Source organism: Lynx rufus, unplaced genomic scaffold, assembly GCF_022079265.1.
Source record: "Lynx rufus isolate CCGP_SWC_20201006 ecotype Redwood Valley unplaced genomic scaffold, mLynRuf1.p SCAF_1, whole genome shotgun sequence".
Classification (NCBI taxonomy): Eukaryota; Metazoa; Chordata; class Mammalia; order Carnivora; family Felidae; genus Lynx; species Lynx rufus.
In genome coordinates this window covers 145,548,008-146,124,723 of record NW_025814823.1, presented here as the reverse complement: position 1 = coordinate 146,124,723, position 576,716 = coordinate 145,548,008, and the positions used below count along the sequence as shown (strand labels likewise).

General features: G+C 38.1%; 3 protein-coding genes and 1 pseudogene across 3 annotated transcripts; 1 reads left to right on the top strand and 3 right to left on the bottom strand.

The window, feature by feature from the left end:
• Positions 1-265,736: 265,736 nt before the first annotated feature.
• Positions 265,737-288,725, bottom strand: LOC124505154 (V-type proton ATPase subunit S1-like protein). Its single transcript, XM_047071012.1, has 9 exons — positions 288,631-288,725; positions 287,187-287,219; positions 283,745-283,757; positions 281,535-281,607; positions 281,217-281,278; positions 279,444-279,679; positions 273,602-273,652; positions 271,014-271,254; positions 265,737-266,408 (listed from the first exon to the last, which is right to left on the bottom strand). The coding sequence occupies exons 1-9, from the start codon at positions 288,723-288,725 to the stop codon at positions 266,106-266,108; spliced, it is 1,107 nt and encodes a 368-aa protein (XP_046926968.1). The 3' UTR covers positions 265,737-266,105.
• Positions 288,726-305,573: 16,848 nt separating this feature from the next.
• Positions 305,574-307,295, top strand: RPS23 (ribosomal protein S23). The gene is made up of 4 exons (XM_047070889.1): positions 305,574-305,641; positions 306,093-306,252; positions 306,861-306,981; positions 307,104-307,295. The coding sequence occupies exons 1-4, from the start codon at positions 305,638-305,640 to the stop codon at positions 307,248-307,250; spliced, it is 432 nt and encodes a 143-aa protein (XP_046926845.1). The 5' UTR covers positions 305,574-305,637; the 3' UTR covers positions 307,251-307,295.
• Positions 307,296-309,794: 2,499 nt separating this feature from the next.
• Positions 309,795-570,910, bottom strand: ATG10 (autophagy related 10). Its single transcript, XM_047088644.1, has 9 exons — positions 570,809-570,910; positions 564,507-564,624; positions 556,424-556,543; positions 509,541-509,648; positions 411,883-412,021; positions 396,972-397,069; positions 322,250-322,347; positions 321,478-321,593; positions 309,795-312,796 (listed from the first exon to the last, which is right to left on the bottom strand). Exons 3-8 carry the CDS (start codon positions 556,529-556,531, stop codon positions 321,494-321,496), a joined length of 651 nt encoding a protein of 216 aa, XP_046944600.1. The 5' UTR covers positions 556,532-556,543; positions 564,507-564,624; positions 570,809-570,910; the 3' UTR covers positions 309,795-312,796; positions 321,478-321,493.
• On the bottom strand, positions 468,305-470,532 carry LOC124518641 (transcription factor BTF3-like; annotated as a pseudogene).
• Positions 570,911-576,716: the final 5,806 nt, after the last annotated feature.

The following is a 576,716-nucleotide window of genomic DNA, read 5'->3' as shown; positions in this document are numbered from 1 at the left end:
CTCTGAAAGATACTAGGAGCTTAATCACTGTCATAAAAAGAAGATGAAGGATTGAAGGCTTTCTGATTAGCATTTTGCATATTTTTTTCTGACAATTTTAAGGGCACATAAAACTCACTTGTTCCCTATCAGCATTTCCCTTTACCCCCTTAGTTTGCTGACATGTGATTTTCAAGTCATTTTCTGAAATCTGAAACCTGTTAGAGATCGCAGATGCCAAGATCTGCATGACTGCTGTAGTTTTGGCAGAATCTGCTTTTTTAAGACAACAAAGGCAATAAATAGAAATCTGCTTTCCTCTGACTCTATTCTTTTCCAAAAGAAAAAAATGTCTTTGTAGATGCATGTCATTTAATAAGATTTCTAGACTGTCTTGGTTTAGACTGTTTTTGTTCTTAGCTTTGATTCACAATAACATTTGGGCTTTTCATCTTGAGAATTGCAAGCTTATTCCTGTTATCAGCTTTTACTAAGAGCATAGCTTCATATTCTTCTTAATGTCTATGATTATCTTTAATAAAAGTAATCATCTAAGTGCCAATGGTTGGCAGCAGTAAAAATATGTTTTTGCCAATACAATCAAGTATTTGACTAATATGAACCCTAACCCTGGCCAAGTCTCTCAGTCTCCACGCCATTTAAGTCAGCTTCTAAGGGACGGAGCTGGGGGTTGCTGACAAAAGAGGTACAGCCTTATAAATAAGGATAGGAAATGAAAAGGAGATATGACATCTGACTTAAGGCTTGGGGAAATGGAGACATGTGAAACCGTCGAGATTGGGTATAACTCTGGTGGAGAGAAATGGGTGAGACAGAAGTGGGGCAGGAATATTAAAAGCAAATGTGAGATGAGAAACGGACAGCCATGTTGAAGAACAGCCCAAAGTTCAGTTTTGTTATAGATGTAATTTGTGGTAACACGACAAGCTGCGAGACACAGTTGGAAAGGTGATCTGTAATTAGACTGGAGAAAGCGCAAGAGTGGCCTGGTCTGTCCTTCATCAGTGAACAATGGAGAGTGCCCTGGAGGGGGAAACGGGCCACACCATACCTATCCTGGGTATGAGACACCTTCCAAAATGATACTAATAGACCCAGCCAACTCCAGGAACCAGAGATGGACTTAGACATGCTTAGAGGAAGTCAGTCCAAAGCATAAAGTCCCTGAGATGTGCGTCCCAGAGCCCTGCTCTAAGAGCAGTAACTATGAGGGATGTTCTAAGGAATAAGCAATGGGTTCTAAAGAGTACACAGAAAGTTGAGAGAGAAGCATGGATGATGGCATCAACGTTCTGAGCCTGGAGACTGAACTTATCTATAATGTCCTTTGTCAGGAGCTGCACTTTCCTTTATAACAGTATTTTAGGCCATTTTTACCTCTGAGAACTTTCAACAAAATAAAATAACATAAATGCAACTGCAGCAAAATTACTTAACCTTTCTGTGCCTCAAATTTGTATCTGCAAAATGGGAATAATAAGGCTTTACATGTTTACTAGAAGCATTGAGGGGTGCCTGGGTGGCTCAGTCGGTTAAGCATCTCTTTATTGACTTACAGTTCATGAGTTCAAGCCCCACATAGGACTCCACACTGGTGGTGTGGAGCCTGCTTGAGATTCTCTCCCTCCCTGTCTCTCTGCCCTTCTCTCTCTCTCAAAATAAATAAATAAACTTAAAAATGTTTAAAAAGCATTGAGTTAGTATTTGTAAATAACTTAGAACAGTGCCTGTCACAAAGTAAGTGCTATTTAAGTAGTTGTTAAATACACGTCTTGCTTTTACAGAGCCCTCCTTTACATATAAACAACATAAACAGCAGTTTATAAAGAAGGTTCCAAACAATGTTTATCAAAATATTAGAGTCACAATGTACAACGCAATTACCTTATTCTTCTGGAAGCTTCTTCTTCCTTCCCTTGGGAAGGAGGGCACAGGGAGATGAAATATTATTCTGCCTTAAGTCTCAGACTTCATGTAAATTTGTATCACATCTAATTAATATTTTACTGGATATCCAGGCTCAAATGCATACTATCTCGTACTTTCAAAGGGCCACTGCTGTTACAACTCAAGTCTAGAGATCTGGTGTGTCGTTTGTGTCTGTAATGGGACAGACCATAGCATCGATTCCACTTTTCTATAAAGAGCACACCCACAGACATGTCTGTCCACCCTTGTTAGATGGTAAGCTCCTTGCAGCCTGGGGCTGTGTCATTTCCATCGTTCTATTCCTCAGCAGTGTTCAGCATTGTGTTTACACAAAGTACATGTTCTCTAGTTCTTCTCTGAACAAAACTGATTCAGGAAAAACACACAAATGACATGTGTGTACAAACATTTTCAAGTCGATGAACAACCAGTTTTCTTGTAAAAACCAGAAATGGTCCATGTGCAAGTATCTGGCCAAGACCTCCACTATGACGACATTTGAATCACCTGTTTTGTCTGAAGACTAAACTTTTAACCTCAGTCCCACATCACAGCCCAATGTAACGATGTAAATGAAGCCATGTGGTTGAGCAGGCCTAACAAATAGCAGTCCTATTTCTTCTGTTGCTTTAAACTCTTAAAAGTTTCACATGACTGCAGACTGTTAGAATTATTTGAAATATGTTTCCAAAGTCTTGCCTCTGCTCTCTTTGGAAATAAGTCACAACCAGCTGCAGTTCCTGCCACGTCGTAGTATAGATGAAACACATTTAACTTTGTTGTCTATAAACACAGACAAATCTGAGCTCTGAATCCTGAGCAAGCATCTATAATATCAGAGGGAGTCAAAGCAGAAAAGTCTTCAGAAATCAGCTAGTACAGTTCCTTATTTTTCCTGATGAAGATCTATAAACAGAGGAGTATGGTAGCTAAGCTGTTTATCTGATAGTTCAGCAAATGCCAGTGCAAGGAATATGCAGATGCCTGAGAAACTGAATTTTCAATTTAGATATTATATATGAGATTTTTCATCTCAGGATGAAAGTGTTAATATTAAACTTTGTAGGATTTTGTTTTTCAAAGCCCCTTTTTATTGGTGTCTGCCACCTCATTTTCTCCTGGTTTTCCTCCAACTTTTGGCCCCCTTTTCTAAGTTTGTATCCTTTCCTTCTTGGTGTCTTATAAAGATAGATGATCCTAGGGATGTGTCTCTATCCTATCCTCCTTGTGTCCCACCTTCCCCTCTCTTGGTGAGCCTCCCACATCCATGGCTTCAACAACCACTGCACTTTGACATCTTTCAAATGCCTGTTTCCAACCCAAACATTGCCCTCCTGAGACACAGACTCTTTTGTGTTAAAGAACATCTCCACTTGAATACTTTTCCAAAATGCCACATTCAGGATACAGAGAAAAGATCTTTAACTTGGCAGTGAAAATTCTCATAAATTGACCCTGGCCACTCTCTAGGCTCCTAGCTCACCTCCCTTTTGTTGACCTCTACCTGACCATTCTTAACAAACCAACCTGCATTTCCTGAAAGTGAGGTGTCCTTATATGCCCTCATTCCTTTTATCTGGTACATCTTCTGCCTGGAAGCCTCTGTATCTGGTTAACTCCCACTCCACCTTCCAATCACAGCTCAAAGGTCATCCCCTTGGAGCATCCAAAATCTGTATATGCAGGGCCTCTCCGGTCTTACATGGTATCCTGAACCAACTCTGCTACATCATTTATCCCAGATCCATATTTATTAGGTAGTGAATTTCCTGATATCAGAAACCATATATTAAGCTCTATTTCTACAGAGCTGACTGAGCTTAGAACCATTCCTGACACATGGCAAATTTTCAATGAATGGCTGTCAAATTACTAAGAGAATGAAAGATGAAACTAAGAAGAAACCCAGACCTTTTCAAACCAGGTTATTATTATTATTATTATTATTATTATTATTATTTACAGTTTATGTTGATATAATTTAAAGCATACAGTAGTTATATGACTATTACAAAGAATTCAATGTATCCCTTATCCAGACACACTAAAGCTGTGTATTTATACAGCTTTATGATTCTGTGTATGTTTATGCTGTTTCTAAATCATTTGGTAGTAAGTTGAAAACATCATGCTCCTTTTTCTTGATACTTCAGTGTGTATTTTCTAAGAGCAAGGCTATTCTCTTAATTAACCACAATGAAGTTATCAAAATCAGTAAATTTAACATTGATATAATTCTATTATGTAAGTCATAGTCTATTTACAAATTGTGCCTATAATGCCATTTGTTTATAGGTATGTAATAGCTACTATTTTGCCAATAATGTCTTTTATAGCTATTTTTTTCTGACCCAAAGTCCAATCCAAGATCAAAACTTGTATTTTACTATCATTTCTTCTTTGTCTTCTTTAACCCAGACTTCCATTTCCTCGGCCTATCTTGGTTTTGACCTTGATATTTTTTTTGAGACAGAGAAGGTGGGTGGGGAGAGAGAGAGAGAGAGACAAAACATGAGTGGGGGGGGGCAGAGAGAGAGGGAGACACAGAATCCAAAGCAGGCTCCAGGCTCTGAGCTATCAGTACAGAGCCCGACGTGGGGCTTGAACACACGAACCTCAAGATCATGACCTCAGCTGAAGTCGGATGCTCAACTGACTGAGCCACCCAGGAGCCCCTCCAACTCCATTTTAGAAACAGCTTGTCAACTTCACATGCAAAGAAAGGTGCTGAATTTTTTATTGGAATACCTTGAGTTTATATATCAATTTGAGGAGAACTGATAACTGAAATTTATTTTCTTCTGATTCATGAATATGGCATGCCTCTTCATTTATTTATGCATTTTGAAAATATTTCTTCCTTGGGGTACCTGGGTGAATCAGCTGGTTAAGCATCCCAGTCTTGATTTTGGTTCAGGTCATGATCTCAGGGACATGAGATCGAGCCCTGCCTTGGCCTCTGCACTGATGGTGGAGCCTGCTGGGGATTCTCTCTCTCCCTCTCTTTGCACCTCCCTTGCTCACGCATGCTCTCCCTCTATCAATATAAAATATTTAAGTTTTATTTTTAAATATTAAAAAAAATTTTTTTTAACATTTATTCATTTTTGAGAGTGAGAGAGACAGAGCATGAGCAAGGGAGGGGCAGAGAGAGAGGGAGACACAGAATTGGAAACAGGCTCCAGGCTCCGAGCTGTCTGCACAGAGCCGGACGCAGGGCTTGAACTCCCGGAATGCAAGATCATGACCTGAGCCGAAGTCAGACGCTCAACCAACTGAGCCACCCAGGAGCCCCTATTTTTAAGTATTTTTAAAAAATATTTCTTCCTCATTGAGTTTTACTTTTCAGTGTTACAGGTTTCTACATAACTTTTTAATTTTTTTTAATGTTTATTTATTTTTGAGAGAGACAGAGACAGAGTGTGACCAGGGGAGGGGCAGAAAGAGAGGGAGACACAGAATGGGAAGCAGGCTCCAGGCTTTGAGCTGTCAGCACACAGACTGATATGGGGCTCCAACTCACAAACCACAAGATCATGACCTGAGCCAAAGTTGGAAAATTAACCGACTGAGCCACCCAGGTGCCCCCAAATTTATCACTAAGTATTCTAAAGTTTGATGACATTTACATGGTATTTAAAATTTTCATTTTCCTGTTGTTTCTGACTTATATATAAAAATTAAATTGAATTTTTAAAAACTAATTAATTAAGTAGGCTCCATGCCCAAGAAGTCACACGCTCTACCAACTGAGCCAGTCACCCCAAACTAAACTGAATTTTATATATTGACTTAGTGCCCTTTGATTTTGCTAAACTCAAGGATTATTATTTCAAGTAACTTCAAATAATAGATTATTTACTTACTGTTTGTGAATAAAAACTTTTATTTCTTTTTCAACTGTTCATACATAAAGATTATGTTTTTCAAGTAATTTCACAAGAACCTGATATAAAGTGGTGACAGTAAATATTCCAGCTTTGGTTCTGATCTTAGTGGAAAAGTGTTTAGTCATTCACAACTGAATATTAAGTAGCTAAAGTTTTTTTGTAGATGCTTTTTGTTAGGTTAAGTAAATTTCAATCTAATCCTAATTTGCTAAGAGTATTTTTATCATGAATAAATGTTGAAATTTGTCAAATCCTCATTCTGCATCTCTTGAGATTACACACACACATTTATATATAATAAATTAAATTGATTAATTTATTAATGTAAATACCCACCTTACATTCCTGGTTTAAAAATCTCTTAATCATGATCTATTATCCATTTTATATATTTCAAGATTTCATTTGCTAAAATCCTGGTGAGGATTTGTTGTTGTTTCTGTTGCTTTTTTTTTTTAACATCAAATCAATATTGGTTTATAGTTTTCTTTGCTTGTATTGCTTTTGTCTGGTTTTAGTATTAGAGTAATTTGAACCTCATAAAATGAGTTAGAAAACACTCTTCGTATTTTCTGGAAAATTTTGTGTAAAAACAATAAAAATTGTACCATTTCTTCATTAACTCTTTAGTAAAATTTAACAGTAAAAGTCATTTGAGAATTGGGATTCTTTTCATGGGAAGTTTTTAACTATGAAACCATTTTTTAAAAAATTATATGACTATAGAACTATTTAGGTTATCATTTTTTTTTTAACGTTTTATTTCTTTTTGTGACAGAGAGAGAGCATGAATGGGGGAGGGGCAGAGAGAGAGGGAGACACAGAATCGGAAGCAGGCCCCAGGCTCTGAGCCATCAGCCCAGAACCCGACGCGGGGCTCAAACACACGGGCTGCGAGATTGTGACCTGAGCTGAAGTCGACGCTTAACCGACTGAGCCACCCAGGCGCCCCTAGGTTATCATTTTTAAGTAAGCTCTGGTAGCTAGTATATTTCAAGAAATTGTTCATTTCCTTTAAGCTGTCACATTTATTGACGTGTTTTTTTCAAATATTCCTTTTAATTAAATTCACCAGGATCTGTGGTGAGGTCCTATCTTTCATTCCTGATATTGGTAAACTGTGTCTTCTGCTTTTCTTCATCAATCTGGATGTAAGTTTATCAGCTTTATTGATTTTATTGACTTTTCAAAGAATCAGCTTTTTATTGTTTCTATTTATTCCATTCTTTATTTTTTTATATTCTCCTGCTTACTTTACATTTAATTTGTTCTTTTATTCATAGTTTCTGGAAGTGAAATCTTGAGTCATTGATTTAAATTTTTTTTCTTTTCAATTTTATGTAATCCCACAGAGTTCTTTCTAAGTGCACAAATTTGGTATGTTGGATTTTTATTATTGTTCTGTTTTAAGGTCTCTCTGATTTTTGGCCCATCAGTTATTTAGAAATGTGTCATTTAATTTCCAAATATTTGGGGATTTTTTTTCATACATCTTTCTGCTAGCAATTTTATTTAATTCCACTGTACTCAGACAACATACTCTGTACAATTTAATACTCTTAAATTTGTTGATTCGGTTTATAAATCAGCATATAGTCTACTTTGATGAATGTTCCATGTGTTTTGGAAAATAATGTGTATTTTTCTTTTGTTGAGTAGAATACTTCGTAAATGTCAGTTATCACTGGATCTTGCTTTTTATAATCCAAAATGACAGTCTCTGCCATCTACTAGGGGTATATGGACCAACTTCATTTAATACAACTATCAATATAGTTAAGTTTTAATCTACCATCTTTGTTTTTGATATTTATCCCATAAGCTCTTTCTTTTTTTCTGTCTTCCTTTGTGGTGAGCATTTTATATTATTTCATTTCTTTTGTTGACTGTCTTAGCTATAACTTTCATTGTGTTATTTTAGTAGTTTCTTCAAGCTTCTTAGTATACATCTTTAACATATCACAGCCTACCTTCCATTAATATTATGTCCCTCTTTCTCTTTTATGCTATTGTTGGTACATATTTCAGTTCTACATGTTAATGAAACTTACAACACACTGTTTATTATTTTTGCTTTATATAGCCAATTACCTTTTAACAAGATTAAAAATGAGAAGTAAAATATCTTAAAACATACATAATCACTATTTTTCTGTTCTTTACTTTTTTGTGAAGACCCGAGTTTCCACCTGACATCATTTCCTTCTCACCTGAAAAAATTTCCTTTAACAGATTTTATTAGAGTAAATCTGCTTGCTATGATTTTTTTCAGATTTGGTTGGATGGAAAAGTCTTTATTTTGCCTTCATTTTTGAAGGATACTTTTAGTAGGTATAGAATTCTAGGTTGTTGGGGAACCTGGGCGGCTCACTTAAATGGCCGACTTCAACTCAGGTAATGATCTCACGGTTCGTGAGCTCCAGCCACGCGTTGGGCGCTGTGCTGACAGCTCGGAGCCTGGAGCCTGCTTCAGATTCTGTGCCTCCCTGTCTGTTCTGTGCTCTCTGTCTCTGTCTCTCAAAATAAATAAACATTAAAAATAGGAATTCTAGGTTGAAATATTTTATCTTAGCACTTTACAAATGCTCTCTCACTGTTTTCCTGTTTGTATGTTTTTTTTTTTTTTTTTTTTTTTTTTTTATTTAAAAATTTTTTTTTTTTCAACGTTTTTTTTTTATTTATTTTTGGGACAGAGAGAGACAGAGCATGAACGGGGGAGGGGCAGAGAGAGAGGGAGACACAGAATCGGAAACAGGCTCCAGGCTCCGAGCCATCAGCCCAGAGCCTGACGCGGGGCTCGAACTCACGGACCGCGAGATCGTGACCTGGCTGAAGTCGGACGCTTAACCGACTGCGCCACCCAGGCGCCCCCCTGTTTGTATGTTTTGTGACAAGAAGTTCTGTAATTCAATACAACTCAGCACTAGGTTTATCAGAGTTGGTCTCCATGTAGTAGAATCATGGTGAAGAAGAGTTCAGAAGTAACTCTGTTAGGAAATAAAGGAGTGATCAGAATTGGTTTATGAAGCCAAGGGCAGTAGAGTTGTTGAGACATACAATGATTTCTTTCGTCTGCAGCTTCAAGTCTTAAAAATTCTCCTCCTAAAGACAGGTCCTTTCATCTAGTAACTGAATATAATCACCAGTGTATATGATAAGAATTAATTATACATGGTATCAAGTAACAGAGCCCATGTTGATGCTTCTAGTAGGCACTAGGGACTTATCGAAGAAAGAAGAAAGGCTAAAAATGTAGCTATAAAAAATTAATAACATCATGTTATAAAGATTATTTATGTAATCTCCATGCTTCCTATGTGTCAGGTTAATATTTTTGAAAATTCAGTTGTTTGCAATCATCAACTCCTTTCATGACTGCTTATCATATCATTGTTCATATTCTAGTATCTCATATTTAATACCAATATTAAAATAATATGGGAAGAGAACTTTACTGCTTTAAAACAAAACTATGGTGAATATCTGCTGGGAATTTTCCCAAAGAAAATGAAAACATTAATTCGAAAAGATATATGTACCCCTTTGTTTACTGCAGCATTATTCACAACAGTCAAGATATGGAAGCAACATACTCAATAGATGAATAGGTATAAAGAAAATGTGGTATATATAATGGATTATTACTCAGCTTTAAGAAATAATGAGATCTCACCATTTGCAATAACATGGATGGACCTAGAGTGTATTATGCTAAATGAAATGAGTCAGTCAGAGAAAGACAAATACCACATGATTTCACTTATATGTGGAACTTGAAAAACAAAACAAATGAATAAACAAATGAAAACAGAAACAGATTTATAAGTAAAATATAAAAATAGAGAACAAACTGGTAGTTGCCAGGGGTGTGGGGAATGGGCAAAATAGGTGAAGAGAATTAAGAAGTACAACATTCCGAACATCAAATAAATAAGTCACAGAGATGAGAAGTAAAGCATAGGGAATATAGTCAATAATATTGTAATACCATTGTAGGGTGATAGATTTTAACTATACTTATCCAGGTGAGCTCTGGGTAACGTACAGAATTGTTGAATCACTATGTTGTGCACCTGAAACTAACAGAACATTTATATCTACTAAATTTAAAGAATAAAAATTAAAAAAAATAGGTAAGTCAGGAATTTAAAATAAAGTTCTGCCTAAAATGCCCTAAAACACATGCAAAAAAAAAAAAAGAAAAGAAAATATAGTGAATATATAAAGATCCTTCTTTTGTGGCTTCAGATACTATGATTTCTCAATGTTCATAATGCCAGTAGCCATTCTCACTGAAGTATTTCAAGTCTAGATGGTTAAGGCAATGGTTCTTAAACTTCAGTGTTCATAAAATTACCCGGAGAATTTGTTTAAGATACAGGTTCCCTGCCCTTCCCCAGTCATTCTGATTCAGTATGATAGAGTGAAGCCCAAGAGCAAGTGCCAACAGGAAAATTTCTAGAACTTTTTATGCAGGTGATCGTAACAGCATGGTTGGAGAAACACTGTTGGCTTTGAACTGACCAAAGGATACATGCAGAGATTCAAGGAATGCAAGGGTTTTTTGTCATTCACTTCTTTCCTCTAAAAAGAAGTCAAAATCAGGATTTGGGAAAACATGGAAGAAAAGCTGTTTATCGTCTTTTATCCAGAGATAAGTGACTGGAGATATGTATGATTAGATGAACTATCAAACTCTCCACATACATTATCTTCGAGTTAGAAATCATTATGTCATTTTGTGGCAAAATATGGCTAGGGATTGAAGGAACTTGTACAAGGTTATGCAACTAATAAATGTGAGGGCTGGAATTCAGCCCCGAAACGTGATCTAAAGCCCATACCTTTCTGCAGCATCTGCTTACCCCTCCTCATGTTACCTCAGGGCTGTTTGCAGAGACAACAATCAGAAACTTTTGAGTTGCCACCTTAGAAGTAACTCTGTATCTAGAAAGTCCCATATTCTTATCTTGGAAAACGAAATAAATAAAACCAACAAAAATGTGGCTGTTAGTCTTTGCAGCTTTTTGGAAAGAAAGAAAGCTTTATAGAGCTGTCTAAGAATATGCTGATTAATACTTCTCTTTCAGTAGTTATCACTTTGTATTTAATTTACTATGTAACATATCTATCTTTCCCACTAGAAAATAAATTTCTCCAGTTCAAGATATACGTCTTATTTATCTCTGTACCTGTCTACCACTACCAGAATCACATTGGCAAGCTGCCCTGTGATGGATACCAATAACCTACAAGAAATTTCTCTACAGGGGCGCCTGGGTGGCGCAGTCGGTTAAGCGTCCGACTTCAGCCAGGTCACGATCTCGCGGTCCGTGAGTTCGAGCCCCGCGTCGGGCTCTGGGCTGATGGCTCGGAGCCTGGAGCCTGTTTCCGATTCTGTGTCTCCCTCTCTCTCTGCCCCTCCCCCGTTCATGCTCTGTCTCTCTCTGTCCCAAAAATAAATAAACGTTGAAAAAAAAAAAATTTAAAAAAAAAAAAAAGAAATTTCTCTACAAATGTCACTATTTATGTTTAGTAAAACATGTGGTTGAGGACGCTATTCACTATTAACTCAGTATTCTGAGTATATGACACTCATCAAATAATTTTTTTTTTCAAATTGAACTGTCAGGACATTTTTTCCTTTGCCTTAAAAATTAGTATGTTTTCACCTTATAGACAATATGAGTCATACACCTTTAAAATTTATTTTTAGGGGCATCTGAATGGCTCAGTCAGTGAAGTGTCCAACTTCAACTCAGGTTATGATCTCACGGTTCATGGATTTGAGGCCCATGTTGGGCTCTGTGCTGACAGCTCAGAGTCTGGAGCTGCTTTGGATTCTGTGTCTCCCCTGCTCTCTGCCCCTCCCCCCGCTCACACTCTGTCTCTGTCTCTCTCTGAAAAATAAACATTAAATTTTTTTTTAATTTATTTTTAGAATTGCTTTGGTTTCCAGGAGTCAAGAGCCAAATTTGTGGCTCAATTTAATGTTCACATATAGCCTGAATATTTCTGCTCTAAATTGCCACTGATCTTGGCTTATATTCTAATTTATGTTTTCCTATTTCTATTTCCTTGTTATTTAAATGTGTGTATTCTTAGTAGGTTATATCAAGTATTTTGTGAAACACATAGATTACAAATAAAATCCCAGTGCCTAGTTGTATTACTTAACATCACATCAGTTTCTCTAATAGATAACCCCTCATATCTTAACACAACAGAGCTATATTTCTCAATCCCATTAATTTCCTTGGCTAGTAGCCATCCATATGGTTATTCAGGCTTGGCTCTTTTTACCTTATGGACTCTCCCTCTTCCAGGATCTTACAGAAATTCTGATTCAACCAGTATATGGGGATGAGACTGGAGGAGAATACTTCATATCCACTCATGTTTCATGGTCAAGAACTAGAAACTAGTCTCTCCCTATGCCAGGTGTGGCAGAAAATCAAGATCCTAGGTGGGCAGCAGCTTCTTAGGACTCAGTTCTTTCTATGGAGAAGACACTCACATTTTTGTTGATCACTTAACTAGCCCCATTTCCTACTTAACAGATGTTACAAGGTATCTGTTGGATGATTTAAAGGGATGCTTACAGAGCTAGAACCTTATTGGGCAAAAAATAAAATAACCTCCTTATTTGTGTATAGCTGTCCATGACCTTGCATTAGCATGATTTAATCAACCCATATATAGTGCTTATATGATAGTGTCTATGAGTTGAATTTTTTACAACATAAAAAAATCAAATGTCTTGTATGACCTCACACTGCCAGTTGAAGTTTCTTGGTCATGGTCATGTAAGCCAACAGAAGGTATTTGTTAATGACCGACTTCCAGTTGCTTAATAGAGAACTATGGCCAGTAGGCTGAGCAGATGGTTGAGAGGGTTTGGGCTACATGGACCATGAACACAGTTGTAGGCTTGGGGGTAGGAGCTCTATAGAAGTCATCCTGATTCCTTCTCATCCTGCAAAAAACCCACAATGAGGTAGAGGGCCTGAGGCTGATCAGCAAAATTAGGCCAAAAAACCATCAAATTACAACATGAGAAGGACGAAGAGTCCTTGAGTTTTAATATACACCAAAGTTAATTCTTTAAAATGTCAGACTTTTATATTTCAGGTCAGATTCTAAATATACAAAGATACAGCTTGTCTAACTGTGTCATCAGGATCCTCAACATTTCCTATTAATACTTTCCCAAACACAATCTTCTTCTCACATTATGGCCTACTTCTTACTAAAAATTATATTGGTTTAACAGAAAAGACTATAAAAAACAGTCCACTTAATTTAGTTCCTTCAATATTTCCTCAGAGGGGCACCTCAGTCGCTCAGTCAGTTGAGCATCCAACTTTGGTTCGGGTTATGATCTCATGGTTTGTGGGTTTGAGCCTAGCGTTGGGTTCTGTGCTGACAGCTCAGAGCTTGGAACCTGCTTCAGATTCTGGGTCTCCCTCTCTCTCTGCCCCTCCCCTGGTCTCTCTCTCTCTCTCTCTCTCTCTCTTTCTCTCTCAAAGATAAATAAGCATTAAAAAAAATTCCCTTAGAAACCCTAATCTTATCTGGGTTTATATCCACAATTGTTGCTTTCAAATCTCTGCTCTAGTCCCAGAAGACATACAGAGATGTTTCTCTGAGAGATTTCTCCAGCTACAGCTGATAGGATTTATTATCATGACTTCACTTGCATTGTGTATGGTTTCATAGCTCACAGCTCACAAAGTTCTTGTACATATATTATTTCATTATATTTTTACAATAATCCTATAATATAGAGAACTTATTGTTATTTACCTCTTATAAAAGAGGAACTAGAACCTTTAGGAGGTGGATTCGTTTGTCCAAACACACAGTAAGTGGTAGAATGACCATGTGTCCCAGTTTTCCAAAGACAGTCTTGGTTTATGCCTATTGTCCTGGTGTAAGTATTACATACCTTTCACCCTCAAGGTGTCATAACTTGAACAATAAATTATTGCCAGTAGTGAATCCAGGACTAGAACACAGTTTCTCACTTATGAATATGAATATCAAGAGGGTGGGGGGAACAACCCCTCCTCCGTCCTTCTGGGTTACTAGAAAATTATGGAGCAAAATGTTTACTCACATCAGAATGGAGCCATGAGTCTCCCTTTCTAAGAACTGGGATAAAGTAATTAAATTAGGGTAAAGAAAAAGGCTGTCCTTTCTTTAACCTCAAGGTAAGCTACAACATTTATCCTCAGTTTGGAAATCATGTCAATTCAATTTACAACTAAATTGAAAGAAAGTCCAGAGATTTCCCCCAGGCTCACGAATACATTGCTATTATTCAACCCAGGCTTTTTTTCCTTCAGAAATATGCAAGTAGTAGTCTCACACCACTTCTATCATCTATTGAGAAGATCCATTAGTGACACAATTTCCTTACTGTTCTCTGTAACACTGTATAAGGCCAGAGCATGGCATATTTTTCTTTCCCCAAAAAGTTAGTCAGAATAGGCAGTTTAATGTCAATTAATAACCCAGTTATTTGCTGCCATATGTGAAAAAGAATGAAGCTAACAATTTGAGAGTAAATATTAGAACCAGACTATAATGATCTGGAAGTTGAACCCATGCAGGAAGAGGTAAACAGAAGGAATATTCTTTACCTTACCACACATTTTCCTTTCATTTCTTTATGCTTGTCACTGGTTAAATGTCCTAGAGTTCAATTCCTCTCTCCATCTGTGTACCTTAGGGAGGAAGAGGCTCCTCATGAAGTGGGGGATGGTGAGGCAGGCGGGGTGGGGGTGGTGAGGGGAGACCATCTTGAACAAGTGGCAATAAAAAGCCACTTCACAAAGCCAGAATAGATTTCAGTCTGAAGAAAATGGCAGTGCTTGGGCTTTTTTTCTTTTTTTTTTTTAATGAAAAGTAACTTTGTTCCAATAGTTTTTCAAGAACAAAAATGTATCTTCACACTTTTGTCATTATATTTATGAACTGTAAATCCTCATTTTATGGAAACAAGGCAGGATTTCAAACTCCTAAATCAACCCGGTAAATCTCCAACCTCAGGAGTTCAATTCAAGGAGAACCCCTTCAAAGATACTGACATTTTATAGGGAACTTCAGGAAAAACAAACAATGAGAGTTTTCAGTGTACATTTTTTTGTAACCCTGAAGGCTTGTCATGGGAGACAGCGAACATGTAAAGAGAATAAAGCCTGCTGCTGAGATTGCATTTTCTGAACCCCAGGTCAGTATGACTTAAACAATAACAGTAAGATGGTCTCTTGGGAAATTTGGTCTGGGGCTCCTAACAAACCACCATTGTTTCCTTAAAGGAACATTTTCCTTTTTTATCAGGGTATCATGATGTTTGATATACAAGTAAACTTTTCAAAAGGAAGAAAAGTGGCTCTTTAGAAAGTCCACTTGCAACTGCAAAGCACTTTATGAATATTGTAGGCTTGAGGCTTTACCTTCCCTCTTACACTATTTCCCATTATTTGCTAGACACAGTCCTGTTATAGTGCTGTATCTTGGTGAACTGTATGCCAACTTCTACTAATGACGCCATTTCAATACGCCCAGCTTTACCAATGTTTAGCCAGCTGGTAGTGCACGGCAGCCAATCCAAATATTTCATTGTTGGATGAAATCGTTTCACAGGCAACCACAGTTCTTAGGCATGTGAATTTTATTAAGGCTTATTCCATACACTAGGACAAAACAGAACACAGAGCAGTTCACTCTGAGTTGCTGAGTGAGACTCATTGCAAACAATTTCCACCCATTCACTGAACAATGTCCAAAAAATTATGGTCTTCATGGAACTGGGAGTTGTGGAAGTATGTGAAAGTGCTTAGGTTCCTGAGAGCCAATAGCAACCATGTCTTTTTCTGCTAATGACAAAGTCTTAGTTCACGCGGTGCTTAACAGACATGGAGGCAAATGTCTCTTAATCCTTTAAATAGAAAGCATACATAGAAACTACATAATGAACTATGTCATCTTTTTCTCTCCAATGTATAGTGATAGCTGTGCCAAGCAGTAATGCTCTATTTCTGAAAGTATATACCAAGAGTTTTTAATGGCATTGTCAGCTGAGTGTCCTACAGTCTCGCCTACATGTGCCATTTTCCACACCCTTAAATGAAAGACTTCCCTTTCATATGCCACTGTGGAAACACATCATTCGCTGCAGCTTGTGCCTCTCCAGGCTGTCATAACTGCTTCAGGGAATATCTTTATCAGCCACTAGAGAATCGGTGCTGGAAAAAGAATTCCAAGGCTGTCCTTGGGTTTACTTACAGAGAGGGTTTTAATGTGCTCAGTGGTGTCACCAACATATAAAAGGGGTCAATCGCTTTTACCAATTCTTTTGGAAAGGGAGTAAAGAATGTTGCAGGGAAGTTGGGCTCAGGCTCAGCCAATTCAAATTCAGAAAGTGCACAGACCACATTGAAATGAAATACTAGTGTCAGCGAGGAGGGGCACAGTCACGGCAAAGATGGCTCAAACAAAACTGACTTTGAACAATCAGTGAGGCATTGGCCACAGAGAGAGACTCAGGCCAAGAGTCAACCGTGGGAGATTCTGTTTCCCTCTGCCACTACTGACCCGTGAGGTGTCTGGGCACACTCAGCAGGGTTAACCATTCCCCACGCCCATCCAGAATGAGGTCTCAGATGTGAAAACTTATAACAAGGCAGACATATACTCTACCCTGTACTGTTCTCTGATTTTTATTATGTGTTCATGAATCTTGTCCCTCCACCCAAATTATAATCACTTTAAGGTCACAAACTACATAAAATATACCCTTTGGATCCTACAGGAAACTTTTCAGAGTACTGAGCACAGAATCAGTACTCAATAAATACTTACTGAAAAATTGAATATAATGATGTTAAAGGAAAGAAATCCATGTATCAATATACTGTGAGCTCCATTAGGAAAATTCTCTGCTCATGGTTTTATCCCCAGTGCATGGCACAAGTACCTTAGTACATTTTTTTTTATTGAATATGCAGGATTTGTTGAATGAACTCAGGGATGTTAATATATATCTTATAATACTGTGTATTTTTAGTTCTGTTTTAATGTACTAATACATATGACACATTTTTCCAATTAGGAAGTATTCTTTTATAAAAAGCTGACTTTTTAACAGTTGCATTTACTTCATGAATGGATAGTGATCTATTTAATCAACATGCTAGACATGTAAATGCTTTCCTTTTTATTTATTTATTTTTTCATCTCCCTCATCTTGCTTTCTCTTTCCTTTCTTATGATAACCGGACTCTAAAAATTCACCAAGGAAAGCCTGTAGCCTTTTGACTAGAAAAAAAAAGCCAAATAGCTTCTGAGGACAAGGGTGGGTTTTCTGTTGTTATTCTTTTTAAATGTTTACTCATTTTTGAGAGAGAGAACTGAACAAGGAGTAGGGGAGGGGCAGAGAGAGAGGGAGACAGAGGATCAGAAGCAGGCTCCCATGCTGACAGCAGTGAGTCTGATGTGGGGCTCGAACTCATGAACCATGAGATCATGACCTGAAGTCAGATGTTCAACCAACTGAGCCACCCAGGTGCCCCTTGCTGTTTTTTAAGAGACAAACTGTATTCTAATCAACCTTTTTGTTTTATGTTATTTATTTGTTTAAGCCTTTTATTTTATTTTATTTATTTTTTTATAAATGTTTATTCATTTTTGAGAGAGAAAGCATGAGTGGGAAAGGGGCAGAGGATGGGGGCGAGGGGGGCGTGGACAGAGGATCCAAAGCAAGCTCTGAGCTGACAGCAGCAAGCCTGATGCAGGGCTTGAACTCACAAACCATGAGATCATGACCTGAGGTCAGACACTCAACCAACTGAGCCCCTAAGCCTTTTTATTTTAACATAACTATAGATTCACCTGCACAGAGACAGCCTGTGTACCATTTCTCTAGCACTCTCTCCAATAACAACATCTTACAGAACTATAGTACAATATCATGACTAGGATCTTGACATTGATACAGTCAGATACAGGACATTTCCATCAGTCTTTCCGGTTGCGCTTTTATAGCTGCATCCTTCCCTCACACCTTACTCTCACCTTAAATCCTGACAGCCACTAATTTGTTCTCCAATTCTAGCTTTTGTCCTTTCGTGAATGTTCTGTAAATGGAATTATACAATATGTAACCTTTTGGGATAGGCTTTTCCATTTGGCATAATTCTCTGGATATTCACCCAGATTACTTCTTGTATTAGCATCTTGTTCTCAGTACTCTCACTGAGTAATATTCCATGGTATGGATCTACTAGAGTACATTTAACCATTCACCTATTATAAAACATCTGAGTTGTTTCCAATTTGGGGCTGTTATGAATAAAGCTGCTGCAAGCATTGTATACAGGTTCTTGTGCAAATTTAAGTCTCACTTCTTTGGGATACACAGATAAGAGAGCAAAGTGCAACTATTGGATTATATGGTAATTGCATATTTAGTTTAATGAGAAACTGCCAAATTGTTTTCCAGAATAGCTATGTCATTTTACATTACCATCAGCAATGGATAAGTGATCCAATTTTTTCACATTCTTGACAGCATGTAGTGCTGTCATTTTTTATTTTAGCCATTCTGATAGGCATGTAGTGATATTTCACTGTGGGGTTGTCTTAATTAGTAAACTTTACTTTTTAGAGCAGTTTTAGGCTCACAGAAAAATTGAATGGAGAGTACAGTTTCCACATACCCTTTGTCCCTACATGTACACAATGTCCCCCACTGTACACACTGTACCATAGTGGTACATTTGTTACAAATGATGAACCTATATTGGCATGTTGTTATCACCTAAAGTCCATACATTACATTACAGCTCACTCTTGGTGGTGCACACTCAATGGTTCTGGCATATGTACAATGACATGTAACCACCACTGTAGTATCGTGCAGAATAGTTGCAGTGCCCTAATGTTCATCTGTGTTTTGTCTATTCATCCCCTCCTCTCCCTAACCCCCCTGGCAACCACTAAACTTTTTACTGCCTCTATAGTTTTACCTTTTCCACAATGTCATATAGTTGGAATCACATAGTATGTACGCTTTTCAGTTTGGCTTCTTTTACTCAAGAAATATGCATTTTAATTTACCTTCATGTCCTTTCATGGCCTGCCTTCCTTCCTTCCTTCCTTCCTTCCTTCCTTCCTTCCTTCCTATCTCTTTTTGCAATGAATAATATTTCATTTTTCTGGATGTACCACAGTTTATTTATCCATTCACCTATAGAAGGACAGTTTGATTGCTTCCAAATTTTGGCAATTTTGGATACATTTTCTATAAATATCCATGTGCAGGTTTTTGTGTAGACATAACTGTTTGATTCACTTTGGTAAATACCACTGAGTAAGATTGCCAGATCGTAAGGCAAGAAACTGGCAAACTTGGGGCACCTCAGTCTGTTGGGCATCTGACTTCAGCTCAGGTCATGATCTCACAGCTCATGGGTTTGAGCCCCACGTCGGGCTCTGTGCTGACAGCTCAGAGCCTGGAGCCTGTTTCAGATTCTGTGTCTTCCTCCCTATCTGCCCCTCCTCTGCTTGCACTCTGTCTCTCTCTCTCTCTCTCAAAAATAAATAAACGTAAAAAAAAAATCTAAAAAAAAAACTGGCAAACTTTCTTCCAAACTGGCTGTACCATTTGGTATTCCATTCAAAACAAATTAGTTCCTGTTGCTCCATATCCTCACTAGCATTCATTTGGCAGTGCTTTGGATTGGGGCCATTCTAATAGGTATGTGGTGGTATCTCACTGTTGTTTTAATTTGCATATTTCCCTGATGACCTGTGATGCAGACCATCTTTTCATATGTTTATTTATCATCTACATATCTTTGGTGAGGTTTCTGTTAGGATTTTTTGACCCCCCTTTCTTAAATGTTTATGTATTTATTTATTTATTTTTTGGAAAGGGGGAGAAAGGGACAGAGACACAGAAAGAGACCAAGAATTCCAAGCAGCCTCCATGCTATCAACACAGAGCCAAACACGGAGTTCCAACTCATGACCCTTGAGATCATGACCTCATGACCTCATGGATGCTTCACCAACTGAGCCACCCAAGCACCCCTGCCCTCTTTTTGAGTTTTTTGTTATCTCATTGAGTTTTAAGAGTTCTTTGTATATTTTGGATAAAAATTCTTTATCAGATGTGTCTGTTGCAAATAATTTTCTCCTAGTCTGTGGCTTATTTGAATATTTCCTTGACATTGTCTTTCACAGAGCAAAGTTTTTAACTGATTGAAGTCTAGTTCATCAATTATTTCTTTCATGGATCATGTTTTTGGTACTGTGTTTCAAGAGTCATTGCATACCCAAAGTCATCTAGGTTTTCTACTATATTATCCTGTACACATTTTATAGCCTCTGATAAAATCCCAGCAGGTTAGGCATTGAAAATATAGTTTCTCCTGTGGACAAGCCTTGCTAAGAACAGAATTTTATGCATATTTCAAAATGGTTATTTTTTACCTTCTCCTGTCAGAAGTGCAGGAGATAGGCACTATGAGAAACTGGAAGTAAAACTCACAAAAGTGTTGGGGCATCCTTCCAATGAGTTGCGTAAGACTTTTTAACTCTCAGACTTTCTCACACTGAACCTCCAGCAATTAGTCAATTAGTTCAGGTATTTTTACCCAGGCATCCAGTCCCTGGGAGGTTTCTGATTGTGGGTATCTGCTCCAGTAAGTTGTAATTATCTGTATCTGTCTGTCTGTTTCTCCAATACTGGAAGGCAGCAGTTTTTCCTACTATCTTACTTCTTTGATGGATCTAAAAGAAGCTCTTGGGGTGCCTGGGTGGCTCATTCGGTTAAGCATCCGACTTCAGCCCTGGTCATGATCTCGCAGTTCGTGAGTTTGAGCCCCACGTCGGGCTCTGTGCTGACAGCTGGAAGCCTGGAGCCTGCTTTGGATTCTGTGTCTCACTCTCTTTCTGCCCCTCCCCCATATTCTCTCTCTCTCTCTCTCTCTCAAAAATAAACATTAAAAAATCTTTTTCACAGAAGAGAAGCTGTTGATTTTTTAGTGTCTTCAGGTTTTAATTTGCTTTTCCCTAATAGCTAATAATGTTGAACACGTTTTCATGTGCTAAAACCAGTTTAAATCATGTTAACTTTTAGTAAACTCAAAATTCTTGGGAAAAAATTTTTATCCAAAATATACAAGGAACTTAATTCCTAACTCAAAAGAATAACTGAATTCTCAAAAAGTTTTACCTAAAGAAACTAGGCAACTGGTATCTTTTCCAGTGAGCACAATGATGTTCACTGAACTTCATTGATCTGTGGAATAGATGACTCAGGGATTGGCAACAGAACTCTAGATAGGAAAGTTTATCACTCTCTTATTTCATGGAAGTAATAGACAGACATTGAAAGGCAAGCCAATGAAAGGTCCCTAAAATCCCCAATAAATTATAGAACTGTATACAGCATTGTGATACAGTTTACTGTTACATGTATCAGGATATTGCCAGTGAAACAGGGGCTTCAACTGCTACAGTTTTTAAAAGCTAAAAATGATTGTATAAGGAGAATGTTTGTCCTACCACAGCCTCGGTCAGCATTGCACATAGCTCTCTGTGCATATAAAGCCAGTACGGCAAATGCTGCATCTAATTGCACCAGGCAGTTCAGTTTTCCTGATGTTAATGACCTAGTTCTCATTTTACCTGGAGTTTCCCAAATAGCATCTTAATAGTGAATTTTTAAGTATGTGATGTTGTTTTCTGACACTTGGAAATTATTTAAATATTTTTCTTGTTATTTTAGAATTAGTTTTGGCTTTTTCGTGGATATATACTCATTGGCCTGAATTTAACAACTTGAGAGAGATCAAATCCCTTCATAGAGCTCAGGAATTGCAGTCTGCTTTACCAGACACGCAAAAGCCAGGCTAACCCAAAACACATGCAGTGTCAAATCAGAAGAGGCAGAAGCAACAAGAGATGCAAGCAGTTGTGACTGTCCCCTCCAACCGTAAGGAGATTTTTAAGGGCTCTGGTAGAGCAATCTGTTGTGTAACCATATTAATCACCCATTTCCCACTGCACACATAGTATCTAATACAGTGGATGCACTTGGCTCTCAAAGTTCTAATTTTGTTTTGTTTTTGAAGGTTTTGAGGATTACATAAGCTTATAAACATGGGTGATAGACTTCAGTAAGAAAACAAACACGTAAGAATAATATAAAATATGGAGACTACTTTGAGTAAGAGCTCTTGTAGAATTCTAATACCCACGGAGGGTATAAATAGAACAATTAACATCATCTAAGACTGAATGAGATGGAAGAAATACTAGTTTCCAAACTAATACCTATTTATTCTTTTCTTCTTTTTTTCTTTCAAATAGTTTATTTTTCCGACTCCCTTATAGATAAGATGACAAATGAGATATAAGCAGAAAGTATTGCATGGCATTTCAGATAAAACATTTTTGCCAGGAAATGAAAATTGTAACAGGATCTCCAGCATTCATCTTGGGCTCATGAGGAGAAATGAAAGAGATATTAGAAATCTTGGCCAGAACATCCAAGAGGTACTGAACTAAGCCAGCAAATGCCTTCCTGGACATCTTATTACTTGTGTGTGATGAGTTGCTTTTGTTTGAATATTTTGTTATTCGTAATGGAACCTAATCCTTGCTGAAACTATTGATGTTTCAAAGGAATCAAACCCCGTTGGCTGAATCTGAGGACAAAGTTTAGCTCTTTCTTATATAAAAGCAATCAATAATAATTCCATACTTACCTTCAGTGGAGAAGAGTATTTCTCACTAATATGTAAAGATATAATAGAGATGCTACATGCTGACACATACACATTTAGAAATAAGAATAAGGGTGAAGTTAGAACTGAAAAAAACATGGTGGGAGACTCATGAGAGGTCTTGGGAATGATGGACTCACTTGGTGATAGAGATTACACATGGAACTTCTGTTCCAGGAGCCCAAACTAAAATTGTTCATGATTAAATCAACATGACCAAAGTGAAATGAGTATGTTATGTTACTGATAGCGTTTATGAAATAGTCTTATTGATTATTATGATTAACAACTGAGGATATTATCAACGATTTTAAAAAGGGGAGCTCAAAGGTGATTTTTTTAAACTTCCTTGATAACTGGTAACAACTGGAAATTATCTCTGAAATGGCTTTAGTTATGTTAGTTAGGTCTTGTTTTGGTTTTATCTAGTCTGTTGGAAGTGAAAAAAAATGAATTAATTATGTTGAACATTTACCGAAAGAAAAAAGGTAAAACTTTTATTCAATTAGCAGATATAGTGGGAAGAGAGAAAGAATATAGTTTGAATTACACAAATATGCACTTCAATCTTCTGGGCCAATATTTTCATTTTTAGACAGTTTTCTTATTAGCCTTTAAAACTCTCAATGCAAGATGAAAATAAATTAAACCACAGAATTAATTTCAGAAACAAACAAACAAACAAACAAAAACTGCCACAAAGGGCTCCATAGCCACAGGTATGTTATCCTCTGGATAACATTTTCAATGGACTCTTTGTTTTTTGATATAATAAAAAAATGTTAATCTAAACAGGCAACTTTGTCCTTTAACTACTATTATTACTTGTGTAGATGTATGAAGTTCAGGTTAAATTATCAGCAATTAATTCTCTGAGCTAGATACCACATCTATAATGAAATATTTTCTACAACAAGGATTTCACATTTTTTTCCTATTAATTGGGAAATTAAGAAGTAGAGGGAGATGGGGCACCTGGGTGGCTCAGTCAGTTAAGCATCCAACTTTGGCTCAGGTCATCATCTCATGGTTCATGAGTTCAAGCCCCACATCAGGCTCTTTGCTGTCAGCATGGGAGCCTATTTCAGATCCTCTGTCCCCCCATCTCTCTCTGCCCCTCCAGCACATTCTCTCTCCTTCATTTTCTCTCTCTCTCTCTCTTTCTCTCTCTCTCTCTCTAAAATAAACATTAGAAAAAAAAGTGAGATGAGGGAAGATTATAGTTATAAGTCATTGTTCTCGCTAACAATATTTATCCTATATTGCACATGCAATGTCCCAGGCATTGTATTAAGACCTATACTTTTAAAAAAATCTAGTATCAACATCCTTAAAAAGGAGTTACTATTATGATCATCCCCAGATGACTAACGAGGCAGGCACCTGAGGCTCAGACAAGCTTGGTATTTTCCCAAAGTCACATGATTAGAAGTGCCAGAGGGGCACTAAGTGCCTAAATCCCAGCTGTCTGACACCAAACCATGAAATAATCACCACATGATACAGCTTACACTTTAAGGGAATGTGTGTTATAAAGGAAAGAAGGTTTAATACTTCCACAAATGGACAGGAAACCTTAAATAAATGAAAAGGAAAACTTATGGCTGGGTGTACACACTTCCAACGAAAGGATGACTAAACAATTAGTCTGTATTCTGAAGCCATATTGAATGAGGCAGGGCTTTCTGGTTTCATGAAGAAACTCAGTACGTTTCATCATGGATGAAAGATAATGTCTACTTGGCAGAGGAAATAATTTAATATGTAAGATGTAGGCATTTTTTTATTTCTTAGGAAGTTTTCTCTTAAATAAACTAGTACCTTCCCTCCCTCCCCATCATCTTCATTCCTATCTTCTGTCCCTCTCTTCCTCAACAGAAGCCATCTTAAAATACAGTGAGACTATAAAACTGAGGTTGTATCTCCTATCCCCCAATAATTCTGGCATCCAAGGATTGATTTAAACGAAAACCAATTCCTAATCATTTTTCTCTTGATCAATATAAATTATTTTTTTTTTAATTTTTTTTTTCAACGTTTATTTATTTTTGGGACAGCGAGAGACAGAGCATGAACGGGGGAGGGGCAGAGAGAGAGGGAGACACAGAATCGGAAGCAGGCTCCAGGCTCCGAGCCATCAGCCCAGAGCCTGACGCGGGGCTCGAACTCACGGACCGCGAGATCGTGACCTGGCTGAAGTCGGACGCTTAACCGACTGCGCCACCCAGGCGCCCCTATAAATTATTTTTTTACTAACTTTGGCACATTATTTTGTCTGCTCCATAGCCCATAAGTGTATAAGATCACAGTAAGGTCTAACTGAACAGTATAGTGAGCACAAGGAGATCTGTCCAGACTTGGAGTTGAAGTTCTAGCTCTGCTTCTGTACTCAGCAGTTATTTAGCCTTAGGAAAGTAACTTAATTTCTCTGACTTTCAGTTTTCTTATCTATAAAGTGAAATCCCTGAATTCTACTCCCTCCAGCAGGAAGATTGTGTACTCTCTCTGAGGTGTCACTTAAATTTTCAAGTATCAGTGTGAGTTAGAGAAAAATTTCATCACACACTTTTCTCACCTTGGACAGTGTGTCACCATCCCTCCTAATACTACCTATCCTGACACAAGCTCTATCTACATATCCAACAGTGCCCTTTCCAAGCCCCTGAGATGACCATTGCCCAACTACCCGGTGTATAAGATCAGCCCTGAGCAAAACCGGCATGTGGTTTGCTGATCAAAGCGGCACTACAACTAGAACTTGTCAGAACTTCAATGGAGTATTTCCACAGCACATTTTCTTCCACAATTGATGCCAATTTGCAGGAGCATGAGAAAGGGGGGCTAAGGATATAAAATCAGGTGTCTTCATGATTCAGTAGTAAGTTTAACTACTTCTCAGGGCTCAGAAAGGAGTTATATCACTGAATTCCTATGGGGAAATAAAATCCAACTCACATGATAGAATAGACTTTAATAAAAAAACATTCACAGGGGCACCTGGGTGGCTCAGTCAGTTGAGCGTCCAACTTCGGCTCAGGTCATTATCTCACTGCTTGTGGGTTTGAGCCCCACATTGGGTTCTGTGCTGACAGCTCAGAGCTTGGAGTCTGCTTCGGATTCTGTGTCTCCCTCTCTCTCTCTGGCCTTCCCCCACTCACACTCTGTCTCTGTCTCTCAAAAAAATGAATAATGTTATATACATATAAAATCCACTCACAGAGATGCAGGCAGGACTAAGAAGCCCCAAATGATGTTGGAATCCCCCAGGAACTAGCAACACAGGAAGCCACTATCATGCATAGACCTGAAGGGTCAGGAGAGACATTAGCATTAAGAAGTCCAGTGAGAGAAAGAGCCAGAGAGGGAGGGCCATCTAGTAGGACCTCTAGTGGTAGAGAAGTGCTCCCAATACCAGGAGGAAAAAAAAAAAGCCCAAAGTAGGCAGAATCCAGGAAAAAATGCCCTACCCTTTCTCTTGCTGCCTTATCTTTTGTGCCTGTCATTGGTCAAGGCCATTTATCAAGGAAACAAGAGTGCTTAGGGGTTATTGTTTTGTAGCCCAAAGTAGAGTAGAGAACAGCAGAAAATGAATCTAACTTAGGCAGGGGGCTGGTATCCAAAAAATAACCAACATAGGTACTTAGATTTTCCAAGCCAACTTTTAGTATAATTGGACTATTTTTCATTCCTAATGGAGAGCTGAGTATAAAGAAATGACACTATGATTTAGCAGATAGTCTGTATTTCCCTAGTAATTTTTATAGGCAGATAATTTCCTTTTGATTCATTTTCATTTTGATTTTTCATTTTTATTGGCACTTAGCTGCTAATGAGGAATTGCTCCATTTCCCTCTAATTCTTGCTTTGTCTTGATTGATACATCTCCACATTAGGATCCTGTTAACCATGGTGTAGCTATGGCAGCCACTGGCCAAATTAGACACTTCTCTTCACTCTGTTAAAGCTTAGCACATGAAACTGCAGACTGCTCCCTATCCTCACATTTTGCAAAGTTCTACAAGTTAGCAATTCTGATTTTTAGGTTGTTGAAGCAACAGTGAATTTAGGCTAAGAGAACAACTACTTAATATTTAGGGTGGATACTAGTTCTGAATTTCTGTTTGCAGTCTCTGGAGCATTTATAATGCCATGGGGAGAATGATAATTAAAACATGGACATACCCATGTCATTTGTGAGATGCTCGTACCCAGTGAACCACTATATAGACTGTATAGCTCTTATTAAGCATGATATTTTGGATTATTCTAAAACATGACATTGAAGTGTTAACAGACTGAGAATAAAACTGAGCCCAGTGTGTGCCAAGTCTGGGCAGTTTATAAACCCAATGGAGCATGCTGTTAACATGCAGCTTGGCAAAGTCACTCATGGTCTGAGCTGCAAGTTGGGCTGTTTTCTATCTCATTGCAGCCCTTAAGATTCTGGGATCAGACCAAACCTGTCAGCTTGATTTAGTGAAACAGAATCCAGCTCTCTCTTCCATGCCTTCAGTTTCTTATGAGAAAATTAACTAAAATTTAAGCTATATACATTTACATATATGTATCAGAATTGTTAAATGAAAAGAATTTTCAGAGCACAGTAAGACTTTAACATCGCCTTTGGATCATACACTAGACCTGTTTTACCATCTTTCCCTTCCTTTACTCTCTTCTCATGTAAACTTACTTCTAGAAATGTATTCCAATTCCAGATAACAAATTGAACAACAAAGACAATTGAGAAGTGTAGAAAAATATTTACTTTTTAATTTATAGTTTTTTCCCTTAGTCTTATTTGTATCACTACAGCTAACTGGCTTTTAATATAGTACCACAGAAACACATACAAACATATAAACAAACATACAAGCATATGAAACTTTGTGTTCTCCAATTGTAGAGAGGACAGTCAGGATAAATAAGAATTTCTATATTTACAAGCCAGAAGAAGAGAAATTGAAGAGTTAAAATACCAGGGGGTAAGGGCTATAAAAAACCCCCACATTTCCAAGGAGTTTTGAGGATTAAGTCTGGGGAATCAGAAGTGGCTTCAGAGAGGTAATGCCCTTTGGGATGGGCTTTAAAGGATAAATAGGAGTTCATTTAGTAAACAGGAGAGAAAAGGGATTCCAGACACAGGGAATGTAATCTTCAAGAAATAGTTCTGCTACCTAGAATGTGGCCTTTGCAGAGAGGTTATTATGAGAGATAAGATCAGGGTTCAGTGGAAATCAGATCAACAAGTGTGTTTTGTGCCTGACCGAAGAAGTTGAGACTTATCTGTTAAACAATGTTTAGGTAACTGTGATGTTTTTCAATTATATCTTCATTCAGATTATATAAGCAATTAAGAACCTGCAAAAATTTCAAGTTTCAGAATAGTTGAGGGAAAAGGTGAAAATTCACTTACTACAACCTCCACTGCTTACATCCAGAAAATTTTCCAATGCTTATTTTAATATGAATAAGATCACCTTTTGTACTCCCTCTAACATTGTATCTTGAAGATATTTCCATGTGAGCACATAAAGATCAAACATATTCAATTTAATGCCCATATAATTCCATTCAAAATAATTGCTTAGAAAGGAGGTGGCATACTCACATATGCTTTGGAAAGGTAAAAGTATGGATGGTGTAGGAGGCAAGGATTCAAGCAAATGCATATTGTTCAGATATCTGGCCTTATCAGTGGTTTTTAAGCTCTCTATATTCTATACCCCTAATGACTGATATTCTTTTTGTAGAACCAAATGCCAGCATAGGGTTCCTGTTACTAGAAACATACCTGGAGACAATCTGGATTAGCGTCTTTGTTTACCCATGGGCATTGTCTCAAGAACCGAAGAGAAGCTGGGTATATCACAAACAATCTCTGGCTAAGAACAGATCATATATTAGGCCATAACACAAGCCTCAAAAAAATTAAGAAGACAGAAATCATACCATACATCTTTTCTGGTCACAGTGATATGAAACCAGCAATAAATCACAAGAATAAAAAACTGGAAAAAGCACAAACACATGGAGATTGAACATGACACTAAATAACCAATGGTTCAATGAAGCAATCAAAAAAAGAAATAAAAAAAATACATGGAGACAAATGAAAATGAAAACACAATGATCTAAAGTCTTTGGGACATAGTGAAAGCAGTTCTAAGAGGGAAGGAGACAGTAATACAGGCCTACCTCAAAATACAAGAAAATGATCAAATAAACAATATAAACTTTACACCTAAAGGAACTAGAAAATGAAAACAAAAAAACCCCAAAAAACAAAGCCCAAGGTTACTAGAAGAAAGGAGGTAATAAATATCAGAGAAGAAATAAATGACAGAGAGATTTATGAAACCAAAAGCTGGTTCTTTAAAATGATAGGCAAAATTGGCAAACTTTTAGCTAGGTTCATCAAGAAAAAGAGGATCCAAATAAATAAAATCAGAAATGAGAGAGAAGAAGGAAAAACTGACAATATAGAAATACAAATGATTACAAGAGAATACTACAGAAAATTATATGCCAACAAACTGGAAAACTTAGAAGAAATGGATAAATTCCTAGAAACATATAATCTTCCAAAACTGAACTGGAAAAAACAGAAAATCTGAACAGCCTAAATATAAGTAACGAATTTGAATTGGCAATCAAAAAAACTACCAAAAAATAAAAGTCCAAGACCAGATGGAGTCACAGGCAAATTTCACCAAACATTTAAACAAGGGTTAATATGTATCCTCAGCAAACTACTCCAAAAATAGAAGTCGAAGGCAAACTTCCAAATGCATTTATGAGATCAGCATTATCCTGATACCCAAACTAGACAGACACCGCAAAAAAACAAACAAAAAAACAAAAAACAAAAAACAAAAAACAAAAAAAACCCTACAGGCCAACATCTCTGATGAACACAGATGCAAAAATTCTCAACAATATAGTAGCAATCTGCTTGCACCAATACATCCACCATGATCAGACAGGATTTATTCCAGGGATACAGAATAGTTCAAAATTCACAAACCAATCAATGTAATATACCATATCAACAAACAAAGGATAAAAATCTTATGATCATCTCAATAAATGTAGTAAAAGCATTTGACAAGATTCATGATAAACATCCATTCATGATAAAAAAAAAAAAAACCTCTCAACAAAGTAGAGTTAGAGGGAATATATCTCAATATAATAAAGGCCATATATAAAAAACCCATAGTTAACACCACACTCAATCATGAAAACTGACAGCTTTCCCTCTAAGGTCAGGAACAAGACAAGGATGTCTACTCTTGCCACTTTTATTCAATGTAGTACAGGAAGTCCTAGCCACAACAGTCAGACAAGAAAAAGAAAGGGGACATTCATATTGGTAAAGAAGTAAACAGTCACTATTTGCAGATGCCATAATACTATACATAGACAATCCTAAAGACCCCACCACAAAACTACTTTAAGTAATAAACAAATCCAGTAAAGTGGCAGGATACAAAATTAATATTCAGAAATTGTTAGTGTTCTGTACACTAATAACAAAGCAGCAGAAAGTGAAATTTAAAAACAACACCATTTACTATTGCACCAAAACCAAAACAAAACAAAACAAAAAACATAGAAATAAACTTAACCCAAGAATGAAAGACCTGTACTCCGAAAACTACAAAACACTGATGAGAGAAATTAAAGAGGACACAAATAAGTGGAAAAATATTTCACGCTCCTAGACTGGAAGAATTAATATTGTTAAAATGTCCAAAACAACCTACAGAATCAATGCAATTCTTATCAAAATATCAACAGCATTTTCCACAAAACTAGAACCAGTAATACTAAAATTTGTATGGAATCACAAAAAACCCTGAAGAGCCAAACAAATCCTGAACAAGAAAGAAGGGCAAAGCTGGAAGTATCACAGTCCCAGATTTCAAGATACCTTACAAAGTTGTAGTAATCAAAACAGTATGGGACTGGCTGGCACAAAAAGAAACACATTGATCAATGAAACAAAAGAGAGACCCCAAATAAACCCATAATTATCTGGTCAATTAATCTATGACAAAGGAGGCAAGACTATACAATGTGGAAAAGACAGTCTTTTTAAAAAATGGTACTGGGACAACTGTGCACCTACACATAAAAGAATAAAACTGGACCACTATCTTATACCACACACAAAAATAAAGTCAAAATGGATTAAAGACCTAAATATGAGAACTGAAATCATAAAAATTCTAGAAGAGAACATAGGCAGTAATTTTTCTTTCTTTTTTTTTTTTTTTAAATTTTTTTTTTTTTAACGTTTATTTATTTTTGAGACAGAGAGAGACAGAGCATGAACGGGGGGAGGGGCAGAGAGAGAGGGAGACACAGAATCGGAAACAGGCTCCAGGCTCCGAGCCATCAGCCCAGAGCCCGACGCGGGGCTCGAACTCCCGGACCGTGAGATCGTGACCTGGCTGAAGTCGGACGCTTAACCAACTGCGCCACCCAGGCGCCCCGGCAGTAATTTTTCTGATACCAGTCATAGCATCATTTTTCTAGATATGTCTCCTAAGGCAAGGGAAAGAAGCAAAAGTAAACTATTGGAACTACATCAAAATAAAAACTTTTGTACAGCACAGGAAATAATCACAAAACACAAAGACAACCTACTGAATATGAGAAGATATTTGCAAACAATATAGCCAATAAAGAGGTTAACAATCCAAAATATTTAAAGGACTTAGATAACTCAACACCAAGAAAATAAACAATCCAGTTAAAAAAATGGGTTAAGGACCTGAATAGACATATTTTCAAAGAAGACATACAGATGGCCAACGGACACATGTAAAGACGCTCAACAACTCTAATCATCAGGGAAATGCAAATCAAAACCACAAATGGACATCTTACACCAGTAAGAATGACTAAAATCCAAATGACAAGAAATAACCAGTGTCAGCAAGGATGTGAGAAAAAGAAACCCTCATTCGCTGTTGGTGGAACATAAACTGGTACAGCCACTGTGGAAAAGAGTGTGGAGGCTTCTCAAAAAATTAAAAATAAAAATGTGATATGATCCAATAATTCCACTATTAGATATTTACCCAAAGAAAATGAAAATACTAATTCAAAAAGATACATGTACTTCTATTGCATTATAATAGCCAAGATATGGAAGCAACCTAAGTGTCTATCAATAAATGAATGGATAAAGAACATGTGATACATATACATAATGGGATATCATACGGCCATAAAGAGGATGACAGAGTGCCATTTGGGAGACGGATGAACCCAAAGGTTATTATGCTAAGTGAAATCAATCAGAAAGAAAGACAAATGCCATATGATTTCATTCATAAGTGGAATCTAAAAAAGAAAAAAGAATACACAAACAAAAAGCAGAATCAGACCTATAAAAACAGAGAACAAACTGATGGTTTGCCAGAGGGGAGTGGGATGGAGGGTTGAGCAAAATGGCTGACGGAGAAAGGAAGTTATCAGCTTCCAGTTATGATGGAATGAATAAGTCATGGGAATAAAAGGCACAGAGTAAGGAATACAGTCAGTGATATTGTAATAGCAATGTAATGGGACAGATGGTAGTTACACTTGTGGTGAGCATAGCATAATGCACAAACTTGTCAAATCGCTAAGTTGTAAACCTGAAACTAATGTAATATTGTGTTTCAACTCTACTTAATAAAATAAAAATAAAAAGAATATTCTCTGGCTGGACTTATTGTAAATAATGAAGTATAAATAAGCATTAGAAGTAAGTATGGAGAAAAGAAATCCATTATAGTTCCAATATAAGAGACAATATTTAGATTAATGGTATAATATTATTTTTAGAGAGTGAGATTAGATCTCATTTTTCCTCATCATGACTTATTATAGAAATGTCTTTGAGACTATTTTTTAGCAACAGCTGAACTGAAAAATTAAGAGATTAAGAAAGTGGACATGAAATGAGAGACTCTGTTCTTATAAGGATGTGCCTTCCAATGCTCCACCATACCATATCACATACCATAGACTAGCAGCAGCCTGGGAGGAACTGAATTCTACCAAGTGAATGAGCTTGGAAGCAGATCTTTCATAGTTGAATCTTTCTTTCTTCTTTCTCTTTCTCTCTCTCTCTCTCTCTCTCTCTCTTTCTTTCTTTCTTTCTAGGTAGGCTTCATGCCTAGCACTGAGTCCAATGTGGGGCTTGAACTGACAACCCTGAGATCAAGATCTGAGCTCAGATCAAGAGTCAGATGCCTAACCAAATGACGCACCTGGGTACCTCCCAAGTTGAGCCTTTAGATGACCATATCTTAGACCTTGACTGCAGCCTGTGAGAGAAGAAGAGTGAGCTAAACCCTACCTGTTTCCTGATCTACACACATGGCAATAATAAATACTGTTGTTTCAAGTCATTAAGTTTTGGAGTAACTTGTAACCAACAATATATAACTCTAGTACATCCTTCTGTTTCCTGCACAATATTCTCATAGTACATTGTCATTCCAGCTATTGCTATGGCAACCAGCTTTTCACAGGTGTGAACTGATAGCAGCTTACCTTAGCTGCACTGTTTGTTTCTTACTTTGTGCCTTGAATCTTCTGACACTACTGTGTAAGGTGTAAGACTCCTGTTGAGAAGTTACTCAGAATTTCACATAAGCAAATCTGTATAGGGAAGGAAAAATAATTTTTCCTCTACCTTTCCAGGTTCTGTGGCTGAGACTCCCTTGTAGTAAAAGACAGATTAACAGGAGAAAAAGATAATTGTAATTATGTACACCCCACAAAGATATGAGATTCTAAAAGTGGCCAGATGATTGAGGCTTATATACCATCTTAAGCTACGGAAAGGGATAACTCTGGTGCTTCAGGTGGGGGAAGCGAAAAGAGGAAATATTTGGTAAACAAAGGTTGCCCAGCCATGCAGATAAGTCTCTCAGGTAAAAAAGTTATCTCTGGTAATAGCTCTTTTCCAGGGATATGCCCCCCTTTCTCATGTAAATTTCTCTTACAAAATGGTAATTACTACTCCTATTTTCAGAGTTTCTCTTCTGTGTGCAGTTTCTCAAAGTAATCACTTCATATTCCTTATGCCAAAGAGGCATACTTTGGGTGGTAAATTCTGCTACCCTTCTCTTGGAAGTGCAAGGAAGTTACTCCTTGTGGGGTACTTGTTGATCAGTGAAGGACAGACAAGAGCCAGTAGAAATATCTTTCCTCTATGGACACTGCTAATAGTCTACACAGATCCTCAGAAGGCCCTGATATGATCAAGCACCAGTTGCTTGCAATAACGACCAACTCCAGTTATGCATCCTTCTTTGCTTGCCCTCCAACCTGTTAATGTCTCTCCAGAGAAAATTTATTTTGCACAATAAACTCGCTGCACTCAAGCCCTTATCCCGGGCTCTGCTTTTGGTTGGGGACTTGGAACCCAAGCTAAGGTACTTTGTCTCCTTTTATCATGGTGTAACCAGGTCAAGGAATTACTAAGATATTTATGTTCTATGTTTCTTATATATTGAAGCAAATTTCTAGCATATTCCAGTAAATACGTACTCTTTCTTTGGGCTACTATTACACATTGTCTCTTACCTCTTATTCATACCATTTCTCACATCACAGACACAAAACCTGTTTAGCCAAATATTCTCTCTGACAGACATGGCCATAACAGCATGTATACTCAGTCCCAGTTCAAATACACTGTACACTTGGATCAAGATATATTCGTCTGACTTGAAATGTTTGCAGTGCATCAGCCTATCATATACACTGAAACCCCCAGGAACTACTTTTTTAAAGCTAATTTCACAGTATGGATTTGGATCCCAGTTAATTCTTCTGTCATTTTTACAGAAATGTGAGTAAAAGAACCCCTCTGATTACTGCTAGAATCAGATACCAGCACACACTGCAACTAAACTCCAAGATCTCCAGCCCATTTCAGATAACATCCCAAACAACACTGGTTTCTACAGAGCTTGTATAATGTCTGACAGCTTTCTGCAGAAAGAAGGTCAAATCCTAGATCCTAACCCCATGGTCTTTGCCCCAGAATCCAGATAATATTTTTTTGCAAAAGCTGTCTGTGTCTGTGTGTGTGAGAGAGAGCATTTTACAAATGCCCTTTCAAGAAATTCCACAGATCTATTTTTTAAGAGGAAAAACGTAGTGTCTCCTTCATCATTTCCTAATTTAGAAAGAAAATTAGTTTTCATTTAACATCATTGGCAAAATTTCTAAGAATGATAAAAGAGATTCCTAAATAAAATGCATTTATTTTTGGATTACATAGCACTCTCTTTCCCTTCCTGATCTCATGCTGAGATAAAACTTCTAATTCTCTCTCTCAACTCTGGAAGATAACTCTTTTGGGATAACTCTTTTATCCCCAAAACCCAATTGATTGGCTCTCAACTCTACTTGGTTTTTATCCCAAGACTAATGAGGGATGAAAGCAAAAGGGAGAACTGGGGAGATTTTCCAAAGTAGCCTAAAGAGGCTATTGAAATTACCTCTGAGCCTTTCAGGGCAACTTGGGGCCTTCTAAAGAATCTAAGTATAAATAAGCAATTTTCACATAGCAACAACCTTGCTGTGGAAACTAAATGAGTTACACAACAGCTTGTGGTCATGTATAAATTTGTTCTTCTCTTATCTTTGTCCTTTGTCTAAAACAGCCAACTCTTTCTTAAAGGGCCAGACACTAAATATGGCTTAGAGGCCACAAAGTCTCAGTCACAACTGCTCAACTCTCCCCTTGTAGAGTGAAAATAGCCAAAGACAATACATAAATAAATGAGCATGGCTGTGTTCTAATAAAACTTTATTATAAAAACATGGCCAGCTTGCCAGCTATATTTTTTCCAACCCCTAGTCTAGGAAAGGAAATTTAAAGAACTATGGAGTGAGGTTATATCTTTCTGTTTCTATGACATCTTCTTGTCCCATTTCACCACTATATTTTAGCTTATTAAAATATATGGAAAGAGGAGAGATATCTTTTGGTACATATGGAAATTGGAACATAATTTTGAAAAACTTCCAGAACAGGAAATACAACTGAAAATAATAAAGGGCTGTCTACACTGATGGATGATCCAAGTTCAGCTTCACAGTATGTCTGCTGTACTTTGAAAGTGCAAGAAAAATGCTATTCTGTGTAATGGATAGTTGTGTCAAATGCAGAAATAAATAAAAATGCAAATAGGTCATTGACTCATGCAGATAATGGCTAAATAAGGCTATTTCTAAAATAAGTCTCTCCTTGACCAAAATGTCCCCATCTCACAGTAATCAGTGTGCTATCATACATTCCATAATACAGAGCACAATTCAGTATGTCTGACATGACATTAATAAGCTGAGGTAACATTCAAAAATTCCTCCCTCTCTGCCTTATCCAAAATTTTGTGTAAGATCTTTACAATGTACGAGAACCTCAAAAATCATAAGTGAACAGTGTATACAAAGTTTCTCAGGAATGTTATACAAATTTTTCTCAGGAGGGTATCCATAACTATCAACAACTTCTCACAGAACTCCGTGATCCCCAAGTAAGAAAAATCACATTTTTTATGAATAAATGAAAAAAAAAAAAGAAACTGTTCACTAAACCTAAATTTTATCCCAGTTTATAGGGTATGACTGGAAGGACAGCAAGGAGGTAAAAAAATAAAATAAAATCCAAGTAAATAATGTCCTCTCCAATGAAACTCAAATGTCACCATTACTTGATTCCTTTGTGTTCAGGATTACATTTTGCTTCAGCTCCATTTTTAAAACATCTTTTGTTTTAAAATGTTTTTTATATTTGGAACTCGCTTGTGATAGATCATACACACACACACACACTCACACACACACACACGATGGAATTTCTACTTCTGCACCATGAATCAGGGAGGCCAAAGTAGGGTTGCTACCTTTAGCAAACAAAAGTATCAAACACCCATTAAAATTTAAATTTTATATGAGATATACTAAAAAATTACTGTTTATCTGAAATTCCATTTTCACAAGATGTCTTGTATTTTATCTGGCAAAGCTGGAGGGAATGTCACTCCCAACTTTCCAATGAAAAAAAGCTGAAGTAGCTTCAGATACATGACGGTTGAACCGAAGTTGTGGAACAAATAACTGGCTCAGAATTTGAGGGGAAACAGGCACCTACTGGGAGAGAGGAGATGGAAGCATTCACTTACCTGGGTTAAAAGCAACAAAAGTGAGATTCAGCCAGAATAAGTGGTGAATTGGTGAAGGCCAAAGCAGGGCAGGGAAGACAGAATGAAGTCCTCTTTCTCTGCCTTATCCAAAATTTTGTGTAAGATCTTTCCAAGGTAAGAGAACCTTAGAGACACAGAAATTGGGAACCTGCACACCTTCAGCTCCCTTTTCTCTACAAAAACCACCAGATGCTCTCACCCACACAAAAGACAAGGTCTTAAGAACTATCAGTGTTGATGCAAACCTGGTGAGGGGATAGCAGTCATGTGGGGGAAGCACCACACCTCATCTGTTTCCCTCATCTCCCCTACTGAACAAAAGCCTTAATCTTTGGGGAAAGTGGCAGGAGTGACAATGACACCATCCTTAGGGCACAAGTGAAAACTCTGTGAAGCTGGAGGAGGAAAATAGAAAAATAAGAAAGCTTCATCCTGTGTTAGGGGCATGAATACACACTGGGCCCAAAATCACAGCCAGGGAAACAAGTGGAGAGTTCAGAAAGCCATACTCCCAAGATCCTACATAAGACTGAGATTTAATCATAACAGTAGAGACTATTCCATTCCACTGTCCTCTATAACTAAGAAAAATGTTCCAACAAGTAACAAGAATACTGTGGAGAAAGGGACAACAGAGGAGCAAGAATGGACAAAAAAGAAACTCTTTGAAGCAAAGTAGAAAGAGAGGACCAAATAGACATTGTTCTCCAAACAAACTCCCATCTTAAACACCAGGCTCCCCTAAGAAATATGAAGCCCTTGGAACATTGAGGGTAACCATAGCAACAAAAAACCTGAAACCCAGCCCAACTGCTCACAGCATTACCTCCAATCCCCATACTAAAGACCTAATAGAAGGAAAGGTGTGTCCACTTCCAGGCATTAAAAACTATTTACTGCAGTCTCTTCTATCATACATAAGGCATCCAGCTTTCACAAAATATTATGAGGTACGTGAAAATGAAAGAAAGACAGACAAAGAAGAGCAATCATTAGAACCAGACTTAGTTATGACACAGATATGGAACTATCTGACAGGAGATTGTAAAATAACAGTGAAAGGCTACAAACGAAAAAGTAGGCAACATGCAAGATCAGATGAAGAGTCTGATCAGGGAAATATCAATCGAATGCAAATTCTGAAAGTGAAAAAGCACAGTAACAAAGCCAGGAGATGGCACTGCCAAGCTCAAGGAACTCTACCACTGAAATTATCAGTGAACCTGGAGATAAGGCAATAGAAATTACCCAAACTGAAACATAGAGGGGGGGAAAAGGGTGGGCGTGGCGAAAACTAAACAAATACCGTGGGACAATGTCAAACATTTATAACTTACACATCATAGGAATCCCAACAAGAGAACAGAGAGAGAGAATAATGTAGAAGAAATACTGGAAGAAAAAATGGCCAAGAAGTCCCCCAAATTAATACCAGATGCCAGAATGTTCAGAGGAAAGTAAGCAGGATAAATACTAACACACACACACACACACACACACACACACACACACACACAAACTGAGACAGACACATACATCTTCAAATGCTGTATTCAAACTACTGAAAACAAAAAAACACAATTTTGAAACAACCAGCAGAAAAACAAATATTACATACAGCAGAAGAAAGTTTAAGTATTACAACAGATTTCTTATCAGAAGCCATATAAACCAGAAGATGATGAGAGAGATCTTCAATGGGCTTGTGTGGAGGTTGTGGGGAAGCCATCAACCCAGAATTCTACAGTCTATGAAAATAACTTTCAAAACTGAAAATGAAAAAAGGAAGTTTTTCTCGAATAAATAAAAATGAACAGAATTCACTGCCCACAAATCTCTTCGACAAGAAATCTTAAAAGAATTTCATCAGGCAGAAGGATATCAGACTGAAACTTGGATATGAAAAAGCAAATAAAGAGCACTAAAGACTGGGAGAAAATATCTGCAGGCCATCCAACTGATAATTAACTTCTATAAAGAATTCTCAAAACCCAACAATAAGAAAACACACAACCCAATTTTTAAAATGAGACACATTTCTCAACAGATTTCTCACCAAAGCAGACATAAGGATGGTAAATAAGCAGATGAGAGGATGCACAACATCAGGAGTCATTACGGAAACACATAAATTCAAACCACAATAAGATACCAATACAGACACTGGTTAACATGAGGGGAAGTGGGGTTAAGGGCAAACCGACTCAATGGCTATCTTTGCAAATCTTCTGTAAGTATTACATGATTTCAAAATAAAAAGTGACCCAAAAAAGGCATGGGATGATTTTCCATTCTTGACACTCCAGTAGCAAAGGATAGTGGTTACTAGTAGGGAGGGCATCAGAAGAAAGAGGACATTTTTAGGAGTGCTAAAGACAAACTTTGGCCAGGGAAGACCCTGGTCACAGGACCACCAGTCAGCTCTTCTTATGTGGCCCTTGAAGGAAATCTGAATATGTCACCCTAAAATATCCCTCTTTGACATAAAAATTATTTCAAATGATAAGCAAGTAAGAGGCAACAAATGCAGAAAAAAGCTACCTCACTTCTGCTTAAAGGCAGGATATAAATTCTTTGAATATCAGCCCAGAGATGCCTCCAGATGAATCTGCAAACACACTTTACTTCATTAGTTTCCTCCCATATATTTACCTTCCCACAGTTTGATGCCCTTGGAAAAGCCAAAAACTGTTTCTTTTGATCTGTCATTTCTCTACTAACATTGTTCTTTATTGAAAATGCTATATAAATATAAGCCAGAATTCAAAGTTGTTAGTTTTAGTTACTTTTGGTTTAGGTTTCTCCCACGTGATGTGCACTTCATGCATTAATAAACTGTTTTTTCTCCTATTAATCTTTTTGTTAAATACTCTCAGCTGAAAAGCAAAAGCCTCTCCTCTCCTACACCCTCATAGATTCAAAGATATTCTGGTGGCTCTAGCTGACAGCACAAGTATATTGATGGTAATCACAAACCTGCAAGCTTTGGCAACCACATATGGTCAAATCTGAAGTGATGAGTTTTCCTTCTTTGTTTTCTGCAATGTCCCCCACATTAGGAAGGAAGTATGATAGAATGGAGAAGAAGACAAGGAGTTTCTCAAGGAGAGAACTATCTGGTAAATTTAAGTGACCTCATTGTTGAGTTTGGGTTTATTATAGTGCCCAATGATGAAACAAATTTAAATTAAAAAGTGGTCTATTTTGGTGATGATTGTGCCTGTCTTAATGACTACTTACACTTGCAGTTATGAGCAATTTTCCCTTTCATTTAAGACAATTCTAAGACCCCATGAGGCAGAAGTTGATTTGGGGGCTTCATGTAGATCTGGCATCACTGATTGGGCCTTGGTAAACTCACCTCCTAGACACTTTTATTCATCAGTGATAAGAGTTTTAAAAAAATTTTTTTTTAATGTTTATTTTTGAGAGAGAGAGAGATGCAGAGCATGAGTTGGGGAGGGGCAGAAAGAGAGGGAGACACAATATCTGACAGAGGCTCCAGGCTCTGAGCTGTCAGCACAGAAGCCGACATAGGGCTCGAACTCACGAGCTGTGAGATCATGACCCAAGCCCAAGTCGAATGCTCAACCGACTGAGCCATCCAGGTGCCCCAGTCTTAAGAGTTTTTTTTTTTTTAACAAAAATTAAAAATGTTGAAGAATAGCTCTGGATTCAGACTTTAATGTTCAAAATCCTTTTCAGGTGTGCTCACATATAACCACATAACATCTGGTGGATTTCTCAGAAAACGTTGGCCTACACAGTCTTTGAATTCAGCTCATGATTCTATCAATTAAACTTAAAATAACCAAAAATATGACTTATAATTTCCTCCACTCAGCTCCACACATGACCACCTTTTAGGAAAGCCAAATACAACCTTATTTTTGGCTTATGAACCATACATCGAAAACCACATTTCTGCATATGTATAAAATAGAGACCTATGTAAAGAACTTCTAGCAAGTGCTCCAAATAATACTTCCCCACATGGACTAAACATGTAGAAAATCATTCTTTCCTTGGTTGAATTAGTTAGGCATTTTTTTTGAGACACAATTGGCTATATTTCACTCCTCTCTGTATTAGTTACTTTTGCTCCGAAAATGAAAATTATGCCCTGAGAACGATTTCTCCTTTCATCACTCATTTTCTTCTGCAGTTAAGAAACACAGGAACAATCTCAATCACAAAGCTCCCAGAGGTGTCCCTTATCCTTCTCATCCTACTTAATTGGCTTAAAATGGATGTTACAGTACTCCACCTGCATGCCACTTTTCACTGCAACCACTCCAGCGACTTTCCCACTCCAGACAGAAAGACTGTCCTGGGGAAGACATCCTCTAACCACAGGCTCCTGTGCCCATGCCTTACTGGGAGCATGAAGAACATCTTGCACATCAGGTCAGTTTCCTCTTCTTAACCCCAAACCCCCTCTCAATCGCCTTTCCCATGAGAAGCATGCTTTCACAGGGAGATGCTGCCTTTGGGTATGTCATTTTGTGTGAAGTAGACAGTTTCACTGAAATGAAAAAGAAAGAGTAGCCAACATCAAGGGCAGGGACCATAACTACTTATTTTACTGTGTGGTGTTTGTCTGTTTATGTCCCTGTTTCTCCCTTTGCATTATGAGGATCTTGAGGGCAGGAACAATGTCTTGGTGTCACTATATTTGACCCAGAATAAATACCCAATACATTACTTACTTAATTAATCATAGTACTGTTTAATCTTGCCACTAACAGCAATAAACATACATGTATATATACAGAAAGAAAGAGGAAGGAAGGAAGGAAGGAAGGAAGGAAGGAAGGAAGGAAGGAAGGAAGGAAGGAAGGAAAGAAACCCAACAGGCAAAAAGCCCAAAGACAAACTAATTGCAGTTTATCTATCTATACTGGGGATTAAGAATAATGAACATTTTGGTCCTCTGGGAAATTTTTCATTTAGGTACATGAGATATATTATGTACACACAAGCTTCTAAAATCCAGCAATGGAAAAGAAGCACGAAAAACCAAAGACTGAGGAAGTTCTAACTGCTTCTTGTAAGCAAGACAATGTTTTAATCGTTATGTACCCTATAATAGCTGGTTTGGCCAATTCTCTTTTTCAGCCTGCACTTTGGGCATGATGAGCTTTGCTTTAAACTTGAAATAAGACAGACTCATCAGTTTTTAAAAAGTAATTATGCACATAAACTTGAGCATCCCTGGTCTTTGAAAAAGAGAAATGAACTCTCAAGCAGAGTTGAACCATAATTTGGTTTTGTGATGAGGAGTAAGAAAAACAACCTGAATGCTGAAGATCCCCACCCATAAATGAAAGTCATTAGCTGTATCTGGAAACCTACTATCCACCTACCAAAAACCTAGTGAACAACTCAATACCTCCGTGATGTGTGCAGTTCTTTAAACAAACAGCCTATCATCCTGGAGAGTACATTTTCACTTGGCTTCTTTAACAGACAGTCAGAGAAGAAAAAATAATATGAAGAACTCCACAGCTCTTCTACATGAGGCAAGGGTTTTCCATCTATACTGTAGTGTTTGGCCCCCAAATCACTTTTTACACTCCACAGTGCGTGTCTGCATAGCAAGGAAGGAAAGGGAGTTGGAACCACATGAGGCCACATGAGAAATGGAATTGCTTCTCTTGGCATCAGGTGCTAGTCAATCTAAGAAACTACTCCCTGGGACACACCAACAGTTCTTTATTGACTTCAAGCGATCTTACTGCTGGAACAGCCAAAGGTGCAATGGATGTTCTTAACATCTTGACACCAAGGGCCCAGCCCTGGAGCTGCCAACAGGAGCTGCCTATTGAACTGTTGGGGCACCCTGATTCTCCTTCCCCACAAGAGCCACTGGGGGGACCCTATAATATAGTCGTTAATAACTTTGAGGTCATAGAGACTTCAGTTTAAATATCAGCTCTACCACTGTCTAATTTATACAGAAGCTTCTCTAAGTCCCAGATTTTTTACCTATAAAAGAGAAATAATAATATTAACTTTGTAGGCTTACTCAGAGGAGGAAGGGATAAAATGAGGTAAAAGAACCGAAGCACAAAGCCAGGATATAGTAAGTGCTCAGTGATACTAGCTAATGTTACAATTCCCTCCTCTTTTCCAAGTGTTCTCCAGATTTCTTTCCCTTCTCCTTTCTGTCCCTTTACATGTCTCCCTGGCCATTGCCTCAGGCTTGCCAGACACATCTAAGAAGAACCACTGTCACTGCACAGGCAGCCTTGCTGCCTGGAGATGCCAGTTCTCATTCAAGACTATCAGCTTCTCCACCACAGGATGCTTTTGCCAACTTGTAAACACCCCCCCCCCCCAAGCGCATTTGCTTGTTTAAAGGGCCCTCTTTTACACTCTTAACTGAAGTTTGCTTTCTACCTGTAGCATTTTCTTAAACAATTCGCTTACAGTGAAGTGCACTGTGCTACCCCCACGGTCATCCAAGTAATAGGATACTGAATAACAGAAAGCCTTAATTTTTTTTTTTTTGGTTTATGCTGAATTTTTAATTATTTCTTTTTACTTTTTGTTTGGAAATACTTTAATACTTACATAAAAGATCTAAGAATAAAAAGAGTACATAGAACCCTTGCATACCCTTTAGCCAAATTCACTTATTGGTAAAATTTTGTACCATTTGCTTTATCATTTATTCTTTTCAGATATAGATATAGATATAGATAGAGATAGAGATAGAGATAGAGATATAGAGATATAGAGATATAGAGATAGATATGAACATATGATGTGTATATATACATCCTATACTCTGAATATTTGTGTTTACATAAAATTCATATGTTGAAACCCAAATCCCAAAAGTAAAGGTATTAGGAAGTGGGCCTTTGGGAGGTGATTAGGATTAGTGCACTGAAAAAACGGGCCCAAGAAAACTCCCTGCTATCAGCACAGAGTTCACTTCGGATGCTCTTCCCCCCCCCCACAACTGCCCTTTCTCGGCTTATGCTCTCTCAAAAATAAACATTAAGGGGCACCTGGGTGGCTCAGAAGGTTGAGCCTCTGACTTCGGCTCAGGTCATGATCTCGCGGTCTGTGAGTTCGAGCCCCGCATCAGGCTCTGTGCTGATAGCTCAGAGCCTGAAACCTGCCACAGATTCTGTGTCTCCCTCTCTCTGCTTCTCCCCTGCTCATGCTCTGTCTCTCTCTCAAAATAATAAATAAACATTTAAAATAATAATAATATTAAATAAACATTAAAAAAATAGGTCTGAGAGAGTTCTCCTGCCCTTTCCACCATGTGAAGTTAGAGTGAGAAGACAGCTCTCCTTGGACACCAAATCTGCTGGTGTCATGACCTTGGACTTCTCAGCCTTCAGAGCTGTGAAAAATACATTTCTATTGTTTATAAGTCACCCAGCTTATAGTATTTTTGTTATAGTAACCTGAATGAACTAAGACTATATGTGTGTATGTTTGTATTTATATGTGTGTATGTGTATTTATTTATGATGTGTATATATACATTTATGTATAAAAACAGTACAATATTTTTATAATAGCATTTGAATGTAAATTGCATACACCATGAATCTTACCTCTAAACACTTTGGTGTATATTTCCTAAGAACAAGGGTATGTTCTTATATAATCATAGTACACTTTAAACTGAACTATAAATATATATTATTGATACAACTTTTATCTAATCTACTATCCTTTTTCCATGTTTCAAAATTGACCCGATCATGTCCTTTATAGCATTATTTTCCTTCCACTACAGGATCTAGTCTAGCATTGCCTTAGCTGCTCTATCTCTCTAGACTTCTTTAATCTGGAACATTTCCACAGCCCCTAAGCCTTCATTTTGATAGCAGTGCATTCTTATTCCATTACAGGCCTCATAAACTCAGACTATGTATTGGAGAACAAAGTCTCCCCTCCTCAACCTTTCTCCAAACCTAAGACAATTTAATCAGTCATTTCAAACTGTGTCAGACATGTGATTTCAATTATAGATTATACTTTCCTCAATGTCATCTATTTGAAAGTGAGAGAAATAAAACAAAAAACTCCTCAATCCTATTCTTTAGTATCCCAGAGATAAAAAATAATGAGCATATTGCATGGAATCTATGAACTTACTGGACCTCATTAGGAATGGCATCATTTAGCATAGTCCTTGAAAAGTTTAAGGCTTTAGGGAACACTTTTTCTGAAAGTCATTATTTTTCAGAGTCTCTTCAGGAAATTTTTAGAAGAGTGATATCCATGTTCCTTTAAATATACTTCATTTGTGTTATAGCTTTAAAGAGAAATCTTTACTTATTAAAGAACTGTTATAATAAGTGGCAAAAATCAATTGCCAAAGAAATCAAAGATATTGAAGATCAGTAGTACCATTTTTTTTCTAGGTACTAATGAGACAGTCTAAATAACTTATGAATAGCTGCCTTGTTGGTTCTTTCACTGGGGAAAAATCTTCTGGTGACAAATACTAAGCATGTGTTCTCCAACATCCAGCTCTTTCTCTCATTCCCTCTTCCTCCCTCTCCTTAGGTATGCAAAGAAGGTCTGTTTGCACTGAGGCCTTGAAGTTGCAGCCTGGATACCCATCCACCTTGCAACCCAGAGAGTTATGCCACCCTCCTCTCATGATTGCCCTGGAATGCATGCTCTCTGAGTGAGCCACTCTTAATGAAGACCTGCCTAATTATTCTGCATAGAGACTTGGACAAGAGCCTGTGAGAAAGAGCTAATGGCTTATAAATGTGAATATAAACTTAAATGGGCCAGTGAAACACACAACACTTTCTCAGTCCCACCCAGATTGCAAACAGTGATTTAGAGGTTTCTACCAAAAGAAATATTTTGCCATGACCTAAATTATTTGGCTGTCGTGGCTACACACAAAAGATGAAGAGAGATGTCATCTCTGATATGTGATACCTGGTTGCATGAATGTATTCTCTCCCTATGGTTTGTGGGTAATAGCCAACACTTATTAAATACTAACCTGTGTCACCTATTATTCTAAGGGCATTTTAAATGGACTAAGTTCTTCAGTGCTCAAGACAACCCTACAAAGGTAGATAATATCATTACCCCCATTCTAAAGATGAGAAAACAGATACAGAGAAGTTGAAAAACTTCCCCAAATTCACAACACAATTAAAGTCTCTAATATTTTATTTTTTTGAGAGCGAGGGAGAGAGATTATGGGAGGGGCCGAGGGAGAGAGAGAATCTTTAGCAGGCTCCACATCCAGCGTGTAGAGCCTGAATGAGGCCTTATCCCACAACAGTAAGCTCATGACCTGAGCCAACATGAAGAGTCGGATTCTCAACTGACTGAGCCACCCTGGCATCCCTCTAATCCTTTCCAATGGAAGGTGCTATGGATGGAGTCCTTGTGTCTTCCACCATAATCCATACACTGAAGCCCCAACCAGTAATGTGATGGTATTCGGAGGTGGGGTCTTTGGGAGGTAATTAGGTTCGGATAAGGTCATGAGAGTAGAGCCCACATGATGGAACTGGTGCCCTTATAAGGGGATGAGGGGACCATAGCTCTCTCTGACATGTACATGTATAGCAAGAAGGCAGCAGTCTATAAACCTGGAAGAGGACTCTCGCCAAGAACCCAGCCATGCTGGCATCCTGATCTCAGACTTCAAGCTTACAGAACTGTGAGAAATAAATGTTTACTGTTCAAGCCACCCAGTGTATGATATTCTGGTATAGCAGCCCAAACTGACTAAGACAGAAGGTAAACTTCAACACTCATTAGTCTTTCCAGTCAGAGATGGGCACTGAAAGAATGACAGGCTCCAAGAGAACAGGCTCTTAGTAAGAGTCTTGACAAAGATCAATAATGCCTCCTTCTACATATACTTCATCCTGTTATTTTGAGGCCTTCTGACCAAAAGAAAGATTAGAGGACACTAAGAGTGGGGGAGAGCTTCATTTGAGAGAAGGGGCACTGAATGCCACAGGGGCAAACTGTCATGCCTATGAGCATTGCTAAGTTTTATTTCTAATCTTTTCTCTGAGTGGACCAGATAGCAAATGGAATCAAAATTACTGAACCTGCAATTCTTTTTGCGTTTTCCTTTAAAATTAGTGCTCTTGCATTCTTAACTAACCCTTTGCTGTTCCCAAAGAATCTCCATTCCTAAATGAACTAAAAGAATAAGAAATATGGCTAAGGAAGCAGAGTAAGAAAACAAAAAATCTTATAATAGAGACCTATATTGTTCTTAAATTAATTTTTTAATTATTGGAATAAGTGGCTTTTGTAATCCCTTGTGGCTTTTCTTTAAATTTTTGAGGTTTGTAATTTATGGGATTGAAGGTTTTTCTAATTATAAATGTAGCCGTTACGTTTTAACACCTACAAGCATAAGCAATGAACTAAGCTCTGATTGGATTTGAAATGGAGACTTTATACTTATAGCCCAGATATGCTCAAGGGCATTTTTTTTTTTTTTTTGGTTTTCACAACTTTTTTTCTCAATTCTTGAATGATTCTTTCAATGTCAGATTTTGCATAAAAAACTGAGATTTCTAGTCTCTTATTTAAAAACCCAAACTGTGACAATACTAGAAAAACATTATCCTAGGACAACAATCAAGTTAAGCTGACTAATGGCTGAGTCTATCAAAAAACTGTTTTGTTCAGTTAAAAGGGCCAGCACTGCTGTGGAGCTGGGTGTGGGAGGTGGGAGAGAAGGGAAAGGAGCAGAACAGCAATCAGGCCTGTGTGATCCAATTTACTTGGTCAGTAGACTTTGGGAGGGAATAAAAATAGCAAACCAGGGAATATTTCAAACAAAACTCTAGGACATGCTCTATGTATGGGCAGAGAAAATAAAAGGTAAGGGACACAGATACTAGACATTCAGGGAGAATGTGAAGATTTTTTTCTTTTCCATGCAGATTGCAACCAAGTCAGAACTCCTGTCTATTGGACTAAAAATAGGTTGGAGAGGAATAAATAAATTGATAATTCAACTAGAGCCCTTGACAAGTACCTGACATAGAGTAAGCGTTTAATAAATGTAGACAGTCATCATCATCATCCTCATCTAATAGGAAGAGAAGGAAAAATGAGCAAATTGAACATTCTACCATGTAGCTTTACATCAGTAAGTTTAAATATGACCTATGTATTTGGAAATGTTGTCACTTTACATTTAGAAAGCTGACAAATTTTTACTTTAATTAATACAATCTCCCATGGGTGTTTGGCAACTCAAACAGTATGTTTTGGCTATTTACACACAATTTAAGCTATTGAACTTACAATCTTTCTCCAGCCCACTAATTCTCCCCATCCACTATCCAGAAAAAAAAAAAAAAATCACAAAAACCTAATAATCTAGTGAGAAACTTTTCTTCATTTGATGTAAAGTATCCCTTGTAACTCTGCTGTACTGTATAAATGGTGGTTCCCTTCAGTAAATAGTACTTATTAACTGTGGAAACCATATTTACATGCCTTGGTAAACAATGAATTATTCTGAGAACGTGATTTAGTAAATACTGTGGTTTGTGGGATTTCAGTACAAAATTACAACAGCAAATGTAGAAGGAAATCTCTAGAGCTTTTATCTAACTTTCAAGGAAGAGAGAGATTTAAAAGTCCTTTACTGTATACTTGATCAAGTTTCAAAAAATGGAAAAACATTTTTAAATGATATTTAAAGAAAGTAAAACTACTTGGCATGACTTAAGGTTTTAAAAACAGATTTAAACAAAGTAAGAGGAAAACTGAATTAGAGATTCCAGACAGGCAACTGACCACACATTTAATTTCATATTGGTGATTAAAAATAAGAAAATTATTTGTCCAATAGTAATAACACTTATTTTTTAGGCAAAACTTAATTCACAAACATCATTAATTTATATATAACAAAATGGAGCTGTACAGCAATTTAAATGTAACATTTAAAAAGTTTTCTGACATTAACCTCTTTTTTTAAAAAAGCTGAGAAAAAATTTGGAAGACGTTCACTTTCAAACAAGTGAAGATTTCAGCTTGGCCTCCTTAAGCATTATAGATTTTCAGATATGGAGATAGTCTTTAACAGATAAGTAAGTTCTCATCTAAATGCACCGCCTTGAAAGTAAATTAAGTGTATTAAATTCACATGTTTATATCCTTTTTCTCTTCTCCAAAGTAATTATGAAATAATGGAAGCAAGTATGGGTTCAGGCATATATGCCTGTGTGAATTTACAAGATCAAAAACTGTATGTGAGAAGAAGGAAGTTTATCCATAAAAACATCCAAGACACTTCAAAGAGGTCTCTTCTCAGATAATTTCCCTAGCTGTTTAAAAGTTGATAAAGGCCTGTTTTCATCTGAATATGAATTTGTTGCTGTGAAAAGTTGTTATATTTACTTCTATATATTACTATAAGGGCGGGGTGGGGGGAGAAACCTATAATCTGCTGAAAGAACACTATCAGGATATGATTGCTAAATCACCCCCCTCAGCATTTTCCATTTCCCAACACATCATTACATTGAGCAGCATTTTAGGGTAATTGTGAGATACATGTAAAGCCTCTCAGAGTCTCCTTGCTGAATTAACACAAAACACTACCTGTGGTCAATCCACTCCACCCATCATCTTCCAACATAATCATGGGTAACTTGCCCCCAGAGCCACAAGGGCAGCTCCTAGACCACAGGCTCCTGGGGATGCATATTCATTGATGACCCTGGAATGACAATGACTTAGGGAGAGGATTTCATCCTGGTTCCTGTTGGAAAGTGCTAGATTTTATGGGGGCAAGGAGGTGAGAGAGGAAGCATAGCATCCCCCAGATGTGAAGGAAAAATAAACTCCTCAATACTCTGGCCAATTTGTGGACAGAAAAGTCAGGCTTTATTCAAGTTGAATGGCTACCAGAAAAGGGGGCTACCTTCTTCCACAGATGGCACACAGGGCTTTCTTTCCTCTGCTGCACTCACTGAGGGCATCAGATGGGAACAAAACCGGCTCCCCCAGGCCAAATGTTTTCACCCAAGTCCCACATTGCCAGGAGGTGTGTAAAGCTACACACCTAAACGAGGGTTAGAAAAGAGGAAGGAACTTCCCTAAGTAAGCATGCAAGAGAGGTCTTTTTTGCATGTTTGTGACAGGTAACTCTACCTACGGGAGAGTGGCAAGCGTGGTGAAGTTTCCACCAATCCTTCAAAGACATATTAGTCCGTGTCCACAACACTTCTGGCATTTCCAGGACACCTCTTGCACATACCTCATCAGACTGATCACTTCCGTGAGACTAATATTCTGTTCACATATGAGCATACAAAAACACATTGCTCTATTTTAACCTAATGGCCACTGCTAAACAATTAGTGATTACCTGACAGCATGATTTCTTGACTTAATGAGTTTAACTGAATTGGAACTCAGCCTCCCTTTTATTCACTGACCATTCATGGTAACCTAAATAAATTCATTGGCAATTTACAGCAGGGTCCTTTCGAATGTTCAGAACACTTATGCAAATCTTTTCTAAAGTCTGAGAACATTCTACAATGCAGACCAAATCTCTTCAGACTGAGAACCTCAAAATCGTTTCACAATAATACAAACACTAAGCAGAGGCATATGACCTTCAAATAAGCTACCTGTGCACAGTCTTCAATTAAAATATTATGTGACCTTATTGAAGGAATGTAGAATTCCTGTTGTTAGTAAGATATAATTTCCCACAGCCACAAAAGCCCTTAAATTGTGGTGATAGTACTTCGGCTTCCCATGGCAAATTAGGAAAAATGAGTTTCCATACGATTTAGAGCCTTCAGTATGTATGTTTGCCTCTGGCTATTTTCAAGAAGTAGAAAAAAAATCTATCCTATTCTGACATAATTAAGATACTCTTGTGTGTGAAGATTTTAAACTTTAGACCATCAGAAGTGTCATTATCATACAGTTAAAGGAACAGAAGTGTCCAAGCGGCCACAATATTTATCTTCTCACATTTGACTGGGTAAGAAAGATCAGATTTTCTATTTCTGATCCCAGAGGCTTCAAACAAAGGTCAAATGGCAAATGTGATAAGGAGACAGATCTGATCAAAAGGAGAGTGAGTTGTACACACAAAGTATCTCTGAGAGTGTGTGTGTGTGTTCCGGTATACCTGAAAATAACACTTGGGGTCAACACAGAACAGATACAGTATTTATCCATTCATTGAGCTTTATTGGAGAACTTGCTATGAGCCACTTGTTGCCTGGAGGAATTGCCAGTGAGCTCCTTTGAGCTGAAGGAGTCCCTCAGAAAATATACATGAAGAGGGGAGTCTGGGTGGCTCAGTCAGTTGAGTGTCTGACTCTTGGTTTCGGCTCAGGACATGATCTCACAGCTTCTTCATGAATTCAAGCCCTGCAAGGAGCTCTGCGCTGGCAGTGTGAAGCTGCTTGAGATTCTCTCTCTCTGCCCCTCCCTCACTTGCACTCTCTGTCTCTCTCAAAATAAACAAACTTAAAAAAAAGAAAAGAAAAAGAAAAGAAAATACACACTAAGGATTTCAATGATGCTTTCTCTTTCTACACTTTCTATGGAAATCTATTCCAAATACCAGTAGACAATTTAATAATTGAAAGTATTTATTTTAAACCCATAAGGATCCATCAAGGATCAATAGTATCAGTCTGAGTAGAAACATATGTATGTTGAATAAAGGTATTTCCTCTCTCTCTCTCTCTCTCTGTCTCTCTCTCTCTCCTCCTTTGCTGTTTCATTCCATTTTTACATTGATCAACCAACCACATTATAACAAATGTATAATATTTAATAAAAATTCACATGTAATATTTACTTTCACTATTCTTTAGTTTTTATTCAATAAGATTTTCTCTTCTAAAATTTATTATTCTTTTAACTGAGAAAAATCAAAGAACTCAAATTTTCATTTAGGCCTAAAGATATTTTTTGAATGCAGATTAAAAACCAAAATCATGAAAAAAAATCCAGATTCCCACTTCAAAATTTTTTTTTACTTAAAACATATTCTTTAATTTTTTTTAATGTTTCTTTATTTTTGAAAGAGAGAGACAGACAGAGAGACAGGGTGCAAGGGCGGGGGGGGGAGAGGCAGAGAGAGAGTGAGACACAGAATCTGAAGCAGGCTCCTGGCTCCAAGTTGTCAGCACAGAGCCCGACTTGGGGCTCAAACCCACAAACCATGAGATCATGGCCTGAGCTGAAGTCGGAAGCTAAATTCACTGAGCCACCCAAGTGCCCCTAGTTAATACATATTCAAAAGTCTCTTTCCATCTCGAAGGGTTCTCCCTAGTCCTGGGTAATATATTGGGGCTTTTTTCAGGCAGTATCTTCATGTTGTACATTTCTATGAAACAAGAAGACTATAAAACTAGACCTTGTTCTAGACCCATTTACCAACTTGTGTCATGACCTGTGAGAGTTTACACTTTTTGATTAACATCTCAGATCTTAGATCAGCCTCATAGGACATAAGATAGGCGCTATAATTTTAAAATTTCTAGACAGTGACAGTGGTTAACACGCTGACAGTCTGTCCTTGGAAGGATGAAAATAGAGAATAGCTTGAGTATACAACCTCTTTTCTCAGTTACACTGACAAAACATATGATCTGAAATGTTTCTTAAACTCAGTTTCCTCACTTGTGAACTCGTCCCTTAAGTTCCACATCAGAGTGCTATAAGATAGTGGTTAAAAAAAATGCCTTGGAAAGAAATCAATGTATCCCAGACTCCTGATTTAGATATTTGTGAAGGGAACTATATTTTTTCATCTTTAATTTCATTTATTAAAGAGTTAATGGGGCGCCTGGGTGGCTCAGTCGGTTGCGTGCCCAACTTCGGCTCAGGTCATGATCTCGCAGTTTGTGAGTTCGAGCCCTGCATCGGGCTCTGTGCTGCCAGGTCTGAACATGGAGCCTGCTTCAGATTCTGTGTCTCTCCATCTCTCGGCCCCTCCCCTGCTCATGCTCTGTGTCTCTCTGTCTCTCAATAACAAATAAACGTTAACAATTTTTTTTTTAAAGAGTTAAAAGAGGGGAACCTGGGTGGCTCAGTCAGTTACGCATCTGACTTCAGCTGAGGTCATGATCTCCCAGTTCATGGGTTCTGCCCCACATCAGGCTCGAGACCACTTAGGATCCTCTGTCTCCCTCTCTCTCTTCTCCTCCCCCTAATAGTGCATCCATGCAAATGCTCTCTCTTTCCTCTCAAAAATAAACATTAAAAAAAATAATTGAAAGAATATTGAAACAAATAATGGAATATGAAACTAAAATGATAGAGATGAGCAAAAAAATCAATATAAATTATCAAGAAGCAAATACTAATTAAAAAATTCAAATCATACTAAAAGCAATTCATTAAGAGGGAGATAAAAATTTCAAATAAAGTAACGAGTAGGTTTTTAGATTGATAATACAGAGAAGGGTATCATATGAACACATTGGAAAAAAATATTTATTTATTTACTTTTAAATATTTATTTATTTATTTTGAGAGAGACAGAGACAGCATGAGCAGGGGAGGGGCAGAGAGAGAAGAGAAAGAATCCCAGACAAGCTCTGCACTGTCAGCACAGAGCTCGATGTGGGACTCGAACCCACAAAACTGTGAGGCCATGACCTGAGCCGAAACCAAAAGTTGGACACTTAACCAACTGAGCCACCCAGGCACCCATGGAAAAGTATTTAAATTTGGTGCTGATTTGACTCAAAATTTGATGCCAATATATTTAATATAAAACTCCTAACATGCTACTACAGTAAGGACATTTAAAAAAAATAGGTTAATGTATACACTGCCAATTTAAAGAGTGTCTAAGATTAGCCACTGCACAAGAAATCTTATAGTATATGAAAGAAATTGGATACAGATTTTCCCAAATTGGATGAGAATTCTAAAATTAATATCTTATGACATTAAGAGTAAATTATAAAGCAAACTTTTTGAATCAAATACACTAGAGGAAAGGTTGAATTTTATTTTTATTCTCCTTATAGTCAGTGATACTACAAATTTCATCATGATCAAAGAGTGATTAAAAGCTATTAAGCCAAGGGACATCTGAGTGGCTCAGTGGATTAAGTCCGACTCTTGATTTTGGCTCAGGTCATGATCCCATGGTTCATGGGTTCCAGCCCCACGACGGGCTCTACACTAGCAGTGTGGAGCCTGCCTAGGATTCTCTCTCTCTCTCTCTCTCTCTGCCTCTCCCCAGCCCCCCCCCAACAAAACAAAACAAAAAAACAAAAAACTATTAAGCCAAAAAATGTTTGAGAAAATTAAGTAAATGTGTCAGGCAGTACACTAATGAAAATATATTATTTTTCCAGATTATGTAATGTTTGTTAAACATCAGCTTTTTATAGAAGTTATGCGTTTCAATTTCTGTTCTTACTTTAACTGGGTGAAGGAGAAGAGGTATGGAAGAGTGCCTCAGGCAAGAGGAACAGCAACAGGGGATTTTGGAGGAGAGAGTGCCCATAGCATGTTGGACAAACTGAATGCAATCCATTATGATAGGGACACGGAGAACATGGAAAACAAGAACATTAAATGTCGTTGTAACAAATGTGAACATACTACAACATGGATGAATCGCAAAAATCTATGCTAAGTGAAAGAAGCCAAACATAAAAGCCATATATTACATGATTCTATTTACATGAAATACCCGGAACAGGCAGATGTATACAGTCAGAGAGCAGATTAATGGCTGCCACAGACTAGGGGATGGGAGAATGCAGAGTGACTGTTTAGTAAATATGGGGTTTCCTTTTGCGGTGATGAAATGTTCTAGAACCAGATAGTAGTAATGGTTGCACAATATATATTTTTAAATGGTTAAAATGAGGATCCCTGAGGAACTCAAATATCTAAAGTCCAAATAGAGAAGGTAATGCTGAGAAGGAGAACAGTAGCCTGATGGGAGAGGAAACCTAAGGAACTGAACACCGTTCCTCAGAAATGACCACTGAGGTTTGGAGTCCTGGGCAGGAGTGGTTGTGATAAAGTGGTGGAAATGACAAGTCTACTGGAGCTGACTGAGGAATGAATGGGAGGAGAATAAATGATGAAGTGAAGACAAGTGTTCCAAAAAGACCAAAGAGAAATGGGGAGAAGGACTGGTGTTCTCCAGGTTGCAGGAACACTAGCTGTGTTTTGGAAGAAATAAGAATAGTGTGATTGGGGCCATAAAAAATGGCCAACAGAGAACACTGACTACTTAGGAGATGGTTTCAAAGAATGGAATGTGAAGTAGGTCTCTGGGTCCATACCGCCCAACATAAGTTAAGTCTGGGCTGTGTCATTATGTCTCAGACATCTCTGAAGAAGTGGTGATAACCTCCTGATTTATTTGAAGGTAACATTATTGTTAATAATCTGTCTGCCAGCTCACTGATTCATTAACTAGGATTCTGGGCTTTGCTTTATGCCCCTATTTGCTTTCTACACATAGGGAGTGGAGAAAGCACAACTTCTAGGGCTGTCTCCTGCCAGAGAGGAAACGGCCTCAGAGCTAACACAGAAACTCACATTAACATGTGAAAAATTCTGTTGGTTTCTATCCAAATAAATAGGAGTATCATAAAACCCCCAAAACTGTTTGTCACTTATTAAAAAAGCCTTCTATTGGCAGAAAAACTTCTGGACCTCATTTTTTTCTACACAATAGCATGATGTTTCTGCTTTCTTTCCCCATCAATATGTGATTTAATGTAACAGGTACCACTGAAAACTCCAACGTTCATTTGACTGTAACAGCCAAGATTTGCTGATTTGAGCTGCTGAGAAAGGCATTCAGGGGGCCGGCATTCTGCCAACAGTTCTATGGTTTGGAAACACCCCCAAAATTAATCCTTACTCTATTTTCATTCAATAAGCAGCACTGCCAAAATACTGTTCATCTGCTAAAGCTAAGTACTCGTTGAAAGTCAGGGGTAAAATGGCAACCTGGAGAAATAAGAAAAGAATTGAAGTGAGATACACATCTGCCTGGATTGCATTTTTCACTTTTCTCAGCTAGCCTGCCCAATTCATAATAGGTTCATCGTTCACAACTGCTGAGCAGTGGGGATTCGATGACATGGCAGTGGCTATGAAATTGAGGGAGCAAGGATGACACTGCCTGCTTTGCTACCCCTGAAATGAATTATATCTGGGGAAAAAAGTGGGGGGAGGGTTTCTGCAAGATTTTAGCCCCCATCCTGTGCAGGATTACTTTCTGGTGTGAGGGAACAGAGCTATTCCCAAATCATAGGCTCTAAAGACCAACAATTCACTGTAAAAGTTAAATCTTGACCTAAAGCTCTTGACTTTTTAAATTCAATTAACAAAGGTTTCCCAGTGACATTACACTGAATTCTAGCACTACCACTTAATGCATTAATAGGACATATTGAGAGCCCAGGAGGGTAAAAAAATAGAGATATTTTTTACCTAAAATAAGAGAAATATTAGAATTGAAAGGGGAGGATAAAGAAGAGTTACTGTATATATTAATCTCACTCTGGATGGACTCAAAGAGATGAATTTTCCCAAAAGTTATAAAGTCTATAGGAGGCTTAGTTTGGGACTGTTATAAAAAAATGACTTCTTAAATGTCAAAATTCTGTAAAAATGATATACCTTAATAATTAGTAAGTTACCTATCTGAGAAAAGTTTCTAAATATTATTAGATTGTTGATTACTTTGAATAGGATACAAACACAGTAATTTTATTCTTTCTCATAAATCTCCTCCTTTGACCTGCTTTCTCAACTGTTTTATTCCCACTCCTGGATAAAGCCTCATGAAAATACCTTTGCATTGCTGGGGCACCTGGGTGGCTCAGGTGGTTGAGCGTCCAACTCTTGGTTTCAGCTCAGGTCTTGATCTCACAGTTTGTGGGTTCGAGCCCAGCATCGGGCTCTGCGCTGTCAGTACAGTACCTACTTGGGATTCTCTCTCTCCCTCTCTCTCTCTGCCCCTCCCCCACATGCTGTACTTGCACTCTCTCTCTCTCAAAATAAATAAACTTAAAAAAAAAAAAAGGAAATACCATTGCATTGTTAAGAAGACCCCACCCAGTTGATTTCAAAGCTTTAATCTCTTATCTAATTTAAAACTTTTCCCCCTCCACAGCTCAGAAGCTTGCAGTGGGGGGAAGAGAGTGAGACTGGCTGGCTTCTTCACTGCCCTACAGTTCCTCTTGTGCTCAGTAGACTTCTTTGGCCCCTCTAGGGTTATTACTAAGGGAGAAAGTGTAAGTGAAATGCAGACATCATACTTGATTAGGACATTCGTCACCTGGTTTCAGGTGGCTATTTGTGTGTACCAAACAGCAAAACATTGTTTGAGCTAGAGTGACATTCCATGTGAATGGCTATCACGTTTTTAAGATTGTTAAAAAATAAAATGTGGAATTTCTCTGTAGAAGAGTTGTTAGAAGAGTGAGAACAATGTAGTTTTGATGATTAAACTCCTTCAGCATTTGTTGATCAAGAGGCTTAGATGAGAACAGAAATGTGTGGGGAAGAAATTTAGTCCATTAGGAATATACTAAAAATAACATTTACTGATATTATATTCACTTCGTCTAACTAATTGTCATTACCTAAATTGGGTTGTGATTTGCTAACATAATATTCAGGAAGTATTTGTCATGAGTACCTGCAACATGCAAACATAATTTTTAGAGAATTGTAGTACATTATTAAACTTGAATAACCTTTTATAAAAATTCACAGCATGCTGTACATACAAGTATAGTCTACATTTTGCTCATTATAAGATTCCCTTTCTACGTATTTCAAGAGAATCTTGCTCCCTTTCCTATGAGAAGCAATTTCAAACCATGGAAAATCAATCCTTCAACCCACCCTACACTCCTGACACTAACACACAGAAAGGATAATTACTGAGAATTCCTTCTATCATGGTTCATATGGTTCTAGCTTCCATTTTAAGTATTGGTCTAGAAAAGTCAACACACTGATAGACACGTATGAAACATGACATGTATGATAGACTAAATGAAACACTTTGACCAAGAACTTTGCTGGTGAAAACATTTGATTCATCTGTTAACAAAGTAAAAAGGTCGTTGATTCAAGCCTTTATATAGAAAAAGAGATACATTGTGTAGAAATTCTTATTTCCTACATTCCAAATGAAATAACTGAATTTGTCCAACTGGAATCATTTCCATGAAGTTGTAGTAATTAACAAACAGTAACACTCAGTTACTAAAGACTGGTCACATTTAAGTACTGTGTCTCCTAGCTCAGAATCAGCTGTGTCCTTCATGCTACCAGCACATAGAGGATTCAGTTCCTATATTTCAAATGTCCCAAGTCTTACACAGATACATAATGGTCCATATGTGGAAAGGAAACCCACCAATCTGTAGAATGATGATTCCAGGGACTGAATATAGAATCTCATGGGCAGTGAGTCTTAGGTCCAGTTCTGACAAAGATTCATGCATGGTATGGCATAGGGAAAGTTGCTTCACCTCTTTGGAGCTCAGAATCTTTATCTAAAAAGGAAGTTGGCCAATCATTCCTAAGGATCCTTGCGACTCTAACATTGAACAACTCCAGGAATAAGAGTAAATTTTTTGTACTGTTACCAATCAGGAAAATTCCCTGGAGGGATATAAACTAGAGAAAAAAGACAGAAAAAAAGCTGACCAAAATTGTACAGGTTGGCCTTAGAGTTGAAGGAAAAAGCACGCTTCTTTGTGATTTCTAGACAAATGGGCCAAAGTCCTGACATTTATTTGAAAACACCTAAGCCCCTCCAATACTATGGTCAGTCTCAGGCTGGAGTTTTTCTTACAAGTATAATTGAAATTATTAAGTTTTATATTCTTTGACTAAGACTCAGATATCTTTTTTACCAAACATTTTTAATGATATAGACAAAATGTGACTTCAAAACCCTTTCGCTCCAGAAGAATGTATCCAAACCAAAAAAAAAAAAAAAATCTTGATTTTAAAGACAAAAATGTATGCAGAATGGTTTATTCTGCTTAAAATAATGTCTTTCTACCATAAATGAATATATTACACTGAGCTAAGCTATATAAAATATGAACAGAAGATTTTCTTTTGAAAAAATTATGTACTTAAACTTTGGTGATCTAGTCATAGTTAATAGAAATCTGTAAATATATACCATGTTCTTAATTAACTGAGCACATTATATCCATCTCTTGTTATAACTCTTGTCACCATAGGAATAAATATTGTTTTGAAATAGAAAAAAGAATTTAATCTAGAAAGATAGCAATGATTATTTTCCACAGTTGCCGATGTGATACTAAGAGTAAATAGTAAGTAAGAATCTGGTCAAGAAAGAGAGTGAGTTATTGTGGAGATGACGCTTTAGTAATTATCATGCAAAAGGGTATGATCTGTTGCTCTGAATATCTTTAAGAATTAGAAAACTATGTTATTTGCAGTGATGTGGATGGAGCTTAGAGTATAATGCTAAGTGAAATAAGTCAGTCAGAGAAAGACAAATACCCTATGATTTCATTCATATGTGGATTTTAAGAAACAAAACAAATGAACAAAGGAAAGAGAGAGAGAGAGAGAGAGAGAGACTGAGAAACAGACTCCTAACTACAGAGAACAACCTGATGGCTACCAGAGAGGAGGTGGGTGGGGGGATGGGTAAAATAGGTGAAGGGGATTAAGAGTACATTTATCATGATGAGCACCGAGTAATGTATAAAATCGTTGAATCACTATATCGTACACCTGAAACTAATGTAACACTATGCTAACTATACTGGAATTAAAATTTAAAAACTTAATAAAATTTTAAAAATTTCTTTATCAATAAAAAAACAATTAGAAAACTATGTACTGGGTCAGGTGCAATGCCATCTGGAGATGGAAGTATTTAAGCACGACTATATCTTTAAGGCTTAAAGATTCTATGTTAGATGGAATTGAAATATAAAATAATTTGGATTTGCTCTGAAAGCAGATTCTAGGGCTCCTTCCTGCAAGGGGGTGAATAAATGGTACATTCTCCAGTTCACCGATTGCCCAAAAGATTCATCTCCCTCCAGCTCTACACTGCTTGTCAGATGCTCAAAGGGAAGTAAAGAATAACTGAGCTAACAAAACAAGAGATGTTTTATTTTAATATATGTGACCACTAACAGATTCCAAACTGATATTTCTTTTTCAAAGAATTATTTAAAAGGAAATCAGATAGCATCAAACAACATTTTTAGCAAATGATTCTCCTCTATATTACCTTTCACCAGCTCATTCTCTTGCCCCCATTCCCTCAACCCCCTCAAAACACACCCCAAATCGAAACCACTGGTGCCTTCGCACAGAGGAGAAATGTGTATGCTGCACAGGTGTACTGCTGTCTTTGGGATTTGAATCACCCGAACTATCTGAGTTCATTACATCAACTAATGTAACCCAATTCCTTTAAAAGAGATGTCTGGCTGTGAAGAATTTTGAATGGATATTTAAAGCTTTCCTTAGCCCCTGGAGAGGATTTGAAATTAGGCAGATATTTTTTGCCTAAGAAAAGCAGTGTATCTTTGGAAATTCAACATTTCCATGCTCTTTACTCATCTTTTTTCTGTATTCTTTTAACATGTTGGACCTTTTATAGAATCCCTTAATAGTGTAGATATGAAACTTTCATTAAAAACAGAAGGGAAGATAGTACTTTGCCAGTAAATCACGTTATAACTTCTATCCCCAGAAACTTAAGATATCCTCCACCAGGCAAAGTCAGTTCTATAAAGCGATTTTTCCCAATTATTTTCTCACAAAGAGTAGGTGATCTCAGTGGTTTCCTGAGCTCTTTTCTGCTGGCTATCTCCAAGAGTTGCTATCAGCTCTATGAATCTGTTTTCTGGTGCACAGATGGTAGGAGTGATTGTTTTGAAAACAATTTCTTGCATGGCCACCCCTCCAAAATCACCCAAAGCAAAATTTATCCCATACTTCTGTATTTACACATTGAGAAAAATCTCCAGAGTTACAAGGATTTATGATATTACCAGCATGTTTTTTGCATAGTGGAGTCAAGCCATCCTAAATATTGCTTAAAACATTTTAATTTGTCTAGCCATGACTGGACTGGAAAATTAGAGCAATGGCCTGGACACTGAACAAAGGAAACAGTATCATTAACATACAATAATTCTATAATTCTGTCCACTAAAACAAATGCATTTTTATGGTACTCAAAATGAAAACCTGCCATGTTGGCAGAGAAGTTGGTGAGAATGAACATGAGCATAAACACGTATCTAGTAAAGATAACTATGGGACTCATCTTGTGAAAATTCCAAACATGGAATAGGGTTAAATCATAAACACAACTCAGGAGATTCAATTAAAGATAACAGGACATACTTATGTACCCGTAATAAAAAGGGCACAGCTCAGTGAGCTAAGGGGAAGAATATCAAGTTTAACTTAGCATTCCATGTTTATAATATTCTAAGAATATAGAAAATTTAAAGGGCATCTTTCCTTAAGAAATCCTAACTAATGGGTGGGAGAAGTAGACTGGTGGAAAGTTTTACAGAAAAAGCATTAATGCATTCAGGAAAAACTCACCAATACATAAAGTATAATATCTGATCATACATAGGAGCCATGAAATAATAGGTCAAGAAAAAGTAAATAAATGTCCCATTCAAGCAAAATGACTGGAAAACAGCCAAAGGCAAACAATAACCCTCATTAATATATGATGTTCATGTGTTCGTTTTGAGGGGCTATCAAGGACAGCACCTTTGAGGATATCTGGGCATCTGCTGTTTCGCAAAGCTTCAGGTCAGTTGCCATCTGCTGTGAAGAATGCAAAGATGAGGTTTCTTGAAAATGCTAAGTGACAGTTTGGTGGGGCCGATTTTAGAGCTCTGGATGAATATAATTTCCGGCCATCACAAGCATTCAAATGAAATAATTACCTCAGTTTCTGTCTTACTCTAAATCTTGGAGGTTGTGGGCAGTTAGCACATTTTTTGTTGCAAGCGACAAAATGCAAGTAAAACCAAGCTTAGGCAAAAATATTTATCAGCTCATATAACTGGGATCTCAAGGGGTAGAACTGGATTTAGGCAAAACTGTACACAGAGATTTCTTGGTATCTCAAATCCAGTTCTTTTTGCTTAATTTTGTTCTGCATGTGGGTTCTCTCCTCTGGGAAGGCAAGGTGATTGCTGATAGATGTAGTCCCCAAATTTTCTAACTTAGCATCAGCTTCCCCTGCCCACCCGAATATAATGAGAGAGGTATAATTCAGTTTTAACTTCCTTTAATTTAGCCTAGCTTCACCTCCACAACTGCACAAAGCAAGAAAAATATACCTCTTCCAAGAAAGGAGTGCTGCCAGTTGAAAACAATAGGTCCACTAGAGTAAGTCTAATGGACCTAAGCCACTTTCAGGACACCTCTTCAGGGAACTAATATCAAGCACAGGCTCAGCATGATTACGTCAATATCTCTTCAGAAGAGAGTGGCAAATCAATGCCCCTAACACATGCACCTACACACACACACACACACACACACACACACACACACACACACGGACACACATGTGCACATGCACATGAGTAGGAAATCCCTTGTATAACTGGGCAGGCCACAGTGAACTGTGATTCTCAACAAGATTACCCTTCCCTCCTACTCCACCTTCCTACTTCAACAAGTGAGAAGAGGTGACAAGCAGCCCTGCAACCATACCTATTTTCCTCACAATAATATCTGTACTTACAGGGAAATGTAGAATTCTAAAATTCAACAGTAAGAGTAATTTTGGTCTATTGGTGATTAAAGAGAAAAGTGAAAATGTTATACCTAGCGGTCAATTGGGGAATTTGAAATTCAACCTCTATGAAACTGAAGGGCAGAGTGGACCCACATTCCACATGAAGAACTTTAGATGGCAAGGTCCCAACACTGCTACTCCACATTTTCAGTTTCCTTTGGGGCCAGATTCTTCCATGCCTTTTCCTAGCCCACAGACAGCTAGTAGAAGCTTTAGTAAACCTATGCATTCAAACAAAGACATTTTTTACCAATGACCTATGATCCCAACAGGTTTACCAGCTAGTTCAGAGAAGGATTTAGATTTGGAATATTTACTTTGAGTCCATCTAATCCAACCAAATGCCATCGAATCTGGCTAGCTAGAAAATCTGCTTCCAGGAAAGATTTATCTAGCTCAACTATCTGTGGAAAATACCCTGGAAATAGTGCATCTCTAATCAGGATAACAGAACATATCCTTCTGTGTATCCTAGTTCAGGACCATAATGGATATTTTCAATACTCAGCAGTTAGTAGAGTTTTAGGTTAGTGCGAATTCAGTTTTGAGATATGCTCAATTTTTATTCTATTTTGTCTAAAATAATTTCTATCCATTTATGTTCTACCTAATTTCCCTCTTAAATGTCACTACACGCCAGCTTATTTTTTGAGAGGAATTTTTCAAATTAAACTTCTCATTCAGTACTAGTGTAGCTATTCTGTAGCTATGCCTCTACTATTAGTACACAATTCAAAATTAAAATTTACTATCAGAATCGGTACAAGAATACCCAACACCACCAAACCTCATTAAAAATCCCTGAATGGATCAAAAACAAAAAAGAATACAAAAAGCAACTGTCTATAGATAAAGTGCAAAAGGAAAACAATTATATAAAAACTAACAAAGGTTTATTTCATGTACTGGGGAAAATTAATTCTACAACAAAAGTACCCTCAAAATTCACCTTGATAAATGTTTTATTGCGTGGATGAAGAAGGCTTTCTTTGTTACTTATAATACATTAGATTTCAGAAAGGAAGAAGACATTAATGCCTATATGAGGAATTTAACCTGTGTGTGTGTGTATGTGTGTTCATGTATGCCCACATGTGTATATCTGTCTGCTTTTGCCAATTTTGGCTTATGATAGCCTACAAAAATACTATGAGGCAGAGAAGGCTTTTTCTGTGAGAATTTGGCAAAATCAGAGCTAAGTTGATGGTCCTATTCTTGGGATTCAGTGAGGCATAATCTAAAGTTTTACACTTTCTAATAAGGCAGTTTTGGAGTGAAATCTGTTATACTTCATACAAACTACACATTCTCATCAAGTTACTTAAGCTCTCTGAACTTTAGTACCTTCAACTGCAAAACAGAGATAAAACTTAACTGATGGTGGTGTTGCAAAAATGGAATACATTAATGCCTTTATGGTGGTTAGCTCATTTTAAATAAATTACTACTATTACTCTTAGAGTTGGCAGAGAGCTCATTTAGTTCTTTTAGTCCAACTTTTGACCCAAGGCAGGAATTACCCACATAAAAATTTCCTGACAGATGATCTTATAACCTCCAGTGAAGGAGAACTCAGTGTCTCAAATGTAGCCATTCCATTTATAGAAGTATTTCCCTTATAATAACCCTCCAAACTACCTCCCTGTAACTCATATCCATAACCCTAATTCAGTCCTGTAACATTAAATAAATAATATACTTAATCCCTTCCCTTTATAATAATTCTTAAAATATTTGAAGACTATCAAATTGGAGAAATTATTAGAGCATTAACTGCCCTAATGAGAAAGTCTTTTCTTAGTAAAACTAAATATTTTTATGCCACTGTTTCAAGACCTTTGGACATCCTGGTTGTTCTTCTTTGGATGTATTCTAGTTGACAAAGTATTTTATTTTTGTAATTACAGTATCTTCTCTGTAATACAGTGACTGATTAAACATTTTCTTCTTTCTTTTAGTGACTGCACTTAAAAATTTTTGATTTTCATAATTAATGAAGTCTGTGTTATCCACCTTGAAAAACCCACACAAGTTGGAATGTTTTAACTCTATCTCCCTTCAAAGCATCATGCTTTTATCTGTATTTCAGTTCTATATTTTCTTAAGCCCACATATTAGGCATTATTATTTTAAAAAACATTTTGCTTTAACCTTTATTTATTTTTGACAGAGAGAGAGACAGAGTGCAAGCAAGGGAAGAACAGAGAGAGAGGGAGACACAGAATCTGAAGCAGGCTCCAGGCTCTGAGCTGTCAGCACAGAGCCCGACGCAGGGCTCGAACTCATGAACTGTGAGATCATGACCTGAGCCAAAGTCAGACACCCAACGGACTGAGCCACCCAGGCGCCCCATTAGGCATTATTATTGTTGTTGATTTAAACAGTCAGTGTTTCATGGAGTTTTCTGTTCTCCCCATTCATTTTGCATGTCAGACACCCTTTCCATGACATTTCCTTTCTGGAAATACAACCTTTAGAGATGCCTTTAGTGGTGTTCCATCGATAGTGTAATCTCTCTGTTTCTGTTTTTCTGAATATGTTCTTAAAAGATAACTTTAACAAACAATGAGCATTTGCTGTCAGTATTTTGAAGACAGTATTCCACCATCTTCTGTCTTCTACTGTTGCACTTAAAATGACTGCTGTCAGCCCACTTAGAATCTTTTTTAAAAACTTCTCTTGTCTCTGATATTCTGTAGTTTGACTGTGATGTGTATGGGTATAAATTTCCCTTTATTTATCTTGCTTGGCCTTTTTTGGGGATTCCTAAAGCTACTGACTGATGCCTTTTTCAATTCTGGAAAATCCTCAGCCATTGTATCTTCACATATTTAATCTCCCTCACCTTATTTAATAGGTCTTTCTGATATTCCAAATTAGATATATATTAAACATTTTGGTTTTCCCCTTTTGTTTTAACCCTTTTTTCATGTCTTCTCTCACTTTGCTTTTCTGTTACATTCTGAGAAATTTTTTCATCTCTGTTTTGCAATTTACTAATCTCCCTATACCTAATCTGCCATTTACACTTTCAATGAGTATTTTATTCACTTATTTTTTTTAATTTAGTTAGCTTCTAGAGGTTCCACTTCCTTCCTTTTTTATTCTTTTCATATTAAATTCTACCTTTCATTTCTTTAAACATACCAAATATGTATCTAGAATACCAAAAAGTATAACATAATGGTTGGAAGCAGGGCTCTGCTGTTAGACTGTTCAGGTTCAAATACCAACTTTACTACCAAAGCTTTATGGGTCTGGTTCTGCTGTTTGTTATTTCTGCTGATTCTCCCTCATAGTAATTACATTGCTTGTTATTTCTGATTGTGATTACTCATGCAATGAGAATTTACCTATGGAAGTTCTATGAGAGTTGAGTAAAGAGCAGATTCCTCCAGAGAAAATGTTCATTTCCTCCTGACTGGTGCCTGGAGGTTCTACTAATTTGTGGTTATGTTAAAATAGTTCCTCAGAATGGAGTTTTTTTTCTGATAGCACGTATTATCTGGCTTTAAACTTTAAACTCAGGTGAGGTAAGCCATTAGATATGAATCATCAGAGGTAACACTTTCCCTACTGCCCTGGTTGTCTTGACATCTCCCTCCATAAAGTAAAATTTTAAGTTTATTGTTTCACTGAAGGTACAGTCTATTACATTTTTGTCATGTGAAAGACACTTTAAATTATAATTTTATTACTTAGCATATCAATCATCTGTATCAAATTTGTAATATTTATTAATGTCGTCCTCCAAAGCATGGACAAAAACATTGACACTTCTGTTTCGGTCATGGCTAATTATCACTAGATGCCCATTAGACACCCAAATTAGCCTTTATATAAATCACATCAGTAATTACTTTCTTTTCTACTGAATAATTCCCACAATAGATCAAGAGGCTATTATTCTGGGCATCATTAAACACACACACACACACACACACACACACACACACACGCAAACAAAAAACCTCTTGGGACCTCATACCCCATTTCTCTCCTTTCCTTTATAGCAAAAGTCTGTGAAAGCATTATTTATACCTGTTGTTCTCAACTTATTTGTTCACATTACATCTTAAATCTATTATAATATAATGAACTTTTCCCCTCACTCTTCCACGGAAGTTGCTTTTATGAAAATCATGCATAATCTCCACCTTGTTAATGCACTGTTTTCATTGACCTATCAACTGACTAACAGAGTTTATCCCTTAGTCTTGGATACTACTGTGACCTGGTTTTTTCTAGCTCTCTGCTGAGAGAGAGTCTCCTTTGATGATTCTTCTGCATCTCCCTGACCTCTGGTGGTAGGCACTGTAAAACAGAGATTTGGGTGTTGATCCTTAATCAAATTATAAAACATTAATTTCATTACTTCTACCATAAGCCAAAGACAATATATAGATTCCGAGGTTTTTCACTATTTTATCTCATGTACTTTTAATGATAACCCAACAAACTAAGTTTTATCAACCCAGTTAATGAATGTTAGCAGATAATTTTGAGCCCTTTTGCAAGCATATGGTTATCAATTTACCAAGAACAAGTCTTTTTTCCAGGCAAATCTGATCTCCTTTATTGCTAGGTATTTTTGATGTAGAGATCAGAGGAATATTACAGATATAATTAACTGTGTTTTCATCAAGTTTTCACACACTCACTCCTGACATTTTTAGAGAACAAACACTTAAATGGCTAAGAAGTTGAAAAACCAAATGCAATAAGTGCTGATGAATGGATATAAATGAAAAACAGAAGGGGGTCTCTAGTGCCATTCTGTGGGTATGTCCTCGCTTTGTTCATTAATTGGTTGATTACTTAAACAAATATTTATTGAGTGCCTATTTCTAGGCACTGTGGTTTTTTAAATAATTTTTTAAGTTTATTTATTCATTTTGAGAGAGAGAGAGAGAGAGAGAGCACACGCAGATGAGCAGGGTAGGGCAGAGAGAGCGGGGGAAGAGAGAATCCCAAGCAGGCTCCATATTGTCAGCACAAATCTAGGCACTATGTTAAGTGCTAGGTATATATAGCTATGAACACATAAAAAAGAAATTTCTGGCTTTAAACTTCCCCACATTATAGTGGGAGAGATAGGCAATAAATAAAATATATCATACATTAGACAGTAATAAGTATCAAGGATAATAAAAGCAGAAAAGGGTTGTAAGAAGCATGTGTGTGAGGGAGTAATTACAGATAGAGTGGCTTGCATAGGACTTAGTATTATAATACATGTAGGTAAAGAATTGAAGGGAGGGAGGGTGAGACGGAGCTTACTATTGCTTTGCTCACCATTGTACCGCTTACCATAATGGCTAGCACAAACTGGTGCTTAGTAATATTTTTGAATAAATGAACAAATAAGTAACGTTTGTCTACAAAAGCCTTCATCCTATTAACCATATTAGAAACTTATGAGTCATTTCCTATAGAACAAAGTCATCTGGCTTTTATTGTTCACTTGTACTTTCGAATGACTCAACAGAGCCACAAAGTGAAGGAAGTAGTAATTCTTTGGCAACCACACCTGCTCTTGGAGTATCACCTGTTATGTTGTTATTTCCCTTTGTCCTAAAGATGGTTTGAGAAAGGACCCTGAATGCTTTGTTAAGAGCATGTGTTAGCTGGGGGGGGGGGGGGGGGGGAGGGTGTGATATACCTTACAGCATGATTCAATAGTAGTGCTTTTATTCTTTTTGAGATTCTGTAGCTATGTCCTGTAGTGATTTGATGTGTAGGCAGTCCTGAGGGTTTTTTGGAGGAGGCAGGGGAGGGGAGGATGAAAGAGGTCTTACTGACTCTACACGTAAAATACAACCAAACCAATAACGTCTTTTGAAACAGGGTAAAACAAATATCTCCAATGAATTTCAAAATGTCCTTTAATATTGATAAGATTTTGTCTCAAGTGTTTCACCAAGGTTTCTCAAGTTCACATTTTTTTTTTTTAAAAAACAGCCTGGATTTCCCCAGGAGAGCTGACATGTCCCTGACACTCTTTGTCTCCGTGTCTAGCTCACTGGCAGTACACTCAGCAGGCCCTCTCATTCTTTCTTCTTTGGACTGCTTGAAACAGTAAAAAATTGAAAATGTGAAAAAAAGCTGTTATGACTACCTCTATAACAGCAGCAGCCTTTAGGGAATTATCTTCCATTTCTTGTAATTAAATGGCTTGTGATTTTTTTTTAAATACACTTACATCATGCTAACCTGCCAAAACAAATCCAACCAAGTTAAATTTTCCTAGAAGACTGACTAAAGATGAAAATTCAGCAATCCCCAAGCAGGACAAAAGTGACTGAGTTGGCCATGTTGTCTTCCAGAGCTTTACCCAAACCAGCAGAGACTAAGTTGATCCTAAACTGGAGAGAAACAAATCATACAGGTCCTAACACCAATCTATAAGGGCACCGTTCTTCCTGCTTTTTAACATGTCATATGGTCAAAGAACATAAAGGGCTCTTTTCCCTTTAACATATTTATATCCAAGTGATAAATGGCCATTACCCTATTTTATTTCTCACTTTTCTATATCAAACTCCTAAAGAATTAAACAAAAAATAAATGGAAACAATAGAGTGTGGTCTCTTGCCTAAGGCAGACATTATTAGTCTAAGAATTAGTTTTTAGTGAAACCACCCTATCCATTCCCTATTAGTCCTGACATTCCAATGCCCATCAGCAAAATATAGTCCATAGATAATATTTGTGCTCACCTATTTGTGGCAAAGCATGTTGAGACCTCTGACAGAAATAAATGTTTTTAAAGCCAAAATATTCAAAACTATGTAAACCTTTAAGTTCAGCTCTTCTAAATAAGAATTAGTATTCATTAGAAGGTCTGGAATGAAGTTTAGTTTTGTAATATCCCTTTCTGGACAATTTATGCATTCAAAAAGCACAATTTATGAACACAAAAGTTAATATACTAAGTAATCATCATAGTACATCTCCTTAGGAACACTATTAGATAAATATATTGTTGGCCCAGCATTTTTGTTTTATGTACTTGAAGTCCATAAATGTTCTTCCTTGTTCTATAAATTGTTTCTTTTTACCAATTTGGGTTTCTTTCTCAATAAATGAGAGTTTTAGGTGCAATACTAACATTAATATTTTCTACACACTTATGCACTTTTTTTCCATTGATGTAGTCAGAAGTATATTATCAATTTCCATAAAGAAAAGTCAAACAGCCTAAACAATGTCAACAATTTCATAAAAATTTGGGTAAAGTTATTTCTATTTCACAAGCTAGATGAGGTAAACACTTTAAAACCTACCAGAACATTGAATCATTTATTGCCCTCAGACTTGATTTTTTAATTTTGATTTTAATATATTTGTTTGGAAATTAAACTCTGTTCTTTACCAAGGAACATAGAAGGAAGGGAGGATGTGGGGGAGTAAAGCTTTTAGAGATAATCTGCCAGAATCACTTCATCACTCCTTGAGTGAATTTCTCTAAATTCTCTGTTCTGCCTTTAACTACCTCTGTGATTTTGGCCAGGTTATTTGTTCATGAAATTCTGATCTGTATGATGATGGGATTCATCAATGTACTATCCATGGCTGCTTTCAGCTTCAATGGAAGCTAAATTTGTCTATGTTGTTCTTTAATGAGTTGACATTCAAAGAACTGACAGACCTAAGCAAGCCAGGTTTCTGATCCTACTCTATCCCAAACATGCCAAAGTTTTTAATCACTGCCAGATACATGGCTCCTTCTGAGGGAAAATTCTCTGTTTAGAGCTTTCCAGGCACAGCCTCATGGAACCCAACGTGGACAGTAACTGAATGGTTACTTGGTCCACAGGTAGGAATCCAGACACTGGTTATGACCTGTTGCAGCTAAAAGAGCATGACCGGTAAGAATGTCTGAATACTTGGAAAATTTGAAGCATATGGAGAAAATATTTCAAGTATTCATTTAATTTAGAGATGTATACTCATTACAAGAAGCTCAAGAAATTTAAAACAATTTTATCCAAAGATTAGGGAAGTCTTTCTTCCTTACTTGTACTACCTTAGACTTCTTGGAATTAGCTATCAAATAAAAGGTTTGGAATTCTGAGACAGACATTTTTAGAAGATTAATTCAAAAGCCCCCCACCACGTTTTTTTACTCAAGATAATATTGAAAAATAATGAGTTATTCATCACAAGGCTTGTGATTAGTCACAGTCCTTTGTGGTGAGAGTTCCCTCAATGGCTATTTCAGAAGTGTAAGTACAGACTGAACACATCCCTACCTTAGGAGAGTCAAGCTTAGACATGGTCTAAAATGGGTTCTCTTATTTGGAATGACCTGCCTTCCTCTTTCAGACCCAAGATGACCAACAGAAATTATTTCAATCATATCTTCTCCTCTCCCATTTGAAGCATGAAGAGGTGACCTTCCAAGGAGAAATTATAAAGTAACAATATAAAAATTTTCATGACAAGATGTAAAAACTGTCTTTACTATAAACTCCCATTTTCTGAGGCAATCAGTGATTTTCTGATCAGAGGCAATCAGTGATTTTCTGATCAGACACTCCCATTTTCTGAGGTAATCAGTGATTTTCTGATCACTTAAAACCAAAAGAGACAAGTTAAAGTAACTCTAAAATCAATAATCTAGGGGTACTTTAATGAGGGAAAATTGAAAAATCATGGACTTAGATGGTCATTAAAGAACTAATTGTTTCCTTTGCCTGCAAACTTACACCATATAAAATGGACGACTGTTGTTCCTATTCTGAGAACACTCTGGTGAGAGTATTCCCAGTGAGTGTAAAAGCTTCCCAAATCATGGTAATTGAAGTGGTCTGGGAAGTGGTCCGGAAGGTCATCTGCCTTCTCATTTCCATAGCTCAGGCTTCCTCCTGCCTAATCCCAAAATGTAGGTCAAGTTGACCTCAGAGGGGTGAGACTCATCTATGACAACTCTGGGGCTTTGGTCCCAATGCAGAGTTCATCAGTTAAGAACTCAAGGGTTCAAGGCAGAATCCAGAATTACCCTTTATGGGCAGAGAATTTCCTCCATTGCTTCCTTGATTCACTCAGTCAACAGTTGATTGTGAAGTTCTTACAATTTTCTAAACATTGCTCGGAGCACAGCAGGTATAAGACAGTAAGATCTCTGCTATTACAGCTCTTACATTCAACATGTGGATGAAAAAAGAAAAAACAAACAAATGAATACATGAAAATATGTAGAGAATAACACTTATGAGGGCTGGATGTCTTCTTCAGATTATGATGTTGACCTTTTAAGAGGTCAGGGGCTGAAATAAGAGAAAGGCAGACAAGAAAGTTTTAAAATATGCCGTTTGTGTGTGTGTGTGTGTGTGTGTGTGTGTGTGTTTGTGTGTGTGATGTGGTGTTGTGTTTGAGGACCTGTGCCCCAGTGCCTATTTCTAGAGCATCACCTGAGAGCTCCAGGGCAGGTAAGACCAGCAGGCCAGCCTCTTCCCCACAGACACAAATCTGTATATGTCACTAAGATGCCCCTGGCTGCTGTAGATCCCAGAGGAGTAGGGACATGTGAACAAATGGCTCTTGGCTGGCTGCACACTTTGTGCTCTAAAAGCCTGAATCTAGACTCTCAGGAAGAGGGAGTAAAACAGCACCATTGTCCACTGAAGATAGAGAGGGTACAAAATACCTCTCTAGTTTCTATTTGGTGCCAAACCACCTCGGAAAAAGTAAACGACCTAGGGAATGAAAAGTTGTCCCTTCATTTTCTAGGGTAATCATTTATAATCCCCCATATTAAGGGGCCTACTTTATTATTCCACAACTAAGTTAATTTCAAAATCTTTTCTCCACAGTGTTCCTAATTAGAAGCAGATGTGGGAACCACCTCAGTACCAGGAGAACCCCTCTCTCCTATCTCTCGCAACCTCTGTCTGTTGCAAATAAGCCAAATTTAAACCAGCAATCATGCATGTTTCCAATCAGTCCTCCAACTTTCTCCCCATGGAAGTAACTCCTTGGCTTTGCACAAGGAAAGGAAATGTTTCCTTCAAAAAGCAATGCCAGGACAGGGAGCAGCTTATTCTCACGATATTTAACAGGCTAACCATCCAGTGCAGTGAGAAAAAAAAAAAAAACAACTGCAGGAGCAGCCAGAAAAAGACAGCAGAGGCCCCATGCCAGCAGAAACAATGAGAAAGACAGAATAGGACTGGGGAAAACATTTATAAAGTTTGAGAACATAAAGCTTATCTTCCTAGAAGCCCACCCTTTCGTGGATCCATAAGGAAGTATGTTCATGGTGAGAGGTGCTAGCTCTCTTTCATCTGATACAGAAGTAGTATTCTGAAATCCACGGAGGTAAGGTTTAGCTTTTGTGATATGTGGAAGAGAGAGCATCACACTAGTGCAGCCAAAAGACAAAAATGTCCTTCATGTGTTTTATGCCAACTCTCCCTCCTCTGTAGTAAGAAAAGGTAAGTATCTTGCCATACCATGAAAATTAAGAAAATTCCATGATTGCCCAAAGAAGAGGTCCCCATAAACGAAATCTGTTTGGGAGGGAAAGAAAAGAAAAATGTAGGATATTGCCATTCTCCCTCACAGCCTCACTTATACTTTTTCTTGATCTGTCCCCTTAAATGCTTCTCAGCATTCTTAGGAAATGGATGCACTCATTTGTGAAAAACGTTGAGCTATTAGAGGCATCTGGACAGTCCGTAGAAGAAATAGCCTACATGAAAATACTGTTGTTGACATTGGCTTTTCTTTGGCGTTTTTAAATACACATGCAAGAAAGGGTGACTTGTGAAACTGTTAGAGGCAGTTTCACTGTGGGCAGAGTCTTCATCAACAGTAATTAACACTAAGCTGACCTTCCATTTAACAGCATTTCATTGGAAAAACCATCGGTTCAGCTGTGTGTGCTTGTCTCTTTCTGACAGCATTTCTCAAAGCAGAGCAAAGTAGCAGCATCCATAGTAACATTCAAAACACGAAGGGGCTGGTAGTTAACTTAATAAAACTCCTGAACACACAAATAGCTAATAGTGTCTAACTGACAGAACAGTGAGTAGCTGACAGTTCTGGGAATTAAACTGAATGTTTATTTTAATCTGTTTAATTTAAAATTGGTACAACATTTTATTGTACGGTAAGTTTATATAAATTTTTTAGAGGTTGGTTAAGTTACATGCTTGTTTTTAGATGGGAATTTTAAAACATTTATCACACGTAGCTTCTTAAGATATTTTCAATTTTCCTAAAGCACTGCAGAAAACAGTTTAATGCAATAAACATAAGAAGTCAACAGACCATCACACTATGTTTAAAAGTCTTCCCGGCAACAAGCAACCTGCATTCAAATCCTGCCTCGGCCACCTACTTGCTCTGCGAGCTTGGGCAAGTTACTCTCTAAGCCTCATTACAACCATCTATGAAATGAGATCAAAATAATTCTGAACTCATAACATTATTGTGAACATTAACAAAACAAGGCAGGTAGAGCAGGAAGTAGAATGCCTGGCACATAGTCAGTACTCAGTTATTATTACTCACCTTCTTTTACAACTTGGCATCAGCCAACTAACAGACCTATTTGCCCTGAGTTGTTCACAAACTCTGGCTCTGGAGCCACACTGCTCATCAGAAACCTATTAGCATAGGAATTATTAAGGAGTACATGGATCTTTTCATTTACTAAAGTCTAAAATATAGAACCATAGCTATCGACAGAGAAATCTTCCAGCAAGAGCCATTTGGTAAAAAACATGCTTCAGAACACATTTCGTCTGTATTCTATGCAAGGAGAGCTGCTCATCAAAGACCCGCAGAATGCTAGCCCAGGAAGAGAACTTAGGCAAGCCAAACCCCACCACCTATCACCTCACCCTCTACTACCTTATTTTATAAAGGAAAAACAAAAACAAAAACAAAAACAAAAAACCTCTGAATTGTTATGATTCTCCCTCCTTCATTCACCTAAGTTTAGAAGCAATTCAGAACCAAATCTGGGGTCTCTCAACACATGAGTAAAATTTTTTTGTTTCTCATTTAAATTGATGATGTTTGATTTAATACAAATGAAAATATGGGATTATTACATACAAACTTGCTCGTTGGCATTACTAGTTAAGTGTGAGCCAGAGGCCACATAGCAGCCATGCCACTGATATGTCAAAGAATCAAAACTATCAGGCTGTCTCAAATTTTCCTTCTCACAAAAAAATAGCATCACCAATGTGGCTGGTGAGGCAGCTTCACAGGTATACCTTCTAGGGGATGAAGTCTGGAGGACACGATTCACTAGACATCCTGTCCCCCCGGCCCTGATTATAGCATGATGTCCCTGGACAAGAGAACCAGACTTCTTTCATTCAAATTCTACCCAGAAACCTGTAGAAATGTCTCTTCTTAGCAGCTCAATGATGCCACCTGCAACTACTCTGGCACAGGAAAAGTATTAGAAAGAGATTCTACTGGTTGCATTGGAAATCATCAAAGTTACTTACAGTAACAAAATAATGGGCCCTTTCAGTGTAGCTTTCCCAAACAACTTTTAAAATTCCAAGAAAGAGAGTATTCCTCGCCAAGGACCGTAATGCAGATACGGTCTTTTTGCTTTTCTACATAATATGCTCAGAACTCTGATACTGAAGGATCAAGAGTCTTAGTGTTTCAGGGCACCCATAGCCCTACCTAACCTCTCTACATTTTAGGAGAATGTTCCCTTGAGTGTGTCTCCTGAACTGGCAATTATTAACAGCGCATCCACTTAGACCTTCAGCTCCAATATAGTTAACTAGAGATTTTCTCCACAGAAACCTCATTGCCCCTGCACATCTCAGTAGCCTCTGTACAAAGGCTCATTCAGAAGATGGGGATTTTGATTCCTCAGTGAAGATATACTTCCTAATCCCTTGTTTACAACACTTGTGCTGTCCTCAATACTGACATCCAGCAGGGCAGACTCCAGACGTCTTCCTATCTCTCAAAACTGGGGAATGGCCACCTTTCTTCTAGGAACTGTCTTGAAGCCACACCACATGTCCATGTAATTACACAAATCTAGGCATACGAATGTGGGAATTGAGTTTGCAATGGAGACTGCAATTGAGGGCAATCTGCTTGCCTTTCCTTCAATAAGAAAATGCCCCAGAGATGTTTGAGGCAAATCTGCTTTCCCCTAAGTATGATTGGAGTATTTAAAAATACATATTTTTGGAAGAGCATGCCCCCACCCCCAAATAAGCCAACCACTTCATCTGGTGCTCATCTGCTTGAAAACCAGAAGGAAAACTGGCTCTATCTTAGTTTCCAATGGAGCATCTTCCTTAAAGCTTTCCAAGAATTACTCTGCCTCTCTGTGATTCTCACTGACTCACCACCTTTGGAATGTAATCCTCCCTCTAATGTGTGACTCCACTGCAGTCCATTCTTGACCAGGCTTTGATAAATCATTATAGTTCATGACCTGTCATGACATCCATGACAGTCTGTTGTCATGAAGCAATACATAAAAACAATCACAACAGACAAGCTACCACTTCTCCCTTCTCAGAATCACCCTGTAAAATCCTAGTGAGTCTGGGGTCTAAGCACCGCCCCCACAGAAGTCCAGAAGTGTGGGTAAAGGACAACGAGTAAACATTTAGAGGTGACATAATTTCTCCTCATTGAAAGAAATGTATCAAGTCCACTCAGCCCTCTGAGTAGCTTTATAACATTTCATAGGTATTGTGAATTCCCTGCTTTCAAAACATATCAGTGCCATTTCTAAATAGCCTTCAAAAGAGGCAGGATTTAGGTGGTTCCAAAAGGCAGTAAAACCATTTTCTGGCTCTTCTCCTGAACTTGGATCCTGAAGTGACCCTACCATGTCTGCTTAGGATTTGCTTTTGTTGTCTCCCTCCAAAAACACAACAGATGGAACCTGAGAATTCACTTGGTTCAGGAGAACGTGAGCAGGATGGATTCTACAATTCAGCCAGGACAGTCATGTGTGAGGAGCTTTATCTGGATCCTTGTGGACATAACCGAAACGTCAAGAAATTTAAAAAGAGAAGGAGAGACAGTAAATCTTGTTGGTACAATAAGTTTCAACACAAACAAGGCAGTGAATTCAAAAGCTTAGCCTGATCAGACTGCACAGACCTTTACCATGGCAGAAAAGAAATCTCTTGGGAGATGAGGCTAAAAACTCTTATAGACAAAGCCCAAAATGCCTAACGAAAAAATTCTAGGGGTAAAAAGTTTCAATTTGAAAGGAGGAGAAAGCCTCAGCTAATAGAAAGTATTAAGGAAGAACTTCAGTGAGAGAAAGAAAAAAAAACACATGATATGTCGTTTGCATTTTACCCCAAATCTTCAGCCCAGAAAAACTGTGGTTACTGCATCTGGCATCCTTGCCATTTGCATATTCCTTGGAGCATGACATGAAGTTTGGAGGCTGCAAGGCAGACCGCCTTCTGTCAAACACATAGGAATTTCATGGCCAAGTAGCCCAGGGAGAGTTGGGATCAAAGGTGTAACCTTCCTTTATTGTGATCTAATTTTTTATTCTTCCTTTTGTAAGAATAATACTGAAAATAGCATTTACTTTAACCCTGAAAATTACTGAGAAAGAAGAGAAGCCAGTGCCAAAGCCAGAACTACCCAATATAGACCATCGTAGCATCTCTTGTTAAATAGCAGCTCTGTCATCCAAGCCATTCCAATGTGGGGAAGCGGTGTTTGCAAAGTTGGCTTCTATGTAAAACATCAGCCTTTACTGGTTGATTTGGAGGGATGGGGAAAATCACAGCATTTATAACACAGTCACAGTTATTACCTATAAGCTACAACTACAACTGACTTTGTTCTTCATTACTCAATATCCTCAATACTCAACCATCTAAGTATTCATATAAACTTGACCTCTGTTTGAAGGTTCTCAAAGACTGTCATTATAAAGCTGAAATAAATTCCAGAGGCTTGGGCAGGAGTTTACTCCAAATAACAAGTCTGTTTCTAAAAGGTAAGTCCAAAGAGCATGTATCCTGAGAATGAGGAGGGCATTTTGCACAAAATCTCCATGTTCTTCAGAATATAATAGACTATGCTATATAATGAATAAACACTAAAATTTCAGTGGCTTAACAAAACTACAATTCTTTTATCTCTCAGGTAAAGTCTGATGTGAATGGGACAAGTTTTCCAGGACAGCATTCCTTCATTCAGTAACTCAGGGATCCAGGTCTCCTCTCCCTTTCCTTAAGCAGAGAACAAGAGACAGAGGAAGAACACTGACTTTTAACTCCTACTCACAGTTCATTGGCCTAAATTTTCACATAGCCCTAAATCCAGGGAAGAGAAGAGATTTAGAAAAGCACAGAAAATATTTAGTTTGTACTAATTGTCTTTGCCACATTCACATTCCTACAGTTATTCACTGATGCTGAGTGAAATTAGGCTTGATGGAACTTCAAGGATAATGCAAGGGCCCTCTGTATGGTGTAGGTGGCATAGGAGGTCACCTCTATGAGATGGAGATGGTCACCTCCATACTTTGGGTTGCATTTATTACATTATGGTTGCATTTATGTCTTAAAACCACTTTATCAAGGTATGACTGACACGGAAAAAGTTGTACATGCTTAATGTATACAATTTTTGTAATGTACCTTTCCTCATTTCTGTGTTCCACTAGTGTTGCAACCTCTCATCCGGATTCTAGAGCTCTCATAAATGTATTTTTGTACAAGAATGATTGTGAAATAAGTGTTTCTGTGAAGGGATGAGGGCTGGAAACTCCTGTCACCTCACTGACATCACTTGAGACTGCTTTTAAACACAAATATCATCAAAGAGGAAAATACTTTCAGGTAGGATGCTTACCAAATAAGAACTTTTAGAGTTAAAAATGAAATTTCTCCCTGGATGAGGGGTCACAGGCTCACCTTCTGAGATCAAGGCTTATGCTCTGGACACTGGCCTTAATCACACAAGAGCCAAGACAGCAGATCTCAGAAAGAAGAAACACTGGCAGACAAATGGTGGCCCTTCTCCATGCTCTCACTGACTTGACATCAGCCATTAACACCTTGTTTGGAGCTGGTTCATTTGTTGATCTTACCAGACACTCTGCTGGCCTCTGAAGAAGTAAAAAAATGAAATAGTTAAGTTAGATTGGGAAGCAGCATGTCATGGTAGTAAGCACATGACTGTCAATTAAATAGACCTGGGTTCATATCGCTAGTTCCCACTAATTACTAGTGCTGTGAGTTGGGTGTTTTGCCTGATATATGTGAGCCTCGTGTGTAACCTGGAAACAATATCCTCTAATATTGCTTGCAGTTTGTTTAAAGAATCAAATCGTGTCAAGTTTCTGGCTCAGAGAAGGATGTAAGATCCTTTCCATCTTGGATAGAAGGAGACAAGCAAGAGTTGAGCTTTAACTAGTTTACCGGGGCAAGACATGACGTGGAGGAATACCGGGTCAACACTGAGTAAGTGAGAGACTAGTCACAGTGAGCAGGGAATGCAGAAACGAGGAGAGGAATTCAGGACAAACTTGGCCAAATTCACGATTTGGGGCAGACCACTCCAACACTTCAGTCTGATTCTCATCCCCATTCATCATGTTCTCACATTTGGTAACAACTGCTAGACATGATGATAAATTAGCCCATAGGAAGGCTCTGAAGTTTGCTAAAACATTGACAGAGGCTTTTGACTCTATATCCACGTACATTTGACCCTTACTACCTGACACAGAGTGGCGACACTGGGGCATACCTCTTACTATCCATCACTAGGAAAATAAGGACGGCACTTTGACCAATATAAGACCTGGCTCAAGAGAAAATAATTTACTTCCCAGACTTAAAGATTCTATTTTTCTTGCAGTGTCTCAAATTATGAAAACATAGGGAAACACCCTTAACTAAACAGTGTACTGGCTTAGTTTTCAAATCAAAATTTTATTAAGTATTCCAGGAAATACCTCAAGAACCTTTTAATTTTTTTAAATATCCCATTCTATGATGCTACTTTTGCTAAACACTGTATAAGTTAAAGAATTGTTAAAGAAAATAATCTCCTTTTTGAAGTAAATCCTTCATTATACAATGATAAGTTTGATCCAGAAAAATCAGTTAGCCAAAAACAGGTGCTCAAATATATATATGTATTTTTTTATTACAGTTTCAAATCACCTATATGTAGGAATACTGGATTATACCTAAAATTAAATTATGATAGCCTTTTCTGGAGATACATTTTTTTAGTTTATTAGTTAAAAAACTAATCTATGATTGCCTTTCTGACAGAAATATGCTCTGTTGCAGAATTATACAGAGATCTAGGGAAGGCAAATAAATAGAAAAAAATGGTTCCCTAAAATACAGATTAAAAGTAGCCACAAAGTTTATGTTCCATTGAAAAAAATACACTGTAGTATAAAGAGTTCTGTGTATGCCTTTCACTGGTTACAGTGTCCTGGAACAATGCAAGTCCCTCAAACATTGCTTAAAGGCCAGCGCAGAATTTTTTAGTTTCCTGAAAACAGATATAAAGGCCAAAACAAAAACAAAGAACAAAAAAAAACTGTTCTCTCTAGAAAAAGTAGATTCATGATTAGATTTAATAATTTGGCTGCTTTATTGAGCAGCTATGTGACACTGGAAAAATTAATTGACTTCTTTGATCCTCATATTTCTTATTAATAAAGCAAAAATAATAATAGGTCCCTTACAGGATTATTATAGATGAAGTATAAATGTGAAATTCTCGGGGCGCCTGGGTGGCTCAGTCGGCTAAGCGTCCGACTTCAGCTCAGGTCACGATCTCGCAGTTCGTGGGTTTGAGCCCCGCGTCGGGCTCTGTGCTGACAGCTCAGAGCCTGGAGCCTGTTTCAGATTCTGTGTCTCCCTCTCTCTCTGACCCACCCCGTTCATGCTCTATCTCTCTCTGTCTCAAAAATAAATAAACGTTAAAAAAAATTAAAAATAATGTGAAATTCTCCACCACTGCTTTGGGGCACATAGTAAACATTCAGTTACCCATTATTGCATATTAATCAATCATGTCATTTATATTGCAACTGAACTTTCAGATATTCTCTTTCACCACTGTTATGTTTCATATTGCTCATGAAAGCTACATAAATAAATATGGAGTCATTACATCATGTGAAAACTACTAGGTGAATAGTATGTCTGATGTTCTGACTTATACGCTACGTAATATTTAAGAAATCCACTTTGGAGGGCCTGAGGATGGGAGCTTAGAAGAGTGACTCCGTGTTTTCCAGAACAGCTGAAACTGGGCCACCAGAGTCCAGCAGGTCTATTAACTGGAAGACATCTTAAGACTGTGGTTTCAAATATAAGCCACAATTAAAAGTCAAAAGCAGCAGTCTCTCAGAATTGGTAATCAAGAGCCTTCTCACATGGGCAAACTGTATGTTTAACAATGGTTAACAATAACTTCCCTTAGTGATGTGGCTAGAGGCAAACATATTCTATTCTATCAAAACATCACTTTAAAGAACCAGTCAACTTTGGGATTGAGGTTACCCCAAATCAAGACCCTGTTAGAGTCATAAGAGGTAATAATAAGAAAGAATGACCCATTACTCCCTAGCCTTTGAAGGAATATACAGTAGTTCCTCATCAAGCACTGCTGGTTCCTTTCAGGTGCCCAGTATGAGAGCACTGGACACACATGCAGTCAGAGTCGCAGACTGTGTCTGTCCATAATTGAAGGCTTTTGACCTAGGCATCACAGAGATCTTTTTAATTCTGTGCCATCTAGAGAGCCACAACTTAAACCTACTTGTGATTTGTTTTGGCTCTTACAATGATGAGCCTTGATTCTTGGTGGGCTGATTCTTGGTGATTGGTTGTTTTTTTCCCACCATTTATTTAGTTAGGTTTGAGTGTGTGTGTGTGTGTGTGTGTGTGTGTGTGTGTGTGTGTGTTAGGGGCAGGGTGGGGGGCTGTCCTGGAAATGGATGATAAATACACCACATATACCATAATAGCACAAACTCACCACAACAAAAGGTATCTTATTATTGTTATTATTATTAATCATTATTAGTAATCATTATTATTGATTGCCTATCATTATCTCCCTTTCCTGATCTTGGATCTTGAAAATCTTCCCTGATAATACCAACTGTTCATTTTACCCTTCATTGGTTATTCCTTGGGAAAAAAATTAAAATAATTCATATAGAAAAAGGCAATAAGTCTCAATAGAAGAAGTGATGTATTAGAAATTCTTATCTAATCGCTACTTTACCATATTTCTCACATTAAGTTTTCCTCCCTAGATCATAGCTTTTGAAAGCTGGTTGTTCAAATCACTGTGCTATGAATCTACCTAGTCTGAGGCATAAGGAATATTCATGAATAACCACAATAGAATATTAATAATGCTTTGTGTTTTATAAGACATTTCAGGACTCTGGTTTTCATGACCTCCTTGATCCTCACAAAAGTCCGGGGAGAGGATTATGGTACTATTCCCATTTTATAAATGAGGAAATGGAGACTCCCAAGAGTTAAGGAACTTGATCAAAGGTAGCCAACAGAGAAGTGGGAAGGTCTGGAATAGAACCCAATCTCCCACTCCTAGTCCTATGCCTACAAGAGCCCTGTGTGGGCTCCCCAGCGATCCATTTCGATGACAAAAAACTGGCACAGGGATATGGAGAAGAGAAAAATGACTTCCACCTTGAAAAAGTGGAAAGGAAGGCCTGCTTAAGCACTATTTCATGAATAAATATCCTATTTCCTTACCCAGACTTTAAGTCTGTGGGGCAACAGACTTTAGTAAGGGGGTCTTTAGTAAGAATAGTGGGGTAATTATTTGTTGAGAGACAATTAATAGCAGAGCCATTTTAGGGTAAAATACATAAACACACACACAATCTTATTTCTCATAATAATTCTACAAGGTAAGGATCACCACACCCATCTTACAAATGATGAAACTGAGTTGCAATGAAATGATTCGCATGGGGATATACAACCTACAAGGGACTGGCCCAAATGTCATCACCACGGCTCTTACAAGCTACACTTACCCCACCGCACGACACACCAGTGCTAAGGGCTGAGCACATGGTGTGCTGCACAAACACATGACCGAGGCAAAAATGATAGTGCCTGCTCACTATAAGATGAGTGAAGCTTAATGAGAATGCTGTGTTTTACTCGCACAGAGTTCATTTATTTCCAAAGAGATGCTCTAGAAACCATTGTCCATTTCTACCTTATAGGATTAAGAGGAGTAGTGTATAATTCAGGGTTAACAAAATGTGTAGAAACCACACAAGCCAGAAGAATGGCCCCATTGTTCCTCAGCAGTAGCACGGGACAGCCAAAGGGCTCCTCACCATTTCCTCTCCCACTCTTCCCCACTGGGCAGTTCATGTTCACCCTGGGGGTTTCCTCAACCAATCAGTACTCCAAGGACTGACAGCATGTGGGGAACAAGGAAGGAGATTTAGGCTATAAGAGTTTTAAGAACTCAGACAGTTTCTAAGAAATGTTATGGAATTACATTCCCTCATTTCAAATAGGACATATTCCTATCTCTAGGGTCACATTGGTTCAATTTGATAAATTGCTCTGTTGGCCCCATACCATACTGTGGTTCATTTTACATATAAGCATTAATTGCTGTTATTTCAATACTGCTGACTGTTAAGTTTTGCCAAGTGGCACAGGTCTGTACATTTAAGGTTAAATTCAGTTTTCTGCTTATTTCCACTGTTTGGCACTATTTAAATGGTTACTTTAGCATTCAGATTTAGAGTGAAAGCAAATTAACCTCATCTTTATTGTTAATGACTACCACTGTGTCTTGTTTCAGATATATCTGGGAATAAGGGAAGTGTGATTCTTTCCTAGCCTTCCTCCAAAAAGTTGATACTGTAATTGAGAGCCTGGCTAATAGTCACTGTTAGTGTGGAAAGCAGGGCTTTGTGCTGGGTCAGCTTATACTCAACCTACTGTTCAGCAGAGACCCAGTTTGAGGGCTACAAGATTTTGCTAGCCATGGATAGGGTGTTAAGTTTTCAAGGAATAGCTTCCTGAAATATATGAAAAGAGACTAAATTTGAGTAGGTTTCTAAGATATAGAGCTGAAAATTCATATCCATTTATTGTCAGATGTAGTACTCAAGACACTTCCATACAGATAAATCCACGAGTATTTTCATTACCTCTCTTGACACCAAGTCTCTTAAAAATAATGTTTGAGGGCTTTCTGCCAGTATGTGGAGGTTCTTCTCAAGCTTAGTGGCAAGGTTCAGAAAATTACATGCATTCGAGAAGCCACTGCCCACAATAAAAAATGGTTCCACAAGAACCAAGAGAACATGGAGTTACTTTGCAGAGAGGTAGTAAGCACTCAAGCAATTTGGGAGGGTGGGAAGACCAAAGGATCTGTGTCATAGGATTATTTGGATTATTTAATATATTAACACATGATATGTGCTTAAAACGCTGTACAGAAGAACACACAATATTAGCTATTAATACTATTGTGTTCTCACAAGGATCCACTTGACCAATGAGGAAACTCAGACATTAAGAAGAGAAACAAATGAAATTTTATCTCTTAGATTTTGTCTCCTTTATGAACTTCTTGAGAACTCAGACCTTCAGCTCTGAATCCCAATGTCTAGCACAATCCCTCTGTCTTCGAGTAGCTACTAAGAGAATAAAGAATACAACCACAACTGTTCTCAGCACTTCCACTTATATTGACTAATATGTAGCTGTAGGTTCTCTGGTCTTTTAGGATTTATAAAATTGTTTTCCTGAAATCTATCTCAGAGGTTATAAAGAAAAATCTAACCAGTAAATTCGAGATCTGGTGCTCTACTCAAGTCTTGAGCCTTGTTTTGATATTTGAAATCATATTGTAGGTTGAAAATTAACTAGAAAAAGGAATTTATGGCATATATAGAAAAATTCTATAGCTATATATTTTTTTTCATATAAAAGTTAAGTAAAAACGGTTCATAGGTAAGGTTTGTAAAGTACTTGAATGGTGCTTTTCTTTTCCTTTTTAAAAATAAAAGACAGGAGTAGAATAACCAAAATAAGATTTGATCTCTGAGAAATTCCTAACTAATCAGTATCCACAAAACCGGAACAACCCTGGCTTAACAGGCAATGACTGTGATTTTTCCAAAATTTGAAAAAACAGTCCAACTCTGACACAATGTAGAAGCCTGCAGGTCCCAGGCTTCTTTGAGGAATCCTGTGGAAATGTCACCAAATAATGCAAAGGCTGCCCTTGGCAGAATATTAACATTCCATTTATATCACAAAAAGCCACAACATAATCCCAATCCTACAAGCAAACTACTTTCAACCCCAGGAAAGCCAGAAAACAAAAGCATTTGAAAAAGCCAATGAATGTCTAGGCATCATTTCCTAGGAAAACTGCAAAGATTAAAAGCTTTCAATACTTTGAAAGCTAGCCTGTTCCCAGATTTCATCTCTTTGGCTACATTTTTTTTTATTGTCAGCCTTTTAAAGCAATACATGAAACCCAAAATATGCAAAAGAAAATATTAAATAATCCAACTCTATGAAAATTTAAATTTATTGGAAGTTAAAGAGCAAAAGTCAAAAGCAAAAGTCAAACTGTACAGAAATATTCGCAGTGCAAATTACAAGCAAAAGCCCTCTTAGCAAAAAAAGATAACCTGTTATAAAAATGGACAAAGAACACAATTGGAAGTTCATCAAGGAAAAATTTAGATGATTAATAAGCATATGAAAATATTTATAACCTGAACCACAACTAAATATCTACAGATTAAATAGTAAATTTATTTTTCATATTCTAAAATTGGCAAGTATAAAAAAGGATAATATCCAGTATGCTCAATATTGTAAAAAAAATAACAATAGAAACACATACACTGCTAATGTGACAAAACTGGCATAAATTTTTCACAGATCAACTTGGAATTATTTCTCAAACTTCAAATTAGAATATTATTTGGCCATCTAAAAATGTCTTACTAAAATGGAGTGTGCACAAAATTTGTCCGTATGAAGACATTTATTGCAATACTGTTTACAAAGCAAAATCTGGAAAAGATGAAATGTTCATCACCAGGGGAACGGTTGAACAAAATTTAATCAATTTAAGACACAGATTAGTACATCATTACTAAAAAGAATGAAGCACACAAATATGTTTCTTCAAAGAAATATTTTTAAATTAAAAGGCATGATGCAGAAGAATAAATGTAGCATGGTTCCATTTATATTAAAATACATGTATGGGTATGTGCTATGGATTGAACTGTATCTCCCCAGAAGTCCTATGTGGAAGTCCCTAACCCCAGTGTGTCGTATTTAGAGCTGGAGCCTTGGGGAGGTAATTAGGGTTAGATGAGTTTATAAGGGTCAAGCTCTCATGATGGGATTAGTGCCTCATGAGAAGAGACACCAGAGAGCTTGCTCAAAATAGAAAAATCTAGAATATTTCTTCTTTGTTTAGAGTTGAATAACATAATAAACCTCAACAGGTTTCTGAAGACATTACTACATTACAGCAAAACATAATCTATGTTGCTTATATAATAATGATCCAGAGTCATAAAGGAAAGGTGAAATGACGATCAGTATTTTTATTTAAGGGTATACAGACATTTATAAGAAATGTACATCAAATTTAGTAAAATTATATTTTTTCATTTGATGGTGATATAAGCTTTGGTTATCTGGAAAATTCATTTTTGTAGAATAGTACATATCCTGACTACCAGATTAAAAAAGCATTACTAAGGGATCCTGGGTAGCTCAGTTTGTTAAGCAACCAACTCTTGATTTCAGCTCTATCATGATCTTACTGTTCATGAGTTCCAGTCCTGCGTGGGGTTCTGTGCTATGAGTGAAGAGCCTGGTTGGGATTCTCTCCTTCCCTCTCTCTCTGCCCCTCCCCCATGTGCATTCTCTCTCTCTCTCCCTCTCTCTCTCTCTCTCTCTCTCACACACACACACACACACACATAAAATAAACTTTCAAATTTTTTTAAAAAATTTAAAAGTATTACTGTATTAAAATTAGAACATTTTCAAGAAAGCTACATTTCAACTTCTGGTTTTAAGCTACTTTTTATTATTTTTTTTTTATTTTTTATTTTTTTATTTTTTATTTTTGGGACAGAGAGAGACAGAGCATGAACGGGGGAGGGGCAGAGAGAGAGGGAGACACAGAATCGGAAACAGGCTCCAGGCTCCGAGCCATCAGCCCAGAGCCCGACGCGGGGCTCGAACTCACGGACCGTGAGATCGTGACCTGGCTGAAGTCGGACACTTAACCGACTGCGCCACCCAGGCGCCCCTACTTTTTAAATAATTATAAATAAATAAGTAAATAGCACTCACACATAATTGCTGTTATATGATCTCATCAATCCTCATAAAAATCCAGATCACAGGACACTACCTCAGAACCTGTCCCAACCACCTTCGATCACTCCAGTCTGAAGGTAACAGAGTAAAAACCCGTTTCTCCATATTGCCTTGGCCATGTTACATAAAAGCTGAATTTGATAGAAAGTTCTTTCCTCTATTACTTTTCACTCCTCTGATCTACCTTTTACTTCTCTCTCTATACCTTTCTGTGATTCTTTTCTCTCCCTGCTTAACTTTCCATTCATCTCTTATTTATTTATTTATTTTTTATTTATTTATTTATTTATTTATTTATTTATTTATAGTTTGAGATCTTTGGCTACATTTTTTAAATTACCATGTATGTATCCTTCTTCAGGTCAGGAGTTTGCTTTAATTTTCTGCAGTCTTGAACTTGATTTGGTGAGAAAAAGCGATTAATTAGGATTTTTTAAATAAGAATATTTTTATCTTTCCTCTAGGAATATGGTCCTTAGGGCCCTTGGGACAGTCTCATCTTTCTAGTTCAAGGAACATGAACCCCTACTACCATTAAAAATAAATAAATACCGGCACTCAGATTGGCCACAGCAGGAAAATTACAGAGTTTGAAGACCATTTTTGGATGAAAGAGGTTTTCTAGGTGGGAAATGAATCCACTGGTGATTTATACCCAAATAAGGCAAAGAGGTGCTAATCTAGAAATTCTGTTCTGTCATTAGTAACTGTCCACAGTTATCTGCTCTGCTGCTTGCCAATGTGGTGTAGGTAGAAACTGTGCCATGATGTTAAAGACCCTTCAGTGACACCAGGTTAAAAACGAGGCTCATCCAAGTGGCAGCTTATTCCTCTTTTTACTACTCCTGTACTTAGGTACAGTTCATTTCCTTCCATGGGCCAGAGTGCCAAAGTCAATTTTCCCAGCTCATCTCCACCAGACCACAAGCTGTCCTTTGTCTCTTTTCTGGCTCCACTGAGTTCAGTCAGAGAAATCGATTCTCAAATTACTCCAATGATAAAATCTTTTTGCTGCTAGTAATTCTGGTGAGGTCTCACATTTATTTTCAGTGTTTTTGCACGTGTTGTTTTTAGTAACCCGTTCCTGTATTTCTTTCTTAGAATATTAATTTTTCTCTGTTTTTCATTTCTTCTTCAAACAGCAACCCCCCTTCTTTATATCTTTATTTCTGTGGTTGTCCTTATGTCACATATTTCAAACAAGGGGAATGTAACAAAAGAAACTAGTTTATTCAGTGATGGAATAGTTTAAAAGCCAACTAGTGATGGGTGAGGCAACCCAGAGATTAGTAACACAGAAAACCACTACCACCACAAGTAGATACAGAAAAGCTTAGAAATCAGTAAAGCTGGAACCACAGCGGGCTTTCCAGTAGGATAGGGGGGCATGGAAGAGATAGAGGCACAGCTAAGAACATTAGCCAAAGCAGAGCCAGGGCAAAATATTGTGGTTCTTTTCTCCCATTCTCCAATCCCTCATTGACCTCTCCTTGGCTGAACTTAGCTGGAAGCCTGGGAAACACAATCTACTGGGTCAGCCTCCTGATCATTCACAGACGACAAGGAATGAATGTGAGGGCAGAAGCCAATGACTGACTGTCACCATTCCTAAGCTACCACCTACTTACTCCACATAACATACAATGCTGCAAATCCCTGCTCACATGTTCACTCTGAACATTTAACTCAAGTCATAAATGGGCCCTGGAGTTTGACTAGGCTCCTCCCAGCTCTAAAATTCTATGGTTGTTTGTTTCTAAGACAAAGAAGTAGCCCCTTTTGGCATGTTTACTGCCCTGTGCTAATAAAATATCTTTCCAAAATATATTTTATATTTTATATATTTTATATATATCCTTCGAAAATATAAATATATTTTATATTACTAACCACAATACTAGGTACTGTGGGAAATAGATAAGATGACAAGGCCCTTGAAATGTTACTGGTGAAATTAGATAATGCAACTATATTACTACTGTGGGATAATGGTTCACAAGGTATCAAAAGTAGTAGATGAAAAAAAGCCAAATGAGCAGTGGGCAAACCTGAAGGAGAAATTCTGGAGAAGTAGGGTTTATACTGCTTGTGAAGGAAGGGTAGGATCTCCTGGAGAACGGAAGCTCGGGAAAAAAATGTGGGGGCAGATGACACTGACTGACATTTCAGAAAATTCTGCCTGAAATTTTGAAAGAAATTTATTTTGTCCGTTTTGATTTTATGTTCTCCTTTCTTTAGAAATCAGTAAGCTACCATATATTAACATCTCTACCATACCTAGAGTTGTGCTAGGCTGTTGGCTGGTGACAAATACCTGACAATATAACCACAATTTAAGTTCAAATTTTAGAAAAGCATGGCTGGAGTAACATCCTATGAATTTTGTGTCACTTCTTTCCTTACACATTTTCTTTATCCCTGCTGTTCAACACATAGTCACTCAAGGATATTTACTGACCAGCTTAAACCAATGTGGAATACTGCCAAACCCAATGGACACTATCCCATAAGTATGTTATTTGATAATTCTGCAACATTTGACACTGTTGACCTTTCTTCCCTAAAGATACCTTCCTTTTTGGTTTCCTTGACACCATATTCTCAGGATTTCTCCCCCACTCTCTAGCATTCATTCTCAGGCTCCTTCAAGATCTCCTTTCTCTACCTGTATTTAAAAATAATAACAATGTTTATTTAATTTTGAGAAAGAGAAAGAGAGAGAGAGAGTGCAAGTGTGAGCGGGGGAAGGGAAGGGAAGAGAGAGAGAGAGGAAGACACAAAAACCAAAGCAGCTTCAGACTCTGAGTTGTCAGCACAGAGCCCAACACAGGGCTCGGACTCACAAACCATGAGATCATGACCTAAGCTGAAGTGGGTCACTTAACTAATTGAGCCATCCAAGTGCCCCTCTCTACCTGTATTTTAAATGCTGCTCCCTGGGCATTTAGTGTCAGGACTCTTTTCACATTATGCTACTTACCTCTCAAATGACCTCATCCCCCACCATGACTTCAGCTACCCCTATACACAACTACAACCTCCAAATTCATAGACAGCCCCAACTTCTTTCTTGAGATCCTGGCCCAAATATGAAACTGGTTAATTGCATGTCTTCCTTAATGTATCTGAATGTCACAAATAAGCCCTGTGGATTGTACATTTTAAATATTTCTCTAACCCACCCTTCCTTTTATTCCCACTGATAATCAATTATCATTGAATTATCAATGACTTTGCATTTCTTATCTGGATTCCCTGTTGTTGCTTTCCTTCCTACAACCTTACCCTTTGATAATCTCACTGCTATCTGATCTTCAAGCCCTTAACCTTTCCATCCAAACATTTTCAGGACCTGTAGGAGTAGAAAACTACATACTGGGGGGCCTGGTTGACTCAGTAGGTTAAGCATCCAATTTCAGCTCAGGTCATAATCTCGTGGTCCATGAGTTCAAGCCCTCCATCAGGCTCTGTGCTGAGAACTCAGAGCCTGAAGTTACTTCAGATTCTGTGTCTCTCTCTTTGCCCTTCCCCTGTTTGCGCTCTCTCTCTCTTTCTCAAAAATAAACATTAAAAATTTTTAAACAAAGAAAACTGTATACTTAACTATGTGAAATCTATAAATCAAGCTAACAAATTATTAAATATATTCTATTTTATTCTTGACAAACATACTTTCATAATTTGGAATGCCTGGTTCAGATTTGTACTTCTCTGCCAGCACTTAACCTGCACAGGAAGATCCTTCCCCCTACCCAGTTTCCTCCTCCCTTCTTGTCTCATCCCTAGCTCCTGCTAGCATAGCAGGTGTCTCATAGACACTCCACCCCACAATCTCAACTTCTGCCCACATTTCTCTTACATAGCTACCCCTTACCAACCCCTCAGGCCTAGCAGATGCACACAAGTGTCCTCAGGGTATCAAACCCAGGGAAGAGGACGTGCAGCCCTGGATTTCTAAATCCCAGTGATCCTGAAAGGTCATGTGGTCTACTGGGAGAGGGCCATACGCTTTGGATGAATATACCCCCTTGGCCTTGCAAACTTCTCACCCCACATCAAAGGAAACTGACTGGGCTCTACACCATGATTTACACCATATTCTAGTTTTTCTACTTTCTTATCTATCTTCTCTCATTACACTGTGGGTCACTTAAAGGGACTAGTGTTATTATTCTGTTTAATACTGTATCTTTCCATTCGTGCTCTTCAAATTAGATTATACATACCACTGAGAGTACACAAAGATTGTCCAAGAAAAATATAGGCATCTGGACCATAATTTCATGGGAATCAATTTCCAGGTCTTCAGCTTCCATTTATGTTTTCTCTAAAATTGATTTGCCTGAGGGCTCACCTGTGTTTTTCTTTTCCATTTTGCCTTTCACAGATGCCTTTTTCTCTCTTTACCACATAACGGTAAACCTCTCTCTCCATCCCAAGCTTTACTATTATGCATCACCTCCAAGGAAAGGTGGTAAATTACTCCAGAAAACCAAACAATGTTTGGTAATTTCTGAAATATAAATACTCTCACAATTTCAAGCCATCAACATGGTGGCTTGACTCAGAGTTGGGAATATGATCATAATTAACCCTGCAACTTAGCACACTATAGTGCTATGAATATGAACAATTTTAATAGTCCTCTCAAGTATCCCGTAATACATGAGGAGGCAGATTCTGTGCAATCCCAGATTCAGTACTTGAGTGCCCTTAGCAACCTACTTAATCTTTCAAGATTTCCACAACAGTATTTTCTGTTTAATAGTATTTACACTGCAGTATTATTTTGTAGAATAAAAAAAAGGTTAAGTATATGAAAATATGTATCACAATATCTGACACAGGAAATTAGTAAATATAGGTGACCTTTTCCTTCTGTTTTTTCCCCTTCAAATGACTGTCATCAATGCCAGACCAAGCTAATCATGAAAGAAAATGTAAATGTTCCCTTTTCTCCTGTCCTTCCTCCTTCACTCCCTACTGTCCCACCTTTCAGCAGGGCATCCTTTCCATGACATTCCCCAAAAGGCCCAGGCTTTGCATATTCCTATCTCCCTTCTCTCATTCAAAAGTCTGAAATTTTGTTACCATTTCTTCACTAAGCTCTGTGCTTAAAAGATATTGTGAAAGATGAAACCATTCCTTGATATTCGCCAATGCATGAAGGCATGGGTTCATGCAAGAGAATTTGGACACCCATACACCACAATTTCCTTTCTGGCCTTGGTAGTCTCGCTGCATGAGAGGAAAGTACAAGAAAGAGTAGACATTGGACTTCCCTTAAATAATGAACAAACTGATCATGGCAAAATGTTACAATATAATCTGTCCTACTGATTTACTATTGAGCCACAGATTGGCAAAATTAGAGAGCTATGTGTAAAAAGAGCTGATAACAAAGTTGGAAATGGGTCATACATTTCATAAATCATAAGAGTTTAAATTATAAGGGTATATCAGTGTCCAGAGATTTTTAACTTTTCTTCCAGATTAGGTAACAGTTGGCCCTCTCAAATTGGAGATAAAATTTTTCCCCAGAGTACTGTAACTGGAGAAAGACAACTCCTTTCATCACTGCTTACTAGGCTTATAAACTTATGCAAACTTTTTAATATCTCTAAAGCCTCAATTCTATTTCAAGTAGTAGCATTTATATAAAATAAAGATAATAATGGCAGTTACAATAAAAGTTAATATTTATGAGGTATCAGGCATGGTTCAAAGGAATTTATATGAATTGAGTAATTTATCCTCATAATAATTCAGTGAGGTAGATGACTATTATTAGCCCAATTATTTTTATTTTTTTATCTTATTTTTATTTTAATTTTTTTCAATGTTTATTTATTTTTGAGAGACAGATGAGTATGGAAGGGGCAGAGAGGGAGGGAAACACAAAATCCAAAGCAGTCTTTAGGCTTTAAGCTGGTCAGCACAGAGCCCAATGCGGGGCTCAAACCCATGAACCATGAGATCATGACCCAAGCCAAAGTCGTACACTTAACCTACTGAGCCAACCAGGCACCCCGAGCCCAATTTTTTTTTAGATGAAGAAACTGAGGCACTTAGAGTTTAAGCAACTTTATAAAGATTACACTATTGGTTAAGTAACAGAGCCAAGATTTTGACACAAACTTTACACCTCCAAAAATAACTTTATTATTGAGCCCTACTACATCTCCTAAACCTACTGCAGGTTTACTAAAGGATTTAATGAGACAATCCACATGAAGTATTTAGCAGTGTCTGTAACCTTATTACCCAGGGTCTCTACTTTGAAAACTCAAAGGGACATCATTCACATTGTGTTCTCAGGAGTGCCATACATATAAAACAGGAATTCAGAATGGTGTTGTGTAAAGCAGCCACCAGCTGTTCTCCCAGAGATAATACTAAGTGATGATAATTTAACAGATAACATACTCCTGTTATTGTGTTTACTCAAGTGTCATCCTCCCCAGCAAGGCCTGTTATATGTGTAAACCAACCAGAAGAGCTTTTTAGGACACATGCAACCAAGGTAGGAAAGCTGTCAAATGGTGTCCTGCTTCAGGGCACCACAGCAAACTCAGAGGAGCTGGGGGGTAGGGGAGGACGTATTTTGCAGTATGAGGGAAACCATGATACTCTCCATGTATAGAATACCACAAGACCTACTAACTCAAAGTGGTTCATACTCTCAACAAGAAATCACAATATATTCCTTTCAGTGGCATTAAATCTTTGTGAAGCTGGGTTTTCTGTAAGCACTGTGATAAAAAGCAAGTACCACAGGAAAAACAAAGTAGAACAGGAAATGAAAGTGCAGTGTCTAATCTGATTTCAAAGTGTGTGAAGTTGAGCAGTTCCCAACAGGAACATACATCACATTGGTAGGAAACTCTGGTTAAGAATGAAAACACTTTTTATTTCAATGTATGTGTATTACCTTTTCAAGCAGCCACAAAGTTGTTGGGACAGAAACATGTATTAAGGTATTTGGACCTAACTACTTAATAAATGGAAGGTTCTCCTCATGTACTTCCATAATAAGACATACCTGAGATACCCTATGTATCCTTACTGTGCCACTGGGTATTTCTTTTGGCTGTGGATAGCATGAAAAATTACTGAGACTCTGAGGACCCTATAAACTGAGAAAGTTTGGGAACATCTAGTATTATCCCTTTACATATTTTATCTTTTATAATCTTTACAGTAACCTAAGGAGTCAAACACTATTAATGTTCCCAATTTACAAATATGGAACTGAGGACTTGAGCAATAACAGGACTACACTGAGATTATAAAATGTCTAAATGCTAGATCCAGGGTTTAAACCCAGTCTTGTGCTCTGAAGCTACCACACTTAATCACTATATCAAACCTAAGGCCAAATACACAGATAATTTTGTCCAGACAGACCTTTGGGCAAAGATGGCTACTTCCTAAGAGAGCTGAATCCCAACAAAGAACAACCAGCATTTTTTCCTCAGATCTTGTCATAGGACATTAGCTCAGGTTCTCAAAGTTATTTGCTGAAATACCATTTTGCTAAAATTGGAGTCTCTTAAGCTCCTGAAAACTGTGTGTGTGCTCTAGATGAAAGTGACCGTGTATCCAAACAAAGAAAATCAAAGACTGTCTGAAGTGGCAGCTTGAGTTCATCAGCTCTATCAACTTGCTCAACAGACATTACCAAGTACACAGGCCCCTCTCTGAAGGAGTTTCTATGGAAATCCCAGATAAAATAGCAGAACTTGGTAAACTGTTCCAAAAGAAACATGACCCATACTTTTTTGACAAGCTTTTAAAATCTGAAATATAGTCAACTCATTGCAAGCTAATGCAGAATAGGAGCTACAGCCATAAAAAGTCTCTAGGAAGCTAACAAATGAAGCAGGGGTCAGCAACCTGCAGAGCATATGATTTAGAATTAGACCTCTGCCAGTCTTGGAGAGCTCTAGAGGGACAGACCCGGATTTGAGGTCCTCTAGTGGTCTTGGGTTGGAAGGGGTCCTTGTTAATCTTTCTGAGTCACTACAGTCACTATCTGAGTCACTACAGTTATAACTCATTCTAGAGGGGAGCAAAAGTAGTCAAAGCACTAAGGAACTGACCAATGATGAACCAGTGCCATCCATATCTTTCTGCCTTCATCACCCCTGTCTGACATCAGTTCTGATCTCAGCCCATCATGCCAAAGTCCTTCTTGGACAGCCTTTAATTGCGGATATGTGCAAAAGCCAAGTGCACAATGCAAGTATGGCAAATTATTCTCCAAGTAAAACTGCAAAGCTTTTATTTTTTTTTCAATATATGAAATTTATTGGCAAATTGGTTTCCATACAACACCCAGTGCTCATCCCAAAAGGTGCCCTCCTCAATACCCATCACCCACCCTCTCCTCCCTCCCACCCCCCATCAACCCTCAGTTCTCAGTTTTTAAGAGAAAACTGCAAAGCTTTTAAAAGACAAGTTGGATGAAGCCATTGAACATGATCTTGGGGAAACATTCAAATATTACACAAGACCTTGACAAATGAGGATCTGGCAATTAAACTGGTTAGCAATTGAAGCACAGGAAATCAGTAAGGGTTAAAACAATGTAAGTTTTCAAAAGAAAATGGTTTGAATATCAAAAGACTGAAAAGCTCTTTGAGAAAATTGATGACAGTGTCAAAGTTTTTTTGTTGATTGTGTTGTTGTTGTTTTTGCCAAAATGTCTATACTAATCTTTATGCTGCCAAAATCAACATAAAGTCTGTCATATTTCTGTTACAAGTTTAGTCAGATGTATTATGCAAAAAATTCAACACAATATGTCCTTTGTCCTAATAGTGCACAGTTGCAATTATATTTCATTTTTATTTCATATAATTAAAATTGATTTTTCATAATTTTAGATGAGTTCTCTTTAGGGTAAATGTCAATCAAACTTTTTTTTTAACCTCTTCCATGAAGCTCCGGTTCTGTATGAAATAGATCAGTTTAAGTGGCATTTTACCACCAATAATTATGAGGTACTAACAAAGACCTCTAGGCAACAGCCTATCCAGTCACTCTGAGATCCCTACCCACCAGGTTCTCCAGAGATACAGAACCAATAGGATGTGTATCTATAGAGGAAGAAATGTATTTTAAGAAATTGGCTCATTGCAACTGTGGAGGCTTGGCAACTCCAATATCTGACGCGGGAGGCTGGAGGGCTGAGTCCAAAAGCAGTCTGCTATAGAACCAGGAAGAGCAGATGTCACAGATGAAGTCTGTAAACAATCTGCTGGAAAGTTGCCTCTTGCTCATTAAAGAGGTTAGCCTTTTGTTCTACTCAGATGTTCAGATGATTAGATGAGGCACACCCACATTATGGGGGGCAATCTGATTTACTCAAAGTTCACTGATTTAAATGTAAATCTCTTCCAAAACACCCTCATAGACACATCCAAAATAATATTTGACTAAATATCTGGGTACCATGGCCCACACAAGTTGACACATAAAGTTAATCATCACAGCTATTATAGACTGGAAGAGACAAGACCAAATTAATAACCTTAAGTAGATTCTGGGAATCCCAGGGAAGGGCCTGCAAAGAAGTTCTGAGAACCTGATCCAGGCATAACCCCTCCTTCAGACTATGCTTCCTGGCAAATACACCAACTGTAGGTGAAAGAGTGAGGGAGATTGCTAACGATGTCAGGAGGCAGGTTGTTGGCTTTACGTTAATTCATTAGAAAAATGTACAGTAGTAGACAGCCGGTATGTCTCACACTCTTGAGCACCACTTCAAAGTCTTCCTGATCCACCTTACTTCCTACTCCAGCTGCTGCTATAAAGAACAAGGCAGCACAGCCTTTGGACACCTTCAACAAGGACAACTGCACAGAGACTCTTCCTGTGCCCATAGAGTACACCTCTCCTTCTTGCCTGCAGTTTCTAAAAGTGGACATCTAAGATTGGGCTTAGATCGAAAACCAACTGAGAACTCATGCATGTCCACGTCAAAAGTGAGAGAAAATTATGGGGTGCCTGGGTGGTTCAGTGGGTTAAGTGTCCAACTTCAGTCAGGTTATATTCGAGCCCTGTGTCGGGCTCTATGCTGTGCTCAGTGTCTGCGGCCTACTTTGAATTGTGTCTCCTTCTCTCTGCCCCTCCCCCACACTTACTTTCTCTCTCTCTCTCTCTCTCTCTCTCTCTCTCTCAAAAATAAACAAACATTAAAATTCTTTTTTTTTTTTAAGTGACAGAAAATTAATGTCCCTGGGGCCAGCCTTGGTCAGTGGGAAATAGGCTTCCAGACATATTTCATGAGGGTCCCTAGAAGGGAGAGCCACTCGTAGCAGTGGCCAACTTCATAAAAAAATTGCCTCATTTGCTATTTCACTTCCCCTTCCCCACACTCCTGTTCCCCAGGATTGCATTCCCAAATGAACCACCTGCTCTGCAATTCTTAATCTCAGGCTCTATTCTTGTATTTAAATCAGGGTGAACATCTTTCCTCTGTATTTGTAAGGGAGGAATTCAGTAAAATATTATAGTCTATTGATTACTAAATAATAGTTTGAACACTACTTTATCCCATGCCACAAAAAATATAATTGAACAAGAAGTACATAGAGAAGCTGGCAGAACTGAAACATGAACAATTTCAAAAGTCCATGAAAAACAATAAACACATTCCATTTTATAAGTCTCTTAGTCCTCCTAGTCTGAGTAACTGTTTTAATAGTCTCCACTTAATTACTAATGCTTATACTGCTACACTCTTTCCATTATTCCTAAATTACATTGGCTTCTGGCTTTTTATCTGGCCAAATTGCTCCCTGATTTAGGAGATTTCCAGGAACCCAATGATGCTCCTAATTATTAATCATTTACTACAAGCCATATCAGAAACAGCTTGTTGTGTTTTTTTCTACTAATGCCCCCAAAGATATAATTATGATCATTTATTAAGGACCCAGAAAAATAGAATTTAAAACACATTTAAAAATTTTTTAATGTTTATTTATTTTTGAGAGAGAGAAACAGTGCAAGTGGGAGAGGGGCAGAGAGAGGGAAACACAATCCAAAGCAGGTTTCAGGCTGTCAGCACAGAGCCTGACGCAGGGCTTGAACCCACAAACCTTAAGATCATGACCTGGAATTTCTGAGGAGGAGCCAAGATGGCGGAACAGCATGGAAGCTTTTTGTGGGGCTCGCGTCCATGAAATACAGCCAGACCAACACTAAACCATCCTACACACCTAGAAAACCGATTGGAAGATTAACACAACAATCTGCACAACCTGAACCACAGAAGATCATGACCTGAGCCAAAGTCATATGCTTAACCTACTGAGCCACCCAGGTGCCCCTTAAAACACATTTTAAAGGCTAGCCTAAAATATCAAAACTACTGGGAAAGTCACAGATGGCCCAATTCAATCATTCATTCATTCATCATTCATTCAACATTGTGCCAGCCGCCAGGCAAGCAAATGAGAGAGAACCTAGGATCCTCCTAGGAACTCAGGAAAAAGATAAGGGACCTCCATGACATGGAGCTGCCTATTATAAAGCCCTATATCTAACCGCAGGGGACAGTAGGTGACACAGCCTGACCATTCCTCCGGCCAAAGAACTGGTTGGGAGGTAGGCATGTGACAAGATGACCAATCAGAGCATCTCCTCATGGTTTTTAGTTGAAAGGTAAAAGAGAGGGGATTGGGACATCACAGTATGAAGCAAGGCCTGCTTGTGGCTTTTTTTGCCACATGAAGAGAATTTGTGGGCAGTAGAAGAATCTGAATCAGAACAGAATCAATCAGGGATGAGAAATAGAGGCAGATAATTGTTGTTTTAAAAATATCTACACCTTTCACACCTGAGGACTGCTCCATTCAATTCACTTCAGTTATAGGAGTTTGAGATTCTGTTTTATATTTATGCTAACATTGGATGTCACTGTCAATTGGAGAACCGTCACAGTGACCTATGAGAAAGTCAATTGTGAAGAACACCTCTATACTCCTTGTTTTCTAAGAGGGAGGGTTTTCCCTAAATACTCCTGGCTCCTCGCTCTGCCTTTTATTCACTTCATCTCAGAGGATGTAAATCAACTCATTGCATTTGTAAATCTGATACGAGTGAATGGGGCAAGCTGAGCTTAGCTACCTTTTTTTGTCTTCTTTGAGGCAAGCTACCTGCAGTGAGGAAATTCTCCTCCAAGCCTCTCTACTGCCTGTGTTACTTGAATAGGCCTCTACTGGTGAGACCTACCTGATCCAGACCTACCATGACTCATGGGGGAAAGTATAAAATATCCTTAATTCTAGAGTTCAGTAACAGTAGGCCCACTCCTCTACCAAGGTAACCACGTCCTCCAATCGGCACTTTGAAATAATAAGAATAACAATGATAATAGCTAATACTTAGACAATGATTACTATGTCTCAGGTACTTTTTTTTTTTTTTTTACCTCAGTACTTTCTTAAATCATATACATTTAAGAATAAGAAACAGAGATAGTATAAACAACTTTCCCTAGGTTATACCACCAGGAAGTGGCAGACCTGGAACTCAAATGCAGTCCATGTGTCTGGAGTCCTTGATATAAACACTATGCCATATATCATATGTACTAAAGGAGGTACATTTGTCACACTCTTTTGTCTTCTATTTGCCTTCCTTTTTTGTCTTAACTCTCAATTTGTTCAAAGTATACTCTTTACAGGGTCTCTTAAAATTTCCAACACTGGGGTGCCTAGGTGGCTCAGTTGGTTAAGCTTTTGACTCTTGATTTGGGTTCAGGTCATGATCTCATAATTTGTGGGTTTGAGTCCTGCATCAGGCTCTGCACTGACAGCACAGAGCTTGCTTGAGATTTTTCCTCTCCCTCTCCCTCAAAAATAAATAAACAAACTTTAAATAAACAAACTTTAAAAATTCTCAACACTGATTTGGATGGTCCCTACAATGAAGCCATACATAAAAAAGAACTATGCCTCAAATTAAAATTCAGCAAATACTGGTCAGCTTCCATTTAATGTATGCCATAATTATAGTATAGTATACCTACACTAGCTAGAAAAATTAAACTTCACAGGCCACAAATTCTTTTCTCTTGATCAACAAAAAAGCAAACTCTGCAATTTTCTTTAGTGGGCTTTAAAATTTTCACTACTGGGCGCCTGGTGGCTCAGTCGGTTAAGCATCCAGCTCTTGGTTTTGGCTCAGGTCATTATCTCACATTTTGTGAGTTCAAACCCCACATCAGGCTCCATGCTGACAGTGGGGAGCCTGCTTGAGATTCTCTCTTTCCCTCGCTCTCTGCCCCTCCCCCACTCATTCTCTCTTCTTCTCTCTCCCTCTCTCTTCCTCTCTCTCTCTCCCTCTCTCAAAAATAAATAAATAAACTTAAAAAAATTAAAAAAAAATTTTTTTCACTGCTGGCTTTTATGATGCCTGCCATGAAGTGTCAAAAACTTCAACATATACAATATGATACTATTCATGTACCAGTTAGTTGAGCTTCATTCTGAAGCAGTCAGCTGCCCTGAAGGAGAACAAACAGTCTAGAAATGGTGAGCTAGGAAGATGTGGAAAGGCTAGACTTCAGAGGTAGCTACTACAAGGGCTTCAGCCAATCCAACCTTCAGCAATACCTCTGTCATTGATAATTAACATAGTGAATATAAGAAACAAATTTCTCCTGATGGAAAAGGGCCTTTTTTGGGGGGGGCGGGTAGCATAATAAATGTTGGAAATAGTTTTTCCTTGATGAAATTAAAGTTATTCAAGATATGTCAATTGACTAAAACAATTTAAAGCAAGATATAAGAACCTAGCACCAGTTTATGGTCTCCACCCTTCAGAATGAACCCTGGGGCTTGATATTTTTTTTTTTTTCAACGTTTATTTATTTTTGGGACAGAGAGAGACAGAGCATGAACGAGGGAGGGGCAGAGAGAGAGGGAGACACAGAATCGGAAACAGGCTCCAGGCTCCGAGCCATCAGCCCAGAGCCTGACGCGGGGCTCGAACTCACGGACCGCGAGATCGTGACCTGGCTGAAGTCGGACGCTTAACCGACTGCGCCACCCAGGCGCCCCTGGGGCTTGATATTTTAACAGGCTCGCTGACTGATAAGAATTTTGCCTCTAGAATGCTGTTGTAGCCACCTTAAGTGAACAGTCCTTACACTGTGTTTCACTTAGAAGAACACAGGCCTACCATTTTATCATGCTAGCTTATTAATGAATGTTGACATAATAAATATCCATTATACAAAATATAATTTATACATGGATATTTATAATTGATATTTATACATAATAAATATCCATTATAACAAAACTTAGAGTCTTGTTTTGATTATAACCTGGTAGCAAGGTTTTAGAGAAACCTGTCACTGGCTACCATAACCTATCCAAAAAAGGTTAAGAACTGAACATAACCAAATCAGTTTAGGTCAGCTGTAATACAGATAATGGGAGAAAATGGACATTTTCTTTGGTCCTCAAATGAACAAAACACTAATATGATTTCCCTCCCTCACTGAGAAAGAGATACATGACCCACTACATAGGTTGGTCTTCTTTTTACTGAAACACCTATTGAAAAGAATTGTCTTACATGATTTTTTTCTCAAGGCCAGAACCTGAGACATCCTGAAACATCACAAGGAGTTCCAATGAGGGAACAGTTGATAAATTTGAATTCAAAACTGTGTTCAAATGGAATCCTTGTATATCTGTGACAATCTATACCCTACTAGTGACATCTTCATGATTTATTCAGTAACAAACACCAAGAGAGGGAATGCACGAGAATCCTATAAGTATAGTTAGTTGGACTTTTGGTCATTATTTCATCCCCTATACTCTGAGGCAAAACAAGAGTCATAATATTCCTAAGAAATTTCTTTGAACTAACTAATATGTGATAGATAGAATAATGGTTCCCCGAAGATGTCCACAACTTAACCCCAGGAATCCGTGACTGTGTTAGGCTACATGGCAAATGGGAATTAAAGCTGTTAATCCAATGACATTCCAATGGGCAAATTATCCTGGACTATCTGGGTGGATCCCATGTAATCTCAAGAGTCCTTATAAGTAGAAGAGGGAGACAAAAGAGTGAGAACCAGGGATATGGCATGTAAGAAGGACTTAGTCTGATACTGCTGGCTTTGAAGATGGGGGGAAGAGGTCATGAGTCAGGGAATGCAGACAGCCTCCAGAAGTTGGAAAAGACATGGAAATGGCTTCTCCCCTTGAGCCTGCAGAAGGAAAGCAGACTCATCATGAATTTAGTCCTGTGAAACTCATTTCAGATTTTTGAACTCAAGAACTGTAATAAAGTTATGTTGCTCTAAGCCACCAAGTTTATAGTAATTTGCTACAGCACCTGTGTTTTAGTTTACCGAAACTAAATAAGAAAAGAAATAAGGTGAAAAGAAATAAGGAAATATGCCCACCTACCCCCAAGAGCCATATACCACATTCTCTACACTGTTATGTACTATGAGGAGCTGACCACCATGACTAAATCACGCAGGTTCCCATGTCTTCTGGCTTCTGGGATATCAGACAGTGAGTGAAAAAAGATGTCAGGATATTTCTTCCCCTACTTTCTTTCTACTTCAGTACCATGATCTTTGCAGTGGCTGTACCCCATGAAGACAATAGTTCCTAAGAGCAGTGCTCATCCACAGTGAAATGTGAATTAATTAATAATAGGATTAAAAGTCAAATAAAACATTCGAATGATAAACTGGAAAACACCTTAGACACAGGGCTATTTGTTTTCTATCTATGATAGAAGAACATTTGGAAGCAGTAGCCATGTATATAAATGGCCTAACTATATGCAGAATCAAGTACCACAAATGAATGAATAATGGAAGTAGCAGAAGGCATGGGTCACAGCCACTTCTGCTCTACTGGTGTTCGCACTGAGCAGTAATATGAATAATACTAAAGACAATTCTACGATGAAAGGACCTTTTATTTGTACAACTTCTTGCTGGGTTCTGGAAGGAACCTATAAATTTATTCATATGGTTATATGTGTCCTGTAATTCACAAAAGTAAGATATCTTACCTGCAGCCAGTTAAGACCATTGTCTTATTTTAACTGTAGCCCAGTGTGGAGTGCCAAAACCCAAGCAAGGGCTCCCCAGAGCAGGAACAGCCTGGTAAGGGTGTCAGAGCACAAGCAGGGTAGAAGGGCATCTATGCACATGGGGTGCCTGAGTGGCTCAGTCGGTGGAGTGTCCAACTCTTGATTTCAGCTCAGATCATGATCTCACAGTTTTGAGAGAGTAAGTCCCATGTTAGCACAAAGTCTGCTTGGGATCCCCCCCTTGCCCCTCTCCCATTCACTCACTGTCTCTGAAAAATAAACATTTAAAAAATATTTTAAAAAAGAAGAGCATCTATGTAAGAGGTGTCTAGGCAGAAAATCAGAGCCTGAGCAAGGTGAAGGGGATCTATACAGGAGGACTGCCAATTATGAGGTGTTAGAGCGCCAGCAGGGAGAGGAGGGTGACACAGAGGGCAGGAGGCAGCAATAACAATGGGAGATAGGTTACATACAAAGAAATGAATTACTTACCAAATAATTCATTGTTTTAAGGATAATGGGAGCCAGTTTCCTATTGTCAGTGACTCATGAAGAATGCCAGAGCATCTTCACTCATCACAGATGCAATAGATTATCTATTCCATAAATGGCTACGACAGGATTTCTGGACTCACATGCTTACCAGAACCTCGCCACTCCCACCAAAAAATAAAGTATTTCCCCTTTCATGACCCTAGGCAGCACTTTGTGACTGAAATATTCTAGGAAGTGCTGCTATTTGATTTTCAAGGATAGATCACAAAAGGCAAAGTGATTTGTCCCTGGCTTTATTTCTTGGGCCACCAGCACTTGAAATCCAGTCACCAGGTTGAAAAGATCCCAAGCTACATGAGGCTCTATAGGTTGCCTGGTTGACAACGATAGCTAAGGATTCAACCGACAGACAGTGTCAGGGCCCAGGCACATGAGTGCGTAAGCATACAGATGACTTCAGGTGCCAGGGTGAGCCATTCCAGCCGATGCTGAGTAGAGCCAGATGGGCCATCCCCACTGAGTTCTGCCCAAATTGCAGATTTACGAGCAAAACAAATGCTGTTATTTCAAACCATTAAGTTGTGTGTCCAGCCACACATAGTACCTATAACAACACTCCAAACTAGAAACAACCCAAATCTCCGTCAGCAGGAAAACAAATAAACAAATGGTGCTATATTGATGCAATGGAATAATACATGACAATAAAAGGAAATGAATTACTGCTGCTCACAGTAATATGGACAATATCTCTACATATTCTGCTGAGTAAAAGAATTCAGACACATCAGAATATATATCCTAACATTCCACTTACAGGAATTTCTAGAACAGGTAAAAATAGTCTGTGGTGAAAGACATCAAATAATGGTGACTTTTACTTTTGTGGGAGGAGTAAGGAGGGTCTTAATGATTGACTGAGAAAGAGCACAAGGAACTTTCTGGAATGTTGGAAATGTTCTATATCTTGATGATATATTGATTTGATTAGTTTACACATTTCTCAACATTAATATAAATATATATATAATATGCATGTTTCACTGTACATAAACTACTTAATTTAAAAATATTTACATAACATTACCAGTGACAATTTGTAAGGCAGAACAAAATTTCCTAAACTATAAATAGTAAAAACAAATTTCACCTAACCATGTTAGAACCTGAGATAGCTTTCTCTTCTCTATATACAAAATTTTGTCATATGAACATGTGATCAAAGTGTATACAGTTAAAAAAATGTAGATTAAAAAATTCTTATGCAAGTATAATAGCAATTAACTATGTTTTTTCTTTTTTAATTTTTTTAACATCTATTTATTATTGAGAGACAGAGAGAGACAGAGCATGAGCATGGGGGGTGGGGGCGGGGGCAGAGAGAAGGGGAGACACAGAATCCGAAGCAAGCTCCAGCACAGAACCCGATGCGAGGCTCTAACTCACAGACGGTGAGATCATGACCTGGGCCGAAGTCAGACGCCCAACCCACTGAGCCACCCAGGTGCCCCAAATGTTATTTTTCTAGATTGGATCTGATGTTTGGTTTCTTCTCAGCTTTTTAAAATCTGCCTTTTATTATTTTTCATTGTAAATGAATATTAATTTTCTTATCTAATTTTGAATTTATAATTTTGAATTGTTTTTTCTTAAAGATGTGTTCCACATTATAAAAGCTTTAGATTCCAAAAATCAGAATCTACTTCTGCTTCTGTTAAATATGTCTCTTGTCAACAGTGTCCTAGATTTGACTATTTAATTGCTTGTGGGAACAATTTTCCATCTCAAAGAAGGCTGCTGTTCTAGGAATCTCAGATTCAGGTCATGAAGAAGCAGGCAATTGCAGATCAAACTTTAAATAAAGACAAGGTTTACTTTCTGACTTCACTGTCGTTCTCCAAGCAGAATACTTATATTCCATTCCTTTTTCTTTTCTACAGTTAGAGACCAAGAGACTTAGCTCAGGAAATGGTTTTGAGAGATAGAAATGTCTTAAAGTTTGCATCAAATACAAAAAATCACACTTTGAAAAAGTGAAAAGGTGCAGATGGAGGTGAAAGGAGGGAGGGAGGAATGGAAGGGGAGAGATAGATTGAGAGAGAGGAGGAATGGGGAGGAAAGGAGAGAGAAAGAAGGGAAGGATGGAAGAGAGGGAGGGAAAGAGGAAAGGGATAAATTTTACCTAGGAACAACAATTGAAACTTATTTCAGTGACAAATCTGACCATGCAGGCGATCTGAAATTCTAAACTCGTGACTTACTTCTATCATCACATGAAATCCTCTCTCAAACAAAAAAAAAAAAAAAAAAAAAAAATTAAGCCTTTCCTGGAAAATGCTACAACTTTATATAAATTTGAGACAATTCCCATCTGTCTGATTAGCCTTAAGGCAGAGTGATTAGTTAATACTACATCTTTTCTCCTGTTTCTCTTTTAAAAAATTAGCTTAACACCCCCACTAGTAAAACTCCACATGCTGCAGAAATAAAAACAGCGAGGGATTATGCCTTCTTTATTGCCAACACAATGCCAGGGCAGATTCTATTTAAGAGCAACTAATGTGATTGTGAGAGTTATTATCAAAGAAAGCCCTACTGCTTTAAAATTTTTCTCTTCTTTTAATTATTTTCTAGCTGTTCTGCTTTGGTTAAACTTCACCACATAAGTGTTCACAATGTAACTAATAGAAAAGGGCACCCAGATTGTTGTGTATTTTAGTAAACCAATTAGAGAATTTATGGAGAGAAGAAATCAAGTTAACTACCATAGGAAAGAAGAAAGAAAACAAAGTCTTTTGTACTTGAGCCAACTTCTGCATAGTTTTACAGGTGCCCCACAAATGTGATGTCATTTTGATTGGGGCAACCTCTCTCCCACAAAGACAAATGAAAGAGCTCCTTTTAAAATAACCCTCACACCTCACACAGGTGGTCACATCTAAAATAAACCTACAGACTGTGCCTCAGAAACAGTTTTCTAAAGAAACATTCTTTTAGGGCTGCCCAAAGGGCAAAAAAATGATGCCGAATGTGCTGACTGCTCTATTGAAGAAAAATGAAGAACACGGTTTTTCTGCTCTGATCAGAGTGAAAGGCATGTTCCTCAACTAGTAGTTTTATAGTCTACTGAACATGGAGAAACCTTTTCTTGCCTTTTTCAAAATTAATTTCCAATGGGTTTTTAGTGCAAAAATTGGCTCATGTCCAGAAGCTGGGCAACGGATCATGATTTTTTTTTGGGGTGACTGACATCAGACTCCTGATTGTCCATCCTTAGTTTCCTTTGATGGTACAGATTCAGTAATGTCCTTTTGGTTGCCCTTTGATTTAGCCTTTAGGGACACCATGTTCTATTAACCATGAGAGTCTAAAGGACTCTCTGTAGGTCTTTTATGGGTCTCCTGTAGCTGCCTCTCTAACTGTGCCACTCATTACAATATGAGCCCACAAAAATATATACTATCACCCTGCCTCTGTTGTTTTGAGGTGTTGTCAAAGGCAATCAGCTTCAGCAGTGCACTTAACCCACTTTGGCGTGCTACCACTTTTGTGGCTGTGTTGTGCTTTCCCTGCTCCTCCATTATAAGAGGTGAGCTTTGTTTCATAGGCTATCAAGGACATCCTCTGGCTTTCACATTTAGCTTTTAATTGTCAGTTAAATGTTTATAGCTTCTCATGTTTTTCCAGAGCATCACTTGAGGTTAACAATGGCCATCCAATTCCATTGTTCTTACACTTACTATTTTTTCCATAGTTTTCAAATGCTGGAAATAGCACACAGACTAATACATTTCCTTCCAGTGGTATGCCATTCCAATTCACCTCCAGGGAAAGTTCTAGCAATTGCACTGCTTGCTATCGTATGCCAAGGACTATCTTTGTTTCACCTACCATCAGGTTTGGAATCTCCAGGACAAACTGAGGGTGGGTGAGACTGCTCCCAAATCTCATCCCCGAACTTGCTTTTCTTGGGTCTTTCTGGTACCATTTGTTGCAGTCTGGGTTTTCCAGGAACCAATGCTGAGACAGAAATGAGTATGTAGGATATTTATTAGGAAGTGCTTTTGCATTCAACACCTGTGGAAGGGAAGGAAACAGGACTGGCCAGAGAGAGGAGTCAAAATGTGATGTGGTCTCAATGGAATGTCTAAACTGACCATGTGAGGAGTTCCAAAGATAGACTGACCCTTCAGGGTGTCCCCTGTTGGTCTATCATTTGTTGGTCATTTGTTTTGAGGTGCTGGGGGAAGAAAGTGTGAACTTGGTTAAGGAGGTTCCAATCTCCCTTGTGGACTGATGGCTGAGAGTTACATGCAGATGACATTCTCAGCAGATGAAGTGATAAATCCTTAAATCCTGAAAAGGACTCTATGTAGCACATCACAATCTTCCTCCCAGTGATTTAAAACTTCCATCATTATGTAATGACCCTATAACTCTAGTAATGTTTTTCCCTTAAATTTAAGTCTATTTTATCTACTATAAAAATACCAACTTTCTTTTGGTTTATATTTGCTTGGTATATCATCTCTATTGTTTTACTTAAAACATTTCTGGTCCTTATATTTTAGATGTGATCTTGTAAACAGCACATGGTTGGATTTTTTTAATCCTGTCTTAATGACATATACTTTTTACTGGAGAGATCAGTAATTCACTATTATTGTTGTTGTTGTTGTTGATATATTCAGAGTTATTTCTACCAATTTAGTTGTTTTTTGTTCCATTGTCGTGATGTTTCTACATTCATTTTTCTCTTCTCTCTTGGCTTTCTGTCTTGGTTTCTTGCCTTTTTTAAAAAAAATATTTTCTTCCTGTTGTTTAGAAAATATATATCATTTATATTCATTTAGTTGACATTCATGCAAATTTTAATATACATACTTAATATAATCTAAATGCAGTAAGTTACTTTTCCTTTCTCCCAAATAATACAAGAAATTTAGTATGTTTTAAACCTACTCCCTCCTCCTAGTTTACATGACTTATTTTCTTTACTATTTTATCTCTCATTTGCTGTAGGGGTGCTGACAATACTGACTGTATCTCTGGCACTCCACTTTATTCATTTTATTTATATGACGTCTCTTGGATCTATGTCTTCTGGGCCCCTTGGAGATTAATATACTTACCTTAGAAATGCCTACCAAGGCTGGGATGCAGGAGACTTGTTTTGGCCTCCCATGTATCTGTTAAAGATAACCTAGCCTTACCCCTTCCTGATGTACAGGTCGTACCACAAGACCTAATTAAAGGTTAGCTGCCAATTAGCTGCATGGAATCCTTCGACCTTACTACAGGGCCCTCCTACACATCCCCTCACTCAGTAAAATCTGGAACAAGGTCCAGACTTTAAAGAGAATAATTGTGCAGCTGTATCATTATTGCCTGATTCCTCTATCAGTAAGTTACCCCGAATAAACCTTCATGGAAACTTTATGGAGTGGTCTGCTTCATTCTCTGGTCTCAAATTACCTTCTCATTTTGAGGGACATTTGCCCATCCCTCCCTCCAGCTTCTAGTATTTTTTAATTACACAAATTAAATCTTAAAATTACTGTTTTATATACTCAATGTAGGTCATTCGTCTTTCATATTTTTTGAGATCTTTGTCTATTATTCAGCTTTACTAAATAATGTCTAGATGAATATGACATTTTACATTTCTTGAATTAGTAGGCTCACATCTTTCATCAATTTTAAAAAGATTACCAGGTGCATCTCTGCATATTTTCTCTTAGTAGTTTTCTCTGTTTTCCTTTTGAAGTGCCACTTAGGTATATGGCAGCCATCTCTTTTTTTTTTTAACATTTATTCATTTTTTTGAGAGACAGAGAGAGAGCACAAGCAGAGGAGGCGCAGAGAGAAGGGGAGACACAAAATCCCAAGCAGGCCCCAGGCTCTGAGCTGTCAGCACAGAGCCCAGTGCGGACATATCCATGGGGCTTCTGAGTGGCTCAGTCAGTTCAGCATCCAAGTCTCGGTTTTGGCTCAGGTCATGATCTCATGGTTTATGTGTTCGCCCCCCATGTCAGGCTCTGCACTGAAAGCACAGAGCCTGCTTGGGATTTTCTCCCTCTCTCTCTCTCTCAAAATTAATAAATAATATATATATGTATACACACACACACACACACACATACACACACACACATATACATATATACATACACACATATCTCCAGGCTTCATCATCTGACCTGCAAGGCCTTGAGTGATCAACCTCTAGCCCTGCCTTATAGCACTTTGTGTCTCAGGTACTTGCTTCAAACTCTCTTTCAGTTCCTCAAGGACACAAAATTTTCCTGCATCAGATTCTCTGTTCAGACTGTCCTTCTTTAGGATCCATGCCCCCAGTTCTTTCCCTTTGTAATAGTTACCACAACTTATAATTATGAATTTGTCTGTTTACCTGTTTGTTGTGTGTTAGCCCAGAATCTCAGTGAAAGTGGAAAAAAGTTTGCTCCCCATTATATATATCTAGTCCTTAGATTTTGATCCTCAGAGGAAATATTTTTGGTTGAATGAACAAGGCAGAGAAAAGATTTTAAGAGGTGTTGAGTTTGGTAAAACAAAAGAAGAAGGTACAGGAAATGGTGACATAGAAAGGTAGAGTGTTAACCAGCACAGCTTCAATAAAATACCCTGAGAAGGGATTGGGGGGGCAGAGAAGGGAAGGGCAGGGGAAAGAATCTGGGTTGAAATGATCTGAGGAAACTGAAATTGTTTTGGGAATTCCACAGATAGTAGAAGCAATAGATTTTTACATTGCTAATGAAGATATCATTTACCTGACTTAAAAAGAAAATGAAGGCAGAGAGAATATGTAGTACTCAGATACAAACTGAAATTTGAAAACTTTGCAGGGGCGCATGGTGGCTCAGTCGGTTGAGCGTCAGACTTCGGCTCAGGTCATGATCTCGCAGTTTGTGAGTTCAAGCCCCACATCCAGCTCTGTGGAGCCTGGAGCCTACTTCAGATTCTGTGTCTCCCCCTTCCTGTCCCTCCCCCAGCTTGCACTCTGTCTTTATCTCTCTCAGATATAAATAAACTTAAAAAAAATTAGAAAAAATGAAAACTATCCAAAGTTCACTATTCCTCCACAAAGAAGTCTAGAATGAGACATCAAGATAATGACAAATTTCCACCAGCCTAGCCTGCTGACAACCTAGCAGACCAGACTGGGTGCCATTATCCTAACTTGAGCACCTAACATACTTGGCAGAGGCAGCTGGAATCCTTAATGCTGATGTATTCCTCACTTCCACAGCAGACCACCTCCAGCTGACTCAAGCTGGCCAGGCTCTAAGCCCAGGTAGCTCCAACCAGTCACCAAAACTCTCAGGCCTTGCTGTCCCACTGTGGGAGAGAAAGGGTGGTCTTTTGGCTTTGAAGGGCCTGTTGCCATTTCCCTACGTCAGCCTTATCCCAGGGGTCAGCCTGTACTTGGGCTGCATTAGGCTCCCCAGTCTCCTCCCAGGGGCCAGCCTCTAACTGGGCTGCATCAGGCTCCCCATTTGGCAGAAGAATATCCTATTTAGAGCTTCAACTCTGGTCTCTACTCTTCATTTTTTTCTTTGACAATAATATTCTTTAAAAGGAAGTGAAATGCAGTTCTTATTCTTACTTTGCCTTCTCGTTCCTATAACCTTTTCCGGTCTCCTTTGAAGCTGAGGGTTTCTTTTAGCCTCTATGAAAATCATTAAGAAGTTTGAACATTATAAATACTTCAGAAAGTGATTCAACTCATTGGCTAATAATAAAAGTGGTGTAAAATCTACTAAACTAGTGTTTGAGAGTTTAAATGCTTTTATTAGCATCTTTGTTTAAATTTAATGTAGTTTAGGTGTTGGGTTTTGATTTTGATTTAGTTTTGATTATCTGCAATTAGCCATGAGGTTTATTATTTAAAACCAAAATTAGTTTGGTAAGATTTGCCTTGCTTTAGTCTATGTCAATAAGGAATGTAGTCACAACAACTTATGTTTTCTTTTCTTTTTTCATGTGCAAAGTTTCTCCAAATCCATACGCAGCAAAATGAGGTACAAACCACAGAAGTACTCATTTCTCCATTAAAATGTATTTTTATTTTGGAGTGCCAGGGTGGCTCAGTCGGTTAAGTGCCTGACTTCAGCTCGGTCACGATCTCGCAGTTTGTGAGTTCGAGCCCTGCATTGGGCTCTGCGCTGACAGCTCGGAGCCTGGAGCCTGCTTCGGATTCTAGGTCGCCCTCTCTCTCTCTGTCCCTCCCATACTCATGCTCTGTCTCTGTCTCTCAATAATAAGTAAACGCTAAAAAATTTTTTAATGTATTTTTCTTTCATTCAAATAGTAAATATTAGAATATCTGAACCAACAAAAGGCCCTAAATACTCTAAGGATCTAAAAATACTTTAAAGATATTTCAGAAAAAAAAAGATATTTCAGTAATCAAATTTTCATTTTTTAATGACTCATACTCCATGAAATAAATTTTTTTTTAAATTTAGTACTGTCAATTTTTAGTAATATTTTAATATTCAGTACCGTTTCGTTAATTAGTTTTCCTTTTTGTAGTATCAACTAGATTCTAGTATGTTAAAAGAAGATTTTTTAAAGACACTTTAAATAAAGTCCAGTTTGAAAGAAATCTTGTTTGAAACAAAATGCTTCATCAATGAAGAGGCATTTGCTAAGTAGACAACATGACATTAGTCCAGTGTTAAGTAATATCAGGCACAAAAGGACAGGTGTCTGACAGGCCATCCCCACTGGCCATCCCCACTGCCACTGCCTGTCTAACCCTTTACCCCTTTACCTCTGCAGGACTGACATAGTCTGATCCTTCTTCCTCCCAGCTCCCGCTGTCACCTTCCAGCTACACCGCATGTGGCAATCTGCATATACTGCCAAACCAATCTTCCTGAAATATTTTTTTTCATTACCTTTTCTTCTCCCTAAAAATGTTTAAGCTAAACTCCCAACTCCTCAGCCTTACATAGAAGGGGAAAGCATTGGTTTCAGAATCAGACCCAGGTTCATACATCTGTTTGGATACGTATGTGAATGACTTGAGTAAGTTGCTTGATGTCATGTGTAAAATGGGTATGATCATGATTACCTCACCAGGGTGGGAAAAGGAATCAGTAAATACAGGATGCAAAGCCCTGAGCAAATACCAAACGCTTCTCTAAATTGACTGGCTTCAGACTGGCTTTGCTATGTGACCCTATCTTCTTAATTTATCTCTTTCCATTTATCTGCACCAACACTCTTTGCCATATTATGTCACCGACACACAGTCTCTACAAGTGCTTTTTGTATTCCAATTTTCATGCTTTGGTTCATGACTTGAAAAAAAAAACTAACATTTATTTATGTGCTAGTACTGTATTAAGCGGATATATTAGCTCCTTTAATCTTGATAAATAATGTATCATTATAGATGAGGAAAAAGTTTCAAAAGGTTGAGAAACTTAAACTTATTTTTAAATTCAGCCCTTTATTTATTTTTATTTGAGAGAGTGAGAGAGGGTGCATGCACGCAGGTGAGAGGCAGAGAGAGAGAGGGAGAAAGAGAATCTCAAACAAGATCCATGCTTAGTGCAGAGCCCTACATGGGGCTTGATCCCATGACTCTGGGATGGGTCATGGGATCACAACCCAAGCAGAAATCAAAGAGTCAGAGGCTCAACAGAGTGAGCCACCCAGGGGCTCCAAGAAACTTTAACTGCATTGGTATCCATCATATGGGATGGTACTTTTACTTTTCCCATTTACAGATAAGAAATTTTAAAGAGGTCAGTAAAAAGAGAGAGAGAGAGAGAGAGAGAGAGAGAAAGAATGAATAAAGAGGTTAAAAAAAGTGATGAGTAGTAGTTTCAAACAATTTTAGTCAGCTTGCTTCAATAACGACAGGATGATTAACCTTTAATTTACATGAAAAAACTAGAAGATATAATTTAAAAATGAAACAGACAACACAATTTTGAAGACAAAGAACAAAATGAGGGTCTTATCCTGCCAAATAACAAGATAGTATAAAACTATAATAATTTGGAAGAAGTAGAATTGACAGAGTGATGGGAAATGAGTCAGTGGAACAGAATCCAGAGCTCAGAAAATGGGTCCATGCATTCAGAAGAATGTAGTATATGGTTGACATATCTGAATCACTGGGGAAAATGATGGACCCTATAATAAATGGTGTCAGGAGAAAAGTGAAATTAAACTTCTACATGATACTACATGTAAAATAAAAAAAATTCAAGTGTTTTGAAAATCTAAATGTGAAAAACAATACTGTAAAAATGTGTGTAAGAATATCTTTTTGATTTTCGAGTAGAAAATGATTTCTGAACACCAAAAAGCACAAATGATTTAGGAAAAAAATGTGTTATAAATTTGTCTGAATCAGTATCCAAGTCTGCAAAATTACCCACTTAAAATAAAATATCAACCCAGTTTTTTACCTATCTTAAAATCTTTCAAGCAAATAATTCATCATGTTTTTTGATAGGTATATTAGGAGACTATCATTGTTTCCTCTCAAATGAAGGAATATATAGAGCAAGAAAAATAGTAAGATGATTCTTGGATGTCTTACGACTTGGAAACTTTACTCTTCTTTCTGTGAAGTGAACATGTGAAAGGGCATTTCTTTCCAAAAGAGAGCATCTTCTTTCACAAAAATCTTCTGAACTCAGAAAGCAGTTTGCAGCCAAGGAATCAACTCAACACCAGGCCTAAGGCTGGGAAAATAATAATTCAAATCTCTAGAATTTGTAATGGCTGCTCTTGAATTCCCTCCCTTTGGCTCCTTTTAATCCCTCTTCAGAAACACCTGTTTTCTTACCCATACGAAGTAAGATCCAGGCCCATTCACTGGCTCCCAGTTCTGGCCACCACTGTTAACAGTTAGCAGCGGCTTGCTATGGGTCCTCCTCTGTGCCATCTTGGGTTCTAAAACTATTTTTAATAATATAAAATATTTAATTAGATTAAATGTGATATTTATCAATAGAAAAAAAGATATAAATAGCATGATCCATGAAATATCAGGCTTTCAATCCTCAGAGTCAGCTTGGAGTTAGTTCTCCACATCTCCAAAGAAGGGCTGATCTTAGTCTCACTTCACTCCAGTCCATAGTACCAATACTGTTAATTATCAATTTCACGTCTAACCAAATGAGTAATCAAAACTTTAAAAAAATTTTTTTCTGGCATTCAGGATCAAGAAAAGGATCAAGAAAACATCTTCATCCTAGAACTAAAGACTGTGCATAATACTATTTGTCTCTATCAATTTTATTCCTTTCCTTATTCATAACCTGCCCTCTTGAGTTCCATATTTTCCCTGATGCTTCACCTCCTATCCAACACGCACTAGTCTTCCAACTTTTCCAAATGCTTTTTGTGTATACCACAATCTTCATTCTTCACCATTCGTAATTATTTTCTAATACGTCCTTAACATTGTGGCCTCCACCACAGGTAAAAATTAGCTGGTAACTATTACCATAGTTATCACAGGCTGGAATGCTTAACGTGATATGAATTTAAGTGAAATCAGATCAGAGGATTCTCAAAAAATGGCATCCTAAACACAACTCATTTATTCCCACTACCCAGTGTGATCTGTCTATTTCTTCTGAGTCAGAGGATTGTTTGGTGGCTCCACAAGCAATAAGAGCCAGTCAGAATGGATGGAACTCCCATTCATGGAAGTGGCTGAAGTACAGCAAAGGAAAACAGCATTTGAGAGAGCTCCTTATGGGGACTTAAACAAGCTTAAATACAGCACAAACATTTTCTGGAAATAAAGAAAATTATCATGAAAATTACTCAGTGGATGAATTGAAAGAGAAGTTAGTCACTTTTGAGACCCGTATTAGCGATCTGGAAGAGCATATGGAAGACAGATTTTAAAGCATGGCACAAAAATACAAAAAGATGAAACTGGAAAGAATAAGAGGAAACAAAGCATAACTCCTGGAAATCTGTACTCTTTTTCTAATTTCTTATGGTGTACATTATGGGTTTTTTAAATTTTTTATCTCTTTAAAAATGAAAGCATATAAAAACTTAAAATGTTTCTCAAGTCCATTTATCACTGTGTCCCACAGATTTTTTTGTGTAAAGTGTTTTCCTTTTCTTTCCTTTTTTTTTTATAGAGAAAGAGAGAACGTGTGAGCTGGGGAGAGGGGCAGCTTGAGAATGAGAGAGAGAATGAATCTTAAGCAGGCTCTACGTTCAGCACAGAGCCTGGCATGGATCACCACCTAAGGATCATGACCTGAGCTGAAATCAAGGGTCGGGCACTCAACCCAGGCACCGCTCCTTTTCTTTGCTTCACAGAAAGTTTTGATTTGACAATTCAATCAAGGGTTGTCTGGGAGTGTGACTCTTATCTTCCAAATAGATAACTTTTTATCATGCTTAATTATTTATTTTAATTTCATTATCTAATGAAGTAAAACAGTTGCCTATAAAGTGTAGACTTTTGGAATTTGTAGCCAGATTTTCAATCAGTTTTTATAAATGTTCACGTTGTATTTATGAAAATTTGTATTATGTTTGAGGGTTGTAAGTTTCTTTCTACATACAGCTTATAGGATATATTCAAAATTTTTAAATATAAAAGTTCTTTATGTACTTATTAATTTTTAATTTCCATATATGCCTTTATGTATATTTGTCCCATTTGCCTTGTCCTACTACATATAAATGCTTAACACAGTATTAGCAAGTAGCATTCAGCAATATATTGAAAGATTAATAAACTGCAACTAAGAAATTCTGATTTTAGGAAAGCAAGATGTTTTATCAACATAATTTATATTATCAACATAATCAGAAATGTTATCAACATAATCTATTATACCAACAAAACAAAAAATGTCATATCAATAAATGTTGAAACTATATTTGATAAAATTCAACAACCATTCTTGATAAAAAATACTCAGTAAAATAAAATTTATGAGAATCAAGATATTTATTGAAAATCAAGAATATTATCCATAATGGTAAGCCACTAAAATAACCTTCATTAAAATAACCAAATTATTATTTAAAATTATTTCATAACCTCTATTAATATAAGAAAATTAAATAAATATATAAGCATTAGAACAGAAGAAATAAAAATGTCTCTTGTTGAAATAATTGAATGACTAGAAAACCTAAGATGCTCTTGGAAAAATATAATAGCATTAATAAGAGAATTTGGTAGGGTGTAGAATACAATATAAATACAAATAAAGCACTAATTTTTCTCTACTTTAGCTATAAGTCACCTAAAGAAAGGAAATGGTATTCAGAAAGACACTTAGAATAGCATCAAATAATAAAAGTACTTAACAATAAATTTAACAAGAAAAGCTCAAGACCTATATGAAGTAAATTATAAAATTTTATGAACATATGGAAAGTTACACCATATTCATGAATTAGAAGACAACATATTAAAAAGATTAAACTTTCCACAATTAATAAAATAACTTCACTGTCACTCTAATTGGATTTTCTTTTTTTTTTTTTTTTTCAACGTTTATTTATTTTTGGGACAGAGAGAGACAGAGCATGAACGGGCGAGGGGCAGAGAGAGAGGGAGACACAGAATCGGAAACAGGCTCCAGGCTCTGAGCCATCAGCCCAGAGCCCGACGCGGGGCTCGAACTCACGGAACGCAAGATCGTGACCTGGCTGAAGTCGGACGCTTAACCGACTGCGCCACCCAGGCGCCCCTCTAATTGGATTTTCAATGGAGGTTGCCATTTCATGTTGTTGGGCAGGGAGCAAGAGGTAGTTGGATAAAATGATCTTAAAGTTTATAGGAAGAATAAAACATCTGACAATAGTCAATAAATTTAAAATATTTTTTAAGTTTATTTACTTATTTTTGAGAGAGACAGAGACAGCATGACTGGGGAGGGACAGAGAGAGGGAGAAAGAGAGAATCCCAAGCAGGCTCTGCACTGACAGTGCAGGGCTAGGTGCAGGACTTCAACTCATGAACCACGAGATCATGACCTAAGCCAAACCCAAAAGAGTCAGATGCTTAACCGAGTGAGCTACCCAGGTGTCCCTTAAATTATTTTTAAAATAATTGATAAGGAACAATTCTAAAAATGAAAGTTCACGATGTTTAAAAATGTTCAACTTTAAGGCAGGATATGGAGAATATCTTCTGTAAAAACAAACAAAAAACATAAACCCATATTTCCACTTCCTTCCTCCTCTTTCCCTCAACCTACCCACTTTGACATCTGCAGCTTAAAGATACTACTGGCCACCCAAACATAATCCAGTGTAACCCAAATCCATGACCTTTCAGACTTCAGGGGCACTACCCTAGTCTAATTCATTCTCATCTCCCCACTAGACTATTACAATAACCTTCTACATGTCCTCTAGCTTCTGCTTTTGCTCCCTGCAAACCATTCTCCATAGAGCAACCAAAATGGTATTTCAAAATCTTCGAGAAGATTTCCCACAGCACTTAACATCAGAGCTGAACTCTTCACTTCTCCAAAGTCCTAAAAAATCTTATTCCAGCTATACCGCTTAACCTCTCATTTTAGACCACTCTCTCTTCCACCCTCTGTGCTCCAGCAATAAAGGCCTTCTTTCAGTTCTTACAGCACACTAAGCTTGTTGTTCAGCTGTGGAAACTTTTGACCTGCTGGCCTCTTTGTTTGCCATGCCTTTGCTCTGGTGGGTGCACCTTAAGCTGGCACCTTGCTCTGGTGGGTGCACCTTGCTCTGCTGGCACCTTAAGCATTTCCTCATTGAATAGACATCCCTTTGCCACCTTTCACATTACCCTATTTTGATTATCTGCATAGCACTGTTATTGGACCTTTCTTTTGTCTATTTGTTTGTTCAATGTTTATTCCTACATGAGAATGTAAGCTCCAAGTGTAAGCAATTTATCTAATTCTCAAAAGCACAGTGCCTGACAAAGAGCAAGCACTCAATAAATATTTGTTAAATCAAAGAATGAATTCTTAACCAAAATTTTATTTCAAATAGTGTTTTTCCTTAAAAAAAAAAAAAAGTTGAACCTCCAGAATTAGGTTTGCTTCAAAAGGCCATTGAAGGAATATGCTGTATATATCATATACACAGGGCTTTATTATTTCAAAAGGAGGCAATTTTACAGCCTAATTTCAGGAATATTTTAAAAATCTAAATGAAAACACAAAAGCCCTGCCTTAAACCTGAAGTAATCATCATCAAATATAAATTGACTGCCTTCATCTCTCAAATGTCAAAAGACTGATTAGCAGCATCTAACATCTTGACTGTAGGAGACCTTGACGTATATGCTCAGTGGGCTATAATGATTCAAATAAATTAGCTGCCACAAATTGTAAAGACGACATTAATTTCCCACCACCTATTTTAAAATGAACTACTGAATCCTAAATTCATCCTCAATGAGGTGATCAGTCACCCACAAAACTTGATGTCAATGAAAGACTTCATTTGATATTAACATATGTCCTGGCTGAGGACAAATAGGAGAGAAGCCATGATGAACTGGAGGAATGGTTTATCACACTGTGGAATGTTCACCTCCACCAAGATGGCTACTTGGTAAGATTCCCTGTCTTCCTTCTGACTTATAGGTATCAGGAAATGAGTAAGGATTTCTAATTCAAACAGGATTTCTTCAGCCCTGTAGATTTCCCTGAACCTTCCAGGGGCTGACTGACCTCAGTCCCCCAGATAAGTAAGATTATACTCCAAGGCTTGGTTTTTCAACACAATAAGAAAGTCTAGTTGTTACAACTGAATCAGGTTACAATTGATTGACAAAGCCATGACAACTGTGAAGAAATGTTGCCTGTGTAGATCTCCATTAGGGACTGAACTATGCCCCACCCCCAAATCCATATGATGGAAACCCTAATCCACAGAATGACTCTATTTGGAGACAGACCATATAAGGAGGTAATTAAAGTTAAATGAGGTCATAAAGGTGGGGCTCCAATCCGATATGATTAATGTCCATATATGAAGAGAGAGACATACCAGGAATGTGTATATACAGAGAAAAGGCCACCTGAGGGCACAGCAAGTAGGGATCTGTCTGCAAGCCAGGAATAAAGGCCTCACCAGAAACCACTATGCCAGGACCATGATCTTGGACTTCCAGTCTGCAGAACTTCAAGAAAATCAATGTCTCTTGTTTAAGCCATACCCATCCATTCTGGGCCTGGGACTCTAACATTTACCCCATCACCTCACCATATCTCTCTTGCCCAAGGCATATCTGACTTTATTTGGACTGCTACTGTTAGGAAATAGATGCCAGCTTCGGAAAGGGAGGCACAAATAGCTTAAATGGAATTCTTTTTAATGCCATCCTAGAAGTGAAACTGAAATGACAGAATGTACTCAAAAGCTGTGCAAAGCTGTTTTCTTCCAATAACATCTGCTTTAGAGCAATGTTGCAGTTTCTACATACATAACTTCAAATCAAAATTATAGAATACCTTTCCAGTGCCTTTCTTAGACTAAAAACAAAACCTGTTCTAATTAAGTGCTAACAATATGCCTGAAAACACTCTTCTTTCTCCAACTATCAGTGATAGTTATTTAAGTTCTAACAATACGAAATGTATAAACCAGGGGGCTATGACACCAAGTTTGTCTGTCTGCTAAACTACACCTGGAGAAAGGAAGAAGCCAAAACAACAAGGGACATTAGCTATGGGAAAAACAATGAGAGAAAAATACAAATGCACAGTTAAAAAATAACTTGTTCTTCCCTTAAATTTAGCTTTAAAATTTACTTTTGAGGATAATGTAAAATCCTAATCATAACCCTGGGGAATAGGAAAACATGTTCAACTTATATTTCTACCTCTATCATGTAACTCAACGATTAAACTAAAAAAGAAAATGTATTTACTTTTTTGGGATATAAGGGTAAAAAGACAACGACAACTTCTACTATTTGGCATCTTAAGGACTAAGAAATTGAGATATCAGAGAAAGCCATTCTCCAAAGAACCAATGGAATCAGAATATCCTCCTTCCCAGGAAGGCCCAGGAAATGTGGATGCCAGCTATTCACAGGTTACTATACTCCAGGACTCAGAATCACAGCATCCAGATGTTTGGGGTCTAGACCCTGCCTACATGCCTTCCTAGAATGAGCTGGGTCTTTCAATGAGTCAGAGAACCCTGGAATGTCAGTATTTTTGCCCTATTTAATTGATTAGAAACTAGTACAAGGTTAGGCAGTAAGCAGAATGAGAAACTGTGCCCAGTCTACTACTCCCTTCCTAGTAATGTCAGACCACCTCAATCACTAACTGATATACCCAGAAAGAGAGGCTGAAAGCCATTAATAAATCTATTAAAAAGAAGTTCTTTTGTTCTTCATGAATTTAATTTTAATTGAAAAAAATGAAAATCCCCAGCATTGGCACTGGAAACTAAATACAGAAAATAATATATATACAGCGACTACATCTGACTGAAAAGTCTCTCAAAGAGCCAAACACTGTCATATTTTTTTGGTTTCTTCTACTGGATTCATCCAGAATTTACCTGATTAATCTATATTCTGAAATGTATTTTGAAAGCTAAGAGGAAGCCAATTCCATAGAAAGATGAAAAGGCCTGTCATCAAGTTCTGAAAAAGAAAACCCAGTAACTCAGGCTAAATGACAATCATTCGCTTCAACTTCTACACCCCTATGGAATAAAATGACTATTCTCTAAAGGTTCACCCAGTTGTATCTGAGTGCTCTCCAGCTTGTAAAAAGCCAGCAATTCACTATTTACAATTAAAGTTTATTGAAGATTCACTTTATAATTAAGGTAATAAATTATTAAGCAATCGTGCATGGCCGCTGTATTTACAAACCATTAGTATCAGCTTTATCTACCCCATGAGGTACAATGATGAAGGTCAAGTGACCCTAGGGACCCTCAACACACAGGAATAATTTGGTCTGATAAATGGCCTTGAGGTCTTCCTGGGACTCATAGCTGGAACATTATTAACAAAGAGATATTAATGAATTTCAAATTGTTTTCCATTAACTATACATTCCTTCTTGTAAAATAAGAATTTGTTTAAAAAATTAAAAACAGTAAAATGTAGTGTTAAAAATAAAAACACTTACATGGAAATCAGTACCCTTTTATTCCATGTTATTTCTGCTCTTCTCACTAATTCTATGATCTATGTCAAGGCACTTCTCTGGGTGTCATACTCCTCAACTGTTAAATGACAGGGCTAGACCAGAGGACCTCAGGTTTTACTAACCTAAAAATCTTCCACTTGCGTCTTATAATTTGACTTTTTCCCTTTGCTAAAATGCTCCAGGAAAGATCTTTGTATGTTTTCTCCTCTGTGCTCTTTGTAAGAGAACTATAAATGGCATGCTATGCTATAAATGATAGGATGCACTGGGAGAAAGGAGGTTTTTACATAAGTAAAGTTGATGTCAGTCACTTTCAGGCAATTTTTATTTTTTAAGATGCACCTAGTCATTTTTTATAGATTGGTTTTTGAAATTCAAAAGTCAGGGGCACCTGGGTGGCTCAGTCGGTTGAGTGTCCGACTTCGGCTCAGGTCATGATCTCACAGCTCATGAGTTCGAGGCCCATGTCGGGCTCTGTGCTGACAGCTTTGGGCCTGGAGCCTGGTTCGGATCCTGTGTCTCCCTCCCTCTCTCTCTGCCCCTAGCCCACTTGCATTCTGTCTCTGTCTCTCTCAAAAATAAACATTAAAAAAAAATTGAAATTCAAAAGTCAAAGGCTATGTTTAAAATGTTTCATTTTCATTCACTTAGTTTCTCCTCAATTCCATTCTAACTCTCCTTCCTTTCTTGTTCTACTCTTGGGAAAACAAGGATCATGCTTTTTCAGGTTACCACATACATCGGGGGAGCAACATTCCATCTTAGGTCACTCCTTTCAGAACAGTTTCTTAAAGATCTCCCACCAGCTTCAAAGGAATTAGCAAGTGATCAGGATGTATTTACCAAGCACCTTATATGTGCTCAACCCTGTGGACAATAGGAAGGAGGATGTGAGAAACATCATCACTGTTTTAATATCATCAAAGTGCCTGTAATCCAGTGTGTGAGATACAAGTAACACATGAGACCAACATGTCAACATTGGCTCCCATAAGATTCTAGTTAAATATATTCATTTTCCAGAGAAGAAAATTTTCTTTTATCTATTAGAAATATAGTTACTACATTAAATGTGCTATATAAATTATGAAACACAGATGACAAACCTATTTGTTCTCTCATAGTGGGTGTATAACACTTGCCATAAAGATAACAATTTAAAACAACAAAACCTAAACACACTACTGCATAGATCACATATGACCTGTCACCCCCTCCACACACTCTTACCCATTTTAGTTAACCCAAGACTCTGGGAGAGAAGTTATGAGTGAGCCAACATTAGAGTGTTAAAGTGGAAAGTGGGAATGTTATCAATTAAGAATATTCATCTCTTTTTTAGAGATCCTCTCTAAGTCCCAAATCTAACATTTTATCACTGGAAGTGCTATCTTGCTCCAGGTGATTGCAAGAGAAGAGAGAAGTCAGGAAAGTGAAGTCAGGGTAAGTCATCATTATCTAGGACTTTATGGATATAAAAGGACTTGGAAAAGAAAGGAAGGAATTTACTTCATTTAAATCAAGTGAAACAAGGAGTGCCTGGATGGCTTAGTCAGTTAAGTGTCTGACTCTTGATTTGGGCTCAGGTCATGATCTCACAGTTGATGGCACTGAGCCCCTCTTTGGACTCTGTGATGACAGTGTGGAACCTGCTTGGGCTTGTCTCTCTCCCTCTTTCTCTGTCTGCTCCTACCCCCCATTCGTGCTCTCTTTTTCTCTCTCTTTGTCAAAAATAAATAAACTTTAAAAAAATTAACTGAAATAAGACTGCAGGGGTGCCTGGGTGGCTTAGTCAGTTAAGCATTCGACTTTGGCACAGGTCATGATCTCACGTCTTGTGAGTTCCATCCCTTTGTCAGGCTCTGTGCTGACAGCTCAGAGCCTGGAGCCTGCGTTAGATTCTGTGTCTCCATCTCTCTCTTCCCTTCTTCCATTCATGCTCTGTTTCGCTCTCTCTCTCACTCTCGCTCTCTCTAACAAACATTAAACAAACATTAAAAATTTTTAAAAAAAGAAACAAGATTGCAAAAGTCACAGCAGTATGAATAAACGTCAACCTGTCCATCACATCACCTGATAAAAGTGAGTCAACAAAGCTGAGCTGATGAGTGGTTGTAAGGGGTCTTTGTCAATGGGGCTGAGAGGTGAGGTGGGGGCACAATGGGGGAAAGACATTGGGGGAAAGTAAAGGGATGGGGGGCACAATGGGGGAAAGTAAAGGGATATTCCTTGGCACAGAGAAAGCCGAGTACACAGGTCTAGACTTTAGTGCTTTTGAGGAGTCAAAAACAAAAACAAAAACAAAAAACCAGAGTGCCTACAGCACAGTGGTCTAGGAGGAAAGGGGCACAGGTTGATATAAGATGTAAATCATGCAGGATTAAGAAATTTGAATTTTAACCTTAGTGGGATGGGGAAAAAAAAGAGAGCCATAATCTGATGTACACTCTTTAAAAAGTTGACTACCGCCAAATGAAGAAAAGATTGCAAAGGATAAGAATGGAAGCAGAAATTCCAGTGAGGAAGCTTAGCAATGATTCAGGGGAGGGAAAATCGTGGCCTGAACAAGGCTGATGATAATGGAAACAGAGATAATTAACCAGTCAGGATCCATACTGGAGATAGAGTCTATAGAACTTCAGATGGATCGGATAGCAGGGCCACTGGAGGGAGATGAGTCCTTGAGAGTGGAAGAAGTAGAGAAAATAGACTCAAGGATGAATCTAATTGGATGGAACGCTGCCATAAAGGAAACCTGCCACAATTGAAGCTGTGAGCAAGCACTGGTAGCAGCACATGAAGGACAGACCAGATTGGGGAGAGTTATTGTTCAGTGTATCTACCCAAGTTAATAATTCCTGAATGCTTTCTCACTAAAAAAAGGAAGAGCTCAATTTTCCACCAGAAAGACTGTTGGGTCATGAATTAATTACAGAGACCTTGAATTGTAACCAGACTACAGCTCCTGGGGAAGAATATGGTCTAGTTTACATAATGCTTAAAGCAACAAGGTCTAGGAATCCATCAGCTTTTTACGCATGACCTCATTGATCCCCACAAAAATCAATCAAGCTTCAGATATCCATATTGACAAGCCATAGAAAATAAGTCTTCCTGTGTTTGTTTTTTCTTTATTCCTATGGGAAATGCTCAGACCAAAGGGTAAATGCTTAAAGACCACCATCATACTATTTTTCCCTTATTTCAATTTTTAAACGACATTGAGATTTCACAGTGGCCTGAAATTCTCAGTAAATTTTATTGTTTAGAGCTACTCCATGCTGCATTTGGGAAACTTAGTTCCCTGCAAAATAAACTTGTGATTGTTTATGGAGAACAGCACTTGGATAAAATATCTAGACCAAAAGAATCTATCCCTCCTACCAAATAAAAGGCACTTTACATAACATTTGGAAAGTTATACTTGCCAATTTCTTGACTCCTACCCTAAAACTTGCTTTTAAAAAATGTTCTAAAACATGAAGGGTAAAAAGACACTTTCAAGCAGAATTGTTTTAGAAATTAATTTTGTATTTGGACATACCAATGTGATGATCAAGACAACCCACAGAATTATTTTTTAGACATTTTTTCAACTTTGAGATTGTAACCAGGCAAATGAATAGATCAAGAGACTGAAAAAAGAGCTTTTTACCACATAAGTCATTGGTTCAAACCCAACCCAACTCACCCAGAAAGCAATTACAATCTGCAGATCTTTATGAAATATACTGGTGGGCTAAATTCAATTTCTAACAGGAAAAATAAACAACTACAATTGTTGGGAGCCTTAGACAGGGGCCAGGGATTAATTTAGTTGTTTCATGTCAGGATTGGTACATAACAGAAATTGCAGGACTGAGATTTTTCATCAACAATACACAAGAGTACAAAAAAAAAATCAAGGAAATTCACATGCATTTATTTATGTGTATATATGTATATCCATGTGTGTTTGTATATATACATATATACGTTAAGTATATACATATATAATGTATGCATGGATATATACATGCATATTTTGAAATATCAAAGATCTTAATATTTGTAAGCAACCTTAAAAATTCATGACAGGGTTCTATAGACCCTTACCATTCACAAGGAATATATCCCTGGACATTCAAGAATCCCATATTTACCAATGCACCTCTTGCATAGAATTTCTCCCCTGAAAGCACTATGATACAAATGAAAAAACTGGAGTGACTCCATTAGCCCTTCAAAGAAATATCTGTATGCACTCCTGGATTTTTCCACATCCCATTTCCATTTATGTCTCCTATGCATATCCTTGCACCACAAGTTAACTGTCTTTTCCACTTTCACTTAAGTTTAATCCTTCCCTTGTTGACCAGTTTGTATGCTGGCTGGAGTACTGGCTGGAGTCATTTCATGAAATGTTTTTGTCTTGCTGGCCTAGCAAAATTAATAAATTTCATGGACCTTCAGGGCCATAGTACTTAGCCAAGCCCAGAAAGTTAAATCTGTAAGGGTTCCCTGTAATGTACCATCTTGCTAAGTTGGTAACTTAACACATGCACATTTTGTTGGAAGGAGTAGTTTAGCCAGTGAGTGAGACCAGCTGACTGCCCATGTTTTCCCCTCTGATGCAGCTTTTTATTTTCTCATCTTTAGTAGCATAAAGTTAAATTTGTCTATATTTTATGGGACAATAATATTTGTAGTTGAAGAATATTTGAAAACTTACAGGTTATGGAAGTCTAAGGAATCTATCCCAAACAGGTCAATTATCTGCAGATGCAGTACATCATACTCTCCTAACAACTGGCTGGAACTTGGATAAAAAGGAGATGGCTGGGCGAATGCCTAGATTTCCAAACTGAGCTATTGGAATAATTAAGATGCAATTACCAATAAGACGTAAACTTGTAGGTGGAAATTGAAATTTCAGTTTTAGACATCTTGACTTTTTTTTAACGATATGAAGTTTCAAAACTTTCTTTTTTTATTCTTTATATTAAATAGAATTTATTGTCAAGTTGGTTTCCATACGATACCCAGTGCTCATCCCAACAGGTGCCCTCCTCAATGCCCATCACCCACTTTCCCCTCTCCCCCACCCCCCCCATCAACCCTCAGTTTGTTCTCAGTATTTAAGAGTCTCTTATGGTTTGCCTCCTTCCCTCTCTGTAACTCCCCCCACTTCCCCTCCCCCATGGTCTTCTGTTAAGTTTCTCAGCATCCACATTAGAGTGAAAACATCTGTCTTTCTCTGCCTGACTTATTTCACTTAGCATAGTACCCTCTAGTTCCATCCACATTGCTACAAATGGCCAGATTTCATTCTTTCTCATTGCCAAGTACTATTCCGTTATATATATAAACCACATCTTCTTTATCCATTCGTCAGTTGATGGACATTTAGGCTCTTTCCATAATTTGGCTATTGTTGAAAGTGCTGCTATAAACACCGGGGTATAAGTGCCCCTATGCATCAGCACTCTTGTATCCCTTGGGTAAATTCCTAGCAGTGCTATTGCTGGGTCATAGGATAGATCTATTTTTAATTTTTTGAGGAACCTCCACACTGTTTTCCAGAGCAGCTGCCCCAGTTTGCATTCCCACCAACAGTGCATTTCTCCACATCCTCTCCAGCATCTATAGTCTCCTGATTTGTTCATTTTAGCCACTCTGACCGCTGTGAGATCATATCTCAGTGTGGTTTTGATTTGTATTTCCCTGATGAGGAGCGACGTTGAGCATCTTTTCATGTGCCTGCTGGCCATCTGGATGTCTTCTTTAGAGAAGTGTCTATTCATGTTTTCTGCCCATTTCTTCACTGGATTATTTGTTTTTTGGGTGTGGAGTTTGGTGATTACTTTATAGATTTTGTGTACTAGCCCTTTATCTGATACAGACATCTTGATTTTAAAGTCTGTTGTGACACCTAGATAAAAGACATGCACTAGGAAGATGAATCTTGAGAAAAAGACTAAAAGATGACTATAACTATAAAAAAGACCAAAAAATGACTGTAAGTATAAATCTGGACATCTTCAGGACAGTGACAAAGGTTGAAATTGGGGTGAAGAGTGTTGAAAATGGCTTTCCCTAAGACAGTGCATGCGAACTCAGCTCTTCATGAATGTCATGTGCATTGACGGTCAGAATTCACAGGCTTAGTCACACACAGTTCAAGATGTCAATTTTGTATTCACTGTTCGTCTTTGTGTTACGCATTTTTTTTTGAGGATATGTGAACTGCATTTTCACACACTAAAGTGACCATTCAATTCAGTAATTTTTTTTAAAAGGCAAAAAAGAGGAAAACACCTTTAGGTGACCATCTAGCCATCTGAAAGCTAAGGCTGAAAGAGAACCCTCTACGAAGGTGCCACAGTCAGCATCTCTCATCAGTTATGTGTCCACACCTCCATTTAGCTGCCATAGCTGCCATTAAATGGATGTTCATTTTGTTCCAGAGTTGAGGAGAATTTGATTTAACTGCCAAAATACACAAACCAGTTTCTGAAAGCAAAATGTTAATTCATCAAGTCGCGTCCTGTTTCCTTTTCTTTACGGGAAGGTTTTTCATTACAAATTCAATTTCTTTAATAGACATAGGGCTATTTAGATTTTCTATTCTGTTTTCTTTTTATTAAGGGTGGTAGTACAATGATACCAACTTGAGGAAAAGCTTATATTTTTACAATATTTAACAATAAAGGAGAAAAAGGCTCTCCTTACAAGAAATCTTTTGTTTAAATCTTCCCTTTCTGTTGAAAATTAAGCCACCATGAATGTGAAGCCAAAAAATGTTGGTCTTTCCTTCTAATACAACACAGATGGACAATGTGCCACTCTGAGGCCATGCAGGGGAGCAGCATTTCAGCACTGGAAAGGTCACATTAGAATTACGTTGGTTTCAGTAAAATGAAACCAAATGAAAACTTTGTGTCCACCTCCAAAACTCAGTTTTTTAAGTTCTTCCATAAAGGCACAGGGAAGTATAGAGTTGCTATAGTGTTACTTACCACAGGCTCCTCATTCATAATCTGGAAGGATGCAACTGGTTAACTGCCCAGAAAATTTCATCACTAAGCACCTTTAGTTCTTTCATTAGACACTCTGTGTCTCACCCTCAAGAAAGTGCTGAGTGTTGATGAAGCAAACTAATGAATTAAACTACTATTATGCTTTTCCTTCTTGCTGAACCTCCCAAAAAGATGTAAAGAAGCTTAGTTTCAAAGTTTTAGTAATTAATATGAGCTCTTTGGTCTGTATCTAATTTAACAAAAGGCACCTCAGGTGTGAATGATCCTTCACACTTGTGTAAGGGTTAGGAGAAACAACTTTTGCAGTAAGAAATTATTATGGATCTAATCTCATGATATGGCTGTCAAACAAAAGATTTTAAGAGAATTAATTTTGCTCTCAAAGTTTTTGATGTCATTTGTGGTATTTACTCCAGAATTTATCCTTTGAGGAAATTATTTATAAATTCAGCACCTTCCACTTTTATAGGTAAGCAAATAGTAAAACTCCCTATTATTTATCCTAAAATTACCTCTCCCTTTTATTCAATTATTCCAGAATTTGTATAAATCCACTCATATTCAGCTTACCTAGACTCTGATTTTGTATTGTAATCAACTGTTATAAATTTTTTTAATGTTTATTTATTTTTGAGAGAGAGAGAGCGACTGAGCGTGAGCAGGGAAGGGGCAGAGAGAGGGGGAGACACAGAATCTGACGCAGGCTCCAGGCTCTGAGCTGTCAGCACAGAGCCTGATTCGGGGCTCAAACTCATGAACTGTGAGATCGTGACCTGAGCCGAAGTCGGATACTTAATCGACTGAGCCACCCAGGCACCCTTGTAATCAACTGTTATAATAAAAAAAGAAGACTTAAGTCAAGACCTAGCTCTTCCACTTAGTGACTATGGATTCTTGTTCAGCCACTTCCTAACTCTAAGCCTCAGTCTTTCTTATCTGTCAGATAGAACTAACATGACCTATGCCTCACAGACATAATGTGTGGCGGTGGGAAGGGGTTGAGTACCAATATCAAAGGACTTTGTAAACTGTGAAGCCCTTCACAAATACAAAATATTATGATTCTGTCTCCATCAGTCTATCCCCATATCTTGTTATTTGAGAGGTTTCCCTCTGCACTTCCCATGGCTCTAGTAGTCCTTTCCTGGATTTATCTATCAGAACCAGGCACTCTGAGAAATTCACAACTTGTTTACGGTTCCCATTTGATGTTATTAATAACAGTAATGGCTAATATTTATATAGTGTTTACTATGTGTCAGACGATATTCTAAGCACATTACAGAAATTAGCTCATTTAAACGTCATAATAATTTTACAAGCGTTTCACAGATAAGGAAACGGAGGGACATGGAGGTTAGTAACTTACTCAAAGTTACACAGAGAGGGATGGAGCCAGGATGAGGACACAGGCAGCCTGGCTTCAGCACTATTCAACATGTTTTAACATAGGCTCATGTTGGGCAAATGTAAAGGAATGAATCACATTCTGTTTTCCAAGTTTCATTTCTTGGATCATAATGTTCTATGCTTTAAGCCAGTAATTCACATCTCGGAAGCCACACTAAAGACATAATCCAAAACATAAAAACTTCTTTATAGCCTAAGATGTTCATTATAATATTAATAATAATGGTGGATACTTTATAAAAACTAAATGTTTAATAAAAAGGGGTAATTAGGGGCGCCTGGATGGCGCAGTCGGTTAAGCGTCCGACTTCAGCCAGGTCACGATCTCGCGGTCCGTGAGTTCGAGCCCCGCGTCGGGCTCTGGGCTGATGGCTCAGAGCCTGGAGCCTGTTTCCGATTCTGTGTCTCCCTCTCTCTCTGCCCCTCCCCCGTTCATGCTCTGTCTCTCTCTGTCCCAAAAATAAATAAACGTTGGAAAAAAAAAAATTTTTAAAAAGGGGTAATTAAAAAAAAAGTGCCACTCACAAAATCTCAATAGCCAGTTATATATTCATTTAAAATTATGTTTAGGGACGCCTGGGTGGCTCAGTCAGTTAAGTGTCTGACTCTCGGTTTCAGCTTGGATCAAGATCTTGGGGTTTCATGGATTTGAGCCCCACATCAGGCTGTGCACTGCCAGCATGGAGCCTGCTTGGGATTCTCTCTCTCCTTCTCTCTCTGCCTCTGCCCCACTTGTACTGTCTCTCTCTCTCTCAAAATAAACTTTAAAAAAAATTTAATAACAATAAAAAAATAAAATTATGCTTAATACATAAAAACATAAACAATTCTGTTGTCATGTTAAGTGAAAACAGCAATATACAAAGTTTATTATCATAATTATATAAAATACACATGTATACAAAACCATAAAAAAGAATGAGAAATGTGAAATAGTTGCTGTCTCTAAGTGATTTTTAAAAATTTCTCTACATTTCCTGTCTCCTATTAATATATATATATATATATATATATATATATATATATATATATACTTTCATAATGGAAATGTGATAAACTTTATTTTTTAATTTTCTGGTGATTTTTTTCCCTAAAATTATTTGTGTTTTCTGTCCCACTTGGGAACTTAATCTGCTATTCTCTACCTACCCTATCAGTGATTAGGAAGGGCAGACTAAGGTATACTTAGTCCTCTAGTCCAAGCTGACACATGGAATCAGGTAAAATGCCTGAAAATTCTTTATTCTAAGTAAAGCATGCAAGCATATGAGACAGAACAATGACACAAGTATTAGGAATCTATGAAGAAGAGGAAGGAAGGAAGCAAGGAAAGGAGGGAGGAAAAAAGAGAGAAAAATAAAAGAGAAAAGAGGGGCACTTGGGTGGCTCAGTCAGTTGAGCATCTGACTCTATTTCTGCTCAGGTCAGGATCCCAGGGTCATGGGATCAAGTCCCATGTCAGGCTCCATGCTAAGTGTGGAGGCTGCTTGGAATTCTCTCTCTCTGCCCCCACCCGACTCTCTCTCTCTCTCTCTGTCTCTCTCTAAAATAAAATTTAAAAAAAAGAAAAGAAAAAACAACATAGGAGAATTCTTAGCTGAACTATGTAACAAACGTCTCTCCAAGCTAGGGTCCCATAAGCAGCAAAATGTTACCACTAACAGCAAGGTGTAGAGGACAGGGTCCAAGGATAGACAAGCAAATGACTTGAAAAGACTTGGGTGGGAAATTCCAAGAAGTGAAAGCAAAAGGTGCGGGGGGGGGGTGGGGGGGGGGTTGGCAGGGGTAGAGAGGAGTATAAACTTCATTATTGTGGGTCTGAAGATCTGTTTTAGTTCAAAGTACAGTCAGAAAAAATGGAAGCCACTATGGATGTCAAGCCAAAGAAATTTACTGCAGGAATTAAACTGTGAGTTTATTACATGCTTTGTTTTGTTTATTAAACAATAAATGGAAGGGAGTAGTTTAGATTGGCCTCAATATTTCTAATGTCTACTATGGTGACAAATGTTTTAAGAATGCTATCATGATGCAATTATAGATATATAAATAAATGGCTTAGTTTTAAAATCAGTTTTTGGGATGAGATAATGAGAATTTGAGGCAAATAATTACTGAGCCAATTTTACAGGTGAAAAAAGCTGTAACACACACACACACACACACACACACACACATACCACACACACAATTATAACAAAAATAGCTTAAAGTCCAACTCTGCATCCCCAGAGGATCTGCTTCAAGACACTTGGAGAGGCATTTCCCCTAGGCCCTTCAGAACAACCTTAGTAGAGAGTCACTATACCTGGAGACAAGGAGAGATTTTACGATGTTTTCATATACTGGTCAGGCTGGAAGTGCCCTCTGGAGATCAAGTTGCTCAGTACTTCCCAGCTGTTTTCTTTGTGGGACTCACTGGAGAACTCTCCTGAATATATTTACGGAAGAAACACTCCATCCCCCAACCCTCACCCAATACAGACCTATAGCAGCCAGCCATTGTCCTTCTGAGTCTTCAGCAGGTCTCAAACTCATGAGGAAACACGAGCTAATATAATAAAACATACTAATAGCCATGGAATCTGCTCAAATTTAACTCCAGTGCCTCAAGTTTTCTCAACCTATAGATTGGGATAATTGAGAAAAACCCAATACTCTGTATTTTCCTAGTATTTCAGTGTTCTTTTACACATCTGTATCCCTCCCCTCACACATGCACACCTAAAAACTCCAAGCCATGAGCTCTTAGAGGGTCATGTCAGTGTCCCAAATACCATGCACAGTCCCTGGTACATGACCATCTCCCAGTAGATATTTGTTGAATAAATAAATGAGAGAAAATAAAACACGTCAGGTATGGGAGAACACTTTGAGAAATGTAATTCCTTAAATGGGACTTTACAGTATCTAAAGTAGATGGAGAGATAGATAAATAGATATGTAATGTCTATATATCTATAAAGTAATATGTATATATTGATTCTCAAAATATAAGCTGGGTAGATATTATTATTCTCATTTTATCAAATGGAAAATAAAGTTCAAAGGAATTGAGTAATTTGTCTAAGCCCCCACTGAGTAACCTATACTTCACAAACGTAAGGTGTTTTCATTTTTCACATGTGAACATTTTCCTTTCTGGACATTCTCATTGTTTTCCAAAGCAAAGTGAGGAAATGGAAAGATCCCCTACCTCACATTTTCAAAAATGCACTTTACCCAGTGTTATCTACTACATTAACTCCTTTGCAGCCCAGGTTTTCCTTCTGAAGAACTAGAATTTCTAGAATCTGTCTGGAAGAGAGGGAGGCACAGACTATCACCCTTCCTTGGTAAAATGGTCCATTATACTTCTGGGTGGTTTTGACTCCAGGAAGAAAAGCTCCGTTGCCTCTCACTAACTGCCTAAGTAATTCTTAATACACTAAAGTCAATACACCCAAAGGAAAAGAGTGTTTTAAGAAGTAACAGTTAAAAGTGCCAAAATACATGGTTGGCACTTAAGGACCACTAATCAGTCACAATCAGTGAGTGGAGGATTTTATCTGCCAGCCTAACTCTAATTGTGCTATAGGAAATAATCTTTGTCTTTTACCTCCAAATAGAGCTCTGGAAATACTGGCAGCGCTGCCTTCTGAACTCATTTATTAGGCTGGGGCATTGTAAAAATGGTAAGAGGACAAAAAGGGAGAGTAGGGGGAAGGACAGGATGGGGAGGAATACAAGTCAACAATGTGTGGCTTCATAGGTGAATGGAGTTTATTGCCTATAAGCTTAGAGGTGGGACACTGAAAGGACAATTGCTCTATGATCCTGGAAAGGAAGGCAGAGACCACTGCCAATCATCTGCAGGAGGGAATGAGGTCATTCAAACACAAGATGCAGTGATCTGGAGCAAAGAACGGGGAAAATCCATGACTGAACTGGTGGAAATTCTGAGCAAAAGGAAGCCTTTGTGAAATGTCCATTGTGACCCGACTGAGAAAAAAGAGTTACCCAACATATCTGCCTACAAATAATTCTAGTAGCTATCCTGTATTGAACACTCCTATGTGAAAATCATTTTAATAACAATCCCATCTTACGATGAGTCAGTTTTCTAAGTACTCTGCTTCTATTATCTCATTTATTCCTAAAAAGTCTGTGCAGTAGGAACTATTGTCAGCACTTTACAGATGCAAAGGGGAGGCAGGAAAGGAATAGGTGATTTGGCCGAGGTTCCCCAGCTGGCAGGTAATAGGGTCAGGACAGAGTCCCTGTCCCCAACCCTTTACTATCCAGTCTCTCTCTTGCTCTCATTATCTTATTTAATCCTCACAATGACATGGCTAAGAGGGTATAATAACCTTTATTTTACAGATGAGCAAGCTGAGGCTGAGAGGCACTCAAGTGGGCTCCTCAGACCACGATTCAGATGAGGCCTATGGTAATCCACAGCCCACAAACTTGCTTTCCTCCACATCACCTGCCGGGGAAAAAGTGTCCTTTCCAGAACTAGCGATCTCATAAAGGAAATGGGATCATTCTTAGGTTTTTATGTCTAGGGCTTTTCAGAGCCAGGTTTGATGTGATCCTTTGGCTGAAAAAAGGTGTCTACGTTCCCAAATCCCTGCTCAAAAATTACACTTTTTCCATGTGGAATGTCTATCAGGATTCCCAGGACTAATCAGGAATCAAATTGACAAACTCCCCCCTCTTAAAAGGGCTAAGAAAGGGAAGTTAAGGGCTTCTAAGCAGCTGGGGAGAAAAATCTATTGAAGAAAAGATTCTGTTTTCCATAAAGGCAAACATGGTTGGATTTATTTCAACAGAACAACATTCCCAGAAGTCCCCTTTTTAATATGTTGCAAAACTACTGTTCCCCAAGCTCACTCTTGGATATTTCCTACCTCATCTTTCCTTATATCTCAACTCAGAAGAATTTAGTTGGAGAATGACAAGAGTAAAATCCAGAAATGAATAAAGGCCCACTTGGGAAAAAATGTCTTTAACAATACAGGCTTATTTGCCTTGGGACTTTACTTTCTCATTCAGGAAGCTCTGACCCCCAATGGTCAGAGCTAGCCCAGACAAAACTATAAATTAGAAAAACTCTTTCTGCCCTTATATTGTACCCTTCCCTTCCCTACCTCCCATTTCCAATATCCACAGCCTCCTTCTATTATCCTCAGATACTGGGTATCTTCATACTGCTTGCAACTCCTACAGGCTCTTCACAGACTGGTAACCCAGATACCCCTATAAGCGTGCGCATGTGCACACACACACATCAACAAAGCAGCACCAGACAGATGAGTGGGGAATGTACTTTTAATTATATGAGATCATATTATATACACTGCCTAGCTGATGGACTCCTGATCACTGAGTTACCCATTTACACCCTGCCAAGATCAGCCCTGCAAAGACCACATCTCACAGGAAGCCAATAACTATCTCAGCCTCTAGCCATCTACAGTGGTGAGTTCAGCTTACCTATCAATGAAGCTGCAAATCTATAGCCAAAATATATCAGGAATCTGACAGTGACTGTGACCCAGTCCCCCATCATCCCATCCTCCCAGCGACCTTTCTTCCTCCAAGTTTACTCCCTCCTGTACCCTCCTATCTTCAAGCATGTTCCTTTTGTCCAGGAACATGATCCTCTGGACTTTGGAGATAAATGAGCAGCAAACTCTCCCCGTGGCCTGTGATCATGCCCCAAATACTATCAATAGTGGCCGTTGCTCTCCTGTCTCAGAAGAGGGCCCTGCGTTATGCTCCTCTTCTACTGCCTATCTTTCTTCTCAGAGTGGCCCATGAGATCCTTTGTGTGTGTGAGAGCCAGCCAATGGACAGTGAGGGAACTCCTGGAGTGATTAATGTTTCCCGACACTCTGCATGGACTCATTCACAGTAAATCTCCCTGACCGAAGTGCTAAGTTGTCATCTTGGAAAGCTTAGAATATAGCAGACACAGAAAGCCAAGGGTAAGTTCATGAGAAGCCAATGCTTATTTGACATGGAAACTCCTCAAGCATTGTTCCAGAGCACCAAATTCACTGGGTTTAAAGCCAAAACTGTTCCAATTAACTGTGTCTTGTACAAAACTACTGACTACAAGGAAGATATTTTTTACCTATTTAATTCAAGGGGCTCTGCCTTCATGGAAGGGGGTGTGTGTGATTATTTTAATGATTTTGGCATATATATATATATATATATATATATATATATATACGAGAAAATTGCCATTCTTCAATTCCTAATATGTGTTTAATCTATACCAAACCATGGTCTCAAGGAACATCAGTAAATCCTGAGGACTCCCTTGGTGCAAGTCTCTAGACTTGCAGGAAGATGGGAAGGTGTTTATTTAATGTAAATAGTCAAGGAAAGAATTCAGACAAGTGTTGATAATTCTGATCCAAAACTAAAACTTCCAGACAATTGGAGGAAGAGTGAGGAACTGCTTAATGTTAAAAAAAATATTCAGATAAAAACGCCAGTTCTATATCTACAAAGCCAAAACTAAAGTGTTAGTTATTCAATTGTTTTGGCTCATGCAGATAATAAATCCAGGCTCCAGGAAACCATACAAGTAGAATGGACCAAAATAAGTAGAAGTGAATGGAAAAGCTGAAAAAATCAGCCTCACCCTACCCACACCCTACCTCCCAAGTACATGCAGTCATCAGTCTATTCTTTCCCCTAGAAAACCTCTCTCCTTTACCCCAACAGTAATATCTTAGTGCAATTACCTAAATAATTATTTCTATAAGTCATTTTTACATTGGTTTTATCTACCCACACTAAATGAAGAGGAAAAATAATTAAACTTCAAAGCCATCTGGCTAGGGAACTACATGAAGGTGACATTCTGTGCCTGCCTGTATTTGCTATGAAGACCTTGTTTTTGTACTGCAGACCATCTGGGTAAGGAAACCCCTATCAGACAGGGGGGGGGGGGGTCTGCCATCATGGCTGGAGAAAATCTCTATTGGAAAGCATGCAACACAGAGAATCAAGAATGTCAACATGCCAACTCTACAACCCCCAAGGACTTTTGGTGTGAGCTCCTTTTCTATCTACACTCACTCCTAGATGACCTCATCTAGTTTCATGACTTTTAATAACAAACTATTTCCAAATTTGTGTCTCTAGCAAGGGCCACCCCTAGGGCATTTGGGACCTGGGCAAATGTTTTTTGCCAATCTCTGTCTCTATAAACAATTTGAGTCACCCAAAGTCATGCTGTCAGCACCACTCTGGTGGCCCAGTTACACACAATCTGGAAAAGGAAAGAGGCAATAGAGTGATCCTCTTGGGATGATCCCATCCTTGGTGCACTGACATTTCTAGCTGTCCCAAGCACCAGAGAGGCGCTCAGAAAAGCTGGAGAAAGTCCATGCAAAGTCTAGGGCCACTGAGGCAAAGGGCTTGACTAGCCCCAACCTTGTTCCAAATTTCCAACTTGTCATAAGTCACTCACTTTCCAGTGTACATCCATCCACCAGTTCAACCACTGGCACATTCATATGTTTTCATTATTCAATGATATATATTCATACATATTTGCATATTGTATGTCTGTCTATCTCTATCCTCTCTCCAATCAGTTACCACTACAAAACTCTACGACAAAGCCCTCATGATGGCAAGACCATCATTATCATGATGGGGACAAGGAGAGTGGTGGTGATGGGGTGGCCACCAAGTACCATTTGATCAATAATCCCTTCCAAAAATAAAAATTTCACAAATCTAGTTTTACCCAAAATCATTGCTTGGAGGAGGGACATTAGCCATGAGCTCTAGGTGGTAGGAAGAAAATTTCCTTTCCTCTGTGCCCTGAATGAGGACACAGCTAATGTTCTCCTGAAACAAATGAGCAAATCAACCTTCTCTTTCAAGATGGTCATACAGAAGTATTAAAAAGAACATAAACCTGAAGAAAAGCTGTTTTCTTTCTCTACCCCCTCCTGCTCTCCCAACTCTACACCATTTACCAGGAAAATTACTGATAGGAAGGACTCACAGCTAAAAGTTATACCTAAGACATCTGGGGGCCACATCTATTGGAACCCAGCAGGTTAAAGAGGGTTGCCACAGTGCTAAATGAAGCATCTGGGGTTACACTTCCCCAGAAATTAGCATGGAGCTCTTCCAGGAATATTTGATGACTTGGAAGCCCCCCAAAAGAGAAAAACAGTTGTCACAAGTTATAATCAATGGAACTACATAGCATGTATTCAGTTAAAACCTCAACTAAAAAAAAAAAGGACCCCTAATATTTTACTCTCTTGAACAAATATTGTGACCCTTCTGCAGTCTTCAATTCTGCATTCACCTCTTCTGTTTGATGGAGAACAAATAGGCTCCTTTTATTTTACTCAATAAATACTATGATATTTTGCAAATATATGTTATCACTTTCCCCCTTCTTTTTTTTTATTTGAGATGGGGGACACTAGAAGGGGAGAGGAGCAGAGGGAGAGAGAGAGGGAGAAGGAGGGAGGGAGGCAGAGGGAGACAGAATCTTAAGCAGGCTCCATGTTCAGTGCAGAGCCTAATGCAGGGCTCAATCCCATGACTCTGAAATAATGACCTGAGCCAAAATCAAGAGTGAGATGCTTAACTGACTGAGCCACCCAGGTACCCTCACTTTTCCCTTTTTTTTTTAATTTTTTTAATGTTTATTTATTTTTGAGAGAGTGAGAGACAGAGTGCAAGTGGGGGAGGGGAAGAGAGAGAGGGAGACACAGAATCTGCAGCAGGTTCCAGGCTCCAAGCTGCCAGCACAGAGCCCGACATGGGGCTTCAACTCACAAACTGTGAGATCATGAAGCCAGGCGCTTAACTGACTGAGCCACCCAGATGCCCCCACTTTCTCCTTTCTAATGGCCTTTAAAATTGCCAATTTGTGACTCCAGGCCTAGCTTACACACCCCTGTTGAATGCCCTAAGTTTGCCATACCTAAATCCCTAAGTTATAAGGTCCCTTCTCATCTGCTGACTACAGAATAATACTGGGGTGGGAGTAAGCATTCTTAGGTTGTCCATGTGTATAAAAACAGTCTGTGACTTGCTATGTGAAAAAGAGGGTTGATCATTCAACTCAACTTTCTCCTGAGTGCAGATGTTCAGAAAACAACCAAAGCCATGCTAAAAACTGAGTCTAGGGACTTCCTTTTCTGAAAAAAAAAAAAAAAATCCAATTGTGTTCCCTTACTAATGACAGCTAATATGCACCAAAAACGTTGTTGACTCACCTTGTACTCCTACCACAGACATATCACAAAAAGAGTTTTCCCTGAATATACTCTCAACAGACTTGCATGACCAGTGACCAGACTTGCAGACTTGCATGACCACTGGACACATTTCTGTTGCTTAATGCTGCACATCCTACATTCCTGTTCATTGATTTTCATATTAACTGTAGAGAGCAATTTGGCAACAGGCCCAGGTAATATCTGTCTAACAGAGTTCTCGGCTCCCTTATAAAATTCTGACATTCAATAAATAAGAGTAATATCACTGCTCATGAAACACCAACTAATATTCTAAAAAGTGTCCACCTTTCACACCCTCAAAGTCTTTCTTGTTTAAAGAAAACATATTCAGCAAATTATCACACTATGTGCAGACCATGACTTCATTTATTTTCAAACCAAAGTAAGATAATTGACCTATCCTTGGAGGAATAGGGGACAATCTTGTTCATACTTGTATTATAGACCTTATCATACTATAATCATCTACTTATGGAAAATGGAAATTATACAGAACTTCTTTCACATAGAATTATATAAAAGAAAATCCGATCTAAAGCATATAAAAATATTTAAAAGTATAAAACATAAAACAAAAGACTGTAAAGCCCTTTTCTTTCTCCAATAGCCCATGAGTCTTTCTTCTTTTTCCCTGTGGTTTCTTGCAAGACCTTTGGGGTAACCTTCGGCTGATCAGATTTATGAAAGAGAGACCAAGGTGGCTGTCTAGCCCCTATTCCTACCCCAAGATCCTGAACCAGAAGGTACCTGCGTCACCGTTGCTCACATCCCATTAGCCACACCTAGCTGCAGAGGGGAGAAATGGAGTCTCCAGTTCTATGGCCACAGGCCAAGGTAAACTCAGGGGTTCTCATTCCAAAAGAAGAAGATGAAGATTAAAAAAGATGAATATAAAGAAGAACAAGAAGAGCAAGAATAAGGGGAGAAAGAGTAGGGAGGAGGGGAGGAAGAAAAAATATATGCTGGAGGATATCTAGTGAGTAACTTAAATAGTGAGAAAAACTAAGGGAGCAAATACAGAAGTTTACAAACACTTAATTCCAGAAATATTTTGAACAAAGTTTCCCATCACCTATTACAGGAAGAAGTGACTGTAGAATTCATGGAGAAATGGAGGAAGAAAATAGAATCAGAACTTGACTATGTTGAATATACTCCTATTTTATAGGAACTGATAACTTATCTCTCAAATGTAAAACATGAGCTTTAGACATAACAGTCTCTGAACTTTTTAACCTCTGGGCTATAATTTAGTAGATATGCATCTACCCTGCTTGTGAAACTTTTCTGTTGGCAGACAGAAGAAGAGCTCAGCATATACAAAGTAGTTTCCTGAGGTTTAACTTAGTAAAAGTAAAGATCGTAACAAGACTGCCAAAACTTAGGGAATTCACTAATTTCCCCAATGGCTTCTGTACTTGCTCAGTTTCTGACCAGCATGATCCTAAAAGAAACAACTTACTACCTAAAAATAAACCTTGAGTTTCACAGAAAAATACATTTTGCAATAACTACCCTAAACTTTGATTTCTAAAGTACATACGCATTTTTTTTCTCTTACTGTTGAATATCACAACCATGTCAGAAAGCATTTCCTTTGTACCCTATGTGCTGTTTACTGACCTGGCTCCAAATTGGGCGCGGTCACTATCCTCTAGGAATTAGAGGCAGATCATTACTAGGGACTATACTTGACTTACCTTTAGGAATCACAGAAAAGACTAAGAACAGGAGAAAGGCTGCTATGGCAGAAATCAACTTTAAGATCTACTAGGAGACTCTGATCTCCTAGTTGAAATCCCTGTATTAACTTTTTGAGGTGGAAAAAATACATAAATAATAAGTTAAAAAAAAATGGCCTGGACAAGATGAGAAAGAAAGTCAGCCACTTACTGGAGAATACAATGACTTATTGAAAACAACAAGAAAGAGAGAGAAAAGCAGAAAGAAAAAGACACGCAGATAGGCATCTTTGTGGGAAGCTTAGATACAAGAAAAGATAGGTAAACCTCCAGAGCATGGGCATAATCTTGCTCTGTTGGCCAATAAAAAGTCTTTTTTTAGAAAAAAAAATTTTTAATGTTTATTTATTTTTAAGAGAGAGAGAGGGAGAGAGAGAAAGAGAGAGACAGGGCTGACACAGTTTTAAGAGACAGAGAGGGAGACACAGAATCCAAAGCAGGCTCCAGGCTCTGAGCTGTCAGCACTGAGCCAGGCACGGGGCTCGAACCCACGGACTGTGAGATCATGACCTGAGCCGAAGTTGGATGCTTAAACGGCTGACCCACCCAGGCGCCCCCCAAAAAAAAGTCTTGGTAGTAGCTTTACAAAATAATTTATAATTTTGTTTCTAGCAATATCATGAACTAAATATCCACAGAAACTTCCTGCTTTAGAACACACACACACACACACACACACACACACATTCCCCTTTTAAATGTGTATCTGATTTCACAGACATGTAACAGAAATCTCTAGGGGCCAAAAGTGAAGGAGAAAGTAAAAAATCAGAGTGGTAATCCTTGGAATGATTTGCTGGCCTCAGGAACCCAAAGGGCTTATGTTCTGACAGCTATGCAGGAACAGGAGGGAGACAGAATTAAGACCTTCACATAAAGTTAGAATCTTTAAAGATCTACACCTGCATTGCAAGAGAAAAAAAACCCTTCTACTAGCTAGGGAAATGACAAGCAAGCTTGTCTATTTGGGCCTAGGATCTGGGTGGTTGAAACAGTCTTCCCTGAAATGCATAACCATAGGCATGCCACACATGGATTTGGGGTTCAAATTTATACTTTCTGTTGGGTTCAGAATCCCCTAAGTCAGAAACAACCTAGACCCAAGGTTAATGATACCCCTGAGGTAACTGGCTAGAAACAGACACAGAACCATTCCTGAGGGACATACTTCCAACACAGAGAAGACAAAAGTCTTTAAGTGAAGCCCCGCTTAAGATTTACTACAATCCAAAATTACGACACACTCAAGAAACTATTCAGAATGAACTAGAGAAGCAGATACAAGAAATATCACTACTAAACATGAAAAACTCCAGATCACAGAACTATTAGAAAGAAACTAGCGAATCAGTATGTTTTTAAATATTTTTTAATGTTTTTTATTTTTTTTTGAGAGAGAGAGAGAGCACATCAGCACGCACAAGCAGGGAATGGTCAGAGAGAGAGAAGGGGACAAAGGATCCAAAGAGGGCTCTGTGCTAACCGCAGAGAGCCCAATGTGGGGTTGAACTCACAAACTGTGAGATCGTGACCTGAGCTGAAATCAGACAATCAACCAACTGAGCCACCCAGGTGACCCCAGAATCAGTATGCCTTTGAAAGGATATATAAAAATAGAGATATAAAAGAAAAATTAAAATCAAGAAAAACATATAAAACAATATCTAAAAGGAATGGGTAGGTTTGAAAAAAAAATTAAAATGTACAGAATTTAAAAGTAAACGCATTGAAATTAAAAGCCCAATTGTTGGTTCAAACTATATCCAGAAAAAGAATTTGTGAACTAAAATAAGATGTGAGGACTTAATCCCAATTGCAGCACAGAAGGAAAGAGAGATAAAAAAACATGAAAGCGAGGCTAAGAATCATGAAGGGAAGAGAGAGAAGTTTCAACATAACCAATAATCACATCAGAAGAGAATCAGAGGAAAGACAGCAATTGAAATAACATCTGAAAGTTTTCGGAATTTTTGAGAATTGATAAAAAAAATATAATCTTTGGATATAGCAAGTATAATGAGTTTAAAACACTGATAAACGAAATGTCCCTATGTAGATTTATTATAATGAAACTGTAGAACACCAAAACACATATTTTTTTTTAATTTTTTTTAAGTTTATTTATTTTGAGAGAGAGAGCAAGAGGGAGAGGGGCAGAGACAGAGGGAGAGAAAGAATCCCAAGCAGGCTCCAAACTGTCAGCACAGAGCCCTACATGGGGCCTGAACTCATGAACCATGAGATCACGACATGAGCCGAAACCAAGAGTCAGACGCTTAACTGGCGCCCCACAAATGTAGTGATTTTAAGTAACAATCTGAGACTAGAATCACCTGAAGTCTCAACTGGACTACACATCCAAGATGATGTTTTTAATCACATGTATGACAACTTAATTCAAATGGCTGGAACAGGTGAGACTGGGAGAACATCTCTTTCTCTCTACATGGCTAGCTTGAGCTTCCTGTAGCATGGATGTTTTAGTACAGTTAGACTTTTTCACTGGTGGCCTTCTTTCCCAGAACACATAGTCCAAGAAACTGAAATGGCACGTGAGGGGCTTCTTATAACCTTAACCTTGGAAATCATACAGTATCACTTTTTCCACATTGTCTTAGTCAGAAATGAGTCTCAGGCCACCTAGCTTCAAAGGCAGGAAACCACACAGAAGCCTGTGAACACTCAGAAGACATGGTATTTTTTGGGTGAGATTAAGGTATTTTTTGGATGTGATTAATATTTAAATCAGTACACTGTGAGTAAAGCAAACTACCCTCCATAATGTGAATGGGACTTATCCAATCAGTTAAAGGCCTTACAGGAAGAAAGTGACCCCCCCTCTACAGAAGAGGGAATTCTGCCAATAGTCCACCTGCAGATTCCATATGTATATGCATGTATATATTCATTTATATACGTATGTACGTACACACACACACACACACACACACACACACACACACACAGTCGGCTCTATATCTCTGGAGAACCCTAACTAATACTATAGCAACTAATATGAAAACTATAGTACACTACTAAAAAATAATAACTTACAATAAGGAAGGGCCAGACTGGGGGTAAATTGTTATACAGTGGCGTAATATTCATCAGAAATGTAGATACACTGAACAACTTTTGATTTTATTGCATGAATGCAGGTTAGATTTTTTTTCAACCATTAAAAAGAATAGGACTATAATGTGTAACATCTAAGCTAAGAGAAATAATAAATTGATCAGTATAAAGGATGACAGGAAGAAAAAACACAGAAAATACAGGAAAAAGCAAAAACAAAAATGACAAAAATAAATACATAAATGTATCTGTAATAAGTGGACTAAACTTGCCAATTAAAAAGGATTTCTAGGCTAGATTTAAAAATGAAAAAGAGTGAAATTGTTCCTTATACTCTTTAGAATAGACACATGTAAAACATTAGAAGAAAGAAATGTTGAAATTAAAGGCTAAAGAAAAATGTACTGGGCAAATACAAATCAAAAGAAAACTGATATAGGTATAGTAATATTGAACTAATCGGAGTTTGAGTTAAAAAGAAAATTACTGTTCACGGTAAAGATGGTTCTTACATTATGACAAAAGAAACATACACCAAACAGATATAACAATTCTAAGCATACATGCACAGTGACATAGTCTCAGACTATAGAAAGCAGTGAGACTCATACAGATGTCATAGCCACATAGCTAATAATAGAGTTTGAAACATTCTAACATTGAGATTCTTGAGGGAAAGTGGTTAGTCTAACCACAAGAAGACTGAATACAAATGTGTAGAACCAAACAGTTTAACATGGGAATCATGTAGATCCATCTGTATCGACCCAAGAACCACACGAAGACAAGCTTCCACTGGCTCTGTGAAAAAGCAAACCTTCCTTTTTATTAGCGTTCTGAGGCAGGAGTAAGAAACTTGGAACACAAAGGTCTCCCATCTCCCCAGTCTCACACTTCCTCCCTGGCAATAAATCAGACACAAATGTAGGTATTACATTCCTTCAGCAGCTCAAGATAGTCCCATGAGGCACCTGATTCATTTATGGGATGTAGTGTCCACTCAGGGGGACTCTGCTTCAGTACTTCTTTCTTTTTTTTTTTTTTTAGTTTTAACTTTTATCTATCTATCTATCTATCTATTCACTTTAGAAAGAGAGAGAGTGTGCATGATGGGGGAGGGGCGCAGAGAGAGAGAGACAGAGACAAAGAGACAGAGAATCTTTTTTTTTTCAATATATGAAATTTATTGTCAAATTGGTTTCCATACAACACCCAGTGCTCATCCCAAAAGGTGCCCTCTTCAATGCCCATCACCTACCCTCACCTCCCTCCCACCCCCCATCGACCCTCAGTTTGTTCTAAGTTTTTAAGAGTCTCTTATGCCTTGGCTCTCTCTCACTCTAACCTCTGAGACAGAGAGAGAATCTTAAGTAGGCTCCACGCTCAGTGCAGAGTTTGACATGGGACTCAATCTCATGACCCTGGGATCATGACCTGAGCCAAAATCAAGAGTCAGATGCTTAACCAACTGAGCCACTCAGGTATCCCTTAAGTTTTTGTTTTAATTCCAGTTAGTTAATATATAGAATGCAATATATGTGGTATGAATTTTGTGGATTCCACAATTCCATACATTACCTGATGCTCATCACGAAAAGTGCCCTCCTTAATCCCCATCACCTATTTTACCCATCAGCCCACCCACCTCCCCTCTGGTAACCACAAATTTGTTCTCTATAGTTAAGAGTCTGTTTCTTAGTTTGTCTCTCTCTCTTTTTTCCCCTCTGTGATGAAAGAAAATCATCGCAGAAACTGAAAGACATTCCATGCTCATGGATTGGAAGAACAATTATTGTTAAAATGTCTATACTACCCAATGTACTACTACACATTCAGTGCAATCCCTATCAAAATTTCAACATCATTTTCCAAAGAACCAGAATAAACAATCCTAAACTTTGTATGGAACCACAAAGACCTCACATAGCCAAAGCAATTTTGAAAATGAAAAGCAAAGTTGGAGGCATCACAATTCCAAACTTCAAGTTATGTTACAAAGCTGTAGTGATCAAAACAGTATGGTATAGGCCCAAAAGTAGACACATAGATCAATGGAACAGAATAGAAAATCCAGAAATAAACCCACAATTACATGGTCAATTACTCTTCGACAAAGTAGGCAAGAATATCCAATGGGCAAAAGACAGTCTCTTCAACAAATGATGTTGGGAAAAACTGGAAAGCTACATGCAAAAGAATGAAACTGTACCACTTCCTTACACCATACACAAAAATAAATTCAAAATGGATTAAAAACCTAAATGTGAAAAACAGACACACAGACCAATGGAATAGAATAGAAACCCCAGAACTAGACCCACAAACATATGGCCAACTCATCTTTGACAAAGCAGGAAAGAACATCCAATGGAAAAAAGACAGCCTCTTTAACAAATGGTGCTGGGAGAACTGGACAGCAACATGCAGAAGGTTGAAACTAGACCACTTTCTCACACCATTTACAAAAATAAACTCAAAATGGATAAAGGACCTAAATGTGAGACAGGAAACCATCAGAACCTTAGAGGAGAAAGCAGGAAAAGACCTCTCTGACCTCAGCCGTAGCAATCTCTTACTCGACACATCCCCAAAGGCAAGGGAATTAAAAGCAAAAGTGAATTACTGGGACCTTATGAAGATAAAAAGCTTCTGCACAGCCAAGGAAACAACCAACAAAACTAAAAGGCAACCAACGGAATGGGAAAAGATATTTGCAAATGACATATCGGACAAAGGTCTAGTATCTAAAATCTATAAAGAGCTCACCAAACTCCACACCCGAAAAACAAATAACCCAGTGAAGAAATGGGCAGAAAACATGAATAGACACTTCTCTAAAGAAGACATCCAGATGGCCAACAGGCACATGAAAAGATGTTCAGCGTCGCTCCTTATCAGGGAAATACAAATCAAAACCACACTCAGGTATCACCTCACGCCAGTCAGAGTGGCCAAAATGAACAAATCAGGAGACTATAGATGCTGGAGAGGATGTGGAGAAACGGGAACCCTCTTGCACTGTTGGTGGGAATGCAAATTGGTGCAGCCGCTCTGGAAAGCAGTGTGGAGGTTCCTCAGAAAATTAAAAATAGACCTACCCTATGACCCAGCAATAGCACTGCTAGGAATCTACCCAAGGGATACAGGAGTACTGATGCATAGGGGCACTTGTACCCCAATGTTCATAGCAGCACTCTCAACAATAGCCAAATTATGGAAAGAGCCTAAATGTCCATCAACTGATGAATGGATAAAGAAATTGTGGTTTATATACACAATGGAATACTACGTGGCAATGAGAAAAAATGAAATATGGCCTTTTGTAGCAACGTGGATGGAACTGGAGAGTGTGATGCTAAGTGAAATAAGCCATACAGAGAAAGACAGATACCATATGGTTTCACTCTTATGTGGATCCTGAGAAACTTAACAGGAACCCATGGGGGAGGGGAAGGTAAAAAAAAAAAAAAAGGACGTTAGAGTGGGAGAGAGCCAAAGCATAAGAGACTGTTAAAAACTGAGAACAAACTGAGGGTTGATGGGGGGTGGGAGGGAGGGGCGGGTGGGTGATGGGTATTGAGGAGGGCACCTTTTGGGATGAGCACTGGGTGTTGTATGGAAACCAATTTGTCAATAAACTTCATATAAAAAAAAAAAAAAAAAACCTAAATGTGAGACTTGAAACCATAAAAATCCTAGGAGAGAACAGAGTCAGTAACTTCTCTAACATCGGCCATAGCAAATTTTTTCTAGATAGGGCCCCCCGAGGCAAGGAAAACAAAAGCAAGAATAAACAATTAGGACTACATCAAAAGGAAAAGCTTCTGCACAGTGAAGGAAACAACCAACAAAACTAAAAACCAACCTACAGAATGGGAAAAGATATTTGCAAATGACATATCCAATAAAGGGTTAGTATCCAAAAGATAGAACTAAAAAACGCTTCAGTACTTCTTAAGATAAAATATAATCAAATGATTTGAAAAAGGCCAAGATCCATTCCAAAGGAAGCTTCTTGGTTCCTTCCTTCAGTTAAGATTATACAATCTGGCTTTTGAGGTAGAATATCATGGTGGCTAAAAGCCGAGGCCTGGCCATCGAGTGGTCATGGGTTCAAATTCTAAATGCAACAAATGAGCTATATAACTATAACTTTGTACTGAAATTTTCCATGCCTCAGTTTCTACATTTTTCAAAAGTGAAGTAATACTTACAAAATACTTAGGACAGTATTTGTCACAGAACAATCATAGAGAGCTATTTTTGCAAAGATTGATTGTAATGATGATGACAGTGCTAATGATGATAATTTGACAAGTAGTCTCAGTCTCACTAACATACTCCTTTCCAATTATTCAGATCCAGATGGAATTCTGTAGTCCTACACAAGCTGGGAATATACTTTCTAACAACACCATCCTCCTTTACATACAACTAGTGTGAGTGTTTTATACCAAATCCACTCGTTCTCCCGTTCTCATGCTTTCTCCGTTCAGCACTTGGCACTGCCTTCTGCCACTGACTGAAGAGAAGGAAGGTCATATTATGATAGCAGAAGTTGCCACTGTGCCCCATTGCCAGCTAACAGCTTCTGCCCCACAGAAACCAAGCAGTCCTGAGTACTATGCTGTCCCTTTGCCAATAGCAGTGCCTGAAACTTCTCTGCTTTTATCCCTATATTTAGGTCATTCTATAAGAAGAAAAAAATGATCTTCCATTTATCTCTCTTTTGCAGGAAGATCTAGGAAGAACAAGCTGTCCTTGGGAAATGCTCCTGGTTCTGGTCAGCTTTTCCTGCGTCTATCTCTTGTCAGCAGAGAAAAGTTGGCTCTTTGAGTCACAACTGCATGGACACCAACTCTTATTCTGATTCACAGCCTTCTGTGAAGGAAACACAGTCAATACAAGAAGATAGGGACATGCCATAAAGTCTGCAGATACTTCTCAGTATCTAAATCCCTTGTCACTCCCTTTCTGTGCTCCAAGAATAGCCCTCTAGTAGGGATGGAGGAAATCAGTTTTCCTCTACAGTACCCCAGGGCCTGTGATTACAGCTCCCTGTGACATATGCAGTCTGTTGACAGAGGCAATAAGTCAAGCTTCCCCATGCCTTGAGTACCCTCAAACTTAAATTCCCTCTGAAGAGTCTCTAGTGCAGGGAGGCCAAGGGGAAGAACAAAGACCAAGTCTCCTGCTAAAAGAGAAGATCAAATAAATTTCTTCAACAGAATCATTTCTAAAAGTATCAAGAAAGAACATTCATTCCGTAGGAGGAAGAAGAATCTATCTTGGTGTGACTACCTCAAGTTCCTTTGTGGATTTGCAATAAGCCTAAATTTTTTTAGCTCCTGCTTCCTGCCTTTCTTCCCATTACTTTTTGCTGTTTGTTTGTGTTCTTCATTTATTATTCAAGGTATTTACTTAGTTGACTAGAAAGCAAATCATACCAGAGACATAACCAACTACAGGCAATTGATTGGCTTCCTGTAAACACTATTCATTCTGGCTGCACAATTCATAGCACAGTCTGTAAGCACAAAAGCCAATTCAGTCTCAATCATTCTGATATTTTTTATCCCAGCCTTCACTATGATATGAGAACAAGAGAACCTACTTTCATTTTTCTCCTATTTGAAATCATATAAATATATTCTATTCCCATCTATCTTTGGGAAATGTCCATTTCTGCTTCTGCATTTCTGACTTTCTTTTACTTGGGCATGGCCCATGAATCAATTAATATGATGACTGGCTTATGAACAGTTGTCTTGAGGCCCTGCAATGGGAATATCTCCCCTGAAACTGCTGCAGCTTCTCAGATTTTAACATGTAGACAAATAATGGTTTGGTTTTTTAACTGGCTGGAGCTGCGCCCTCTGGGAATTCTATGGGGCTAAACAGATGGAAAGATGGAACAGGCAGTTTTCTTGCAGCACTTTGCCTCTCATATCTGAAAGCAAGGTTATCCATTTGCAGCCCTAACAAGCTAGAACTGCTATTCGGCATACTTCAAATCCCAAAACAGCCAAGACAGGTGAAAGGGAAAATCAGCAAGAGCAGCAATCTTGAGCTTTCTGCCCAGCTCACTGACGATGTCAATAGTGAAGCCTCGGGTGATTCTGGGAAGAAGAGGCATGGAACAGAGGAACAAGAAGATCCTGCTCAGTGCTTCACTCGTGCAGGCCTCAGTGTCTTCTCAGGGCACACACAGAACTCCCAAGTTAAGTGTTCCACAGGGGTGATGGAAAAACATGGAAGCCCACACGTATGCAACTTTCTGAGGTGTCTCCAGACATTTTGAATCTGATTCTCTATTTTGCGTCCATCCAGATATCAGGCAAGGTCCAAGGGGCTTTGGCCAATTACTCTGGCAGAAGAGCTTCAACTCAAGCAGTTGATGCCAAATATCACATCGTTTCTAACTGTCAGCTGGGAAACCCTCTCATAACCCAACTCCAAACCTCTGGTTGTACAAGTTGCTGAAATGGGGCAGTTTTGGAATGTGCTGGCCTACCCAGCTCTGATACAGAGAGCTGAAGAGCAGACGGGACTTGTAGGGGTGTCCCACCTGCTTTCTCCTCTGCCCAATGTGGATGAAAAATGCTAGAGGTGAGTCTTGAGAGTCTAATGTCCAATAAATATGAGATTTATCAGGACGATAATAACCACACTTTTTAATTAACAAAAACTAAGCCCGTTAATCAGCTTGAGAATAGCAAGGCACCAGATGAATCACTATTTTAATTAACATTTGTATAGCACCATATAGTGGATAACCTCATACAGTATCTCACCTAAACTGTTCAACACTTCTGAGGCTTTAACGATCATTATGCACTCCTGAGGCATCAGATCCCCAGCTAGACTAAAGGCCCAAGATCGAACAGTTAGTAAGTGGCAAAGCATAGACTACAACCCCAGTTTTTGAGCTCGTCAGTCATTATTTCTCTACTTGATCTCAGCTCCCTCACCCAGGAAGTTGCTAAATTTACTTCCAATGCTCCTCACACATTTTACCCCCTTCCATTCTCACACAACTCTGTAAGACATGCACTATTATTATGCTTACTTTTTATAGATGGGAAATTTATGCACAGAAGGATTAAGGGATTTTCCTGAAATCCTCCAACTAATTAATGGCCATGATCCAAGTCTCCTGAGGTGCCAATCCAATGTTCTTTGGGCATTCTGACAACAGCCATCAAATTATTACCCCTCCCCCCTGATAGAATGGGCAATAAAATCAAGCCCTGGCTGGAGCCAGTTAATCCAGAGAGACCACGATACCATCTTTGGCATCAACACATTTGACTTGGAGCAATGGTATTAATACAGTGCTGGATGCATTTTTCAATTCCCAATGGTTCTTGTGCTTCAGATTAAGCTTATTGGCCTTCAAGCTCCACTGCTGGAAACTGCCACCCTGCCAGGCCTGGCCCATGGTTCATATTTCACACCACCTTGTCTCCTCTTCTGTAGATTCAAGAGCTCATAGTATTTCAAAGCTACGGTGATCGGAAGAAGGGGCTTTGAGATTCAACTTCTTGAACCTGGGAGCTGGGCAGAGTGACACATTAATTAGGAAGTACAGATTTCCAGGATCTGTTTCATGTATCATACACATCTAAAATAGTGACCATAACTTTAAAGAATGATAAAGGTTCATTATTTCTAACTAGAAAACTCCTTCTCCAGTGACATATTTAGCATTAGCCCCTCCATGATCAGGAAAAGGAAAATCTTCTTGGCATCAGGCAAGATCCAACCCCTAAGGTCCAAACAAAATGGCAACCAGTTGCTCCAAATCCCAGACAACCCCAGCTCTGGGTGGATGGAAGGTGCATATGCAGGCTGAAAAAGGAGCCTGTTCACTGGGGACTGGCTGAGAAGAAATCAGCCATGTAGCATCTCACTTCTTTCTCTAGCCTGAGTTATTTCCTTTTCAACAGAACACCTGTGTCACTTCAAGCCAGATGGCAAGTTCTCCAAGTCAGCATCCTGTAGTAGAGTGGTCTAAACACCAGGGACCTTGGCTTTGGGAAGGAAATGCATTTCTTTCTTCACTGGGCTTTTATTATATATTTTTTTCCTGCTGGATGATATCCCAGGTATTAACTATAACTAAAGAAATCTGGGTAGGTGACAGGATAATATGAGAAAGATTTGAGGCAGGGGATAGTTGAGAGTAGACAGTGAAAGCTAGCTTCTACTTTATGACCCTCATGGGCCCCAGGAACTTTCAACTTTGGAAACCACACCCAACCTACATAACAACAAATGTTTTAGAATTCAGCCATGTTTCACATTAATGTTTCACATTGCATATAACTATGAAAGAGGTCTTATTCAAGATTTATTCAAGAATGTATTATTCAATTCAAGATTTATTAATTTTAATTTTGAAGGTATTTATTTATATGTTATATTTTATAAACAATAAAATTTTTTCAGGACTTAATTTCCTTGTAAGCCTGTGAAAATCTCCAGGTCCTTGATACTGTGCCCAAGGTGCCCAATGGGTTCACAGCCCTGGCTGGAAGAAGGTGGCATGAGATAGGCCATGAGGCAGAAGTGGGTGATGGGCTGGAGGGGCAGGGAGCAGCTGCAGTGGAGACGTGGCTGGTGGCAGCCATGAAGTCTTACAGTAGCCAAATTATGACACCCATGGAGAAAGAGTTCTGGAGTGGGTCTAAGAATCAGTAGAATCCGCAGTGATCATAGCTCCACAGAGCTAGAAGACAGAGACTTCAGTGGAAGGCAAATAAGATATTAACGTGCTTTCTCCTCTGCGCATTCTCTCCCTTTTGAAATCTGTTATTTTTCCTCCTGTCTATGCAGGTAGAGCCAAAAGAAGGGTTAGGCCAGGCCTCCTTCCACAAAAGAGAGCCCCTCATCCCTTGGAAGACCTAAGAAATCCAGGAGGAAACTCCAAATCGAGAAATAGATGCAACCTAATAATTGGTTACCAGCCCATGACTAGGAAATGAGATTGCACTGCTTTTTTATTCCCAAATCACTATGATATAAGTTCCCATGATTCCAGTTCCTGGAACCTAGGCCTAGATCTACTTAACAGTGTCCAAGAATGCTCACTAGTTTCTGACCTAGCAAAAGTCCTCAGCTTCCTGCACTGGAGACTCCTTGTCAGCTTGCAAAGTTGCTGCCTTTCCTAATCACCCTCAGAGGCTCCTCTACTGGATTCAGCTGTTCTTTGCCGGTGTCCTTAGCCAGAAGTCCCATTCTGGCCTTGTGGAGGAAACAGTGCTCTCCCTTTTGTTAGTCCTTTTGAAAAATGGATCAGGAATCCTCAGTCCCAGAAATTAGCTTGTAACTTTTAATAATACTCTTCTGAAGGTTAGGAGATAACAGAAGAATAACAGAGGATGATTCACAATTCTTGCTCAAACTAGCTTCTCCAGGAGTATGGACCTCAGACGCTCTTACTAAGCCAGTTCCCTATCTGGCTCCTGCCCTGTCTCCACACACATTAGTCTCCATGCCTCAGAGTTAGGGCCCAACCTGTCACTGGCCTTACAAAGAAAACAGCATCCTTTCCCACTCAATCTAAGGCTGTCTCATTTTTATTCCAGAAGTAACGTTTTCCTAGAGCGTTTGGCTTTGGGAGTAGACATTCCCTTGGGGTTGTATATCAATCCAAGTGTTTGGTCTGACACCAAAAACTAGGCCAGAAACTCAACAAGAATCTTTAAGTTGGAGAACATATTTTTTAAAGTGTGGCTTAATCAAACTAAGATAAGACCATGTGGGACAATCTAGTGCAGTACATCTCATACCACTTAGTGAATCTCTTGATCTTACCTTTAATAGGAAGAAAATCAAGTTTCTATGTAACCTTTGTAATAATCAGTTTCCTACTTCCAATTTCTTTTAAGCAAGTGGCTGAATAATGTATATATACAATGTAATACAAACTCACACACACACACACACAATACAAATTATAATTTCAAATATAGGGTAGTCTTAATCCAAATATAGGAGGAAAAATATCTAATTTTGCAGAAGTGAAATTCTTCCAAATGATAAACATAGCATATAAGGGCTGAAGTATCTGTTTTCGGTTATATGAAGGCATTTGGGTTTTGCACCAAAAATTAGGAAAAAAGGTATTTGCCTGAATAAAAGGGCTAACTCAAGTTGCTTTGCCCAAACCAAAAGGTCAGGCTGCTTTGAAAATAAGTTATAGTCTGTACTTGAAGAGACATACATGTTCATAAATTTTTAGATGATATTTTTCTATCTTGAGAAGGTAAAAATTTTGACGTCAATTTTTCATTAAAATTTTTATTATAAAAAGAGAAAGACAAATCAAGAAACAGACTCTTACCTATCGAGAACAAACTGATGGTTATCAGAGGGGAGGTGGGTGGGCCAATGGGTAAAATAGGTGATGGAGATTAAGGAGGGCACTTACCTCATGATGAGCACCAGGTAATGTATGGAATTGCTGAATCACTGTACTGTACTCCTGAAACTATATAACATTGTATGCTAACAATACTGGAATTAAAGTTAAAAACTTAAAAAAAAACCCTTCATTATCATATAGTAGAGCACTTAATCCACCTCTATTTTAGGCCTTATGGGGAAATTTTCTATGTGAACTCACTTTTCTACACTTCCTCTTCCTGAAAAAGGTAAGGTCCACAGGGCTAAGATAAGTAGTGAACCTAGATGAGATGGGCCAAGGAGAGACCTTAGTCAAGAGAGGCAAAAAGAGGGACACCTGGGTGGCTCAGTAGGTTGAGTGTCTGACTTCAGCTCAGGTCATGATCTCCCTGTTCCTGAGTTCCTGAGTTCAGGCCCCACATCGGGCTCTGTGCTGACAGCTCAGAGCCTGGAGCCTGCTTCGGAATCTGTGTCTCCCGCTCTCTCTGCCCCTCCCCCACTCATGCTCTGTCTCTCTCTGCCTCTCAAAAATAAAAGAAAACTAATAAAAAAATTTTTTTTTAAACAGAGGCAAAAAGAATCCTCTCAACCCACATGTGGTCCTGCCTAGAACCCCAGCGTAACAGGTCCTAGAATTTTCTGGGAACAAAGCTCTCTTGGAACAAAACTCACTGTATAGAAATTGCACCTGGAAAGCATTTTGTGTACATGCCTCCTAGGAAAAAGAAACAACGACTGGTGATGGAATGGTGATTTAGAATCTTGGTCAAATATCTTCCTTCAGAGACTCATTTAACAGGTGGGTAGCATTAAAGCAGGCAATGGTGGTAAGCACACATTCAACAACCAGCTCTTTATTGAGGTGGTCAGGACTGCTTCCCACTTTAAGTCAGTCTTGTGGCCAATCACAACAACTGAGAAGTCACATCATTCCTTTCAATCCAATAGCATGGATAACACTCCTACCACTGCCACCTTAGTTAAGCTACGCCGTAGTTGGTCAGCTATAGGAAGTTGTTTCCCTATATCAGTTGGCCCAGACAAAGCTGTTAACACCAGTATAGCACTTCTACTAATTAGTGCAGTCTATTTCTGTTATCTTATACATCTGATTAATGTTCAGGCAGTAAAACCACAGAATCAGAGTCAGAAGATCTCTCTCATCAAATGTACCTTCAAGGAAATGATTCTTTGTGTATCTACAGTAACATCCTGAAAGGCATGCTACAGATAAGTTGTAAATAAGGTCTTATAAGATGCTTTTCCCTGCAAGAACAGTAAGTAGCTGATGGCTAATGGGAGACACTCTTTAAGCAGTCCCCTTCAGGTCTCACCTTACTATCAGAATACAAGGTTGATATTGTGAGTGGTAGACTAGCATGCAAAAAAACCCACTGTGAGGCAGCAAAGGACCTAAGTGAATCTTTCTTTCAGTTCTTGAATGTGGAGGCTGTTAGCTTAGGATTAGCTTTCTTTATATGCTTTGGAATTTTGGTTTGTAGACTCACCTTCAGTGAAAGGTAAAAACTCTCTCTTGGAGCTCCTGGGTGGCTTCGGTTAAGCCAAAGTCTAACTTGGGCTCAGGTCATGATCTCGCGGTTCATGGGTTCGACTCCTGCATTGGGCTCCACGCTGACAGCTCAGAGCCTGGAGCCTGCTTCAGACTCTGTGTGTGTCTCTCTCTACTCCTTCCCCACTCACGCTGTCTCTGTCTCTCAAAAATAAATAAAATGTTTTAAAAAATAAAAACTCTCTCTCTCTCTCTCTCTCTCTCTCTCTCTCTCTCTCTCTCCCCCCTCTCTTCCTCCTCTAGAGCAGTTTTGCATTGGCCTCCACCCAGCTCCTCAGACCTCCTAGTCTACAACTAGGAAACTTGAGGACTTAAGGCTTTGAATGAAGTTCTTGTCCCTCAAAGACATTAGAGATCTCATAGATTTAATCAGAACATTTTGGCTTAATTGCTAATCACAAGATGGTGTCCACATCCTTACATCGCCCACTCATTGCACATGCAGTAATTAGCACAAATCAATACCTGGGAACAGCTTCCATTAGCAGTCTCCATTCACGAGTGGGTGAATGACTTTCACCCTGGTTTCAAGCACTGAGGTGGCTCTGGTCCTGCCTGGGCAAGTTGTAAGAGGCACTTTTATTCTGTTACCACTTTAAATATATTCATGGCTTCCCTGCTACCCAACTTGACATTCAGCAGACACATGGCTTTAGTCCCTCAGACTATTTTGCAAATCTCATCCACTGGGATGTTAAAGAGATGGCTAATTTTAAGACATGGCTAAATATTTTCAGTTTATCCCCGTTCTTTTTTTATCATTTTATGTGTTTGGATATATATATGTGAATGGGGGATGTATTAGTCAGCTAATGCTGCTATAACAAAGTACCACAGAATGAATGGCTTCAACAACAAAAATTTATTTTCTCACAATATTAGGGGCTAGAAATTCAAGATCAAGGTGTTAGCAGGACACTCTTTCTCTTTTTTAAAAATTTATTTATTTATTTATTTATTAAAAGGTAGAAATGAAAGGCTGAGAAGATGTTGAGAAGGGTATGTGGGGGTTACAGTTTTATTTTTTTTTTATTTTTTTGTAATGTTTGTTTATTGTTGAGAGAGAAAGAGTGTGACTGGGGAAGGGCACAGAGTGAGGGAAACACAGAATCTGAAGCAGGCTCCAGGCTCCAAGCTGTCAGCAGAGCCCAATACGGGGCTCATACCCACAAACCGTGAGATTCTGACCTGAAACAAAGTCGGATGTTTAACCGACTCAGCCACTCAAGCACCCCTAACAGAGTGTTCTTCTGAGGCCTCTCTCTTTGGCTTGTACATGCTATCTTTTCCCTGTGTCTTCGTGTGGTCTTCCCTCTGTACCTGTCTGTGTTCATATTTCTTCTTCTTAAAAGAACACAAATCATATGGAATTAGAGCTTACCCCAGTGACTTTATTTTAACATAATGACCTCTTTGAAGACCCTGTCTCTAAATTCAGTTACATTCTGAGGTACTGGGAGTTAGGAATTCAACACACAACACTAAGTGGGGATGCAATTCAGCCCTTAAGAGGGGGTGAGGGACAGGATTAAATTGTGAGCTCAGAATGCCTTCTCTACAAGCCTTCCTGGCAAAAGGTTTTACACCACCCCCTAACTATGAAGGGCAGAGGCCTCTCAGCAAAGTAGTTCCATCTAGCTCACAACCCAGATGTCCTCCAGGAGTAGCCATGCATGCCCTTGGAGATACATAGTCACCTTAGTGATGTTGACATAGGACCTTGTAAGAAAATGTTGCCAACAGTCTGCTTAGGCAGCCTGTGTCACAGCAAGAGCCAACCTTCCTTTGACATGAAGGGCCCACAGAGGACTGACTGATGACAAATACTGCATTCATCTAATACTCAGAACAGGGCACCTGGACTAGGTTATGAATTCTAAGTTCGCTTGTCATTTCAGATTGTTACTGTGACTGTATTTGAAGATAAGATCTTTAAAGAGATAAGTAAATTAAACTGAGGCCCATGGGTTGTTGGTGAGCTAATCTGACTAGAGCCTTTAGAGAAGAAAAGGAGATTAGGACACAGATATGCATGCTTTTGGACACAGGGAACACGATGTGAAGATACCAGGAAAAGATGGCCATCTACAAGCCAAAAAGAGAGGCTTCTAAGGAGAACAACCCTTCTGAAAGCTGGATCTTGAACTTCTAGCTTCCAGGACTGTGATAAAATAAATTTCTGTTTAACCCATCCAGGCTGTGGTACCTTGTTGTGGCAGCCCTAGAAAATGAAGACAAACACTAAGGAGGAATCCACTACTTATAGCATGCCTACTATTCGCCCCAGAGGGAGACATTGCCTCTTCTCTTCAAGTTGCTCTCTGCAAATATAACCTTGAGAAATAGCCCAGGTAGAAAGCACTCAGGGGCTTGAAGTAGGTTCAGAATGGAGGGGCTCATACAGGACTCCCAACAAGGTGGTGAGCATGCACCTTCCAACATCTCATCTGAAAAATCTCAAAGACTACATTGTTGAGCTAGAAAACTGAATTATATAAATATCCTCATTGGCCTATGGAACCCAACTATAAAATTTAGATCTCTCAATCATAAAAGACTGCCATAGGTGAGCAGTCGTATGTCTTCAAAAATGTTACATCAAAACTTGTGGTCCTTGGGGAAATAGGAGTTGAGAAATACTGGTGGCAGTGCCATAGTGAGGTATGTGCATGTGTCTGGCAGACTGTCAGAAAAATAACAAGGCTAGGTTTATAGCCTTCTATCTCATTTCAATACATAATGATAGCTCTTTGGGAAAAAAGTACTGGAAGTAGATAGAGTAAATGGTGCAGTGGACTTGTAATATATCTCCTTGGCTAGGCTAAACTACACTCCCCAGAACTGCCTTTCCTGTAAGCAGGACAAGCTTGATGAACATGCAAACAGTGCAAATACACAGAGACATGTGTTCAGAAGGAGAACTGATGCCGGGGTTTAAGGCTTCATGTTGAAATTCTTACTAGTTTTATCTTTGAATTTGTGTTTTATAAGTGAAGTCCACTGGGATAGTGAAACATGTTCTAGAGCCTTGGAGCCTTGGTTCACACGTGTTATCACCTCTTACTGCCTCCCTGCCTCCCTGGGAATACCTTCCCATATAGACTACTGCTACCCCTGGTGGGGTCCAGGGCATGGGACAAGGAGGCTTGGAAGCAGGCATACACTCTCTGAATGCCAAGTCATGGGACAGGGCCCAGGGTGCCTGTGAAGTCTGTATACACCCAGTGAGCATCCCATAAGTTAGGGAATGCAGCATTAAATTGCAAATAATGAACACCATGACATAACCAAAAAAAGACTTTGAAAGAAAGGAAAAATCAGTTTTCTTGCTCTTTTGAACAGGGGGCTGCACATTTTCAGTTTGTACTGCCCCACAAATGTTATAGCTGACCCTGCCTGTATATTTCATGTACATGATAAAAAGGATGTACCATGAGAGACATATCGTCCCCCACCCCCATGAGAGACATAGCGGCACAAGATTCAGAGCATGGAACAGAAACAGCAGCCACAATGATTTTCACTTTTGAAAGATAGAAGCAGATGCTTTTGTAGCTCTTGTACATTATCTTCGACCAGCTGGCATCAACGCATTAGCATGTGGCAGCAGGTGGGCTTCCAACTGCTCCACCTCCCCCTAAATTATCGTTCATTGTATCCACTTTCTGGACTCCATGATGAGAGACACCACTTTTCCTACATGACATACACATCATAGCTGGAGACATGAAGAACTGACATGAGTCCCAGTATACACTTAAAGCTTCCTGTTTGTCCTTGCTTTTCTCCACTCTATATCCATCTTCCCTCCTAGACTGCCCACCTTGGAGACTTTGGGCTCCAGCATCCAACACAAAGACTACTGCTTAACCAGCTACTATAACCATGAAAAGTTAAATGCCTGTAATGACAAGTCTCACATATTATATCTCCTAGTGGTCCTGCTTGTCTAATTGTGACTAGTAAGTACAGCAAATTAAAAAAAAAATTCATGTTTATTTATTTTTGACAGAGAGAGGGGGAGAGAGACAGAGTGCTAGTGGGAGAGGGGCAGAGAGTGAGGGAGACATAGAATCTGAGGCAGGCTCCAGGCTCTGAGCTGTCAGCACAGAGCCCAACATGTGGCTCAAACCCACGAACTGTGAGATCATGCCTGAGCTGAAGTCGGTCACTTAACCAACTGAGCCACCCAGATGCCCCTAGTATGGCAAATTTTTTAAACCTTAGAATAGGTTGGGGAAATAGGACTACATATGTAAAAATGAAAACAGAAAATAACATGATGTCATGAAATTATATCTTACATTTGCACAATCCTTTGCAATTGACCTACATTGTCTTATTTGGTCATAACCATAAGCCCTATGAGGTAGGTTAGGACAGCTATTACAATTTCCATCTTACAGATGGAAGTGAGACATCAGGGATTAAATGTCTTGGCCAGTGTCACATAATTAGGAAGTGGCAGAGTAGCAAATGGTCCTTTTTTTTTAATATTTATTTATTTTGGAGAGAGTGCAAGTGGGGGAGGGGATAGTGAGAGCAGGGCAGAGGATCTGAAGCAGGCTCTGTGCTGACAGGCTGACAACAGCAAGCCTGATGCGGGGTCCGAACTCAGGAACCATAAGATTATGAACTGAGCCGAAGTCAGATACTCAAGTGACTGAGCCACCCAGGTGCCCCTGGAACTGGTCTTCTAATGCCTTTCCCAGGGCATTTCCACTGACCTAGAGGGCCTCTTTTAAATATGAAGTAGTAAGATTGACTATGAAGCTCACATCTTTGGTGGAATAAGATCCAATTCAAACAGGAGATAAGGTCTCTAGTTCTCAGTTATGTAATTATATTTTTGCTCCCTGCACATTAGATAAGCAGACTGTGCACCATTCAGTTCACATCTTTACAAACTGTCACTCAACACTCAACAGTCTAGCTTCCAATCTCAGAAAATGGAAAGGACATTCCAAATAACTGCAAGTGTTTCTAAAACTCACTGGTACCTTTTAATGCTCACAGACAGAAGTTTTGTAGATAACAGAGATGTAAGCAGTTCTCATCATTGTAATTCATGTATCTGATACATCATAGTGAGGTTTGGCAATTGTTTTATGGTTGTGAAAAAAAATGAGCTTTATTTCAAAAAAATCATCAAAATTCCACAATAGACTACAAAACTAAGTGAGACTTTGTTTTTCTATTTTTACTAACCACCAAAATGAGAACTAAGTCATTCTATTAAAGGCTTTGAGCTACATCCATACAATGAATACACCAGCACTGTGCAAAATCCAGAGAAAATGCAAATTCGTACTATTTGTCAACAACTGCAAAACCCAGCCCTAATAAGGCTTTTGTTATTATAGTCTTCCCCTGTGAGAGAAAGCAACAGTTGAAATTATAAGGGAAAGAACCAAATTGCCTCTAATGAATTCTGTTCCCCTAGAAGGATCTTATAAACCCATAGATTATGACTCTGTTCTCCATAACCACCAGCAAGCACCTCCTATAGAGAACCAGCCCCAGTGCACCCCACCACCCATGCTACACCTGTCCATATCAAATGTTCCCAAGATGCACGGGCATAGGAGCCACCCGGGCCAGAGCTCTGACACTGCCTAGACTCATCCTCTGAATTACTCCAGTTCATGTTCACCTCCTGGTCTCATGAGAAGGTGAAAAGATGGCTTTATTCTTTGGATATCAAGCAGAGGAAGCACAGGTAGGCTTCAAGTGGCCCTCATTTACTCATTAGTTAACTCTTCATATTTATCAAGAGTTTACTTCATGCTAGACATCATACTTGGCCTGAGGACACAGTGGCGAAAAAGACAGATGCAAACCCCCTCGAGCAGTTTGCAGTGCAGCATAGGATGCAGACGTTAGTCAACATTTGTTCAAATAAATGAACCACTGCCAACTGAGGTAAGCACTGGGAAGTATAGGTTTATACTGCCAGGAGATATGTTAATACATAAGCCTAACCACATTCAAGGGCTGAGACAGGCCTCCCTTGTGAGAGACATTTGTGTTGATGCTGAAGGAGAAATAGATGAAGGGGTGAAGAAGATGTGCTAAGCATTTCTAGAAGAGGGAACACATGCCTGATGTGGGGTATCAGTGGAAGCCCTGACCTTGGCCAGTTAAAGAATAAGCAATAGATTCTGGACTGATGAGATTATAGGCCTGGGCAAGAAATAGGAGTGAAGGATAAAATATGAGGCTTGAGGAGGGCAACGTTCATCTATCTTAGTGCTGTAACTCAGGCTAGCCCTGCACGCATAACTAAGTAATGTGTGTGTTGAAAGGAGGGCTGAGGCAGGGAATGGAGAAACTCTGTCCCCATTTCGGCAACAACAAGAGCCCAGAATGATACTTGATGCAGCATAAGTCTAGCCTGCTGTTCCTTTTTTAATACTCCCTTCCAGTTCTCAGGGCTCCTTCTCTTTCCCCACAGCCTTCTGTAGTCTCTAGCATCTTCCTGCTGCTCAGGCCTGCCCTTCCTACCTCAAGTACCTGAGTTCACACACCACATACCTCCTGCTTAGTATCAGGAGGAGAAATGTGATTACCAATAAGCTTAGAGGTGTCAGTGGGTAAGAGGTACTTTTCCCTTACAGCTTACTAACTCTAATGGATTTCCTGAAGGAGGACTAATTTTCTGAGTAGAGGAAGCTTCCATGTATGTTTGAAGAACCGGGACCAGCAAGCTTTTATTGCCCTTTGGAAAATGACCTCCTTCAATTTCACATTAATAAACTGGAGACTTCAGGAAACAAGGGGCAAGAAAGAAAAAAAAAGGGACCAAGTGTCAGTCCCCAGGAGTGGTCCCTGCCTCTCCCTGCAGTGATGGAGTCCAGATGGAGAGCAGTGGAAAGGCCTGTATCTTTTTGAAGGATCAGAAGCTCTCTCTTGAAAGCAAGCCATTCAGAATGCTAACAAGGAATGAAAAATATACCACCACTTCTGAGAGCAGGTACTCATATCTTGAAAGATTTCCTTTTGCCCTGGTATTGACACTAATATATAAGAAAAAAGTATGCATGTGTGAGTGTGTGTGTGGGGGGGGGGGTGTACATTTTTTGTGAGTTGCTAAATGTTTAGAAAATCAATAATTTTCTCAAAAAATTTTATCAAATAAAACTCATGTGTAAAGATTATTGTAAGTAATGGGGCACCTGGGTGGCTCAGTCGGTTGAACGTCCGACTTCGGCTCAGGTCATGATCTCACAGTCCGTGAGTTTGAGCCCCATGTCAGGTTCTGTGCTGACAGCTCAGAGCCTGGAGCCTGCTTCAGATTCTGTGTCTCCCTCTCTCTGCTAAATATCTAAAGGAAGACATTTTTCCTTTCATTCTAAAAGTTCAACAATATATATATTTGATACATTTTATATGACGGCCTATTTTGGAGAAAATCAGGTAGGAGCACCTGGGTGGCTCACTTGGTTAAGCATCTGACCTCAGCTTAGTCCTAATCTCACAGTTCATGGGTTTGAGCCCCATAGTGAGCCGTCTGCTGTCAGCACAGAGCCTCCCTTGGATCCTCTGTCACCCTCTCTTTCTGCCCCTCCCTCCCTCACTCACTCTCAAAAATAAATAAACATTAAAAATCAAAAAATCAGGTAGAATTCAGGAGATATATATTAGTTCAAATTTATGTCATATTTTAAAGCTATCAAATAAACTACAATTATTTTATTCAAAAAATACTAAAATAAGATAAAAAAGAAAAGTGACTGTTATAACTGTTCTGAGCCTTTGAGTAATATATGGGCTACCATTTAGCCCAGTCTCTGCCACAACCTAATAAACTTAATATTTACAGTGCTGGAGTGATGATCCATTAAAGGCTTGATTTTGTTGGTTAGGGCTGCCATAACAAAGAACCACAGATGGAATGATTTAAACAACATTGGCTTATATGTGACATCTTCTCCTTGTGTCTTCACATAGTTCTCTCTTTCTCTCTCTGCACCTATCTGTGTTCAAAACTCCTCTTCTAGTAAGAACTCCAGTTATGAGGGCCCACCTTAATGATCTCATTTTAACTTAATTACTTCTTGAAAAACCCTATTTCCAGGGACAGTCACATTCTGAGGTGCAAGTGGTTAGGGTTCAACAAATGAATTCTGAGGTGATATAGCTCAGTCCAGACAAGAAGTAATGATGCATGAATTAAGAAGAAGCCACTCAAATACATACAGGAATAGGGCTAAGAAGCTGTGAGACCAACCTGGGCAGAAACCCACCATTATGTGCCCTGTCCCTGAAGAGACTAAACCCAAAGGATGGAAGAGAAAGCTCAGAATAGCTGTCCAACTTTACTACCTTCTGAATGGGAAAAAAAATACTTGATGGTTACAGGTAGTTTATACTTGAGAGGATAAAACTGGCTGAAACTCCTGTTTCCCTCCCCTAATTGTGGCCTTAAGTTATTTGATCCTCTTGAATTAGCTGAGAATTCAGACAGGAAGGTCCATCCAGCCGTGCTGATGGTGGATATTAACAAGCCCAGTTCTACTTCTCAGGCTTTCAAAGGATATTGTTTGGCTATATAGGTAGGAGCCAATTCTAGTGATATCTCTGGCATTGTTAACACATTTCTCTTCAGAAACAAATACAGCATGGCTTGTCTAACTAAAGTAAAATAGGCATTAATCCTAAAAGTCAGAAATCTGTGGGTTTTTTTATTTGCTTTTTAAATTAACTATCCATTTTAACTTTCAGTGCTCTTTAAAATATTTGCCAACTTACTTTGCATGAAATGTGTTTTACTTTTAAAATTAAAAAGAAAACTTTTAAACAATTACATCATTCTAAAAGTTCCTTTCTGGGGAAAAAAATAGTCTTCAGTTTTTGTTGTTTTAATTTGCTCAGTAATTTTTACTTCCCCTAATTAAATAAGTATGATCCTAAACTGGGTAAAATAAATTTTTGGTGAGTGAATCACATGTTCCAATTATAACTTCAGAGGAGTGTCTATAAGGGGAATAATTTGGGGGCCACAAGCAATGTAAACTTCATTCTGTAAATGTCCCTCCTCTTGTCAATTGCAAACATAGCCATTTTTGAAAGAGGAAGACATTATAACAAATACTATAATTAGCACGAGGCAGATACCAGAACTCCTCTCCTGAAGAAATTTTACTTTTAATGAACTGACTTTGTAGTTTTCAACACAGTGGGGAAAAAAATATTTGCTATACATGCTATACATCTGAGAAAGAAGATCCTTGTGTCTCAACACAGATAGTTCCCAATTTATGATGGTTTGACGTAAAGATTTTTCTGACCTTACCATGGTGCAAAAGCAATATCCATTCAGTAGAAACCATACTCCTAATTTTGAATTTTGATATTTTCCCAGGCTAGCAATATGTGATACGATACTCTTTCATGATGCTGGACAACAGCAACAAGCCACAACTCTGGTCAGCCATTCCATCACGAGGGTAAACAACTCATCTGCTTACAACCATTCTGTACCCACACAACCATTCTGTTTTTTACTTTCAGTACAATATTCAATAAATTACATAAGATAGCCAATACTCTATTATAAAATAGGCTTGTGTTAGATGATTTTGCCCAACTGTAGGCTAAGTAAGTGTTCTGAGCACATTTAAAGCAGGCTGGGCTAAACTATGATGTTCAGTAGGTCAGGTGTATTAAATGCATTTTCAATGGTTTATTGGTATGTAACCTCCTTGTAAGTTGAGCAAGATTCACATATGAAGAACTTCTACAATCAATAATAGACAACCCAATTTAAAAAAATTAACAAAGCTTTCAACGGTCAGTTTACAAAAGAAAATATACTAAGGCCAATAAGCCCATACTAATATACCTAACACCAGTAATTATCAAATAAGTACAAATTAAAACCACAGCGATCTACCAATTCACACCCACTGCAATAGCTAAAACCAACAGCTGATGGCAAGGATGCGGAACAACTAGAACTCTCAGATGTTCACGATGTGAAATATATACAACAATTTTAAAAAACTATTTGGCAGTTTCTTTTTAAACTAAACATAGCTCATGACTTAGCAATTCCAATCCTAGGTATTTACTTGAGAGACATGAAAAATTTTGTCCACAAAAGACTTGTGCAATAATGTTTAGAGCAGCTCTATTCAATAACTCCAAACTGGAAGCATCCCCAAAGTCCAACAATAAAGGAATGGAATAATAAATTGTGGTGCATTCTGATAATATAATACTACACAGAATAATAAAGAATGAATTACTGATAAACATAACAGTGAGGATACATCTCAAAAACAGTGCACTGTACAAAAAAAGCCAGACAAAGAACAGTGCATCCTGTTTGATTCCATTTTTATGACACTCAAGAACCAGCAAAACTAAATAAACTATGGAGAGAGAACTGAGAAAAATGGTGCCTATGGGATGAGGTTTGACAGGAGGGTGGTAAGGGTGGTAAGTATGTAGTGCATAATTCTTGTCAAAATTCATCGAATCAGGCATTTAAGATCTTTGATTTTTATTGTATACAAATTTATTTCTATTTAAATGTTACAAAGAGCTTTTAGGGGCCCCTGGGTTGCTCAGTAGGTTAGGCATCTGACTGTCCATTTCGGCTCAGGTCATGATCTCAAGGTTCTTGGATTCAAGCCCAACATCAGGCTCTATGCTGACAGCACAAAGCCTGCTTGGGATTGATTCTACCTCTCCCTCTCTCTCTGCCCCTTCCCAGGTCATGCTCCCCTGCTCTCTCAAAAATAAATAAGCATTAAAAAAATGTTAAAAAAGATTTTTTAAACAAAAGTCACTTTGCACTTTCCAACATTTCATGTACACCCCACTGAACTAATTTCATTTGCAACTTATAGGACTTGCCCAATGGCTGCTCATATGTCTCCTGCACACAGTGATACAACCCTTCTAGGGAGGTAAAAGGGAACGGCACCAGTGAGCCCACTCCAGGGCAGGGCCTTTCCTGTTTGCAAGGCCAATACAACACAGGGCCTGTGACAAACAGATTAAAATCTAAAGACCCTCTTTAAGAGCCATTAGGCCCCACAATGAGAACAGAGGCCCTGGAGCCATTCAGACCAGGGTTTAAGTCCCAGCTTAAGCATTCTGCAGATTTGAGCAGGTTAGTTAGCATCTCTGAATCTCCATTCCTTCATTTATAAGAACTGACTATTCTGCAAAATCAAACACCATGCTAGGAACATGCCTAGATTGGGACTTTGCACATAGTAGGCCATTGATAAGGTACAACTGCCACTGGCCAATCAGCTTCCTGAAAGGAAGGAACCATGACTGTGTGACACATAGTAGGTATTCAATAAATATTTAATAAATGAGTGAGTAGCCTGAGAAATTTCTATTTTAATTCCTGTAAGAAAATGCCAAGAGATAAAACCAAGAAGCAGCAGGACAGATCAAACAGCAGTATTTTTGCCAATATACTGTCTTATCTCAGCATACATCCCAGTACTTTATCTGAAATCCTTGGGATGAGATGTGTTTCAGAATTCAGAAATTTTCTGATTTTGTAAATGTAATGGTGTCTACACCATATGTATGTAACCTATCCTATAGACTGGGCAGCACTCCACAAACATATTAATACTTCCACAGCAAAACTTACAAATATTCACATTAAATGGCATAAATGAAGATAAAACTAGTCTCATATCAGTTTAGGTTCAGTGTTTGTTTTTTTTTTTTTTAATGTTTATTTTCAAGAGAGAGAGAGACAGAGAGAATCAGAGTATGAGTAGGGGAAGGACAGAGAAAGAGACGCAGAATCCAAAGCAGGCTCTAGGCTCTGAGCTGTCAGCTCAGAGCCCATCGTGAGGCTAGAACTCACGAATCATGAGATCATGACCTGAGTCAAAGTCAGATGCTTAACTGACTGAACCACCCAGGCACCCCAGCTTAGGTTCAGTTCTGACATCAAATAAATTTGTTTAAAAATAAAAAATTTTTAAAAAAATTTTTTTTCAACGGTTTTTATTTATTTTTTTGGGACAGAGAGAGACAGAGCATGAACGGGGGAGGGGCAGAGAGAGAGGGAGACACAGAATCGGAAACAGGCTCCAGGCTCCGAGCCATCAGCCCAGAGCCCGACGCGGGGCTCGAACTCACGGACCGCGAGATCGTGACCTGGCTGAAGTCGGACGCTTAACCGACTGCGCCACCCAGGCGCCCCTAAAAATAAAAAATTTTAAAAAGCTGTTACGATTGTATAATTGTTGGGAACCCTCTAACAGCTAACATTCAGGTAGCACCAACAAAGTACCATGCACTCTAGCCTAAGCACTTTGTGTGTATCAACCCATTTACTCTTCACAACAGCGTTACAAAGTAAGTGTTAGTATTATTTCCATTTTAGTGGCAAGGAAACTGAGGCACAGATGGGGTAGGTAATTTGCCCAAGGTCATATACTTCATCCTGGAATCTTTACTCTTCATCACTCTCCTAGAATACCCTCAACCTCTCCCTTTGTCAGTGTGTACAATATGGGCTTTGAGGAAGTATCCATCCTCACTCCACCGTCATGCCCCCAAATCAAAAAATACTAAAGAAAATCGGTACTCAGCTTTCCATCTTTTCCATCTTTTCCATCCTCCACTTGGAAAACTGAAGGTTATTGAAAGTAGTGACTTTAAAAGATCTGTTCTCCTTAAAAGACTCAAAAAAGATATTCTCATTTGCCTGAGATAATCAAACTAAAGCAGAAGCAAGAAATCCAGCTTTAAAAAAAAAATTATTTCAAGCAGATGACAAATAAAAGGACACATTCACAAAAGGTGAACTTTTTCAGCAATGTAAGCTGTAGAAGAAAAGCCAAAAAGCCTACAAAGCAGAATAACACTCTTTTCAGCAGCCACCAGGTCATTAAAAAATACAAATTTATGGGTAGCCCAGCCACCTTATCAAGGGAAAACAATATAAAAACCTCACAGCTCTGAGGGGTAAAAAGTAGAGCCTACTTGCAGAAGAGAGGAAAGTTCCTGCATCAATCATGCAGCCCGCCCAGTGTTAACAACTTCTAAACAGTGAAGGTGAAAGAACATTTGTTTGCCAAAAGGTCACTTTCCCAATTCAAGGGGGGAAGGTTTAGGAGCACATGTTGGAAACTTTGCCTCAGCATGCCTGTTATTTTACCCTGGGGCACAGTTTGCCTATGAAACAAGGTTGGTGGTAGAGAGCAATTAGTCTGGCGGCTAATCAGTGTCATTTGGCTGTAACTTTTCAGTAAACCATCCCAACCTAAAGGAACTATGCTTCAACACTGGTTTTGTTTCTATGGAAAATCTCAACCACTGAGGATGCAGCCCCCGGAGTATACACATCCCCTCAGTCAATATTTACTGAGTCTTTAAGGTACTTAGACTATAATATGTGCTTGGGAACACTTGTTAAACCCAGTCTCCTCCCTACAAATGGTTTAAAATCTTATTTAGGGGAAATTAAAAAGGTACAGAAAATATACATGGATGCAAGAGTTGGCAAAATATTTTGAGTTATATTTGTTTCATATTCCAACCTCACTGAACTCTCAGAAAATAGCCAAACATACTTAGGTCAAGTAGGTTCAATTTCCAAACAGTGATGTTTGTCAAAAACAATTTCTTTACTCCTCACACTACCTCAACACATAATAAAGAGCAATTCCTACATACAGGGCAGGGCAAAAAGAAATGCAGGTCTTACTCAACAAGTGGTTGTTGAATTAAATTGAAATCCTGCTACACTCAACGTAGAGGGTTTTGTTCATGCGTCTTAACTGGGAATGATTCACTAACCACCAGTGGCATGTGCTTTTATGATTTAGAAAAACATTCTCCTCAATACAACCTACATTCATTCCAGTGGGAAAGCTTCTGAGTTCACAGCCATGACTTCTAAGTTAACCTTTCACGTCCACAAAATGCGAAATTGCTACTGCTAAAGGTAACTTGTTTTTCAGTATTGGCCTGGCCTGATTTTTTAGTATTGTTTTCAGAATGCCACCCCAAGATTTTCTGTTGACTCGGGCATGTTTTGAAGTGGAGAGTGGGAAGACAGTGAGAGATGATGAGAAGAAAACCAGTTAAGGGATTAAGGTGACTTGGGCAGAGCAGAAAGAACCCGCCAGTCCCCTATCCCCAGTCCCACCTCATGCAGGGTGGGGGCAACTTTCACCCTAAGAAGTTCAGCTCCTTAACAGCTCAGGCTGACTGAAGCAAAGAAAGTTCCTTACCTTTTCTGAGGTGACCCAGCCTTTCTTAAAGCGAGCCAGGTATGAATATATTGATGTGAGATATCAGGCCATGAATTTCACGTTCTCACAATGTGGTAGAGTACTTCTTCAGTAATTAACGAATTAATTAAGAAGAAAATTTTAAGCCAGATATGAGCTGAAGTCAGCCAAACTTTTAAGGGGTAAGTAAAAAGGACCCCAAATCTATCCTATGACCAGCAAAAATAAACAAATAAACAAACAAACAAACAAATTCCTCTCATCCCCCTGCTTACCCTTTATGGAGTCTTTTCCCCTTAGGTTCCTCCTCTTTCCCAAATCAATTACTATCATAACAAATACTTACAAAGAGCCTAGTAGATGCCTCTTGGGCAGTGGGGGATGTTATGTGAACAAAACAGGTGCAGCGTTCCCACTTTACAGTCTGGTGAGGACAACAGGCTTCAAACAGGGACATTCACAGCCTGTGGGGCTCACAGAACAAAAATGAAGTGACAGAGGCTTATATTCAGCCCCTGTAGGAAGAAAGAAAGCTACAGTAGATGATTTTTCCATGGAAAGGAATGATGCCATGCAGCTGAGAGTGCTAAAGTGGTTTCCAACAACGAAGACCAATGGACCACATCAAAGGCAGTTTGCCAAAAGCACTGCTATGGCCATGACAGCAACCAACGAAATTGTCACCAATATGGACAGTACTTCAAATATAAATAACTGTATTTGAGAATACAGTTGCTAAATTATGGCCCTGTATTGCAAACCTTTTACAAACAGACCACTTACTCATGATAGATTGATACTGCTTTATACAGTATTCTAGCAAGTATGGTTATCTAGCACTGTTTTCTAACTTTTTTCACCACATGGACATAGTGATAATGACCATATTTATATACTGCTCACTTAGGTCAGCTGACAAAACTGCCAATAAAAGCAATGCCTGAAGGCTCTGACTACCCAGCCCCTCCTATGTGCCCTGAGGAGCAGCTCCAACCTATAATTTACATGCTTCCCACCACACCCTGGTTGCCTGCTTCCTTCTGTTTCCCTCACTGTAACCAGAAAGTCTTGCAAAGGTGGCCATTTTCCCCACTCAACAACAACAACAAGTTGTTTCGTTTGTGTTAAATTTGCATATACCCTAGTCCCATTGGCATCTAGATGGTAGAGACCAAGGATGCTGCTAAAATAAACATCTTGCAAGGCATAGGACAGTCCTTGCTTCTTGTTATGACCTCTGGTTTATATCCCTTCCCCTCACTAAAGGAATTTTTGGCAGGTTATTACTATGCTCTTGTTTTAATTGTAATTAATCCAAATCATGCTCAGTTTAATATGAGAAGATCACCAACCAGTTGAGGAGGAGGCTACTAAGAGAAATTTACCTGGATATTCAGTGTATGAGTTCAGAATGACCAAGCATTAGGTGACTGACCTGGCTTAGGTGACAAAAAGCCTAGTAGCTTCTACAAAACCTGGTGGGGGGGGGGGGGGGGGAGGGCAGTGCGCAGAAGGAATATGGGAGTAGGAAAGAAAGAAGAGAAGGAAGATGAGGGCAGAGACTAAGTATAGATACAACTAGTAGGAAACAAAACTATTTTTAAACTAGGCCAGGGATGACTGACTTCGTTATGGGAGACTATTCTAACTATTCTAACATTATGCCTGTCTCCCCAGTAATTCACTAGCATTCTATCAATGCTTTCAGAATGCTTCCCTCCCTCCTTCCCATCTTGAGGCCTTGCACATACCATTCCTTTTTCACCTTCACCAGTGGCTCTAACTCAGGTGATTTTGCCCCCCAGGGAACATTTAGCAATGTCTGAAGACAATGATGGTTGTCACAGCTAGAGAAGGTACCATTGGCACTTAGCTGGTAGAAATCTCAGATGGTACTAAATATCCTCTAATGCACAGGACAGCTCCAAACCAAAGAATTACCTGGTTCAAATGTCAGTAGTGCAGAGGCTGAGAAATCCTGGTCTACCTTCATGCTCTCTTCACCTACCACTTGGCAATTTACTCAGGAAAGACTTCTGATTCCTCTAAGACACAGCACTTATCCCAGCCTGGATGCCTTCTACACACTACTGCATGTCTCACAAATGTAATAAAAACCCAGTTTGTTCTATCTGTGTTCACTGCAAGGTTGAGAGTTCCATAAGAACCACGTTCATGCCTGTTTTTCTGGTCACCATACATTCAGTGATTGACACGTCCTAACATTTGTTGGATGAAACAAAAGTGTCTAGGGATGCCACCTGGAGAGCAGTCTTCAGAACAGTTAAAAAGCCACAATGTACCAGTCTCAACACTTATACTCATATCTCATTTTTCATTGACAATGGCCCTTCGTAACATGATTATGCATCTTCTTAACTGAATTGGCCTACAAATGCCTTTGGCTGCTTTAAAGTCAAATACTTTCTCAAAAAACAAAAAAGTTTCTGCATTACAGGCATTCAAGAGAATGGGACTCAGCCCTGTAGACAATATGCTGAGTAATAGAAAGCACATCTTTACAAGATCAACACTTTGAAAGGGACAACACTAGTGTAGACGTGCAAGCTTGAACACGCTTGTTTAGATGTCAGTTTCATTACTTAATAACCATAACATCATTCTTTGTATCACTCTAGGGGAAATGCACAAAAATAGGATGCCTGACTATTTTGTGAATGAAAAGAACAAGAAACAAAAGTGTTGCAGGATTTTTTACCACAATACCCAAGATTCGTTGTCTCACCACTTCAAAGAATGAAGAGGTGGACACTAAATAAGCAGCAGGCAAAAGTTTGGTAAGAGTATAAGATTAGAAAGAATAGTAGGAAATCTCTCTTTACAGAGGGGGGACACTTGAAAGTAAATGCCAGAGGACTACAGACAAGGGGTCCTTGTTTTATAAGGTTCTGATCATCCCCCCTCTTCCCTTCCTCCTTGTTCCTTCTCAGGTTCTACCCTTAATGGCTGGACAACTTTAGGTGCTGGACTGTCCATTCCTGATTGGCTCATTTCCATTGTATGAGGGGTGGCCTATGGCCAAACTGTTCCTGTGGGTCATAGGTTTTATGGTCTACTACTTACTTTTAGTTAGGCCTTTTGTTCAATTCCTCGGGGATACCTGAGGGGGAGTAGGTGGTTTCTGTTACATTTTTACGAGGAACTTTACACCTGGGGGTGGGGTGGTGTGGTCAGACACTCCCAGCATCGTTCCAAAATATGTCTTCTCTATCTTATTCTATCCTTTCCTATCAAAAAGGGTATGAAATACAGGCGATATTTTAGAGGTTTCCAAAGTCTACTGAAAAATACATCCTTTGGAAATCAGGTAGAGCTGGGTTCAAATACTGGCTCTGTCTCTTACTAAGTGTGTGACCTTAGGCAGTTTTCCTAAATTCTCTGACAGTTTACTAATCTAAAATGCAAATGAAAATCACTGTAAGGATTAGTTGAACAATACTCTTAAAGTACTAGCATAACACTTAACTCTATACTCTGAAGAAGCTGTATGTGATAAAGGTCTACTTCCCATAAAAGAATTAAAACACCATTGTAACTCCAAAATGATGTAAACAGAGAAGGCAGGCTGAGAATACTCTGCCATTAATTTGGCAAATGTTTATAGAGCCTGGGGTCTTCTACTACGTTACAGTAGTGAAGAAGAGTGAGGATCTTACCACAATGGAAGTTCTCTAAATAGTTGCTGCTCACTGATCCTGATAGTAGGCAGGATAGCACGTCCAAAAAATAATGCATACCACACCCCACCACAGTTTTCTAGCCTTGAAAAATTGGTCCTAATCATATTTATATTATTCATATATATTCATATATATATTCATATTATTTTGCATTATTTGATTGTAAAAAAAAAAACCCTACTCTGAGTAATTTTAACAAATGATAATTCAATGCAAAAATGTGGTGTGCCTCAGAGAACCAAAGGCCTAAAGAACCAGGCTCAAGACTGGTAGAGAACAGAGCCTGAGTTTTCCCACCTCATCAAAGCTGCCACAGAATGAATCTGTTACAGGCATTGGTTAGTTTAATCTCTGTTCCTGAATCTTCAGGCATCAAGGTTTCAGAAGAGAGAGAGTAAACTATTTTAGGACACACACTAACCTCTTAGCTAGGGAAGGTTAAATTACCTTAAATTGCAATCCCAGCAAGACTGCCCACAATAGCAGACAGGTCTTTCATAAAATGGAAATTGGGGTAGTGCTACCAAAAGAGAAAGAATGGATGCTGATGGCTACAATGCAACAAATATCACCATCAATGACAAAAACAGGAGCTAGCTTTTTGAGTGCTTACCACGTACTAGATGCTCTATTAAACACCTTTATCTCCTATCTTATTGAATTATTACCACAATTCTATGAGATAGAAAGTATTATTACCACCACTTTAAAGATTAACAAATTGAGCTCATATATGTTAAATAATGTGGCCTGGGTTACACAGCCAGAAACTGAAATATGATCTGATACCAAAAATGCACTTGACCACTATGGTTTCTACTTTTCCTTATCTCTGGGCAGTAAATGAATGCTCAACACTCCAAATTTCAGTATTAAAAAGAAAACCCTAAAAACTTCTGTGCTATGCTATGGTAAGTATATTTGGTGTTGGCCACAGTGAACAGTAATCTAGTTATAGGATAGCAGGCAACAGCACCCACAGAGCTAATAAATGAAATGTAGAAAGCCAGAATTATGGTATTCAAAATGGGGAGAATAGTAATTTATTGACTACAAATTCTTTCCTTATCTCTCAGTAGTTTAGAAACTGTTAACCTTGGCAATAAACAACTTACTGCAAATTGGATTCCAACCACCAGCATGAGCAGGTTTTCAATGAAATGTCTATGGATTAGTCAAACTCAATAAAGAACTAAGAATACACAAATATCATCTATCATGATGTTAGTTTTACCTTTAAATTGAATTCTCTGATGCTGAATTGATGCAGAGAAGTTGAGGTTTCCTGCAAAATGTGGAATAAAATAATAAGTATTTCTAATTATGTTATACTTTTCAAAATTTTAAATAATCTTATACAACTTCAACAATACTAATAAATAACAGTCAGTGTGCAGAATTGGACACCAGCCACCCCTCCCTAAGTGTCCATTCATGAAAGTCATGCTCCCTGTCCTGTCAGCCAGATGCAGACCTGACCCTGGATGCAGTATGTGTGGTGGGGCAGAGCCTTGGCACAGATCAGACTGCCTCCATGTAAATCTCAGCACACAATGAATTCTTGCATGTGCCAGGGGCCCCTCCTTTAAAATTATGCTGCCCAGCCCTGCTCCCCTCCCCAGCCCCAATCCCTTGTCTTTGCACTCTGGGCCTGTGATGGGAGTGGCAGTCCTGATTATCTCCCAATGACTTCAGGGTCATTTTTCCACTGACTTGGAGAACAGCTCCTGGCTTCTGCTGAGATGGCTGATCCATACTAACTTCCTTATCAGGGGCACCTGGGTGGCTCAGTCAGTTAAGTGTCCGACTTCACCTCAGGTCGTGATCTCGCAGTCCGTGAGTTCGAGCCCCATATCGGGCTCTGTGCTGACAGCTCAGAGCCTGGAGCCTGTTTCAGATTCTGTGTCTCCCTCTCTCTCTGACCCTCCCCCCGTTCATGCTCTGTCTCTCTCTGTCTCAAAAATAAATAAACATTAAAAAAAAAAAAAACTTCCTTATCAAATGGTCACTTGGTCACACCCTTAGTGTTCTCATTTTTTGCAATATGGATAAGCTGATAATTTTCAAATCTTTTAAGTTCTGTTTTCTTCTTGCTTAATTTTTTCATCTTTAAGTCATTTCTCTCTTCTAGAATTTTACTAGAAGAAGTCAGGAGTCAAGCCATCCCTTCAACACTTTGCTCAGAAATTATCCACTTTCACCACTTGCAAATTCTACCTTACACAAAACACCAGAAGATTAACACAATTCAGCCAAATTCTTTGCCACGCAATAATAAGGATGGCCTTTCCTCGACTGTCTAATACCCTGTTCCTCACTTCCATCTAACACCTCAGCAGATCTTTACTGTCCACATTCCTGCCACCATGCCAGTCAGGATTACTTAGGGATTGTCTAAGAAGACTGAGGCCTTTCTCTACAGCTCTCCCCTTTCTTTTTGAACCCTCAGCAGAATCATTTTTAAAGGTCATCTGTGTCCATGTTAGCCCTTTTCAGCATGTGCCTCAAACTCCACCCAGCATCCAGCTCCAAAGCTGCTTCCACATCTTCAGATATTTGTTACAGCAGTGCCCCAACTTCTTGGCACCAATTTTTGTCTTTTTTATAAGCCTCTTAGTCTGTGATACTCTGTTTTGGCAGCCTAAACTAAGACAATATCTAAGGAACAAAAGAAAGAAGACAATTTGGGGTGACCTAAAGGAAAACAATGTTAATATGCTATAGGAAAATCTCAGATTTGAATAATGTTTACTTACACTGCACTTCTCTTTAATAACTTTTATTGAGGTATTTATATACAACAAGTTTCACCAGTTTTTAGGTGTACAATGTGATGAGTTTTGATGAATGCATATAGTAGAGTAACCAACAACACAATCAATATAAAGTACACATTCCCCCTATAAACCAACAATGAAGCAACAGAAACAGAAATCAAGGAATCAATCCCATTTATAGTTGCACAAAAAAACATAAAATGCCTAGAATAAATCTAACCAAAGAGGTAAAAAATCTATACGCTGAAAACTATAGAAAGCTTATGAAAGAAATTGAAGAAGACACAAAAAAATGGAAAAAGATTCCATGCTCCTAGATAGGAAGAACAATTATTGTTAAAATGTCAATACTACCCAAAGCAATATACATATTCAATGCAATCCCTATCAAAATAGCACCAGCATTCTTCACAGAGCTAGAACAAATAATCCTAAAATTTGTATGGAACCAGAAAAGACACCGAATAGCCAAAGCAATCCTGAAAAAGAAAAGCAGGAGGCATCACAATCCCAGACTTCAAGATATACTACAAAGTTGTAACCATCAAGACAGTATGGTACTGGCACAAGAACAGACACTCAGATCCATGGAACAGAATAGAGAACCCATAAATGGACCCACAAACGTATGGCCAATTAATCTTTGACAAAGCAGGAAAGAATATCCAATGGAATAAAGACAGTCTCTTCAGCAAGTGGTGCTGGGAAAACTGGACAGCGACATGCAGAAGAATGAACCTGGACCACTTTCTTACACCATTCACAGTAAGAAACTCAAAATGGATGAAAGACCTCAACGTAACATAGAAAACCATCAAAATCCTCGAGGAGAAAGCAGGCAAAACCCTCTTTGATCTTGGTCACAGATACTTCTTATTCAACATGTCTCCAGAGGCAAGGGAAACAAAAGCAAAAATGAACTACTGGGACCTCATCAAAATAAAAAGCCTCTGCACAACAAAGGAAACAATCAGCAAAACTAAAAGGCAACCGACAGAATGGGAGAAGATATTTGCAAATGACATATCAGATAAAGGGTTAGTATCCAAAATCTATAAAGAACTTATCAAACTCCACACCCAAAAAACAAATAATCCAGTGAAGAAATGGGCAAAAGATATGAATAGACACTTCTCCAAAGAAGACATCCAGATGGCCAACCAACACATGAAAAAAGCCTCAACATCACTCATCATCAGGGAAATACAAATCAAAACTACCATGAGATACCACCTTACACCTCTCAGAATGACTAACATTAACAACTCGGGCAACAACAGATGTTGGCGAGGATGCGGAGAAAGAGGATCTCTTTTGCATTGTTGGTGGCAATGAAAGCTGGTGCAGCCACTCTGGAAAACAGTATGGAGGTTCCTCAAAAAACTAAAAAGAGAACTACCCTACGACCCAGCAATTGCACTACTAGTCATTTATCCACGGGATACAGGTGTGCTGTTTCGAAGGGACGCATGCACATCCATGTTTATAGCAGCACTATCAACTATAGCCAAAGTATGGAAAGAGCCCAAATGTCCATCGACTGATGAATGGATAAAGGAGATGTGGTATAGATATATACAATGGAGTATTACTTGACAATCAAAAAGAATGAAATCTTGCCATTTGCAACTACGTAGATGGAACTGGAGGGTATTAGGCTAAGTGAAATTAGTCAGTCAGAGAAAGACAAAAAACATATGACTTCACTCATAGGAGGACTTTAAGAGACAAAACAGATGAACAGAAGGGAAATAAAAATAATATAAAAACAGGGAGAGAGACAAAAGAGAAGAGACTCATAAATATGGAGAACAAACTGAGGGTTACAGGAGGGGTTGTGGAAGGGGGGATGGGCTAAATGGGTAAGGGGCACTAAGGAATCTACTCCTGAAATCATTGTTGCACTATATGCTAACTAATTTGGATGTAAATTTTAAAAAATTAAAAATAAAATTTAAAAAAAAACCAGAAAATCAAAAAAATAAAGAACACATTCCCCACATCACAAAGTTCCACAAGTCCCTTTTATTTACCATTATGTTTTAAAGCAAGTATTGAGGTTGATAGCATTAAGACTGATCAATTTAGCCACTGGTATTAAAACCAAGTAAGCTAAAGGCAAATGCTGTTACCTGGAATTGTGATCTCTTAAATTAATCTTTCAATAAATGTACCCAAGATGAATGATAAAAAAATCAAGAGGTGATGCTTAACAACAAAATCACAGATTCAAAAAGATAAACTTTCTCCAGAAAAGTAAAAGAACAGTTCACTTATATAATACATCTTAATTTTATCCATATCAGTTTGATCAGTGCCTACACAGTGATATTCTCTTTGGAGACAGAGATTTTTTTGAGGTGGGGGAGTGGTCTAATGACAAACTCTGTTCCCTGAGTAACTTCTTTGAACCGGTACCAACCAGAGAGACCAAAGAAGAAAATGACCTGAACATTCTCGCAGCATCTACAAGTCACAGAAACTTGTATATAAGTTTCTATATAAGTAGTTATCACAGACTCCAGTTCCACACAAGAAGAGAAACCTTACTCTAAAAAACCAACTCGTCATGAGGATGAGTATATAAGTTTCAGACAGATGTTTTAAAAAGACAGAGAGAAAGAAAGAAGCCAGATGGGAGTATTAAAGGCAGGAACCAAATTAAGCCCAAGATTACCCAGGAAGATAAAAAGATGACTAGGAGAATAACAGCTAGTGCTGACCAGAGTCGGAGCACAGCTGGCCAGCCCATGCAGACAGACGTGGCTCAGACTTGGCTGGGACCCAAAGCAAGCACAATGCACCCATATCGAGAGCAGTCAGGGAATGAACTGTGTCCTAAGCAACTGAATCATCGCATGTTACAATAACGTCTACATTCTGAGGAAGAATCCTTCAAGAATAAGAAGAAATCTCATACTGTTGGGTAGATGAACCCCATATACGCTTGCCCAGAGGCAAGAGACAAGACAACAATGAATACAGCTTTGACACACACACCCCAGACTGTTTTCAATAAAATTTCAAAGGAAGTAAAATATGTAAAGAAAACACAATTTTAAATTTTCACACACCCCCCCAAAATAACTAGATCAAAGGGTTTCTATTGTATAGTTTTAAAAATGTTAGTCCCACTTAAACATTTTCTGGCCTGAATGAACCTATTCCATAATAATCAATGTCCTAGAGGTCAAGCCTCTGATGTCTCAGGGTATATCAGCTACCAAAAATCCCTCAGCTGTGAATTTGAATGGTGTTTGTTTCCAGGTTGTTTTCTCATGGGACTGAGACTTAAAAATAAGTGCTAATTTACCTAATTGGTTTGCTTGCTGTATGCATTGCATAGAAACACCACAAAATGCCACAGATCTTGCTAAACACTCACAAATCTGACTATGACCAGTATCTAATGTATTCCTCAGCAATGAACTAGGGAGGACCCAGCTAGAAAGGATCCCTCAGGTCCCTGCCAGCTGCTCTCACCATGAATATCCATCTTCACTCCTCCCAGCTTACCCATCATCCTGCAAGATGTCCTTCCTTTGATTCTATTTTTTTTTAATTTTTTAACATTTATTTTTGAGAGATGGAGGGATACAGAGCACGAGTGAGGGAGGAGCAGAGAGAGACAGACAGACAGACAGACAGAATCCAAAGTAGGCTCCAGACTCAGCTGTCAGCACAGAGCCTGATGCTGGACTCAAACTCACAGACTGTGAGATCATGACCTGAGCCAAAGTCAGAAGTTTAACCAACTGAGCCACCCAGGCACCCCTCTCCTTCCTTTGATTCTAACTCAAGTTAAACTTGAAAAAGTGGTGAACACCCTCCTGAATGTCAGTGAAAATATTAAAGCCCCAAGGAGGAAGAGAAGAAAGGACAAGAGATGGTAGTGGGAAGCTACCGCCACTGGCTCTGAGTGGATTGCTGTAATTAAGAGCAGCTAGATGGTGTGTTACCAAAAAAAATGGTCCCAGAAACAATTATAAGATCACCTAACCCAGTGATTCTTGAATCACCTGGAGATCTCATCTCTATGTGTATTGAGACTCAGGAGGTCTAAGGTGGGCCCGAAAGTCTTCATTTCTAGTAAGCTCTCAGGTGGTGTCTATGTTGCTGGTCCATGGGCTACACTGGAGTAGCAAGTTCTTAGAGTCCTTGTTTAAAAATTCAGATCTCTAGACTCCACTCTGAACAATGGAGGCTATGGAAATCAGTACTTTTTGAACACCTCTGATGATACTTGTACTCTAAATTTTGAGAAGTGGTTCACTCTCACCCCCTGCCTGCTCTCTGCCACCGCTGGGAAAATAACACCTGAGTCTACACCAGTTAACTCTGGTGACAGCCGCCTGCCAAAGCCAGAGTAGCAACGGTGGGATGGAGGAGGTATATTCCACATCCAGGAAGTTTGGATGGCGGCTCAGGAATACCATCAGCAAGCTAAGTTAATCTGCTTTACCCCTCTTGACTACCAATCTTTATCCAGCTGCTAGTAAGTGACATTTACCTGGTGGTGGTAGTGAAGACGGGAGTTTATTTTATTTGGTACCTTAAGGAAGGAAGTAAATTTAGTGGGGGTTGGTAAAGTGCCACATACTAATTAGGTTGGAGTTTCTTTATACTTTTCTATAATTTTCTAATTTTCTACGAGAACATCTATTACTTTTATAATCAGAAAAAGAAAAGAGAATTAAAGTCTTTAAACGGGGACCTACAACATTCTTAAGAAACTACCACAGAATTTAATACTTCCCAAATCAGGAAACTACCTGAAAATGTCCTTCCCTTGAAGTTTAGTTTTTATATACATTCTAACTCGATTTTCTGATTCTTGAAATTTACCTCTGGATTTTATTTACTAGAAATTTTTGTGCACTATTTTTTTCTTCACTCCTTGCCTACTAACCAGGCAGATTTCAGTCTTATAAATAAATGTACCAATTTTTTTTTCATAAGAAAATTTTCAGACTTAGCTACCAGGGGATATTCCTGGTATTTTCTCTCTTTTGATTTTTAGGTGTTTAGTTTTACTAAACTATACTTATTTTAACTAAACTGTCCCACATCGTCTCTTCCCCAGAGGTAAGCACTTCTGACCAGTCTGATTCCCTCTGTTGTTTACCTCATTTTTTAACTCATCAAACATAAGCTTATGAAAAATGAGCATTGAGCTCACTTCTTTCATCTGTTCCCTCATCCTCCCTACATGTTGTTGCTGTTGTTATTACCATTTATTAATTACTCTATTGGTCACATTTGAAATGTTAAAGAGTTTTAAATCTGTTTCTTATTCTGCCAACTTCTGACATGGTCTAGTAACTTCTCACTGTAGCAAGTGGTGAAGATATTAGCCCCCTACTATTTACTTCACTTTTCCCTCCTCCTGCTCTCTTCTAAATCCTGTTATCTAAACCTTTAATTTTGTCATTTATATTCCATATGACCATCCTTGTCTTTAATGTTTTGGGTACAGATGCTAAAAATTAAAATCCGTATTTATTTCATTGTAACTATCTAAATATTATTTACTGCAAAGCCAAGAAACATGCTAGCTTGTCTTTAGTTCTCAACAAGCCCTCTGTCACTTATGTTGGGTGACTCCAAAGACAGCATCACTGTCAAATGGACTCCTTTATCATGTGGCCTTGACTGCCCTAAATCCTGTTACATTTCTGTTTGCTTCATATTTGGAACATGACTCTCTTGTACTTTTTTTGCATTTGATTTGGTTTGGAGGACAGAGAGGAGGAGATTTTTAATTGTCTTATTTTCACCTTGTAAATAGAAGATGTATATGTCTCTACCATATCCTGAAATTTACTCTCAACCGTATAACAAAATCTGCTTTTCCCAAGAGACACTTCTCCTATAAACCTGATGACTTGGAGGCTTCTCACCCTTCACTCTCCTTTACTAAATGTGTGGCTGAGAACATCTCCTCTTTCTTGGTTCTCTCCCTAATTTTGCTTTCACTGAGAAAAATGCCTTCAAAAAGGATATACCTGGTAGCCAAATTTTCGGAATCCTTACATGTCTGAAATTGTCTTTATTCTACCTTAATACTTGATTCATAGATTGGCTATGAAACTTTGGTGTCATAGCCAATAACTTTTCCTCAGAATTTTGAAAGCATAACTCTATTATATTCAAACACCCCGTGTGACTGAGCAGATGTCTGATACCAGTGTGATTTGCCATTCTTTTTAGGGGAGCTTTTTTTTCTTTTTTAAAACTTCTTAGGATCTTGTCTGAATCCCAAATGTTCTGAAATTTCGTAAGAATGTACCTATGTGGATATTTTTAGTCATCTTTTGAAGCACTTGATGAATTCTCTTAATCTGATATTCAGCTCTGGGAATTTTTCTTTGACTCCTCTTAATTTCTTCCTCTGTCTTTCCTCTGCCTTCCATTTCTGATATTCCTACTAACCTGATTTTGGATCTTTCAGATTCATCATATCTTTTCTTTCATATTTTGGTGGCTCTGTCTGATTTTGTCTGATGTTCTTGGAGTTTTACTTTTCATCAATCATTTGTAATTTGTAAGACTCATTTCTCATTTTGCTTATTCTTTTTTTCATGGAATCCTGCTTGTTTTATGGATGTAATATCTATATTACATCCATAATATAAAATATAACATAATATAATATAATATTATATAATACAATATAATATAATGTAATACCTAATTAGATACATGTAATATACATACATAATATGTAATATCTAATATTAAAGTTTTTAAGTTCTAATTTTTAAGTTTTAATTTTTAAGTTGTTTTCTATTGTCATAAGATCAAGGCCAGCATTGGGCTCTGCGCTGAGCAGGGAGCCTGCGTAGGATTTTCTTTCTCCCTCTCTCTTTGCCCCTCCCTCAAAATAAATAAATAAACATTAAAAAAAAAAGGTGTACACTTCCATTTATAAAATAAATAAGACACAGGAATGCAAAGTACAGCATAGGGAATGTAGTTAATATTGTAACAATCATGTATGGTGACAGATACTAACTAGATTATGATGATCACTTTGTAATTTACATAAATGTCGAATCACTATGTTGCACACCTGAAACTCATATAATATTGTATGTAAATAGACTTCAATTTTTTTAAAAAAAGCTTTCTTCTGTTCCCTAAATGACCTTTATTTCCTCCAGGGCCAATATATATTGTTATACATTTTATACATATTTAACATGTATTTTTATAAATATTTGCTATCTTGATTTTTTTTTTCAAAACCACTCCTTTTCCTCTACTGCCTGGTATCTTGGATGTCCATTCATATTTAAGAATGAAGACCTGGGTATATTATTCTAGATAAGTGACTGAGGTTGCCTCTGCACCATTTCCACATATGGGTCTTCCCCTGAGTGGGAAGAATGATCACAAACTGTGTGTTCAGGGGCTGTGAGGTTTTTGAATGTTAAGTAGACAGGAAGGGAACCAGAGTGAGGACAGTGGTAGAAGCCTTAGTTATCTCCAGACAGTTTCAGTTCTGCAGAGCACTACTTGCTAAACTCTCACATCATCAAATATATGAGGAAAAAATTTTATTGGGGTATTTGGACTGCTCTCAGCTGGAGAGCACCAGCCTGTCTAGCTGCTCTGTACCCCTTAGGCCTCCTAGCTGCTTTACATGTGGAGGTAGGGGAGTTTGGACCTTTGGCATTGCATTGACCAACGTTCGAACCATCACTTCAGTTTTCTGCAGTCCATTAAGGCCAGCCTGAGCCCAGACTTCTTCCTTTTCATGTCCCACATGGCTACCAGTCAGCTATTTCCTCCATTCCATCTCCTTCTTCCCACTTCTCTGTGTTCTATCTTCCAGAAATTTGTTAAACTCTTATCTTTTTATGACCTCTGCATCCCTTTCTCCTGGTTGTTATAAATTTCTAGCCCAAATGCTTTGCTGTGATCTCAGAGGAATTAGAGATAGGGGGCAGGTAAGTAAACATGTGTGGTTTGCTCTCTTGAAATCTCAGACCCAAATATACTAGACTTCAAGCAACCAGAATAACTCTTCCTATTTTGCTTTCTCCATGTTTTGCTTTGTTTTAAGAAAGATCTTATCCTTTAGTTAACAAAGACTTATATCATGAAATTATCCTTACTTCCTCCTGAACTTTGATCCCCATATCTGGTCAGTTCTTGAACTGACTATCCTTACACTTGGTGAGAAGTCTAAAACCTATCTCCTATTAAACATTCCCATTGCCCATGCAAGAACTGTAGACTGATAAGAGGCTAATTAAGAACTTAGTAGGAACTATGCAAGGTAAGGATGTGGTAACTAATCTTATTGTTACAATCATTTTGCAATATGTACATATATCAAATCATCTTAAACTTACACAATGCTATCTTCAATTATATCTCAATAAAGCTGAGGGGAGAAAAGAACTTACTAGTTCTGACCCTCATAGACTGCCCCCTTACACTACCATGACAGCTCCTAAGTGTTCTTCTCTTCTGTAACTTCCTCTTTCTAATTCACCCACCCAATCTTCTCCTGCCCTAGTAATTCCCCAGGGTACAGTTCTTTTTTTCTCTCCCTCATTTAAAAGTTTATTCATTTATTTTTGAAAGAGATAGATAGAGAGAGACAGAGACAGAGAGAGAGAATCCCAAGCAGGCTCTGCACAGTCAGCACAGAGCCCAAGACGGGGCTCGATCCCAGGAACCGTGAGATCATGACCTGAGCAGAAATCAAGAGTCAGATGCTTAAGTAACTGAGCCACCCAGGCATGCCCCCCCTACCCCCAAGGTTCAGTTCTTATCATTCACCATATGTATCAACTACCAGGACATGAACCCCTGGAGGTGCTTCTGAAAACTTAACTGGGGGGTGAGGTCTTTTTTAAGCTCCCCCCTCTCCCCAACCATTCCTGGTGGAGAAATAAGAGGCTATCAATGAAGTTGCTGCATATGTAAATGGTATGGAAGCATGAAAAAAAAAAAACACAACAAACCAAGCAACATAGGGAATCCCTGGAAAGAATAAAGAGCAAGCTTCTTAACTTTGCATTAAAGCCCTTCCGTGTCCAGGCCTCATTCCACATTTCTGCCCTTACCTCTCACTCCTCCTCCTTATGCTCTTTGGATTCTAGCCAAGTTAAACTACTTTTTAGGCTTTAATTTGTTCTGCAATTTCCTACTCCTATGTCCTTGGTTTTCCTATTTAAAAAGCATTTTCCCCTCATGGAGGGAAGGTGTTGTCAAAATTTCCTCCATCTTTCAAGGACCAATTGAAATATTGGTCTCTCTCCTGAAATATTCCTTAATCCTCCCAGCTGGAAATAATTTCTCTTCCCCTGTTTTATCTTTATACTCAGTATACACTTCTCTTACTTGTAACTTGTCATATTCTGACTTAGTCAATAGCCATTTGTGTACATGTATTTTCTCCTCTATAATAGACTATAAACTGCTTGAGGGCAGAATTCATAATTGTTCATTTCTTACTTTCTTAAAAACACTTAGCACAGCACCTCTTACAAATAGCTGATGCTCAATAAATGTACTTTGTAATAAACCTTCTGATGAGAAATGGCCATTGTTACCCTTGATAAATTTTCACTGCTCAAGTTCATTACTCTAATATTCAAAGTTCTCCACAGTGTATCTCCATCTTAGCTTCCTGCTCTCCTCCTACAGGAATCTTGATTCAAGCCAAAAGATTCTTTTATTTCATTTTGTTTTTTAATGTTTATTTATTTTTGAGAGAGAGACAGAGTGTGAGTGGGGGAGGAGCATAAAGAGAGGGAGACACAGAATCCGAAGCAGGCTCCAGGCTCCAAGCTGTCAGCACAGCGCCCACCGCAGGGCTCGAACTCACGAACTGCAAGATCCTGACCTGAGTCAAAGTCAGATGCTTACCGACTGAGCCTCCCAGGCACCCCTCAAGCCAAAAGATTCTATTCACAGACTGCCAAGCTGGTAAGCATGCTGTGACCCTCCCCTCTACCACACTGATCTTTATGAATCAGTTCAAGTGTTTCCCTATAAACCCAATTGACACCATTCAACCTACAATGCTCTTTCCATCTATTGATTTTGGCAATGTTCCCATCAACTGTAATTTTTTTCTTGTTACTTAAATTTAATAATTATTAAATACCTCCCCTTTTTATTTGCACATGACAAAGCTTAAGAAACATTTGATTTATTGAAAATTTATCATTCATTCAAAATAATCAGTAATACTAGCATTCTAATATATCCAACAATGTTAATTACATAATTTTAAAGTATGATTTAGTATTTTCAGCTATATTAGCATAAGCTATATTAATGAAGAACAATATACTAGTATATATGCTGATTATTTTAATGTATTTAAATAAGTCTTTTAAATAGGTTAAATTATATGTCATCATTTTGATACTATGTATGTGTTTTGCATACATGCCATAATTAATTCTAGATCCATGTAAGTTATTATCAGCCTCCAATCACTAGTCTATCATATAATTAAAGCTTGTTTGTAAAATAAATCATAGAGAAATCTCTTCTCAATATATTTCTATAATTTTTTCTGGAAATAATTTTATAGCTGATTTGAATTCACTCTAACAGAAAGATTTCATACATAGGAACAAAACTCACAACAAAATCAAAATATGTTGCTATATACTTTTCAGTATACTCAAGATTCTTGTCACCTCATCAAAAACAAGCTACTTATTCTTGCTTATTTATTTTCCAGAATTTTACTTCTATTTTACAAATGTATTTCTACCCTATCTTAATTATCTTTCTTTTATATCATCCTATCATATTGTGTAAGTCAGAAATCCTCTTTAAAATTACTTGAACTATCTTATAATAAAATATAAATATACAAATGGATGATTAATACAAAGACAAAAAAAAAAGTCACACAGTAGGGAGACAGCTTTGTAGAAAATAAATGTACTAGAGAACCTACAGTAAGGATGTTACTATTAGACCCCAGAGGAAGCTCTCAATGGCCAGAAAGGAAAATTGTGGGTCATGTAGTTTTCATCACATGATACAAGTTTTTCACAGAAGTATTAGTTTTTCACAGAGTGAGTCCTAAGAGAAAGATGGCATCATGTAAGAAAAAAAGTCCCAAAAAGAATTTGGTTTTGAAGGTTAACAACAAGGTCATTTCAAACAAGTCAAGTGTAAATGAATGGCGGGCAGAAGTGCACAGTATGGGAAATCTCTGGACTTTATGCGATTTACGATATCTTACTTTCACTTCTTTTTTACTCTGGAGTGTATATAACTCTTTGACTTATCTCCACAGGGAGAATGTGAGAGACCATTCCCTGAAGACAAGATGCTTGATGTCTCTGAATTTGGGATTCCTATTAGAAAAAACTAAGAGCTAGGGATGTGTGGATGGCTCAGTCGGTTGAGCGTGGGACTCCTGATTTCCACCCAGGCCATGCATGATCTCATGGTCATGAGCTTGAGATGAGCCCCACATCACTCCATGCTCAGCTTGGAGCCTGCTTAGGACTCACTCACTCTCGCTTTCTCTCTCTCTCTCTCTCTCTCTCTCTCTCTCTCTCTCCTCCCTCTGTCCCCTCTCCCCAACTTGCATGCTCTCTCTAAAATAAAAAAAAAAAAATTATGAGCTAAAATTAAAATGCACTATTTTTTTTTACAAACACATGTTGTCTAATTATGCTACAGAAATAGAGGTTTTCTTAACAGGTAACAGCCCCTTCACAGTCTATATTCACTATTACATCAAGCACCAAGAAACAAGACAGAGAATGCTCAGAGCCCATGTATATGAAGCTGATCACCAACCCAGCAACACTGAGAGGTGAAAAGCTACCCATAGCCCCTCTGGTCAGTAGGGGGGCTCTGCTCCCCAACCACAATCCACCCCCTCTCCTTTCCCCCTATGCTTTCCACACCCAGGCAGGAGAGCTTCAGCCAACTATAAACCCAAAATCTAATCCATAGGTCAGATAGTTTGGCCACATTTTTCCTTTGGGAATAAAAAAATAAATAAAGGAGGCAAAAGAAAAAATGATAGCTGTGTTACTGTCCCAGACAATGTTCTCAGGCAAAGAAACTGACTCACAGCTGAACAACTTCCTGAAAGAAATGTTTCCATAAGATAGCAGTGATGCCACAGAATCAAAAAATGAACAAGCAAAAAGTAATAAGAAAAAGTTGTGCCTTGGGGTTCCATAACTCCATCTTTTCTGCCTACCATCTCTATGAACCTGATGACTCATCATTTTACTGTCAGATCTAGTGTTTTAAGCACTTTGTTGAAGGAGCACATGAAGGGCAGAGCCTTGCCTGAAATGATGATTTCCCAAATAGCTTCACCAGAACATAACCAATATTTTCAATGCAAACAGATGAGCTTGTCCACACTGCCCTGGGATGAGAAGGATGATCTACAGAAGGCTACTACGTTGGGTCCTCAGACCTGGTGCAGGCAGCATCTCGTAAATATGTTAATGCTGAAGTCATAATGCAGGCTGAGAAAAAGCAAGAAAAACAGCCAAAATGATCCCAAAACATGACTGATAAAAGGAGGAGATAATAAGAAAACACCCAATAGGCATGCAAGTACATTAGATGGCATCAGTTAGGTTGAAAGGCTCCAGCTGGAAAATGTCAGAGGTTAAGAGCTCTCGATTTGGTAACACGGGGTGTGTGGGAGCAAAGTGATCTTCTAAGAGAAGGGGGTCGGTACTCAGCTTGGTAGACCACAGGAGCTTTGAAGAAACTCTCAGGGAGACGGAGAAGGAGTTCAGGGAAGGAGGCTGGCTTGGGGGTGACCACACACTCAGAGCCAGGAGGAGGTAATAAGACCTGGCACAGAAGTCTTGTATGAAGCCAAAGTGAGTCAAAGTCTGGAATATCACGTGGATGAGGTAAAGAGAGAGATACCATTGAATGAGAAAAGAATTTGAAAGATAAATGTGGTCAGAGAGGCAGATAACTTTTATAAGAGCATTCCAGAATGAGCAGATGAGAAAAGCAGTTTGAATAAGTAGGGAAATAATCTATTTATTTTCATGGGCAATTGTAGGCTTAAAAGGAAATGTTGGAGATTTTTAGCCTTAAATAGACAAACAGTATACTAGTTTCTAGTCAACCACCAAATATAACCTGGTATCTGGAATACAATTCGGCATGCAATTCCCAGAATAAATTATGTTGACCTAGCTATATTTTTGCAGCCTTAGGAAAGGCTATATGTATTTGTCCCTCCAGAAGTACACCAAATTTTTTACTAACTTTCAGCCTCCTGCTTCTCCCTTGCTGTCCGGTGTTAGATGGGCAGTCCCCAAAATGAATCCCAAAGCTCCAGCATAGGGGCTCATCACTCTGCTCCCCACTGCAAGTGTGCCTTCCCACAGATAGGATTCTTTCCAGTCTTACACTCTTCCTGGGAAGCCAAAGTTGCATGACCAGTTTTCTTGGCACCTAATGGCAACTAAACCATCCCAAAAGACAAATACAAATGGGTAGGACTCACATGTGCAGGATTTACACACTTGATACCATATCAAACATAGAAAATATCTCCCAGTTTCATAATTTTTGTTGAGTTTCATGCTATCACATACCTCAATTCTATTTGCAGGAAACATATTAATAAAAAATGTCCTACTTCAAAAACCAACAAATTACTTTGATGCTATTTCAAATTTTATTTTTTCAGTTTTCCCACATTTTTGCCTTGATCCTCGGATAAGAAACCAATATATCAGGGTGAATACCTTGTTGTGTTTATCATTGTATCATTGTTATCTTTATGAGAAGACATTAACCTTTGCCCTTTGAGATAGCAGAATCAGTCATCCTCAGATCAAACAAACTGAACTAAGAAACATCTGAGACACTGAAGATTCATCTCTCTGATGTTGGTTTTCGGTGGCCCTATCCAGCTTTGCAAAACTAACCCCCCCCATCCCCCAAGGCATTCCGAAATTATTTTATTTGCTCTCATTCACCAGCAAAGGAAAAGTAGCAAACTCCAGAGCCAATGACTGTTCATCCCAGCCTGTGATAACCCTGACCCTAGTAAAGCCAACATCTGTCTTGTGTTTGGGGTGGATGACGGCCAACTGGGGATCAGAAAACAACAATTTCCCTGGTCAGATGTAAACCTTGCCCAGCATGTTGACTTTATAAACCACCCTGTAAGCTCAGTAAATTTAATTGGTAGATAGGGTTGTCTTTCCTTGGCTCACTTCCCACTGATTAATATTACTGCTATGAGTACACGTATGATCAGACATACACTAACAAGACTCTGTCTAGACAGGCAGAGAAGGTTTTTCCTCTTCCCCACCTCCTAGAATTAGGCATTAAAATATGCTACTTGTGAATGGGACAAATGTTTACATAAATCATACTGGCAAAATAAATACTGTTCTCAATTACTTCTAGTGGAGATACTATAGACAGAATCAGTTAGGTATAGGAACTACCACGTCAGAGTGTTCCCTGTGTACCTCAAAGTTGTATGAGCCAACAAGAGGGAAAGCAGCAGTGTGTTAAGAAATCTGAGTATCAAGACTATAAATCAGTGCTTGTGACAGGTTGATTCCGTCTAGCTTTGCTTCAACCAACATTCAACCTCAATTTATGGTTGTGAGGAGGTCTCAAGCATGGCTAATCGTGTTGAAAATGACACTGGCCATTCTTACAATGTGATATGAAAAATTATAAAGAATTACTTTGAAAATTACTTGGAAAATCTCAAGTGAGGTATATCATGCAGGAAAATATGTTATTCCAAATCTAAGATTCTTGTTTCCTTAAGAGAATTTTTTCAAAGCACCACCTCAAACAAACAAAAAACAGACAAACCGTTAAATAACTCCTAACATATAAATAAAACTGCAAACTAACTTTCCCCTAACCACAAAGCCCACTCACAACCTTACCCCATGCTTGTTTAATATTTTCTTATACAGAGCACATTATGAAACTAAATCTGCTAGAGAAGACCAAACCCATAAGGTTTCCTGTAAGTAACCCCAACATTATCCTTGATTATATTATGAATCTATCATCACAACTTATCAAACCAAGTCAATAGCACATTTTTAAAACTCTCCTTGCAAGAACAGAGGATACAGAAGTCTTATAAAATGTAATCCCTACCTTCAAGGAGTTTCTAATCAAATTATCTATTCCAATTTAATTCTTAAAATTACTATTCTAGAAAACTGAAGTGTAACAGATCACTTTGCATTGAAAACGAAGATTTTCATTAGTTGGATGGACAGTAACAAAATACATTCTTATTTTGAAGGGAGGAACTTCTGCCTGGCTCTAACATAAGGTTCTACTGGAGCTGCCAATCATAATATCCATTCCTTCCAGACCCAAACTGGGCCAATGGTAGTCCTGTCCTTGGATGTTGTTTACATGAAACTAAAGGATCAGCCATACTCCTGCCCTTCCCATACTTGGATTATATTTGCCAGTAAATTCTCTTCTTGGTAAGCTAGTTGGAGTTGGCCTTCTGTCATTTGGAACAAAAACAAATCTTAGTTATGTTATCAATTGTTCTCTATCTCCATAGCACCTAACAACAGAAGTGGTTTTGGACTTCAGCAAGAGTTACACTGATGAATATGACTACTATTTTAGGTATAAATTTTGACTCTAAAGAAGCTCAAACACTAAACTTGCTATAAAGCATGAATGTGAAACCCATCCTGATCTTAAATTATCTGGAACAACTGTCTTATATAACCTAACACCCAGACACAGAATGTTACCTGTGTCACCTACAGGAGATGAGTGATTTTCAACCCACTTGTTCTACAAATTTTGGAACTGCTGTAATGATACAAGGGCCACCTATCCCCTTCAGCAATGAAAATTCCTCTTCCTACTTTCTCATCCCAAATGCCTTTCACTTATTGTCATCCTGCTACTTCTACACCTTCACACATAAAACACATTCTAGTGTCAACCACAAATATACATGATAATCATACCATGTTTAGCTTTTTCTTTTTTTTTTAAATTTTTTTTTACATGTTTGTATTTATTTTTGAGAGACAGAGAGAGACAGCATGAGCAGGGGAGGGGCAGAGAGAGAGGGAGACACAGAATCCGAAGCAGGCTCCAGGCTCTGAGCTGTCAGCACAGAGCCCGACACGGGGCTTGAACCCATGAACCGTGAGATCATGACCTGAGCCGAAGTCGGACGCTTAACCGACTGAGCCACCCAGGCGCCCCCACGTTTAACTTTTTCAAAGCAACCTAGTCAAACCCCTCTTCCCTCCTGGCTCAGCTGGGCATCCACATAGCTGGACCTCCATCCATTCCTTCATAGGTTCCTCCCAACTCAGAATACCTGGTGTCACAATAAGGACCACATTTTGAGAACCATTAGACACTAAAACTTCTAATATTCCTAGAAACAGTATCATCTCTACAAAATAGGACAGGTTTTTGTGTGTGTGTGTTTTTTTCCGTGACGTTTTGGGCATTTATAGGGTCAGATTTTGGAAGTTCTCTCCCTTTCCTATCTTAAAGTTACAGAAAACAAAAAATGGGCATTACATGAACATCAACCAAGAATACTGTTTTTTCAGCTGCTTTTCCTTAACCTTGAGATTCCTGGATTGAAATGGGGAGAGGGAGAATAATTAGATATGATGCTGAGAAATTGATTCCTAATAGTTTGTGAGGTCGAGGGTATTCGTCACTTCACCCACTAGTCAAGTATTTCTTCATGGTTTGCTCCACAAAGAAAAGGGTTCTTGGGAGGGAAATCTGTTTGAAATTATTCAGTTCAAGACTGACACGTGAAATTAGAAAGAAAGAGGTCAAATAACCTTATGGCAAAAGTATCAGTGGATTTCCAGAATAAAGTGTGCTCTAGGATCATGTAGAGGTTTTAAGATGGCCACAGATGCTAAAGAGACAAAAAGAATTTAAAAAAATAGAGGGATATTCCTTACAGTAGAAGATATCCAAGTCCCACCCGCACCATTTTCTCTCTCTCTCTTTTTTTTTTTTTTTTTTTGCCTTGACCTTCAGCTGCTAACACGGCATCAAAATTAGTGCACACACAGAAGAGTTTGGAATCTCCCTTAGTATTTACATAATTTGCCACCCAGGCTATGACCCACCCTCCTGCTACGGAATGATAAATTCATCTGTCTCCACTGAGGACTGAGAAGTCTTATTTCACTGGGGAATAAGCATAATTTCTGCTCAACACGTGATATGATTACCGTGTCTAGTTTATTAGTCTGCCTATCTCTTGAGGCTACTTCATGGTAAAAATGTATTTAATAAAACTTTGGAATGACCAAGATTATGTAGCTTTCTCCAAAAGTCTTATTTCCTTAGTAACTGTTAATATCACTAAAATTCAAGTAGGCACAAGGCCAATAGGAAACAAGAAGTAACCATTCTACAACACAGGGCCCCCTCTAAATGAGGAATGCACTCAACAGCAGATAGATCCAGAAATGCATTTCCTCCTAGTAGCTCTCCATTCCAACAATAGGTTATTTTGTCCTTCATTGAAAAGAAAAATTGAAAACATTTGCTGTTTTGATCATTTTGTTTAAAAATAAACAAATTAGAATCCCTTAGTTTTAAGAACCAAAATCTGTAAGGAAGCTAAACCACATTATTTCTAAGGTCTCTTCCAGATATCAAATTCAAAATAACATGCAGTCAAATGATAAATCTCTATTCGGTATTGATGGGTGCAATGGGAATTCAGGAAAGGGAAGAAAAGTATGGCAAAGTGTTGCCAAATGTAGTAGATGTTGGGGCTGCCCGCATATATTTTGTTTTTCCTTCTGGCAGAAGAGAGGCTTGCATATTCCCTCTTCCTGAAGTTAGGTGTAGCCAGGTGGCCAGTTTTAAGCAAAATGTCTTAAGCAAATGTGACTTATGTTACTTCTGGGCTACAGCACGTCATTGCCAGTGTTTGCTGTCCTTGTGCCCTCTTCCTCCGACACCATGACCAGCCATATTCCAGAGAGATGAACAGCTGCCAACCTAGATCCTGGAGTGAAGAAGCCAGAGAGCGGGTCCCCTGCATACTGTGGGATGACACACAGTGCCAAAAGAAATAAACCTTTGTTCTTTTCAGCCACTGAAACTTGGGAGCTGTAGAACTCCAGCTCTCCTAACTGAGAAATCAGGGATAGTTTGGTAGGAGAGGTAACAATTGATTAATTGGTTATGGAGTAGAAACAAGAGAGAACAAAGGGGTTGAGGTTTCTAGAAATGAGATTTAGTCCAGAGATTCTCAACAAATCAAATAAATATGAATATCCAGGGGGTAGGGCTCAGGTATCACAGATTTTATTATTTTAGAATGTTTATTATTTTACTTCTATTTTTTTAATGTTTATTTTTTGAGAGAGAGAGAGAGAGAGACAGTGTGAGTGGGGGAGGGGCGGAGAGGGGAGACACAGAATCTGAAGCAGGTTCCAGGCTCTGACCTGTCAGCACAGAGTCCAACACGGGGCTCAAACTCATGAAGGGTGAGATCATGATCTGAGCCGAAGTCGGACGCACAACCAACTGAGCCACCCAGGCACCCCTTTATTATTTTATGTTTAAATTGAAGTACAGTTGATGTATAACATTACATTAGTTTCAGGTGTACACCTTAATGATTCAATATCTATATATATTGGGAAATGATTGCTGCAAGTCTGGTTAACATCTGTCACCATACAAAGTTATAGAGTTTTTTTCTTGTAATAAGAACTTTTAAGATTTACTCTCTTAGCAATATTCAAATATGCAATACTATAATATTAACTTTAGTCACCATGCTGTACATGATATCCCCATGACTTATTTATTTTATAAGTGGAAGTTTGTATCTTTTGACTCCCTTTACCCATTTCACCCCACTCCCCCTCACTTCTGGCAACCACAAATCTGTTCTCTGTTATCTATAAGCATGTTTTGTTATGGTTGTGGGAGTTGTGTCCTGTTTTTCGTATTCCACATATAAGTATGATCATATATTTGTCTTTCTCTGACTTATTTCACTTAGCATAATGCCTTCAAGGTCCATCTGTGCTGTCACAAATGATAAATTTTATCCTTTTTATGGATGAATAATATTCCACTATATATATATATATATATATATATATATATATATATATATATATCACATCTTCTTTATTCATGCATCCATTGATGGACATTTAGGCTTTTTCCATATCTTGGCTGTTGTACATAATGTTGCTATGAACATGTGGGTGCATATATCTTTTCAAGTTAGTGCTTTTGTTTTCTTCACATATATACCCAAAACTGAAATTGCTGGATTATATCATAGTTCTATTTTTAATTTTTTGAGGATCCTCCATACTGTTTTCTATAGTGGCTGCACCAATTTACATTCTCACCAATAGTGCACAAGGGTTCCCTTTTCTCTACATCTTCACCAATACTTGTTATTTATTGTCTTTTTGATAACAACCATTCTAAAAGGTGTGAAATGATAGCTCATTGTGGTTTTGAGTTGCATTTCCCCAATGATTAGTAATGATGAGAATGTTTTCAGGTACCTATTGGCCATCTGTATGTCTTTTTTGGAAAAATGTCTACTCAGCTCTTCCATTTTTAATCAGATTTCTTTTGCTACTGAGTTGTATGAATTCCTCATATAGTTTGGATATTAACCCCTTATCATACATATGATTTGCAAATATTTTCTCCCAGGTGATACTAAAGTGCATCCAGAGTTGAAAACTGCTGGTCTAAATGGTAGGGATAAGAATACAAGAAGAAGGAAAGGACATAAATTTGCAATTTCTATATGCTTAATAAGTCCCAGATTGGGTTTCCCAATAACTTCAACAAAGAAAGAAAATGTACTTGTTAAAATTTTGTACAACCAAAAGAAAAAAAAATATTGCATGATGTTCAATAGGTTATAACTGTCACTTCTCTTTTATCACTTATATTATACGTTATATAAATCAAGTGTAAGCTTTTCAAAAACAATCTTTTTTTATTCAAAGAAAAAGGAAGATTTAAAACCCCACCAAAAGCTCCCCTCTAAGTGATTCAAATGTCAGTCTATCAGGTTCACATATCCATGGCACCAATAACACTATTACTAATAACATTAGCAGCTAACATTTATTGAGCATGTACTATGAGCAAGGCATTGTACTAATTTGTGATTATAACCTCACTTAATACAAACAATAACCTTGTCAGAGAGTTACTACTATTACCAACATTTTGCAGAAGGGGAAACTGACAAGATGAAGTAATTTACCAAGAATATACAATATCAGAAGAGTAGACTGTAACAGACAGACAAGATCACAAGACTGACAAACAGGTTAATGACACTACTACTAATTCACTTCAAACCCTTCACACCAAATCTGCCACCAAATTTTAATGAATATATATGTAATCCATAAAAATCCAGAAATCCTATGTGGTCCAAGCTTAGAGTAACATTATATTCAAGGAAATAAAACCCAAATACCAAAAGTAATTTTAAAAGTAACTCAAATAATTTATTTGCATTTCCATTCATAATATGCAATGATACATTTTATTTGATTTTATTTTAAAGGTTATTTATTTATTTTTGAGAGAAATAGAGAGCATGAGCAGGGCAGGGGTAGAGAGAAAGAGGAAGAGAGAGAATCCCAAGCAGGCTCCGCACTGCGAGTGTACAGCCATAGGCGGGCTCAATCCCCCAAACCGTGAGATCGTGACCTGAGCCAAAATCAAGAGTTGGACTCTCAACTGACTGAACCATCCAGGCACACGGCACCAACAAATTTTACATTTTATTTCTCCTCTTTTCCAATTCTCTAGGGCCCAGGACTACTCCCAGAGTAGGCATCAGTAAATTTTTGAAAACTCCCTACTGAAACACAGCCATGAATGCTAGGTTGCATTCTTCATCCACTTTCTCTTTTCTGACTCTACTTCTCCACCCCACTCACGTTGGGCCTTGGCCCTATGATTTGCTTTGACTAATGGAATGAGAGCAGATACAATGTATCCTACATGCCACAACCAAGCAGCAGCTTTGAATGTACTTGTAAGGGGGGATGACTGTGCAGCTCAGTCCTTTAGGCTTCTCCCTTCAGCTCAGGTCATGCTCTCGGGTTCGTGAGTTTGAGCCCCATGTCAGGCTCTGTGCTGACAGCTGAGAGCCTGGAGCCTGTTTCGGATTCTGTGTCTCCTCTCTCTGTCCCTCCCCTGCTGGCGTTCTGTCTCTCTCTCAAAAATAAACATTAAAAAAAAAAAATTTAATGTACTTGTATGGTTTGACTTGGTCTCTTGTGCTTACTTCTGTTTTCCTTCTGCCATGAGAAGAGAAAGCCCCAAGTAGCCTCAAAATGAGAGACACATGGAACAGACAGGAATTTGAGCCGAAAGCTAGAACACAGCCATCAGAGCTGACCACAAACCTGTGTGTGAGAAATTAATGTTTGATTTTGTAGAACCCTGAGGTTTGGCATTGTTTGTTATACAACATATTACAGCAAAAGCTAATACATAATGTGGCTTTTCTACTTTCCTTGCTTCTTCTCCATGCCCAGTAAGCAAGCACCCTGTGTTTTGTTTTTTGTTTTGTTTTGTTTTGTTTTGTTTTGTTTTGTTTTGTTTTTTCAGGAGGAAATAGGAGAGAGAAATTGGAATGGGCAATACAAGGTTAGTTTGGGATAAGGAAAAAGTTATTACCTAGGAAAAGGCTGGAAAATGGCATCACACAACAGCTAAAAGGGCACTCTCTAAGACAGAGATACAACAAACATGGTCATCAGTGAGACCTGCAGTCAACAAAAACTTGGCACAGCCAATATCATCTAATGTCTAGATGGAGTACTATAATCATCTCAAGTAAAAATATAAGCCACCTTAGCTTACTTTCTTTTCAGGAAGAAGGGGCATTTAGGGCCTGGTATGAGGAATTACATGGCAGGAACATAAACAAGAGGTGTCTCTGACTACTGTCCATACCTACCTGATTGTAGTCTGTGTTAGCCTGAGAACCCTGTGTGGCCCATGGTCATGGCCTTAAAATGAAACGTTGATATTATCTCTCATACGAAACTCATATGCAACTAAATACATAATTAAGAAATTGTTGTCTATTAACTAGGCCAATGCATTTGTCACATCAATTGCCTTTGTGCTTCCATTCTGCTGTGTGGCCAAGGACTAGTATAGTCTAGTTCTCAACACGTGAGATCCTTTCGTAACTAGTATGGGATGTTGGTGATTATTATTTAACTGAATTACCAATTAGAATGTTCTTAGAAATGACTGGAAGCTGGGAGCGTCTCTGCCTCCACACAGACGGAGGATCATAAACCTTGACGAGCAAAGTAGCCACCTAAAGGTCCACAGCATCCTCACTGATCAGGAGTCACGGTGAGTTCTGAGAACAGACTGTCCCTTTGATCAGATCCAATGTTGATAAGCAGGAATTTCTTCCGAAAGGTCAGAATCAATATGGGCCCGGGGTAAAGAACTTTCACTGTTGTTGCTTACACTGACCTGTCTTAGGAAAGTATAAAATCCTTTTGAGGCTTTTCTTTGCTAGTGTTCACCATGTTAATGCCACCACAGAATTCAAAGCAATAAAAAATTAAACCATGTGCCATTGTTCAAGCACCATGTCCCCCTGCTGCTGTCTCAAGGAGGCCTGTGTAAATGCTTTTGCTTTGTTTTTTCTTAGTCCTTTCCTATTCAAAATACCATGCCTTTCTAACAAATTAATATAGCAAGTCATTTTCACCAATTGAAAATTACCAATATAGGACAACTCTTTGCAAGCAGCTGATGAGGCAATTGTAAGGAATGAGGGATGAATTCTAACATTTATACCCTGTCTGATTGATTAAGATTTATAACTGTAAACCTGCAAGTCTGTGGCTTATGTATGCAAATGTGGGGCCAATTAGTGATTCACCTGCAAGAGCTAATTAAAGGGCCTGGGGTGATGGATTGCCACAAAGCCTGCAGACTGGGCCTGGCTGTCCAGCAACATCTATTCCCACACAAAGGACAGCCCAAGGAGAGAATATCTGAAGATTAGCTCCCTAAAGAGCCATCAGAATTTTATATCTACTAATTTGGAAGGAAAAAAAAATAAGTTGTGTGGGAAAATGTAATTATAATGCAGCTAGAAAATAAAAACAGGCAAAGCAAACCAAGCATTGTTGCATCATTAAAGGAGAAAATAACCCTTCTGGGTAATTTTCCCATGGAATTCAGAACAGAAAAAAAAAATTGGAAAAAGGTTTGGAAGAAACCACATGTGATTCTTTCCCCTCCAATTACAACAAATTTCCACAGTTTTCAACTCAGCAAAATGCCTGAACCAAAGCTTGGCAAATAGCAGAGAATAAAGTTGTTAATAAAATAAAAAATTTGAGACCAAGTCTTCTAGACAGCTCTGTTGAATAGGTTCTCATATTACTTAAAATAAGTTAGGAGATATTTATTCAATTTCTGACTTCCAGTTTCAGCTGAAATGATCTAATTAAAATTCAGATTCAAATAAACCAACAAATAAAAATGCCCTGCTTCTCAGAGTCCACAGGGTGCATGGACCTCCAGTTCCCTCTGATATCAAGTGCTAGGCTATCCCTTCCTTTTGTCACCCCTTTGGCTCCATCACAGACACACATTACCAAATCACTGCTGTGGCCACAGTGCTTTATGATCTACTGTCCCTCAAACCCACATCTCTTCATGATTCTCATGCCTCAGCCCAAAGCACAACCACAGGATCAGCTACTTGGACCAAGGACCAGGCCTGTGGCCACACAGACCTCACCTTCAAAGGGGTGCTAAATGCAGGGTCTTATTTGGTCAGAAGCATTTATTCCAGGCAGCCCTAGAGGGTTTGGGATGTACCAGGGTTCCTGCTGAATGGCTTTCTGCATATGGCATCCCAGAGGTATCAAGAGCCTAATGAGGTGTCATATAAAAAATACTCCTTAATGAGGTGACCTCAGAGGAGAAACAGCAGGTGGGCAATGTCAGTGCGCTCCTGGCAGAGAAATCTAGTAGATGCTCATTAGGTTTACCTCATCAGTAAATATCACTACCTTGGAGAAAGAAGAATAACACTTAGCCAAGGTATGTTGAAATTCCCGACTGTTAGCCTCACAGCTACATCACCCGGTCTCCTATTTGCTCAGCCTTATTTACAGTCCCTTATGTCCAACTTGTATACTATCGAGTCTTATTCTCATTAAGTACTTTTTATAGTAAAAGCATATCTTTACAGCAAAAATATATCTTCCCAGATTAAATGTATTTAAATATTTGCTGAGTGCCTACTCTGTGTCAGGTGTTTCTTGCTGCATTATCTCCATGAATCTTTCCAACAACAAGACAGGATTGTGCCTTGCTTTAAGTCATTAAATTTTCAAGTAGGAGAGCAGGCATTCAAGCTCCAAATCCAGTTCTTTCCATTCCACTGCAGTTGCCACCCACTATTTGGAGACCCATTTTCTCCCCTTGCTTTGTCTTCTATTACTTTTCATTTGAATGTGCTTCCGATGCGTTTTGAGATCATCATTTTGTGGCTTGCTTCATGCCTCTGTTTTTGCTCTTTTTCTCAGTTTTCTACACTTCTTTCTTTATACTCTTGATTCTTTACCCACCCCCTTCCAATCACTTTCCCTTTGACACTAGGAACCCCAAATCCTCACATCAAGTGAAGATACACAGACTTCCCATACTGTCTATCATCCTCACCTATATTTAAAGAAACTGAGCAGCGGGAAAGTTACGCAACAAATCCAAAGACCTGCTAATAGTCGAAAGTTGGACTCAGTCAAGAAACTAATGTGAATTCTTACCTTGATATTATTTCTATCTCCGAATTTTTCTCACATGCTCCTTAATCATAATCACTCAGCTCAAGTCCACTGTCCATCACTGAAGTTTTCCTGCATATCTCTAACCCCACCTGTGCTGTATTGTCCAACACTTTTCAACACAGACGCTCCAGACTTGAATCCTTGAGGCCAGAACCCTCAGTTTATTGTCTTAGTTATCTCCAGTACTTGGCACTGAGCTGGAGTTCCATATGTGATAATTAAACAAATGAATGGATACTGTTTGTTCTAGATGTCTTCACAGGTCCCAGCATATGCTTCCCTATTCCTACCTATTTTATCTTAAAGTCCTCCCTTACTGGAATACTTGCCCCCAAACCCACCATTCTCATGGTTTATTTTACCTGACTTTAAATAACAAGCTCAAAACTGTTCTCTTTCACAGAGCATTCAGTTAACACTTCATTTTACCTGGATTTTTCTCATCCCTGGGCCCCTACATGAATGACATCTACATAACCCAATTTAGAATTCAATTACATGCTATTTTGCTTCATTCATGTTAGTTTTGTCATTAGATCTTTTGGAACAAGTGCCAATCGTTATGTTACGCTAACTAGAGTTCTGTAGCTTTCAAAGTACTTTTCTCACCTGATAATATCCCTTTAATCCTCTCAGCAACCCCAGGACATGGGTGAGTCTGCACCTACCTAGTTTTGTGTACCTGAGAACCAGTGCTCTTCCTTCATCTGCCCTTTGGTGGTCAGTACTAATACTCATGTCAAGGATGAAGAACTGACATATACATTCAGTAGCAGTTTACACTTTCTCTTTAAGCATATGTTTTTGAAGGGTAGCAGAATATGCCACCCCAAAATATGCGTCTTTGGCATAAGGATTATTGTGAGTTACAGACAGAAGCTCTAAAACAGAATAAAATTTACCACTTTATAAGGGAAGTTTACCTTAGAAAGAGGACATGTACCAGAAAGAGAGCTATTACCAGAAATCACTTTTTCACCTGAGAGATTTATCTGCATGGCAAGGCAACATTTGTTTTTGTTTTTTGTTTATTTATACTGAGATATAATTGATTTATAATATGACACTAGTTGCACATGTACCACATAATGATTCAATATTTGTCTATATTGTGAAATGGTCACAGCGATTTATGTAGTTAACACCCATCACCTTACATAGTTACAATTTTTTTTTCTTCTGATAAGAACTTTTAAAATCTATTCAGGGAAACCTTTGTTTACCAAACATTTCTTCTTCTCACCACGATTTTCCTTGCCTTGCCAGGAATTGCCTTCCCCACTCTGAAGCTCAGACTCCTATCCCTTTCCTTGGCTCAAGATGGTATATGAGCCTCAATCTTCTGGCCATCTTTCAAATATTATATCTTTCGGGGTTCCTTTATGTATGTAATTAACTTTTTTTCCTCCTGCTAATCTATTTTTACAAGGGGCAGAGTAGTCTCAAGCAAGAACAATGAAGAGTAGAGATAAAATTATTTTTCCTCCCCTTCACTTGTGGCATTTATTGTCCTACCACTTTCCTAATCATTATTTTTCTATCCTTCATTTAATCTGAATCCTCTATTTCCCCTTTATCTCTGTCACAACAAATTAAATACATAAGGGGTCTAGATTTCCCAAATTTGGCCTTTAGGTCATCAATTCATTACACAGCTGGAATCTTAGGGTAACTAAGATGACTAACATGTATCCACTGTCAAGTAGACTTTTAGCATTTGGTCAATTAGGCTGCCTAAGATTATCCTAGCACCACTTGGAGAAATTAAAGGTACTGGTGCTTGTTCCACCATAAACTAATATGAATCAGATTGACTGGAACTCATTCCAACGTGAGTATGTTTTGAAAGAGCCTGGGCGACAAAAGTTCAAAAGGAGCTCTTAAGAAATTCTTGTAAAAGCATTTCTGAAGCTGTTGCCTGGTGGCCTCTATTCAGATCAATAACCCTCTACTTTGACTGAACCACACACCAATATCCTCATTCTGTCAGTGGATTTTATTGTTTGGGAAAACAGCTTTACATTTCAAACTTCTTTTCCTCCTTATTCATTAAGCATATGCTCTAACAAAAATTTTTAGTCTAACTGCACTTTTTATAAAATGCACTTCTGTACATATTGTAACATGCAATCACCACGAACACTGCTTGGTTTGAAGACAAATCGGGGTAGCCTAAGAGAATAAAACTGATGCAAGAATTTAGGTTTTTAAAAATGAAATCCTGCAACTATCCTGTATGATACCATAATTGTAAATACATGTCATTACACATTTGTCAAAACCCACGGAATATACAATGCCAAAAATGAACCCTAATGTAAATTATAGACCGGGTGATAATGATGTATCAGTGTAGGTTCACTGATTGTAACAAATGTACCACTCTGATGCAGGATGTTGACAGTTGGGGAGTCTGTTCATATAGGGGGGTATGGGCTATATGAGAAATTTTTGTACCTTCCAATCAATATTTCTGTGCATCTAAAACTGCTCTAAAAAGTAAACTCCATTTATTTTTTTTTTTAATTTTTTTTTTCAATGTTTATTTATTTTTGACAGAGAGAGACAGAGCATGAACGGGGGAGGGGCAGAGAGAGAGGGAGACACAGAATCAGAAACAGGCTCCAGGCTCTGAGCCATCAGCCCAGAGCCCGACGCGGGGCTCGAACTCCCGGACCGCGAGATCGTGACCTGGCTGAAGTCGGACGCTTAACCGACTGCGCCACCCAGGCGCCCCAAAAGTAAACTCCATTTAAAAATTAAATCAAACTTCTCTTAATATATATACACATAGGAACATGTTCTAGAAAACTTGCGTTTTTTAATAACATGTCAGAAATACTCACGCACATTGATTGCAGATTGTTTTTACATTGACATCATAACATTTCAATGAAAAGAAAACAATGAAAATTCTGCTCCAATACAAAAAAAAAAAAAAGCCAAGAAATCCACTGAAAGAATTAAGTCTGATTCCCAATAACAGTGGGGAAACCTAAACAAATTCAGCCAGCATATGGTCAATTTTAAATTTAACAAATACATCTTCAAGATTTACTGGCTTGAAGAGATGAGTTGTAGGAATTGATACTTGCACAGCCTTTTTCAATCTTCGGCTATAACCATCCTTTAGCAAAGAACACTTTCTTTTATTTTCTGCCTTTGATCCACATGGACCCAGGCTTACTACCTGTCAACAACCTCTTCCATGCAACCAGCAAGTGAAAACCCTCTGTTGATAAACAGCTCACAACCCTTGTCTACAGCCTCAGAGCAGCTCCTTTCTCAGGCTCTCGACAGGCATAAAGGACCAGGCTTTATCATGGGCAGTTCCAATAAAGTAGCTGCAACCAATTTATTATAAAATAGCTAGACAATAACCCAGACAGAGTTGTTTCTCTTCTGTTATTATATCTACTCCTCCCTCAGCACTGACTTTCTGAAGCTCCCAATGGTCTAATTTTTCAAGTTATTTGTCTACTTCCAACTAACCCTGGGAGAAGTTTCTAGTGATAAATATATAATGACTGAACTGAGTCTTTCCTGGCTTATTCATTCATCCTGAATTATTAATTTTCCAAACATGGTCTTCCTGGGGCTGCATTACTTATTCTTTCAGCTCCAGGTGGTCAAGACCTCACATCTGTATTATCTTTGGAATTACAATAGTAAGAAGGAGCACACAATGGCTAGAAAGTAGAGAGAAGGAAACCTGCCATTCTCAGAAAAAGGTCAGAGGCCATCACTTATCCCAAATACCTAAAGACAGTAAAAGGGGAAAAAAAAGGAGAAAGAAAAAAAGTACATAGGCCGTTAATCCATCACTGTAAACACAGTAAAACTATCATAAGAAGGCCTAAGCTTATTTAAGGAAGTTTCTTTGCCCATCAAATAAGAGTCAAGACTGATTTTATTGGAGTAGTGACAAGCCTTTCTCTTAGTCTGGAAGATAATTTAGAATCTGTACCCACAATTATCCTGATTTTTTGTTCCTGTACCTCTGAACAGAAAGAAAAAGCCCAGGGGATAAGAAGTATTTAGGCAGCAAAGAATATTAAGCTCCTTTGATAGGAAACCTGTAACACTTCTCATCTTCTTGTTCCATCACCAGCTCTTCATTTTAGGAGTTGGAGATAAAAAGATCTTGGGATTAATCAGAATACAGATCCCATGTAATGCATTTCATGTGTCTTCAAATGACTCCTACTATTTCCTAACATGTTAGGGAAAGTGGTCACAGCTGCTGTGCCTTTCGTATGTCAGAAACCTTTTCCCCAGTCCCTGGTGAATTTGTTTGTTTGTTTGTTTCCTAGGCCACATTCAACATTTACCCAATTAACTAAGTCTTTAAAACTTCCCCTACCTCTAGGGGGAAGGGAATGGGGGTGCAAATGAAACAAGGTTGGCCATAATTTAATAATTGTTGACTCTGAGTGATGAGTACAAGAGTTTATTATACTATTCTCTCAACTTATATATATGTATATATACATATACATATACATATATATTTGAAATTTTACCTAATAAGTTTTCCATAATAAAAGTTTAACCCTCCATCATCTTAGTGAAGTGCTATATTTTATTTTTTTTTTTTTTTTTTTTTGAAGTTTATTGACAAATTAGTTTCCATACAACACCCAGTGCTCATCCCAAAAGGTGCCCTCCTCAATACCCATCACCCACCCGCCCCTCCCTCCCACCCCCCATCAACCCTCAGTTTGTTCTCAGTTTTTAACAGTCTCTTATGCTTTGGCTCTCTCCCACTCTAACGTCTTTTTTTTTTTCTCCCTTCCCCTCCCCCATGGGTTCCTGTTGAGTTTCTCAGGATCCACATAAGAGTGAAACCATATGGTATCTGTCTTTCTCTGTATGGCTTATTTCACTTAGCATCACACTCTCCAGTTCCATCCACGTTGCTACAAAAGGCCATATTTCATTTTTTCTCATTGCCACGTAGTATTCCATTGTGTATATAAACCACAATTTCTTTATCCATTCATCAGTTGATGGACATTTAGGCTCTTTCCATAATTTGGCTATTGTTGAGAGTGCTGCTATGAACATTGGGGTACAAGTGCCCCTATGCATCAGTACTCCTGTATCCCTTGGGTAGATTCCTAGCAGTGCTATTGCTGGGTCATAGGGTAGGTCTATTTTTAATTTTCTGAGGAACCTCCACACTGTTTTCCAGAGCGGCTGCACCAATTTGCATTCCCACCAACAGTGCAAGAGGGTTCCCGTTTCTCCACATCCTCTCCAGCATCTATAGTCTCCTGATTTGTTCATTTTGGCCACTCTGACTGGCGTGAGGTGATACCTGAGTGTGGTTTTGATTTGTATTTCCCTGATAAGGAGCGACGCTGAACATCTTTTCATGTGCCTGTTGGCCATCTGGATGTCTTCTTTAGAGAAGTGTCTATTCATGTTTTCTGCCCATTTCTTCACTGGGTTATTTGTTTTTCGGGTGTGGAGTTTGGTGAGCTCTTTATAGATTTTAGATACTAGCCCTTTGTCCGATATGTCATTTGCAAATATCTTTTCCCATTCCGTTGGTTGTCTTTTAGTTTTGTTGGTTGTTTCCTTTGCTGTGCAGAAGCTTTTTATCTTCATAAGGTCCCAGTAATTCACTTTTGCTTTTAATTCCCTTGCCTTTGGGGATGTGTCGAGTAAGAGATTGCTACGGCTGAGGTCAGAGAGGTCTTTTCCTGCTTTCTCCTCTAAGGTTCTGATGGTTTCCTGTCTCACATTTAGGTCCTTTATCCATTTTGAGTTTATTTTAGTAAATGGTGTGAGAAAGTGGTCTAGTTTCAACCTTCTGCATGTTGCTGTCCAGTTCTCCCAGCACCATTTGTTAAAGAGGCTGTCTTTTTTCCATTGGATGTTCTTTCCTGCTTTGTCAAAGATGAGTTGGCCATATGTTTGTGGGTCTAGTTCTGGGGTTTCTATTCTATTCCATTGGTCTGTGTGTCTGTTTTTGTGCCAATACCATGCTGTCTTGATGATGACAGCTTTGTAGTAGAGGCTGAAGTCTGGGATTGTGATGCCTCCTGCTTTGGTCTGCTTCTTCAAAATTCCTTTGGCTATTCGGGGCCTTTTGTGGTTCCATATGAATTTTAGGATTGCTTGTTCTAGTTTCGAGAAGAATGCTGGTGCAATTTTGATTGGGATTGCATTGAATGTGTAGATAGCTTTGGGTAGTATTGACATTTTGACAATATTTATTTTTCCAATCCATGAGCAGGGAATGTCTTTCCATTTCTTTAAATCTTCTTCAATTACCTTCATAAGCTTTCTATAGTTTTCAGCATACAGATCCTTTACATCTTTGGTTAGATTTGTTCCTAGGTATTTTATGCTTTTTGGTGCAATTGTGAATGGGATCAGTTTCTTTATTTGTCTTTCTGTTGCTTCATTGTTAGTGTATAAGAATGCAACTGATTTCTGTACATTGATTTTGTATCCTGCAACTTTGCTGAATTCATGTATCAGTTCTAGCAGACTTTTGGTGGAGTCTATCGGATTTTCCATGTATAATATCATGTCATCTGCAAAAAGCGAAAGCTTGACTTCATCTTTGCCAATTTTGATGCCTTTGATTTCCTTTTGTTGTCTGATTGCTGATGCTAGAACTTCCAGCACTATGTTAAATAACAACGGTGAGAGTGGGCATCCCTGTCGTGTTCCTGATCTCAGGGAAAAAGCTCTCAGTTTTTCCCCGTTGAGGATGATGTTAGCTGTGGGCTTTTCATAAATGGCTTTTATGATCTTTAAGTATGTTCCTTCTATCCCGACTTTCTCAAGGGTTTTTATTAAGAAAGGGTGCTGGATTTTATCAAAGGCCTTTTCTGCATCGATTGACAGGATCATATGGTTCTTCTCTTTTTTTTTGTTAATGTGATGTATCACGTTGATTGATTTGCGAATGTTGAACCAGCCCTGCATCCCAGGAATGAATCCCACTTGATCATGGTGAATAATTCTTTTTATATGCTGTTGAATTCGATTTGCTAGTATCTTATTGAGAATTTTGGCATCCATATTCATCAGGGATATTGGCCTGTAGTTCTCTTTTTTTACTGGGTCTCTGTCTGGTTTAGGAATCAAAGTAATACTGGCTTCATAGAATGAGTCTGGAAGTTTTCCTTCCCTTTCTATTTCTTGGAATAGCTTGAGAAGGATAGGTATTATCTCTGCTTTAAACGTCTGGTAGAACTCCCCTGGGAAGCCATCTGGTCCTGGACTCTTATTTGTTGGGAGATTTTTGATAACCGATTCAATTTCTTCGCTGGTTATGGGTCTGTTCAAGCTTTCTATTTCCTCCTGATTGAGTTTTGGAAGAGTGTGGGTGTTCAGGAATTTGTCCATTTCTTCCAGGTTGTCCAATTTGTTGGCATATAATTTTTCATAGTATTCCCTGATAATTGTTTGTATCTCTGAGGGATTGGTTGTAATAATTCCATTTTCATTCATGATTTTATCTATTTGGGTCATCTCCCTTTTCTTTTTGAGAAGCCTGGCTAGAGGTTTGTCAATTTTGTTTATTTTTTCAAAAAACCAACTCTTGGTTTCGTTGATCTGCTCTACAGTTTTTTTAGATTCTATATTGTTTATTTCTGCTCTGATCTTTATTATTTCTCTTCTTCTGCTGGGTTTAGGCTGCCTTTGCTGTTCTGCTTCTATTTCCTTTAGGTGTGCTGTTAGATTTTGTATTTGGGATTTTTCTTGTTTCTTGAGATAGGCCTGGATTGCGATGTATTTTCCTCTCAGGACTGCCTTCGCTGCGTCCCAAAGCGTTTGGATTGTTGTATTTTCATTTTCGTTTGTTTCCATATATTTTTTGATTTCTTCTCTAATTGCCTGGTTGACCCACTCATTCGTGAGTAGGGTGTTCTTTAACCTCCATGCTTTTGGAGGTTTTCCAGACTTTTTCCTGTGGTTGACTTCAAGCTTCATAGCATTGTGGTCTGAAAGTATGCATGGTATAATTTCAATTCTTGTAAACTTATGAAGGGCTGATTTGTGACCCAGTATATGATCTATCTTGGAGAATGTTCCATGTGCACTCGAGAAGAAAGTATATTCTGTTGCTTTGGGATGCAGAGTTCTAAATAGATCTGTCAAGTCCATCTGATCCAGTGTCTCATTCAGGGCCCTTGTTTCTTTATTGACCGTGTGTCTAGATGATCTATCCATTTCTGTAAGTGGGGTGTTAAAGTCCCCAGCAATTACCACATTCTTATCAATAAGGTTGCTTCTGTTTATGAGTAATTGTTTTATATATTTGGGGGCTCCAGTATTCGGCGCATAGACATTTATAATTGTTAGCTCTTCCTGATGGATAGACCCTGTAACTATTATATAATGTCCTTCTTCATCTCTTGTTACAGCCTTTAATTTAAAGTCTAGTTTGTCTGATATAAGTATGGCTACTCCAGCTTTCTTCTGGCTTCCAGTAGCATGATAAATAGTTCTCCATCCCCTCACTCTCAATCTAAAGGTGTCCTCAGGTCTAAAATGAGTCTCTTGTAGACAGCAAATAGATGGGTCTTGTTTTTTTATCCATTCTGATACCCTATGTCTTTTGGTTGGCGCATTTAATCCATTTACATTCAGTGTTATTATAGAAAGATACGGGTTTAGAGTCATTGTGATGTCTGTATGTTTTATGCTTGTAGTGATGTCTCTGGTACTTTGTCTCACAGGGTCCCCCTTAGGATCTCTTGTAGGGCTGGTTTAGTGGTGACAAATTCCTTCAGTTTTTGTTTGTTTGGGAAGACCTTTATCTCTCCTTCTATTCTAAATGACAGACTTGCTGGATAAAGGATTCTCGGCTGCATATTTTTGCTGTCTAGCACCCTGAAAATCTCGTGCCAATTCTTTCTGGCCTGCCAAGTTTCAAAAGAGAGATCAGTCACGAGTCTTATAGGTCTCCCTTTATATGTGAGGGCACGTTTACCCCTTGCTGCTTTCAGAATTTTCTCTTTATCCTTGTATTTTGCCAGTTTCACTATGATATGTCGTGCAGAAGATCGATTCAAGTTACGTCTGAAGGGAGTTCTCTGTGCCTCTTGGATTTCAATGCCTTTTTCCTTCCCCAGTTCAGGGAAGTTCTCAGCTATGATTTCTTCAAGTACCCCTTCAGCACCTTTCCCTCTCTCTTCCTCCTCTGGGATACCAATTATGCGTAAATTATTTCTTTTTAGTGTATCACTTAGTTCTCTAATTTTCCCCTCATACTCCTGGATTTTTTTATCTCTCTTTTTCTCAGCTTCCTCTTTTTCCATAACTTTATCTTCTAGTTCACCTATTCTCTCCTCTGCCTCTTCCATCCGAGCTGTGGCGGTTTGCATTTTGTTTTCCATTTCCTTTAAAGCGTTTTTCAGCTCCTCGTGCCTGTTCATTAGTCCCCTGATGTCTGTAGCAAGAGATTCTCTGCTGTCCTGTATGCTGTTTTCCAGCCCAGCGATTAATTTTATGACTATTATTCTAAATTCACTTTCTGTTATATTATTTAAATCCTTTTTGATCAGCTCATTAGCTGTTGTTATTTCCTGGAGATTCTTCTGGGGGGAATTCTTCCGCTTGGTCATTTTGGATAGTCCCTGGTGTGGTGAGGGCCTGCAGGGCACTTCCCCTGTGCTGTGGTGTATGACTGGAGTTGGTGGGCGGGGCCGCAGTCCGACCTGATGTCTGCCCCCAGCCCACCGCTGGGGCCACAGTCAGACTGGTGTGTGCCTTCTCTTCCCCTCTCCTAGGGGCGGGATTCACTGTGGGGTGGCGTGGCCCGTCTGGGCTACTTGCACACTGCCAGGCTTGTGATGCTGGGAATCTGGCGTATTAGCTGGGGTGGGAAGGCAAGGTGCACGGCGGCAGGGGGGGCAGGCTTAGCTCGCTTCTCCTTAGGTGATCCACTTCAGGAGGGGCCCTGTGGCAGCCGGAGGGAGTCAGATCGCTGCCGGAGGTTTGGCTCCGCAGAAGCACAGAGTTGGGTGTTCGCGCGGAACGAGCAATTTCCCTGGCCGGAGCCGGTTCCCTTTGGGATTTTGGCTGGGGGATGGGCGGGGGAGATGGCGCTGGCGAGCGCCTTTGTTCCCCGCCAAACTGAGCTCTGTCGTCCGGGGGCTCCGCAGCTCACCCTCCCTTTGTCCTCCAGCCTTCCCGCTTTCCGAGTAGAGCTGTTAACTTATGACCTCCCGGACGCTAAGTCGCGCTTGCTGTCGGAACACAGTCCGTCAGGCCCCTCCGCTTTTGCAGGCCGGACTCGGGGGCTCTGCTTGGCTGGCAAGCCGCCCCTCCGCCCCGGCTCCCTCCCGCCAGTCCGTGGAGCGCGCACCGCCTCGCCGCCCTTCCTACCCTCTTCCGTGGGCCGCTCGTCTGTACTTGGGTCCAGTGACTCCGTTCTGCTAATCCTCTGGCGGTTTTCTGGGTTATTTAGGCAGGTGTAGGTGGAATCTAAGTGATCAGCAGGACGCGTGGTGAGCCCAGCGTCCTCCTACGCCGCCATCTTCCTAGTAGTCTCCTTGTGAAAAGCCGTCTCCACGGCTGCCCCCGCCTCCTTCGCAGGATGTGAAATGGCGGTCGGCGAGGCGACCGCGAGCACCGCAGCTCCGGCCAATCCCGCCTAGCCACCCAAACGGCCCCGAACACTGGCGGCCCCCTCCCGCAAGCCCCTACGAGCCCATCCATCTGAAGTGCTATATTTTAAATAAGTTCTAAAAAGTATCTCCCAGAAAACATTATAGAATCATAGTTTTTCTAAGCAATACAGCAGAGTCCTTCCTTGTCCCTTACTGCAGGTAGTTCCATTTACATGCTCTTTCCTCACCTCTGCTCTGACCTTCTTTTGCACTTAAAAAACATAACCAGCTGTTTTGACTGTTGGGTTGTGAATTATTAGTTCTCTGCCTCCCAATATTATGCATTTTAAAAGAGGCTAGGAAAAGCAAACCCTACTTGCCAAGTGACAAGTTAGTTTGGGAGATCATCTGTGGGTAGGTCTTCTATAGCCCCAAAGTAGTAGATGCCACTACTACTAGTAGTGGTGCCCTGCCCAGATCTCCTTCACCAGCCAGGGCATCACCTCTTAGCTGCCACGAGTGTTACCCCAGAGGGATGCTGGTCAGTGTTTAACAACTGGCTCTTGGTGGGGGCATAAGAGCCCCCAATTTGTGGCTTTTGTTGATTTTCCAGGTGCAAATGCTCTCATCAAAGCTATCAGGGTGAAGTCACTTAGTGGGGAGTTGGGACACAATACACACAGTCAGCTCTTGTGAACTATAGGAGCTGTGACTCCAGCACATCACTTGATGCACACAATTCACAACTGTTTTTTCTCTGGAGAACTGCCCCCCTCTTTCCTTCCCACTCCCACTAAAGAGAGTCACCTCCCAGACTTTGTGCAGGAAGAGCCTACAGACGATGACTAACTGATATAGAGGTACAAACTCCCAGCCACCTTACCCCAAGGAGGAGGGTCAACTATATAATGTAATTTATTCATCTTATTTCTTGAGACCACATCATTGCCTTTCCTACCCAGTTCCCCTCACTTATTAGCAACATTTTTGTTTTCCTTAAAGAGCATGCCCTCAGTAAATTGCATGCAGCTGAATGCTTGTCTCCAATTCTGCTTCTAGGGAATTTAACCTAAGACACATTCAAAACATACCTCAAGGGTTAAATTTCCCCAAACTTTCCTTCCAAAGGAGTCTTCCATTAGGGGTCTAGTGCAATGAAGAAATACTGTGAATCCCAGAAAATCTACAAGTATAACTTAGAGCATCCAACTATAAACCCCACATTTTTGAAATATTATTTCACAATAAAAAAATGCATGCAAAAATTTAAATTATGTACCATAATACCTGTGTTTAACATAAAAAATGTCTTTGTCTCCCCCTAAATTCTTAAGTAGAATCAATGCTCCAAAACAGTGGGCTATACTGGTCCCATGGCTGTTCCATCTCTGGGAGTAGGCATGCCCCAGTCTGGAAATCCTATACAAAGAAGTAGGGGAGGTCTACGCTCAAACCACAGGCGCTCAGCTTCCCACTCTACAATGTGTAGTGTGCTTTGCACACTGTCTCTTCAGCACTACAAGCTCTTAACAGACCTACCCCAAACACAGTATTGGTAAAAATCCCCATTTCTCCTTTAGTTTAATCAAAAAAGGAAAGGAGAGATGGAGATAGGTCAAAGGAAGGAATTCAATCACTTACTGGTAAAACTTAATCTGTCTAGTCTTCTGTTTTACAGATGACAAAAACTAAGATTGAGGACATGAAGTTTAGTTTGCTGAAACTCCAGAAATCAGTTAAAGCTGGAGCCAAATTCCACATGTCTCTGGGTTTCCAGGCCAGGGGTCTTTCTGCCTGCCCAGCTTTTGAGAACAACATTGGTATCAGTACAGGAACAGAAAGATCTGAAGACATGGCCACTCAGTAAAATGTCTCTGCTGATTCCCCAAGGTTGGGTAGTGGTTTATTTAGCAAGGCAGTCTTCAGACTCTGAGTGTTTCCAAGTGAGTTAGAAACTGCCTCTTCATCCAGAAGGAGACCTAAATGAGAAGTGTCTGGTTCTTCCCAGCTGTAGTCCCTTGATAATAAATGGTCAGAGTATGCCCTCTAGTGACTTTCTGCTGCCTGTTCAGGCAATTTAGAGACAGGAGGTGGTTGTGGGAGAGTAGGAAGAGAAGCTGGACTCCTGGAAACGGTTTTCTCTCGCAACAAATGTGGTGTGGGTGTTCTGTCAGCAAACTGTGGCGGAAGTCGGGTGAAAACGAAATACAGGGCTACGCCTCTGTTGCATTTGTCTTTTGTTCTGTAACAGTGACTATAATTCTCTTTAATTGCACAATCATTTCAATACTTACTCAACTCCTATTATATTAATACAAGGCATAGAAACAAACTGGTAGGCATAAAAATCTCTAACACAATTTTAATTTAGGCATATCCTTTCCTGGTTTACTGTATAATATGATCGCCATTTCCCAAGCAAATGGGCAAAAGCCCACCCATAGGTCCTCAGAAAGGAAGCCCATCTTCTCAAGGCCACTGCCATTTTTTGGTGATACATATTTGAGAAAAAGAAAACCAACACTTGGGCTCCAGGATATACCCCTTAAAGAAACTGAAAGGAGCACTGAGTAGGAGAAATGGGAAGAAGAGAGACTCAAATGCAATTAAAGGTTTTCTAGGACTAGGGTCCAGATACGTTTGTCCCTTTTAAGCCGCATACAGATCAGAACTATAAAATTCTGGGTTTGGAAAGCAGAGCATCTCTTTCAACAGTCCCTCACACCAGGACTAGTAAGAGCAGTAACTGTCACTTGTTGCGTATTTGCTAGGTACTCAGTAACCTAGAGTGTACAGAACTTTACATGGATTATTTAACAAGTAAACATAGGAGAAAGGAACTACTATTATACAGATGAGAAATCTGAGACATGGAGATATTAAAGAAATTGCCCAAGTTTCACACAGCCACTAGCAAAACCAGAACCACATATCAACCAGTTTGTCAACCCCCAAGCCCATATTTTTAGCCATCCTGACATACGGCCTGTACAACCTTCCTAGGCAGCCATCCTGTCCCTTCTTCTTGAATTTCTCCAATAATGAGCAAATCATTCTATTCTCTAACAGCTCTCATTGCTTAAAGAAGTCCTGTTGTCCCATGTCTTGCACCGTTTGGTCCTATTCCACTTTTCTACTGGAACTATGCAGAAGACCAATTCCTGTTCTGCTTGATATTCCTTTAAATACTTGAAACCAGGTGTCAGGTCACTAGCCCCATCTCCCAGCCCTCTTTTCTCCAAACAGCCCCAGATCCTCCAACTCTTTCTAGTTTCCCAGACTTTTCACTATCGGGGTTTGCTCTAGCTTGTCATCATCTCTCCCGACAAAATGAAAACACACTGTCTAGTGCTGAACCACACTCTCAGTGGTCTTACTATAGCAGAGCAGAGTGAGACTATTATTTACTTGCTTTCAAACCACATTTCTAATTAAAGGCGGCCGAAGATCACTTTAATTCACACAGCAGCTATGTCACATTGACAATCAGACAGAGCTCAGAGTCAACAAGAATCTTCACACAAAGTGAGATCTCCCCCAGACTATAAATGCATGCCGCATGTTTCACTGAAATGAGGACTTTAAACTTCATATTCTTATTTGTTCTCATTTCCAAATTTTCCTCTCTATTGAGATCATCCAAACCTCACATCAAGATGTGGAAAAGGCAGGGTAAAAAAATGGAGCCTGAAGACTCCTTCCTGAGTGCCCTTTCCATATCACCATCAACTAGCCATGAATCCTACCAGCTTAACTATCACTCAGCTCACATATCTTCATCTTTCCCACAAGGACGTCACAGAGACTCTGTCAAATGTCTTCCTGAAATCCAGACACATTTTGTCTGTGGCATTTCCCCTCCCCACCAGTCTCTCCTCTCTATCAAAAAAGGAAATGAGGTTAGTTGGGCATATCTTGTTTTTAAGCAAATCCACATTTAGTGAATCCATATTTATATGTACCAATAGGCTCAAGTGGGATATTTATTTCAGAAAATACGAAGTTCCTCCAAGAAACTGAATTTTAAACAGATTATAAAGAATCAGTATTTTAACTACATTTTTCGTTTCATTTTTAAAAAAGCACTTGATAAAAATGTATTTTCAGGACCACCAATATCATCATGGAACTTGGCACTGGTGAGAGTGAAAACACCACTTAAATACTACATTTCCAAACCACACTCACACTTTGACTACAACTGCCTTAACAGGGTTAGAGCATTTTCTGCATCATACCTCCACCAGAGAGAGAAATCTCACCAAAGCAATTAGCTACTTGGGTTGAAATCTGCATTTAGCACACTTAGTACTAAAAGCACATTTAGTACTTTTAGAACTGTCATTCTGGACACAGTGAAAGTTGACCTGGCACTGAAAAATTTCTGTATCATAGACAAAGATTCCATTGTGTAAGCATGCCATACATACCTTAAACCAAAAAACTGGATGAAGACGGTTTAAAAAGTGTATTACTTATTAAAATAATATAGCACTTGGAATATATTAGGCATGTTCTGAGAGCTTGACAAATGTTAACTCATTTAATCCCCATAACACCAACAACCCTTTATGATGGTTACTTTTATTTTCTTCAACAGAAGGGAAAACAAAGGCACAGAGAGGTTAAGTGACTTGACCAATGACACACAGCTAGAAGTGGCCAGGAGCACCCACAGGCTGCCAAACTCAAACAAACAAAAAATCACAGACATTTCATTGCCTCTCTGAGCATTGCCAAAAATGTCCTAATCACTTTTATATTTCTCTTTACATCAAGTGGCAAGGTTATACTCATCTTCATAAAATAATAGAATTAAAAGGTAGAGAATAAAAAAATTAAGCAACTCATGGCTAGTTTTAGTTTTAAATTCTTGTATCATTTAGTTCCAATTCATTGACTTTATTTCAACTCGTGATCCCAATGTCTGCTACACTGCCTGGTCCTTGGTAGGTACTAAATAAACCTTTACTGAATTCAATTGATTTCTTTTTGAGACATTTTCAAGCTGCCATACGTAAAGGTAGTAATAACAGCCCAACATCAATCTCAAAATAGTTCCCAAGTCCTATTAGCTTGCCCTCTTGCTTACAAAATATTTAGACTTGTATTTCTGTAAGCAGGAGTTAGGATATTTGGCCTCACAAATTAGATTACACATTAAAAAATTAAAAGGGGTGCCAGACATAAACCCCAATAGAATACCTCAGTGTGGTTACATTTTACACAAATTTGAAATGGTGTAATACTAAAAAAATTAATAAAATCTCTTCATGGTCAAAATCTGAAGTAAGGTAAATCCCCCAAATTTAAGTTCTTTTCACGATAACATCATTTCAAAGCCAGCAGGCCAAATGAATTGTAAAACTGAATTGAGGCTATTGCCTAAATATTGCAGGTTTTGAATTAGGTGAAGTTTTCAGGGCCATATCCTTTTCATTAAAGGCCACAGGCCTCTACCCATTACCAAGGGGCAACACAAATGAGGCACTACTTTACAGCTTGATGGTTGCAGTCTTGGAGGCGAAACAGACTCAGAAGCCTCATCCACAAAGCTGCCCTCCACTTCTCAAAAATCTATGGGGCTACAGAGAAGAATGCTGGAACCCATAATGTACAAGGAAAATTAAGCTGAAGAGCCTCATTACTGATTTGCACCTACGTGTCCAAATGTCAGTGGTGACGGCCCTGAGATGACAGGTCTCCGGGAACTCAGAGGACCAGTTATCCACCAAAATATCCAACGTCCATAAAATCATAAGCTCTCATACTTCACATGGATGAGAAACCATGGCTCTTCAGAAGACACACTGTCTGAGGGCAAGAACTGCCAACAGATAAACCAAGTACTAAATGACCAAGTGCACCAAGCCTGTTGCGCTCCACAGCAACGTCTGGAGATGCCCCCGACCAGCCCCACACCGCCAGGCAAACACACTCAGAGCCAGCTAGGGAATGGGGAGAACAACAGTCTATCATGTCCCCTCCTTCATCATATGCTCACTGGAATTGTTCCTGGTCCCTATTTCATGGAGTCATGAGAAAGCAAGAGCAGGAAAAGAAGCCTAAGAAAGGAACTGGGGTAAAGATTAGGGGTGGCAATGAAACTAATAGGGCTGGAAGTCTTTTACATGTATGTACAAATCTGAAATAACACATTGCTCCTTTTCTTTGGTTTTATCCTTCCAGTAGCCTTCCTAATTAGGAAAAAACTAAATCCAGTCACTTTTGGTGCCTGTATCAACCTTGTAAGACACACTAAATTTTCCCTGTAATGCATAACTGTCAGCCTTCCTCACTCATCTGAAGTGATTTTTCCAATTAACCATGACAGGCATTTCACTCAAGCCCCCTATTCTAACTCAGAGGCCTGGTCCTGAAGAATGAGACTTCAGGCGGCTGCTGACACTTCTTTTGTCATACAAGCTGCTCTAGACAAACAATATTGACTACAAATTTGTCAGGACTTTCTATGACCATCAATCATTCCTGCCCTTTTGCCTTCTTGTGCGCCCCTGAATTTCCTCTCACTCCTACCCTTAAAACAAAACAAAATAAAGCAAAAAAACACTAAAATCCCTCAAAGTTTGAGTCAGTACACAACCCGGAATATCTGGAATTTGAAGATTCATTTCCTACAAGTATATGTACCCCTTACTAGGAAAATCCAAAGTTTAAAATGTTATACTGACTCAGAGATGAACACTCTAAGGTCCACATCAGAATGCTTGGGGTGTTTTTCATTCTCATACAAGATCTCAGAAAGTACAAGAGAAGCAAAGGTTTAATTCACAGATCCCCAAACTGAACATCTTCAATGATCAGAATTATAGATTATAGGAAAATAAGGATCTATGGGAAACCAGAGTGTTTGTCCCCACTCAGTTTTTCTCCAAAAAATTCTGAAACACTGTACTGACCAAAGTTACAATGCATTAACCAAACAAAGTGCCCCTGAGGGACCAAATCACGGCTGTGACCGTCAGTTTGCAACCCCTGGCTTGGTGCACACACACACACACATACACACACACATCACACACATCTATTACTAAAACTCGTCTTTTCTCCCCTATGGACACGTGTAGATATTTTTTTCAGACAAAGTTAGATTAAAGGAGAAAGAACAGAAAAAATAATAGACTCTCAGTTTATATTTTGCTCATGCAGGCACGATTCAGAAACCTCAGTTTCTGCTAAAAACAAAAACAAAACAAAAAACAACAACAAAAAAACCCCCAAGCTCCTACACCTATATTCCTTAATATTAATCAGGATTCCCACAGCAGCAAAAACTTTAAACTCTGCCCCCATCTCTACTCTATGAGCACTGAAGCAATGCCAGTGGCCAGAACCACAGCCTCCCTACTTAATCCTTAAGCAGCCAGGGGTATAGTTACTCCTTCTTAGCAAAGGCAATGACCATTTCCCAGAGCTCCTCTGCAGGGCTCAGATTAGGACAAGGGCCTCCCCACGGCGGGCTCTTCGGAGGTCTGATTTGTGTCTACTGACAAAATGGCTAATACTAGCACTAGAACTTCCAAAGTTACAACTTCCCTCTTTTGATTCTTGAATGAGAAGGAATTTGGTTGTTTGTTTGTTTGTTTGTTTGTAATTAATGTTTAACACTTTCTTCTTTCTCCAAGGTTTTCTCAGTTCACATGCTGGTTGTCTAGTGGCTCAGTTGACAGGTTAACAGGGATGGAACACGGATACCCTTTTACTTACTGCCCCCCTCCTGCACCTCTGCCACTTGTAGACACAAACCACCTTTTTTAAAAAATTTTTAACGTTTATTTATTTTTGAGAGAGAGAGAAAGAGACAGAGAGTACAAGTGGGGAGGGGCAGAGAGAGAGGGAGACACAGATCCGAAGCAGGCTCCAGGCTCTGAGCTGTCAGCACAGAGCCCGACATGGGGCTTGAACACATGAACCAGGAGATCATGACCCGAGCCAAGGTCAGACACTCAACCAACTGAGCCATCCAGGCACCCCACAAACTGCTTTGATATGGTGAAATATCAGCTGCTTCCTCAGCATGTTTGGGGGTATAAACGCAATGTCTGTTTCACAATAAAAGTTAAAATCAAAATATTTAAAGATAAAGCAGAAATTTCAAAGCACATCTAGTTAACATAGAAGCTAATTTCATCTTTTTCCCCCCTCATTTATGAAAACAACTTGTCTCAAACTGATGTAGATTCAAAGCAGGGGGTAGGTGTGGGGGTAATGGGTCTCAGGATTTGGCCCTTTGGGAGCTGGTGCCTGAACCACAAAGAAAAAGGATCTGGCCTGAAGCCAGTGGTAGAATTGTCATAAAACACAATACAACCAATTTGTATAATGGGGGAGAAGTTAGGCAACCTACTAAAAACCACAGACTAATTTACATTTTTAAAACTTATGACCATGCCTAGAAAAGGCATGCTGTGCTGTGTTCTTTTAAGTCTCAGAGGTCAATCTCTGCCCCTTGTCTACTTGAGACATAAGTGATGGTGCCCAAACTGACGCAACTATCAGAATAACACAGAAAGAAAAACTTTTTTAAAAAATGAAGATTCCCAGGTCTCACCCTTGGCCTACTAAGTCAGAAATCTGTAGCATGAGAAAATTTTACCAAGTTATCCCTATGAATCTAAAGAACAACCAGACTTACGAATCACTAGGCAAACATATGGCACAGAAGTCAATTCTCTTACTCCTCTATCCAAGGCAGACATTAATAATCAATACCAGTGCTCCTTCCCACTGAGCCTAGCCAAAGACACAGAATGGTTCTCCGTGTGGAGCTCCAGGTAGCCACCACCAGTCAGTGACAGTTGGCTCACAAACTGAAATCTGTCTGCCATCCCCCAGTGAGAGTCAAGCAGCCCACCCACATTTTGTGCTCAGTTGTACCTTTTAGCCCAGCATCTAGAAAATCTCATCGGAAAATTCTTTTAGGTTTACAAAATCTTTTGCAAATACCTGATTTCCTTTGAACCTCCCAAAAACCATATGAGGTGAGATGGGCATGTACTATTACAGATTTGAGAGGTGAGGAAACTGGATGTCACAAAGCTTTCTCTTACCCAGGATCAGAGCTGATGAAGAATAAAGACAAAAAAAAAAAAAAAAATCAATCCTGATCTCTTGCCTCCCAAGCCAGCATTCTTCCTTCTAGATCAAGCTGGGCATGGGGTGTTAAGGGCAATATTACTACCTGAGCCTAGCAAGAAAGAGACAATAGGGTGAATGGTGAAGAAAAGGATACATAAGGCCCAAGAGATTTAATCAATTGGCCAAGGTCACAAAGCTAGAGAGGCAGAACTCTAACCAGGTCTTAACTCTAAATTCTGTGCTTTTTCTGCTTACAGTGTAGGGATCTCACACCAGCACATACTAGAGAAGGCCTCTCCTCTTCTCTCCCCTCCCCTCCCCCAAACTCCCTCATTCCTGTTCCTCCTGCCATCCTCTCAGTCTATTTCCCTCTCTTCCACTCTGACATGCTCTCAGCCACAAATACCTCTCCACAGCCTGCCCCTCCTGCCCCCGAAACTCCCTTCCAAATGCAGAAAGGAAACCGCCCAGCTTACTCAGAGCAGCCTCAGCCAACTGACTTAAGATAAGACAAGCACCTTGGCAGTGAGATGCAAATATAAAATTGCAAACAGCTTTTGAAGTTGCAGCTCCATAATCTTCTAAGCCAAAGAAGAGGGCTTTGTGTCCTCTCCCTCTCATCTAAATCAACACACCAAAGGACTGAAAGGAGTCCAGTCAGCCTTCGGATGTGATCTCACAAGCCTGCCTGCCACACACATGCATTTCCAGCCTGTCGCCTGAGCAAAGCTCACATGTGGCTTGTCACCACTTGATACAGGGGACATGTTTCTGTGGAAATCAAAGGGAAGGGACGTGATTTGCTGCTCTTTCATGTGTTCAAAATGCCCTACTGATATGGCTAGGACCTTATCTCTTTAAGAAACTAAGCACTGTCAAGTTTAGGAGAAGGTTGCTGAGGGTTTCAGAACACAGGTGCTGCTCAGAATCCCACCTACCACTTACTAGTGTGTAACCTTGGTCAAATTACTTAACACAATAGCGACCGCCCCCCTTTACCTGAAGGGGATGGTCCGAGACCTCCGGGGGATGCCTGAAACGGCAGATAGTACTGAACCCTGTATATACTGTGTTTTTTTTTTCCTATACATATCTATGACAAAGTTTATTTTATAAACTAGGCACAGTAAGAGATTAACAAAAATAAATAATAAAATAGAAAAATTGGGCACCTGGGTGGCAGTCGGTTAAGCATCCAGTTCTTCATTTCGGCTCAGGTCATGATCTCAGGGTTCCTCAGTTCGAGCCCTGTGTCGGGCTTCACTGACAGCACGCAGCCTGCTTGAGATTCTCTCTCCCGGTCTCTCTGCCCCTCCCCCACGTGTGCTCGCTCGTTCTCTCTCAAATAAACTTAAAACAAAATAAAATAGAACAATTGTAACAATTCATGTAACAGGAGTGACGTGAACGAGGTATCTCTCTTTCTCAAAGTATCTTATACTGTCTTTCTCCTTGTGAGGATGTGAGATGATAAAAAGCCTACGCGGTGAGACGAGGCGGGGTAAATGACTTAGGCAACATAAGGTAGAGTTAGGATACTATTGACCTTCCAAAGATTCGTCACGAGAATCACCCGCTTCCAGACTACGGTTGACGCAAGGCCGGCACCGAAACTACGGAAAGCGAAACTGCCGAAGAGGGGACTGCTGTATCTCTCAACTCTACTTTTCCACCTGTAAAATAGAAATCTACCAATAGTACTTTCATTATAAGGTTGTCGTAAGTATTAAAGTACTTAATCCACGTAAAGAATTTAGTACAGTGGCTGGTACAGAGTAAGGAATAAGTATTAACTATCACTTTTCAATTTTAAAGAAAAGGGGAAGATTCAGGACATATCACATAACCTTGGGACTTTATTTTTTCAAGTTTGTTTCTTTACTTATTTTGAGAGAGAGAGGAGAGAGGAAATGAGAGAGTGCAAGCAGGGGGAGGGGCAGAGAGAGACGGAGAAAGAGAATTCAATTCTTAGCAGGCTGCGTACTGTCACGGCAGAGCCCATGGTGCAGCTCGGTCATGACCTGAGCCGAATTCAAGAGTCTGACGCTTAATCAACTGAGCCATCCAGGTGCCCCATGGACTTTAGATGGTATCTCAACAGGTCCCTTTAGTATTTTAGGGTCACAAAAAATAGGTTTAGATGGTCAACCATAAAACTCATAAAAATGTGTGTGTTAGCATTTTCACTGAAATGATTGCGCTGTGAAAATTAATAAAACTTATTTCAGAATTAAGTCCGCTTAAAATAACAGTGCTGAGATTGTGCACGATTTTTTAGCTTCTTTATACATTTCTATACTTTCCAAGTTTTCTACAAAAAGCATGTATTATTATTTTATAACCAGAAAAATTAAAACATAAATGCATATATAGTGAAATGAAGCAAAATATGTCTTACAGTATATAAACACAGGTATGTACAGGAAACAGCAATTAAAGAATAAATAAGAATAGGACGTGGCACAAAAACAGACACACAGACCAATGGAATAGAATAGAAACCCCAGAACTAGACCCACAAACGTATGGCCAACTCATCTTTGACAAAGCAGGAAAGAACATCCAATGGAAAAAAGACAGCCTCTTTAACAAATGGTGCTGGGAGAACTGGACAGCAACATGCAGAAGGTTGAAACTAGACCACTTTCTCACACCATTTACAAAAATAAACTCAAAATGGATAAAGGACCTAAATGTGAGACAGGAAACCATCAGAACCTTAGAGGAGAAAGCAGGAAAAGACCTCTCTGACCTCAGCCGTAGCAATCTCTTACTTGACACATCCCCAAAGGCAAGGGAATTAAAAGCAAAAGTGAATTACTGGGACCTTATAAAGATAAAAAGCTTCTGCACAGCAAAGGAAACAACCAACAAAACTAAAAGGCAACCAACGGAATGGGAAAAGATATTTGCAAATGACATATCGGACAAAGGGCTAGTATCTAAAATCTATAAAGAGCTCACCAAACTCCACACCCGAAAAACAAATAACCCAGTGAAGAAATGGGCAGAAAACATGAATAGACACTTCTCTAAAGAAGACATCCAGATGGCCAACAGGCACATGAAAAGATGTTCAGCGTCGCTCCTTATCAGGGAAATACAAATCAAAACCACACTCAGGTATCACCTCACGCCAGTCAGAGTGGCCAAAATGAACAAATCAGGAGACTATAGATGCTGGAGAGGATGTGGAGAAACAGGAACCCTCCTGCACTGTTGGTGGGAATGCAAATTGGTGCAGCCGCTCTGGAAAGCAGTGTGGAGGTTCCTCAGAAAATTAAAAATAGACCTACCCTATGACCCAGCAATAGCACTGCTAGGAATCTACCCAAGGGATACAGGAGTACTGATGCATAGGGGCACTTGTACCCCAATGTTCATAGCAGCACTCTCAACAATAGCCAAATTATGGAAAGAGCCTAAATGTCCATCAACTGATGAATGGATAAAGAAATTGTGGTTTATATACACAATGGAATACTACGTGGCAATGAGAAAAAATGAAATATGGCCTTTTGTAGCAACGTGGATGGAACTGGAGAGTGTGATGCTAAGTGAAATAAGCCATACAGAGAAAGACAGATACCATATGGTTTCACTCTTATGTGGATCCTGAGAAACTTAACAGGAACCCATGGGGGAGGGGAAGGAAAAAAAAAAAAAAAAAAAAAGGACGTTAGAGTGGGAGAGAGCCAAAGCATAAGAGACTGTTAAAAACTGAGAACAAACTGAGGGTTGATGGGGGGGTGGGAGGGAGGGGAGGGTGGGTGATGGGTATTGAGGAGGGCACCTTTTGGGATGAGCACTGGGTGTTGTATGGAAACCAATTTGTCAATAAATTTCATATATAAAAAAAAAAAATAAGAATAGGACGATTGCATCAGACTTCCCCTACTGGCCCAATTTCTTTTGGAAATTTTTAGAAACCTCAATCTCCAAATCCAAATGGAAATGGGCCTCAGACATTGCTCAGATAATATCGGCAGTACTTTCAGCCCAGAGAAAGGCAAAACAAAAAATTTGTTGTAATTGGAGGCTACCACTTGAGCTAGTTCCATTTGAGGATCAATAAAGCCTCAGCCACACAACTGTTGCACAAAGATACACAGACCAGCACACAGACAGATGCACATACACACACATACTCCTTCTCACACACAGACCAAACACTGTTTCATTTTCATTGCTTTGTTCATATGGAGTACTAGATGGATATTGGCAGACCCTATTTCACTTTTGTGCACTCTGGGAATTTCATCGCCCCCTTCTTCCTGCCACTTTCAATAGTTAGAAATGTCCCCAACTGAGGCACTGTTTCACTGGGTAAAATATTAATTCTCATAAGTGAAAAAGGTGCTAGTGTCCTATAAGCATGCAGAGCAAAGTTTAAAAGCTGATGTAAAATAAAACATTTTGAAATACTCATATAAGAAAGATCAAGGGGAGCCTGGATGGCTCTGTGGATTAAGCATCCAGCTCTTGATTTTGGCTCAGGTCATGATCTCACGGTTGGTTCGTGAGTTCAAGCCCCACATTAGGTTCTGCACTGTCAGTCCTTAGGATTCTCTGTCCCCCTCTATCTCTGCCCTTCCCCTACTTGGGTTCTCTTTCTCTCAAAAATAAATAAATAAACATTTTTTTAAAAAAGAAAGAGGGGGCGCCTGGGTGGCGCAGTCGGTTAAGCGTCCGACTTCAGCCAGGTCACGATCTCGCGGTCCGTGAGTTCGAGCCCCGCGTCAGGCTCTGGGCTGATGGCTCAGAGCCTGGAGCCTGTTTCCGATTCTGTGTCTCCCTCTCTCTCTGCCCCTCCCCTGTTCATGCTCTGTCTCTCTCTGTCCCAAAAAAAACAAATAAACATTGAAAAAAATTTTTTTCAAAAAAGAAAGAAAGATCAAGATGTGTAGTGAATTTAATCTGCTCTTTGGATCTATTAACAGAGGGACAAGCTAGGTCATTTGGCCCAGAACAAAAGTCCAGGGAACCTCAAATGTTGGTTGCTGTTTGGTGGTAAACTCAGAACCTCTGGTAAATTCAGAATCTCAGCCAATTCCAAAATTGGAAACTTAACATATTTTTAAAAATGAATAAATGCCAAAACACTGTTAACAAAAATTAGGATATGTTTCATATACTTACATTTAGCAAGTAAATGTTTTTGACCCAAGATTAATTTTAATAACCATATATACACCTTCTTTTAGAGCTTCAGAAGTCAAATTTTGAGGCCCATCATTAATGTGAGGCTAAAGCCCAATGATCCCCTCTTCCCAACCCTGTGACAAAGCTGAGCAAATCTGAGCAAAGAATAGGGTGAGGGCTGTCCTTTAAACGTTGATCTGCACTCAACTCCATTACTCTGGGTCCTGGATACATCAGAGGTATGGGAAACTGACAGGTAGGATAAGAGACCTTGAATCAAGGGCTGTGCAGACCTTATTTGGCCCCTGAGCCCGTCTTTCTAAAACTTGGACTGACGTGACATTCAATATAAGAAAAACCTACCCTGAAAGAACTTTCTCTGCTCTTTAGTTACCAAGCTCCCAGTGGCCTCATTCTCTTCTCCCACCTCCCTCTAGATTTTCTAATTTCCATACACAACAGATTTGTTCTAAGGCCCCAGCATCTAAAGACATCAAAGAGGGGAATTAGTTCCTCCAAGATGATGATGAGTGGTCTTAGAACCAATGTCTCTCAAGTTGCACTGGGGTAGGAAAAACTAAAATGATCACAGCAGCTTATGTAAATGTATGTCCACAGGATGCAGATATAATTACATACTCAGAGCTTTATTGGACATCAATGTGATGATTACCTGACACAAGGTACCCTGAAGCACAGAAGCAGAAAGACAAAGAAAAGGCCTCTGGAATTTCTAACTTATGCTAATAATGAAAGCGAGATAGGGAAGATGATGCACGGGCCTTCTGTGAATGGTCTCATGACAAACTCATCCCTTCCTCTGTTCAGCACATAAAAACAATAACTCGGCAACTATTAATCTCAGATTCCCACATTCTCCATAATATGGTCTCAAAATGCCTAGTGCGTAGTACATGTGGTAAATGTTAGCTGACCTACAGTTGAAAATGAGTTCAAGCTTAGATTCAGAAATCCTTTTTAATTCTTGGTTGGCGAGTTACCCACTCAGGTCTCCATATGCATTCAGTTCTTTAATAGGCTGGTCTACATGTCAAGAGAACATGAGGGTTATATTTATCCACTGCTCACCTCTCCCCTCACCCATGGCGCACGCTCGCACTCGCATGCACACACACACACACACACACACACACACGCACACACACACAATCTTCCCAGTTGTAAGAACGCTGTTTCCTGTTGTTTCACTTTGTGGTTTGGAGGTTTGGAAATATATTTTTTCCAGGAAAAGAATCGCAGGAAAGAAAATAGAGAATGATGGATCTATTTAATTTTAAAAGGAACAAAAGTGATTCTCCAAGGAAAAAGGGCGGTCTGGGATTAATAAAAGTCCATGCCCACCGAAAAGTAAAAAATCAAAAGGACTACTTCATTGTAATCTACCTGTTTTTACAAAAATCAAAAAGAAGACATGAAATTTGCTCTCACATGAAGAGAGCTGAACACAATGCTATTTAGTTCAGAAATAAAACAAGTCCACACCACATCTCAGTAAACGATTTTAGCAGCAGAGACGGCCTACTGAGAAGACTGGTCCCAGAGTGGTGATAAGCATCCACCCCATCTCTCTGCTCAAAGGACAGGGTTTATTCTCTCCCCTTCTGTAGATTCACACTTCCAAATCTCAGACACTCACCTAATTGTCTGTTTTGTAAGCAAGTCTCCAAAAGGATAGGTTACTGAGAGATGGCCACATTCCTTGAAAAACTGCAGAACATAGGCACTTTATAACATTCCCTTCAGTAAGGAATTGTCTGTGTTCCAGCAATACTGACCCAGGATTTGCAGGATATCTATTGTGAAAGCCTGGGCAGCCCCACTGGTCACTGGTCCCCCTCAAAATAGATGAGAGGTCACTGATGCTCAATGAGTTACACCAGCAGGACTTGGCTAGATTGCTTCTCATACGCTCTCCCCTATCATGCTGTGATCACTGCCTTTTAAAGCAGCTTGGAGCAATTTAAAAATGTATCAAAGAAATCAAGTTTATCATTAGACTAGTGTTCTCTGATAAAAAAAATAATAGTAACAACAACAATAACAGATGGTTGCTTTCAAACAAGCTGAGAAAAAGAACTTTACTTTTTTAAAAGTTCTTTTTTCTTGGTCCCAAAGCACTTTGTACTTCTCTATTCATCATGCATTTTCTAACTGCCTTTCCGCATCTGTCTCTCCTACTGGTTGATAGACTTCATAAGAGCCCTGTCCCATGCTTATTCATCTTTATATCCATAGAGCTTTCAGGGTAGGTAGAAAGTAAAAGACTCTCAATAAATGTTTAATAGTTGGAAAAATGTATGAGAAATTAGTGTGCACCAGAGGACATACATCAGGAAACATCCAAAATTTTGAGATAAAAATGAGACAGCATCAAAATAAAATTTCCCACAGCATATAATCCAAAGATGATGACAAAGGACTCCATTATTCCCTAGATTTTGGCACTGATTCATTCCAAATAATTACAGGAGTATTTAAAAGAATGTTAAAATGCATACCTGTCATCACCAACACTATCAAAAATGCTGGTCATGTCCAAAATAGCTACAGTCTGTGTGACCAGGAAGAGTCATACTAAGGACTCTGGAGGTGATATTGTCAATGTCCCTGGAAAGTCTGGAAATCATCCCCTCAAACAGGAGGGCTTAAGGAAACTGAGGGCAATTTGCTCTCTTGACCCCAGGGTTAGCATTTTCCTATGGGCAGGAAGTTGGAAGAGGACCCTGAGTGGGCCAGGCTTCTGCAATGGTGTGAAGTGAATGAAATTTGTCTTCACCTCTTAACTGTCCCCAGCTGACTCTGATCTGTCCTTAATAAGCACCCTGGGAAATTCCAATGAAAGAATAAGTCGTACTAAGTTATAAATAACTTATAATGATTGTATAAATTAGTGCCCCATGGTATTTGCCTTTGTGATAGGAAGCAGTATTGTTACTCCAAGAAATAATAGTGAAATCGTACAATTTCTACCATCAATACAGCAAATATACTTGATCATCAATATATTTGAGGGATGACAGTGCCAGCTTGGAATTCAGTAAGTAGCTACCCACTGAAATAGCTACATACAGTTTTTTAACTTCAGGAATATACAATTCAGGCATTGGATCTCCTGTGGCTAATCCTGTTGGAAAAACTAAACACCTCTACCTCTTCCAGGAACTGATAACCAAAAGGTTATCAGGCTTCAGACACTGATCAGTGATTCTCTAGAGACCCCAAGTGGTCAGAACAGGTACTCATCTTTGTAATGAACAGAAAGATGGCAGGACAAAATTAAGACCTATAACTTGGTTATCTTTATTAGAGAAACATTTGAAACTTTCAATATTGGTAAATTTGAGTCATTTACTTTCATGCTTTTGTTTCTTTCTCCTTTTTCTTCTTTTTCTATGCTATAATCCCATTTGGCCTAAATGCTTTAGAGGGCACTAGTCCTTGTTGGGCCCTCGTGCATTTTCCTCACTTTACCTGGGTTGTCCACACAACAAAAATCACCTTGCCCTTCAAGGGATCCAATCAAGCCTGAATTTCTGCCATGCATTACAAGGTCTCCTACATCTTGTTTCATTCTGATAGTCACCTGGTTTTTTGTTAGCTGATTCTCATACCAGCATACACTTTCAGGTAAGTACAAGAATATGCTACTGCTGCTTGAGATTTCCACCCTTATTCTGAAATGGACTATCCCAGGAGATAAAATTTTAAGGGCTGGATTCAAATTACTCTAGTTTGTTTGTTCATTGTGGAGCTCAGGAAATACAGTCATATATATATGGAAGATTCTAAAAGAGTAGAATAAACAATGCCAAAATTCACAGGAAATTTAGAGATGACCCTTCCCAACAAATAAAAAATCATTTCCACAGGGGTGCCTGGGTGGCTGAGTTGGTTAAGCATCTGACTTCAGCTCGGGTCATGATCTCACAGTTCGTGAGTTTGAGCCCCACATCGGGTTCTGTGCTGACAGCTTGGAGCCTGGGGCCTGCTTCAGATTCTGTGTCTCCCTCTCTCTCTCTCTGCCCATCCCCTGCTCATACTCTGTCTCTCAATGTCCCAAAAATAATAATAAAAAAATCATTTCCACATATTTATAGTAAAAGCAATATAAGTACAGTACCTGTTTTAACATGTACGTTTATTATTTATACATTTTAGTTGGCAATTGTTTTCCTCTTGAAAATTTTCTTATGCAACTACTAAAATTACTTAGATATATATCACATATTAAGTATATATGCTCACCAAACTGTACTAGGACATTTCTTTGGCATTATATTATGATTCCTCCCGGCTTTGAACTAATCACACCTCAGTCATAGAAAGAGGTGAATCACATCAATAGGAATAGGTGAGGGCTGCAAGCACATCATGTATAAATCTTATCTAAGCTCCCACTTCACCTTGAAGTTCTAGTCCAGGATCACAAACAGGTTTCTTTAATTCATCTTTAAAAATCCCCACTTCAGATGAAGCCCTTTCCATTTAATTCTGAGTGACCTAGATGTGAAACTGAGAGTCAGGCCAGTGATAGAAGCAGCAGGTCCAGAAGGAACTATTTAATTTGGACCCCCATTTGGGCAATCTGCTCTTAATCATAGAAGTATATGACGTCTCAGAAGACCTATCAAATTAATGGCTGGTCCATAAAATAAATACATACATAGTTACAAATGGCTAGTTAGTGGATAGTTGTGTCCTAGATATGTATGGTATCAGAGAGCTTTTTAATCAAAGGCTCAAGGAGAGGGGGTAAAAAAGCATATTGCCTTTTGCTTTGGTTTGCTTCCTCAGATCAGTCCAACTTGGAAATAGCAGAGAGAACTGAATAATACTTAGTAATATCTTTATTGTGTAGTTCAAATCCAAGACGATAATCTTAGTGTAAAAGCAAGCTAGTTTTTCAGCCATTGTTATGGACTGTGTTTTATTCCTCCCCTTCATGCATTGAAGTCCTGCCCTCCAAGATGATGGTATTTAAAGATGGAGCCCTTAGGAGATAACGAAGCTTGGATGAGGTCATGAGCATGGAATCCTCATAAAGGGATTAGTGCCCATATAAGAAAAGACACCAGACAGTTTGCACTCTCTCCCCTCCATGTAAGGGCACAGCAAGGAGGTGATCATCAGAAAGATGGTTTTCACCAAAAACTGGCCGTATTGGTACCCTATCTCAGACTTCCAGAACTGTGATAAAGTTAATTTCTGTTTTTTAAGACAGCCATTCTATGGCATTTTGTCATGGTCCAAGCAGACTAGATAGCCAATTGCATACACGATGCACATACCACCAGTCTAGAAGTTAATCCCACCAAGACCTGATTGACACTGACCAGAGACACTGATCTAGATCCCTCTCCATGTAGGCACTTTCTCACTATTAGGTATTTTGTCTTTGCTCTCAAAACCTAAGTAAATCCTTCAAATCCTATTATTTATATTTATATATAAATAATATATATAAATTATACATATCACAAGATAATTTTAAATTTGCAAGATAAGCCCTGATATCTAATATTCTCATCTTCTGTCCAAAGAACTTATAGCCTGGTGCCCCCCCAGTCCCAACTGCCACACTTGAGGATTTTGAGAAGTCAGGGAAGGCCAGACAAAAATCCTTATTTACTAACAAGAGCTTCTGTGTCAGTCCCCTAATCTTATCTCCCAATCTGCTGAGCTCAGTTTTCTCTTCCTCACCTAAGAGCTAGGGTAAAGCCAAGGTTAAGCAGTCTGCTATGACTTTAGAAGGAAGAGGGTAGAGAACTATCACATTATTTCATTACAAAACACAACCCCTTGTTAATTACTAACATATTTGAGTGCTTAATATATGAAGGCTATCACATTGGATTTGCAAAAATTTGAAAAAAAAAAATTTCCCCAAATTGTAAGAGTGTGCTTATGTGTAGAAAATTTACAATTATTATTACCTGAAGAACTGGTACCATAATTGCTGTTAGGGAAGAAACAATTTTTCCTTTGGATAGTCTTTTGTGGTAGAAGGTAGACTGAAAGTACAAGGATCATCAGAAACAAAAGCAATAAAAGAGACAGCTAAAGAGACTATTCTGCTAGTGTTCTGCAGGAGAAAATGAGAGAGATCTGGTGTTTCTCCAAAATGAGAGGGAAAAGAGATGAAGAACCAAACAAATGACATGGTAGGAAGACAGGAACTGTGTTAAGTCAAGGTAGCCAGTGTAGAATACACCTTGGTGAGCCTTTAAACACAAGAATGGGAAAATGTAAGAAGTGGCTTAAAAACAAGAGTTGAATAGTCAGAACTGCTCTGTATTTCAGCAGTGAATGCTTGAATAATTCCCCACCCATTTATCTAATGCACATCACAGTCTCGCCAGGGGCGCTCCCTAGAGGCTCCTGTGTGCTACCTGCAGGCCTGTTTCCAGGGACCATTGCCCTGGACTCCCCAGAGCTTTTTCAGGCCCAACAGACCCAGCCTGTGCCAATTGTTCAAGTCTTTAGAATACATAAACACAATTTGATAAATTAGTAAATTTGGTAAACTGAGCAAATTGGGTGTTCAACAATTGGCAAATTGGTTTTTGGCAAGTTGGACCAATCGTCCTAGTACTAGGAGAAGGAAATCATCTTAGGCTTCAGCAAGTCAGACCACCAACGCATTCAGTACAGCACTTTGATGTTCACTCCTTCCATTCTCCTACTGTCCTCCAAAGTGTCTGAAACTGAAGAACCAGTCCTCATTCTCTGAGAGATGGTCAATGGTTTAGACTTAGGCCTGGAGAGATCAGCTCTGACAAAAGATCATACCTACAGGTCTCCTTTAAGCAAAAAGTTAAGAGGAAATGATTAGCTAGGATTTACCTGTAAGAAGAAATATCCATACAAGAGAGTGGCTACTATCAACCTCGGTAAGAAGATCACATTCAGAAGTAGGGCACAGATCAGTGGTTAGAATTCACAAAACTTTGAGATTACAAGTGTGGCCCAGGGCATGATTGCAAAGTGGATATGTATACATGCCAAAGGAGGATAAAAATGGTGTGGTGTGCAGTGAGGGCTAGATGCTCAGCTCCACCTCTCATCTCAAGCGCATCATCTGGGGAATGAAGAAGACATACTACAGAAGAATCAAGCTCATATATGTCTCCTTTTTCCCTCATCATTCTCCCATTGCATCATTTAGGAATTCAGCTGCAGATGCCCTGAAGGAGGCAGGGTTCAAAATCATTTTTGGTGAAGGCATTCTCTGCCCTTCAGAGAGACTATCCCCTACTCTGTTCTCAATGGGAGACCACAATGCTCCTATGGGGGATTCTCTGCCCATGTATCCAGAGCTGAGCTCCAAAACAGAGCCCGGATGTGGCCAGCCATTTCCCAGGCTTGGACTGCTCAGAACAGAGCTGGTTCCTGCCAGGAAAAACACGGCAGAAGGCATGTTGGTTGGTGGGGGAAGGAGGTGAGAGAGCATCTGCTCTTCTTTCTTTCCTTATTCAGTTCTCTTATAACCAATTATGTCCTTCATCAAGACAGAAAAAAGCTAAACATATACTGAAGAGAGTCTTTATTGCAATCAGCATGAAAACTCCAGCTGGGAACATTAAAATCACACACACACACACACACACACACACACACACACACACACACAATACACAGAACACATGACACCCCTGTTGGCAGCCCCCAGCACTGGACCAGCCAACACTCCGCATCTTGAGAGCCAAAGACACATCTGCAGAAATGCATGCTGTACAGCAGCCACAGTCGAGTCTGATGCTGGAGAAGAGGGCAGAGGTAAGTGTGTGTCTCCTCCAGCACTCCATCCACAGGTCCCAAAGGCTTTCCCAGCACCAAGCCAAGGAGGGGGCTGTCAGCCTGTATCCATCTAGGTAGGGGGCAGTGGAATGACCAATGGACACAACATCAAACCTGGGATCCTCCTGCTACAGGCCACCTGAGAGGTAGGAATTTATCTTTAGGCTGGCTTCCAAATACAGAGTGGGGCTACATGAATGAGGGCTTGCAACTCTATTCTCAAGTTTAAAAAAAAAAAGCTGTGCTATCATAAAGAAACAAAGACTCTCTTGGGCCCTCTTACCAGATTTAGGTAGGGGGTAGATTTCCACAACTAAACAAATATGAAATTTAAAACAAAGGCCAAAAGACTGGCTCATGACTAGCTCTCTCCAGCAACCCTTGGAGAGAAACAACCTCATATTAATAATACTCCTTAACCTGCTTGAGGGTATGGCCAGCACACCGGCTGTAGAATCGAGTGCTCAGCACATAGCTATGATAGATACCCCTGGCATCATCTGCAGCTGTATGAGCACTTTTCAGAAACCACCCAATTCAATATCCCAAACAACTAAGGTTGAATCCTCAGGAAGAGGCTGATTCGGCCTGTGGTCATGTTTGATGAGTTGCTCTAATTTGGAAAAGAGGTTGACATTTCTCACACTGAACAGGTTGGAGTGAGCCTGACAGTGGTCAGCAGAAAAAGTCCCATGGCCCTGTGGGGACCTTCCAGAAACAGCTTGCTCTACTATCTCCCAGACTTAAACTCAATCCACTTCTTGGCTTTGGCAAGAACAAGGCAAGAAAACAGAAGTGGTTCGTATTTCATCTTCTGGCCCTGGAGCTACAAATGCCCTCAGTCACACATCTTCCTCCTGGATTGGCGAAGAGTAGTGGCCCTGGATGGGCCTGAATCACCCCTCTGTCACCCCTGGCTAGGCCCTGGTATGGTGTGCAGTAAGGCCCTTCCTATGCAGACAGCTCCTGCCTAGAGTGCTCCCACCCTGATGGCACGCTCAGTTTCAATGGTTTCAAATCAAGTCATAAAAGCTGAATGCATCCTCTTCCCCAGGAAACAAGAGTGTGAGTTTGAGAGGGAATCTGGCTTTCTAGGGGGGCCTTATCTCTCTGTACTGGGAGAGACTTCTAAGTATGAGAGATCATAAGCAAAACCTTTCTCAGGGATTCCTTCTTTGACCATCATACCCCCAAACCTCCTTGCTCTTCATCTGGGGATCTGCTGAGTTCCTGTCCCCAAGCACTAAGGACACTCCTGGGAGTAATGCTAGAGTGTGTCAGGGAAAGGAGAGTAAGAGCAGGATTCAGTTTTGGAATGCCCTTGGCTCTTCATGAGGCACCCTCTCACAGAACCTCAAAGACCAAAACCATAACAAGGACACAGAGCAAGCTTGCAGATAACCTGGCTATCGTTCTCCCCATGGCTGTGCAGGCAGCAGAAAGGGCAGGAGAGTGGGAGGCTTGAGATAGAAAAGAGTTCATCTTGAACCACCTTTTTCCTCTGGCCAAACAATGTCAGGTGGAGGCTAAGACTGAATAGCTGGTCTCCTTCCACGGGAAGATAAGTGCCATCCATTAGTGCCAAATCATATTTGTTGATCACCTCTGATGGCCCTCACTGAGGTCAGCCCTGGAAAGAAGACAGGACCACAAGGCATGGTCCTCAAAGGGATGGCATCCACAAGCGACCCAGCACAGGTAAGGCAAGATGGTGTAGGGGTGAGTGCATGGGCTCCAAATCTAGTTGGCTTGGGTTTAAATCCAGATTCCAGCACTTCAGCCAGAATTTAGGGCAGGTTTTTTAGGTTGCCATTTTCTCATTTGTAAAATAAAAATGGCATTGGGGGTTCAACCTTATGTACACAAGGGCACTAACTTATATAAATGTCAGCTATTCATGAGATAAGAAAAAATATCAAATATAAAACAACAACAAAAAGATAATATGACAGCCATGGAACAGTCTACAAACCTAGGTGGGTAAGAGGGGACACTTCTCCCATTTTCTTTTTTTCTATTATTTTTTAAAATTTTTTAAATGTTTTTATTTATTTTTGAGACAGAGAGAGACAGAGCATGAGCAGGGGAGGGGCAGAGAGAGAGGAAGACACAGAATCCAAAGCAGGGTCCAGGCTCTGAGCTGTCAGCACAGAGCCTGACGCGGGGCTTGAACTCATGGACTGTGAGATCATGACCTGAGCTGAAGTTGGATGCTTAACCGACTGAGCCACCCAGGCACCCCTCTCCCATTTTCTATCAATCAATTTAAGTACAGCTCAAGCTCCCAGTAAATGTAACACAGTTGCTTTTGGACTCCCTACCACTCAGGGCTGAGCCTTACATAGCTTCAGGACACTGGGAGACCTTCTTCATCCACACTTGCCCTGCTCTGGCACTCTGGATTCTGCTCAGATGTTTCATTTCTCAGCCCAAATGATTCCATCAGGCCAGAAGCTCTGCCACCTCCTGGCCTCTCTTGGGGATCAGCAGACTTTGCCATGGTTGGAGACCTTGTGATAAACAACACACCATGCAGCCTCCTCTGAGGTTTTTCTGCTGGTCCAGGGCCTGCCCATATTTACCAGCCCCCTCCCCATATCCCCTTGTGAGAGTCTCTCTTTTCCCTTTCTGCTTGTCCACAAAGGAGCCTCCACAACTTTCATTTTTGTTACATCAGGATTTCCAGTTAAAAAGAAAAAATGAAGTGCATTTTTCAAAGTCATCCAGTAATACACACACACATTTCCAACAAAAGATTTGCAAGCATCACTTACCCTCTCTATGGGAGAATCATTGTTTTCTAGTCTATTCTATCCTAATGTATCCTATTTAACTTTCTTTAAAGCTCTGATCACAAATGACTAAATAGATTTCATAACCCACTGATGGGTTCCCACCCATGGTATGAACATTGCTGCCATAGTTGGGGTAGAGCCAATGAAGAGACATCACAAAAAATTAGCCTGGTTGTATTTGTGTTTGTAATAAATCTCCTCTGGGCTATGTGGAGTTTGACTTTGAGAATGATAAATGGAAGGATGCAGATCAGACAGGTGGTTCTTTTATTTCTCAAGGTGGTCTACAATAAAGGCATGGCACTAAAACAGAAATAATAGGGATAAAGAAGAGGTAATGATCACAAGTTAGGAACCAGAATCAGTAGAATTTAATACTGGATTGGACATAGACCTGAAAAGACTGGAAAAAGACTGGAATGGCTCCCAAGTTTCTGCCTCAAGACTGGGTCTACCATTAACTGAGGCACACACATCTAGATGGGCAACACCTTGGTTCACCTTAAATTTGAGGTTCTTGAGCCATACCTACACAGAGGGCCCAGAAGGCATTTTCACGCACAAGTCTGGAAAAAGAGAACTATAGACTAATATTTTGGAACCATCAGCATAAAGGTAGCATTTAAAGCTTTAAAAGTGTGTGTGCAATCCCCCAGGGAGACTTCTACGTGTGCCTGGCACATAGAAGATTGTTTCATTCTGTCTTTGTATATGTGATTATATGTACACAGTATTTTACACACAGAATTAATTGCTGTCATATTTCCCCCCGCTCCCACACATAACACTTGTTGACAACAAAATTAGCAAGATAACCTCTGACCTCACAATGGAACTCAGAGTGGGCCAGTGTCATCTGGCCCATTAAACCAATGCACATCTCTCCTTTGGTACTTGGTTGTAGCCCCAGGAGACTAAGGGCACATCTGTTGGCTTATTGCTACATTCACACATCCAATCCTGTGCTCGGCATAGAAAACGGGTACATAGTAGGCACTCGGGGAATTACAGAGGAATGAGGCAGGTCATCCTGCCTCCACATTTAACCATCACATTATACATCTATCTAATCTGAAGTCAGGATTTGTGCATGGCTGACAAAGGGGAGACCTTTTTATAATAGAAAAAAATGCTCAGAGTATGAATAATAGTGCGATTGCTTAGAAATGTGGCCAATTTTTTTTGGCAAGATATGACAAAAATTAGTTTTGTATCTAAAAATCACATAATGACAGAATAAAAGAATCTTCTACTATGAAAATAGAATTACCATACTCTTAACAAATGTAACAGTCATGCTTGAATGAGTTAGATGAAATTTCCCTGCTGTGACTAAAACACATTGCCTTATACAAATACATGGTTTCACAAAGATGGCATTTTATATCATTTTAAAAACCATCAAAATAACTTTTCAAAAATATTTCATTTTAAGACTTTGAAAATATCTAGGGTGCCTATGTGGTTCGGTTGGTTATGCATCCAACTGTTGATTTCTGCTCAGGTCATGATTTCATGGTTTGTGAGATCAAACCCTGCATGTGGAATGTGGAGCCTGCTTGGGATTCTCTCTCTCCCTCTCTCTCTGCCCCTCTCCTGCTTGTGCGTGCTTTCCCTCTCTTACAAAATAAATGAATAAACTTCAAAAATTAAATCAAAATAAAATAAACACATAACAAACAGCACATGCCTGAGATCAGTGTGATATTGTTGGATTTTTTTTAATGTTTATTTTATTTTTGAGAGAGAGAGAGACAGAGTGTGAGCAGGAGAGGAGCAGAGAGAGAGGGAAATATGGAATCCAAAGCAGGTTCCAGGCTCTGAGCTGTCAGCACAGAGCCTGATGTGGGGCTCGAACCCACCAACTGTGAGATCATGATCTGAGCCAAAGTTGGACACTTAACCGACTGAGCCTCCAAGGTGCCCCAGATATTATTGGATGTTAAGTTAAGGAACTATGAAAAATCTTCCAGCCAGGGTCCAAAACTGTTTTAATTTATCATTTTAGTCTTTTACATATGTATGGAAGGAGCCTAATCCCATCTTTATTGATAGGATCTTAAAAATTATCAGTTTGCAATGCTATGTTATAATGTCTAATTTATTCTAAACCCCTTGCACAAAAACAGGGCAATAGATTTGTATGAGAACTTTAACGTGAACTCCTCAAAGGGTATTCATTTAATCAGGCATTCTCTGAGAAGCCTACTGTAAGCAGCTTTCAATGTGGCTTTCCAAATCTGCACTAGAAGATATAACCCATGTAAACATGTTAAATAATATTTTCATTGGTGAAATAACAGGTGTTCTAGATAATGGTCAGATGGAAATTGTATGCAGGCACCCTAAACTTTGCATGAACAAAGTATGAAAATTTGTCACATTCCCCCTCAGTGTGAGACCCTAGATCTGGTCCAGTGTTTCACCACTTGAGGAAGGACATTCTTGTCTGTTCAAACTAGGCAGCTTTTTTTTCCCTTTCAAGAATACTGTTTCATCTGCCTTGAAATGAATATTTATCCAAAGTGTTTGGCATGAGTGCCTATAAAGACAAAGACTTCCTCAGGCCAATTACATAACTGCTTGCTAATAAATGTTAAATTATGGTAGAATTCTGCCTGAGACTTGCTTTCACTATTCCTAACACCTGGTAACTAGGGTGAGGGAAAGAGCTATCCAGTTCCCAATTACCTATAACTGTTGGAAGCGACCAGTAATCACCAAAAAAGTCTGACATTGTCATTGGCTAACCTGACTTACATGAATTCCCAAAAATGTAGTAGACACACAAGTAGGGATAGCCAGAAAAAGACTGTATCCCTCTCCCAAATAACCTGAAGCTGAATAATTTCTGAGGCCTGACTATCCTCAGAAAAAGTGACATAAAATGAAAGGTGAAGATATAATGACTGAACTAGTCTAAATATCCCATTACAGAGGTGAGAACTTCAACCCACGGATAAAAGACCAGAATCACACAGGAAACAAGTGGGGCCATACACACTGCTTCAGCACAAAGGCAAGCCAATCAGCAAAGAAAGGTCAGCCTCATTCTGTCCCAAGTGTAGGACATTTCGTACATTTCCCATACTCCCTGGGTGACTGGAGGGTAGTTGAAAGACTTCCTCTCAAAAACAATAAAAGAGACATTTGTCATCTGTCACCTCATGTTGTTACCTGGCCTAGGGAAGTGGCATGTTCTCAGTAGGAATTTCATAGGATTTAATTTATCTCAAGTTTTCCTAGACCTGGCCTAGACCTGGGCCAGTTTCTGAGCAGAGGGAAAGAGTTAAAGGTAAATGCCAAAGGGCAACAAGAAGGAGAAAGATACTAAAAGATGTTCCTTTTGGTGGCAGCCTTCCCTGCATCACTACATTACCCTAGGGTCAGCACTAACCCCCAATGAGGAAACCCCCAGTGAGTGGCGGGTTAGCTCTTGTCTTGGAAACAACAGAAGCATAATACTTCTCTGAACATTCATGCTCTTTAATATGTTTATCCCAAATCCTTACAATGAAGAGAGGCTTCTTCCTTTCCATTTCCTTGACCAGATGAACTCACAGTCGTCCAGAGTTTGCATCACACAATGTCTCCAATGAAGCAGAGGTAGATGAAAGTAAAACACATCCTGTATCTCCTGCCAACTTAGAAAACAGGCCCAGATTGGGGCCAGATGTATAAATCATGCCAAATCATATTTTACCCTTCCAGAGCTCCACTCCCCTGAGACACTTAGAAACAGGAGCAGGTAGATGCTGACTGCTAAAAAATAAAAATAAAAATAAATTCCCTGAGATGTAAGCAAGTGTTTTAGACTCAAGAAAAAAACCTGAATTTTCTGGTGCTGGGCATTAGATTTGCCCTTGGCAAAGCATCTAGGATGATTTGGAAAAAGTCAAAAGACTTGTGAGACATCAAAAACTGTGAACAATGTTTTAATGATTTAAGTGTAAATGAATCTTCGACACATCTGGATTAAATTTCCCATACAAGGCACATGCTAAAACACTGAAGAAAAATGTTTCTGACAAGCCAAATGTTCCAAATGAGTCCAAACTATGTGATAGATCATCTGTGAAGACCAATGGTGTACCATCCTACAGGATATGAGCTGCCTACAGGTGGATGCATCTCAGGCCCTTACCCAATAAATGGTGGTGGGAAAAATGGATATCTATATGGAAAAGAATGAAACCTGGACCTTTACCTCACACCATACACAAATACACAAAAATCGAGTCAAATGGATTAGAAATTCAAACATAAGACCTAAAACTAAATACTAAATGCTATATAGAGAAAGCCCTAAAGACTCCACCAAAAAACTACTAGGATTGATAAATGAATTCAGTAAGGCAGCAGGATACAAAATCAATATTCAGAAATCTGTTGTAATTCTATATACTACTAATGAAGCAATGGAAAGAGAAATTAAGAAAACAATCCCATTTACAACTGTACCAAAAATAATAAAATACCTACTAATAAACTTAACCAGAGGTGAAAGACTTTGTACTCTAAACACTATAAAACATTGATGAAAGAAATTAAGGATGTCACAAAGAAATGGAAAGATATTCCATGCTCATGGATTGGAAGAACAAATATTATTAAAATGTCTACACTATCCAAAGCAATCTACATATTCAATGCAACAAAATACCAACAGCATTTTTCACAAAACTAGAATAAAAATTCTAAAATTTGTATGGAACCACAAAAGACTCTGAATAGCCAAAGTAATCTTGAAAAAGAAAAAAACAAAACTGGAGGCATCACAATTCCAGATTAATTCAAGTTATATTACAAGGCTATAGTAATCAAAACAGCATGGAAACTTGCACAAAAATAGCCATATAGATCAATGGAACAGAATAGAAGGCCCAGAAATAAACCCACAATTATATGGTCAATTAATCTTCAACAAAGGAGACAAGAATATGCAATGGGAAAGAGGCAGGTGTCTTCAATAAACGGTGCTGAGAAAATTGGACAGCTACATGCAAAAAATGAAACTGGATCACTATCTTACACCAAACACAAAAACAAACTCAAAATGAATTAAGGACCTAAATATGAGACCAGAAACCATAAAAGTTTTGTAAGAGAGCACAGGCAGTAATTTCTCTGACATCGGCCATAACATCTTTCTAGATATGTCTCCTGAGGAAAGGGAACCAAAAGCAAAAATAAACTACTGGGACTGCATCAAAATAAAAAGCTCTGCACAGCAAAGGAAACAAGCAACAAAACCAAAAGACAACCTACTGAATGGGAGAATAGATTTGCAAATGATATATCCAATAAAGGTTTAGAATCCAAAATATATTAAAAAAAGTGATATGACTCAAGACCAAAAAGCAAATAACCCAATTTAAAAAATGAGCAAAATACATGAACTGACATTTCTCCAAAAAAGACATACACATGGCCAACAGACACACAAAAAGATGCTCAACATCACTCATCATCGGGGAAATGCAAACCAAAACCACAATGAGATACCGTCTCATACCTATCAGGATGACTGAAATAAAAAAAACACAAGAAACAACAAGTGTTGGTGGGGATATGGAGAAATAGGAATTCTTGTGCACTGCTGGTGGGAATGCAAACTGGTACAGCCACTGTGGAAGACAGTATGGAGGTTCCTCAAAAAATTAAAAATAGAACTACCCTATGAACCAGTAATCACACTACTTGGTATTTAACCAAAGAATACAAAAACACTACTTCAAAAGGATATATGCACCCTTATGCTTATCACAACATTGTTTACAATAGCTAAATTATGGAAGCAACCAAGTGTCCATTGATAGATAAATAGATAAAGAAGATGTGATACACACACACACGCACACACACACACACACACACACACACACACATTCACGCACACTGGGATATTATTGAGCCATAAAAAAGAATGGAATCTTGACATTTGCAACAACATGTATGGATCCAAGAGTATAATGCTGAAAGAAATAAGCCAGTCAGAGAAAAACAAATATCATATGATTTCACTCATATGTGGAATTTAAGAAACAAATGAACAAAGGAAAAAAGAGATAAACCAAATAAATAGATTCTTAACTATAGAGAACAGACTGATGGTTGCCAAAGGGGAGGTGGGAGTAGTGGATAGGGGAAACAGGTGGAGGGGATTACAAATACACTTATCTTGAAGAAAACTGAGCAATATAAGGAACTTTTGAATGACTATATAGTACACCCGAAACAAATATAATGCTGTATGTTAATGACAATGGAATTAAAATTTTAAAAATGGGTTAAAAATTTAAGCATAAGACATAAAACCATAAAACTCTTAGAAAAAAGCATAGGGAAAAAGCTGATCAACATCAGTTTTGGTGATGATTTTCTGGATTTCAGATGAAAAGCACAAGCAACAAAAGCAAAAATAAACAAGTGGAATTACATCAAACTAAAAAGCTTCTGCATAGCAAAAGAAACAATAAAATGAAAAGGCAACCTATGGAATGGAAGAAAGTATTTACAAACCATATACCCATCAAGAGATTAGTATACAAAATATATAAAGAACTCATATAACTCAACAGCAAACATAAACAAAAAACAACAATAGCAACAACAAATAGCCAGAGTAAAAAGTGGGCAAAAAACCTAAATAGATATTTTTCCAAATAAGATATACAAATGGCCAAGAGGTATATGATAAAGTGCTCAACATCACTAATCATCAGGTAAATGCAAATCAAAACCATAATGAAATATCTCTTCACACTTAGTAGGATGATTATTATCAAAAAGTCAAAATATAACAAGTTTTGGCAAAGATGTGGTGGTGAAAAGGGAACACTTTTACACTTTAGTAGGAATGTATTTTGGCATAGCCTTCATGGAAAGCAGTAAGGAGGTTCCTCAAAAAATTAAAAATAGAACTACCATATAATCTAGCAATTCCATTTCTGGGTATAAATTCAAAGGAAATAATATCACTACTTCAAAGAGCTATCTGCACTCCCAGGACACAGGAATTGTTTACAATAGATAAGATATGAAAACAACCTAAGTGTCTGTCAACAGATGAATGAATAAATAAAATGTAACACACACACACACACACACACACACACACACACACACATACACACACACAGAGTGGAATATTATTAAACCTTAAAAAAAGAAAGAAATGGTGTCATTTGCAACAACATGGTTGAACTGAGGACATTATGCTAAGTGAAATAAACCAGAGAGAGAAAGACAAATACTGCCTAGTACCACTTATAAGTTGAACAGAACTTTTTACAGAAGCAGAGAGAATGGTAATTATTCTAGGCTGGGGGGTGGAGAAAAGGGGAAATGTTGGTTAAAGGGTACAAAGGCTCAGGAATGAGTACATGTGGAGACCTACTGTACAGCATGATGACTGTAGTTAATGGTAATGTAATGTATACTTGAAATTTTCTAAAAGAATAAATCTTAAGTATCTTGCCACACACACTTTGTGGTAATCATTTCACAATATATAAAATTAACACATTCTACTTTAAATATATACTTTTTATTTGTCAATGATACCTGAATAAAGTTGAAAAAAACAGGGGTCCAATAGGGCAAAACATGAAATAAAAAGTAAGGAAAGGAAAGAAAAGGAAATAGACCAAAAACCCCACCAAAAAAACTCCCCAAAAATATGAGCTATGAACCACAAACTTGTGAATCTTCCCTTTGGTTCAGTGGGTCCTACCATGGTCTCCTTGGCAAGGGAACACTCAACATTTTGAAAACTGATCAGTCTAGGTTCAGCCTGGAACGGAAGCTAAGACTGCCTTATTGAAAAAAATACAGAAACAGCCCAAGGGCTGCCATATAAGCTTAAAATCCATAATTTTGTGACATAATTTGTGCACATAAGAGAAAGTATGCCAGAAATATGAGTCTCAAAGACCAAGAGAGAACAAAATTATTCTGGGTAAAAAATAATTAAATTTGGGGGCTTTTTAAAAATGTTTCATTTATTTTTGAGAAAGAGAGAGAGAGAGAGAGAGCAAGCAATGGAGGGGCAGAGACAGATAGAGACACAGAATCCAAAGCAGCTCCAGGCTCTGAGCTGTCAGCACAGAGTCCAACATGGGGCTGGAACTCATAGGCCATGGGATCATGACCTCAGCCGAAGTGGGACACTTAACCAAGTGAGCCACCCAGGTGCCCCATTAAATTTTAAGTTTGTAAAAATCCACAATAATTCACAGTAGACTAAGATAGTCAACTTTAAAATAAAGAAACCAAGATCTCTTTTAAAGTAGCAATAAGGCTGACACATTCCGAACCTGGCTGAGTGACTAAATCCATTAATCTAAATCTAAATCTGAGTCAGGGCAGGAAATGTGGTATCATGAGGTCCACAGACTATTGAAGAGCGAGAACAGCTGCAGAACTGCCCGCCTGTTCTCCAGATTGAGGTCCATAACACTCTTCAAACCACATATAAAAGCTGTGAAAACAAGAAAATGCATTAAGAAAAAAAGTCAGCAATCATTATATATTAAATGGGTTTAGTGTATCATCTTTGGATTCAGCCTGACTTCTATTTCTACATCTTCTAGAAAAGGTAACAGTAACTATCACTAATCCCAAACAGCCTGCCCTAAGAATTTCTATGTTAGTTTGTGCACAAAAAGGAAGGAAGAAAGACAGGGAAGGAGGGAGGGAGGGAAGATAGGAGGGAGGGAGGGAGGGCGAGTATCACACCAGATTTGGAGCATTTGAAGAATTACAAATGATTGGACTGGCTATACAGGGCTTTATCATTAGACTGTGTACTTGAAAATTAGAAGATGAAAAACGTAGAGGAAAGCTGAGTAAAGACATAAAAGGCAACTAAGAATGGTTTATTTTAGGATATAATCATTCTTATGGAATGAACTGGAAGGCAGGGGGGGTTAGATGGAAGAAAGGGTGAAGAAATCCCAGCTAATTGATTTTGATATTTTAAAAAAATTTTTACAGTTTCACCACTAAATGTCAAAGAAATTTTAAACTGCCCACACTATTCCCAAACTATTTTATTCATGTTTCATCATTTGGTGAATTTAATCAGTTCCATAAAGGAAGCAGAAATGATGGTGAAATGAAAATATAAACTTCAAGAGCTTGGGAATCATCATTGAGGAGCCCTGCTTCTTCCCAGTAAGCCTGATCAGCTGTGGGCTTGGATAGAACGAGAATCTCTTCTGAACTTACATAACCTTAAGTCAGAAGATGAGAAGTGTCTAATAGGAGACAGATCGAAAAGGATGAGCTCTCAGTAATTACTCAGCCAAAGTTTTTATAAAAAGTAGCAAGAAAGGTTTCATGTATTTCACACTTTTCCCTAGAATAGGTTTTACCAAATTTTAGTAAAGACACATGGAAAGATTTCTTTCTGGGCATTAACTTAAATCTCATTTTCAATTCTTATTTTTAGACGTCAAGTCCTGCGGTTGGCATTACAGAAGTGTTTCTGGAGGGTGGCCATGTTGCTGATGATTTTTAATGGATGCCAAAGAAGAAAAAACATTCCAACTTGGAAGGAATAATTTAGGCCAGAGAAGAAAGCACAGGCAGTCTAAACACAAACCATCTATGTTAAACAAATGCAGCCATCCTGAAACAATAGTTTGTACTTCAGACAAAAGAAAAAAAATATATATATATATAGTGATACTCTCATGGGTTACAGAGAATCATACAAGAAATATTATAGAAATGATCCTTTTTGGTACTAGGAAAAATTAGAACATTTGCCTCAAATATTGTGCTGTGGTTAGAGACCCATTCCTAGCCCCAAGGCCCTTTTCTCTTGCCAAACTAAAGTGGATAGACACATGAGCAGGAGGAGGAGGGGGACCAGCCCTTGGACACTTAGGTATGTGGGAAAAAATTGGATTAAATAATGGGAATATCACACAAGGAATTCCAAAGACCTGGGGTCTAGTTCAAAATCTGCTATTTACTAAATACGAAGAATGAATAGGTATCTTATCTGAGCCTCCATTTCTCATTAATAGAAATGGGATGATAATTCTTTATCTTTCAAAGTCCTTGGGAAGATCAAATGCTATATCAGGTGCAAGGTTAAAATAAATTTGGGGACTAATCATAAGTCCTTGTAAACTGAAATTCCTAAGAAGAAAACATGTTTTTCTGGCTTAAAGAAGCAAGATGGAGCTTTAACTTTTCAACAAACTGTAGCAGAACAAGTAGGAGAGGTATCATAGAGTACCAACTAATGTTTAAGAAATGCAAGATAGGGGCATGTGATGGCTCCATCAGTTGAGTGTCTAACTCTTGATTTTGGCTCAGGTCATGATTCCAGGGTTGTGGGATCAAGTCCCTCCACACTAAGCATGGAGCCTGCTTAAGATTCATTCCCTCTCTCTCTCTCTCTCTCTCTCTCTCTCCCCCCCTTCCTCTGCCCCTCTCCCCCACTCATGTGCGCTCTCTTTCTCTCCCTTTCTCTCTCTCAAATAAAAAAAAATAAGTAAAAAAAAAAAAAGAAAAAGACAAAAAAGAAATGCAAGATAGTAAAAATGAAACTTTAATTTGATTTTTGGACAGTTCATTAAAGTTGCTTTCATGCCCAAGGCAGTGACAGGTAGTCAATTCAGCATTTAGGCATGCCCACAGTCACTTCTGGTCTCATATAGCATCACTCAATGCCATGTCACAGACTCCCAGTCAACCTGAGTCTTTCTCAGACTCCAACCTTCTCAGTGTCACTTGGACAAAGCTCTCAAAAAAAAATGTCAGCTTATCTGACTCCAATAGGGTGTTAAGTTCCTCATGTCAGAGCTCTACAAGTAAGACACTATTCTTAGCAGGGCTTACTTGAGAAATATTTAGCAGTGGTTGTTAGCTATTCTAGGAATGACACTGAATTTGGATGGGATCAGGTTGGCATCTCCACTAGAAGAATGTCTATTCTGGTAAGGAATGGAGCATAGGGATTGTAATTTCAATTAGAATATTTTAAACCATCTTGTGGGTAAACAGAAGTTCTTGCAGCCCAATTCCTCAACATAATTCACCCATGGCTCTGAATTTTCTCATGAAAGGTGAGGGGTACTTCTAGTCAGTATTATCACCTTAACCATCATGGTAATTGGTTACATTCATATCTTCCATTGATAAAGACAGAAACTAGATGCAAGGAGAGTCAGTAGACCCCTTCTCAAAACACATCCAAGGTATCTCCCTGAATAGTTCACCATAATTTTTGGCACCCAATACTGGCATCATTGCATGGTCTAAGCTGGTGTTTCAGGTAGAAAAACTCAATCAGGAAACCAGAATGAGGCACTTGAGGCAAAAAAACAAACTTAGGCTAGTTGATATCTGAGGGCTGAATAACATGTGAACAAATGTTGCTTACCTGACAAATTTTCATAGAGTGAGCTCTGGACATGAAAAACAGTGTATCACAGTCCATTTCTAGGCTTTTGTGTGTTCACAGTATATATCCAACCTTTTGTATTCCCTCTGTTCAAGAAGGCTTATCTACAAAAGTTCTTCCTAAATGCACTTCCAGGGGCGCCTGGTGGCTCAGTTGGTAGAGCATCTGACTTCAGCTAAGGTTATGATCTTGCCTTTTGGGTTCAAGCCCTGCATCAGGCTCTGTGCTGACAGCTCAGAGCCTGGAGGCTGCTTTAGATTCTGTGTTTCTCTCTCTCTCTGCCCCTCTCCTACTCGTACTTTGTCTCTGTCTCTCAAAAAATAAAACGTTTAAAAAAATTAAACAAATAAGTAAATAAATGTACTTCCAATCACTGGGTCATTTAATCTAGATGAATATAGGAGCTAGTATCTATAAAGCACTTAGAAAAATCCCTGGCACATAGTATTATCTATATAAATGTTTGTTAAATAAAAAATTTAAGCGTTTAGTACATCCATTTTTAAACAAGTCAACAAAATTATAAACTCCTTGGAAATTAAAAAAAAATTCCTTACAGTTCTATCAGAATTTTGGGAACATACCAGACATGTAATAAACTGTCTCCTTTCTAATATTTATCATCTGTCAGGTTATCCAATAGGAATTGAACACTTTTAGAGACCTATTGTTCAGTATCTTGTATGTGAACATGCAGAGAAACCAATTTGTAAAGAAACCACTGCAGTTTCCTTACTCTTGCAGATGCTCATTATGCATCCTGCATGTCACTTGGCAGGCCTCAAACCTGCATCTAATTCATTTCAGAAGCTGTGTAGCAGCACACCGCCATTGGCAGCCTTGATGCAGTCCTTCATGCCATCAGATTTGAGAGGATGAAGGGGTCAGAAGACAAGGTTCTTGACTTACCCCCAAAAGAAGTCACATGGTGTGTGATCTAGGAGGTCAGGAGGCCACTGTTCCTGAGATGTGTACGGGGAAAGCTCTATATGTGGGACCACATGGTGGATTCCTTGATCCCTGATAGTGTTACCTATCATATGAACTACAATAGCCCTCCTCTTGAAGGAACTTTACTCTGAGTCTTAAATGCTATTACTCTTCCTCCTTCTTCACATACTTACCCTATTCAAGGTACCCTATTCCTCCTGGGTGGTGGTGGGGAAATATATATATATATACTAGATTGAGGCAGATAATGAGTTCTTTATGCCCCTATTTTCACCTTTAATTCTTCCATTTACTTGTTTCTTTGAAACACTTCTCACTTTCCCCATTTGAATTGCTTCCTTCTGAAACTTCTCTCTGTCCATTTGCTCTTCTTGGGAACCAAGGTTCAGGTTAAAAGAGTCATTTTCCCAGTACATATAGTTTGCAATTCATCAGTGTCCACATAAGGAACAGCTTTGTTGTCCAATTAATTCATCAAATCTTATCCTGCCTTCCCTCTTCTTCAGATGAACTACATTTTCCAAAAATTATTTCCCAAGCTTCAGACTTTGTTGTCTCCCTGTGCTCACTGACACTAAAAGGCTTTCCTAATGTGACTCTTTACCCAGTATCAGTTATGTGCTATTGACTTCTTTCACCAAATATTTCCAAAGATGTTCAATAAGCCTGCACCTCAGAACCTCTTTAATGACTGAGACATCTCTCTACAATGGAGTGGACATCTATGTAGTCTCAGACCTCAATTCTCATGGTCTGTTTCCACCCATGGATCAGAAAGTCCATACAACTTAACATATCTGTAACTCACTTAGTAGGTGATAGTTCATCAAATCCCAAAAAGAATGCTGCACTAAAATCTAATCAAATAATCTATCATTACTCTCTTTAGTCCTGTAACATATCTTCTGTACCAAGGACGGTTCTCAGCATGTCCAAATAAGTTGCTCACTTAGAAACACAACTATGTGCACGACTGTTACTCATTCCTTTAGTGGCAAGCCCAAGGAATTCCAGAGATGAGAGAGGGGTTACCACATGAATTCCCTTCAGAAAACTGACTTCCTTTATTTCATTGCCCTCAAGGAATCTCCTTTACTCCTCATTCCATGCAATAAAGAGATCTCAGAGGAAACACATTTTTTAGGCAAGGAAAGAAATGCAAAGACCTCAAAACAAAAAGACCTCAGAAGTGTTTTTCTGGAGTTGATATTTTCCAAGCTGGTGCTGACTTTCCTTCAGTCACTGAAAGACAAGGATATTTGAGCTTTGCTTTTCATTAATCTAAATATGACTAGCACCTTCATAGTACCGCTCACATATATATAGCTACCTTCACCCTTCAACAAAAATAAACCCATTCCTACCACCAGCAGCTACCTACTCTTCCACTAACATTGTCATCATGTTCCCTTTCACAGCCCTCTGCTCTCCGGGTGAAAGGGTGTGGGCAAGAAATAGGAAGACTTTCATCACTCTAACACCAGTATTACGGATTCCACATTATAACTGAATAGCTGTTAGATTCATGGATTAGCAAAATTCTCAAGGTAACTGGAGATTAGATGCTTAATAAATGTTACTTACTATTCCACCAGACTCTAGGCAAGGCCTGTATCTATATTTTCTCATTAATGTGTCTCAGCATCTACCAGAGTATTTGATGTATAATAAGTGCTTAATATCTATTTGTTGAATAAATGAACAAATAAATGAGTAAATGAATGAATGAGTAAATGAGAGATCACTTATTACAAATAAGTATTTTAAGGATGACAAATGCTATGTCGCATTAATAAGAGACATTTCATATTTACTTTGTCTTATAGCATTTGCAGTCTTAAATAATATAAAACTAATTTAAATGACTTGCTCAGTTTCTCATACTTCTAACACCAACTTTTTAGTGCTCTTAAGCTCAAAAAAATGTTGTATCTGGGAAATCAGCTCCAGCAACAAATTATTAAATATAATAATAGGGCCATGTGAATCTATATGAGTTTATAAGCACAGATACTGAAATCAAAAATGTGTGTGATGTTAATAAAATATATGAATATTAATATGAGTATAATTTATGATATAAACTATAATTTAGATGCTATTTTCCTACTCAGGCATTTGATAATCCCTGACTGCATAATCAATATCACCTTGACATTAATAAGAGAATGCCAAGCTGATGATAATTTTGATGGTTGATCAATGTTTGCTGATGAAAATTTTGCTAGTTGTTCAATATTGATAATTTCTTTCAAATTAGCTATAAAAGCAAGATGTCCTATGGGAAAAATACAAATTATGGGGAGACTAAAAAAACAGAAATAAGATGTTTTTATATCAGCAAGTGAAACAGTTATATCTATTTCAAAATTGCAGGGTTAGGTTCTATATCCACTAAAGAAAAAAGTAGAGAATTTCACCAGTTATCCAGGTATTTCAAAGGAGGAACTGTGTTTTGCTTAGTCTACTAAATGTCTCATTTTAACTGAGGGCCGGTTTTGTTTCACATGATCTCAGAAATAGCCCCAGTTTTCTCCCAAAAAGCTGGTAGTTAGGTGTCATGGGCAATCTTTATGCCACGGGAAAACTTAGTTTTAGCGTGATTCACTGGTCTCCTATGCGTTGCATTTATTACAAATGGGTTGTATTTTATTATATTACTAATTAGAAATTAAAAAGCACATATAATGAATATGTTGATCTAGAGACAGGAAGGAAATAGCACTGTTTATTTACCCAAATATTACATAAGTATCATTTCCTTGACTCTAAATACAAATGAGTCTGCCTTATTCTAGTCTTTGTTAATTGTCATGTGGACTTTAAGAAATCCACCATCCACACGATGGAGATAAGGTCTGCTTCATCCTGCTCTGAATCAAGTACTAGCTGATGGAAAAGCAATGCATCATTAACCTAGTTTTCTCTGAGTAAGGAAGAAACAGATTGTGTGTGTTAATCCATCTATTTAAAAGGGAAATATTCTGAAATTTTTTAAAACTAGGCTTGGATCCCAAAAACAAATAAATGCAAATTGGGGGGAATCATTTATAGGAAAAGACTGGGTGTGTCTACATTTTCTGTACTGATGACAACCACTTAAATGATTTAATTGGCAAAACTTGTTAGTAGGACAAAACTGGAAACAAATTTACTTATTCTGACAAGTTTTCTATTAGAAATATCAGGAAATAACTGATGTCTCTTGGAAAGGACTAAAGACACACGCCCTCTTTGGCAATCAATTGTGTCGCCTTTTGTTTGATTTTCCCTGGTCTTCCCATGGCAAACAAAATTTGCTTAAAGACACTTCTCCCTAATCTGTCCCGTAATCTCCATGGGAATCAGAGCTCCTTATTTGGTGATGGGTCTGGTTTCCCACAGCAAATGCGAATGACATCCTGAGACCTATTAGGCCTGTTCCTCCAGGGCAATGGGCACTTGAGTATAGGAACCATAGAAACAAAAAAGGTCTTCTATTCCCGAAAGCAAATACAGAAAACCAGAAGAAAGGAGAAACCCTTAGTTCTGTGGTTGTAGAGGTTTGTTGCAATAATATCTGCCTTGTAAAGAGCATATAATGGAGGACACAATCTTTTTGTCTCAATGACCATCTCACAAGGCCTACACTGTAAGGTCCCAAAGAAACTGTGAGTATGAGAACACAGGGCAGAAGCCTAATTCAGTTTCAGTTTTGACATTCAAACAAAGAAATGGGGCTGTCTGGGAGAACTTTCCTGACTACAAAGGAATCATCTGGGACTAATTATGACATCCAACCTTATTTAAAACCATCATTTCATTTTGATTTTGAATTCCTCTAATGTAGTTAGTTAAGGTTTCCCCTATCCCAACCATAATCATATACATATATTTCATAATCATATATATTTCATAATCACATATATATTATCTCTATCTATCTATATCTCCAAAGTATTTGTAGACCTGTGTCAAGATTCCTGCTATGAGTGGCAGAGAGTTGCAAAATTCTCCGTGATTTTTTAAAACTGTAAGTCATTTTCTAAGTTTTGTTCAACAGATAACAATAATAGTTCCAGAACAAATGAGTGGGTTACATCACTGGAGCATCACATCTGGACACCACGAGTGAGATGCACTCTTATCCTGGCAAGCATGTGAGTTCTTTGCATTCAGGAAATACTGCAGATCCAGATTAAGTGAGGCCCTGCCCCCCTGCCTCCCCGCCCCCCCCCCCCCCCCCCCCCCCCCCCCCCGTCTACTGAAAACCTGTACGGAAGCCAAGAGTCACTCCATAAAGAGCATGTTTATCATCTCCTCTCCCAAAGGGTCAGGGACTGAACCAGGTAAAATAAAAATCTTCTTCTTGCAGGCTACTAGCTAGAAGTAGATGGTTCTGTGGTGGCATTCTTCCCATTCAGCTATATTTCAAATCTTCCATTCTTTAGAGAATAGCTTTAAAAGGCTTCAGAATTATCTGAAAACTGTCTACTTCTTTTTTCAGTTATTAACTGAAAACTGAATTTGGAAAGGAGTTAACATGAATTTCGGTGGATGTTCATCTATTAAATCATAAGGTAGGACAAGACGCCTTACCAAAGGAGTAGAAAGCTCCCACATATGAGCTGTAGTCAACATGTTGAGAAAATCGAATGACCTTTAGATTTGTGAATAAGTCTTTTGATTCTACCCTTCTTTTCTGCTGGCTGTTTCTCCACCCCAGACTCTGGCTGAGCAAGCAGGGGAGAGAAGAACAACTGGACTACTTGTGGATCTCTGGCAGGTTTAGTGAAGAACAAGGTTCAACTTAACTTCTAAAATAACTTTTTCAAATATTATTTGGTACAAACTCAGTCTGTTCCCCATTACCACAGATACCAGGAATTAACTGTAATTTTGCTTCTATGTGATTCCCCGTAGGGACAAAACCACACTTTTAATGCCAACACATGCACATTCTAACATTACAGTAAACGTTTTTCTGACGCATTTGCAGATTCACAAAAAAAGAAAGATAAACTGAAACATTTGGCTGAGGCTTAGTTACTTCAGAGAGAATCACTAATATTTCAGAAAATGGTGCAATGTAGAAATTACTAAATCTATTCTTTAAAAACCCTCAGGTTAGAGTTTGAATTACTAGAAAAAGAAAGAAATGCAAATTGTTTATTGTTTTCACATGTACAGTAAATTCAGAAACTCATACTTCTTTACAGAACCATATGGGAGAGAGACTTTCTTTTCATCAGGAGTGGTTTTGCTTGTTGTGCCAAGAGCTAAAAAGATGTTTTTAATAGCCAAAGCTAGTTTGTTATACAATCTGTCTGGACCTTGCTTATAAGAGACATGAAGATCCCTTGGGTAGGAAATAGAGGGTGATGAGGGAGTTGTCAGAGATGACAGAAAAGTTGTGCAAAAAAAAAAATAATAATAATCCAAAGGGAAGAATCTTTACCACAGAGTTGATAGAAAAATTGGTTTGCATATTTCATTGAGGAGCCATGGGAGGTTACGGAAACTCCTTTTGTAAATGTGACCATTTACTCTAAGAGGGGGAATGTGGCAATGAGCTCAGTGTTGCAAACATGTCTCCCAAATTCCCAAGGTTGGGATCCCAAGTGAAGGATTCACCCAACAGCTTGAGAATATCTCAGAGAACATGACTGTTTCTTTGAGCATGACTTTGAAGCACGGGTAGGTCAGAACCCTACCTCAGAGTCTAGGAAAAAAAGCACTCTGAGGAATGAAAGTGATGCTAGGGGATCACACAGACATATTTGACTAGACCAGGGTTTTAAAAACAGACATGCTGTTAACTAACTGGACTTTAAATAAAAACTTATAACAAATGAAATGAAATGAAATGAAATGAAATGAAATGAAATGAAAATTGTTTAAAGACACATCAAAAACTAGCACCATATATGAAGAAGTTTTCATGGTCCATCATGAAACAAGAAAATTAAGGAAAGTATAGTACATTCTTCATAAAGCTAAATAAATTCATTATAAAGGCTCATCCTTTTTTCTAAGATTATATCCTTTGAATAGTTTTCAAGTTAAAATATGATTTCCTATATCACACTGAACCACAGGAAACTGCCAATATTCAACCATTTTTGACCTATAAAAATAGCAATTTCCTATGTTTCAATCCAACATTAAATGATGATGAGTGAATATGGGAGCTTGTAATGACCTTATGTGGCAAAATATAGACCTGGTAACCATATGTCAACACCCAGATTTATTTTTGAAAAATTTCTAGTCCATAAAATCTACGTAACCATAAACTGCCACTAGAGAGTGTGTCAATCAGCAGCCTTTTAGATTTTGACTGTTATAAAACAAAACAAAACAAAAATAGAATTAAAAAAAAGACAGACGCAGGTGCTGAATAGAACATTATAGGCACTAGAAGCTAGTTTTATACGAAGGAGAGGCTATAACTGCTGAATCTTGGGAGCACCAATAAATGCATATGAGGCAGGGTGCTGGGCTAAGAAAAGTGTTCTAATCCCTGCCCCAGCCTGATTAAGAAAGGAAATTGCGGATCATTAGCATTCATATTCCACAAAGGAAGGATACAGAAGTTGATCTTCTACTCAAAGACAAAGGTAAAAATCTATTGGTGGCTTGCAGAAAAGGAGTTCCAGAAACTCAGGGTGGTGACTCCTGCCAGCTGTAGACATTAAGTAAAGAAATCCAATCCTCTGGTTCTAACAAAAGATGCTTGCCTGCCCAGTGTCCACAGAAGGGTATTTTTATTGGCCCTGCCAATTACTGTTTAAGCATATGTAACTGGACCACAGAGAACCAACTGGATTCTCTCTGATTGGGAATTTGAATTTATGGAAAGTGAGCTAAAAGGTCATGAAGACTTGAGGCTGAGGCTGCTATTTCAGAATAGGCATGTCAAAGCTATGTGCAAGCAGAGAACTGAAAAGAGAAAAAGTGAAACAAATGGGCAGAAGTGATGCAATATCTTCTACCAAAGAGAAAGAGATGGAAACACCGCAAAGCAGAGGAAGCAGCTTCCTTGATTCCAGACCATATGCCAGTCCCAGGTTTAGTCATTCAAGACAGCCTGGCTAGGTCTTGGGATCCAGACCCTTGAGATCCATGAGATACCCCTGAAACTAAGGTACTTAAGGCAGGGTGGGAGTTTCTGAGTCTTATAAACAAAAGATTTCTCCTGCATTGTAAGGATTTAGTGGAAGAAGAAACTGAATTATAACCAGAACGGGCTGAGAGTAATAGCAGCCTGACTATATGTTCCTTCTTTTATCTCTCTTCTCCTCCATATATGCTTCATCCTCTGTTCTTTCTTTCCTTTTATGTGGTAGGTATGATCATTCAGACATGGATTTAACTCCTAATTTGAGAGCACTTCTAGTCTTGATGACAAATTAGGAAGTTTTGGCTGCATAACAAACCACTCCAAGACATAGTGACTAAAACAACCATTTTCCAGCTCACAATTCCCCAGGTGGGCAATTAGGTAGACTTCATTCAGCTTGGCACTTCTTCAAGTTTCAGTTAGTCTCACTTAGACATCTATGGTCAGCTGCTGGGTCAGCTGGAGGCTGGTTAGTCTAGCATGGCCTCAGCTCAGATGGCTCACCTCTCTTCCAGGTGGCCTCTCATTCTCTAGCAGGCTCTGCCCCATAATTGTTTACATGGACACTGAACAGGATTCCAGCAGAACAAGTGGGTGCTTAGGCTCAGAATCAGCCCTGCAACACTTCTGCTGCTTTCTATTGGCCTAGGTAAATCATCAGGCCAGGCCAGATTCAAATGATGGGGAAATAAATATATTCCACTTTTTAAGGGAAGAGATATCACAAGGGATAGAGATGAAAACAGGGGAATAATAGTGGCAATTTGCAAACAATCTACTACAGATAGCCTTCCTGGCCCAGGGTAGGGTCTATTAACAAAAGAGATGGGGAACAGCAGCTTAGTACATCTCTGCTCTAAGACCTAAGGAGAAGATCTATTTTCCATTTCCCTACTGGCTTCCTGCTGTCACATACAGAGTCACAGGACACAGAGGACCAAAATCAGGGCATAGACTCACAAGGCTGACCTGTGTACTGGGAGGTTGTGAGACTGGAGGCTAAAAGCTGGAAAAATAGGCACAGCTGGTTTTAATAGTCTAAGAGAAGACTTCACTCAAAGAGCGTGGGGACCTAATGTACATATTTATTATAGCTAATAATACTATATTATATACTTGAAAGTTGCTAAGTGTTTTTATTCTATTTGTTCTCACCACAAAAAACAAATGGTAATTATGTGACGTGATGGAGGTGTTAGCTAACACTATGGTGATAATCATTCCATAGTATGAAAGAGTACCAAATCAACACACTGTATACTTTAAACTCACAAAATGCTATATGTCAATTATATTTCAATAAAACTGAAATAAAAAAAGAGAGTAAGTACAAAAAAAAGTATCTCTTTTGTGTACTATTTCTCTTAAAATCCCTTGGCTATAAAGATGGAAGTTCATCTTCTTTAAGTACCTCTCCCATTACTGCATAAACTCACAGTCCTTCTAGAGACATGATCACAAACTCTACTTATTCAGGATATCCAGTCTTGAGAACAGCAACACTGCTTTGAGAGATATAGAGCATGGAGCAGCTGAAAATGTCTCACTGTCATGTCTCCATATCTTCAGAGTCAAACAAATTACACAAGAAAACTTAGTCATTTCAATGGGTGGTGGATCCTAAATCATATCCCTAACACAAGTTTGTACTTGAATGACACAAACCTTTGAAGATTTTGTAATCTGCCAGACCCAACAACAGGAAACATTGGTGGGCATCAGGGATAAGCAATAAAGGTCAGATAATGTCCTGCACATAGATTAGCATCTACCTGATGTAATTTGATAGCTTCAAAATTCCTAAGATTGGCCTGCCACAACACTGACATTTCTCCCATTAGAGTAATTCTTTATAAGGCTAAGACAATATGCAAAAGACAAACACTACAAAAACATAAATATGTTCTAAATATATTTTAAAATGTAAGTCACTGCTTCATTAATTAACAATCATTTTTCCATCAGAGTTCAAATCCTAAGCAATAAAAAAAAATTAAAAAGGAAGCTTGATGAAAGAAGTTGATGGGACAAAGGGACCACTTAGTAGGGACCTCAAGTAGCCAGGGGTTTACATAAGGACACAGGGCACAGAAGAAGGGGTAGAAGGAAAAGACTTGCAATGAGGACGCACTTGCCATCCTTCATTAGTTTTCCTAGAGCCAATCTTACAGAGAATGATGGAGACTGGGGAGGGAAGGAAGCATTCACGGTGAGAGATTGAGAGAGAGAGAGAGAGAGAGAGAGAGGACTCTGCTTAGGCACTTCATTTTCTTTTGGGTCCAGTTTCACATCAGAGTTTCCTACTGACACTGTGACATAGTGCCACAAACTCAGTGGCTATAAGCAATACAAAGTTATTATCTGATGGTTCTGGAGGTCAGAAGTGCTAGAATCAAATGCATTTCTTCTGGAGGCTCTAGGGGAGAATTTGTTCCTTTGCATTTTCCTACTTCTAGAGTCCATCTACATTCTTGGTTTATAGTGCCTTTCTTGTATCACTCTAACTTCTACTTCTGTTGTCACATCCATCTCTTCCCCTCTCTTTCCTGTCTCCCTTTTCCTCTTAAAAGAACTTTTATGGTTACATTGGGTCCACCTGGGATAATCCCTCATCTTAAATCCCTTAATTACATCTGCAAAGCCCCTTTTGCCATGAAAGCTAACATACTCACAGGTTCTAGGAGTTAGAATTTGGACAGCCATGAGGGAGAGGCATTATTCTTCTTACCACAGGGTCTACATCAAACATACACACACCGAGTGTTTAGGGATTATGTACTCTTCCCCTAGAACTAAATATAATTAACAGTAACAAGGAGCAAAAGCGTCAGTTTTGTGATGTTGTGCATAAAGAATCTGCTCAAAGTGTCAGTGGTGGAGAGGCATGTTGTATGGAGCCTGTGACAGGCCCCTATTAGTGAATCACAAAGAGGACCCTTAGAATTTTGCAGCAGAGCCATGCCATCCTATGAAGATAACTACTCTCCTTTTCAGAAACAGCTTTTGGCTTTTTTACTTTCTACTTGACCTTAGTACAGATTGAACATCTGACCATGGGCCACCAAGTTACTAAGTGGCCTGAGGTGCCTATCATGAAATAAATATCATCTGACTCACCAAGCCCACAAAGCTAGACATTCACAACAGCAGCAATCCATCATCAAATGAAAGTTGTATATGGAAGGCAGACTCAACCAGGCCTTTGAGGCACAAGTCAGCTGCATGAGGAAGTAGCCTGGATGCCCATGCCCCCACTCTTACTAACTGTTGTCTCTCTCTGTCAACTCATACCTATGGTCTAATGGGCATTCTTCTCTGAGAAGCTGCTAAGGAAGAAAAAAACTCAAGCTTGGGTTACAGATGGTTATACTTAATATATGCAGGCAAAACCTGAAAGTGGGAGGCTATAACACTAACAACCCATGCCAAGTTAGCCTTGATGGACAGGGTAAAAGGAAATGCTCCCTCTGGACAAGACTTTTAGCAAGGTACCTGGCTGCTCATTTTGCCTGGCAGGAAAATATAGCTAAGCTAAACTATGTTTCCCAGAATTAATTTCCCTGTATGTTTCTGGTTAAGGTGGGCCACATTAGGAAGACCTATTTGCATGATTTAGAAGGTTGAAGTGAAGCAGCAGCAGCAGCCATATTGTTTTTAACCTTCAAACGGTGGAGTCAAGGTACGTTTGTAGCTCAAGCAAATTATCATTTACCTGCTGGCCCACCGTGGTGGCACACGGCAACACCCAGGCTGGCAGGTCCTCCAGCTTCTCGTGGATCTTTCTTCAACATCTTCAATCCCTGGGCCATTCATTCAGCTCTGGGCCATTTGTTTTGACAAAGGACACTATTTTATCAATGTTGGAGGCAGTGAAAACGGACACAGGTTCCAGTTCATTCCTACAGTTCTAGCTCCTCTTCATGGATTCTAGCTTGTCCCTGCTCTCCACCACTTTATATCTATTTTCCCTTTCCAAGTGTCTGCTATGCAAGTTTTAGCATGCAAGTTGGTGACAACAAGCTCACACAGACTGGTTAGCCAGGGTCCACCATTGTGTATGAGGTCAAATCTCTGTAAAAATACACACACACACACACACACACACACACACACACACACACTCATTTATATAGGTCTCTTCCATGGCCCTGGAAGGGTTCTTGGCATTACATTCTAATAACTATGCTTTTTTTTTTAAAGCTGTAAAAATAAGCTATTTTTCAAATGCAGTCAACTTTCCCTGTTTGCCTGTTACTGCTTGTCTTAGTTTGGATTTTCTGAGAAGCGGATCCTGAGACAAGGATTTAAACACAAGTAGCTTATTCTGGAGGTAATGCCAACATCATTAGGAAATATCACTATGGGAGCAAGGAAGTAAGGCAAGGAAGAGAAGGGAGTTAATCAAATGAACATTATCAAGCACGATATCACAACGGGCAAAAGAGCTAAGTCCTGCTGTGGCGCTCTAGGAAATGGTGTAAAACACACCCTAGAATTATTCTAGTCAAGGGACAAATGAGCTGGGGTGTTTATTCACAATTCCTGAGAGTCAGTCCATAAGGGCTGCCCCTGGGAGAAATTAATTCTTCAGCACTTCCAGCCTGCCATGAACACAGGGAGAGTAGCCTCAGAGGGCAGTAACTAACAATGGAGAGATTGGTCAGGATGCAATACAGGAATATGGGTAGGACACTGAAAGCCAACTGCTACATTTCCAAATTTCTAGTCCAGACCTCTTTATTTTGCCCCAGATTCATATACCAAACTGCCTGCTTGGACCTCTATTGTAGGACCTTGCCTACAAGCATCTCCCATCTCAAACTCCTACCCTCTGCTCTTTCTCCCTGATTGCAGAAATTGGTATTACCATCCACTCAGCACCCCAAATAAGATACCTAACGTCATTTGTGACTTTCCAATTGGTTCCCAAGATTTATTGAACCAACTTCCTAAATACCTCTTCTTGTTCTTTCCTCTCACCCCATTGTCTTAGTTTAGGTTCTATTATTTTTCATCTGAATGATTCCAATTATCTCCTAAATGGTGTATGTGTCTCTATTCTACCCACACTTATATGCCACACAACCCTCTTGCTTCATATCTTCCGAAATCCCCTCAAGGGCCTCTCCATCGCCTCAAGATTGTAAGGCTTTAGTTGAGCACAATGACCTGTTCCCCCTCTTCATTTCCAGCTCCATCTCTCTTTCACTCCTTTAAATACATTCTATGTGCCTGCCCACAGAAATTTAGTCATAGTTCTCCACACGTGATAAAGTCCAGTCTTTGCATATATGTTTCCTTCTGCCACATCTGTCATTCCCACATTACCTTCCCAGTCAACTCCTTCTCAGGTCAAACATTGCCATATTGTTCCAGACTTCCCAGAAAAACCAACATCTCTTAGGCTTACTCCTGCAGCACTAACAATTACATGGCAATAATCACATACCTGATTGGTTAATAATAAAGATATCTATGCAAATAGCATAAGTTCTTTACCTGAAGTGATACCAAAAAAAAAAAGGCACCTAATGGACAAGCATAAAATTATTCATGATAATGCTCAACATTAGATATGAAACCAAAAACCCTTTTTAAGGAGGTCTCTTCAGTTAAGAGCTGTCTAATTGAGTCATTACCAGACTCAACTTTGGGAATCCACCATGATGGGTCAAATAAGGCATTTTTATATGAGGATCGATTTTATTATGATTATACAGATGAATGAGTACTGTATGGGCTGCCCTGCTACAGGTGTCATAGATCACTTTACTATTAACAAACATGATCTAACCTGAGTAACATTCCTGCCCTACAGTCCCTTAAGGTTGCTATGTTGCTATCTGACCTCTGCCACTCCAGGATCCTAGCATCCCCACTGAGACTAAGGAATCACGAAGAGTAAGTATCTCTTACCTTCATCCACAGCCTGCAGAGGACAGCCACTAGAGCACTTTTCAAAAATGCTAGTGCTATGTTCCCAATGTATTTTTCAGTTCACTGCTATGACAACAGAAGTGTCCTCTGGGCCTTCACAGAAAATAGTTGTGGGGATGGAGAGAAGGACATGCATGATAAATCCATTCCCACATCCCAATTCTCTAAATTGCTAAATTTATTTTCTTCCTCTATATTATACTGATGAATTTCTGGTCTATTTCACGTAGTGAATGTCACTGTTGAGTCCAGATTTTAATCAACCAGATGAGTAGAATGTTAGAAATACTCCCAGCTGCTCAAACCAGAATATTTAACCCAAAATTCGGTAAGAGAACCTATTTAAAAAGTTCAGCCCAAACTAAAATTATACACTTCCCTCTCTGAGCTAGCACCTGCAGAATCCATTCCCCTCATGTATTCCTCCAACTCTTTCGTTGAATAAATTAGAAAAACCTTGCAATTTTTATTCTCCCATATTTGACTTTGCGATTGGTTCCCTGGGATATGCTAGAGTGTGACTCCTATTACCTACAGACACTGAGGAAAACTGACATCCCCTGGCAAGGTAACTATCTTTGGTGAGGTCAGAATAGCTTCATTTCACATGATTGTTTCTGCTAGCAAGAAAAACTTAGTGGAATTTGGAATTCAATATCCTTAAAGATGTTTAAGTTCTCCCAAAGTTAGCATTCTTATTTCAATTTTCTTCTATTTTGTAATCGATGTGCTCATATTCATTAAGAGACCCAGCAAGGTGGCTGTGAATTCCACCCACAAGGCAGTTTACCAATGTGCAGAATCAGACCTGTGTGTCTGATCTGCAATACGTCAGTTCTTTGGTAAGAGGTAAGAGATCCTTGTAGATCAGTCACAGAAACTCTCTGGCTTTTTTTCTTTTTTAACTATGCCTTGAGCTGTGAATGTTTTGTTTGTTTATTAGTAGGCTCCACACACAGCATGGAGCCCAACACAGGGCTTGCACTCACAACCCTATGATCAAGACCTGAGGAGAGATCAAAAGACAGACACTGAATCAACTGAGCCACCCAAGTGCCCTGAGCCGTGAATTTTAAATCTTAAGCTATTATTTTCTTTCTGTAAGCCCTCCAGTACAGTTAGAAGGAGACAGCTTGGGTGCCTGGGTGACTCAGTAGGTTAAGCATCTGACTTCAGCTCAGGTCATGATCTTGCAGTTTGTGAGTTCAAGCCCCGCATGGGACTCTGTGCTGACGGTTCAGAGCCTGGAGCCTGCTTCCGATTCTGTGTCTCCTTTCTCTGCCCTTCATTGCTCATGTGCTCTCTCTCTCTCTCTCTCTAAAAATTAAATAAACATTAAAAAAATTTAAAAAGAAAAAAAAATAAAAGAAAGAGCCACCTTACCTTACAGGGTATCGCCCTGTATGGTATTATTATATCTAGGGTGACTATTTATCCCAGTTTGTCTAGCACCATCCTGCTTATATCTGTTACACTGGAATTGCTAATGACATTTTCACTTTTAAAAGCGTCTCAGGGGGCGCCTGGGTGGCGCAGTCGGTTAAGCGTCCGACTTCAGCCAGGTCATGATCTCGCGGTCCGTAAGTTCGAGCCCCGCGTCAGGCTCTGGGCTGATGGCTCAGAGCCTGGAGCCTGTTTCCGATTCTGTGTCTCCCTCTCTCTCTGCCCCTCCCCCGTTCATGCTCTGTCTCTCTCTCTGTCCCAAAAATAAATAAACGTTGAAAAAAAAAATTAAAAGTGTCTCAGTTGAACCATAAGTTATGTTTACCCTTCAAGTACCTTTGGCCTACCACAGCAATCATTTCTACTACCAATGGACACTCAAAGCGACCACAATGAAAATTTCATTACAGAATGACATGATCTTTCCTTTTCCCACTCTCTAATGCTAACAGAGTCCCCAATGGTTTTAGACTAAACAGATAAAATAATCAATCCTAGATTCCTATGTTCTTGAGGGTGTGTTCCTTATGATCAACTTTGGTATAAATAAGTACATGAATCAAGATTCTTAGTTATAGACCACAGAATTGACTGTAAACTCATTACCACAGCTGCCCAAAAGATTCAATTTCTCTGTGCATGACCTCTATCCCACATAGTTCCCATCAGCTTTCTAAGTTCTGCGTAGATCACATATGGAACCCTCTTTAGGGAAATGCAATTTACTCTCTACACATGATATCTCTTTAATATACAAGGCATGTTAGAGAAGCTTTGGTGAAAATCCAGAGCAAGTCAATCTTTAGTATCTGTCAAGAACTGGAAAAGACTATAGAGAAATCCATACGGAAAAAGGTGGTTGTAAGAAGAGTAGTGGTAACTGCAGAATTTCTATTAAAGAAGAGTTGGAGGAACACTATTTCATTGGAAGGGAGTTTACGGGATTTGCCTTGAAGCTGTTTGCATAGCAAGCACCCTGTTCTTAGCTCAGTTGTTTATTTCAGGTGGTACCTAGGAGGGTTAATGCAGGTCTGCACCAGACAAACGAGACAAGCCTGGCCACCACAGCCAGAAGGAAAACGTAAGAAACTCCAAGACTATTACCCCTCCTTCACAAATTGAACTGGACTGCCTCTGAACAGCAAAGTAAAATGACAAGACAGCCTTTGAATAAAGTGTTCTACCATATTGACAATACTCTTCCCTAAAAATCTCTGTAAAAGAGACTAATTTTTAAAACAAAATTGGGATATAATTTCTAAAAATACAAACTGTGACGGGGCGCCTGGGTGACTCCGTCGGTTGAACATCCGACTTCGGCTCAGGTCATGATCTCACAGCTCGTGGGTTTGAGCCCTGGTGGAACTCTGTGCTGACAGCTGGGAGCCTGGCGCCTGCTTCGGATTCTGTGACTCCCCCTCTCTCTGTCCCTAACCCACTCGCATTCTGTCTCAAAAATAAATAAACAGTAAAAAAATTAAAAATACAAACTATTACAAAATACTTAAAATTCAGAACTTCCAGATAACCTTTGTTTTTATTATTTCTGTACTTCGCACATCCAAACTGGCACAGACAAGGAGGACCAAATTTGTTTTCCCTGCTCTAAATGACATCATTGGTTTTGGGTTTTGTTACTGTTGCTGTTGTTGTTGTTGTTGTTGTTGTTGTTTGGGTTTTGTCGTGGTTTTTTTTTTTTTTTGTCTTAATTTGAAATACCCCTTTGCTTTCAAAGTACATTTGGGGCAACAATCATATTTATTTCTGTGGGGTTCCTGGGATAACTTTTTCATTGCCTCAAGTAGGCCAGCGGATGCTCCAAAATGTATTTTTTGCGTGTATTTCCTTTTTTTTTAAATCAAGCCATAAGGTAAAAATTTTATATCATAAGTCAAAGAGGACACAACAGAAATCACTCCTTTCATTGGCCATTGTGGACTTCGTGAGGAAGAGGGGTCTGTGCTGTTACACATAAATTTTGCAGATCTGCTGGCTTCTCAGTTCATAGCACTCGACCCCGTGGCTCCTTAGCAGCTCCTTCTCTTCTGCGGCATCTCGAGGTTTGAAGTGGGGGAAGTGGGCCGGAGAGGTGATGAAATCATAGTGCCGCTCCAGATATCGCAGGTAGATGAGCATGTGTAGAGCGTAGGCTAGCACCAGCAGCAGGATCAGGGACATGGCCAGGCCAATCAGAATTGCTGGTGAGAAGGAAGAGGCACAATCTCGGGCCTTGGCAAACTGCTTCCCCTTGATGGTAAAGCCTTGGATCTGTCAAGGAGAAAAAGCTGAAGTGACATACTCTTTCTCTCCTAAGATCTACTTGTCAGTTGGGCTGAGGCTTCTGGGCTCCTAATCAATCAAATTTTAGGCACTGGAGCCATACTTCACTGAATGCTTTGAGCACATGATCCAACAAATGTGAGTGTGCTTATGGGCACAGTGAAACAATTTTTAATCAAAACTGACCCAGATACTCTGCGATGTATGTTTACCATAATTAAGAGGCTCAAGAAGTTCAAGGCTCTGAAATAAAACCTCTTGTCATCTGATCCTCATAAATACTCTAGTTCATCTAAAAACATAACTTAGTGGTGTCACTAAAATTTAAAGTACACTCAAAATTTTATAAACATTAGTTATAATTTCACAAAGAATAATACGTCTCAGTTCCTCTGCCTTTGATTCTGTTGACAGGATGTGGACAGGAAGAATCTCTTAAGAGTAGATATTATGATTCCCAATGAGGCAAAATATAGCTAATAGTAAAGGCTAACAGTTACTGAAGATTTTTTATGTATTAGATATTGCCCTAACTCATTTAAAAACAACAAAAGCCTATGAATAAGTTACTGTTTCATGGATGAAGAAACTAAGGCACAGAAAAGTTAAGTAACTTGCCCAGAGTCACTCGGCATTAAGTGGAGTGAAGTTATTTTTTATTCATTTTATTTATGTATTGATTCTTTTAAGTGCAATGAAGTTATAATTCGAACCCAGGAAGTTTGACTTCAGAGTCACTTCTCAGTTTACAATTCCACAGCTCCTGGTATGTTCTGTCTCTTCTTCCTCCAGACGCTACCTCCCCCTCTTTATCAGTTGTACCATACAGACTTGGTATTGTTTTTGGAAGCGCTGTATACCAGCCCTTGTTTTACATCCTGCCCAGAGCATGGAAAGAAGAGCTTTCTCACATGTGCAGATGAAGTGGCTCAAATAGTTGGAACTACAAGAGGTTCAAATCGACAACTGGCTCAGTATCTAAATACTGTCGCAATGAAAGAAACTGGGCTACAGACTACTCTAAATAAGACCAATCTTTCATGGAAGGCAGCTCCCACACTTAGCTGGCTTTTGAAAAAGAATCCTACATAGCATCACCTCGGTCACCTAGTTGGTTTTAAAGGGATACATCAAAAAACTGAATTATCCATGAAGGCTTTAAGTGACAACTCATTTTTATGACTTAAGTAGGTGCTCTTGCATATTTTCATGCTGAAATGACTGTAGCCGTAGACTTTAGAGGCCTTGCTTGCCCAGTTATCTGTGCACTAGACTGAATCTAAAACAGCTCCTGAAGGAGACTTTTGGCCTGGTTTCTGGGATCCCTGGCCCGCCTTTCTATGACGAGGCAAAGTGAGGGGCACCTGGGTGGCTCAGTAGGTTTAGGGTCTGACTTTGGCTCAGGTCATGGTCTCACAGTTTATGGGTTTAAGCCCCACATCAGGCTGTCTGCTGTCAGCATGGAGCCCACTCTGGATCCTCTGTCTCTCTCTCGCCCCAGGTGCGTGTTCCCTCTCTCTTCTCTCTCTCTCTCAAAAATAAATTAATTAATTAATTAAAAAAAATTTTTTTTCAACGTTTATTTATTTTTGGGACAGAGAGAGACAGAGCATGAACGGGGGAGGGGCAGAGAGAGAGGGAGACACAGAATCGGAAACAGGCTCCAGGCTCTGAGCCATCAGCCCAGAGCCTGACGCGGGGCTCGAACTCACGGACCGCGAGATCGTGACCTGGCTGAAGTCTGACGCTTAACCGACTGCGCCACCCAGGCGCCCCAAATTAATTTTAAAAAAAAGGAAAGAAAAGAAAGAGGCAAAGAGTCCTCAAAGGGCTAGTGCCTGAAGAGTCAAGCTCTTGACAAAATGACAAAAGATGGCAACACTGAGCCTGCATTCCAAAGAAGCAAAAATTAGCCCGTGTTGAATAAATACACGCTTTGTGATGCCGGCTACACTTTAGCAGTCCTTCAGTTTGCCATGCACGTGACATCACTCTGTACTTCTTAGAATAAGTCAGATGGGCAAAGCCACGTCTGTGGAATGCAGCCTTTTGTGTACGTACTTTGACCACTATGGACACCGCCACCTCTCGCCTACACTGAGCTCGCATTCCGCCATCTGTTTACATTCAGGATGGCCTAGAAAGGCCCACCTCTGACATCCACTGCTGTGTTCACCAGACTGCTGAAGACACTGGCACATGCAGCCCCAGACCAGGGATGAAAGTGCTCCTTGCAAGCACATTTTCAGTAGTCTTACGGACCTCAAGAACATGTAACTGAGCGATTCTTTCATATACTAGACGCTCCAAAGCTTTAGAGCCAAGTCACTGTGCTGCTTCTAGCCAGGTCAGACAGACGGCCTCGCGGATTTGCGTAATGGCCTCACTGGTGGCTGTAACTAATCTTTTCTTCCTTTTTCTTAAGCCCCATGTCTTTAACCCCTTTTTTGTTTGTAAAATATAAATAACATAAAATCTACCATCTTAACCATTTTTAGGTGTACAGTTCACTGGTATTAAGTCCATTCAGATTATTGTGCAACTATCACCACCACCCATCTCCAGGACACTTTTTCATCTTGCAAAACTCAGCCATTAAACACTAATTCCCCATTCCCCTCTTCCCTCAGGCCCCTGCAAACACCATTTTATTTTTTTGTTTCCAAATAGGACTACTATAGATACTTCACTTAAGTGAAATCATACAAATATTTGTCCTTTTGTGTCTGCTTTATTTCACATAGCGTAATGTCAAGGTTCATTCATGCTGTTGCCCGTATCTGAATTTCCTCCCTTTGTAAGGCTAATATTCCATCGCACATATACACTAGGCTTTGTTTTTCATTCATCCATTGATGGACATTTGGGTTGTTTCCACCCATCTTTTGGCTTTTGTCAATGATGCTACTGTGAATACACAAATATCTGTTCAAGCTCCTGCTTCCAATTCTTTTAGTAAATACCCAGAAGTAGAATTGCTGAGTTACACGGTAATTCTGTTTATTTTCTGAGGGAATACCATACCATTTTCCAGAGAGGCCACACCATTTTCAATTCTTACTAGCAATGTACAAGTTTCTAATTTCTCCACATCCTTGCCAACATGTGTTATTTTCTGTTTGGGGTTTGCTTGTTTTTGTTTGTTTGTTTGTTTGTTTTTAAATAATAACCATCCTAATAGGTATGAAGTGGTTTGTACATTTTTCAAAGTTAATTTCCGTACAGTGTTTCTGTAAGTCACCTTAAAAGTCACTTCTGAAACAAGGTAGAGGTATAAATCAGGCAATTCCTCTGTTCCAATCAGGCAGGATAATGTGTGAATTATTCCATGTGTTCATTATTACTTCCTGTCCTTTGTGCCTGCTTCTCTTTCTAAAGGGCAAGTGAGAGAAATCTATATAATATATACTTTATAAACGTTGATAAATACATCTGCATTATGTATGCTATAATGTGCCCTTGAAGTCAAATAGTCCAGAATTCAAACTCTGCCTCTAACGTTTACCAGTTATATCACTTTGAGAAATTATGCAACCATCAGAGCTTCAGGCAACTCGTTTGTAAAACAGGGATAATGAAACAATCTTGTGACATTATGATGAGGTTTGAAAACAAAGTATGTAAAATAACCACAACAGTGCTGGCAGACACAGAGGACTCAAAAGTAGTAGTTACTGTTAATCCAGGGCTGACACAGTCCTGGGTGTTGTCACATATCTTAGGCCATGATTTCTTTACATCCGTAAAAGAAAGGTCAGAAATTAAGAGGGTGAAGTAGCTGACCCAGGTAGGTGACAAGCAATTTGAAACCAAGACTTTCTTTCAAACGTTAAAATGCAAGCTCCTTCCCTATCCCAAACTGCCTCTCAACACCACCCGTCTCCAAGCTGGGAGGAGAGGAAGTAAATCTATTTACTTTTGGAAAAGATTGGAAAGTGTCCACAAAAGGGCAAGCAAAACCCTTCCTATTTCAGTGAGTTGGAAGAACAAGGGAAGTTTTTTTAAACAGGTAAACAGGACAGAGGAAGTTGACAGATGTCTCTAAGCCTTTCCCCATGCCTTTCCCCAAGTACTTTCAAGAGGATCTTCTGGGATAGTTGTGACTCCCTGGCTGACAGTTCCATTCCTATGCTAACTGCCAAAGCTGTCACTCAGGCTACAAATGTACTTCTTATCTGTCCGGATAGGATCACTGTTCCACCGCCAGAAGGAAATAAAATCATTGCCCAGCAGCTCCTCTCCCCAGAAGGGCCTCTCCCTCCAGGAAGTGTCAGTCATGGGACTTCACACCACAGCTTCACTCCACTTCCAACTGCTGGCGTTCCTCATTGGTAGTTATTAGTGACTGCATAAATGTGAATGTAAAGGCAAGTGGGGAGGAGGCATAGGCGGTGGGTAGTGCACAGGGAGAGGAAACATTCTATCCGATTCCATTTCAAAACTTAGAAGATAAAGAAAAAAATACCAACATTATTTTAAAGGTATCCATTCCTCTCTTTTCCCTAAACATGTATATTACAGGTGTTTTCAAACACTGAGGTTTTTTTGGCACCAAATATACAGGTGCACTGAGCACCTGTTTTAGTTTATTACCTGGAAATCAACAAAAGTGACCTCCCACAGGCTTGAAGTATCATCCACGTAGCTGGGCAACAAGAGGGCATCATAACGCTGCAGGCTGCTGACATGCTGGCAGCGGTAGGAATAACTCGATGGAGCATATATGCCAGTGGCATTAAAAATTGCTTGGATCGAATTATTGAAAATAATCTCAACTCTGTGCAAACTAAACCAGCTCTGGATGTACGACTTTTTGTAATTGGTAAGGGTGAATCTGAAAAAGATTACAACAGTATCACTCCTAAAGCACTTGATTTTTGCTACACAGGAAATCATCTATTAACAGAGCAATTGCACCCTCTTTTGTCAGGTAGTAGAACTGGCTCAGTGAGAGTTTACTTCTAGTTCTGGAGAAGAGTTTCCTGATGGGTAGGAATAAAAGTGAATGGTACAAACTCCTTCAAAAAGAAAAACACAAAGAAACCTGTTTTATTTTCTTTTGTAATCAAAACTTGATTTTACTTTGCAAAAGGTTGAGGAAAACTAAATGGACAATAACACAGAATTAAATAAATAAGGGTCAAAACTAATAATAAAAGCTTTTACTGTGTCAAGCACCCTTCTATTATTTAACATGAGATACACAATATTATTACCCTCATGTCATAGGTGATGAATCAAAACACAGTGGAGTTAAGGAAAGAACCTGTGAAAATTTACTCAGAGATTAAGTATAGGAGCAGAGCTTTGAATCCAATTTGAGACCAGAGCCCTTACTCTTAGCCATTTTGGAATGGAATACTCTCTAGCAATAAAAAAGTTATTAATATGTCATGATCATTTCTTCATTAAAAAAATGTATGACTACATAGAAAAAATTCTGGAAGGACAGAGATCAAAATATTAATGATTACAAATGGAGGTTAAATTATGAATAATTTTCACGTTCTTTTCATAGATTAACATTTTCTGATTTTTCTGTTTTCTGGACATGTATTGGGCCCCTACAGAAGCAGACCCTGAGACAATGATGTGAATAGAAGTATTTGGGGAGGTGGTCCCAAACTTATTTGGCAATTTAGTCACTCAAAATATGTCAAACAGGAAAAAGAGAAATGACAGAGTAGAAGGCACCGCAAAAGGACACATTGTTAAGCAAGTTTCCACTATGGGCAAGTGGGGTTTGATGCCCATGGGGTACCCTGGGAGACAGGGTAGTTCACATGCCTGTTATCTGATCTGAGGGTGAGGGAGCTGGGGTGTTTATACACTTCTTTCAGTCACTGACTGAGAGCTGCTGAGGTAGGGATAAGAGGCAGTGGACCTCTCTGACTAAAGAAAACTTTTAGGTAAGGAAGGGCTGACAATTCAAAGTTGAGCTGGTGGACTACAGTACTCTCAAATGGAAATGCCCAAAGCGACACAGCTAGGGTACTGACAGTGTCTGCCACATACCCTTATCATCAGAAAAAATAAGAATCATAAAGCTAATTTCCTTTTGGGGAAAAAAGGTGCTATTTGAATAAAAACTATTCCTCATTCCTATATGAAACAGATATGTGTATTTGGGTTTGTATATATGTTTACTCACCTTGTGGGATTCTATTTTCCTCATAAAGTTTCTCTGAAATATGATGATATGTATTTTTTAAATTATGATCAGTGAAACACTAGTGTTCCATGACATGTAGACAAATATTCTGAGGAAAGAGCTTTCCGAGATAAACACAGGAAACATGAGGTTAATCAAAGTTACCAAGTGCAGGAATCTTCCTTAAGAGCATGTCTTCATAGTAACTTTAATTTTATACATTAAATTTAATAAATTTAAGTTTAATACAAATTTATAGTGTCAATCTCCAAGAGGAGGACATGGAATACAGTCTTTCTCAAACACATCTGACCACAGAACCCCTTTCCTAGGAATCTTGTAAATATTTTTACAGAGCAGAAGTGTTCCATGGAACACAGCTTAGGAAAGACTACCCTACCACACCCTGCTGGTGTTTCAAGTAATGTTAAACACACGGCTGTTTGTCTCCATGAAAAGGTTGGTCCTATAGAAATGGAAACATTTCATTATTATAAGAAAAAGTATATAATGCCTTCAAATTGTGCCCCACTCCTGGAGCAGTTCCTAACTGCTTGGCAGATATATTCTTCCATACATAAGCAGAGCAAGATGTAAGCCTGTGTTGTCTGCGGGGAAATTCAGCTAACAGAGACTTTTTTGCTATTATTAAATGACGTGTGATTCACTGTAAGGTATTATATAGAAAATAACTTCAAACCAGAGTCACAGCTTCGGAGATTTACACATATTTTAGTCTCTGCTCAGAAGAAAAAGTCTATTACATTCTCAGGTTCATGTGATTTCTAGGTCTTAACTGAGGAAGGAAAAACTACACAGATCCTTTGGTAGAAACTGAAGAAAGCATTATGATAGGATCCCACCATAAAATCACTGATTTTGTACAGTTAGTTAAATGTGGCATTTCACGTGTCACAGTGCTTGGCACATGGGAGGTCCTTGATACTTACTACATGTTGAATGAGTAAATTATATGGAACTAAACTGGAGTGCTAAATTTATGACCTTTTAAAGTAGTATCCATACTTACCTTATATCAAGACCTTTGGGACTTTCAGCATCACCAAACTTCATAGATAAACTAAGAAAACAGAAAGAACATAATCCATCAAAATACAAATAACCTTTACATAACACTCTACTACAAAATTACCTCAGAATGGAACAACTAAAGCTATAAAACTTACAGAATAAACATATAGCAGTTTTGGAATCTTGGGGTAGCCAATGGTTTCTTGAAAAAAAAATAGAAGTATGAAATATAAAGAAAAATTGATAAACTGTACTTTATTAAATTCAAAATTTTACTCTTCAGAAACACTCTTAACAGTGTTAAGAAACAAAAAAAGGCAAGCCACAGAACAAGAGAAAATATTCACAATACATATACACAAAGAACTAGTATCCAGAATATAATAAATAACACTAACAATTCAATAATAAGAAGGCAACCAACCTAACTTAAAAATGGTGAAAAGACAGGCACTTCACAAAGGAAAATACACAAATAGCTAATAAGTACATGAAAAGATACTCAGCACATCATTAGCTATCAGCAAAATATAAAATAAGACCACAATAAGATAAAAGCACCATGATACAGTAATTGAAATGGCTAATTTTTTTTAAGAACCGACTCTTAAGCTTTTAAAATCCATATTTATTCACACTTTTGTAAAAGTTAACAGGAGATTTCTGGGAGCAGAGACAGATTATTACTAACTCATAGCAATAACCATATTGGTTCCCCTTTTTTCTTAAAGAGTTTTTAAAAAATATTTACTTATTTTTGAGAGGGGAGGAGCAGAGAGAGGGAGACACAGAATCAGAAACAGTCTCCAGGCTCTGAGCTATCAGCACAGAGCCTGATGCGGGGCTTGAACTCTAGAGCTGTGAGATCATGACCTGAGCCAAAGTCGGACACTGAGCCACCCAGGTGCCCTGATTCCCCTTTTAACGGAATTCTTCTGCCTTAGAAACATGATGAGAGCCAGATATCATCCTGTACATACTGAGATTTGTAATACAGATGAGGAACACCAAAATTATGAATCTGGGAGTTTATATAAGAGGGAGACTGTGGTACCCCTTCACCTCCTGAGAGAGGAAGAAAACATTTGCTTCCATAGTGTCAAAAACTGTCCTGGAAACATGAAAAGAGAAGGGTACTAGTTACCTACCTCACAATGTAAGCAGATGAGTTTTATTAGCCTTTGAATGGGAGCAAATAGCTCATCTTAAAGGAGACAAACGGCTGCATGTCTAATACCATGAATGTAAATAATTATTTCTAAGAGGAAGACAAGAAGTCTCTCTGGGTTTCCAAACCCTGCAATGTGTCCATGGTCCTGAGGTTCAGTACTCCTGACAGGTAAACACTTTCTTCTAAGGAGATGAATCTAACTAAATTACTAACTAACTCCAAGGCTTATTTTTTAACCCAAGTCCCAGTAAAATTTGTCCAGAAATTGCTAACCATGCAGAAACAATAAAAATATTTTCTTTACAGTCTTATATTGACCATTCCAAGTGTTGGTGAGGATGTAAAGCAACCAGAACCTCCTCACACAAAGCTGGTGGGAAGGTAAATGGTACAAAAAAACAATTTGGTGGTTTCTTAAAAAGCCAAACATACATATACCATATGATCTGACCATTCCCCTCCTAGGTATTTATCTAAGAGAAATGAAAATATATGTTCGTATACAGACTTACACATGAACGTTTAACACGACTTTATTTGGAAAGCTATCTAAAAACTGGGGCAAAAACCAAATTTCCATCAAGAGGTGGATGGATAAATAAGTAGTGGTACTTATTTATGGAGTACTATGGAGTACTTACTACTCAGCGGTAAAAAGGAACGTAACTTTGACACATGCAACAAAGCAGAAGAATATCAAAATAATTACGCTAAGTGAAAGAAGCCAGACTAAAAAAGAATATACACTATATAAGTATGTTTATATAAAATTCTAGAAAATTCAAACTCATCTATAATGATAGAGAGCAGATCAGTGGTTACCTGGAGGGGTGGGAGTGGCAGGAGAGAAAGATCACTAAAGGGCACAAAGAAACTTTTCAGGGTGATGAAAATGTTTGCTGTTTTGATTATAGTAATGGTTTCATGGGTGTACAAACACATCAAAATTGATCAAAGTGTGTACTTTAAACATGTGCAGTTTAGTGTATTTTATTATATTTCAATAAGGTTGAAAAATAAAAATGAGAAAAAGCTAAATAACTGAAATGAGAAAATGTGAAAAATGTAAATACAGAAAGGATGGTGCTGCATCCTTTTATATATTATATATTATAAATATATATTATATAAATATATACAAATTTATAATATATTATGTATTATATATTATCTATATAATAGACATTATAATGTCTAGAAGTTATAACACCTCAACATATGCCATAAAACCAAAAAAGCAAAAGTGGGTAGCCATAAAATGTAAAATTACAAACTTGAAAAAAAACCCCACAAATATAATCTCATTAATTTGGTCCTACTTATCAAGAAATAGAAATGTCAGTGATTGAGCTAAAGTTTATCTTCATACTATCTATGGGGTAAGGGATATTTATAAAATAAACCTGGTAAATAAAGTCACTAAGAGAATTATCTTTATTTCCTAACATTATAGGCTCAGGCACCTTAAAAGCACTCATTTATAAATACTTTATGAGGTCATTTACTCAGTTAAGCAAGTCTCCAAAAGGCCTTTCTCTAATAATATTCTAATAGTTAACAAATTACTTAAAACTTCTAAGAAATAAATTGTACTCCTTGAATAGTATTTTATGAATTTGATTGGTCACTTACTCTAACAGACATTTCTCTACTTCTTCCAAGGAATCGGAATAGCTTAGTTATCTATAAACTGGCTCTGTAGCTGATGAACTAAAATTCAAAGCAAGGCCACACTGAGCCCACCCTAACGGCTCCCCCCTTCTGATGGAGCAGCTCAATGGCCTCTATGCTTCTGACCCTGCAAGAGTTCTCTCCAGCAGTCCTGGTTTTGGTGAAAGCTGTTAACATGCTCTGCTGCAGAGTAAAGAACATGCTTGATTTCAACAAAGCAAATTCGACAATCATTCAGTGAGGCTCTTAACTGCCAGCCACGGCACCATTACCTGAGAACACGAAGGAGAAATACAATCTAGTAAGTCACTCAAAAAAGAGCTGCTTTTACTCTTCCAAGCGCCCTAACCTCCCACGTTTCAAACGGACTCGGAATTCTTCAGACTATTAATTGCCTAAACTCAAAATACACACAGATGCTCAGATTATGCTCTATTTGTAGGGCTTTCACTATTTAAAAAGACTTCCGTAGCAAATCTGTCTGCCAACAATTCGCCTTTCCCTGAACATTTTGTTTCCAGGCACTAAAACAAGGTCATATTTTTTTAATCTGTGCTTTTGACCCTACATGGTTATGTCTTTACTTGGGTTTGTTCTTTCAGTCACTCCCTTTCTGGTTCTTGAGAATAGAAGATTTCCTTGCCAGCACAGCAAATGTCCACTAATGTCCACAATTCACAGGAATGAGGGACGGACTCAATATCTGGTCCCTGCATGCTTCGTGTACTGGGAAGCCTCCCACTCATGCCCTTGGGTGGGCTGTCCTGGATGTGGGCACACTTGCCTGAGCAGTACTCCAGGAGGTGGGGGCTATTCACTCAGAACTTGTCCCAGTAGAATTATTACATTGGTGGCCAAGAAGAAAAGTCAGGTTCCACCCAATTATTCCTTTGTGCATTATGAAAACCAAAGCTTCCCTAGGTCCTTCCACCAGCAAACTAGGCACTATTTTACTCTAGTTTATCATTAGCATGTTAGGAAGATAATACTACCACTTTGAGTAGCCCCTGACAAGTTCTCATGCATACAATTCCCCATTTGATTTTAATGTTTTTTTTTTTTTGAGAGAGAGAGAGAGAAAGAAAGAGCACTCACATGCAATCAGGGTAGGAGGAGGAGGAGAGGGAGAGGGACAGAGAGAGAGAGAGAGAGAGAGAGAGAGAGAGAGAGAGAGAGGATCTGAAGCAGGCTCTGCACGGACAGCTCAGAGCTAAAAGCGGGGCTCGAACTCACAAACTGTGAGATCGTGACCTGAGTCAAAGCTGGACATTTAGCTGAATGAGTCGGTAACTGAGTCACCCAGGTGCCCCTCCCCATTTGATTTTCATGATGCTATGAGATAGCGCCAAGAGAGAGGAGGTAAAATGCCACTATTAAAAACATTGTAGACCTCAGCTCTACTAGCAAACAAGCTGTATGATCTTATCAAATTTCCTAACCTCTACGAAGTTTGATTTCAGATGGTAATGGTCTGTGACTCAGGGACTTTTTCACAAAAGTATTGTAAGGAATAACAAATATTGTGCCCGTGAAGTCCTTGCTCTGTGCCTGATCCATGGCAAATGCTCCAGGCCTGTTACAATTAATAGATGCCATCCCCTCCATTCACAGATATGATCCTATGGCAGCTCCTATTTGTAAAGTCACAAAGCTCACTGGCAGAACTGGGCCTAGAAGCCAAGTTTTCATTTTTTCTGTTTCTGGGTTCCCAGTGATCATTAAGATTTCTAAAGCCCAGCAAAAAAACTGTGGTGCTCTGATCTCCCCCACAAATATCCTGTGGTCAGAATAAATGGAATCAAGAAGGGCCAGTCAGCCACAGACAGGCAAGATGATCCCTAGGCAATCAGCCTCTCTCCAGGCAGCTGACCACAAATAAAGAGCCCTGTAGGGAATTAATTAGAGCCCAAGGAACAAGTCCTGAGCTCTCAGCAGTGCTGGAGTCTCTTTGGTAGTCTGTGCTGTAACAGAATAAACAAATCTGGGAGGACTCTGGATGCTTATACTTAGAATCCTCTAATTCTCTAATAAGAGACAATCATTCTGAATGGCAAGATGCTTACTAAAACTTGTAATATAACTTGTAATACTAATACAATCCATTTTCACCCATCATCAATAATTTTTAAATGAAATGTCAAGTTCTGGAGTAAAAATGCCACACACACACACACACACACACACACACACACACACACACGCACACACACACAAATACACAGTATACATTAGCATTCTGCCCATCTCAACCAGACCAGAACAAATGCAGACAATCTTCCAAAAGCCTTCATTATACCAGCAAATGTTGAAAGCAAGGAGATTTACAGAAAGCAAGTGGGACATGCCAGACTTACTCCTTCTTGACCAAAACAAATACAAGCAAAAAATTTTTGTTCAGATGACTAAAAGCAGAGAAAGGTACTGGACATTGATTTCCTCCTTAAAAGGGATATTTGTTTAATCTGCTTATCTCAAATCAAAAGCAATTATTATAATCATTTTGAAGAACTGTTCTAAAGAATTCTCTGAAATTTGGCCATTCAAAGATACCCCTGCAAACTGGCAACGTTCCACAACTTCAGAACACTCTCTAGAATTGGGACTCTTCCTTGGCTAGAGTCAGCCTTCATGGTTTCCCCCAGTAGAAGACGTAGGACTCGGCTTGCTGATACACGATTTCCTCCCTGCTGGGACAAAAGTAGTTGGACACCTCACATCTGGAGTTGATACCAAGCCTGGGGTCCTCTTCAGTTTTCAGAATGAGTTTGGAAAACCTCCTCTTTCACAACTCTGATTTTCCTTGAGGTATTATAACAAGAAAATAGCTAGGAAAAGTAGTTTTTAAATTAATTTCTGATTTTTCTTTCATTGTAGATGTTAAACATTTCCTCAGAGATGTGTTTCAAGTTAACTACAAACGAACCTACTTCCATCTTCTGAAATGTCAGAAAACTCGAACGCCCAGTTAACAGACTACAATACCCTAATGGCAACTTACGTGGCACTTTCTTCACTGCAATTTGAGTTGCTAGTGTCCACTGCTGCCTTCTGGCCAAAAGCTTCATCTGTAAAATCCAGCCAGGTCTGATTCTTAAATTTTATTGTTATTCTTTTGGCCCAGAAAAGAATGCAAGGAATTCCATCCATAGAGACATTAACTGGGCTATGATGGCTGAATGCATTCCAAGCTTCTTTTTCCAAATGTCCTTGTCTGCTCAGAGTGTAGTTGATAGTCTAGTTAACCAAATAAACAAAATTTAAGAGATGGATTTGTTTCCATGGTACAAAAGGCTTCTCAGAAGTAAAAGGATTAATTCACAACCTATTGAAGCTCTGATCTCTCCAGCTCCAGAGTCCATACTACTGTGGGACAAAGGAGACAAGTAGACCCATCTTAATCATAACAAGCTAAAATGACAGGTATGTCTGAAAAGTATATGAAACTAGTTCCACAAAGCACCCAAATTGGAAAGGACCAAATTGTTAAAAAAAAAAAAAAGATCCAATTTTGCAAACGATAATATTAGCAATATAGACTTTAAAAAGTCACCAGGCTGGGAGAGAAAGTGGGGATGAATAGGTAGAGCATAGATTTTTAGGGCCATGAAACAATTATTCTGTAAAACACTATTAACAGTAATAGATAACATTATACATTTGTCAAAACTCATAAAATGTACAACACAAAGAGTGAATCCTAGTGTAAACTATGGACTTTAGTTAATAATAATCTATCAATATTGGTTCATCAACTTTAACAAACATACCAAACTAACACAAAATGTTAAATAAAGGGGAAACTGGAGTGGGGAGTGATTGAGAAAGCATATAGGAAACTTATATTTTGTTCAGTTTTTTTCTGTAAACCTAAAGCTGCTCAAAAAAAAAAGTCTAGTAATTAAAAACAAAAATTCAACATGCCATGAAAATAAGAACCTAAATAACACAGGACTTTAAAATAAAGAAATTAACATGTGAAACAAAAAAACAAACCAACAAACAAGAGGCTTCTAGATACCAAGCATAATTCTCCAGACCATTAGTGCCCAATAGAACATTCTGCAATACTGGATATGTTTAATATCTGCAGTGTCCAGCGCAGCAGGCCCTAGCTATATGTAGCTCTTATGGCACCAAATGTGGCCAGTGCAACTGAGGACATTAATTTTTAATTTTACTTAACATTATTTCATTTGAGTTTAAATTTAAATAGCCACACGTGGCTACTGGCTACTGCTTAGGACAGTGCAGCTCCAGATCATTTAATTTACATAAACTAACAGGGTATTCTAATATCAGTCTTCATTTTATGAAACCCTTGCTGATTTCTAGGAAGCTCAAGACAATGTACTTTGGTACTTGACCCTGGAAGTCACAAAGGCAGGTCTATATCTGAAAGAAGATCTACTTATCTACATCAACTATTTCATACCAATTACTCCAGGATAAGTACAGATAAAACAGAAATTAAAGAAGCAGCAGCAATCCAAGCTTACTAGTAACCAAAGATAAACCGTTACTATAGTGATCCTGCCTAGAAAGTAACAAAAGTAAAGCTGAATATTGTAATGAAAATATACAAGAGCAAGTAAAACTTTAGTTTTTTTTCTTTACCATAAGACTATTGTAATGCATTCCCCCACCCAAAGCTTAAGCAAGAATGTTAGTTATTAACAGAATTATTACTTATATTTTCACAGTGGCTCCGACCTGATTGAAACGTGTTTAATTTTTTTTTAAGATACAATCTAGTTTCCTAACATATCCATACCTGTGTGATTGGTACTGTTGTACAATTCTGGGTTTGTTTCATATCTCCATTACTCTGCTGATCTGTCAAATAAATGATACGAATACAAAGGCTAAATGTAACTTATTTATTAATATAACCGAATGACAATAAAATGCTAAGCCATGTGAAATATACCAGGCTTGAGCCTCTTCTGACTGATAATTTAGAATATACTAGTTTAAGAGATTTTACATAAGAGACTGCTGTTCCAATCACCAGTGTTCAGGGAAGCCCATGACAGACAATAACCTTCTCCTCAACCCTTCAAGGAATCATAAGGACAAATACAGATCTTACCGTTTACAACCACTTCTTTATTTGAAGATGTCTGAGAGATGAAACTAGAAAAAAACAAAAAGATGCTGAATAGCTAAATTTTGGATTTTATAAGAAGTTTTAAGGAGGATATCTCAGTTTATGATACATCAAAGTAGAAGGTAAAGTACCTGTCCAAACTGTTTACTTTTCCATAGCAAATTTCTGATTTTAAAAAGTAATACATGTTCTTCAAAGAAAACATGAAAAATTCAGATTTTTTTAAATTTGTAAATATCAACCCTAATTCTTATCCAGTGAATATTATTGAAGGCCTACTATGCGCCAAGCAGTGTGCTAAACACTGAGGTTTAACCAAAAATAACCAAATAATAAACCAAATAGTCAAACAATAAAACATAATAAAATATTTTACCATGAAATTTTATACTCACTGTACTCTTAGTATATGAAAGCAAAAATATTCAATCATTTTTGTTAAAAAAAAAAAAAAAAAAGATGGACTTGGAATGCCTGAGTGGGGTTTGGGGGTCAGACTCCTGATTTTGGCTCACATTATGATGTCACCATTCGTGAAATTGACCTCCATGTCAGGATCCACGCTGAGTGTGGAGCCCATCTGAGGTTCTCTCTCCCTCTCCCTCTCTCCCTCTTCCCCACTTGCGCACTCACTAGCTCTCTCAAATGAAATAAGCACTTTAAATAAATAAAAATTTTAAAAAGACCCAATTGCCAAAAAGCTATTTCTGAAAATTATGAGGATGTAAATTTTTTTAAGTTTATTTTATTTATTTTGAGAGACAGAGAGAGAGCGTGCGCATGCAAGAGAGGGGCAGAGAGAGAGGGAGAGAAGGATTCCCAAGCAGGCTCCGCGCTATCAGCACAGAAGATCCAGATGTGGGCTGGATCCCACCAACCATGAGATCATGATTTGAGTCGAAATCAAGAGTAGAATGCTTAACTGACCGAGCCACCCAGGCACCCCTAGGATATAAATTATAATATATATCCTTCTGTTGTTCGACTGTACACACACACACAAACACAGAGATGCACACACACAACACATATAAGTTACTTTTTATAATACTTAAAAACAGTGCAAATTTTTTCCACTTAAACGTATATCACAAATATTTTCTCATGTAATTATATATTTTTCTTATGTAATTTTTAAGTTTTTATTTTACTTCCCATTAGCTAACATATAGGGTCATATTAGTTTCAGATGTACAATATAGTGATTGAATAATTCTATATCACCCAGTGCTCATCATGATTTTCTGATATAATTTTGAATTCCATGTTAGTATTTATATCATACAAATGTATCAATTTATTTGACCAAATTCCTTTAAGTATTTAGATTGTTTCCAATTAATAAACAGTACTACACTGAACATTATTGTAGATTGTTTGTTCATATCCCCAAGAAGTTCCTTAAGATAAATTCCTAGAAGTGAAATTGCTAACTTAGAAAATCTACACATCTTCCTAACACGGAATATTATAAACACACATAAATATAATCATGGAATATTGAGAGCACACACATACAAACAGAAAAACAGAAGTCCTCTTCCCACCCGCATGTACTTGTACCCAACATCCAGCTTTAATAATTATCAAGTCATAAGCAATCTTTTTTCACTTATGAGTTCACCTACTTCTCTGTGGTATTATTTTGAAGAAAATACCAAAAATTATTTGACTTAAGTATGGATGTCTAAAAGATAAGGACTTTTAAAAATAATAGGCCAGTTATATCTAGAAAATATCAATAATTCTTTAACATTAAATATGTCAATTGCTTAAATCTCTAATTGTGTCATAAATGTTATAAAAAATTTTAGTTTATTGCATATTTAAAATTTTTCATAACTTGAACCTATAGTATAGGAGAGTGCAGATTAAACTCTATACTTAAGAGACTGCTAAGACCTATATGTATATATGATATTACATAAACTTAATATATTTACAATTAGGGATATATTACATATCATTATCCATATGTAAAACATAATTTTAGCTAAAGAGTTACTAAATCTGTATCACAGTAAAGTGCTTTAAAATGAATTACATGGAACCAATTACAAACTGAAAGTACCATTCTCTTGGTAATACAGTCTCTATTAACTAATGAGAATTTCTAAAGAGGACAAATAACTGACCATGATATGTACTCATTGCTATTAATAAATTCATGCATATATACAACTTTTTCTCACTTTATCAAGTTTACTGAGGTATAATTTAAGTACAATAAACTACAGTCACTCAGTGTGTACAATCCGGTAAGTTTGAGCATATGCATACCACCATAATAAAGGTACAGAATATTTACATCACACAAAAGTTTCCCTATGCACTTTTGCAGGAAAGAGATGTTCCCTCCATTCTCAGCCACAGGAAAACTAAAGACTTGGTGTCACTTTAGATTAGTTTGCATTTTCTAGAATTATAAATAGAATAATACATATTCTTTAGTGTTTGGCTTTTTTCAATCTTAACACAATGATAGGGATTCATTGATGTTACATATGTCAATATTTCATTCCCTTTTATTACTGAGAAATATTTCATTGTATGGATATACCACATTTTGTTTGTCTGAGCATCCACCAATGGACAGATTTAAATGAAAGTAATAATGTAAATAATAATATATTGGAGGGCTGGAGGGGATAAAGAAAGAAAGATGAGGGAAGTGTTGGAGACTAAAACTTTGTCAATAGTAATTGGAAGTTGTTAGATAATGTCTAAAATGTATTATTTGAGAAATCCGCTATGCATATTTTAATACTGTGGTAGTATGGTGGAGTGTATGATTGTTCCCAACTCCCTGGAAACAATCCCAGAGATGTATATATCCCTGCCCTTGGCCATATACCTTGCAGCACCTCCCTGTAGGTGGAGAAGATTCCCTGCCCCAGAGTTAAGTCTTGGCTATGCATCTTGGTTGAGACAGTGGCATATGAATGGAAGCAATAGTGTGCCAGTTCTCTAGAAATTTTCAGAGGTATTGCATGTGTCTGCCACCTCTTGCCCTTTTCCCTCTGCCATGACAATGGCATGCCCAAATAGGGGTGCTCTTTCAATCTAGGTCTTGGAATGACAAGACATGGGAAACAGCTAGAGCAGGGCTATGACAGCCCACCTGTAGCTATCAACATGTAATATGAGTGAGAAATAAATGTTTGAGATCATGAGATTCTGGAAAGCTGGAGTTGTTTGTTACTAAAGATAAACTGACTAAATTTGTCTAATTTAGTCTTTTTAAAAAGATGCCTTCCTTTAAAAATTTATAAACTTGTATTCTGATTTATAGTAACTCTCATTTGAGTAGGGTTAGCATGAATCAGTCCTCTGAGCCCAATTACACCTAGGACCATTAAGAAATTTAATTTCCTGTAAATTTACTTTAATTTTCCAATCAGTAATCATGTAACCACAATAGAGATGTGCTTTAGCTAAAAAATCTCTATCTTACCTAAACTCCAAACTCTGTAGTGAAAGTTACAAAGTAACTGAATATGTGAAAGAAACACTAATACCCAGGCAATACTGCTTAAAGAGCTTCAAGCTTTCCAATAACATTATCATACACAAACAGACTTTAAAATTTAACTTGAATCTCATTGATCAAAAAATCATATATCATGATACAGGGTTAAGTACTCAATCTTAAAATGTCTTAACGAACAAAAACTGAAAATTCTGAGATATAGTTTACCTAAATGAGATAAAAATGTATTAAGTCATTGTTACCAAGTCACTCGGTTCTCGTCCCAGATGCATCAAAGAACTGGAGACCCAAGACCAGACTGGGGAGATAGAGTTTACTGAGTAGATCCGTATAGTACACTTTCAAGAGTGAAAGCGGACCAGAGCCGGAGCAAGACTGGCAATGGCACCAAGAAGCCCTAGCTGCATCCTTTTAAGCCTGCTTTCTGCACATGTAAGTTTGGCTTTGATTGACACTTTAAAAAAATGTTTATTTTTGAGATAGAGAATGGGAGAGAGCAGGGGATGGGCAGAAAGTAGGGGGACAGAAGATCCCAAGCAGACCCCAGGCTGACAGCAGTGAGCTGACATGGGCTTCGAACTCACAAACCATGAGATCAGGACCTGAGCTGAAGTCCAAGGCTCAACAAACTGAGCCACTCAGGTACCCCTGATTGACATTTTTGATTGACAGCTGGTGGTTATATCGTATTTTGGCTTCTGCACATGCACCTACCCATGATACATGCTGTGATAATTGTACTTATTTATGTATTGTATATTTACGAGTGTGTAACGAGTTTTTGTTCTGACCTTAAAGTTCTAAGGGGCAAGTTACACCTTTTGTGCTCATGCTCAGCGCTTCAAAGTCCCCTTATGGCTTTTGAGCCAGCACTGTGGCTAGGCCTTTGCTGTTGTGTTTAGCCCTTAGACTTGGCTCTGAATTTGGTGTTAACCCTCAGGGGTGGCTCAGAAGGTGTGGCCAGCATCTGCTTTACCTCTCCTAGCTCATGCCTAACTAACTGCCTAACAATTTGTAAATACAGTGTCTGGTTTGCAAAACAGTTTAATATTCCTGAATAAAAGTATATGAATGAAGGAAGGAAGGAATGCATGGATGGATGGATAGATGAATGGATAAGCTACCATACTGATAATATGCTTGGCTTGACACTTTGCTCTACTCATTAAGAATTTCCAGGTGTTCGCAAATGAAAAACTTTTAGAAGACAACACAGGCTTATTTTCATTTCAATGAATCTATGGTCGTGAATATACAATAACACTGCTATACTTCTTTTTTAAAATGACTGTAATTTAGATATGCCTTTCCCATACCCATAAGACTAAATTAATCAGGATTTATGGGATACCATAATCTCAACTAAAGATAAAATCTATATGCATTTTCACATCACTACATAATCTCTTAACTAAAATAAGATCTAAAGAACTACTGGTTAAAGTTACCTATGTGAATAAATTGAGAAATGCTGGTTAAAAAGAAATTTAAAAAATAAAAAAAATAAAAAACCTACACTGTCTCTAAAATATTCAGATCCTTGTCCAGTAAAAGAGATCTCTGCAATACCTTTGAAAAGTAATCAAGAGCCCTAAGTTTGTGGTGAGTGGCTGGTGCCATATTTTTGATACAGCAGGTAGTCCATCATGAGGCTGCCAAGAATGCCTTCATGAAAGTGAAGGTGAAGCAGCCCCATCATGGTTCTATTCAGGATGAAGACCACATTCCCACCATGACCTCTAAGGCCCTGAAAGACCTGCTAACTGTGCTCCCCTCATTTGACCTATTCCCCTGACTGTTCTAGCCAGACTAGCTTTCTTTTGTTGAGTTCCTTAAATGCTTCATCTTCCTTTCTTCTCTCATAAAAGTTTTAGCCTTGTTATTCCCTCTACCTGAAATGTTCTCTATCCTCCCCTTCCCCTTACCTCCTGGTAGTATCCTCCACATACTGCAGATCACAGCTTAAATGTCACTTCCTTAAGAACACTATTCTTACCATCTCAGAGCAGTTCAGATCCCCCTATTTATATGTGCTCATAGCCTCCCATACTTTTCTTTCACAACATGACTCACATTTGATTAGTGAGAGAACCTCCCCCACTAGACTTAAAGCTCCATGAAGGCAGGGGCTTTATCTGTTTTACCCACCACTGTAGACCCAGAACCTGGCACAGTGCCTAGCTATTTAAAAGCACCAAGTGTTAAAAATATATGTGTTACATATATCAATAAACTAACAGATTGATGAATGAACAAAGTCTGACAGGGAAGGGGAAAATAGGAGATCACACAGGAAGCTATGTGAAAAGAAAAATATTTCCTTTTTGTTCAAGGAATTGCTTAAACCCAATTTGAGGAAGCGATATGTAAGGGAAGAGTGGTGGCTCCTAGTCTCTCTTAAGCTCAGGAAACAAGTACTAAGCTTAAAATACAATCAACCTTCCTAGAGATGTAAGAACCTTGAATTGACCAATAGGACTGAAAGGTACTTTAAATTTCAGATCCATGATTTGAAAGACATTCATAAAACAACAAGTGTTGTTTCTTTCATAATGAATTAATATGCTGTATTTTTAGATTCAAATGATCATTGATTAATGTGATTTCTAGGATCCTTTCTGAAGCTAAGATTATTTAAACCTAATAAATTTGCTTCAGAAACAGAATTGGGACTTCATAGTACTTGCTGTACATATTACCAGTGTAATATAGAAATCAGTCATAAACAAGGTAAGGAAACATTACTAAGCTTTAACAATCTAAGGAGTACAGGTCACCTATTATTTGAAAATGAAATTAAAGCACTGATTTACAAACAATGGGGAAAACAAACAGAAAATGCCTGTACTTCTAGTTTTTATTAGCTGGTGACAAAGATTCTTTAACACAAGTTCTGGCAGACCACCCTGCGTGGCAGTTCACACTAAATTCCCTGATGTATTTGTTGGGATGGCACATAATAAGCAATTAGGAGATATGACATAAGTTAACTGCTATTCAGATTCTGAATATTCTCCCTTATATATAAATCTCTATAGTTTCCCTTATATGGTATGGAAAGAGCCAAAGGGACAAAGGAAACAGAAATAGAAATTTTGCTTGTTAATTTTAAACGGTATGTAATCTAAACAATTACCATCTCCTACCAGCTAAAATGATTCAACACCTTTTCTTTGAAGGACAGGTTATATATTTCTGAGGTTTTTAAATTCTTCCCTGTTCTATTCTCTCATAATAATGGCAGGAGAAAACCACGAAATCAACATTTACTTGTAAGTGTAAAAGAAACCTGAACACTGATTTGAGTCATTTTCTCATAGATACATACTTTGATACACAATACAAATATTTCTTGTGCATTTTGAATAACTCTTGCCTCTTATAATAAAGATTATATTTTCATCTCTTATTTATAAACTCTGGTTCAATGATTTTATTAGCTACTGAATGATCTAATCTAATATATCCAATTTGAATTATAAACAAATATAGCTATGCAACAATAAAAAGAAATTACAGAACCATCTAGTTCCACACTTGCATCGAAGTTAACAGATGCACTGAATTTAAAAATGTGCAATTACTCACCTTACATTCTTCCTGGCAAGTATCTGGTCAAAAGTTACAGAAAATCCCATACATAAAAAAATGAGTGAAAAACTAAACAAGATTTTTCTTCCCATCAAGAAATTAATCAGTTTCTTCTAACCAAGCACATCTCCTAATTCATAAATGCAAACAGGGCAGAGGCAGTACTTTCCATGCCTTGTGACTGACAACATATTCAACCAATAAAAAAACCACATTCCCAGGATGTATTATGTGGGAGAGAGGGTGGAGGGAGGGTCCTGATACTGCTTAATTTAGAGTATAGAGTGAAATCAGTGGGTCTATTTAAGATGTTTGCTTTTTCATGAAAAATTATTGGGGAGCAGATTTTCAATTAACCTCTTTTCAGAAACTGGCATTGCTGTGATACTCTAACTCTTAATAAGAATCTCATACTGCTTTTCAGGTAGCTATTAAATTGCCCTCAAAAATCTATACGATATACATCATTACATGTATTTTTCAGGTGTATAAGTGAGTAAAAATCTCTGAAACTTATCTAATTTTACACGTGACCTAGTTCACAGTGTACTGTTAAATTCATGATTCTCCATGTGCTGATAGATATGGAAGGTAATGGTAAAGAGCACTGACTGTGGAGTCAGACAGCCCTCAAGTGCATTCCCAGCTCCAGTTTCCTCATCTGCTGAGTGGGGACAAAAGTACTTAACTCAAAGAATTGTTGTGAAGATATATTGAGGTCCTAAATAGACAAATCTATCTTGGGAAAGAACAAAGCTGGATGTATCACACATCCTATTTAAAAATACATTGCAAAGCTACAGTAATTAAAATGGTACAGTACTGCCATTAGAAACTGACATAAAGACCAACAGAACAGAATACAGCACCTAGAAACAGATTCACACATACAGTTAACTGCTCTTCAGCAAAGGTGCCAAGAACACACAATGGGAAAAGGACAAATGGTGCTGGGAAAACTGGATAGCCACATGCAAAAAATGAAATCAGAGCCTGATTTCACACCAGACAGAAAAATCAACTCAAAACAGATTAAAGACTTAAAACCTAGATGAAACCACAGGGCAAATCTTCATGACACTGGTCTTGACAATGATTTCATGGATATGATACCAAAGCACAGACAATAAAAGCAAAAATAGACAAGCAGAACTACATCAGAATAAAAATCTTCTGCACAGCAAAGGAAACCATCAACAGAGTGAAAGGCAACCCACAGAATGGGAGAAGATATTTGCAAAACATATATCTGATAAATCATTACTTTTCAAAATATTTGAGGTACTCTTACAACTCAATAGCGGAAACAACACAAATAACCCAACCTAAAAATGGGCTTGAATAGACAGTTCTCCAAAGATGACATACAGATGGCCAACATCATATAAAAAGGTGCTCAATGTCACTAATCATCAGGGAAATGCAAATCAAAACCACAAAGAGATATGACTTAATGCCTGTCAGGATGTGGAAACAACCAAAGTATCTGCTGATGGCTGAATGGATAAAGAATATGGAGTATATACAAACAACAGAATATTATGCAGCCTTTAAAAAAAGGAAATTCTGTAATATGTGACAACATGGATGAACTTTGAGGACATTATTATAAGTGAAAGAAGCCAGTCACAAATACTACATGATTCCATTTTCATGAGGGTTCTAGAACAGGCAAATTCATAGAAAGCAAAGACTGAATGGTGGTTACCAGGGGTTGGAGGTTGAGGAGGAGGAAATAGGTAGTTGCTAATCAACAGGCATAAAGTTTCAGTTAAGCAAGATTAATAAATTCTAGATATCTGTATAAGATTATACCTATAGTTAACAATACTGTATTATACACTTTAAAAATTTGTTAAGAGGGTGGATCTCACGTTAAATGTTCTTACTACAATAAAATAAAATTTTAAATAAATAATACAATAGATGAAAGCCTTTCCTTACTTCAATGCCTGGCTAAATAGAGAATATCTAGAGGTGCCTGGATGCCTCAGTCAGTTGAGCATCTAACTCTTGATTTCAGCTCAGGTCATGATCCCAGAGTCATGGGATTGAGCCCCACCTAGGAGCTTGAGATTCTCTCTCTCTCTCTCTCTCTCTCTCTCTGTCCCTCTTCCCAACTTGCCCGCTCCCTCCCTCTCTCTCTCTTTCTCTAAAATTAAAAAAAAAAAAGAATATCTATGGTTATTCTTTCCTTGCCAGCCTCCACTTCCACTCCCTTGCCACCTAAAAAACATGCAAAAACACAAACCAAAGAACAAAATCCCTAAGAGTCGTTTTACATTTTAAAAAATACAATTAAAATGCCACAATAAAGAAAATCTTCCAAAATGAACATGTCAGCATTTTCGGCACTTAAGAACCGTGATCACTTTAATGGCAAAGTACTGGTAGCTGAAAGGCATCATATTTTAAGTGACACTTCAGGGATGATGGATTATAGGAAAGCTGGGGACTTGACCCTGAGGACATGTACTTTGTACACACACCATCCTCTAACATGGCTCTAGGAAGCCCTATAGAGAAGTGAAGAGGAGATGAACACACAACTAGGGATGGGGGAGGGGGATGGAGAAATAAGGAAGATGCTAAGAAATATTATAAAACACAAGAGGTCATCACCATCAATGTGTCCTTTCCATGCTCATCTTATTTCTACTTCCCATATTTCCTTTTCTTCTCTGTTCTTTCACTCTGCCCAACTTCCACTCCCTACCTCTCCTTTCACCTTCCTGTCTTTTTCCTGATTTTGTGGAATTTCTGGTAGTAAGATGGGCCTGGACAGGAGGAGTTTAGTCGTAGGCAGGCTGGCCAAATAATACATAGGACACCCGGTAACAGGTGAATTTCAAATAAACAATAAATAATTTTAATAAGTATGTTCCATGCAATATTTGGATATGCTGTATTAAAAAATCATTTGTTGTTTATCTGAAATTAAATTTAACTGGACATCTTGTATTTTTATTTGCTAAATCAGGCAATCCTAGTCTTAGGGCTCTGCTACTCAACTCTGAACATGCATACAAATCACATGAGATTTTGTTAAAATGCAAATTCTGATCCAGTCTGGGGTGGGGCATGAGCTTCTTTGTTTCTAACAAGTTTCCACATGATGCTGATGCTGCTTGTCTGTGAGGAGCAAGGACCTAGAATAGCACTGTTCAACAGAAATATAATGAGAGCTATGTATATAATTTAAAATTTTCTAGTAGCCACACTGAAAGAAGCACAAACAGGTGAGGTTCATTTTAATAATATATTTTCTTTAGCCTAATATATCTATAATACTATTTCAAACATAAAAATTAATAAGATATTTTACCTTCCTTTTCTGCTCTAAGTCTGAAACCTGGTATACAATTTACATTTATACACATCTCAATTCGAACTAACCAAAATTTCCAGTGGTTAGTAACCACATGTGGCTAACGGTGATCGTCCTGGCCAGGGCAAATGTAGTACATCGCCTCCAGCTGCCAGAGCAATAGCTCATAGTCTCCCATGGCAGCAGCAGTAGGGTCTGATCCCAGTGCTCCTCAGATCCCTGGTCAGGGGGAGGTAAGAGGCCAAGCCCATGAAGACCCCTGTACTGTGATAATAATGGTTCAGTTAACACTCAGAGACCATAGTGTTACCTCCTTGGTGCTTACCATGTAAGTTATATTTCCAGTTATATTTTCAGGTGCACAAATGTATACACAATTTTTATTTTTAAATCAAGTTTCCTTTCAATATATTTTATGTCTTGATTCCTAAATTTTTAACACAGCATTCCTTCTGTTGTTGAAATTTTCCTCCACTTAGTGAAGACTATTTAAGGTAGAATAATTAGTAGCTAGTAGGTTTCACACATGTATTTTAAAATAGAAGTCACACTTAAGATGTGATTGTCAGAGAATAGCTCATCTGTAACTTTAGAAAAGCAATGATAAAAATGTTAATGTGATAATTTGCAGGCTGCAAGGCACTAAGATATCACCTGCTTGGCATTGTACCTTCCCGCTGATATGGCTGGAGGGTCCTTGTCCAGAACTGTGAAGGGTCTGACATTTTACCCAACTGATAAGCTAACAGGTCAGCTTGTTAGTTTCACGGATTGTGGCAGAAGACACAAGACTCCAGGGCCAGAGACAAAGAAGTTTATTACTCACCACATAGCAAGGAGCATAAGCATCAGTATATTGTGACAATACTCCTTGCCCATAGAGCAATACATCTAGGCCCACATGGACGTTTGTACACACAATGGGTTTCATTTCATGAGACAAATCCTGAGTTTCCAAGGCTGTAAGTAAACCTGCCCTTTGTAAGAGGAAGGCACTATTTCTACCTATCAAGGCTGTTCACTATACATACATCCTAAAGATAATCCAAAACAAAACGCAGTTTTGGATCCTAAAGATAATCCAAAACAAAATGCATTCTAATATTTGCCTGAAGGAACATCGAGCATTTGCCAGACCACAGTTTCTATTCATCCAAATGCTCTTAAACCAAAAATCACTTTAGTCAAATGTTCAAATCAATTATAGTAGTCTTTGCTAAGTTTGCAAACTGATACAAAATCTAAATCCATCCACCTCCTAAAGTCTTGAATGGCCTGGCCCTTGCTGGTCTCTCTTGCTTCATTTTATGCTAACCTTTCTCCCGACCATGCTCCAGGACACTGGCTTAGATTCAGCTTTTTTCAACACCCTCCACATGCCAACATTTTTACACCTCAGTGACTGTACATATTGTTCCTTCTGTGGAGATTACCTCATCCCCTCCTAACCCTCCCTGCATTCTGTTCACCCTCATCATAACATATATCACATTTGTACTGAGATATTTACTTTCTTGTTACCTCTCTATGGTGTGTTTCTTCACCAGAAGGCCTGCTCCATGGCAGCAGGGACTGCATCTAATTAACTGACACACCTAGAGTCTAAGGTGCTGCTGGTCCAAGATGATGCTCAATAAGATGTGTAGAGTAATGAATAAGCCCAGCAAAAATGTCACATAATTAATTCTCACTTTGTGCACATGGTTGTGACTCCCAGAGCCTGACTATCTAGGCAACCATAACTAGAAAATCAACTAATTCAAGTATTTAATCAAATTCAGTAGCTTGAAATGCAAATATACAAAACCCAAGTTACATCAGTTCATTAGCAAAATACCAGAGTAGTACTTCTTGCTCTGTATAGGGGAGTGTGACTCTCTAATCGTTAATACATGTCAACTTGAGTGGGATACAATGTGCCCAAATATTTTGCTAAACATTATCTGGCCTTGTCTCTGACAGTGTTTCTAAATGAGATTAATATTTGTATCAGTAGACTGAGTGAACTGCCTTCCCTAATGTGAGTGGGCCTCATCCAATCCACTGAAGGTCTGAGTAAAATAAAAACGTGGAGTAAGGGAGTTTTTACTGTCTCTACTTGTCTTGGAGCAGAGAATTCAGTGTTCTCCTGCCTTCACATTTCCTAGGAATGGAGCTATACCATTGGCTCTCCTGGGTGTCCAGCTTGCTGACAACAGATATTGGGATATCTCAGCCTCCATAATTGCACGAACCAATTCCTATAACAAATCACGTATAGGATTACTTTTATATATATATACATATATACACACACATATATATACACAAACATACACATATATATGAATTTCATATATATACATACACATATATACATTCTATTCATATACATATATATGTATATATATATGAAATTCATATATGTATGTGTGTGTTTGTTTGTGTGTGTGTGTGTGTGTGTGTGTGTATATATATATATAATTTTTCTGGAAAATCCAGACTAATGCAGACTCTTCATTAAATTCAGAGTCCAACTGTTGCCATGATTTCTACTAATTTTCATCAAATCAACTTCTGAGTTGATTAGAATCAGATTAGTAAATGAAATACTTATAAGTGCTTTTGATTTAAAATGTTAATTTGTTTTACTTTTGATTCCCCATTGACTTCTTGGAACATAAGTGATATACCAAATTAGTGGCATATATTTCTGTTCTTGGATCTCAAGCTTCACTGAAACAATAGTCCTGCTCTTTCATAAACTTGTCCATTAGACAAATATTGATTGCCATATGCTACCTGCCAGGAATACAAGATGAACAGGACACTGTCCTGATCCCCATGAGACTAGTAGCTCAGTGATGTGCAGAAATGTAAACAAATAATTGCTGGAGTAAACACCTAGGGATGCTTCACATAGCAAACCAATGACGTCCACTGATATTGGCCACAACTCCACTCCAGGCAATGGCCGATAAGGACTGGAGGAAGGCAGTTATTTAATAGACTAGAGACAAGAGATGAGACATAACTCTTTTGAAAAGCTGAAGCAGCTTTCCAGTTCTTGACTCTACTTTCTTATGAGGTCAGTGTGTATCTCTTGGTGCTGAAGTGTGTGAGTTATCCCAGTGTCCTCCCAATAACTTGGCTTTTGGTCTTAACACAGCTTGAAATGGGTTTCCGTTACTTATAGCGCAAAGGAAACTTTATTGGAAGGGTTTGCTAAGTACCAAATTTACTGTGATAATTAGAGGCATGGACTAGGAAGGGAGGTCTGTTAAGAAGGACCTAACAGACCTGGGTTCTAAGGAGGAGAAGGCCTCCACCACTTGAAAAATGCTCTCACCAGGAAGATGCAGGACCCACCTTGACAGAGATAGGGTTTTAATTCACTAAGTAAAACTCATATTGAAAATATGTGCCATTTTGATGTTGCCATATACTTCAGGCCATCATTTATAATAGGCACAAAATAGATTCTTTGGACAAAAATTAACCATCACAGTTAGTTTCTAAGAGAGTATAGTATACAACCACCTGGTACAAATCCAAAATGTTTTCTGCTAAATTAGTTAATATAAATTTATAAATTTTAACTGAAAACCTATCTGAGTAAATTTTAGATATTCACTGGCACATAAGCGCATTATTCCATACTATGAAAAATGATACCCATGGTGGGGTTCTCGTTTAAGATGGTGATATTCTAAGATCTTGAACTTCTTTCCTCCCACAGACATGCTGAGTGTACCACTACATATGAAACAATTTCCTATTAAAAAACCTAAAGCCTGGCTGAGTCATGGTTACACGTCAGGCAAATGAAAAGAAAACCAAATCAAAGTGGGTAGGAAAATCTGGGACACAATTTCACCATAAACCCTACCACAGGTGTGGCAACCCACAATCAGGAGGGAACTCAAACCCAGAGCTTCCTCCTGAGTGGTAAAGAGTTCAAAGTCCACATCAGACACCTCAACTTTTAAGATATGTACCTGAGAGATGAGCCCCCAAAACATCTAATTTTGAAAACCAACAGGGTTCCTATTTGAGACCCACAAGACAGCAGCGATCTAAGAAATGTCTCTTAAACGGCCCTCTCACTTGGACTGACTCACTTCAGGCCCCCAACTCAGAGGCAGCTGATCACCTCTGAACTTAAAATGAAGGAGGCTCACCTGCTTATATTAAAACCTTGACGTGAGGGGCAGGCATCTGCTTTAATACACACATCTCTCTATGTTTATATATATTTGTTGATGGAAGGTTTTTAACTATGATGGATAAATGGATAAAGAAAATATGGCATATTTATATGGAATATTATATAGCCATAAAAAATAGTGAAATCTTTACATTTGCAGAAACAGGGATAGACCTCAAGGGCATTAAGCTAAGTGAAATAAGTCATAGAAAGACAAATGTATATGGAATCTAAAACACAAAACAACCAAGTTCATAGATACAGAGAACAGATTAGTGATTGCAAGGGGCAATGGGTAGTGGAGGATGGGGAAAATGGGTAAACTGTGTTGTTTGGGTTTTTTAGTTTCAATAAATTTAATAAAAAATCCTTTAAAAATGAAAAAGACCATATCTATGAACTGGTTTCAGATTCATTCATTTGGGTTATCTTAATAATCAGTAATGGCTGTGGCACCCGGGTGGCTCAGTCAGTTAAGCATCTGACTCTTGATATCAGCTCAGGTCATGATCTCATGGTTTGTGAGATGGAGCTTCGAGGTGGGCTCCTTACTGTCAGCTTGAGATTCTCTCTCCCTATCTCTCTGCCTCTCCCCTGCTTGTGTGCTCTCTCTCTCTCTCTCTCTCTCTAAAATAAATAAATAAATAATTGTCGTAGACTCTAAGTCTAAAGTTCTTTTTTGTCTAGCAAAAGAGTGGGACGCAGGATTGAAAGCGAGAGATGGCTAATGTCCGGGAAAAGACAAGAGCACCGAATAAGGGTCCTTTGCCCGTTTTTATTAGGATCAGAAGGCTTACAAACATGGCGATGGACGTGCACAAAGGGATAATGAATCTGTGAGCATTAATTTGTGGACATGAGGGAAAGGGAGTCTTGAGGATATTTGTGGTTAGGGGTTTAGGTTAATACCAAACAAACTCCGGGAGCTGGGCAGTCAGGAGGAAGGTTGTTTACAGTGGACATGAGGCAGCAGCTCTGTTTATCTTAGCTAGCCTAGAGGATGAGACAGATAGGGGAGTAACCTCAGGGTTGACAAGGCACCTTTTCTTTCGTTAACCATCTCCACTCTGGGCTGCTTTGCCTGCAGCATAGTGGTCCATAGTCTAATTCACCAATTTACCTAACCTGGCCCTACTGTCCTGTGAAAGCAGCTTTTCTGCTATAGTACTAAACTGGGAGTGCTTCCACCCTGAATATCTAATCTTGTTTATTTCATATACCTATGTATTGGGCACCTTTGCATGGTTTCTATTTCAGGCCTTTGCCTCTCCCTCCTTATTTTGGGGGCTCTGCACCCCCTCTCTATTTTGGGGTGCCTTTGCACCTCCCTATTCCTAGAAACTTTATGCCTCCCTATTCTCGGGGTGTCTTTACATCCCCCTATTCTTGGGGTGCCAACCTGATTTTCCCAAACTCGGGTGTGAGCATTTTATGGCTTTGTATTTCTTTATGCCTTGTTAACCCATTGGTGTAAGCCCTGGGGATTCCTAAGCTTATCCCCCACAAATAATACATACATACATACATACAAATGAACAAAGAAGCTCTTAACAATCAGTACGGACTTCTAGAACCAACAAAAAGTAGTATCAGTGGAAAAATTACTCTTGTCCTTTTCTTCCTTCATTTCTTTTCTTCCTCCCTTCCTCTAGCTCCTCACTCCTTTTTCTCTCTTGTTATTTGTTCTTTCAGTTTAAGGGGTGGTGGTAGGGAATCCCGTTTTATCTTATTTAAAGTCCTTTAAGCAATAAAGTCTTAGTGATATAAAATGCACATTTACTTTTATAGGAGTTTTTATATTTATATTATAATAACTTATATATTACACTTAAGTAATCTAGAAATAGTCCTAATGAAATTTCATTTTACTGGGGAATGCGAAGCTGAAGAGTAATCTCTGATGACTCCCCATCACCAAAGATCAATTGGTCTTCACTGAACTCACAGAGAACACAGTTCTGGCCCACCTGCCAGACTCTTTAAACCTCTCCAGGGAATGAGATTCTAAAACTTAATATTCTAATGAGTGAAAGAAATTATCTTTCTTTTCCTAGTGAGAGAAATGATCCTTTAACGTTTCTTACAACTCAAAGGTCTCTGCTGAAATAAAAGTCTATTTTCTTTTGTTTTGTTCTCAGCCAAGTTAGAGAATACCTGGGGAATAACTTCCAATATGCATAGTAAAATAACTCCCTTCCAGGAACTTCACAAAGGACATCAAAGAGCAGTGTTGTCAATTCCCCCTAGATCTTACTCAGAGGTTTAATTATAGTAACAAGATTTTAAAGACCAGGCCTGATTACTGTTAAGATTATACGATAACACACACATCTTTCTTTAGTTCCACCTTGAAATAGATAGGAGAAGAAATATTCACTGTACCAAAAGTAGTTAGAATGAGAGGATAAGAAATCTCATTCATTTTGGATAAGAGAAAAATTGCATTTAATAATTTAATCAGGAAAAATGAAGCACTCAACATTCATCACTAGTAGTTACACAGAGCAAGTAATCATTGGTCTTATTCTTACTGCTTCTTCTTTCTCACTTAAAGCTGTTATTTCAACTTGTCACATTTCCATAGCAACTAATACCTCAATTTTTATAGTTAAAACACTTGGAATCATTTCTAACTATTCTAAATGCTCCAATATATTGTTAAAACCCTTGGCTGCTCTTCCTAAAAAGCCAACTTCTCTCTCATATGGTACAAAGAATCAGCATCACCCTTGACCTAAATAAACCTCATCAACTGATGTAATTTTTGAAGACCAATCTTTTTTCTTAGTTGGGAGGGTGGAGGGACTCTGAGATAAGTCAAATAATGATATCTTTCTGCCCCACCTGACTGCTACACCAACTGAGAAATAAAACAAGGGGTAAGACAAATGAAGACCAAAATGCCACCTTCATTACTGTGAAAGGCCAAGATGCCAAAATTTAGTGCAGGAGCAAAATTAACTGAAACTGAACCCCTCCCCACAGAAGCCAGATATGACTGCCTGTCATGTCAGCAGTGGGTTCTCAACAGGGAAGAGAGGGCTGGTGCAGAAGAAATGGGAAAGGTCTATTCCAAGGGGAGGCTGGGTCTCAAAAAGGAAAGAAGGGCTGAACATACCCAGACTATTTTTCCTAATTAACCACAGATGTCATCCTTAGCTGGCATGGAATGAGTAAACTGGCAGAGAAATAAGGAGTTATATTAACTTAACTCCTTCTACTTGGAAGGGAATACTAGAAAAGGGAAATACTTACTCTTTTTCTTACCCTACTCCCCCAACATTTCAAGAACTACTAAACACCATTCTTTCACAACAAAGTGCCTATCAGTTTGCACATACCTCTGGTAACCTACAGATAGCAGGTTGCAATTTATAAGAATACTGTAATCTTAAGAATTGCACCTCTTATTTTTCCTGATATTTTGCTGGCTAGAAAATTGTTTTTCACCATTGTGTGCCTTATTTACTTAACATGCATTAAAATTTTTTCCGAACTACTTAAAAGTCAAAATTTTACTTTATAACTAATCTGAAAACCAACAAACATGCTATAGTTAACTTAAGTCTTAATTTCCTCTTTGTAAAATGGTGTTAATAATAACACTTACCACACAGGTGTTGTTTTGAAGATTAAAACAAATTAGGCATGTGAAGTCCTATGCCTGGCACCTAAATAGTGCTCAATACCTATTAGAGATGGTGGTGGTGGTGATGTCATGATTTCACTCAATTCAAATTCACTCAATTTGTTTAAGTCCAAATTATATTCAGAATTTTATGAAATCTTCTCATCTCCAATGCTATTTCCTACAATCTCTTATCTGTGCTATTTCATCAGCCCCTTCCTTGGATAAACCGACTCCTCTCTTGCCCCTTCATAGTGCCCTTCCATAGCAAGCACAGTGATTTTTTTTAAAAAGTAGATCAGATCTTGTAACTCTCTTACTTGAAGCCCTCCAATGGCTTCTCATTGTACCCAGAATAAAGTCCAAACTCCTTATCAGGGCCTACAAGTTGGACTTGAGCTGGCCCTGTCCAACTCTCTAACCTCATCTTCCTCTATTATCCTGCTGACTGTCTATGCTTCAGCCATGGTAGCCTTCTTTCTTTCCCTCTAATTCCTCAAGCTGATTCTTTTTCAGGGGGCCTTTTTAAGAAATTTAGGCCCAAGGTTGAGGAAAATTCTTTCCATTTCCAGGCTTCAAATTAAGTAATAAGCTCTTTCTTTATCAGAAAATGAAAAACTCAAAGCTCCAAAACCAAAAATTAAATCATTTTTTTTCTTCTCTTAGCTATAGTAATCAAAAGCTTTCATTCATAACACACTCTGACCATTGGTTCATGCCTTGTTATTTGCTTTTCATAATAATATAATAATTAAACACAATACCAAAAATAAACCATAACCCAACATCCAACTATGACCTTCCCACATCTGCCCTCACCTCTCATCACTATTATCACCCTGAATACAGAACACAGAAGACCTGAACAGCACTATCAACCACTTTGGGCCAATGAACATTTATAAAACATTTTTCCCAACATCAGCAGAAAATGCTTTTTTTTCAAGGGTATATGAAAAATTCACCAAGAGTGATTATATTCTGGGCTATAAAGCAAACTACAACAAAAATTTTGTTAAAGTTCTTAGACCATAATGGAATTAAACTAGAAATGAGCAACACAGATATTTGGAAAATCTCCACATATCTGGAAATTAAGAAACATAATTCTAAATAATCCATTGTTCAAAATTAGTAAATGTTTTGAATTGAATTAAAACTAGAATGTAACCTATCAAAACTCAAGGCATGCATCAAGCAGTGCTTAGATATTTATACCATTAAATATATAGAAAAGAACAAGTCTCAAATCAATGACCTAAGCTTTCACTTTGAAAAAACTGGAAAAAGAAGAGCAAATTTAAATCCAAAGCAAGCAGAAGAAAGTAAACAATACAGACAAGACCAGAAACCAATGAAATTAAAAACAGAGAAACAGAAAATCAGTTAAAGCAAAAGCTGGTTCTTTGAACAGATTAACAAGATTAAAAAACTTTTATCTGACCAAAAATGGAGCGGGAAGACACAGCTACCAGTGTCAGGAATGGAAAATGAGACATCACTACGCATCTACAGATATTAAAAGAATTATAAAGGAATATTACTAACAACTTTATGGCCATACATTAGACAACTAAGACAAAATGGACACTTTCCTTGAAAGGTACACAACCAAAACTCACTCAAAAAGAAATAAATAACCCATATAGTATTATATTTCCTAATGAAAACCTCCCAACAACATATATTTTTATAACATTCTTATGTTAATGCGTAATAGAAAGTCTGAACAGCTTTACGTAGTAATTATTAAAACTGAGATGAAATAGACAAACTCTTAGAAAACTGACTTACCAGATATGAATCAAGAAGAAATTGCAGTTCTATGAATGGTTCATTAATTATTAAACCAATTTAGTCTGTATTTAATATCTTCCCACAAAGGAAACACCACATCCAGATGGCTTTGCAGCATGTTTTACTAAACCTTCAGGTACAGAGCATCCCAACTTTAGATGAGCACTTTCTGTAAATATCAATTCAATTTGTAACTTTTTTTTGCTTTCTTTCAGGTGTTTTTGTGGAGCACAGTTTCTTAATATGGTCAAATTAGCCATTCATTTCTTCTTATCCTGTGTAGTTCATGAAGATATTCACCTTTGTTACCTATTAAGAAATTAAAAAATTTGTTGTTGACATGTAGGCCCTCAATCTGTCTGGGGGTGATTTTTGTTTTTAGCCTGACATGGTGATCTAATTTAATGTAAGTAACCAGTTTTTGTGCAACTCCACCAGTCCTTCCTTTATACATTGATCTGACATCTAGTTCTGTTATTTAATAATGTTCTATATATAGGAGTCTCTTGCTGGCCTCTCTATTCTGTTCATTGGTCAATTTATCTACTTCTGTACTAAAACTGCACTATCTTATGTAACTTCATAGAAAATTCTCATATCTGGGAGGGCCAGGTCTTCAGAAGTGTTCTGACTATTCCTAGCTCTTAACTCTTCCAGCTTCAATCTCATGGTTCACTATGATCTTTGCCTTGCAACCACTCTGAACTCCTTTGCCATTCCTCTGTCACATTCCCCTGACTAGACCACACTCCCAGTCCTATTACCCAGCTCTCAACCTACTAAGTCACCATATTGAGTGTGAAGAAAACACAAAACCTAATCCCCAGTGTGATGTTATTAGTAGATGGGTTGTTTGGGAGCTGATTAGGTCATAAGGGTGGAGTCTTCATGAATGAGATTAAGGCCCTTATAAAAGGACCCCAATATGTCAATTATATCTCAATAAAACTGGAAAAAAATATGCAAATAAATAAAACAGACCTCCCCGCCCCGAGAGCTACATTCGCCCTTCTGCTATCTGAGGTTATATTAAAAAGGGATGGATCAAGAAATGAGCTCTCACTAGATATCAAATCTGCCAGCATCTTGATCTTGGATTTCCCAATATCCAAAACTGTAAGAAATAATTTTCTGTCATTTATAAGCCACCCAGTCTATAGTATTTCTTTAGATACCAAATCTGCCAGCACCTTTATCTTGGACTTCCCAATCTCCAGAACTGTAAGAAATAAATTTCTGTTATTTTATAAGTCACTCAGCCTATAGTATTTCATTATAGTAGCCTGAAACGACTAAGGCACTATCCCTCAGTATAACAGGTATAATAAAAGTGTTTACATTTTAGTGTTATTAGAATTAAGTAAGTTAATAAATATAAGTCACCTAAAACAGTATGTGGCACATAGTATTATTTAATACTAGTAGTGTTATTCTAGATGATGATTTCATACTCTATCCTCTCTCCTCTAATGTCTTTTCCCTACTCTTTCTCTGTACTGATGACCTTACTGGTTTCATTAAGGAAACAGCAATCAAAAGCGAAGTTCCACATTTTCCCACCAACAAATCTTCCAATTTACTTGTAGTGGTACCCCTATAGTCTGCCTTCTCTATTACTATAGATAAATTGTTATTATTCCTAAGGTCAATTCCTCCACTTCGGGACCCTTCTAGTTTCCCCAAGCACTTGTTCACGCAATTATCCCCTTTCTCTAATGAACTATCCATTTTTCTTCTCTATTGGAACAATCCCCTACAAAAAGGTCATACAGTCTGCCATCTTAAACAAACTCATCCTCACTCCACATCCTCCTCCAGACAGAACCCCTTTTCTCTGCACATCATAGAAATATGCTCTCCAAAAATATGTCAATAACTTCTGTCTACACTATTTTATTTCCCGTATTGTCTTGGCTCCAATCCAGATCAGGCTTACATCTTTGCAACTCCATGGGAACCCCACTTAACAAAATCACTAAAATCCTCCACATTGCCAAATGCATGACAATTCTCAGTCCTCATCTTACTTTCCTTTCACACTTGCTCACTTCTACTTAACTTGGCTTTGATGAGAGTACAGAATCGGCCACTCTTCAGGCTATTTTGCTTCACCTCCCTTTTGCATCCTAAGTTTTAGTGTGCCCAAGGCTCAGGTCTCCAACCTTTCTCTGTTCTAACTACAGTCATTCCCTAAGTGATATTACTTAGGGCTATGGCTTTCAATACTGTCTATTCAGTCACTGATAATTCCCTTGAACTCCCCCACATATATCCAACTGCCTACCTCCCATACCTACCTAGAGGTCCAAAAGGCATCTCAAACTGACACATCGATAACTGAACTCTTAATTTCCCCTTCTAAATCTGTTCCTCTCCCAAAATATCCCACTTAATAAAGAACACCACAAATCACCCAGTTGCTCAGGTTGAAAATCATAATTCCTCTCTGACATCCTACAGTCTTCAGCAAATCTCGCTGGCTCAACCATCAGTGTATCTAATCCAACACTTTTTACCACCTTCACTGACAGTCCAAGCTATCATTACATGTCTCAACTGGACTATTATAACACCCTCCCAAATGGTCTCACAGATTCATCTCTTAACAGTTTTTTTTATCAGTGACCCTATATTTTTATAGGATCAAACCTGTAATATCCTATCATTACTCCCCTGCTCAAAACTTTTCAATGGCATTCAGTCACACAAAGAGTAAACAAAGCCTTTACCAGGATCTACAGGCTTCACAATTTCCTGTGCACCTTAGACCTCATCCAGTGCCACACTAGTCCTCACTCACTGAGTTCCCCCTCCTTGATTCTTCAGTTCTGAAAAAGTGCCCCCTCTCATTCTCCTCATTGAGAGCCCCTTTTCCTGAATGCTCCACACCATATACTTTGTCTAACTGGTTTCTTTTCTTTAGGATCTCAGTTCACATGTAATATCCACAGAGATGGCTTCTTAAACCCATTCCAGAGTAGCCACCCCCATCCCCAAGTCACCACCACCTGACGAACTTTATATCCTCTACAACACTTATCAGTATTTAAAACTTTCCCACTTAGGAGTGCCTGGGTGGCTCAGTCGTTTAAGCACCTATTTGGGCTCAAGCAATGATCTAAGGATTCCTAATATCACGATGGTGGTGGGGGCTTCCGGCTCACAGCACGGAGCCTGGTTGGGATTCACTCTCTCTCCCTCTGCTCCTCTCCCGCATCTCTCCCTCTCTCTCTCTCAAAAACTCTCTCAAAAAAATAATAAACTGCAAAAAAAAACTTTCCCATTTATCTTTAAATACACTTATATATTATTTCTGCCTTCTTGTACCTAGAAAATAATTTTAAGAACAGATAACTCTCCTGTACTAATGCCTGGCACGAAGAAAACAACTTTAAGAATAGTTGTCTAATGAACCAACATCCCAGAGATCTCTCAAATCTATTTCATTCTACAGGAGAACCTTAAGTTTAAAAAGTTAAATGAATCACCTAAAATGGCATCAGTTAAGTGACAGGTTTTGTTTTAAGGCTTGATCTACTTCCAAATGTCGGTTTTACAATACATGGCTTCACTGATTTTTTTTTTTTTTTTCAATTTACGATGCTGCTTGAGTAGGGTTTAAAGCTCAGAGATCTAACTTTCCAAACTACAAGCGTTAAGGCCTCCACTCTACCACAAACAGCCACAAACCAGGTACCTCCCTTTAGTCCGACTCAACTCAAATCCCGCCCCTTCCTGGGTTTGCCGAGAGCGCCGGCGCCTCCAGGGAGTCTCAATGCAAAGAGTTCTGGGATTGGTAGTCCACTTTCCTTCTGTCTCCAGCCTTGACATAAAACGAAATAAACAGCAATGCAAGTTAGGTGGTTCAGAATTTCACACAAACTGAATAAAACTCAGATTCTGGAAAGTGGTGCAAACTTGTCATTTTCAAAGGGTGCCAGCTTCGGATCAGGCACTGCGCAGACAGTTGCTTGGGTCCTTGGCTGGGCGGAGCTTGTTCGCAGTGGCTTGTGGCTCCTTCCTGTGCGCCTTCCCTCTTTTGCTCGGGCCCGTGGTGCTGGCAGGATGGGTGAGCTGTCCGGGTTTGGGCTGAGGGGCCTGCAAGCTGAACTCGGGGGCTCGGGGACGGGCGGGAGAATAGAGACAGAACGGTGAGGACGCTACCGGAAGGCCCGCTGGGGAAGGCCGGGGAAGCGCTGCTGTGGCAGGCACATGGCCGGGTGCGGAAGGAGCCCATGCGGCGCGGAGGCCGCGGAGCTCGCCTTACCGACCGGCGTTGGGTAGCCGGTGCCGCTCTGGAACTTGACAAGGGGCTCATTCCTTTGGGAAAACGCACCAATCGGAGTACTTGTGTTCACCCCTTCGTTGGTCCGAGGGATCCTTTGAGGTTGAGGTTTAGACCATGTGCTACATTGTAATGAAAGAGCCTATTGGCTTGTAGTCCAGGTGAGGCTAGGGTTTTAGAAGATGTAAAATGACAGAAGTGCTTGCGGAAGAACTCATAGGATTTTGAATTTTAGGCAAGTGTCGTGGTCTTCGTACTGCCAGGAAGCTCCGTAGCCACCGACGAGATCAGAAGTGGCACGATAAACAGTACAAGAAAGCCCATTTGGGCACAGCCCTGAAGGCCAACCCTTTTGGAGGCGCTTCCCATGCGAAAGGAATTGTGCTGGAAAAAGTGTAAGTGAAAGTCCACACTTTTTCTTCAAGGTTTCTTTTACTATGGTAACGCGAACCAAGTACATCTGAAGTTGTTAATTTTAGATACATTCTAAAGTGTTTGGGTAGAATATTTGTCTGGAAGTTGGTAACGTGAGGGCTTAGGGGTTAGGTAACTAACGGTTTTGAATCTCTTAGGGATGGCATTGGAGGGGGGTGGGTAGTAACAATGAAGGGACCAGCTGTCTTAAGTAATTGCCACTCAACCATTTTATTCTTAGCAATCACATCTTTCTAGTTGGGACAATTAAGGTAAAGAGAAGTTTCTTGCCTGCGGTTGAGCTGCATGAAGGTTGACTTTACAAAATGATAATTTTTAAGGCACTAATCAATGCACTGCCAGTCAGTAGTCTTTGTATCTCTTATTTTTGATTCATATTTTTTACAACTGGTAAGGGCGCAGAGATTTTCCCTGAGGGAAAGCTTGGTTGAAATCACAGGAGTTAACCAATTTAGGATTAGACCGACTAGGTGGAAAGAGCATAATGTCTAATGAATTCTCTGCCTAACAAACTAAAATGTATGCCTTTTCAGAAAGGCACCTCACTGTTGTGCTCTTTATGTTTTAGAGGGGTTGAAGCCAAACAGCCAAATTCTGCCATCAGGAAGTGTGTCAGGGTCCAGCTGATCAAGAATGGCAAGAAAATCACCGCCTTTGTACCCAATGATGGTTGTTTGAATTTTATTGAGGTAAGTTTTAGTCTGCTGTTGCTTCTGTTTCTGAGATGGTTTTGCCCGTTTTTTTATATGAAGAACGGGTATTTTTAGTGATTGCCACTCACACCAGAAGTAAACTGTTGATTTTATTCCAGGAAAACGATGAGGTTCTGGTTGCTGGATTTGGTCGCAAAGGTCATGCTGTTGGTGACATTCCTGGAGTTCGCTTTAAGGTCGTCAAAGTAGCCAATGTCTCTCTTTTGGCCTTATACAAAGGCAAGAAGGAAAGACCAAGATCTTAAGTTTTGATGATGAAAACGTGACAATAAATTTTCATATACCAAAAATACGTTTTGTGTCTTATTTTCTTTAGTACAGAGATGCAGTGTATACCTTTCCGTTTAAGGAGAATGGGAATACCATTAATTCAGGATTCTCTACAGTAAATGGGATTCATAGTTTTTTTTTCTACTCTCTATGGAATAAATGTACAGTATTCCTGTATAGAGAGAGGGCTTCAAAAACTAACTGCACTTAAAGCAAGAATCATGTCAGGAAACCCTAGCAGTGTACTTTCTGAGATCCATCTCCCTGGGGACCCAGTATGATAAACGCCCTCAAGTTGCTCCCTGCTCTGGTGTTTGAGTATCTAAACGTTCGTGATCCGTGTTGTAATTCTGTTTATGACAGCAAGAAAGGCACTAGATGATTGAGTGGAAGTGTATGCCTGGCTAATTGAGACATAGAAGAAAAACTTGTTTGGGGCTCCTGGGTGGCTCAGTTGAGCATCTGACTCTTGATTTCAGCTCAGGTCATGGGATCGAGCCCCACATTGCATCAACCTCCACACTGAGCATGGAGCCTGCTTAAGATTTTCTCTAAAAATAATTGTAAAAATCAAAAAAAAGCAAGAATGTTGAACTATAGAATGATTAACCTCAGTGTTCTTTGTAGTGACTGTCAGTAACTGATAGTTTGACCTTGAGGTTTATTTCATGGCACAAAGTAGAAGTGATCAGTTAGAAATGATCTAGAAGGATTGTAGCTTGATAATTGAAGCTGGGTATTGGGTACGCAGGATTTTTTTGTCCATTCTTCTGGATTTTTATTCTGGTATAGTTAACATACAGTGTTCTCTTAATTTCAGGTGTACAGTCTAATGATTCAACACTTCCATACATTACCTGGTGCTCCTCACAAATGGACTCCTTAATCCCTATCACTTCACCTATTCCAGCCCCTACTTCCTGTGGTAACCATTAGTTTGTTTTCAGTAGTTTTTTGAGTTTTTTTCTTGCAGCATGGCGCAGTCTGTTAAGCAGCCAACTTCAGCTCAGGTCATGGATCTCACAGTTGATGGTTTGAGCCCCAGGTCAGACTCTGCTGACAGCTCAGCCTGGAGCCTGATTCGGATTCTGTATCTCCCTCTCTGTCCCTTCCTTGTGCGCTCGCTCTTTCTCTCAAAAGTTTGTTTCTTGGTAGTGTCCTTAACTCTTGTTTCAAAATTTCCATAGGAGAAAAATAATAAAATCTCCTGTCTAAAATGAAGCTTATTAGCTTTCTCAAATTTTATCGGAGGAACTGCTGTTGGCAGCATTAGTAAATGTGAAGTAATTTGCTCTTTGAATATAGCCTAGTGTTAGGTTATGTTTAGGATCTTGGAAAATGAAAATTCTTTGGCTTTCAATTTCCCGTAAGACCAAAACCATGGTCCTTTCCACAGTACAGCAGATGGGTGTTTTGTCTGGTCCTTTCCTCCTCCAGCAGCAATGAACTCTGCCTTGCTCAAACTTGAATTTCCCAAGCAGTTTCAGGAGACCCCTCACATTCCACCTGCTGCTTCTCCTATCTCAGACCTGATTGATTCCCAAATACATCACACATCACACTTGTGTTTATGCTTGTCACAAATGATTGTGTGATTTGTCTTTCCACAAGAATGGGGAGTGGCTTTTTTGTTTTTACTGAAACACAAAGTCTGACATTTAAATTGTGTAAATTTAATAAGTACACATTAATTTGATACATTTATATGTGGTAATAAGACAAGATGGGCTATCCTTGATTTCTATTTCAGGGTTTACTAATGTGTGTAGTTGCATAGGTATCCACTAAGTCATTCTCAAAGGCTGACCAGATGCTTTCCAGTTGACATACTGACCCAAGCAGGGAGATCTCTGGGTCTTGTCTACCCGGCCTGAACCACAAGAAGCCACCAAGGGCCACAAGATCTCATCCCTGTGGTCAGGTGCAGTGTAGGGAGCTGGGAGGTGTTGCCTGGCAGTGCGGGAGAGAGGAGGCTTGGGGAAGGTGAGAAGGCGGGTGGCACTGACACCTACCCACCCCTCTGCAGTGTGTCCTTTTTTCTGCCATGTTGAGACCTCGGCCAAGTCTATAGAGAACACACCTGGGAGTTAAGACATTCTGTGACAGTGGCTCACTCTTGTCTGCTGGGTGCACCAGGGATGCCTGTTCTATAGCTAAATGACTGACAGACACAAATCCACCTCATGTACCTCAAACCCCAAGTGTTTGATCTGCTTCCTTCTTAACAGCTCCTTCTGCCTCCTGTGTATTTCTTCACCCATCCCTCACCACCTTGTGACCCATACTGCCCCTTCTTCGATCCAGCATGAAGTGTGTGCCTGGTCTGTGCCGCATGTGTAAGCTGTAGGGTGAGAGAAACGAAGCACTCACCTTGGGTGCAAAACTTAAGCAAAATCCCAGCAGATTTTTTTCCTGTAGAAATAGAAAAGCTAATTCTAAAATTTATATGAAAAGGTAAAGGAACTAGAATAGCTAAAACAATACTGAAAATAAAGAATAAAGGGTGGAGGAATCACAAAACTTAGTTTTAAGATTTAATTTATAGCTGCAGTAATCAAGAGGGTGTGGTATTACAGAAGAGGTAGACACAGATCACTAAAATAGAATCTATTAAAAGACACAGGTAAGACAAACTTGATTTTTGACACAGATACAAAAGCAATTCAATGGAGGAAGGATAGTTTTTACAGTATACAGTATAGACTTTAATTTGCAAAAAAGAACAGACCTCAAATTGCACACCTTATACAGAAATTAATTCAAAATGGGTCATAATATATGAGTGTAAAATATAAAACTAAAACTTGTAGAAGAAAAGCCTTAATGATTTACAGTTAGGTGAAGAGCTCTTAGACAATGCATCAAAATTACATTCCACCAAAAAAAGTAAAGAATACACTGGCCTTTTTCAAAATTAAAAATTTTATTCTGTGAAAGATCTTGTTAAAAGGGTGGAAATATGGAAACACAGGGGCGCCTTGGTGGCTTAGTTAAATGTCCAACTCTTGATTTTGGCTTAGGTCATGATCTTGGGGTCATGAGTTCGAGCCCTGTGTTGGACTCTTCATTGGGCATGGATCCTACCTTAGATTCTCTCTCCTCCATTGTCTGTCGCTCCCCCACTCCCCCACTCCCTCCCTCTCCAAAAAAAGAGAAGAAAAAAAGGGATGAAAATACATATCAGAGACAAGCCAAAAATATTTGCAAATCATATACCCAACAAAAGACTTGTATCTAAAGTATATAAAGAACTTTCTAATCTCAAAAGTGATGAAACAAGCAGTCCTATTACAAAATGTATGAATTCCCTTTGTTTCATTCTAGGAACATGTCTGGTGGCAGGATTTGGTCATAACAGTCATGCTGTAGATAACACTCCTGCAGTCTGTTTCAAGGTTGTCCCAGTAGCTAACGTTTCTTTATTAGCTTTGCACAGTCAAGAAAAGAGACTGACATCATAAATTACATATTATGATAAAATTTTCACTAACGGCAGCTTGTATAATCTTTATTTTAACTGATAAAATCTGTTTCAATGGATCATTCAAGTTTCAACTCACATTTCTTATGACACTACAGTTGAGGGATTGTCTTAGCAGGTTGTACTAAGCATTCTTACTTTCTAGCACTGTCCATATTATTTGGTTAAGTGATGTTATGTTTGTTAGTATGTAAGAAAGATGAGTGGATTTCTAAAGCTTATTGTCATGATAATATGACCACAGGAGTTCTAGACCAAAGCATTAAAACATTAAAACCGCATGATTTTATGTCTCATTAGGAGAAAGTCATTTTTAGAGTGACACATTTGAAGGGACTCATGACCACAGATAACCAACATTTCCAAATATGCACACACCCAGTGGCCACCTCATTCAGGTTGTCATTCAAGCCTTTAATGTGTGGTGTGTAACTTCAAAAATGAGGGGACCCCTCGCACACAGAACCTTGGAACTTTAGCCATACATGATGATCACCATCAGAATCCCTTCCTTTTAACACATTTGGCTTCCCAGACAACCTGAAGCTTTGAACAGTAATTCTAGTGCTAAGGAGTGCTGCTCCCTCAGAAGGGAGGAGGAAATGATGGCCCCATATCACTCTTTCAGATCTTCCAGTCAGAAAAGTACTTTCCACATGTCTACCAAGGATCTGCTTGGTTCTTTGTGATAATATTGACATGAATTCTGTTCTCTACTGATGGCGACGAGGTTTTTTTTGTTGTTGTTTTTTGTTTTTTAGAGTCTAGTTTTCTAAAATCTCTTTTGCTGTGGTTAATTAGAAACAAAACAAGGGGTCAAGTTACATGTCTGGATTAAAAGTGTAGGACATATTGAGCATACCCAAATTTTCAAGTAAGTTTAGATGCTATGAATATATTATGCTTCCTTACCACTTTTAATCAGTCAGCTAATGTTTAAATCTGTGCAATAGTGGGCAAAGTAAGCCACGTTTTAAGTAATAATTGCATTTTAATCACAGCTGAGAACAGTTGAGAGAAACACTACTTGCTGAAACATGTTTTGTCTATTAACACTTGCTTTGGAAACAGCAATAGGAAATAGGTTGTTTTGTCATATCACTTTTTTCCCCATCAGTTTTGTGAATTTATCCAATCTTAATTATGTCTTTACATTTTTTCTATATAGTTTGATGCTCTGTTTTGTGTGTATTTGTAGGTAGTAAGACCCTTTCCCCTTCTTTAGGTTCTCCGTAAGTTCCATTTTTTTACCCAAAACTCTTAATTCCATATACAATAGTTGATCTTGTTCCTTCTGTATTTTATACATTTTCTTATTTATAATTAAGTAGGTTTTTTTTTTTTTTTTTCTGTCACTATACTCCTCTTTTTCTTGATCAGGACATAATATGGAAGCCACTGTGAATGCAATTTATTGACCAAGTTTCTTGATCTAGGATTTGTCTCATAGATTTTAGAGAGTCTAGGAATCTCCTGCAAGTGTGTGCAGAATTTTCTGATATATATTAGGGGTGGGTGTGATTTATGTGGGTGTGTATATGCAAACACACACACACACACACACACACACACACATTTTTCTGAAAATGGGTTCTGCACATTCTTCAGACTTTTAAAGGGGTTCCTTCACAAGAAACCAGCTATTAAATCTGTATAATAATGAATAGATTTTGTCACATATTACAAAATTGTCCATTTTAATCACAGTTGAGAACAGTCACAAGAAGTTGTCTATGGTTTGATATCATTGATGAAATGTCTCCAATGTGGTGAGGATCTGTGGATGGATTGTCCAGTCTGCAGAAATTACAAAATGTACATTTCACCTTCTGCCTTGATGGTACCAGCTGACCTCATGGAACAATGGGCCATTTTAGAGAAAAGTTCTCCAACATTACTGGCAAAGGCATAATCAGAAAAAGGGTGCAAAGCCTCACCTCGGGAGTAAAAGCAGAGGATAAGAACCCAAAGGTGTTATAACATGTAAGACTGCAGTAAAACTTGATAGAATAGATCAAATAAAAAATGTTCAGTATGCACCTGTAAAAACAAATGACATAATATCTGTAATTTTCTTTAAACTATTTGAGCAAATATAAAGTTTAAAAAAGGTTAAATGAAGCAAATATGGCAAAAATCTTGGTAATTACTGATTCTGCTCTATAAGTATGTGAGGGTTTATTACGTATATATTTTTTGCAGCTTCTGCACAGCAAAGGAAACAATCAACAAAACTAAAAGGGAACCAACGGAATGGGAAAAGATATTTGCAAATGACATATCGGACAAAGGGCTAGTATCCAAAATCTATAAAGAGCTCACCAAACTCCACACCTGAAAAACAAATAATCCAATGAAGAAATGGGCAGAAAACATGAATAGACACTTCTTCTAAAGAAGACATCCGGATGGCCAACAGGCACATGAAAAGATGCTCAACGTCGCTCCTCATCAGGGAAATACAAATCAAAAACATACTCAAATATCACCTCACGCCAGTCAGAGTGGCTAAAATGAACAAATCGGGAGACTATAGATGCTGGAGAGGATGTGGAGAAATGGGAACCCTCTTGCACTGTTGGTGGGAATGCAAACTGGTGCAGCCACTATGGAAAACAGTGTGGAGGTTCCTCAAAAAATTAAAAATAGACCTACCCTGTGACCCAGCAGTAGCACTGCTAGGAATTTACCCAAGGGATACAGGAGTACTGATGCATAGGGGCACTTGTACCCCAATGTTCATAGCAGCACTCTCAACAATAGCCAAATTATGGAAAGAGCCTAAATGTCCATCAACTGATGAATGGATAAAGAAATTGTGGTTTATATACACAATGGAGTACTACGTGGCAATGAGAAAGAATGAAATATGGCCCTTTGTAGCAACGTGGATGGAACTGGAGAGTGTGATGCTAAGTGATATAAGCCATACAGAGAAAGACAGATACCATATGTTTTCACTCTTATATGGATCCTGGGAAACTTAACAGGAACCCATGGAGGAGGGGAAGGAAAAAAAAAAAAAAGAGGTTAGAGTGGGAGAGAGCCAAAGCATAAGAGACTCTTAAAAACTGAGAACAAACTGAGGGTTGATGGGGGGTGGGAGGGAGGGGAGGGTAGGTGATGGGTATTGAGGAGGGCATCTTCTGGGATGAGCACTGGGTGTTGTATGGAAACCAATTTGACAATAAATTTCATATATTAAAAAAAATATATATATATATAATATACATATCCTAATTGTTTAACTCTAGCTTTCTGGTTTTATTAGAACCAGTATATGGACAGTCAGCTCTGATGGAAGCAAAACAGAGATTTGGGGCAATTAAATGGACAATAAAAAAGCTGGAAAACTAACTCTAGCAACACTGAGAAATGCATAGCCTACTAGGAAGAAGTAAGCTGAGAATCTATGCAAAATTTAGCAAGACATAAAGAAAAAAAGGGTCAGCTCAGTAATAAAAGCAAAGTAAAATAAAATTATTTTCAAAGATTTTAGGGAAAGTAAAGCACAGACTACTGCTGGGGATGTAAATCATATAGCCTTAGTAGTGAAAAATTTAGGGACATGAATCAAAAGTCTTAAGACATTTTATATCCTTTGATCTGTTCATTCCCTTAGTAACAGTATAACCTAAAGCAACTGCTTCTGCACACATTTCTTACTGCATTAGATCTCTGAGGGAGGGGCTTTGTCTACCTTACTGACCACTATATCCCTAGCACAGGTCCTGACCACGCAGGAAGTATGTGCTTAATGAATGTATGTTAAATAAACAGAGAAGAATTAGAAACAACCTAAACATCCGATAGAATTATTTGGTACATTTTGATACAGAAGATATACTAGTCATTGTAAGTTGGTTTTTCAAAGGATATCAAATGACATGGGATAATGCTGTCAATATAATGTTATATGGGAAAAATAAGAATGTAAAATTATATATGGAATGATCCTAATTAAATATGTCCAAACTAGTATGAGGAAATACAGCAAAATTTTAATTGCAGTTATCCATGGGTGATTTCCACTTAAGCACATTTGAAATGTTCACCTTCAAATGTCTCTGTGGCTTCCAAGTTATTCATTAGGACAAAAATCTTTTCTAAAAATGAATTTTAGGGGTGCCTGGGTGGTTCAGTCGGGTAAGTGCCCAACTTTGGCTCAGGTCATGATCCTGTGGTCTGTGAGTTCAAGCCCCATGTTGGGCTCTGTGCTGACAGCTCAGAGCCTGCAGCCTGCTTCAGATTCTGTGTCTCCCTTTCTTTCTGCCCCTCCCCCACTTGCATTCTGTCTCTGTCTCTCTCTCTCAAAAATAAATAAACATTAAAAAAATTAAAAATAAATAAAAATGGATTTTAGTTTTATAGGCTAAGGCTAGATAAGTATAGCATTACAAAAAGAGCCAGTCTTTGATTTCTTCCAATCCAAGTTCCCACTCTCCAGTTTGAGGTAACCATTCTTACAAGTTTGGTGTGTGTCCTTCTAGATCATTTTTAATGGTTTTACATACATATACTGTATATGTACTATAAAGAATATGTGGAATTGGTATATATTTTTTATAAGTTGTGTTAAGTTGCTTGCATATTTATCATCTAGTTTTTGCTTTCTGTTTTAACTCAACAATCTATTTATGAGAATTGCCTATTTTGAGATTGGATGATTCAATTCATTCCCCTTAACTGCTATCCAGCATCACATTCGATTTAGCCATTTCCCTATTAGTAAGTAGGTAAGGGCCTGGGTATTCTCTCTCTTTGAATCTACTGAAGAAAGGGATGGAGGAGACCACGTCCTACTCTGCTGCTGGTGTCAGGGAAAGAAGTCTTCTCAAGGCAAAGAGTGGGATGCAGTTCCCAAAAGAGGAAAGCAGGTCCAGGTCCTCGTGCCTGCAGAAAGACCATGGGAGCCTTCCCCCCTCAGTATTCGGTCACATATACAAATATTCCACAAAGATTTATTGAGTAATTACCATGTGTCAGGCACCATGCTAAACCCCAATCTGGCATGCATGTGTAAATAATAATGCACCAAAGGCTGTAGATACACTGAACTATGAATTCCCATTAACCTATCAGAGTATGCTTAGATTTCTGCCTCAGTTGTAACTGACTTCTGGGTACTGAAAAGCTTCAGGGGCACCTGGGTGGCTCAGTTGGTTAACCGTATGACTCTTGGTTTCAGCTGAGGTCACGATCTTGTGGTTTCCTGAGTCTGAGCCCTGCATCAGGGTCTGTACTGGCAGTGTAGAGCCTGCTTAGGAGTCTCTCTCTTTGCCCCTCCCCGACTTGTGCTGTCTCTGACTCTCTCAAAATAAATAAATAAACAAACAAAAAAAAAAAGCATTGGGGCGCCTGGTGGCTCAGTCGGTTGAGCATCCAACTTTGGCTCAGGTCATGATCTCACAGTTCATCAGTTCCAGCCCCGAGTCAGGCTCTGTGCTGACAGCTCAGAGCCTGGAGCCTGCTTCAGATTCTGTGTCTCCCTCTCTCTCTGCCCCTAACCCACTTGCATTCTGTCTCTATCTCTCTCAAAAATAAATAAACATAAAAAAATTTTTTTTTAAAAAGCATCAAAGTAATGCAAGAAATCATAAGTCAGCCATAGGATTTATTTATTCTCATGTAAAGTATATTTCAGGGTAGGAAAAAAGTGTGAGTTTCCAGTTTGTTTTTTATAATTTATAAAATGGGACTTGGTGATCTGTAAAATCACTTTCAGTTTTAACAGCTTAGAATACAGGATACTTGCAATAGGGCTCTTTTACCACTAGGTGCCGCTATTGACAACACAAAAGTTAAAAGCAAGGGCTTTATACACTGCAGTACTGCTTGAAAGAACACTACAACATTTAAGAATAAAAATGTGAAAGCACTTTTACAGACAAGCCCTATAAAAGGACCTATGTGCATATTTAAATAGCTCAGTTCCATGGGCACAATAGTAGTTAAGTACTGCCTATATCCTTCTGGAACAACCTTCAGCAACTTACTGGTCAGCAGTATAAGGGGGGAATCAGAGGGTCTTAGAATTGGAAGGGAGCTTATTTGTCCATTAGTTTTCAAATCTCTGCTTCCTGGAGTTAGAAATATATTTCCTTGCACGCGCAGAAATACACACCCATATAAACAGATTATATGTATATATAGCTGAAGCCAAAGTTTCACCAAACAGTAATATCCTTACCATGTGCAACCTATTTTTTCCATATATTTGTAAAATAATAGAATATATAAATATTTAAATATATATATATTTATTTATATATCTGCCCCCAGTTCTGGCACAGAGCTCCTAAACCCTTGTGATTTCTCAAGCCATGAGAACATGAGGAGCATTTCTTCTAATACTTGGTCTTTGATTCTGGCTCCCGACACTGACTTCCTAAGTCCTTTGGAATTTCCTGGGTGATAGGAGTGTCTTTTGATATAAGGAGCTGACTCTTGGTGGGCTCTTGAACAGCTTCAGGATGGGGGCTGGTCACCAGAAAGACCAAGGTCTGATTCGAAGCTTGGGGCTTTCAGACCTGTTCTCCATCCTCTGGGAAGAGGGGAAGGGCTAGAAGTAGAGTTTGTGATCATTCATGCCTTCATGATGACATTTCCATCAAATCCCAAAAGTACGAGTTTGAGAGAGCTTCCATGTGGACAGAAGCTCCTGCACCTGGGACTCTCCAGGCCTTGCCCTATGTAGCTCTTCATCTGTATTCTGTATCATATCCTTTGTTACATAATCAACCGGTACACGTAAGTGTTTCCCTAAATGTTATGAGCCATTCTAGCAAATTGTTGAACCCAAGGAGGAGGTCATGGCAACCTTGGTTTATAGTCGGTCAGTCAGAAATACAGGTGACAACCTGGGGCTTGTGACAACCTGGGGTCTTACATGGGGAGGTCTTGTGGTGCTAATTCCAGGCAGATGGTATCAGAACTGAACTGAATTGCAGGACACCAGTTGCTACTGCAGGATCATTTGATGTGTGAAAAACTTACACATCTAGAGTCAGAAGTGTGGTGAGTGTAGTAGTATGAGAGTAAAGAAAACACAGGGAATGTTTCCCAGACATATTCTATTTCATAAAAAATATACATATATACTAGTCATAAACTAATAACTAATTAGTGATCTAATACACTTCCTTCCATTTAATACATTAGGAAAGAGAGGCTCAGAGAGGTGCAGTGACTTGCCCCAGGTAACACAGCCAGGAAACAGGCATTCCAGGCACTGGCAGGTTTGGTTTTGGAAGGTCCTGGGTAAAAACTGAAAAATATCCTTGGCATACCCCCAGCCCTTTATGCACTCCTACCTTCTAGAGCCTGTGGGCCAGTACCTGCTTGTGATAAAAACTGACAAAGTAGTTGTGTGACTAGTTATATACAATCATCATTTAAAAAATACAGGATCTTTCCAAAATGCAAGAGTGATCATTTCAACTCTTCTACTTGCATTCCCTCAGTGGTTCTTTCTGTTTTTTAGGCCAGATACAAATTCTCAGTGTGGCAATAAATCTCCTCCAGACCTGGCCCCAGTCCTTTGAGCCAGCCTCACTCTTTGCCAGTTCCCCATGCATTTTCAAGGTCTTTCCTCCATTCTTGACCTGGCTAAATCTTAGATTTTTCACAGCTCCAGTCACATTCCTCTTCTGCAAACCTTCCCGGGCGCTGGCTTTCCACACCTTTGCCACAGCACACATCCTACTGTCCCTGAGTCTTCTTCTTGTCTGTGTTTTTCACTGGACTGTGGCATTCTTATGAGCCAGGGTCATGTCTTTCTGTTTGTCATCCCTGGCCACTAACACCGGGCTAGGTACACAAGAGAAACTCAGTTGGTATCTGCTGGACTGATTATTTGCATATTCTTATTCTCACATTTTAATCCTTAAAAAACCCAACTCACTGGAATATCAGCTGTTTGAATTATGTAAGAGCTGGTTCTGACAATGCAGATCTCCATTTTCTAATATCTTGAGAGTATGAATAAAAACTATACGTATCTCAGGAAAAATGGATGCAAAAACCCAGTTTTAACTTCCTTTACTTTAATACATCTTTATTTTAATACATCTGTGTTAGGAAGATGGTTAGTTTGGGTTTTTTATCCCCCAGTCTGTAGGCTATAGTATCAAATGATCAACACAGCTGCTGGCCCAATCCCCAGACTGAGAGCCTTCCCTGGATCACTTACAAAGGGCAGACAACAACTCTCATGTGCATGCTACCTTATAACATACCAAAGAAAGTGGGTAAGTTATTTTATTATCCATCATTAAGGAGGCGATCAGAGTGAAAGGGAGAAAATTAAATGCTACTATGACTAAGTGCAGTGAGTAATGAAGGGAGAGGTTGACCAGTGGGAGCTATGGTGGTCAGAGATGGCTTTGTAAGAGTGAATTATATAGACTAGGTTGAGAATTGAGTAGAGAGATGGAGAAGGAAGCATTTCCAGGTGGGAGCCAGCAAGAACAACACTCAGATAAGGATGTGGGTGGAGACAACTTGCCTGATGGGGGGGGGTGGGGCCCATTTGTGTTGGGAAACAAGGTGGGAGGGAGGGAGGGAGAATGTATGCTGACACTGGATAGGAGCTGGGGCTAATTATCCCAGATCACCCTTACTCTTGTGGCATTATGTTGGTTATGAAGCACATTCAGGTTGACTTAGCATTTTGATCTCCTTCCTGCTCTTGGTAGGTGAGTAGGATGGATGTTAATGGGCTTTTTAAAAATAGAAATGGCAAAAGCCTAAAGGAGATTAGGAAATTTAGCCCAAGTTACACAGCTGGCAGCTCACCAACCTCACAGTCTAGAATTCAACACTTCTATTTCACAGACCAAGAATTACAGTCGGTCTCACAAATCACATAGCTGAGGACCAAGGAGGTGAAGTAAGTGTTCCAAGGCTACACAAAAGCAGTTTAGGATACTGTTTGGTAGCTTTAACCAGCACTATTTCTGATTGAAGGGGTTTTGCATTATATTAACTGGAGAAGAAACCCGGAGGAAAAATTCTCATATTGCAGAGAAAGAGCTGTTACTTTGACAAAACAAAATATTTTCTAATGTTTTATAACTGTTGGGATAACAGTCTGTTATGTAGCTGCATTCTTAAAAATGGAAATTTTTATCAATCAAAAATTAAGTTTTTTTAAAGCAAAAACTATTCTGAAAAGAAATAGAGCTGCCTGAGCAGAGATATCTATCTGGGGGGAGTGGTCTCTACAACCTACAAGAGCTTTTCAGAATTATTTTCTGCCACTGATGAATTTTAAGGTCTTCATCAAGCAGACCAAAAAAAAATTAACTTGAAAACAACTCTCACACCAACAAAAACATTGTCCCTATGTGATTGATACTATCCCTCAGAATCTGGTAGCAAAGGATAACTGATATTTCCAAACGAGTACATCATCCAGATGACACATTATTATAATTTATTTAGTTTTTTTACCCCAGAAATGACATGGTCTGAGAAATGACTTGCTGAGAAATCTGTGTTTACATTAGGGAGAGTGGATGGGGGGTGGGGGGAGCGGTGGGTGATGAAAATCCCTGCAGAAGTTGAAAAGATGTTAAGTGGTAAATACCAAAATGCCCAGCAAGCATGTAAGCAGGCTCTCATCCCAGCATGAATATGTGCAGCTCAGCATTTTAAAATTTACTTTTAGCTTTTCTAGCAGTTTGAATTAACCCATTCTCTACTTCCACTCCCGGTGTGAGAGCCCAGCCTCGAACCTACAGACTATGAGTGCAGGCACAGTCTACTGTGATCGGCCAGTAGATAACCCCCTCACCCCATGGCTTCCTCCAAGTGGGCTGTCTCGTGAACAAATGTCTCCTAGATGTTCTTAACAACCAGGAGGCCTGGAGCAAAGTCCAGACAAATGGTAGGAAGTAAGTCAGGCTTGCTGGAGCTCATACAGAACTGGAAAAGGCCTATTGGGAGACCAAAACAATACAAATAAATGCCACACTAAAGGTACGTTCAGATCAGAGGTTCTCCAGAAGCAGGTGGGTCAGAACCACCCCAGTGAGGCTGTTTCAGAAGATAGCCCCAAGCATTCATAGTCATAAAAGATCCACAGGTGATTCTAAAGTACATTCCTCATTGATAGACACCGATCTAGATTGTCTAAAGAGACAATTACATTTTGTCTTAGTTTCAACCCCTGGGCAAGTTAAAATGAAAAACAAAACAAGCAAATCCAAACCAAAAATTCTTCCAGATTAGGTATACAGTATATCAGTTACTACAGACATTTGCTTCCAATAGAAAAAATAATCCACGTCAAAGTCTTGGTGAGTCGAAATATTGCACGGTATTTGTCCTATTAAAACCGGGGCTGGCCAAGTATACTTTTGGTGTCCTTCATGCCACAATTTTCTAAGTTCTTTGGCTCAACAGAAGAAAGTTAAGAACAAAAACAAAACAAAAGCCAAGAGAATAAAAGAAAGTTAACTGAGCAATAAAGAATTATTACAATTCTGAAATAAAGCCATCCACTCCTGTGTTTGGGTGAGTGTTATTGTAGCCAAGTCCAATGCTTCCTAAACGATGGGGCCCTGCCTAGCTGAAAACCTAAACAAACAGTCCATGTTCAGCCTATTAAAGATGAAAGAAGACTTAACATTCGATGGGGCCAGTGAAGACCCTAAGTGTAACAGAGATAACAGGGTCTTTGTCTTGGCAAACCATTCAATGCGGGCTTTCCTTTTTACCTTGTTGATGGACATTTCATTCATCCTCAGAAGCTGCTCTGGCATAACTCAGAGGTAGATTTAGCCCAACAACTGGCCCTACAACGCTCAGCCAAGATGTGATGTAGTTGACACTCCTAGGAAACAAGTGAAAAAACAGGAAACTCTCATGTTTCCATTGTAGTTGGGTGAGTGGTAGAAAATCAGTTACCAACAGAAGAGACGAGCTGTCTTCAAAGATATGTGCCCACCATGTGGAATTCTAGCATTTCCAAATATCAGCTCCATTACTTGACAGGAACTTGAGGCCCAAAGGGACTGAGGATCCCCAGTAAGGTAGTTAAAAGGGGAGTCAAGGCACTGGGACTCCTGACTCCCCTTGATGATTCCAATTTTACACTTAAAATTTACAGCATTTGCTAAGGTAGCATAGTGCAGTGGTTAAGAGCATGGCTCTGAGGCACAAATACCTGGGTTCAAATCCCAGTTCTACCATCTAACTAGCAGTGTGAACTTGGCCAAGTCATTTAATTCCTCTGTGCCTTAGCTTCCTCTTCTGTAAACTGGGTAAAATAATGGAAATTAGCTCATGGGGTGTTATAAAAATCCAATGTCTTAATATATCTAAAATACTTAGAACAGTGCCTAGCACACAGTAAAAATCAATAAACATTAGCCATTATTATTATTACAAAAAATATTTCTTTTTTAGCTTGGCTTTTAGAGTCACATAAAAAGATTTACACTTTTAAAATAAGAGTAAAAGCCAATGTATCTTGATGGTGTTTCTTACCTATTGATTTTTTGAGAATTCTTTAACACAGGAGTCATGAATTCATCCGTCTTGCAGGGATGAAGTACAAAAAAAGGCTGCCCAAGTATTGGATGCTCCTGTAGGAATCAGAGTTGGTCCAGGATGCCAGTGTGAGTTACTTTGAAAAAGTTAAAACGCACAATCTGGTTTGTTAAAATAAAAGTTTGCTTTAAATTCCAAGTTACTAAATTAAGATACAGATCAATTTCAGTTTTTGAAATATAATTCATAATCCGCACATGATAAGAAGTTATGAATTGATAAAGTATAGAAGGGTACACAGTTTTGTTTACACAATACCAACTGTAGACAATTTTTATCAGTTTCCTCTCTTTGTCAACTAATGCTACTCTATGGCCTGTAATTATTCTCCGGTTTTTCCTCAAGGCTGTCTGTGAAGCCCAGTAGCCTGACCACGTGAACAACGTATTTCATTCGCCTCATTGTAAGGGAACCAAAATCTTTCACACTTTTTTTTTTTTTTTACATAAACTTTGCCAATGTGTTGATTGTTTCAAGCATCACTGCGGTGCCAACAGGCACATGTTCAGTGGGTAGAATAGTAGGGGAGGGGAGAGGAAGCAGGAGAATGGCTTGCATTATTTAAATTGTTGTACTTCTGTCTGTCTCTTTCTGAGTTTCCTCTGTTTATCTGTTTCTATCCTTCTGTCTCTCCCAAGCTTATTGGGCCGTTTCTATAAATCAAAACTCACTTGATGCAACGCCACTGCCTTCATAGGAGAATGACTGGATCCAAGATACAGGTCAGACCGCTGCCAGTGTAGCGATGTGGACATAATTTGGCCAACAATGGGGAGCCCTAGGAGATTTCTATGTAGTGAGTGATCCACGCACAAATTGTACCAATGCAAAAACAATTATAACAATAAATTTATTGATCATTTACATTGTAGATTCACAACTACGCCAAAGACTGCAAACTCAAATACTGCTATGGTCTGAATGTTTGCATCTCCCCATATTCATATGTTGAAATCCTAAAGCCCGGTGTGAAGGTATTACAGGAGGTTGGGCCTTTAGGAAGTGATTAGGTCATGAGGGTAGAGCCCTCAGGAATGAGAATTTGGACCTTATAAAAGAGATCCCGCCCCCTGATTGCTAGTTCACCCCCTTCTGCCATGTGAGGACACAAGAAGTGTGTGACCCGAAAGAGCGTCCTTATGAGAACAGGCTGGTATACTGATCTCAGACTTCAGAATTGTAAAAAATAAATTTCCGTTGTGTGTAAACTACCCAATCTGTGGTATTTTGTTATAGCTGGCCAAGCAACCTGGGACAGATACCTACAAAGATCACACAGGTAGCGTGAAGGAGCGAGGTCAGTTAAATACACAAGCAGGTGACAGGGACTGTGGGGAAATGGAGAGTGTGCCCAGCCAAGGCTAGGCTTGCTACTCTGCTCCAGCCAATTGTGCCATGTGGGAATGTAGGTTCAGTGTGCCAGGTCTTCCCATTTGTCAAAATAACCTAGCAATCCAGATTTTTATGTAAAATCTCCTAAATTTAAATTTTGGCACTTTTTTTTTTTTTTTTTTAAACATAGAGTGGGCCAAATAAAACAAGCCTGTTGGCTAGATTTGGACTAGGGGCCTAGCTTCTTCTGGCTTCTTCTCCTCTTGTCAGCCAGTCCAAGGAGAAGCTGAACTCAGAGCATCCATGGAAAGAACTACGTGTGGTTGTTGCTGCTAACTCTACCCTCCAACCCCAAAACACTCATGTTGGTGTGCATGTGCACACACCTGCTCACAGGAAACAGAGGCACCATTCCACCGTGTATTGGAGACGCTGGGTATGGATATTTGGGGATGTATGTGTGTGCTGAGGGCCGGGGTATCCACTGGGTATGGGGCAGTGTATGTCTCCTGAGCGCCACCTCCAGAGTCTGCCTAGTGGCCTGACTCTTACAGCAGAGCCTGGGCTCCCTCTTTCCTGCTCTCTTCCCACCCCTCCTTCCCATTCGAATCTAAGCAGAGCCTAGGGTCAGAGCCCAAATGTGTTATGCCTATAGCAAGTCTTCCCGTCCAGCTTGATTCTGGCTCTCCTTATATGCCTTAAACTAGTATTTATTAATTCAACACATATCTACTGATCATGTCTTATGTGTCTGCCAGGAACAGTTCTGGATATAGTAATAGAGATCACTGTATTGCAAAGATAAACAAAGTCCCTGATCCCAGGGAACTTTCATGCCAGTGCAGGAGACAGCCAATAAATTTATAGAACAAATAAATAGACAAAATAATCCAGAAAATAATAAGCGTTATGAATAAAATAAAACAGGGTCCCTTGATTTTGAGAGCATTTAGAACCGAAAAGCTCCTTTTTGTTGTTAAATAAATCCCTTAAATATGTTGCTAATCATGGCCACTCTTCTAGCAGTGTGTCAAAAGCATCCATAATCACTTCCATGGTTAAACTGTATATGGCCAACACCCAATGCTTTCTCAAGTGTGTCAGCTTCTCTTAGTTGTGGCAAACTAACCAAACCATTAATTACTTCTCAGATACGGATGGAAAATTAATTTTTAAAATACTCAAAAATCCTGGCTTCTAAATATATAAGACTACTGAATACAGGCCTTAAGTCATTATGAATATAATAATGATTATACAATATAGAAAAATAAAAAGTTTCCCCGATGTGATTAGAATTCATATCTTCCCTCATCGTTCACTTAGCAAATATTAAGTCTTCTTGTCTGACAATTTTATAATGATTTAACCCTAACTAACGGCAAATCTATAGTTTTAAAATGTGGCTAATCTTAGCGATATGTTAATGCTGCAGAAGTGACAGAATTCAAAGTGAGCCTTATGACCTGAGCTGATACTATTTTTTCAGTAACATTCAATCAGCTAATCTTGCAAGCCAAACAATTTATATTCAAAGTTACGGTAGAGAATTTACAAATAATTTGAGGTGTCTTATCAGTGTAGACAATCAATCTGGATAATATTCTCCAAAAGCCATTTTTCTGCACTGGAGATTTTTTAAGGTTCATGCCATCAGGAAACATTATCTGCATTTTCTACTTTCTCCTTCAGACAGCCAGAATCAGAGATGAAAGCCGTCTTTCATTTTTAGTTTAGGAATTATGAGCTAGAGTTCAAAAAAATCTAAAACCCTACACCTTATTTGTTTAACATACCATTTTCAGAAATGGAAGAACATCAAAACTGTCAGGATCTTTTTAGTGACATTTCTTAGATCAATTCAGAAGGTAAATTTGTGTGAAAGTACTACCATCTGCTGTCAGTACTAATGAACTGATGCAAATCTGCACTGAGAAAAATGTCAGTGTGGAAATACATGCAGCCAGTGAACTGTGTTAGGCTTACAACTCAATAAACACTTCTACTGGAACAAAGTTCTGCTAAATGGTTTTCCGTGAAAATAGAAATGATGGGTCAGATTTCTATCTCTGTAACTCCAGAGGAGTTATATAGGCACATTCTCCTATGAAATTTAATTTAGCAATGGTTAAATGTCTCATAAAATAAGTCTGACATGAATACTGTGAATTGGTTTCAGAACTATTAGATATGACTATCACAAGGAAATGATAATACTGCACCTTCATTCTTACATCTAATAAAGGAGATGAATTTCTTGGTTCATTTCTTAATTTTCTTGGCTCTCCAGGAGGGCACAAATATAATTTCACATATGAAGCTTTCATCCAGTTGCATATTCCAGACTGATCGAATTTGCCTTCCACTCAGGGTATATTCCTTAGAAATGGAGAGGGATATTTCCCTAAGCCTGCTTCCTCAAGCAGGGAAAGGAAAACGGCTATTGAACGTCTGCGGTATGAGACACTGTACTAAGTGCTTTGCACGGGGTCACCTATCTGAGTAATTCTTTGAGGAAGGCTTTATTGTTGCCACTTGGAGAAGGGGTTCAAAGGGATTACACTTAAAGTCATCCATGTAGTAGGGAGCGAAGGACCTCTGAAGTGTGGTCTTACATTGCACCTTCCCACCCCACTGACCAGAGGTGTTGTCAGGGACATTTAGTCCTCTCTCTAGTCCATCTCTGCAAAAATCTACTTACTTTTATTTCAAAATAATGTGTTTTCATAAAATTGTAAGGGAAATACATACAGAGAGCTCAGAAAATACAGAAAAGAACAAAGAAAAAAAGCAGGATAACCTAAGACTGACCAACTCAGATTTAATCACTATTTGGTGAATTTCAAACCTTTTCATGTACACACGTTTATAGTCTTCTATTGCTTTTTATTCAATGAACAGAAAGATATGTACCAAGTACCCACTATATGCCAGTCCTGCCATATGTGTTTTTTGTTGGTGTTCTTGAAGTTTCTTTGTCTTTTGTTTTGCAGATTTCTATACTTATTTTTATTTTTTCCCTGTATATATTTTGTTCGGATTTATTTTGTTGTTCTTAATTTTTTAATGTTGCATGGGTACTTAAAAATATACATAAAGAATATGTAATCTTGAGTTGTTGGCTAGAGTGCTCCCCATGTGCCACTAGATCTAGCCAGGTAATTGTGCTGTCCATGTTTTCTAGATTCTTATCTGTTTGATCTACAAATTTCTAAAAGAAGTTTAAATCTCTCATTAAAATAGTTGATTTGTCCATTTCTGCTTGAAGTCTGTCAATTTTCATTTTCTATGTCCTGAAGCTATGTTATTTGAAGGCATATATCCAGAGAATGAGGCTTTAATACAGTGATCATACTTATCTCTGATTATGCTTTCTTCCCCCAAAAGAACTTTTATCTGCTATAAATATAGCCACACCAACTTTCTACTTACCTAATGCATTTTAAAAATTATTTGCTTTTCAATCTGTGTCCTTATGTTGCATGTATTTCCTATAAAAATAACATAGATTCTTTAAGAAATCCACCTTAATAATCTATCTCTTAAATGGAGTGTTTAGTTCACTTGCAGGCTTTGTGATTACTGATATAATTTAATTCAATTTTTTCTATTTTAGACTTTACTTATTCTATTTTTAATGTTTCTTTTCCTTTTCATTTTTATTCCTCTGTTGCTTTCCTTTAGATTCAGTATAGGTTCAAATTTTTTTCTCATTGTTTTTTTTTTTCTCTTTTTATTAATTTGAAAGTACAGGCTGTATTTCTAAACTTCTAATAGTTATCCCACAATCTTTAAGTAAATGTTTTACTTAATAAAATACAATTACTCAATCTATTTGCCTTTTCCCCAAATAATTCAAGTAACTTGGAATGTTTAACTCTGATCACTCCTTTCTGATTCCTGTACTACTGTTGTATTTCAGTTGTATCTTTGGCTTTTTTAATCCCATAAATTTTATATTATTAATTTTTGAACTCAGTGTTTGTTGAAATTTACTCACATTTGACTATTCTTTTTGCTTCCTATTTTTTTCCTAGATCTTCAGATATTCATTCTGGGATCATTTTCACTATCATTGAACTACATCCTTCAGAGCACCTCTTAGTGAAGATCTGTAGGTAGTAAATGCGCCACATTGTGAATGCTTTATCTTGTCTCCATTTTTGAAAAAATGAGTGTTTGTGGGTATAAAATTTTAGGTTACAATTATATTCTCTCAACACTTTGAATATATAATCCCATTTCCTTGTGGCTTCCATTTTCTTTTTTCTTTTCTGTTTTGAAGTGAACTATCAATTCTAATTGTCACTTCTTTTAAGATATTCTCTTTCCCTTTAGTGTTTTACCATAATGTGTCTATGTGTCGATTCCTTTTCATTTATCCTGCTCAGATTCACTGAATCTTCTGAATCTGAATATCAGAGTCCTTGCAACAGTCCTGGAAAATTCTCACCAACAGCTTTGTGAATATTCACTCTTCATTCTCTCTAGGCCCTCTTTCTGGAACTACTATCAGACATGTGTTTCTCCTCCTCTCTCCCTACTATCTCTTAACCTGTTATATTTACCATCTTCCTTTTAGTTTTTGCAACAATGTGTATAATTTCTTCAGAGTCTTCTAACACATTAATGCTTTCTTTAACTATATTTATCAGCTTTCTAGTTAGGCCTTCTAATTAGATGCTTTCCTTTCTGAAGTTTCTATTTGATTGTTTATTACATTTACCTGATTATTTTTGATAGTCTCTTCTTCCTACATTATACTGTCAGTATTTCCTTCCTTTTAAAGAATCATATTCAACATATTTATTTTATATTTTGCACCAAAATTTTTTAACATATGAATTTGAGCATCTGATACTACAGTTTGTGGTTTTTGCTACCTCTCACTTTTAATGGCTTCTTATGAATTCTGTACTTTTTAAACTGTGACTGGGGTGCCTGGGTGGCTCAGTTGGTTAAGCATCTGACTCTTGATATCGGCTTAAGTCATGATCCCAGGGTCATGGGATCGAGCCCCACATTGGGCTCCATGCTGAGCATACAGCCTGCTTGAGAGTCTCTCTCTCTCTCTCTCTCTCTCTCTCTCTCTCTCTCTTTCTCCCTCTCCATCTGCCCCCTCTCCCCTGCTCAGGCATGTACACTCCCTCTCTCTCTCCAATAAAACATTTTTTTAAATAAAAAAAATAAATTGTGACCTGGTAGTAGAACTATAAATCTAGTATTTCTTTGATGCCTAGGAGTAAAAATGCATCCTTCCAGAGAAGTTTACATATGCTTCTCTCTGGTGCCTAGGGATGGAAAGGGAATAAAAGGGATCCTAATTCCACACTCACATGTTTAGGAATTTTCTGGGTCTACATCTTTCACTCTTTTTATATGTTCTATACAGAGTAAAGCAGAAAGGGTCAAATGGTTAAGAGAAAAAAAAAACTAATATATAGAGAATAATGGGGAGACATGCTATTTTAGGTAAGTTGGTGAGGGAAGGCTTCTTTGCAAAGGTAATGTTTCAGCAGAGAGCTGACCAAGTAAAGAGCAAGCCATGTAATTCTTTGGGAAATGAGTATTTTTGGCTTGGGAAGAACAAATGCAAAGACACTAAGATTCTAGTGAGGGAGAGTGCTCGGAGTGTTCCAGAAACAGCATGAAGACCAATGTGGCCAGATGAAATGTAGGGTAATATTGGCAGAAGTAAGACTGGAAAGGTAACCAAAAGGTAAGATCATGTAGGCCCTTGCAAAGCATATAAAAGATTTGGACTTTTATTCTGAGTGTGATGGGGAGACATTGGGGGATTTTGGAAAAAGAAGCGACATATTCTGATTTACAGTTTAAAATATCAGTCTGGATATTGTAGAAGGAGAAGGAGAAGCAGAAGACCAGCTAGGAGGTGTTGTAGTAACTCAGATATGGTGGTGGCCTATACTAGGTGATGGTAGTGTGGATGGGGGAGAATGGTCAGGTTTGGGATTTACTTTGAATAGAGAGCCAACAAGATTTGCTAAAGGATTCAATACGCTGTGTAAGAAATAGGAAAGAACAAGGATGACTCCCAACTTGAAGTGTCTATCCATATTTTCTTGACTATTTGTCTAGTGAGGTTTTGCAGGGGTTTATTATTAATATGTTTTAGCTCTTTTGTACCTTTTGAGGACACTGATCCTTTTCATTCACTCAACCATCACTGTGAGTCATGTAATGGTTCAAATGTTAGAAATATAGTGGTCCATAAACAGGTAATACCTGATCCCATAAAAGATGCTGAATTACTAAAAATAATTTAAATTTCCAGATTTCTCATTATCTTTAAATTTTATTCATGATGATTTATATGGGGAATATAACATTAGATAATTTAACATATAATTTTTCTTTCATTTCTTTTATCATTTTTGTGTTTAAAAATCCTATTCAGAATTAGAAAACTAGATATTTACTTATATTTATGTACAGTTTACCATTAAATTACTTGCTGTTCCCCAAACACTATTTTTCTTACCTCCAAACCTTTGTACATGAAGTTCTCTCTGTTAGGAATACCCTCCCACCCTTTCCTACCTACTAATGTCCATTTTTCTCCTACAGATCTCAGCTTTCTTTAAAAAAATTTTTTTTTTATTTCTTTATTTTGAGAGAGAGAGAGAGCATGAGCAAGGGAGTGGCAGAGACAGAAGTGAGAGAGAATCCCAAGTAGACTCCATGCTATCAGTGCAGAGCCTGATTGGGGGCTCAAACTGATGAACTGCAGATCTTAGCTTTCTTTTACCCCAATCGTGCATCAGTTGCCCTCCCTCGGTGTCCCCACTGCACCCCATGCTTAAGCCTACTGCTCAATTCCACACCATTCTGCACAGGTAATCGACCATTTACAGGAGCCTTCTGTTACTATACTGTAATTTCTTGAGGACAGAGAAAGTATTCTCATTACTATTTCAATCTCAGCATCCATAGCAGTGCCTTTCACCTAGTAGACACTCAATAAATATTAATGGAATGACTGCATAGACAAATACATGCTACTGTACCAAGATAAATTATTGGCATATGCAACCTATTTTGTAAAGGGGAATGTTTGTGTGGAATGCACCAGTGGCCTCCAATGCCACTGTAGGGATGTTAAAGGAAAAGAAACATTCTTTCTCTTTGTCACAAAACCAGGGGCAGAATCTTCTGTGCATTTATAGGAGTCTCCAGATAAGATAAAATCTTCACTATCTGTGTTCCCAAATATTTCTTCCAAAGTACATCTAAGAACAAAGGAGAGGGTCTGAAGGCATAGTCAGGAATAACTCTCCATAGAAACTTATGTAAACTATGCACTATATTCTAAAATCTATCTATTGGCTTCCACACAAAAGATAATATCCTATAATACTACTGAAAAGAACTGATGCACCAAGATGCATATTTTAATTCTCTGAGTTAGCCTATGCCCTGCCACACCACAGTATCCCCCTAAGGTGTGTTATCCAGACACCTTAAGAAACTAAGAAACATTACTAAAATGTATAATAAACTCATCACTTTCTACTTAACTCAATCCCATATTAGTTCATGTGTTTTTCTTTTCTTTTCTTTTTTGCTTTACTAATGCATTCAATAAACATCACTGAATACCTCCTGTGGGTAAAACTTTTGCTAAGTATTCATCCATCTATCCATCTATTCACCATTCATTTATTCAACCAATATTTGAGGAGCATCATTCCATACGCCAAGCACTGTTCTAGGCACTAGAGATATCAGCAGACTCAAGACAGAAGCAAAATCTACTCTCATGGGGTTAATAGTCTAGCTTTAGGTACTACAAAGATATCAAACAGCATCCCATTATCTCAACTCCTGGGGTTTACAGTCTAGCTGCACCCCTAGCACTAAAGTCCTGAGTTGTATCTCTAGGGGAGAGAATTCCAAAGGTCAGTAAGTTTTTCACCACTCACTCCCCTCTACTTAGGATTTCTAAAGAGAATGGAAAAGCAGATCCCTAGGGAGAACAGAAATGTCATTTGGCCTGATGGTGGGGGGTGAATCGTAGGACTTGTGAGCAGAAACTGGAAAAGCTGGCAGAGAGAGATGCGCTCTGTGGGATGGGTTTTGTTTCATTTCATTTTATTTTATTTATTTTCATCATTTGGAGAAGAGGCATCAGGAGGCTTCCCACCCCAGAGAAGATTGTGTGGGGTTCTCAATGACACTAGCAGAAAATGAGATGTTCCCCACTGTGAGACTGAGGGTATCCTGAGGAAGGCCTGCAAGTGCTGGAGGCCAGAGAGGAGGTCGCCAATAAATGAGAATGAAACCACGCTGCAGAGGCGGCCCAGGTGCGAGAACCCATGGATGGAAAGACTGTTTGTTCCCTGGAGTGATACTCATGGTGAGATCCCGATGCCTCCTCAACTCCTCTTGTCATTCTGCAGATCTAATGCTTGCTGTATTGTGAGGGGTTTCCATGACACTGTGTTGGGTGCCATGCAGTTGGAAACACCAGACTGTGCATGGGGTATGTACTTTCATGAGCTAAGAGGGACCTTGAGTCAAATTGAATAGGACATCTTCTCTTCACTCCTCATCTCTCCCCATGCTCATTAGGGTATCCGCAATTCAAGGGTTACAGAAATCACTCTCATACACAACAGATTATGTACCACTCAAAAGGTACAAATCCAGGAATATGGGAACTCAGACAAAGGAGAGTTCAGTTCTGACTGGTGGAGGAGGGGCAGCGAAGATTTCCTGGAGATATGGCACTTCATCTGTTCCAGGCCTTAACAGTGAGCAGGACTTGGAGAAGCCTGTGGTGGTAGGCTCTAAGACAGAAAGAGATCACCCCAGGTTTAGTGGGAAGGAAGTTAAGTAAGGGACACACAGACTTCCATCTTTTAAGAAAGACTGAGAAGTGTGGTTAGAGAAGAAAAAAATATTTATTTTTGTTTGTTGTGTTGGTGACATTGTTAAATAATTGAAGCGATCCCTATAAGATCCAAAGAATGCTCTGGAAGTAATCAACACCTAGACAAGGCAAAGAAGCACGGTTTGAAGTACAAACAATCCCCTCTTATAGTTTTGAAAAGAGATAAAAAAAAAAAAAAAAGGTGGTGGGGCAGGGGGGAAGAGGTGGGAAATATCCCAGGACAGACCTCTCCCCGCTGAGTGTGTGAGGATAAAGATACAAAGACAGTGAGAGAATGTTTAAAAATAGATATATGTGGGAAAGAAATGAAAGTCTTGCCCAAGTACCCTGAAAGTCTCCTCAGTTCTTGGAGAGGCAGAGGGAGCCCAGAGAATCTATGCTTTGTTCAAGTTGCACCTGTTGATATTTGTTGGCCAGTTAATTAGGAATAAAATTCTAATGATGTTTGGAAGGTCAGATTTAAAAAAAAATAGGAGGGTTCTTCAAATTCATATGCTGCACAGAAGCCACCAGGCTTCCCAGAATTTTTATTAAAAATTACAAACATCACAGCAATAGTTCTTAGACACCACCTCCTCCGCTAACAAAAAACTTTCCTTTCATGGCTCCAGAGGGAGTCCAGAAACTAATTCTCCCACTCCTGCCTACATCTACAAAGGGCTCCCTCCCTAAGCTGCTGACAGTCCCAACTCCAACTCCTGGATTAGAAAGCAGAGTTTGAATATATTTATAGACTCTATACGGGTTGTTGCTTTAAGCAACACCGTTAATATGCCAGAATTCTGAGCTCCCAAACTTATTCAGTTATCAATTTGTTGTACATTATTTAATCTCTCAGTATTTTGATATGCAAAATAGAAATAGCACTGCTGGTACTTCACAGGGTGAAAGGAGATAACCAACAAGACCATTATGAAGCTTGCTGGGGGAAAAAGAGCTTATGTAAATGTCTATTAATTAAATAGGAACGGCTGCACAACTAGGTCAGGCATGATGATAAGACTGAACAACCCATCCCAGCCACCAGCATCAAAAAGAAGAAATGAACATTTAATCTGGAAAGCACTTGTTGGTTGCATTTTATAAAGAATATTAAATTGTAATATTCTGTATCATAACACAGAGTAGAGTATTTCAGACCATCCTCAAAGAATTCTTTGATAGAACAGAAACTTATTAGAGACAACAGCCAAAAACAAAAACAAAAAAGCAAGCCAATTACTAATGAAGAACTTGTAAAAAGCTAATCAAAGCTCTCATCCAGAGAAAATGAGAAAATCTGAGGCTCAGAATGATTTTGTATATTGATGAGATTTTTATATAGCGTCACAGAAAGAAAAATAAAGCAGATTTGAATGAAGACAAAAAGGACTCTAAGTCTCTGTTTAAAAGCCTTGTTGTGTTCCCTATCAACGTTTTTATTAAAATGTCCTGTTCCGGTAGAAACATCCATTTTTAAAAAATACCTGATCGGTGATGGTGTCAGTAGAGGACACTGTCAGTGTGTCTCTCTCTAGTCAAACCCCTAAGTGTTGGAAGAATGTTTATTTGGCCTCCACCCATTTTTGTAGAAAATTACTCAGAGGGGTGGCTTATCCAAGGTCATGACACTCAGAAATGATAGAGCTGAGACTCATGTCCAGATTCCAGAATAGAACGTAGTCTCTCCCTGCCATTGCCAAGCCTGCTAAGGACTAAATGTAGCACTTCAGCATGAAACAACTTGCAGGCATTACATTTATTCTATTTTTGTCTTAAAGGAAAACAATTGGGAGCTTGTTCTTTCCAAGCATTAATTCTTTTTTTCCCACTTCCACTACATTACATAATGGTGACCATTTTTGGCTTACCGAGTCTATTTCTGAGATACTCACTAAAACAGTGACCATATTTTAGAGCTAGGTATGTTGGGGCATAATAGAGAGGTGAATCAGCAATCACAAAATTCAAGGATTTTCAAGAACAAACTTAAAAACAACCTAATTCATTGATAATCAGATATTAATGTATGGCAACTACCATCCAGGAAGATGTTTTATGAGCAATACAAAAGAAACTAGCAGTCTGTTAGTACAATCACTTTTTAGAATGGTGCCAAATAGAATTTTAAAGCAATGAAAAGGCATACAGATGAATCTTTAAGATGATTTCTTAATATCACAATGCTCTCTTCAGATAAATATAATCAATATAAATTCCTAATGAAAGCACCCTAGTTTACAGCTAACATTTATGTATTTCCTTCCTGCTTCTTATACAACTTTGGTAATAAAAAGATTCCCTTTACTCCCAGAAGCAGATTTCCCAGTGATTTGAGTTAAAATTAGTTTTTCTTTTTAGAAGATCTCTCAAAAGAGACTACCTGAAGAAAATTCCTAAGGAGGTGATAAACCCATTATAAATCTGTTATTACTTATCTAATAATGAAACATGTTAGGGGAAGATATGACCTACAAAAATTTAGCTACTACTGGGGCACCTGAATGGCTCAGTCAGTTGAGTGTCTGACTTCAGCTTAGGTCATGATCTTGCAGTCTGTGAGTTGGAGACCCATGTGGGGCTTGCTGCCCTCAGCACAAAGCCTGATCCAGATCTTCCATCCCTCCCTCTCTCCACCCCTTCCCTGCTTGCATGCACATTCTCAAAAATAATAAATAAATCTTTTAAAAAATTATTTAAAAAATTTAGCTACTATGAGATATTTTCCCCACTTTTTAGACTACTAATAATTTGAAACTAGGTAACAAAAACAATGCTACTAACAGGCTATAGTATTAAGAAATTATACTCCTCTATATAAAACTGTAATCACAGATTTTCTTCAGACAATAATTGCATCCTGGTATTTGCAAACATATATTAGAGAGAGAAATAAACTGGTACATATGGGCAAGAATGGCAGTTTCTTATTTTTAAAGATATTTTATTAAAAATGTAAGCAATGTCAGGATAAAAAAAATGTATATTTTAATCCAATTTCCCAACCAAATCCATTTTTTTACATTTCTCCATAGTAACTTCTGTTGGAATTTTAAGAACTGATTTTTATAGCTTGGATATAGTTCAGTATTTTCTAGACAAGAAAGTACAGGACACAAAAAAGAGAGTCTAAAACTGAAAAAGAAAACTGGTACTGGGAAATTCACAGGCTTTCCACATGGACTTAAGGCAGAGCTCAGAAGTCACTGTTATTTTCCCACATGTCCTCTCACACCAGCAGTCAATGAATCTCATGATTGCTTCAGACTCAGTCATCCTTAAGTTTTTGTTCTTCCTTTTTCTTAAAGGCTGATTGCTTCCCAAATTTATTGATATCTATCCTTCTACCTATCTTTCATAGTTATGTACACCGTGTATATATAATTTTGTGATTCATTTTTTCTTCTTACCTTGTAACATTATTTCATATATACTTTCCTATATTTTGCATACTCCTTTTAACTTTCTTTTTAGGTATATAATATTCCATCTGGTTGATATAATAGACTTTACAATTATTCCACTGTTAAATATTTAGACCGTTTTCCAGTTTTATACTATTATACATTGTGCATGCATGCATGAGTATTATGGACTACAGATTATTTCCTTATAATCAAATTTTAGGAATGAGTAAAAACAGTGGGGATATCAATATAGCTGTTGATCTATATTATCACATTTCCCTCCAAAATTATAAAACTAATATAATTGCCACCAATACAAACTACTTGACTAATCCCTCAATGTTTTAAATAGCAATGTCTTAATGTTAGAATTAAATCCTCCTTGGGAATATTTCACAAAAACATCGCACAGACTTTACAAAAACTCTAGGCAACTAGCTTAGGATTTATGCCATTTTGGACTTGGCCATAGGATGCAGCCCTCGGGAATTAGTGACTTGGTGAAGGACAGTAAATATATGGAGAAGGGTTAGGGCTCAGGGTGGGGTTTGGTGACTCTCTCAAATGCTTGTAAACACATTATGTTCCTGGATGCTGCTTTTCCAGATTGGCTGGGGCAGGGTCCGCAACTTTTCACAAGCGGCATGCCAAAGCTTCCATGTCTCAGAGGAGGCCTGCATTATCTGACCTGAGTCTCCAACAATTGATACCTGGGTCTCAAATGGCCATTAAAATAGGCCATAACAAATTACATGAAGTAAAGTTCGTGCTCTCCTCGGATTTGGTGGCAGTTGGTATAAATATGACGACAGTATTATCAGATCACTCCTCTAAAAGCTCTGGGCTTTCCTTGGCAAGGGTCTGGAAAATAATGTTAAGTGTAAAAACCCAGCACACAGCCTTGTATATTCATTATGATTACAACCATGGATATGCAGACACAAAACTTGCACACTAAGAAATTGGCATCCAATGCCCACTCTCACCGTTGTTATTTAACATAGTGCTGGAAGTTCTAGCATCAGCAATCAGACAACAAAAGGAAATCAAAGGCATCAAAATTGGCAAAGATGAAGTCAAGCTTTCGCTTTTTGCAGATGACATGATATTATACATGGAAAATCCGATAGACTCCACCAAAAGTCTGCTAGAACTGATACATGAATTCAGCAAAGTTGCAGGATACAAAATCAATGTACAGAAATCAGTTGCATTCTTATACACTAACAATGAAGCAACAGAAAGACAAATAAAGAAACTGATCCCATTCACAATTGCACCAAAAAGCATAAAATACCTAGGAATAAATCTAACCAAAGATGTAAAGGATCTGTATGCTGAAAATTATAGAAAGCTTATGAAGGTAATTGAAGAAGATTTAAAGAAATGGAAAGACATTCCCTGCTCATGGATTGGAAAAATAAATATTGTCAAAATGTCAATACTACCCAAAGCTATCTACACATTCAATGCAATCCCAATCAAAATTGCACCAGCATTCTTCTCGAAACTAGAACAAGCAATCCTAAAATTCATATGGAACCACAAAAGGCCCCGAATAGCCAAAGGAATTTTGAAGAAGAAGACCAAAGCAGGAGGCATCACAATCCCAGACTTCAGCCTCTACTACAAAGCTGTCATCATCAAGACAGCATGGTATTGGCACAAAAACAGACACACAGACCAATGGAATAGAATAGAAACCCCAGAACTAGACCCACAAACATATGGCCAACTCATCTTTGACAAAGCAGGAAAGAACATCCAATGGAAAAAAGACAGCCTCTTTAACAAATGGTGCTGGGAGAACTGGACAGCAACATGCAGAAGGTTGAAACTAGACCACTTTCTCACACCATTTACAAAAATAAACTCAAAATGGATAAAGGACCTAAATGTGAGACAGGAAACCATCAGAACCTTAGAGGAGAAAGCAGGAAAAGACCTCTCTGACCTCAGCCGTAGCAATCTCTTACTCGACACATCCCCAAAGGCAAGGGAATTAAAAGCAAAAGTGAATTACTGGGACCTTATGAAGATAAAAAGCTTCTGCACAGCAAAGGAAACAACCAACAAAACTAAAAGACAACCAACGGAATGGGAAAAGATATTTGCAAATGACATATCGGACAAAGGGCTAGTATCTAAAATCTATAAAGAGCTCACCAAACTCCACACCCGAAAAACAAATAACCCAGTGAAGAAATGGGCAGAAAACATGAATAGACACTTCTCTAAAGAAGACATCCAGATGGCCAACAGGCACATGAAAAGATGTTCAGCGTCGCTCCTTATCAGGGAAATACAAATCAAAACCACACTCAGGTATCACCTCACGCCAGTCAGAGTGGCCAAAATGAACAAATCAGGAGACTATAGATGCTGGAGAGGATGTGGAGAAACGGGAACCCTCTTGCACTGTTGGTGGGAATGCAAATTGGTGCAGCCGCTCTGGAAAACAGTGTGGAGGTTCCTCAGAAAATTAAAAATAGACCTACCCTATGACCCAGCAATAGCACTGCTAGGAATCTACCCAAGGGATACAGGAGTACTGATGCATAGGGGCACTTGTACCCCAATGTTCATAGCAGCACTCTCAACAATAGCCAAATTATGGAAAGAGCCTAAATGTCCATCAACTGATGAATGGATAAAGAAATTGTGGTTTATATACACAATGGAATACTACGTGGCAATGAGAAAAAATGAAATATGGCCTTTTGTAGCAACGTGGATGGAACTGGAGAGTGTGATACTAAGTGAAATAAGCCATACAGAGAAAGACAGATACCATATGGTTTCACTCTTATGTGGATCCTGAGAAACTCAACAGGAACCCATGGGGGAGGGGAAGGGAGAAAAAAAAAAAGACGTTAGAGTGGGAGAGAGCCAAAGCATAAGAGACTGTTAAAAACTGAGAACAAACTGAGGGTTGATGGGGGGTGGGAGGGAGGGGCGGGTGGGTGATGGGTATTGAGGAGGGCACCTTTTGGGATGAGCACTGGGTGTTGTATGGAAACCAATTTGTCAATAAACTTCATAAAAAAAAAAAAAAAAGGTGAAAAAAAAAAAAAAAAAAAGAAATTGGCATCCAAACTTCCATCTTGAGGCATGGCACGAAATAAGAATGTCAAACTGATGTAAATATAATCGTCAATAAACACACCTGAGGGAATGTGAATTTTCTTCAACACCTTTTTTTTTTTTTTACATTGAAAACACTCTATTTTTAGCATGTTCCTCATGAGGCCCATTCTTTTTTTTTTTTTTTTTTTTTTTGGTCTTAGCTGGTGGTCTTCCAGTAGTAGTAACAGCTGCTTTTCCAGCATGATGTAAAAGTCTCAAAGCATTCATCCAGCAGAGGAGTCTCCCCATTTTGGCCTCAGGACAAGATCCACTTTGAAAGAGCCCATTCTACAACTACAAACAGATCAAAGGACAAATCCAGCTTCCCCTTCAAAGGAAGGGCCCTCTCCCATGCGTCACATACTAATCAACTTGGGAGTGCATGTGTTGTCCATACACTGACCTTCTCTGTGAAGCACTGGAGATATTCAGCCGCGTTAGTCCACATAGAGTCAATTTGACTTTCTGCCAGGAAAGCCTCAGAATTCTAGAATTTTACTTAGTTTTCTAACTTGATAAAGGAGATGGTATTCTTTTTTTTTTTTTTTTTATGTTTTAGTATTTATTTTTGAGAGAGAGCATGAACAAGGGAGGGGCAGAGACAGAAGGAGACACAGAATCCAGAGCAGGCTTCAGGCTCTGACCTATCAGCACAGAGCCTGTCATGGGGCTCAAAGATATTATTCTTAATACCTATGTTCTTAATACCTAGTGTTCATAAAACAGAAATTAAAAAGGTAATTTTATAACACTACTTTCACTTACATCTTTACTCCTACAACTCAGTGTCTTATCCCAATGTCTATGAACATTTTTGCTTATACACACCTACTCTTAAAAAATATATATCTTATAGGGGCGCCTGGGTGGCTCAGTTGGTTAAGTGTCCAACTCTTGATTTGGGCTCAGGTCATGATCTTGCAGTTTGTGACATTGAGCCAGGCATCAGGCTCCACGCTGATAGCACAGAGCCTGCTTAGGATTCTCTCTTTCCCTCTCTCTCTGCCCCTTCCTTGCTCGTGCTCTCACTCTCTCTCACTCTCTCTCAATGTAAAATAAATTGACTTCCAAAATTTTTCATTAAAAAGTTGCAAATGGTATAATTTCCAGTATATTGTAAATATTCACCATTTTAAATATATGCTATTATACATATACACAATTGTAAGGATTATCATGTCACTCTCTTAAATGTAATCAAACATAAATGCCACAGCATTATAATACCCACTATCATTCATTTAAAAAATATATGAACAATTGGATATTTTACATTTTTCTCCTTGAATTTATCTCCATTCTGCTTCTGTCAAAGAATTTTACCCTAATGTATATTTTATGCTTAAAAGCTTTTTATTGATCCTATTCTTGTAAACAAAAGCATATAGACAGAAAAGAGTTCATTTTCCAAAATTTCCCATGACCATTCTCTTCTAAGTGCTAAATTAACTAATATGTCTGAGTTTTAATTGTAATTATTAATATTATTTAGTTAATCAAAACTAAACATTTAAAATTTGGCAAAAAATAAAAAGTGAAATATTTTTGGAAATCATAATAGCACCACTTAGTATGAACTACAGGTCATACTTTTTTCATACATGTATGAACCCACTTAATCCTCACAACACTCTACTATTGTTATCTCCATTTTATAGATGCCAAAACTAAGGTTGAGATAGCTTAGATGACTCTTCTAGGTCGCAGAGCCTGGATCCACACACAGACTTTCTGGCTCCATAGTCCAGTCACTTATACACTGTCCTATACTTCTTGGCTCGTAAAAATAGAGATTGAGGGCAGAAGAGGGGGGCTAAAATAAAGGCATGGTCCAGTTGCTCCTTTTAGTGCCCCGGCTGAGCCATATGCCATGGTAAGGGATGCGATGGGTATGAGGCGTGCCTTTGTTTTGTACAGTGGCAGAAAGGCAAAAAGGGAAAGTGGGAAAGGAAAATCTTGGCCACAAGTGCCTTTTCAGACAGATGGATTTTATGAGAGGGTGCATATGGAAGTAGAAGATCTGGAAATTAATTCCTTTAGAACTCTCCATAACCCTCCCCCACTACACACACACACACACACACACACACACCCTTTGGGAGGTCTTCATATACACCCAGGGGTACATACGCTCCAGTTTGAATGCAATTGGTCTACTCAGTCTCTGATACAATAAAAATAAATTAGAGGTGGTGTTTTGTGAAACATTTTTAATGCTTTAGAAACAAAATTTAATTAAAATTTAAATTATTTTAACCCTTGAATTTTATTTTAAAATGGCAGTTAATTTTAATAATTTGGAAGGACACAAATGTTAAAATGTAACAGGATAGTAATAAGCATAACTATAATCTACATGGTAGTTTTATAATGATTAGATGTAATGCATGAAAAGATAGCAGGTCAGTAATAGAGCCATGCATAAAACCCTCCTCTCAAAATCTTTATTTGCATTTCTATTACTGAAATCATTTCCTAATAATGAAGTTGCCATGAGAGAAGCTCCATTACTGAGGAATCACTGTTACAGAAACAACATTATTAAAGCATTGCTAGGTACAGGAACTTTTATTAGAATGATACAAGTTGTATATCACTGTAATAAAGCTTCCATTATAATCCTAATTGCATAAAGCTGTGTTTGAGTATACCAATGCTAGAGCTATAGGACTTTTAATAAAGTATCAAAATAATGCTGTGGTAATAGGATTGTTTAGCATACTAATACTTCAGGGAAGGCTGAACTGACTAATGGATGATGTTTACGTCACTGATTACACACACTATACCAAGAATTAAAAAGAACTCTCATGTACTTTAGTAACATGCAGCACAGAAATGTATGTGTTGAGGTATACATACCAGCTCTCTTTGATATAACAACTCAGTATGTCTAATTCACCTCCTGGTACGAAAGCAAATTGCTAAAATGGACGTTTGTAACTGTGAGACTTAAGAGGTTTAATGTTCAGATCTACAGAGAGCTGCTTATCAAAAAGTTAATAATAAATTATATACACCCACAGACACCCAAGCAGGCATATCTTGAGAACTGCCTGTTAAAAGAACTATTGGAGAATTTGAGTTTTTGTTGGTGGAAGACAGAAGGTGGGAGGGGAAAGGGAGGGAGGGAGGGAAGAAGAGAGAGAGATTAAATATTATATGGATAATTCACTCTAAAATGCTACTCTATATCATACATAAATGATACTATGATCCTTCAGAGTTACAACTAGAAGTTACTATCAGACTTAGGTTCATACCAGAGAATTTTAGTTTATTTGTACAAATGTTTGTTTTTGTGTTTGCTGTAATGGAGTCAAGTATTTGGCGGTTCCCTCTAGAAGCATATATAATATTCACCACCAGAGACCACCAGAGAGCCATCCAATCACTCAGTAGGCAGGGAGATGCTCCTTTATATACCTGCTGTGTGGATACCAGCAAGGAAGACACCAGGCCATCTGAAAAGGGCCTCAGTATAGGCTACAGCAGCAGAGGCCTGAAGGTGGCTCTGACAGTCATATTCAGGTAATGGGGCCAAAGCCATTTTGGTTTTGAGATCAATTTTGGCAGACAGATTGACCTGGAGTCTGCTTGGACAGCAAAGTACTTAAACTTTTGAACAGTGTCTCCTTTCCATAGTTCCCCCTTGACCTCTGCCTTACCGATGTCATAAACTGCAAACAGTTGGGTGAGGCTGACTCAAGGGCCCAGAAAGTTAATTTTCCCTACTGACTCAGGTGATGAAGCAAAATGTGAACATTCCCATAGTGTGATGCTTCCCATATCTTTGTATCACCTGAGAGGAAGGTACATGATTTTATTTTTTACTGTATGGTCAGCTGGGATATGTTATTTTTTAGGATTCTAATACTTTCTGATTAAAAATGATCAACCCAAACTAATTTGCACTGAAACAATGAGACACTGTTTCTAAACATTTTTTTTTTCAAAAAAAATTAAAATCTCTTGAGGCAGGAGTGTGTGACACAGACATAAAAGGGCTTAATTATCCAACTGGTCAACTAAACACTTGCAAAAACAGAAGTAACCTAAATATTTGAAGGTATTTCAACTTCCATGAATCTAACCAGAAATTTGAAATCAGATAACTTTGAACCAAAAAAACAAAAACAAAAACAAACAAACAAACAAAACCCCACAAACTTTGAATGTTGGCATTCATGCGAGTTTGCAGCTTTCAAATCACTGATGTCCTTATTTTTAACACATGGGGGGGGCATCCCAATCTTTCCAATCAGGCCTTGCAAGGAAGAGCTAAACTCTCACTGAGAAAAGAACAGATCCTTACACAAAAGCCTTACATCAGTGTGGTGAAGACTCAAGAGGCTTGAATAAATAAATACTGATTGATTGATTTCTTTGGAAACTGATTCTAACTTCACCACCTCCCATTTCCCAATCTTCTCCACAAACATTTTGTTAGTATACCCCAGAGCATAGCTTTCCTTAAACCAACCCCTCTCCCTGCCATTTCCTCTATCTCCTTGAAGACAATCCAGTCCCACATACCACCTGTCTCCCTCTAGCCTGCCTCAGCCTCCTATCTGGTTTCCTTTGCTCCCGTCTCTCCACTCTCTCACCTTGCACAGACACTTGATTCATCACTCCAATTACCAATTTTACGTCACTCTCTTGCTCAAAATTATTCCTCATTACTCACTGCCTATTAAGCAAAGTTAATCCTTTTGGGGGCATGAATCCCTTTCAATATCCTAAAAGGGCTGTGGACCTTAGAATAATGCATAATGCACACAGCTTTCTGTCTACAATTCAAGGGGTTCTCGTACACTGGAAGCCTTGGGGGGGTTGTGATCCTGAGATAAGAAATCCAAAACTATGAAGCTTGAACTATGTGGCCTTCTATTCGGTTTCCCTGCAAGCTGGCATCAAACTATCTTTAAAGCCTTCTATTTTATCAGAGAACCCCTAATCACAGACAAGTAGAGTGAGGTCTGCACTGAGCCCCCACCACATGCCAGGAACTCCTCTTAAGCCCCAAAGACATACAGCAAATGAAACAACAAAAGTTCTTCTGTTGCTCATACTCTAGAAACCCAGTTATCCTGATGTGTCTTGTCACACCTTGCTACTACTGCATATCCTCAAAGGCACAGAATTTCTAGTTTTAAAACCTGGCTCTTCGTGTATCTTATACTCCTTTCAAGCAGGTTTGTTCTCAACTCTCAGTATACCTTGTGTTTCCTCATCTCTGTGCTGATGCCCATAGAATAATCCTTCATCTTCCTCCCCATCTACCAAATAATCACTGACAATTTCAAGCCCTTCTCTCTCTCTCTCTCTCTCTCTCTTTTTAGGAAGTTTTTCTAGAACCATTTCAGCTCACAATAAATCTCTCTTCTTATAATCTCTATCAGTAATCTTGTACTTTTTCATACACTGCCTATAGCACCTGTTTAGAGCTGTCTTATTATAGAACTTATTATTGATTAATTCTGCTGTGTAATCTGTGAATCATCACCCCATCTTTGGAAAGGGAGACCATGCTGTAGATTTCTATTTCCTGGCCACTGCTGTCTATCACAGTGCTTCTCACACACACCACCACGAACTCTCTATTTGTTGGTTATTGCTGATTGATGGCAAGAGAAGACACCACTGAGATGATAAAACTTCTCTCTAACTTTCAGGGGTGATCCAGAGAAATTTCGAAGAACCTTTATCTGCTTGGGGATGGATAATATAACCAGAGTGATGCACAACTTAGCAAACCAACCCAACCACTGTTATTCATCATTCTGACTGTGAGCCACCTATGTGCAGTCATCAGCATGCAGACAATACGTAATAAGGTTGTTTATATTCTAAATAATAATTTGCTTTTGCCATCTACATATGGCACAGATTGGATGCATTCTTATCTGACCTAACCTTCATGTTAATACCTTAATCACAATCTTTGAAGGCAACAAAAGGGCATCTTCAAACAAACAAACAAACAAAAAACCAGATAGCAGATGATAATGGTGTACTGAATGCAGTCTTGTTTGGTGCTATTAGTCACTGTAAATGCATTTGCTATCTCTGTCTGCATCTATAACTCTCACCATCATTTCTTCGCAGAGTAAACAAATGTTGCTTATAAACTTCACCGTACAGCCTGTCTTTGTAGGATTTTTAGCCTACCAATGTGCTTAACAGAATCAAATGCCTTGTTAAAACCAAGTATATGGCATACAAATTACAATGCTATTCTTAGGACTGTATCAGAGATGGTGTGACTAAATTTCTTAAGCATGATAGTTGTTTTCTTTGAAACCTGAGAGAACAATATGTCTTGATTGTTATCCTGGGATGTACAGTTCTACTCATGCCCATGCAACTGCATGGCTGATGTGCCTCTGAAATCCTGAAGAGTATCTTCTACCTTCCAGAGCCCAGGGCTATCTCCATGTGGGGTGCTATTTACCCCAGTGGCAGATATCCACAAAGCTACAATCACCAAATGCTCCACCAAATGATGATCGTTTGATGGCAAAAAAATATGAGTGTATCTCTCTATAAGTATAATGTTATTTGTGATTTGATCTTATGTCCTATACTAACCACATAGTAGTATTAATTTTGAATTTGCTAACATTGTTAATGGAGACTGTGTTTATCATCAACTTGAGATAGGATAATTAACAACACGAACAACTAATATTTATTGTGTGGTTGCATACTGTGTGCAAGGACCTATTCTTTTTTTTTTTAATGTTTATTTATGTGTTTTGAGAGAGAGAAAGCACACAAGTGAGTGGGGTAGAGGGAAAAAGGGAGAGGGAGAAAGAGAATCCCAAACAGGCTCCACGTTTAGTGCAGAGCCCGATGTGAGGCTCAATCTCACAACCATGGGATCATGTCCTGAGCCTAAATCAAGGATCGGACACTTAACTGACTGAGTCACCCAGGCACCCACTGGGACCTATTATAAATATTTTATATTTATTATTTTATTGAATCCATGCAACAACTCCATAAAGTATTGTCACTATTTTCCAGATGAGGCCTACAGAGGATCTGTCCCTTGCTTCACGACTAGTTTGGAAAAGCCAGCATTTGAATACAAGCAGTTTGGCACTAAATCAATGTTCTTAGCCACTATGTTTGTTATAGTATGTTAGTGCACTTGACATCTGGCCTCTCATTTCCTTGGTTACACAATTGGTTCCAAATTGGGAAGCAGAGGTAACACTAACTCTACCTGTTTTTGCCATGTCAAAGGAAAAATGGTGTTAGATATTTATCATGATTCCAAGCATATTGTGTTCAATGGGCTGGTCTATAGATGGGTGTCTAGTATTAATAATTCTGATTTTTCCTCCAAGAAACCTTTACCTTGACAACAAAACATGTTCCATGCAAGAGTTTTTATTATTGACTTTATGATGACCAATACTTTGTCTGCCTAGATGGTTCCGGCTAAAAGAAGCACAAAATCACCATGAATGTTTCTGTTCCTTCTGTAACACTGGGGAGAGGGTGCTAGTCAAACCATCACAGACGTCTTCCCTGATAGCTTCTGCTTCTCTAGCACAGGAAGAGATACACTAATCAGTATCACATTTTGGTCTACTTCAAGCATGACTTTTCATGCAACTCTGATACAAGCTTCTTTGTTAACACCATTTACTAGAAGAGTAGCTAAACATTTATCTGGTGAATATTCTGATTGGAGTGCAAAATCAGGGTTTCGGGATAGGAAATAATGCTGAATTTGCTGACTACATACTCAAGGACTATTGGCCTTCTGTACTGCCTCTATATTCCTCTAGCATATATTAGTCTGAATCATTTATTTGACACTTAGTATTTACTTGCTGCTATTATTAATTTTACTCCCTTGCATCTACATTTTTGCATGCCTGCATCTTGTATTGTCAGCATCAGGTCCATGAACCTTCTCCGCAATGTGGATTCAGTCCAGTCAAATGGCCCAATCATTGTTGCCTTGGCTCTGGCTTCTTTGTTGGAAGAGCCTCAAAATGAACAGACACTAAGACAAGTTGCCGGTGTTGCCCCATCCCTGTGATAATCAGACATCTGGGTGGTTTCTAAATTATTAGTGCACTTGCATCTGATCTACAATCTGAAGGTAAAAAAATGTACGTACGTAATTAAAAAAAAAACTCTATCAGATCATTTCATGTTAACGAACATTTATTAGCCCTCAGTTATACAAAAGTTACACACTGCTTATGCATGCTACAAAATAAAGTAAAATATAGCCACTGCTGTGGAAGTGGTTGCACTTAAGTAGGGAGCGTATATCTTTGAACAGTTTCCAGTTGGTATTGTAAACAGAAATGCAGCGGCATCAGAGGGCTAGGCCTGAAAACTCAGAAAGGATCACTAGGCCAGGTGGGAAAGTGCTCCAACTAGAGAGGAACAAAGGCTCGGAGTTGCAAAAACAGCCTGGTGTAGAGCAGGCCACAGAAAGATGGAGAACATGAGAGAAAGAAGTCACGTGTGTGGGGAAAAGCTGGATCATGTATCTCCTCAACCAGCACTCTCAGCCTCAGCCCCTTCACCGATTCTTACAAACTTTCCCTCCTAATATTTCCCTCTAACATTATTTCCCTCCTAATATTATTACTTCTCCATCCCTATGATTATTAGTCCCCTTGAGTAACCTTCTAATCAAAAACACAGGAATGCTAGCATTTCAAAATGAAGCTGGAGAATCACTGCATACATGTTGAAAAAACAAGCCTTCCATGATAGAGCATCTGTTCACTTGTCCTGCCCCATCTCTGACTTTCTCCCCTGTCCTGCACACATTAAGGAATGATTAGAGCCTGTTCCTGGCCATGGCTTTGGGATTCTGCACACACTGCTTACTTCCTTTTACCCTGCCCCCCTTCCCCATGTGTGTGACTAATGAACTCCTATTCAGCTCCATCTAGGAGGCCTTCGCTCATCCTCACAGACAGGAAAACTGCACTTGTTCCTTCCCCGTCCCTTTACACACTATCATGACGACTCTTAACCTACTGTTTTGCAACTGCTGTTTGCAGAGTCATCTCTCCACCAGAATATAAGTTCTTCGAGGGCAAAGACTATGTGTTAACTATGTCCTGACCTCAGCACTAACCATACCTCCTTGCTCATAATAGGTGCTCATTTAGTATCTGTGAATGAAAGAAAGAGAAAAAATGAATTACTGCTACTCTCTCCTCAGATTCTAATATTAAGCCCAGAAGTAATAAAGCATGTAGATCAAATCATATAATTTAAATCAGCTGTCTAGAAGTAATGTTCCCATGTGAATTAAGCCTTCTCTATGTGGCCAGGTAGACTCCAGCTAATAGCATGTTGGACTGTTTTAAGTGATTAGCTCAACAGTCCACATGGGATGGTGCACTGACTTGATATTAGGCTGGTAGCCTGACCCCCCAGGAACATAAGGCTCAGTGAAGGTGACTGGTGAAAATCTCTTCACTATCTACAATGACACAGTTGATCAGAGAGAACTATTTGGATTATAAAACCATTACACATCAACAACTGTAGAATCTAGTAAACAGTCAGTGCCTATTAAATGTTGACTACTAGTACAGTCCTTTCACTAAAAAGTAAGAGAATCAGTGGAACCACGGTTCTACCATGCTAATTAATTCTCTGTGTGAAAAGAAATGCTAATCTCCATTTTAAAACATCAATCATGGAAAATAAACTGAAATGTGACCAGATTTTAAAATGCTACTTGTTCTAAAATCAGATGTAAATTAAAGCTTCCAGGATTCTGTAAGAGGCGATTATATGGTGCTAAGAAACTCCATTTAAACTCAATCTTCTAGGAAACTTTAAAATACTTTTTCCAGTTTGAAACTGTTCTCTAATATCACCCTTTATATGCTTTCCTTGTCTAAGAAGCTTTGCTCTATAAAAATTTCTCCCAATTTCTAAGTGAAATATTACAGGATTTCCCAGAAGCATTAGCGACGGTTTCTTAGCAACTGTTGATATGTCTCAAAACAACCTGAGACAATCTTCTCTGAGACATATAGTCTCTCCCTCTCTCTGCTAACAGAATTCCACAATATGGCACAAAAGATTCGTGTGGCTAAAAATAACTGCCGACACACATTTTTAAAGTTGACGGAGTTTTAATGATTTAAGTCTTCCATATCACAGCTTTGGATAGGTGTGCCTCAACAACAGTATATCAAAGGGTTCTGAGCAGAGAGATTTTAGAATCTTTTTCTTTTTTAATCACACCATTAACACCCTTGACATTTCAGAAATAATGTTTATCGATTTTGGTGTTAGCACTCCCATAAATTAAGTGATGTAATGGACGGAATTATTGTGGTACTATAAAGAATGTGTCATTCAGATTGTTAACTACATATTAGAAAAAGCACACAGTCTAGATTCATGTAAAAATAGCCCCAGATCTGGGTAGTAAATAGGAGATGAAGGAAACTGACACATTCCAGTGACTGATGGGTCTATCTTCACCATTCCCTCCTGGCTGTTGTACCAAAAACAACTGAATTTGTTTAATAAAAGCAAGCTATAATAGCAATGATCATTCTGCACACACATACACACACACACACACAGATAAAAATAAGACACATAAATTCAAGGTTATTCACCCCAAAGAAGTCACTATAATGAAAAGTATTAGGAATGGAGAAAAAAAAGCATTTAGAACCAGTAGCAGAAAAGAACCACATGGTACAGAAAACAAAAATGTCCCCTAATAATCTGTGAGACTACAAGCTTTCACAAGGAATTTGTGTCTTTCACTAGAAGAAAGAGTCTAACCAAATTCTGTGATTATGGTTCTGAGGTAGAGGTAGGTAAAGTTGAAAATGGCAAAATCACCATGTAATGGGCATATTGAAAGAATTTCACTGTGAGTATGTGTATGTGAGTGTGTATGATATGACATGTATAGGATATGAGTTGCATTTACACCTCCTGGGATTATTATGTGGAGTAAACAAAGTAATGCACAGAAAAACAACATAGTGCAGTATATAACAAGTGTTTAACAAGTGTTAGCTGTGATCATCATCATCATCATTACCACCACCAACACCATCATTTGTCCCATTTTATATAGGAGGACACTGAGTTTCCAAGGAAGTTAAGTAACTTACTCAAGGTCACACAATTATCAAGGAACTAGGAAGAGACTGATGTCTGCCTAATTGCAAAGCCCGTGATCTTTCCACCTTCACCACAGGTCTAAATATTTTGCTTCTATGAAATGGGTTGCAAATAAAAACAGACCATAAGTTGCTGCTATGATCTTTATTCTTATAGTTGTAAACTCAGATAAATCTAGTAAAAACTCTTAAAAGCATGAGTTTTATTGGCTAGGCATATTAGAATAATCTATTGCTAGGCTAAGACATTTCCTGGTCATAGGTTAAGTATCTAGAAGTGGCTTGGGCTGAAGTATTGCCAGGCTGTCATTGATCCCCCCATTCTATACATATCCAATTAGCATTCTTGAAGTCATACGAGCTGCTGAGGTGACTAATTTGATTGCGTTATTTCAAAACAATAATAGTACTGTGGATATAACGAATAATTTTATCAAAATCCATTCACTCAGGAGTCCATCAAATAAGTCTGGATATAAGTTAATAATATCTGTCTATGTTCTAGTTTGAATATAGAGAGTGAAAAGTATTTGAAAATAAAAGGGCATAAGGTTTATTTTTAGCCCAGGATATACTGAAGAGTTAATAGTCCTAAACCAGTGTGGCTCAGGGCCAGAGCAAAATTCACTAATTTGAATCTCTTTTTGTTGCCCTTCCTCTCTGCTCTCAAACAGACAAGCTAATAAGCATTGAGGACATATCTAGGAACTACAGAATATTTCTGTAGTTTCTATTTTCTAAATCATCAAGCTGTTCTTTAGTTTTATGGAGCAGTTTTTCAATTGTTGAGGATCTTTCTGCAGAAAGGCAATTTGATTTCTATCCTTGGCTTTTCGATTTTACATTCCATCATCACTAAACATTGATTAAGCTTGCTGCAATACACTCCCTTGTATTTGGGTCTTCAAATACTCTGAAAGTCATTATTTATTACAATGTAACAATCTGGAATTATTTTTAAAGTATGCTTACTGCAGGTGCTGTATTTATCAGTGATAACCTTTGTTTTTTTTTTGTTGTTGTTTTAGGAAAAAATGAACTGCTGTTTCTTAACAAGTATGGCACATTTAACTCAAATGTTTTTAAAAAAGGATATATAAAAATTAAAATTCTTTTACTGGGAATATCATTTAAAAAAAATCTCAAGGTCTCGTAGGCAGCTTTCTAAAATGGCTCAATAATCCTTATCTCCTGGTATTCATTCTCTTGTGCAATCCCCTCTCCCCACATGTGGACTGGACCCTATTACTTGCTTCTAATGAGCAGAATATGGCCAAAGTGATGGGATGTCACTTCCACGATTAGGCTGCAAAAGCCTGTGGCTTCTGCAGCACTAGCACTCTCTCTCTTGATAACACTAACTCTTGTCCTCTCACTTCCTTACTCTGATGGAGCAAGCTGCCATGTTGTGAGGTGCTCTGTGGAGACTCATGTGGCAAGGAACCAAGGGAGGCCTCAGTCTAATAGCCAACAACCACGTGAGTGAGCCAGAAAGTGGATCCTTCCCAGTTAAGCCTTGACATGACTGCGGCGCAGTGAGAGACCCAGGGCTAGAGGACCAGCTAAGCCATGCCTGTTTTCCTTACCCACAGAAAATGGAAGTAATAAATATTTTAAGACACTAATTTTGGGGGTAATTTGGTATACAGCAATAAATAACAAATAAAATCTCTAAAATGCATAATGACATCACTCATACTATTTATACATTTATACTTATACATTTATAAGAGCCCCTCATGTGCCAGGCACTTGGCTAGGTTCTAGGAATGCTGTGGAGAATGAAATACATGTGGTCCTTGTCCTCTGTGCCTGGGAGAAGACTGCCCCGTTAGCCTTTCCCTGACTGTCAGTTTGCATTTGGCTCTCCATAGGTACTCTGATGAGTGTTCACCGCATGTGATGAGAGAGGCCCCCTGCCTCAGAGATGCACTCTCCCTCAAAAGGCTGCCTGGTCTGAACAACCACCCCCTGCACCGAGGGGCTGGCAGTCCTCTTCTCAGGTACAACAAGAGCCCTTAATAGGCACGTAGTGACACTTTCTTACTCAGATTCTTTTACACATGAAAGGTAAGAACAAGCCTTGAATAAATTTTTCTCACACTAAAAAAACAAAAACAAAAACAAAAACAAACAAACAAAAAAAAAACTTAACCCATTAGTCTAATCATAATAGTAATTATAAAGAGAACCCAATTATAATTGTTGCAACAACAATGCGACGTCAAATCTTTTGTAAATGAATAGTCTTCATCTGCTTCTACTAAATTATTCCTATCAGGCTTATGGAATTTCATACACTTAGCTCATTGTCATGTCTATTTTGTTGTTGTTGTTCTAGTTTTACCTATCAAAAAAGCCAACTATATTCACATTGCTTTCAGATTTTGTGGCACAGTTTTTTGGTGGTAAATCTGTATTCCTGAAGATCAATTACATTTTTAGAAACATCTGAAGTCATTCATATTTAAGTATGTGTGGATTATGAAGTAGTGTTCAAAGATTACCATGTGGAAGTCCATAGGTATGAGCAGACATCTTACTCTTCTAGCTTTGAGAAGTATAATTAGGACAATGAGTAGGTTAGGAAGTACGTGGAAGTGACAGTGAGGCAGAGCCTCATAATCAAACTGTGAAATCAGCCCCAAATGTTTGGGATCAAACGTTTTCAAAAGTTACCTTAAAAGACAATATCTAAGGTCCGAAGTGGAGAGAACGCACTCCAGTGCGAATAATTCATAAGAACATGTCAACATAAAAGAGAGAATTAGCAGAGATCAGAGAAGAGGGGAGTCAGAGAGCAGACTTTGGCCGTGTTCATATAGTACTGTCCAGGACAGAAAATTCTGGGAGGATTAATCCATGAGCTAGGCACTAGCCCTAATGGGGAGCACAAAAGATCTGGACTCTGCTATCACAAACTCTACATTTTAGAAGGGCAGATGACTAAGTGACTATTCTAACTGTTGGAGAAATGAATAAAGTACTGCGCCAAAGATGGCCAAAGGGACTAAAACAAGCTCTGGTCTCTGGCTTAGAGACCTCTCTTCTGGGTTCTTCTTGCCCTGTTTGCCATGCCCACAAATACACCCACAAATATGGAAGCTGACAACTATAAATTACCCTTCCCACTTGCATTTGGGGCTCAGATCTTTGGAGAAACAGTCTCCTCTGAGCCTGCCGGTGTTAAATAAATCTCCAATCCACCAAGATCTCCGAGTGCCACTTGGTTTTTCTGCCAGTGTTCCAGCGTGGTTCCGTAATATATTTGGTTCCCTGACCAGGAAATCCAACTGCACTGGCCCATTGTTGCCACCAGTTTGGGAAAACAGCAAGGCGGTGATGGAACGAGGGATTGTAAAGGAGAAGGCACGCCCTGCCTGAATTTTGGCAGTTTCCCGCTCGGTTGCCTTGGGCCAGCCCCGCTCCATCATTCCTGCCGGACTCCAAGAGACCTGGTAGGTGAGGACCTGGACCTGATGTTGGAACTGGTAAGGCCGGGGCCCCAAAGTTGTCAGGCCCACCCAAAAGGGTGGAAGGGGGACCTGATCACTCCCCAGAGACTTTAATGGTCTCACAGGTAGAAAATTTTGCGGGAGGGAATGTAATAGACTCTGGTATGTGTGTTTGTGTGTGTGTGTGTGTGTGTGTGTGTGTGTGTGTGTGAATGTGCAGCTTGGCCAGGCTTGCTAGTCGAGTTTGAGTTTGTGGCTCCATAGACAGGCACCCTTAAGGTCCCCAAAAGTCTATGGAGTCTGAGTGGGCTCACCTGTGTCATGGTGACAGGCATATGGTCCAGAGCAGCATCAGATTAGACTCCGATTGCAAGTCACAAAGCTGAGGCCACTACCGCCAAACCTCACCTAAAGTTCCCCTCTGGAACGCAACCAGAGGAGTATCTGATTGATCCTCTCATCCTAGGGGATACCCTCCCTTTGTCTGTCTCCACCACACCGAACATGAGAAAGGAATTAATAATGGGATCAAAACAGAGTAAGCCTATGATTTTAGAGGTCATGCTCAAAAATTTTAAAAAGGGATTTTCAGGTGATTATGGGGTGAAAATGATACCCAGGAAGTTAAGGACCTTTTGTGAACCAGATGGCCCATATTCAATGTAGAATGGCCTCCAGAAGGGACATTAGATGCTCAAGTGGCACAGCAGGTTTGGCTGATAGTCACTGGGAACCCAGGTCACCCTGATCAATTTCCATACATCAACTCCTGGCTTGAAATTGCCCAAAATCCTTCACCTTGGGTGCGATTCATCCATAGCAAGCAGAGTCAGGCAAAGGTTTTAGCCGCCTTATTCAGAGCCTCACACAGGGAACCAAAGAAGCAACCACTGCTCCCCTAGTGTTTACAGGAGACCCGGAAGAAGATCCTATCTTTCCGTCACCTTATGACTCACCGGGCTCCTTACCCCCTGCCCCTGAGCTTGAAACTCCTCCCCATCTGTCTGTCCTCCAGCCCCGGATGTGCCACCATCTCTCCTCCCCTCCCGGACCCGGAGAACCCTCCCCGACAAGGGCCAGCAGTCAGACTGCACCCCAGACTCAGACCTAATGCTTTCCAAATGCCTGTAAGGGAGACGAGAGAACCTGAAAGACAGAATGAGTATGGAACAGTCCAGCCCAGACGTTCCATGATGTATTATCAACCTTTCTCTACAACCAACCTCCTCAATTGGACACACAACATTCCATCATACTCTGAAAAGCCAAAAGCAATGGTCGACTTGATGGAGTCCCTCTTCCAGACCCACCAACCGACTTGGGAAGATTGTCAACAGTTACTCCGTACTCTGTTTAATACAGAAGAAAGAAGAAGAATGAGAGAAACACGACAGTATCTAGAAGATCACGCACCTCCAGGGATCAATGACCCTGCTGTCTGGGCTCAAGTTGCCATGCCTGAAGAACGCCCAACATAGGATTTCACCACAGAAGAAGGACAAGCCCACATCCGACGATACCAGGAAGCCCTCTCTCAGGGAATCCGAGCTGGGGCCAAAAGGCCCATGAACATGACTAAACTATCGTCAGTCACACAGCAGCCTGGGGAGTCTCCCAGAGACTATGAAAGACTATGTGAAGAATACCGTGCATACACCCCGTTTGACCCCGAGGCACCAGAAAGTCAACAAATGGTAAATACCTCCTTTGTGGCACAGGCTGCCTCAGGTATCAGAGGAAAACTCCAGAAACTGGAGGGCTTTGCCAGGATGAATATCACTCAGCTGATAGAGGTCGTCAATAAAGTTTTCATGAACAGAGAAGTTGCAGCCAAAAGAGAAGTGGAGAGAAAACTAAAAAAGAAAGCCACCCTTCTCACAGCAGCACTTAAAGAAACAGACACTGCAAAGATGGGAAGACCCCAACTACCAAAAGGGGAGAAGCCCAGAGCTCCCTTAGCAAAGGACCAATGTGCATACTGCAAAGAGAAGGGACACTGGAAGAATGAATGTCCCAATCGGAAGGAGCCCTCAAAACCCAGCCGATATTGGGAGGAACCTCGAGGCAAGAAACTTGTTGGTCTAGCCGGGATAGAATCGGACTGAGGGGGACCAGGCTCTTTCTCTCTTGGCCCCCATGAGCCCACGGTCGCAATGAAAGTAGGGGGCCAAACAATAGCTTTCATGGTTGACACTGGGGCTGAACACTCGGTTGTTACTGCTCCAGTGGCCCCTTTCAGCCAAAGGACGGCAACCCTACTTGGGGCTATTGGGACACAGGTGATGCAACAGCCCTTCTGTCAAGCTTGACAATGTGAACTTGGGGGTCACAAGGTCCGGCATGAGTTCCTCTACTTACCTAACTGCCCAATTCCTCTCCTGGGACGAGATCTGCTCTCCAAACTTGGGGCCCAGATAACTTTTGAACCCACTGGACACACTAGCCTCCAATTAAACCCAAGGCAGAAGGAAACCCTGGTCTTGGTGACTACCCTGCCAAGGGAAGAAGAATGGAAACTATTCTGCACCCAGGCCTTACCCTGTAGCCCCTCAGAATTCAGGCTTACATTCCCCTCCTTTTAGGCTGAAGATAACCCACCTGGACTATCTTGGAGTCAGGCCCCCATCATTGTTGGCCTGGTCCCTGCAGCCCAGCCTCAGAGACAAAGGGGTACTCCCCCTTCCACTCGAGGCTAGAATGGGTATACAAGAGCACCTGACCAAGCTCAGAGAAGCAGGTATTCTAATTGAGTGCCAATCGGCTTGGAATACCCCGGTCTTGCCAATCAAGAAGCCAGGAGGAGGATACCAACCATACAGGATTTGAAGGGCATTAACAAAGTGACTGTTTCTTTACACCCAGTGATTCTGAACCCGTATACCCTCCTCAGCCAAATTCTAGGGTCAGCCAGATGGTTCACATGCCTTGACCTAAAGGATGCTTTCTTCTGCCTTCGCCTGGTTCCTCAAAGTCAACCATTGTTTGCCTTTGAATGGACTGAGCCCATTACAGGGCACCAGATGCACCTGACCTGGACACGACTTCCCCAAGTCTTCAAGAACTTGCCCACTCTTTTCGGGGAAGCACTAGTTGCAGACCTCGCCAACTTTCCGAGGGAAACCACAGGGTGTGTCCTCCTCCAATACATAGACGACTTCCTCCTTGCCAGCGACACCCAAGAAGACTGTATGAAAGGTACCAAGGCCCTCCTGCAGCTCCTGTCCTACTCAGGGTACCAGGTCTCTTGGAAAAAGGCACAGATTTGTCAGCAGCAGGTCCAATACTTAGCTTTTCCTCACAAAAGGAAAAAGAGAACTAGGACCGGAAAGGAAGAAGGTTATCACTGCACTGCCACAGCCCCAAACAAAACGAGGCTTGCGTGAATTTTTAGGGGCCATAGGGTTCTGTTGTATTTGGATTCTCGGATTCTCAGCCATAGAGAGGCTGCTCTATGACCTGTTGGGAGGGCCAGACTGGGAGCCCCTCACATGGACTAAGGAGGCAAGGGCTGCTTTCACAGAAATAAAGTTGGCTCTGGGACAAGCCCCAGCCCTGGGTTTGCCTAACATAGATAGGCCCTTTAGCCTCTTTGTACATGAAAAGGACAAAATAGCCCTTGGAGTGCTCACTCAGAGCATGGAGCCTTGGCAACAGCCAGTAGCCTACCTGTCAAAAAAACTTGATCCTGTGGCTGGCTGCAGGATGACCACCTTGCCTCAGAGCACTGGCAGCCACAGTGCTGCTCATCAAGGAGGCAGACAAACTCACACTGGGACTAACACTTAATGTTAAGGTCCCACACGTGGTCATGTCCTTCATGAGCACCCAAAGATATCGTTTTCTCTCCATTTCTTGGTTGACACAATACCAATGCCTTCTCTACAAAAACCCAAGGGTCACTCTTGAAATAGTAAGGACACTAAACCTGGCCACCTTCCTTCCCATGGAGGAGGGAGAACCCGACCATGACTGTTCTGAAGTGGTGGATGAAATCTATGCCAGCTGCCCGAACATCCAAGATCAGGCTATAACAAGCCCAGAGATCACCCTGTGCAGCGATGGGAGCAGGTATTTACAAGAGGGCAGCTGAAGAGCAGGATATGCGGTAACCACAACCACCAAAGTTCTGGAAGCCAAGGCATTGCCAGAAGGATGGTCGGCACAACGAGCTGAACTGTACGCCTTAACCCGAGCCCTCATCTTTAGCAAAGGTAAACAAGTTAACATCTCTACTGAATCTTGGTATGCCTCCGCTACTGTGCATATACATGGGGCCATCTATAAAGAAAGAGGCCTCCTTGCTGCTGCAGGGAAAACTACCAAAAACAAGGAAGAAATACTAAAGCTTCTTGAGGCCGTATGGCTGCCAGACAGGATAGCTATCCTACACTGTAAGGGACATCAGAAAGGAGACAACCCCATAACTCAAGGAAATCGCCTAGCTAACAAAACTGCCAGAGTGGCCGCCTATGGTGACCCAGGTGAAGCTCCTACCTACACTATGACTCTTGTGCCCCAGAGGGAACCCTCCCCACCCCTGTACACAAACAAGGGAAGAAGCTGGGCCTCAACAGAAGGAGGCACACTAAGCAAAGAGGGATGGTGGGTCATGCCAAATGGGCACATCTTTGTCCCGTCGTCTATGGGAAAGCACCCAGTGAAGGAATATCACTCACCAACTCACACACCTAGGGAAAACTGCACTAGAGGCCCTCCTTAAAAAGAACTACTATATCAGCCAGATGCTGGCATTACACTGAGCTGTCAGTGAACAATGTGTAATGTGTGCCAAAAACAATGCTTGGTCTGCCCTGTGGCCCCCGCCCGGCACACAAAGGATGGGGGCCACCCCTTTCGAAGACAGAGGTGGACTTTACCGACATACAACCAAATAAAGGATTCAGGTACCTTCTTGTAATTATCTGCACATATTCAGGATGGGTCGAAGCATTCCCGACCAGAACGGAACGAAGTCGCGAGGTGGCCAAAGCTCTTCTACAGGAAATTGTGCCTCAGTTTGGTCAACCCTTAACCATACATAGTGACAATGGACCTGCATTTGTGGCAGATATTATACAAACCCTAACAAAGTCCCTCAACATTACCTGGAAACTGCACACTGCTTATTGACCCCAGAGCTCAGGGAAAGTAGAGCAGATGAATCGTACCCTCAAGGAAACCCTGGCTCAGTTTCACCAAGAGACTAATCTCCCATGGCCAGATTTACTACCACTGGCCCTCTTGCATGCCCGATGCATGCCTGGGGCACTAGGATTCTCCCCTTTTGAGGTATTATATGGGAGACCCTCCCCCTCCCCACCCCCCATGTTTAGGAAAACTCCCAGGAGACCTACACCAGATTGGAGACAAGGGAATAAGAGAACAGCTCCAGACCTTGGGGGCAGTCCTAAACAAATTACAGGGATATACCATAGAGAGGGCTCCAATTTCCTTAGGGACCCCCATTCACCCCTTTCAGCCAGGGGACTCTGTGTGGGTCAAAGACTAGAAGAGGGAGCCTCTTAGACCATGGTGGACTGGGCCTCATACTGTTATTCTAAAAACTCCTACAACCCTTAAAGTTTCAGGTATCACCCCATGGGTCCATCACTCCAGAGTTAAGAAGACCAACTCAGAAGAACCCGCAACCTGGCAAAGTGATCCAGATCCAGTCAACCCGCTTAAACTAACCCTCAAAAGGGACACTGGCGCCTGAGACCTCCAGCCCTGCTCCAGCCACACCCCGGAAGCTAGCTGGCCTGCGCACGGCAGAAGCTTGAGGAATCAACGCATGCACCAAGCCCAGGGGTTCGGATGCAACTTTGCCAGCCCTTGCCCTTTACTGGTATCATAGCCCTGATCTTACTTCTTTTTTTTTTTTTTTATATGAAGTTTATTGACAAATTGGTTTCCATACAACACCCAGTGCTCATCCCAAAAGGTGCCCTCCTCAATACCCATCACCCACCCGCCCCTCCCTCCCACCCCCCATCAACCCTCAGTTTGTTCTCAAGGGAATTAAAAGCAAAAGTGAATTACTGGGACCTTATGAAGATAAAAAGCTTCTGCACAGCAAAGGAAACAACCAACAAAACTAAAAGGCAGCCCTGATCTTACTTCTTACTGTTGGGCTGATAGAGACTGTACCAACAAGCTGGACATGGGATAAAAGATACATGCTGGGTCTCACATACCTCCCCTGATTGGAAGATTATTAAGTATTGCTTGTATATTATGATAACCTCTCTCACCTTCACAACTGCCACTTATCCACTTTGCCCCCAGGATTGTTATATGACAATAAGGGGGTCAAGGGCATTCAGCGCCTTCTCCTCCCTCCACAAAGATTGCTACAAGGGAAAAACACCTGCTTTCTGTCAGTTACCTCGTGCCCCAAGGACTAAGTATTAGACCCTAGAGATAACCCAAAATATTAGGAACCCATGTCACAACAAGGGCCTCCAGAAAGGGAAGTGGGCTTGCTATACTTACCTTCCTCAATGGGGGATCTCTGACGGGGGATGGATGCAAGACAGAGCCCTTCAAAAAGTTACAAAGGATACCCATGATAGGGTAATACAAGCCATAAAGGTGACTACTCCCCTGGCAGCCTAACAGGGTTTGAACCTTTCAGCCCTCAATCAGATGCTTACCAATTCCCCACTCCAGCATTGGGCCAACACTACTCTACAAGTCCTCCATAAAATAGATAATCACACCCAAACCTGCTGGATGTGCTTTCCCCTCAGCCAGAGGCCTTACTTAGCCACTCCCATCCCTTTGACCTGGGAAACTCCTGAAAATCTCAAAACCAAAACTTCTGTCTTAATTGGACCCCTGGCCACTGGGGTCTGTCTCACAAATGCTGACAATCTAATCTGTACAGTCCCTGAAGGTATGATGGTACCTCTCTATGCGGAAGAAATATAACTTTAAAGAGGAGTACAACCCTATGTTCAACCCCTGGGGTGTTCTACCTGTGTTCTAGTTTGGCCTACCAATGCTTACAGGTCAGCTGGATTCAAATATGTTATTCTGTCTTCCTAACCCCAGAGATATCCATATACACTGAAGATCAGTTCCTAACAGCCTTTAGCCCCAAGTCCCTGGCTAAATGGGCAATCCTGCTACCTGTTCCGATAGGAGTAGGAATTGCAACAGGAATAGGAACTGGAATAGGGGGCATAGGTTCATCTGTAGGACTATACCATGGACTATCTCAAGAGCTAAATGAAGACACGGAACAGGTGGCAGATTCTCTGATAACCTTACAAAGCCAAATAAACTCTCTGGCAGCAGTGATCCTCCAAAATAGGCGAGCCCTCAACCTCCTCACTTCAGAAAAAGGAGGGACTTGTATCTTCCTGGGGGAGGAATGTTGCTATTTTGTAAACAGTCAGGAATAGCTACAACTAAGGTTAAGGAACTCAAGGAAAGAATTGCAGGTAGACAACAGGAAAGTATCAACCAATGGAAAGGATGGGATCTCACAGATTGGGCATCCCAGATTCCTGCCCTGGCGGGGCCCCTCCTCTCCATAATTTTACTGGTATCCATTGGCTCCTGTATACTGAATGCCGTAGTATGTTTTATTGAAAACACTGTTGCTTGCCAAACTACAGCACATATCTTAGCCTTCTGAGGGTACCAACTTGTAAAACTAAAACGTGATGCCTACTAAAAGTTTTTTTTAAGGGCATCAAAGGGGGGGAATGTTGGAGAAATGAATAAAGGACTGTGCCAAAGTTGGCCAACTCCCTCTTCTGAGTTCTTCTTGCCCTGTTTGCCTCGCGTAAAAACCCGCCGTGGATATGGAAGCTGACAACTATAAATTACCCTTCCCACTTGCATTTGGGGCTTAGATCTTTGGAGAAATGGTCTCCTCTGAACCTGCCGGTGTTAAATAAATCTCTGATCCACCAAGATCTCCAAGTGCTGCTTGGTTTTTCTGCCAGCGTTCCAGCCTGGTTCCATAACATAACCAGCGGGAATGTGCATGGTGGAGTTGGCCACACCAGGTGGATGTTGCCTTTAAAATCATCAAACTCTGCTTGCTGTGCTTCTAAGCTCGCTAGGTAATACACTCATTAAAAGATGGCTTCCAAGAATCTTCCTCAATGCTGATCGGCTAAGATGAGCTTTCTCATTCATCTGCCACAGTTCTAACTTATTACATTGACATCCTAAGCTTTCCCTATCAGACACTTAAATGATTAGAATTCTCTGAGTTTTTCCCAAAGAACTTAAGGAATGTGGTGGCCAGAGGTAAAAAAGGTCACCAAGTAGGACTGGGAGAACCACTTAGAAGCAGCCAAGGTAGGGAGAGATGACAAGCCAAGACCATGGTCAGGAAGAACCAAACCCCTAGCCTGTAAGATGATAACTTGTTTCGAGTCCAAAGGAAAAGGCTGAAATAGAAATTGGAGAGTGAGAAGCAAATTCAGTGTCTTTGAGTTAAGATAAGCTACAAATAGAAAAAAGCCAAAGAATAAATAAAGGCAAAAAGTTCAGATCTAAATGTAACAAAATATGTTACTAGTTATTTGTTTGTTTGTTTGTTTGTTTGCCTGAGAAACTGAGAGAACAGTGGAATCATTTACTGAAATGAAAAATGTTTGGTGAGGTGAGGAGTGGACTGGGGAGGAAGAAGGAACATCAATCCTATTTGGGCCACTTCAAGTTTGAGATGTCATCAAACTATCACATAGACTGTTTAAATAAGTTAGTCTGGAATGAACAGGAATCTCTGGACTAGACTTAACTTGAACCTCTGTCACATAAAAGTTACTTAAAGACACAGAACTGGATAAAACTCACTTAGGAAGAGAATGCAGACACAGAATGTCTCCTAAGCCCTGGGGGGCACTCTAGCACTTGTAGGTCTAATACAGGATTAACCCCACCAGAGGGAATGATGGGTCAAAGGGTATATAAATTTAGTAATTTTTCTAGATGTCATCAAATTGACCTCTAGTGCAGTTGTACTTATTTGCTCTCAATAGCACAGTGTAAAAATACCCTTTTTTCATATTTGCAAATGACATATCGGACAAAGGGCTAGTATCCAAAATCTATAAAGAGCTCACCAAACTCCATGCCCAAAAAACAAATAATCCAGTGAAGAAATGGGCAGAAAACATGAATAGACACTTCTCTAAAGAAGACATCCAGATGGCAAACAGGCACATGAAAAGATGCTCAACATCGCTCCTCATCAGGGAAATACAAATCAAAAACACACTCAGATATCACCTCACGCCAGTCAGAGTGGCCAAAATGAACAAATCGGGAGACTATAGATGCTGGAGAGGATGTGGAGAAACGGGAAACCTCTTGCACTGTTGGTGGGAATGCCAACTGGTGCAGCCACTCTGGAAAACAGTGTGGAGGTTCCTCAGAAAATTAAAAATAGACCTACCCTATGACCCAGCAGTAGCACTGCTAGGAATTTACCCAAGGGATACGGGAGTACTGATACATAGGGGCACTTGTACCCCAATGTTTACAGCAGCACTCTCAACAATAGCCAAATTATGGAAAGAGCCTAAATGTCCATCAACTGATGAATGGATAAAGAAATTGTGGTTTATATACACAATGGAGTACTACGTGGCAATGAGAAAGAATGAAATATGGCCCTTTGTAGCAACGTGGATGGAACTGGAGAGTGTGATGCTAAGTGAAATAAGCCATACAGAAAAAGACAGATACCATATGTTTTCACTCTTAGGTGGATCCTGAGAAACTTAACAGGAACCCATGGGGGAGGGGAAGGAAAAAAAAAAAAAAGAGAGAGGTTAGAGTGGGAGAGAGCCAAAGCATAAGAGATTCTTAAAAACTGAGAACAAACTGAGGGTTGATGGGGGATGGGAGGGAGGGGAAGGTAGGTGATGGGCATTGAAGAGGGCATCTTTTGGGATGAGCACTGGGTGTTGTATGGAAACTAATTTGACAATAAATTTCATATAATAATAAAAAAAAGCTACCACTATCAACCTAAAAAAAAAAAAAAGAAAATACCCTTTTTTCCCTGTATTCTTCTCAAAACCATGAGTTTTCAAACTTGTATATCTTTGCTAATATAGTAGGTTAAAAATGGCATTTCAGTATAGTTTTAATTTTCGTTATTCTTTATATAAGTAGGCTTGAATATCTTTTCAAATATTTAAGATGCTTGTTTATACCTGTCTATGAACTTTCTGTTCATAATCCCCGTGGCAGGATGACAGGATGATGTAAGAAAGGAAGGGCATTACTGTGGGAGCCACATCCCTGAGAAGGAAGAGGATCCAGGGCACAAGAAGGGGCTGGTGGTTAGAAAGGGGCAGGTCCACTTTCCCCACAGTAACAGTAGTAAAAGTGGAGTGTGTGGGTACAGATGTCAGTAGGCTGGAGCACAGGTGCTGAGAAAATGAGGTGGCTCTCTCCTGTTAAGTTTATTTTCACTACAAGGTAAGGGGCTGGTGTAGGGAAGAGGAGCTTGAGCCATAAGAGAAGAAGTTGTGAAATAGGGGAATAGGAAGGTGAATTTAGTAGAGGAAGGGCATCATATGATGTGGTCACCTTGCATGCTGTGGTCATCAGTTTGAAGTGGGCTTCAACAACATGGCTGTGTGACTTTTTCTCCAGAGATGTTCAGATTACTTGGAGATGGGCACAACATGAGAGAGATACAGGATATTAAAGGGTTTGGAACAGATGATTAATGACTTGGGTCATAGACTGTACACCAGGTACGGAGAGGTGTAAGAACATTGAGATAAGGGTGGTGAGTATAAAAAGTAAAGGGGTAAAAGGACTGAAGCACTCAGTGCAGCCAGGGTCTGCTGGAGTGCGAATACAGGAGTACATGAGAGGCAGTACATGAAAGCAATCAGGATAGTGGGCAGTGAGCCAGTCGTGGCCACAAGGTGCTGTAGATTTTACAAAAGGCTGAAGGGGTCATGAGCCTCACATGGCCATTTGAGATGTTCGGGAAAGAGAAGCCTACAGGGAAAGAGAGAGCCAGATTCAGTTAAAGACAATAGTGGAAAGGCTTGGAATAAATGAAACTTTGTCCCCCATGGAAGAGGAATTCTGACAGCATGGTGGAAAGTGTGGCATGGAGAGAGAAGTGGGAAACAGAGTCGGGGCACAGAAGGGACAGAAGCGAATGAGTCTGAGGATCCAGGAGAAGTTAGATGAGTGGAGGCACTTACATCATGGGTGAGAATAATCCAGGATCTGTAAGTTACATATAAGAAATAATAAAATCATAACACATTGATAAGATATGAAGAAATGAGCCAGGTTCCATAAATGTACTCTATGTAATGATCCACAGCAGATAATATTTCAACTGGTTCCCTTTGGACTTAAGATTTTAGAATCCCATTGTGCACTATGGAAAGAAGCCGGTTCAATGTTTTACAACTGGAAGCTATTGTGCTGAAATTAAAACCTGGAAGTTTTCTTTATGATGATATCCTTATCTCTACAGGAGAAATTTTAAATTCTAATTAAACTTATAAATTAACCTAAATGGAAGCCCAGCTCATTTAATAGAATCCTAGAATTTCAAATTATATGGAAACTTAGATGTCATCAAGTTCAACCAACTCATCCTAAAGAAAAAACATTTATATTGACCCTCCCCTCCTCCAAACTTTCCAACTTTCTCAGCCTTTTCTCAGCCTATATCCTTTAACTTTTGTCCTCACTAAAATCTGACAGCCCCTTAAGACTCTGTTTGCCTTGCAGCGCCTCTCAAATAGAAACTCAGTGCCAGGGCTGGGGCGGGAGTGGGGGGCTCTTTCCTAATGCCAGTTCCAAACAGCACCCACCTAACCTTCTTCAAAAAGTCCCAGTTCAAATAAGTTCCCTCTCCAGCATGGTTCCCACTAGGAACTAGACAAGTTGGAAAAAATTTAACACCTGTTTGAAGGCATTTAAAAATTACAAAAACATGGGATTATAGGACAAAGAATCAGGAGAAGAAGGAAGCCCAGCAAAGTGAAGTTGGAATTGGGAACTGTCTTTTGCCTTTGTGACTCTTGATTCTGAAAGTTCAGAGTCTACCAATGAAGAGGGCTTCTGGTAAAAACATACAGATTTTGGATGGGATTTAGAAGGACTACACTTCAAAAGTAAGGGTTCTGGAAACAGATCAGTCTTTACAGCAACTGAAACCCAGCTTCGATACATCTCAATCTTTAACTGTATCAATGTGATCAGAAATTGCTAGTGCCCCTAAACTAGCTGCCTGCTTGAAGCAGAAATAAGTCCTCTCTGGAGATAAATAACATTTTACAGAGCCTTACATTATCTCTATAAGTTTTATACATACAACATCTGGATCCTAATAAAAAGCAGCAATTAAATATATAGATATAAGAAAAGACTTGACCAAAACCCAAGAGAAAAAACAGACAATAGAAACAACCCTATGATCTAGATAAGAATTTTGCAGACATGGACTTCAAACTTCTATTAATATATTCAGGACAAGCTTGAGCATTTTGGTAGGAAACTGGACTTTTTTTTTTAATGAGCTAAATTAAAACGCTAGACCCGAAAATACTATAACTCAAATTTAGATCTCAATGAAAGGCTTTCATAGCATATTTACACAGATGAAACTGGAAGATAGGTCAGGGGAAAAAAAAAAACTAGAATGAAGCATAGAGAAACAAAAATGGAAAGGAAAAGAGCATGAAAGATATATGATGTATGGTAAAGAGGTCTAAATACCTGTAATTGGAGTCACCAAAGAGAGCATAGAGAGCCTGGGGCAGAAGCAAAATATTTAAAGAGAAAATGGCAACAATTTTCAAAAACCAGTGGAAAACAACAAGCCAAATATTCAAAAGGAACCAGAATTTCAAGAAGATAGATATAAATATGATAGAGAAAAAGAGGATAAAATAGGCAGAGAGGGAAAGGTTTAAGACCTGAGGTCCCTGGGTGGGGAAAAACACACAGTTTGGAACAATGCTAGGAGTGTCTGACCACAGCGAATTCCCTCAGGCTTAAGGTTCCTCTTAAAATGTAACAGACACACCCACTACCCCTCAGTTTCCCCTCAGGAATTTGACAATCAAAATCCCTAACCAAAATAAGTAACCCATAAAACTTATGTTATATAAGGGACAGTATGACCATAGTCTGATTCCTCACACAATGGAATCGAGCCAATCAGGAATGGACAACCCAGCACCTAGAGTTATCAAACCAATAACGGTAGAACCTGAGAAGAAACAGGGGGAAGGGGAGGGGAGTGCCAACCAAAACCTTATAAAACAAAGTCCCTTGCTTTTGTCATAGACATTTACTTTCAAATGCCCCCTCTATGGAAAGAGAGCTTTCACACAATTCTTACTTTCTAATCTTATACTCTAAATAAACTTTTGCCTGCTGCTTATTTTATTTTGTGTCCACCTCTTCATTCTTTGAAGCGGCAAAACAACAAATCCTGGGTACTGAGGTAAAAAAAAAAAAAAAAAGAGAAGAAAAGAAAAGAAGAGAAGAGAAGAGAAGAGAAGAGAAAAAGAAAAGAAAAGAAAAGAAAAGAAAAGAAAAGAAAAGAAAAGAAATCCTGCAACATAAACACTAGAAAACATACATAAAATGGCTAAAAAGCAAGAAGTTAATCCTGAAGACAGCCAAAGAAAAATGAAGTATTACATTCAAAGAAGCCATAATTAGACTGATAGCTAGATAGTACTATATCTAGAGAAGAAATCCTATCTTTTGTTAAAAACCTTCCTATGAAGAAAATTCCAGATCCACGTGGCTTCATTAATTCTCCCAGATATTTAAAGAAGAAATAACATGGGGCACCTGGGTGGCTCAGTCAGTTGGGTGTCTGACTTTGGCTCAGGTATTGATCTCACGGTTCATGGGTTCGAGCGCCAAGTTGGGCTCTGTGATGACACCTCAGAGCCTGGAGCCTGCTTTGAATTCGGTGCCTCCCTTTCTCTCTCTGTTCCTCCCCCACTTGCACTCTCTCTCTCTGTCTCTCTCTCAAAGGTAAATAAAGACTAAAAACAATTTTTTTTTAATAAAGAAGAAATAACACAAACATAACATAAGCTCCTTCAGAGAATGGAAAAAAAAAGATCCATTCTCAACCCATTTTCTAAAGGTAACGTAGCCTTGATACCTAAAACTGACAAGAAAGAAAAATTACAGGCCAATTTCTCTTATAAATATGAATGAAAATGTCCTACGAAAAATATCAGCAAACAAAATCCAGAAATATAGTGAAAGAGTAGTATGTTTAAACCAAGTTGGATTTTTTCTCCAAGAATGTAAGGTTAATTTAACATTTGAAAATCAATGTAATTTACCATATTAAGAGAGCAAAAGAGAAAAATCATTGATTATCTCCAAAGATGCAGATAAAGCATTTAATTTAAAAAATCAACATCTCAAAAATACCAAGTAAACTAGGAATAGGAGGAAATTTCCTTAATCAGATAAAGGATATCTACAATAAAACCTAACATAAACCTCATACCTAAAGTATTGAAAGATTTTCCTTAAACTGGGAATGAGATGCCCACATCACCACTTCTATTCAATAGTGTACTAGAAGCCGTAGACAAAGCACGAAGCTAAGAAAATTCAACAAAAGTTATGTGTGATCTATAAGTAGAATACTCTAAAATGATAATAAAGGAAAAACTTAACTAAATTAGTGGAGGGATATACCATATTCAGATTGGAAGAATCAATATTGTAAAAATTTCCACTAACTCCAAGTTGATCTCTAGATCCAACTTAATACCCAAATCCCAGAATGATTTAGTGGAAATTGATAAGCTGCTTATAAAATTTAAATGAAAATTATGAGACAAGACTAGCTAAGAAAAAGAAGAATGAAATTGTTCAGTTTTTTCTAATGGATATCAAGACTTATTATAAACCTATAGTAATAAAGACAGTATGGTGATGACACAAGGACAGACAAACTGAATAAACAGAGAATCCTGAAACAGACCTACTCACATGTGGAAAATTAACATGCAACAAAGGTGACAGAACAGTGTATAAAGGGCAATCTTCTTGATAAATGATGCTGTGCTGCCAATTGGCTATTCATATGGAAAAAAAATGAAATTTGAACTATACCTCATACCATAAACAAACACCAGTTCCCAGTGGCTCACAGAAAATAATCTGAAAGGTAAATTAATAAAGCATCTAGGTAATACAGCTGCCCAACAGCACAATGAACAGGCACATGTGACTATTTAAATTTATTAAAGTTAAATAAAATTTAAAATCCAGTTCCTCAGTCATACTAACCACATTTCTAGGGCTCAAGAGCCACATATGTCTAATGACGACTGCATTGGACAATACAGATATAAGCATCTGCATTTTGGATTACATTTCTATTGAACAACACTGGACACAGACTACCTTCATGACCTTAGGGTACACAATTATCTCAAACAGTCTAAAAAAATCACAAACCATGAAGAGTCATAGGTTAGACTACATTAAAACAAAAACCTCTGATTATCAAAAGACACCAGCAAGGAAATCAGAAATCAGACTACCACATAGGATAAGCTATGTGCTACACATACATCCACCAATGAACTCATATCCAAAATACACGAAAAATTCCTACAAGTCAGGAAGAGAAAGACAGGTGCCCAAAAGAAAAATAAAATGGCAAAAGATCTGAACAGACACTTCATAAAAGAACGTATTGTCCTCATTATCAGGGAAATAAAATTTAAACCACAATGAAATACTGAAACAACATCCACCAGAATGGTTAAATTTTAAAAGAATGATAATATCAATATCAGAGATCAGAAGATGGTGCAACCAAAACTCCTCTGCCGCTGACAGGAGTGTTTATTGATACAATAGTTTCGAAAACTGGTATTACCTACTAAAGTTGAACATATTCATACTCTATGACCCAGCAATTCTATTCTTGGTATATAACTCAGAGAAGTATATATGCATCAAAAGACATGATCATAGAATGATCATAGATAAAACTTGGTGGTGGGGGAGTCATATGTCTGTTGACAGTACAAAGACAAATAAATTGTGGTGCAGTCATATAATGAAACACTGTACTACCTGGCAATAAAAATCAATGAATTCCTGCTATATGCAACAACATGGATGAATCTCATGAACATAATATTGTGCCTAGGTAACCAGAATTAAAAGAATACAATACACGGTATATGATTCCATTTGTATTTCAAAAAACAGGCAAAACTAATATAAGATTTTAGAAATCAGATAATGGTTTTATTTATAGAAAAGGGAAAGAAAACGATTGGGAACAGGCATGAGAAGGGGGTTTCTGAGATTTCAGAAATATATTTCTTGACTGAATCGTGGCTACATAAGTAGAATCACTATGTGACAATTAATATCTGTATATATCAGATTTGTATACTTTTGTTAATGTATGTGGTACTTCAATAAGAAAATGTTAAAAAAAAATCAGCTCCTTTGATGTATATGCCATCAGATTCCAATACCTTCCACCTCCTCTTCATTGTTCTTATTTATTAATCTGGGCTCTAAAATTTTAGGATTTTATTCAGTCTTTCCTTCTGCCTCAAGTCCCACTCTCATCTTAGGTGACTCTACATCCTTATGGATGCCCCAAGTAACACTCTGGCCTCTTTCTTGAATTCCACTTCAGCTAAGTACTCCAACAGCCTCACCGAGGAATTTATCCACACCAAGAGTCACTCCTCCTCTAAAACCATTGCCAGACCAACAAAATCCTATCTTTTGAGATCTCTTAGAAGATCCCCAAGACTTCAGTTCTTTAACTTAATGGGAACCTCTGGTCTACATTTTCCATGAACTCGCCTCCTCTCTTCCTACTTAAACTTAGATTCTATTCTTAGTCATTTCAATCACTTTCTTACCAATAGTCTCAATTTCTTTGCCTACTGTCTCTCCACTTTAACACCTGGCAAAATCCCACTTTGGCCTGATTCTTTTGCACTTGCACCCAGGTTGCCGAGCACTGCTAGAGAAGATCATATAACTTGGCTTGCCTCAAGTGGACCCTCCATGCCTTCTCCTTGTCCTGACATGTTTCTCTAGTCTACTCTTCCATCCCCCATGGAAGGAAGTCAAATCTTCTCCATTCTTTCTAAAGCTATGAAATCCCTCTCTGTCAGCAGAGGAGTTTGCTTCCAACTTCACAGAAAATATAGAAACCATAAAATATCCTTTTCTTGCCAAACTAAAAATACATCTGAATCCATAACCATATCTTGTTCTTTATAACTTCTGTTAAAAAGGAAGAGCCGTCTCTTATCCCTCCATCGCCCCCAGCTTTTCTGGGACTTTGTTCCTTCAATTCTCTTCTTCCTGTATCTTCTCTCTCCTTTGGCTCTTCCCTATAAGTTTCTAAAATATCCAAGTCCTTTCCATCTTAAAAAGAAATCAATTACAGTGAAAAATAAAATCCTCCTTCCTTTCCATTTCTCTCTCTAAGAATCATCCTATCTTCCTTTCCCAATTAATGACAAGATTATTAATTTTGTGTGTACTCCCTCAACCCCCTTTCAGGCATCACACAACACTCTGTTTACTCACCATAGCTACACAAATGGCTTGGCTGTTGCTGACCCAATGGGCACACTTCAGTGTTTCTTACATGGCTTCTCCGAACAATTTGTATGTTCACAGTGCTGAAACCCACCCCTCCCTAGGCTCCAGGGCCTCAGAGTTTCCTGAGTTTCCTCCTATACTTCTGGATCCCCTTTCTTAGTGCTTTCAATAGACAGTGTTCTTCTCCCCTTTTAAATGATGGAATGCTTCAAAATCCTCTTTTAGGCCATTTTCTCTTTCCTTTTTATATATGCTTGGATGACCTCATCTACTCCCATGGCTTCAGTTACTATTTACTGCTGATAACTTCCAAATCCATGTTTCTATTTCTGGCATGTCTCATGAGGTTCAGAGACATGACACTTGGATGTCTTGCATTCTCTGCTCTCTAAACTTAGGATCTTGAAAACTGAACTCAACCCACCCCTCCTTTGTGAGTGGTGTCATCCATCACCCATGTTCCCCAGCACTGTAAATCTACCTCCTAAAATATAGTTTCTCTCTCTCTCTTGTATCATCCTTTATTTCCACATGCCTCTACCCCAATCTAGGCCATCGTCACATTTTGCTCAGGTTACTTCTTCTTGCTCCTAATTGGCCTCCTTCCTCCAGTCCTGTTCCTTACAATCATCTCCTTACAAGAGCCAGAGTAGGTAACTGTTTATTTACACATTTGTCTTCTCATTAAATTGTAAGATTCATAAGAAGAGAGACCATGTCTATCTTGCTAACCTATCAATTACTGTAGTGTGTGGTGCAGTGTAAAAGTCAAGAAATATTTGTGAAAGAGATAAACAAATTGGTATCATGGCCTTCAATAATATGGAAATAAGGTAGAAATAGCCCTAAAGACTTCATAGGGATGCCACACCTGTTTTTATTCTCCACTATACCCCAGAGTCTAAGGCAAGTCTGGCCCACATTTGTTGAATCAATGAATAAGAAAAAAAAATAAAATATGAGAAATTAACTTGCTTTTTCAAAATGATATATAAAGTGCTAAACAAAGGAAACATACAAAGAATAAAGCCGTAGTAGTTCTCATGCAGAAAAAAACTCTCCAGTTTACAACTGCTACCTCTACCCTACGACTGTTCTACCTAGCCCATTCCCTGCTTTATTTTTCCCATAGCAGACTATGTAGTTTACTTATTTATTTAGCTTATTAGTATCTTGCCCAGTACAATGTAAACTCCATTAGAGCAGTAATTTACATCTGTTCTGTTATGGAACACATACTAGATACTCAATGAATAGTATTAAATTAACTGTATATGGGAATGTTCTAATTATGTTAAATATCTTATCTTATTAATCTTTATAGTAACACTCTAGTTAGATTCCTTTATCTCCATTTTAGAGATTTAAAGAAGAGTCTCATAGAAGTTATATCATTCCTTAAGATATACAAGAATACTACAGGAAGAAACAAAAAGGTAAGACAAACAGGCACAAAAACAATGTAGGAAAAAATGGAAATGTCTCAGTCATCAAAATAAAAGTAAACAGATTAAACTCTCTGGTTTAAAGACAAAAATTATGGACTAGACTTTTAAAGTACAGTAATATTGGAAAACACACATAAGGTACTTAAACACACGAACACTCTAGTTTTGGTGCCAGCCAACATGAAGTAAGCCCACTAAGGCTATGTCTCTCATCAATTAAAACTAAAAAAACAAAATTTAAAAAGCAACTATCTTAGGATTCTGAAAACATAACAAATAGTAGCATATTAGAAAGAGTAGCAAACTTGAAGAAAAACTTCTGTGGGAGTAAGTTTCCTACTTTCTCTTCTTCTATCTCCTAGCTTTGTCCCAAGGGTTGTCCCACTGTGGAACTGAGTAAGAAGCACAGACAACAAAAAACACTGGGATCAGGCCCTGTTTAGTCAGACAACCAGGAAAAGGGGTCTCTGTGAGTTAAAGGTTAAAGAAGATGGGGAAAGATCCTCTGCTTTTTTTTTTCTCTTTCCTTCTTTTTTTTCTTCATAGTCCTGCCCCAAGGATGGTCCTAGTCATGGACCTGCACTGCGGTGGCAGCCTAAAACTTTGAGGAAAACAAACAATAAAATCCAAAAAACACGTTTCTGGTCAGCGCAACTGGAAAAAGGACACACTGTGATTTGAAGCCTGTGGAGGAATATACGTTCAATTGTTTGTTTGTCTGTCTGTTTTTCTTCTTGCTTTTCTTCCACTGCTTTGTCTCAAGGGTAGTCCCAGTCACATGGAACTATGTGCACAGCAAGAGGTTAAAACTCCAAGAGAAGCCCTGTCTTTCTAGGAAGAAGACCAGAAAAAGGAGCCTCTGAGATCCAGAGAGCATGCAAGAACTCCTGGATCATAGAGAGTTGGAGAAATGGATCCCCTCCTTCTCTATACAAACAGATACAAGTCCCAGGCTAACCCCTAAGCTGTGAATGTCCAGACAGATCCAAACCAGCCTAGCAAAAACTCTGAGAACTGCAATTTAAAATATTGCCCAAATCTCAGAGTAACCCCTGAGAAGTGCAAGCAAAGGAGAGATGCAAAGCAACAAAGCAAATGCTTAGAAAATTAAACTGACATTGGAAACACCACATACAGAAGATGAGACAGAATGTGCAGTCTGAACCTCATGAGTTGACAGCCTGCTAAGATACACAAACAACAAAATCAACGTTGTCTTCAGAATTTTAACAGGACCCAGAATTTCATGACTTAATAGTCAAATGACCAGGATATAATTTAAAATCATTTGGCAAACCAAGAGCCAGGAAAATTTGACCAATTCTCAAGGGAAAAGACAGATGCCAATCTCAGAATGTCCCAAATATTGGATTATTAGACAAAGATATTAAAGCAGTTATTATAAACATGCTATAGGAGGTAAAGTTAAGTACTCTTGAAATTAATGAAAAAATAGAAGTTTTCTACAGATACACATAAAAAAAAAAAAGAACCAAGTAGAAACTCTAAAAAATACAATTATTTGAAATGAGAAATTCATTGGATGGGCTCTCTGAAAGAATGAATAAGACAAAGGAACACATTAGAAAACCTGAATATAGGGGCCCCTGGATGGCTCAGTCAGTTAACCATCTGACTCTTGATTTCAAATCAGGTCAAATCAGCCCTGAATAAGGCTTTACCTGACAGTGTGGAGCCTGCTTGGGATTCTCTCTCTCCCTTTCTCTCTGCTTCTCCCCTGCTCTCTCTCTCTCAAGAAGTAAACAAAAAACTAAATAAATTTCAATAAAGAAAACCTGAATATAGACCAATAAAGAAATTACCCAATCTGAAGAAGGGAAGGAAAAAAGATATAAAAAAATTGAAGATCTATATAAAAAGGTCCAAGACTATTCATGTTCCCAGAAAAATATCAAGGAAAAAAAATGTAGATTAATACCCTTCATGAAAATGAATATAAAAATTAAAGCAAAAATATATTAAAACGATAATATATCATGACCAAGTGCAATTTATCCCTGGATTGCAGACTTGGTCCAATATTTGAAAATTAATCAATGTAATTCACCATATTAATGGAGTAAAGAAGAACAATCCTATGACCATTTCCATAGATGCATAGAAAGCATTTGACAAAATTAAACATCCATTCATGATTTTTAAAAAATTCTCATCAAGCTAACAAAGGAGGGAATTTCCTTAAGAAGCATCTAGTAAAGGGCAAGCACAGCTAACCTTTTATTGAATAGAAAATACAATTAATTACATTTAATAGAAAAATATTGAATGATTTTCTTCTAAGATCAGGGAAAAGGCAAGGGTGTTGTCTGCTGTACTAATTAAGGTTCTCCAGAGAAACAGAACCAACAGGATGTGTGTGTGTGTGTGTGTGTGTGTGTGCATTGAGATAGAAAGACAGACAGACAGATAGATAGATAGATAGATAGATAGAGAAAAATTTATTTTAAGGAATTGGCTTACATGATTGTAGCAGGTTTGGCAAGTCCAAAATATGCAGAGCACACTATCAGCTTAGAGACCCATGGAAGAGTTGCATTTAGAATTCAAAAGCAGTCTGTTGGCAGAACTTCATCTTGCTTGGGAAAGTCAGTCTTATCCTATTAAGTCCTTCAACTGATTGAATGCGGCACATGCACATTATGGCCAGTAACCTGCTTTACTCAAAGTCTACTGATTTGTATGTGAAACTCATCTAAAAAGTATCATCACAGAAATATCTAGAATAATGTTTGACAAATACCGTGGTACCATGACCTAGTCAAGTTCACATATAAAATTAGCCACCACAACTCTCATCACGCTTATTCAACGTTATTCTGGAAGTCTTAGCCAGTGTAATATGGCAAGAGAAAGAAGAAAAAAGCATACAGGTTAGAAAGGAAAAAATAAAACCGTCTTTTTTCACAGATGACACAATTGTCAACACAGAAAAGCCTCAAAATTACAACGAAGTTCCTAGAACTAATAAGTGAATTTAGCAAGGTCTCAGGATATATGGCCAATGTATAAAAATCAACTGTATTTCTATTTCTCTATAATAGCTATGAAATTTTTAAAAATACTAATTATAATAGCATCAAAACCTGAAACATTTAGGTAAAAATTTAATAACTATATAGAAGATCTGTATGCTTAAAACTATAAAAAACACTGATGAAAGAAAGCAAACAAGACATACAAAAGTAGAGAGTTACACCTTTTCACATATTGGAAGATTCATTAAGATGCTACTTCTCCTGCTACTGAACTATATAGATCCAAAAGAATGCCAATTAAAATTCCAACTTTTGTGGGTATTGACAAGCTGGTTCTAAAATTTATATGGAAAGGCAGAGAAATGGCTGACACAGTTTTGAAAAAGAACAATGTTGAGAGACTTACACTCTGATTTTAAGACTTAATATAAAGCTACAATAAGCACGACAGTGTGGTATTGGTGAAAGGACAGAAAAATAGATCAATGGAAAAGAAAAGAAAGCCCAAAAATAGATCCACTCATATATGGCCAATTGATTTTTTTACAAAGGTACAAGGTAACTCCATCAAAAAAGAATAACCTCTTAACAAATTTTGCTGGATGAACTGGACATCCACATGCAAAAAATAAAATAAAATAAAATAAACCTGAACCCATACTCATACCTTACACAAAAATTAACTGAAAATGTATCACAGATAAATGTGTAAAAATTAAAGCTTTAAAATATCTAGGAAGAATCTTTGTGATCTTGGGCTAGGCAGAGTTCTTTGATACAATACTAAAAGTACAGTACAAAAATATTTTTTGATAAACTGGATTTCTTATTATTTAAAAACTTTTGCTCTTTGAGAAACACTATTAAAAGAATAAAAAGAGAAGTCACATACTGAGGAAAAGTGTCTGTACATCACATATCTGGTAAAGGACTTGTGTCTAGAATATATAAAGAACTTTCAAAAACCAATAATGAGAATACAAAGCATCCACTTAAAAAACGGGCAAAGGTTTGAAAAGATATTTCACCAAAGAAAATACAGGAATGGCAAACAAGCACATCAAAAAGATATTCAAGGGGCACCTGGGTGGCTCAGCTGGTTAAGCATCTGACTCTGAATTTTGGCTCAGGTCATCATCTTATGGTTATCGAGCCCCACATCAAGCTCCAGGCTCTGCACTGACAGCATGGAGCCTGCTTGGGATTCTCTCTCTCCTTTTCTCTCTGCTCTTTCCCCACTCATGTTCTCTTTCTCCCTCAAAATAAGCTTTAAATTTTTTTTTAAATTAAAAACAAAACAAAAAGATACTCAATACCATTAGTCATTAAGTACATGCAAAATAAAACCACACTGCGATATTATTCTACACTAACTGATATAGCTAAAATCAATTTTAAAACCGACAATGCCAAATGCAAGTGAAGATGTGGAACAAGTGGAACATTCAGATTGCTAGTGAAATGCAAAATCGATCTGATACTTCAGAAAACAGCCTAGTGTTTTGTTTCTTTTTGTAAACACTCACCATATACACTAGTAATCCTACTCCTAAGTTTTATTCAAAAGAAATGAAAACTTATGTCAACAAACAAACCATGTTAATGAATGTTTATAGCAGGGTTATTCTTTTTAGAAAATTTATTATTGGAGTATAGTTGACATACAGTAGTGTTATTCTTAAATGATAAAAAGTAAAACAACCCACGATCCTTCAGCTGGTAAATTAATAAATAAAATGTTGTACTTTCATACAATGGAATACTATTCAGCAATAAAAAGTTAAAACGATCAATATATACATCAACATGAACGAATGTCAAAGTTGTGCTAAGTGAAAGAAACCAGACTCAAAACCCTGTACAGTATTCCCCCTCCCTTATCTGTGGGGGATACACTCCAAGACCCCCAGGGGATGCCTGAAACTACAGATAGTGTCAAACTGTATATGTCATATTTTTTCCTGTACATATATATCAATTATAAAGTTTAATTTATAAATTAGGCACAGTAAGAGATTAGCAACAATAATTAGTAATAAAATGGAATAATTATAATAATATTAAAAAGTATGATTGTGATCTCTCTCAAAGCAGAATTTTGTACTGTACTTACCTTTTTTTTTTTTTTTTTTTTTTTTTTTTTTAGTATAGTTGACACACAACATTACATTAGTTTCAGGTGCACAACATAGTCATTTGCCAGGTTTATACTGTATGCCATGCTAACCACAAGTATGCTATGCTACCATCTATCAACATACAAGCCTATTACAGTGTCATTGACTATATATCCTATGCTGTACCTTTTATTCTCGTGATCTATTCGTTCTGTAAGTGGAAACCTGTATCTCCCTCTTACCTTCACTCATTTTGCCCATCAGCTCTCTCCTTCTCCCTTCTGGAAACCAGCAATTTGTTCTTTCTATTTACATATCTGTCTGCTTTTTGTTTGTTTATTCAATTTTTTTTTTTTTTAGATTCCACATATGAGTGATATCATAAGGTGCTGGGAAAACTGGACAGCTACATGTAAAAGAATGAAAGTGGACCACTTTCTAACTACCATACACAAAAACAAATTCAAAATGGATTAAAGACCTAAATGTTAGACCTGAAACTAAAAATTCTAGAAGGGAACACAGCCATAGCAACTTCTTTCTAGATAGGTCTCCTCAGGCAAGGGAAACAAAAGCAAAAACTAACTATTGGGACTACATCAAAATAAAAAGCTTTTGCACAGCAAAGGAAACTATTAGCAAAACAAAAAGGTGACCTATTGAATCAAAGATGTTTGCAAATGATGTATCCTATAAGGGGTTAATATCTAAAATATACAAATAACTTATACAACTTAATACCAACAAAATAAAAAATTTAAAAAAATTAACAAAATAATAATATGATTAAAAGTGAGAAGAGGATCTGAATAGATTTTTTTTTCCAAAGAAGACATACAGATGGTCAACAGACACATGAAAAGATGCTCAACACACTAATCATCAGGGAAATGCAAATTGAAACTACAATGAGATATCACCTCACACCTGTCAGAATGGCTAAAATCAAAAAGACAAGAAATAACAAGTGTTGGCAAGGATGTGGAGAAAAAGGAATCCTCGCACACTTGTGGTAGGAATGCAAATTAGTACAGCCATTATGAAAACATTAGGGAGGTTCCTCAGAAAATTAACAATAGAAATATCACACTTCTGATGATACAATGCTTATGTGATGAGATGAACTGAGGTGAATGACATGGGCACTGTGACGTACTGTCAGGTTACTATGACCTTCTGAGGACCTGTCAGAAGGAAGATCATCTGCTTCCAGACAAAGTTGACCAGAGATAACTGAAACCTCAGAAAGCAAGACTATGGACAAAGAGGGACTACTGTATATTGTATAAATCTATAAATGACATTCTGGGAAAGGCAAAACACAGGCACAGAGAACAAGGGTTGTGAGGGTAAAAGGGTTGACTACACAGAGAGGTGCCTGGAAGTCTGTGGCAGGAGAAGGAACTGTCAAGTATTCCGATTGCAGCAAGAGATACACATCTCCACGCATTTGTCAAAACTCACAAAACTGTACACCAAAAAAAGTCCATTTTACTATACATAAAATTTTAAAATAATTTTCCATTAGAAAAAAATAAACCAGAGAAAGATGAATAATTAAAAAGGTAGAAAAAGAGGGGCGCCTGAGTGACTCAATCGGTAAGCGTCCGACTTAGGCTCGGGTCATGACCTCACAGTTTGTGAATTCGAGTCCCGCGTCTGGCTCTCTGCTGACAGCTCAGAGCCTGGAGCCTGCTTCCGATTCTGTGTCTCATTCTCTCTCTGCCCCTCCCCCACTTGTGCTCTGTCTCACTGTCTCTCAAAAATAAATAAAAATGTAAAAAACAAATTTTTTTTAAAAAGGTAGGAAAAGATTTATCAGACAAATACTGCCCAAAAGAAAGTTGGTGTAGGGATATTAATGCCAGGCAAAATAATTTTTGGGTGACTTTTGCCTGAAGACATACAGCTTGTAAGGGGCAGATCCAGTCTTCAGTCCAACTCTTTCTTGCTATAAAGCCTACGCTCTTTCAGTTTATCTTAATGTCTCAGATTCTTGAGTTATTAAGACTCAGTTATTAAGACTTAGGAAGTTTATTCATTAAAAAGAAAGTTGGAGATAATCCTTCACAAGCACAAAAATTTCACCATCAAATAAATGCAGTTTTCATATTTTGAGAAGAATCAGTAAATATTTTTCCAGAAAAATATTTATTTAACTAATATTGGTGATACTGTTTTTGTTTGACGTGGAAAATTTTCACTTTGTTTTCTTTTAATGATAATAGAAACTACCTATCTCTCCCACCCAAAATTTCAAAAATTTTACCAAGTTCTTTCTTAAAATTTTTTTTCCTGAAGTTGACTTTTTTTAAAGTTTATTTATATTATATTTATTTTGAGAGAGAGAGAGAGAGAGAGAGAGAGAGAGAATGCCAAGCAGTCTCTGTACCATTAGTAGAGAGCCCAATGTAGGCTTAAACACCCAAACCATGAAATCATGATCTGAGCTGAAATCAAGAGTCAGACGCACAGCTGACTGAGCCACCCAGGCGGCCCTCTGAAATTGACTTCTAAAAAATAAATCAATATTAGCATTTAGAAAAAAATCAATATTAGCATTGAAAAATCCCTGTGGCTGAGATAAATGATCAAACGAACCTGCCTGCTTTTAATTGAAACATATGCAAGAAAAACTAGGGGAAATTAGCTATGTAATATATCCATGTGAGAGCTGAATGGGCATATGTACCTGATAATGTTTGGGGCACATCATGCTCCTTACCAGAAACTAAGGTAAATTGCCATATTAAGTAAACACTTCCACTAACAAAATTAGGATGCTTAGTGTTTGGAACATTCAATACGAAAAGTCATGCAAAACAGCAATTAAATAAAGTTTCAAGCAAGTCCCCAAATCCCAGAAACCTATTCTAGTACTGTTCTCTTCTGGGATTTTTTTTTCAATTAAAATACAATAGCTGCCCATCCTTAGAATATTGCAAAGTGAGACCAATAACCTCCCAGACCACAGAATCAGGTTGTGGAATCTCTGCTTTTGAAAGCGAATTTAAAGTTGAGGTCAAAACTATGGAAAACATGTAGAAAATGTGCATCCTAATCCTAGCCTTCTATTTTGGTTATTAAATGCAAACCTGGTTTATTTTGATCACCTATAAGTGGTCTAATTAGAATGTTTCTGAATAAAATCTAGAATTGGGCAGGTGAATTAAATGAAAACCCCAAGGGAAATACACTGTATTATCAGCTGAATCCCCTTAATCAACCTTTCCTAGGCCCATTCTTTCCCTGTCTCCCAATTTCCCTCACGTTTTCACTCTAAAAAGTGAAGTCTTCTCTTTTCCATGGACAGGGCATGTAACATCACACAGTTATCAGGACCTGGACAAAACACTCATAGATCAGGAAACAGACCTTATTTCCTGCTAAACACCACCCCTTTGCAAGAGTTCACAGGGCACTCAGACTCAGCTGAGGTCAACCACCTGAGCCCCTGAATGTGAACTTGGTATGGGTGCAAAAATAATTTTACTTATAGAGACAGACAGATAGACATAAAATAAGGGGACTTTGGGGTGCCTGGGTGGCTCAGCTGGTTGAGCGTCCAACTGTTGATTTCAGCTCAGGTCATGATCCCAGGGTCGTGGGATCCAACCCCACATCTGGGTGTGGAGCCTGCTTAAGATTCTCTCTCTCCCTCCCTCCCTCTCTCTCTCCCTCTCCCCTCCCCACCTCTGCCCCTCTACCCCCTCGTTCTCTTTTTCTTTTTAAAAAGATAAAAATAAATCCATAAATAAATAAAATAAAGGGCCCTTAAAATTTCCAAACTATCAAACCATCACCTGGAAAGTCATCAGTGATTTTAGACAAACCTCCCATCTCAGAATGACTGGTTGGTTACGTTATACTTCAGATTTCTTTAGTCTTCATCCAATCCTGGTTGAAAAGAGTTTGGGATGGTTAGGAAGATCCTGACACATTTGTTGTTTGTGGGCCAGAAGAAGAGAGAAATTTTCTTAAGTAGCATAGGGAGCCAAGACCAAAGCCAATGATGGCAAGAGAGAGCTAAGGTTTGTACACCAGGAAGATCACTCTCAAATACCAAAGTCGTGGGACCAGAGGGTGTCATCATTACAGTTACACAACAAAATACTTGAAAAGAGGCAGGAATGAGACAAAAAGTAAAAGCAGACTTTGCACAAGACAAGAAGAAAGGGCATCCTGGGTGATTTTCCTGAGCTATGTTGGTCTGCAGATTGGCCATCGTATCTAAAGTACACGTGGGCTGAGTTAGCTGAAAGAAAAAAGGAGACACTACTGGCAGCTATAGAAACTGAAGATCCTCCATTTCCAAAGTTAACTGGATACATTTTTTTCCCATTATTCTAAGGGAGCTCCACACATACCCAAGGGGCCAAAAGTCTGTGCCTTGTGAAGTGGCAGGATGGACAATTAATTCAAACACTCTGATCATCTTCCTTCTGAGTCATATCATTAGATGCTAGAAGTCATTTGTTTGATAGAATGAACTCTGTAACATCCAAGGCTATGGAATCTAAGAACGATTTTTATTCAATCACTCCACAAAATGACTTCAGCAGATGCAAAGGTAGGCCTGGCCACACTGATTTCAGTTAAGACGAAAAGGCTTTTATTTTCTGAGCAACCTGCTAGAAACAATATAGGCTTACATATTCCTGACTTGACTCTCTCAAAAGACAGACCTGGCATGTCTCAAAACTAAAATTCCCCTTGTCAAGGAACAGGGCAAGGTTAGTTGCCTAGCTTTAACTTGACAATTGTTTGAATTGTTATCTATGCAAAATATCCTCTAGCTCAGATGTTTTTGAAAATTTTAAAGCACCAGAACACTTTTTGGAAATAAAACCTTACAATGACCCAAAAAAACCCAGAAGGTGGCATACTTTGACTGAAGTCAGGTGGCAGTCTCCAAAGATCTATCTTGTTTACTTGGCCTCTTCCACATATGGCCTCTCTTCCCCCATGCATTCTCACAAATACTGTAATATACACAGAGAATAGCCCTGAGATAACCCCATTCACACAAGGGAATTTCCAGAAGCCAGTATGAAACACAAATTAGCTGACACAATAATTTCTGGAGATCAGAGTACACAAAATGATCATGATTTGATTAAAGCTTCATCAGTAGGAGAAAGATTTGTTTTGAGATTGTTCTATAAGGTTCACACCTGTAGGGACAGCTGTTTTGATCAATGGTCAAATTTGCGTCAAGTTATAGCTTAATTCTTCTAAATCGAAGTCCGTGGGGAAACATCACCCACATATTCAAGAGACCAGCACTAATGATCATTTAGCCTTTCCTGGTGGCAACATTGATGTCAAACATGCCTGTGAAAAATTTAAATAAAATGTGGAAAAGAAGTGCATTTTGTTGATCTTTTCTATGTAGGAGATGGACTTTGAAGGATCAAAAGTGATCATTTTACAGGACTCTTAAATATATTTTCTCCTTTATCAGCTGTTTGAAATTAATTTGATTGTGGGACAACCTGCAAATCAAGTTGGGGGGAGGAAGGTTTTCGGAACCTTTTAAATGGGTTATATAAGCACTTCTGTGATCTAAGGTGTATACTGTTCTGACCGCCCTTTCATGGACTTCCCCACAGGCTGCATATTAACGAATCTAAATTTGAAAAACCTGCCTTACTGCCGTTTGAGGATTTGAGGGACAGGCCACTACATTCTTGGTTATTAACGACTAATTGAATAAGGCTGGGGATGAGCAAGTGGGTAGGGAGAAAGCCTGACAGAAAGGGTCATATTGATTAGAGGAAGCTACTTAGACATGTATTCAATTCACCTCCTTTTACCAGCAAGTGGTTTAAAAAATTGACGACAGTATCTATAGTATTCAATTTTAGATGTATTGTAGGGTATGCTAAGATATATCTATGTCTCAATAGGAAGCTGTAGGCTTAGCCACAGGTCCAATAACAACTACAGATTTTAGAATGAAGCTGCTCACGTCATGGCTCAGGGAGAAGTGCTGTGGAGATGAGTTCTCACAGGCCCAGATGGGCTACTTCTGCTCTCACAGCCTTGGGACACTGCTCCCATGATATGTCAATCCCATCACATAAAATACAGCACACTGAAATAGCTGAAGTTCTCTCCTGAGAAGGAGAACTCTTTGAATGCTGTTTTGAATGAGAACTACAAAACTCTTTATTTAGTTGACTAAGTAAATACAACTCCTAAGTACTCTAGGCAGCTCCTTTCTCAATAAACTATCAGTTTGTGCCTGTGAATATACTGCTGTAGGAAACTTGACAACAATTATCCTATTGACTATTGGAGTGCTATATTTTACACAAATCAGAAATTATGTCCACTACTTTTCTTTTTCACAGTATTAATGGATTAATGGTAATAAGAACTCACACCCTTAGTATCAACTATATGCCAAACATTATGCTAAACAGATCACATGCATGAATTCACATAATTCTCACAATAACCCAACAAGGTAGTCCTTATAATGGTCCCCATATACAAATAATCTCCCATTCTGAAAATGAGGAAGGGGAAAAGTCTAACAATTTGTTCTTGGTCACAATGTTAATAAGTAGAACTTAAATAAGAATCCAAGTATTTCTGACTTCAGAGCCAAACTTCCAACCTGTTGAAAAAAACTATCCTCAGGTCCAGCTATACATTACTGTAGCAATCAAGGTTCAGTTGCAACAAACATCTGACTAGCTGAAACCCTCATTGGGAGGGTTGAAAAAACAAATTCTAAATGACTTTCCAAGAATAATTTCCAAATCCATACTGGAGAATTGGACACCACGGGACCTACTGCTTCTTTTCAGATCAGGAATCCGTCATTCTAGAATCACACCTCCACTCCCATGATCAGAAATTTGCCTCTACTGTGGCCATTGCCAGGGCCACACCACACCTGTTGCAATTCACACCAGCAAAATGATTGGCCACCCTCTCCCTCTTGACACACCCAAAGTTAGTGACCAATGCTGGAGCCATACAGAAAACCTCTGCAACCTGCAGTGTTTCCAACAAAGTGCAGCCTCCAACACCTCTACCTTCCAAATCCTGCACAAATGCATCTAATATGATGAACCTAAATCAAATTCAGACACCTCTCCAAAAAGGAGATGGAGAATCATGTTTCAGCTTTCCAATGTCTGCAGTACAGGAAGGGGAGAAGAGAAGCAGGATAGGGTGAATGTTGAGTTCTAATCCACAATGGCCATTACAAGTTCCAAGGATTTGGATGTCTTGTTGAGGGGTTTGCTGATTAGGGTTGCAAAATACTATATGTCTAGGAAAAGCCTCCAGAGTTTTCATCAGATTCTCACAGAGGCCCATGACCCAGAAAGGGTTCAGATCTACTTTAACATATCTTCAATATGATAACATCTTGAGAACAAGATTAGCATTGTGGGAGAAACAAAATAGTGATTAACACATGAGCTCTCTAGGTCATAAGCTCAAATTCTGATTCTGTCATTCAGTAGATGTTTGACCTTTAGCAGGTTATCTTATGACTTTGTGCCTCAGTTTTTCCTTCTCTAAAGTTTGGAGAATAGATTCAGCCTGTTAGGAGAGTTCAGAAGATTAAGTGAAATAATATGTGTATTCAGAAGAATGCCTGGTACTTGAGAAACTCTCCATAAATGTTAGCTATTATTACTAGAATAATCTTTAGGCAAGATAAATTCTAATCTTAAAAGGTTGTATAATAGAGTTCCATTCATGCCCCACACATAAATTTATTTCCACTTTCATATGGCTTTTAGAAGAATTGAATACTTGATTTCCTGTGGCAGGAAACAGAGAGACAAGCACCCGTCTATGTGGTGATGACCTTGTTCTATTTAAAGAATACACTAATCTAGCAGCTAATTATTGCCAGGAGGAACAGTTTAAGCACAACTGTGCCAAAATCAAATTTTTCAGTTTGGAAGATGTTCTTTCGAACCTAAATGGATACTACTTTCAAAGTATTCAAAATGCTAAGTTTTAATTGTTTGCAGGGCAGTGTATTGATAGTTACATCACTTGGCAGGCCCCTTCAGATATAGTTTTACTCAATTACATACAATCTTGTTAAATGGGTACAGTGGGTAACTGATAATTCTTGCTGGCAAAAATCTTGCTAAGATCCTACCTTCCATACTTAAAGGAGCAAGACTTACAAGTTTCCATGAATTCTGTTCAATCATTTGTGCAAATCTAATAAGGCTTACATAAAAATAGAAGCCTCAGCCTTGCTGGCAGGTACTCCTGTGAGCTGCCTCTGGACAGCAGAAACAGTGCTCAGTGTTGGCAAGAATGGAAGTCAGACCCTTTAGTTACGACCTTATGTCAACTTACCTAGTGTCTAAAATGTATGTGCCAGTGAATTGCAAGAAAAATTCACATTTCAGCTATTCATCAGTAACTCAGGGTTCAAGTACAAGACTCCTGTCAGAAGCCTGGTTGACATCAGATTGTACCACTTTAAGAAGAACAATTGTGACCAGTGTCAGTGAGTACTTAGGACAATTAGTTCTCTAATATACTATGGGTAGTAAGAATTAGTACACATGGGAACATTTAACAAAATTTTTAAATGTGAATACTTACTGACTCACCAATTTGACTTCTAAGGATTTATTCCAAAGAAATAATCTGACAACCACACAGATTATAAATACAAGGATGTTCACTTAGGAATTGTTTATAAGACAAACAATTGGAAAATAACTCAGTTCAAAATATAAAATAGGTTAAAATGATTATGGCATTGGCCTTAGAATGGAATTCTACATAGTTATTAAAAGGAAAATTTAGGGGTACCTGGGTTGCTCAGTTGGTTATGAGTCTGACTCTTGATATTGGCTCCGGTCATGATCTCACAGTTTGTGAGATTGAGCCCCATTCCGGGCTCTGTGCTGACAGGGCAGAGCCTGCTTGGGGTTCTCTCTCTCTATCTTCCCCTCCCCTGCTCACACATGCATGCTCTATCTCAAAATAAACAAAATCAACTTAAAAAAAGGGAAAACTTAGATGTATTTAAGTATTGACATAAAAAGATGTCTGTGATGTAAATTTCAAACACCGGGTGCATAGTATAATCTCATTTGTATTTGTGTATATTTATATATAATATATACATATATGTGAATATATATATTACATATGTATATATTTAAAATTTTTTTAATGATTATTTATTTTTGAGAGAGAGAGAAACAGAGCGCAAGCAGCAGAGGGAGAGAGGGGCAGAGAGAGATGGAGACACAGAATCCGAAGCAGGCTCCAGGCTCTGAGCTGTCAGCACAGAGCCTGACGCAGGGCTCAAAGTCAAGAACTGCGAGATCATGACCTGAGGTGAAGTCAGTCACTTAACCAACTGAACACCCAGGTGCCCCCATATATATATATTAGAAAGCTATGCACTGAAAGGCTAACAATGGTAACCCTGAATGTTTGAGATTATGAGTAATTTTTCATTTCTTCTTGCTATTTTGTATTTTGTTAAACATTATCAGTATGTATCACTTTTGTTAATCAGACAAAAACAGCAATTATTAAAAATGCAAGCCCAGGTGATAGCACTTTTATCTCAGGACAGTCCAAAATACATACCATGATTCACAAATTCAGAATCATACAGAATCTCTAAGATCTTTCTTTGCATCTTGTATCAATGTAGGAATAGGCAAACACAAATGCCTTTAGAAAACAGGTAGGCAAAGTAAATAAGCGTAGACAAGGTATGAAGCAATAGGGAGGGGAAGTGACCATGGTTAACTACAGAGCACATATCCAGTCCAAAGGCATTCAAATTCAAAAAAATTTCAAAGCACTCAAAAAACATCTGCAGGCTGACTCTGAACAGTAAGCTGCTAATAAGGGCCTTTGCCATATATATCCAAATGTGCAATATAGATTACTGTAACTCTCAGAATACCTCAACTTGACTTCAGTCTCTCCCCATCTCCTGAAGTTGGTTTATGTGGTATCTATAAAGGAGACTAGTTTTTCATATTTGTAAAACTATCTTACTAAAATTTAACACAAGAGAATTTTGTTTCTCCTGATAAACTTGTCTGCATCCTTCCATAACAGAATAAAAGCAACGGATTTAATTGGCTTTCCTTTTTGTTACTTGTTCTTCTAGAAAACTCAGAAATGACCCTTAGCTTAGATGTTTCTGTCCCAAGCGTCTTTCCCCCTCCATCACTGAGTTCTTATTCACTTGCTTTGATGGCTATAGTATATGCATTATCATATTAGACTATATGTGTATATACCACTTGAAATACTTCTGAAATTCAGATTGGATAGAAGGAAGTAGAAATGAATTAATATACTGAAAAGATAATATTATATAATAATTGTAATGATTTGTACACCTGCTTTATCTACTTTGGTATTATCCCTATTTATTGGCCAAATTTTAAAGTATAAAATATACACTGCAAATAAAATATGGAGAATGTAACAGCTCACATGGAAAAGAATCAGGAAAACAACAGTGAAAAAAGAATCTGTAAAGGGTAGCAAATGGAATAAAAAATGTGCAATAATTACATGGTAGAATATGTGTGTGCAGGCACCATGGTGTCAAAAATAAGATAAAACATGGGGCGCCTGAGTGGCTCAGTTGGTTGAGTGTCCAACTTCGGCTCAAGTCATGATCTCACGGTTTGTGAGTTCAAGCCTCGCGTCGGGCTCTCTGCTGACAGCTCAGAGCCTGGAGCCTGCTTCGGATTCTGTCTCCTTCTCTCTCTGCCCCTCCCCACTTGTGCTCTGTCTCTCAAAAATAAATAAATGTAAAAAAAAATTTTTTTAAAGATGAAACAAATAGCATCTTTCTTAGGAAGCTTATACCCTTACAGGGGACTCAAAACCTACCTGTGAATATGTGTCTCTGCACAGTCCACCTTCCATCCCCCCTCCAGGTCTTGTGCCTGCCTTTATGCTCCCCCAGGCTTCTCTACCTACCTCTAGCTGCTTCTTCCTGCCTACCCACCATTAACCTCTTTCTCAAAAATCGGAAATGAGAATACAAATGCTCCTCAAACATAAAGTTTTAGAACTAAGATGTTTATTAAAAATTAAAAATTGTTGGTAATTATCAAAATGAAATGTGCTAAGATTAGTATTAAAATTAATTATAAATATTTTAAATGGCATTTTGTTTTTACATTTATGAGCTGCTCCTTTTTTAGAAAGAGAAATTTCAAGGATCAGTGAAATGCTGGCAAATTCCTTAAACAAAGTCTTATATAAAGTCAAGGCATGTGCTGAGTCAAAAGTGCAACTGTGATGGTAAAAAGCCAAGCAATATTCTGCTTAATCAGATATACATATGACAAAGTACGTTAACCAGTCTCTTGTTTTCATTGCCTAGCGAAATAAATTTCAATTTAAAGAAATAAAACCCAAATATACCAATATAAGCTGGTTATTTATAAAAAAAAAAAAAAGCTTTCCTTGCTTATTTATGTGAACTCTCATTTAAATGGAATAAAACAAAACATCTTAGAAATTAATTTAGTAAGACAAGGGTCTTACATAATAAATCACACCTCCCCCAATTCTACTTAGACTATTCTGAACACTTAATTAGTGGCTAATGGCCAGAAAACTTTAAAAAGTAAAAGTTGGATGAGAAAATAATATTATACCAGTGACTAAATAGCATCTAGGATAAAGTTAAGGCTTTCTAAAAACATTTCAGGGTGTAAAATCAAAGAAAATTGCGAGAGAAATTAATTATTTAGTAAAAGATAAAGAGAACAAGGTTTCATATACTTCTTAATCTAAGGAACAAGCAAAACTTATGAAAATGTGTTTTTTACCCCACAAGAAGAAAAGCACAGTGGAGTGTAAGTGACAATGGATATTTCTGAATTGATTAAAAAAATGAATATGGAAAGTGAAGTACAGCATCAGCATTCAATAAATATTAAAAGTCACAATGCATGTGCAGACTGACAATCTAGAAATAATTACTAATAGAGACAGAGAAAAATAGCACTGTCATCATTATCTTAAGATACCAAAGAAAATGAGATACAGTGATGAAAGCATATTCTACTCTCGTAAGATAGTACAGTGTGGTAGAATCATTGAGTACTGTGAAAACACTGGAAAGTTTCTACAAAAAGTCTGCAAGCTAGATGCATTTACTACGGCACTATAAAACCTACCCACTAAAGTTACTTATAAATGTCCAGAATGAATACCTAGAAACCCAGAATCAACAAATTAGCGGCAAATTACAGAGAAAACAATCACATGGTGTCTGCAGTGCCATTTAAATAAAACTGCACCATGAAAGAGTCTGCAATGGTGCTGGCAGTGATTCTGAAGCAGCAGCAACAATCCATAAAAGGCTTCTTAATTTTCTTGTCATTTAAGAATTAAGCCACTTCCAGTGCACACAGATCCTACCAGGTGCACTAAATTGATGTCATTATGAGCCATCAGGAAATACCCACAGAGACCTGTACCAACATCGAGAAGTTTTGTTAAACAGCTGTGTGTTTTAATTGATTTGTATTATTTAAAATAGGAACAGTTAAAAGTCAGTTATCGGATGTTGTGTAAAAGAGATGCCTAAAGACTCCAGGGAGACTGAGTTCAGAAGAAAGCCAATCACTGGAACTTCACTTGAGCACTTAAGATTATTACTAGAGGAAGCACAATTAAATCATCAGTTTATCAGCCATCATTATAAATCACGAGGCAACACATCAAGCTTCATTATTTAAGACTCCTTAACCAGTGACTTCCTGCATCACCGAGAGTCAAAAGCAATCTCTTCACCAAAAGGTGTCTAAGGAGTTTTGTTTTTTGTTGTGTTTTCTTTTTTTTTTTTTTTACCCTGAGAGATTATCATGGAAATACGATGAAAACTCACTGAAATTAATTACCATATTTTTGCATGTTTTAGACATGATGAAGTCTTCAAAATGAGATTAATGGTATTTGGGATATGTAAAATGTGCATTGCACAGGTTCCTCTTAACTCTATTTCCTGCCAATATTTAATCCAGTTCTCATATACTTATAAGGGATCACACAAGGAAACATAACGAGTTTCTTTCCAACTTTATCTACCCAATCCCATTCATTTATTTGTACTCAGCCTTCCCCAGACATGTGGGATCAAAAAACAAAGTACCTCAAAAGTTTTGGTTTCCAAACTTAAAGTACACAGTTCAGATGTTAGAAAATATGTGCAAGGAGATACGGCACAGGATGAGTTTTGTATGCAACCCTCTTTCTTAGTCTTCCCAACAACTCTTGGTAGATGCTGTCATTATCTTTAATGGAAAAATAAGACACAGAGAGTTTCTGTAATTTGCCCAAATTCATACAGCTAGTAAGCGGTGGTATTCACCCTGTCTGGCTCCAGCACCTTGATAAAGGCTCTGAAAGAAAGCAAGCCTCCTTTGCAGATGGGGGGGTAAGTCTGGGCATGAACTGCACGACATGAATGGGCAACCAGCAACAACTTTTCAAACCAAAAAGCTACTTGGGTTATATCAAAATAACTCAGGGGCCAACTTAAAGAGACTTTCAGTGGCCAAACATGAGGCAAATCAAGCAACCATAAAGATAATTACTATAATGAATTGAAATGCATAAAACATTTACATCCACAAGTCCACAAAGATACATAAGAAAAATTTCTTGGTCACCTTAGGATGCTAGAGAACCAGCTCATTATCTTAAATGCTAGAACATTTACCCTGCATTTTCTATACGAAACATACCTCAAGTAACTAAGCTGGTGAAGGAAACTGCTGTTATAAAGCAGTCCAGCTCATAAATAATGGATGATAGAATTAGAACATCACTATTTTGCAACCCCTAATGAGTTAATGGATCTAGGCAATAATCATGAATGGCTTCTAACAACACAAAAAAGAAAGATAACCAAACATTATGTGCCTCTTGATAGAAGTATCCAGAATCATCTATGAAGTATTCATGCCCCCAAAAACAAACTGAATCTGATCAAGCCTCCAGGTCTAACTACAAGTTTAAGGAAAACGCAGGAAGGAACACACCAAACAACATCACAGAGATACAATCAGAAACAAAACAAAACAAAACAAAACAATAACAACAAAACAACAGACTACAAATACTACAGGACCAAAAACCTTGTTTCTCCAACAAAAATTTGTGAGGAAAAAAAAGAGAGAGAGGGGAATGAGAATCTTAGTTTCAAAAGTCTTAAGGGTTGTTAACCATTTTAATTTATAAGCCTTATTTGAATCCTGATTCAAAGAAACTATAAAAAAACAATTATGAAAATTTAAGCATCAATTGCTTACTTAATATTAAGAAATTATTAATTTATTTGTGATAATAGAAATGTGGTTATGTTATTTTTAAGAGTTCTTATCTTTTTTTAAACTTTTTATTTTGAGATAACTGTAGAATCACATGTAGTCATAAGAAATGATACAAAAAGATCATTCATGGGGCACCTGGGTGGCTCAGTTGGTTAAGTGTCTGACTTCAGCTGAGGTCATGATCTCACAGTTCATGGGTTCAAGCCCCACGTTGGGCTCTGCACTGACAGTTCAGAGTCTGGAGCCTGCTTCAAATTCTGTCTTCCTCTCTCTCTGCACCTCCCTAACTTGTTCTCCCTCTCTCTCTCAAAAATAAATAAACATTTAAAAAAAAAAGATCATTCATACCCTTCACCCAGTTCCCCAGTGGTAACATCTTACAAAACTATAGTACAATATCACAACCAAGATACTAACATTGATGCACTCAGTTACAGGATATTTCCATTGATACAAGGCTCCCTCGTGTTGCCTTTTATAGCCATACCCTCTTCCTTCCCAGGAACACCTTCTTCTCTAACACCCAACAACCACAGATTCATTCTCTAATCTATAATTTTGGCACTTAAAAAATGTTAGATTAAATGGAATCATATACTATGCAACCTTTTGAGGCTGGCTTTTTGTACTGAGAATAATTCTCTGGACACTCATCCAGGTTGGTCAGCATATCAGTAGTTGGTTCCTTTGTATTACCTAGTAGTATTCCCTAGTAAGGATGTACCACTTTGTTTAATCTCCATGCTCTGAAGGACATCAGAGTTGTTTCCATTTGGGCTATTATGGATATAGCTTCTATAAACACTGGTGCAAAGCCCTTATATTTTACAGATACATACTTAAATTTTTATGGATGAGATATCATATCTAGGATTTGCTTTAAAAAATTCCAGATTGGGTAAGACACTAAAATAAATAAGATTGACCATTAGTTTTTAAATGTATTATACTATTACCTCTACTTTTGTATATGTTTATAATTTTCAATAATATAAAGTTGACAAACAAGAAACTAGTACAAAACAATTACTTATCTGACCACTTACACACACACATACATAAACACACACATCTTCAAGTAAAATTGAAGGTATACTTTCTTATATTATGACTTTTAGTCTGTGCCAAGATCACAGGAGTTCTTTACCTAAAACAGCCCACACCTATGAGTGATCATTATTGTAACATTCATTGTACCAATTTGGGCAGATCCAACCTAGGCATCTGTTAACTTACTTTCAGAAGTTCTTTATTAGGCTACAGGGTTGAGATAATAGGTAATTCGTAATATTGGACAAAAGCAGGTAAGTAATCACCATAATCAAATGTATGAGATTCATTAGTGGCTTGTCATCAAAAGAGAGCATTCATGTCTGACATGAACAGATCCTTATCATCAAGACAAATGCTGAGAGAACAGAAGTGTGATTACTAAAGATGAAGAGCAACAAACTATATGAGCACAATCAAGCCTTAAAATGAAGTGAAATGCATTTTATATTATGTGAGGGCTGCTTTTGTCTTTAAGCCACTCTGGAGGACAGGATATTATTATCACGTTCAGTCTGCAAGCTAATGGCTCTTTAGTATAATTCTGCAAAACGCTATCTACTGTTCAGGGTCGCCAATATTCTATCAGCTCATTCTCCCCTAGTGCTGCATCACACCATCCCCATTACCCCACTGAGGACACCTACTTTTTCTCCAGATGGGCTTTACAAAAATGAAGACCCACTCTCTCAAAGATCTCAAGCAAAAAAGACCATGCAAATACCAACTCATTAACGAATCTAGGATTAAAAGCCAAGACCTCCAAAGGAGATATTCATGATGACTTTCACATGTCAGGAATGCAAAGGCAACAAGAGAGTTTCCCTGGCAAGGTCTTTAAACACTGGACATGCACCGTGACAAACAATTCTAAAGCTTAAATAAAGTTTGTTGCCAAAAGTGGGATACCTGTCCACAGATCAATCCCCATAAGACAAGTTCCAAAGGAACAACTAAATACTACAGTTGTGCCGTACTTTGGTGATACCAACCATCCCTCCCATTAAGTGAGCCCCACGCTTGGGTGTTAACAATCAGCGCTTATTGTGATTTCATCATTACTACTATACTATGACAGGTAGGAAAAAGATGGTTAATAAGCTGTCTATCTGTCACTTAAGTATCCACAAATGAAAAGATATTAGTCAATTTCTTTAAAAACAATCCATGTACAGATTGGTTCATTTGGCTGGTTTAGCAATTTAGGATTCTATCAATAGAAAGAAATCTGTTGGTAACACGGTATTAGGAAACTAAGAAAATACAGTTGAGTCCAAAGTCTTGTTCATAGGTCACAAGTCAGAACAGAGACACATAGAATTAAAACCCAAAATGACACAGATCACCAGGAATTGTGCTATGGTCTCGCACTGAGATTAATAACAGGGCTGCTAGTGGCAGAAAAAGGAAAAGGATAAGAATTGGGCTCAGGAACAAAACGCAAAATGGAAATTAAAAGGAACAGACAAAAAAGGCACTAAAGTGAAATACATGTGTGTTTCGGGATCTTTGTTATCTATCTTTTGCCTCTACTTTTTGCCATCTTCCTGGACTCTTGTAACCAAACATTTTCTGGGTCCTGTGGATTCTGACACTACAGTATACATTTGGAGACAGTCTGTGGTCACTAGCAGAACAATGGAATTGAAACTCGTAGCACTCAATACTTAAAGGTTAATCTAAAACGCTTTGCATAGGGGCATTTTGTGGCTCAGTCAGTTAAGTGTCTGACTCTTGGTTTTGGCTCAGGTCATGATCTCATGGTTCGTGAGATCAAGCCCCACTTCTGGCTCCAGGCTGGCAGTGTGGAGCCTGCTTAGGGGATTCTCTCTCTCTCTCTCTCTCTCTCTCTCTCCCTCCCTCCCTCTCTCTGCCCCTCCCCCACTTGTCCACACACTCTCTCTCCCTCAAAATAACCTTTAAAAAATAAAAAAAAATCAGGGCGCCTGGGTGGTTCAGTCGGTTAAGCATTTTGACTTCAGCTCAGGACATGATCTCACAGTTCGTGGGTTCGAGCCTGGCATCAGGCTCTGTGTTGACAGCTCAGAGCCTGGAGCCTGCTTTGGATTCTGTATCCCCCTCTTTCTCTGCCCCTCCCCTGCTCATGCTCTGTCTGTCTCTATCTCTCAACAATAAATAAATGGTAAAAGAAAAACAAATTAAGTAAATAAATAAAATGCTTTGCATAAAATAAAACACTCTTGCCAAAAATCTTTATGACTGGATTTGCTTATATAACTCTTTATCCTTCTTCATAGCAACCACCCATGCCTGGTCTACACTACTGGAATTTCAGAGGGGGTCACTTTTGTGAGCTGAAGTGGTTTCAAGAAAGAAACATGAGAGAACAAAAAGGAAATATAAAGATAGAACAAAGGGAATAGGGAAGTCTTTAAGTCTGGAAAGAATTCTAAGAACAAAGTGCACAGAATAGCTTCTGGAAAATGGAAAGCCTTGTTCAGAAGGAGCTGAGGCTATACAGAGTGGAGTAGGAGTAGCAGATCAGCTCAGAAGGGTAGTTTGGAGCCAGGGGATGGCAGCCATAGAGCCCCAGTCAGGCATTTAGACCACATGGCATAGGCTTTTGGAAGCTACTGCAGGTTTACACATAGGCAAGATAAGTGCACCATGGTTAGGAGGATGTGACTAATGGTAGGAGCAGGGAGTGAAGGAGCAGACCTGAGGTTCAAGGGCTTACTAATTGTTCCAGGTGAGGCCACAGGACTAGATCTATGTGTGAGTGCAATGATGGGAAGGGAAAGGAAAGGATTAATTTCAGGGGCTGTGTACTTAAACCTAGTTTTGTCCCTAATTAAAACCTACAAAATGGTCCTTTGGAGTCACTGTCAAAGAACTACTTATAAGATACTAAGGATTCTTATGCTGATTGGGAGGTAAACTGTCATTATTATGATCAAACACATAAGAGAGCATAAAAATTTTAATGGCTGATAAGGTCATTTTTAAAGGAGGCTTTGATTAAGCTTAACAGAGGCTGGGAAAAAATAAGATTTTTGATATAAGTAAAAATTATTTTTAAGGAGACCATGATTGGTTGCAAGGTGATGAGTATTTTTAAATTTCTAAAATAATTAACTGCTGATTTTAGCAAGGCAGTAATAACGACTTATATGATTGACAGATCTATTTTTCTCTACTTTTACAAATCTACTTTTTATATCTACTTTTGCAGATGCATTTTCTCTACTTTTTTCAGATCACTTATTGCAAACCTATTATTAATCAAAAGTTAATTTTTTGGCAAACGTACCTATGAGTAAAACTCTGAAGCACTGTAGATGACACAAGCTAAATCATGTACTTCTTAGTGAATATGCCAACTTAGTTTCTATTCTCATTTCCTTCATACATTTTTATTGACCGCTCACTGTATGATAAGTACCATATCAGTGCTAGGTGTACCATAAAGAGAAAGAAAACAGGGTCTGCCCACATGGGAGCACACGGTATAATGACAAAGAAAGACGTTAATATGTTTTTTAAAAACTATCCAAATATATAATTTAAAATTGTGATAAGCACTATAACGGAAAATTATAGGATGTTTTGAGAGTTTATAACAGGAAGGCTAAACCAACTCTGGATCTGAGAAGGTGTTTTAAAGGAAACTGTTTCTGAACTGAAATTTGTAAGGATATAGGGAAATGAAATAGGCAAAAAGAGTAGGGGAGAGAATACGAGAAGAAAATACGAGCAGAGGGAAAGAATGACATATAATAAAATAAAAATATTCTCTAACCTGTTGGGTAATAGTGTCCCATGGCTCCTGCAGCAGCCTTGTCTTATAGCACTCGTGGATTCCTTCCCATATGTCCTTCAGAGCTAAAGGTCTTCCATCTGCAAAAGTGCATGGTAAAGACTGTCAGTAATCCATTTGACACAATGGTGCTTGGTGTCTATCTAAAACTACTAGAAGAATATTATATTTTTTAAAAAAATCTTTGCTAGTACACATATTACTTATGTATCAAAAGAGTGCTATAGGAATTACTATTTTCTTCCTGAGGGAAATTTAAACAGTCAAGCCTCTCTCCTTTGTAAGCATCTAGCAGTTAAATTATCTGCTCATTCATTGCCTATAGGAATTCTGAAAAATAAATAAAATCCAAATGTATTTTAGAGATGACTAATAGATACAAGCATAGGAAAAAGACCAGGTAGACAGACTTCCATATTCACAAGGGTGCACTATGAATACCTCTGAAATCTTAATACTCCCTCTAGTTCTTAAATCAAAGACCATATACATGCTTCATTCACTCTCTCATTGACTAAATATCTGTAATGTTCAAATCACACTGCTGAGTACCATGGGGAATAGAGAAAAGGAAAGCACACAGTTTCTCCTAGTAAGAAGCGTACCATTTGCTAGTGAAACTATGACAAGTATTATCGAGAGTATATTGATACTAAAACACTAGGTAGAAAGCGGTCACTGCCAAGATGAAAACTGCAATTCTCAGACAGTCCAGAGGAGGGAGCCATTAACACCCAGTGTTTGTGACGGGTGGAGAAGGAATAGTTAAGGCTGGAGGGACATGAGAAGGAATCGGTATGAAGAGATTAAGACAATGTCTAGTGAACAAGAGTTCTCTCTTCCTTTCTTTAAACAGCTTTGACAATTCACCTATATTCGTAACAATCCAAATAATTTATTTTATGAAGGCCACTATGGCATAAGGTTAGTAGAGAAATAGGTGTCTAAATTGGCAAAATAAAGTAGTAAGAGAAAATTACCTAAAGACCTTGAAAGCACAAACTGCTGGCAGAAGGTGGTCTTACTACTAGAATTTAATGCTACTGTCCCACTCAGAGCTATCAAGTCCTCAGAACTTATGAGTGTGCTCCCTTCTTTAGGCAAGTGGAAAATAACACTTAAAGAAAGCTCATCAGTACGTCAAATCATTAGACCCGAAGAAGTATTTGGTCATCAGGTTACAATAAAACTCAGAGAAATAATCTACTCAAACCACACCCCCAAAAGCAAAAGGTATTTCATTCAGACTTATGGAGTTTAAGTAGAGATGGCTAAGTGTAAGAGAAGATCTCTGGACTTGGGAGTCCAGGCTGAGTTTGAATTCTGCTGTTGAATTCTGTTGTTGAATTCTGAGTTTGAATTCTGCTGTTTGAATTCAGCACTCTCTATGTGACTGCAAGCTATCTGGCTTTCAACCTTACCTGCAAATGAGGATAATTATCCTTTTCAAATTCTGTTCACGTGAACAGGTGTGCATCAGTGAACACACCTGGGACTGGGTCAGGCACACAGTCAGAGCTTAATACATAGTAGGTATCTCCTCCTAGCTCCCACTGAACGGCTCCAGTAACTTTCACACTACAAAGCTAAGGGATTCACTTAAGGGCCATTATTTCTTAGAATTTTCTCATGTTCCTACACCATGCACATTGTGTTTGATGATATAATACATTAATACCATAGGCAGGGCATTTCTCATGTTTGACCTGAAAAGCTGAACTTTTCCTCAACCTTTATTTTCAATAAATAGCAATAGAATATTTTGATACATTTTCAATAAGTATCTTCATCTTGGCATTTATCTGGCGGCAGGAGACCATTATCTTGTGATAAATAGTTTTATTCCATTGACATTTCCATGTCTGTAAAATGAACAAGATTTATTCATCCAATTAACATTTGAATGTCATGTTTAGCTACAAGTTAAAAACAAGCTGCCTTCAGTATCTGTGTTATATTGTTTTCTGAACACATTTACAGAGCAGGGCCAAACTTTGCCCTTAAGATAAGCACTACACATCTTCAAAATATGTATGTGCGTGTGTGTGCGCACTGATGTTCAAAGAGGGGAATAGGATCTTAAGTACTTCAATGTTAAAAAGTAAACCAAATAATAAAATTATAAACAGATGACATGCTTTTAAAATAATTTTCAGATGTCAAAGTTAGAAGAAATCAAGTCGTAGGAGAATAAAATGTTAGAGCTGGTATAATTACTCAATTTATCAATAAGGCAACCAAGGTCTTGGGAACCATACATCAGCCAAAATTATGCAGCCAGTTCATGACTGCACTGGAGGTGGAATTGCCCTTCCTGCTGGAAGTGCCCTTCCTGCTGTTCCCTCGGCCTGTGAGGGGTGTCTCAGTGCCCTTCCTGCTGTTCCCTCAGCCTCTGAGGGCGGAGACCATGTTTATTCTTTCCCCACTATAGTCCCACAGTGCAGTTCCAAGCCCCATCACTCACACATTGCAAATGCTTTATAAATATTTACTGAATAAATGATAAATGAAAGGACACCCTACTTAATCTTATTTCCTCTAAGACAGAGAAAGGCTTTGCAGACCTAGAGAAGAATGCTGGGTTTAATGTCAATAACGATTTTAATTTTACTCCTTAAATTATTCCACCCAACAACCTAAGGATGGGGTAAGTGGTTCAGATATTACCACTGACAAAAACCCACATATTCTGCTGTAACCATTCATACAAAATGTAATAATCAGCAGCTAGCAGCAATGTGGAAAGACCCAGAACAAATGGTATAAAATATTTTCATCAGATTTGATGCTAGAATTGAGGGTATGTGACATAAATTTTCAGACAACACCAAACTTACAGGGAAAAAAGCTAACATATTACAACAGAGGAATTAAAAAAATGATCTGCTCAACTTAGAATAACAGATAATTACAGAGTTAAAGCTCAAAGTTAAAGTTCAAAGCATAAAAGGATGCATGATACTCCTACATGCATGTTTGTAACAGTGCTACCTACCTGCTAGAAAGAGAACAGTGTTTTTCAAGTGAATAGATGTGATTAAATCCTCTAACGCATTTACAGACTGTTTAAAAACACACGTATTAAGACGCCTGGCTGGCTCAGTCATTTGAGCATCCGACTCTTGATTTCAGCTCAGCTCGTGATCGTGAAGGTATGAGCTGTGACTGGGCACATGGTAAAGGCTTAGATAAAAGAACCCACATCATATTTCATTAACTCATTATTGTCTTATGTGTATGTGGGAGGCTTGTGGGATCAAGCTCTGTGTCGGGCTGCACGCTGAGCATGCAGCCTGCTTGAGATTCTGTGTGTCTCTCTCTCTCTTTCTCCCTCTCTCTCTCCATGACTCATGCCATCTCTCTCTAAAATAAAAAAATATATTAATAATATGCTTTAAAAAAAACATGAATTGGGTGCCTGGGTGGATCAGTCGGTTGAGCATAGGACTTTGGCTCAGGTCATGATCTCATGGCTCGTGAGTTCAAGGCCCATGTCGGGCTCTGTGCTGACAGCTCAGAGCCTGGAGCCTGTTTCAGATTTTGTGTCTCCCTCTCTCTCTGCCACTCCCTTGATCACGCTCTGACTCTCTCTCTCTCAAAATAAATAAATATTAAAAAAAAAAAGGATTAATGATGCTTAAATGAGTGCTTATACTAGCTACTCTGACAAGAGTGCCAATCTCTCCAGCTTCTGCTGACCATTTCCACTGCAGATGATTTGGGAAATATAGCTTTGCCTCCCACATACACATATGACAATAATAACTTAATGAATTATGATGTGGGTTCTTTTCCCTAACCCTTTATCATCAATGTGCCCAGTCATAGCTCTTACCCTCATGATCAAAGACATACAAAAGTTAGTTTTATGATCTTTTACGCAAAAACAAAAATTTTTGACCTAATCATAAAATATATTCAAAATATTATTGTGACTCTAACTATTTCAAAACCAAATGGAAGCTTCAGAAATTCCAGTGAAACCATTAAACTGAGATCATCAAATAGATTTAAAAAATCATGTCATAAAAGTAGAGCTTAAATGTTACAGTTCTTTAAAGAACTTTGTGATTTTTTTTAAATTTTAGACAGAGCATGCACAACCTGGGGGGGGGAGAGAGAGAGAGAGAGAGAGAGAGAGAGAGAGAGAATCCCAAGCAAGCTCCATGCTCAGTGCAGAGCCCAACGTGGGGCTCGATCCCATGACCTTGAGATCATGACCTGAGCTAAAATCAAGGGTCAGACATTCAAATGACTGAGCCACCCAGGTACCCCTGGACTTTGTGATTTTGAGTCTATCTATTTATGAAAACCAAAGACCTGGGGCGCCTGGGTGGCTCAGTCAGTTAAGCATTGGACTTCAGCTCAGGTCACGATCTCACGGTCCATGAGTTCGAGCCCCACGTCGGGCTCTGGGATGATAGCTCAGAGCCTGGAGCCTGCTTCTGGTTCTGTGTCCCCCTCTCTCTCTGCCCCTCCCCCGTTCATGCTCTGTCTCAAAAATAAATAAACGTTAAAAAAAATTAAAAAAAAAAAAAAGAAAACCAAAGACCTGAAACTTTAACTTAACATAAAATCGTGGGCATAAGTAAATATTTAGTTAAGCTCATGAAACACATTATAATGTGCCTTCATGTTCAGTTGAAGGTATCTTCAATCAGAAACTTTAAATCATGCTAAGAGGGTCTATTTTTTCTGTCTGGCCTCAGTCAGATATGACATAAGCATACTCAATCAACAACTCCCTAGTTTTAGACCTAAGATATTCGATAGCACCAATTTTAACATGCTTAGAAATCTCATTAATCACACTGAGGCTGAGAAGCTCAGTAAAATCCCTTGCATACTTGAAAAATTGAAGTAGAAGCTGAAATAATTTCAGCGGCAACCTACAAAGTAAGCATGGTAAATTAAGGTCATTTATTTAACAAGTGTTTATAGAGTGCCTACTGTGTGCCTCTATCTCCTGGAAGGACAATACACATCTGAGCTAAAGGAATATTCTGTCAGCAACCTAGAATGTCAATGACAAAAGAAGAAGAGACATTGGATGAAAAATAGAATAATTAAAAAGTACAATCTTTAGCAACTGCCAGTAGCATTTAATTTAACAATTTTCATATAAAATCTCTCAATTGAATAATAACCTACATGTCAAGTAATCTATATATTACTCAAAATGTGCGGCTCTCTAAATTAAATTTCTCAGGGCTATTAGTTTTCATGAATCAAATAACAGCATGAGATATTTCACAGGCACCACCTAACTCTAGCACAAGCACGCAGAAGTCACCTTTATCCTATTGTGCATGGTTTCACTAAAATTTCATAACTCCTAAAATGAAGATTACAGAGAGTATACATTATTTACAGTAAGTTGAATAATAATGTTCCGAACGTGGTCACTAGAAATAAAAAGGAAAGGGTGTATTATTCACAATGAAATCTGTCATTATTCAATATACTGTCTTCAAGAGAGGTTTGAAGGATATAAAATTCATGTCATCCTCCACAGTAAGGCAGAGATGATGCTCCACCAAAGGGGAAAATTCATTTTTGCTTCAGTGAGAAAATTATATTGTGATATGAAATGAGTGTTAATTGTTCATGTACATTCATACCAGAAACTATGCTGCCTAATTCTGTAATTTTTATTTATTCCTATGTACATTTCTATCATTTTGTGTCTTTATTAATCTCAGGAAACCTAAAACAAATTCCAAAAGTACAGATTATGGAAACTTCTCTTTACTTACATACGACATCAGTTAACCTACATGTTTCCTAAATTTTGGTTACTGCATCATGCAGTAAAAAATGAGCTAAAGAGTTTGAGTCTCAACCCCATAATTTTCTATGTACCTTTGAATAAATCATTTAACCCCTCCGAGCACTCAGTTTTTATGCATGTGCACAAGGATAATACCAGCTCCTATTTTACAATGTTATTGTGAGGATCAAGATACACAACACACCTAGCATTATTTTTTTAATGTTTATTTTTATTTATTTATTTATTTATTTATTTATTTATTTATTGCCCAATGCAGGGCTCAATCTCACTAACCACCATGAGATCATGACCTGAGCGGAAATCAAGAGTCAGAAGCTTAACCAACTAAGCCACCCAGGTGCCCCAACACAGCTAGCATTATTGAAAGGTACTACATGCCAAGCCTCATTTCATGTATCAGCTTACAAACCTCAAAACTCTATGAAGTAGGTATTACTACTATGATTATTATTATCTCAAAAAAACTTTTTTTTTGGATGACAGAAAAAAAAAAGTTAGATAACTGCAGTTCGTTAGTAGCAGAGCTAGGAATCAGAACCAACGCTTTCTGGCTCCAGACCCTGCACTTTTACCGCTACACTCTGTCGCCACCCAGGAGCTCTGTGCAAACCATAAAACAATGCACACATATTGGTTATGCTGTTGTAGTTGTCACTAGTGGTCTCCACTAACACTGCCTAACCTAGGAGTATCTAGAATTTTGCCTTTCCTGGGTTTCTTACTAGGCTGTCCTGCTCTTTCACTCATCACTGCATGGACAAATCCCAAGTCCAGCCAAGATCTCTCTTAATCACTCCAGCTCAAGATAATCTCTGCTCTCTGAGCCCTGGTAGCAGTTTTCCCCCCAGCTTTACTGAGATATAATGGACATATAAAATTGTGTAACTTTAAGGTATACAACATGACTTAATATATGTATATATTAGGAAATGTTTACCACAAAAGGTTAGTTATCACATCCATCACCTCGCATAGTTAACCATTTGTATGTGTGTGGTTAGAACATTTAGAATGTACTCTCTTAGTTAACTTCCAGGTGACAATAAAATATTGTTAATGATAGACACCATGCTGTATATTAGATCCCCAGAACTACTTATCTTATAAATGAAAATCTGTACCCTTGAGCCAACATTTCCTCATTTCCCCTACTGCCCAGCCCCTGGCAACCACCGATCTACTCTTCGTGGTGGCAATTTTTACCTCTATTATGGCTAGTAACATATTGTCCTTGTTAGTGAATTTCAGACCTGTCTTGTTTCCCTCACTAGACCATATGCTCCTTGAGGGCATCATCCATCTCTGATTTCCTTTATTCATCTCTGTATTCCACAGACACCTTCATGCCTTGTGCACAAATATTTTTGAATGGTTGGATAGATGAACATTCAACATTATTTCTACAGCAATTAGCACAATTACTACTAAGAATAAAGACTGAACAATCATGATAAAAAAATCACAATTTATATTAAAAAAAAAACATGCTTGGGGGCACCTGGCCGGCTCAGTCAGTTCAGCGTCCAACTCATGATTTCCACTCAGGTCATGATCTCACGGTCATGAAATTGAGCCTTGCATGGGGCTCTGCACTGAGTATGGGGCCTGTTTGGGATTCTCTCTTTCTCTCTCTGCCCCTCCCCCATGTGCCTCTCTCTTTCTCTCTCAAATAAATAAATAAATAAATTAATTAATTTAAAAAACATGATTATATAAATCTATAGTATTAACTAGATGCAGATAGAGTGGATATTTTATTTTTCAGTATCCATACTTGCAACTTGGGAGAGAAATTCCAAAATAAATAGAAGGCAGAGCCCCACTTCTCACCACTAAAGCCAAAGGAAGGCACACATTCCTGTCATTCTAATGCATTCAGATAACTCTAAGTTCTACCTTTCCAAGAAATCCTTTTTTGTTTATCATGGTCAGCTCCAATTATTTGCAACCAAGTATACCTACCAAATATAGCCCAGACAAATGGTTTAAAAGACTTGCTTAATCATTATGTATTTTTAAAATTACCAGTGCAAATTTTTTAAATGTTATATATTTGTCTAGTAATTTGAGTAGAAAACAAATATATCTTTCAATTACATGAGAAAGTGTATGTATGTTGCAATCTATTTTTATGAGAAATATGGCCTACAGGACAAAAAGGAGTAATTTTTTAATGTTTGTTTGTTTGTTTGTTTATTTATTTATTTATTTATTTATTTTTATGTAGTTTTTTAATGTTTACTTTTGAGAGAGAGAGAGAGAGACACACACACACACACACACACACACAGGGCGAGCAAGGGAGGGGCGGAGAGAGAGGGAGACACAGAATCTGAAGCAGGCTCCAGGCTTCGAGCTGTCAGCTCAGAGCCTGACATGGCGCTCGAACCCATGAACCACAAGATCATGACCTGAGCTGAAGTTGGATGCTCAACCAAAGGAGCCACTGAGGCACCCTAATGTTTATTTATTTTTGAGGCGGGGGGGAGACACAGAATCCGAAACAGGCTCCAGGCTCTAAGCTGTCAGCACAGAGCTTGACACAGGGCTCGAACTCATTAACTGTTAAATGGTGCCCTGAGCTGAAGTAGGGCACTTATTGAAGTAGGACACTATTGAGCCACTCAGAAGCCTCCAAAAGTACTGATTTTGAGTCACCATAAACAGTCCACATATTGTGTTAAAAACTAGTAATAATGCAAATGATGCTATAATCTCTCATTTAAATTAAGTTAAATACTTACCTAGTGGAAGTACATACAAAACCTTCTTGAGGAATCTCTTAATCAGAAAATGTCCCAAGGGAAGCAACGTTGGGTCCACAACATACCCAAGATACCGATTTTGAATTGATACCTACCTATTCATCAGCACTCCAAGGACCAAATCACCAGATGAATATCTACGAGGTTAGGTCTACTAGTTCTGAAACAGAAGGCACTCTACCCAAAGTGTTCTGAGGCTTTGATTCCAACCTCATGGTCCAGCATCCCAGTACTCAGCATTTTGGACTCCTGGCTCTCTTCAAACCTCGGTACCTCCAGCACTTGGACCTACTATGCTGTATAGAAGTACCTTGAGTATCCATCTAACTTGATCCTCTCCCTACAGAAAAGGCAGTCTCCACCTTCTTAGCATAGCACCTAATATATGGATTTAAAGAACTCTGCTTTGATGACTTTAAAGAAGGAGGAAAGCAATAACCTAGCTTCAAATTGAACAGTGGTATTTTTTCACCAGATTTAGAAAATAGGCAAATGAGTTTTTGTGCTGTGCATACAGTATGCACTCATGTATGTTTTTAAAGGCTGTTTCACATAGGACCCATTTGCCAAGAGTAAGCAAAGAAATGTTTCTTCTTTATGGAGCACAACACAACCATCCACCTGTCTAGGAAAGCTAAAACATAGTCTCTCACAGGTAAGAAAATAAACTTACCTTTTCATGTCTTCTTTTCATCTCTGGATCCACTTAAAATCTGTTGCTTTTTGTGAATGTGGTGTTTTGTACTAACACAAGTTAGAATGAACCTTTTGGCTAATTAGCTCTCCCTGTAGTTTTGTTTCACATTTCTCTCACATTTTTTTCTTTAATACATTCTTAAACCAGGGCTTGATTTTTCAATGGGATTCTATTCCCATCATATGTCCTAAGCCAGCATCTTAACTCCCCATATTGTTTCAAGCATTTACATGGTTCAACAAATAATTCTTGTTAAACATCCTCTATTGTTTGGATTTTTCAATTTGAATATCTTTGTATGAGTTAAATAGTTTTTCATTATTTCTTAATAACTTTCACTGTTTGCTCTTTAAATTTCATTTCAATCCCTAGAATCTCTTTTCAACTTACTAAAATTCATGTTCCATTCCATTATCATGGCTGTGGCTAGATTTACTAGCTTATATAAATACATGAACTTCCTTAAAGATTCTCTGCAATCAAATAAGACTCTAAATTATCTGTCAAATCATTTTCTAGTTTCTGCTTATTGTAAATAATTAACTAGAATCATTTTTGCCTCGATCTTTAAATACCTCTCTAATCCAACTTTTCTTTACTGTTCAACAAGCTGCCTTAGCTCTCACTGTGCTGGCAACCCCTTCCAACCCATTATCTCTGTCATAATTTGACCTCAACATATCTTTAAAAACATTTCTTCCACAGCTCATCCTAAGGAAACCTGTACTTCAAACTGGTCTCTCACTGTTCCCCAAATATGCCATCCTCTCTCCAGCTCTATAGCTTGGCACTCACCCTCCTCATCTTCTCCAATATTTTTCCCAGCCTCTTCAGAAAAACCAACCTGTTACCTTCCCTTCCAAGCTGTTGGACGGAGCTGTGGATATTTTACTTTTATTCCCCAACGTCCTCCAACTCCATCTTTCTGTTTTCCTGCTATTCTCTTCTATGGAATGCATAGAAGGCTATTCTCTTCTGTGGAATGCATTCCAAAGATGACTTCTTGTTCCAGACCATGAACAAGCCTCTTACTCTTCTTCTTTGATGATTTACACACTGCTCTAAGTCCAAACTTTCCATTATTCTCCCTTTATTCTGGCCTTTATCATGGTTTGGTTCATACTGCCTTTGAGAGTGAATCATTCTTTGGCTATTCCTTTCTCCCTGTTTCTCAATAAGCATCCGTTAGGCGTATAACAAGTAGACAAATCTTCCACATGAAATATCTGGGTTACATTTTTAATTCTATACACTTACTCCCTGGGCCAATAATAGAATGGATCTCCAGAAAGAACAGACATTCAGTTGCTGAATGGAAGAAATGTTTCCTTCCCTATTCAAAAGCAGCCCTACTGACTAATTAAAGAAATATGTCAAAACAGTTCCCAAGAAGAACCCATATGTCAGCCAAAGAATTAAATATTTTGAAAATGAGAAGAACCACTTGGTCTATTTTTCAATAGAGATTGAGAACAAAGGAAAAGAAGAAAGACAGAGCAGGAATAAATCAGAATTCAAGCTGAAATAAATATAGAAATCTCTAGTTGTAATGAAAAGGAAAACTATGTAAGCTTAGGACTCTGGTGAAGCCCTAAGACATTATGTACATGCCTAAGGTTTTCACTACATTTCTAACACTTGCCATAAGCTTTTGACCAAAACCAAGCCCTCCAAAAGGAAAAATGGGACACAAAAAGGTCCTGAAATGATGGGCAATACACAAAGCCTTCTGCATGATACAAATACTTCTCTACCACAACGTGCTTCAAAAATAATGGTGGCGGGGGGAGGGGAGCGCCTGGGTGGCTCAGTCGGTTAAGCATTTGACATCATGGCTCAGGTCATGATCTCATGGTTTGTGAGTTTGAGCCCCATGTCGGGCTCTGTGCTGACAGCTGGGAGCCTGGAGCATGTTTCAGATTCTGTGTCTCCTTCTCTCTCTGCCCCTCCCCAACTTGTGCTCTGTCTCTCTATGTCTCTCAAAAAATAAATAAACTTTAAAAAAAATAGTGGTTGGGGGGGCCGTTAGTGAGCACTTGAAAATGTCAGTGTTTTTCTAAGAATGGACTTCATAAACTGCCAAGCACTATTTGAATGTAGAGTATTTATTATTACTACACAGAAGGGCAGTTACCTCTCACCCACTGCTGGGTAACAAATGTATTAAGTGTGTTCCACTGCCCCCTCCAAACTTAAAATTGGAAAAGGAGTTAGAAAAAGAAGAATACTGGGAAGGACTCAGTTCTTCTCTTAAACCCATGTTACCCCCTAGGGAACTGGGATCCTAAATGCACAAGTAGTAGGAATGAGAGGTGCTCACTCAGCAGCAGAATGTGTCATAATTTGGCTGTCTGCCTTCAAGGAGCAAATAAAAAATATGTGTTTAAAGAAGCAGGGCAGCTGCCCCGCGACTTTGGATGCCCACCCCTTGAGTACTCAGGACTCTTTTTTCCTTAGCCAACCACTCATGCAGTCTCTGAGACTAAAGAGTAACGATATGTAGTTGTTTTGGGTCCTGAAGTTCCTGGAGACAACAGCATCACTCTCTTCCTTATAACCCTCCAGAGCAGTTCAAATAAGACCCCATCACAAGGTTTCCATCTTTGGGTTGTATGCAGAAATGGTTAGAAATTCTTCATCATTGGTTCATTCAATAATACTTACTGATACTGTATCACAGTTGATACTGTGGGTATCAAAATGAGTAAGAGAAATAACAAATGTCATATATGTATTACACACACGCACACACACACACACACACACACACACACACACACCACTGCTATGAATAAAGCTTATCACTTTGTAGGTTGTAGATACTCACTATCAATTTCCTTCCTCCCTCTTTTTACCTTACAGCTCCACCTTCTAACTTATTATTTTACACGGGACAAGCAAACAAATAGTTCTGTTACAGTGAAACCTGTGATATTATATATGATATGATGTGAAATGATATGACAATAAGTGACCAGAGCAAGTGCCATGTTAGCTGAGTCCTAGGCAATAGTTGGCATGGTGGTCATTGGCCAGTACAGAGGAATAAGAAGTATTCCCATTCACAATTCAATGTGTCTGCATTTCAAGAAACACAATAAATATTTCTTCTGGAATCTAAACCATAAAAGAAAAGGTCCTATCAATTTAAATGGGAACTATTACTACTAACTGCTTTACCTAAAAAACAAAACAAAACAAAACAAAACAAAACAAAACAAAACAAAAAACAAAAAGAAGTATCAGAAGAAAATTCAGATCAGAGCAGAGAAACTAATTTTTACTAACAATCAAATGGAAAAGAAATTCTAAATATCTGTGAAAAACAAGGCTAAGTGAACTATTTCTGAAGCAACAAAAAGACCCCTGAGCAAGAAATTTTATAATCATCCTCTTTCTAGGTCGGAACTCTCTCAGAATGAGACAAAGAAAAATCTGGACCTGGAATATGAGGAATACGTTAGGAATCCATTCACCACACTAACAGACATTTGTTTAACAAACAGATGGAGGGCCAGAGTAATCAGATGTAACAGGAAATGGGAATGGAATAAGGGGAATACATGAAAAATTATGACTCTAGAATAAAGGGCGAAACATTTTTAGAATGTCCATTAGGTTATGTTAGCAGAAAAGAGAAAAGAAATTCCTAGAATATGATAAAGGAAAGAACCATTTTTCATGTTTCTCTACAGGAAAAAACCCAGTATGCTTTGAAAAATTAAATTTGATATTTTAATGTACCTGAATAAACACTAAATAAATTCTGGAATTTAAAAATTCCTAGGGCTCATTCCACACAACACAGAACGGGGAGGAAGGAACAAGGAATCCTGCTGTATGAAACAAATGACTTGTTTTGGCTTTCTTTCATTAAGCATAAATAAAGGGTGTCTTAAAAGTATATAGGTAGGATCCAAGAGAGTTAGTGGGGTTTTTGTTTGTTTGTTTGTTTGTTTGTTTTTGAAGAAAAAGCAAACCATCATAAAGAAAAGATCTTGGGAAGTACACAAATTTCATTAAAATATAATCGCACTTGCAGGAACAATTACTGTGCTGTACTGTAAGGGGAGCTGTTGGCACATAAGAGCAAAGTGCACATATGAGCTCATCCACCGGCCTCGGCAAGACCCACTTCCAGCTAGAAGCAGTCATGTTTCAACACCTCCGATTCCCTAATGCTGACAAGCTAAACAACTTGTTTTGTCTCTGGGAGCTCTTCTCTGGTGATTAACTGCTTATGGTGAATACTAATTATATGAAAGTACAGTATTCAAGAAGTGGTGTCCTATTTCCTCTACCTGCAGCCTTGATATGTCTTTGAATCTAGAAAGGTACTGGGTAGAGACACTGCAAACCAAAAACAAGAAAAATATTTCCCTCCCCCGTGGTAAATGAATGTATCCCTTTCTACTTTTTAGTATAACAGAGTTCACTGACAAGAACCCTCCTTTAATGTTTGGACTCCAAACCAAATAGAATTACAACATAATAAAGTGGATGTTTTCAAGGCCTTTAATAATCATATGGATAAACCTGCAGCAAGAGTTCACAAATTAGTTTGAGGACACTATCAGTGTCCTCAATTCCCCATGTCCCATGTTGAAAATTTACCCCAAATTGTCAGTTCTTAGGAAGTGCACCTCAGATTAAAATCTTCTCACCAGGGAGTCTATGAGAATTTGTTCTTGGGTTTTAAATCCTAAGTGCTTGTTAAACCGCCAACACTGCAAAATTAGAGACCATTAAACAATATAAGGCAGCAAGTGATTAAATCTACCAAATACACATTCAAAGCAGCTTAAGCTACTTTTTAATTAAAAATAAAATATCACTGGCTAAATTCAGATGTCTTAGCTATCCAGAAAAAGTTAGAAGGCTGTTCAAAATGCAAAATGCTGCAGATAGGCCATATAGAAAAGGAGAAATAGGGGAAAGGGTAGGCTGGGAAGGCAGAGCCTTGCAATGCAGATCCGGTTTAGGCAGAGGACAAGAAGGGGGAATCCTCACGGCACTATGGGGGGAGGACTTCATGTGGCTGCTGATTAAATAAGCTTTATCAGCCAAGTCCTCAGAGGAGACAGGGTGTTTCACCTTCTTTGGCAAGGAGAACGAGTTGAGTAACAGCATCTCAGAAAACTTAGGCACTGGAGATGTATAGATGGTCTAAGGAAATGTTAGTGCTATTTTTAAACATAGCTTGAACTAACTGATAAAACAGTTCCTGAAATAATTATTAGCAATTGGGAAAGGAGGCGTGGGGGCTTTTGAGTTAATGGAATCGCTTACATTGAAAGAAATTTTTACTGTAAAGTTAGAAGTATATAAACATTGTAGCTTTAAGTTGTTCCTACTTGTTTAAAGAAAAGAAAAAGGGCCAGGGGGGCTTAGTCAACGTTGGGCAAGAGGCCAAGAATCTGAAGATCAGACTTAAGGCTGGGATGATATCATTCACTCTGAAGTCTTGATACTCTTTCTAAAGCATGAGAAAATTTACTGGTAAAACCTTACCTCACCCACACTTTTCTTATTTTTAACTCTATTTTTTTTTTCCTCTCAGGAATAATTTTCTAAATCTGCTTTCTGCCTTACATGTAAATGTTATGAATTTACATTTAGCTTCCGACATGGTCTTACCTAAAAAGCTTGCCCTAAAGTAAAGCACAGGCACTTGGTAGCTACAGGAGTATAAAACATGATATTCATATTTAATCACTTGGCTTCCCGTTGTGGTCTCAGTCACTTCAGAATCATCCAGGGGTAGTTCTAAAGCCTCCTGAAAAAGAGAGAGAGAGAGAGAGAGAGAGAGAGAGAGAGAGAGAGAGAAACAAAATGTGTTTGTCATTTAAAGAAAAAAAAAGTACATTAACACAGAAAGGGAAAAGAGGAGGTTTTCTTCTGGCAAAATAACAGTTAAACAAATATAGGACTATGAGGTAAGGAAAAGGGAGTTTCCAACATTAATGTTTAACATTTGAGTCGTGGGTAAATAGTAAAACCAGAAAACATTAGCATTAAGTAATTCCAGATTGTTTTTGAGAGACAAAGCAGCTCTGGGTAAAGAAACAAGAAGGGGGGAAAAAAGGCAAAAAGATCTATTGCAACAGCAACTCTGAAAAATCTTTACTGTACAATTTTAGCAACAAGATGATGGCTATACAAGCTACCTTCTTCCCTACCTGTGAAAGCTAAAAACATCCTAACAATTGAACAAGAGGCTGTGAAATGTCCCTAAAGATTCTATTGTACTTGCCAAAAAATGATTCATTGTGTGCTGAACAATTCCCAGTTCCATTTTGAATAAGAAAGTTATTTTGCAAGAGGTTGAGTTTGTTAGGTACATTTCAAAACCTGAGATGAGTCTGTTTTCTTTATTATTGTGCTATCGGTGGTATATTTCTACAATAAGTCTTGATATTTATAACAGAATAGATGGCAAATATTAATGTCAACTTAAATACAGTTTTTGTAAGCATAGATGGCTCTAGCCAGCTCACTTCTCACTAATCATTCCTTACTGGTGGATTTTTTATTATTTGTGAGTGTTTCTGAGGAATTTATCTTAATGTTTGGAAGCAATTAATTGGACATGTTGAGTCAGAATCTGGTTCCATCCACACTCACTTATTTATTTGAACTGAAGAATTTCCTTTGAAATTAAATTAGTAAAAGGAAAGAAGCAGGTTGGTTTGGCTCATTTCTACCTCTCATTAAAACAGTAACAACAATGAACAATTGGAAAGAGTTACAGGAAAGATTTCAAACTTTATCAATAAGAAATAAGGTTTCCTGTGGAGATAAGTAAAGCCACAGACTGCTCTCCAGATCCATATCTGCTTTACTAATTCCCCACTCACAGTCAATGCATTGGGGGAGATATTACACTGGATAAATCACAACCTAAGATACGTACAAAATAGTTTTCACTATACTCCAGTAAACACTATCAATTAAACACAATGAATTAAATAACCAGAGACAAATCACTGAAATATATATTCCAGATACAGAAAGTTAATCCAGTAGCAAGAAAGAGGTTTTTCTGTTTGTTTATTTGAACTGTCATTAGGCAATGTTACCTATACCTCCTTTTAAAGCAATTCTTCAAACCAAATTCTTTCTTTTTGGTCAAAGATTAGGTTGGTCAGCATTTATTTATAGTTTCTTTTCTTTTTTAACATTATAAAGCATCATGTCTTTGTGACAAAAAAAAATAATTGCAAACACTGCACAAGTACATAAAAAAAAAGGGAAATCTCCGTCACCCTAGCACTTCTATACCCCAGGTATGTAATAATTTTTAGCAGATTAGTGTATACTTTTAGAATTTTTTCGCCTACACATTCACACACATACACCCACTCACCCACCCCTGATTTAATCACAACACATACACATATTCATTGATTAAATCATGGGCATCCTAGCATGTCCGCCATGTCAGTACTATAGATTTTGCTCTTTCTTTTGATGGCTTCACTGTATTCCAATACATGACTGTGCCATAGTTTGTTCAGTCATTTGTGTTAGTATGTCCATATTGCTAGATATTTTAGGCTGATCATAATTTTCTGCTACTACAACTAATAATTCAATACATATCTTAGCACATATATCCTTTTATACCTCTTTTTTCTGTGGTACAGATTCCGAAAGGGGCATTAAGAAAGGGTATGCGCATTTTAAATTTCAATACATACTGCCAATCTATCCCCAGAAAAAAAGGCTGTATCAATTTATATTCCCAGCAAGAATGTAGGAGAATGTCTTTTCCATATCCCATAAGTACTTGAACATTATTTGTTATTAATTTTGCCTATGTGATGAATTTTTATTTTTTTTATTTTGTGAGAGAGAGAGAACGTGTGAAAGCAAGCAGAGAGAATCTTAAGCAGGCTCTCCACACTCAGTGCAGAGCCTGACGTGGGGCTCGATCTCACAAACCATGAGATCATGACCTGAGCCGAAATCAAGAGTCAGACACTCCACTAACTTAGCCACCCAGGGGCCCCTGATGAATTTTTAAACATCATTTTTTGGTTGTAAATTCTAGATTCTTGATTACTAGTGAAAGTGAACATCTATTCATATGGTTATTGGCAATTTGCATTCTTCTTTGATTGCCCTGCTCTTATCCTTTTGCCTATTTTACTGATATCTGGTTTGCATCTTTCTTATAAAATTATATATACTCTTTGTATATTAGAAATAACATTATTGGATATAGATATATCTCTCTGCATCATAGAAAAAACAAAGGTGTGCAAGGATATGTGCGATATGTATAAGTATGTATATAAATATGTACATATAACATTTTCATTCAGCTTTCTTTTTAACCTTGTTTCTTATATATTTTATCCTTAAGATTTTTTTTTTTACTTTTATGTAGTAGAATCTGTACATTTTCTCTTTGCAGCTTCTGAGTTATCTGTCTTCATTAAAAGGCCTCCTACTTAGGCAAACCATAAGAGCCTCTTAAATACAGAGAACAAATTGAGGGTTGATAAGGGTGGGGAGGGAGGTGGGTTAAACAGGTGATGGGCATTAAGGAGGGCACTCTTTAGGATGAGCACTGGATATCATATGTAAGAGATGAATCACTGGGTTCTACTCCTAAAACCAAGGCTACACTGTATGTTAACTAACTTGACAATTAAAAAAGAAAGGCCTCCTACTTCACCCCCACCTCACTCTCAAAAATTATAAAAATGTTAAATTTTATTCTGCATACAAATACATGTTTTTAAATTTCATTTAGATCATTAATCCATCTGAATTGTGTTTTCGTGTATGGTGTGAGGTAAGGATTTTTTCCAGATGATTTCTAATAGTGCATTCTTTCCCCCATTGTTTTTTAATGCTACCTTTACTATAAATTAAACGTGTGTGTGTGTGTGTGTGTGTGTGTGTGTGTGTGTGTGTGTGTTTATTCCCTATTCTTCTGTATTGAACTATTTCTCGTCTTAGACCATCATTGTCCAATTCTTAAACAAATACTGAATTGGGTTACTAATTTCTACATAAAACTTCAGATACAGACTGTCTGAGACTCAGTCCTGCTAGGGAGGATGAAATTCCTAGAAAGAAGTTTCCTTCACCTAAATTCAAATTCAACACTCAGGTATGCGCTGGGGCTGATGCCAGATACATGCCAGTAGTAATCAATTGGGCATAAATCCAGTTTCTCTGGAACAGTTAGGAGACCCAAGGAATAAGAGAGAGGGGACAGAACACACTTTCTGAAGCGCCATGAGAATTCTCACTGTAACCACTATTCTCATCAGCAGGATACCTCTGTGGGGACTGAAAGCTTGAGCACTCTCCTCATTGGGAGTGCTGCTATGTCTCCCAGTGCTGCTCTAGCTGCTCTGGGCAGCTAGCTATGGGCAAAGACATTTTTGCATCCTTAACTCATATTAAATGAATTTCAATCCTTGACCTGTGTCTGCTAGGATCCTTACATCATTCACAGTCACTGTTATGACGCCCATGCAAGTGTCATGCAATGTGGAAATCTCAGACTTCTACATCTTTTCTGCTTTCCCTTCCAAAAGTACCAAATGGTTGTAGACTACGGTTCTTGCCTTATTCATCTTTGTATTCCCAGAGACTCTAACACTGAGTTGAGAACCATAGTAAACAGTACTTTCTAATTCAGTAGCAGATCTGTTTCTTCCCATCTAAGTATTCTACAACACACTTCATAGATAATTCACCAGCAACACTATCCCCACAACAAAGTCTGAAAAGAAGTAAATGGAGGAGTAAAAATGCAAAAGATCACCAAAAAAATAATAAACAAATGGCAAATAAAGATGTTTAACATCATTAGCCATCAGGGAAATGCAAATTAAAACTACAATGAGATATCACTGTGTATCTATCAGAATGCCTAAAATAACAAATAGTGACACCTTCTAATGATGGTGGAGATGCAGAGAAACTAGATCTTTCATACACTGCTGCTTAGAGCATAAAGTCATATGGCAATTTCTTATAAAACTAAACATATAACTACCATACGACCCACCAATGTACTCATAAGCATTTATGTCAGAGCAATAAAAAACCTGTACACGAATGTTCATAGCAGTTTTACTCACAACAGCCCAAAACTTGAAATATTTCAAAGGTCTTTCAATAGGTCATGGTTAAACAAACTGTGATACATCACACTACTCAGCAATTAAAAGAGCAAACTATTTTGTTTTTGCTTTCACTTTTTTTAAGTTTTTAAATTTTAATTCCAGTATAGTTAACGTACAATGTTATATCAGTTTCGTGTGTACAAAATAGTGATTCAACAATTCTATACATTACTCACTGCTCTACATAATAAGTGTATTCTTTAATCCCATCACCTATTTCCCCCACCTCCCTCCTGGTAACCATCAGTTTGTTCTCTACAGTTAAAAGTCTATTTCTTGGTTTGCCTCTCTTTCTCTTTTTTCCCCCCACTTTGCTCATTTGTTTTGTTTCTTAAATTCCATATATGAATGAAACCATATGGTATTTGTCTTTCTCAAACAGGCTTATTTCACTTAGCATAGAACTCTCTAGCTCTATCCATCTTGTTGCAAATGGCAAGATTTCATTCTTATGCAATCCCTATCAAACTACCAACAGCATTCTTCACAGAGCTAGAACAAACAATCCTAAAAATTTTATGCTATTACAAAAGACCCCAGAAAGCCAAGGCAACATTGAAAAAGAAAAGTAAAGATGGAGGCATCACAATTCTGGACTTCAAGTTATATTACAAAGCTGTAGGTTCAAAACAGTATGGCACCAGACAAAAATAGTAACACAGATCAATAGAACAAAAACCCAGAAATGAATACACAACTACATGACCAGTTAATCTTCAACAAAGCAGGAAATAATATCTAATGGAAAAAAGACAGTCTCTTCAACAAATGGTGCTGGGAAACCAGGACAGTCACATGCAAAATAATGAAATTGGACCACTTTCTGACATCACACACAAAAATAAACTCAAAATGGATTAAAGACCTAAATGTGAGACATGAAACCATAAAAATCCTAGAAGAAAATAGAGGTAGTAACCTTTTTGACATCAGCCATAGCAACTTCTTTCTAGGTATGTCTCCTGAGGTAAGGGTAACAAAAGTAAAAATAAACTAATGGAACTACATCAAAATAAAAAGCTTCTGCAAAGTGATGGAAACAATCAGCAAAACCAAAAGGCAACCTACTGAATGGGAGAAGATATTTGCAAATGTTATATCTCGTAAGGGGTTAGTATCCAAAATACATAAAATACTTATAAAATTCAACACCCCAAAACAATCTAATAAATGGGCAAAAGACATGAGTAGATGTTTTTTCAAAGAAGACATACAGATGGCAGACACATGAAAAGATGCTCAACATTACTCACCATCATGGAAACACAAATCAAAATTACAATGAGATATCACCTCATACTTGTCAGAATGGCTAAAATCAACAACACAAGAAACAGCAGGTGTTAAGGAGGAGGTGGAGAAAGGAGCATCCTCTTGTACTATTGGTGGGAATGCAGACTGGTGTAGCCATTCTGGAAAACAGTATGGAGGTTCCTCAAATAGTTAAAAATAGAACTACCCTACAAGCCAGTAATCACATTACTGGGTATTTACCCAAAGAATACAAAAACACAAATTCAAAGGGATACATGCACCCGGATGTTTATAGCAGCATTATTTACAATAGTCAAATTATGGAAGCAGACCAAGTGTCCATTGACTGATGAATGGATAAAGGAAGATGCAATGTGTGTGTAGTACACAATGGGTAGTGCAAACATTTTAACAGTATTTGCTCTTCCAACCCATGAGCTGGAATGTCTTTCCATCTCTTTGTGTCCTCTTCAATTTCTTTCAACAATGTTTTATAATTTTCAGAGTACAGGTCTTTCACCTTTTTGGTAAAATTTATTCCTAGAAACTTTATTTTTGGTGCATTTGTAAATGGAATCATTTTCTTAATTTCTTTCTTCAACTTTGCTATTAATGTATAGAAATGCAACAGATTTCTGTACATTGATCTTATATCCTATGACTTTATTGAATTCATTTATCAGTTCTAATAGTTTTTTGGTAGAATCTTTAGGGTTTTCTACATATATATATCACATCGTATAGAAATAGTTAAAGTTTTACTTCTTCCTTACCAATTTGGATCCCTTTTATTTCTCTTTGTTATGTAATTGCTGTGGCTAATATTTCCAATACTATGTTGAATAAAAGTGGAGAGAGTAGACATCCTTGCCTTGTTCCTGACCTTAGGGGAAAAGCTCTCAGGTGTTCCCCACTGAGCATGATGTTAGCTATAGGTTTTTCATATAAGGCCTTTATTATATTGAGGTATGTTCTCTCGAGACGTATTTTCTTAAGGGTTTCTATCACGAATGGATGTTGTACTTTGTCAAGTGCTTTTTCTGCATCTATTGAAATAATCATATAGTTTTCATCCTTTCTCTTATTGATGTGATGTATCATGTTGATTGATGTGCAAATACTGAACCACTCTTGCATCCTGGGGATAAATCCCACCCACTTGATCATGGTGAATGATTTTTCTATATACTGTTGAATCTGCTTTGTTAGTATTTTGTTGAGGATTTTTCCATCTGTGTTCATCAGAGATATTGGCCTGTAGTTCTTTTTTTTTTTTTTTTTTTTTTTTTTTTTTTGTGGTGTCTTTATCCAACTTTGGTATCAAGGTAATGCTGGCCTCATAAAATTCCTCTTCTGTTTTTTATAACAGTTTGGAAGAATAGGTATTAAATCTTTTTTAAATGTTTGGTAGGATTCACTTGTGAAGCCATCTGGCTCTGGACTTTTGTTTGTTGGGAGTTTTTTGATTACTGACTCAATTTCATTGCTGGTAATTGGTCTGTTCAAATTTTCTATTTCTTCCTGCTTCTGCTTTGGTAGGCTATATGTATCTTAGAATTTATCCATTTCTTCTAGGCTGTCCAATTTGTTGGCATAAAATTTTTCATAATATTCTTTTACAATTGTTTGTATTTCTGTGGTATTGGTGGTTACTTCTTCAAAAGAGCAAACTCTTGATACACACAACTACCTGGGTGATTCTCCCTGGAATCATGCAAGTGATAAAGCCAATCCAGAAAGGTTACAGACTATTTAATTCCATTTATAGAACATTTTTGAAATGATAAAATTTTAGAAATGAACAAAGAACAGATTAGGGTTGGGGGGTGGGCAGAGGGAGGTGAGGTATTGTTACAAAAGGGCAACATGAGGAATCCTTATGGTGATGGAAGGGTTCTATATCTTGACTCTGGTAGTGGATACATGAACCTACATATGATAAAATGTACAGGACCAAAAATATACACACACAAACACAAAAAAACAAGTAAAACTGGGAATTTCAAATAAGATTAATGGATGGTATCAATGCCAATATCCTGGTTGAGATATTATATAATAGATTCACAAGATATCACAAGATTACCCACAGGAAAGTGGGTATAACGTACACGGGATCATTCTGATTATTTCTGCATGTGTATCTACAATTAACTAAAATGTTGCTATTAAGATACGAAAAGATAGTGAGGCAATTTGAGTCTTGCTAAAAATAACCCAAAATTTCTAAGACCTCAGGTGCTAACAATACAGATGGCAGAGGGATCAGGTTAATAAAAACAGGCTAATGTCTGGGATTTGCTTTACAATAACACAGGAAAGGGGTCAGTGGACAAAGGTATGAAAAGGGTATCACTGGCCATAAGGTGGTAACCACTGAGGTTGCTTATTGAGTTCATTGGTATTTATTAGTATATCATTCTGTCTACTTTTGTTAATATTTTAAATTCTCCAAAATAAAAAACAAAATAACAAAGGTTTTTGATACCATGTCGCAATATAATGAATCACAGAACTCTAACAGTGAAAGAAACAAGAATCATTTCATATAGCCTAACACTCATCTTGCAGATGGAAACAACAAATCCCAGAAACGTTGGTAGTTTACCCAATGTCACCCCCAGTTAGAGGCACAGTTACTTATAACCTATGTGGAAATACTGAAACCACTGCTCTTTGTACTGTAGTACGCCATTTCTTAACTATTAGCATACTTAAATTGGACTGATGTTCTGGGGAACATCAGATTAATATTAATATTTGAGTAAATTTGTTAAAATTTTATTAATTTCTTTTATTATGTTTTTAAAAAGGGATTTGGGTATATTTAATTTGATTTAAGAGTTACTAGAAAAAGAAGTCACATGCACTTTTATTTTCTTCAAAATGTTGCTATGTCATTGTATTAGAAGATACCTGTGTTTAGAAAATTACATTCATTCAAGGAGCAAAAAGATTAAGTGGTTCACGTTAATTATAGAAACCTTGATTTTATTGAATTCAATTAACAGTAAGTTTACAGTGATCTCTCATTTAGAAAATCTGATATGAATTAAGCTTTACAACTAAATCCCATTAAAGAGGGATCATGGTGAAGACACTTCATAGATATTTTATTGAAAGCAAACCCAAATAGTGTGTTGGGCTTAAGAAATGAGATCCATATCTCTATTTAGCCTACAGGAAAAAGTAATTGAAGGAAGAAAAACTTTTCTTCTATCACTAAAAATATCTATTACTATTACTGAGCAAACCTAAGTAACGAGCTTTATTCATAATGTCCCCTTGAGGAAAAGAGAGTCTATTTGTTTATCTTCTACCAGTCAAGTTTTTTATTCAAACCTAACATTAACAAGCCAGAATCATAGCCAAGAAGCCAAAGAGTGACAAGGGGGCAGTGCTGGTTCAGAGGCAGTCTGTAGCTGTATCCATCAGTGGACACATAAGCCATCTACAATGGAAAAATGGGCTATGTAACAAACTTCATTTAGTTTCCTTCCTTCTTCCTTCCTTCCCTGCTTCCCTCCCTCCCTCCCTCCCTCCCTCCTTCTTTCCTTCCTTCCTTCCTTCCTACCTTCCTTCCTTTCGGAGAAAGCACACATGCAAGCTAGCAGGGGAGAGGGGCAGAGGGAGAGGGAGAGAGAGCATCTTAAGCAGGTTCCACATGGAGCTGTGAGGCAGGGCTCCATCTCACAACCACAAGATCATGACCTGAGCCAAAATCAATAGTCGGACTCATAACTGACTGAACAACCCAGGCACCCCTCATTTGATTTTCTTGAGCCAACAGCTTTTAATGTCGTCAGAAGTGATAAAAGCTGATGAAAGCTTTTTAACAAACCACTGAAAAGTCAATTCCTTAAAAAAGAAAGAATTTCAACTATTAAAACATTTAAAGTGAATTATAAAAATAATCTAGGTGGAACTCTATGTAAAAGCAGGCCTTTTTTCCATTTCACTTGTTTTAGATTGGGGTGATCTTTTCACTATCTTCACTCCTAGAATGACTTTTTTCATGATGTCTGTGGCTTTTGAGTGACTCACAACAACCCTTCCAAGTGATGGCATTTTTTCAACAATTGTAAATGTAGTAAGTGGTGTGCAAGAGAGGGTTAAACACAAGGCAGACATCTGTCTTATAGTACCCAGGGTGAACAACAAAGGGTGGTCACCTAGATGATCCCAAGAATAGCATCTCAGTGATGCTCCCCCTGTTTCTAGGTATATTATCACTACTACTCCTGATTTTTTTTTAAAGGGAAAAAAAATACATGACTCTTTGCTCTTCCAGCTTCCACATAGGGGAGAGAATTAGCATCAGCATGGCCAATGTGGGTTCCTACTGAGATAAAGAATCTGTCTCCTGTGTGGGATGAAATCCTCCTCTGCAGCCTGGCAAGCTAAAGGGCAAGGCAGGAGGGAGGGGACCCAGAAACCCACCAAAGCACATCTGGCAGCTTTCTGCATGCTTACAGTTGTCTCCATAGTGCTTCTTAGGCCCTATTTCCTTTAGGACTGTGCAGGAGATAGCAAGGCAGCTTGAGCCTGAAGCTGGACAGCTAGCAAATCGGATGAGTTCAAGGCTGTCTCTTAGACTCCATGCCAGAGAACACAGCTCCCCTGGGGGGAGGGAAGAGTAATAACGTTTAATAGCACCTATCATATGCCAATGACAATTAGCCCTTACATCAGAACAATATATAAATAACATTGTTTTCTGAGGAAAAAAAAAATCAGAAGGGCTTACAAGGACTTCTTTAAAGAAAAGGATGGTTCTCCTCATCTACGTTTTAGGATTGCTGAGCAGCTACAAGCAAGAAGAGTTAGCAGGATAAGGGATTTTAAAATCAGAAATCCCTAAATGGCAATCATGACTAAACGGAGAAAGGGAAAGACTTTCACCAGTATTCTGAGCTTTGGATCAGTCTAACATGTTCAGAGTTTCCCCTTTGCATGTTACATAAGAAAGACCAGCATAAGAGGCACCTGGGTGGCTCAGACAGTTGGTTAAGCGTCCAACTTCAGCTCAGGTCATATCTCACAGTTTTTGAGTTGGAGCCCTGCATCGGTCTCTGTGCTGAACGCTCAGAGCCTGGAGCCTGCTTCGGATTCTGTGTCTCCCTTTCTCTCTGTCCCTCGCCCGTTGTCTCTCTCAAAAGTAAATAAACATGACCAGCATCAGGTTTTCTGCTTCACTCTTCAAGGACCATCAGATCTGGGGCGTAGGGAATGTTATTAAACATTTGTGTTCTCAGGCGCCATCCCCACACTGTACCTTTGAACTCAGCACTTCTGGGATGGTACTTAATAATCTACCTTGTTTACCACATTCCAGGTGATGCTAATGCAAGTGGTCAGCAAACCACCCCAGTGGTTGCCTCACATATACATGAAGTGCCTACTTTGGGATTCTTTACTTTTAGAGTCTATGGGATTACAGTGCCAAGAAAGCCCAATCACCAAGACTCAAAACTGCAATAAACCAGCTTGCCTTCACTGGCTGCTCATCTATGTCTTAGGGAATATCACTAGCTCATTGGTCTCCTTTCAGTGGGATCCTATGCACCTCTGTTAAACTAAGACATCAGTTCATCACCCCCACTCAAGGCACAGTCTCTGGCCTTTTCCTTTATCTCCTCCTATCCAAAAAAAAAAAATCCTTCAGGTTTTCCTTTTTCTTTGAATTAATTCTTGCTAAAAATATCAATGGCCATTAATGGCTTAGTATGGTACTCCTTTATTAATTATTACATTCAGTTGCAGATCTGTGGCTGATAGCCTTAATCACAAGGAATCTTTACTAGTGGAATTTGGGGTGCCAAAAGAAAGTAAGTTTTGCACCATGCATGTAACCACCAATGTGTAAGATGTGCCTTAAAAGCCACTCTATGTTTTAAATCTAGAGTCAGAAAATTCTTCCCTGTGCTACAGGGTAAATCAGTTTCAACTAGATTTACCCTTGCAGAGAATTAAGAAATAAGAATCATCTTTTATATAATATACTCTCAAAACTATGAACCAATGTATTGTCTTCAGAATTCTCTTTCCCATATTAAACAATCCTAGTTCTTTTCCTTTTTTTTTATATCCCTGATTCCAGAGGTCTGCAAAAGCTTTCTTAAAGAGTCACAGACCAAATATTTTAGGTTTTGTGGGCCATAGGTCTCTGCCATTGTAGTGTAAAAGCAGCCATTAGCAGCATGTAAACAAAAGGACTGCAGTGAAAACTTTATTTACAAAAACAAGGTATGGCCCATAGACCTTAGTTTGCCTACCCCTATGAGTCCCATCTTAAGGCCTTCTTTAACTTCATTTTATTATACTTTTATAAGTAGTAAGCAGAACCTTATTAAAGGAGGTATATCTCCATCTGGTGAACTTCCTCCCCCCCCTTTTCTACCTTCTTTTCCTATCTTAGGATGTTACATTAGATGTCCTGTGGGGATAAATTCTGAGTCTTAAAAGAATGATGATAATTGAATCCAATAGGCTGAAGTTTGGCTGAAGCCATTTTCTAAAGCAGAGATAGCACTACTCTAATTTAAAGAAGTGAGATTTTTAAATGTCTTGATGAATAAACTGCAAATTCCTTCAGCATATGAATGAACTTCTATACTCAAATCCAGAAATGGGTAAATTTCACTGCCAAAGGGTGAAAATGATAAGGTCTTGATAAAGAGTCCCAAAGGCAAGCATTGTAGTAATTTCAGAGGGCTGTGCAGGCTCTCTCACCATGTGCACAAGAAACAGCACATGTAGGAACAAGCAAAGATCTAGTCTGCAGGACCTCCCAGTAAGCCAACAGCTCATTCCACTTCTTCAAGACCGTGTCTGGGTTATGTGGATGTGAATACGGCTCTATTTGTTTGCTTGTTATTTTTTGTTTTTGTTTTTGTTTTTGTTTAACCAGGACAATCCTGGTTCTACAGGTACCTGCAAAAGTTCTACAGGTAACTGCACCATGTGCCAAGTCCTGTGATTGTGCCAGGACAAGTCGTGGGGTCCCTTGTAAATAATATTGTTTCAGTAGCAATGAGAGCACAATGAAAGTTCTCATCTTTCTACTGGGGTGTAAGAATACATTCAAAATCAAAGACAAAAACACCAGATATTATGGAAACATAGTATAGTCAAATGTGGAAAAGGGTACAGAATTTAAAATTAGATCTGGATTCAGCTCCTGGCCCTGCCACTCAAGGGATAGACAGGTCCCTTAATCCCTCTGAGCCCCAGGTTCCTTACTTGATAAATGAAGGCACTTTCCTCCCACTTGTCCCTTGTTTGAAGTACATTAAACAAGACAGAATGTAAAAATCTGACACATAGTAGGTGTAGGGATTAACTTATTCATTCATTCATTCATCACCAAATGTTAGAGAGTATCTTCTGTGTTCTAGATCAAAAGTCAGGAAATATTTTCTTAAAGGGCCAGTTGGTAAATATTTTAAGCTTCGTGCACCACATGTCTCTGTCAAAATCACTCAATTTCGCATTGTAGCACGAAAGCAGCCTAGACAATATGTAAATTGAGCGTGGCTTTGTTCCAATAAAACGTTATTTATGGCCACTAAAATTTAAATTTCATATAATTTTAATGTGTCATGAAACACTATTCTTTTTTCTTTTTCAACCATATAAAAATGTAGAAACCAATCTTAGCTTGTGAGCTGTACATAAATAGGCAGCAGGCCATAGTTTGCCAACCCTTGTTCCCATACTGTCCTAGGATCCGGGAAGAGAGAGGAGAACAACAGATACTGTGCCCTAAAGGGAAGAAACATGTTAAACAATCACACAAATAATAATAAAATTATCATCATAATAAATACTACTAGAGAAAATGCTTATAGTCCCCTGAGTGCATATAATTTTACCACATCTATAAATTCAGTGTGTAAGATTTTAACCTTTTTTTGTTTCAGCTCTTTGAAGTATAAACCAATTTATGTAGCACAGACTTTTTAAATATCCTAATCACTATTTCCCAAGGTTTACTTTTAGTTCAATGACCATACCATCCACCTAGATAGATTTTTTAACCTTTTTTAAATGTTTATTATTTATCTTTGAGAGAGAGAAAGGGGAGGGACAGAGAGAGATGGAGACACAGAATCTGAAGCAGCCTCCTGGCTCTGAGCTATTAGCACAGCCCGATGTGGGGCTCAAACCCACAAACTGTGAGATCATGACCTGAGCCAAAGTTGGATGCTCAAATGACTGAGCCATCCAGGCACCCCTAGAGAGTAGATTTTTGTCCCCACATTCACCAGACTGCCTTATCACCTAGAATGTGTCACCTCTAACCATCCAGTCTTCTTCCTGACAAATTCTTCTTAGAGCCTACTAAAAAAATCTCCTTTGCTCAGTCGGTTGAGCATCCAGCTCTTGATGTGGACACAGGTCATGTACTCAGGGTCATGGGATTGAGCCCTGAATCAGGCTCTGCACTGATAATGTGGAGCCTGCTTGGGATTCTCTCTCGCCCCCTCTATCTCTGCCCTGCTCACACACACACAAATGCTCTCTCTCTTTCTCAAAAAAAAAAAAAAATCTCCTCTCACACTTCATTCTGCACTTCCTCCTGCCCTCAGCAATAGTTTTGACAATGTCCTGCACATTTTTTTTCTCAGCTTTACACATACTCACATATATGTGCACACATGCACAATGTGTGTGAACAGAGCACATACACATTCACTCACTAGTGATTACTAAGCAACTACTATGTGTTAGGCATGGTGCTGCCACTGGAAAGATGTTGGTGAACAAAACAGACAAGGTCTTTGCTCTCAAAAGAGTTTATAACTACAGGAATTATAATTATTTCATTAAAGTCTTGCAAATATTGTAAGAATGTAAGAAACCATCTTGGGGCCTTATCTGGTCTAGGGTCAGGGAAAGGTTTCTCCTGCCATGGCACGCACACATCCTTTGGAATGTGAGTGCTTCTTCGAAGGCAGGGCTTATGCCTATCTTGTTCACTCAGGTATCCCAGGCATCCTGAACAACACCTGGCAAATAAGAGACTTCCAATAAATATCTGTTAAGTGAAACAAATGAATGAAATGAGTAAAAATGTTCTGTTGTCATTTCCATCCTATAAATCAGAGGGCTCTACACTTTTTTTGAATGTGACTCCAGCACTCAAAAAATGTAAGCACTCATCTTTAAGATGTGCATATTTACCTTGTGATCAATTATGAACATTTGTTTCTGTATAATATATTACGTATATTATAAAACACATTAAAATTGAAAACCTCAGAAGACATATATGAAGGAGAACTATTTTTCTAATAATTATTTTACTTAGGGGATGATCTGGGCACTGGCAGAAGCAGCCTTCCCACTCTGTGCTTCACTCTGAGCATCAGAGAACTTTCACTGGCACCCTGCTCTCACCTCCTCTTTGGACTGCTTGACCATTTGGCACTCAGCTTTCTGGGCCAGTGGCTGCGGCTGAATGAAATTGCAGAAATGTTGATTTTAAGGTACCAGTTGCAAAAGTTAGCACCTCATAATGGTCACACACATAAACAGCAGGCAAATGAGCACACTGTTCCTTGCCTTTCATTGGGCTCCCGGCTCCAGAACCAGTGCTGTTAAAAAGCCAGGAACCAATCCTGACAGTCCTGGACAATCAGACAGCTGGACACCAAATGGCCAGATCTCACCTGCCCAGCAGTCCTGCCTCTCTCTCCAGCACTGGAGGCACTGCCTCAACTCAAAACTGACTCTGAAGGACCTTTCTCTTCATAAACAATCCCATTGTAGTCTGCATATAAACAAAGAGCCCTGGGTTCCAAAAGTATAATCAATACAATAAATAAACTGTTCTAGAAAAATATATTTTATTTATTAATGGTACAAACACCTTTTTTGCCAGTAATATTTTGATAAAACCAATTTGATTGAATTTGTTGCAGTTGTTTTATTTTGTTTTGTTTTAAATCTTAATTGTGATATGGCATTCTAAAGTTCTGGCTTCAGTTCTTTTTCCATTTTTTTTGATAGGTGATTTTAATAACTGCAATAGCTGAGGAAGATGTACAAATCCATGAGTAAGAAGTTCAGTCGTCCCCCTCATCCACAGGGGATATGTTCCAAGACCCCCAGTGGATGCCTGAAACCTAGATAGTACTTAAACCATATGCATACTACAGAGTTTTCTCCTATAAATACATAACTATGGTAAAGTTTGTTTTATAAATTAGGCACAGAGATTAACAACAATAACTAATAATAAGTAGAATAATTCTAACAGTCTACTGTAATAAAAGTTATGTTAATGTGGTCTCTCTCTCTTAAAACATCATGTTGTACTGTTATCACCCTTCTTGTGATGACAGGAGATGAAGCGAGGTGAATGACATAGGAACTGTGACATAACATTAGGCTACTATTGACCTTCTGAGGATCTGTCAAGAGGATCATCTGCTTCTGGACTGTGGTTGAAGGAAACCAGACAAAGCAAACACCAGATAAGTGCAGCTTATCCTTAATGACTGGATGTACTTCATCCATGACACTGACATTTCAATCTCCTCTAGCTTTAAAAGGTTTGTCTTCATGTGGTAGATGTTTTTCCGTGAGTTGCTAATCAACACAAATAGCTTCATACTATTGGCAAGCACAGCATACAGATGGGTTGAGGGTCATCTTTAACAACAGTAAATATAAACCCTATCTCAAGTAATCTTAATTTCAAATTTGGACAGCTAATTTGGATCTAAGATCTGATCATATATTTTTTTACATACTGCCGGGGTTTTTTTGTATGTTTGTTTGTTTGTTCATTATAGTTTCTTTGCAGGAATCTGTAGAGCCCCTAGTCTAACAAGTAGTAGATGTGTTAACTGAAACTGGACAGCATCATCCTGGTAAATCCAGGGCACAGAAAACTGAAATGTGTAACAGACACCTGAAGGAGTGAAGGCAACCACTATCAGCTCTTTCCTATCGTCTGGCTCCCACTATGCCTTTTAGTGTCTTGAGAAACATACAACATCGAGTCTTCTGACACATAAATTGTATGAAGACTCAGCATGAGGCCATGCTCAAGTATTACAAAGCTTCATTAAAAAAATAAGCAAGTAAAAGTAAATATAAATAGCAGTTCAAACGTTATTTCCTACATCTCAATGAACTGTTTTTGCACACTCTCTGGGGTGCATGCCTCCACTTAAAAAAACTCTATGCTGGTGACCTAACCCAAAGTTAAAGAAAATATAAAGAAGACAAATTTTATCCTTGGCATCCTCTACATCTAGTTTTTCATGGCTTTGTTTTCCTCTTTCAGCACAAAGCTCCCAAATTCAGCCCTTCTGATTGGATCTTCAGAGCAAAAGAACCTACTAAATTTACCAGTAAATGTTTCAAGCAAGACTTGTTAATCCAACCAAGAGGCTTTGCCTTTGAAGAGAAGTTTCCCTCAACAGGGGAATCTTAATGAATCACCATTCACCATGCAGTTTCGGTAACAGAGAACATGACACGGGGTGGGGGGCAATGATGGCTTCCCTGGCACCTTTCAGAACACAGCCTGTGAATGACTGCCTACTGACTGAGAACACCAGCCCTGCCAAGGACCATGCAAAGGGGCATGTGGGCATCACCTGAGATCTTTCTCTCAGGCAACAGAAACTGCTCTGGGAAGGAACTATATACATTTTACTTCTAATTGCTGGATCCCCATTTCTCCCTGTTATCAAGCCTGGGCATTCAACCACTTTTTCCATTTGCAATGGTAATAATAAATCAACATTCAACAGAAGTTTCCAAAGAAGAAAATAAAAGAAGCCTAAGCTGGTAATACTGAATTAATGTATTTTCCTGGTTACTTACAATGGTAAAGCATTATTTGCATAGTAAGAAAAACGCTAATTTTATTAAAGTGCTATTCGATAAGGCTTTCAGACTAACTTGCAGAACCCTAAAAAATTATACAGGGTAACTTGATTTGTCAATTCTAACCTCTTTGGAATCATTTGCCTGCACAGTTGCCACACTTGGAAGAAAAACCAAATCCAGAACTGACTTGTTTCCTAAATGAATTGGGAAGTTGTCGTTAAAAAGCATCTGCTACTTTACTGCATTCATGTAAAAGCATTCTTGTGCGGCTATAACGGACTATTGAGCAGATGTTTTAGAGCACTCTACTCACAGCAATACGTGTATCATAAAAAAGATAAGGAGCTACAACGTAATTAATGATTTCAGTTCCTCTATAAATGCATTTCACTTTTTTTAAAAAAAAATGGATTTAAAGTTGTGTCAAGAACCTCAACTTTTTACTCAAGCAATTCACTTGCAAGAAAGTGAACACAAAATCATTTACAACAATAAATAACGAATGGTCAGACTCGGCCTTATACCCAATGTGATGAAATCTGAGGTTATAAGAAAGGCTTCTCTAGACCAAATCACCCTACGACCTCCCTGGGGATCAGCCAGATAATTAGCCCCTGGGTATCAACTTCTTTGTGTTTTAAATGTCTTCAAGTCAGGAGAATATGTTTCTTCAAGCCAGAAGAATATGCAACACTTAAAATCATTATGAGCTAATTTTTTAATCTTAGCCAAAACTTTCAAACCGACAGTTGGCACACAGCATGGCCTGCAGAAGCAGAAAACTACAGTATCAGGAAGGCCAGGGCTGTGTATAAACTTCAGCCATGGCAGTTATAAATTGGTAACCTGTTCCTCTTACTCCGATAAGATCCTCTAAGTTATGAAATTTAAATACATGAGAAACAGTGGTTAACAACTACATCAAAGTCTATAAGAATATTCTTCTTCAGTCCAAGCTCCAGGCTCTATCTGGAGTCCATGTCTTAGAGTGGATTATTCCCAGAGTAGACCTTGAGAGGAAGATTTGAGTGCAAGTAATCTATTTGATGAATGATTTGAGGAGCACCAGTAAGGGAGTAAGGAAATGAGGCAGGATGGGAAAGAAAGCAATACAAATGTGGGCACTGGGGCTCATTCGAAATGGAAACATCTGGGGGGCTGTATGGAACACACTGCACACTTGTCCCACCTAAGAGGGTTCAGAAGTTGGGACGTGTATTCACCAATGCCTACCTGTTACTGATTGAGGACTGCTTTAGGGTGCTAACTGCTGGAGATGCAGGGCTACCTCACTTTGGAGCCGAACATGCTCTTGCTGCCACAGAATGCCCTCAGGCAGAGTTACAGGTGCATTCAATAGACAGTGAGCACACAGCAACAGTAAGTGGCATGGGGATATGGACAGGGCTGGTGGCCACCACTGTAGATCTGGGCAAAAGCCCAACAAGTGCCCAATCTCTTATCCACAATTCTGAAATTGAAAAAGTTCCAAAAGATTTTAAAATACATTTTTTTTCATAAATTTGGCACCCAAACTCATTCGGCGGCAAATTCTTACCTGAGTGATATTCTTATATTGTTTATTCATTGCACTTTGTATGAATATTGTTTCATTAAAGGAATACTAATACCACTGCACATGGTGTGCTGCTCAGACACCAATGAGAATGTAACATAATACAGAACTTACTTTTATCAAATTATATTACTTTTCTAAAATTCCCAAAATCTGAATTCCAAAACACTTTGGACCTCAAGGATTGTGGAAATATAGCTTTTTGGTTGCCTTCCACCTTACTGTTAGATTTGTCTAGAAGATTAACAAAACAGTACAGACAGAAGCATGTTGACCTCCTTAAAAGTCATTGAATAAATTCCTAGTCAATTACCACATTAAGAAATCTGAAAAACAGGGGCACCTGGGTGGCTCAGATGATTGAGCGTCCAACTGTTGGTTTCAGCTTGGGTCGTGATCTCGCAGTTTCATAAGTTCGAGCTCCACGTCAGACTCTGCGGTGATAGCACGGAGCCTTCTTAGGATCCTCTCTTTCTCCCTCTCCACTCCTCCCCAACTCATGCTACCTCTGTCTCTCTCAAAGTAAATAAGTAAACTTTAAAAAAAGAAATATGAAAAATAAAAAAAGAGAGAAAAGGAAATGAAGGGGAAAAGCATAGGAAGAGGAAGGAGGACAGAGGAAAAGAAATAGAGAAGCATACTATGATAAAAAGCTAAAGGCAGCAATAAAAAGTGAGAGCTAAACTAAGACTGAACATAACAACAACACAAGCAAGTTTCATGCTGTTATTCTCCACTTATGTTATTGCCAAAATATAGTCTCCAAAACTGTGATATAAAAAGATAAAGGAGAAATAGACAACAGAGAATATATACATGGATGAAATACAGAAGAACTGCTTGAGGAATTTGATTATAGACAGCTATCAATATTCAAAAGAAAATCACAACCCACACATCCAGTAGAAATAACTCAACTCTCTGTTCCATAACCACCACTGCATTCATCAGCTGAAACTTTGCCTAACCCAGGTCTGCAAGAATGGTCTCCCTTCACCATGAGAACACAAGCTTCCTCCTTATGAAATTTTGTCTTAAAGTTCCTCTGTCCTAGAACATCTTCATTGATTAACTCTATCAATCTAACGCTGACAAAATCTCCTTAACAGTGAAATTTTGCAATTATTATATTTGTATGTGCAAGTCTCTATGACCTGGACTTATTATGGAATGGCAGTTATGGTTCCTAGTAAAGCTTTTCAGCTATATGAGTATTTTTATTCAGCAGGATTCTTGTAAATTTCTCTTTACCACGGTCCACTGTGTTGAATAGTCTTAAACTTCTCATTTCAAATATTAAAGCTTTACATCTTCAAAACCTATCCCAGGAAAATAAAAACCCAACGCAAAGGTAAAGATTTCAAAATATGAATATCAATAAAGATCTCAGTATTTTTAAAAAGGTGATCTAAATGAAAAACTCCATGTAAAACATTTAGTACATTCCTTAGCAAGTAAGAGCATAATGTTAGATTATTGTTATCATTATTAGTTGGGTGGTGCAGTAATATGAAGCTTGGCTTTAAAAAGAATAATCTGGAAATGAACTAAAACATGGATAGAAACTTACAGAAAACATGGTAAGATATGTTAGAACTAAATTTAAATTCTATTCAAATTCTATTCAAATAGAATGATCCTCAATAGAGGTCATATGAAACAAAAAAAAAAGTTGGGGGGGGCACCTAGATGGCTGAGTCCGTCAAGTGTCCAACTTCAGCTCAGGTCATGATCTCACAATTCGTAAGTTCAAGCCCCGCATGGGGCTCTCTACTGTCAGCACAGAGCCTCTTCAGATCCTCTGTCCTCCTCTCTCTCTCTGTCCATCCCCCTCTTGCATGTGTTCTCTCTCTCAAAAATAAATTATAATTTAAAAAAATAGTTGGGAACCATATTGGGAAAGAGAGAACAAATGAGAAAGATGTTCCAAGAGAGTAGTATTTATTTGTGTAAGCAAATTACAGTTGAATGTAAAGGGCACAAAACAAGCCCATTCATTTAATACCAAGGTTTTGAGCCTGGATAACTGGGAAGATGATGGTGTCATTAACAGTAAAAGAGACATTAGCAGAAAATACTATTTTTGAAATGCCTATTTAAGATATCTAGGTCCTATGGGCCACTGAGTTTGTAGGCAAAAGTCGAAAGAGAGATGGGGACTGCAGCAATGGCTTTCATAATAGTTATCACTATTTGATCATTAACTATGTTATATGTATATGTTATATGCATACTATATGCATACTATAAGCATAGTTATATGTATAGTTATATGTATACTATATGCATGCCAATGTGCTAAGCAACATTATGAAATAAGGCATTTTTATTTTATCCAAATTAATAAATCCAATTAAAAATCTTAGCTATATAATATGATCAATTATTAAGAGGTAGAACTAGAATTCTGCCTATGTATACAATTTAAAGCTTGGTTATATTTTGAATTTGAGTCATCAGTGTAAAAACAATAGCTGGAACAATTGTAGTAGATGAAATTTCTAATGAAAACAACAACAACAAAAAAAATAAGGTCAAGGAAAGATCTTGAGGAATGCCATCTGTCAGAAAGAGGAAGAGCAGGGAAGCTAGCAATGCGAATAACTTTACAAAAAAGAAAAAGATAAAAATTACATGGAGATTATAGAAGGAAAAGCTTCCAGAAGATCATGGCCAATAATCTTGGATGTTACAGAAAAATAAAGGATAGTCTGAATAGGCAATTTGAACTGATGTTACAGTTGTCACCGCAGTCTTTTAAGAGAGTAATTTCAAAAACATACTGGGAAAAAATGCAAAACTGGAAAGAATGGCACGAACCTGTGATGAGGAACTATAAGTATCGATAATACATAACCCTTATAAGAAAATACATAAAAAATAGAAAGATAACATATAGGTAGCTTGAGGGGATATCAATGTCAAAGTAAGAGCTTTAAAAATATATATATGCCTATCTGGGCTTATCTGTAGGCTAAATGGAATAAGTCATTGGAGAAGAAGAAAGTAAGGATGCTAAGAGAGCTGCAAACTTAGTAACAGAACCAGAAGATGCCTCAGCAATAAGTAAGGAGTAAGTGCCTAACAGAGTGATCATCCTACAAATAACATGCATACATTCTAGGTGGAAAAACCTATAGGAGACTCTGGAGAGTTAACAAAAGTAGATTTCGGACAGGAGTCAATATCTGGAGCAAGTGACTTGGTTTTTGCAGTGTTTTCCTGGAGGCAACTTCATTGGCAGTGGTGGTGGCAGAAGAGATGAAGGAGGGCAGTTAGCTAAAGTTCTGCCACCTTTCTGACTGAAGAGAACCACTGCTGGTAGAGAATAAAGAGATGCCCCAGAAAAAAGGGAGCTAGAGAAGGAGAAACCCCAAATTCTCTGTTTAAACTTAGGTTAAGTCTCTGGCTGACTCCAGAATCAGGCATGTGTGAAACAGACTGAAAGCAGCTTACGGTTAAAACTTAAAGAACTGAACAGAGATATAAGCCACTGCCCACTACACACATGACAGTTGGCATTTCAGATCTGACCAAGTTAACTAAATGATGAAAGGAAAACATCAACACTCTTTGGAAGAGTACCAGAAGTCAGTTGAGAGAGAGAATGGAGAAGAAAAATAATATATAAAGAAATAGTGGCAGAAAATGTCTCAAATTTGGTGACAGAAATAAACTTACTGACTCAAGTTTAGAAAACCACAATCTAACACATGCAAATAAACCCACACACATAGGCACATTATAACTAAACTGATGAAAATCAAAAATAAAGAGAAAATATTAAAAGGAGCTAAAGAAAAACAACACATTACATACAGTGAAATCATGATGACAATACAATACTACATATTTCTCATCAGAAACAATGTAAGCCAAAAGGCAATAAGACAATATTTTTAAAGAAACCTAGTCTGGTGAAAATACCCTTCAAGAATATGGATGAAATAAAGATATTTTCTGATAAAGAAACACTAAGGCAATTTATTATCACCAGACCCACACTACAGAAATGACAAAGAAGTTCTTCAAGATGAAGAGAAATGATACCATAGGGGAATTCAGATTTTGAGGAATGATTGAAAGCACTGGAAAAGGTAAATATTTGGGTACGTATTAAACACCGTAATTTTATCTTAAATTTTAAAATAATACACATATTGGAGTGCCTAGCAGGCTCAGTTGGTGGAACACGCAACTCTTGATCTCGAGGTTATGAGCTCACCACATTAGGTGTAGAGATTACTTTTAAAAAAATCTTTAAAAAAAATAATACATGTGACAGTTTTTAAAGCAAAAACTATAACAGTGTCACGTGAGGTTTATAAAGTAGATATAATATATATGACAACCATAAAATAAACATTGGTGAGAGGGAGCAGCCAAGATGGTGGAACAGCATGGAAGTTTTTTTTGCATCTCACAGTCGTGAAATACAGCCAAATCAACATTAAACCATCCTGCACACCTAGAAAACTGATTTAAGGATTAACACAACAATCTGCACAACCTGAACCACAGAGCTCAGCAGGTACGAGGCATGGAAAGGTGAAATGGAGGAGAGAGAAGCCAAGTAGGGCAGAGAGCTGTTTTTGCTTACAGATAGAGGACAGAGATGGGGGGGGGGACTACGGGAAAAGCACCCCCTCCCAAAAGCAGCTGGAGAGAAAGTGGAAAGTGGAAACAGCTGCAGAGACTGAACTAAAAAGGAAGAAAGGAGAAAGGAGAGGGTTGAAATTCCCACTAAGACTCTATAAATAGGGGGAGCGCAGAGCCTGAAGTTCTGCACCTCAGTACCCGGAGGTGCTAAGGTGGGAAGGACAAATCCCCAGGAGCGGAGTGGGGTCCAAGAGGTCCTCAGGCCCCACGGGAGGAAGCAGTTCCACTGCTGGAAGGATATTTGGTAGAGGCTGTGCGGCCACCTGGTCCCAGCAGACACCAGAGAATAACCACATTCACTGGTGCTGGAACAAGGAAGTTAAGGGTGAAGCCTGGTGCCAGATGTGTGTTGTGATTTTCCATAATCCATGAAATGCTGCTGCTACAGGATCGTGTGAACTTTTTCTGGGGTGGGCTGGCACCAGACACAGTCTCTGGGCATTGGCAGCAGCACAGTCCCATGAACGTTGTTGGGTGCACTTGCCACCCAGCCATTGCTCAGTGAGACCCTCCCCCAGAGGATCTAAGCAGGTCAAAGCCGCAGTACCTCAGAAGTGAGCGGTATGGAAACACAGCCACATCTGAGATAAAACTCAGGAGGGAGGTGCCCCCTGGCAACATGATGGCTTGGTCACAGACACTGTAAAAGCAGGGAGTGGACAGAAAGCACAGAGAATGGGTGCGCAATTGCTGGCTGGAGAGAGCACAGAGTTCTTATACTAGAAGATGGGTAGATGGGAGACTCCATTTATACTCCTCCTGCGCATATGCATACACACCTACAAGTGCCACAACAATCCACCCCAGTAAGCAAGGCAGCACCATCTAGTGGAGAACAGAGCTGTTACACTAAGCCCCACCCAACTGGGCCAACCTCATTCTTCAGGAACACCACAAATCTTTCCGACTGCCTAGTGTGCGGACTATAAAGTGCTTAATAGTATCACTTCTAGGGGAAAATGATGTAATTTCAATTGTATTTCAGTCTGTTCACAGGTCCATCTATTCAATTTTCTTTTTTTTTTAATCTTTTTTGTTTCTTTTCTTTTTCTTGACTATAGAAAGAGAAAACATTTTCATTTTCAGTTTTTATTAAAAATATTTTTATTTTTTTCTATTATATATTTATTTTTTGGTAAAATTTTCAAATTCTATCTTACATCCATCATTTCATTTTATTCTATTTCATTGTATTCATTTTTTCAAATTTTAAAACGTTTTTCTTTTTTTCTTGTTTTTCTTCCCCCTGCCCCTTTTTTTCTATAATCTGTCAAACTCCTTTCAATAACCAGACCAAAACACACCTAGGATCTAGCATCATTTATTTTATTTCTGTGTGTGTGCATTGTTTTTAATTTTTTAATTTTAATTTTTTTTACCCTAATTCCTTTTCTTCTTTCAAAATGATGAAACGAAGGAATTCACCCCAAAGGAAAGAGCAGGAAGAAATGACAGCCAGGGGCTTATTCAACACAGAAACAAGCAAGATGTCTGAACTAGAATTTAGAATCACGATAATAAGAATACTAGCTGGGATCGAAAATAGATTAGAATCCCTCTCTGCAGAGATAAAAGAAGTAAAAGCTAGTCAGGATGAAATAAAAAATGCTATAGCTGAGCTGCAATCTCAAATAGATGCCACGATGGCAAGGACATATGAGGCAGAGCAGCGAATCAGCAATATAGATGACAAACTTATGGAGAATAACAAGGCAGAAAAAAAAGAGGGAGACTAAGGCAAAAAAGCATGATTTAAGGATTAGAGAAATCAGTGACTCATTAAAAAGGAACAACATCAGAATCACAGGCGTCCCAGAAGATGAAGAGAGAGAAAAGGAGGTAGAAGGGTTATGTGAGCAAATCATAGAGGAAAACTTTCCTAACCTGGGGAAAGATACAGATATCAAAATCCAGGAAGCACAGAGGACTCCCATAAGATTCCACAAAACCCGACCATCAACAAGGCATACGATAGTCAAATTCACAAAATACTCAGGCAAGGAAATAATCATGAAAGCAGCAAGGGAAAAACAGTCCTTATCCTACAAGGGAAGACAGATCAGTTTTGCAGCAGACCTATCCACAGAAACTTGGCAGGCCAGGAAGGAGTGGCAGGATATATTCAATGTGCTAAATCAGAAACATATGCAACCAAGAATTCTTTATCCAGAAAGGCTGTCATTCAAAATTGAAAGGGAGAATAAAGTTTCCCAGACATACAAAAATTAAAGAAGTTTGAGACCACTAAACCAGGCCTCAAGAAATTCTAAGAGGGACTCTCTGAGGGGAGAAAAGGCAAAAAAAAAAAAAAAAAAAAAGACCAAAAGCAACAAAAACTAGTAAGGACCAGAAACTCCAACTCTACAAGAAACATAATGGCAATAAACTCATATCTTTCAGTACTCACTGTAAATGTCCATGGACTAAATGCTGCAATCAAAAGACATAGGGTAACAGAATGGATAAGAAAATAAGATCCATCTATATGCTGTTTACAAGAGACCAACTAGACCTAAAGACACCTTCAGATTGTAAGAAGGGTGGAAGAAAAGAAAGAAAAGAAAAGAAAAAAAGAAAAAGAAAAAAAGAAAGTAAGGGGATGGAAAACCAAGCTAATGGGCGACAAAAAAAAGGCCCGAGTAGCCATAATTATGTCAGATAATCTAGACTTCAAAATAAAGACTGTAACAAGAGATGAAGAAGAACATTAGATCATAATTCAGGGGTCTATCCACCAAGAAGACCTAACAGTTGTAAACATTTATGCTCCAAATGTGATAGCACCCAAATATAGAAATCAATAAATCACAATCATAAAGAAACTCATTGATAAAATACCATAATAGTAAGGGACTTCCACATCCCACTTACAACAATGGACACATCATCCAAACAGAAAATCAACAAGGAAACAATGTCTTCGAATGACACACTGGACCAGATGGACTTAACAGATATATTCAAAACATTTCATCCCAAAGCAGTGAAATATATATACTTCTCTAGTACACATGGAACGTTCTCCAGAATAGATCACAAACTAGGGCACAAACCAGCTCTCAACAAGTACAAAAAGATCGAGATCATACTGTGCATATTTTCAGATCACAACACTATGAAACTCAAAATCAACCACAAGAAAAAATTTGCAAAGATAACAAATACTTGGAGACTAAAGAACATCCTACTAGAGAATGAATGGGCTAAGCAAGAAGTTAAAGAGGAAATTAAAAAGTTCATGGAAGCCAATGAAAATGATAACACCACAGCCCCAAACCTCTGGGATGCAGCAAAGGCGGTCATAAGAGGGAAGTATATAGCAATCCAGGCCTTCCTAAAGAAGGAAGAAAGATCTCAGATACATAACCTAACTTTACACCTTAAAGAGCTGGAAAAAGAACAGCAAATAAAACCGAAAACCAGCAGAAGACAGGAAATAATGAAGATTAGAGCAGAAATTAATGCTATCAAAACCAAAAAAAGAGTAGAACAGATCAATGAAACCAGAAGCTGGTTCTTTGAAAGAATTAAGAAAATTGATAAACTACTAGCCAGTTTGATCAAAAAGAAAAGGGAAAGGAGCCAAATAAATAAAATCAGGAATGAAAGAGGAGAGATCATAACCAACACAGCAGAAATAAAAACAATAATAAGAGAATATTATGAGCAATTATATGCCAATAAAATGGGCAATCTGGAAGAAATGGACAAATTCCTAGAAACATATATACTACCAAAACTGAAACAGGAAGAAATAGAAAATTTGAACAGACCCATAACCGGTAAGGAAATCGAATTAGTAATCAAAAATCTCCCAAAAAACAAGAGTCCAGGGCCAGATGGCTTTCCAGGGGAAGTCTACCAAACATTTAAGGAAGAGTTAACACCTATTCTCTTGAAGCTGTTCCAAAAAATTGAAATGGAAGGAAAAATTCCAAACTCTTTCTATGAAGCCAGCATTACCTTGATTACAAAAGCAGACAGAGACCCCACTAAAAAGGAGAACCATAGACCAATTTCCCTGATGAACATGGACACAAAAATCCTCAACAAGATATTAGCCAACTGGATCCAACAATACATTAAAAAAATTATTCACCACGACCAAGTGGGATTTATACCTGGGATGCAGGGCTAGTTCAATATCCACAAAACAATCAATGTGATTCATCACATCAATAAAAGAAAGGACAAGAACCACATGATCCTCTCAATAGATGTAGAGAAAGCATTTGACAAAATACAGCATCCTTTCTTGATAAAAACCCTTAAGAAAGTAGGGATAGAAGGATCATACCTCAAGATCATAAAAGCCATATAGGAAAGACCCAATGCTAATATCATCCTCAATGAGGAAAAACTGGGAGCTTTCCCCCTAAGGTCAGGAACAAGACAGGGATGTCCACTCTCGCCACTAGTATTCAACATAGTATTGGAAGTCTTAGCCTCAGCAATCAGACAACACACAGAAATAAAAGGCATCCAAATCGTCCAGGAGGAAGGCAAACTTTCACCCTTCACAGATGACATGATACTCTATATGGAAAACCCTAAAGATCCCACCAAAAAAAACAGCAAGAACTGATCCCTGTATTTAGCAAAGTGGCAGGATATAAAAGCAATGCACAGAAATCGGTTGCATTCCTATATACCAACAATGAAGCAACAGAAAGAGAAATCAGGGAATCAATCCCATTGACAATTGCACCAAAAACCATAAAATACCTAGGAATGAATCTAACCAAAGAGGTGAAAAATCTATACACTGAAAACTACAGAAAGCTTATGAATGAAATTGAAGAAGACACAAAAAAATGGAAAAAATATTCCATGCTCCTGGATGGGAAGAACAAATAGTGTTGAAATGTCAATACTACCCAAAGCAATCTACATATTCAATGCAATACCTACCAAAATAGCACCAGCATTCTTCACAGAGCTAGAACACACAATCCTAAAATTTGTATGGAACCAGAAAAGACACCGAATAGCCAAAGCAATCCTGAAAAAGAAAACCAAAGCAGGAGGCATCACAATCCCAGACTTCAAGCTGTATTACAAAGCGGTAATCATCAAGATAATATGGTACTAGCACAAGAACAGACACTCGGTTCAATGGAACAGAATAGAGAACCCAGAAATGGACCCACAAATGTATGGCCAACTGATCTTTGACAAAGCAGGAAAGAATATCCAGTGGAATAAAGACAGTCACTTCAGCAAGTGGTGCTGGGAAAACTGGACAGCGACATGCAGAAAAAATGAACCTGGACCTCTTTCTTACACCATACACAAAAAGAAACTCAAAATGGATGAAAGACCTAAATGTAAGATAGGAAGTCATCAAAATCCTTGAGGAGAAAGCAGACAAAAACCTCTTTGACCTTGGTCACAGCAACTTCTTATTCAACACATCTCCGAAGGCAAGGGAAACAAAAGCAAAAATGAACTACTGGGACCTCATCAAAATAAAAAGCTTCTGCACAGCAACGGAAACAATCAGCAAAACTAAAAGGCAACTGAGGGAATGGGAGAAGATATTTGCAAATGACATATCAGATAAAGGGTTAGTATCCAAAATCTATAAAGACCTTATCAAATTCAACACCCAAAAAACAAATAATCCACTGAAGAAATGGGCAAAAGACATAAATAGACACTTCTCCAAAGAAGACATCCAGATGGCCAACCGACACATGAAAATATGCTCAACATCACTCATCATCAGGGAAATACAAATCAAAACCACAATGAGATACCACCTTACGCCCGTCAGAACATTAACAACTCAGGCAACAACAGATGTTGGCAAGGATGCAGAGAAAGAGGATCTCTTTTGCACTGTTGGTGGGAATGCAAACTGGTGCAGCCACTCTGCAAACAGTATGGAGGTTCCTCAAAAAGTTAAAAATAGAACTCCCCTACAACCCAGCAATTGCAGTACTAGGTATTTATCCAAGGGATACAGGTATGCTGTTTCGAAGGGGCACATGCACCCCAATGTTTATAGCAACACCATCAGCAATAGCCAAACTATGGAAACGTCCAAATGTCCACTGACAGATGAATGGATAAAGAAGATGTGGTATATATATACAATGGGGTAATACCAGCAATCAAAAAAAAAATGAATTCTTGCCATTTGCAACTATGTGGATAGAACTAGAGGGCATTATGCTAAGCGAAATTAGTCAGTCAGACAAAGACAAATATCATATGACTTCACTCATATGAGGACTTTAAGAGACAAAATAGAGGAGCATAAGGGAAGGGAAGCAAAAATAAAATAAAAACAGGTAGGGGAACAAAAACATAAGAGACTTAAATATGGAGAACAGAGGGTTACTGGAGGGGTTGTGGAAGGGGGGATGGGCTAAATGGGTAAGGGGCATTAAGGAATCTACTCCTGAAATCATTGTTGTACTATATAATAACTAACTTGGATGTAAATTAAAAAATAAATTAAATAAAAATAAAAATAAAAAGTTGGTGAGGGGGTGATAAATAGATGTTTATATCCGCAGTTTCTACATTTTATGTGAAGTGGTATAACATTAACTTTAAATAGGTTGCAAAAAGTTAAGGATGTATACTGTAACATAATCTTTCATAAAATAATGCAAAGAGATATCAAAAAAGTCAATAGATAAAATGGGATTCTAAACATTCATCTAAAAGAAGGCAAGGAAGAAGAAACAGATGATCAACAACGACAACAAAAAAGGAGGGGGTAACAGAAAAAAGTTAGATTCAATCAATCATATTATCATGTTAAATATTAATGCACTAAACACTTCAATTTAAAAGCAGAGCTTATCTGAATGGATTTTTTAAAAAAAGGTAGTCTTTGCCAACAAGAGTAAACTAAGTAGGTTGAAAAAGATCATATGAACAATAAACATGAAGTCTGCTGTAGATATATAGTACATATATTAATTCAGATAAAAGATATGCTAAGTTAAAGAGTATCACTGACGACAAAGAGGGATACTTTATATTGATGAATCTATTTTTCAGACAGACATCAGTCATAAATGTATATGTACCTAATAACAATCCTTTGACAGGATTAAAAGGAGAAATAGAGAAACAATCATAGTTAGAAACCTTAGCTCTTCTTTCTCAGCAACTGATAGAAAAACTAAACAAAAATTTAGTCAAGATATAAAAGTTTATTTAACTTACATTTATAGAATCATATACCCCCATAAGAGCAAAACATCAATTATTTTTAAGTACACACAGTACATTAACCATAATAGGCCATATGCTTGGCCATGGAAGAAATCTCAATAAATCTAAAAGGACTGAAATCATAGAGTAACTCTGACCACAGTGAGATTAAATTAGGAATCACTGACAATGAGATATTTAGGAAAACCCCAAATATTTTCAAATTAAACAACACATTTCTAAATAATCCATGGGTCAAATTAAAACATCAGAAAGGTTATTATAAAATATTTCATACTTAAAGATAAAAATACGACAAAATAATATCTGTGGAATGCAGCTAAATCAGTGCTTAGAGGAAAAACCATAGCTTTTGTAGCTTAAAAAAGAAGAAAGGTCTAAAATCAGTGACCTAAGTTTCAACATTTAGAAGAGCAAGTAAATCCCAAGCAAATAAAAGGAAGGAAATAACAAAGATCAGAGCAAAATCAGCAAAATAGCAAACAGAGAAACCGGAGAAAAAATAAGCCAAAAATTAATTCTTTGAAAAGATTGATAAAATTGATATACTTCTAGAGAGACTGATCCAGAAAAACACAATAAAAACAATCAAAACCACAAATTAAAAAGCAGTTATCACTAAAGATCCTAAAGACATTAAAAGGATAAGAAAATGTTATGAACAACTGTATATCAAAAATTTTATAATCAGATAAAATGGATAATATACATGAAAGAGCTGTTACCAAAGTTCACTTAAAAAATAATACTTTATCTAAAGAGCTCTACATCTTTATACAAACTGGCCATTATTTAAAATCTCACAAAGGAGAGGTGCCTGGGTGGGTCAGTCGGTTAAGCATCCGACTTCAGCTCAGGTCATGATCTCGCGGTTTGTGAGTTTGAGCCCCGCCTCAGGCTCTGTGCTGACACCCTGGAGCCTGGAGCCTTCTTTGGATTCTGTGTCTCCTCTCTCTGCCCCTCCCCTGCTCACGCTCTGTCTCTCTGTCCCTCAATAATAAATAAATATTAAAAAAAATTAAAAATAAAATAAAATCTCACAAAGGAATTCTTTATATTTTCTTAAATATGTATATTGATTGTGTAATTACCCCATAATAAGAATTTTGGATTATAAAAATATATATGAGAATGATCCTTAAGAGAGAAGAGACTAGCCTGAGACAAGGAAGGAAATTCCTGACTCTTAGGCATAAATTTTATATAGTCATTATTATTTTCCTTTTTTTTTTCTTTAGCCTCAAGTAAGCTACATTTGCTGGAATCTCTGGGCATTTTGCCCATTTTAGCTTTTTTTTTTTTCTCATCTGTTCAATATTTTTCTGCGTATATTGTGACTAATACTTTTAAATGAAAATTTAGCATTACTTCTTCATTTTTATGCCCCCTTACAAACTAGAATTATGACTGAGATTAAAAGAGGGCATTAAGAAAGAACCATTTTCTGCACAGTCCACATATATTTTATGTAAAGGACACATCAAAGTTGAACCCTCAAAAGCAATTTACTTAATTAGCTTAATTAGTAATGATTGTGCTGAAATCAAGTGTATCAGTTCAAGAAACCCTGTACAGCATAATAGGCTTCAATAACAAAAAAATTTTAATTACAGGTTATTAATTCCTATACCCTATTCTAATTTCAATCCTCATTAGATGGCTTCAACTTTTGTTCTCACCAAAATAAATCCCAAAATTCAAATAGTAACATTCTTATTGATAATACTTTCTACAAACATGCCAAAAAATTTATCTGCTGGATATACTAAAAAGCATCCATGGGTATAAAGGGAATAAAACAAGAATTAGATAGTTTATTTTTAACCCAACCATTTCCTTTCATTTTAACAAGTGATTTGGGTTGGATTAGGTTCTACAAGCTCCACCTCCAACTTCTAAGTATAAAAAGCAGTCTCCATAAATCAAGCAAAGATATCCAAAGGAAACTTGGTGTAATTCACAGCTTTGCAAAAGGCCCACTCTATGCTTCAGGTTTAACTGTGACCAGACAAATTAGAAAATGTGTGAAGACGGCATTTGTGTTCTATGTCACTCTCTCAGTGGCTCCTGTTGGCAGGAACACAGTACTGAAGTAATCTACAACCACGTTAGGAATTTCCAAGATCTCTCCCCTGCCAAGTTACAATTCCTTTTACCAAGCTGAAGAATTATCTATTAAAGAACTGGGGGCATGACCTCTTCAGGAAAAGTGCTCAGGAAAAGGTATAACCCTTACTCTTAGGTCCATGTTAGGGTTATTGAACTCTATTTTGCTGAATGCAATTTTATCATTTCACTCATTTAACAAATATTTTGAAGACTTGTGAGCATAGTTCATAAGATTTTCAAACAAATTCAGGGTAATAAATATGGATCTTCCTACCAGAAATACTGTAACCTTTTAAACCTAAATGGGCAGATAACACTTACACTCTCAAGCCTGGTTCAGGCCACTTGACCTCCACACAATCTTACTGACTCTTGTCCTAAATCTTGACTGAGTTTCAGTCATTTCTCTCAGCCAAGTACTTAGTTTTTTGTTCAGCCATGGGAGATAAAAATGTTGCCTAGAAAAGAGTATACTATCAACAAAGAGTGAAATTTGTTAGAAGAAAGAGGTGGGACTAATAAAAACAAAACAAAGAGAAAATGTGAAAGCAAAGATTCCCTTTCATCTCTTTTATCCACCACCAAAATCGACCTCCATCAAGAGACCCTGGTAAAGGTGATTAGATGAATTCCCCTTAATTGAGTCATTTCCATCATATTCAAGATTTGCCTCAATTGAAAACACAAATACTCTTTCTACACTTTTCCCAAACCTGAGTCCTAGATATGTATTTAGTGATTTTGTGACTATTTTGTGACTTTTTCCTCATGCCTCAGCTTTTTCCACAGGCTCCAAAAGTTCCTGCTGGGCTAATGCTCCCTGGGAAGACTGCGGCATTGAACACGTTCCCACAACCTGGCCAAAAAACATCAGTGGATCCAACCTGACTACCAATTATCCAGGTTAGCTTCTACTATATAAAACAACTAATGGAGAATCACTAGGCTCTAGATTTTGTGTAAATTGCAATGAGTCAAACATTTCTGAAACATTAGGTAATTTCTAAGTCTTGTCAACAATCAATCTTTCCACCTAAACTTACTGATCATCTAGTGGGTGCACACTACAATCCTGGTGGAGTCTATTTACAAGGAAATCCGTCATACTACAGGAGTAGCAGCCCCTCCAATCTATGAATTCAGAGCTATCAAACAGCTCATGAGGACACACACACACACACACACACACACACACACACACACACATAATAAGCAGTAAATTCCTGAAGCCAAATAATTCAAGTGTTTCTGTTTCCAAGGAATTTTTTTTCTTTTTCTTTTTTGGTCTGTTAGTTCTCTCTGACTACTTGAATGTTAAGGAACTATTCTATTGTAAAATAATTGTTTTTCCAAAGAAAATCATGGGAATAAACTAGTGATCTTTATTGTTTAAAAAAAGTCACAGTAACTCAGAAAGCCTTACAAATCAAAGAATCACAGCAACCCCATTCTACCACACACTGTAGTATATGCACAAACATTATAATAATATTCTTATGCATTAACAATAATTTATAATGGCTAAAAATTCATTTGTCTTTTAATTGCTTTAAAAGTATTATCACAATTGAAAAGTAAAATTTATTCAAGTGAAAGGAGCACTGATCCATGAAAATTTGAAGAGAAAATTAGTTTAGGACATATATTTCATCTAAAATAGAAAGCTCCTTCCAAATTTTGGTCTTCTCTTCTTGCAGTTTATAGTCAGGTGACAATCTTAAGGCTTTATTAACTGAACAATACCAGTATTGAAGGAATTTTATTTGAATTTCATATGCATAAGGTAGCTCAAAGTCTCCACAGTTTAGAGTCAGTAATATGATTATCAATTAAAGAGTTCAGACCTGAATTCTAAGGCGGAACAAAAGATAGAATACTTTAGGAATCCATGGCCTTCCTAGAACTCTTCCAGGGATTCAAATTTCACTAATACTGCATCCCAACACATATGCCTCCTTGAAACTCTCCCCTCTCTTCCCTTTAATGACAACCCTACCCCCTGACTTTTCTCCTAAAACTATGGACATCCTTCTCACTTGCTTTAGTTAACTCTTTTTTTCTCTACTTATATTTTAAATATTTCTTTCCCCCAGATTTCTGTCTCCAGACATTAGTATGCTTCACTTTACTTACTCTTTCTATTAATCTCAAACATTCCATGACTTCAGGTTTTTTTATATCCAGATATGAATCTCCTACCAAGATCACTCTTTTGAAGTTTAGATAAATGCACATCTCCAACTGGATGTCCCATGGCATCTCAGTTCAGTGTGTCCAAAATACAACCCATTATCTTTTCACTGAAACTGCTCATCCTCATATCTTTCATGTCTTAGTTAAAGGTGTTAAAATTCATCTACAAGCATGTCTGGCATTCAGAAGAATTTAAATTTGAAAATAAAAATTTACTGAATTCATGAAACTGGTCAGCTGGTCAACAACTATTAATTGAGTCTATTACTATAACCAGACACTATGCCAGGTGCTGGGGAATGTAGATATAAGCATGAAAGACAAAGTCCATGCCCTCATGGAGATTAGTCTAATGGAGAAAACAGCCATTAAATAATTACAAGTATAATTAATTTTTTCCATTAATTATACTTGTAATTACAAGGAAAAAAATAACCTGCCCAATCACCCAAAGCAGAAAACTCAAATATTTCTTCAATAGTTTTCTTTCCTTCAAAATCAATTTCTAATTAGTACCCAGATCTTATTAGTTCCCTCCCTGAAATCCATCTGATTTATACCTTCCTCTCCACCATTACTATCTTGCTCAATTCAAGCTTCATCATCTCTTTCCTTTAACTGGTCTCCCTGACTGCAACCTCTCCTCTTTCTGTTCTAGTAATGACACTGTTATCTTTACACATTATAACTATGATGGTGTCACAATCCTCCTGAAAACCATTTATGGGTCCTATTTAGCATGAAGATTAAAGCCCCAGATCCGTGGTTTTCGTGATTCTCAATGTCCAGCCTTCATCTGCCTTTCCAAACTTATTACATCTTTCTCAATCCCTCATACCCTGGTCTCTAGCCATATCGCACCTGCATTCTCTCAGAACTTCTTTTTCAAATATTCGATCTGTGAAAAATAAAATCGGCTGGAAGACACTGGATTCCTGCCTTTAGAATCCTGGCAAAATCATATGAGTAAAATTCCCTTTTCTTGATGCAAGAGGTCAAGGAGGGAGATAGTTACCAAAAGTCATGTACTTTGAGAGTACCAGGCCAGATTAAGAGTAGACAGCTCAGTGGGGCACCTGGGTGGCTCAGTCAGTTGAGCACCTGACTCTTGACATCAGCTCAGGTCATGATCTCATGGTTTCATGATTTTGAGCCCTGCACCGGGCTCTGTGCTGACAGGGTGGAGCCTGCTTGGGATTCTCTCTCTCCCTCACTCTTTACCCCTCCCCCACTCATGCTGACTCAGTCTCTCTCAAAATAAATAAATAGCCTTAAAAAAAAAGACTCAAAGCTCAAAGTCAGGTCAGTTATCTAAAATGAATATGATGTCAACCAGGATATGAACAATAAAACCAGACTGGACAGACATCAAACATTGTAGAAGAAAAAGTATCTAAGGCAGACAATGGGAAAATGAAACCAAAAGTAGTAAGTTCAAAGCCAAAGGTAGATGACATCAATGGATTTTGTAAAATCTGATTCACACAGTTGCCAATATTAGTATTGGCAATTTATTTTTTTAATGTTTATTTATTTTGAGAAGAGAGCACACACACATGTGAGCAGGGCGGGGGGTGGGGGTAGGCAGAGAGATGGGGAGAGAGAGAATAGGCTCTGCAGTCACCAACTGCGAGACTGTGGGGCTCAACCTCACCAAACACAAGATCATGACCTGAGCCGAAATCAAGAGTGGGACACTTAACCGACTGGACCCCCCAGGCACCGCACTATTGGCAATTTGTTCTTCAAGATTCCTCTCCATGAAAACCATATGTCACCCAACCCCATTCTGTTCCCTAGCTAATCCTTTTCTCCACAAGGCTCCCAGATTCCTTTGTATTTGCTGCCGTTATGACAATCAGCACACTCGATCACAATTACTTGCTTACAGGTCTGTTAACTCAGGTAAAATATTAACAACATGAGGGAAGGGGCTATGTTTTATTCATCCTTTCATCCTCAATGGGAAGACACAGTAAGTTTGTTAAATTAATGAATAAATATAATGAAGTTATTAGTGAACAAATAAATGAGTACAGTAGTCCTAATTTAATGGTACCTAATAAGTACAAATATCTATTAAACTTAGAAATTGACTTTAGAAGCTTGTTGCTCTTGATTATAGAATAGTGTGGATAGAGGAGAGAAAAAATACTTTTTCTTGGCTTTAACTAAAGAATTCAGAAGTAAGACTCAAAAAGAAATGTTCACATAACTCAAGAAAGGTGCAAGTAAATACAGTTAGAAAATTATCACAATGTCAATACGCTGCCGTTCAATAATGCCTTGTTTTGCTTTTCTTTTAAATAGTTATATCCTAGTGAGGCAATGATATAACACACATTCCACTCACTGGTTTATTCCTAAGCATTAATGGCTTAGTTGCTGAAGCCACCCTCCCCCTCAACATTCCTGGCATGAAATATAAAACACAAACACTTGCAATACACATATAAAATGTATACTATGTGGCTATTCATTTACTGGTAAGAGAAATCCTTGCTTACCATTAGCCCTGAGACTAGAAGCATAAGTGTAAATACAATTCATAAATTATATTTCATAAAACAAATTTTATTTTATAAACAAATAAAATTATTCTTCTCTACTTTAAATTTTTTTTTTTCAACATTTATTTATTTTTGGGACAGACAGAGACAGAGCATGAACGGGGGAGGGGCAGAGAGAGAGGGAGACACAGAATCGGAAACAGGCTCCAGGCTCTGAGCCATCAGCCCAGAGCCCGACGCGGGGCTCGAACTCACGGACCGCGAGATCGTGACCTGGCTGAAGTCGGACGCTTAACCGACTGCGCCACCCAGGCGCCCCAGTTTCTTCTCTACTTTAACCAATAACCAATTTTAACCAAATATCTGCATCACTTGAATAATCATAACTACTATTTACTTATCTCAAAATCTTCTTGCAAACATACACAACTGAAATTTTATAATCTTTATGGCACATAATTCAATGCCAACTACCCTTTAGAAATGCAATATGAATTTGATAATACTTAGAAATAAATGGGTTGGATTAGATGACCTCAACAGTACCTTCTAGATAGATTCCATATTATTTTTTTTTAATTTTTTTAATGTTTATTTATTTTAGAGACAGAGAGAGCACAAGCCAGGGAGGGGAAGAGAGAGCCAGAGACAGAATCTGAAGCAGGCTGCAGGCTCTGAGCTGTCAGCACAGAGCCCGACGTGGGGCTCAAAACCACGAACCGTGAGATCATGACCTGAGCCAAAGTCGGTTAAGCCAAAGTTGGACACTTAACCGACTGAGCCACTCAGGCACCCCTGATGGATTCCATACTATTACAATTATTTTATATTAAATAAATAGAGACTATCAGGTAGAGTGGAACAGGCATTTTACAATGAAGAATATCAATCTGGCTATATGCCAAGTTAGCAAACTTGCCTTTAAACTACACAGCCGTGTACCAGCAAGAATTATCAGTCAGCACCCTTACTTTTTGTACATGTTATGCTCTCAGTCTTTTGCCTGGTCCCATCTTGTACCCATTCCAAGTCTCTTAGGGAGTCTGACCTTGCTTATTCCTCTCCTGGATCTGCAACTGCTACTGCTCCTCTGATTTCCGTCCCAAACTAGTGTCTGTACTTGGCCTTCAGATCTGGATCCAGTAACATCCCAACCTGATCCAATTTGCCATGAAAGACTCTACCCTCTCCTGATCTATGTGACCAGCTCTATGACTAAATCTGGCCTTACCTACCCAAGAGGGAAATGTGCAAGATAACTTGTCAAGGGTCACAGAGTAGGTGGGATGGAGAACCACATATCTAAAATATGATGCAGTGTGATGTAATAGAAAATCAATAGAACTCAGAGCTGAAGGACAGATTTGAATCCTTACTCTGCCTTTAATGGCTGAGGACATGAACCTGGACAAAATGTTGAACTATATGACATACAAAGAGTTCTCCCTATTCAATACAACTTACTATGAAAACTTTTTATCATATACAAAAGTATAAAACCAGTAAAATGTCCTTAAGCCATCTGTAGAACTATGAACACTGGCCAATCTTGTCTCATCTACTCCCCCAACAATACTTTTTTCCCCTAAAGCAAACTCTAGGTCTCATTGTTTATCTGAAAATTTCATTTTTGTATATTAATAACACAAATCAATTGTTATTATCACATCTAACAAAGTTAACACTAATTCCATAAAATCACCTGATGCCAAGCTACATTTAAATTTCCTAAATTGACAAAAAACTAAAAGGCAGCCTATGGAATGGGAGAAGATATTTGTAAATGACATATCAGATAAAGGGTTAGTATCCAAAATCTATAAAGAACTTACCAAACTCAACACCCTCCAAAAAACAAATAATCTAGTGAAGAAATAAGCAGAAGACATGAATAGACATTTTTGCAAAGAAGACATTCAGATGGCTAATAGACACATGAAAAGATGTTCAACATCACTTATCATCAGAGAAATGCAAATCAAAACTACGATGAGATTCCAGCTCACACCTGTCAGAATGGCTAAAATTAACAACACAATAAAAAAGAGGTGTTGGCAAGGATGTGGAGAAAGGGTAATCCTTTTGTACTGTTGGTGAGAATGCAAACTGGTGCAGCCACTCTGGAAAACAGTGTGGAGCTTCCTCAAGAAACTAAAAATAGAACTACCCTACAACCCAGCAATTGCACTACTCGGTATTTACCCAAAGGATAAAAAATATACATTCAAAGGGATACATGCACCCCAATGTTTATAGCAGCATTATCAACAATAGCCAAACTATGGAAAGAGCCGAAGTGTCCACTGACTGATAAATGAATAAAGAAGATGTGTTATATATATATAATGGAGTATCACTCAGCGATCCAAAAGAATGAAATCTTGCCATTGCAATGATGTGGATGGAGCTAGAGTGTGTTATGCTAAGTGAAATAAGTCAGTCAGAGAAAGATAAATACCATATGATTTCACTAATATGTAGAATTTAAGAAACAAAACAGATAAACATTTGGGAGGGGGGAAGAAAAAAAGAGAGAGGGAAACAAACCATAAAAGACTTTTTAAATATTTTTTAATGTTTATTTATTTTTGGAAGAGAGAGGGAGAGAGAGAGAGAGAGAGACAAAGCACAAATGTGGGAGGGGCAGAGAAATGGAGACAGAATCCGGAGCAGACTTGAGGCTTGAACTGTCAGCACAGAGCCTGACGCAGGGCTCGAACCCATGAGCCATGAGATCATGACCTGAGCCAAAGTCGGACGCCAAACCAACTGAGCCACCCAGGAATCCCTAGAGACTCTTAAAGACAGAAGACAAACAGCATTGATGGAGGGAGGCAGGCAGGGGATGGGCTAGATAAATGATGGGTATTAGGAAAGCACTTGTTATGATGAGCAATGGGTGTTGTTTGTAAGTGATGAATCACTGAATTCTACTCCTGAAACCAATATTGCACTGTTTGTTAACTAGAACTTAAATAAAAATTAAAAAAAAAATTCCTAGATTGAACACCAAAAATTCAAACAATTCAATTAAAAAATGGTCAGAGGGCCTGAACAGACATTTTTCCAAAGATGGCCAACAGACACATGAAAAGGTATTCAACATCATTAATCATCAGGGAAATGCAAATCAAAACCACAATGAGATACCACTTTACACCTGTCAGAATGGCTAAAATAAAAAAGACAAGAAATAACAAGTGTTGGTGAGATGTGGAGAAAAAGGAGCCCTTGTACACTATTGGTGGGAATGTAAACTGGTACTGCCTCTGTGAAAATAGTATGGAGGTTCCTCAAAAAATTAAAAAATAGAAATACCACATGATATAATAATTACACTGCTGGGTATTTATCCCCCCAAAAATGAAAACACACATTTGAAAAGATAAATGCACTCCCATGTTTATTGCAGCATTATTTATGATAGCCAAGACAAGGAAATAACCCAAGTGTCCATCAATAGACAAATGGATAAGAAAGATGTTAGGCACACGTGCGCGCGCATGCACGCGCGCACACACACACACACACACACACACACACACACACACACACTGGCATATTAGACAGCCATACAAAAAGATGAGATCGTGCTAGGTACAATAACAAGGATGAACCTAAAGGGTATTATGCTAAGTGAAATAAGTCAGCCTGAAGAAGACAAATACTGTATAATTTCATCCATATGTGGAATCTAATAAAACAAATGAACAAACAAACAAAAAGCAGAATTAGATTGATGGTTACCAGAGAGGAGGGGGTTAGTGGGCAAAATGGATGCAGGGGAGAGGGAGATACAGATTTCCACTTTCCAAATGAATAAGTAACAGGAATAAAAGGTACAGCATAGGGTATACATCAATGACACTGTAATAGGCTTATGTGGTGATAGATGGTAGCTACAACTGAGGCAGGCACAGCACAATGTATGAACTTGTCAAATTGCTATGTTGTACACCTAAAACTAATGCAATATTGTGTATCAACCATAGTCAATTTAAAAATGAAATCATGGATTGTCTAAAACTTTTCTTTTAAATTTTTTATAGTTTGTTTTTCCTAAATAGGATCCAACTAAGAGCTACACATTCTATAACATTTTCTATTAGACAGTAAGGGAGAAAGCCTCTAATAGGCTTTCTATTCCTATATAGAATAGTATAGAATAGAATAGAATATATAGTATATAGTATAGTATATATTATAGTATAGTATATACTATACAGTATAGTATAGAATATATACTATATAGCATAGTATACTATATATAGTATAGTATAGAATAGAATATATAGAATAGTATAGAATCACAGATTTATCTGTGATTTGTTATGAAATTGAGAACTTCCCTCATCAAAAATCTCTAGATCTATGCTGTTCAAAATAATAGCACTAGCTACCCGTGGTTACTTAAATCAACTAAAATCATGTAATATTAAAAATTCAGTTTCTCAGTCATACTAGCCACATTTCAAGTGCTCAATAGCCACATGTAGCTAGGAGCTACCATACTGAATGACCAAGCTACAGAATATTTCCCCCATCAGTAAGTGAACAGTCAGATGATATCCATTTTACATCACTGCAGGAAATTCGATTGGGTTATGCTGCACTAGTATCTAAAGATACTTTCACTTCACAGAACTTAGAAAACAAGTCTCAATATAAACCTAATGTGCAGAATTATTGAGGGCTCATTAGAGTCATTTAAGACCAACTAGACCATTTCTGGTCCAGGGTCCTTAGATGTGGCTTCTCAAAAAGACTGACCACCACAAAATAACCTACAATTGGGCTATGCCTCCAAAGTTTACTTGTAACTTCTTTTGAATTTTAAATTATTTTGTTCAGGTTCCAGGCTACTGTTAAAATCTCAATTAACTCAAAATATGGTTGGGACACCTGGGTGGTGCAGTCAGTTAAGTGTCTGATTCTTGATTACTAGTCAGGTCGTGATGTTGCAGTTCATGGGATTGAGCCCCATGTGGGGCTCTGCACTGACAGCACAAAGCCTGCTTGGAATTCTCTCTCTCTCTCTCTCTCTCTCTCTCTCTCTCTCTCTCCTTCTCCTCCTCCTCCTCCTCCTCCTCCTCCTCCTCCTCCTCCCCTGCTTGCTTGTACACTCTCTTTCTCTCAAAATAAAAAAAAATTAACTTTAAAAAATGGTTGAGGGGCACCTGGGTGGCTCAGTGGGTTGGGCATCCGCCTTCAGCTGAGGTCATGATCTCACAGTCCGTGGGTTCAAGCCCCGCGTCAGGCTCTGTGCTGATAGCTCAGAGCCTGGAGCCTGCTTCGGATTCTGTGTGTCCCTCTCTCTCTCTCTGTCCTTCCCCCACTCATGCTCTGTCATTCTCTGTCTCTCAAAAATAAATGTTAAATTTTTATTTTTAATGGCTTAAATTTTATACAATGAACAGGAGGAAAAAAAACTATTATTGATTGCTATTGTGGACTAGCCTGGAAACCTAATAATTGTGTATAATGTAATTTCAGTTTGTAAAAGTGCCCTGCAAGGGGGAGAAAAGACAGTGTCATTGGAAACATGTATCCCTCTCCTTTCTCCCCTTCTTCCACAGTGAAAAAGTAGAAACAAGGAAAGCAGAATGTTGGAAGACGTTTTATTTGGGAAAAGCCCTCCCCAGGCTGAGGTAAAATGGCTTGTCATATACATGGGATATATGTAAATTAGGCATTATAAATAAAAACCACAATTTCTAACAAAGGTAATCCCTTATAATTTATTTAAACTAAGGAATATAAAGGCTTTGCTTGATTATTCCCTCCAACATCACAGTCTCAAAAGAAAATTTCTTATTATGTAGGGTTAGTATAGGCCTTTCAAATCTTAAAAAAGATAGAAATCTTAGACTAAAAAGATTACTAGATTTGACTATACTTTTTCAATTATCTATGCCAGGGGTGCCTGGATGGCTGAATCCGTTAAGCGTCTGACTTCAGCCCAGGTCAAGATCTCATGGTTTATGAGTTCGAGCCCCATGTCGGGCTCTGTGCTGACAGCTCAGAGCCTGGAGCCTGCTTCGGATTCTGTGTCTTCCTCTCTTTCTCTGCCCCTCCCCACCCACGCTCTGTCTCTCTGTCTCTCTCAAAAATAAAATAAACATCAAAATAAATTTTAAATTATCTATGCCAAAAAAACATTGCAAACCAAGTTAAAATACAAAACCCAGGCAAAATATTTGTAACGTACACAACAAAGTGCTAACTAACATCCTTAGCAAATAAAGAATCTCAAACCAGCCACAAGTGAGTACCTTCATAGCAAAATGGATGAAGAACAAGAATAAGCAATTTATAAAGCAAAAAATACAAATGGCTAAAAAAACAAAAATTTTCTAACTTCACTGATAAACCAAGAAATACAATGAAAAACAAAGAGATACTTCTTTTTCCTATTGAACACACAAAAAGAAAAACTTGATTTTAATTGGTAATCTCTAGCACTCACTAGAAGAGAGAGAGCTGCTAGAGAGAGCAGAACCAGTGGCACCTCTAAGGTACCACTAGTGTCTTTCTCAGCCCCTAAGAGAGTATAATACACTTGGAAGTAAGTCTTCACCCCAGTAAAAATGCAAAATCCATCACATAAATGTAAAGCATCATTCTCAATAATTATGGTGGAGAATTTTATTAAGGGAAGGGGCATGAAAAACTTAAAAACTTTACTTTTTATGTAATATTACTTTATCTCTATTATATTTCACATTAAGGCACTTGAAAGCCCTTTTAGTCTGCTAGTCGGCATCTTCTCTGCAATGCTTCTTGGCACTGACTCATTAAGTATTCTTCATCTGATTCAAGGCAAAATATGCTTCTGATCAAATATGCACTCACATGCTCTTTGGCAAGCTACAAACCAAATTAGAAAAATCATAAATCTGGTGCTAAATGTTCTGGAGGGATGGTATATGCTATACCTTCCTTATCAGAAAAGCACACATATGGATTGCAATATGTCAACAAACCCCGTCTGTGACTTTTCTCACTCCTAATTTTAAAAATCATAGATCAATAAAGTAAACTATATTACTATATTTGGGTTAATAACTAACAAACCTAACTCCTTACTTTTCAAATGGAAATCATTCAAAATTACTTTGAAAGACACTTGAAATGTACTTGAAATGTACATTTCAATAACTAGATCTGCATAAAAGTTAAAAATAAATACATTTGATATCCCAAAGCTGGTACCAATTTTAATATCACTAACCACTTATACATATGGTTCTCCAAAGAAAGTTTGCTGTTAAATAGTCTAAAAAATCATTCTATCACTGTGAATATGCCCTTTCATTTAAGAAAACCTTCAGTTTCCCAATTTACATCAATAAAAGAACATAACAAAAATGAACATCACTAACCTTTAACCATATATGCAAATGTGCATTTTCATGCCAGTTTTGTCATGCCAGTTTCATTTCACATGAAAATCATTTTAAAGGTTTTTCAATAATTAAAGCATTAGTGTCCAATAAACCATTTACATGGTAAACAAAATTCTTTGCAATTCATAAGGAATCAGGCAGGGTCTAAAAATACAATTCTGTAAATGATCATCTGGTAAAATGAACAAAGACTGAATTTTGCAAAATGAGACTTAGGTATATACTTATACTGCAAAAGAATGAATCTTTCAATTAAAGTAATAAAATGCATTAATCAAAATTCTGCAAATAAGACTATCAAAAATTACTTTAAAAATATATATAATAATCTATGATCATTAAAGTGTCTATACAAAAGATGCTAAAACTTCTCAAATATATTTCATTAAATAATGGTTATCATCAATTTTAGAAAACTCATTACAATTATCATTCAGTAAATATTCACTTCAGGACCTATACATGCAAAGTTCTGAGCTATGCACCATGAAGAGCAGAGAGATGGTAAGACATCTTTCTGGGACTTGCCAAGGAGAAAACAATCTAACAGTAAGGATAAGACATAAATATCCTAGACCCATGGAATTCACAGCTTAAGAGAGATGTTCAAGTTTATTTAACCCAATATATGTAACTACTCATGAAAAATCTTGTGTTCCAAACAGGAAAATTTCTTTCTGATTTGTTAAAAGTTCACTTTATGCCTATGGAAAATAATCAGAAGCCTTCTCTTCTCTTGAATCAATTATTCCACTTATAAAATATTCTACATACCCTTTACATGCCTTTTATTATTAATTACCTTTTATTATGTTGATTTTATCTTGAACAAAACACACATACACATATAGCAAATATTTATCATCCATTATTTGTTGTGAATATTTTACCTGCTACAATTTTTCCTTTAACATTATTCATATTTTGCTATTGTTTTTTGTTTTGTTTTGTTTTCTCTTTTTGATGCAGGAAAATCTACAGATCATTTCTTCATGGTTTCTATCTTGAGGCCATTCTTAGAAAAATTACAGTGTCACCAGTGTTTTCATCTACTAGTTATATGGGTTCATTTAAAAACTGTGTAACTATTCAGTCCATCTGGGGCTTTATTCTCAGGCATACTGTGATATAAAGGGTTCAATTTAATTATTTTCCACATGCTTAAAACATTAACACTGAATAGAAGATAACAAAAATGTTTTTTAAGGGAAAGAGAAAAGAGAAGAAAAGAAACAATGAGAATCATGTCCAAAAACAAGAACAATTAAGCTAGCATCAGATTTCTCCACAGCAACTTTCAACAACAGAGGACAAGTGACCAGTGTTCGCAGAGTTCTGAAGAAAAGAAATTATGTCCCAAGAGCAGTCTGCCTAACCAAGATGACTACACAGGATAAATACAACAAAAGACATTCTCAACATGAAACAGCCACCACTGAGACCTTCATAAAGAATTCTGCTTAAAGGGGTGGCTCAGTTGGTTGAGCGTCCAAGTCTTGATTTGGGCTCAGGTCATGATCTTACAGTTCATGGGTTTGAGCCCCATGTCGGGATATGCACTGACAGCATGGAGCCTGCTTGAGATTCTCTGTCTCCCTCTCTCTCTGCCCCTGCCCCACTCTCTCTCTTTCAAAAATAAATTATTTAAACAATTTTAATATAATTTATTGTCAAGTTAGCTAACATACAATGTATACAGTGTGCTCTTGGCTTCAGGAGTAGATTCCCATGATTCCTCACTTACATACAACACCCAGTGCTCATCCCAAAAAGTGCCCTCCTCAATACCTATCACCCATTTTCCCCTCTCCCAGCCTCCCCATCAACCCTCAGTTTGTTCTCTGTATTTAAGAGTCTCTAAATGGTTTGCCTCCCTCTCTGTTTGAAACTACTTTTCCCCCTTCCTTTCCCACATCGTCTTCTGTTAAGTTTCTCAACTTCCACACATGAGTGAAAACATGATATCTTTCTCTGACTTATTTCTCTCAGCATAATACCCTCCATTTCCATCCAAGTTGTTGCAAATGACAAGATTTTATTCTTTCTCATTGCCAAGTAGTATTCCATTGTATATATAAACCACATCCTCTTTATCCATTCATGAGTTGGTGGACATTTGGGCTCTTTCCATAATTTGCCTATTGTTCATAGCACTGCTATAAACATCAGGGTACATGTGCTCCTATGAATCAGCACTCACTCCTATATAACCTTGGGTAAATTTCTAGTAATGCTATTGCTGGGTCATAGGGTACTTTTATTTTTAATTTTCTGAGGAACCTCCACACTGTCTTCCAGAGTGGCTGCACCAGTTTGCATTCCCACCAACAGTGCAAGTGGGTGTCCATTTCTCCACATCTTTACCACATCTGTTGTTGCCTGAGTTGTAAATTTTAGCCATTCTGACCTGTGTGGTGTGGTATCTCACTGTGGTTTTGATTTGTATTCCCCTGATGATGAGTCATGAGTATCTTTTCATGTATCTGTTGGCCATCTGGATGTCTTCTTTGGAAAAGTGTTGATTCATGTCTTCTGCCCATTTCTTCATTAGATTATTTTCTTTTTGGGTGTTGAGTTTGGTAAATTCTTTATAGATTTTGGATACTAACCCCTTATCCGATATGTCATTTGCAAATATCTTCTCCCATTCCATCAGTTGCCTTTTAGTTTTGCTGATTGTTTCCTTTGCAGTGCAGAAGCTTTTTATCTTGATGAGGTCTCAATAGTTCATTTTTGCTTTTATTTCCCTTGCCTTCAGAGATGAGTCAAGTAAGAAGTTGCTGTGGCTAAGGTCAAAGAGGTTGTGGCCTGTTTTCTCCTCTAGGGTTTTAATGGTTTCCTGTCTCACATTTAGGTCTTTCATCCATTTTGAGTTTCTTTTTGTGTATGGTGTAAGAAAGTGGTCTAGTTTCATTCTTCTGCATGTTGCTGTCCAGTTCTCCCAGCATCATTTGCTAGAGACTGTCTTTATTCCATTGGATACTCTTTCCTGCTTTCTCAAAGATTAGTAGATCATACATTTGTGGGTCTGATTCTGGGTTCTCTATTCTATTCCATTGGTCTATGTGTCTGGTTTTGTGCCAATACCATACTGTCTTGATTACAGCTTGGTAGTAGAGGCTAAAGTCTGGACTAAAAAAATTTTTTTATTAAAAATTTTTTTAATAATTCTAATAACAGAAACTAAAATATAAATCAAATGTAAAATTCAAGGGTTAAAACGTCAAGGAAAAAAATCATAGTGAGTACTGAATTCTAGTTAATTATATTCCAGTTAAATACAGAACTAGAATTAAACAACTATAAACCTTAATTACAAAACAGAATGTAAATGTTATAAAGCTCAAATAAGTAAAAATAATGTGTAACAACCAAAAACAGGGAGAGGACAGGAAGGTAGAGTATATATGCACATCTTTCAAAACAGATCACATATAAAGTCTAAACAGAAATTTTCATCTTAAAATCATGGCTCTAACCTCATGTATCCATAATCTCTTTACAGATATTCCAAAATATATACTACCTCTTACAGTGAAGTACATATTTGGAAGTTCAACAATTGTTTTAGTACTTTTAGTATCCTTTCCTTTTTATAAATTAAAGTGAAAATACATTGAATCCTTTTTATTTACAGTAACAGACATAGTATGATCAACAGATCAATGGGTTACCCTTTTTTTTTTTAAGATTTTAGTTTTAAATAATGCCTATACCCAACATGAAACTTGAATTCAACAGATCAATGGAAAGGAAAGAAAGAGGGAAGGACGAGGAAGCAGAGAGGGAGGAAACTGTATTTCTCGCTATCTAATGTATTATGGTGGGTATCTGAGGGGTGATTTTTGAATTTCTTCTTTGTATTTTAATTTTTTATACTGAACTTACATCATTATACAAGGATAACAGTGATTTTTTTCTCTGTTATAAAAAATCAAACTAAAAGTAGACATAAAATAAAGATAAATAATCAAGATTACAAGGGTATTACTATCTTCTGGAAGCTACAAAATTGTGTTTGATACACAAACAACAAACCTGGATATCAAGATTATAGTTCATACATTTGAGCCAAGAACCTCTCAGATTTTTTAACTTCTTATATACAGAGTTGTGAGGTAGAAGTCCACTTTATGGGGTGCCTAGGTGGCTCAGTCAGTTAAGCCTCGGACTCTTGATTTGGGCTCAGGTCATGATCCCAGCCAGGGTCATGGGATCAAGCCCTGCATGGGGCTCAGCACTGAACATGGAGCCTGCTTGGGATTCTCTCTCTCTCTCTCTCTCTCTCTCTCGGCCCCTCCCTAGCCTCAAATTAAAAAAAAAGTTTTTTTAATCCTTTGTATTTTAGGACACTATTAAAGCTCTGTGCATATTTAGGAAGCCTGATCGCCTGAGTAAACAAACCCAGTGACCTCTGCTCAGTCCCATCTTCAACCATCCTCTGCAACAGTGGACTCTGCAAAGACACCCTCCTTTACATTCTGGACAGTGCCTTGCACACAGCAGCCACACAAACATTGTTAAGTGACGAATGGGGCATTCTCCTGACTGCTCTGATCTCTGTCAGTGTCTCTGCAGGCTTCTGCCCACACTTCTTTCTCTCCTTGCCCGCCTACACAGAGGTGTCCCCCAAGGGTGGCTCTCACTTCACTTCTCTTCTCAGTCTAGTTTCCCTGAATTATCGCATCCACTCTCAAACTCTAGGTCTGGCTCCTCTTCTGAGCTCCAAAACTAAAATGGGAAGTTTGTGCTAGACATCTTGACAAAGATGCTGTCCAGCATCCTGAATTTGACACGCTGAGGTTGAATTACCTTTCACCCACCCGTCCCTCCCCCTGTCTATCTCTCATCCCATTGCCAACCAGCGTCTCCCCTTAAGTCTCAAATGGGGGCAGTGGCAACACATTCAGCTTCCTGGTCACAGAGAATGAGAACCTGGCGGCTGTTTTCAACCCGTCCTTGTCCTGTGTCCACTCCTTTTATACCTCCATAATGTCTCTCACACACATTCCATCCTTCCTGCCCACACTGACATCATCTAACAAAAGCAGCACCCTATGATGAAAACACTACCAGGTCTGGACTCAAAAGACATAGCGTTTGAGTACAAGCTTTGCCCTGAATTTGCTTTGAGACCTTGTATACACTGACTAACATATTTTTAGTACAAATCTTTAAATCACAGGATAACTCTGAAATATCAAGTTATCTCCAACCTTAGGAACAGTAGTATTGTATATACTATATGTGTGTGAATACACACACACATATATACATAGATGGCTATAGAAACACATGTGCACACACACAAACATGTATGATATCTATACAAACACATGAAAAGCATTATTATTATCTAAGCTGGTATAATATCTCATCTGATCTTGCACAAAAATGTTCAATTTTAATCTCGGTTCTCCAGGCAACCTTTTACCCTGAATGAAGGATTATTTTATTAAAACATCATTTGCTTCCTTTTAATGGTCTGCAATTTGTTCTCCTTTGCCAAAAGAATAAAACCAAAACTCTCTATATAGATTTCATAGTGCTCCTTTATCTGACCCCACCTTAGCTTTCTGACCTTATCTCCCAGTACACCCCCTCTATCACCCATGTTCTATCAAGACACAACACTATAACTTCCTTTCCCCAAATACACCCTGCGTTTATACTGTTCCCTCCAGTCTAGAATTTCCATTTTAGGAAACCTCTCCTTCAAGGTCCAATTCAGATATCACCTTCTCAATAATATCTCCACGGATCTTCATCAAGATAAGTGGCCCATATTTTTAACCTTGTAAATAGAAAGATCTTTATAATTCTCTCTTCAACTAGGTTATAAATTCCTGAAGGACCGAGACTATGGCATATTCGCCTTTGACTCCGTTGCTTGTCGAGTCTAATACAGTTTATTATGCATTTAATGAACGTGTGTAGAATGGAAATGCACAAATAAGGCTCCTTTAAATCTTTCAAATTCAAAGAATTAGAAGCATGTAGAAAGTTAAAACTATATTATATAGTGAAAATGTATAATCAGTAAATGATTAGGTGTACATATCTTTTTTAATGAAAATGATGAAAAAAATTTAAAAATACATCATTAAAGCTTCAAGCTAAACAAAAAGATTGTTTGGTGCTCCCTCTGCTGGCTTTGCAGCAAGCTAAGAATGTTGAACAATAACACTACAAAGAAGTAAACACAGATTCAGCTCATCTGCTCCCAGTATATACCTCCTACAAATAACCACAGTTGAAATTTTTAATTGAGTTCATTTGGAAATAACCCTATCTGCCAAAAAGTTGGTCTAAGAAAATTGTTTAAAAAGAGACCAAACCGATCTTATGATTTGAGTGGTAATAATTACTGCCAGAATTCCTGTTCATACCTTTGTTTTTTAACTAAACAACCTACTTTATGTATAAACAATTTTCAAACTTAGCTGAAACTATTGAGAAACAAAGTAATTAATATATAGTTTTTAAGAACCGATGAGGAGCATAAAAGGTTAAATTCTCCCTGTGTTTCTAAACAGAGTTATTCTGAGTACCCTGAAGGCATTTAATTCCAAAACAGGAAGCCACATAGAGGAACACTTGGTTACACTAATGTTATGCAGATCTTTTGGAACATACTTTTCTAAACACTTGCTGAAAGAACCTTTTCTATACTGCACGCTATCACATGAAGTTGGAGAAGGGTCCCACGGATACTGTAGTGCACATACTGCTCAAATTGCCCTTTGTTACTTCTCTGTTTTCCTCCACTTTTCTTACTTTAAATGGTCTTCTGCTTGCTCATAGAAAGAGCGGTAAGAAAACCAGGTTGGGGTCAAGGCATGTTTATTCACATACCACAGTTCAGTTGTTTTGGCATATACGTGGCATAAGAGCTATGATACGGCTTATGGCGGTCAACTGTTTTAAAAAATGATTTAGAACTGGTGTCCCAGAAAGATTAACCTGAAACTAGCAGAGACATCTCTGCTAAAGGCTAGTGTCTTTTCTAATAAATTCGTGTTTCCTGTGCTTCAGGTTACTATAAAATCTCTTTAATCTAAAACATGTTAAATGAGACCTTACCCTTGTCGTTGAACAAAGGATAATAGTAAGCCATAGGTGAGGGACACAGCAGTGGATTTATGTAATTGAGTCGCATCGATGCTGGAGCTACCTCTGTTACAAAGCAAGCCACTTAACATGGTAGGCTCCATTTCCCAACCTTTCAAGTAAGGGTTAGACTACTAGTGACCAGAAAGATACTACTTGTGATTCTGTGACTAAACAAATGAACTAGATCCTAGGTCCACTTTAAGTTACAGGTATAAGGCAGAAAAAAAAAAAAAAGGTAAGTGCATTTTTCATATGCCATTTGATCTCACACACCATTTCAACGCCATCCATGTTTAAAAATAGCTCTTTTTCTTAGTTTCTATCCTAGTTTATATTCAGTTACGTTTTAAAGAAAGTAAATGATCACTGAGCAATTATCCTTCTGTGTTGGAAATTAAGGTTTCATGCACATTCTTGATTATCCATAAAAGTGAAATGAAGTTAATATTAAAAGCAGCAATATTAAAAGTCTAGTCAGAAGAAGCCCAATAGAAAAAAATAGTCAATATATTTCGATCTGCTTATACTTACTTTCAATGAATTTATGAAAATATTTATTCCATTCATAACATTTAGGCAGTAAGAATTTTGTTGAAATCAGCTATGAGAATGTCAAAATAGTATTTTTAAGCTATTCCACAGAGCTTGGAAATTATTTTCCCTTAAGAAATCTCCATGTGAACAAGAACAAGGGTTTTAGCCATGACAGTGTACTACTGACAGCATTCTTGTGCTGGGATACACAACATTTACCCCCACCCTCACTGGGATTGCAGAGATAAGAGACTGGTTGGTGAGTGGGTACCATCCTGTTAGTGCCTCAGGACAACAGCAGCCAGGCCTAGAGGAAGAAGCAGAAGGTCAGAGCACAGAGGATATTCCCAGGCTCACTGTGACTCTGTCATCCAGTGCATGGCAAGTTCTAAAATGCTGAGCTGCTGTCTTTTGAGCAGGGCTGTCAAATCATTAGATTTGTTTTTGGAAATTCAGCTCATGAATATGTCCTCTAATGTTCAGAGGGCATCCCTGCTAAAATGTACAATTATATATAAGGCTATAGCAAAGAAACCCTTACAACCCAAAAGATTTATCAGCAATTCATCATACGGTGATTTATTTCACTTTAAATTATTGAATGCTCTATTCAGAAATGATACAACAAGGTTTCAGAGCTGTAAATTAGCTGGCAGTTAGACAATATCTTAAAAAGCATTCTGAAGTGTAGAATAAAAATATTCAGAATATGTGATTCATTTTCATTTAACATAATATATATTCAATGTTGAATGAACAGAGGAAACATGATGTGGTTTGTTGTAAACTGGAAACAGTAATATCCAATAAACGTTACGCTTCTTTCATTCCTTATGGTAATCCATTTACCCTATTAGCCAATAGCAGTGCAGTAAACTACTGAACAACTTGTGAACATTTCTGTAGAGAAAATTTCATTCCTGAACGAAATTACTGACATTTTCTGCAGAGAAAATGTCAAGGAAGGCCATTTATCAGGCTCCAGCTGTGTTGATGTCATTATGTGCAAGTGTGTGACATCAAACACTGATATTATAAGGTGTTCATCATAATAATTCAGTCCCTTCTAGACTCCATGGACGCAGTATAAACTGATAACAATCAACTCATGTTATGTCACATTTATTTCATAACACCTACATCAATAAATACTACATATTTTGAAATAAAAATACATATAAACAAATATAACTTTATATCCTAAATGTTTTTCCTATGGAAAATAATAACAAAAGATTTTATTAATGATGATTCACTATAATTTCACATAGAACTTCAGTGATAAAACTTAAGTTCTATCTCCCGTTTAAGACCAGCAGGCCTCTAAAAGTATACTTCCTTAGGCTCTTGCTTAAAAGTGAATTTAAGAAAATAATGGTGTTTAAGAAAAAAAAAATCAGTTGTTGTTTTTTTTTTTAAGTAGGCTCCAAGCCCAATGTGGGGCTTGAACTCACAACCCTGGGATCAAAGAGTTGGATGCTCTACCAACTGAGCCACCCAGGCATCCCAAAAACTATTAGTTTTAAATTGTAACTCTATTCTATTGCCTTTAGCTAATCTCAATATGGCAGCCAAAACTAGTACAGTAACTGGTCAATTTACATCACTATTTAGTTTGACTGCAAAATCAAATGTTAAATCAGTTTCCTGAATATTATACAGCAAAACAGGTTACTTTTATTTAATTTTTTATATTGATATTTTGTAAATGTACAAAGTTAGATCCAAAACCAATAGAAAATATTTTAGTATTATCTAAAAACATGTTGTTGAACAAAATAAGACAGATACAATATGCACTATGTGATATATTTATATAATGTTAAGAAAAAAAGAGACAAGGGCACCAGGCTGTCTCAGTCAGTGGAGCATGAGACTCATGACCTCAGAGTTGTAAGTTTAGGTCCCATGTTGGGTGTAGAGACTATGTAAAAATAAAATCCTTAGAAGAACAAACAAACAAACAAACAAAAGAGGCAAAATGAGTCTAGTGTAGAAGTCAGATTAGTGTAACGATTAGACACCAAGTAGTGACTGAAAGTGTCAAAGAAACTGTGTTCTGTTTCTTTATCTGGGTATTGGATACATAGGTATGATCACTTTGTGATGAACACTCATTGAGCTTTAAACAAAACAAACCAAAACCTGTAGGCAGAAGCAATTGGGGAGTCACTGAAGTCCACCCCAGGCATACATACATGCACTGTAGTTTAGTATGGATGTCTAAAAGAAAGATGAATCTTTTAGGAGGGAAGCAGGACAAGAGAGACAAGCTGAGGAACGGACCTATTAACAAGCCACAGATATGTGGTAGAAAAAGAAAAAGAAAGGGGCAGGCACATTTATGTAAGACTCAATCCCAATCCCCTAAACACAGCATGCGATAGATAAACTGAGAGGTTCATGGGATCAGGGCTGGGACTATGGACTCAATGGGGTCCCTGTTATATTAGGACCTCATTTTAGAATGCAAAGGGAATCATACTTGTTGATCTCCATGTACCAGATACTGTGCTAAAAGGTTTACAAAGAAATTATGTTACCATTTACTAGACCAAGGATACAGAAAGAGCTCAGAAGATGTTTACTAAATTTAATTGCCATAATCCTTACATAACAGATATTATTATCCTTGTCTACAGATAAAGAACTTGAGGCCTGATGAGTTAGTTACTTGTGCAAGCTTTTAGAAAAAACAAGTGGTGGAAAAGCTCCGTCCTTTTTTCTTTGGGAGGAGTTGGGAAGAAACAAGGAAAGTGGCAAAAGTAATCAACTCCTCCATTTTAATTTAATCTTTCTCCCTGCAAAACAAGTCATGATCTTTAGAAGGCATGGCGCAAGTCAGTTCAACACAGTGCCTATCATATGAGTTAAGGCTTTCATCTGGGGATCAAATTAGGATCCCTCAAATGAAAAGTTTTCAAATTGAGCGTGAGATAAGGCCTAGAAGCCAAGAAACAGGAGGACCAAACAGCTGGGATCCAATAGTTGCTTTCCTGAAGCAGAGCTGAGCTGTACACCATCTAACACATATCATGAAAGGGCATCAGTTAGGCACTGTGGAGGACCGTCTCCCTAAGAGCTCCCCGCAACCCTGTCCTTCTATGCCTTGAACCATATGAACGCTAGGTTGAAGCAAAATGCTTTCCAAAATTATTCACTATAACTAAAATGAATAGGTACAGATACAGACACAGATATAAATAATCAAAACTATGCCTTGAAAATATGTATAGATAGGCCAAGTGTGGGCAGTGTGTTTATATTCTGGAAAATCCATTTAAGTCTCTAAAAGACCACAATCTAACAATGTCTACCAGAGTACTGTTAACAACATTTGATTTACCTGTTTGGAATCTTGGAAACAAAGTTTCTTTCTTATTTTCTTTTCTTTTCTTTTCTTTTCTTTTCTTTTCTTTTCTTTTCTCTTCTCTTCTCTTCTTTTTTCTTTTCTTTCTTTCTTTCTTTCTTTCTTTCTTTCTTTTTTTTTTGCTAGGCAGAGAACTTTACTAACCTTGTTTCAAACTTTATTCTCAGGCTTCTTCAGCTTAATTAGCTGCAAAGAATGAATTGTGTATAAGCAAAAACTGAAAAGAGCTGCAGTGTCCAAGAGACTTGGGCTTAAAAATATTAGAGATCTAGATTTTATCAGATCCATCAACAATAGTTTTAAAAAGCAGTCATAATATAAAATAGCTCCCAGTAACTCCTTCAAGTTTTATCTTCTTCAGAAGGTGCCTCTATTCATTTGCTTCATTCTTTGAAGCTTCATCCAAGTTTTCCACAAGATCTGGAACGTCATCATCGCCCTCCTCTCCGGGAGCAAGCGGTACCTTTCCATCCACACACTGGGTGGGCAGAGCTTCAGCCAGTCTTAAACTAGTCAGACCGTCTGCACCAAGTCGGTTCAAGAAACTGGGTAGCATGTCTGTCAGCTGCTTTGTCTCAGCGTGACCTGTAATGGTGAAAGTTTTCGCTGCCAGGGATGCCTGAACTTTAGGGTTCTTAAAGTGGACCCCTGCTCCTTGGTTTGTGAACATATTCACTTCTTCAATACCAGAGATATCTTTTACCCCCAACTTCTTTAAGGAGAACTGAATTTTTTATTTTTTTTATCATCTGCTGTAGCTGTTCTAGGAGCCACCTTCTTCTTTGCGTGAGCAGTTCCCTTCCCACCAATGCGCACTTGTGCTTGCAGTTCAGTGAGTTTCTTCTACTTCATGATAGCTTCTTTCATCTTGTTGGAACAGAAATGGGACCGCGTGCAGGGGATGTCTGCACTCGGGGTGCAGGGGGGATTCTCAGGTGGACCAGCTGAGATTAGATACACACATATGGAGACACAAGAGGATACTAGAGCCAGAGTTTCTTTTTTATATGACATTTTTCTAATCTGGCAAGCAATAGATTTTCTCCTTCTGTTTCTAATGGAGTAGGCATCCAATAACTATTGTGTCTAACTTCTCAATCTTATCTGTGTCAGTGAGAATGAGCACGGGCCTAGACATACTAGTAGAGTGTTTTCAGTCTACCTCCCACAGACTTATGGTGCAGACAGGGTAGTATCGTTTAAAATTACAAAACTCATAACTTTAATATGTTAGATCTCTTAATTATACAATTGGGAATACAAATCCAAAACACCTACCACATTAATATCTTAATATTTTCTAAAGAAATTCACACAATTCAAATACCAAAGGAAAATAAAAATCCACCACAAAATGAAAGATACTATACATTTCATGTGTTACAAATCTTATATCTTGTATCTTGTGATACAAATGTATCTGTCCTATAGCTATATTGAATGAAATCTGCTTTAATCAATTGATCAATACTTCCTATAGCAAACAAATCAGTAAGAAAATTCATAAGGCATAAAACTTCAAGCATCAGAAAGATTGCTAAGTGTGTGGGGTCATTATGTGTCCACAGAATACTATTTCACTAGTGCTTTCCATTAAAAGAAAATGCGGGCTTCTGAAAAACATGAAAACAAGACTTGTGTAGTATTTACTTTAAGGAATATTTGTTATTATTGAGATGTAGTAAGTAAAAATCTAATTTTATCAAAATCTCTCATAAGAAAAGTTAAACTAAAACTCAGTATGGCCCTGTGCACACATATATTGAAATAATCCTGGCACATTGTATCAGAAGGAACTGTACCTATCATGTCTCTCCCTAAAACATCCCTGATAGGCAATTTTCTAGTTTGTTTTTGAATGTTCAACAACAGTTACATTGGTATCTCTAAAAAAGCCCATTCAATTTGGGGCACACAAAACTACTAGGAAATTCTTCTCTATATTTAGTAAAATTTGTCCTTTTTAAGCCTCCTACTGCTACCTACTGCTTTTACTCTGCCTCCATGGCAGCCAGGTGTGGCCATAAGACTAAGTTGCCAAAAAAATGTCAGTGCAAATTCTGAGAAGGTTTCTTAAAAGAAAGAAGGTGTGGCTTTCCCCCACACCATACTCATCATCTTCTTGCTGTCTGGAATAGGGATGTGACTGCAGGAGTTCCCGTGATTTACCATGAGGTGATCCTGAAGATGGAAATAATCATTCGGTGAAGATATTAGACTCATAGTCCTCAATGACTTTGTGGAAGGGTTGCTCTAGCCCTGGACTATCCATCCCCAGACTTCACTTACACAAGGGAATAACGCTGTGTGTGTATACTCATAATCCAGAACTTAGTTAGGAACTTAATTCCTACTCACATACTGAGTCTGCAGATATGTTTTCAGTATTTGAAGAACAACATCACATTCTACCTACATTCTCTCTACTTTAAACTTTTAACAGTTTCAGCTTCCTCATCATCTAAGTTACCCTCTTCTATAAAGGTTCAAGTTTTTCAGACTTATTCTTAAAAGTTTCAGAACAGAACTCAATGCATCCACCAGATGTGAGCTGACCGACAGAAAACAGATGGATTATTAACTTCCTCTGTTGTCTTTATAAGACATAAGATGCATTAGCTTCTTCAGCAGTCCTCAAGACTAAAGATTCATACCATGGTTACAGGTAGCCAAAAAAAGATCTAGTTTTTACTTTGTTTTGTTTTTCACTGCAAGTACTATTAACCAGACTTTCCCTAATTTGTATATGTTTAGTAATTTGTTTTTTCTCTTTAATCTAAGTGTAAAACTTCAGATTTCTCCTTATTACATTTCTTCTTACAGTCCATTACTCCATCCAATGCAAATAAACCTTGAACCCCAATTTTGAAATTCCACCTAATTAACTATCCTTCTCAGTTTCCATCTTCTGCTTATTTAGTTAGCAAGGTTTCTATGTCCCCACCAAGTCCTTGGCAAGAACTTGACATAATCAAGGTGAAAGAAAGAGCCCTTCAGTGATCCACTGAAGACTTCTCTGCCAGTGGACAAGCAGCAAATGATCAATACTCTAGGGAGGCTGGTCCAACCAGCTGAGTCCCAAAGGTCCATTCCTTCTTTCAAGAACTCAGACTCAAAGACAGGGCCATAGGAGGCCACAGGTGGCGCTCAGGAAGCCTGGAGCCTGACCACCACCACACAGAAAGAGACTGGCAGCATGGGCTGACTCACTGTGCTGGCAGGTAAGTATGAAGAGGTAGAGGCAGGAAAAGCTGTAGCACTTGTTTATATAACAAATAAAAGGAAGTCTCTTTCTTTAAAAAGAAAAAAAGTTTTCTCCTTAAAAAAGAAAAAAAATCTATGAGTATATTGAGTGTAGGGGGGGACTTGACTAGTGATTGATTGACAAAGCAGTGTAAATTCCATAACTACCCCATTTGCATAGATATTGATTGCAGTGGGCTTCAAAAGACTGATTATGCGGCTTCTTAGATTTGAAATGAGTGTCTTATACCTTAGCCCTACAGAAAAACCAAGAAGCAAACATTAAAAAACTTAAATATGCACATGTGAAAATGTATTTATGATTAATGATAATTTATTAAGTGCAATACTGTGCTAAATTAATATATGCAGAGTAAGACTGACTTGTGCTGATGGAATTATCTTGTTTATGATTACCGTTATTGACTTTAAAAGAGATACACCACTATTTTCTGAATAAGAGGTATAGTCCAACATACACAATGTAAAACATTACATATTTACTCTACTGTCACTAATCATTAATTTGATGTAGTCTCAGTCATTGTAAATTAAAGTTTCCTATATCTATAAATGTCATTCCACTTATAGAAAAAGAATATACATAAATGATATTTAAATATACACTTATTATTTCTGATTCTGTATGAGAAACATACATAGTGAATTATAATACTTTATCAATTCATAATTACACCACTATCCCTTAAATAAATTTCATCTTAACTGAAATTACTCAATATATGTAAGCACTTACTGTTTTTAAAGTAATTATTAAATATTGGTAGCAATTAAAATACTTTTTAAATTTATTACACTACCATGAAATAGAGGACAAACTGCATCCACTCTTTTCTCTGGGAAGTTATACTTTTTTTTTCCAATTAAATAACATATTGAGGTTGGCTGACAAATCATTTAGATTTTTCTTGTTTTTATGGTGTTTTTCCAATGAGTAATCTAAGAAAATATAAATCTAGGTAGGTTGCAGTTTGAACCACTACTCAGATAGCTTTTTATTTTCCTTTTGGTGAGGGAAAGAAGATCTACAAATTAGTATTGTTTTGTCTAGTTTTTGGTCATGGTTCAGGTCAGTTTTAAGTCCCTACTTAAATCTAAATTAAATTAAATTCAAAATGTAATGCTGCTTTATTGCTCTTATAGATTCATTTTTCTGTTTTACTTCAATGCTGTCAACAAGTCTATGTGTTGTGGGTAGGCTGAACAAAGTTCCATACAATTTGGTCAGGGTGGCTTATTGGGGACCATTTAAAAGAGAACTATCTATTCAGTTCTTGTTAACTCATATTGTTCTTGCAGCTGACTAGGACTGTTTCAATAAATCTTATTCAATTCTTAAAGGACCGGAAAACTTTTCATTGATCCCACTAGCTAACAGCTTTGTCTTTAGGTAATCAAGTATGGAAGTCTAGAAACAATGATCTCTCTTGATCTGCACAATGTTAAAACTAACATTACCAAATAATTAAAAAGAAAAGGCGGAGCTCAATAAAAATAAATTAAGTTCACTATTACCATATATTCTATTTCTTTAGATATTAAAATACTAAACCTAAGGAGAGACTAAATGTTTCATTCTTCTGTCTCAAAACTAATTAATTAACCTAAACTAAAAGTATTTAATGCCTTTACCTGATGAAGTTCTGGAGTGATGGGGTTCATGGGGTAAAGAGCTGATGGCCAAGAAAGAATTCTTGAAGATGTCTTTGGTGCAAAAAAGTGACTTTATTAAAGCAGGGGGACAGGACCTGTGGGCAGGAAGAGCTGCAGTGGGGTCATGATGGGTAACTCATTATAAACCTCAGGTTGGGAGGGGGTCAGGGATAGAGTTAAGTCTCTAAGGAATTTTGGAAGCAAGGTTTCCAGGACCTTGAGGGGCTAACTGTTGCTAGGGAAACACCATTTTTTACCATTTAATAAAACCTCAGTCATGAAACCCTTTAGATGTATATGGGGGGGGGGGCATAAGCTTAGAGTATGATTGCTAGCATATACCCTGGGGCAGCTGAGATAAACGAAGTAGACTTACAGGATCCTCAAGGTTGGGATAATGTTAAGCTAAGGTTCTCTTTTGCCCCTAGCAAACTGTCATCATTGAGGCAGCTGATCTCCTAGAGGGAGGTCACTCTGCTGGGTTTCAAGGACTTATCAGTGGGCTGTAGGCAGTAAGGGAATTTAATTTTTCATTTGTCTTTGTTTCTACATTACCATGGCAAGCACTTAAACCCCTTTCCTTTGTTCTTGGGTAGCCAGGAGTGTTTGAGGAATATCACACATATTCCACCTGAGGGGGTGCTGGTGGCAGTGGCTGTGCCAGCCTGTATTTTGCCCCTCAGCCTGCCTCACGCTCCCTCATCATACCTGGACTTAGCTTCTGAGAGCCTGGGCTGAAAGACAACTTTCCTGAACATCTTGAATGAGACAATAAAACTACTGCAGAATCTACACTTAATGTCACAGTGGGAAACAAGATTTCTTTAGAGCAACAATTGATTCATTTCCATATGGTAACTTTATGGGTTTTTGTTTTGTTTTGTTAAACCAGTGTTAAAATGTCAATTCTCTTCCTTCTAGTTCTCCAGATCCATACACCAATTTTCTCCTAGGCCCACACTACTGTGAACAGGGTATAATAAACACCATCCCAATTTTACAAGATTGGTTTGTTTGGTTTTGTGAGCAACATGAATGATAGTTAAGGAAAAATAAATCTACTAGAGTAGAAATATGCCTATTATTTTACACCTTATAAGTCTGGCATCTTCAACTATTAAAATGGAGCCACTATCATGGGAAATTATTTGAAATGTATTTTTAAATTAAATGAAGAAAATGATTCAAGTTTCTAGTTTGGGTTTAGGTTTTAAAGATGGCTACTTTGTTGCTGAGGTTAAAATTCTTGCAGAATGAATCTGTTGTAAGTTCTCTTGAGACTTCTTTGGGCAAATATTTTGTTGTAATTGGAGATGGTCCTAGATCTTTCGATAAATCTTTTCACCTAATTTAAGCAACTGTAAAAAAGACTTTATAAATACTTTGATATTTTACTACTGAATCATCACAGCTCTGTGACCTTTGATCTTTATTGATGAATGTTTGGGTTTGGCAAAAGGTGTTTTTAAATTTTATTTTATTTATTTATTTTTTTTAATTTTTTTTTAACGTTTATTTATTTTTGAGACAGAGAGAGAGAGAGCATGAACGGGGGAGGGGCAGACAGAGAGGGAGGCACAGAATTGGAAGCAGGCTCCAGGCTCTGAGCCATCAGCCCAGAGCCCGACGCGGGGCTCGAACTCGCGGACCGCGAGATCATGACCTGAGCTGAAGTCGGACACTTAACTGACTGAGCCACCCAGGTGCCCCGAGGTGTTTTTAAATTTTAACACTAATATTTGGAGAGATAAAGGTCATTAGCACCCATAACAACAATAAAAATGCTTTGTATTTACATGATATTTCTTCCTCAAGAAAGAAAAGAAAATTCCTTCTTCAAAAAAAAAAACAATGTTGACTGGAAATTTTGTTTTACAAATTTGTAACAACTTTAAGATATTTTAAATATAACTGGCTGTAATTTTGCAGGGGATCTAATTTTGCTATATGCAAAAATAAAATATATTATTGCTTCAAAAACCGTACACAACTACCAAGCAAATGGAGCGAATTTACCTTAATCTTGAGGTAACTCATAAGATTTCTTTGTATGTAATTCATAGGTATCTCTTTGTATGTATTTTCTAAGTATAGTTGAAGACATATATTTATTTATATATATATATAATAGTATGAATATTAAAGACAGTAGTTAGAAGACAGAAGATATTATTTGATCTGATTATTTTACAACAAAAATTGGGGCAGTGGGGTGTGGCAGAGCACAGTTATAAAAGGATATGGAATTACTAATTGGTTATTTCTTTTGCTAAGGAAGTCCATTAGTCTATGTAATGTGTTCATAGAAACCTTCACTTTAGAATGAAATGCTAAATTACCAGGCCAGCTCACAATTCTCACTAGGATGCTAACATCAGCTAACAAACTTTGTCATATTTTAGATAGATGAGTCTCATTATGAGCTCTCAAGACTTCAGTAATAAAGTTGGCCTAGTGAGCCCACAACCTATAGACCCCTCCCCTCGATGCCTCAGAACCTGGCACAGGCACCCACCAAGGAAATACAATAATGGAAAGGAGAGCCAAAGGGCTAGAGGGCAGCAAAACAAATTGCAAAGCAGTGTCGATACCACGAACTGGAAAAGACTGTGAGGTATTAAAACAGCAATATTCCAACAGGGGAAGGGTTCCATTTTGAGCTAATTTTGGATTTAAGTTATTCCACAAAAAAACATATCAGAGAGAAAATAGGCTACAAGGTTTAAGCTGTTCTAAAATAAATATGAAGTTAGACTTATAAGAGCTACCTTTTAAGCTCCTCTACTAATAGCAAAAATGGCTGAGATTGACATCTGCAGAAATTTTAAACCCAAATCATATGACAAAATAGACAAATCTTAGAAATAAATGTGCAAGTGCACCTGCTTTTCTCACAGCAGAGCATAAAAATATTCCAAACCCAGACAGACTGTAGAAGTGAAGCTTTAGGAGTCTTTATTGAACTATAGAAATGATATCCATGTGAACACTAATGTGCCAGTGTTTTCATTTGAAAGGTCAGTAATATCTTTGATAATAAACCCTGGTTCCTATTGTACAATATTAGTGGCAAGCCAACTACATCTAAGGCAAAGGAAAGAAGCTGACAGAATGCTTGTCTCTGCAAAGTTTCAAGAGTTGGTCTGTCATAAGGATGCACAGAGATAAAGAAATGTAAGAGTTCAAGTTCATTAATGTCTGTTAATTTTCCCGCTAAAGTAATATACCTTATTGTAAGAAACACAAGATTTTTTCTTTAGAAGACAGGTTATATCTAGGAGTAAAGAAGTGGTTTAGAAACTGAGAGAAAGCTGAGAGACTCTCAGGGGGAAAGGCACCAAAACACTGGCCCAACTTCTTCAGCAGTGATATAAACCTTGGCGCTTCCTGTCTAATGCCATCCCTCCCCAGCCAGGAGGAGCCAAGCAGGAGCCACGGTGGGCTGTGACATGCTGGGGGAAAAAGAAAATACTGGCTGCAAGTATATATACCACTCCTGGTTAAAATAAAACAAAATAATCTGCAATTCTTTATTTTTTCTTTTTTATTTTTTCTTAATGTTTTTATTTACTTTTGAGACAGAGAGAGACAGAGCATGAACGGGGGAAAGTCAGAGAGAGAGGGAGACACAGAATCTGAAACAGGCTCCAGGCTCTGAGCTGTCAGCACACAGCCTGATGCGGGGCTCAAACTCATGGACCGCGAGATCATGACCTGAGCTGAAGTCGGACGCTCAACCGACTGAGCCAACCCAGGCGCCCCTACAATTCTTTTAATCAAAGATCACATTATAGACAAAAATGGAGTTAAAATGAAATCAAAGGCGGCTCGCATACAGAGATAATTAGTATCTCCTAATTTTATCATCATCATAATAATAAACTCATCCCATTGTCCAAGTAAATTTGATGTCTGGTAAAAACTATTCTTAGTCTCTTATTTTACTTTTAAAAAATAATTTTAAAAATCAAACTACTCTTTGTTGGATGTTTATTACCTGTGACATAAATATTGTTAGGTGATATGTTAAAAATAATGACTTTAAAAATTATTAAAGTCAAAGATGTTTGGGCACCTGGGTGGCTCAGTCAGTTAAGGAGCCAATTCTGGATTCCAGCGCAGGTCATGATCTCACGATCTGTGAGATTGAGCCCCCCATCCCCACCCTGCCAGTCCACCAACAACATCAAGCTCTGCAGTGACAGCCTGAAGCCTGCTTGAGATTCTCTCTCCCTCTCTCTGCTCCTCTCCACCTCTCAAAATAAATAAATAAACATTTTTTTTTTTTAAGTTCACTTCTTTATTTTGAGAGAGAGAGACAGAGAGAGAGCACGCAAGCAGGGAAGGGGCAAAGACAGAGAGAGGGAGAGAAAGAATCCCAAGCAAGCTCTACACTGTCATCATGGAGCCTGATGCAGAGCTTGATTTCATAAACCATGAGATCATGACCTGAGCTGAAATCAAGAGTTGGATGCTTAACCAACTGAGCCTCTCAGGAGCCTTCATTTTCATTTTATAAAACCTAGTGTCTCAGAACTTTATAAGGCTTCTCTGTGAGGGTTTCCTTTCTGGTTTATTTGTCTGTCTCTGACTGTAGAAGTTATACATGCTCATTATTTTTAAAAATTTTTAAATATGAGAAGAGAAACTAGAAAATAAAAATCAGGGGCACCTGGGCGGCTCATTCACATCTGACTTTGGCCCAGGTCATGACCTCACAGTTTGTGGATTCAAGACCCGCATAGGACTCTGTGCTGACAGCTTAAAGTCTGGAGCCCGCAGCCTACTTCAATTTCTGCCCCCCTTGCTCTCTGCTCCTCCCCCAGTCACACTCTGTCTCTCTCTGTCTCTCAAAAATGAATAAACATTAAAAAAATGTTTTAAAAAGAAAAATCACCTGTAATTCTATCTTCCAGAGAACTACTGTATTTGTATGTATATGTGTGTATTTGTATGTATGTATATTTCCCATGGTATCATCTATACATAATAGTTTATAACTTGTCTTCCTCACTTAGTATGTTGAAGACATCTTTTTGTGTTAATAAATATCTATCTACCTCATTGTTTGCAATAGACTAGTCATAATCTGAATGTACATACATACCTATATTTAACAACTGAGGAAAATAACTGTAAAAAATTATAAAAATAATTACTGTAGGATTTAAAATAAATAATTGCATATATAAAGATTAATCACTTGACTAATAACTAATACTCAAGTTATTTCCAGTTTTTATCAGTAATTCTACAATAAAATTTTTTGCTTATAAATTTATGGGATTATTCATTAGGGCAAATATCGAGAATTAGAATTGCTAAGAAAAGTAACTATTTTAATTTTCATACATATTACCAGATTGCATTCCAGAAAGGCTGTACCTGTTTTGTCACCAATGCATATCACCATTTGTTTTCTTCCTTGGCAATATGATAGATGAAAGTGGTATTTCTGTGTCATTTCTATTAGTATCTCTTTGATATTATTAGAACAGAAAATCTTTTCACATATTTATTGGTGATTTTAATTTGTTCTTTTGCCAACTGCCCACTAATAAAAGCAAATAAACAAATAAAAATATCATTTTCATTTTTCTATTGGGATTGTTCATCTTTTTCTTATTGATTGACAAGGCCTGCTTATATATTAGAGCTATTAATCCTTAGCAGGGTACAATAATTGCAAATGCTTTTCCCAGTTTGTCATTTGTCTTTCAACTTTGTATACAGTATGTTCTATAGCATTGTTATTTACTTTTAATGTAGTGAAACACAAATATCACTAGGCAAGAGGAAGTAACAGAGAAGAGATTTATCTTGCCACCTGAAACAACTAAAACGCTTAACAAAATATATGAAAGAATGATTTTTCAAGACATTGGACATCAGGCAGCAAAGACATGGGATCCCTGAGATGTGGGAAAACAAGAAAGTAAGTCTTAAGATTGTTCCAGCTTATTGCCTAGAGAGAGTTTTCAGGCCACAGTGCAGGGAGGCATAACTCAGGCCGAGCCAACCAGGCTTCCTGACTGTAGGAGATGGAACTGAGAAACCAGGGAGGCCATGACTGTTAAGAGCTTTCAGGGCAAACAATCAGAGAGGAGAGAGCAGCACAGAAAAAAGAAATCCCTCACATCTTCAGCTGAGTATGGATTAGCTCATATGTTTGAGGAAAAAACTCAGGTCAAGAAAAGAGCCATCCAAAAGAATTAGAGAAAACTGATACCTGCATAGGGCTGAGAGTAATTTGGGGTCCTCCTAGCCATAATTCATGGGGCACTGGATAAAGTCCTCTGAAGAGATTTATCTCATTAATGAGCAAAATCAACCCCACACAAAAGGCTGCTCTGGTCCCATCTAACAAAGCTTAACTTTCAGATTTGAAAAGGATCAAACTGTTTCCAGATAACCTAACTGTATCCCAGAACAAGGTTAAAAAATATTTAGAATAAAACAAAACTAGGGGTGCCTGGGTGGCTCAGTCAGTTAAGTTTCCAACTCTTGGTTTCAGTTCAAGTCATAATCTCACAGTTTTGTGAGTTCGAGCCCCATGTCAGGCTCTGTGCTGGCAGTGTGGAGCCTGTTTGGGATTCTCTCACCCTCTCTCTCTGCCCCTTCTCAGCTTGTGTTGTCTCTGTCTCTATCAAATAAATAAATGTAAAAAAAAAAGAAAGAAAGAAAACAAAAATACCCAGCACATACTAAGTAAAATCCACCAAGTCTGCCATCTAATTTAAAAAAAAAGCATGTAAAAAAGCAGAAAACTACAAGTCAAAATGAAGCAAAAAAAAAAAAAAATCAATTGAAAGTAACCCAGAAATGATATCACTGATAGAATTAGTAAACATAGCAAAACAGTTATTATATGTATTCCACTATTATGTTCAAGAAGCCCAGGGGTCAGATTTTTTTTTCTTTGTTAAGGGCAGGATAGTACACAATTTAGGTTTTGCAGGCCATACAGTCTCTGTAACAACTACTCAACTCAGCCACTGTAATGCAAAAAGCAGCCACAAACAATATGTTAATGAATGGACATGGCTGTGCTTCAATAAAACTTTATTTACAAAACAAATCTTGTGGGCCAGATTTAGTGTATGGATATCAATTGTCATCCCCTAAACCAGAGGAAACATTAAACATGTTTAGTAGATTTTCAAAAAAAGACCTTTGGAACATGAAACTCATAGAAGAAAGCATAGGAATAAAGCTCCTTGACATGGGTTTTGGTAATTATTTTTTGGATATGACATCTAAGCACAGGCAACAAAATTAAAAAAAAAAAAGAAAAAGAAACAACAGATAGGACTCCATCAAACTAAAAAGCTTCTGCACAACAAAAGAAACCAACAACAAAGTGGAAAGACAACCTACAGAATGGGAAAACAGTATTTGAAAACCATATATCCAGTAAGGGGTTAATATCCAAAATATATAAAGAAGTGATACAATTCAACAGCAAAATATTAATAATAATAATAACAACCCAATTTAAAAATCGGCAAAAGACCTAAAGAGACATTTTTCCAAAGAAGATACACAAAACGTGAGATGATACAAGAGAAGATGCTCAGAATATATTCATTAGGGCAATGCAAATTAAAACCATAATGACATATCACCTCACACCTGTTAGAATAGCCATCATCAAAAATACAAATGATAACAAATGCTGGTATTGATGTAAGGAAAGAGAACTCTTGTGCACTGTTGGTGGGACTGTAAGTTGGTACTGTGGAAAAAAACATAGAGGATACTCAAAAAATTAAAAATATAACTATCATATGACCCAGCAATTCCAATTCTGGGAATATGTCTACAGGAAACAAAAACATTGAAACAAAAAGTTTCTGCACCCCCATGTTCACAGCAGCATTATTTACAATAGCCAAGACATGGAAACAACTTAAGTGTCCATCAGTGGATCAATGAATAAAAGTTGTAGTATATATAATGGAATATTATTTAGCCATTAAAAATTAAATCCTGGGGTGCCTGGGTGGCTCAGTCAGTTAAGCGTCCAACTTCGGCTCAGCTTATGATCTCACAAAGTGTGGGTTCGAGCCCTGCGTCGGGCTCTGTGCTGACAACTCAGAGCCTGGAACCTGCTTCGGATTCTGTGTCTCCCTCTCTCTCTGCCCCTGCCCTGCTCACACTCTGTCTCTCTCTCTTAAAAATAAATAAATGTTAAAACAAAATGAGGAAATCCTACCACTTACAACAACACAAACAGATTTTGATGGCATTATGTTAAGTGAAATAAGCCCAAGACAAATACTATATGATCTCACTTAAATGTGTCATTTTTTAAAACTCATAGAAAAAGATCAGACTTGTGATTACCAGAGGTGGAGGGTGGGAGAAGGAGGAATTAGAGGAAGGTGGCCAAGAGGTAAAACTCTAGTTATAAGGTAAATAAGTACTGTGGGTATAATGTACAACATGCTTACCAGAACTAACACTGCTATATGATGTACAAGAAAGCTGTTAAGAAAGTAAATTCTAAGAGTTCACATCAGAAGAACAATTTCTTTTTCGTTTTTTCTTTCTTTTCTTTTTATTTTATCTATATGAGAAGATGGATGTTAGCTGAACCTGTCATGGTAATCATTTCGCAATATATGTAAGCCAAACCATCATGCTATACACTTTAAACTCATACACTGATATATGTCAATTATATCTCAATAAAACTGGGGATGAGGGAAGGGAGCAGGAAGACCCAAACCAAATTTATAGAGATGAAAAACACATCTGAGAAAGATCAGCGCAGAAGAAAAGATCGGTAAACATGAAGACAAAGCAATGAAACTACCCAAAATAAAACAGAAAAAAAAAGACCAAATGAAGAAATGAACAGCACACCAATGAGCTGGGGCAACTTCAAGTAATCCAATATGTGTGTAAATGAAGTCCCCAAAGGAAAAGAATGGGGTCGGGGGAGATAAGTAAATACTTATAAAGCTATAAACCCACATGTATAAGAAGCCCAATGAATCCCAATCACAAGAAACATGAAGAAAACTATACCAAGGCACATCATAATCAAACTGCTTAAAGTCACTGAAAAAGTTATTTCAATTATGAATAAGGGTAGTACAGATATGGTTGGCAAGTTCAAAGAATAAGGCTACCACATAATCCAAACCTATTTAGACCCTAAATTGTAGAAAGTAAGCAGTAAATGTTCAGAGGGTAAGGGATATATCTAAAATTTTACCCAAATCTACTTGGTTCCTGTTTTCAGGCAGTGTCTAGATAGCAAGAGAGATACTGGGGGAGATCATTATAGTAATGGATGCCAAAAAATTATGCCTCATTATGGCCATGTTACGTTGTAATGAGATACTGCTACTCAGGAAATGGAATCTATTTACTTACCCCCTTATATCTGGTTGACCTTGCAACTTGTGACCAATACAATGTGGCAGAAGTGTGACTTCTGGAGCTTAGGCCTCCTAGGCCACCTAGGATGGGTTCTGCCCCGTACCTTCTGATTTACTTCCTCAGGACCCAGCCACCATGTAGAGAAGCTTGGGCCAGACAACTGAATAAGACACAACAAAGAGGGAGATATTGCAGCCTCTTAGACCCTTCAGCTCCAGCCAATCCACCAGACAAAAGCAGCCTCATAAATGAGTCCAGGTGAGACCCTGGAGTAACAACCTAACCAATCTACAGATCTTAAGAGAGATACAATCACACCATTGTTTTCAGTCACTAAGTTTCAGCATGGTTTGTTACATACCAATAGAGATCAGTAACATATTTTTTTTTGTTATCAGTGTCATGTTTAGAAAGCCCCTGCCACTTCATATTATAAAAATATAAACCTATAGTTTCCCTTTAGCACTTTTATATTTGAATTTGTGCATTTAGCATATGATGTTTTGGCATATGAGATGAAGATGGTACACAATCTTGTTTTTCCAAGTAGTTATCTGGCTATTCTAGTAACATTTAATACATAACCATTCTTTCCCTCCATTGGTTTGATAATTACTTTTACCATATACTAAATTTAGAAGATAACTTAATGGGACAACCCAAAATAAAAATGTTCAAACTGATATTCAAATATAAAAGCTATTTAACCAAATTTGTAGCATTTCTATAAAAATTCCATATTTCCATTTTAAGTATGTAGATGCATCTATTATAAATACCATTATTTTTACATTCCAAGAAGAAAATCAGACACATGTGTTTCAAACATTTTGTTATGGAAATAGTCTTATTATTCAGAAAGCTTTTTAGTATTACATTCTCTATAATATGATTTCACTGGTACTAATTAACCCTGGCCTTATAATGTGGTTTCTACAGCTCCCTGACTATGTATTAACCAAATGACCTTAAGTCAGTATTAATACAACTGAAAACACTTCTTGAAAAGCCTTCACTGCAATCTATAAATAAGAGATAATTCAAGTCAATTTTGTCCACATTACAAAAATATGGGAAAAATAGATCTCGTTAAATTTTAGGTAGAAGTTTGTCAACATGCAGGTATCCTGGGAATTTCTTAGTTCACACTAAGGTATGAAATCTGTAAGAAGACATTTTATGGAAATTATTGTAATAGCAAGATTAAATCCTATCTCCCTACCAATAAAGCATGCTAATAATATTAAAGGAGAAATCCAATTCTTAACTTCAAGTGAAAAAGTATACATTCAAATGATCGCTCCTGAGTTGCATCCTTCTAGTGCTACTCCACTGTCAAATTCTTCCTTGAATGTCATGGAAGGCAGAGAATTGAAGGAAGGGAAAAAAAAAGCTTAAAAAGGCATGGGGCACCTGGGTAGCTCAGTCGGTTCAGTGTCTGACCCTTGGTTTCAGCTCAGGTCATAATCTCATGGTTCAAAGAATCGAGCCCCATGCTGGGCTCAGCACTGAGAGCAAGGAGCCTGCTTGGAATTCTCTCTCCCTCTCTCTCTGCCTCTCCACTGCTTGTTCTCTCTCTCCCCCTCTCTCTCTCTCTCTGTCTCTGTCTCTCTCTCTCTCTCTCTCTCAAAATGGATAAAGAAGCTTTTTTTCTTTAAGCCTTAAAAAGGCAGTCTGGGGGCGCCTGGGTGGTGCAGTCGGTTAAGCGTCCGACTTCAGCCAGGTCACGATCTCGCGGTCCGGGAGTTCGAGCCCCGCGTCGGGCTCTGGGCTGATGGCTCAGAGCCTGGAGCCTGTTTCCAATTCTGTGTCTCCCTCTCTCTCTGCCCCTCCCCCGTTCATGCTCTGTCTCTCTCTGTCCCAAAAATAAATAAACGTTGAAAAAAAAATTAAAAAAAAAAAAGGCAGTCTGTGAAAACAGTATGGAGGTTCCTCAAAAAACTAAAAATAGAACTACCCTATGACCCAGCAATTGCACTACTAGGCATTTATCCAAGGGATACGGGTGTGCTGTTTCAAAGGGACACATGCACCCCCATGTTTATAGCAGCACTATCAGCAATAGCCAAACTATGGAAAGAGCCCAAATGTCCATCAGTGGATGAATGGATATAGAAGATGTGGTATCTATATACAATGGAGTATTACTCGGCAATCAAAAAGAATGAAATCTTGGCATTTGCAACTACGTGGATGGAACTGGAGGGTATTATGCTAAGTGAAATTAGTCAGTCAGAGAAAGACAAAAATCATATGACTCTACTCATTTGAGGACTTTAAGAGACAAAACAGATGAACATAAGGGAAGGGAAACAAAAATAATATAAAAACAGGGAGGGGGACAAAACAGAAGAGACTCATAAATATGGAGAACAAACTGAGGGTTACAGGAGGGGTTGTGGGAGGGGGGATGGGCTAAATGGGTAAGGGGCACTAAGGAGTCTACTCCTGAAATCATTGTTGCACGATATGTTAACTAATTTGGATGTAAATTTAAAAAAATAAAAAATAAAACAAGTTAATTTAGAAAAAGGCAGTCATAGCAGAAAAGCTGATTTCTAAATGAGGTCCCTAGAAAGAACACCTGCCTATATATTACTCCCTCCCCAAAAAATGTCCTACATTACTAAGATTGCTCCACTTGATCTGGTCATGTTGCCTGAAATCACATCAATTAGAGATCCGTTTCAGTCAACAAGTTTTCTCTTACTACAATATAAAAAAATTCTAAGATGTTAAGTGCCTATTAAACATCAGCATATTTGTGTTAATTTATTTTCATTGGATTTTTCAAATAAGTTCTGGAAACCACCCACATTAAAGGGATGGGATTTTCCCAGTTATATTAAAAAGCACCTTCATTCTCCTTTTTATTAACTTTGAAATCTAAAATCATTTTTTAACTAAACTTTTAATCTTAAAATGATTATAAAAACACATCAGATATACATGGATTATTAAAAAATAATACAAAAAGTCTATCCTTTACTCAATTGCCATCAACTGTTATATCTTGCAAAAATAATGCAAAATTAAAACAAGGATATGAACACTGATACAGGGAGGATACAGAGCATTTCCATCATCACAAAGATCCCTTGTGTTGTACTTCCATAGCCACACTTCTCTCCTTGCCTTCTCTCTTGCCTTAACTGGCAATCTGTATTCCAATCTATAATTTTATCATTTTAAGAATGGTATATAAATGGAATCATACATTACATAACCTTGGGGGACTGGTTTTATCTACTTGGCATATTTCTCTGGTGATTCATCTATGTTGTGCATATCAGTACTTTGTTCCTTTTTATTGCTGTATAGTGTTCCATAGTATGGCTGTGCCACGGTTGTTGTTGTTGTTTTCTAACTATATACCCATCAAAGGGTTTTTCCAGTTTTCCATTATTACCAATAAAACTGCTATAAAAATGTGTATGCAGGTTTTTGGATGAACATATGTTTTCATTTCTCTAGGATAAATGCCTAGGAGGTAACTGCTGCATTAAATGACAGTTGAATGCTTAGTTTTTTAAGAAACCACATATCATTTTACATTTCAACCAGCAGTTGTATCAGTGATTCTCTTTCTCTGTATTCTTGCCAGCTTTGACGTTGAAACTGTTTTTCTGTCTATTTAAAATTTTGTTTTAGCCATTTTGATAGGTGTGTACTGATATCTCATCATGGTTTTAATCTGCATCGTTACATCCTCTCCAATGTCCCTTCATGTCTTTTGCCTATTTTCTATTGGACTGTTTAAGTTTTGAGAACTCTTTATACATTCTCAATAAAGGTCCTTTGCTGGATATGTGGTTTGTAAATAATTTCCCAGACTCTGGGACTTTTCTTTTCATCCTCTTTAAAAAAAAATTTTTTTTTTAACATTATTCATTTTTGAGAGACAGAGACAGAGTGCAAGCACAGGAGGGGCACAGAGAGAGAGAGCAAGAGAGAGAGGCAGAATCCGAAGCAAGTCCAGGCTCTGAGCTGTCGCACAGAGCCCAATGCGGGGCTTGAATCCATGAACCATGAGATTATGGCCTGAGCTGAACTCAGATGCTTAACCGACTGAGCCACCCAGGCGCCCCTCTTTTTATTCTCTTAACTGGGTCATCTGCACAGCAAGAGCTTTTAAGTTTGAGAAAGTCCAAGTTACCAATTTTTCTTTTTATGGAGAATGCTTTTGGTCTCAAGTCAAAGAATTTTTTGCCTGGTCCTAGATCCCCCCCAAAAATCTCTATTTTCTTCCTAAAAGCTTTACAGTTTTATATTGTAGTTTTAAGTCCATGATTTATTTTGAGTTAATTTCTGTATGAAGTGTAAGATGTAGGTCAGGGTTGGTTTCTTACCTCTGGGAGTCCAATTGCTCCAGCTACATTTGTTGCAATAGCTACCTTTCTTCAACTGAATTGTTTTTGTATTTTTGCCAAAATCAGGTGAACATATTTATATGGGTCTATTTCTGGAGTCTCTATTCTATTTCACTGAGAACAATGTGTCTATCCCTCCACTAATATCACAAAATCTTTACTATTGTGGCTACATTAAGTCTTAAAATCGGGTAGGCTGATTCTTCCCATTCTAGTTCATTTGATTTTTCAAAAAAAAACTATAGGACAATATTGTCTATATCTACAATAAGTCTTACTGGAATTTTGATAGGAATTGTGTCAATCTATATGTCTAGTTACGGAGAATTGTTATCATCTCTGTCTCCAATCTTCCAATTTATGAATACTTTCTATCTCTCCATTTTATGTAATTTTCTGTTATTTCTTTTATCAGCATTTTATGGTTCTCAGCATATAAGTCCTATTAACATTTTATTAGATTTATACCTAAGTATTTTCCAATTCTTTAGAGGAATTATAAGGGATATTTTTAAAGTCATTTCCACACGTTCATTGCTAGTATACAGAAATACAATTGACTTCTGTATGTTTTCTTGTATCCAGTGAGCTTGATAAACTAACTTATTAATTCTAGGTTTGCTGCATTTTTAAAAATAAACTTCTTAGGGGGCACCTGGATGGCTCAGTCAATTGAGCATCCAGCTTCGGCTCAGGTCATGATCTCATGGCTCGTGAGTTTGAGCCCCATGTCAGGCTCTGCACTGAAAGCTCAGAGCCTAGAGCCTGCTTTGGATTCTGGGTTTCCCTCTCTCTCTCTTTGTCCCTCCTCACCACTCCATCTCAAATATAAACACTAAAACATTTTTAATAGATTTCTTGGAATTTGCTACATAAAAAATCATGTCATGTCATCTGCAAATTGAGACAGTTTTGTTTCTTCCTTTCCAATCTGTATCTTTTATTTCCTCTTCTTGCCTTATTGCACAGGCTGGACTTCTATCACTATTTGAATAAGAATGGTGAGAAGAGATAATCTTGACTTGTTCCCAGACTGAAGACAATAGCATTCAGCCTTTCACCATTAAATAGAATAAAAACTATACATTTTATCAAATAAAGAAAGTTTCCTTCTGTTTCTATTTTTCAGTTTGTATCAAGAACAGGTGCTGAGGGGCGCCTGGGTGGCGCAGTCGGTTAAGCGTCCGACTTCAGCCAGGTCACGATCTCACGGTCCGTGAGTTCGAGTCCCGCGTCAGGCTCTGGGCTGATGGCTCAGAGCCTGGAGCCTGTTTCTGATTCTGTGTCTCCCTCTCTCTCTGCCCCTCCCCCGTTCATGCTCTGTCTCTCTCTGTCCCAAAAATAAATAAACGTTGAAAAAAAAATAAAAAAAAAAAAAGAACAGGTGCTGAGTTTTGTCAAATGCTTTTTCAGTGCTGATTAATTTGATATCATTTTTCTTCTTTAATCAGTTAACATAGTGGGTTGTATTAATTTATTTTTCAAATATATAAACTAGTCTTGCATCTCTAAGATGAACCACATGTGGTCATGCTGTATAATTTTTATATTGCTGAATTCTTTGTTAATATTGGTTAAAGATTTTTCCATCTGTATTCAGAAGGGATATAGATCTATAGTTTTATTTTTTGTACTATCTTTGATTTTAGTATCAGTATAATAATATTAACTTCATAAAATGAACTGAGAAGTGTCCCTCTTCTTACATTTTCTAAAAGAGCTTGTATACAACTGGCACTAATTCTCCTTCATATGTTTGGTAGAATTCTCATATTTAAATCCCTTTTTCTTACACTTCAGCTCTTTCTCTTATGACCTAGGTAACCGAGACACATTACTCAACAGTAAAATGAAGACAGTAAAATTTACCCTACACAGTATTTTTCAGTTAAAGGTAAAGAGCTTAGAACAATATCTGCACAGTGACAGGTGTAATTATGATTATGATTATTCCCTGTATCCAATCAGTCACTAAGCCCTTCAATTTTCCCTTTAAATATCATCTCCAGAGTGAAATCTAGGATGAGATAAGAGAGGCGCCTAGAGCACAAAATTTAAGGAGGTACTCATCCTAGGTGAGTATGCCTCTCTTGCCTCACCCTAGTACCAACCCTGCTCTTCTCCATCACTTCTTTCTACTCCTGCAATCAGTCTAATTTGTGCCTTTATTCACCCCTGTGCTTGGACATTTTAACAGCCTTCTAATGGTGAATCTAATTCAATCTCTCCTTGTTCTAATCTAATAAGACATCTCCAAATCTTCTTAAAAATAAAGCTCTCTGTTCAAAAATTGCCAAGAGTGCCTTACTGATTACACAATATAGTTCATATCCTTTAGGAACCGACATAGGTATACAATACTGTCTTAAGGTTCACTGGCTGCAAGCAATAGAAACTGATTCTGAAGCTAAACTAAACAAAAAGCAATTTATTGAAAGGATAGGTGCTAGTTCCTAGAATTTAAGGAAAAATTTATCTCTGCCTGGGGAAAGACAGGAACCATGTTAGCTCTGGGGATGTAGATAAAAAGATCTAATAGACTCCTCAGGGCATCACATTCAGAATGAGTCTACTCCATCCATTTTCCATCCTTGGGCCTCTATTAGGTTAGTCATATGCTCACCCTAGGCCGGGGGAGGACAGGACACTTTGATTAACTGTCTTAACAAAACAATTCCCAGTTGGGGAATGTAGGGGAAGATACCTAAGGGCTAGGTTTTGACAGTGAGATTCACCACTATATCTCTAGCATATAGAACAGTGTCTGAAATACAGTATGAGCTCAGTAAATATTCGCCAAATGAATCAGTTGGGAGAAAATAAAAGTACCTAATCAGAGAAGTGAAAAATGAGTGGTGAACAGGGGAAAACAACAGATATCAATATAAAAGCTCTCTGCAATCTAGCCATACCTTACATGGATGTCTTCCATTCATTTGGGAATGGATCTCCTAAGTCCCATTAATAACAATTGTTATTATTACATAGCACTTTTTCAAGATATTGAGTGATTCTACATACTTGAGTTTACATCATCCTTGGACTTTTCATTTACCCAAAATTTCACCCAGTCTTCAGTCTTTAGCTTAGTTTCAATTCTGTTATGAAGCCTTTGTAAATAATTTCAGACCATATTTATCTCTCTCTTCCTTGAAAACTTATGTCACTGCTGTGGGTTACTATTTTACTCTTGATGTGTTGCCCTTGCCTCAAAAGCTAACATTTGTTTGAGTTCTGGGTCTTGTAAAGTAAGATCTTATAATTCCCTGTATTTTTCCCCTAATGAATTGGGCAATACTCTGCACCCAGAATATATTCAATATATATTAAAATGAAAAGATTAGGCAAATATTTTTGTAAGATTTATTTTTCTCAATGCAATTAAAATCCTTACTAACCTACAGATGAATATATAATTCAGCCATAAAATATTGTTCTTTATAAAATCAGCATGAATTTTAATTTTGGAAGTATGCTGATATAAATTTTATCAAACACATGATGATTATAATGCACTTATGAATGAATACTACACATTGTAGTAGCTCCTCCTTCCTCTTTCTCCTCCTCCACCTCACAATAAGCCATGTCTTCTGAGTACATACAGGCTCCTGTGTGGTTTCTTGCCTTTGAAACTGGGAGATCTGAGACTCATTTCTGACTAAGACAATGTGAAAAAAGTGATGTTGCATGATATAAAAGGTTAAGGTTGTAAGAAGTCCTTGAGGTGCCATGTGGGTCTCTTGGACTCTGTGTCCTAGGAGAGAAGGCCACCAGCTAAAAAGTCTACCTACTCTAAAACATCCATGCTAGAGGAAGCCCAAGCTAGCCATGTAGAGAGAAAGAGATGTCTTGTCAGCCTCAACTATTCCAGCCATTTGAATTAAGTTGTCATACATGTGATTGAAAAAGACATCTTGGGTGTGTAGTCCACTTGAGACTTCAAGTGACACTAGTCTCAGATTGTTACTTAAAATCATTGCATTTTGCAGGGCACATGGGTGGTTCAAGTAAGTGTCCCCCTCTTGGTTTTGGCTCAGGTCATGATCTCACAGTCCACGATACTGAGTTCCACATAGGGCTTCTCACTGACAGCATGGGGCCTGCTTGGGATTCTCTCACTCCCTCTCTCTCTGCCCTTCCCCTGCTCACACTCTTGTGTGCGCTCTCTCTTTCAAAATAAAGAAACTTTAAATAAATAAATAAAATAAGTAAATAAAGTCACTATATTTTGCAGGTATTTTTAGGCAGAACATATCATCAAAATACATCCTTAAAACATAATCACTCAGGCACATGCAAAACAGTATTATAATATACATATATTTTGTATTTCAGTTATATCCCTAAAGCTATTACTATTTTGTCTATTGTTTTTTTTCATGGTTTTATTTGTTAATTCTATTGCCACTTTTAGTTTTATTCCATTATTTAATATTATGAATTATAATTGGCTTATTAATAACAGTAACATAGTAACAGAAAATATTTTCTCTTTGTAGAATCCACTCAAATGTTTATTAAAATATGTAGCTTTTAAATAATTTTTGAAAGTAGGAATAACGTCTTGATTTTTCTTTATACTAAGTAGTACAAAGTAGTTACCCAATAAAAGTTGAGAACTGAATTGATGAGTAATGGGAAAGGATCCTTTGGTGAAAAATTCCTTCAAACGCCTTGTAATGAATCCACCACTGACCCTGTTAATTTTTTTTAAAGACTTTTTATGTGACATCCATAGTCACATCTGTTTAAAATTCTTAAGTTTTTATTCTAATTCAATAGTACCCATTCTAATTCATTATTACTCCAAAATGCATATTGTAATTAACCAACAATCAATTCACAAGTAAAAATAAAATATTTTGACATTTTAAATGCATTTGAGGGCCTAATATGAAATAATTAGAAATAAATACAATAGTCTTTTAACATAGCTTTTGAACAAAGCTAGAAAAACTTTTCTAAAAGCCTTTCTTAAACTTTTTACCAAAGTTTTGCAAATGTCCATTGTTATTTTATAAACTTAATAGAGCAATAGTTTCTTAGAAATTAAGTGAGTACCTATTGCAATTCTCTTTTCTATATGTACCATTAATAAGTTTGAATTTTCTGCTATAACTGTTTATATACCTACTTTACAAAATCAGTCTCTAAGAAAACCTTGATTGTGACTATCTGGAAAAATTACAAATATATCTCTATTTACTAAAACCTCAGTCTTCCATACTTACTGATTTGCTTTCTAGTTCATGAAAGTAAATAGATTTCTAACCATTTCAGTAGTTTAGTTAAGAAAAGAAAGAAAAATCACTAACAGTTGTATAAAAGGCTGAGAACTTATTTATCTCAATGCATTCACAGTGTACTTTTAAAAGAGAAAAATCTAGATGTCCATCAGCCAGAAAATATATTATATAAGGGACTGAGAATAAATTAAACATGTGCAAAGATTCTCAAGAGGGTCTTCAAAATGAAGCTGCCCATGAGACATGATGTTAATCAAGTAATTGAAGGAAAAAAAAAAACAGGCTGGCTAAGTACCTATTTACTGAGCTATTTCTGGGTTCAACAAATTGGGAAGATCTAAGAGATAAGTATTTAGGTATTCCTAAATTACACCTCTCATATTTTTACTACCGTCTTTAAAATTTCTCACACAGTTGCTTTACAGAATTCCTGGAGATATGGATTGCTACGGCCAAGGGGCCTGGGGGGGCAGGAAAGTCTGTTTCACCCTTTTGTATCTTCATAAGACAGAAGTTTAATGATTAGGACTGGAAGTCCATCAAAAAACCTGCCTGATTGGCTTAGTTCGGATAGAACCATACAGCATCATATCAAACTGCAAAACAAAGGAAGAAACACCAGGAATTTGAATCAAACTACAAGGGCAAGGTCAAAAATAAATGGAGATTCATACAGGACCAAGTACAAGGAAAAGCAGAATGGTGGGCCAATCAAGATGCAAAATTCAGTGTCAGGTTAGGAGAAATAGGTCAGGAATAGCAAATTCAGATCCCAAAGTGGGAAAGTGAGGCACTGAGGTTTGGAGTCCTGGGCTGAACCAGGCTCCCTGGTAGAGAGGAGAAGGTTCCAAATGATCTCTTCAATACACCAGATTGTACTTGATATGAGTTACACCTCTACCTATCCGTAATGCATATGTTAATTCCTAAACACCTAGCCCCAAGGGTCCCAATATAGCCTTTACACACTTTCCACAGCCAAATGTTAAAGAATTTTCTCCTGGCGTTCCTACAGCAGTGGTCACAGCAGACAAATGAATGATTACACCTTTGCATGATCCTTACTTATAACTGCTTGTGTAGGAGATGACCAAGTAACTCTGAAGAGGTAAAATAATCATTTTATCATCTAAGATTTCTAGTGTTCTCTTCTTTGGATATAAAAACATATACCAAAAACCTACACTGGATATTAAGGTAAAAACTAAAAGGAGGGAAGCTATCAATCTAAGAAAGTACAGTGGATAGTGGCTAGACAGAAATATATATCCTTTGAATAATATAAATCATAAAACCTCAGTATTAAAGACCCTTCAGCCAACTGAGATGCATGGAAAGATTATGATGGAAGAAAAATTATTGTATTACACTCAAGTTAGAAAGTCAGTATTCTTCCATTCGTAAAAACTATGATCCCAATGCACCAAGACCTCACTCCCTAATAATAATTGATCAAAGGAGAGTGATTTCACTGCTTACTTGCACTGTAGTCAGTGAAAGATCAGAACCTATAAGAACCTGCCAACAAAATACTCCAGACAAGTGCAAAAATCTATGAAGTGTAAGGAGTATAGCCCCCACACTATAAAGAAAAGAAAATCTTACAGCTTTTTCTAAAGCATCAATCAAATCAGAACGAAGTGCCACAGAGAGGATTTTGCTTTATGAAGTGCTGGCTTCCTTCAAGGTCATTCATGACCGTGATGCAAAGATGTCTGCAATACTGTGCTTTCAGTCTCCGCACCAGAGGAGTGCCTAGGGTCCTTACTTAATGAGTTTACTAGCTGGGCTTCATCTTAATAGAAGCAGGTGAGTTCTAAAAAAAAATTTTTTTAATCTCAGCTCAGTGCAGTCTCTCTAACAGCTACAAAAAAAATAAACAATACTCTTATTATAAAATAATGCAGAGTAAAATAAATGTGACATCCAAAGGGTCACTAAATATTGTCATTACTAACCTCCGTTTCTCTCATTGTGCTCTCTCATTATTCATCACTGTGCTCAAAATCTACAAAATATTTACCTTTTAACATCAAACTTTGTAATTGTTGCTCTCCTTTCCCCTGAAGACACTGCTCATTTACTAAACTTCAAATCTTTAAAAGATAATCCAAGTTGCAAAGGATATAAAATGTCTAAACCAATAGATTATGAAGTAAGATTAGAATTAGGGAGCAGATAAATCTGAAAATGTGTGGACCTAGCATGCAAATTTTTTTAACTATCAGAATGTACTCGTACTTCCACATTAAAAAGGAAGGAGGAGCGACTGGGTGACTTAGTCCATTAAGCAACCAATTCTTGATTTCAGCTTAACTTATTCTTGACCTCACAGTTGTGGTGCTCAAGCCCTGAGTCCCACTCTACACTGACAGTGTAGAGCCTGCCTGGGATTCTCTCTCTCCCTCTCTCTCTCTCTGTTCCTCTCCCACTCACACATGTGCAAATGTGTACTCTGTCTCAAAAAAATAAACCTAAAAAAAAAAAAAAAAAAAGGAAGGAGACCAGTGAGTACTCTCCATACATTTAATATATTATTCTATCCCTATCTTATTGAAGGTATCCAATTTAGTCTATTATTCTATTAATGTGTTTTACTTGATAATGCCATCTGGCCTTGTAGTGTTAGAGTCCTCACTGATATTTACTAAGTCCTCTGGTTATACTTAAGTAATTCCATGGTAAACTAGCTTCTCTGAGAATATTATTATAATCAGAGGCCTTCAAAAGGATCACCAAATTTTGCTTCTCCGCTGAGATCCTCCTATCACACTCAGCATATAAGAACTGAATGTCCAGGAAAACCAGGTAAATTCCAGACAGGTTATCAATGAGGACCCTATCCAGGGTCATAAGAGGAGCCACAAAATTCTAGCTGTATTTTTAAGTCTATGTCTATTAAAAACAATCCAAATAACAGTGCTGAAAAGAATTTTATAATTTAAAAGTGCCATAAAAACTAAAGACAACAAATAATACAGTAATCAGTACAACAAATAATAATATTCAATGCTAACAATGAAGAAAACCTAGAAAATCTAACACAGACCATAAAATGCCAGCAAAACTATTTTCATTTTCCAAAGTCTCCTAAGAAGTGCATCACTACCTCCTAGGAGTGCTTTATTTCTTTTGGTACCCTTTAACACAATGCCTGGTGCTCAACAGATATTCAAAAAAATATTTGTTGAACAAAGCAGTGAATGAAAAAAAAATGAAATTAAGTAAACTATAGGCACTAACTCCCTGAGGTTAGTCAAGTACCATTTAGTACGTGGAAATAATCTTTCACAAATTACTTAAAGATAACCAGAGAACTTAGCATACATGAATTAGTCGATATTCAAAGACATTTTTGTTTTGAAAAAAAAGTATTTCACTGGAAAAATTTTAATTTATTAACTTCAAAGTCACTTCTATTACACTAAACAATAAACCATCTAACATAAAGCAATATCTGTAACTAAACATTCTTTATTAAAATATAGATTAACAAATTCTAAATCTACCAAATTTCATATATAATAGAGAATAAAACCTTCCAAATGTAAAGTAAATACAAGCTAAATAACTTCTTAATAACCTCAACCATGTTGAAAACATGTAATCCTATTATTTGACATGGTTGTTGGATATCCATTCACAACGTCCTTTAATTTCTCTCACCTGCAATGTTTTCAGGGACTGAAAAAACCCTAGTCCAACCTCTCTATGTTCTCCCATGCAAGTTCTTTATATCTTGCCCTCATGGTATTTCCAACTGTCTGCCTTAAACAAAGAGTCCTTGCTGGCGTTGGCTTGTTGCTAGTCAGTATTTAGCTCTCTCTTTCTGTAGCTAAGAGAGAACAACCATCTGCTTCCCACAGCTTTTCATCCCTATGATAGCTTTCTGCTCTTTCCTCTTCCAACTCAGAAACAGAAAGCAAGAGATAAAACAAAGCGTCTTAGGTCCACAACAAGATGCAGAACACCCAGGAGAGGTCCCTCCCAATCAGGAAAATGCTTCCTTAGCAACCAAGTTACTAAGGCTAATTAACCTCCTTCCTCTATCAATATTCAATTTACATTAAAGCCCTTTTTGGGTAAGCCCTTCAGTTTTACAATGAGCTTTCTGGCTGAGAAAAAGGTGTTTCTGTCTTAAAGGAGCCGGGCCTTTTCTTCTGGATGCCTGTAAGGGTGATTTGAACTTAACACAAGCATTAGGGTATTTCTTAATGTGATGGAAGCGTCTGAAAACAGAAATGTCAGAGAAATTAAGTACAATCAACCAACATATGCCTAACGTGAGACTGAGACATTTCAGAGCAAGTAGAGACTGGACACCGTGGAAAATAAGACATAAAGATGCTTTGTAGCTGCCATTGCTTCATACTTGCCTTGGCTGATTTATATCCCTTTCCATGACCAACAAAGCCCAGGTTACCACTAAATAATCACAATATCAGTACAACTTCAGAGAAAAAAATGCATGGAAGAGAGGAGCACAGACAGTATAGAGACCAAGAAATTTCATTTCAGGTGAGAAAGTTAAAAATTGGAACTAGCGAGGAAACAGCACTTCAAAGTCATGAACTATTTCAGAAGTAGTAAAAACTATAACACATTTAAACAAAAGGAGGTGGTTTTAGAACCATGTACAATTGTACAATGAAAATTCTCCCCTCTCCAAGATTTCATGCAGTGAGATGAAGGTCAAATTTTTTTTACCCTCACAATTACAGTAATATACTGTATTCCGGTTAAGGTAAAGAAAATTTCACAAATATTATACAAGAGGTAATTAGTTGTCTTCTGATATTCATTTTCCAGGTCTTGATGAAGTAAAATCCTTTGTTGACTAATTTTAAAGTTTCTTTAAATTCTACATATGATGTAATATGGAACAACTTGTATACAGCAATTTATAATGGGCTCTGTTATAAATCATCCTTTGGCAGCTTTGGTAGCAGCTCTCCAGTATCAACACACGATACCACTGTATTTCAAAATAATCCTTGCTGCTAACAGTCACAACACAACACAGAAATTCAGCACCAGTTTTGTTTCCCAGTGTTGTCAATTAACCTTGTAGAAGTCTATCCACTTGCACACATTTACTCTGAAACAGTAAAGCTGCCTTAAGTTGCATTAATAAAAATTAACATTTGTTAATCCTTGCACCCATTATCCTATTTGATCCTCATAAACCACCCCTTAAGGCAGGGACTGTTACAGTACCCTTCGACTGTTGATATGTTTGATGTTGAGAAAGAGCGGAGAAAGGAATATAAACTTTATGAAGCACTGTGTTTTATTTTCACAGCGCTGGCCAGTTGTTTCTTCCATGATATCATTTAATGCACACATCAACCCCACTTATGCTCAGCCCCCAATTCCCCACCTCCTGACTCCCTTAAGTATTTGGGGCCCAGGTTTACAGATGAGGGATTTGAGGCTCAAAAAGGTTCAGTAACATGTTCAAAGTACACAGCTAAAATGAGGGAAGGTTGGGATTTAAAACCAAATTTGCCCAACTCCAAAGCCCTTGCTCTTTCAACCATACCATGCCACCTGCTACCCAAAGCCCACGGCGGCCCCATTACACTACTCTCAGAATCCTTTCAACTAACATTAGCAATCACCAAAAGTCTAGGCAGTATTTTCCAAATAAGAGTCATAAGCCATTAGCAGGTTCTGAAATCAAGTGGTGGGCCTCGACGAGCATTTTTTAAAAAATTAAATACAGCAGAATAACTAGTAAAACAGGCTATATTTTTTAAAAAAATTGTTTCATAAGCCTTGGTTTCAGGTATGTGCATATGCAATATACTGGGTCCTACTATAAAATGCATTTCTTATTGTGGGTTTATATCAAAAAGTATGAAAGCCACTGGTCTCAAAGGATGCAATCACATAGACACAGGACAGGGAAAGACTTACCAAGGGACTGGAAACTATTCAATGCTCAGTTCTGTTCACTTAAATAACATCAGGAAACACAAGACAGGAAGCCCCTTCTCAGACAAGGCAGAAAAAGGATTACCTAGAATCAGCATAGGAGGAGGATGCTGATTGTATAATTACACACCTCCTTCACAGCAGCTCCAGTCCATCAAGTAGATAGTATGGTTTATTTTTTATAGCACTAATTATGCAATTATCCATAACATTAAATCAGTTCCACCTGATTCAGTCTAGCACAGGTTTCCTGAAACATTCATTTGTTTATTATTTTTAAAAAGAGCACTAAACTACCAATCATACATACAAGTATGGAAGCTGTATAAACTTTTTTCAAAAAAGATCTTCTGTCGAATATGATATTTTTGGTCTTTTTGGAAAAATCGAAATTTCATGTTAATATACTTTGGAGCTTCTATAAACAACATATTTCAGACAAGTATATTCTCACTTTTTTTTTACCTTTTTATTTCACAAAATACCTATCATAGAGCAATAATGCCACACTGGATATTCTCACAAGAAAAGACTTTCTATAGAATAAAACTTTCTATTGGTAGTTCTTTATAATATTTTTTCTGGTAGACCCCTCATTCAAAATGATTCTCTGAGAAAATGCTACAGGGTAAGTTTAAGCTATGAATCCTATGCTCAAGGATTTGAGCAGTTGAGTAGGGGGATAACACTAGAGACTACAGCTTCCACTAAGTTGCTTCCTATCACCTCTAAGCAAAGATATAAATAACCCCCAGCTACCAACCAATATCGGCAACAGCTGTAGAACATCCAGAAAGACTCACCAGATACCCTCAAACAAACAATAGACTAAAACAGGGAACACAGACAAGGACCAGAGCTAGGAGAAAGCACATTCAAATTATAGAACTCATCTGATTCTCCTACCCTCATATTCACACTGCCTTTTGACTCCTCCTAACTCTTTAAACTTGTCTGACACACTCAAATACTATTCATTCGTGAAATGCAAAGAAGATCCAGCACACTCCAGAATGGCTGAGGCAATCACTCATGTCCTCCTTATTCCCCACCTAACCTTACTGCAGTTTCATCTCTGCCTAACTTCAAACCTGTGACACCATCATTCCCTCTAATTTGGGGGGAAATGTTTGTACTACTCTTCTTGGTGTTTGAATCTCAGCTTTCATTAATAGATTCTGACTTGGTCTGTCTCTGTTTCTCAGTCCTCCTCATTAACTTGCATGGAGATCCCAGACTCAGGAACCTAACAACGTACCAACAATCTGGTCAAGGCCCTAACACAGACAGCCTATTGCTCCTCAGAAGAGGAGATTTAGTCAAACCATATTAAAAACTCTAACTACTTCTCAAATCAGTCTAAAGTCTCAACACTCACATGTGCAGCCCCAAATTACTTTTAATGCAGAGCCACTCTTGCTTACCAACATTCCCTTCTACACTCACCACCATGTAGATCTCCAACAGCCATTCCCCAGAACCTGAGACGTAATAAGTGGTTAAGAAAGAAAGAAAGAAAGAAAGAAAGAAAGAAAGAAAGAAAGAAAGACAAAACAATCAAAAACAAAAACAAAAAAATCCCCAAGATACTAGACTTCCTGCCAGGTCAATTCCAACACCTTGTGTCACCAAATGAGTATGATTTGGAAAAACATTTTGGAAGTTAGTATCACACTTCAAGAATGTCCAGCATGTGCTACAGCCTCTTCCCTAAATATTGAAAGTCAGTGTAGAAACAAAGATTGGTCAATGGGTTCATAAGGCAGCCAAAGGGACAGAGGAACAGATGGAATCCCAGCCCTCAAGTTTCTTGTTGCCAGATTCCACCCATGTGTTTTTAAGTCAGTCTGATTTGTCAAAATGCCAGCTGTCAAACTGAAAAGCTATGGGAACTTCAGCTTTATTCGAGGTAGTTGCCCAAGATCCTCTGATTAGTTCTGTAGTCATGACCCTTGACTTGGCTTCTCATTTTCACCTCCACCCTGCCCTCTGGATTCATCTTTGTTTGTATGAGTTGACCTTCAGCACTCCCCAAGGATTCTGACTTCGGGAAGATATTAGCCACAGAATAATAGTGATAATAAACTGTTAGAAAGAGAGAATAAAAAGAATACTTTGTTACCAGTGTCACAAAGTCAAAAAGGAGAGAGAATTTATGAAGACAGGTCTTAGTCAATAGCGTCAAACGTTGCAGTGTGGTCAAGGGGGAAAAGAACACTAGATGTGGTGATTACAAGGTAACTAGTAACTTAGAAGAAATCAATTTCCATAGCTTGATTTTGATAGAAGTCAATAGAAAAAGACTTGAAGTTGAAATAAGTGACAAGAGTGAAGGTATTACAGATTGCTTATTCAAGAAATCAGGTAGTGAAGGAAAGAGGTGAGACAGGATTATAGAACAGAGAAGTGGAAACATAAGTGTGGCATAAAAATGTGGGACCATGGAACTTAGGTGTTGTGGGCATTACTGAGACGGCAAGGTCAAGACTAAGTAAGAAAGCAAGAGAAATAAAAAAGGGACTGATATCATGGAGGGTCTTGAGACAAAAACACTGTACAGAGCACATTCAGAGGGAGAAAAGTATAAATATAGTTAAAAATATGTCTATAAACAGGAGAATTACATAGTTTGAGATCATCATTATATTTTTTCTCTTTTGTTTCACATCTAACAAACCCAAAGTGATGCTGAGGGTGAACTGCTTATTTCAAAAATAGTTACTGGAAAGAAAGCATTAATAATAGAACTTCAAGATTAGTCAATGGTCATTTTAACTCTCTCATCCAAGAGTCTTACAACTTTCAGATTACAACTTCTCTTCCTTCAAAATATGCTGGGGATGAGCAACAAGAGAAGAGAGACCACATTTAATTACCCAGGCTGCTGTACCCTCTGACCCACCAGCCAAAGAAGGCATTCTTTTAGGCATCCATCTAGACATTCTTTATGTAGCACTGCCAGCTTGATAGCCTTCCTACTCTTTCCAATCCATTCTAAACTATAGCTGAGACAAACCTGTACTCTGCAACTAAGACTCCTTTGAGGTCAGCTAGAACTAGATGTAACTTCTCAATGCTTATCACAAATACAAAAGACTAACAATGCGCTAAGAGCAAAGAATACCTCTAAAATAGCAAATTTGCAAGCACCATATGGAAAAACATTATTGAAGTTCCCATGTCCCATTTATGCAATCAGAAGCAATATTGTTAAAAACACTTTGATGCCTTATTCTCAGTTTTTCCTCTTAGCTTTTCACTTTGAAAAACTGTAACAAAGTCCAATACTTCATTTTTTCCACAGTCTACTACCTTAGGCACATAAATCCAGAAATAAACTTCAATAAATATTCCCCAAAACTTTGTAAGTTAATAATGATAAAATATTTATTCTAACAGTGCGGCCTTTTAGTTAAGTTAGCAGTATATTAGATGGGAAATTCTAGAGAGTTCAATCTACAAAAATTAAAATACAGGCTATATTAGTTTCCAGCATTTATATGCCAGACACTGGGCTAGATTGTAAGGACACAGTGATGATCAGAGTAATCTAACTAGATAAGTGCTCAGTCTTCAGAAGTAGGGTTTGGAACCACTAGCCCAATTTGAAAATGTTTTGCTCTCTCCCTGCAAAAAAAAAAAAAAAAAAAAAAATCTATCTGTGTTTTTAATAAAGCTCTTTAATAGTGGGCATTTCAGGTACTAGTGGGAGAAATATGGGGAGCTATAGAGTCCTACTATGTAAGTAGCCATCTATATGCATAACTGTCCCTAGTTCTGAGCAATGGTTCCACAGTAAAATAATATTCTGTACAACAGTTAATCTTTATCTGACAGTTAAAAAAAAAAATCCCAACAAGTAACTAATTTCACTCAAGCTACCAAGAAAACAACCCTCTAAACATTTAGAAGATTACAGTTCACCATGAGATCACACATTTCCATTGTAACATTCAATTTCTTTAGAGTATATGACAACATTGTTTTTGAGCCCTGCATAGAAAATTATGCTAATAGATATTTCTTTTACTCCAGAAAATAATCTTTTAATTAACTTTTTCAATTTAACTAAGGGAAAAAAAAGGATTTTAAATATAATTAATAATTCTGAAAACTCAAATATTTTAGATTCTATTTAATCTTTTGTAAGATCAAATCTCATTGTAATATATTCCAAGCAATGTATCCTATCCCCAACCATACACTGAGTTTCCACTGGCTTAAAAAAAAAAATTCTGGGGTCCCTGAGTGGCTCAGTCAATTGAGCATCCAACATTTTTTTTTTAATTTTTAATGTTTATTTATTTTTGAGAAAGAGAGAGAGAGACAGAGTCTGAATGTGGAAGGGGCAGAGAGAGAGGGAGACACAGAATTCAAAGCAGGCTCCAGGCTCCGAGCCATCAGCAGAGACTGATGCAGCAGGGCTCAAACTCACAAATTATGAGATCATGACCTGAGCCAAAGTCCAGGTGTCCTGAGTGTCTGACTCTTGATTTCAGCTCAGGTCATGATCTCAAGGTCATGGGATCAAGCCCCGCAAGAGGCTCCAGGCTAGGCATGGAGCCTGCTGAAGATTCTCTCTCCCTCTCCCTCTCCCCTTCCCCTGCTTGCACTCATGTGCACTCTCTTTCTCTTGTTTAAAAAATGAAATTAAGTAAAAATTTTTAAAATTCAAAGGGGGAGAAAGAAGTGCAAAATAATGGTTTCACTTTCATTTATTTTAGATTTGACTGTAAAATCAAGATATCCTGCTCAGAAATTCTCCATGAGAAAGTACCCAAATAAAGTTTGAAACCCTCAATCAATCCATTAAGTATATTTCTTAAAGTATTTCATGGAAAGCATCTCAAACTCATTATAAGAAACAGTAGGAACATACAATTAGAACAACTAAAGTAATACATTAAGTGTCCTTCCTCAGAAACAATTGGTTCCTGTTAGACCTTTATAACTGGACATAAACATTCCACATTGAAAGCTTGTCAGATTTTGATACAGAAATACCAGTTCAGGGGTGCCTGGGTGGCTCAGTCAGTTAAGTGTCTGACTTTGGCTTAGGTCACGATCTCATGGTTTGTGAGACTGAGCCCCACATGGGGCTTGCTGCTGTCAGCTGAGAGCTTGGGGCCTGCTTCGGATTCTCTCCCTCTCTCTCTCTCTCTCTCTCTCTCTCTCTCTCTGCCCAACCCACAACCCCCACCCCTGCTCGCACTCTATCTCTCTCTCTTAAAAACAAACATTAAAAAATTAAAAAAATATATATCAGCCCAGTATTCTCTCAAGTACACATCTATGGCTAGAAATAACCTTACTTTTGATTTTTAAAAAGCCTCAATATTAGAGCTATACATAAAGGAAACTTTCCAATATAACTTGCTGCTGAGATAAAATACAATGGCCATGCCAGGTGCCTTTACAAAAGCTTTTCTACTAACTTGATAAATAGAAAAAAAATTAGTTATCTACCTGAATTGACTCATCTTGATTTCTCTCAAAAAATAGATTCTCTCTTTGCCAAGGAAAAAAGAGTACAGAGAATTTCCAGCGTAGAACTAACCTTAGGAAGCCATTTAAGGGAGCGGCTGGGTGGATCAGTTGGATGACCATCTAACTTCAGCACAGGTCATCATCTCATGGTTCATGGGTTCAAGCCCCACATGGGGCTCACTGCTGTCAGTGCAGAGCCTGCTTCAGATCCTCTGTCTCCCTGTCTCTCTCCCCCTCCCTCAGTCTCTCTCTCTTTCTCTCTCTCTCTCTCTCAAAAATAAATCATTTTTTTAAAAAGACATTAAGGCTATAGGTTGTCAATTAACCTAACACACTCTGAATTTTGCAAAGTAATATTCATTCAGGTACGTAGGGCCTAGAGAAGAAGGAAGATTCAGGAAAGTGAAACATTTCCCTGTACGACTCCCTGGCTTCACAAGAGAACACTAAGTTGCTTTAACACCCCTAAGATTTCATTAGATCAAGCAGTTCTAGTGCCATATCTTTATATGTACTTTCTGGCGAGTATTAAGAATAACTTAACAAACATAATTTTATAATAAATAATATAAAATATAAAATATTTTATAATATAATATATTTTATAATATAAAATTTATAATTTTATAATAAATACTATATTTAGTGTAATAATCTACAGTTTAATTACAGCTGCAAATCCTAATCGGACCTGGTTGGTTTTGAGCATATCCTATACTCCCCACTTTCAAATACCACATCACTCTATGGCATATTTACACTCTAAATAAAATAAAAATTTGCTTTGTCTTTTAATTTTATCAAAATACCTCAAGAAAAACACAAGAGTGCAATTGGATCTGCTGTATTAATAGTTATTTTCTTTAACAACCCATTTATCTATCAGTGTTAAATTCATCATATCAATAAATAAAAACTGACTGACTACTACACATGTGTCCATTTGTATCAATGCACATTAAATATAAAAGGCTTTCTGGTATTCTAACATTGCTTGAATAATTACATCTTCAAATACTAAGGGTAATCATGCTTATTACTCATTAGTTACATTTACCAACAGGTCTATACTTTAGTCTAAAAATAGCAGTTGCTTTACAAAGAAATTGTTAATACTGAGAGCCGTTGCTTGTCACTTGTTCCATTATTAAACACACATACACACAACATTATGACATAGGAGTCTATTTTGGACATACAAAATAGAACTCATCCTAGAAGCCACTTAATAAAATCCTTAGGGCAAATGAGTATATTTGAAGACCTGGTTACCTCAGAAGATCATCATTCTCTTGAATATGTTCTTTTGGCAATTGAGATCATCTCCAGTTACTGATTCTCGGCTTTATGCTTCAGGGAATTTATGATAGGTTGTTTTTGTTGAGGGCTTTCTATAATATTCTACCTGCCCTGGACTAAGGAAAGTCCCAGTTAGTGAACTACAAGGCCCTAGGACAAAAATCCTTTCTCCAGTAGCATGCTATTGCTATCTTTATGACTCTATCATTTTCATAGTTTTAAAAAATGTAATCTGAAAGTACAACCTGAGGCTCTAAAGTAATGAAGATAGTAAATGAATAAATAAAATATGCTCCACACCTATCTCTGACACCATTTCAAGAGGAAAAATTCATTTATATCAAAGATTTTAAGTTGAGGCAATAGATTTCTTTTGGTGACTGCTAAGGAAAATACCTTGCTTAAAAATTTCCAAAGTCTTTGTTGTTATTTCACAAACTCAGAAATGTCACAAGCAAATCATATTAACTACTCTCAACAACAAATGTCCTTTTTTTAAAAAAAAGAGAGAGAGAGCACAAAGGATGTGCAGAGGAAGGAGAGAAATCTTAAGCAGGTTCCACACTCAGAGTGCAGCCAAAGCAGGGCTCAATCCCACAACCTTGAGATCATGACCTGAGCTGAAATCAAGAGTTGGACGCTCAACCAAATGAGCCACCCAGGCACCCACAACAATAACTGTCTTATCTAATATGACTAACCTATAAGAATTCCTACTCCTCAAAGCAAACTCTAAACAGCACGCCATTATATTTCAGAGAATTGTGTATACCCTCTCATTCTCTTAACTACCATTTTGAATTACATTTTAAAAATTTCAAAAAGGATATAGATTGTGATTTTCTCAAATTACTTCACTTATACATTCCATTATATTTCACTTTGATTTTTAAAATCCTATGATTGTATACATACCATTGGAGATAATTTTGTAGTCATAAAAATCATGAATCCAGCTATCTTTCTACAATCAAGAATGCTGGTTCTGGTTAGGACAAGGAAGTGAGTAGATTTCCCACATCATACATGGCCAAAAAAAAGCAAAACAAAACAAAACTGAAGCAACTATTAGCAAAGTCATTCCTTTAAAAACTTTTAAATCAGAAATGTACAGATTTGGAACTTTTGGGCTTTAAAATCTAAAGAGAACTTAGCAGTCCCCTAGCTTAGTCTTCTATACAATAAAGGACTTCTTTCTATAATAGAGGCTAGGTTACATGCTGGTGGCCTGAGGACCATGTGCAGCCCATAGGTATAGTCTGTGTGACCTGCACAATTTTGTTCTGTTTTGTTTTCTTTTGTTTTAATTAAGCCAACACACAAAAATCCAGATCTTTGCCTTGTCTTGAAAATCCACCTGGAGCTGTATGTCTGCTGCCCCTATTGGACGAGTCATGCCATGTCCACTTCTCCACAGTCCTGCCACTTTTGATACACCCACTTCACTCATTCATCATCTGCCTGGTGCTTTAAGCATCTCAACATTTCAGTCAATGACCACTCACTATTCCAGACAGAGGGTTATCCACTCTGTTGCTGAATATCTCCACAAAAGGAGAGGGAGTATACAACTCTGCAAGTTGACTGATTTCACTGTAGGCAACACTAAACATTAGAGAGAATTATCTAGAATATTTTATAAATACAAACTAGTTCTATCCTCAGAAGCAGAGTAAATTTACTCTTTCTTCCACAGAAGAGGCTTCTAGGTATCTGAAGACAACTAACTTGCCTAGGCCTTCATTTGCAGTTTAATGTCTCCAAAGCCCCAGATACTCCTCATAGTAATCTTTGCAAGCTCACCTGTGGCCCCTGAGATGCTTCTCTGCATGGATGAATTCTATTTATGATTTATTTGTTTTAACTCTTACTTGTGTATTCATTTATTATACATTTTAGTTATCAGTGTTCTTCACATGTAATAATGTAATAGTTCCTTGATCTAGATGAGTGGTTCTCAAGCTTTTTGGTCTCAGGATCCCTTTTCATGTTTAAAATTAATTGGAGATCCCAATGAGCTTTAAAGAAAGTTGTATCTATTGGCATTCACTGTATTAGCAACTAACACTAACATTATTAAAAAATATTATATGTATTAGTTCATTTCAAATACATGTTAACATAATGGCATATTTCTATGAAAAATAAACACATTTTCCAAAATAATATCATCTCCCTGCTTTCATCTAAATACAGAACTTATATAAATATTTCGCTGTAGATCCCATTTTGTTGGTTTCAGGTGACTCTTTGGTAGTGGACACTGCTGAGGCCCCACCCACCTCCCCTTAAGGCCAGTGTACCCATCCCCACTTAGCTGTTTTGATTGTTGGCTGATAACACAAAGCAGAATACCTAGTAACACCGGAGACACCCTGCTTGGGAAGCTATGTCTACCTCTACTTCATCCAATGAATGACCGACAAGGCAATAATTGTCACAGAGTACAAAAAGACCCATCCCAATGACACAAAGCATAAGTAAATCTAGGCGTAGTTTGTGCTCCAGAGCTTCCCATGGGGTCAGACCCAAGCTAGTTTCTAGCTGAGAGCACATTCTTCCTTAGCTTTTATCCCTTGTCCTATCCTGCTTCTGTCACTCACTCCCTTGTAAAAGTTATCCCTAACCAATCAGTGAATAAGCACCTCCATCTCAAGCTCTGCTTCTGGTGAACCCAACCTAAGATATCTCTCATCTCACCAAGATTACTGCAATATCGATGCTGTCATACATCAGTTCAACTAACCATCTCAGCTGCGCAGCATCTCAAATATGCTAGGCATTCTATTATAGAGCAGTGCAGTGGTTCTCAAAATGTGATTGCTGGCCAAGCAGCAGTAGCAGCATTCGGGAACTTTTTAGAACTGCAAACTCTCAGGCCCATTCCAGGCCTACTGAATCACAACTGCCATCACAGAGATGTGCCATAATTAACCAATCCATTATTGTTCTGTATTTCCGCAGTTTCCATTTTTTGCTAGTATAAATAATGGTGAAATGAATGTACTTGCAGTTAAATCTCTGTGTACATTTCCAATAATTCTATGAATATTTGTCTTCAATTTACTTTGAGGTAGAAGTATTAAAATAAAAAATAAAACGTACTGATAGATGAATAGAGGGACAGGCATGTAATAAAGCAAGCACAGCAAATGTCAATGAAAGACTCTAGGTGAGGAGTATATGGATGTTGACTGCTAAATTCTTGCAACCTTTTCATGTTTGAAATTTGTTAGAAAATGTTGAAAAGATTTCTATTTTATGAGGTTAATTCCTAGAATTGGAATAGATTTTTCGTAGTATGTGCCCGTCTTTAAACTCTGTGAAGTTAAAACATCAACCAGAAAGTGTCAGTTCCCTCACACTGTCAACACTGCTTTTTAGTTCTTTTCAAATCTCTGCCAACTTGTTAGGCATAAACTGGTAATTCATCTTTTAAATCACCATTTCTGTGTGCATTTTTTAAGTTAATATATAATGAATTGAAAAGCTTCCTAATGCGATGTTGGTTATTTGAACTACGAAGCAGTAATCAGGATTTGAGCGCCTACCCAGGGGCACTTAGCTTATTACCAAGCACAATACCCTCAAGAATAACTTGCAAACTGAATTATATTGGCAAGAGTTACTTCTAGGCCAGTGTCATACACAGGCAGTGGGGAAAGAGAGGTGGGAGTCTAATGCCGGATTGCCAAATGGGTCTGACTTAACAGGTCCTAGGAAATGGTTCTTTCTTCCTTCACAAGAAAATCGTAATCTCGCATTTTACCAGAATGCTCAGAATTCCAAGCATTAGTATTTTCTTCCTTTGTGTTGAGGCAATTAGATCCCCATCAATTCTATTTTAGAATTCAAGTACTTTACTTCAGAATGGGCTCTACAAAATTATGGTGTATCCAAAGGATGAAATGCAATAAAGCCATTTAAAGAACTATGGAATTCTACATTTACTGACATGTAAAGAAGTCTATGATATATTACTTGTGCATTGAAAAAAAAAGAAAAGTATGTACATGTCTGTATGACAGAAAATTTGTGGAAAGATATTTATTATAATAGTGGCCACATCCAGTTAAAGGACATATGGCAGTTTTTGTACTCTTTACATATTTCTTGTTTACTTTTGCCATAGATATATAAAAATTTCTTTATTAACAATAACAATATAAGAAGGCTATTTGCATTTTGATAAAAATAAAATTGAAAGTATCCCAGAAAACCACTAAGCCATCAGCACCTTATTAAAATTTAATTTAGGAAGATTTTTAAGTCAAGGTTAAAGTCCCCTAAGGAATGAGACCCAGATCCAGCATAGTTTAAAAGGCATAGAGTTTTAAAGGGAAAAGAGTTAAAGGCAGACTAGGCAAAGAAGTCTCCAGCTATGTATTAATCAGCTAAGGGACATGTCTGTGTTGTCCTGGGAGGATTTCACTGGAGAAAAATCAATAGGCAATGGAAGTCATCTGTGATCTTCAGATCCAAGAGAAACCAAAAGGGTGAAGGCTCAGAGTCTGTAAGGACTCAGTAGATCTTTACACTACCACAATTCCTGCTTTCAATATTATAGAAGAAAATACTTCCTGACCAATGATATTCAATTTTTGCCTTACAGCAGGCCCAGGATCCAATGCCAGTTAATGTTTTCAAATATATGTTTAAGATTTAAATTGTTTCCTTTATACTTCAAAAAGACTGAAAAGGAGAATAAGACATATTAAACCACTTACCTCAATGGGAAGACATGTCTGTACACAGGCAGATGTTCCCGAATGTGACATCAGAGTCTCGGGTTTAATTTGAAAGTGTGTTTTGCACATGTAGCCTTCAGAAGAGTCCTGTGTTGCATCACCAAAGAATACATAAGAAAATGCCAATTATTTTAAGAATTCATCATTTTAAGCACTATAGTTTTCCATAAGTTTCAAACTGAGCAATAAAAAACTAAATACATTCAAAGAAATGAGATAATATGGATAAAGAAATTCATCCAATAAACCCTGGACATAGTAGCTACTCATTGAATAGAAGTTTTAATCCTCCACCATTCTCACTTATTAATGATGTTTCCCCCTTCTCTTAGATCTCCCTGCTCCTTCCTAAGCAGTCCATAGCACATAAGTCATAGAGCAAAACTTCTGGTTGGCAGCTGTTAAAAAGCATTTAAACTTAAAGAAATATTTCATCACATATTAATATTGATTTCATGGCCTATATAAAAAGAGAAATTTAAGGAGAACTTGCAACAGATCTTGAAGTTAGAAGGGACCTTCCATTTTGACTTCTTGTTTAAGACAAGATCTCCATTAAACGTCACAGGGAAATAATTATGCAGTACTTGCCTGAGCACTTCCAGGAACCCACGCTTTACTCCCTTACATGACTACAGCCTCCATTTTCATACATAGTACATTGTTCATTGAGAAAGTATTATACTGCATTGAAATGTTTATCTTTAACCTTAACTCAATGGTTTCAATTCTGCTCTCCAGAGTCTAAACTCTTTTCTACAAAGCCATTCATTCTTTAAACCTTGATGACAATACCACCATTTTCAAATGTTCCATGGGGAAGATGGAACTTCCAAGCCCTTTACCAATTTGTACTGCTAGCCTCTTTCTTATATTTGCTCTTAAATACAGTAATGGATAATGTTTATCTAATTGTGGTCAGTTCCATTTTTTTAAGCAAAATTTGGTTGAATTCAATAAGGTCCTGTATATGGGGCGCCTGGGTGGCTCAGTCGGTTGAGCGTCCGACTTCGGCTCAGGTCATGATCTCGCGGTCTGTGAGTTCAAGCCCCGCCTTGGGCTCTGTGCTGACAGCTCAGAGCCTGGAGCCTGCTTCGGATTCTGTGTCTCCCTCTCTCTCTGCCCCTCCCCTGCTCATGCTCTGTCTCTCTCTGTCTCAAAAATAAATAAACATTTAAAAAAATTAAAAAAAAAAAAGGTCCTGTATAAAAATGTTAACACCTCATGTACAAACATACCTACATATCAATGAATATTATTAATTCTCCACCAAACTATCATACTAACATTCACATTTTAACAGAAATAGTTATAATTAATGAAGATGAGATTACTGATTCTGACGCAGCAGTTAAAATACAGAATAGCATTCCAACTAAAACAATTCATAATTCACTTAAATACTTTTACTAAGATTCAAAAATCCAGTTTTTATCTATAAAATAAGAAAAGAAAAATTTTATAGTACATTTTAATATTGCTTTTTTTTTTTTTAATTTTGTGTCATGCCAACAATGTAAGAGCATTGGATTTTAGGTACCTGAGCTAGTTTGAATAATGTCCCTTCTAAATTCATGTCCACCTGGAACCTGTAAATGTGACTTTATTTGGGAAACAGGGTCTATGCAAATGTAATAAAGTTAAGAGGAGGTCATACTGGAATAGGGTAGACCTGAATCCAATGCAACTGGCATCCTTACAAGAAGAGGGAAATTTGGTTACAGACACACAGATACACAGTGGAGAAGGCCAGAGAAAAACACAGGCACAAACTGAAGTGGTGCAACTACAAACCAAAGAATGCCAACAGTTGCCACCAATCATCAGAAGCAAGAAGAGGCAAGGAAAGATTTTTCTCTAGAACTTTTAGAGGGAGTGTTGCCCTGCCGACATATTGCTTTTCAACTCCCAACCTCCAGAACCATAAGAGAATGTACTTGTTTTAAACCATTCAGTTCATAGTACTTTCTTATGGTAGCCCTAGGAAACTAATACAGGAACTATATTTTCTGAGAAATCTGGCGGCACCTTTACAATGCCCCCCGGTTGCCTGGGCTGACACTTTACCAGCACTCACAAAAGAATGCTGCTGTTTGGTCCTGATCAGCACCAGTTCTAATTGGCTGGATCCAACTTATTATGATTGGTTGATACCACTGCCACAGGTTGTTAAACATTTTGAATATCATTCTTCCCTGTAAAGTAAGCTATTAGGTATCCAATATAATCACCTTTTATTATTTCATTCAAGTTATACATTTTGTAGAATTAATCATTTTTTTTAAATTCTAGTTCTGCATCATCTAAACACAAAGTAAGTACATCCCCGATGTCCTTCTACCACTGAAATCTCTATATTTAGACAACATAAATGACATTTAATATTGGTTTAAATTGAGAAAGATATATGTAGTGAGTGTAGTTGTTGTTGCTGCTTTTTACATCAGGTATTTATTGCCCCATCTTCTGGAAGAGTAGTCAATTATCTTCTATGGAAGCATTCCCTACTTCCCTGTCAGTGTGGACATGGCCTCCCAACTATGAGAATGATCAAAGAACTCTGATCTGGCCAATAAGGAACATCAGTCCTGCTGACCTCAGAAACTCAGACGGGCAGTCTACTCAGGGCCAATGAAAACAGTTCAGGACTTCAGTTAGGGGACGGGGAACGGTATTCTCTTTTCGACTGGATTTCAACCAGGAAGACGGGCAGCCTTGGCAGTGTTGGCAGCCATCAAGTAATTAAATGGAGCCTGAGAATGAAGCCAATGCAGAGGAAAGCAAAGCCTTGAGATGCAGAAAGACCAGATCCTGATTACACTATTTACACCACCCATACTTAAAGTTAGTTCTACCCTCAAATTTTGCAATTACCCGGCTTCAAAAAGCCCCTCCTTGGCTTCACCCAACTTGGATTGGGCTTTCTGTCACTTGCAACTAAAATAATCTTTCTATAAAATGACCTATATTGTGTATATTATGTTAAAACTAGATGAGTTTTCCTGCTGTTGAGAATGGGCCTCCTATAACCACAGAAAGAGGCTCCTAAATCATGAAATAGTTTGACTTGAATGACTAAACTAGATGGTTTTCTACTATATTGTATGATCACCCTCATTATACTAGATAATCAATAGTTGACTATATAAAAGATTTACCAAATACAGTAAAACCATAATGATACGTGTTTGTGAGACAGAAAGTACTGGCAGTCTGCAATTTAAAAATAATCTAGCTATAGAGGGAACAAAAAAAACCCTTTAGACATTCAGAGAAGAGTTAGAACTGAACTGTGTGTACTGAATCTGATTCATCAAATGAAGGTAACTATTCTGTTTCATGAGGGCTGATCATACAACCTCTTCTTACGGCAAATTCTAATACAAGGCAAAATACATCTCCTTTGACACCAAGAGGTTAAGTCAAAAATTCCTATACACCTGTGTTATAAAATCTAAATGTATTATCTGATCTCTTATCCAATGAATTAAGATAGAGAGATGTGTCATTTTTAATATTACTTGTAATTTAAGGGATGTTGTTTCTATTGTGGGTACTTTCTGATACTACTTATTGGTGTCTATAAGGAGATACATGGGATTTTTGACACAGCCTATATATACGGTAAATTTCTTTTCAGTATCAATCTCTTAACAGTCAACATTAGCCTTGAAAAATTAAATATAGAAAAAAAAGAGTTTATGGAATATTAGCTTCCTTTCAAACATTTACTTTCACAGAAGTAGGCCTTCTCCTACGCTGTTTTAAGGCAGAAAAATATGTTCTCCTTTTCACTGTTGAAGGTTGCTTTTGTAGAGATAAGCAAACATAAAAGCATGAGGAACTGCCCTCTGAGCTAGTACTACAGTCTGTCTGGCCCAATAAATGATAATTAACTCAAATCTCAACTGACTTTCCTGGTAGACACTCAACTCTAGCTTCCTTGCATTCGTTCTGTAGTTATGATAGCTTACAATTCAATGTCAAGTTTTCTTTAATTTTTTAACATGTGTTAGTTTTATTTTCCCTAAGCAATCCAAAGTTAAGACTAGGCCCAGCCCCTGGGGAAGAAAGGGTCCTAACTACAGAGTCTGCTTGCACATAAAACACTGGTTCCTTGTCTCCACGGAGTCTGAAAACACTCTGGACCAGAACAGGAGAAGGCAGAAACAAAGGAAACCTTGCAGTTTATCCAACTCAACCCTATCGTGTTAGAGATTAGAGGGTGAAGGACTTAAGTACTTTTAAGAGATCTGTCTTACAACTAATTGGGGGAGCCACTGGAACTGGAAAAAGGCCATATGACCCCAGTGCTCTCCATACCACACTAAGCAATTCTGCCAGAGATCAGCATCATGGTAGAAACATGCTTACTGACTGTTGTGGAGTGGTGAAAGCCCAAACTTTGCACACTGAGTAACAAGCTGAAGCATTCAAGGGTGATCTGGGAACCAGGAGCCTCCTTGTCATCTGGGAGCTTGTTAGACACACAGAATCTCAAGCTTTGCTCAGGAACTTCTGAATCAGAATCTGTATGTAACAGGATCCCAGATAATTTGTGTGCACTTTTGGAGGCACTGAGGCAACATGTACTGCAATCCCTGATTCAAAGGGATTGCAGACTGATTACATTAAACAATGGTTCTCAACCTTAGCTGGGGTTCCCAGTCACAACTTTCCTGTAGTCTGTAATGCAGCATCCAGGATTGAGAATTACTTCACTTAATTCATTCAAGTTCCCATTTGGAACTCTAAGAACAGAGTCAACCAAGTAATCTGTAGCTGTCTCAAGGGAAATGGCCACAAACAACTTCCAACCTTTAGGAATAGTATGCTCACTTGGAGCTCTCCATATACTAAACTGGCCTCTGCGAACACTCATCTTGAGCTGTGACAGTGCTGAGACTGCTTTTTAAGTGGTCTTTACTACTACCTCAAACCTTACTTTCTGGCAATTTGCCCAGCCTTAACCTAGGCCTCTGTAACTGCCATTAATCTCATAACTTAAAACTGTCACTGTCCTGTATCCAACTACACTTCAGCCATCAGAACTCCGTGCTGCCCATCTGCCACAAAGCAGGTTGCTTCATTCCATCACTGCAGAAGAGAAACTAATAGAATGTGTCCAGGTGCTGTAAGCCAAACACCAATTAAAAAGAGAACACTTCCTCCGCAGAGTCAAAACTCAAGTTATCTCCACAGAATGCCCTTCACTTTATACCAAAATAAGGAATAAAGACTTAAATGAGAAAAAACAATGCCATAAATGTGCTAGATGAAAACACTAGAAAATATATGTAAATGATTTTATATTTGTATGTTTATATATATATGTATATATGTATATATAAAGATATTTTAAAAATAGACAAAAACTTCACAGTCATAATAAAATATTGATAATTTCCACTCCACAGAAAAAAAAACCTTAACACCATAAAGTCAAAAGACAAACAACAAAATATGAAAAATAGATTTGCAGCCATATCATAGAAAAGGTCTAATTATGTCAATATATAAATAGCTTTAATTTCTACAATGTATTGACAGTTCCAATAAACCAATAAGAAAAAGACCAGCAACTCAATAGGCAAATGAGTAAAAGATATAAACAGTTCACTGCAGAGGAAGTACATAGGGATATTAACCATATAAAAATAGGTTTAATGTTTCCCATAAGATAAATGCAAATTAAAACTGTGTGATACCATTTTTTTTACCTATCAGATTGGCAAAGATAAAAAAAAGCATGAAAATATAGCGGGTAGATAAAGATATAAATAAAATGGTAGACACTGTCCTATGTTGCCAGGGCAGGGTAAATTAGTATAATCTCCTCAGGAACAAGTTGGCAATACCTATACACATTAATAATGCACGTGTCTTCCACCCAGAAATGCATCTTACAAATAGAGTTGCACATGTAGGAAACAGAATTCATGGAATGATATGTATAAAGTATTGTTTCAACAGCATAAAATTAGATATAACATAAATGCCTATCAGTGAAGTTAAATAACATTATGGTATATCCAAATAATGGAATGTTATGTAGCCATAAAAATTGAGTAAGTTCTACAAGTAGTGATATGGAGTAATAACTAAAATAGATCATTAAGGGGAAAAATGTGCAGAACAGTATGCGTGTGTGTATATTATGTCATCATTTGTTTAAATACAAATGCATACGCTTTTGTGTGTACTGAATATATCTGGAAGGACACCCAAGACACTGGTATCAGTGGTGACCTCTGAAAGTGTGGGTGAAGAGGGTAGTAGGGTTAGGAAAGAAACTTACTTTTTTAGTGTACAAAGCCTTCTGTGCCTATAAGTAACAAATACTTCATTGATTGTTAAACAAATCCTTCATTGATTGTCCTTTGAACATATGTCTCCAGGCTATCACACTGCTGTAATAAATTCCAATCTTGAACTTCTAGGGAGAAAATGTCTTGGAAGCTGTATAGAAAGCTATAGAGACAAGTTTTCTAGTGTGGTTCTGATTGTGTATTGGAAGGGGATCTAGAGATTTCTTAACAGAACATGTTTGTGTCTGCTTTCTCACAAGTTGCCATGGGCTATGCCACCCAGAGAGCTGTTATGCCTTTTGGAATCCAGCTATCCAAATAATTATAGGGCTTCTGTTGTTGAATTTTAATAAGGTTTTAATGGTCTCTAGAAAAACACTGCTATCTAAAAAAAAAAAAAAAAAGGAAAGAAAAGAAAAAGAAAAAAAAAGGTGGTTACCTAAGGACTTCAGCTCTGCTTTGTAGTAGTCTTGCACATAGGACTCAAACTCAAGTTAACAGCCCAGAATGGCAAGGTTGCTGGGGAGGAATTAAGGGATGCAGAAGTTTCTAGGTCACTGCCAACACTGATCAAACAGTCCCTTCAGGGTCAGTGGAACCCTGAGTAACAGGCCAAACCTAGGCCACAAATCTCAGGTGGTTATTCTTTCCTTCTGTAAGAGATCAAATCAATACTACCAGTAGCTGCCCATAGCTGATTAATCTAAGGGGTGAAAAAAGAAAGTAAAAACTGCCTCTGGAAAGCAAAGATTATACTGGGTAGATCAGATGTTAAACTAGTACCTGTCCATTTTTTAAAAAGCCAAAGTTGGTGTAGGAAAGTAGTTAAGGATTTAGAAATCCTCCAGAACACAATTCTAAAAATGTTAATGTGTCCCCACCTCGTGCCCACCCCTCACACCCACCCAATCTTACTAACTCTGGTTCCAATTTCTGATATCATTATACCTTCCAAATGCATTTGGAATGCATTTCCAAAAATTTCAAAAGACCAAATACTCAAGAAACCAAAACCCAAAAGTAAAAATGAGGATATAACATATTTCAGCTTTGAAAAAAAGCTTTGTACATCTCTAATTTTCCCTGGTCTTTTAGTATTTTGGAGTTTATTCAACATAACACAGTAATTTATTAAATAATCTACCCTTACCTCAAAACTTTCTAGGGCAGAGGATTGGAGATGTACCTCAGCTCCACCTAAGGAAGCTGGGGCTGTCCTTGTGGGGGGAAAAAAAATTCTGGCTGGGTCCCATCCAATATAGGCTGATACCCCCTTGCTTCACCATTTTCACAACACAACCCATAATTATTGCTTTTTTCTGTTTGACCTAACGTGTGAATGCCTACTGAACATATTTGTTCATTCGCTGGAAATCAAACAACAAAACACATGTGACCACAGGCCCTTGACTGGAGACTCTCTGATTCTTCCCAATTAAAAGAGCTTTCTTAAGCAAGGCCAAGGTATGAAAAGAAAAGATAATCTGTAGGAGTTTGACTGAAATATTCTCTCCAAGGCAGCAGCATATCAGTGGGTTATACTGCCTTCTATCACAATACCTAGTTCAGCAGTGAATCTTGCCTCATTAGCACACTCACTATATACTTTTATTAGATTTAAATTCTAATCCATGTATAAACAAGACAAAGAGAAATAATTACATTATTATTAAATATAATAAACAAAATCTAAATATTATAAATCTTGATGATATAAAAATAATAATATAATTAAAAAACAGAAGTAGAACAGGAAGGAATGTGGGAGATAGTATAAGCACATTTAACTCCTCATCTATCACAACAGGAATCAATTTTTATTGTCCAAAGATGAGAAATCAGGAAGCAGACGTACATTATTTAAGGTTAAAGGGATAACTATGAAAATAACACAGATGTTCAATAACTCACAACAAAAGATGCCATGATATAATACTAGGTGGAAAAAGTAAGTTACAGAACAATGATCCCATTTACATAAATATATTATAAGTGTGCATTCATATATTTATATTTACATAGAAAACAAACTACATATCTGAAACAGAGGAAAGAAAATATTTTCTTCTGTATTTTATATATCTATGTATTATAAAAGTTTTTACAATGACCAGGTACTGTTTTTCCTTGTAAAAATTATAACAAATAAAGTAAAATAAAGATCCAACCCATGTAAGAAAACACTATTCTAGGAAGACTAAATAAGGAAAGTTTTAAACTTTCCTTCCACTCTGAAATCAAAATTATTCTAAAAACCACAAATGTTTTTACATATACTAATTTTTGTTTTTCTCTCCTTTTTAAACTAACCCTCTAGTTGGTAAACCAAAACAAGGTCAATACTTCTTTCCTAGAATTCTAGCATATCTTTGGCAAACATCTTTTTGGCTACTTAAAATTCCAATTTTAAGGGTCTTCAATTCTTTGTTTCATTCAATGAAGACATACCGAGAGGCCTGTCACTGTGCTCATTTGCCTAAGAAGTTGGTTTTCTTAAATTTTTTTTTTCAACGTTTATTTTTATTTTTGGGACAGAGAGAGACAGAGCATGAATGGGGGGGGGGGTCAGAGAGAGGGAGACACAGAATCGGAAACAGGCTCCAGGCTCTGAGCCATCAGCCCAGAGCCCGACGCGGGGCTCGAACTCACGGACCTCGAGATCGTGACCTGGCTGAAGTCGGACGCTTAACCGACTACGCCACCCAGGCGCCCCAAGAAGTTGGTTTTCTAACAACAGCTCTGCTCCCTTTTCCTGGCAGGACTCTCAGACCTGCCAAGTCCCCCCTCTTTTCACCTCCAGTCCATTCCTGACTTCGTAGATGAGCAGGAGAACACACTACCCTCCCCTTCCCCAAATGCAGGTCAAACACAGAAAAGCACACTGGCCCCAAGAAAAAAAAGGCCAAAGAAAACCGGCTACTTGTCAGACCAGAAAAGGTTACTGAACCAATTTAGTGACCTTATCTGACGGAAGCATGCATTTCTGTGTTTACACAGACCTACACAGCCTGCTTATTTCACACACGTTTTTAGACAATGATTACAGTTTAAAGGATGCTAAATCCCTTCTCTTTCTTGGAGCCAAAGCACCAAAAAGTAACTTTAAATCACATCAGTTCCATTTTCCTTATTAACACTTTCAACAGGTATCTGTAAAATGTTAAGTTTCACTATAAAGCATTTTGTGGGATTTCAGTCTCTTTTTCTTCTTTTGTTTTCTTAATAATGTTTGCAGGTTTTCCAACTTAGCCATTTGGAGTTTTCAATTTTCAGTTCATAGATATGGGACCTCCATCTGTGCCTCATACTCTTTTTATATTAAACAATTTGGTTTTGCCTCCTAGAGCATTCCGGCTTATCTGTGCCCAAGGAATGGCCAACAGCTACTATAAGTGATTAGAGGGGATGTGGGAAACCTGGTGCAGAAAAATATTTTTTTTCTCTTTGCTTCTACTTCCAATTTAACTTTATAGAGATTTACCATATTTTGTTCACTCTAGTTGAAATCTTCTTAAAGTTTTGTCATTGCTTTTCTAATATCATAGAATAAAAAACAAACATATAAATGACACAGGTTCTGACTTTCCCTGTCTTGATTTCTAGATTTAAATTTACTCCAAATCTGATTTCTTTCATAAATAATTTCTGTTTTATAACATTATCTCTTCTAAGCAAACCATTCAAGAGAATTAAGAGTACTGAAGTTATTTTATACTGAAAAGTAAACTGAAAGAAATGTGATAGTCTGACAGTAGAAAATTATCAGGGTAGCAAGTTGTCACTTTGATTTCAAAGCATTATTCTTGCAAAGCAGTACAAACAATTTGTTAACTTTACTAGTTTCTCACAAAATAAAATGTGCCTGACCTTAAGCAGTTTAACTCAGAGAAGGCTCCTGCTGTGAGGGTGGGAGGAAGAGAAAGGGAAAGTGAGAAAGGTCTTCCTTTTGTATAGGTGCCATACAAAGTACTGCAAAATGGGTAGCTTAAAACTAGAGATATGTATTATTCTCTCACCATTCTGAAACTGGGGGCTTGACGTCCAAAATCAAGGTGTTGGCCCAGCCATGCTCTCTCTTTAGGCTCTAGGGGGAGAATCCTCCCTTGCCTTTTCCTAGGTTTTGATTGTTGCCAACCTGCAGATGCATCACCCCAACCTCTGCTTCTGTTTTCATGAGGTCTTCTCCCTGGTGTGTCTGTATCTGTATGTCCAAATTTCCCTGTTCTTATAAGGACACCAGTCATAATGTACTTAGCACTCTAATCCAGTATGGCCTCATCTTAACTTGATTACAACTGCAAAGACTCTATTTCCAAATAAAGTCACATGCACAGGTTCTGGGTGGACATGAATTTGGGGGGACACTATTCAACTCAGTATAGATAGCAAAGCAGAAAGAGGTGAGTGAAAGGTAGTCACACAGCTGCTGCACAGAACACAGAGGCAGCTTGCCCAGAAGAACAGCCAAGGTAGGACAGAGTCAATGGTTAGTACTTCAGAAGCCGTTCCAGCCTGAGCACAGTAAGCCAGATTCTCACGGCTACTGCTGAAAACCAAAAGGGTTTTGACCAATCATAGGGAAGAAGATACTGACAGCTTTTAGAGAAGGCTGCACAGTACTAGTACAATCACTGCTTTTTATCCATGAGGCCTGAATACTGTGAGATTGAAGACTTTACTAAAATCATTCTACTTGCCAAAAAGAGCATTCAATATCCACTAATTGGATCAATATCAGGAATGTGGCAAACTCACACTGACAGAAAAGAGGGAAGAGGAAGAAAAAGAGGGAAGATGTTATCCTCTCAGTCTTTTTTATTAATGTAACAAAAGTTTCCTGACATATTTCCCAGAATGAGTCACAATCTCTGCCCTCATAGTCATCTCCATTCCAAGCCTGTGCATGTTTAAAGCTTTTCTACTGAATGCCCTCTCCTTCTGTATCTTCTATCAGAACTCCTGCTTCCCAGAGCATGACATGAGCAAATCTCAGAAGAAGAAGGAAGTCTGTTGCCTCTGTATCAAGGCAAGAGCTATGTGAAAGCTGGGCCAACACAATAGCCCACAATGCTACAAATCTTAGGGAGACATCCTTTAATACCTCTTCTTCATTTCCATGAGTTAATCATGTTCTCTCACTGCTCTGCTGCCAATCTTGGTTTGGAAACAGAACAGCTGAACTGATGATCATATATATCTGATAATATCTTAGGTTAAAATCTATGTTTATTAAATTTAAATGTTTCATATAATGGCAATACACACTAGTATCCTTCAAGAAGTTTTGCATTCTTCTGTTTCTTTAGTAGTTCTATAGAATGGAGACTAGATTTACCCTCCCATCTTAAGCAACTAGAAAGCTAAACAAAAAAACATGAAACCAGAATTTTCAGATATGGGGACACAGGCAGTGCAGGACAGTAATCTCTAAGAGATTGGAAATATACAAGGTGAGGTCTACAAGCGTCCCAACTCATTGTCTGGAGAAAGTTCTTATAAAAGAAAAGATAAAATGGCAGATGGTTCCATGGTGTGCTTAAATAATCTAAAGAATCAACAGAAAAAGTAATAAAAATAAATAAGAGAGTTTCAGAGAGTGTCCAGGAAGAAGATCAACAATAAAAACAATAATTTTAGGGGCATCTGGGTGGCTCAGTTGGTTAAGCGTCCTGCTTAGGTCATGATCTTGCACTGACAACAAGGAGCCTGCTTGGGATTCTCTCTTTCTCTTTCTCTCTCTGCCCCTCCTCACTTATTCTCTCCCTCTCTCACTCTCTGTCTCTCTCCCCCTCCCTCCCTCTCAAAATAACTAAACTTAAAAGAAAATTTTAAAAACCAATAATTTTACAAATATAGTAGTAATCAATTGAAATCATGAAGATAAAATACACCATTCCCAATATGAACAAAAATATGTCAAATATCCAGGAATATATGTATCATGTCAGGAAAACTCTACAACTTTACTGTAGACCATGAAAAAAATCCCAACAAGTTTTTATGAAACTTGTAAAATGATTCCAAAATTTATGTTTAAAAAATGCACAGGGTAGTTGATTTTTTTTTAAAAGAACAATGAATGGTATATTTATCAGTTATCAAAATCAACTAAAGAGCACTAGTAATAATTAAAATCTATGTTATTGTGACAGACAAGTAAAATAGATCAAGGATTAGAATATGGAGTGCAGAAGTAGACTCATATGTTGGAATTTAATATATAAGAAAAAAATTGGATCATAGATGGAAGAATGGATGAGTCAATAATAAACATGAAGTCATCTGGTTCACCATTAAATAAAGTAAACCACATTACTATCTCACACAATCTCCAAAATAAATTCCAGATGGATTAAAGCTCTAAATATAAAAAAATAATAATAATAAAGGTCTAGAGGAAAATATAAGAGAATATTTTCATAATTTGAAGTTAGGAAGGATTTCCTGAGCAAAACACCAACCCAGAAGCCATAAAGCAAAAGAAGGCAGATTTGTTAAAAATTTAAAACTTCTATATGACAAATGGCACTATTAACAAAGTTAAAAGAGAAGTGGCAGTCTAGGAAAAAATATTTGCAATACATACAAGAAATGAAGGATTGATAGTCATAATATATAAGTTACTCTTACAAATCGATATTACAAAGATAAACAACCCTACAGTAAAACAGACAAAGGACATAAACAAAAAATTCCTGGAGGAAATACCAGTGACCAATAAGCATATAAAAATATGCTCAACATCAGTGTAATAAGGAAAATGCAAATTAAAACAATATATCATTTTTTACTTTTTAGAATGAAAAACTTAAAAAGATCAGTAATATCTAATTTTATAGAGTAGGAGATAATGGGGATACTCATATACTTTTTGATAGGAAAATTAATTGCTACAGTATATTTGGAGAGAAATTTTGTCCATGTTTTTGTTCATTCAACAAATACTATTAGCCCCTACTTCATGCAATATATTGTACTAAGCCTCAGGGTTACAGTAGTGAACAGAAAGTGAACAGGTTCTTTTCCTCATGAAGCTTGCATTCTGGAAAACAGGGAGCAGGGTAGAGGAGATAACAAATAACTAAATATGTAAAGTAGATGGGATTAAGTGCAATAAAAGTAAATTAGAGTAGGGATGCCTGGGTGTCTCAGTTGGACCACTGACCATGTCTTGATTTCGGCTCAGGTCATGATCTGATGGTTGGGATGGAGCCCCCCGAGGAGTCCTATGTGGGATCAGGCCCCTGCTTGAGATTCTCGCTCTCCCTCTCTCTCTGCCTTTCTCCCTTCCTTGCTTTCTCTCTCTAAAAATAAGTAGTAAGGGGGTGCCTGGGTGGCTCAGGCAGTTAAGTGTCTGACTCTTGATTTCGGCTCAGGTCATGATCTCACAATTTGTGAGTTTGAACCCCACGTTAGACTCTGCTCTGATTCATGGAATCTGCTTGGGATTCTCTCTCTCCCTCTCTCTCTGCCTCTCCCCTGCTCCAGTGCTCTCTCTAAATAAATAAATAAATAAATACACTAAAAATTTTTTTCTGTTAAAAAATAAAAATAATTAAGTAAATAAATAAATTTTAAAAAGGGGTAAGGGGGATTGAGTGATAGGATTAGGAAGATGCTATTTTACATTAGGTAGGCAAGTAGTAGCTCCTCACTGATATGGTGAGCACTGATCTAACAAAATAAGGGAATAAGTCATAAAGCTATCTAAGAGAAGAACACAACAGACAGTAGGAATGGGAAGTGCCAAGGCCCCATGGTGTAAATGGCAGGGATATTAGTATGGCTGGAGCAGAATGAAAGAGTGGGGGAATGACAGAACTTGAGACTAGAGAGTAAAGGGTGTAAGAACTGATTAGACCTTGGAAGTGATGAACAAAGCTTTGGATTTTATTCTAAAACTGAAAGTCATTGGAGGGTTCCGAGCCACAGATTTATATGACCAGACTCACATTCTTACAAGACCACTCTAGCTGCTGTTTAAAGACTAGATTCTAAATGGGCATTAATTAGGAAGCCACTGCAACAAGCCAGGTGAGAAATGATGCAGCCTGGGCTAACGTGGTGCAGTCAAGGTGGTGAGAAGTGGTAGATTATGGATATATTTTGAAGATGGAGTTGGGATTTACTAAAGGACTAAACATGGATGTAAGAGAAAGAGAGGAGTCAAAGGTAACTTCAGGCTCTTCTCCTGAACATTTGGAAGCTAATATTTATTGAGATAGGGAAGTATGTAGAAGAAGGTGGTTGGGGTGGAGAGGGAGAAGCTTTAATAAACATGAATTAAATGTGCAATACCTTGTACACATTCAAAGGGAATGTCAATTAGGTTGCTGGAAATAAAAGCCAGAAGTTCAGGGACATGATAGGCACTAAAAATGCAATTTTTAAGAGATATCAGTGAATGTATAGGATTTACAGCCAAGGAGCTGGGTAAGATATCCTAGAGAGGGAGTCTAAATGGAGAAGAAAAGAAGTCCAAAGAATGAGCCCTGGGGCACTCCAGTGTTCAGCTGTTGATAGATGAGAAAGAACCAGCAGAGGAAGCCAAGAAGAAACAGTCTCAAGGTAGAAGTTAACTGACAGGTTTATGTCCCAGATGCTAAGCAAAGAGTATTTCAAGAAGACAGTGATAATTGTGCTAATTTTGCAGTATCTGTCAAAATGCAAAGTGAGCACACTCTCTCATTCAGCAATTCCATTTTGAACTATTAATTCTACAGATATATAAGTATATATAAAAATTGTTCTGCATGGGTATTTATTAAAGTATCATTTGTTATAGCAAATTAAATGCTCATCAATAGGGGACTGTTTAAATTATGGTGTATTGGACCTAATGGTGCAATAGGGGACTGCTTAAATTATCTTGCATTGAACAGGAGAATGAAATGCAATAATTTGAAAAAATGGAAGAAGTAAGTTACTGAGATGGAATGACCTCTGAATATTAAGTTAAAAAACTACCTGAAGAATAATCATATGGAGTAAATGATTCTAGACACAGGGAAAAGAAAACATATATGTGTGTGTTACCTGCAGAATAGGAAGAATAACGTGATGAGAGAAAACATGAGTTCCAAATCACACTTCCTGGGATATAAATTTGGCTTGTCACCTTGGACAAGTTTCTTAACTTTTCTTGGCCTTCCTTCCTCTTTCTATAAAATCCCTCAAGGGGAGGTTATCTAAGGATTAAATGAATTAATATACAAAAAGGATCAGTGTCTGATACATGGCATTCAGTCAGTAAGTGTTAGATATTAATAATATCTTAATAATGTACATTATTACATATAATAACCACACATATAAATTCATAGAAAGAGATTTTAAAGTTTACTCTCCACACTGGTTTTCTCTGAAGTTTGGGACTGGGAGTTGGCAGAGAAGGTGAGAAGTGGCCAAAAACACTTTATCATATATATGTTATATTACTTGAACTGTTAATAATAGACTAATGCAAATTTTTACAAAAGTAGATATGCACTCCTTGTGAAAATTTTTAACTTTTTTTATTTAAAGAGGAAAAAATAGTAGGAATTTATGAATCTTAATGGCTATTTTTGGTGATTTTCATTCAATAATTTATGGTTCAGCTGACACTAATAAGATAAATCAAAGAATTAGGATAATGTGAAGCAGGCAACTTAACATTTTCTAGTCATTTCCAAGAAATATACACAAACAAAAGATAAACAACAGTGGCAATAAAAATAGAAAAGACAGAGAAAAAGAGCCTGAATAAAATGAAATAAAGGGAAGAGAATGAAATTGAGCACAAATTCATAGACTCTGAGTCTAACCATTCAGGCAAATCAAAAACCCTATCTATCACATTTGAGAGAGGCAGTCATGCAGCATCTCTGACACATTTCCAGTGGCATGTATTATTAGTCAGTTATACTCTATATTAACCAAATGTAGTCTTCTGTTGGTCCTACTTATCCCACCTGAAACAACACAGAATTAAGACTCTCTCTTCACCAAGACCGACTTTTGGCTACATATTCTGGCTCCACTACTTTGGATGGGACCAGTCCTGTCCAATGTGAGCAGAGAGGGCATTCCAAACAGCAGGTTGCTACAGTTGCTCCAAATCTAAGGCAAATACAACAAAGATTCTTTCCATTCATTGATACCAACAGATAGAACTGTTAAGACAATGTGGACGTACAACTGCATGACTTCTGATTTTGACTAAGTTCTGCTTGGAGAAAAGACAGGTACTTGCAGGAGGCAAATGTTAGAGTATACTCTGTGCAGACTCAACCCTTTTATACATAGCTCAAAGTCTTTATTTCATTACCTCTTTCTTTGTCTTCAATACAAACCCTTCACCAGTTCTTCCCCAGACCTTCCCAAGGTGGAGCTCACCACTCCATGTATGGCTCTGCCTCTAATTACTATTTACTGCATTTGCATGTGTTTTTTTTCTCATTATAATGTCATTAGCATGCGAGGGAGCCTGGTTGCCAGGGCAACCAGGAGTGGTGAATGCACTGCACAGCCTTTAATGAAAACTTAACCCTACTTCATTTAATTCCCACTGTGTTTTTTGGCTCACTTCACTTTTGTGGTTGCAAGAATGAAAATATCCTGTAGTTACCCCTGCTTATGTAGAGCTGCCCCAAGGTCTGGGGACCTTCATGTGTTCCCCTGAACATACTAACAACACTTTATATTTATTGTAAGTAACCTTGATAGCCTCCTCTGATAACAATAAATTATCATTCTGATCAACACTGCTCACTCAACACAGTCCTTTGAATTTCTTGAACAGTCTATTTTTCTCAGATTAAATAGGTTTTTCAAATTTGATATGATTTTTGCAGTCCTTATTCACCAAACTGCCAGCCCCTGAAAACATTCTAAATGATTTGGTTGAGGTCAAACTCACTACTTCCATAGCATCCTGCCCATCTGGTAACCGTCTCAAAAGAAAACAAGAGATTAGTTTGACATGACTTTTTTCAGCCAACCTACAAAGGTATGCTTATCAAAGCTGGGTATAATAATAATAATGATGGTTTCTCAGCTGATCAAATCCACATTTAATTTAAAAACAAAGCAAAACCTCCATTACAACAGGCAAAAATGAGATTATACTCAGTATGAATAATAATTAAATCCTAAATTTGGGTTCAAAAATCCAACTACACACCCATAGGAGCTCTTGCTTATTAACAGTAATGCACACTTTTAAGCCACAAGAGCTAAGATGCCTTCAAGTTCAACAGAAGCCAAAGTGTGACAGGCTGTCATGTACGGATTTCTTGGAACACAGTTTGTAATTGTTATACTTGCAAAGTAAGGTAAGGTCAGCAAGGTCAACAGTATTGTAGCACTGTTTTAAGAAAGCATATCTTGTATGAACCAGCAACTAATGACCATAAAAATCTTTTATTTTCTGGTATCGCTGTCTTTTACAATATGAGGAAAGACAGTGGAGCCAATCACTGAAGTAAGGCAGCCTGAGGAGTAAGAAGCCAATAGGAAATGAGCTCTCACTTCTTATGTAGCTGACCTGGAGAAGAGGAATGCTACTGTCCAATGAAACCAGCTGTGATGACAGAAAACTTTCTTGTGCTGTGCAAAATGGTAGGCAGTAGCCACTTAAAGTGTGGCTTGTGCAACTTTAAGGGAACCAAGTTTTTGATCTGAGTTGATTTTACTTAATTAAAATTTCAATTTGAATTGCCACACGTAGCTAGTGGCCACCATATTCTAAAGCATAGCTACTTAATAAAATGATGGGGTATTGCAAAGTAAATGTTCTGATGACATCTTAATTTTGTACTATATTCATCAACTTTCCCCCAAACAAGCAACTGAGTCATAACGTTAAGAGGAAGTCCTAGTATAGCATCCACTGTAGGCCACTTCCTCCACAGGAGAAGGTCCAGGACATGAGAACAGTCTGTGTTGAGATCAAGGGGGGAAATTTAGGAGGAGAAAGGTAGTTAGATATACTACAGATTTGAGAGGCAGTGTAGCATAGAGACAGGTACAGAGATTCTACAGACAGACTGCCTGAGTTCATGTACCAGCTCTACCATGAACAGGAGCGACCTTAGTTTCCTCACCTCTAAAATGAGAATCATAATGGTACTATTACCAGCCAGTGTAAAATTAAACTGAATTAATACATAGAAAACACTAAAAATAGAACCTGACACAAAGTAATTACTAGTATTTTTTTCCAAAAAGTAGGTTTCTCCTTCAAAAGTTGACTTGTTTTGATCAATCCCCATGAATGAGTTATAGAAGGCTAAGAAACCTATTTCTCTACCCAAGCCTTTATTCCACATAATTCAGAGACCACCAGAACAGCTATTTGGCTTTAGTCCAGATGAGTTTGGTTCATCATCTTCTTGCCACCTACCCATCCCACTACTGCTGGTCCTTATTCCCCACCTCAGTAAGACATAGGAGACAGCAGGCTCTCCCCCATCACACTTGCCCAGTTAGTAAATGTATTTCCTGAAATCTTACCCTCTCCCAGTCTTTGCTTTGTACTCTATTCTCTGAAATCATTTAATGACTGAATTTGAGACCTGTCACAGTTAACATTCTTGCCTCAGCTTTCCAGACTGTTACAGGTTTCAGTCCAGTGCTTCCTAACCCTTTCAAATCATGACACAGATAAAAATTCATATTTGAACAGTATAATGGAGTAAACTTGATGGGATTTGGTGGTATCTATAAGGAACTCAGTGAAAAAAATCTTAAATACATTTTCTTTATATTACAAAATTATTAGTCAATCTCCACCCCTACCAGCAGCCCCAAGCTACTTTCCACCTCTACACAGACAAATGATAGAAACTCCTTTCTCATCACTAACTAGAATTTGGATAATTCAAAGCTAAATTGTACTTCAAAATTGTCATCATTCAGTAAATCAAACAACTCTTCCTTTACTTTCATCAACAAGTGTAATGTGAAAATTTCTTAGGATACCATAAATAAATTGTGAATACAACTGAAATCATACACTTAAATCCATGATGCAGCTTTTCCTTAACTATGCAAGATGTTGCTCTACTCGTCTTAATGATCGTTCTTTACTATTGAAACCATGCAACAAACTAAATGCCACAAATGAATCGTTTTTAACCCCACGTTTCTGAGGCCAAATTTTTGCACTAACTCCATAAATTGTATCAGCACATGTGGAGACATTATCATGAGATTCTGGCAATATTCTATTGGGTTTATTCACTCAGCTAATGAAGCTATTTTTTCAAGCCAATAACTACTTTTTAACAAATCTTCAAACAAAAACTGTTTATAGAGCAAGTCTGAATTCTCCTTCTAGCTCATAAACTTTTGACAGAACTCTTCCTTGGACATATACCACCCAGAGTATGAAACAGTGGAAAGCTTATTCCAATCCCATTTCTTCACATGCAGCTAAAAACAGATGTGAATAAAGCAGTTTCAGGTATATTGTATTCTCCATTTAGAATACACCAGACTATGTGAAATTCATATGGAGGCAGACTTTTACAACAGAGCTTCTATGAAAAGAAAATATCGTATTATTTGAAGCTCAGTATTTTCCCAACTTTTGGTGTGCAGCCATTACATCTTCCTGTCCCTGCACTCACTCCATCAGTATACAAACCCAAGCATGTTTCCATAATACCTTATTTGTTTCAAAGTATGAATTCACAACCTTCAATATTTCACCCCCAGTAATTTCTTTTGGTATTTCTTTATAGAGAATTGATATTCTTTCCAGCATTTCTCTTTAGGAATTCTAACTGTTTCAGAATTTGGCAGTTTCTTAACAGGTGTTTATTTTAATAATAACCTGCATTAATAATTTCTTTGTACCATCTGACATATCATCAACATATTTACAAGTCTTACTTGAGAGTACCACTGTTTCCATCTCTTTTGCTTTCCTGGCCTCAATTTCTAGACTGATGGGTAAAATGAGGGCTTCTATCCATCCTACGTTGAGGCAGTTGGCTTTAGCTTCGAATGGTGTGATCTTGTAACTGGTTTATTTAGCTTTATCCTAATAAACTGTAAAAGCTTACTGTTCGAACCAATCTCAAAAAGTTTTGGTTTTTTGTATTACTTGTGCAACACTTAAAGATGGTCCAGTCTCTTCCTGCCCAGGATTTTCTGCGGTGAGGTGCCAGTGCAGTTTGCTGTGTACCTTGTCTTTGCAATCATTTTCCTGCCAGTAAGGCATTTAGGCTGAGGGGGGAAAGTTACTAAGCACACATATCCAAGTTTGAGATAATTTTCATTTCATTACCTAACTAGTAACTTCAATTTATTTTTTATGTGAAGCTGAAGGCTTTTCTGCTTTAATGAAAAGTTATCCATTAAACTGATATATTTATATCAATAAATATATATTTATAGATATAGATATTGACAGTATCTGTGAAATTTAAATATTTTTCAAATATGAAAAACTAACGTGGCCTATGTAGACTTTTATGACTACATGAAATCTTTTTACAGGAATCGGGAATTTTCTGTGTTCATTAAAATTTTTTTAAAACAAATTTAATAAAAGTTCAAACAATTCATCATTGATTTTTGTTTATTCCAAAAATTAAAACTTTGACATATTCACATAACATATATATTATGTAAACTGATGTGGGATTAAAAATACTTTCACAAGGTATTTTATTTTTGAAAGCTAGAAAGCTTTTTAATGAATAAACGTAATTAAATTACATTCAATCATTACTTGATTTTTTAAAAAAATATTTTTTCATTTCTAAAAACAAATAATAATTACTAAATTCTATCAAGAATGTGACTTTGGCTAACTATTAACACCAAAAGCAAAAACTAAGTAAGTAAATTAATAAATCAAGAAGTAATAAAATCAATGTTTTATTTAGCAACACTCACTATGAGAAAATGGTAATAAAAGTAATAAAAATAATCATATATAAATTCAAATTCAGCAAAACTATAAAATAATGCCAATGGTGATAAACTAAACTGAAATTAAAATACAAATATTTTACATAGAGTGAAAGACAAAATTTTTAACGATAAAAGCAATCCAAATATCCATCAACAGATGAATGGATAAATAAAACATCATATCATCATATATACATATATACACACACATACAATGAATTATTATTCAGCCTTAAAAAGAAAAAAAGAATTTGAAATGTACTATAATATGGATGGACCCTGAAGATGTTATGCTAAGTAAAATAAACCAGTTACAAAAGGACAAATACTATGTAATTCCATTTACGTAAGGTACCTAGACATATCAAAGTCATAGAACAAAGGAAAGGGGTGGTTGTCTAAAGATGGGTGGAAGGGGGAATGAAGAGTTGTTTCATGGGTACAGAGTTTCAGTTTACTAAGATAAAAAGTCCTGGAGAATGATGGTGGTAATGGCTGTATAACAATGTGAAGGTACTTAGTACTATTAAAATGTTTTACTGAATTGAACCACTTAAAGAGGAATTAAGATGGTAAATTTTGTCATGTGTTTTTTACCATAATTTTTAAAAAATTAATTTAAGTGGTTAAAATGGTACATTTTATGTTATATATACATACATATTTAGCATAATTTTAAAAACTAAAAAAAATACTGATGACAAGTATATCATAAATATGTAATCAGACATACTGGGATGATTCAAGGTCCAATGTCATGGATATATGTTATATGACAAGGCTACTACAGAGAACTTGCTGGCCACAGGTGCCACACCTGAAGTTTTTTGGTCCAAAATAACTGCTTAATTTAGGGAGTTTACATATGGAGTCATTTAAATAGCACTCAAATATAATTTCAACTACTATAAATTTCTGAATGGTTATAAAAGACATTGTTAATGAATTATGACCATCAGTATCTTAAGCCTGCTTGTAGCTGTTCAAGTATTCAACTTCCAACTTTCTCCCTGATCAGCCTTTAGTCTCTCTCCCAAGCTCAACATATTATTGGATAATCCAATGGGTAAGTCTCATTTTAGCTCAAATAGGGCTTGGGATCTCTAATTCCTGAATGCTATCTCAGGATATCTCCCTCCCAGCATCATGGGCATGAACTCATACCTCGAGTGGCTACAAAAAAGCTGCCTTACAGGAAGCAGTATCTGGAACAAGGTGAATTATATGACCTTCTACTCTAAACTTCTATTTCTATGACTTATGAACATTTTTATGACTCAAGGTTATATAATACATAAATCTCAGCTTTATATTCTGATTGCTTGTCCAGGTATCAGCAATGGATAAAATGCACACCAAAGAAGCATCCCTTATCATGATTTTCAGTAGCATTAAAATCAACTGGGTAAAACTGAAAAGTAAATGAAACTTGCTATGGATGCTTTCCCGTTTCTACCACCATTTTGTTGTCAAGGCCCACATATTATCCCATGGTGGTTCAAAGTTCCTAACCCTTCAAAAGTACCACAAAGTACATAACTCAGCTTTCTCTGTTCTTCCCTACCCTCCACCTAAAACTTTGCCCTAATTTTTTAAAATCTCAATTTGGCATTAGCCCACCTCCATTTGGACACAAATCCTGGTCAGGCTTTCTGATTTTCTTATGAGAATGTCAACACCAATTCCCACTCAGTGGTCACTAAAGCATATGAACCTGTCCTTAATGGGGAACACAGAATATCTCCACTTCAGGTTCTACATCCAACCCTTAGCTCATTGACCATTCAATGTCATCAGGCAGTTTGGTTAGGGTACTGAAATTATAAATGATAGCCTTTGATTTTTATTCAAATTTTAATATGTAATGGTATGTAACGGGGCAAAGGAACATAAATCAACATTTGAAAATCTCATCCTAGACCAAATGCTTTTCAAACCATCTGTGGTAAAAGATCAGGAATTTTATTTCCAATCTGTCATAGACATGCTTTTGTGAAAAACACTAAAACGAATTACTAGGAAAAAAAATGAAATAAAAAAATCCAAAACATATAAAATAGAAGTCCCAATTTAGAAGAAGGAGGAGGAGGAGGAAGAGGAGGAGGAGGGTGGGGGAAGGAGAAGAAGAAGGGGAATTATTTTATTCTTTTAGAGCAGTTTTAAGTCCACAGCAAATCTGAAAGAAAGGTACAGAGTTTCTCCCATATGCTCCCTGCCCCCACACATGCATAGCGCCCCCCCACTACCAGTTTCAAATTTTAAAAATTATATTTCACAGATATAATATTACTCATTCACATTGTTTACAAGTTTCTAAGCACTCATTTTCAATTTCTGCACTTACCTGCCTGTACTGGTACCAATCTAGGACCACACTTTGGAGTAGCATGGCCTCTCACATCCCAACCCAAATATCTACCTCTACCCTATCACCAGAGTCAAAAACAACCCTCTCCATAAAAGAACTGGGAAGACACAGAATGGCATATGCTATGGTTAGTGAAAAAGCCACTGGGGTACATACCCATCTGCCATCTATATATTTCCAATTCATGGAAGCTGATCCTTTTTCATAAGCTATGCACCAATCTAATACATGTTCAGGTTTATGAGAGTAACAGTGTACACGAGTCTCATACATGCCTTTCACTTGGAAACCTCTCATTTTTTTTAGGTAATTAAACCCCTATTCTGGTTCTTGAGTATTTACATAATAAAGATCTATTTAAATGCACACGCACTACACCCTCCTGAAGCCAGCAGGAGGTGGACATGAAGATCTGAGACCAAACTTCTCTGTATGTGTGCAAAGCATGTTTCCATTGTGCAATCACTTTACAAATAAGAAATAAATACTGGGTTTATAAGACTTGGAAGAAAAGGTTTATAGCTTTGACTGTTTTCCATTACTGGAAAATTTACATGCTGAAAAGTAGCAAAAACCAGTGCAAAAGAATAAACAGTGGGTGCACTTCAAGGACTTGTTTCTTTCAAGGATCAGGAGTAAAACTGGGTTTTATTAGCTGTTTCATTAAGTTTTACTTTGAAGAAAAACAAACAGTGAAGGCATATGTGCAACATCTGATGAAAAAGGATTTTATTCTAAACAGTCTCTGTACAAAACTCATTAATGTAACATTAAATGTGAAGACTTGTCTAGCAATTTTAGGATAATTTTACTCATTTTAGTTTATTTATAATTTCTGACACAGTTTATTTAACATACTCTAATCTGTAAATCACCATGTGTACTAAACTAATATATTAAATCTGTCTTTTCAATGACATTTGCAATAAATATCTACAGCAGCTGTTAAAAGCAATTAGTATATGAAGTTTGTTTCAAATTTAACACCTAAAAGTAAGATAATACAGCTGGATATTGATAACTTGGAAAAGTAATGAAAACAGATCAGTTCTTCTTAATCAAACTCCTAATTATAAATACTTTCCTTATACAACAAGATGCTACAAGTATACTTTTTAAGAAACATCTAAATTTATGTGCTATTATAATCCAGTATCTGGAATCTAAGCATCTAATGTATCAATGTATTAAGTAAAAGTAAATGTTTTTTGCTCAGAGTAAATTTGGTGGTAATTTATTCCTCAGAGTAAACATGGTGGATATTCATCATATTCCCACTGGAAGAATTTACTCAATCGCTATTTTTCCTTCTCAAGACTAAATGTTAAGAAGCAACTAAAGTTTGTTAGTAGGAAAAAAATACATATATCCTAGTTCCATTGTGGGGGTTATATAATAGTGTGAGCCTCTGGTATGGAGAAGATTAAACTTCAGCTTCAAACTAAGTGAATGAATTAAATATTAAACTACAGGTTAGGAGTTAAGATCATAATCTTTGGAAGCAGACACACCTTGGTTCCAATCGTGACCCTGCCTCTTACATAAAAGACTATGTTAACACTGGCTGGACAAGTCACTTAAATTCTCTAAGCCTACACATCTCATCTGAAGTAGAAACAATAATAGCTAACTCATAGGGATATTGTGGGGATTAAATGAAATCAAGTATATGTAAATAACAGGACGGTGATGATGCTATGAAAAAGGACTTTTCTTTTTAAAAAAATTATTACTCATTTTAATCAAAGTAATATAACATACTGTTTTAAAAGTCAAACAGCACTAAAATGCATCCATAACACAAAAATCAGCAGTGTCTTTCTTAGCCCCCCTTCCCCACACACACACTGTGGTCAGTTGACCCAGAGGCAACCGCAACTTTCCTTGTTATATCTTCTGGCATCCAAATTCCATACATTTTATGTATACAGCTTTCTGCTGATAAATCAAATTTAGATATTATCTGTTGACTTATTATGTAGACTATATATATTCAAATCCAGGGTAACCCTCAGACTAAAAAACCATAATCATTAAAAAAAGATTTTTGTTAACTTATACATTGGAAAGAACATATAGAAGAAATAGTCTGTATCTTAGGAGCTTATGTAGTCCAAATCAATTGTATCCTGTGATTAAAAGGTCTCTACTCCTCAGAGTACAGATATGAAAAATTTTCCCCCATAACTGCTCATAACTCTTGTGTGGAATCTCCTCTCGCATCTGGTAAGTGTAGCAGACTGACTGCATTAATGACCCCAATTTTTCAAGGCTCCCTATATTCTAACCCTTTGGTAGTGCCTTCCCACAATGACTCTGAGCTTAGCTCCCCAAGGAAAGTTTAATTAGAGGTCTTAAAGAGAGCTTGAGTGTTTCTTTTTTCTGTGTTTGGACCCTTACCACCACCATGAGAACAAGAACAGGCTACTAGCCTGCTAGAACATAGAACCAAGTTGAATCATTCCAACTGAGGCCATCTTAGACAAGCCAGCTCCCAGCCAACCCTCAGCTGAGTGTAGATACATACACAAGCCCTGCAGACATCAACTAAGCCTGTCACAGAATCGCAGAATGGTCTAGCTAATTATAAGCTTCTCAGAGATAATAAATGGTTGTTTTAAACCACTAAGTTTTGTAATGATTTATTATGCATCAAATACCTAACGGATATATCAAGGATCCTTAAACAACAACTTGGTGCCACACCATAACTTCTTAGGTGCTTTCAGTTATTAGAACTGTATCTTTCAGATAATCAGAACTCAAACTTATTACTATTTTTATGATTTTGAAGACTTCAGACTCAAAATCTATTTGAAGCTCTTTTCTCTCTAGTTCGATTCACACTCTCTGCAGCTTGGAATGTAAAAGTGAAGCAGAGTCTTGCTTAGAGGAACCTGTTGTCCCTCAGTACTTCTTCCAGGAGCCCATGGCTTAAGAACTGGAAGTAGGAAGGACTGTCATCCCCTGGCTTAAGTAAATGGAGTCACAGTACCCTCTTTGTTATTTGCTCTTGCTTCTCTAGCTGATACTGACTGACCTTGCATATGACAGGCAAGCAGCTGCTAGCTCCCTCAGAGGGTGACTGTATGGGCTCTTCAGAAGACCCTGCAGAGAAACCACCTCCTGGACACTTACCTAATATGGGCAATGACCTTGTACCCTCTACCACTGCAAAGGTCCTTTTACTTCCTGGCTTGAAGAGGACAATAGGAAAACAGGCCAAACCTAGCTACTCTCTGAAGTGACTATATTAAATAGATTAAATAGTGTCCTCCACCTTTGTAGTATCATCCTCAACTCTATTTAGCACTGTTCTAACAGAAAACGCAAGACTAGCCAGTCCATAGCTAAGCAAATGCTCAATGAGACAATGAAATGACCTTCCTCTTGACTTGAAGGCATCCCGTACTCTTTATAAGCAGTCCCTTGGACAAGGAAACGAGGGGAGGGGATTGTTTCTCATTACAGACTCTGCATTTCTCCTCTGCTAAATCTTATTCTCATACTGCGATGGGGTTCTCTTCAGGAATGGTCTCTAAGAACAGTCTCTACAGGCAGCATTCTGGTCCCAGTGGCTAGTAGATTATTCATAACAATCCAAATACAGAAAATTAGTTACTCAGGGTATTTTGTCTTCAGCTTAGGGCCTTAGCTGCAATTCTGGAACAAGATAAAAAGGTCCCACTCAACACACTGTTACACGGTTATTTTTAAATCTAAAGTATGCATTAAATTCCACTATACTGCATATCATTATAGAAAAATTCCATTTTTACAGAAATGCCAGTTTTATTAAAAAGACTGCCCTGAAGAGGTTATTTGAATGATACTTATTAACTTTTTATGTAAATTTTATGGTGTTTTCATGGATCCTAATTCACCAATTAAGGGATAAAAGAACATCGGCATTTTTAAAAATTTCTCATAATTTTTCAAATAACTTTTCATCTAATTAAGTTCTTCAGAGAAATTGTGAATTTTTATTTTTCATAGAAAACCAGATATTCAATCATTAATTTAACATTATTTGTTTGTGTACCTACTTTATATTTGGTGATATCCTAGTGGCATTGGGCATATTAGCAAACAAAACAAAGATCTCTGTCCTCATAGACTAAGCTGGGAAAGAGAGACTTTAAACAATAAACATAATAAAAAAGTAAATTACAGAGCATGTTAGAAGGTAAATAGTGTGAGAAAAAGAAAACAGCAGAATAAGGGAAGTCAAGAGTGAGGGTGGCAGGTAGGGGCCCAAGTGTCTCAACATGTTGAAAATGTGGTCAGAAAGACTTTATTAAGAAGATGAAAAGTGAGCGAACACATGAAGGATGGGAGGGATGGCAAGAGGAGGGTGGTCAGCCATATCTGGAAGAGGAATGGTCTAGACAGAGGGGCCAGCCAATTTAGAGGCCCCAGGCAGGAGTACCTGTCTAGTGTTTCTCTAGTGTGTCTGAGGAACAGCAAGGAAGTCAGTGTGCCTGGATAGTTGTGAATGAAAGGAAGGGAATTAGGAGGGGAAGCTAGAAGAGTAAGAAGTGAGGAAGGAGCATATCACACAGTTTACAGTCTATTATAAATGTTTTGGCTTTTACTTAGAGTTGAGAAGTGACACAATATGACTCGCATTTTAAAAGGGTTACACCATAGAAAGGCAACAGTGGAAGCAGGCAGATAGTTAGGAAGGTAACCCTAGCAAGAGTAAATGGTTGTTTATAGCAGAGTGGTAGCAGAGGAGATGATGAGAAATGGTCTGATCCTGGATATTATGAAGGTGGAGGCAACAGAATGACCCAATGGATTGGACACAGGGTATGAGAGAAATAGAGAAATTAATGTAAACTCCAGTAGCTTGAACAACTGGAAAAAATGGGGTTGCCATCAATTGAGAGAAGGTCAGTTTGGATGGTACTAGGTAAGTTTGGGAGGAAGAAGACTCAGAGTTTAATTCTGGACATGTTGACTTCAGGATCTGAGAGGAGACATTCAAGCAGAAATGTCAAATAAGAAGTTGTCCTTATGGGGCGTCTGGGTGGCTCAGGAGGTTGAGCATCTGACTTTGGCTCAGGTCATGATCTCGCAGTCCATGAGTTCGAGCCCCGTGTCGGGGTCTGTGCTGACAGCTCAGAGCCTGGAGCCTGCTTCAGATTCTGGGTCTCCCTGTCTTTCTGCCCCTGCCCCCCATCTCTCTCTCTCAAAAATAAATAAACATTTAAAAAGTTAAAAAAAAGAAGTTGGCCTTATGAATCGAGAATTCAAGAGGGAAATGTGGGCAGGGAATATACATCGGGGAGTAACTAGCATTTGATGCAATTTAAAATGATGACATTCAGGTTCATAGACAGCACAGTCACTAATATTATGAGGCTGTAAAAAAGGAGACTGAAAAAGAGTGAAGAGTAATATAGGAGGTAAAGCAAGAAAGTGAGAACACCAAATGAAGAAAGTATATCAATAACACAATGATAAATCCTGTTAAAAGCTACTAAAAAATTAAATAATTTACCAATGAGCTTGGAAGTAATGAACTCAGAGTTCACTGACATCATTACATAATAACATTGTATCCAATGGTTCATTCCACTAAAAAGGAGTTTTGCTATTTAATGAAAATTCTTCTCAAACAAATAGGTTTTTAAACACTACTCAATGACCCACTTATTTCAAATAATTCATTTTACAATGAAATGAAATACAATGACATATATATATATATATATATATATATATATATATATATATATATATAAACCTGGCCAAACTCCTTGCAATTTATAACATTTTAACTCAATTAAACAAATGCATATGGAGTATTTACTATGCTAATCACCAAGGATATAGAAGCGAGGATATAAAAACAAACTCCTGGCAGTCAAGCTTTCAGACTACTATTGGGGAATCAGGCAAGTAAGTATACAGATAATCACCACACAGAATTGTGCATCAATTATACGGAAATACAGAGAAGGGGGAATCTAAGTCAAACTTAGGGGTGACAGGTGCCTATCTGAAGAAGGTGATGCTTAAATTTAATCTCAAAAAAAATATGTAGCAACTATGTACAAAAGTCACAATAATAAACACATAATAAACATATGAAAATATGTTCAAATAAACTAGCTTTTAGGAAAATGCAAATTAAAGTTACCATGTGGCCTCCGGAGGAAGGACTTCAAATACTCTTCCCCAAAAAAATGACTTTGAAACTGTTCAAAATTGCTAAAAACAACCATTTCAGGAATCTGGCAATTAACCAAACTTAAATAACATATTAAGAGGTACTTATTCATGAAACACTGTTGAAATTCGTTCACAAACGGTAGAAATCTGTGGCACTCCTGCTTGTGGCTACTGCCATCCCTACTGACCCTAGTAGTGGTCAGGGTGAGCGTTCTCCCTGGACCACAGCTAGGATAGCTTTAAGGACAGAGAGGCTCAACTGATCCAGAGCCGAAGGTGAAAGAAAATATGCCATTCAGCGGTGTCTCCACTGAAAAAGCCCTCCCACCAGTAAGACTGAGGTAGCCATCCCATTTAGGACAAGCAACCAACCAGCAACATAATGAGAAAGGTAACAGAATGATCCTGGTAATAAGAGACCCACAGAGGGACCTGAACTCTGCAAACAACCTTCTGCCTTCCACCCACATGCCTTAAGGAAACCAAGCTGTCTTCGTGTCCTGAGCTGATGGTGAGGCTGCACACATGCACAGAGGACACAGGAGAAACAAGAAGGCAGGTCAGATTAGGAACCTGCCTGAACTATGAAAGAGTTCATTAACTCACATATAGATCCTTCAGACAGGTGGAAATCTTACTCCACCCTTTGTGGTCTGGGTGTTTGAGCATAACTCTGATCAATCATAGACCATGAAACTACCAAGAAAGAAGCAAGACTCAAAAGAGTACATCTTTTTTAGGCATGAGCCATGTATGCTTAGCTAAGGAGCCTGAACTGTACCCTGAAATAATGAAGAATCACTAAATGATTTAGCCAGGGAGTGATGAACTGGAATTGCATTTTATAAGATCACTTTGGCAGGGTAGAAGGCAGTTTGGCAGAGAGCAAGATTAGACACAGAGAGCAAAAATAACAACTTGAATCAAGACAATGGCAAAGGAAAGGAGAGCAAACAACGCACAGGTAAGCCAGTATGAACGATTTTTAAAGGAGGACTAAACTGGTATAATGATCCATTAGGTCTAGGTATTGAGGAGACGGAGGAAGGATGGTGAACTATCTACTGAAACAAAGCATTCGAATGATGAGGGGCTGAAAGATGATGAGCTCAGTTTGGATTACACGGAGCTCAAGGTTCACAGAACTCTCATATGTGAGACTGTTTATGTAATTAAACTTTGTGTAAAATCTATTGCTTAGAAAAATATAGCTACTATATGGAAGTATGGAACTATAGTGGTCTAACACCTCAGGGTCTTGCTCCAGTTCTAGCTCAAACTTGGGCATATCAATTGCTTTCTTGGTTCTGAAGTCTATCATTTATTCAAGTTTGATACAAAATGAAGAAAATAAGACTGCCCCATATACTTACAAGAGTGCCAAGAGCATAAAAAGAATGCTGCAAAACAAGAATACATTTGATTGCTGCTATAACACACAATTTGTTCTGGAAATTGTAACTAATAATATGACCAAAATAAAGCCATAATAAATATTGGAAAAGAAACGATATTTTCACTATGTCAGATGACCTGAAAGCACCATATAATTATTTTTAAAAGTACTAGAAGTAGGGGGCACCTGGATGGCTCAGTCGGTTGAGTGTCTGAATTCGGCTCAGGTCATAATCTCACAGTCATGAGTTCGAGCCCTGCATCAGGCTCACTGCTAGCAGTGTAGAGCCCACTTCCTCTTCTATATCCCCCTCTCTCCCTGCCCCTCCCATGTGCTCACGCACTCTCTCTCTCTCTCTCAAAAATAAACAAACATTTTTTTAAAAAATAAAAGTACTAGAAGTAGAAGACAGTTTATTTAGGTAACCAATTCCAGAAGATACCTAGCAATATCAATCTTTAAAGTGAAAACTTACTGTTTTCCTAAAAGGTAAGACAATGTTACAGATATGTAAGTTCACTCCAAATTTATAAACTTAAAAGAACACTCATTAAAATCCCAAATGGGAAATATACATATGAGAGAAATTCACCAAAACAATCACAACTGTACTAGGGTAGTATGATTTTTTATTATTTCTTTCTCTATATTTTTACAAACATCCATGATCATAATAATATTGTCTGTAGTTGAAGGCCTTTTCCAAGGCTTTGGAAATAAGCATTTTTCAAATTCAAACATGAAATTAACTCATAATAGGTCAGAGTACAGATATCTAAAAAGACAAAATGTCTCCTCAGCCAGCAAGATTTGACTATAATCCTATGACAACCAAAACAGACTGGTCAATCATTACAACTTAAAAAAAAAAAAAAAATGAAATCAGTGAAGGAAACGTCAGCAGTGTCATTACACTGTTCAAGAGAAAGATTCTTACTCTACAAACCTGAAATTACAACTTGTCCTCAATGCTCTTGCAGAGCAACATGTGTGCCACTCTTAGATTATGCCATTAAATATCTCACTTATACAACTACACATGAGAATTTGTACTCATTCTGTGCTCATACAATTGTGATTGGCCAACCCACAAAACAAAAATGAATCGTCATGATGACAGGAGCAGTCTAGTTCACTTGATAATTCTATTTATTATAAATTAATAAATTAGATTCTAATCTATATATGTTTTTGAACCTCAGGGTAAGATTCTGGGCTTTATAAACTGAATACTGTAAAGATAACTCTCCACAAGGATTTTTGAAATACAGCCTGACACCCTGCCCAGTGAACCCAAACATCACTGTTAGCTGAGAATGTACTTTAAATTGTTAAGTGTGCATAATTACTGTCACAACTTAAATTTTAATTTATAAATTTGTAAAGTATTATAGTTTTCCTTTCTCTGACACTCTTGATAATCTTTAAAAATGATGTTCGAAAATATTTAATTCATAAGTGATACAACCTGTTCTTCTTGAAATGATTGCTTAAGATTTGCATATGCTTAAGTGACAAATCATATCATAACACACAATAAATTATGAATGAAAAATCTAGTGTAACTGACTATGATTCAATGTTTATTACAAAAACACAGCATGCTGCTCCAAGTGCATTTTTCTCCTAATTGTCAAAGATAAACTTAAAAAAAAAATAAAAATCTACTTTAGTCTAATCAAGAGACTACACCAATACAATATATTTAATCTTTATCTAGTGACATTCAGGCCCATAAATAATATTTCATTAATGTATACTGGATGGCTTAAGTAAATATAGCATTACACCAATTTAATAGAAGTAATATGCTCATAACTTCCCTAAAAAACAAGTATTAATACAGGGATATATATATATATATTTAAATAAGCTGGAGAAAAAGAAGAAATGTTAAGCAAAAATTAAGTATTTCAAACCAACAAATGTATTTTTTACTGACATAAAGCAACATATCTAAGAAACCAGTGAAAAATGTCTTTTAGTAAACATTAAAATTGTCATTTAACTTTAGCAAAGAATCGATCGAAGCATATTCTGTACACAGAGATCAAAAAAGTAGGTATTTAATATTTCACTTTTGAAATAAAAATAATTACTTCCAGCAACTCAATGTATAAATATCACAAAAGTGAATGGGTAAGCAAAGTAACAGTAACTAAGATACTAATTCCATTATTTACTCTCTAATTTGATTATGTTTCTGATAGAAATATCTAGTTGAGCTTATATATTATCAGCAAATTTGAGACATAGTGAAGAACTAGTCTTGTCAAATATACATGGAAAGCATTTTTAATCTCTTTTTTTTTTTAAGTTTATTTATTTATTTTGAGAGAGAGAGAGAGCACAAGTTGGGTAGGAGCAGAGAGAGAGAGGAGGGAGAATCCCAAGCAGGTTCTGCACTGTCAACACAGAGCCCAATCCAGGGCTTGAATTTACAAACCATGAGATCATGACCTGAGCTGAAACCAGATTCTTAACCGACTGAGCCACCCAGGTGCCCCTAATCCTCTTTAATAATGATGCACCTCAGAAATAATAGAAGTGAAATCTCTTTAACAGAACGAGGCTCTGCAATTCAAGATTTCATCATCTAATAGAAATTCACTCCCAATTGTCTGTTTAGCTCTCCACTTCATAAAAGTCTAAATCAAAATTTGTAGAAATAATGGATAAACTTGGAAGACATTACGCTAAGTGAGAGAAGCCAGTCACTAAAAGACAAATACTGTATGATTCCAAATTCACAGTAGCCAAATTCACAGAGATATAAAGTAGAAGAGAAAGTATTCCAGAGGCTGAGGGAAGGGGGCAATAGGAAATTAGTATTTAATGGGTACAAAGTTTCAATTTTCCAATATGAAGAGTTCTGGAACTTAGTTGCAAAACAATATGAATGTACTTTACTGAGCTGTAGCCTTCAAAATGGTTAAGATGGTATATATTATATATATTATGTACTTCATAATTTTAAAAATAAATTTAAAAATTGTAGAAATAGGAGCGCCTGGGTGGCTAAGTTGGTTAAGCATCCAACTCTTAATTTTTCTCAGGTCAGGATCAGAACCCCAACCCCCTCACACCAGGCTCTTCTGTGCTGACAGTGTGGAGCCTGCTTGGGATTCGCTTTCTCCCCCTCTCTCTCTGCCCCTCCCCTGCTTGCTTGCTGTCTCTCTCTCTCTCAAAATAAATAAAATGAACTTTTAAGGGGCGCCTGGGTGGCGCAGTCGGTTAAGCGTCCGACTTCAGCCAGGTCACGATCTCGCGGTCCGTGAGTTCGAGCCCCGCGTCGGGCTCTGGGCTGATGGCTCAGAGCCTGGAGCCTGTTTCCGATTCTGTGTCTCCCTCTCTCTCTGCCCCTCCCCCGTTCATGCTCTGTCTCTCTCTGTCCCAAAAATAAATAAATGTTGAAAAAAAAATATTATAGAAATAATATTTTATGTCTCTAGAATCTTTTCCTGAGTTCATTCATTAATTTTTAATATATAATGATAAATAAATTTAGAGTGGACTTGAAGTACTGATAATTTGAAGACAGATGGGGAAAAAAGAAAGCCAAGTTAATCATTTATTTTTTACTTTTTTTTTAAAACCTACTGTTGTATTTGATTCTCATTTAGTGAGCATAGTTTATGTTTCTTTTCTTTTTATGAAGTTTATTGTCAAATTGGTTTCCAAACAACACCCAGTGCTCATCCCAACAGGTGCCCTCCTAAATGCCCATCACCCACTTTCCCCTCCCCCCCACCCCTCAGCAACCCTCAGTTTGTTCTCAGTATTTAACATCTCTTATGGTTTGCCTCCTTCCCTCTCTGTAACTTTTCCCCCCCTTCCCCTCCCCCCCGGTCTTCTGTTGAGTTTCTCAGGATCCACATACGAGTGAAAACATATGGCATCTGTCTTTCTCTGCCTGACTTATATTACTTACCATAACACTCTCCAGTTCCATCCATGTTGCTACAAATGGCCATATTTCATTCTTTCTCATTGCCAAATAGTATTCCATTGTATATATAAACCACATCTTCTTTATCCATTCATCAGTTGATGGACATTTAGGCTCTTTCCATAATTTGGCTATTGTCGAAAGTGCTGCTATAAACATTGGGGTACAAGTGCCCCTATGAATCAGCACTCCTGTATCCCTTGGGTAAATTCCTAGCAGTGCTATTGCTGGGTCATAGGGTACATCTATTTTTAATTTTTTGAGGAACCTCCACCCTGTTTTCCAGAGCAGCTGCACCAGTTTGCATTCCCACCAACAGTGCAACAGGGTTCCCGTTTCTCTACATCCTCACCAGCATTTATAGTCTCCTGATTTGTTCATTTTAGCCACTCTGACCAGCGTGAGGTGGTATCTCAGTGTGGTTTTGATTTGTATTTCCCTGATGAGGAGTGACATTGAGCATCTTTTCATGTGCCTGTTGGCCATCTGGATGTCTTCTTTAGAAAAGTGTCTATTCATGTCTTCTGCCCATTTCTTCACTGGATTATTTGTTTTTCAGGGGTGGAGTTTGGTGAGTTGTTTATAGATTTTGGATACTACCCCTTTATCCAATATGTCATTTGCAAGTATCTTCTCCCATTCCATCGGTTGCCTTTTAGTTTTGTTGATTGTTTCCTTTGCAGTGCAGAAGCTTTTTATCTTCATGAGGTCCCAATAGTTCATTTTTGCTTTTAATTCCCTTGCCTTTGGGGATGTGTCAAGTAAGAAATTGCTGTGGCTGAGGTCAGAGAGGTGTTTTCCTGCTTTCTCCTCTAGGGTTTTCATGGTTTCCTGTCCTTTATCCATTTTGAGTTTGTTTTTGTGAATTATGTAAGAAAGTGGTCTAGTTTCATCCTTCTGCATGTTGCTGTCCAGTTCTCCCAGCACCATTTGTTAAACAGACTGTTTTCCATTGGATATTCTTTCCTGCTTTGTCAAAGATTAGCTTGCCATACTTTTGTGGGTCTAGTTCTGGGGTTTCTATTCTATTCCATTGGTCTATGTGTCTGTTTTTGTGCCAATACCATGCTGTCTTGATGGTTACAGCTTGGTAGAGGCTAAAGTCTGGGATTGTGATGCCTTCCGCTTTGGTTTTAATATTACTTTAGCTATTTGGGGTCTTTTGGGGTTCCATACAAATTTTAGGACTGCTTGTTCTAGCTTCGAGAAGAATGCTGGTTCAATTTTGATGGGATTGCATCGAATGTGTAGATTGCTTTGGGTAGTATTGACATTTTAACAATATTTATTCTTCTAGTCCGTGAGCACAGAATGTTTTTCCATTTCTTTGTATCTTCTTCAATTTCCTTCATAAGCTTTCTATAGTTTTAAGCATACAGATCTTTTACATCTTTGGTTAGTTTTATTCCTAACTATTTTATGATTCTTGGTGCAACTGTGAATGGGATCAGTTTCTTTATTTGTCTTTTGGTTGCTTCATTATTAGCGCATAAGAATGCAACTGATTTCTGTACATTGATTTTGTATCCTACGACTTCGCTGAATTCATGTATCAGTTCTAGCAGACTTTTGGTGGAGTCTATCGGGTTTTACATGTATAGTATCATGTCATCTGTATAAAGTGAAAGCTTGACTTCATCTTTGCCAATTTTATGCCTTTGATTTCCTTTTGTTGTCTGATTGCTGATGCTAGCACTTCCAACACTATGTTAAACAACAGCGGTGAGAGTGGACATCCCTGTCGTGTTCCTGATCTCAGGGGGAAAGCTCTCAGTTTTTCCCCATTGAGGATGGTATTAGCTGTGGGCTTTTCATAAATGGAAAGCCAAGTTAATTAAATTGAGATATGTTACATCATTTTATATATGCTAGGGGTGCTTTAAAACAGTCTGTACCTGGCTGTGACTTGTTAATTGTGGGAGCTAGGTGATAGGTACATGCAAATTCATTACACTATTCTCTTTACTTTTGCACCTTGAAATTTTGTTATGGTAAGACATTAAAAATAAAAACAGCTGTGCAAATAAGAAACGTGTAAAATTCAGGAGGTAAACAGGATTGACGGGAAGAGCAAGGTAGATTTTCTACCAAGATAGTGTTAAAGTATGGAATCAAGTAAAATGTAGAAACACTTTACAATCAATTTTTTAAAATATGAATTTTGTATAATTAGCATAATGGTAAAGGATTTTTAAGAAAAGCAATGTGAATTAACCAGAAAGATGAGTAAAGAGAAAGAATTAAAAAATCAGTTTAGGGGAGCCTAGGTGGTTCAGTCTGTTAAATGTCCGACTTTTTATTTCAGCTCAGATCGTGATCCCTTGGCTCAAAGGATCGAGCACCTCATCAGCTCTGGGCTGACAGCACAGAGCCTGCTTGGGATTCTCTTTCTCCCCCTCTCTCTGCACCCCCCCCTCTCTTTCTCTCTCTCTCTCTCAAAATAAGTAAATAAACTTTATTTTAAAAATCAGTTTAAAGAATTATTCACCATGATCAAGTGGGATTCATTCCTGGGATGCAGGGCTGGTTCAACATTCGCAAATCAATCAACGTGATACATCACATTAACAAAAAAAAAGAGAACCATATGATCCTGTCAATCGATGCAGAAAAGGCCTTTGACAAAATCCAGCACCCTTTCTTAATAAAAACCTTGAGAAAGTCGGGATAGAAGGAACATACTTAAAGATCATAAAAGCCATTTATGAAAAGCCCACAGCTAACATCATCTTCAACGGGGAAAAACTGAGAGCTTTTTCCCTGAGATCAGGAACACGACAGGGATGTCCACTCTCACCGCTGTTGTTTAACATAGTGCTGGAAGTTCTAGCATCAGCAATCAGACAACAAAAGGAAATCAAAGGCATCAAAATTGGCAAAGATGAAGTCAAGCTTTCGCTTTTTGCAGATGACATGATATTATACATGGAAAATCCGATAGACTCCACCAAAAGTCTGCTAGAACTGATACATGAATTTAGCAAAGTTGCTGGATACAAAATCAATGTACAGAAATCAGTTGCATTCTTATACACTAACAATGAAGCAACAGAAAGACAAATAAAGAAAATGATCCCATTCACAATTGCACCAAGAAGCATAAAATATCTAGGAATAAATCTAACCAAAGACGTAAAAGATCTGTATGCTGAAAACTATAGAAAGCTTATGAAGGTAATTGAAGATATAAAGAAATGGAAAGACATTCCCTGCTCATGGATTAGAAGAATAAATATTGTCAAAATGTCAATACTACCCAAAGCTATCTACACATTCAATGCAATCCCAATCAAAATTGCACCAGCATTCTTCTCGAAGCTAGAACAAGCAATCCTAAAATTCATATGGAACCACAAAAGGCCCCGAATAGCCAAAGTAATTTTGTTTTTGAGACAGAGAGAGACACAGCATGAATGGGGGAGGGGCAGAGAGAGAGGGAGACGCAGAATCGGAAGCAGGCTCCAGGCTCTGAGCCATCAGCCCAAAGCCTGACGTGGGGCTCGAACTCGCGGACCGCGAGATCGCGACCTGAGCCGAAGTCAGACGCTTAACCGACTGAGCCACCCAGGCGCCCCTTAGCCAAAGTAATTTTGAAGAAGACCAAAGCAGGAGGCATCACAACCCCAGACTTTAGCCTCTACTACAAAGTTGTCATCATCAAGACAGCATGGTATTGGCACAAAAACAGACACACAGACCAATGAAATAGAACAGAAACCCCAGAACTAGACCCACAAACGTATGGCCAACTCATCTTTGACAAAGCAGGAAAGAACATCCAATGGAAAAAAGACAGTCTCTTTAACAAATGGTGCTGGGAGAACTGGACAGCAACATGCAGAAGGTTGAAACTAGACCACTTTCTCACACCATTCACAAAAATAAACTCAAAATGGATAAAGGACCTGAATGTGAGACAGGAAACCATCAAAACCTTAGAGGAGAAAGCAGGAAAAGACCTCTCTGACCTCAGCCATAGCAATCTCTTACTCGACACATCCCCAAAGGCAAGGGAATTAAAAGCAAAAGTGAATTACTGGGACCTTATGAAGATAAAAAGCTTCTGCACAGCAAAGGAAACAACCAACAAAACTAAAAGGCAACCAACGGAATGGGAAAAGATATTTGCAAATGACATATCGGACAAAGGGCTAGTATCCAAAATCTATAAAGAGCTCACCAAACTCCACACCCGAAAAACAAATAACCCAGTGAAGAAATGGGCAGAAAACATGAATAGACACTTCTCTAAAGAAAACATCCAGATGGCCAACAGGCACATGAAAAGATGCTCAACGTCGCTCCTCATCAGGGAAATACAAATCAAAAACACACTCAGATATCACCTCACGCCAGTCAGAGTGGCCAAAATGAACAAATCAGGAGACTATAGATGCTGGAGAGGATGTGGAGAAACGGGAACCCTCTTGCACTGTAGGTGGGAATGCAAATTGGTGCAGCTGCTCTGGAAAACAGGGTGGAGGTTCCTCAGAAAATTAAAAATAGACCTACCCTATGACCCACCAATAGCACTGCTAGGAATTTATCCAAGGGATACAGGAGTACTGATGCATAGGGGCACTTGTACCCCAATGTTTATAGCAGCACTTTCGACAATAGCCAAATTATGGAAAGAGCCTAAATGTCCATCAACTGATGAATGGATAAAGAAATTGTGGTTTATATACACAATGGAGTACTACGTGGCAATGAGAAAGAATGAAATATGGCCTTTTGTAGCAACGTGGATGGAACTGGAGAGTGTGATGCTAAGTGAAATAAGCCATACAGAGAAAGACAGATACCATATCGTTTCACTCTTATGTGGATCCTAAGAAACTTAACAGAAACCCATGGGGGAAGGGAAGGAAAAAAATAAAGAGGTTAGAGTGGGAGAGAGCCAAAACATAAGAGACTGTTAAAAACTGAGAACAAACTGAGGGTTGATGGGGGGTGGGAGGGAGGGGAGGGTGGGTGATGGGTATTGAGGAGGGCACCTTTTGGGATGAGCACTGGGTGTTGTATGGAAACCAATTTGACAATAAATTTCATATATTAAAAAAAATTAGTTTAAAATTTTTAAAAATTTTTTAATGTTTATTTACTTTTGAGGGACAGACAGAGCATGAGTGGGGGAGGGGCAGAGAGAGAGGGAGACACAGAATCCAAAGCAGGCTCCAGGCTCTGAGCTGTTAGCACAGAGCCTCATGAGGAGCTCAAACCCACAGAACTGCAAGATCATGACCTGAGCTGAAGTTGGACACTTCACCAAATGAGCAAACCAGGTGTCCCAAAAATCAGTTTAAATTTCTAAGAAGAAAATGAAATTGCAAAATTTTACTCTATCTAAATTAGGAAATAAGCCCTTTCAATCAACTATTCCTGAGCTATAAAGAAAGTAATTAAAATATTTCTAGTGTGTTGCTATGTAAATTTCAAAATATAATCAAGCAGGTTTAACGAGAGATGGGAATTAATGTTGGTGGGGAGGCCCTTTAGTTCTTCTTCAACAATAACATATAAAATAGTATTAACCGTATAAAATCCAATCTCAAGATTAGGTAGAATGGTATTTTGTCTGCAGTATCTGAATATCTCTCTTGCTATTTTTGTTATACAAAAGTGAGAGAAGAAAGTTGGAAACCCACAGGAAATTATTTTATCAATAACCTGTGAAAGGTCAAATCACAGAACTGAGGTCCTAAACTAATGTATTCCTCTCTAGCAGGTAAAAACAGAAAAACAAAAAATTTAGAAGGTAAGTTGCTTTGAAGTTTTAAACTCTGCACAAATCCCCAAAGGGGGTCTAAATCTAAGATAAGGCTAAGAACATCAGTAATTACTAACAAAGTTTAGGGTAAAGAGTAAATTATGACAAGATAGAAGAAAAGGAAGCATATATGGAACCTACATAAAAGTAGACAAAATAGTACCAAATTCAAAGCTATATATACATTACCCATACTCAATACATATTAAGATTTTGCCTCATTTGTTTCATCTATCCCTGGTTTGTTTTTTATTTTGCTAAGCTAAACTGGTATCATTTTATACTTTATTCCATAATCAAATATCCCTATCTTTAAAAAGGCCCTTTTACAGTTGATTTGTTTGAGTCAGGATCACAAATTACATTAGGTTATGTGTCTTGAATTTTTGAATTCTAGAGTAGTGCTGCTCCAAGTGTGGTCTGAACTGGTGTCTGTTCACGTACTGATTATTGTTAGTCCAAAAACTATTATCAAAATCCTCACACTCTTTGCCATAGGTCAAAACGATAAATTCAGAAAAGAAAAGTAAAGACTTAGAAACTTTCATTGCAAGTTGACACTGTCAAAACATCCAAGTGCATGGTCAGTGGACCTGTGACCCTGAACCAGGCTGGTGGTCGTCACTGTCCCATAGTGACTCACATATGACCTAAGCTACATACTAGTCTTGCACATGGGGACCACTTACTGGTCACTGCCCAGAAAGGATATTTCAATAACAAACTTGCTAGATAGAGATGCAATCCTCTCTTCACTTCTTTATCCAACCATTAAATTTTTAAGGAAATTGGATCAGCTGTCCTTTAGATTTCTGTGTTTCCCTATTTGTTTCCTGTGATATCAATTAACTTGGTTCTCTATCAACTGACTTCTTTAATTGATTTCTATTCAGGCTCAACATTTTGAGCAAGAATATTTCATCGACTGTGCTCTGTGATTCAAGTTATAAAACTTCAGCAAGTATGGGGCGCCTCGGTGGCTCAGTTGGTTGGGCAGAACTTCAGCTCAGGTCATGATCTCACAGCTCGAAGCCTCGTGAGTTCAAGCCCTGTGTCACGCTCTGTGCTGACAGCTGAGAGCCTGAAGCGTGCTTCCAATTCTGGTCTCCCCCTCTCTTTGTCCCTCCCCTGCTTTCTCTCTCTCTCTCTCAAAAATAAATAAACATTAAAAAAAAAAAAAACTTCAGCAAGTATATCATATCTGGATGCACTATTTTTAGTAATGTCATAACTAATCACTAGGTTCACGTGATGATAGCTCAATCCCTCCTTTCGAAATTCCCCATCAAGTTTTCACCTAATAGTTTCATCCAGTGATTATTATCACTTAATTCATTTCATTAGACATTGAAAAGTAATGATTTTCTAATTCTACCATCATTTCTATATTTATTAGATGGAATTTTGAAAAAATAAAAGTTCCCTTATCACATTAGTCTATTTAGTTACCATGAAATATAGATCATACACAAAAAGTAAGATAAATGTTTATCTCTTTCCTTTTGACTAATAATTTTCTAACAAAAATCTTGATGTCCTAGATTCTCCCAATAATGTTCAATGGAGACGCTTCTACTCTATTCTCTCCTGTGTCTGTTCATTCTATCATTTTCTCTCTCTCTCTTTCTCTTTTATGAACTCTTGGATTTTGAAGATACTTGTCTTTCAAGCTGTTGCATTCATTGTTATTTGCCATCTTTTGCTCTTCCTTATCCTAGAAGACTCAGAATAATATACCAAGACCAGTACAGTTGGTGCTAAATACACTTAAACAGAACTTTGTGAAAAGTTAACTGCAATTTCATTTATAGCATTATTTCTATAATAAAAGACACTGAAAATTTCAAACAACTAGCTAAAAATTATAACCATAATTTGGCTTTTCATGTGCCAGAAACAGTGCTAAACTCTTTGAATGTAAATCTCATTTAATCTACACAACTACGATGTTGTATGGTGGGTATTATTTTTATTCCTATCTTACAAAAAAAGAAAATAAAGGGTACGTAGGTGGCTCAGTTGGTTAAGCATCTGACTTCGGCTCAGGTCATGATCTCACAGTTTGTGGGTTTGAGCCCTGCATTGGGCTCTGTGCTGACAGCTCAGAGCCTGGAGCCTGCCTCAGATTCTGTGTCTCCCTCTCTCTCTGTTCCTCCCCCACTCACACTCTTTGTCTCTCAAAAATGAATAAACATTAAAAAAAAATTTTTTTTTAAAGAAAAGAAGTTTGGAGACGTTAACTAACTTGGCCAAAATCCAGCTAGTAAAGGGTAAAGGAAGGATTTATAGCCATGTTTAAGTCTAAAGTTAATGCTCTTAAATTGTATCTTTAATATCTGACAAACCATTCTGTTAAACAATGGCTCTCAACAAGAGTGTAACACCTCCCTGACAGGTTTGTAAATGTTGGGGGTACGGAAACAAGAACAGTCCTGTCCAGATGCCAAGAGCATGCATTCCACTGAAAAATAATGACTTAGACCTATTCTCCATATTCCACATACCTTTAAAATATAAAAATTGAAACTATTTTGATGACTTTAAGAAACTGTTTTATTTTTAAATTTTTAGATTATTTATATGTTTCATTAATTCACACTGCTCTTCTCATTAACTTTGCAGGGGAAGTAATGTTTTGCCTTATCTGTAAAGTTGAATTTAACCAATTCTCTAAATATTGTCATGATTCTTTTAAATTTAAGAAATAAGATGGATGGTGCCAAATCTATTTATAAACAATCCTGAAGGTATGAGTGACAATATGGGTACTCCTTAAAGGAGATACTCTATATAAGGATAAACAGGATTCTTCTTAAAAAAATTTTTTTTAAATATTTATTTATTTTTTGAGAAGAAGAGAGAGAGAGCATGAGCAGGGGAGGGGCAGAGAGAAGGAGAGACAGAATGAAGCAGGCTCCATACTCTCAGCTTTCATCACAGGGCCCGACACAGGTCTCGAACTCATGAACCGCAAGATCATGACCTGAACTGAACGAAGTAGGACACTTAACCAACTGAGCCACTCAGGCACCCCACCAAGATTCTTCTCAAATATAACTTGCAGGAAAAAAAAATAATGGTTTTTAGGGGTGGAGGGAGGCATTACGAAGGTATACAAGGATATACAAGGTGATGTATATGTTCACTCTCTTCAATGTATTGAGGGCTCATAGGTCTATATACACATCAAAACATCAAACTGTGTACTTTAAATATGTTCAGCTTGTTGTTTCCCAACTATACTTAAAGACAACTATGTTTTAGCAAAATAAAAATAAACTTCTGGAGCCTATAAAGTAAAACAACAGTGTAAGTATTCTCCTCAACAGTCCCACAAAAAAAATGAGATATAATACATATGTAAGGTTTGAAAGAAATAACCAAGTGACTGATTCATAGTCTACTTCATAAAACTAACACAAAACTGCAGAAATTAAGTGGCAAAAATACTAACATCCCAAAATTCAGAAGAAAGGTATGTGCTTTGCCTAGAACCCCCTTTACTAAGATCAACACCATGCACTGAGGCAGGGCGAGGTAAGAAACCACAGTCCTACCACACACACACCCAATCCCAGAAGTCATCAACTGGCCACACATATCCTACATACTATACATCACCGCATGTTGGATTTGGTCCTGACTTTGAAAAATCTTTTTTAATTAGTTACCAATATTTGAAAATTTAGAGATTTCTCCCCCCTAGATCTTTTTCACTTTTCTTGGAAGATCTGGTAACCCCTGGGTCCATGTTCCCAACCTGGCAATAAGACAAGCACTCTGATCAGCTACAGGCCATAGGATTCAGTGTCCATTTTGTCTTGTACCTAGCAGCTTGACCCTTTTATGTTACCATGCCCAGATTTCAAGGCTTTTGAGTTTGCAGTTCTTGCCCTAAGGCTATAAAGATTTTCTCTAAACAGTGTTTTGTTTTCTTTTGGTACTATCTATGGGCTCACCCCCACATTAAAGAAAACTGCCCTTAATTAGAGGTGCAATTCTCATTCCAAGGGTAGGGAACTTTCCTAACTCAGCAGGCAGTGGCAACAAACAAGGAGCCAAACACAGCCATCCCTATCTATCCCTGAAGCAGAGGCGAGACAAGAATAAAAACACATCCTGGAAACTAGTTTTTGATGCACTAGTTTCAACAAATTCAATGAGGAAATTTCGAACAGGTATTTAAGGATTATTTTACGAATCTCCCTCCTAGAGACCTACCCCAGCACCCCCCAACATGTGCATGCATGCAAACACACACACACACACACACACACACACACACACATAAACACAGTCCCAGCTCCCTCCCTAACCCATTCAGGTCACTGAAATGGTAACTGGAGTATCTATTATTCTACCTCCAGCTTAAGACAAAAGAAACTTTCTTTTTAAAAAAATCTGGTGAGGGACACCTGGGTGCCTCAGTGGGTTAAGCATTGACCTCTTGATTTGGGCTCTGATCATGATCTTGCTGTTGGTGACTTCAGGCCCCACGTTAGGCTCTGAGCTGACAGTGTGGAGCCTGCTTGGGATGCTCTCTCTCCCTCTCTCTTTCTGCCCCTCTCCCACTCATTCTCTCTCTCTCAAAATAAATAAATAAACTTTTTTTAAAAATCTGGTAAAAAGGAAAACTTTCAAAGAAATAACCATCAAATTATTACAGGTCAAAAGAGGTCATAAAGCTATACTCATTCAATGAATAAACAACCAGCACTTTCTAAAATCATTATATATCAGAAACAATGATATTAAAGTTAATGAAGGAGATATGTTATTATTATTACTTATTTTTCAACTCAATTCATAAAATAAGAGAAATATTACAAAGAAGGCAACAAAAATTCCTCATTTGCAGATGACCTCACTCTACCTTAGAAGTCACAAGAGAAATCACTGAGACTAAAAGGAGAACTCAGGTGATGGTATGGTTACAAAGTTGACATACAAAAGCAGCAACTCTTTTATATGTCAATAATCACAGAAGAAATAAGATTAATAAACTCAAAAAGAATAGCAAACAAAATTATAAAATACTCAGGAAAAAGATTAATAATAGGTGCTAATAATAAGGTCATGTTATCCTGGAGCAGGAGATGCCACAGAGGCTTAAGAACTGTCCAATAGGGCTGGAGTCTCCCCTGACACTCCCCACCCCAACCCCCATGAAAACTTAGCTGGCATATGACCCAAAGGAAATCATGGCTTCTCTCTCCAGTGGCACTCTAGACTGAATCAAGACCTGGATTTCCCTGGCCTAGTTCTGAATCATAGGAATCAGTTCAAAACTATTCACATTTCTCAGAATTCATACAGAAAACAGCCAATAAGCAAAAAAACAGGAATCACCACTTTTTTAGGAATGAGATTAACACATCAAGCAAAGGAAACATCCTCTCTGAAAATTATCTCAATGAACTCTTTAAAAGCTTGTGGCAGAGAATCTTAACTAAATGTCTGTGTGGAAATAGATAAGTACATAGACCTTTCACACTGTTATTACCAAATAGAATCAAAAGAAAGAATGTTTTGGAATGTGTTTACAATATTAAGAAATTCCCAATTAATTCAGTTCTCAGTATTTCAGAATTTGTGATTGTTTGACTATGATTTGGTTTCAGGATTATCTTTCCACTCTCTGGACAAAAGTACTTTCCTAAGAAAATTAATAGTGTAAATAAATGGTTTGAAGCACCACAGAAGCATCTGTTTACATTCAGATAGTTAATATGCTAAGCATTCTTATCTATTAAATTAAAGCAGGTCACCTAAGGACTTTTCTAGATAATACTTCATTAGCTTAATTATAATGAGTATATATAGTTGAAGCAATAAAATGGACATCTGTTTTAAAACATCTTCAATTCAAGCCTTTTACTAAATCAAACTAGCTTTCACATATTAGTTTCAATTACTGAGGTTTACACGGTCAAAAAAAAAAACAAACCTTCATTTATATAGAATATAAAAATTTCTGTTCTTACCTTCAAAGTTCTCCATTCCCAGCCATCACCTATCTGCTGTGAATGTCTAATGAACTCTGCACAACAATGCTGGAATGTTTTTTCTCCAAAGAACTCATCTTCTTCCATACTAAATGATAACTGCAATATAAAAACTAAGTATAAGCATCAGCTGTGGAATGAATGCTAAAAGTAATTCTGCTAAATCACTTATTTCTTCAAACCAAAATTTGGGACACTGAACGGAAAATATTCTCAGAGCCATTCCAAAAAAGTGTCACATTTCCATCTTTCTCAGTCTATCACCATTTTTTAATCAGGAAGAAAATGTGATCAACATGAAAACTGAAAACCTAGATTTATGGGGCGCCTGGGTGGCTCAGTTGGTTATGCATCCAAAAGCGTCCAACTTCAGCTCAGGTCATGATCTCTCAGGTTCATGAGTTCCAGCCGGGTATCAGGCTTTGTGTTGACACCTCAGAGCCTGGAGCCTGCTTTGGATTCTGTGTCTCCCTCTCTCTCTGCCACTCCCCCACTTGTGCTCTATTTCAAAAATAAACATTAAAAAAAATTTATTTAACCTAAATTTATAACAAATGTGTATCTAGGGTTCAAAAAGTTAATCTGTCCATAAATTTAGTTTCCAGAGCTTAATTTTATCTCACTTCTTCTAAGCTAATGTTTCCAAACAATCTCTTCAGAGCTTCCTTCTCTACTTCCTACCTTACTTAGCCCTTACGTAGATAGCATGGCAGTGCTTAGTAGAGCTGAGCTGTTCTTCACACTTATTAGAGTTCACCTCTCTAACAAATGATGTTCTAAAGCCTGAAAGTATTAGTTCTTCAAGGTGTAAAGTTAGGATCACCTTAGTAATTACCTACTTTATAGAATCTACAAATGTGACAAATCAAGGAATAGCCACATATTTGTTACATAAGTATGTCCAAAACATAAAGTATTTATAAAAAGAGAATTTTAAAGATAGAAAGAAACTGATACATTATGTAATTCAAGTCCCTTAATGAGAAAAATTAGACCAAGTGAATTCCCATGGTCTCCTCTTTGGTGAAAAGCACCATCAAGAAAATTAGCACTTGTTGACTGCTTACTTTGTCAAGCACAATGCTAAATACTTTAAATTCCCATTTAACCCTCACACAACCCAAAGACTATTGTTATCCTCATTCCCCAAATGAAAAGGAGAAAGTAACCTGCTCAAGAAATGCAAATGAGAAAGGATTCAAACCCCAGGAGGGCTCCAGGGCCAATGATCTGTCTACACTAGGTGATTCTCAGTGCAGTATTCTTTCTGATTATTCAAATTTAGTATGACCTATACAAGCATTTGTTCACTCATACAACAAATATATACTTAATATCTATAGTAGGTACTGTGTGTGGTGAAGGATAGATATACAAAATGAAAAATATGTATATATACAGCCCCTGCCTTGTATGAGCTCACACTGTAATAAAGGGAGATAAGCAATAAAAATCGTTACAGTAGAAACTCCCTTAACCAACTTCCATTCAAGCAACTTGCCAGGTTAATCAAAATAGTATCCATCCCCTCAGTAAAACACTGACTGGTGTCTACAACATTCTGATCATGAAGCACCTCCCTTCCCATCAGTTGAGTTTATGTTAATAAACCACATGTGTATATTATAAATACTACTTTAATTAAATACTCCACAAACCAAACCAATAAAATATAAGTAAAAAAAATAATAACTCTTATTTCTATGATTTAATGCCTCAGAAAGACTTTATAACAGTAAGTCTCCATAAGAAAAAGAAACTATCGGGGCGCCTGGGTGGCGCAGTCGGTTAAGCGTCCGACTTCAGCCAGGTCACGATCTCGCGGTCCGGGAGTTCGAGCCCCGCGTCGGGCTCTGGGCTGATGGCTCAGAGCCTGGAGCCTGTTTCCGATTCTGTGTCTCCCTCTCTCTCTGCCCCTCCCCCGTTCATGCTCTGTCTCTCTCTGTCCCAAAAATAAATAAACGTTGAAAGAAAAAGAAACTATCATTGAAGTAGGTATGGACAATGTAACCGAAAAAATCGGTGGGGGAAAAACCAAAAAAAATGGTGGGAGGAAAACCATACAAATCTAGGATTCCATGCTCAGATTGCTACATGAATGGCTTGAATTCTTTCTGTTAAACCAAAATTGGAGGGGCTCCTGGGTGGCTCAGTCGGTTGAGCATCCAACTCTTGATTTCAGCTCAAGTCATGATCCCAGGGTTGCAGGATTGAGCCCTGCACTGGACTCTGCACTGAGCATGGAGCCTGCTTAAAATTCTCCCTGTCTCTCTCTCTCTCCCTCTCCCCTGCTTGTGCTGAAAAGAAAAAAAAATGGAAATATAGAGGATGCATTCTGGGTTCCAAATTCGTGAAGGAAGAATGAATTCCAACCAATTACCCATACTCAAAGAAAATCCCTTAGTCATACATGAGACAACTGGCAAATGAATGTATTTCTGTTCTAAGTATTTTTCTTAAGTATTTTAACTCTAGCTTTAATCAATGTCTTCAATTAATTGCTCAACTCTTAATTCTGACAGCACTGGAAAACAGGACTTCTATTTAAAGTACACACAAATGATGGAGTCCCTTATAAAGAGGGGATAGTGTGGGAGGGTGTGTGGGTGGGCGTGAAGATGAATCTTTAAGGTATATAAGAGTTTTTGTAGAGCAGATTGTCAGTGGGTGAAGCACAAGGGTTAGAACAGTAGTCTAAGCAGGAAAAATGGTATGAACAAAGGCAAGTTAGGGTGTAGAGAACACTAAGACTGATCTCAGAAACATGATGCAGGAAGTATAGAAGGTATAGGGAGATAGAGATAGTCTAGTCATATGCAAATTAAACTTGGCTGCCCTCTACTGGAGCTGAAAGACAGAGTGAAGGCCTCAAAGATACAAGATGGAAGAGTTCTAAACTTCTTGAAGGGAGGTTTGTGTGCCATGCAAGAGTTTGGACTACAAGGTGGTTGTGATTACCTTCAGCAATAATCAGTTCACCACATATGGGAACCAGCAGGGAGCTGCATTGGGCACACATGCAAAGCTAAGGTTTTGCTGGGTGGATTCAGTGTATGGATACATATAGAAGAAGGAATAGAATATGCTAGTGAGAATAGTTCAGAGTTTAGGTAGGAAACATACCAAAAGAAGACTGAAGGGGCTATGAAAATATGGTAGTATCAAAGAGTATTAAATACAAAAAGGGCTAACAACAACCATAGTGAGAGGAAGGAAAAGGAAGCCTAGGAAGGCTATGAGACTTTAGAACTTCAGGAGAGCTTACCAAGTATATAAAGTAACTTAGAGAAGAAGGTCACTGGATCTCAGTAAGTTTAGATAATTATGAGACTTGAAGTGCCTGGGTGGCTCAGTTGGCTATGCATCCGACTCTTGATTTTGGCTCAGGTCATGACTCTGTGAGGTCGGGCTCTATGCTGACAGCACAGAGCCTGCTTGGGATTCTCTCTCTCCTTCTCTCTCTGTCCCTCCCCTGCATGCTCGCTCTCTCTCTCTCTCTCTCTCTCTCTCTCTCTTTCTCTCACTCTCTCAAAATAAATAAATAAACATTAAAAAAAAGAAAACTATGAGGCGTATGTTTGCTGTTTTCCACATGGATACTGAAGTTACTTAGAATTATTTGGAGAGCTGGTGGGGGTGGAGAGCTCTTTAAATAAGGTGGAAGATCAAATGAAAAATTTGTAAATGACAAGGGACAAATGGTAGGAAATGGAAGAACACAGAGATGATAAGTGATACATGGTGTATAATCCTGAGTTCATCAAGAATAAGCACTAATAAACATACATGTGATCCTGATGAGTTAGAACACAGCCTTGGATTCCTCCTCAAGATGGTGGTAAAAGTAGCCAGTAGGGACAGTATGTAAGGAAAAAAACAAAAACAAACAAACAAAAAACCTAGCTTGCTATGTCTGGTGGAGCTGAATTTCATAGGATACGAAAGTCCTCAAAAAGAGCTTCCAAGGAGCCTCAAAGGAGCAAGGATATTGACAAGAGGCTAGAGAAGCAGTGACCTAAAATTGGCTCTGGGGTAGGTAGTGGAGGCTACCAGCAGTCTCCATACCCTGAAATTTATAGGGTGGAGGAAGCAGCAGCTTCCACTCAAAGAACTTCAGTTTTTGTTTGTTGTTCTTTGTTTCAAAGCCAAGTTTCCTTTAAAACTAGTTAGTGGAAGCAATGACCTGTGAAGATGTTAACGTCATGTGATATGTAAGTGTGAAAACTGATCCACACTACATCCACTGGGCACCCCCACCCTAGAAATTCACAATACACACTGTGGTGGGGAAATTACTAACTTGGGGTTTCCTGATGCTTTTAACCATAAAATTCTTTTTCTGGGAATACTTAATTTACTTCACAGAATGTAGTAAAGACAATAATGGGTTTAGGATTTATATGTTTGTTTGTTTTTTTTTAATTTTTTTTTTCAACGTTTATTTATTTTTGGGACAGAGAGAGACAGAGCATGAACGGGGGAGGGGCAGAGAGAGAGGGAGACGCAGAATCGGAAACAGGCTCCAGACTCTGAGCCATCAGCCCAGAGCCTGACGCGGGGCTCGAACTCACGGACCGCGAGATCATGACCTGGCTGAAGTCGGACGCTTAACCGACTGCGCCACCCAGGCGCCCCTATATGTTTGTTTATTGCAGATGTGTGCTCCTGAAATCACAATGGAAAATCTGAGAGGGTAAGAAAACAGTGGGAGAATAGGTTTGGGAAAAGAAAGCAGCAAGTACAGGAATGCAAGTACATAAGAGACAATAAAGTACCAGTACTCAGTACTTCTACTGAGGCAGTCATCAAATGTTTCAGGTATGGATGAGAGATCTCCGGGTTACATACCAAATCCCGGTTAAGGAGCTTCAGTGCATACACAAGTTGAGAAAGTGATACCTAAGAAGGAAGACACTAGAAGGAAGAACGGAAGCCAACTTAGCAAAGGAGGGAGGCAAAGGAACAGGATGCACAAAAATCTGAACGTAAGGGAAGGTCTGGTAATCGAAGAACTCTTGCTTAACTGAAATACAGAGGTAGAAGAGAGGTACTGAGAGAACTACTGCTGATGAAGACAGAAGAGCCTGGTACCCTGAGGGCTCAAAAGGGTGTTGAAAGTGGGGGGAATCTGATCATATTTGCATTCTGGCTTCCAGGAGGGACTACAGGCTTTGCCTGACTAAATGAAGACCAGTTGATAGTCTCTAGCAATAATCCAGGAAAGACAAAATGATGCTAAACAGAGCCAAACACTGGAGGTAGGGTGGAAGAGGGAGGGATTCAAAAGACATTTTGCTGGTATACTCATTACAACTGGTGATCTTGATATGTGAGGGATAGATGAGAGAAAAGATTTAAGAGAGATTCCCAGCTCTTCACCCTAGGTAGTGGTGCACTGAGCAAGAGCAGGTTTGGGGACTGAGATGGGCTTAATTTAACCACACTGAGCTTGAGTTTAAAAAGCCTGTGGAATAACCACGTGAAGGGAATCTAGCAGGCATTTGGAGATGGATCTGGAATTCAGAAGGAAAGAGAGATCTGGGCCAGAAATATTGATTGTAAATCAACATTACGTAAATAAGAGAACACATATGATCACTCAGAGAGAGGATACAGAACTAGAATAGAGAGACCAAAAAGGAGCAGTCAGAAAATTAGGGTTTTTTTTTTAACTATATAATGACCCTGACATATATTGAGATACTAAATCAAACAAAAATTGAATGTAATTCATTTAAAAAATACTAATATATTTTGGCATATTTTATAAATTCCAAACAAACACTTATTTAACAACAAAATTGAACTAAAGTAAAAACACTCCATTCCCTAAGCCCCCCCAGGTTACTTGAGGTTTACCTAACTATTCAAAATGTTAGTTGAAACATAAAATTTCACTCAATAGCCATAGTTTATCTAATTAACAGCTCTGTGCCAGTAGCAAGATGACAGCACATCAAAGCACCAATTAATATTTGGTTGAATACTTTTAAAATTATCTAAGGACTGGGCTTTGCTGAAGGATGTTACATATAATAATACATACACTTATGGCTTGATTACAAAATTAAGAACTATATTATATTAAAATGATATCCATCTCAATTTAAATCATTATATCATAATGAAATATCACTGAATAATTATTGTCTCTTTGCTCAAGTAAGAATATTTCAACTTTCTAAAAATGAAAACATAATATAATCAACATTTTTATATACACTTTTCAAGCTGTAATACACTGGTCTCTACCAAGTTTATAGACTAGTAGAGGCAGAAATGAGAATATTAGAACTTCCTACTATGAGATGCCTAAAATTATGGCCAAAAATGGAAATAACCACAACTGCAGCTTAATAAGCAAAAATGGCAAGAATTTATTTTGCAAATATAAAACCTTAGACATGTGAACTTCCTCGGTTTCCAGGCATAAGCTTAAAAATAAATTCAGACTTGGGGCACTTGGGTGGCTCAGACGGTTAAGCATCCGAGTTCGGCTCAGGTCATGATCTCACAGTTTGTGGGTTCAGGCCACGCATCAGGCTCTGTGCTGACAGCTCAGAGCCTGGAGCCTGCTTCAGATTCTGTGTCTCCCTCTCTCTCTGTCCCTCCCCCACTCGCACTCTGTCTCTCTCTGTCTCTCAAGAATAAATAAATGTTTTAAAAAAATTAAAAAGATAAATAAATAAATAAATTCAGACTAGAGGTGACAAGAGAACACAAGTGAACTCTCTCTCAGTAAAAAGACTAATTCCAATTCTCATCTCATCCTAAACAATGAACCTCTCATTTCTTATTATAAATAAAAGTTAGAAGGGAGTCAGAGCTCTTTCATGCCATAAAATGTAGGTTGTTAATACATCTATTTTGCTGGAGTCTTACTCCTGCTGGAAAGCTATTTGATTTTTTTTTTTTTAAGCTCAAATAATCAAAACCTTTTTTTTTAACTGCTTCAGCAGAGGCTAAAGATTGGGAAGGTAGAATAATTTTTCTCCCCATCAAGTGAAAGCAGTCTTTCTAAACTAGAGGTTAGCCCTAAGACTAGACAGTGTGAAGAAGCTTATTCTGCTGCTATTAAATATCTTTTCAGAAAAACAGCCCCTGTGAATTCTAATACTGCGTATAATCATTGCTCAAATGATCCTTTTTAGTTAGAAACAATTTTTTTCACTACCATTCTCCACTTTTTTCATGTGCTTTTTAATCTAATGTGCGGGGAACTGATTGGTTTTAATTTATTTTATTTTAGTTTTAGTTTATGTCAAAGACATTTCTTTTGATGAACCTATAAATCAATGTACATTAGAATCAAAGTGAGACTAAAACACTTAAAGAAATATAACTAAGTTTCCCCAGAACTCAAGATCATTTACAAAAAAATGTGATTATAACAGAATATACCATGAATACCTTTAAACATTAAAGATAATTTTTAATACTAGGAAACTTCCTCTGTGTTTGTCCCTCCCTGCAGCAATACCACATTATTATAAATTTAGATTTAGATTTAGACTCTTTCCAAAAACAAAACAAACAAACCAAACAAAAAATACATGTAATTACTAGATAGGGGTGTTAAACTGAACCCAATACCATTATAAGAATTTGGTTTGAATTCATTTAGCTAATCACTTACCTAGCAAGGCTCTTGGGCAGTGGTCCTCAAATTTCAGAGAGCAAAGAAGCAGTCAGCGTACAAATTTAAATGTGGAATCTAAGGCCCAGATCAGGGAGATTACCTGATTCTGAAGGCCCCCAAACACACATTTGTAGTTAGCACCAGAGATAGTTTCCAGGAAGAAGTATGTTAGGAAATTGAGACAAAAGACGGATTGTTTTGATATGGCTAGCGAATGACCTGGATTTCAAGGCATTTGACAGCCTGGCTGGAGCACAGCAGGGATAGCCCTGGTAATCCAACAAATAGCATGGGGAAGCAGCAAAAGGGAGAAAGTTTGGTTCAGTCTTGACAGCCACTGACCAGTGAGCCCAGCACTCCCTTCCTGCCATCCCACTAAAATATGTATCCCAAATAAAGTTCAAACAGGATACAACATTATACCTGGAATGTAACTGAAGGATGTTAATCCGTATCTGATGCTGGCTGTGGTCTCTAGCAGCAGGAAGTCCAGTTAGGAAGAATATAAAAAAGCATCTCACTCTACCTCATTCTGAATTTCCTAAAAAAAAAAAAAGAGAGAGAGCGTGAGGTGCCTCCTCCACTACTGGTTTCCAAGCCCATTAGTGATTCTCTCTCCAGGCAGTTTTCTCTCAACAATATAATGCTCATGACCAGAGCTGGAAGGTAAAGCCAAGTGGAGCACTGCATGCTACGGTGTAAAGTCAGCCCTAGGTAGCTGTGGGGACAGGAGGAGCACTCAGAAGAGTGCGACCTTACCACTATCACTTCCTCTGCAAAAACTCAAAAAAACAGTAAACCATTTCAAATCACACAAAATCACTCCCCTTGTTATACACACAGGACAGAAAAATGAAAGAGTAGGAAAGGAAGGCCTCTTCTGAGTACACAAAGATCTGTCATTCATTAATTTGACTGTATCTTTGAACACTCTCCTACCTCACACGTAGAGGAAGAGTTCTGCCTTACCTAGATGTAGGGAGAGTGGTGCAGAGAGCTTGCTCACTCTGACCAGAGTCAGACAGTCCCTACACTAGTCCCTCTTCTGTCAAGGTAAGAAAATCAAAAAAATCAATAACAGTATGGGACCAAGGTGACGCTCTTGCACCATAAGAAAAAAGAACACTGCCATAAAGAGAAAGAGAGAAGCGCACCTGAGTGGTTCAGTCAGTTAAGCATCTGACTTCAGCTCAGGTCATGATCTCACAATTCGTGGGTTGGAGCCCCACATCAGGCTCTGTGCTGACAGCTCAGAGCCTGGAGCCTGCTTCAGTCTGTGTCTCTCTGTCTCGGCCTCTGCCCCACTCATGCTCTGTCTCTCTGTGTCTCAAAAATAAAATAAAAACATTTTAAATAATCAAGATGATTGTTAAAAAAAAAAAAGAGGAAGAGAGAAAGCTTGCTTCTGTGTTGGGCTTACACTGGGAATCAGGAGAAAAACTTGGAAATTATCTACTTTACATTCCCAATTGAAAAAGAAAAAGGGAAAAGAAAAATACAGCCTCCAAAAGCAAGAGATGAGGGAGGGGAACAATAGCTGAGAGTGTAAAAGAAAGTGGATAAGAAAAAAACTGGGAGTTCAAATATATAATAATAGTAGAGATTTAAATTCTATATGAGAGGCAATACAGATAAGTACAGAAGCTGGAAAAAATCTAATTAGTATTTTAACATATACATGTGAGTTGATCTCCTAACACAGAAGGAAAAGGACCAAGATGTAAACAAAGCATATTGATAGATTAGAGGACAAAGACCACAAATCCAACCTACAAATAACTGACATTTCTGAACTGAAATCATAGGCAAACATACCACTGAAAAATTACTCCTGAGCTAGAAAAAAAAAATCAAACATATTTACTTTTATAAATTGAGAGGATTCACTGTGTTTCTGAGAAAACTGTTGGGGGGAAATATCTATGCCTAGAGGTAGCAGAGTGGAATATCTTATTTTAAAAAAATAAAAAGGAGGGGCACCTGGGGGCCTCAGTCGGTTGAGCGTCCGACTTCGGCTCAGGTCATGATCTCACAACTCGTGGGTTCGAGCCCCGTGTCGGGTTCTGTGCTGACAGCTCAGAGCCTGGAGCCTGCTTTGGATTCTGTGTCTCCCTCTCTCTCTGCCCCTAACCCACTCGCATTCTGTCTCTGTCTCTCAAAAATAAATAAACATTAAAATTAAATAAATAAATAAATAAATAAATAAATAAATAAATAAATAAATGAAAAAAACAAAGATGCGGAAAAAAAAGTTTATCTACACAGGAACAAAAATTAAAGTAGCCTCAGCCATCTCTTCCACAGCAAGGAACACCAAAAGTCGATAGAGCAATGTCTAAACATCTGAAAATTTCTGACTTACAAGTTTGCATCTTAGCACCTATAACGCAGTCAGGCACACTGTAAACAAATAAAAGTTGCAATAAAGAAAATTAAAAATTTAAATGAATTTATTTTATATATCTCTACCTATTGTACCCTTCTTCTACTTTCAAGTTTATTCACCAATTGGTCTTTTCCCATTCAAACAACAGATTTATATGACATCTAATCTTTCTGATACCAGTGTCATTTTTATAAGATTATCATATTTTTATATAAAACAAGACTTTTCTGTAAGCACACAAGAGAAATTGATCCACCATTGGTGATGATTTGAGCTCTTTGTGCTTTTGAATACTGAGTGGGACTTGTAGAGACTAACTTGTCTGCATGTATGCTAATTAGGCCAGAACCAGGAACTAATGGTATATGAGTTTGACCAAAGTTATTCCACAAATAAGAAGATACAGAAAAAGTCTGTATCAGAAACTACAGACTCTGCTATTCTGAAAATAGATGATAAAGCCATATATTTTTAAAATATACTACCAAGTGCCATTAAAAAAATAATTGGTGGGGCACCTGTGTGGCTCAATTGGTTGAGCATCTGACTCTTGATTTCTTTCCATTCAGGTCATGATCCCAGTGTCACGGGATGGAGCTCCATGTGGGGCTCCACAGTGAGCATTGAGTCTATTTGGGATTTTCTCTCTCTTAAAAAGAAAAGAATTAGTGTTCAACATTTTTTAATGAGAGAAACATTCCCTTTTTCTTCACAAAGTCTTCATTAAAAACTAGATGGGGTAGCTTGGTGGCTCAGTCAATTAAATGCCCAACTCTTGATTTTGGCTCAGATCATGATCTCACACTTAGTGAGATGGAGCCCTGCATGGGCTACTAGACAGTGTGGAGCTTGCTTGGGATTCTCTCTCTACCTCTGTCTGCCCCGCCCCCGCTCACGCATGCTCATTCAAACGCTCTTTCTCTCAAAATAAATATTAAAAAAAAAAAACAAAAAACTAGAGGGGCACTATGTGGCTCAGTTGGTTTAAGCATCTATCAATTTTGTCTTGGGTCATGATCTCACGGAAGGTTCATGAGTTTGACCCCATGTGAGGCTCTGTGTTAACACTGCAGAGCCTGCTTGAGATTCTCTCTTACTCCCTCTCTCTCTGCCTCTCCCCCACTTGCATGGGCTCTCTCCCAAAATAAACTTAAAACAAAACACTAGATTAGCATACCTTCTTACTTCCACAAGCTTTCACTCATTCACCTGGCACCTGCAATATCCCAGCACTTTGCTGTGTGTGTCCTCATAGAAAGGAATGTCAAATGTTTCCTGGGAAAATCAAAGACTCTAAAAGAAGGAGTCTAGAAGACTTGAATCCAGTTCTTGAAGAATTGAATTTTGATACATGAATGAGGGCTTACCAAGTAGAGACAAAGTCATGTCAAAGAAATGGAAGAGCTCTTCAACAAAGGGCCTGAAAAGTTTGCTAAGTTTTAAAAATAAAGTGCCAATACATGTGCATAGATTGGGTAAAGCATAGGCTGATATGGTCCAATGGTTCCCAACATTGGGAGGGACCATTCTCAAAGAAGTCGTTTGGAAATGAGTGAGAACATAGTTGTCACAAATAGGAGGGTGTGTAGTTTGCTATTGCAATTTAATGCTCAGGGAACAGATACAAAGAGCATCTACAAGGTATGAGGCAGCTCCATAAAAATGCCAGATGAGCCCCCATTAAGAAACACTAGGAAGTGGGTTAAAAGTAAACAAAGCCTTGAGGTGCCTGGGTGGTTCAGTCAGTTAAGCATCAAACTTCAGCTCAGGTCATGATCTCATAGCTGGTGAGTTTGAGCCCTGCAGTGGGCTCTTCACTGACAGTACAGAGTCTGCTTAGGATTCTCTCTCTCTCTCTCTCCTTTTGCCTCTTCCCCTCCCCTACCTCTCAAAATACATAAATAAACTTGAAAAAAAAATGTTAACGAAGTCTAGAAAACTAACCATAGTGTTTCTTAGCATATTTTTGAAATCTGAGATCACAACCTGCATTTCTGTCAATAAATATTTACCTCTAAGAAAGCTGTGTTTTTCCTGAGAAGTGGTATGCTTCTTTCTTTCCTTTGACCACCACGAAGCTGAGAACTTAGTCTACAGGAAGGTCAGGCAGTAGGGGGGTGGGGGGGGAGGGAGGAAGGGAAGGAAAGCAGTTTACAGATAACTCCAAAATTCTATGAAGAAATTCCATTTAAAACAGTGAGCAATAAGAAACCACTGTAGTTTCTTGAGCTAGCATAGAGATTTTTTTAAAAGTTTTCTCTGAAGGCTATTACATGACAGTGATATGAGACAACCCTAATCTCAAAGATAAACTTGTATTAATATGTTCCTGGGTTCTGCAAGCCTATAAGATCAGCACTTCAAGGACTGAAGTACCAAGCTCTTTAGAGGTACCTCTGGTTTTACAGTTTTCAGCAACCTTTCCCTATTCTGGATGCTTTTAGGTAGGCTTTATTCTCCATTCCCCTACTTTCCAATCCTTTTATACCCAGTCTGCTTGGCCCCTGAAGACATTTGTTTTCAACACATAATCACTAAATAATCTCTATGGCACTTTGTTGTTGTTATAGTTCCTGACTGTGTTTATGATTCAAACACTGCCTCTAGGGTCCCAAACATCTCTAGGCTTCAAAGATATTAAGAATCAAATCAAACTCAGACTCGAACAATCTACTTATATAAAGCAGACATATTTTTCCTTAAAGAGTTGCTTATCTTTCTCAGAAATGTATAAGCATTAAGACCTGCTATCAATTTAGAATTTGTCATAAAACGTTATGGCCATCTTGATTGCCTCATCATGTACCAGTGTCTCATTTAATCCTAAATAAACGGGGAAACGAACTGGCAAAGGGAGAAGAATGTAAGGAGAAACAATCCTGTAAGTCTAGCTATATCCAAATGAAACCAGGGTAGAACCAGAAACTGTTTCCACTAACTTCCTCAATTAAAATATCAATAACAATGTTTAATTCTTGTAATTGCAATCCCTTAATTTGCATTTCTCAATATTCAACATTTCTTTTTAGATCAAATTTTCATTTTGTAAATGTTTCCTTTCGTCCATATTCAACTCTTCAGAAGCAAGAAGTAAGGATTCTACTTGGGGTCCAATAATGTTGTTGAGGGACTATGTTTTTCAATTCTGAAAGTATAAACTTAAGCTTTTGTCACTAAAGAGTGAGGCCACTGTTGAGGCGCCTGGGTGGCTCAGTTGGTTAAGCCTCCACCTTTGGCTCAGGTCATCTCAAGGTTCACATTAGGGCCCCATCACAGGCTGGGTGCTGACCGCTCAGAGTCTGGAGCCTGCTTCAGATTCTGTGTCTCCCTCGCTCTTGCTCTCCCTCTCTGCCTCTCCCTCACTCGCACTGTCTCTCACAAAAATAAAAATAATAAAAAATAAAATTTAAATTTAAAAAAGAGTGAGGCCACTATTAAATTTTAACTTTTTAAAGTTATAAACATGATTCACACAAAGTGAGCCTGTGGCAAAGATTTATTGAACTCCTGATGAAGGAGCAAGCTGAATGGGAAAAATTATAAATATCTTGGAAATAGGGCAATAAAATCACAACCTTCAGGAGTACTTTTTCTACCAGTCAAAAATAATTTGCATCTCCATTAGACAAAAAAAAAAAAAAAAAGTAACTGCTGAGCCTGGGCCCTAATCAATAAGGGTCAAACAACGGTATAGTCCGCTAGGTAATTAATTCATCCTCAGGTGGGCTTCTTAGACAAGGTTTCATTCTGAGCTATCCTTTTGCTTTTGCTTGATGTTTATAATTTTTGCCATCATAAACGTGTCTCTATAAACCAGTTAACTACCCCGTTCATGATTTGATATTATAAGCAGATAATTTGGGAAAAGAAAAATTGTTGGCTATAAATATTAACTTATTCCTCCTGATCCTTAATGAATATGAAACCCCTTCAAGTTAAGTGGAACTTGGACATTGAAATCACTGGTAATTTAAGACCCTTTGTTTCAAGGTCACACGGACAAAGACTTGCTATCCCCGCGCAGGCTTAAACACATGGTAGTAACCACCCACGTTGTCCGTGAGGGCTCTGTAGTGGCCAAAGAGAGCAGGTCACACTGGGTGCGCCCCCTCCTTCCCACTGCGACTCCCCACGCCCAAACAGAAGCTTGTCCCACCACCGCTGGGACGCGGCCTGCATTTCACCAGCAAGCGCCCCGCTTCCCAGTCTTTTGTTCAGGGCTGGGCTGTTAGCCGCCCACCCGCACCCGCCCTTCCACCCCATCCCAGAGTACGATGAGGACCCTACGGTAAGCAAAGCCGGGAAGAGGCGGCCAGCCAAATGCTGTGGGAATACTCACCCAGCTCCGCTCGGCCCCTGACCCCGTCGCCCAGCAGGGCGGGCGGGGCAACGGGCATGGGGGAGGGGAGCCGGGGTGAGGTGCCCATCGCTCTGCCCGCTGCCGCCCAACCGGCGGCCTCAAGGAAGAGAATAATGGGCTCCCGAGGGCTACGGAGACCGTAACAGACAAGCAGAGCCCACGCGCACAGAGGAACACCAAAAGAAAGGCCCAACCCTCCCTCGGCCACCGCTACCGAGGCGACCGAGTCAGAGCATGCGCACCAGCACCTCCCGCGCACCATGGGGCCAAGCTCGCGCCCGTGCCTGACGTCGCCAGCCGCGCGCGCAGGGCCCGGGCCAGGGGGTGTGACCTCCCGGTTGCCCACTGCCACTGGAGCCGAGGCCCCGCCCCTCATCTCACCGGCCGGGGGAACCGAACGGCTGCTTTGCGCTCCGCCTCCACAGAGGCTGCCCACTGGGGAGGCGCGGCAGGCAAACCCAAACCTGAGAGACGGGTGCCACATGTTTTAAGGGTCGTTCCACCCCTTCTTCCAACAAATAGTCAAATATCTGGAAAATAAAAGGGTAACTAATGGAGAAAGGGTCGAGCAAGAACCTTCACGGAGGTTGGGGAATCAAACCGGCTAACACCCTAACATACATACACACACTGTAAAACTACTGTAAGCGCCACAATTAAGCACAGGCAGGACTACCTCCTTTAAAACGGAAGACCAAAGTAGAAGTTAGCAATTCGAAAATTGACAATAGTACAATCTGTGATACATATCTCGGAAAAAAAAAAAATCTAGCAGCAGAATTAAATTGGGGGTTGGGGACGGTGGGATAAAGAAAAGACCACAGAAAGATGTAGGAGTAACAGGGGTGATCGAACTGAAATACTGAAAATGCAACAGAAGACATCTGAGGGAAAACTAGCATCTGCTCCTTTTAACACAACAGAATTAAATTCGTGTGAAAAGAAGAGAGTAAATACAGGCAAAGAAGTGAAAGGAAAACCTGCCTTCAAACGTACAGGGAATGGTTATGATCTTGTACCACAGTTATGTAAGATATCACCATTGGAGAAAGCTAGGTGATAGGTACATGAGATTCTGTACTATTTTTGCAGTTTCTTGTTACTCTATAATTTCAAAATAAAAAGTTCTTAAAAAAGGACAGAACACCCATCAATATCGATCAGGAAAAGGAGTTGACTAAAAAGGAGTTTGAGGAAATTTTGGGGGGTAATGGAACTGTTCTATACCTTAATTGTGTTGGTGATTACACCTGCTGTTTTGTTTGCCAAAACGCATAAATGGGATAGATTTTACTATATGTAAAATAAAACTCAATGTAAAAAAAGATAACTGCCAAAAAAAAAAAGATACTGCTCATAAATGAATTTCCTAACATACTTGAGCAACTGTGGATATAAATGAATAAGATAGCTGCCAATTAAAAGTATTCATTGGCTTTTTTTTTTTTTTTAAGTATAGGGCAGTGAGTTCTGAGTGAGAACTTTAGTGGATGGATGTCTCCTTCAGCTTTAAGCAGTTATTTGAAAAACATAAAACTTTCACATACAAAAATAAGAATGCATTGCTTGGCACTGTATTCAATAATCTAGACACACTTTCATGCATCAACAATATCATGTTAAAAAATTATGCATTTGAGATTTCTTAGACTACTTTTAAGTGTTTATTTATTTATTTTGAGAGAGAGAGTGGGTGCACAAGAGCGGGGAAAGGCAGAGGCAGAGGGAAAGAGAGAATCTTAATCAAGTTCCACGCTCAGATGGGAGCCCCACTTGGTGCTCGATCCCCTGCCCGTGAGATCACAACCTAAGCCAAAATCACAAGATGGACACATAACCAACTGAGCCACCCATGCGCTCCTGCATTTGACATGTTTTTAAGTTTCATAGTTCATCTGCCAAAAACAAAAACACAAAGCAAAGTAAATCAGCTAACTTTGATATACTTCCTTTCATCTTATCACTCTTGGCAAGGAATAGTACTGGCCTGTTTGTGTTTACCCTACAACACTACAGAGTGCTTTAGGGTGGAGTGTGTCATTGCATAGCCAGCCTCTAACAGAGTTCCTCACTAGTAATAAGTATTTGCTGAATAAAACAATGAATTAATCACAAAGAGAAGGAAACTAAAATTCATTGAGAACCCTCCATAAACCAGAAACATAGTTAACTGTATAACTACACGAAGATACCCATTTTATAGACATGAAAACTGAGACTAACGATCAAATCCCTTTCATTCCTTATTTCATTGATTTCTCCACTTCATTTGGACATGTTGATCACATCTAGAAAGTCTTGTTTCCCTTAGCTTCCATAAAACTACAATCCCCTGAATCTCCTCCGGCTCCCTTGACCTTCCTTTACTTACCTTCACAGGCTTCTGGTTGTCCACTACATTTTAAACCCATGTTTCCCGCAGGGCCTCATAGAAGTTAAGCCTTCTGGCTTTTTATTTGTTTTGTTTTATTGAGACACTGTAAAGTAAAAAAAAAAAAAAAAAAAAAAAATTCAAAATAAGTTTATCGAAGCTTTGCATTTAGCGTTTTCCTTTAACCAATGAATATTTTTATTACCAAAAATTACAATGCAGTATAATTGTGCCTTTCACATTACGGGAATTACCTTGTAATATTAATTCACAATATCCTTAAGGTAGTATGGCCCAAGAATGAGACACAAGTATAAAATTGCATGGGAAATGTCTTATTTTCTCAATCTTATAAGAAAGTACAATCATATCACTTGTACATAGTCTTTCGGCTCATATCCCACAGGCCACACCAAGATACAAGGAAGGTAGAAAATGCAGTCTCTCGCTAGGTAGCCAAGGGCTCAGTCAAAGCTTGACAGAGTGAGATTGTTTTATTATTAGAAGAAAGAAGGGCAGAATGGATACTGGGGAGAATAGCTCTCTCTGCCACCGCGTGTAGTAGGCAGATCTCTTCCACCACCCTCCAGGAGGTCCTCAGGAAAAGATAAATTATATAAAAGAAAGAGTTAGGAGAGGTAATCTGATTGGATGGCAGAGATAAGAAACATAAACCTGTGTGTACATAGCACTTACCCAAAAGAGTGAGAGGAAAAAAAACTGTAGTTGGCAAAACTATAGAGACAGTAAAAAGATCAGTGTTTGCCAGAGTTTGGGGGAAGAGGACAAAAAGAGAAGGGATGAATATGTGGAGCATACAGCATTTTTAGGAAAACAAAATTATCATTTTGACACTAATGGTGGATATATGACATTATGCTTTTGTCAAAACCTATAAATCTATACAACACAAAGAATTCTAATATAAACTACGGACTTTAGTTAACAACAATCTATCAATATTGGTTCATCAGTTATAACATATGTATCACACTAATGCAAGATGTTAATAAAAGGGGAAACTGTGAGTGGCATACATAAGAATTCTCTATTATCTGCTCAGTTTTCTGTAACCAATATTTTCTAAGAAATAAAGTCTATTAATTTTTTTTAATGATACTGAAAAAAAACCACAATAGTCAATATTAAAGAATGGGGTTTCAGAGAATTGATAATAATTACAGCAGGGTGATTCAAACTGCCCATCATGCCACTTCTTATTTGTTACCTTTTGTATACCCACAGCACATACATATTTGGGGGGGGGGGTCTGTGTTTTATTTTTATTATCAACCTTTTTGAATGTAATTTATATAAGATAAATGCTCGCATTTTAACTCTACAGGTTAGTACATTTTGACAAACAGATACATCTATGTAACCATTACTACAATCAAAATATAGAATACTTTCATCATCCCAAAGAGTGAACTACTACTCCTTTGCAGTTAATCACTTCCTTGACTCTCAAAGCCTTAGTAACCACTCATTTCCTCTGTATTAGTCACTCTAGTTTCGCCAATTCTAGCAAATGGTATCATACAGTACATACAGTACCTATGTGTCTGGCTTCTCTTACTTGGCATCTATCTGAGATTCATTGATGCATTTATCAGTAATCAGTTCTTTTTTATTACTAATCAGTATTCCACTGCATGACTATACCACAGTTTGTATATCTAGTCATCTGGGAAGGACATTTAGGTTGTTTTCAGCTTCTGGCTATTATAAATAAAGCTGCTATAAATAACCATGTACAAGTACTTTTGTGGACATATATTTTCATTTCTCTTGGGTAAATACCTGGTAGACATATATTTTGGGCTCAGTATAGAAATACAAATTGTGTTCTTTGACTATAATTCTGTATTGATGACATTCCTTAGCTTAGGGCTTGCCTAATTTCATATTCTAATTTAGAGAAACTTTTGTTGCTGAACTTAAGTTACTGTATGTTTCATTTGATTTTTAGTAGTAGGCATATGTACTCAGAGTACCTAAAGTTGGGGACTGTGGCATGACACTCATGGATTCAATCATTTGTATAGAAATAGCAATGGAAAATTGTCATTTTTTTAATGACAATCTGTAATTATATCTGTGTTTCCTACGAAAACTTTCTTAGAAAATTTCTGAAGGTTACTGAAAATTAGTTGTAAAAGTCTTGACGATAGCAAACCATAAAGTTAACACAGAATCACAGCAACAAGGTACTACAGCTAACAATGGATAGCAGTAGGATTGGATAGCTGTGCTCATATTTTGAGGCTCTTATCTTTGAGGGTCTAGTTTGTATTATGAAAGGTATATATATGACATTTCAGGAAATAAGCCAATTTGAACTGTCTGAACAAAGGCTGGAATACTGTAGTGCATTTTGTTATTTGTCTGTCTTTGTTTTATAATATTCTTATTTGGACATTTCTATCTTTCAAAACACTTGAGGACATTTCGGAACTATACATTTGTTTCAAATTTGTCAGAGGAATTCAGAGTTCTAAAAGAATCACTCTGGCGGTGATCTGATATTACTCAGGTTGCTGGTTTTTTCCCACTGAAATTGGTTGACAACGCCCTTTGTTCTTTTATTTGGGGAGGGGGTCAGAAAAAACTCTGCATATCTCTAGCATATCCTTCTGGGTTATCAGATTCTAGCCTTGTTCATTGTCTGTAAGCAATTTTACTGTTCTTTGTAAATTGTAGGTTATATAGATATAGATAGATACATAACTTCTGTCCTGTCTGGTAGTGATTTTAATTGATTCCCCTATGTTCCTCATGGAAAAATCAGTTCTATCCCATTTTGCCTGGTTCCCTGATATCATATGAGTAAAATGAATTCTTTAACATATATTCGTTTTTATATCTGCATGAAAGGCATGATTTTATCTTTCTCTAAATGTTATATTTTAATAGAGGCCTAGCAATTTGTACCTACGAACCCCATAGGAATAAATTCTTACTGTACACTTTCAGTCCCAAGTCTCACTGAAATGCTCAGTAACTTTGAAGGGAAAAGCAGTCCAGAGTCCATAACAGGGCAGCTGCCCAAGCAAACCAAAACCTTGACCAAGATAATATGAGGCCCAAGAAGAAATAAATGAGGGGCGCCTGGGTGGCTCAGTCAGTTAAGCATCCTGCTCTTGATTTTGGCTCAGATCATGATCTCAAGGTTTGAGATAGGATTGAGTCCTGCCTTGGAGCTCCATGCTGACAGTGCAGAACCTGCTTGGGATTCTCTCTTTCCCTCTCCTTCGGACTCTCCGGTTCTCTCTCTCTCTCTCTCTCTCTCTCTCTCTCTCTCTCTCTCTCAAAATAAATAAATAAACTTACAAAGAAGAAGAAAGAAATGAGAAAGTAGATAAGTAGCAAACCATGAATGTGCCATACCTTTAGACTACGTGGGGAAAAAAGATTCAAACACAGTATTTGCAGCACCCTGTATCCAGAATGCATTGATTTGTAAAGCAATGGGTAGAGAATAAAGAAGCAACTACAAAATCTCAAATTCTTCAG

Coding starts and splice junctions, on each gene's coding strand:
- LOC124505154 (XM_047071012.1), bottom strand. CDS start 288,725: ATGGGAAGAAAAATCTTGTTTAGTTTTTCACTCATTTTTTTATGTATG. Junction 287,220..288,630: donor CTTGCCAGGAAGAATGTAAG/GTGAGTAATTGC, acceptor TTAAATAGCTAG/GCACTGTGCCAGGTTCTGGG. Junction 281,279..281,534: donor TAAAGAAGTGGTTGTAAACG/GTAAGATCTGTA, acceptor TTTATTTGACAG/ATCAGCAGAGTAATGGAGAT.
- RPS23 (XM_047070889.1), top strand. Junction 306,253..306,860: donor GGAATTGTGCTGGAAAAAGT/GTAAGTGAAAGT, acceptor TTTATGTTTTAG/AGGGGTTGAAGCCAAACAGC. Junction 306,982..307,103: donor GTTGTTTGAATTTTATTGAG/GTAAGTTTTAGT, acceptor ATTTTATTCCAG/GAAAACGATGAGGTTCTGGT.
- ATG10 (XM_047088644.1), bottom strand. CDS start 556,531: ATGGAAGAAGATGAGTTCTTTGGAGAAAAAACATTCCAGCATTGTTGT. Junction 509,649..556,423: donor GGGAATGGAGAACTTTGAAG/GTAAGAACAGAA, acceptor GATGCAACACAG/GACTCTTCTGAAGGCTACAT. Junction 321,594..322,249: donor AATTCTCAAAAAATCAATAG/GTAAGAAACACC, acceptor CTTGTTTCCTAG/GAGTGTCAACTACATCACAT.